Source organism: Dipteris shenzhenensis, chromosome 22, assembly GCF_047967505.1.
Source record: "Dipteris shenzhenensis isolate YYH24624 ecotype China chromosome 22, Dip_SZ_1.0, whole genome shotgun sequence".
Lineage (NCBI taxonomy): Eukaryota > Viridiplantae > Streptophyta > Polypodiopsida > Gleicheniales > Dipteridaceae > Dipteris > Dipteris shenzhenensis.
The window spans coordinates 22463104-23039819 of NC_141617.1; the positions used below are offsets into that span (position 1 = coordinate 22463104).

General features: G+C 41.9%; 5 protein-coding genes across 11 annotated transcripts; 3 read left to right on the forward strand and 2 right to left on the reverse strand.

The window, feature by feature from the left end:
- Positions 1-10304: 10304 nt before the first annotated feature.
- On the reverse strand, positions 10305-15754 carry LOC147887882 (uncharacterized). Of its 2 annotated transcripts, XM_087393570.1 has the most exons (7): positions 15271-15753; positions 14961-15030; positions 14724-14839; positions 13422-14568; positions 12870-13271; positions 12540-12653; positions 10305-11278 (listed from the first exon to the last, which is right to left on the reverse strand). In XM_087393570.1, exons 1-7 carry the CDS (start codon positions 15467-15469, stop codon positions 11122-11124), a joined length of 2205 nt encoding a protein of 734 aa, XP_087249696.1. In that variant the 5' UTR covers positions 15470-15753; the 3' UTR covers positions 10305-11121. The 2 variants fall into 2 exon arrangements, with proteins under 2 accessions (XP_087249696.1, XP_087249697.1); XM_087393571.1 differs by lacking the exon at positions 12540-12653 and having other exon boundaries at positions 15271-15754.
- Positions 15755-137465: 121711 nt separating this feature from the next.
- Positions 137466-142442, reverse strand: LOC147887883 (ATP-citrate synthase alpha chain protein 3-like). Of its 2 annotated transcripts, XM_087393921.1 has the most exons (13): positions 142051-142438; positions 141847-141960; positions 141693-141755; positions 139847-140008; positions 139654-139734; positions 139451-139502; positions 139226-139340; positions 138970-139051; positions 138698-138793; positions 138485-138586; positions 138227-138343; positions 138001-138117; positions 137469-137876 (listed from the first exon to the last, which is right to left on the reverse strand). In XM_087393921.1, the coding sequence occupies exons 1-13, from the start codon at positions 142147-142149 to the stop codon at positions 137805-137807; spliced, it is 1272 nt and encodes a 423-aa protein (XP_087250047.1). In that variant the 5' UTR covers positions 142150-142438; the 3' UTR covers positions 137469-137804. The 2 variants fall into 2 exon arrangements, with proteins under 2 accessions (XP_087250046.1, XP_087250047.1); XM_087393920.1 differs by having other exon boundaries at positions 137466-137876; positions 141847-142442.
- Positions 142443-168299: 25857 nt separating this feature from the next.
- On the forward strand, positions 168300-350964 carry LOC147887884 (uncharacterized). Of its 2 annotated transcripts, none has more exons than XM_087393116.1 (3): positions 168300-168690; positions 318068-318099; positions 350911-350964. In XM_087393116.1, exons 1-2 carry the CDS (start codon positions 168412-168414, stop codon positions 318095-318097), a joined length of 309 nt encoding a protein of 102 aa, XP_087249242.1. In that variant the 5' UTR covers positions 168300-168411; the 3' UTR covers positions 318098-318099; positions 350911-350964. The 2 variants fall into 2 exon arrangements, with proteins under 2 accessions (XP_087249242.1, XP_087249241.1); XM_087393115.1 differs by lacking the exons at positions 318068-318099; positions 350911-350964 and adding exons at positions 169050-169081; positions 169317-169363.
- Positions 350965-374016: 23052 nt separating this feature from the next.
- LOC147887885 (uncharacterized) lies at positions 374017-409099 on the forward strand. 4 transcript variants are annotated; one of them, XM_087393394.1, is made up of 17 exons: positions 374017-374337; positions 385330-385377; positions 398266-398326; positions 398536-398571; positions 398728-398852; positions 402305-402445; positions 402558-402634; positions 402771-403063; positions 403279-403335; positions 403642-403810; positions 403984-404041; positions 404204-404289; positions 407783-407850; positions 408043-408145; positions 408369-408440; positions 408528-408570; positions 408695-409099. In XM_087393394.1, exons 1-14 carry the CDS (start codon positions 374166-374168, stop codon positions 408044-408046), a joined length of 1395 nt encoding a protein of 464 aa, XP_087249520.1. In that variant the 5' UTR covers positions 374017-374165; the 3' UTR covers positions 408047-408145; positions 408369-408440; positions 408528-408570; positions 408695-409099. The 4 variants fall into 4 exon arrangements, with proteins under 4 accessions (XP_087249520.1, XP_087249516.1, XP_087249518.1 ...); XM_087393390.1 differs by having other exon boundaries at positions 407794-407850; XM_087393392.1 differs by lacking the exon at positions 408528-408570 and having other exon boundaries at positions 407794-407850.
- A 60350-nt stretch (positions 409100-469449) lies between these two features.
- Positions 469450-535987, forward strand: LOC147887886 (uncharacterized). The gene is made up of 8 exons (XM_087393972.1): positions 469450-469607; positions 469881-470095; positions 470187-470321; positions 499112-499237; positions 524149-524322; positions 524522-525642; positions 535356-535428; positions 535523-535987. The coding sequence occupies exons 1-8, from the start codon at positions 469472-469474 to the stop codon at positions 535682-535684; spliced, it is 2142 nt and encodes a 713-aa protein (XP_087250098.1). The 5' UTR covers positions 469450-469471; the 3' UTR covers positions 535685-535987.
- The last annotated feature ends 40729 nt before the right edge of the window (positions 535988-576716 follow it).

Sequence of the window (576716 nt, forward strand, 5' to 3'; positions counted from 1 at the left end):
ATTACACTAAACCTAAGAGCCATGCGAAGTTTCATCCCCATGTGCGTATTTAAAATTAAGAGTATGATTTTGAATTTCAAATATCTCAATTCACACATCTAATACATAATGTATTTTCAAAATAATGCCGTGTGTCGTAATTGTAAACATTAAGCATTGAAAAGGTGCTTGCAAAAATGTATGCATTATACCTTCCACGTGGTGCAAACCAAATCAGTTGGAGACCAAATCTTGCGTGGATGTACGTCTAGGGTAGCCTAAGAGCCATGTGAAGTTTCATCCCCAACAGGGTTTAGCATTTAGGGTTCAGGGTTTAGGGTTTAGGGTTTAGTCGTGCTAGTAGGGATTATAAAAATGTATGCATTATACCTTCCACGTGGCGCATACCAAATCAGTTGGAGACCAAATCTTGTGTGGATGTACATCTAGGGTAACCTAAGAGCCGTGTGAAGTTTCATCCCCAACAGGGTTTAGGATTTAGGGTTCAGGGTTTAGGGTTTAGGGTTTATTCGTGCTAGTAGGGATTGTAAAAATGTACGCATTATACCTTCTATGTGGCATAAACCAAATCAGTTGGAGACCAAATCTTGCATGGATGTACGTCTAGGGTAGCCTAAGAGCCGTGTGAAGTTTCATCCCCAACAGGGTTTAGGATTTAGGGTTCAGGGTTTAGGGTTTAGGGTTTAGTCGTGCTAGTAGGGATTGTAAAAATGTATGCATTATACCTTCTACGTGGCGCATACCAAATCAGTTGGAGACCAAATCTTGCATAGATGTACGTCTAGGGTAGCGTAAGAGCCGTGTGAAGTTTCATCCCCAACAGGGTTTAGGATTTAGGGTTTAGGGTTTAGGGTTTAGGGTTTAGTTGTGCTAGTAGGGATTGTAAAAATGTATGCATTTGTCCTTCCATGTGGCGCATACCAAATCTTGCATGGATGTACGTCTAGGGTACCCTAAGAGCCGTGTGAAGTTTCATCCCCAACAGGGTTTAGTATTTAGGGTTCAGGGTTTAGGGTTTAGTCATGCTAGTAGGGATTGTAAAAATGTATGCATTATACCTTCTACATGGTGCAAACCAAATCAGTTGGAGACCAAATCTTGCGTGGATGTACATCTAGGGTAGCCTAAGAGCCATGTGAAGTTTCATCCCCAACAGGGTTTAGGATTTAGGGTTCAGGGTTTAGGGTTTAGGGTTTAGTCGTGCTAGTAGGGATTGTAAAAATGTACGCATTTGTCCATCCACGTGGCGCATACCAAATCAATTGGAGACTAAATCTTGCGTGCATGTACGTCTAGGGTAGCCTAAGAGCCGTGTGAAGTTTCATCCCCAACAGGGTTTAGGATTTAGGGTTCAGGGTTTAGGGTTTAGGGTTTAGTCGTGCTAGTAGGGATTGTAAAAATGTAAGCATTTGTCCTTCCACATGGCGCATACCAAATCAGTTGGAGACCAAATCTTGCGTGGATGTATGTCTAGGGTAGCCTAAGAGCCGTGTGAAGTTTCATCCCCAACAGGGTTTAGGATTTAGGGTTCAAGGTTTAGGGTTTAGTCGTGCTAGTAGGGATTGTAAAAATGTATGCATTATACCTTCTACGTGGTGCAAACCAAATTAGTTAGAGACCAAATCTTACGTGGATGTACGTCTAGGGAAGCCTAAGAGCCATGTGAAGTTTTATCCGTAACAGGGTTTAGGATTTAGCGTTCAAGGTTTATGGTTTAGGGTTTAGTCGTGCTAGTAGGGATTGTAAAAATGTATGCATTTGTCCTTCCACGTGGCGCATACCAAATCAGTTGGAGACCAAATCTTGCGTGGATGTACGTCTAGGGTAGCCTAAGAGCCGTTTGAAGTTTCATCCCCAACAGATAAGTCCATGTGCGTATTTCATTAGTACGTGCGCCATTTTTCATACGTAGTGCTAGTAGGGATTGTAAAAATGTACGCATTTGTCCTGCCACATGGCGCATACCAAATCAGTTGGGCACCAAATCTTGCGTGGATGTATGTCTACGGTAGCCTAAGAGCCGTGCAAAGTTTAAGCTCCAACAGATAAGTCCACATGCATATTTCGTTAGTACGTGTGCCATTTTTCACACATAGTCGTGCTAGTAGGGATTGTAAAAATGTACGCATTATACCTTCCTCGTGGTGCAAACCAAATCAGTTGGAGACTAAATCTTGCGTGGATGTACGTCTAGGGTAGCCTAAGAGCCGTTTGAAGTCTCATCCCCAACAGATAAGTCCATGTGCGTATTTCATTAGTACGTGTGCCATTTTTCATATGTAGTCGTGCTAGTAGGGATTGTAAAAATGTACGCATTTGTCCTTCCACATGGCGCATACCAAATCAGTTGGGCACCAAATCTTGCGTGGATGTACGTCTACGGTAGCCGAAGAGCCGTGCAAAGTTTAATCTCCAACAGATAAGTCCACATGCATATTTCGTTAGTACATCCACCATTTTTCACACATAGTCGTGCTAGTAGGGATTGTAAAAATGTACGCATTATACCTTCCACGTGGCACAAACCAAATCAGTTGGAGACCAAATCTTGTGTGGATGTACGTCTAGGTAGCCTAAGAGCCGTGTGAAGTTTCATCCCCAACAGATAAGTCCACGTGCATATTTCATTAGTACGTGCGCCATTTTTCATACATAGTCGTGCTAGTAGGGATTGTAAAAATGTACGCATTTGTCCTTCCACGTGGCGCATACCAAATCAGTTGGGCACCAAATCTTGCGTGGATGTACGTCTACGGTAGCCTAAGAGCCGTGCAAAGTTTAATCTCCAACAGATAAGTCCACATGCATATTTTGTTACTAGTACGTTCGCCATTTTTCACACGTAGTCGTGCTAGTAGGGATTATAAAAATGTACGCATTATACCTTCCATGTGGCGCATACCAAATAAGTTGGAGACCAAATCTTGCGTGGATGTATGTCTAGGGTGGCCTAAGAGTCGTGCGAAGTTTCATTCCCAACAGATAAGTCCACACGTGTATTTCGTTAGTACATGCGCCATAGCTTTGCCGCAGTCGTGCTAGTAGGGATTATAAAAATGTACGCATTGTACCTTCCACGTGGCGCATACCAAATCAGTTCAGACCAAATCTCGCGTGGATGTATGTCTAGGGTGGCCTAAGAGTCGTGCGAAGTTTCATCCCCAACAAGTAAGTCCACACGCGTATTTCGTTAGTACGTGCGCGAATTTTCTTAGTCACATTTTTAAAATGTCCTAAAGCACAAAACAAATTACAACATTACTACTAATAAACAATTTTTTGTTTTACAAACACAACAAATCCCATTGAGAAGACATCGGACATCATGTATAAAATAGAATCTAATACAATGATGTGTATGAACGTGTATACAGCCATCATAGTGAAATACAAAATATGAGTCCATGAAAATTACAATGGTACGGTCACACAATGAGCCTATACATATCGAATACAAAAAAGTGTAATCAACTAGTGATACCCAATAAAAATCAATCTGATCAACTGATGATTCCAAAAAATATGATATGTAATGTGCTACTCCTCAGGATTAGCTCTCATGCCAATAGTTGCAAGTATGCTCTCGTGATCCGCCATTGCAAGGCGCCATCGTGGAGTGGACGTCGCCTTGCGGGTGCGAACACGACTCAAAGTAATCTTGATCCCAACAACAAGATGAGAATACATGTATGCCTCCTGATCCGCCATGTACTCCTGGAACTCAATATAGCGACCACGCCTCTGTATCTGCCTCATATCTGCTGAAAATAGTGGCCACATACGATCATGCTATGAGCATTGAAGTGCATCCCATGCCCATCCACTGTATCCTCATTCAGCACACTCTTCAGCATAGAGCATCGCAACAAGTAATAATCCACACCCTCCTCATTGCCCTCCGAAGCAATAACCGCGAAGATATCACCAATATGCAAAATATCTGTAAGCTGGTCATAATCTCTAGAGGAACTGAATCCCGCATCCTGGTCATCATGTACCTCCTCCCAAGGCTAGAAGGGAGAAAGCACTCGCCATACCCATGGATCGGCCCATGGTATCATGGAGCACCCTCCCCAATCATCATCAATGCATGCAGAGCAAAAACATGCAAACCGTCAAGAAAAGATCACGGGGTGAGACTCACCTACGCTCCTGATGGAATGGAAATCAAGAGTGCCAGGCACAGAACGATAATCAAAAGGCCTAGACCGATCAAGACTCCCAATGTCCATGCACCAAAAATACCGGCTCACCACCCTATCGTCATGCGACTGAAACGAGGAGATAGCACTAGTGGATAAGTGCTGGCTGCACCACTGCACCACATCATGTGCATCCTTGAAGCGATCGGCACTATGATGCAACTGGTATCGACGCAAAGCACGCTTCACGCAAGCACCTACACCATCGTGCTCTCCCTTACCGTGCCCTGTCTCGAAGTAGCTCCATGTGATCAGAATGCCTGTCTCACGGTGCCATCTGCAGAACCAATAAAACCCTAGCAGATTTGAACTGACCACCGCAGCCGTTTGACCAGATCCAGCGCCGCTGCCATGTGACACCATGATCCCTCAAGAAACTATCATGCAAAGTGAAGCAATGCTGCACAAAATGGGCATCATGCGATCGATCATCACTAATGTAGAAGTGATACTCTCGCACAATGACACGTGAGTCCATGGTGCTATCAATGCCATCCACATGAGCCTTTGCATGACGATAGCTAATGTGCACAAATATAGCAACCTACAATATGGCATTGAAAAAAAATATGACTATTGAAATAATTCAATATAATGAGGCGGGGAAAAAATCAATACTCAATCACACGTCACCTGTTCGGAGAAATAATACGCCGATTGGATCTCATGCTGTGGTGTAAAGGTGTAATTCTCCACAAAGTCCACCATTGAGACAACCACCCCTGTAGGAAATGTCCTCAAACATGCACGGAACTGACGATCCTCCCATTTCGCAGTGTGCGAGTGGCGTATGTAGCGGTACAGCTTCCCTCGAAAACTGTCAATGAATACAACACGTGGTGTCTCCTTCCCCACAAGCTGCAACCTCCTCGACTGTGCACCACCATCTAATGTCAAGGTACAGTACTCATACTGCTGCCAACAAACCATCTGCACATCACAAGTATCTAGTGCAACTCGTGGCACTCTAGCAAAGTTACCACACAAAGTACACGTGCCTTCTACACAATAAAGGGAGTGGAATAAAGCATCACCATCTCGTGTACACAATATGGAATGAATGAAGTCACGAGGGCTAGTAGGAACCACTCCCCTATGACCATCAAGGGAACGGAATACGTCATACATCAATCCAAAATCCACATGGTAGTGACAACAGCATGTGTCACCCTCCTGAGAGCATCGCACAAACCATGGCCTGCATCGCTCAAATGACCTCTGCCCAATCTTGAACTCTAGGTGTGCCTCTACAAACTGAGTGTACAACTCAGTCTGGGTACACTCCAAAAAACATGCACCATGCTCAATGTACACACCGCGTGACACCCTCTTTCACAATGCCTTCTTGAACACCGGGGATGCTCTGCAATGCTCCTCCCAAAACTGTTGTATGAAGGACCTAGTGGAATCATCGAACAATCGATCGCTGCGAGGTGCACGACCACTCGAAGCCCAAAGAGCATCAGTCTCACTATCCTCTAGACTCTGCCTCCTAATGATGCCTGCTCGCAATGTGCGCGGTGCAATCTGAAGAAGACGTGAAGTGGTACGCACATGGCCTATCATATGAGGTCTACTAATGGCAGCCACAATAGCACAACGTGCTGCCAAGGCATCACTGGAGTTCCTATGCTTAATAGAAGCATAGGAACATCGAACACTGCTAAGGACCTCACTAGATACAACCCTATCTCTACGTGCACCAAGACCAGCAAGCCTCCTACACTCTACCAAGTCAGGGTGATCAATTAGGGACGTGAGAAGAGAAGACTGCGAGGTTGGCGTGAGGTCACAAAAAAAAGACTGCACAATCTTGCTAGTACGACGATGGATAGTGGACTTCGGCAAGTCACGTCGTGAAGCAACACTGCTGCTGCAAGGTGGGGCAAGGGGATCAATGGGAGATGGTAGGGTGGACGGGGGAAGGGAGGCACCAAGCAGAGCGGGGGGAGGGGGAGGGGGGAGGGTGGAGGGGGAAGAGGTAGAGGTGGAGGCCAAAATGTAGGTGGCTAGGGGAAGGACGGAGGCTAGAGGTAGGGGAGGGGATGAGGATGGGGGGACAATGGAGGTGGGGGTGGGGGTGGAGGTGGGGGTGGAGGTGGGATGTAGAGGTAGAGCTAGAGGTGGATCAGTGGTGGCAGCGCAAGCTCGAGCTCTAGAGGCTCTCTTGCGCTCACGAGCCTTCCGCTTGCGCTCCTCGTCAATGACATTTGGGGGGGGGTTCCTACATCTTTCACGTCTACTAGCTCTACGGCTTTGAGAACCCATTCTCAATGAAAGTAGGATGGAAGGTGTGACAAAGTGATGAGAAGGCAAGAATCGCTAAGAATGGGTGAAATGAACCAAAACGTGGTGTCTTATAGAGAGCCTCAACTCATCCACTAGATTGCTCTTAGATTGCTCTTCATTATTATTGGTGGAGAGGTGCTAAGATTGAAACTAATTGGCTAAGTTTTGGTGCTAAGATTGAAACTAATTGGCTAAGTTTTATACCTTCAAATACCTCGATCGAGGTATGCTATGCCCAGAGGCCAGATCATATACCTCGATCAGACCAGATACCTCGATTGAGGTATTCAATGCATTACGCATGTATAAACCTCGATCGAGGTATCCCTAGGTATCCTCGGTCATATACCTCAATCGAGGTATTGTATGCCTCACGCAGGTCATATACCTCGATCGAGGTATTCTATGCCTCGCACATCGTCATGTGTATACATCTGGCTAATGTGGCACCATGCATGGTCATGATATGGTAATATAGTCTCTTCCATGACATTGAAAGGTGATGTGGCATGATGAGTTGGCATTCATGAGGTGGTAGATTGACATGGCAAATTGAGGTGGAGGGATTGGTGACATGGCAAGGTTGAGGAGGTATGCCAAGGTGGCAAGGTGTGATCACATGGCTCATGATGTGGAATGATGAGGTGGCACATGTGGCAGCACGTGTGGCAATGTAAGGTGACATGGCAAGGAGTGATGTCACATCTCCTTGATGAGATGGCACCACGTGGTCTAACAACGTGGCATGGTTTTGATGACTCAGCCTTCTGCATGGGCAGCATGCAGACTCCAAAGGCTTGCCTCTAGGGTCGATGATGCTCCTAGCCTACCTCACCAAGCCTAATACCAAGCCTACCTTGTCTTGGTATTAGGCTTGGGTGGCCCTTTTTCCCCCACAAAAGGGAGATTTCACTTTTGGAGGCCATATCGTATGTTTCCCTTACTCAAATTTAACCAAAATTTTTTCCTCTTATTCATCATGCAGAGGACTAAAAATATTGACATTTTTGAAATGTTTGGTTATGTTTGAGAATTACTAGATTTATTTTTAATATTCTTTGTTGATCCTCTGAAAAGTAAAAGTAAAAATTAAACTTCAATCTTCCTAAATCTAACTGTTGGATTTGGGATTTGATGATTCAACCACACACCCTTATGTGCCTACTAACCTTTCACCGAATTGGATTTGCTTAATTATTCAAAATACTAAAAAAATGTGGTGTGCTACTAAAATGCATGTATTTTATGACTTTATTTATTATAAATAATTATTTATAATTAGATAAATCATTCAAAAAATTACCAATAAATCAAGTTAAGCTCTACATAATGCAAAGAGACCACTCACAAAGTTTCAATAACATTTAATCTAAAATGAGTGAGAAATTTAGAATTTAATATGACACTCTCTGTTCGTGACAAACGTGTGACCACCCTGGAACCATGCCGTGTGACACAAAGAAATTTTTTGTGTGTGCATCGAATTTTCGATCAGACTATACGATTGTGTGCACAATAGCAAGTGTGATGTTGTGTCACAAGACTTCAAAGACTAGATCCATAGGGAAGTAGGTGAGATTTGCATTTTTGTGTCTTGTTTTTCCACCTCCTAAGGATTGGGGAGTGAACAAAAAGTAGACACCCTTAGCTTGCTACTTCCCTGCTACATGAAGTAGTGCAGAGATGCACGATGTAGTGCCAAGCTATCACGTGTCAAGCTCTGCAGTGTTTAGAATAAATAGATTGTGTCTCATTATTACGCCAGTGCGGCATCATGACGTTGGGAAAATTTCTGACGAGAGTGCGGATCCATGCAAAATTCAAAATTTCACCCAAGATTGCATCGCTTTGTGGCCCCGAAAATAGTTTCGTGATCAGCTATACCCAAGCAAACATTGACCCATGTGATTAAACTTGTTGTCCTCAATGGTCTCTCTTGTAATCTAGGATGCTAAAATTGATGCATTTTGCTCCAAAAGTAATTATATGCTTCCAAACAACTCAAAATCTATTTCGAGTAAAAAAACATCAATAGTAAGAGTGTATCTTTTAAAACAATTAAATCTTTCTTTCTCTTCAAACCATGTATTAAAAGAAAACAACACAATTAACTGTTTCTTCAAAGTTGCATCATAAAATCTCGTTATTTTCATTGTCTTGCATTGTTCTAGATGTTTTCTCACCTCAAGATCCATGCAAGTTGCTCTAATAGACCCTAATTCGAGTTGAAAACTAAAAACCATGTAAAACTATATGAATGAACAGTACCTGATTTTTGCAAGTTCTTTGAAAGAAAAATGTGATCAAACTTGTCCCTCCCAATGGTCCCTCTCGTGTTCCAAAAATGGTGAAGTTAATGGTTCTTGATTCCAAATATATTATACACTCCCAAACATCTCGAAGTCTATTTCAAGCAATATTCTATAGAAAACTACGACAGTAAGAGTGAAAAAGACTCATTTCTCATGAAATTTCTTACAAAACAAACAAATCTTTCAATGTTTTCAAACCATGTAATAAAACAAAACAACACAACTACACAAAATGAACTACGAACTAGTGTCCTCAAAGATGTATCATTAACAAACAAATCTCATCATGATCATTGTGTTGCATTATTCCAAAGATTGTCTCACCTAAACCTCCATACAAGCTATTTGGATAGACTCCAAACCTTCAGAAGTGGTTCGAAATTATGCACCCTTAGAGATTGCAGCAAGGAAAGTGACCAATATCGAGAGATGGGCAAAAGAAAGATCGATTTTCATGCATTAGCAACTGCAATCCTGAAAGTCAATCTTCTTTGATCCTTTCTCATAGAATCTCGTCCAATAGCCCCTTTTAAGCTCCAAACACCCCTGCATCATTCATGGTAGTCCATCCCATGAAAGGGAGAATACAGAAAGAAGCTTCCCACTTAGAAGCAAGCAAGAGATTTGAAAAGAGGATTGGATCAAAGAAAATTTTGAAATGGTGCTCAAAATTGACGAGGTAACAAGAGGAATGAGAGAGGATGAAAGGACTGTGGTAGTTGGGTGTGAGGATTTGGTTTCAAGTCAAATGGTACAAGTTTGTTTGAGAAAACTAGGTTTCTCAATTTGGTTATAATTCTTTTGCCTAAACATCCTCTTATTTTTTCTCTCCTCTCTCTCTCTCATCCCTCTATCTCTCTCTTTGCACCTTCTTTTCCACGCTTCACATCTCACCAAGCCTTTTAAATAAGCATTCATCTTGCTGGGAAGGATGATCACAGGAAACATGTGCGTTTCTTATTTTTCATCTTGTTGAGGAGAGTGATCAAGAAACATGTGTATTTTTTATTTTTGGCGGTAGCCTTAGTCAAGGTTCAATAATTTCTAGCATTTCCTAGGTGTGTTTTTTTTGCAAATTCTTTCAAATTTGGGTGTGCTTTTTTGGACTTACATTCATTCCTTCTCTCTCCTCTTCCATTTCTCTCTCACTCACTCACTTTGGGCAGACCAATTGAATAGTATACAGCTTTTTCTCCCCCTTTCTCTCTCTCTCTCTTCTCCTTCTTCCCATCTCTCCCACATGAATAAATTTCATCTTGTTCATATTAGAGGCAGCCTGGCACTCAGCAACTTTTTTCCTTTGAATTTTGACTGCCAGTCATGTCACATAATAATGACCGCTGTCCGCGCATATGCATTCCAGGGAAGAATTTCGTAAAACTACACACTTGCCGGGCTCTTGCCCGACAGATCCATCGATTTTCAACGCCATAGTTGGTGTCCGGAATTGGGAAAGCTGCAAAACGCGGGGGAGATTTGAATCTCTCCACGAATTCTTCCCAAATTATTCTACCAGTCAGACTCCGATCTTCGCCCCAGATTTACTATCTCGATTTTTCCCCGTCCGATGCACGCGGCATATGATCTAGTCAACGGCTTACGGTTTCAGTCGGAACGAAGCTGTATATTACAGGGACGCGGATTCATTTTCCATAACATCAATCCATAGGATGCCATAATGCTTCCGCATTCCGGAATCCGGAAACTACACGCGATCTTCTTAAACGGATAATCAATCAGAAACTGAGTCGCATCACATTAAAATTTTGGAGAATCAATCATTATGCTTGCCCCTTTACAGTTTAAATTTTGGGTCTCCATTCCAAATTCAGAAAGACGAGAGAGAAAGGTTGCAGCCTGCTGCCTTCCACCAACCGGCCCTGTACGCTGGGCTTAAATACTTTTCGTTTAAATTCCCTTTGTTAAGAACTAGGTACACAGCCACTACGGAGCTCCTGCAAAATCCCTTGATTCTGAACATACATTGAGCATATTTGATAAGCAAATTGACTGGGTGTGCGCCCATACCCACAAAATTTCCAGCTAGCTCCTGCTTGATCTTGGAGCACACCCCAGATTATGGAGACTTGTGCAACAAAGCATGGCACTCCGCTTGACTTTTAACTGACAGCAAATCAGTTTTTCATCCTGTAGCATTCGCCATCTAGGCCCGCGAGTCATATTAGTTAGTAACCTGTTACCAAATGCGGACCTTGGCTGACGAATCACGATAACTATGGCCTAAAATTACAATGCAGTGACCCTGGCGATGGCGACGCTCCTCTGCTTTAAGCTGCCTTAAGACTCTTCTCACGAACCTATTTGGCTGGTGGCGGAGAAGCCCTGAGCAGCCGCTGGTAGATGTTAGCATCTGGCTTTGGCGGTTTGCCCACTGCATTTTTACTGGATTTTTGGGCATTGCAGCTTTTGAGGTGGGCTTTCAATAACTCGGCTTTGAACTTTCGGCCGCAATACCTGCAAAACGCGACAACTTGGAATCAACGTATGGATGTGGACTAAGACCCATTGCTTTAAAAAATAAGGAGAGAATCAAGTCATGGAGAGGAATTGCGAGTTTGTGTGTAGACAAGAGCGACTGTGTGAGTCAGTGTGACACAGAGAGTTCTAGTCTAGATTCTAGAATACAAGAACAAGAAATGCACGTCGCACGCCTCTCCCTGGCTGTCTTTTCTGTCGCTAATTAATTGTACAACAAAATGTTAGTGGTGGGTTGTCCTGTAGTATCAATGGATTTGGACTATTGATCGGAATTTTATCCTCCCTGCAGCTTGTGTACTATTCAAGGCGACGGGTTCGTCAAAGTGTCACACGGTCACAATATGAAACTGAAACCAGCCAGTCCCGAGGACTGGAGGAGCACGAATGGTCTGTCACATGTTGGGCCGTTCAGTTCAGCCACTCGTGATTTTTGCATCTGTAGCGGAGCGAACATGTACGATGTACCGTGCGAGAAGCGGAGACATTCCAGCGATGACGGAGGGGCCAAATAACAACAAATTGGGTAAAAACCGATAGTTTGGTCACGAGGGGCCCAGCGCCACCGGCCGGGGAGGCGGGCCGCGGGAGCCTGGAGGGACTCCGACGGTTTGAACTCACGAAGTGGAGTTTTTATTACTACTACTAATGTCTTAATTGCTGGGCATCGGGTAAAGAAGATAGACAGACGGATAGAGGGACAGGCAAAGATCAGTCATTAGATGATGAGCACATGAAGTACTGACTCCTACCCAATGGCCGCACGACAGAGTAGTTGTGACTATTAGACAGAAAAAGAGGAAATCGACATATCGAATCACAAAACAACATAATTGAACACACAACCCAACTGCGTATAGCAAAACATGAGCTAGAACAAGAAAAAAAAGACAATGGGTTCGCACCATAAGGTCGGCAAAGCTAAAGAGAGACAGAGTGCGTTAGAGAGGCCGACAGGAAGAAAATTGACTTTGCAAAAAACTCAGAGACTTCTAATTGGTGTAATGATCAATGAGTGAACATATCGAGTAAGGTTACTAGACAAGATCTAATAAAAGTTTACAGTTTACAAAATAGTTCTAGAACTTCTGATTGGTGCAATGATCAATGAGTGAACATATCGAGTAAGCCAACAGAAGTTATAGTTTACAAGGTATACAGAAGTTGTAGTTGATTAGTTTCCATGCCTTGTTACACTCTCGAGAATGAAACAATTTGGCCATGAGAAAAGCTATCTTACTGGCATTCATGTAGCACCAACAACTCAAGAGGAGGCAGGCTCATGTCCAGAGCATTCTGCAGGGTACGTTCCCAATCGAGCTGGGGATTGGTCTCATGAAGACCATATTGAGGCCTGCAAATTTGCAACAATCACTACTAAAAAGTATGCTATGAGAGCAGTGAAGTCAAATCTCAAAAACTTAAGCAATCACTGATCACTAAAAACAGAATGCAGGAAGCAAACACTCAAATAACTAAAACAAAACAGATTGAGTAAATATGGAGCACTGCAGAAGCAAGCACTGAAGGTGCGGAAGCTAATTAACAAACAAATTGTCTAAGGAAGTACCTTTGATCTACATCCTTGAAATCGCCCTTTGGAGCTAGCAATTCCTCCCACAGCTGAGCCATGCTCTCATTCCCAGCTCTTTCTCTTTTGGCTGCACTAACTGTTTCTCGCACTTCTCTATCCGACAATGCCCCGGACGCTGCATTTGACGATCCTGGCGTTTTTGGTGGAGTACACATACCTCCGGATGATGACACCCCCCTTTTGTTTACAGCATTCTTGGACACAAACAGTGGTGAGCTTTTGATCTCCCCCCTCACTCTCGATTTTGGAGAATCCGCCATTTGGAATTCCAACTCCCTGCTGAACCGCGGCGAGCCCTTCAATATCTCGCCACTGCTCTTTAGTAGCTTCGAATGCGATTCCGTCTGATAATCTAGCTCCCGGCTCACATTCGTGCTCCTGAAAAACAAGACTCTGGCGTCAATTCTAACCAATCCGCCTCACTTTAACATAAAATCACATTCATGCTCCTCAAATCGCCTCAGGATACGGGAAAAATGAAACGTTTGCATCGTCACTGCGACCAAAAAGCTTGACCGAAATCAGTACCTGTCTGAGATAGACGAACGGCCGATGCTGATAACATCAGCTTCAGAAGGCAAAGATCGGGGTGTTCTACAGCTGTCCTTCGTCGCACCGTCGGAGACGGATCTTTCCGATCCTGGAGACGAATGACCGCCTGCTCTTTCCTCCTTAAAGCTGTCGTAGCAGCTTTTAGACTTCGAACTATTCTTTCTTCCGAGCGGGTTCCACGATCGATTCTGACCCGCGTACAAGACCGCGCACAGCTGTTCTGTAGATGGATGCTGCGAACCCTTGGATTTCAGATACAGAGACATCGGGAGGATTTGCTCCTTGATGTCCAGCCCTCCACAAGAAACGAATTGCAAAAGGCTCAATGCTCCCGAGTGTTTGGACCTAGGTCGAGGCGATGGCTCCTCAACGGTGGAATCCTGAGAACCACTAGCCGATTTCTTTCTACAGGTTTGCTTTGATGGTGTTGCTGGTTCGGTGTCGTGTTCCTCCTGGCCTCGGTTCCAAGCTGAGGCCTGCGTTCTTCCGTTCTTATCACTGCTTCCGGGGTTCTCTTCTGCCGAAGCGCTTGCATACGGTGAAGGAGAAGTTGCGGAGGACGATGAATTGGGCGGAGAAGACATGTCGATTTTATTGAGCTCAGTAGGTTTTTGCAGCAACCGCTGATCGCTACTCTTCGTAGATTCGATCAATCCTTTGGTTTGCATCTGTTGCGCTGCGGCATTCTCTTCATCTGTCTGAGTTGCAGCATCCGTGCCGTTCTCCACCATGCTCACATGCAGACCTGGCTTCGAGGGTAGATGCTCTCGCATGCTTCGCACCTCCTCGTCCGACGATTCGATTCCCGCATAAAGTCTTCCTCTCGGAGACGAATTTTCTTGCGTTCTAGAGGATTGCAGGAGAGGCTTCTTGTTGGGACTGATCAGATTCTCGCTTTTAGTCTTGCCAAACTCGAAGGTTATGTGAGAGCAGGAATCCGAAATGGAACCTCCATGGGCAACATATTCTTCGTCTTCAGCTTCCGAGGGCTTGTCGAGTATGCTGTACTTCAATGACATGTTAGTTTTCGTAGAAGCACCACTAGATTCTTGGCAGCGAGTCTGGGGAAGCTCCTGCTGATTCTCTCCTTGAGTAGCGAACGCAGAGTTATGTCGACATTTATCTGCGACAACCGGTCCGCCTTCAGTATACGTTCACGATACAGCAATGCTTACATGTTCATATGGGAAAGCTCAAATTTCCTGGTTGAAAGCTCGAACGCAGATTTCAAAACAATGGAGGGAGGTGTATTCCAGGTCACGCAAACAGAGCTCTTACCACCATAGTTTTCGCTTATGATTTCAGAGCCTTTCAAAACGTATTCGCATCCGTGTGCAGGGAAGATTAAATCGTCATCACACAAGTCCTGCCATACGTAGCCATTCTTGTAGCTCCTGCATTACAAAATCAGAAACAACACTTCGCCTCACTTAACCGCCAGCACCAGTGTTTCTGGAACCGGAAAATGCTGTGACTGGTTTTACGAATGAAATATGGGTTTGAGATAAGCTTTACCGTTTATAGGACCATGCGAAAGTCGATGCCAGCCTTTTCCCTCGGATCATTGCTAAACGTTTCTTCACATCTGCAACCACGCATTTAGCGAGATAAGGCGTACTTCCAAACACGATAACAATAATGCCGTGGCGAACCGCCCCATTCACATATAACTCACGGCGTGAATTCACGCAGACGCTAGCGAGGAGACGCTGCGTAGTTTATCACGATCTATGCGAGACTTTTGTGTCCATAGAAAAGAATGGAGGATGTGCTGCAAAATTACGGCATTGAGGCATGAGAGCTGAGGAAGAGAGAAGCTGGCTACCTCGCAAGTAAAGGCCTTCGGTGGGAGAAATCGACACTTCGAGTAAATGCGGGTGCTCAAGCTGGCCCGAGCGGCTGAGGTAGTAAACAACGTGTACTTTACGGGAGGGAGGAGGGAGGCGCGACTCCATGAGGGGAGAAGAAGCAGCAGCAGCAACAGTCAAGGGCCGGAGGGGGGGAGTGCTGAGCGAAGGAGGCATGGAAGATGATGAAGAAGAAGCAAGAATTAACAAAAGTGTTCTCACTACTTAGCGCGAAAGCATATGACTATATAGATGATAACGTCTTTTTGATTGAGAAGAAGAAGATGATAACGTCTTTTTGATTGAGAAGATGATGTCTGGCTTGCCCAAATACTGATGAGAGCTTGATTGAGCAGAAGATGAGTGAAGCAGAAGCAAACTGGAGCTGGTTGGCTATGGCGCCTTCCGCTGTCCAAAATCCTTACAGAAAGCAATATCGTTCTGAAAACTGCTGGCCATCCGTCACGGCAGCTGCTCCGATCGTGACATATTCGGCCGCCAAAGAAAATATAAAAGGTGGCGTGAAAGCAGAATCTACATAAAACCTGCAGAGGCTGTGCGTGCGAGGACTGAGTGAGGACTCAGGAGTGCGAGCTTTGTGTTGGGATTCGGGAAGCGCAAAAATGGTCCACATGTGGAAGGCTTTTGGCGGTGGGGGCCGCTATCAAAGAAGCGATTTTTTGGGGCTTGCGTAGCTGCTAATTTTGGTAGGTGCGTGGCCAAATTTGGGGGGCCCAGTAGCGCAAACAGCCAAAAATTTAAAAATCATTGGCAGCGCTTTTTGTACGAGGGAGAAGTCGGCAGTGCAGCCAAATTTGGCGGCAAAAAGGCAGCCGTAAATGACCTCAAATGTGGCGGGTAAATGCGAAAGTTACCCTTTAACTGCAGGTGAACGTGGACGGGTGAATGAGCTAAATCTGGCGGGATTGGCCGAACGGCTTCCAACAAGCGTGTGATTAGGGCTGGATCACCGCTAAACTGGACAAATGCGGTGGCCGATGAGCAGTACGTGGGGGTGTCGGAAGCGCCATAAAAAAAGGACAAAGTTAGAGGTGAGGAATGGACGGTGGAGCATTGAATGGAAGGGGGACAGCTAGATGAGCCAGCTAAATTTGCTGCGCTGTCCAAAGTACGACAACTGATATTTTTGGCAGAGCCCAAGCGGTTGACTGCGTGACTAAATACCTTACGCTGGTGACTCGTCCGCACAGAATGACTTTTCCGTCACGCTTTTTCCAAATAAAATTTGAACGCCTGATCTTTCTCCAGAGTCACGCGCTCCACTCATAGCTCCCCTTCACTCTCCACACACTGTGCTCCCCAGTCACAGCTACCCCTTACATACTACCGCTTTTTAAGCTTTCCTATCCAACCCCCGCTCCTCTTCCCTAACTCCCATTATGACCCTGCCCTTTTCCCTCCCACCCTAGCTCCCGATTTGATGAAGCTCCCACACCCTTTTGCTTCCGTCCCACTAGACATGCTAATGGAAACGGAACGGAGGGCCGCTCCCTGCCTCAACCCATGCGGAAATTGTGCACATGCAGAAATGTTTTGTTACAAAAACTTCTCCCCAGGGGGGCTTGCTATTCTATGCTAAAGAACATGTACTGTGCATATTGCTGATGATATAATATAATACAAACTTTTTTTTGCCCCAAAAAAAAAAGTGCACACGCAGCCAACAATAGGCAACATCAGGTAGCGAATAGGAAGTGGCCAAGTATGCATGTGTTGGACCGTATGTGCCCGTAATTTTGATAAAAGTCCAGCTAACTTCTTCCGACCATGGGCCCGTGATTCCGATCAGATCCAATAGCGAACAGTCTTGACAAATTTTAATCTCAAGCTATCTACTCAATGTGTTTGAGGAAAAACAAGGCTAAGGGTAGGTCCCCATGTAGTAAGAAAAACATTCAAGTTATGGATACCTCAAAGCACTCACACGATCTCCATGTACGAGCTTGCTTTCCACTTTATCAATGTAGGGGCTAGCATCACCAAAGATTTGCCCTCAAATGAGGCAATCTGGGGGGTGGGAGGAGGCACCCTCTAGGAGCCTGATTTCTCCACTTACAAGCTGCATTTAATGATAGAAGCATGTCACCAAATGGTGACTTCTAGACAAACCTCCATCTACTGCCATAGTAGCCCCTACGCGTCCACTGCAGTTGGTTTATCTTCTGCATAGACTGGCAATTGCCAGTCCAAGATCAATGAAGACTCTCACCAACCATCTTGCACTGGTGGGAAGTACTCATTCTAATCGCGGGCAAACAGAGATTCATGTTGTGAGGAGTTGTGTTTTCTGCCCCATGGGGGCCTTCTCTAAGCAAATTGATTTCCTCTTGAATGGACACTTGAATGGCACAAATTGCCAAATTAGAAATTCTGCCAATACATCTACCCAGCTACTTTCCTATTGACTAGCAATCCAACTAATTTGGAATTTTAGTTGGCTGGACATTAAGTCCTTTCCCAAACCCTACTTCCTCATCAATAGCTAGAGTTGTTGAAGGTTTTATGTTCACTATTGGATCAAAACTCTTTCCCATTAACTTAGTGCATATTACCCAAATCCTTAATCCCTCTTCCCACTCATTTCCCATCACAACTCCTGCATATCAAAATCAGACCTCAAACTAACATTCCCCTTGTATCAATTACAATTGCTTATCAAAAGTCCATATCAATAAAAATCCCAAAAGGTTTAGCCAAAACTACTAGGAAATATTCAGGTTATCACCCCGTTGATAGCCAAAAATCGGCACAGGTTGGAAACTAATAAAATAGGCTCTCAAGAGTGGGTTTCACTTGTTTTGTCATCACAAATACCTCCCTACTAGTGCTAAAATTCAAAATGAGTCTTCTTTTTGTAAAGAAAAGCTTTGTCCTATCATAAGTTTTCAATAACCAAAAAGTACATTACGTTATATAAAAAACAAAAAATAAATCTCAATTTCTCCTTTTTTGAGACTTTCTAGACCGTGTTGTTACTTGGAAAGAGACCACCAATGGACTCAATGGAAACCTTAGGTACTTCTACAATTGAATGCCCACCTTGTCCATCTGACCCTTGACTTTTCACGATGCTTACATGCTCTATTGGGAAACATAAATAACGTTCTCCATGCCGCATTCCAATCTAGCCTAAAGTTTTTAATCAAACTTTTCCTCAATCCATTAGACCTTGATGTAAGCATGGCACTAGAATGTGTAGAGATGCTTCCTTCTTCGATAAGCATGTATTAATAACACATGGCTTGAATCCCTTGTGTCTATTTTACAATTATAGCCAAACCATGCACATCAAGAAATTGTAAACCTAGAAGCTCTCCAACATGTCCACCGAGTGATTCAAGACAGGTCTTGCGTACTGCACCCCTATTAAAATTTTGATAATTAAAGAGAGCTCTACAACAAGCTTACAATGGGAAAATATGAGCTTCCAATTGGGAACCTAGCAAAATCTAAACACACTCAGATTCTTTGTGCGAGGGCAAAAGTTGAACCACTCGACTGCTAATTTTTCCTGCACTTGGCTTGGCCATAGGATCGACTTGTAGATGCATTGTGCATGTAACCTAAAGCTTCACCAAAGTACCTGCTCATCGCACATGGAGCGCCATCGATCTACATTGGTTCCCTATTGATTCATGCTATGGACATCACATAATCTTACCATTTATTGGTTTAAAAAAGAAGGCAACGACTTACATTGCATTCTATAGGAAGAAAAGATGAGCAGGGTGTGGCTGTTGCATTCACAAGCTTTTGGAAACATGGACAAATTTGCAAATGTTTAGTTTTCCTTTTCTTTTGTCAGCAAATCTAGTCATTGATGTTAATTTCTTGTCATAAACTGATTGAGTCCCTTCCACGAATGTATCATTTGATAAGGGTGCAAATCTAGTCGTTGATGTTAATTTCTTGTTATAAATTGATTGAGTCCTTTCCACGAATGTATCATTTGGTAAGGGCTTAAAATGGTGCTAAATAACCATGTCGAGACATATACCCATCTCCACTTTTCCATTCTCTCTCTCTCTCTCTCTCTCTCTCTCTCTCTCTCTCTCTCTCTCTCTCTCTCATGATGTAGAAACCTCATCCATGGTGTGAGTGGTCGAATTCCTCATAACGTTTGCAAGGATTATAGTTGAAGATGCTAAAAAATATTTCCATTGCCACCCAGCTAAAGTCTCCACCTTGGATGCGGATGGCATGAAAGATTGCCATGACAAATTGGCAGATGTAATGAGACTAACTTTTATCATCCCTCCCTTTTTACATCCATAAAAAAGGGTTCATATGATAAGAGAAGATGGGTTAGGTGGCCTGGTGGCCATTAGTGCATCCAAAAGGAAATGAGTATACCTTCTTTTGGGCTACTTGTCTTTTTTACTAGCAAATGCTAGACTATTGGCATTCCACTTTCCAATGCAACTTTACCTGGGACTTTTTTACAAGGGTACCTTTCATACAATCTTGTCTACCTTCACTTCACAAGCACTAGCATTATGAAACACATAAAGATAGGCTTCAAATGGAGAAAAGGGTTGTCTTTGTACATCTACTTTCCACCTCAATATACCTTATTTGTCATTTTGGTCCAAGCCTACTTTTCACTTTTGACTCTATGTTTCAAACCCATTGTTATGAGTCATGGCTCATTGAAGCCTCAAGGGATGTATTGGACTATGTTACAAACCCATTGTTATGAGTCATGGCTCATTAAAACCTCAAGTGATCTTTTGGACTATAGAATCAATGAACTAAGCAAAAACCAAGTTGTTTTTTCATAAATATTGATAGCATGCCACATTCACACACAAAGGCAAGGGAATTAATAGAGAAGTTCTCTAGTTAAATCAATGTTGCCAATTGGCATTATATAATGTGTTGAGATATCAAGCTCTATCCCCAACATATATCCTGGATGACTATCATTTATGTCACCGTCTATGTTAGTTGTACTCGTGGTGTAGTTAGACTACCACGTATGTTTTTGGTTTGGGTTCACATATGAACCACGTATTCTAGGTTTTGACATATAGGGTATTTCCCTCTTCTATTGTATTGTTGTTGTGTGCAAAAGTGAAGAAAGGCTTCACCCTCCAACCTTGTGTCCTCTCTCTCTTTTGTGTGTTGAGAAGAAAGCTGAACTTGAGTCTCCTATCTCTCTCCCTCTTTCTTTACATGGTATCAGAGCCTTGTTCGTGGTAAGGAGCTCAAGAAAGCTAGCCAAGTTTCTGGTGTCCTGGTAAGAGGACCAGTGTAGCTTTCCTATTTCGAGTTTGGGAGCAAATCTCTGCAGGTAGCACAGCCAAAAGTGCAGGAGTGCACTGCTTCAGATTGAGAGGCCCTTCGCGGTGTGGCGAGAGCGCAGTATATGCTGCGGGAGAGGGCGAAGCCCTTAGTGACTTTATTTTTCTGATTTGAGGCCGTTTCGGGGCCTGTTTTCAAGGCGGAAGTTCTTCGCAGGCACTCAGAAAAAGGCTCTGTTTTTGCTGTGCGACCACCGCGCGGCTAGTCGGTGGAAAGGTGCCACAGAAATTGCATCGTATGCCTATGTGCAGAGATATTGGGAGTTGCAGATTCATGCCTGTTGCCTGTTGATGCAAAATCGTCACGAGGAAGTGACTATGTGGTGAAATACCACTTTCGTCAGTGTTGCAGATCTGCCCCTGTGAGGCTTTTCGCAGAAGTTTTGCTATTTGCCCTTGTGTGGCATTTGCTGTGTTTACAGGTTGCTGTTGCAATTCGTGATTTGTAAAATGTCTGAGAATCTGTCTACCATTGTCAGTGAGAAGCTTGACAAGAACAACTTCCAAGCATGGAAGTTCAGGATGACAAACTTCCTTATGGGAAAGGGAGTTTGGGATTACATCAGTGGTGAAACTGCAGAACCAGTTTTGGGTACTGCTCCCACTCCTGCTGAATTGAAGGCCTTTAAGGAATGGCATGAAAAAGCCAGAAAATGCTTGTATTGGCTATCTGTTAGCATTTCAGATTCTATGATTGTGCATATACAGGATCTAGAGACGCCTAAGGAGGCATGGGATACATTGGTGAAGCTGTATAGCACAAATACCAAAGCACGAAAGATGCAGCTAAAGCAGGAGTTGCACAATGTGCAAAGGAAAAATCTGAATATAAATGAGTATTCCTTGAAGGTGAAAGGCCTTGCAGATTCTCTTGCCTCCATTGGAGCACCTGTTGATGATGAGGACTTAGTGTCCGTGACCTTGAATGGTCTTGGGAAAGATTATGCACAATTTCGGACATCCATTGGAGTCCGTGAAACATTTCCTGATTTTCAGGAACTTATTGCTCTCTTGCTAAGTGAAGAGCAAAGGAATGGTGGTTCAGCCACCTCAACTTCTCAAGAGACTGCTTTCTACTCGAATACAGGTAGAGGCAGGGGTAGAGGAAGAGGCCGTTCTGGTGGCCGTGCAGGAAATCAGAACCAACAGCAACAACAGGAAAACCAGTCCTATGGAGGAGGACGTGGTAGTTCTAGAGGCAGGGGGAGCCAAAGAGGCCGTGGTTCATGGCAAAGGAACCAGCAAGTAAATAGCAGCACAGAATGCTATTATTGTGGAAAGCCTGGACACAAGGAGAATACATGCTATAAAAAGCAGAATGACATCAAAAGTGGAAAGTTGCAGCAAAGCAACTATGCATCATCAAGTGGGCATGGTGACGACAGAAATGAGCACCTTTTTGTGATGCAGCATATGGTTAACTCCATGTCAGGAGATGCTGCAGCTTGCAATGATGTTTGGTATGTTGATTCAGGTGCCTCTAACCACATGACCAGTCATGGTGAGTGGTTTCATGATGTCAGAAATTTGGATAAGCCAGGTTATGTTGAAACAGGTGATGATACTGCGCACCCAATTACGCAAGTTGGTAAAGTGCCATTGGCTATGCAGGATGGCAAAACAAAGTACTTGGCAGATGTACTTCATGTTCCAAAAATCACTAAGAACCTGGTTTCAGTTGGCCAGATGGTTGAGCAAGGTCTGCAGGTTAGATTTAACCCTGATGGATGCTTCGTTGAGGACTTGAAAAATAAATGCCGCTTGGTTGCGAAAGGCAACAAAAATGGAAGAATGTTCACCTTGGATGCTGATATGCCTGAGGTGAAAGCTGCTATGTTTGCGCATGGGAGAGGTGTCATTGCAGATATTGAGATATGGCACAAGCGCATTGGGCACGTGAATATACAAAGGCTGAAATCTATGCAAACGAAAAACATTGTTGCAGGTTTGCCTAAATTCAGAGTTGAGGGAATGCAAAAGGTATGTGAAGCATGTCAAATGGGTAAGCAGGCCAGACATGCATTTCCCAAAAATGCTAAGGTGAGCAGAAGACCTTTGGAAGTGATCCATTCAGATGTTTGGACAACCAAAGCTGCTTCTATTGGTGGATGCCATTATTATGTGACGTTTATTGATGACTACACTAGGAAGGTGTGGATTTATTTTATGAAGCACAAAAGTGAAGTGTTCAGCCATTTCAAGGCTTTTAAGGCCATGGTTGAAAAAGAGAAAGGTGTGCATATTAAAGTGCTAAGATCTGATGGAGGGGGAGAGTACTTTTCAGAAGAATTTTGTGAATATCTGAAAGAACAGGGAATTCAAAGGAAGTACTCATGCAGGTCTACCCCTCAGCAGAATGGGGTTGCAGAAAGGAAGAACAGGCATATTGCAGAAGTAGGACGGGCGATCCTAAATGAGAAAAACATGCCTGATTATTTTTGGGCTGAAGCAGTAGCAACTGCTGTTTATATTATGAACAGAACCCCCACTGCAGCTGTCCATGGTATGACGCCTGAAGAAATGTATACAGGCCAAAAACCAGATATTTCTCACTTGAAGGTATTTGGTTGCATAGCTTATGTTCATGTTCCTGATGAGAAGAGAACAAAGCTGGATCCAAAGGCAGAAAAATGCATCTTTATTGGATATGCTCAGCACCAGAAAGGGTATCGCTGTTATAACCCTTCCACCCGCAAAATGCAAGTGAGCAGAGATGTTGTTTTTGATGAAATGAGCAGCTGGTATGCACCAACTGTTATGGTAGGAGATGCAGATGCAGGAAATGGGAATGCTGCAATAAATGCAGAGCAGCAATCTCAAGCCTTGAGTGGACCCAGAGAGTCCTCTACTAGTGGATCTAATGCATGGACAGGGAGATTGAGATCTAGTGAATCGTCACATGGCAGTCCTGATAGTGTTGTGCAGGTATCACATAAGGGAAAAGAAAAAGTGGACCATGCTCCAGTGTTTGATGTGTCTGCTGGTAGCTCTCATGTTGATGGAGAGTCAAGTGGCTCTGAAATGAGCCTTGATGAGGAACTTGGGATTCCTTCTGTTGTTACACCTGGTGCAAGGAAAAGCAGGCATGATTTAAAGACTCCTGCAACTGATCCAGTTGTACGGAGGTCCACTCGTATTAAGTATCCAGTTGACAGGCTGAGATATGATGGGTATACAGCACATCACTATGCTTATATGGTCAAGGTTCTAGAGGAGCCAGAGCCCACATGTTTTGAGGATGCAGCAGGGCATAAAAATTGGGAAGCAGCTATGGATGAAGAGATGGCTGCCTTGGATGCAAACCACACTTTGGATTTGATGCCTTTGCCTCATGATAAGAAGGCTATTGGCTGCAAGTGGGTTTACAAAGTAAAGCACAATGCTGATGGGTCTGTTAGCAGGTACAAGGCAAGATTGGTTGCCAAAGGTTTTGCACAGACATATGGAATTGACTATGAGGAAACTTTCAGCCCAGTTGCAAGGATGGCAACCGTGAGAGCAGTAATTGCTATGGCTGCTGCAAAGGGATGGTCTTTGCATCAGATGGATGTGAAAAATGCCTTCTTGCATGGTGACTTGCAGGAAGAGGTTTATATGATGCAGCCAGAAGGTTATGAGGATAAAGCACACCCCGATTTTGTATGCAGGTTGCGCAAAGCCTTGTATGGCTTAAAACAGGCGCCGAGGGCATGGTCAGACAAGATAGGGCAATATCTTGTCACTATTGGATTTCAGATTTCCAATTCAGATTTTTCACTTTATGTGAAAAGGACAAACAGAGGGATTGTGCTTATAGTCATCTATGTTGATGACTTGATTATTACAGGTGATAGTGATGCAGACATTAATGAAGTGAAGCTGCTGTTGAAGCAGAAATTTGAGATGAAGGATTTGGGAGAGCTGCGTTACTTCTTGGGCATTGAGGTTATTAGATCCCCGAGTGGGATATGGCTGTTGCAAAGGCAATACGGTTTGGACATGTTGTCCAAATATGGGATGACAGGCTGTAAGCCTATCTCTGTTCCATTGGAGCAGAATGTGAAGCTCAATGCAGAGTCAGGTGAGCTTCTTGAAGATATTACTATGTACAGGCGCATAGTAGGTAGCTTGATTTACATGACTATAACCAAACCAGATTTGAGCTATGCTGTGGGGCTGGTGAGTCAGTTTATGCAGGCACCGAGGAAGCCACATTTGGATGCGGCTAGGCGCATACTGCGGTATGTGAAGTCCACATTGCATTATGGACTGTTTTATGAAGCTAGGTGTGCATTACAGGTACATGGATACACAGATGCTGACTGGGCTGGTAGTGTCTCAGACAGGAGATCTACTAGTGGTTTTATGTTTTCCCTTGGGAGTGGTGCCATCAGTTGGAGCAGCAAGAAGCAGCCAACAGTTGCCTTGTCGAGCACAGAGGCAGAGTACAGGGGTGCAGCAATGGCTGCATGTGAGGTAGCTTGGTTACGGAAGCTACTTGCAGATATGGGACAGTCAGTTCATGCAGCAGTTGTCATTAATTGTGACAACATTAGCAGCATCATGCTTGCTAATAACCCTGTTTATCATGCTAGAACGAAGCACATTGAGGTGCATTATCACTTTGTGAGAGAGAAGGTTCTAGCTGGTGAGATTGATCTTGTCTATGTCAGCACTGAGGAGCAGGTGGCTGATATCTTTACGAAGGCATTGGGTACCGAGAAGCTTCGCCGATTTAGGAGCTTGCTTGGTGTACGTGAGATGGATTTGAGCTTGAGGGGGAGTGTTGAGATATCAAGCTCTATCCCCAACATATCTCCTGGATGACTATCATTTATGTCACCGTCTATGTTAGTTGTACTCGTGGTGTAGTTAGACTACCACGTATGTTTTTGGTTTGGGTTCACATATGAACCACGTATTCTAGGTTTTGACATATAGGGTATTTCCCTCTTCTATTGTATTGTTGTTGTGTGCAAAAGTGAAGAAAGGCTTCACCCTCCAACCTTGTGTCCTCTCTCTCTTTTGTGTGTTGAGAAGAAAGCTGAACTTGAGTCTCCTATCTCTCTCCCTCTTTCTTTACATAATGTTTGTTTAAAAAATTGGTTTGATTTGAGTTATTCTTTGTCAACATTGTTTCCATTAATAACAAATAGATCTTTAGCTATAAATTCCAAATGTATATTTAGTTTTCACAATCTTATTAACTTACTTCAAACCATTTTAATCATTTCGATCAATTTTACATGTATTACAAGAGAATGGCTAGTTTTTTGCCATAAATTTTGATGGAATTTGTGCAAAAATAAGATTTGACTTAAATTTTTTATGGAGTTTGTGGAAAAATAATAATCTGACTATAAAATCCCAGTAGTCTACTTGAAATATACATTGAAATGGGATAGTTAGTATAGTCATCCATGTTTGATAGTAAATTTACAAAATAATACGTTGGTATAGACCTCAATAGATCAAAAATCTATGTTGTAAAGGTACCATTTAAATACAAAAAAATACATTGATATAGACCTTAGTGACCAAGTAGTATTGTGAGTGCTAGTATATATGATGGACAACAATGTTATGTAAACTAAAAAAAAAGTATTGTGAGTCAACATGTGAGTTTTGAGCTGATAATATTTTATTTAATGACTCTAGACCTTGTTAATGGAATTCTCATAAAGTCTATTCTTTTGCATCTCAATATAAAGCTTGAATGGCTTCTCTCGCTAGTACTTGTATAGATGTTGTGTTAACAAGCTAGCCATGATACCTTGCCACTACCAATAGTTTTTTCCTCGTACTCTAAAGATTTGGAGCCATGCATAGGAAGATCACTTGAAGGTGGGGACCATGATGGTCACAATTTGATGCTAATGTGCTTTTTTGAAACAATTGGTTGCTTGTAAGATGACGATGTCTACACATGCGAAGCTCCCTTTTTTACCTTCGCTTACTTTTCTAGTTGTCACTTTGAACATTCCATATTTCCATAGGTGCTTGCACTCCTAGCTTGAGATGCATCGAGTCATATAATAGAAAATTTTTAACTATTTTAAATTGCACAAGCTGTATGGGCATCTTCCCTAAACTTGCTTTGTTCCAACTTGGTGATACTCTACTTAATGTCTCCTTAATGTATTGGACCATATCTATGCTCGCTTGGAAGAGCTTTCTAGAAAATGTTTCATTAGAGCTATCAAATAAACAACCATGGGAGAACTTTAAAAAATGCTACTATATAGCAATTCGGAAACTTGCATGGTCATAATATCTTGTGCTCAATGAGATAGAATGACCTTCATTTAAACACCATATGGAAAATTCTAGGCTCTCTTAGATCATCAAATGTTGAAGGCAATAGTCACAAATTATAACAACTATAGTGTTTTGTATATGTCTAATATTACTTAGTTGATTCATTGCCTACACTATGAGTATTCCTATATAAGGTTTGCCATGAGAGAGTCATTCAAAAATCTAGCAACAAAAGTACAAGTCTAACACACTTTCAATCTAATCTTGCACCAAAATGATGTGAAATGTCTTTGGGTTCTTGAGTATACTGCTACTAACTATTCTTTTAATTTAACACTTGTGATTCATGAAGGCAAATATTGCACACTCAAGTTTGATGATTCATTCCATTACACTAGACAAATTGGTTTCTTGAAGGAACTTTCTGGCAACAAAAGTACAAGTATAACACACTTTCAATCCGATCTTGCACCAAAACGATGTGAAATGTGTTTGGGTTCTTGAGTATACTACTACTAACTATTCTTTGGATCTAGCACTTGTGAAGGCAAATATTACACACTCAAGTTTGATGATCCATCCCATTACACTAGAGATTGGTTTCTTGAAGGAACTTTGTAAATAGGCTACTACTGCATGGTTATTTCTTACTGACCCAAGAAACACATCAAAATCCCAATGAGAGGGAATATCTTGTTATTTGATATTCCATCTTTGCTTCCTACAAAATCAATGTTACCTTTTTGAGATAGCTGCACTCGTCTTCCTACTTTAAGATTATCCCATAATGTAGTTTGCCCTTGATGTGCTTTGGATGCTTTGTAAATTGACTAACACAACCCATTGTCAATAGTAGGGTAGTTAATTGGCCAACCAAGGTCTAGTCAACCTAGTTGGCCAGCTTAAGGGCCAACCACCCCATGGGGATTTTACTTATTTTCAGTAAGGACAGCCTACTTTATTTTCAGTAAGGGCAGCCTACTTTAGGCCTACGCCCTAGCCCTTTTTAGCCTATATACAGGCCATACTTCCTCCTCTCCCATCACTAAGCCTACGCCCTAGCCCTTTTTAGCCTATTTACAGGCCACACTTCCTCCTCTCCCATCACTAAAGTCTCATTCAAATTTGTATTAGAGAGAGATAAATTAGATTTGCTTTTTCTAGTTGTTCAAATCAGACCTGTTGAACTGATTTTCACCTAGTTTTAGTAAGCTATGTAATCCTACTATTGGAGTAATTTATGGCGACGTTTTTAGCTTTAATCATTATATAAAATTAACTAGTATACTTTAACATTTATGTCACATTATTTCCAACTTTCCTTTAGTTTAATCTTAAGGTGTTTTATTGGCTTCAGGTTGTGTTGATGATCTTTAGAGTTTGACTATTTTTTGTATTATTATAACAATCCCCTAGTCTTGGGGCTTAGGATAACTATCTCAGAACATATCGATCAAGTGGATTCTTGAAAAGGCATCTGATTGAAAGAGACCTCCCTTAAAAAATAATACAGTCCCTAGTAGTGCACAAACTATTAGGTTGTTATTGAAGTTAGAGTAGGATTAAGCCCCAAGAAGGGGATAGGGGAACCACCTAGGTCAATATATGAGGGGGTATTTTACCTTATTTAGTACTCGAGGAGTTCACCTAAAAAAAGCTAGTGTACCACATGCATTCAAAACAAGGGGTATTATAATTCACCTTTTGAAAAAAATTTAACAAGATTACAATAATAGGAGGGGTTTTTTTATTCAACTTTTGAAAAAAATCCATTAGCTCATAAGTAAAAAGGGGAATTGACAGAAAAGGTTTAGTTGAGGGGTTTTCTAAAAACCCCTTAAACAGACATGATATATAGGGTTTCTTAGTAGTGCACCCCTTGAGATTTAGTGTAGGGGGGTTCTAGTTCTAGCCTTGAAGAAGGCCTAAAGAAGTAGTCCGGTCTTTGTGTGGACACAAGGTGCTCTTATTATCAAGCGTCTATGGCCTCTTTTGTTGAGAGATCACGCTCAACATCATGTGATCATATGTGCATAGCACCATAATGTGATCATATGTGCATAGCACTAAACCAATAGAGTACTATAAAGGAAAGGGTTAGATGCCCTAACCCTAACCCTAAATGGGTTTGTATATATTCTACATTTTCATCTAAATCTAGTGTATAGTTAGTCATTTGTGGTGTGCTCTCTAGCTGTGCCCTCTCTCCTCATTTCCACTCTTCTCCTCTCCCCTCTTCATATTTTTTCATGGTATCAAAGCATGGTTCTACCTTCCGCTGAGGCGCCATCCTTCTTGTAAGACAAATTGAGAAATAGAGATATCATTTTTGAGTCTTTTGAGAGAGAGAGAGAGAGAGAGAGAGAGAGTGTGCTATTGTGCTATTCTCTGCAAAAATTGAGACCTAATTAGCAAACTCAGCTAGCATGTCAAGCACTCTACACATTGAGAGAGACAGATAAGGAGCTGCCTTAGATGCTCAATGATGATGTTAGCAGCAGTCAAGACCTCTTGATCAAGGGCAGACAGCTTTGGGCATATATAGTCACGGACTACCACTCAGACTCAACTACACAAAGCACAGGCACACAGCCGCAAACAAGAGCATCTCCAATGAAGGCTTCCACAACTCAGTCGAGTGCCACCCTTCTCTATGAAGTAGCGTCAACAGCCGCTCTACCAATGACCTCCTCGTCCTCACAGGCGACTCCTAAACGACAAAATTAGCAATGATCAAGCATCTCCAAAGGCGGCTAAACGATCAGCTCCAATAGCGACCTCCAAAGGCGCATCTCCTGGAACACGTCTAAGGCTCACGGCCAATGAGCAGCACTCATCTGTGATGCTCCATGAGCAACACTCCATCACACAGCAATGGACACCCCGACCATCCACAGGCTGCACCAACAGTAGATAGTGACAATGGCCTAGCATCCTATGCCAAACAAGCAACAGCTCCTGTCAACTCTCCACGCTACAAGACACCATCCACTCAACAGCTACATTACCTCAAGACCATGCAAAGGCTCCAACGGATCTCCTAGCTCCTCAAATGAATGATGCCTCCATCAGCCTCTCCAAAGCCTCGAATGAGCCGCCATACGCCCTACAACAAAGATCTCCTATAACCAAGCTTCACGAAAGATGACGAAATCCCAAAGATTCCGTTGGAATCCTCAAGATTTTGGCTTTCCATGTCATGACACATGGCAAGATAAGAAGCATCTAGGGTATGGCCACAAAATTGACACGTGGTACAAACCTTTATCCACCCAGGGTCACCACACACACAGGTGTGGTCAAAGGGTTGCCACATGGTAGCCTTATCCACAGTGCCACATTAGCAGCATCCCGCTGGTGCCACATCATCATTGACATCATCCTACCATGTAGGCACCATGTCAGCACTGCCAGGTCTGTAGTCCATGTCATCAATGACACGTCATCAATAGCAGGTCCACCAGTCAGCACTATAACATGAGCATCCTAGTCAGTAGGTAGGTAGTGACACATCATCAACCACGTGGCACTCAGAGCCCCTACTTGGCACACTTAGCATTTTGCATGTGACCACTTCTGCCACCTCAGCACAAGGCTCCATAGGCACACCTCTTGCTAAGCACAATGCCACATCATCACTGCATGTGACTTGCACAGTGCCACATCATCACTGTGCATTTTCACTCTTTTTTTCCCCTCCACCTAGATCAAGCCGTACCTCTTGACCTAGGAGGAATTTGAGGGTGCTACAAAAAAGGTGAAACGATTGATTTTTTGTGCTCCACGTGCTCGTCACATCACGTGCACATTTCGATGCAAGTATCAGTCACTTTTGAGCCTCACTGACAATTCCACTTCCTACACACACATCAGCCTCTACATCGATGCATCTGACCCAGCACATAAAAAGAACCAAAGAAAAGAAATTATTTTGTTGTTCTTTCATCAATCGACGATTGGTATAGATCTATATCAAAGTAGACTAGATTGCCATAGAGGGAACACTTTGAACCTCCCCAAGTTGCCAATCTTAGCCATGCCTGAAATTCCCGACTAGTTCCTACTCGGAGTCAGCAGTCCTCGGGGGGTTCACCTAAAAACATTTAGTGTACCACGTGCATTCAAAAGGAGGGGTATTTTAATCCAACTTTTTGGTAAAATTTAACAAAATTACAATAATAGGAGGGGTTTTTTAATTCAATTTTTGAAAAAATTCACTTAGTTCATAAGTAAAGAGGAGTGTTTTTATTGTGGGAGAAATTTTAGTTGAGGGTTTTTTTTAATACCCTTTGAACGCACGTGATACATAGGGTTTCTTAGTAGTGCACCCCCCGAGAGTCAGTCCCTACACCCACATATGGTTTCAGATCATCACATTACTTGAAACCTGACGTTCATCAGTTCAATGAGCAGACTTCAGAGTGTTTAGCTCAGGCATTGCCAATTGATCAGTGGGTAGATAGCACATTATTTGATTTCACACAAACATGCCATCATTGTAAAGCCTATTTGGCTATTTCATGGCACTTTATTTCAATCCTTATAAAGCCTCTTGGCTATTCTCGACATCATTTGCCACAAGCCTTGTAATTCAGATCGGATTATATATATTGCAGTTCTACCTTCACCGACAGTTCAGATTTCACTTGCCACAGTTAGTGTTTTGTAGGTGATTCAAACAGTGATTTTTCACGATACTTTGAGTACATTTCTTGCACCATGTCTATCAACTAGCAACCTCAATCTGGAGCCATCCGCTAAGCTAGACAACTCCAATTATGACACATGGAAATACTGAATGGAGACCATTCTTGTACTTCAGGACAAATCAGAGTATGGCGATAGATCTACACCTAGACCATTGGACAATCCAGCTAGTAGTAGCTCTACTCCACCTGTTATCACGACACCAACAGTGGGATCTACAGTGGGATCTCCAGCTACACAAATAGTTTCCGCACCAATAGCAAATCATGCCATTGCCCGAGCACAGGCAAAATGGGATAAGAAAGATAAGTTGCATATCATCTGATCAGACAGAATGTGCAAGATGTCATGCTAGGACAACTCAACACTGTCAAGACATCAAAAGAAGCATGGAATATGTTTGCAGCTCTCTATGAGTCCAAGAACACTTTTAGGATTCTCACATTGAGAAACCAAATCAACCAGAGTTTTCGCAACAGCAGCGGAACCAATCATGCTTACGTACTCAAGATCAAAGACTACAACAATCAACTCGTAGCAACAAGAGAGACTATGAATCTAGTAAAAATGGTTCAAGTCATCCCGAATGGACTAGGAGAGGGATACAAGAATCTAGTCCAAAGTATTGCCATTTAATGACAAATTTTGACACTAGAAGAACTTTAGTTAGTCTTACTTGGTGAAGAACTCAGGACTCAGGCCATTCATGCACGCAAAGGTCATTCTAATGATCAGGCATTCATAGCTTTAGACAGAAGTAGAGGCAGAGGCAGAGGCAGATGCAGATCATTCCAGAGAAGCGTTTATCATTAGCAATAAAGTCATCAGTAAAGTCAACATCATCCTCAACATCAGAATCAACAAAGAGGAAATCATTCCAATTGAGGAAGATTCCAAGGACGAGGGAATGCATCCACCAATGTGTCAAACATCTAGTGCAACTACTGCCATAAGTTTGGACACTATGAAAGAGATTACCGCAAGAAGCAGTACGACCAAGGCGGTCAATCTAGTAGTAATCGAGGGAATTTCTGTAGAAGAAGAAATCATCATGGTGGACATTCTAGTCACAGTCATTTTGCAAATGAACATGGGAATATGTGTCTTGCAAATAAGGAAAAAGTCGACCAAGCAGAATGAGACCCTTGGTATATTGACATCGGTGCATCATCTCACATGACAAATCATCAGGAATGGTTTACAAAGATGAAACCATTAGAAGGTCAAGACTCAAACTAATGTCATCTACACATCAAATAATACACCGAATCCAATTCAAGGGAACCGCATTATCCCTATGAACAATTTCACTAGTACGAAAGGATTGGTGAAAGATGTACTCTATGTTCCAAAGCTCAGCATGAACCTCTTGTCAGTAGGTCAAATGATGGAACACAACTACCGAGTCATCTTCGATGGAAATGAATGCACTATCAGAGATAAATCCATAAGATTTCAACTAGTAGGAAAAGGTGTCAAGGAAGGACGCTTGTACGAAATGCTAGCTACAGTACTAGAGAAACATGCCATGTCAGCTCAACCGCAACAGATGCCACTGTCCACAAAATGGCACAAGAGATATGGTCATGTCAATTTCAAGAGATTGCTAAATCTCAGGAATCAGAATATGGCAATCGGGATTCCTAAGCTATAGTTTCTTGGAAAAGTTTGCGAAGCATGCTGCTTCAGCAAACAAAAGTGAACCAACTTCGATAGAAGTACCTTTTGAGCATGAGGTATTATTGATTTGATACATACAAATGCTCTACAAATGTATGTTGTTATGCCCAAACCCGCAACATCAATGGTCCACTTTACTACTTGACTTTCAGCAATGACAACAGATATTGTTGGGTCTACTTTCTGAAAGAGAAATCTGAAGTGTTTTCCAGATTTCAAGAATTCAAAGCCATGGTGGAAAACCAAACAGGCAGAAAGATCAAAGTCATGAGATCAGATAGAGGAGGTGAATACATGTCTTCAGCATTCATAGACTTTTGTAGAAGTCAAGGCATTCACAAACAATTCACATGTGCAGATACTCCTCAACAGAATGCAAGAGCTGAAGACACACAAGGCGCTTTTGGTACAACTTCAGGACGTGTTAAAAGAGGTTGACAACTGGGGGGGGGGGGGAAGCTGGGGGTAGGGCTGGCGAGGGCGGAGGGTGGGGCCCTTTTTTAGTATCGTCTTTCTTCAAGACCCTTTCTAGTTGTTGTGACCTAAGTTAGCCTATCCCAACCTTTCCACAATCTCAACCCATTTATTATCTAGGGTTTCTTATGACATAGAGCTATGCTACTAATTCTAGATAATCTTTCCACATTTTGCATTACCAAGTTGAGTTTGTTGCAAGCATCAATTCATCCATATGTTCATACCTAGGGTGTCATCACCCCACCAAGCCGAGTCAAGCCAAGCTAATGGCATAGCCCAAGGTTCTTTCTCCACATTAGAATGAGCTTGGTAAGAATTTTTGACTGCTTAATTTTAAAAAGGAAAGAGAAAGAAGAATTTCTTGCCCATTGTGCACTTCCTCTATCAATCCATAAAATGCCTCATTGTTTGATCCAATGTCTAGCTAAAACGTCTTCTTGTTCAATCTGGTGTCTAGATAAGATATCCCATGGCTATGATGTATGTAGCCTCATGATTGATTTACTACACAGTCTATCTCCCTTTGCTTTAAAAGCTTAGAGCTTACGACCGCACCCTAACATTTTGATGTGGAAGCCACATCCCATGATAAAAAATGCTAGCTATTCTCCCAAATAAATTCCTTAGCTAATATGCCCACAACTTCAAAGCTAGCTTGAAAGAAGGGCAAAACACTCTAGACATATACCATAGTGAGTGCTAGGATATTTTAATAATAGTTATTTGGCCAAGGAGAGACAACTTCTTCTCTTTCCACTCATGAAATTTAGCTTGAACTTTTTCAATGCTCCACTCGATTCTTTGGTTGATGGTAACTCCAAATCCTAATGGATAGCTTACATACTAAGAAATACTACCCAAAGGGATTTGCAAAAAACCATAATCAGAGATCCACAGTTGAGGGTCGTCGGCTCGTCGGCTCTAGTGCAGCCAAAGATTGTAGTCTTGGAGTGGTTGATCTTGGCATCCAAAAGTGCCGCAAAGGAAGAATATATATCCATGAGCTTGTCCATGTTGGCCCATATGCCACCAATATGTTGGAGTTATTATTAGCAAAAAAGGGGGTGGTCAGTCTAGCAAGCTTCGAGCTTTGCGCTTTCGAGCTCATCTTGTCTAGGGGGACCTATTTACGTTGACAAAGGGTTGTCACACGAAAGGTCTTAGCTCCGATGCTAGCGCCGATGTTCAAACAAGCTATATGCACAGCTTCCCACCTGCTTGGAGAACCACCACTATTGTGCCAATATACAAAGCCGGGGACCCTATGGAGATTGGGAATTATTGAGCCCTCGTGATTGGCCATACTCTAGCCAACATTTACGTGTTGATATTAGTGAGGCAGCCCAATAGTCATATAGAGGCACAAGGGTAGTGAGCACTAGGACAGGAAGGATTTTAGATTCTTTGCTACCATGTGACAAGCCTTTGTCAACATAAATAGGTCCCCCTAGATGAGACAAGCTTGAAAGCTCAAAGCTCGAATCTCGCTAGATTGACCACCCCCTTTTTTGCTAACAATAACTCCAACATATTGGTGGCAAATGGGCTAACATGGACAAGCTCATGGATATATATTCTTCCTTTGCAGCACTTTTGGACACCAAGAGCAACCACTCCAAGACTACAATCTTTGGCTGCGCTAGAGCCGACCCTCAACTATGGATCTCTGATTATGGCTTTTTGCAAATCCCTTCGGGTAGTATTTCTTAGTATGTAAGCTATCCATTAGGATTTGGAGTTACCATCAACCAAAGAATCGAGTGGAGCATTGAAAAAGTTCAAGCTAAATTTCATGAGTGGAAAGAGAAGAAGTTGTCTCTCCTTGGCGAAATTACTATTCTTAAAATATCCTAGCACTCACTATGGTATATGTCTAGAGTGTTTTGCCCTTCTTTCAGGCTAGCTTCGAAGTTGTGGGCATATTAGCTAAGGACTTTATTTGGGAGAATAGCTAGCATTTTTTATCATGGGATGTGGCTTCCACATCAAAATCTTAGGCCGGGGTCTCGAGCTCTAAGCTTTTAAAGCAAAGGAAGATAGACCATGTAGTAAATCAATCATGAGGCTACATACATCATAGCCATGGGATATCTTATCTAGACACCAGATTGAACAAGAAGACGTTTTAGCTAGACATTGGATAAAACAGTGAGGCATTTTATGGATTGATAGAGGAAGTGCATAGTGGGCAAGAAATTCTTCTTTCTCTTTCGTTTTTAAAATTAAGTAGTCAAAAATTTGTACCAAGATCACTCCAATGCGAAGAAAGAACCTTGGGCTATGCCATTAGCTTGGCTTGACTCGGCTTGGTGGGGTGACAACACCGTAGGTATGAACATATGGATGAATTGATGCTTGCAACACACTCAACTTGGTAATGCAAAATGTGGAAAGATTATCTAGAATTAGTAGCATAGCTCTATATCATAAGAAACCCTAGATAATGAATGGGTTGAGATTATGGAAAGGTTGGGAGAGACTAAGAGGTCAGAACAACTAGAAGGGCTCCTGAAGAAGGGCAAGATATTTTATGCTAAAAGATTCCATTTAGTTCTTAGCAATTTGGAAAGAAGAAGTGACCTATGAGGAAAACTTAAAAAAGGCCATAAGGTTTAACAAAAAGGGACTACAAATGCATGGAGATGTCTAGAACTAAAGAGATCAAAGGTGAATGCAGTGCATGAGATGAGACATAAAAATAAATTTAAAATCAAAGTGATCCAAATACAAATTGATCTAGGGATAGAATGATTGACGGATAGAGTGGTCCAAGAATAGAGTGATCCAAGGGTTACATAAAATCAAGGGCCAAAGGTGGAAGTATAGTACTATGCTCTAATGAAGGGTCCAAACATTTTGACAAGGCATGTTAGCCTATCAAACTTATATGCTCAACTATCATTAGCTAAAAAAATTCTATTACATACACGGCTAAACTTGAGTAAGGCTATGCTAGATTGATGGAGCTAGATATTCTCTAAGACTATGCTAGTCTACAACTAAACTAGATGTTGATATGAGAAATGCAACAAAAGTCTTTATCTCCATTCATTTTATGTGTTAGTTTGAAGAGCCTATAATGGGTGAAAATGTGGTTTTGATGAAGAGGCTTGTATTATTCTAAATTGTGTGTAATTGAAAAATTACATCTCTCTCTCTCTCTCTCTCTCTCTCTCTCTCTCTCTCTCTCTCTCTCTCTCTCTCTCTCTCTCTCTCGGAATAGGGGGTTTCCATCGAAGGGGAAATCACCTATTCCCATCACTGACCCAAGGGTATAGTACACGTATGCATGTTCCCTCTATGATGACCAGATGCAAACACTCCCAGAAATGTCCTCTATGCTTAGGTCCACCACCTATCATTTGTTCACCATAGAATGTACGGGCTGCACTTCGTCGATTACAAAATTGGAGAGCACAGGATGATGAGGGCCTACAAAATGAGCACTTTGCACATGCGAAGGAGGTCTTAGCTCTGGTGCTAGCGCCGATGTTCAAACAAGCTGTATGCACAGCTTCCCACCTGCTTGGAGCACCACCACTATTGTGCCAATACACAAAGCCGGGGACCCTATGGAGATTGGGAATTATTGAGCCCTTGTGATTGGCGATACTCTAGCCAAAATTTTATCCAGCCCATGCAAATCTTGCTAAAACCCTAGTGTTTAGCTATGATGGGACTATTGCTTAATAGAGTCCATATGCAAGAAATGAAATCTCACACCTTCAAGCCACCATCAAACATGAAATGAAGAGATGCAGAGAAGCTTCCAAGGATGTAGTGCAGAATAGACAATTACTAGAAGGAATTCACTGCTTTTGTAATTGGTCTCCCATGGGTAGGCCTCCCACTAGCATGTGCTAGATAAAAACCTTCCCTTGATATGGAATCTTGGAGCACTAGTTCAACAAAAGTATTTCCTTCCACGGCCCCACTCTTCCAAGTGTGCCAAACCGGATTACCCTTCTGACTGAGCCAACTTTTCCCTTTCACCAACATGTGGTACACTTGATTTGTTGTACAATGGACTATGTCTTCAGGCTTTCTAAATACCTAATATAACCAAGGTTTCTTGGTGATCCACCTAAGCAGAGTCACTAAATGATGTAAGTCCATCCGTCACCTTTGCCCATAACTGTAAATAGCCACGACTTAGGGGGGTCACTATGTATAAACCCTCTATATCACGTGCGTTCAAGGCCTATATTTAAAATCCCTTATCTGTAATTTTTTTATTAATAAAATGTACCCTTTTCTATACAAATCTGTAAATTTTTTCCAAAACTATTTTAAATAGTCCCTTATGTATATTTATTTCTATAAAATTTAGGAATAAAAAATATCCTTTTGTTGAACTCACGTGATAGGGTTACATATGATGAGTGACCCCCCCGAGAGCCACGAGGAACCTAGATGTATTGTTAGATTTTTTAGAATGACAATAAGTAGCCTCTATGAGGCAACAACGCATGAGAGATTCTCGCTAACTTGAATCAAGCCATTTGATTGATATTTGGCATCCTAGATTCTCACTAGGGGTAAAAAAGAATCTTAGATTCTCACTAATCCCAACCGAGCCATCTAACTAAATTTTGGGCTCTCAATGAATCTCTCACCCCCCCCCTCTCTCTCTCTCGCTCTCTCTTCCCCCTCCTTAGTAGATAGCTTATTGGGTATTTGTGGGACTATGTAAATTTTATACTTGGAAGAGTTTGCAATAACCATTTCCATGGGTAGTGGCTAACCTCCTTGAGGTATAAGTTTTGGAGTCATGTGTGCTTTGCATGATTCCAATGGGTGGATTGAAATTTGCTTAGGGGGTTGGATTTGACCAAATCCTATTTGGTATCCTCATTGGAGAAATGGTACTACAATATCTAGAAGGCGTCCAAATGGTATTCCTCAATAGCATCTCGCTCTCCTCCATCTACTTGATAGAGTAGAGAGGCTAAATAATAATCTTAGCTCTCTTAGTGGGATATTTTATTTGAACATGAAAGCAATATTTTGGGTACAATTAATATTTTAAAAGTGATACAATGTGGGAAGAAGTGGGAGGTATGATGGCAAAATTATCTATTAATAAATATACTCTAAATATAGAAGCTAGATTACTTTTTTATAGCCAAACCCTACGTAGTGGAATAACTTTGACAAAGGATATGTGTGCAAGAACAACTCAAAAGAAGAAAAAGATATTGAGTAATGAAGAAAAAGAAGGATAGCCAAAGGTATAGAATATATATTGCACCCAAGTCAAAAACATGCAAAGGATAGCCCCCACATGTACCCAATACTTATACCTTTGTTGCTGCCTTAGCTACATAGTGGGATGTTGAAAATTTGCTCTAAGCTCCACATCATATGCATGCATAGCAGCCTCTTAATCTCTCTTATCTGATCCCTAGGGGGACAGGAAGTCCCTCCAAGGGACTTTTAGAGACCCCTAGAGGGACAAAAAAATAAGATTAGAAAGGAAGAAGAAGGGTAGTTGCTTTTTGTCGGGAAATAACGCCATCACCTCCTTATAGATTCAAGATACTTTGAATGCATGGTTCTCTATCAATGAGATTGGATTTAGCACAATGATAGAGAGAGAGAGAGAGAGAGAGAGAGAGAGAGAGAGAGAGAGGGAGGGACGGAGGGACGGAGGGAGGGAGGGAGAGAGTCAGAAAGGTATATTAATGTCCGAAAGGGCCTCGCAGGCCTATGGGACAAAGTACAAGAGTATACCAAAAAAGGCCTCAAAGGGCTTGGGCAAATGGCGTGCTAGGGAGTTTGTTGAGTGCTAAACTTATCTACAAAGCTCAATAGCTTGAGCAAAATCAAGTATATGATAGATGTAGAGTGCTACCTCTAAAATCGTGCCTGTCCTAGTGCTCACTACCCCCGTGCCTCTATATGACTATTGGGCTACCTCTCTAATATCAACACGTAAAATTTGGCTAGAGTATGGCCAATCACGAGGGCTCAATAATTCCCAATGTCCATAGGGTCCTTGGCTTTGTGTATTGGCACAATAGTGGTGGTGCTCCAAGCAGGTGGGAAGCTGTGCATACAGCTTGTTTGAATATCGGCGCTAGCACCAGAGCTAAGACCTCCTTCGCATGTCCAAAGTGCTCATTTTGTAGGCCCTCATCATCCTATGCTCTCCGATTTTGTAATCGATGAAGTGCAGCCCGTACATTCTATGGTGAACAAATGATAGGTGGTGGACCTGAGCATAGAGGACATTTCTAGGAGTGTTTGCATCTGGTCATCATAGAGCGAACATGCATACATGTACTATACCCTTGGGTCAATGATGGGAATAGGTGATTTCCCCTTCGATGGAAACCCCCTATTCCGAGAGAGAGAGAGAGAGAGAGAGAGAGAGAGAGAGAGAGATGTAATTTTTCAATTACACACAATTTAGAATAATACAAACCTCTTCATCAAAACCACATCTTCATCCATTATAGGCTCTTCAAACTAACACATAAAATGAATGGAGATAAAGACTTTTGTTGCATTTCTCATATCAACATCTAGTTTAGTTGTAGACTAGCATAGCGTTAGAGGATATCTAGCTCCATCAATCTAGTGAGACATTTCTTGAAACACTTGATTAGTTCCTCTTGGTGTCAATCCCCTTGGATATATCATAAATGTTCACATCTATACATCTGACATACCCTCTCAATACATTTGATAGTGGGTGGTTCATCACATCAATGATATACTTCATAGAGTGGCTTTGCGATTCAAGACAATTGTACAATTATTTGCACTACATATGTGACCCATGTAAAGTCATATTGTTTGGCTTTTTGGTAATACATCAGCCTTGTATGGCCGCTTGGCTATTCCCAACGCATTATTATCATATTATTATAGAATTGATCTTTCACATCTTTAACATTGTTCCATCATGACTTGGATTACACATTTGTTATAAGTAGTCTCATATTCATGGTTTACAAAATGGTTTGTTTTGAGAAGGAGTATTTCAAATTGAGTAGGTGGAGCATAATAAGCCCCACAATGGTTGCTCCTGATGTTCACATCGCTCCACAATCTCACTAGGTGGCACATGGGTACACCTCTAACATAGAGCATTAAATAATATCTAGCATAATGCCATTCATAAGGTATGATATTCTAAAAATAGATGTATCACATGCTTGCATAGATCACACTCGACTTTTTGATCATGCAAATTTTAGGTAAGTCCTGAGCATGAGGCTCTTCCATCTATTCCAAAAGAATCTACATTTAGTAATGTACAAATATCACATTCATGCATGGACTTGACTCCATTTATGCCACAATAGATGATATAGACATTCAGCATAAGTTTAATAGTGGCCATTCAAATATGCAAATAACTTGCCAATATAAGGCTCTCACATCTCGAGCAGCATGTGAGATACTTGTCTTAATGCATCTAGCTCCTTACGTGACGTGACATTGAGTATGTCATGTCCTTGGATTTAGTTTCCACTAGCACAATAGAATAATAGATGTCTCATTATGACACTTTACCATCAACTCGGCTATGTCGCACTTCATCATGCTGGGGTTTAGTTATCACCACCACTTTAGATTAGTACCTCATTCCTTAGCATGAGGACATTTATGGAGTGAGACATTCTTGACCAAATGTAATTGACATTATCAAGTTGGGCCATAGAGCAACATGGGTACCCTTAGTGTTCTAGCATGAATTTATGGTTGTAGATTATAGTTCATACTTAATGGTTGAATCCAAGATTTTAGATATATCCTAACAGTAGCATTCAATAGCTCACATGCCTTGGGGACAACATATGCCTTTTCAAGTATATTTTTAGAATCACATGCCTTGGAGACAACATATGCCTTTTCAAGTATATTTTTGGAATCTCGACTTCTTATTTTTAGCTACTTGATGAGCCTATGATAGATCTTCATTGATGTTTAGCCGTGTATGTAATAGAATTTTTTTAGCTAATGATGGTTGAGCATATAAGTTTGATAGGCTAACATGCCTTGTCAAAATGTTTGGACCCTTCATTAGAGCATAGTACTATACTTCCACATTTGGCCCTTGATTTTATGTAACCCTTGGATCACTCTATTCTTGGACCACTCTATCTGTTAATCATTCTATCCCTAGATCAATTTGTCTTTGGATCACTTTGATTTTTAATTTATTTTTATGTCTCATCTCATGCACTTCATTCACCTTTGATCTCTTTAGTTCCAGACATCTCCATGCATTTGTAGTCCCTTTTTGTTAAACCTTAGGGCCTTTTTTAAGTTTTCCTCATAGGTCACTTCTTCTTTCCAAATTGCTAAGAACTAAATGGAATCTTTTAGCATAAAATATCTTGCCTTTCTTCAAGAGCCCTTCTAGTTGTTGTGACCTCTTAGTCTCTCCCAACCTTTCCAGAATCTTAACCCATTTATTATCTAGGGTTTCTTATGATATAGAGCTATGCTACTAAATCTAGATAATCTTTCCACATTTTGCATTACCAAGCTGCGTGTGTTGCAAGCATCAATTGATCCATATGTTCATACCTAGGGTGTCGTCACCTCACCAAGCCGAGTCAAGCCAAGCTAATGGCATAGCCCAAGATTCTTTCTTCGCATTAGAATGAGCTTGGTAAGAATTTCTGCCTACTTAATTTTAAAAAGTAAAGAGAAAGAAGAATTTCTTTCCCACTGTGCACTTCCTCTATCAATCCATAAAATGCCTCACTGTTTGATCCAATGTCTAGCTAAAACGTCTTCTTGTTCAATCTAGTGTCTAGATAAGATTTCCCATGGCTATGATTTATGTAGCCTCATGATTGATTTACTACACAGTCTATCTTCCTTTGCTTTAAAAGCTTAGAGCTCGAGACCCCGCCCTAAGATTTTGATGTGGAAGCCACATCCCATGATAAAAAATGCTGGCTATTCTCCCAAATAAAGTCCTTAGCTAATATGCCCACAATTTCAAAGCTAGCCTAAAAGAAGGGCAAAACACTCTAGACATATACCATAGTGACTGCTATGATATTTTAATAATAGTAATTTGGCCAAGGAGAGACAACTTCTTCTCTTTCCACTCATGAAATTTAGCTTGAACTTTTTCAATGCTCCACTCGATTCTTTGGTTGATGGTAACTCCAAATCCTAATGGATAGCTTACATACTAAGAAATACTACCCAAAGGGATTTGCAAAAAGCCATAATCAGAGATCCACAGTTGAGGGTCGGCTCTAGCGCAGCCAAAGATTGTAGTCTTGGAGTGGTTGATCTTGGCGTCCAAAAGTGCTGCAAAGGAAGAATATATATCCATGAGCTTGTCCATGTTAGCCCATATGCCACCAATATTTTGGAGTTATTGTTAGCAAAAAAGGGGGTGGTCAGTCTAGCGAGATACGAGCTTTGAGCTTTCGAGCTTGTCTCATCTAGGGGGACCTATTTATGTTGACAAAGGCTTGTGACACGGTAGCAAAGAATCTAAAATCATGCCTGTCCTAGTGCTCACTACCCGTGTGCCTCTATATGACTATTGGGCTGCCTCACTAATATCAACACGTAAATGTTGGCTAGAGTATGGCCAATCACAAGGGCTCAATAATTCCCAATTTCCTTAGGGTCCCCGGCTTTGTGTATTGGCACAATAGTGGTGTTCCTCCAAGTAGGTGGGAAGCTGTGCATACAGCTTATTTGAACATCAGCACTAGCATCGGATCTAAGACCTCCTTCGCATGTGCAAAGTGCTCATTTTGGAGGCCCTCATGATCTTATGCTCTCCGATTTTGTCATCGACGAAGTGCAGCCCCGTACATTCGATGGTGAACAAATGATAGGTGGTGGACCTGAGCATAGAGGACATATCTGGGAGTGTTTGCATCTGGTCATCATAGAGGGAACATGTATACGTGTACATATAGAATTTTTTTAGCTAATGATGGTTGAACATATAAGTTTGATAGGCTAACATGCCTTGTCAAAATGTTTGGACCCTTCAATAGAGCATACTACTATACTTCCACCTTTGGCCCTTGATTTTATGTAACCCTTGGATCACTCTATCCTTGGACCACTCTATCCGTCAATCATTCTATCCCTAGATCAATTTGTCTTTGGATCACTTTGATTTTTAATTTCAATTTATGTCTCATCTCATGCACTGCATTCACCTTTGATCTCTTTAGTTCTAGACATCTCCATGCATTTGTAGTCCCTTTTTGTTAATTCTTAGGGCCTCCTTTAAGTTTTCCTCATAGGTCGCTTCTTCTTTCCAAATTGCTAAGAACTAAATGGAATCTTTTAGCATAAAATATCTTGCCTTTCTTTAGGACCCCTTCTAGTTGTTGTGACCTCTTAGCCTCTCCCAACCTTTCCACAATCTCAACCCATTTATTATCTAGGGTTTCTTATGACATAGAGCTATGCTACTAATTCTAGATAACCTTTCCACATTTTGCATTACCAAGTTGAGTGTGTTGCAAGCATCAATTCATCCATATGTTCATACCTAGGGTGTCGTCACCCCACCAAGCTGAGTCAAGCCAAGCTAATGGCATAGCCCAAGGTTCTTTCTTCGCATTGGAATGAGCTTGGTAAGAATTTTTGCCTACTTAATTTTAAAAAGGAAAGAGAAAGAAGAATTTCTTGCCCACTATGCACTTCCTCTATCAATCCATAAAATGCCTCACTGTTTGATCCAATGTCTAGCTAAAACGTCTTCTTGTTCAATCTAGTGTCTTGATAAGATATCCCATGGCTATGATGTATGTAGCCACATGATTGATTTACTACACAGTCTATCTTCCTTTGCTTTAAAAGCTTAGAGCTCGAGACCGCCCTAAGATTTTGATGTGGAAGCCACATCCCATGATAAAAAATGCTAGCTATTCTCCCAAATAAAGTCCTTAGCTAATATGCCCACAACTTCAAAGCTAGCCTAAAAGAAGGGCAAAGCACTCTAGACATATACCATAGTGACTGCTAGGATATTTTAATAATAGTAATTTGGCCAAGGAGAGACAACCTCTTCTCTTTCCACTCATGAAATTTAGCTTGAACTTTTTCAATGCCCCACTCGATTCTTTGGTTGATGGTAACTCCAAATCCTAATGGATAGCTTACATACTAAGAAATACTATCCAAAAGGATTTGCAAAAAGCCATAATCAGAGATCCACAGTTGAGGGTCGGCTCTTGCACAGCCAAAGATTGTAGTCTTGGAGTGGTTGATCTTGGCGTCCAAAAGTGCCGCAAAGGAAGAATATATATCCATGAGCTTGTCCATGTTAGCCCTTCTACCACCAATATGTTGGAGTTATTGTTAGCAAAAAAGGGGGTGGTTAGTCTAGCGAGATTCAAGCTTTGAGCTTTCGAGCTTGTCTCCGATGGAGTTTACAAACAGTTCAGTTTCCAAAAACGTTTTTCAGTTTGAGTGTTGGACCCAGTGATTGGGACCACGGTTTCCAAAACCGTATGTCCCATTGCATTCCGGACACCCAAAAACCCCTACTTGTTAGTTCTTGTGCGATTTGGTGGAGTATTTCCAGAGTTATAGATCTGTGTGTATTGGATTTCGTCTCTCTGTTATGCATTTTTCATTATAAGGTTTTGAAACCTTAGATTTATGCCACATGGCAGTGGATAAGTGTTGATTCCCATTTCTCACTCACCGGTTGGGATTTTGGAGTTCCAACAAAAGAGAGATATTTGCAGATTTTCTTGCTGGGTCTAATTATGCAATGGCGCCCATGTTTTGAGGCATCTCAGGTTCAATTTTCAGTAGCGGTCATCGCCGTGGGACCATGATTTCTTGAGCATACCTTATGCAGATTACTCTGGTTGCAGTTTGAGCCATGTGCGCCCATTCATGGTGTCCATTGGGTTGGTTGTAGTGGATGATTTATAGGCCTTTTGGATGCATTGCGATCCTTATTGGATGCGCTGATAGGCCCAAATTGTCTTGTGGGATGCTATTTTTATGGACGCTTTGCACATGGATGCTATTTTATGTTGAGGGACAGCTTTGACACATTGCAGGTGATGCAATGATAGTGTTATGCTCTCTTGGATCAGATATTGTTGATGCATATGCCCGTGGACAGTGTTTATGCTTGAGCCATTTGGCACTTATTGGCATTTTGGATTACCATTGCAGTGGCATTTTCTTTTGGGCTAGATTTGCTCATATGGATGCATAGTACATGCACATGAGTCAGCTGCATCTTTTGATGCTTTGAGCTTTGAGTTTTGGTGATATTTCACTCTATTGTGGCATACACATTTGGGTGCACCTGGTATTTAGTGTGATTCTCTCTTACAAGCACTAGCATTTGGGATTTTGTTTCATTTGCATCATGGCATCCTCTTCCATGTCTGAAAAGGAGTTTTTCAGCATTAGAAAGTTTGATGGGACAAACTTTTCTTTGTGGAAAGAACAGATAAGGGATGTGCTTATTCAAAAGGGCAGATTAAACCCTTGGCAGGGATTGAAGCTAAGCCTGCAGATATGTCTGAGGTTGATTGGAATGCGTTGGATGCATTAGCAAAGTCTACTATTAGACTTCATCTTGCAGAGTCAGTTTATTTCACAGTAGTAAATGAGCAGACTATGGAAGATTTGTGGAAGCAATTGTGTGCCACTTATGAGAAGGAAACTACCTCTAATAAAGTTTACCTCATGAAGAGGTTGTTTGAGCTGCAGATGAAGGAAGGGGTATCCATTGCTTCTCACTTGAATGAATTCAAAATTATTTTCAGCCAGCTTCAGGCTCAGAAGATGAATTTTGATGCGGAGACTAAGGCAATATTTCTCTTATGTTCATTGCCATCCTCATGGGATACCTTCTATACAGCTGTCAGTAACTATGCACCCAATGGAGTACTTAAGTTTGATGATGTTGTGCCCATAGCTTGTTGGACGAGGAGATTAGATGGAAGTCTATGGACGACAACAAGTAGGATGCAGCCTTAAATGTGCAAAGGGGCAGATCACAGTTCAGGGCAAGTCCCAAGAAAGAGGGAAGTCTCGTAGCAAATCCAGGGCACATAACATTGAGTGTTACCACTGTGGCAAGAAGGGACATATGAAAAAGGATTGATACAAGCTTAAAAGAGAGCAAAAGGATAAGAAAAAGAATGCAAATTGGGGTGCAAATCAGAAGGAAGAGAGTCCAAGGGAGGACAAAGGAAAAGTGAAGATCGAGGAGATCAATGCAGTCACACATGATAGTGACAATGACATTCTCTTCATGTCTCATTTATCTGCAGAGTTGCTTACCACTTCAGATGATGCATATTCCCAAGATTGTATTTTGGATTCTGGTGCTTCATTCCATGTTACTCACCATAGGGAATGGTTCTCCACTTATGACAGTGGAAAGACACATTGTGTGCATCTTGGAAATGACTATGCATGTGACATAGTGGGAGCAGGTTACACAAAGTTTTCTTTTGCAAATGGTTCTGCATCTGTTTTGAAACATGTGAGACATGTGCCTAAGTTGACCAAGAGTCTTATTTCAGTGGGTCAGCTAGATGATGCTGGTTTTCACACCACTTTTGGCTTTCACAGTTGGAAAATTCAGAAGCCTGCTCTACGGTTTTGGCCAGGGGTGCCAAGTGTGGGACTTTGTATCCCTTACATGTATCAGGGGTGTTTGATCATGTTGTTGCAATAATCGAGCAGCCAAGTACTTCTTTGTGGCATTGTAGGTTGGGGCACATGAGCCAAAATGGAATGAAACTCTTATGTCGTTTGGGTTATGTACCGCATTTGAGTTTCTCTAATTTTGAATTTTGTGAGCACTGTCTCTATGGGAAGCAGACTAAATCAGCCCATAAAAGAAGGGGAAAGAAAGAGTTTGAAAAGCTTGATTTGGTGCATTTAGATGTATGTGGTCCCATGCCTACACGGTCATTAGGCGGGGCTGAATACTATGTGACATTCATTAATGATGCAACTAGGAAAGTGTGGGCTTATGCTATAGCTCGAAAGAGTGATGTGTTCCAAGTATTTCAGAAATGGCTGGCCTTGGTTAAGAATCAGTCAAGTAGAATGCTTAAATGCCTACGAGCTGACAATGGTGGAGAGTATCTCTCATGACTTTCAGCAATTCTATGATACGTGTGGGATTAAGAGGGAGCTCACATCCCCTCGTACTCCAAAGAAAAATCCAGTTGCAGAAAAGATGAACCGTACCATTCAAGAAAGGTTGCAATGCATGCTTTCCAATGCATGTCTTTCTTGTGGTTTTTGGCCTGAGGCAATGAAGACTGCAGTGCATGTGATCAATAGATCACCTAGTAAGAGTTTGGATGGTGGTATTACTGAAGAGGCATGGAGTGGCAAGAAGCCCTCTTACTCTCATTTGCGTATATTTGGGTGTGAGGCATATGCACATGTGCCAAAAGAGCTACGAAAGAAGCTAGATCCTAAGTCTAGTAAATGCATCTTTCTAGGTTATGGTGAAAGTGGAGAGATGGGCTATCGTCTCTGGGATCCAGAAGCAAAGAAGATCATACGCAGCCATGATGTAGTCTTCAATTAGAAGAAGATGCATAAGGCACCCATGAGGGATGTGGAAATGAGAAGAATCACTTTCCAGGACGTGAATCCACCTACATATGTTGATAGACAGCAAGCTGTCCATGCACCAAATGTGCAAGAAATGGTACCACCAAGTACTCCCACAGGTATACAATCAAGGGTAGATGATGGATCATCTATTGGTGGAAATGATGAGCCAAATGTGGCTGATATGGAGGTTGAACAGCAAGCTGAAATGCCCTTGAGAAGATCATCTAGAGTGTCTAGACCACCTGATAGGTTTGTTCCAAGGGTAGACTATGTGATGCTTACTGACTGCCGGGAGCCTTCTTGTTATAGAGAGGTTATGATGTGCGAGGATCAACGCAAGTGGGAGTATGCTATGTAATCAAAGATGAGTTCACTTATGAAGAATAAGACTTGGGACTTAGTTTCTTTGCCACATGGAAAGAAAGCATTGCCATGTAAATGGGTCTACAAGATGAAGGTCACATGTGATGATATGCCTAGGTACAAGGCCCGTTTGGTCGCTAAAGGGTTCAAGCAAGAGAAGGGTGTGGAGATGACCACACTTAAAAGAATGCTTGGACAAGTGGCAGTAGAGGACATGGATCTTATGCAGATGGATGTTAAGACAGCTTTCTTGCATGGGGATTTGCATGAGGAAATTTACATGGTGCAGCCGGAAGGCTTTGAAGAAAAGGGCAAAGAGCATTTAGTTTGCAAGCTGAAGAAGAGTCTCTATGGTCTTAAGCAAGTGCCTAGAGAATGGTATTAGAAGTTTGATGCTTTCATTCGGTCCCAGGGTTTTACAAGGAGTGAAATTGATCACTGCCTCTACACTAAAAGGGCTAAGGATAATAGCCTGATACTCCTGGCACTATATGTGGATGATATGCTATTGGCTAGCAAGAATACTTATGAGCTAGATGCATTAAAGGCCAAGTTACATGAGGCCTTTGATACGAAGGATTTGGGACTTGCAGATCATATTCTTGGTATGCGCATCATGCATGATCGGAGTAGGAAACTCCTTTGGCTTTCACAGAAGGAGTATGTTACAAAAGTATTGCAGCATTTCAATATGGAGGGGGGGAAGGCAGTGAGTACTCCATTGCCTCCATATGTGAAACTAAGTCATACAGATAGTCCCAAATCAGATGAGGAGAGGGCCATGATTGCCAAGGTTCCTTATGCATCAGTGGTTGGGAGTCTTATGTATGCTATGATAGGGGGACGAGCATTTTCTGAGCGAAATCTTCCGAGCGTCTGAGCGAAGGAAAAAAAAAGCTTCCAACTATGCATAAATATGGCAAAAATCGATCAGAAGAAAACATAGTTTCACTTAGAAATATGCAAAGTATTATAGCAATGCCTATTTTATACAAAAATCTTTAGGTGAATCTGTAGGAATGGTGAGAGCATAATGGGATGGCTTTTGAAGAAACCCACATGTAGAGTAGACTTCTCTATGAAAATTCCCTTATGATCCTTCTTACAACTTTTACTTAATAGGGGGTGACATTGAAAACCCTCTCTCAACCTATCTTCATGAAAGAGTTTCTTCAAAGAAAACTCATTGAAGCAAGCCATCCAGGTAGTTTCGCCAGCGAAACCCCTTTGAAGCAAGTCTCCCAAGGTGGCGAAACTACCTTGGACAGCACTTTTAAAAGTGACATAACTTTCATATCCAATGTCCAAATATAGTCATTCAACCACTCAAATTGATCGGAACACCCCATTTGAGCACATCTATGGAGTTATATTTTGGAAAATCTTTCATATATAGTATTAAATATTACATGTATTTTATGAGAGTGATATATAAGCCTAAGTTAATACTTATTTATAGTAATTTAAACTTCTTTAGAAACATGTCCATAAATATGCTTTAAAAACACTAAAAAGATATTGCCATATGATATAAATGTGTTAATAAGTAATTATATATGCATAGTATTATTACATTGAGAGTAATTATGAGGAATGTTTCTTAAAGGAATCAACACTTTTTTAAGGTAATAACAGGGGTACAAAGGGATGTCTCTAAATAAGAAAATTATGTTGTGTAAAAATGAATGAGTGACTAGTCTGTATATTTTTATGATAAAGGGATCTAGTTCTAGTGAAAATAAAAGTGTAAAAACCATGTTTCCTAAAGAAAAACATTTTTAAAAATCTCTTGAAAAACACGCTCGGATAAACCTGCTCATAGGTTTTTGCTCGTAAAATTGACGCATCCCTATGATAGCTACTAGACTAGACATTGCATTTGCACTGGGAGTTGTTAGTCGGTATATGGATAATCCAGGAAAGAGGCATTGGGAGGTAGTTAAGTGCATCATGAGGTACATGAAGGGTACCAAGGGGATGTGCATCTGGTTTGGTAGAGGAGATATGCGTGTACTTGGGTACACAATGTGGATAGTAGGAGATCCACTTCTGGTTATGTGTTCACCTTTGCAGGTGGTGCAATGTCGTGGATGTGTCATGCACAGAAGTGCATTGCTTTGTCTACCACAGAGGCTGAGTATGTTGCAGCCACATGTTAGAGCTATATATAGCTTGCCCTAACTTGAACTAGGTCTCACCTATATATATGTAACTAGTGATCAATATGAATCAGTCTTTAGGAGTCTATTTCTCGGGGGGGTCACTATGTATAACCCCTCTATATCACGTGCGTTCAAGGCCTATATTTAAAGTCCCTTATCTATAAAAAATTTCATTAATAAAATGTACCCCTTTTCATGATACCTTTTCATTAAACTAGTGATCACAAATTGCAAGAGTTGATTATCATGATACCTTTTCACCCATTGTTCGCAGCACAAGTATTTGGGTACTCTTGGCTTTTGCTACTCAATTTGATTTGGAGATTCATCTAATGGATGTGAAAACTGCTTTTCTTAATGGAGATCTTAAAGAGGAGATTTATATGGAGAAACCAAAAGGGTTCATACTTCCCGGTCAGGACCACCTTGTTTGTCGCCTTCATCGTGCTCTTTATGGTCTAAAACAAGCTTCCCATTCTTGGTACATGAAAATTGATCAGTTTCTAACTTCTCAAGGTTTCAAATCTTGTTTCTCTGACCCCAACTTATATGCCAAACATGATGGTGCTCTTTTTGTCATCCTTGCTCTTTAGGTGGATGACACCATACTTGTTTCCAACAATCTCGATTTCTTGCATCATGTTAAGAAAATCTTATCCTCAGCATTTGATATGGTTGATCTTGGTGACATTCATTCATGTCTTGGTATTCAAGTTGAACGATTTCGTCACAAGGGAATTTGGCTACTTCAACAAGCAAAATTTATTCAAGATGCAGTTCAAAAGTTTGGCTTGACGAATGCTTACTCTGCGACCACTCCTTGTCTTGTGAGCTCTCTCAAAAGTACTCGATTGACTCATGATGTTGAGGTTTCACATCAACCCTATGCCAATCTTGTTGGTTGCCTACAGCTTGTTGATTTGAACACTCGACCAGATATTCTTTTTACTGCCAATTTTCTAGGTCAATATCTGGCTGCTCCCTGAATGCAACATTGGTCTACAGCAAAACGTGTTCTAAAGTGTTTGAAAGGCACTTCTAATTTTTGGATTAGTTTATCGACGTCATACAAAATCATCTTCTGTGATGTCTCTTGATCTTTTGGGATATACAGATGCAGATTGGGCGAGCTCTCACTTCTCTATGCGGTCTATAAGTGGCTTCTGAGTATGTAGCGGCTTCTCTAGCAGCTCAAGAATTGGTTTGGCTACGACAATTGCTTGAAGATATTGGTCAATCTCCATCATCCAGTACTCCTCTCAGATGTGATAATCAAAGTGCCATAAGTCTGGCTAAAGACTATGTTTAGCATAACAAATCCAAACATATTGTTGATCATTACCATTATGTCAGACATGAAGTGAAGAAAGGGATGATAATGATTGAACATTGTCCCACTTCTCAGATGATTGTACGCTTCATAGTGCTACGATCAGAACTTGGAGTTCTTGCAGCTTCTCTCTTCCAAGATTAACACACCTATGGGTGACCTTTTGTATATAAATGCACATCTGCATTACATACTTGTAAATAATTGTACAAATGATCAACTTGTATACTTGTATATAGGAGCTCGGGTTTTTCCCTTGTGCTCCCCAAGGGTTTTTTTAAATCCGTAGCTAGGGACCTTTGTTTAAGTGGGGGTGTTAGAGCTATATATAGCTTGCCCTAACTTGAACTAGGTCTCAACTATATATATGTAACTAGTGATCAATATGAATCAGTCTTTGGGAGTCTATTTGGTGTGTCTATCATCTCTTCTTCTTCTCTCTCAACACCACAGAGGGTTACAAGGAGGCTATATGGCTTGATCGGCTAGTGGGAGATTTGGGGATTCATACAGGTGTACCAACATTGCATAGTGATTCCATGAGTGCTATTCAGCTAGCACGGAATCCAGTCTTTCATGCAAAGACCAAACACATTGAGGTCAAGTACCATTTCATCAGCGAGGTAATTGAGGACAAGCGCATAGAGCTTGTCAAGGTTCATACAGATGATAACCCTGCAGATATGTTGTCGAAGAGTCTACCTAGTTAGCGGTTTGCGTATTGTCGTGTATTGATGGGCATAGGATAGTATGCTCACTAGTTGTTCTCCCTTAAAGGCACATTGTCCTTTAAGTGGGAGGTTGTGGCGTTTAAAGGTCACTGTGCCTTTACGCCGGTTATGTACAATACTCAAACACATATATAAATGAATGAAAAAGAAGATTAGGGTGTTCTGAACCCATCAAAACTTGTGTGGCTCTCTATTTCTCTCCCTCCTTCTTCCGTTCTTGCTTCCGTTGAGAGCATTCTTAGGGAAGGGGGGGGGGGGGGGGGAAATGGAGGGAGGGAGGGGGTGGGGGGGGTTGATGGAGATGGAGGGGGGGGGAAGCAGTGTTGGAGATGGGAGGGGGGTCGAGGGAGGGGAAATGGAGGGAGGGAGGGGGTGGGGAGGGGGGGGGGGGGAATGGAGGGAGGGAGCGGTTGGGGGGGGGGAAGAAAGGGTGGTGGTGGAGGCAGAAGGGGGGGGGGAAAGGGGGTGGTGGTGGAGGGGGAGATGGAGGAGGGGGGGTTGGTGGAGGAGATGGAGGGGGGTGGAGGGGAAGATGAAGAAAGGGGGTGGTGGTGGAGGGGGGTGGAGGAGATGGAAGGGGGGGTGGGGGGAGAATGGAGGGAGGGAGGGTGGAAAAGGGGTGGTAAAGATGGAGGGGAGGGTGGAGGGGGGGGGTGGAGGAGGGGGAGGGGAAAAAAGAAAAAAGAAAAAACTTGACGGATGGAAAACTTTGATGAAAAACGGAAAACTTTGACGGAAATCCAAAGGGAGGAAGAGATGGTCACCTGAACGCTCTCCAAGTCTTTCTCGATGTAACGGGATTATTGAGGACCAATGGACGGTGGGTGGATGGCTAGGTTATCGCTGTGAGATGGGCTCGAAGTCACTTACTATGTGAGGATGGGAGTAGGGTGGTGGTCGATGGAGAGGGAGGAGTGCCTTGCGTAGGGCTCGAATGGGAAAGAGGATGGAGGCAAGATGTGAAAGATGAAGAAAGAGAGGGTGGAGTGGGTTTTTATAGGAAATGGATTTCGGTTTAGGGCTAAAGCCTAAACTCTTCCCGAGCCATAACTTTGATGGTTAGCTTGGTTTGCTCTTCTGCAAAAAGGTGAAATGATCGAAATTGCAAGCTCTATGCATTCGTGTCCACTACCTAGCCTGATTGTTTATCAACTGGCTTCTTTTTAAGAAATAAAGAAGATTTCTTAAGGTAGTAACCCAAGTTTGATACTTGGGGTTGATATGTTTAGCTATAAATGGAAAAAATTTTACTCTCCTTGCCCTTGAGTGTTATGTTCGTGAAAGTTCGAAGTAGTTTGTTTTTTACACATACCTGCATATGTTTACTCGTTACTTGAGACACTAGTCTCCCCTGTAGCAGCACCAAATGTTGGCTCTTTCCCACGGCTTGTGCGAGAAGAGCAAGGTATTCTTAGTTTGCAAGGTTCCGAGGCTTTTTATCACCTACAAATATATTGGGGGTGTCGTTTGTAGTATACGTGTAGCTTAGGACCTCGAGTCATGTTCCAGTGAGAGACATAGGCAGGAGAGGGGAACAGGAGTTGCAAGGTTAGGATATGCTTTTGGACGTGGAGTGCAAGGAAGCATGGACACTTGAGACAATTGCTTGGAATACCAAAGTAGAACTTTACATAATGCCCCAAAGAGTGTGGGCTTCATTCCATTATGGGGTATTTATACAAGTTGGAGAGCTTCTCTCTCTGCATGTAGGGATTGTAAGACATTCTCTCTCTACATGTAGAACTTCCATATAGAAGTTGCATGTAGAACTCGCATGTAGGAGTTGCATATAGAACTCGCATGTAGGAGTTGCATGTAGAACTCGCATGTAGGAGTTGCCTGAGGAGTTGCATATAGAACTCGCATGTAGGAGTTGCATGTAGAACTCGCATGCAGGAGTTGCATGTAGGAATCGTATGTAGAACTTGCATGTAGAACATGCAATTTGGATTTCTAAGAGGGATTATTTCTAGCCTTATGCAAGTACAAGCGGAGCTTTGCCACTACTTTACACACATATTCTGTTCTATCTAAGTCCATGTTGGCAGAGAGACAACAGTGTTATACGTAAAATGTCTGTAAAGTACAAAGTATACGAATCAATAGTGGTGACTAAATTTCCAAAGAGATTTTAAACTAGCATATTACTTCTCAAATGTGTGTTAATACAATTCTTTATATAAAATATCATATAAAGTCATCATACATAGAGTACTAAGCTATGTATGAGCTTTGACATTTGAGTACACACATATGCCATATATAATTGGCTTGGAAAAACTAGACTTGTTAGAGTTGTATTTTAATCACTTAAATCCATATGGCAAGAATTGAGAAAAGGTGTTTATCCAACTTCCAAACAACTTCTTCCATGTAAATTGAAAAAAGGTGTTTACACAGCTTCCAAACAACTTCTTCCATGTAAATTGGGTTACAAAAGAAGGTATTTCTCCAACTTCCAAAAATGCCTTCCATGTTTGGGCAATCATTGTGAGAGTCTTGCAATAGCAACACCCATCAATGCAAGGATATCCACTCTCTAGTGTTTTCTTTTTTAAACACCATCTTGCCCTTGAATTTGCAATGATTCCAAGAATGTACAATCAACTATCAAAAGTGAATATTGTGGATATTTAGGTGTGCCCACATAGGCAAACTCCAACTTTGATCAATCATGCTCATGATGTAGGCACCACAACAAGCATAGGAGATGCATTCTATGTCTCCACTATGGCATAAGAACTTCTTTCTATTGCTTAAATGACCAAGAGTGACATCAAGGATATCTTCAACAAGTATAGATGCACAATGAGGTAGCTAGAGAGTCACAACTCCATCATTGCTCACATATGTTCAAACTATTTTCTAGTGTTCCAGTTAAGAGAAACCTAGTGGCTCATCTTTAAAGTACTTGTGGAATAATATGTATGGATAGATTAACTTCAAAAGCCTTGTATCCTCAAGAAGTCAAATATCATACAGGAAATTCGACAAGTGTTTCCAAAAAGATGTTTTGTGGGTCTTGTTATATGGGTAAGCAACATAGACAACTCTTTCCAACATATTTGTCTCAAAGCATTGATGCTTTTTAGATCTCCTGAGGTTCACTTCTTATAAAAGAGCCCTATCACCTGCATGAGTGAACCTTACAAAAACCCGGGCCTATTTAAGGTCTCTTTATGTATATAATAAATACCCCTATTTAAGCATATAAGTTTTCTATTGTAAAATTATATCTACCCCTATTTACGAAGTGCATTAGTATAGGAGCCATAATGCACCCTTTTTTTATTATATAAAATTTTTGTAGGCTTTGACTATATATGCATATGCTAGCTCAGTTTAATGTGTAGGAAAATTACCAAAAACACTCTAAATATACATATTTGGGTGCTCGGGGGGATCACTCATCATATGTAACCCTATCACGTGAGTTCAACAAAAGGATTTTTTTAATTTCTAAAATTTACAGAAATAAAGGGACTATTTAAAATAGTTTTGGAAAAAATTTACAGATTTGTATAGAAAAGGGGTATATTTTATTAATGAAATTTTTTACAGATAAGGGACTTTAAATATAGGCCTTGAACGCACGTGATATAGAGGGTTTATACATAGTGGCCCCCCCGAGTTTGGGTGATATTTAATATCATATTTTCCAGAAGAGCCAAACTAGTAAAAATTTTTCTATTAATTAATTCACATGAACAAAATAAAAAAAGAAAGATTCAAATGCATTTAAGTATATGTTTAAGCTACAAGCTATCAAAGACAATCCATTTTAGAAACTTCTTCAAAGTCCTCCCTCTCCTGTAAAATTACATGGTGCAGTGGAACAGATACTGAACAAAGAATAGAGAGTACACAGCAAACTGGAGATGAATAAAATTTTCCTTCAATACTGATGTAGTACAGATGATGGCTCCGTCCACCCGTGCACTCCCATAGTGGAGCTTAGATGGTGATCTAGATAGATACTAGGTGAAGAGCTACTAGCTGGAAGATCCGATCTGATCTGAACTGATCTGATACAATGGACTAGGGAGGTCACCTCTTTATAGCTATGAGGGCGGTAGCCAGATCAACGTAGTTGGTGGAACCGACTAGTCAACCTAGTCGCTGGAGCGGACTAGTCAACCTAGTCAGTGGAACGGACTAGTCATCCATGGACCTTACAACTTGAGCACCTTGGACCACTGTTGGTTACAAGGAGGGTGGGGCATTGAGCATATCTAACACCCCCCCCTCAATGTCCAACCGTAGGTAAACTACCTTCTCGGCCCAATGCCGAGTCTCTGAAGATGACCCTAAAGCTGATCCTTCCTGAGTGCCTTGGTGAAGGTATCTGCTCCATTTTGCTCTATTGGATAGTAGACCAATTCCACTATTCCATCCTCGATCAAATCACACACATAGTGATACTGAATGTCTATATGTTTTGTGCGTGCATGAAACACTGGATTTTTAGCAATGGCCATGCAACTTTGATTGTCGCACCTCAGCACAATTGCGTCATCCTCTTGCACTCCCATGTGCCATAAGATCCTCCTCAGCCACACTGCTTCACAAGCAGTAAAACATGTTGCCTTGTGCTTAGCCTCGATAGAAGACAATGCCACTATTGGTTGTTTCTTACTGATCCAAGAGAAGATACCTGAACTTAAAGAAAAACAATACTTAGAATCTGATTTCTTAGAATCAACATCTCCAGCCCAATCTGAGTCATAATATCCAGCCAAGGAAGTGCCCGTATCATAGGGTGATGCCATAATCAAGAGTGCCCTTCACATACCTGAGCACCTGCATCCCTACATTCCAATGATTCTCTCGGGGCTTATTGGAGAACCTGCTCAAAACACCAACATCAAAACTAATGTCCGGCCTAGTGTTGCACAGATAGATGAGACTGCCGACCAACTTCATGTACCTCCCGATGTTTGTTGGTGGTGAGGCATCCTCCATAGACAACCTCGCATTTACCTCCATAGCTATAGCTATCTCCTTGCACTCGGACATACCAAATGCCTTCAAGATCTCCCTTGCATATTTCTGCTAAGAGATGAAGATCTTGCCTAGCTCTTGCTAGACTTCAATCCCCAAACAGTAGTGCATCACTGTCATCTCAAACTCAGTGCTCAATGCCTTTCTTGTCTACTAGATCATGTCTTCATAGTCACCTGTAATAAGGAGATCATCCACATATAGAACAATAATAGCAGATTTTCCACCTTTCCTGTATACATACAAGTTAGCATCTGAGGCACGTCTTTTGAAGTTTAATTTATGAAAAAAATTGTCTATCCATTGGTACCATGCTCTTGGGGGCTGTTTCAACCCGTACAAAGCCTTCTTGAGCTTACATACCTTGTTCTCAGAATGGGGGGCCTCAAACCCTAGTGGCTGAGCCACGTACACCTCCTCCTTGAGGTCACCATTCAAGAATGCTGATTTAACGTCCATTTGATAAACTAGCCACTTTTTATGAGAGCAGCCATTGATAGTATTGTGCGAATAGTGGTCATTCTAGCAATCGGAGTAAAAGATTCCTAAAAATCAAATCCTTCAACCTGTGAAAATCCTTGTGCAACCAATCTGGCTTTGTACTTTTCCAAAGTCCCATCGGCCTTGTACTTTAACTTTCCAAACCCACTTGGTGCCAATAACCATTCTGTTAGGTCATTTTTCCAATCTCAGTCTACAAGTGCTTCCTCCGAACTCGCAGGCTCCTTTACTTCTGCAATAATCTCAGCCATCAAGGCCATATTGACTATGTGAGTAGAAGCCCTCCTTTGCTCCTCGATCTGAGACCACCTTGGTCCATCTGAGTAGAAGCCCTCCTTTGCTCCTCGATCTGAGACCACCTTGGTCCATCTGCATGCTGCTCAACAGACATAGGCATTTGGTTATCATGGTCGTAGAGCTGCCTTACCCATCACGGCAATGGCTTTTTCGATGGTGTAACAATAGGTTGGTGACTTATACCTTCATCAAATGATATTTCCTCCTCCTTTATAACTCTTGGGATAGGTCCATAGTGAATTACCTCTTCACTTGATGATAAAGTGGAAGAGATCTTCTCTGCCTCCACTGCATGTGGCTGCTCCTTGAACACCACATCGCGGCTCACTATGAACTTCTTTGCCTCTTGGTCATACAACTTATAGGCTTTCTTTCATCACAATAGCCTAAGAAGATACATTTGGTGCTTTTTGGTTGTAGCTTGTTTCTCTTTTTGTCTGGTACATGCGCATAGCATTCACACCCAAACGTTCTGAAGTGGGAGGCATATGGCTTCTTACCACTGTAAGCCTCATGTGGTGTTTTACCTTTGAGTTCCTTTGTATAGCTACGATTAAGGATAGAAACCGCAGTATTGACAGCCTTAGTCCAAAAGTGGTTTGGCAGTCAGACACCTTTCAACATACACCTCCCCATCTCCACGATGGTCCGCATTCAGCGTTCAACAACCAAATTTTGCTAAGGCATATGTGGTGTTGTCATTTGTCGCTTTATCCCTTTGCTCTTGCAAAATTCTCCAAACTCTGTAGAAACAAACTCACCACCTCACCACCACCATCCGATCTGATTTCTTCACTTTTCTCCCTATTTCATTTTCAAAAAGCTGTAGGCATTCTTTAAATTTACCAAAAAGCTTGAGCCTTTTCGCGAAGAAAGTACACCCACATCTTCCTACTATAGTTGTCTACAATCAATAAAAAATAGGAACATCCCCCCAAGGTCTGTGTAGGCATCTTACCGCACAAGTCAACATGCACCAACTCTGGAGGAGCGTTTGCTCTATTCTTACTTTCTTGTGGGAATGACTTTCTTTGTTGCTTGCCCATCATGCAAGCTTCACACGGTTCTTTGATTTCTTCTACTTTAGGTAAGTGAGCAACCATACCTTACTTTTGCATCTCCTTCAGCACTGCAAATTCGATGTGGCCAAATCTTTTGTGCCAAAAGCTGCTTGTGCCCATTCTAGCAGTGGCTGTAAGAGCACTTAGCTCATACAGATTGTTCCTCCTTACTCCTGTGCCAACAAGATTGCTAGCACTATCCAGAATTTTTGCTCCTTTCTTGTTGAACCTCACCTCATGGTCAAGGTTAATTATGGAAGCAATTGATAGCAAATTTCTCTTGATTTGTGGAACATACAGCACATTAGATAGTTTCTTAACATCCCTATTTACAAAAACAAATGAAACTATACCTATACCCTCAATAGGGCATTTTGCATTATTTCCAACCGTCACAGTGATGGGTTCCTGTAGAGGCTACATGGAACAATATAGACCCTTCTTGCAGGTCATGTGACAGGAGGCACCACTATCCAACACCGGAACCACCTTTGCCTTTCGCAGTGGCAAAGAAAGCAGCATCCCCATTGCTGCCTCCATCTTGCACTTTAAGCTTCAATTCCTCCTCCATAAGTAAAGCACAGAACTCCTCAAATGACAATGGTTGGGGTCTCACCTAAGTGTTAAGCGTTGTTACCAGTCCATCAAACCTTGGTGGACATATCCGGAGACACCGCCGAGCTAGCTCTTTGCTAGTCTTTTGTATCTAAGCACCAACCATCTAGTCATGCAAATTTTTTATTTTGGTTATGAACGCCTCCGCTATCTCTCCTTCATTAAACTTCTCAACTAGGAGCTAATTCTCTAGGTTTTGGATCCTTGTCTGATTTCGCGTCTCATATTGACTCTTCAATATGTTTCAGGCCATAGTTGCCTTAGATGTATGCTGAATCAAGGTCAAAGCACTATCAGTAGTACTTGTAACCAGGGCACACAGAGCATCTGTGTTCCTACATTTCCAAGCTCGTAGAAGGTCGGCATTAGGAGGTATCGTACTCCCCAGATTTGTTGGGTCGGGTGTTCCTTGTCGTTCTAGGTCAGTCCCCAGTAATGTCTCTAGAAGCTCATATGAATCCAGAATAGCAGTAATTTTAAACTTCCAAAGAGGGTAGTTCGTACCATCTAGCTTGCCTTCAGTGAAGGCTAGTGGGCGAATCCTCAACGCCTGGATTGTTGGTGGAGCAGCAGCAGCTACTGAACTCGAGCCGCTTCTATTGCCATCACTCCATATGCTATTGAAGCCCTCGCCTCTCTTCTATTCTTCGATCCTTAGAGCCGCCTGGGCTCTGATACCATGTTAAATTACACGGCATAGCGAAACAGAAACTGAACAAAGAATAGAGAGTACACAGCAAACTGGAGACGAATAAAATTTTCCTTCAATACTGATGTAGTATATACAGATGATGGCTCCGTCCACTCGTGCGCTCCCACAGTGGAGCTTAGATGGCAATCTAGACAGATACTAGGTGAAGAGCTACTAGCTGGAAGATCCGATCTGATCTGATACAATAATTGGTGAGGTCGCCTCTTTATAGCTATGAGGGCGGTAGTCAGATCAATGTAGTCGGTGGAACCGACTAGTCATCCATGGAATATTCAAGGGATATTCTATTTACCCTCGCCTCGGGGGCTCCCGCCCTCGAACCCCCACCAAGGGGGCCAGTGGCCCCCTTGGAACCCCTAGTTGGGGGCCAGCTGGTCCCCAGGCCCCAGCAAGAATAAGGGGCTCCCACACAATCACCTTTCTACCATCAACGGTCTCATTGATGAGACCTCATCTGACATGCAAGTCAGGATCCATCCAGTGTCCCGGGCTCACACATGGCTTCTCCTCATATAAGGGCCTTTCAACTTGAGCACCTTGGACCACTGGTGGTTACCAAGAGGGTGGGGCATTGAGCATACCCCCCTTGCCTACACACACCCTCGTGCCCCCCCCCCTACCCCAAGCCACAAAGAAACCCCCTTACCCCCTAACTTATAAGCTTAAATCACACCTTCCAAAACCCCCCTCCCTTACCCTCACTTGACACCATAAGGAGTCCTTATGAATCCCCCTTGTTTAGATCATGCTTTCTAATCTATGGGGTCCTACTCCCACATAGTCTATCAGCAAGACATTGTACTTCATTACATTCAATGACTACTACTCCAATAAGACTTGGATCTACTTCTTAAAATAGAAGTCTAATGCATTTAGCATCTTCGAAGACTTCAAGGCCTTGGTTGAAAAGTAGACTAGGAAGCACATCAAGGTCCTTTTTTGTGAAAAAATGAAGGACAAAAATTGGCTCTATAGCCTTTTCATGATTAAATGAGAAGTAGCCAAGAGTGGCCTTGTCTTCCATAGAAGTAGAGTATAGAGAATCCACCAACATTGCTTGTGAAGCGATTTCATCCCAATAGCTTCTTTCAGTGTTTGAAATCCTTTATGGAGACTCTAAAATGATATATTTTAATATTATTAGTAGCATCCAATTGGCAAGAACCCTCTATGTTAGTAAGTATACACTATGTTATATTGAAATGAATATGAATATATGCATGAGACCCTTGGGTTTGAGACTAGGGTTAGGGTTAGGGCTCGGGGGGGTCACTATGTATAAACCCTCTATATCACGTGCGTTCAAGGCCTATTTCTAAAATCCCTTATCTGTAAATTTTTCATTAATAAAATGTACCCCTTTTCTATACAAATCTGTAAATTTTTTTCAAAACTATTTTAAATAGTCCCTTATGTATATTTATTTCTGTAAATTTTGGAAATTAAAAAACTCCTTCTGTTGAACTCACGTGATAGGGTTACATATGATGAGTGACCCCCCTGAGGGTTAGGGTTTGACCCTATGCCCCTATATCTATGGTGCAATTTACACCGTCTTTCACACTTTCTTTGAAATTGAGCTAGATAAGAAGAGCGTGCATGTATAAGATCTCTTTTTGGAATCAAGAATAGAAAAGAAAATAGAGAATAATTGCAGTAGTATGTGCATATGTGAGGACACTGACTACGCAAAGCAAGTCTTTACAATGAGTATAATTCAATAGATCCTATAGATAAACATGTTGCATTTTTGCCTCTGTAGATCATCCTTTGTATTGGGTAGCAAAAGCCCAAAAATAGGGCAAAGGAAAGAAGGAAGTAGGGAAAAAAAAGGAAGTCCTTCTAGATCAAAGACTAGTTCATCAAAGATGACTACATAATAACCTATGTGCTATAGATATTTATTATGTGTATGAGTATGTGTCATAGATGGTTGAGTCAATGTTGAACATATCAAAATTGAACATGGTATAAAGTTACTCTATAGAAGATGCATCCAGTAAAGCCAATCCACGTAAGCGTGGGCGTATCGATGTAAGCGTGGGCGTTTTGGAAGCTCCACGTTTTGAAAGTCCAGGTACCCTCAACGTGAGTGTTTTGGAAGCGTGGGTGTTTTGGAAGCTCCACGTGAGAGTGGCTGAGAGTGCAGGTAGAAAACCCACTCGCCTATCATTTTCTCTGTGCACGCCTCTATGGCCCTTCCCTCGCCCTCCGAACTCCGCCTCAACCTCGCCCACTCTATCTTCACCCTTTGCGCTGGGGCGCTGCTGCAGCTTCCTTCTGAAACAATGCCCTCTCTCATTCGCGTCACACTCCTCCTTACCTCCTTATCATCACTTCTCTACATGTTCATCAGTTCGAGAGCCCTCCCCGATGAAAACGACCGTCATGGACCAGCTTGGTCGATGGTGCTCAGATTGGGAGTTCTGCTCGCTCTCTTATTTCAGGTACGCAACAGCCCTTTATCACTCTGGACAAATCAAGCTAACGTCGACAGTCGTCAAGCTGCGTACACAGTAATATGTATGCCGTTATCACCCAGGCCTTATAGAAATGACCTTGTTGAAAACCCTCCACAATGTGATCCTCAATAAAATCTTCAAAAATAAGTGACCAACTAGTACCATGAAAACATTGTGTATACATGCATTTAAGAATCACCATTCTCACAACTGGAAGTGCACATAACAGCTTCAAGATATTGTACTCTTCATCATTCGCATAGCAAAAGAAGTTGAAAGCATTGAGAATCACCACTCCACTGTTTAGTCAAAAACTACCCAAAGACTCAACTCTTCTTTACACCAAGCTACTAGTGGATGAAACAATCCCCAATTTATCATTGTGCCTGCTGTTGGCGTTATCGATTCACCAACATATTCAAGAGTGCAAACCTAAAGGATATGATCATAATGACCGTGCGAATAATGTTTCTCTAAAATGTTTTTGAGTTTAATGTTTCTCTAAATCTGCATGTTTCGAACTAATGTCTGTCTTTCCTTTTGCCGGCTCATGTGTAGGCACGGCTTGTGGACTTGACGAACTTATAATTGTAAGTTTTCCCAATACTCAAGGATTTCCACTGCGCTCGATTGAACCTTTCGATTAACACAGTATTATTGTCGCCACCGGTAGGCCTACCAATAAATATATGAATGGAGGAAATTGCCTTCTCTGCTGTGTTTTTTCAGCATCTTTTAAACGATCTCACCTTGACGTACTGTCCCGCTTCCGACTCCTTCATGCTCAGATTCCCCTAGTATTTTGATACATGAAACGTTTGGATGTCAGGTTATGCGAGGAGCGGATATAAACTAACCTGCCGGATCAAGCATACCCAGTTACTGCAAATGGCTGACAAAGTTTATAATTGCAACGAAGCACTCAGCTTGTTTGTGTTAGAATCTAGTTGATCGTAATTACCGACATAGATTAATGTAACATAGCTCACGCAGACAAGCATAATTTGCGTGTGCAGGCATCTCTTCACCTTCAATTATGTAATTAGGTGTTAAGCGTAGCAAGGGAGCGCTTCACCTTCTCTCATTGCATACCTCCACCAGAACTAAGATTAATTCACAGTGCAGGTTGAGCTTCTAAGCGTGGATGAGCACTAGCTGTCATTGAGAGCGTCTTTTGTGTCTTTTGACGATCCCTAGTCAATTTGCTAATTTACTTGCGGCCCAAGTAAGCGACATGGTCAGTCATTGTTAAGTTAATTCGCAGATGCCAAACCGATAATTGCATCGATGGGGTGAGAATTGCAAATGGCAGATTACTTATACCAAGGTGTGTCCAGGTTTACTTATACCAAGGTAATTGGGTTAACGTGGGAGGAAGCTACAACTGCAACTATTGGTTGGCCAATGAATTTTCTTGGGTAGCCAATCTCTCTCTCTATCACTTATAATCACTTGGATATATGAATATCTATTTTCCTAAGTTTCTAATTGATTGGCCCTTTTTGGTCTTTAATCTCAAACCTAATGGGAGACTAGAACAGTGAAATGGGTAGGGGAAATGAGCTATTAAAGGCAAGGGGAGGGAAATATTGATGAGAGCAAGTCCTCCAATTATGCCCCCTTAGAGCAGGAATATAGCTATTTGTTTGAATATTTCAAGCCCCTAAGCAGGTCCCCATGGAAGAGCTCACCGAATTGCTTTGTACATTTAAGGGCGATATTTTTGAGATTTTAGCCCACGTTTGAAGATGTTTTGGGGGTGGGCTATGGCACCCCCTGGGAGCCAGAGATCTCAAATCACAACAAGACAGAGCACCCACAGACGCGCACACAGACGCGTTTACTGAACTAAATAAAAAACTTACGGTCACGTCTATTTGTGCATCTATTTCCATGTCTAGAGACCCGTGTCTAATAGCACGTCTATATAGTAGACACAGGCACGTATAGACGCGCATTTAGACACGTAAATAGACGCTCTGCTTAAAAGTTTTAAAAACAGACAGACGCATCGTTAAACGCGTGCATAGACGCGTTTTTAAACATGTTTATAGATGCGCAAATAGATGCTTCTCGAATAGACATACGCGTATATAGACACGTTTATAGACGCACTGATAGACGCGCTTTTTTTTTTTAATTTACAGAATGCTATGTATGTTGTGTATGCTATATAGTTACAAGAATTCCATTTCCACATTGTGTAATTCAATTCTTACAGCCAACCACATTTTAATTACAATTCCAAATAAAACATTACAACTCCAAAATGCAATAAAATTAAAAGCTCAAAAAGTGCTTGTATGTACATATAGCACGAAGCTAAGCCACGTCATGTGGCTTCAAGTACAAAAAATAAGAGGAGTGTATATACAAGAGGCACGAAGCCAAGCCAGTGGCTTTAAGTACAAAAAAGAGTAGCTAGCACTACTTCTATGACTAATCCTCGCTCCCTTCCATGCTCCCTTCTGCGCCTCCTTCCTCGTCTTCTTCCTCGTCGTCTTGTGCAGGGCCTATAAACAAGGAACAACATATATCAATGTATGAAAAATCGAATCTTTACTTATAATATTGACATTATTTAATTACTTTCAAATACCTCGGGGGCCGCTCCAGTAGCCTGGATATACTGCTCCTCAGTAATCAACTCGTCATGATAGAAGTGCCTCCATGTATCTCCTCTGCGATGGTGGCAGTGATAGGCCGTCTCGACAAGAGTAGGGTATCTGCCCACGATATCAAGCTACAAGATGACACAATTTGCGGAGGGATTAGTACAAAGAAACAACCTCCTAATAAACTAGATAAGCAATATAATTTGAGATCGACACTTACGAATTGGGCCTCCCATGAATCAACACCCCCTGCTCCAAAATGCATGCTTCCATATTGCTCCATCTGGATCCTTCGTGCCTCCACATGCTGCAGACTGGGGTCCTCCCTCGCTGACTTCATTGCTTTCTTCCACTCATGCTTGTGAGCGGTGTGGGGCGGGTCCCTTGGTGGTTGACCTCCCTCGAGCCTGGCAAGCTCCGCTAGTGCTTGCCTCTTTTAGCGAAGATCTTTTATTGCCAAGTATCGTAACAATCTTTGACTTGGCCCATTTATCTGTGAACTGGCGATTGGCGGGGTTAGGATACCTAGAGCGAATAGCAGCGAGGGTCTCATCAGCCAACCTCTTTGGCTGGTCTTTATAGTGAATAAAGAAATCTCTGTAATTGTTAGCAATTATAGAGCGCATGAAGGCCATGATGTCCTTCCCCCGTGCATCCATCAAGATGCCTCCTGTCTGAGTGATGTCATAGAATATCGTACCATCACCTGGAGGCACGTTTAAATCATCTGAATCATCATCGTCCCCACTGCCACCCCTCCCAAAGCACTGTGCCATGCATCCCCCACCGCTCTCCGTGGCTTTGTAACTATTGACTCCACAAAGTTTTGGCAAAGTAGGAAGGACACAGTAGTACTACCGCAACAATGTGAACAGGTATTGTGCACACATATAAAAATACTCGCTTTTAAATATTTGATGCAAGGAAAATAACATGATTGTATTTGTGTTTGAATTAGGTTGTCTATCAACCAATGGTAGATAATAATAGATGGTGGCATGGCATACCTATTATGCCACATTCCAAAGTGATGTATAGTACATTTACTAATATGGAGCGTATGGAGGATGATCATGGCCATGGACGTGATGATGACCATGATACGAGAGAGGAGGATGATCATGAGATAGGAGATACAGATATTGAGGCCATTACCCGTGAGGACGAGCCTACCATTGGTGATGTTGATTTCGATGAGCACATGAGTAGCACAAGTAGTAGTGGGTTGAATGTATTTGTAGATCTAAACACTTGTTTGGATTTTGAAGTAGATAGTTTGGCAAGGGTTGATCTCATTGAGGATGAGATTGAACCGTAGCCAATCTTTGATATTGGCAAAACTATTTTACATATCGTCTCATTCTCCTCACCTCACTTAATTCTTGTATATGTGGGCTTGCAAAAAAGCATTGATGTTTTTGTTAAAATTATGTTCTTTGGTAATCATGGGCAATGTTTGGAAAGCAATGATGTACACCAAAATCTCACTTTCTGTATTCTCTGGTTTGCGTCTAAATACGCGTCTAATTCCCACTGTAAATACGCTAATAAACACTTAAATACATGCGCAAATAGACGCGCTAATAAACACAATGTTAGACAGGCTCGTATTTTCTCAGTTTAGACACTCAAATAGACGTGTTAATACATGCGCAAATAGACGCGCTGATAAACGCAATGTTAGACGAGCCCATATTTTCTCAGTTTAGACGTGCAAATAGACGTGGTAATACATGCGCAAATAGACGAGCTGTTAGACGTGCTATTAGATGCGCCCGTAATTCCTCTACTCAAGCAATGCCTATAGATGCGCCCACTATTTTGCGCGTCTACCAAGCACGTCTATAGTTGCTTTGTGTTGTTGTGAATACATCTCTTCTATTCCAAAAAAGCAAAGCATTAAGTGCATTAAGTGAGTGACTAGGGAATTGGCAAAGGACATGCTTTGCAATGGTGAAATATTTCTGGCAACCAGGGAGAATCTCCTCTACAATGTTTGGCATTTAGTTCTTTCAAGAGGCTATTGTGCTTTCCTCTCCTGCACGCTGAGATTTCTAGCGCATGGAGACCTGCTCTTAGTCACAAGACCTAATTGGAGTAGGTGCCCTCATAAACATACCCAAACCCCCAAAAGTTAACTTTGTATAGCGTGGAGCTCTTCTATTTAGCTTAATGGGCAAATAAATAAAATGAGAGATTCATGTAAACTATAATATTCATGTAAAGTGAATATTCAATCCTTTAATGGGAGTAAATAAATGAAATGACAGATTCATTTAAACAATAATATTCATGTAAAGTAATATTCAATCCTTTAATAAGAGCATTAATTCATGTTGTTAGATACATGCATTCCATATCATACTTATTTAATACATTTGACTTCCAAATGTTCATATCTTAGCTTTATTAAGATAAATTCACAAAACTTACTTACATTTTAAACCATGGTGATATTAAATCCTTGGTGAAAATCTAATCAAATGTGGGTTTGCAAAGAGAGCGAGTGCCAACTACTCAATAAATTATGTAATTGAAAGAGAGAAGCTTGCCTTTTTGCTTTCAAAAGCAAATATTTAAAGCATATTAGAAAGTAGCTGAGAGCATCTCGTCATGCTTTGGATCCATGCTCGCTATTGAGTTCAATCTTTACGTCCATGGCACTTAAGGCAAGCATTATCTCCTCTTGTGCCAATGTGATGCCACACAACTGGGGTTGACTATCATTGTAAATCTCACCCCATCCCCCATCCATACAGTTGTAACCAGAATGTGGAGGAACCTGCCATTAGTCCTACATCTCCACTATCTTGGTATCGCTTGATTGAACACTAGCCAAAGGTATTAGCAAGCACCCAATGCCAGTGGCTATTCATGTTCATGGTGGTGAGCTGACCCAGCTTCTGTAATGTGCTAGCACAATGCAATGAAGCACTTTTAGTACTCTCTCCTTCTTCACTTGCCTCTGTACTCTCCTAGTAGTCTTTATACTCTCATAGTACTCTTAGTGCTCTCTTAGTCGTATCCCTTTCTCTACTAGCTTGGTACAACTTGATTGAACACTAACCAAGGGTGTTTTAACAAGCATTCCATGCTAGTCATTATTCATGTTCATGGGGATTTGGCCAAACTTTAGTAATTGTGCCAATAGAATGTGTTGAAGCACTCTTATTTCTCTATTTTTTACCACATCTCCCTAACTAATTGAAAGATTGTATTTTCTAAAGCATCTTATATTATTGGATCTTGGGACTTGAAAAACCTTAAGCTGGCAAAGAAGTTATAGTGTGGTAAGATCTAATGCACTAGAAATTTTTTCTAATAAAACAACTTTTTTACTTAAATAATGTGAAGTGCATTCAAGTTTGATGTCACTTTTGAAAACTCTCTCTCTCTCTCTCTCTCTCTCTCTCTCTCTCTCCCTCCCTCCCTCCCTCCCTCCCTCCCTCCCTCCGTCTCTCTCTCTCTCTCTCTCTCTCTCTCTCTCTCTCTCTCTCTCTCTCTCATTTTCAATTTTTTTAACAGATGGTCCACATGGTTGGCATACAATGTTCAATATTGTGGGGGTTAAAGGTCACTGTGCCTTAACCCCGGTTATGTACAATACTCAAACACATGTATATAAATGAATGAAAAAGAAGATTAGGGTGGTTCAGCACCCACCAAAACTTGTGTGGCTCTCTGTTTCTCTCTCTCTCCTTCTTCAGTTCTTGCTTCTGTTGAGAGCACTCTTAACTGGTATCAGAGCCCGGGTGATCTAGCTGAGCGTGCGTGAATGCTTGAAGCTCAGTAGCTCCATGGGAGAAAGGAGAAGCTCTGTGGGAAGCTTTGTGGGCGACTTTACTTGCATTCGAGTGTGCAGAGACCTTGGAGGAACCTTTGGAAAAGTCACTTTGGCTTTTCGCAATGGTTTTGAGAGCCTGTTAAGAGCTTTCAAAGAAAAAGTCGTTTTTTTGAGCTTTTCCCTGTTCCGTTCGATGACAGAGACTCCGTATTGACTTATAGAGGCAACTATTACTTGCTTTTGGTATCCACATCACTTCAAGAGCTTGGAAACACCTTCATTCTTGAATCTGGGATCATTTCATTGGATTTCTGACTCACTGTGTCAGTTCCTGCGTTTTTTGCCCGGGTGTCGAAACTCAAGTTTGGAGCAATCATTTGCAGATCTATCAGTTCCGGTGGACTCAGGAGGTCCTAAAACTTCTATGTTGCTCATCATTCGCACTCCGGTGGAGTTTACAAACAGCTCTGTTTCCAAAAACGTTTTTCAGTCCGTATTGGACCCAGTGGATGAGACCATCTGTCCCATTGCGTTCCCGACGCCCAAAAACCCCTACTTGTCAGTTCTTGTGCGATTTGGTGGAGGATTTTCAGAGTTATAGATCTCTGTGTATTCGATTTCGTCTCTCTGTTATGCATTTTTCATTCTAAGGTTTTGAAACCTTAGATTTATGCCACATGGCAGTGGATAAGTGTTGACTCCCATTTCTCACTCATCGGTTGGGATTTTGGAGTTCTGGCAGAAGAGAGATATTTGCAGATTTCCTTGTTGAGTCCGATTATGCAATGGCGCCCATGTTTTGAGGCATCTCAGGTTCTATTTTCAGTAGCGGTCATTACCGTGGGACTATGATTTCTTGAGCATACTTTATGCAGATCACTCTGGTTGCAGTTTGAGCAGTGTGCGCTCATTCGTGGTGTGCATTGGGTTGTAGTGGATCATTTATAGGCCATTTGGATGCATTGCGGTCCTTATTGGATGCGCTGATAGGCCCAAATTGCCTTGTGGGATGCTATTTTTGATGGACGCTTTGCACATGGATGCTATTTTATGCTGAGGGACAGCTTTGACACATTGCAAGTGATGCACTGATAGTGCTATGCTCTCTTGGATGAGATATTATTCATGCATATGCCAGTGGACGGTGTTTATGCTTGAGTCATTTGGCACTTATTGGCCTTTTCTTTTGGGCCAAATTTGCTCATATGGATGCATAGTATATGCACATGAGTCAGATGCATCTTTTGATGCTTTGAGCTTTGAGTTTTGGTGATATTTCACTCTATTGTGGCATACACATTTGGGTGCACCTGGTATTTGGTGTGATTCTCTCTTGCAGGCACTAGCATTTGGGATTTTGCTTTATTTGCATCATGGCATCCTCTTCCATGTCTGAAAAGGAGGTTTTCAGCATTAAAAAGTTTGATGGGACAAACTTTTCTTTGTGGAAAGAACAAATAAGGGATGTGCTTATTCAAAAGAAGCAGATTAAACCCTTGGCAGGGATTGAAGCTAAGCCTGCAAATATGTCTGAGGATGATTGGAATGAGTTGGATGCATTAGCAAAGTCTACTATTAGACTTCATCTTGCAGAGTCAGTTTATTTCACAGTAGTAAATGAGCAGACTACGGAAGATTTGTGGAAGAAACTACGTGCCACTTATGAGAAGGAAACTGCCTCTAATAAAGTTTACCTCATGAAGAGGTTGTTTGAGTTGCAGATGAAGGAAGAGGTCTCCATTGCTTCTCACTTGAATGAATTCAATATTATTTTCAGCCAACTTCAGGCTCAGAAAATGAATTTTGATGTGGAGACTAAGGCAATATTTCTCTTATGTTCATTGCCATCCTCATGGGATACCTTCCGTACAGCTGTCAGTAACTGTGCACCTGGTGGAGTACTGAAATTTGATGATGTTGTGGGTAGCTTGTTGGCCGAGGAGATTAGACGGAAGTCTATGGATGGCAACAAGCAGGATGCAGCCTTAAATGTGCAAAGGGGCAGATCACAGTTTAGGGGGAAGTCCCAAGAAAGAGGGAAGTCTCGTAGCAAATCCAGGGCACAGAACATTGAGTGTTACCACTGTGGCAAGAAGGGCCATATGAAAAAGGATTGCTACAAGCTGAAAAGAGAGCAAAAGGATAAGAAAAAGAATGCGAATTGGGGTGCAAATCAAAAGGAAGAGAGTCCAAGGGAGGACAAAGGAAAAGTGAAGATCGAGGAGATCAATGCAATCACACATGATGGTGACAATGACATTCTCTTCATGTCTAGTTTATCTGCAGAGTTGCTTACCACTTCAGATGATGCATATTCCCAGGATTGGATTTTGGATTCTGGTGCTTCATTCCATGTTACTCCCCATAAGGAATGGTTCTCCACTTATGACAGTGGAAAGACAGGTTGTGTGCATCTTGGAAATGACTATGCATGTGACATAGTGGGAGCAGGTGACATAAAGTTTTCTTTTGCAAATGGGTCTGCATTTGTTTTGAAACATGTGAGACATGTGCCTAAGCTGACCAAGAGTCTTATTTCAGTGGGTCAGCTAGATGATGCTGGTTTTCACACCACTTTTGGCTTTCAAAGTTGGAAAATTCAGAAGGGCTCTATGCTTTTGGCCAGGGGTGCCAAGTGTGGGACTTTGTATCCCTTACATGTATCAGGGGTATTTGATCATGTTGTTGCAATAACCGAGAAGCCAAGCACTTCTTGCAGGCATTGCAGGTTGGGGCACATGAGCCAGAATGGAATGAAACTCTTATGCCGTTTGGGTTATGTACCGCATTTGAGTTTCTCTGATTTTGAATTTTGTGAGCATTGTCTCTATGGGAAGCAGACTAAATCAGCCCATAAAAGAAGGGGAAAGAAAGAGTTTGAAAAGCTTGATTTGGTGCATTCAAACGTATGTGGTCCCATGCCTACACGGTCATTAGGCGGGGCTGAATACTATGTGACATTTATTGATGATGCAACTGGGAAAGTGTGGGCTTATGCTATAGCTCAAAAGAGTGATGTGTTCTAGGTATTTCAGAAATGGCTGGCCTTGGTTGAGAATCAGTCAGGTAGAACGCTTAAATGCCTACGGACTGACAATGGTGGAGAGTATCTATCTCATGACTTTCAGCATTTCTGTGATACACGTGGGATTAAGAGGGAGCTCACATCCCCTCGTACTCCAGAGCAAAATCCAGTTGCAGAAAAGATGAACCGTACCATTCAAGAAAGGTTGCAATGCATGCTTTCCAATGCAAGTCTTTCTGGTGGTTTTTGGGCTGAGGCAATGAAGACTGCAGTGCATGTGATCAATAGATCACCTAGTAAGAGTTTGGATGGTGGTATTCCTGAAGAGGCATGGAGTGGCAAGAAGCCCTCTTACTCTCATTTGCGTATATTTGGGTGTGAGGCATATACACATGTGCCAAAAGAGCTTCGAAAGAAGCTGGATCCTAAGTCTAGGAAATGCATCTTTCTGGGTTATGGTGAAAGTGGAGAGATGGGCTATCGTCTCTAGGATCCAGAAGCAAAGAAGATCATACGCAGCCATGATGTGGTCTTCAATGAGAAGAAGATGCATAAGGCACCCATGAGGGATGTGGAAATGAGGAGAATCACTTTCCAGGATGTGAATCCACCTGCATATGTTGATAGAGAGCAAGCTGTCCATGCACCAAATGTGCAAGAAATGGTACCACCAAGTACTCCCATAGGTATACAATCAAGGGCAGATGATGGATCATCTATTGGTGGAAATGATGAGCCAAATGTGGCTAATATGCAGGTGGGATAGGAAGCTGAAATGCCCTTGAGAAGATCATCTAGAGTGTCTAGACCACCTGATAAGTTTGTTCCAGGGGTAGACTATGTGATGCTTACTGATTGAGGGGAGCCTTCTTGCTACAGAGAGGCTATGATGCGTGAGGATCAACGCAAGTGGGAGTATGCTATGCAATCAGAGATATGCAATCAGAGATGAGTTCACTTATGTAGAATAAGACTTGGGACTTGGTTTCTTTGCCACATGGAAAGAAAGCATTGCCATGCAAATGGGTCTACAAAATGAAGGTCACAGGTGATGATGTGCCTAGGTACAAGGCCCGTTTGGTTGCTAAAGGGTTCAAGCAAGAGAAGGGTGTGGACTTTGATGAGATATTCTCTCCGGTTGTGAAGATGACCACACTTAGATGCATGCTTGGACTAGTGGCATCAGAGGATATGGAGCTTATGCAGATGGATGTCAAGACAGCTTTCTTGCATGGGGATTTGCATGAGGAAATTTACATGGTGCAGCCGGAAGGCTTTGAAGAAAAGGGCAAAGAGCATTTAGTTTGCAAGCTGAAGAAGAGTCTCTATGGTCTTAAGCAAGCGCGTAGAGAATGGTATCAGAAGTTTGATGCTTTCATTCGGTCCCAGGGTTTTAGAAGGAGTGAAATTGATCACTGCCTCTACACTAAAAGTGCTAAGGATAGTAGCCTGATAATCCTGGCACTATATGTGGATGATATGCTATTGGCTAGTAAGAATACTTATGAGCTAGATGCATTAAAGGCTAAGTTGCATGAGGCCTTTGATATGAAGGATTTGGGATTTGCAGGTCATATTCTTGGTATGCGCATCACGCGTGATCGGAGTAGGAAACTCCTTTGGCTTTCACAAAAAGAGTATATTACAAAAGTATTGTAGCGTTTCAATATGGAGGGGGGGAAGGCAGTGAGTACTCCATTGCCTCCATATGTGAAACTGAGTCATACAGATAGTCCCAAATCAAATGAGGAAAAGGCCATGATGGCCAAGGTTCCTTATGCATCAGCGGTTGGGAGTCTTATGTATGCTATGATAGCTACTAGACCAGACATTGCATTTGCAGTGGGAGTTGTTAGCCGGTATATGGCTAATCCAGGAAAGAGGCATTGGGAGGAAGTTAAGTGCATCATGAGGTACATGAAGGGTACCAAGGAGATGTGCATCTGCTTTGGTAGAGGAGACATGCGTGTACTTGGGTACACAGGTTCAGACTATGCAGGGCATGTGGATAGTAGGAGATCCACTTCTGGTTATGTGTTCACCTTTGCAGGTGGTGCAGTGTCGTGGATGTCTCGTGCACAGAAGTGTGTTGCTTTGTCTACCACAGAGGCTGAGTATGTTGCAGCCACAGAGGGTTGCAAGGAGGCTATATGGCTTGATCGGCTAGTGGGAGATTTGGGGATTCATACAGGTGTACCGACATTGCATAGTGATTCCATGAGTGCTATTCAGCTAGCACGGAATCCTGTCTTTCATGCAAAGACCAAACACATTGAGGTCAGGTACCATTTCATCAGGGAGGTACTTGAGGACAAGCACATAGAGCTTATCAAGGTTCATACAGATGATAACCCTACAGATATGCTGATGAAGAGTCTACCTAGTCAGCGGTTTGAGTATTGTCGTGTATTGATGGGCATTGGATAGTATGCTCACTGGTTGTACTCCCTTAAAGGCACATTGTCCTTTAATTGGGAGGTTGTGGGGGTTAAAGGTCACTGTGCCTTAACCCCGGTTATGTACAATACTCAAACACATATATAAATGAATGAAAAAGAAGATTAGGGTGGTTCTGCACCCACCAAAACTTGTGTGGCTCTCTGTTTCTCTCTCTCTCCTTCTTCAATTCTTGCTTTCGTTGAGAGAACTCTTAAATATTTCCCTCCCTAATTACTCTGAACCACTATGGTAGCTTGAAGTATGCTCATCCAACAGATAGCCATGCCATTCTCCACCAAATGGGCTAACCTTAAGGAAGAGAGTTGCCACAATAATAGCTGTTTGGTAGGACCTATGTGAGATTTAATACTAACTTTTGCATCAAGTATGAAAGCATTCCTTGCTAACCAAATATATCACCTATTTGAAAAAATGAATGAAGACCAAATACTCTAGGTTATCTAGCCCATGCAAATCTTGCTAAAAACCTAGTGTTTAGCTATGATGGGCCTATTGCTCAATAGAGTCCATATGCAAGAAATGAAATCTCACACCTTCAAGCCACCATCAGACATGAAATGAAGAGATGCAGAGAAGCTTCCAACCATGTAGTGCAGAACAGACAATTACTAGAAGCAATTCGCTGCTTTTGTAATTGGTCTCCCATGGGTAGGCCTCCCACTAGCATGTGCTAGATAAACACCTTCCCTTGATATGGAATCTTGGAGCACTAGTTCAGCAAAAGTATTTCCTTCCACCATGCCCCACTCTTCCAAGTGTGCCAAACTGGATTACCCTTCTGATTGAGCCAACTCTTCCCTTTCACCAACATGTGGTACACTTGATTTGTTGTACACTGGACTATGTCTTCAGGCTTTCTAAATGCCTAATATAACCAAGGTTTCTTGGTAATCCACCTAATGAGAGTCACTAAATAATGTAAGTTCATCCGTCACCTTTGCCCATAACTATAAATAGCCACAAGGAACCTAGATGTATTGTTAGATTTTTTGGAATGACAATAAGTAGCCTCTATGAGGCAACAACGCATGACAGATTCTCGCTAACTTGAATCAAGCCATTTGATTGATATTTGGCATCCTAGATTCTCACTAGGGGCAAAAAAAAATCTTAGATTCTCACTAATCCCAACTGAGCCATCTAACTAAATTTTGGGCTCTCAATGAATCTCTCACCCCCCCCCCCCCTCTCTCTCTCTCTCTCTCTCTCTCTCTCTCTCTCTCTCTCTCTCTCTCTCTCTCTCTCTCTCTCTCTCTCTCTCTCTCTCTCCGTCTCTCTCTCTCTCTCTCTTCCCCCTCCTTACTAGATAGCTTATTGGGTATTTGTGGGACTATGTAAAATTTATACTTGGAAGAGTTTGCAATAACCATTTGCATGGGTAGTGGCTAACCTCCTTGAGCTATAAGTTTTGGAGTCATGTGTGCTTTGCATGATTCCAATGGGTGGATTGAAATTTGCTTAGGGGGTTGGATTTGACCATCTCCTAATTGGTACCCTCATTGGAGAAATGGTAGTACAATATCTAGAAGGCATCCAAATGGTATTCTTCAATAGCATCTAGCTCTCCTCCATCTACTTGATAGAGTAGAGAGGCCAAATAATAATCTTAGCTCTCTTAGTGGGATATTTTATTTGAACATGAAAGCAATATTTTGGGTACAATAAATATTTTAAAAGTGATACAATGTGGGAAAAAGTGGGAGGTATGACGGCGAAATTATCTATTAATAAATATACTCTAAATATAGAAGCTAGATTACTTTTTTATAGCCAAACCCTACGTAGTGGATTAACTTTGACAAAGGATATGTGTGCAAGGACAACTCAAAAGAAGAAAAAGATATTGAGTAATGAAGAAAAATAAGGATAGCCAAAGGTATAGAATGTATATTGCACCCAAGTCAAAAACATGCAAAGGATAGCCCCCACATGTACCCAATACTTATAGAGCTTTGTTGCTACCTTAGCTACATAGTGGGATGTTGAAAATTTGCTCTAAGCTCTACATCCTATGCATGCATAGCAGCCTCTTAATCTCCCTTATCTGATCCCTAGGGGGACTAGAAGTCCCTCCAAGGGACTTTTAGAGACCCCTAGAGGGACAAAAAAATAAGATTAGAAAGGAAGAAGAAGGGTAGTTGCTTTTTGTCGGGAAATAACGCCATCACCTCCTTATAGATTCAAGCTACTTTGAATGCATGGTTCTCTATCAATGAGATTGGATTTAGCACAATGATCAAGAGAGAGAGAGAGAGAGAGAGAGAGAGAGAGAGAGAGAGAGAGAGAGGGAGGGAGGGAGGGAGGGAGGGAGGGAGGGAGAGAGTGAGAAAGGTATATTAATGTCCGCAAAGGGCCTCGCGGGCCTATGGGACAAAGTACAAAAGTATACCAAAAAGGAAAAAATCATACAAGCCTCAAAGGGCTTGGGCAAATGGCATGCTAGGGCCTTTGCTGACTCCTAAACTTATCTACAAAGCTCAATAGCTTGAGCAAAATCAAGTATATAATAGATAATAACTGGAAAAGAGTAGAGTGCTACCTCTAAAATCCAGAGAGTATTTGGTCTTCATTCATTTTTTCAAATAGATGGCATATCTGGTTAACAAGGAATGCTTTCATACTTGATGCAAAAGTTGGTATTAAATCTCACATAGGTCCTACCAAACGGCTATTATTATGGCAACTCTCTTCCTTAAGGTTAGCCCATTTGGTGGAGAATGGCATGGCTATCTTTTTTATGAGCATACTTCGAGCTACCATAGTGGTTTGGAGTAATTAGGGAGGGAAATATTGAACATTGCATGGCGACCATGTGGACCATCTGTAAATAAAATTAAAATGGAGATAGAGAGAGAGAGAGAGAGAGAGAGAGAGAGAGTTAGTTTTCAAAAGTGACATCAAACTTGAATGCACTTCACATTCTTTAAGTAAAAAAGTTGTTTTAATAGAAAAAAATTCGAGTGCATTAGATCTTACCACACTATAACTTCTTTTCCAGCTTACGATTTTTTAAGTCCCAAGATCCAATAATATAAGATTCTTTAGAAAATACAATCTTTGAATTAGTTAGGGAGATGTGGTAAAAAAGAGAGAAATAAGAGTGCTTCAACACATTCTACTGGCACAATTACTAAAGATTGGCCAACTCCCTATGAACATGAATAATGACTAGCATGGCATGCTTGTTAAAACACCCTTGGTTAGTGTTCAATCAAGTTGTACCATGCTAGTAGAGAAAGGGATACGACTAAGAGAGCACTAAGAGTACTATGAGAGTATTAACACTACTAGGAGAGTATAGAGGCAAGTGAAGAAGGAGAGAGTACTAAGAGTGCTTCATTGCATTGTGCTAGCACATTACAGAAGCTGGGTCAGCTCACCACCATGAACATGAATAGCCACTGGCATTGGGTGCTCGCTAATACCTTTGGCTAGTGTTCAATCAAGCGATACCAAGATAGTGGAGATGTAGGACTAATGGCAGGTTCCTCCACATTTTGGTTACAACTGTATGGATGGGGGATGGGGTGAGATTTACAATGATAGTCAACCCCAGTTGTGTGGCATCACATTGGCACAAGAGGAGATAATGCTTGCCTTAAGTGCCATGGACGTAAGGATTGAACTCAATAGCTAGCATGGATCCAAAGCATGACAAGATGCTCTCAGCTACTTTTGAATATGCTTTAAATATTTGCTTTTGAATGCAAAAAGGCAAGCTTCTCTCTTTCAATTACATAATTTATTGAGTAGTTGGCACTCTCTCTCTTTGCAAACCCACATTTGATTAGATTTTCACCAAGGATTTAATATCACCATGGTTTAAAATGTAAGTAAGTTTTGTGAATTTATCTTAATAAAGGCTAAGATATGAACATTTGGAAGTCGAATGTATTGAATAAGTATGATATGGAATGCATGTATCTAACAACATGAATTAATGCTCCCATTAAAGGATTGAATATTACTTTACATGAATATTATTGTTTACATGAATCTCTCATTTCATTTATTTGCTCCCATTAAAGGATTGAATATTCACTTTACATGAATATTATAGTTTACATTAATCTCTCATTTCAGTTATTTGCTCATTACATGAAGTGTAGCCCGTAAACTCTATGGTGAACAAATGATAGGTGGTGGACCTGAGCATAGAGGACATATCTAGGAGTGTTTGCATCTGGTCATCATAGAGGGAACATGCATACGTGTACTATACCCCTGGGTAAGTGATGGGAATAGGTGATTTCCCCTTCTATGGAAACCCCCTATTGAGAGAGAGAGAGAGAGAGAGAGAGAGAGATGTAATTTTTCAATTACACACAATTTAGAATAATACAAACCTATTCATCAAAACCACATCTTCATCCATTATAGGCTCTTCAAACTAACACATAAAATGAATGGAGATAAAGACTTTTGTTGCATTTCTCATATCAACATGTAGTCTAGTTGTAGACTAGCATAGCCTTAGAGTATATCTAGCTCCATCAATCTAGTGAGCCATTTCTTGAAACACTTGATTAGTTCCTCTTGGTGTCAATCCCCTTGGATATATCATAAATGTTCACATCTATACATCTGACATACCCTCTCAATACATTTAATAGTGGGTGGTTCATCACATTAATGATATACTTCATAGAGTGGCTTTGCGATTCAAGACAATTGTACAATTATTTGCACTACATATGTGACCCATGTAAAGTCATATTATTTGGCTTTTTGGTAATACATCAGCCTTGTATGGCCTCTTGGCTATTCCCAACACATTATTATCATATTATTATAGAATTGATCTTTCACATCTTTAACACTGTTCCATCATGACTTGGATTCTCCTTGGATTACACATTTGCTATAAGTAGTCTCATATTCATGGTTTACAAAATGGTTTGTTTTGAGGAGTATTTGAAATTGAGTAGGTGGAGCATAAGCCCCACAATGGTTGCTCCCGATGTTCTCATCGCTCCACAACATCACTAGGTGGCACATGGGTACACCTCTAACATAGAGCATTAAATAATATCTAGCATCATGCCATTCATAAGGTATGATATTCCAAAAATAGATGTATCACATGCTTGCATAGATCACACTTGACTTTTTGATCATGCAAATTTTAGGTAAGTCCTCAGCCTGAGGTTCTTCCAACTATTCCAAAACAATCTACACTTAGTAATGTACAAACATCACATTCATGCATGGACTTGACTCCATTTATGCCACAATAGATGATATAGACATTCAGCATAAGTTTAATAGTGGCCATTCAAATATGCAAATAACTTGCCAATATAAGGCTCTCACATCTCGAGCAGCATGTGAGATACTTGTCTTAATGCATCTAGCTCCTTAGGTGACGTGACATTGAGTATGTCACGTCCTTGGATTTAGTTTCCACTAGTACAATAGAATAATAGATGTCTCATTATGACACTTTACCATAAACTCGGCTATGTCGCACTTCATCATGCTGGGGTTTAGTAATCACCACCACTTTAGATTAGTTCCTCATTCCTTAGCATGAGGACATTTATGCAGTGAGACATTCTTGACCAAATGTAATTGACATTATCAAGTTGGGCCATGATAGAGCAACATGGGTAGCCTAAGTGTTCTAGCATGAATTTATGGTTGTAGATTATAGTTCATACTTAATGGCTGAATCCAAGATTTTAGATATATCCTAACAGTAGCATTCAATAGCTCACATGCCTTGGGGACAACAAATGCCTTTTCACGTATATTTTTGGAATCACATGCCTTGGAGACAACATATGCCTTTTCAAGTATATTTTTGGAATCTCGACTTCTTATTTTTAGCTACTTGATGAGCCTATGATAAATCTTCATTGATGTTTAGCCGTGTATGTAATAGAATTTTTTTAGCTAATGATGGTTGAGCATATAAGTTTGATAGGCTAACATGCCTTGTCAAAATGTTTGGAACCTTCAATAGAGCATAGTACTATACTTCCACCTTTGGCCCTTGATTTTATGTAACCCTTGGATCACTCTATCCATGGACCACTCTATCCGTCAATCATTCTATCCCTAGAGCAATTTGTCTTTGGATCACTTTGATTTTTAATTTCAATTTATGTCTCATCTCATGCACTACATTCACCTTTGATCTCTTTAGTTCTAGACATCTCCATGCATTTGTAGTCCCTTTTTGTTAAACCTTAGGGCCTCCTTTAAGTTTTCCTCATAGGTCGCTTCTTCTTTCCAAATTGCTAAGAACTAAATGGAATCTTTTAGCATAAAATATCTTGCCTTTCTTCAGGACCCCTTCTAGTTGTTGTGACCTCTTAGCCTCTCCCAACCTTTCCACAATATCAACCCATTTATTATCTAGGGTTTCTTATGACATAGAGCTATGCTACTAATTCTAGATAATCTTTCCACATTTTGCATTACCAAGTTGAGTGTGTTGCAAGCATCAATTCATCCATATGTTCATACCTAGGGTGTCGTCACCCAACCAAGCCGAGTCAAGCCAAGCTAATGGCATAGCCCAAGGTTCTTTCTTTGCATTAGAATGAGCTTGGTAAGAATTTTTGCCTACTTAATTTCAAAAAGGAAAGAGAAAGAAGAATTTCTTGCCCACTGTGCACTTCCTCTATCAATCCATAATTTAATGCCTCACTGTTTGATCCAATGTCTAGCTAAAACGTCTTCTTGTTCAATCTAGTGTCTAGATAAGATATCCCATGGCTATGATGTATGTAGCCTCATGATTGATTTACTACACAGTCTATCTTCCTTTGCTTTAAAAGCTTAGAGCTCGAGACCCCGCGCTAAGATTTTGATGTGGAAGCCACATCCCATGATAAAAAATGCTAGCTATTCTCCCAAATAAAGTCCTTAGCTCTAATATGCCCACAACTTTAAAGCTAGCCTGAAAGAAGGGCAAAACACTCTAGACATATACCATAGTGAGTGCTAGGATATTTTAATAATAGTAATTTGGCCAAGGAGAGACAACTTCTTCTCTTTCCACTCATGAAATTTAGCTTGAACTTTTTCAATGCTCCACTCGATTCTTTGGTTGATGGTAACTCCAAATCCTAATGGATAGCTTACATACTAAGAAATACTACCCAAAAGGATTTGCAAAAACCCATAATCAGAGATCCACAGTCGAGGGTCGGTTCTAGCGTAGCCAAAGATTGTAGTCTTGGAGTGGTTGATCTTGGCATCCAAAAGTGCCGCAAAGGAAGAATATATATCCATGAGCTTGTCCATGTTAGCCCATTTGCCACCAATATGTTGGAGTTATTGTTAGCAAAAAAGGGGGTGGTCAGTCTAGCGAGATTCAATCTTTGAGCTTTCGAGCTTGTCTCGTATAGGGGGACCTATTTATGTTGACAAAGGCTTGTCACACGGTAGCAAAGAATCAAAGTTTTGTTAAGAAACTATGCTTTCAAGCTAGAAATAGATCAGCCACCATGGTTTGCTTCATCTCATCCAAGTTGACTGCTTGAGGCTAGATTCTTGACTTCTCAAATTGTTGAAAGACATGTCAAATCCAAAATTCTGATTCTGAAGATAATCAACTTTATAGGCTAAAGTAAGTAAGACCGCTTAAACATATGAGAAGTTGGAGATCACTTGAACATGTATTGACCATGAACATCTAACACACCATAAATTTGATTTACTGATTTAATCTACTGGTTCAACAGCATAAACAATCTCACCTTCCCACCATATCACATCATCCATATCAGTTTTGGCATGCTGAAAACTGCTTTTTGGCCCAAAAGACATCTTCGAATGAGTAGATTAGACATACCCAAATCAAAAACTATTGTAGGTGGAAAATAAACACATATAGGACTACCTTCCTACCATATCACAGCATCCACATCAGTCCATTTGACCCACTTTTGAAGCTCCTCAAAATTGCCAACCAATAGAGTGCAATGTTGCTCCCAACGAGGTCTACATTTTGGCATAGGTGCTCCCAACGAGGTCTACATTTTGGCATAGGCTGAAACATACCCAAATCATATTCAAAATAAGATCCAAGTCGATGAGATTGTTGTCCATATATTTGTCTTCCAATATCCCAGCCCACTTGAAGAAACTCCATCATATCGGCATCCAAGGCAACATCTAAATCAACCTCCTAACATAGGTACGGGCTGCAAACTGCTTCCTTTTGTAGCATGTGGCTCAATGAGGGGCTGAACTGGATCAGAGAACACCATCTTCATTTTCAAGAGAAAGTAGAAATTACTCCCCTAGTGAATATCTTCAGCGCAGATTGTGATCAATGCTTTTCATTATAGGGCATGACATTGCCAAAGAAAGTCGGATATGGGCTGTAATTGATATAAAGCCAGTCTTCTTAACTTCTTGCATTTGTTTGAGCTGGATTCTTGACTTCTCAAATTGATGAAAGCCATGCCAAATCCAAAATTTCGATTTTGCAAAAAATAATCAAATTTATAGGCTAAAGTAAGTAAGACTGCAAAAACATGTTAGAAGTTGGAGATCACTTGAACATGTATTGACCATGAACATCTTGCACATCATAAATTTAAGTTATTGATTAAATCTACTAGTTCAGCAACATAAACAGCCTCAAACATCATTAAGAACTCGTCCATGACCAAATCATTACTTTCCAGTACATAACTATCAGTTTTGGCATGCTGAAAACTGCTTTTGTCCCCAAAATATAACTTCGGATGAGTAGATTAGACATACCCAAATCAAAAACTGTTTTAGGTGGATATTTAACACATATAGGACTACCTTCCTACCATATTACATCATCCATATTAGTCCATTTGAAGCTCCTCAAAACTACCAACCAATAGAGTGCAATGTTGCCCCTAACCAAGTCTAGATTTTGGCATAGGCTGAAACATATTTATAAGATCCAAGTTGATGAGATTGTTATCTATACATTTGTCTTTGAATATCCCAACCCACTTGAAGAAACTCCATCATATCGACCTCCGAAGCAACATCTAAATCAACCTCCCGACATAGGTATGGGTTGCAAACTGCTTCCTTTTGTAGCATGTGGCTCAATGAGGGGCTGAACTTGATTAGATAAAACCATCTTCATTTTCAAGAGAAAGTAGAAATTACTCCACTAGAGTGAATATGTTTAGCACAGATTGTGATGAATGCTTTTCATTGTAGGGCATGACATTGCCAAAGAAAGTCAGATATGGGCTATAATTGATATAAAACCAGTCTTCTTGACTTCTTGCATTTGTTTGAGCTGGATTCTTGACTTCTCAAATTGATGAAAGATACGCCAAATCCAAAATTCCAATTTTGCAAAAAATAATCAACTTTATAGGCTAAAGTGAGTAAGACTGCATAAACATGTGAGAAGTTGGAGATCACTTGAACATGTATTGACCATGAACATCTTGCACACCATAAATTCAATTTATTGATTAAATCTACTAGTTCAACAAAATAAACAGCCTCAAACATGACTAAGAACTCATCCATGACCAAATCATTACTTTCCAATACATAACTATCAATAGGTGGATAATAAACACATATAGGACTACCTTCCTACCATATCACATCATTCGTATCAGTCCATTTCACCCACTTTTGAAGCTCCTCAAAACTGGCAACCAATAGAGTGCAATTTGCTCCCAACCAGGTCTATGTTTTGGCATAGGCTGAAACATACCCAAGTCATATTCAAAATAAGATCCAAGTCAATGAGATTGTTGTCCATACATTTGTCTTCGAATATCCCAGCCCACTTGAAGAAACTCCATCATATTGGCATCAAAAGCAACGTCTAAATCAACCTCCTAACATAGGTACGAGCTACAAACTGCTTGCTTTTGTAGCATGTGACTCAAAGAGGGCCTGAACTTGATTCGATAACACCATCTTCATTTTCAAGAGAAAGTAGAAATTACTATAACAAATATAAGCCTCTTGTCTTCTCAATACAGGCTGATCGAGAGGGGCAACATCATGTAATGCACATTCTTGTTTCTCTTGAAGAAAGATGAACAACTCAAATTGCTTATTGTCTGCCCCATGAAGGCTATCCTTTATGAGGAGCAATCACCATCAAGTGCTACTGAACCACAACAAGATATTATCACAAACAAGAACTAAATTATTGAAAGAGAATAAGAGATTCTTGCATGTGTCATTCAGTCCCTTGCAGGTTGTGTTTCAACTATTGCAAAAACATATGTCAGGTATCAAAAGAAAATCAAATTCAAAGAGATAGACACTTTCTTATTTCCAGAACTACAAAAATAAGTTGAACCATGTTATAGTTCAAAACAAGTAATACATAAGTGCATGTAGTCACCTAGATAAAGATTCAAAACATCGTGACAATTTGTTTATCAACAACCAATGGAAAGGTTGGTGTTACTTAGATGATGATGTCGAAAGAGCTAAATTCATCCCAAAAAAACCTTGAGCATGATCATCCACATGACAAAATGACTTCATATGATAGTCAAAGAGCGTGTAGTGCACAACAACATGTATATCTATGTTGAGCCTCTTCATCAATTGGGAAGCTCTAGCAAAGCTCTCGCCTTTGCCTTTGCATATGAAGGCAATTACCTTTATGAGTAGTCAGCATGGATTGAACATAACATACTTTTTAGCTTAAAAATTTTAACAGAAAATCATTCTTACTTACCAATCTGGTGCTGCAACAAATACATCAATATCCACACTAACATCATCTGCAACATTATCAGTCATCTACCTCACAAGTGAAATTATTGGTTGCATGCACTCATTGATGAGGACTTCATCATTGTCAAGAGCAAGGCAATTATGATGTGAAGAAATACATGCACGCATCACAGCAGCTGTTCCGCAACACAACTCTAGTACAGACCCATGAGCAGGGTATAGAAGCTCCAAAAAGAAGGCCATAAAGGCCACAAGCCTCTCCAAACATCCATGCCATGCCTCCTTACCACCTGTATGCATGCAACATTCTGAAGATGGCATGTAATACCAAAAATCCGTTGAAGGAAATGAGAGTCCAAGAGGTTTGCCTATCTCATTTGCCTCTTGCATGCATATCTTTGGGTTTCCAACTACCTTCTTAAAGATGTATCCCATATTCGCGAATGTCTGCATACATGCAACACAAAAAATTATGTAATAGATTTAAATCACACCAATAAATTGACAAAACACCCTTTGAGAACACGCATGCTAACTGGCATACCGGAACATCCACATTTTCAACACGATCAAAATGAACATAACATCTGTAGAGTTCAATAAAAATTTGTATGCAATCTCAAACCCAATGCTCCTGCAATGCCACTCCATGTCCCCAATGCAGTGAAAAGAACAAAATACCAAAACCCAGCCATCATCATCCAAGTAGCTAAAGGCCACTCCCAAAGAGTAGCAAATTAGATCCTTATCAATGTGGTTCCAATGTGGAATTATTGTATCTCTTGATGACAAATGGCATCCTGTGGGAAGGTCTATGACAATAAGATCAGAAGACCATGAACTAGAAGCATCTCCTCTCCATTTTGGACCTGCATCAGTTTTTCTGAAGAACTCTCTGTCCTACGCACATTAAAATGGATACAATATAATCATATTTGAATGGATCCAATGCAAGCACATTAAAATGTAGCCTATTCATTGCCATACATGAACATTGTATTTTTAAAAATTGTGTGCTATTAGGTGTCCTTACCTTTATCACACTTTCAGAATCCATTTTCCCTTTCTTCATGGTAGAACCAAGCTCAACCACATCAACCTTAATGACTTCTACCATGAAGGGAGACTCAAAAACCATCTCATTAAGAAGCTACATCTTTTTATGTGAAATAAATGGAACTTCAAAGCTGTGTTTTCTTGTATGAGTAGTTGGTGTACTGAAACAAGCCAAAAATTTTATCGCTACAAAGACAAACCTTTTGGTAATAAATTTTTTTAATCTATCAATTGGCGTGCAAGTCACTTCACCTTGTTGGTCAGCTAACTGCTTTGGTCTACCACCAAAGTTTTGTGTGTCTTGAACTCTTGGTAGATGGCCTTGTAAGTTTTGGAGCTTACTTAATTACTCATTTGCCACATTATTATCATGACTCTGATTCTGACTTACCAGCAGACAATTGACCCTTTGCATTTTGCTCATACAAATCCTTCTCTTCTTCACCATACTTCCCTGGAGGCATGTCTATCCACCAAGGACAATGCCTATGCTCCCACTCAATGAAATAGTTTCTACCCCCACGTGCCTTTAATACGATAGTTGAGTACATACATGCATCGGTATCCGAAATAGTCCATGCCCTAGTGACCCGAGGCATCATATCAATCTTACCATCATTATGGAGATGGCACAAAAACCTACAGATACAAATTCACAATTATTTATGACATGGAAAGGTCAAAACTGAGATTGTAAAAACTAAAACCCAAAAAGCAATCCAAACGTACTTGAAAACCAATCTTCTAGATGCATGTGAGATCTTCGTTTGTTGCATACAGTTCTCTTGATTGATCTTTATTACCTTCTGGAATGGTGAATACATCTCCTTTCTATAAACAGTCATCATATTCTCCAAAAACTGTGTAAGAGTAGGTGGGATGGCAAAACAAGTGGTGGCCCAGTAGGTAGTCTACTCAGATTTTCAACAATAGACCCACTCTCTCCTCGAAGTTGTTCCAACCACACCTCCTTGGTTGCCCATTGCACAAAATCTTTGTCAGCTTTCATAAATAACTCTCATGCTCTCCTCCATCCCCAATAAATCAAGCCAATGCAGCTTGATCTTATCAGGCACTGATGCAATAGATAGTTGGTATAGCTTCTCCAGGGTTATAATATAACCTCGTGCATCAAAGGGAAGTGCCCATAATCTTTCAAACCACTCATTCTTCAGCTTGGGATTCAATACAGCAAGAACCTGCAAATTCATAGTGAAATGAATGAATGAAAAGCATTCACACCTCTTCACATAGACTAAAACAAGAGTGAAAAAATTGATACTTACCCTTGACATCTTGCGGCAATATAGTGATTTCTCTATTGATGGATGAAATTTTAGCTGCCTTCTCATTTGGAGCCAAGCCAACAGGTATCAAGGAACTTCGCTCTCTAAATTTTGATTTGAATTTATTCTGTTAAAAACACCCATATAAATGAGAGGAAACATCTATGCATGATAGAAACAAAAGGTAGACGTGCCTTACTTCACTAATGTTACAATGTGTTGAGTGAGCTGAGAAGACATTACCACAAATACCAAACGAGCTAACAACATCCTAGAGAGTGGATACCATGGCCTCCTTCCAAACTTTGCCTCTTGTGCTCTTATCTTTTCAAGACTCTGTTTCTCAGTATCTGTAAATGACTGCAAGAAGCTAGCTTCATCACACCCACATATTGTGTTAGCCATATACAAATAGTCCTTTAAGTCTGTCTTAACAATGGCATTCTCATTCATCCTGCAACACACAAAAAAACCATGTACATTGAGGAGTGAAAAAACAACAATAACACTTAAAAGAGGATAAATTTATCTAAGTCTCACACATTCATGCGTTGCAATGCTGCCACCAATGGCATCTCTGTCTATATGGTAGGATGAATGAATGTAGCCAACACACATTGATGTCGAGATTTATCTTGCTTATACTCGTCTTCTATTATCTCTAGCATGGTCAGGACTCAGGATTTCCAATTACATCATCTCCATCTCCATGATTTTCCTCCACACTTGCAATTGCTCCCGATTCAACCTCCACTAATGGAATTGAACCTCCCTCTTGCACTATATCCACCCTCTCTCCTGTAGTGACTGTAGTTTGTCTAGCCCCCTATGCAGGGCTCTTTGATGTCCTCCCTCCCCTTCGACCCCTTTGAGATGTTCCTCTCCCAATTGACACACTTCCACCACCGACCACTTCAATGCTCTTCTTTGATTGAGTCATCCCAAAATATCCTACAACCAAAGCTATGCAACAAAGCAATAATGAGTAAACCAACAAAGTGTCAGTGAGACTCACAAAAAATTTAATGTAAATTGTGTTTGTTTGATCCCATTTTGCATCAATCCATCTTGCTAGTGTTGATAAAATTCAAGAAAACAAATGCAAAAGAGTAGTTTAGTTTTGAACTACAAAATGTGGAGAACCTTGGAGACTAGCAGAACGTAGGTTATGCAAGTAGAGAACATTTTTTGCAACTTATTACATGCATTATTTGTGTGATTCAAACATCACTAAAGTTTGCACTATATTGGTTTCCAAGACCCTTCCACCGGCAAAAGGGTGCTTGCAGCTAACACTCCTCAAATTACATGCATTATTTATACGATTCAAACATCACTAAAGTTTGAACTATATTGGCTTCCAAGACCCTTCTGCCGGCAGAACGGTGCTTACAGCTAACACTCCTCAAATTATATGCATTATTTGTACGATTCAAACATTACTAAAAATTGAACTATATTGGCTTCCAAGACCCTTCCGCCGGCAGAACTGTGCTTGCAGCTAACACTCCTCAAATTACATGCATTTTTTGTACGATTCAACCATCACTAAAGTTTGAACTATATTGGCTTCCAAGACCCTTCCGCCGGTAGAACGGTGCTTGCAGCTAACACTCCTCAAATAGGCTTCACGCTACGCTTGACTAGATAGCAGAAAAGGGAGTCGATAGATGGATATTTTCACTTGGAGAGAACCACGAAAGATTGAAGAAAAAACCTGAGTTTTCAATCCAAAGACAAATGGATTGCTTGGTTGACGCTATTAGGGGATGTCATGTAGTAACTTGCATCGTGCACCAAATCAAAGTTGCTGCAAGTAATAAAGATATTGGTAAGAAACTGCAGACCATCACACCAAGTCTAGAGACTTCAATGCCACAAAGAAGACATGTTTCAAAGAGAGATGGATAGAAGATTGAACTCTCAAAATCGGAGAATTGCTAAAAAGCACAAGCGCAGCTAGAGACAACATGCAAGAGAAAGCACAAATAGAGCAGGCAGTAATCAAGCAAAAGGCACTAGTGAGTCCAAGGAAAACAAACTCGTTGAGTACTCAGTAGAGCACCTTGAGTCGGCAAGGTACGTGTGTAGGGATGGCACAAAAGAGAAAGCATAGAGTGAGTAAGCGGACCTAAGAAATGAGAATTACGTAAGGCAAGACAGTTAACCATAGCAGGCAGATGGGGCACCATATCAAGGATATAAATGTGGCGGCTGCCAAGACCATTCCGTCGGCGGAACGGTGGCTGCAGCTAAGGCTCTCGAAGTATAGCTTTTGCCTTTTGCCTTGACATGAAAGAGATTGATAGAGGATTAAACATTGCCAAGTTTGAAATGCTTCCAAGTGTACATCATTGATATTGATCTATGTCGGCTGCCAAGACCATTCCGTCGACGAAAAAACTTACGTGATGACCCAATTTTCAAAACTCTATGTCGACGATATTGGGAGATGTTATTAACAAAAGTTGCATGAGGACCCAACCGTAGCTGCTGGAAACTTATATTTATGATTTAGCTAATCACGTATACAAGAGAGCAACAAAACTTACAATGCACAGGGTATGAGTGGTATGATATGATTCAACCACCACTCAAAAGAAACTACACTGGCTGTCAAGACCATTCCGCTGATGGAACTAGGCTTGCAGCTAACGCTCCTCACATATCGCCATCTCATATATCACAAAGGGGAGGTGTTTTCAAGCTTGGCCTTCTTCCTTGACACGATAATAGATGGCAATTTCCACCGAGTTCTTACAACGAGGGATAAGATTGAGCTCACAACAAACTTGCCTACCAAGACCATTCCGTTAGCTAAAGTGCTTGTGCAAGAGAAAGGAAGAAAGTGATCCTTCAATGCACATGCCCTCCACACCGTGCAAATCAATTGAAGGGTGACTACCACACCCCCCACGTAGTGAATGTCATAGTGCTATCGAGCACCTTTCCATATGTTGGATTCATTGAGGTAATATCCCACTACATGCAACATTTTAAGCTTTGTGACATGCACAACTACGAGGTTTAATGGCGATTCAATGCACCATTAAAACATTCATTTGCGAGTTACAGCCTATAGGTATAGGAACCATGCACAAATGGGGGTTTTTCAATGCAAATTGATTAGCTACAAACGTGCTTCCATTGATGACTGAAATGTCGCCGCCGCCATGAAGAGTTTCATATATGCGTCTCCACCATAAGCGCATGCACATGATGAAATGATTTTAAGGGAATGTTGTGGAGAGACGACAATAGTGGTAGTGATTGCAAATTGGTGGTTTTTTGTACCAAGAGAATTAATACCGGGATTCATATCTGAATCGTAAGATCATTGCATTGTTATACTGATGTGATTTAAACTCGTGAGTATTCATTATGGAAATCAAGTCGACTTGAATTCAGATACAAGGTGGATAGCCCAACTATACTCACAAACTCGTTTGTTTTTGTGTCTCTCCACGATCCTTCTCTTGGATTCTTAGTCTCTCCAATGTGGTTCTCACATATACTTCTCTTTTGTTCACTCTTCCTTTCTAGCTAGGACCTACTTGCAAATTTCCAGTCCAGCATTTCCATTTACATGGCTTCAATTGGAGGTGATTCATGTTTGGGATGCCGTCACATTACTGTCAAAGCTAGTAGTGGAAAAGAGCTCATTATCAGACTACAAGGTGGTCTCTTATTAGTGGAGGAGAAGGTGTTTTGTGAAGGACTTGGGTTCAAGGAGGGCTCTCTTTCATTAGAAGATGTTGTGGAGAAAGGAGACGAACGTGTAAGTATCATTTTGACTAAGTGTGTGACACCAAATGGTCCTGCATTTGATCTTGGTCATGTTATTGGTAAACATATTAGAGTCGTTGGCATCAAACAAGAGAAGCAGAGGATTGAAGGGATCTTCTCACTTGACTCTGATAATGAATGTGAACCGATTGCTTTTTCTGGCTACGATATGAATTCTGAGACAAATCAGGGTACATGTGCATCACACTCAATTGTGGAACTTTTCAATGCTTTGCCTTTGAAATCTAAATTGCGAGAATGTTTTGGCAAGGTTAGAAGGACAGTGGTTGTGGAAACCCTTCCACAACTATATGATGGTGATGTTTTTTTTGAATTACCTCCTATTAATAGTGGAAACAACATGATGGAAGGGATGCAACCTTCAAGAGATGCTCATTATTGGGAGCCCAATGTTACGACACATACACAATTTCCAGGGGTTGCTAGAAGATCCTCTTGCATCAGACATTTTCAATGTGTAAACAAAGAATGGCCTTATTTTCTTCATGTGGGAGAGAGAAATGAGACCCAATGGGTGAGAGAGTTGCGTGGTAAACAACTATAAAAGAAAGGGGTATTGTGTGTGCATTGCAAAGATTTTGCATCCAAGGTCAAAGCTTGCTTCGCAACTATTTACTATAAGATTAAAGGCAAAGTCTATACACAAGGTGTTATACGCTTGGGCGTGCATGACCATCTAGTGTACCATCTTGTGAGACTTCCTTAGAAATGAAAAGAGTTGTTGCTGAGAAGGTCCAACAATGCCCGTCAGTGGGGTGGTCTGAGAAATATGCTGCAAAGTATAATGAAGGACATTATATTGAAATCATTGTTATCTACAGCAGGTAGTGACCAAGCTACCTACATGTCCGAAGACAAATTACTCAAGTGTTCAATTTGATTGAGCCTTTGAATGACAAGAAGAGATATGTGAAGCATAGTCTATATCTTTGCATAAATTGCATTGAATAATAAGAATCATGGGTGGCTTGCTATACTAAAATAAATTCTGCTTTGCTTTGTGGTATCTTAGAGTTGGACGATGGATATAAGAAGAAAGAGAAACACAAAGGCTTGGTAGTGATGATTACTCTAGCATTTTGTAGCTTAAGAAGAGATCAATGTTTGAATATATACATAGTGTCTTGTTTCTAGGCCAATTAGATGAAAATAGCAAAAGTCAATGCCATGTCTTCAAGATGTCCACCATGGGACCTGCCTCTAGGGTTGACTTGGTGAATAGAATGCAGCTAGGAGGAAACTTAGAGAAGTTATGGGTGTGTGTGGACCATTGCCATCGAATTAATGGTTGGGCAACCATGGGTGCTCATGTTTATGACCCGTATGTTCAAGAGCTTCTCATAATAGCCACACGTGACTTAAAGTGGAGGACACAATGACCCATGTTTCATTTTGGGAAATGCTCAATGCAGTCATGGAGAGGAAAGGATTTCAAAAACCAAACTTTAGAGGATTCATGGCAGACAAAGCTCATGCCAATTGGAAGGCTATAAGGACAATGTACAATGGTGGCCCTGACATTGTTGTTGTAGAGAAAGAAAGATCTTGTATTTTCCATTGGGAGCAAAGTATGATACAATACACTCACTCCTGTATAAAGCCTTCCTTTCAAGAAGAGAATAAGAGGAAGTGTAGGCAATGGAAAAATGCTCCTTCTCGTGAGGCAACAAATGAGGAATTGAAGAGGCTACAAAATTGATGGACATCAAGACATGCGATAGAGGAGGATATCCCCAGGTTGCAAACATGGCTAGCATGGTGGAATGCGAGGATATCACACTGGGGGGAATATATGAAGTGCAAAGAAAAGTGATTTGAAAACTAAACTACTTGACTTGTGTAGGGAGTGGATGATAGATATGGAATACCTACTACAAATCTTGCAGAATCAATACATGGGAGTTGGCTAGCTATTGAGAACTAGAAAAAGAAAATTGGCTTGTATGCAGCATGTGTCACAGATATGGCAACGGCTCTACTACAATCATTAAAGTATAACTCATTCTTGTCAGGGCAATACATGGGTCAGGGTCATCAGTTAAAAGATCTTAAGAGACGTGTTTCCAAAGAACATAAGGAGCCATTGAAACCAAAAATTGTTGCTAGGGAAACTAATATTGCAACAAAAGAGGGGTGGAAAAATGAAAAGAAAATCTATTCACAGAGAGGTAAAAACAATTAGCCGAAAAAGAGGACCTTCTTCTAGTACATTAGTTGGTGACACTAATAGCCATCACCCAGAATATGTGTATATGACACGTAGAGCTAGAGAAAGTGTTGGTACAATTGTTGATAGAAAGGAAGTCTTACCAACAAAAGAGACTTATGTACAAGAGGTTGAGGTCAATATTGTGCAATGGGCAATAAGAAGAACAAAGGTAAATAGCAAGGTGAGGTGTAATGGGTTTTTACAAGAAACAAGAAATAAATGCAACAAACTAATTACAAGTCGAGCTTCAAATAAGTCAAAGGGTTGTGTAGCTCGATCTTTTACTGGGAGGAGAAACACACCTATGGGAGTGAAAGAAGAAAAATTTTAGTTTTGTTCTCATGATGTATGCCATTCTTGGAGGCCGATGAAGACAATAATTGGAATTCCAAGACCAGCTCCTGGTCGATGGGATGTTGCTATGGGCACTGCATTAAGTGCAACAGAAGTGCAGGCCCTAACAAAAGTAGGATTTATGTTGAAGGGAATTGGGACTTCTAAAGACCATGGAGAAACATCTACATAAGTCCAAGAAAATGATGGAGATTTTCAAGTAACACCAAACATGAATTGTGGCAGCAGAGAATTTGGAAGTTGTGATACAAAAAGTGGAAAATTTTCATAATGGTGAAGGTGTGACCTACACAATCAATACAAAAAGATCATCTATGAGGGACAAGAAACACAATGTGGTGATAAGCCAATTCCCATCTTGCTCTTGTGAGGACTTTATCATTAGTGCAACATGAAGGGAACAGTACATGCCTTCCAAGCACTTATACTACATATTGATCCATGAGCTACAAGCTAGTCCAACAAAGAACCCATACATCCATAAGAAAGGTCTTCCACTACATGAGTTGCCCAAGTAAATGGCAAAAGTATAACAAAGACTTATGCATGTTTTCTTGTTTGAAGGCTAGTGTTTTTTGGTTTCATGCTACAATTTTGTATCAACAGACTTGTTTTACTGAAGGAAAACTTATTTTTGGCTGCGACGAATTGTCAAGAGTTATGTTTTGGATCCACAGGCAAGTTAAAAGGTGTATGGATTGAGGCTATTACAATGAGCTGGAGTCTTATTTGAATATTCATATGACAAATTATAGATGAGTTGTTGCATGTTGAATTAATGTTGTTCATTTTTCTGTCAAGTTAAATATGTGTGAAGAGAGTGGGAGAAAAGGAAGGAGTCTCACTTGCGACTTTCTCACATACACAATGGGGGAATACACACAAAGGTGGAGGCTGAAAATAGTTTTCCTCTTCTTAGTTGTGAAAGCCAAAAGAACTCTCGTACAAAGGAATAGATGAACCCTATATGTGGGTCTCAAACCAAACTCAGCTAACTAAGGTGACATACTTACTGAGCCACTAACTAGAGTACATAAAGATAGCTATCATCCAGGTATTATTCATGGGTGGTGTACCAACCACATTTGCAGCTAACAAGTCGGTGACATAAATGCACAACGGTCACCCTGGCATATCACAAGTGGAGCTCGATATCTCAACAATCCCCTTCGAGCTCAATCCCAATTCCTACATACCAAGCAGGTCTCTAAACTTGCGCAGCTTCTCTACACCCAATGCCTTCATGAATATGTCAGCTACCTGATCCTCTGTGCTGACATAAACTAGATCAATAAGACCTAGTAAAACCTTCTCCCGCACATAGTGATAATGCACCTCAATGTGCTTTGTTCTAGCATGATAGACTAGGTTATTTGCTAAGTGTATATTGCTTAGTGTTGTCATAATAAATGACACCGGGACCATTTGTAGACTGATGCATATCATAAGGTAGCTTATGCAACCAAGCTACCAGACATGTAGCCATTACTGCACCCCTGTACTCAGCCTCTGTGCTCGACAAGGCAATTGTATGCTATTTCTTGCTACTCCAAGTGACTGCGGCACTCCCAAAAGAGAACACATATCCACTGGTAGATCGTCTATAAGAAATACTAGTAGCCCAATCAACATCAGTGTATCCATGCAACTGTATCTGAACCCCAATCTCATAAATAGTCCATACTGCAATGATACCTCAGTATGCATCTAGCTGCATCCAAATGCAGTTTCCTTGGAGCCTGCATAAACTAACTTACCAATCCAATAGCATAGCTCAAATCTGGCCTGGTAATAGTCATATAAATCAAACTTCCTACTATGCATCTATACATAGTACGGTCTCCCAGAAGCTCACCTGCATCTGCGCTCAGCTTCACATTCTGCTCCAAAGGAACTGAAATAGGCTTACAGCCTATCATCCCATATTTGGACAGCATGTCCAATCCATACTGCCTCTGCAAGCGCCCAGATCGGCCTCCTCTATCTCTGCCTCTACCTCTTTCAGCATTTGAGTAGAAGAAAGTTTCCTTTGAAGTTCCTCCTGAAGAAGATGCACCACTATTTCTCTGCTCTTTAGAAATTAGAAGAGCAATCAACTATTGAGATATCGAGCTCCACTCGCGATATGCCAGGGTGACCGTTGTGCATTTATGTCACCGACTCGTTAGCTGCAGATGCGGTTGATACACCGCCCACGAATAATAGCTGGATGACAGCTATCCTTATCTACTCTAGTTTGTGGCTCAGTTAGTATGCCACCTTAGTTAGTTGAGTTTGGTTTGAGACCCACATATAGGGTTCTTCTATTTCTTTATACTTGAGTTCTTTTGGCTTTCAACAACTAAGAAGAGGAAAATTGTTTTCAGCCTCCACCTTTGTGTGTATTCCCCCATTATGCATGTGAGAAAGCCACAAGTGAGACTCCTTCCCTCTCTTCCACTATCTTCACATGGTATCAGAGCCTTGTTTGTGGTAAGGAGCTCAAGAAAGCAAACCAAGTTCGTGGTGTCCTGGTAAGAGGACCAGTGTTACTTTCCTATTTCGAGTTTGGGAGCAAATCTCTGCAGGTAGCACAACCAGAAGTGCAAGAGTGCACTGTCTCAGATTGAGACGCCCTTCGCGGTGTGGCAAGAGCGCAGTATATGCTAGGGACAAGGGCAAAGCCCTTGGTGACTTTATTTTTCTGATTCGAGGCCATTTCGGGGCCCGTTTTGAAGGCGGAAGTTCTTTGTAGGCACTCAAAAAAGGCCCTGTTTTGGCTGTGCGACCACTGCTCGGCTAGTCGGTGAAAAGTTGCCGCAGAAATTGCATCGTATGCCTGTGTGCAGAGATATTGGGAGTTGCAGAATCATGCTTGTTGCCTGTTGATGCAAAATCGTCACTAGGAAGTGACTGTGTGGTGAAATACCACTTTCGTCAGTTTTGCAGATCTGCCCGTGTGAGGCAAAAGCTGTGTTTTTTGCAGTGACATAATATTTTGCAGTGTTCTGTAATGGCATCTGACTCTCTTTCACGGATTGTCACTGAAAATCTTGACAAGAACAACTTCTAGGCATGGAAGTTTAGAATGACGAATTTCCTTATGGGAAAAGGCTATTGGGAGTTCATTACAGGAAATGAAGAAGAACCTGTTCTTCCTAATGTTCCCAATCAACAGGAAATGCAGGCATTTAAAGGATGGCATGAGAGAGCTAGAAAAGTTATGTACTGGCTATCTATCAGTATTTCGGACTCTATGATTGTGCATATTCAGGATGCAAGTATGCCAAAGGAGGCATGGGATACTTTGGCAAAAATGTACAGCACAAATACGCAAGCCAGGAAAATGCAGCTCAAACAGGAGTTGCACAATGTGCAGAGAGAAAATTTGAGCATAAATGACTACCACATGAAGGTGAAGAAAATTGCAGATGCACTTGCTTCCACTAGGTCGCCAGTGGAAGATGATGATCTAGTTTCTGTGACCTTGAATGGTCTAGGAAAGGATTATGCACAGTTCCGAACATCCATTGCCGTCGGTGAAAAATTTCCTGATTTTGAAGAGTTGTTTGCTCTTTTAATTTCTGAAGAGCAGAGAAATGGGGGTGCATCTTCCTCAGGAGGAACTTCAAAAGAAACTGTCTTCTACTCAAATGCTGGAAGAGGTAGAGGTAGAGGTAGAGGAGGCCAATCTGTAGGCCGTGGTAGAAATCAAAATATGCAGCAAACTCAAGAAAATCAGTCCTATGTAGGAGGACGTGGTAACTCTAGAGGCAGGGGGAGCCAAAGAGGCCGTGGTGGATGGCAGAGAGGCCAAAATGGAAACAACAATGTTGAATGCTACTATTGTGGTAAAATGGGTCATATGGCTAAGGACTGCTACAAAAAGCAGAATGACATTATGAATGGAAAATTGCAGCAAGGCAATTATGCATCTTCCAGTAGATAGGGTGATGACAGAAATGAGCATCTATTTATGGTGCAGCATATGACCAATTCGGTGACAAGTGCACAAGAACAAAATGATGTGTGGTATGTTGACTCAGGTGCATCAAACCACATGACAGGTCATGCAGAATGGATGCAGGATGCAAGGAAAATGGAGAAGCCAGGATTTGTGGAGACTGGTGATGATACTGCACATCCTATTGTGCAGATTGGTAAAATTCCTTTGTCTATGCAAGATGGGAAAAAGAAATACCTATCCGATGTATTTCATGTCCCGAACATCACCAAGAACCTGGTTTCTGTTGGTCAAATGGTTGAGCAGGGCTTGCAGGTCAGATTTAATCCTCATGGATGCTTTTTTGAGGATATGAAAAATAATGGTCACTTGATAGCAAAAGGAAAGAAGAAGGGCAGGATGTTTACGTTGGATGCGGACATGCCTAAATTGAGTGCAGCAATGTTTGCACATGGGACCGGTGTAGTTGCAGATATTGATATCTGGCACAAACGCATTGGTCATGTTAATATACAGCGACTTAAATCAATGCAAGCCCAAAATATTGTTGCAGGATTGCCTAAATTCAAGGTTGCAGAAATGCACAAGGTTTGTGAAGCCTGTCAATTTGGGAAACAGGCAAGGAAACCTTTTCCTAGGCATGTTCAAGAGAGTAAAAAGCCATTGGAATTAATCCACTCTGATGTGTGGACTACTAAAGCTGCATCTATTAGAGGCTGTCACTATTTTGTCACATTTATTGATGACTTCAGCAGAAAACTTTGGGTGTATTTTATGAAAAAGAAAAGTGAAGTGTGGGGGCACTTCAAAGCATTTAAAGCTATGGTTGAAAAAGAAACAGGCCTGCAAATAAAATGCCTAAGGTCAGATGGAGGGGGAGAGTACCTCTCAAATGAGTTTGCAAGGTTCTTGTAGGAGCATGGTATAAAGCAGCAATATTCATGCAGTCATACCCCACAGCAAAATGGAATTGCAGAAAGGAAAAACAGGCATATTGGAGAGGTATCTCGGGCCATGCTAAATGAAAAAGATCTACTAGATTATTATTGGGCTGAAGCAGTTGCTACAGCAGTTTATATAATGAACAGGACTCCCACTGCAGCAATACATGGCATGACGCCAGAGGAGATGTATACTAGTAGGAAACCAAACATTTCTCATTTGAAAATTTTTGGTTGCATTGCCTATGTCCATGTGCCAGATGAGTTGAGGTCCAAGTTGGATCCAAAAGCTGAGAAGTGCATCTTTATTGGTTATTCTCTGTAGCAGAAAGGGTATAGATGCTATAACCCTTCTACACGTAAGTTCACAGTGAGCAGAGATGTTTTTTTTATGAGATGAGCAGCTGGTATAAACCAATAAATGTGATGATTGATGTAGATGCACAAAATGGTAATGCTGCACAGAATTCAATGCAACAGTCACAAAATATCAGTGGACCTACAGTGTCCTCTAGCAATGGTTCACATACTTCACCATGGACAGGCAGATTGAGATCAGGAGAATCTCCTCAAAGCAATGCAGATATGGTATGCGGGTATCACGAAAAGAAAAGAGAAGGTAGATCAACCCATGTTTGATGTGAATGCAGGTCACTCTTATGTGGATGGTGAATCCAGTGGCTCAGAACAGAGCATTGATGATGAGTTGGGTATTCCTTCTGTTGTTACACCTAGAGTAAGGAAGACCAGGGATGTTTTGAGAGCACCTGGAAGTGAGCCTATTTTGCGCAGGTCTACCAGGGTTAGGTATCCTGTGGATAGGCTGAAATATGATGGATTTACAGCCATTCACTCTGCTTATATGTTCAAAGTGATATAGGAACCAGAACCCACTTCTTTTGAGCAAGCCATGGGAAATGAAAAATGGGAGAAAGCCGTGGATGAAGAAATGGATGCCGTGGAAGCAAATGCTACATGGGAATTGGTGCCTTTGCCTAAAGACAAGAATGCAATTGGCTGTAAGTGGGTTTATAAGATCAAGCACAATGCAGATGGTTCTGTGAATAGATACAAGGCAAGATTAGTTGTCAAGTTGGGAGAGTTGCGTTATTTCTTGGGCATTGAGGTGATTAGATCACCAAGTGGGATACAGCTCTTGTAGAGGCAGTATGGATTGGACATGCTGTCCAAATATGGGATGACAGGTTGTAAGCCTATTTCAGTTCCTTTGGAGCAAAATGTGAAGCTGAGCATAGATGCAGGTGAGCTTTTGGAAGACCCTACTATGTACAGACGCATAGTAGGAAGTTTGATTTATATGACTATTACCAAGCCAGATCTAAGCTATGCTATTGGATTGGTAAGTCAATTTATGCAGGCTCCAAGGAAACCGCATTTAGCTGTGGCTAGACACATACTCAGGTATGTGAAGTCCACATTGTAGTATGGACTATTTTATGAGGCTGGGGTTCAGATACAGTTGCATGGATACACTGATGCTGATTGGGCTGGTAGTATTTCTGATAGACAATCTACTAGTGGATATGTGTTCTCTTTTGGGAGTGCTACAGTCACTTGGAGCAGCAAGAAACAGCCTTGTTGTCGAGCACAGAGGCTGAGTACAGGGGTGCAACAATGGCTGCATGTGAGGTAGCTTGGTTGCATAAGCTACTCTATGATATGCATCAGTCTACAGATGGGCCAGTTGTCATTTATTGTGACAACATGAGCAGCATACACTTGGTAAATAACCCAGTCTATCATGCTAGAACAAAGCACATTGAGGTGCATTATCACTATGTGCGGGAGAAGGTTCTACTAGGTCTTATTGATCTAGTTTATGTCAGCACAGAGGATCAGGTAGCTGACATATTCATAAAAGCATTGGGCACAGAGAAGCTGCGCAAGTTCAGAGACCTGCTTGGTGTGCAGGAATTGGGATTGAGCTCAAGGGGGAGTGTTGAGATATCGAGCTCCACTCGTGATATGCCAGGGTGACCGTTGTGCATTTATGTCACCGACTCATTAGCTACAGATGCGGTTGGTACATCGCCCACGAATAATAGCTGAATGACAGCTATACTTATCTACTCTAGTTTGTGGCTCAGTTAGTATGCCACCTTAATTAGTTGAGTTTGGTTTGAGACCCACATATAGGGTTCTTCTATTTCTTTGTACTTGAGTTCTTTTGGCTTTCAACAACTAAGAAGAGGAAAACTATTTTTAGCCTCCACCTTTGTGTGTATTCCCCCATTGTGCATGTGAGAAAGCCGCAAGTGAGACTCCTTCCCTCTCTCCCACTATCTTCACATCAACTCCTCAAAATCAGGAAAAATCTCATGGATGGCAATGGATGTTCAAAACTGTGCATAATCCTTCCCTAGACCATTCAAGGTAACAGAAACTAAATCATCATCTTCCATTGGCGACCCAATGGAAGCAAGTGCATCTGTAATCTTCTTCGCCCTCATGTGGTAGTCATTGATGCTCATATTTTCTCTCTGCACATTATGCAACTCCTACTTGAGCTGCATTTCTCTGGCTTGCATATTTGTGCTATACATTTCTGCCAAAGTATCCCACGCCTCCTTCGGCATGCTTGCATCATGGATATGCACAATCATAGAATCTAAAATACTGATAGACAGCTAGTACATAACATTTCTGGCTCTCTCATGCTAGCCTTTAAATGCCTGCATTTCCTGTTGATTGGGAACATTAGGAAGAACTAGTTCTTCTTCATTTCCAGTAATGAACTCCCAATAGCCTTTTTCCATAAGGAAATTTGTCATTCTAAACTTCCATGCTTGGAAGTTGTTCTTGTCAAGCTTTTCAATGACAATCTATGAAAGAGAATCAGATGCCATTATAGAACACTGCAAAATATTTTGTCATTGCAAAAAACACAACTTTTGCCTCACAAGGGTAAATCTGCAAAACTGATGAAAGTGGTATTTGACCACACAGTCACTTCCTAGTGACAATTTTGCATCAACAGGCAATAAGAATGATTCTGTCACTCCTAATATCTCTGTGCACAGGCATACGATGCAATTTTTGTGGTAACTTTTCACCGACCTGCAGAACAGTGGTCGCACAACAAAACAGGGCGCTTTTATGAGTGCCTGCGAAAAACTTTCACCACCAAAACGGGCCTCGAAATGCCCTCAAATCACGACACCGTGAAGGGCATCCCAATCTGAGACAATGTACTCTTGCACTTCCCGACTATGCTACCTGCAGAGATTTGCACCCAAACTTAAAAAAGGAAAGCAACACTGATCCTCTTACCAAGACACTACGAACTTGGTTTGCTTTCTTGAACTCCTTACCATGAACCGAGCTCTGATACCATGTGAAGAGAGTGGGAGAGAAGGAAGGAGTCTCACTTGTGGCTTTCTCACATACACAATGGGGGAATACACACAAAGGTGGAGGCTAAAAATAGTTTTCCTCTTCTTAGTTGTGAAAGCCAAAAGAACTCTCATACAAAGGAATAGATGAACCCTATATATCGGTCTCAAACCAAACTCAGCTAACTAAGGTGGCATACTAACTGAGCCACTAACTAGAGTACATAAAGATAGCTGTCATCTAGCTATTATTCATGGGTGGTGTACCAACCGCATCTACAGCTAACAAGTCGGTGACATAAATGCACAACGGTCACCCTGGCATATCACGAGTGGAGCTCGATATCTCAACAATATGCTCATAAATTAATTTTGGCAATCCCTTGAATACTTGATATCAGGGATCCTTTTGTGACAAACCAAAAGCAGGGGGTGGAGGGGGGTCTGAATGACATTCTATGTTCACTTGCTTAATATTGTTCATTTGACTATTGCAAATATTGCCAAGAGAAACACAATTGTGCATTCCATGATGTATAGTTGGTAAATGCTACAATTGTAGAAACACAAATATTTCCAAGAGAAACAAAAATGTGTGTTGCATGATGTAGAGTTGTTGAGTACTACAATTGTAGAAGCAAATAAAATCTTATAATAATTTTATGCTTGTGTGTCACAATATAACCAGGAATGGATTCAAATTAGGACACCAACTTCCACATAATGTTAAGTGCATTGTTTTTTGGTTGCTATGAATTGTTAAGTGTTATTTTTTTGAACCATTGGCAAATTGAAAGGTGTATGGATTCAAGCCATTACTATGAGCCAAATTGCATTTTTAAATTCCTACGACAAATAGATGAGATGTTGCATGTGCAATTCATGTTGTTCATTTTTCTATTAGGTTATATGCTCGGTAATTAATTTCATCAATCCCTTCAATACTTGATGGGGGGGTTGAATGACATTATTTGTTCACTTGAATTTGTTGCAAATATTTCTAAGAGAAACACAAATGGGCATTGCATTAGAGTTGTTAAATGCTACAAGTAAAATTAAATATAGTCTTTCAATAATTTGATGCTTTTGTGTCACAATATAACTTAGGACACATCTTGTTTTAGTATTGCAAAAAGGGGGCTCATTGTATTGTAGTTCCATTTAAAATAGGGCTCACTATTCTCTTCCACCGAAATCTTAAGTGCATTGGTTGTTGAGTAGCATTGCTACATATGCAGCACATGGCAAGCTATATTACATAAACTATTTCTTAGTGCATGAAGATAGTAAGAAGAAGACTACTTGATAATCGATTTGTGTGGCTTCCTAGTGCAATGGTTTCTAGAGCTAGAAAGCATAGTTTTGTTACAAAAATGTGGTTCTTTGGTAGCTTGTGACAAGGCATTATTGAACTTAATAGGCCCCCTTTACTGATAGGAGCTCAAAAGCTCGAAGCTCAAAGCTCGCCAGACTGACAACCTTGCAAAAAATTGTGCAGAGGAACATGAAGCTTGAGGCCACCCAAAGGTCCCATGCACATATGAAAGTTAAGCTGGTAAAGAAGGGATTCTATAAGAATTAGCCATTAATGTTAAGTGATAGCCTTGGCAAACAAAATGACTTAAAGTGAAATTGTCTAAGAAATTAGCTATGGAGCTAGATAGAAGCACACAAACCATCCTACAAAAGTCTTGACCAAAGCTGCGTTCTTCATAGCATGTAGCATGAGGTCACAACTTACACAATCATAAGCCTTTTCCAAATCCAAATTTAGTAGGAGGAGCCTCTAATTTTGTGAGGTGGCAAAATCAATGGATATGAGCAAAAAAAAAACTCATCTTTCTTGAGTGCTTAGTTATATGTCTAGAATCCATTATGCAACAGGAAGTTTATGACGACTAGTAATTCTTAATGTGTAAATTTGAATATTTAAGGCATACAATTGTTTACCAAGTCCCAAGGCATATACTATGTAAAAATCCCATGTAGCACGTGCATGTGCCCAAGGGGTATCTATATATCCGTTATACGACTTTAGTATGTACATTTTCTATAAATTTACAAGAAAATAAGCCCTTTTTGTCTTATTACTTAGAGAACTCCCTGTGGCCAAGTCTCGACCTAGGGGGGATAGGTTGAGTTGAAGTAGACATATATATGGACACTTGCACAAGAGCATATGGATGGAAGGGGAGATACACCCTAATAAGTGATGTGCATGACATGTAGTGTAAACCACCATAACAATCTCCATCTTGTATAGGCTTAAGTTATCAAAAGGATTATATGATTTTTTAAAGACACCAATAATGTATGTAGTAAGTAAGATGGATCCATTGATAAATTTCATAGGCATACTCATTCTTTATTCAAATGTGTAATAACTACAACGTGTGTTATATGTAAAATGTTTGTAAAGTATAAATTATACTAATCAACAGTGGTGACTAAATTTCCAAAGAGATTTTAAACTAGCATATGACTTCTGAAATGTGTGTTAATACAATTCTTTATCTAAAATATCATATAAAGTCATCATACATAGAGTACTAAGCTATATATGAGCTTTGACATTTGAGTACACACATATGCCATATATAGTTGGCTTGGAAAGACTAGACTTGTTAGAGTTGCATTTTAATCACTTGAATCCATATGGCAAAAAATGGGAAAAGGTATTTATCCAACTTCTAAACAACTTCTTCCATGTAAATTGAAAAAAAGTGTTTACATAGCTTCCAAACAACTTCTTCCATGTAAATTGGGTGACAAAAGAAGGTATTTCTCCAACTTCCAAAAACGCCTTGGATGTTTAGGCAATCATTGTGAGAGTCTTGCAATAGTAACACCCATCAATGCAAGGATATCCACTCTCTAGTGTTTTCTTTTTTAAAAACCATCCTGCCCTTGAATTTGCAATGATTTCAAGAATGTACAATCAACTATCAAAAGTGAATATTGTCGATATTTAGGTGTGCCTACATAGGCAAACTCCAACTTTGATCAATCATGCTCATGATGTAGGCACCACAACGAGCACAGGAGATGCATATTATGTCTCCACTATGGCATAAGAACTTCTTTCTATTGCTTAAATGACCAAGAGTGACATCAAGGATATCATCAACAAGTATAGATGCACAATGAGGTAATTAGAGAGTCACAACTCCATCATTGCTCACATATGTTCAAACTATTTTCTATTGTTCCAATTAAGAGAACCTAGTGGCTCATCTTTAAAGTACTTGTGGAATAATATGTATGGATAGATTAACTTCAAAAGCCTTGTATCCTCAAGAAGTCAAATATCATACAAGGAATTCGACAAGTGTTTCTAAAAAGATGTTTTGTGGGTCTTGTTATATGGGTAAGCAACATAGACAACTCTTTCCAACATATTTGTATCAAAGAATTGATGCTATTTAGATCTCCTTAGGTTCACTTCTTATAAAAGAGCCCTATCCTAGGATGCGTCAATTTTACGAGCAAAAACCTATGAGCAGGTTTATCCGAGCGTGTTTTTCAAGAGATTTTTAAAAATGTTTTTCTTTAGGAAACATGGTTTTTACACTTTTATTTTCACTAGAACTAGATCCCTTTATCATAAAAATATACAGACTAGTCACTCATTCATTTTTACACAACATAATTTTCTTATTTAGAGACATCCCTTTGTACCCCTGTTATTACCTTAAAAAAGTGTTGATTCCTTTAAGAAACATTCCTCATAATTACTCTCAATGTAATAATACTATGCATATATAATTACTTATTAACACATTTATATCATATGGCAATATCTTTTTAGTGTTTTTAAAGCATATTTATGGACATGTTTCTAAAGAAGTTTAAATTACTATAAATAAGTATTAACTTAGGCTTATATATCACTCTCATAAAATACATGTAATATTTAATACTATATATGAAAGATTTTCCAAAATATAACTCCATAGATGTGCTCAAATGGGGTGTTCCGATCAATTTGAGTGGTTGAATGACTATATTTGGACATTGGATATGAAAGTTATGTCACTTTTAAAAGTGCTGTCCAAGGTAGTTTCGCCAGCGAAACTACCTTGGGAGACTTGCTTCAAAGGGGTTTCGCTGGCGAAACTACCTGGATGGCTTGCTTCAATGAGTTTTCTTTGAAGAAACTCTTTCATGAAGATAGGTTGAGAGAGGGTTTTCAATGTCACCCCCTATTAAGTAAAAGTTGTAAGAAGGATCATAAGGGAATTTTCATAGAGAAGTCTACTCTACATGTGGGTTTCTTCAAAAGCCATCCCATTATGCTCTCACCATTCCTACAGATTCACCTAAAGATTTTTGTATAAAATAGGCATTGCTATAATACTTTGCATATTTCTAAGTGAAACTATGTTTTCTTCTGATCGATTTTTGCCATATTTATGCATAGTTGGAAGCTTTTTTTTTCCTTCGCTCGGACGCTCGGAAGATTTCGCTCAGAAAATGCTCGTCCCCCCCTATCACCTGCATGAGTGAACCTTATAAAAACGTCCTATTCAAGGTCTCCTTATGGATAATAGATACCCCTATTTAAGTGTATAAGTTTTCTATTGTAAATTATATCTACCCCTATTTACAAAGTGCATTAGGATAGGAGCCATAATGCACCCTTTTTTTATTATATAAAATTTATGTAGGCTTTGACTATATATGCATATGCTACCTCAATTTAATGTGTAGGAAAATTATCAAAAACACTCTTAATATACATATTTGGGTGATATTTAATATCATATTTTCCAGAAGAGCCAAACTAGTAAAAATTTTGCTATTAATTAATTCACATGAACAAAATAAAAAAAGAAAGATCCAAATGCATTTAAGTATATTTTGAAGCTACAAGCTATCAAAGACAATCCATTTTAGAGACTTCTTCAAATCCCTCCCTCTCCACCCCCCTTGCCCACACACACCCTCGCCCCGGCCCCCCCTGCCCCAAGCCACAAAGAAACCCCCTTACCCCCTAACTTGTAAGCTTAAACCATACCTTCTAAAACCCCCCTCCCTTACCCTCACTTGACACCATAAGAAGTCCTTATAAATCCCCCTTATTTAGATCATGCTTTCTAATCTATGGGGCCCTACTCCCACATAGTCTATTAGTAAGACATTGTACTTCATTACATTCAATGACTACTACTCCTATAAGACTTGGATCTACTTCCTAAAATAGAAGTCTAATGCATTCAGCATCTTCGAAGACTTCAAGGCCTTGGTTGAAAAGTAGACTAAGGTCCTTTTTTGTGAAAAAATGAAGGAGAAAAATTGGCTCTATAGCCTTTTCATGATTAAATGAGAAGTAGCCAAGAGTGGCATTGTCTTCCATAGAAGTAGAGTATAGAGAATCCACCAACATTGCTTGTGAAGCAATTTGGTCCTAATAGCTTCTTTCAGTGTTTGAAATCCTTTATGTTTTGACCTTATGGCTAAAACTACTGACTCAAAACTATAGGATGTCACAAAGAATCACTCATATGGTCAAAACTTTGGGCATATAAAAAGCTTTACGTGAATCTTTAGGAATGGTGAGAGCATAATGGGATGGCTTTTGAAGAAACCCACATGTAGAGTAGGCTTCTCTATGAAAATTCCCTTATGATCCTTCTTACAACTTTTACTTAATAGGAGGTGACATTGAAAAACCTCTCTCAACCTATCTTCATGAAAGGGTTTCTTCAAAGAAAACTCATTAAAGCAAGCCATCCAGGTAGTTTTGCCAGTGAAACCCTTTTGAAGTAGGTCTCCCAAGGTAGTTTCGCTGGCGAAACTACCTCAAACAGCACTTTTAAAAGTGACATAACTTTCACATCCAATGTCCAAATATAGTCATTGAACCACTCAAATTGATCGGAAGACCCTTTTGAGCACATCTATGAAGTTATATTTTGGAAAATCTTGCATATGTAGTATTAAATATTACATGTATTTTATGAGAGTGATATATAAGCCCAAGTTAATATTTAATTATAGTAATTTAAACTTCTTTAAAAACACGTCTATAAATATCTTGTTATTTATGCTATAAAAACATGAGAAAGAGATTGCCATATGATATAAATATGTTAATAAGTAATTATATATGCATAGTATTATTGCATTGAGAGTGATTATGAGGGATGTTTCGTAAAAGAATTATTTTTCAACACTAATAAGAAAATTATGTTGTGTAAAAATGAATGAGTGACTAGTTTGTATATTTTTAGATTAAAAAAGATCTAGTTCTAGTGAAAATAAAAGTGTAAAAGCCATGTTTCCTAAAGAAATACTTTTTTTTAAATCTCTTGAAAAACACGCTCAGATAAACCTGCTCATAGGTTTTTGCTCGTAAAATTGACGAACCTCTTTCATGCCCGGTTGAATTCCTTAAAGTTATAAGATGGATATATTGCTAAAGGAGAAGTCTAGTGGAGTTGTGGTCACATTTAATGGCAAGGACTTTCCTACTTGGCAACTCCCTACCCATTTGCTATTCATACAGAAAGGGCTCTAGGGAGTTATTTGTTGGTATTAAAAAAGAAGCCAAAGCAGCACTCACACGATGAAGATAAGATCCTAGCATAGGAGACAAAAGACAAGAAGGCTATTGGTTATTTGGGAAGACCTATGGGACCAAAATACTTCCACCATCTAGACATGATTGTGTTAGCATCAGAGAACTAGCAAAGTTTAGAGACACTGTTCAGAGTTTGTATGAAGCATTCCAAATCCAATCTTAAGCTAGAAAGGAAGATTGGATGAGTTGCTCGAAAGGAAGATTGGATGAAAGTGCAGTTACTATGGCAAGTTAGGCCACCTGAAAGCTCAATGTTACACTAAGCAGTGTGATGAAGCAATGAAGTCTATGAAAAGTAAAGAGAAATCACATATAGTTGAAGAGAAGGAAGATAGTGCAACACTTGTAGAGATCAAATATGCTGATTATACATTCTAAGTTTACTTGGTCCTTTGTGGACATAGCTTGTGTTTGGCCTATTGTAGGAATTTCTTAGTCTTTTGTAGATGTTCATCACTATTGACCTTTTGTAGGCATCTATCTTTGAGTGTAAGCACCTTGCAGTGTGTTTTTTTTATTTTGATATTTTCTAGATAGAGCACTTGATGCAACATAACTCTCCTCATGTCGTCTGAGGGGGGGATTGTTGGGAGACCTTGCTATTTATCATCGTCCTCATGAAGAGGTCTTACCATAGTAGTAGTGGCAAACTATCCATTGGATGTTGGAAGTTGGTAGCTCAAATTTGATTGGCCCATGCAAGAGAGAAAAGGTTGATTGGTGAAATTTTATATCCAGTGCATGATGGGCATGTGGAGATGGCTCTTTGTGATGGTTCGGTGCATGGAAGCCCTTGGCCATTCATGGAGTCAAGATTTTGAGATATCGGTGAGAAACTCCTTCAAGAAGGTGCATCTGCAATTGCTCTCCTTCTTTTTGTCATGATAGGCCTGAGTTGTGTCCTATCTCTTGAGAGCACAAGTAGATTGCTTGCAAGTCTAGTCTATAGGGTCCTTACAAGGTCATATCATATGTTGTAATCTACAACAACAGACTCTGTAGAGTTGAGGAGAAAGGCCTATCATTGTGTAAATTGGAGTTGTCCCTCCCAATACCATTGTACAAGGAAAAGGACACGTGCCTTCTTTCTAGAATACCATCACATTGTAAGTCCTTCTTTTTGTGTACCTTCATTATCTACCTTCTTTACTTATGAGCATCAAGAGTCTATTTGAACCTTTATGTTGGTCTTGGAAGAAAAGTTATTCATGGGAAAACTATTAGATTCAAACTTTGAGGAGTGGGAAGTAATTTTTTTTTATAAATAGGTTTGTGGGGGTTAAAGGTCACTGTGCCTTTACCTCGGTTATGTATAATACTCAAACACATATATAAATGAATGAAAAAGAAGATTAGGGTGTTCTGCACCCACCAAAAACTTGTGTGGCTCTTTGATTCTCTCTCTCCCTCTTTCGTTCCGCTTTTGTTGAGAGCCCTCTCAACTGGTATCAAAGCCCGGGTGATCTAGCTGAGCATGTGTGAATGCCTGGAAGCTCAACAGCTCTGTGGGAGGAAGAAGAAGCTCTATGGGAAACTTTGTGGGTGATTTTACTTGCATCCGAGTGCACAGAGACCTTGAAGGAACCTTTGGAAAGTCACTGTGGTTTTATGAAGTGGTTTTGGGAGCCTGTTAAGTGTTTTCAAAGAGAAAGTCGTTTTTTAAGCTTTTCCCTGATCTGTTCGATGACAGAGACTCTGTATTGACTTGTAGAAGCAACTATTGCTTGCTTTTGGTGTCCATTTGACTTTAGGAGCTTGGAAACACCTTCATTCTTGAATTTGGGATCATTTCATTGGATTTCTAACTCATTGTGTCAGTTTATACGTTTTTTCTTCCCGGGTGTTGGGAACTCAAGTTTGGAGCAACCATTTGCAGATCTATCAGTTCTAATGGACTCAGGAGGTCCTAAAACTTCTATGTTGCTCATCATTCACAAGTCTCCGGTGGAGTTTATAAACAATTCTGTTTCCAAAAACGTTTTTTAGTCCATGTGTTGGACCCAGTGATTGAGACCACGGTTTCCAAAACTGTCTATCCCATTGCGTTCCAGACACCTAAAAACCCCTACCTGTCAGTTCTTGCATGATTCAGTGGATTATTTTTAGAGTTACAGATCTCTATGTATTGGATTTCATCTCTCTATTATGCATTTTTCATTCTAAGGTTTTGAAACCTTAGATTTATGCCACATGGCAGTGGATAAGTGTTGACTTCCACTTCTCACTCATCGATTGGGATTTTGGAGTTCTAGCAGAAGAGAGATATTTGCAGATTGTCTTGCTAAGTCTGATTATGCAATGGCGCCCATATTTTGAGGCATCTCAGGTTCTATTTTTAGTAGTGATCATTGCCGTAGGACCATGATTTCTTGAGCATACCTTATGCAGATCACTCTAGTTGCAGTTTGAGCCGTGTGCACTCATTTGTGGTGTGCATTGGGTGCAGTGGATGATTTATAGGCCATTTGGATGCATTGCGATCCTTATTGGATGCACTGATAGGCCCAGATTGCCTTGTGGGATGCTATTTTTTATGGACGCTTTGCACATGGATGCTATTTTATACTGAGGGACAGCTTTGACACATTGCAGGTGATGCACTGATAGTGTTATGCTCTCTTGGATGAGATATTATTGATGCATATGCCCGTGGATGGTGTTTATGCTTGAGCCATTTGGCACTTATTGGCATTTTGGATTGCCATTGTAGTTGGCATTTTCAGATTTGCTCATATGGATGCATAGTACATGCACATGAGTCAGCTGCATCTTTTGATGCTTTGAGCTTTGAGTTTTGGTGATATTTCACTCTATTGTGGCATTCACATTTGGGTGCACCTGGTATTTGGTGTGATTCTCTCTTGCAGGCACTAGCATTTGGGATTTTGCTTCATTTGCATCATGCATTCTCTTCCATGTCTGAAAAGGAGATTTTCAGCATTAAAAAGTTTGATGGGACAAACTTTTCTTTGTGGAAAGAACAGATAAGGGATGTGCTTATTCAAAAGAAGTAGATTAAACCCTTAGCAAGTATTAAAGGTAAGCCCTGCAGATATGTTTAAGGATGATTGGAATGAGTTGGATGCATAAGCAAAGTCTACTATTAGACTTCATCTTGCAAAGTCAGTTTATTTCACAGTAGTAAATGAGCAGACTACGTAAGATTTGTGGAAGAAATTGTGTGCTACTTATGAACCTCATGAAGAGGTTGTTTGAGCTGCAGATGAAGGAAGGGGTCTCCATTGCTTCTCACTTGAATGAATTCAATATTATTTTCAGCCAGCTTCAGGCTCAAAAGATGAATTTTGATGCAGAGACAAGGAAATATTTCTCTTATGTTCATTGCCATCCTCATGGGATGCCTTCTGTACAGTGTTATGGATAAAATTGTCTAAGGAAAAAGGCATTAATATGTATGTGTGTTTGTATATGTGGCAATAGTATAATAAAATATGGTGTGCATAGGGCCCAAGGTTGAGGTGGCAGGGCATGACCATGTGCCACCCTTCCATGTAAGAGGACCCATAAGGTGTGTTGTACATAATCCATGATAGTAATATTATAAAATGCAAGGTGACATGGCTCCCCCATGTGCCACCCCTCCACCTAGGATGCATTAAGTGAGATATGGCTCAAAGTCCATGGGAGAAGCAATATAAAATGGGTGGAGATGGAGCCCTATTATATTGAGTTATTCCCTCCATATGGGATAGGCCCATGTGGGGGAGGTATAGAAGGACAAAGAGAGCTAGTTAAATAATGGGGAAAGTAGGATGAGGTGGCAAGATTCCTTGTGCCAACCCTCCACTTGTCCTCCTAGAGGTTTGAACATATTATAAAATTGGAAAGAGACCAAGGGAGTATCATAGACTTGAGATATGGGGCTTGATTTATGTGGAAAATTGAGGCAAAGGGTTGTCGCACACAATTGAGAGTGCGTACCCACCTAGCCCACATGGGAGACTTTTCCACACACACCATGCATGTGGGAGGATACATTAATGTGGAGAGACCCCCTCTTTTGGCTATAAAAGGAAGGGGCTATTCCTTGATGAGACACGCTCATTCTTGTAAAGCCACCTAGCTAGTATTTTGATATTTCCCTCTCATCCCTTCTTTCCAATAAAGTATGGATCATTTCCCTTGATGTCTACATCTCAACATTCCTCTTCCTATCATGTACATGCTTCTCTTCCCCCTCTCCCTTTCCCCTTGTGTCATAGTCTCCCTTTTCCTTCCCTCCACTTCTATTTCCTTTTTCACCCCTATGACGTTCCTTCGCCCTCTTGATCTCCTTTTCTCTATGGCCTTTGAGCGTCGCCATACTTAGCCTCTAGCCTCTGGCCTCAATTACTTTTCCAGCTAAAAGTTTTGGTGTGGCTGCTGGGATCCGAATCTCCATGGCTGGTGGTGAATTTTCTATTCGCACGGGTTACAGCAACAAAACTATTCCATCCGTGCTCTTTATAAGCTACTGCGCGTGCATTCGATTCGTGCGTCTCCTGTGCGACAGTTCTCTGGACTGCTGCGACTTCTGGTTGCAGACAGTTTTCTGCCCGATAATTCTCTGGACTGCTGCGGCCTCCGCGACCAGACAGTTTTTTGCACGACAGTTCTGTGGACTACTGCGACTTCTGGTTGCGGACAGATTTTTGTGCGACGGTTCTGTGGACTGCTGTGACTTCTGGTTGCGGACAGTTCTGTGGAGTGCTGCGGCCTCTGGTCGCTGACTATTTTCTGAGCCCCTGCAAAAGAGTAACAGCAAATCCTGCGCCCCCCCTATCTCTTCTCTTCTTCTCCTCCTTCTCTTTCTCTTCTCCTTCTCCTCTCCTCTCCTCTCTTTTTATTAAAGAGTAGGATTGGAACCCAAGACCTCCCCCTTCACAAAAGAAAGTCTTATCATTGGGCCAACAAGTTGGAAGTGGTAAAAATGTAATGATTTTTGTTCATATATTGAAATCGCGGGAGCTGTAACTCTCTAACCGTAAGGAGTTTGCTCTTGCCGTAAAAAGCAAAAATATTTCATTTTATGTGCTCTATCCACATATCTTGCTAGATCGCCAATTCAGAACTTCTCCAAGCTCACTTCACGAACACACGCCTCACGAGAAGGGTGGACATTTATGTCACTTCTCGACGCGTTTAAGGAATTGGTGCCTGTTCCTCCGCACCTTACGGCTACCAATGCACGAGATGTCTTCCTTGATCTTCATGTCGACGTTCAACGGCTGATTGTCCAGTGCATTATTGATGGTGATGATGGGTGGAATGACACACCGTGGATGATTCATGGTGAAGAACTACTGATACGCTGGGAGGATTTTGACTTTACTTCTACTCATTGTGCGGTGATCGAACTACTTGCTGCTTCAGAGGTAATTAAAACGGTATCTTTCATCGAAGGGTGGGATGCTCCCCAAGCTTGGGGGGAGATTTGGCGCATCTGCTTGTTGATTCCTGTGGAAAAGCTCGTCCTGAATGGTTTATTCACAATCTCATTACAAAGGTTTCTAGGCCTTGGCTATGGTTGGTAATGTTTCGACCAAGGAATCCATTTGTACCTAATCACCCTTTTGTGCCTCATTTCGAGCTTCAAATTGTAATTCTTTTTGGGCTTAAGATAAACTATCAACAAAGAATTGCAAGTTTATTTGGTGCTGAACGTTTGGCTCAAGTGTTGAATTCTCCTCACCCTCTCCTCCTACCTATCTTGGACTACCGAGAAACTTGGGATGTCCGAATTTTAGTCCTGGTGTGATGACATCTTGGATTCTTCAATTTGATGGAGCTTACAAACCTTCGACCAAGGCGGCTAGCGTGGGTGTGAAGCTCACTTCACCAGGTGGTGAGGAGTATTGTTACAGCAAGTCTTCACCCGCAAGTACTTGCAATCAAGCTGAGTAATCGGCGCTCATTTTTGGGCTACAAAAGGCACAAGAACATCATGCCAAGCAATTGGAGGTGCAAGGAGATTCTCAACTAGTGTGTGAACAAGTTAGTGGAAGGTGGAAGGTGCGGAGCAAAGGCTTGGTTCCACGACATCAACAAGCCTTGGAACTTTGCAACCAATTTGACAAGGTAAAAATTTAGCATATCCCTCGAGCTCAAAATCTTGTTGCTGATTTCTTGGCACGTGAAGCTTGTATTTCAATCACGCATGACGCGAGTGGAAGCGCCACCCCAACAAAGCCGCAAGCCACGAAGGACAGTGATCGTTTGTAAGGAATGCAAAGGTTGTGGTCATCATGAAACTAAGTGTTGGGCGTACTTGATACGAGTCTCATACGAGTTCACCGACTTCGAAAGATCATCAGGAGGGTTCTCAAGGACATTGCTCAAAAGAAGGATGCCAGACCGCACACCCCTTGAAGAAATAGCATGGTGTTGTTCCAACTTGAAGAATGCTTTAATTGATTTAGAGGAGTGCCTTGATGTAACCCTGGTAGTAGCCATAGAAGTTGGGGATCCTTGGTATGGTGGTATCTATAAGTTTTTGACCGCTTTCTCCTTTCCTTCAGAAAGTACAAGCTATGAGAGAAAGAAGATCTGCAGAGATAGTAGGCGCTACACCCTCCTTGATGGGATGTTGTACCGTCAAGGCATGGATGGGGTACTCAGACGGGCCATTGATGCAGATGAAGTGCCTAAGGTATTGAAGCATTATCATGATGGATTTTGTGGAGGCCACTATGCCAGTGACTATACAGCTAAGAAGATTTTACATGCTGGATACTATTGGCCGACTTTGTTCAAGGATGTCACTTTGTATTGCAAAACCTGTGAACCATGTCAATTCTTTGGTAGGAAGGATTTGTGTCCTGGGCAACACCACCCAGTGATGTCCATCCATCCGTTTCAAAAGTGGGGAATAGATTTTGTCGGGCCCTTGCCCATGACTGCCCACAAAAAGAAGTATCTTTTGGTAGCCACTCAATATGTCACTAAGTGGGCTGAAGCTATCGCTCTCTCTGCTGCAAATGGCAAGGCAGTTTCAAGTTTCATATTTGAACGTATCTGCACAAAGTTTGGGACACCCATGGAGATAGTCTCTGACCATGGGAGTCCATTCTTAAATGAAGCAGTGGAGTTACTCATGGATCGCATGGGCATTGATCATCACACTTCTAGCATCTATTATCCAGCATCCATGGGTCAAACAGAGCGGACCAATGGCCTCCTTTGTAAAACCATGGGAAAAATGGCCGCAGGGAACAGGAGCCAATGGGATCAGAAGGTCACTGAAGCCATGTGGGCTTACAACATCACTCATAAAACATCTATAGGTCACACCCCTTTTGAGTTGGTGTATGGTATTGAGGCAGTTTTACCACTAGAGATAGAGATTCCGGCCTTGAGATTGGCACAGGAACAGAGGATGACAGAAGATGAACATGTAGAGGCCCGATTGGTACAACTTGAAAAGTTAGATGAGACCCGACACCTTGCACTACATCAAACAGAGATCCAAAAGAATCGACAAAAGGCCCGATTGGATGCTAAGATTCGCAAGGGATGGGAAAGACACTTTGCTGAGGGGGATGTTGTGCTATGCTTTGATAATAGATTGGACCACCAAATGGATAAGAAGTTTCTACCACTGTGGGCTGGTCCATACAAAGTCATCAAAGAACGTAGCAATGGGTCTGTACAAGTTCAGGAGCTGCATGAACCATATGGCAAGAAGGTGATCAACAAGCGTTACCTCAAGCCTTTCTTTGTGCGTGACGGTCCCAGGCATGGAAATGCTGTCCATTCCCTGCCTGGGGGGGGGAACTGTTATGGATAAAATTGTCTAAGGAAAAAGGCATTAATATGTATGTGTGTTTGCATATGTGGCAATAGTATAATAAAATATGGTGTGCATAGGGCCCAAGGTTGAGGTGGCAGGGCATGACCATGTGCCACCCTTCCATGTAAGAGGACCCATAAGGTGTGTTGTACATAATCCATGATAGTAATATTATAAAATGCAAGGTGGCATGGCTCCCCCATGTGCCACCCCTCCACCTAGGATGCATTAAGTGAGATATGGCTCAAAGTCCATGGGAGAAGCAATATAAAATGGGTGGAGATGGCTATTATATTGAGTTATTCCCTCCATATGGGATAGGCCCATGTGGGGGAGGTATAGAAGGACAAAGAGAGCTAGTTAAATAATGGGGAAAGTAGGATGAGGTGGCAAGATTCCTTGTGCCAACCCTCCACTTGTCCTCCTAGAGGTTTGAACATATTATAAAATTGGAAAGAGACCAAGGGAGTATCATAGACTTGAGATATGGGGCTTGATTTATGTGGAAAATTGAGGCAAAGGGTTGTCGCACACAATTGAGAGTGTGTACCCACCTAGCCCACATGGGAGACTTTTCCACACACACCATGCATGTGGGAGGATACATTAATGTGGAGAGACCCCCTCTTTTGGCTATAAAAGGAAGGGGCTATTCCTTGATGAGACACGCTCATTCTTGTAAAGCCACCTAGCTAGTATTTTGATATGTCCCTCTCATCCCTTCTTTCCAATAAAGTATGGATCATTTCCCTTGATGTCTACATCTCAACATTCCTCTTCCTATCATGTACATGCTTCTCTTCCCCCTCTCCCTTTCCCCTTGTGTCATAGTCTCCCTTTTCCTTCCCTCCACTTCTATTTCCTTTTTCACCCCTATGACGTTCCTTCGCCCTCTTGATCTCCTTTTCTCTATGGCCTTTGAGCGTCGCCATACTTAGCCTCTAGCCTCTGGCCTCAATTACTTTTCTAGCTAAAAACAGCTACTATCAGTAACTCTACACCTGGTGGAGTACTAAAGTTTGATGATGTTGTGGGTAGCTTGTTGGCCGAGGAGATTAGACGGATGTCTATGGATGGCAACAAGCAGGTTGCAGCTTTAAATGTGCAAAGGGGCAGATCACAGTTCAGGGGGAAGTCCCAAGAAAAAGGGAAGTCTAGTAGCAAATCCAGGGCACGGAACATTGAGTGTTATCACTGTGGTAAGAAGGGCCATATAAAAAAGGATTGCTACAAGCTAAAAAGAGAGCAAAAGGATAAGAAAAAGAATGGAAATCGAGGTGCAAATCAGAAGGAAGAGAGTCCAAGGGAGGACAAAGGAAAAGTGAAGATCGAGGAGATCAATGCAGTCACACATGATAGTGACAATGACATTCTCTTCATGTCTAGTTTATCTGCAAAGTTGCTTACCACTTCAGATGATGCATATTCCTGGGATTGGCTTTTGGATTCTGGTGCTTCATTCCATGTTACTCCCCATAGGGAATGGTTCTCCACTTATGACAGTGGAAAGACAGGTTGTGTGCATCTTGGAAATGACTATGCATGTGACATAGTGGGAGCAGGTGACATAAAGTTTTCTTTTGCAAATGGGTCTGCATTTGTTTTGAAACATGTGAGACATGTGCCTAAGTTGACCAAGAGTCTTATTTCAGTGGGTCGGCTAGATGATGCTGGTTTTCACACCACTTTTGGCTATCAGAGTTGGAAAATTCAGAAGGGCTCTATGCTTTTGGCCAGGGGTGCCAAGTGTGGGACTTTGTATCCCTTACATGTATAAGGGGTGTTTGATCATGTTGTTGCAATAACCGAGCAGCCAAGCACTTCTTTATGGCATTGCTGGTTGGGCCATATGAGCCAAAATGGGATGAAACTCTTATGCCATTTGGGTTATGTACTGCATTTGAGCTTCTCTGATTTTGAATTTTGTGAGCACTGTCTCTATGGGAAGCAGACTAAATAAGCCCATAAAAGAAGGGGAAAGAAAGAGTTTGAAAAGCTTGATTTGGTGCATTTAAACGTATGTGGTCCCATGCCTACACAGTCATTAGGCAGGGCTAAATACTATGTGACATTCATTGATGATGCAACTAGGAAAGTGTGGGCTTATGCTATAGCTCGAAAGAGTGATGTGCTCCAGGTATTTTAGAAATGGTAGGCCTTGGTTGAGAATCAGTCACGTAGAATGCTTAAATGCCTACGGATTGATAATGGTGGAGAGTATCTCTCTCATGACTTTCAGCATTTCTGTGATACATGTGGGATTAAGAGGGAGCTCACATCCCCTCATACTCTAGAGCAAAATCCAGTTGCAGAAAAGATGAACCGTACCATTCAAGAAAGGTTGCAATGCATGCTCTCCAATGCAAGTCTTTCTGGTGGTTTTTGGGCTGAGACAATGAAAACTGCAGTGCATGTGATCAATAGATCACCTAGTAAGAGTTTGGATGGTGGTATTCCTAAAGAGGCATGGAGTGGCAAGAAGCCTTCTTACTCTCATTTGCATATATTTGGGTGTGAGACATATGCACATGTGCCAAAAGAGCTTCGAAAGAAGCTAGATCCTAAGTCTAGGAAATGCATCTTTCTGGGTTATGGTGAAAGTGGAGAGATGGGCTATCATCTCTAGGATCCAAAAGCAAAGAAGATCATACACAACCATGTTGTAGTCTTCAATAAAAATAAGATGCATAAGGACCCATGAAGGATGTGGAAATGAGGAGAATCACTTTCTAGGACATGAATCCACCTGCATATGTTGATAGACAGCAAGCTGTCCATGCACCAAATGTGCAAGAAATGGTACCACCAAGTACTCCCACAGGTATACAATCAAGAGTAGATGATGGATCATCTATTGGTGGAAATGATGAGCCAAATGTGGCTGATATGCAGGTGGGACAGCAAGCTGAAATGCCCTTGAGAAGATCATCTAGATGTCTAGACCATCTGATAGGTCTTTTCCAGGGGTAGACTATGTGATGCTTATGGATTGCGGGGAGCCTTCTTGCTACAGAGAGGCTATGATGCATGAGGATCAACGCAAGTGGGAGTATGCTATGCAATTAGAGATGAGTTCACTTATGAAGAATAAGACTTGGGACTTGGTTTCTTTGCCACATGGAAAGAAAGCATTGCCATGTAAATGGGTCTACAAGATGAAGGTCATAGGTGATAATGTGCCTAGGTACAAGCCCATTTGGTCACTAAAGGGTAAGGTGTGGAGTTCGAACACACTTAGATGCATGCTTGGACTAGTCATAGCAGCAAAGGATATGGAGCTTATGTAGATGGATGTCAAGACAGCATTCTTGCATGGGGATCTGCATGAGGAAATTTACATGGTTCAGTCGGAAGGCTTCGAAGAAAAGGGCAAAGAGCATTTAGTTTGCAAGTTGAAGAAGAGTCTCTATGGTCTTAAGCAAGTGCCTAGAGAATGGTATCAGAAGTTTGATGCTTTCATTCGGTCCCAAGGTTTAACAAGGAGTGAAATTGATCACTGCCTCTACAGTAAAAGGGCTAAGGATAATAGCCTGATACTCCTGACACTATATGTGGATGATATGCTATTGGCTAGCAAGAATACTTATGAGCTAGATGCATTAAAGGCCAAGTTGCATGAGGCCTTTGATATGAAGGATTTGGGACTTGCAGGTCATATTCTTGGTATGCGCTTCATGCGTGATCAGAGTAGGAAACTCCTTTGGCTTTCACAGAAGGAGTATGTTACAAAAGTATTGCAGCATTTCAATATGGAGGGGGGGAAGGAAGTGAGTACTCCATTGCCTCCATATCTAAAACTGAGTCATACAGATAGTCCCAAATCAGATGAGGAGAGGGCCATGATGGCCAAGGTTCCTTATGCATCAGCGGTTGGGAGTCTTATGTATGCTATGATAGCTACTAGACCAGACATTGCATTTGCAGTGGGAGTTGTTAGCCAATATATGGCTAATCTAGGAAAGAGGCATTGGGAGGCAGTTAAGTGCATCATGAGGTACATGAAGGGTATCAAGGAGATGTGCATCTGTTTTGGTAGAGGAGACATGCGTGTACTTGGGTACACAGATTTAGACTATGCAGGGCATGTGGATAGTAGGAGATCCACTCCTGGTTATGTGTTCACCTTTGCAGGTGGTGCAGTGTTGTGGATATCTCGTGCACAGAAGTGCATTGCTTTGTCTAGCATAGAGGCTGAGTATGTTGTAGCCACAAAGGGTTGTAAGGAGGCTATATGGCTTGATCGGCTAGTGGGAGATTTGGGGATTCATACAGGTGTACCAACATTGCATAGTGATTCCATGAGTGCTAGCACGGAATCCGGTCTTTCATGCAAAGAGCAAACACATTGAGGTCAGGTATCATTTCATCAGGGAGGTACTTGAGGACAAGTGCATAGAGCTTGTCAAGGTTCATACAGATGATAACCCTGCAGATATGCTGACGAAGAGTCTACCTTGTCAGCTGTTTGAGTATTGTTGTGTATTGATGGGCATAGGATAGTATGCTCACTGGTTGTCCTCCCTTAAAGGCAAATTGTCCTTCAAGTGGGAGGTTGTGGGGGTTAAAGGTCATTGTGCCTTTACCCCGGTTATGTACAATACTCAAACACATATATAAATGAATGAAAAAGAAGATTAGGGTGTTCTGCACCCACCAAAAACTTGTGTGGCTCTCTGAGACTCTCTCTCCCTCTTCCATTCTGCTTCCATTGAGAGCACTCTCAAGGTTCATACCATTCATGAGGACTGAGATATTACTAACAATGGAATGTCTCTACTTTATGTGTACGAATACCTTTTAGTCATGGAGAATGGATGCTAAAGTCCTTGAAATTTACTTTAAATGGTAAAAAGGTAGGCAAGCATCTAGATAATTGAATGAAAAATGCCAATTTCATCCCTCATGCAACATTAAACAATGTGTGTGTGCAGGCTTTGCATAAATTCTAGGTTGTGCATTTTGGCATTTGCATATAGCTTTGCTTCATGACAATTTATATTTTGATTGTTTTACTACATGATTTCATGTCTAAAGTTTTCGCATAATATGTCAAAGTTGTTTTAGAGTTTCAATTATTGTTTTTGGGTATATAAAGGGGTAGCAGAGGCATTTCACTCAACTTTTCTTGTACAAACTGTCATTGTGCTTTGCTTGCATCATGAAAACGTCGATGAGAATTGGAAGAGAGGAAAGTTTGTAGAGATCAATCATGTTAAAAGAGAGGAATGCATAAAATAATAAAGTGTTATTATGGTAAGAAACCTATGCATTGATTTGTTTTTAATGGCCTTTTAATCTAATATGTTTTCTTAGGTATGCTAATGTAATGGTTGTAGAATTGTTGCAAGAGACATTGGTTGCTAAGTTTCTCCTCAGCAAGCCAATGTTCATAGGACATTTGATTTATTGATTTGAAATCACTCATTGGTGCACTACATTAGTCAAACAAAAGGACATGTTGTGGTCTTCCACATCAAATTTTCATGAGGGCCTACACATTGTAGCATTTGTTGGTTGCCAGTGGACTTGGATATTGGGATCTTTATCTAGAGCACCTCTTCCAACAATCCAGAGGTCAAGTGATCATGCACATGTTGGATGTCAAATTTGTTTCCTACGAAGCAGGCTTGGAGCTATTGGGATCTTTATCTAGAGCACCCCTTCCAACAATCTGAAGGTCAAGTGAACATGCACATCTTGGATGACCACACTATGATCCTCATCGTCGAAAGTATCGAGGATCTCCTTTGCCATAGTTTTGTTCCACACTTGCTCCCATGGTATCTTGGTGAACTTCAAGAGCTTATTGCTCTTGAGAACTCCTCTAACAATCTCATTTCCAAAATTTTCAATAGGATGCAGAGGCGAGATGCGTGAAGGTCCCTTGCATCATCTTTGTCAATCAGTGTGCACATTTGCATTCCTCCATAATCACAAGTGTAGGATGCAACTGACAGAAGTGGTGATGGAAGTTAGGGAAGAGCAATTTGGAATGAAGATGTAGAGGGTAAACAAACAGTGAGAGAGATAAGAGTAAGTGACAAAGTAAGATTTAAATGTAGATGGTACTTAGTTAAAAATGGATGTCTTGTCACTTGAGTGGCTGCATGATTCAGTAGAGCACCCCCTTCTAGGATATGATAAATCAAAATTAATTCCCTCATAACATTCAAAATACCACATGGCTGCATGCATTGCATCCTCTCTATTATCACTAAGCAGCTTACTGGCAAGTTGTCTGCAGACACACACAGCACAACTAAGGCATTGTTAACTGAGTCACCTATATGTGAGCCTTGTGTGACCAAGGAACCTGCTTCTTGGTAAGTATTTACTTTGCTCCCATTATACAACTTGAGGAACACATTCCCTTGCAAATCCTCAAGCTATACCATCCCATTGGGAAAGACTGAAATCAACCTATAGGGCCCATTCCATCCAAGTTTAAAATTTTTTTTAAGGGGTCCTAGCTTGGCATTATACAATCATACTAACATACCTTTTTCCTAAGGTTTAATCACGATATGCCTATCATGCCATGCTTTCCTTCTGTGCTAAACCATCTATTGTGACCAAGATGCTTAGAGCCGTAGTTTATCTAGGTGGCTTAGTTGATTCAATTGTCACTTGATTGCCTCAAATTCATCTAATTGATGTTATGTTGCCATGTGGATACTGGGAATAATAATTCTAAGGGAACTACAGATTCTGACTTGAAAGACATACAAAAACGTGTAAGATTAGTAGTGACTTTAAAGACTGTTCAATAAGCCCAAAGAGCAACATGGAGTTTAGCATCCCAATAATTCTTATTAGATGGCACTATCTTAGTTAGGATTAATTTAAGTGTCTTATTGGTAGATTCAACTCCAACATTACCATGAGGATAATAACTTGTGGAAATTGTATGCATAATCTTGAATTCAACCTTCATCAGGTGCATGACTTCATTTAAAAAATGCGAGCATTGATCACTGACAAGCTGGATGGGCACTGGCAAAGAACATCATCTACACACTATCAGTAAAGATGCCCACCAATTAAAGTGAATTTCCAAACCCTCAAGTCTAATTGCTTATGCTTATCTCCTGGCATATTGTGAGGGAATGTGCCATTAGATAAATAGTCGATCCACTTGGCATACTCATGCTCATAGTAATCAATTGCAAAGAGCTCAACATCTAGAAGCTTGGTAATGACTCCTAGAGTACCTTTCAGGATAGGTAGACTAAACAAATAGTTAGATCCTACATGAGTCTTCCCAGGCTTTTGAATAATATTAAAATTGAGCTCCTATAAAAGAAACCTCTGATGCATAAGGCATCCTTGAATGATAGTTTTGTTGATTAAATAAAGTAAGGCCTAGTGATCTCAACATAGAAAATAAAAGGGTTGCCAAGTAAATAATGCCTTAAAGTTTGCACACTAAATATAATGCCCAACTCTTCTCACTCAGTAGTACTATAGTTAGACTCGGTGGGAGTCAATAATCAACTAGCATAGTACACTAGATAATCCAACTGACCATCTGGTTGAGCCAATATAATGCCTAATACATATCCAAAAGCATCAACATGCACATGGAAAATGACATCCCATCTAGGTTGCGTCAAAATGGGTGTAGCTGCAGCTTGGCTTTTCAAGTTGTGAAATATAATTGAGAAGTCTATTCAAACTTGGAATTCTTTTTAGTTAGTTCATATAATGGAGCTACAATCTTGGCAAAAATCTTGATAAAATGCCTGTAAGAAATAATAAAGCCCACAAAAATAATGCAATTGAGTTGGATTCTTAGGCTTTGGCATTTCTTGAATAGCATGAATTTTACCTAGCTTGGTGTGTATACCATCTTGTGAAATGGCCTGCCTCAGCAAGATACCAACTTGGACACAGAACACACTCTTGGCAGGATTTAGGGAAATGCCACCTTACCTACATTTATGAAAGACTTTTCTATGGAATCCAAGATGATCATTGTGTGTAGAATGCACACAAAAAGTGATTCAAATAAATGGTGACGAATTCAATTAGATTGTCTCTAAAAGCCTCTACCATAATCTTCTGAAATGATGATGGTGCATTTCTCAAACCAAAAGGCATCACTCAGGTTATATAAGCACCCCTAATGTATAATAAAGGCAGTATTAGATTGATCTTCTTCAATGACAGTAATTTAATTATAGCCAGTATAACCATCCATATATGAGTACTTCTCATGTCCTACAACTTGATCCAAGATTCCATCTATGAAACGTATTGGAAATGGGATATTGGGTTCTTGGGTTCAACTACTCAGTTCTGAGGCATGTAATAGTTACTATTGTCTCAGTCAATTCTCTTTCTCCTTCAATGTCTTCAGTGAAATTTCTTTGAAGTAAGTCTTTATGTTTAGCAATTTTCTCAGCCTTCAATTTCTGTTTGATGTTATCTTCCACTTGGGAAAGATCACGTTTGGATAGGAACTATCTGCAATTCCATAAATCATGACCCCACATCTTGAGGAAATGAGTCTATAACTTCCAACTCTTTAGGCTAATAGCTACTCAAAACCTTTCAAGGGTTAATGGGAATGTAGATGTATTGGTTATCAATTTTGATTATCAGTTCCTCTGAATCCCAATCATGTAGACCTTTTCACTTTTAAGCCAAGGTTGTCCCAACAAAATAGGGTAGGCATTTTGCTCCATTGCAACCACAATAAAGCTAACTGCGTAATAAATGCTACCTACATACCTTTTGGGTCTATTGGTCATTGATCTACCATTTTCACTTGCAAAGGTTGGCTGGAATGTCTTAAACTTTAGCTTCTTAGCAATATCTTCAAAACTAATGTTTACTTTTGAACATGGTAGCTAAAACATTAACCTCCTTTGGTTGCTCGTTAGATCCCTTAATAATCTGCTGGGTGAAGAAGTCACAAAAATATGGGGCTATCTGCATTGATTCAGCAAATGTAAGGTTGATCTTCATATTCTTGAATATATCCCATACTATGGCTAGCTCTATGCTAAAATCTAATGTAGTTCTTGGTTCCTAAGCAGTTTGTTCCTTAGATTTTGAACATTCACCTAGTTTAGTGATGGGTAGTTGAGACTTCTCAAATGGCATTTCCACTACTCGTGGTGCTTTACCCTTTAAATCTCTGCAATTTTTGTAGAAAATTCCTTTTGTGCTTTCCAATTGACACCCTTGTATGATGGACCAGTATCTACAAAGAATGTAACTGCGTGCATAAGCACTTGGTATTCCACTGTGTCTAGTAGCTTGGCTATAATTTCTCATCATTTTGGATCCACTTCTTCTTGTTCCATATTAGTTTTGAGGAACTTCACATGTTCATCCCAAATTGGACAGTCAGAACGGAGGTGGTTCTCACCATAGCCAAAACACTTGATCTTTGAAGGATCTATCTTCTTCTCCTTGACATTCTTACCCTTATTTTTCTACTTGAGGCATGGGAGTTTGCCACTGGCAGGCCAGGTGTCATTTGTCACCTGGTTAGTAGACACTTGGAGATTCTTGCCATTGAATCAATAGTCAGATTTGTCATGCCCAAATTTGGTGCAAGTGTTTCAATATTTGGTTTTGCATTTGTCTTCGCTGTGACCACTCCTAGAACACCTATCGCACCATTTGTCATTGCTACGTAATTTTTCTTAAATGTTCAATTCCTTCAGTGTCTTTTTCAACTCGAACTTTCTTTGCTAATGTTTCTTCAGCATCGCTGTCTGTATCTTTCTTCTTTATCTTGCCTTTTAGTCCTTCACTTTTTTCAAGAGCTACAACTTGGTCAAACAACTCTTCATATGTCTAGTTGGATTGAGTATTTTTGGTTTATGCAAGTCCACCTGTATGCATCCATAATCAGCCACAGGATCTCATAGACTTGTCATGTGGTACAGTAGTCAACTGATTAATAAGAGCTTGCATTTGAAGTACAAATTCTTGGATGGACTCTCCCTTGTTTTATTTTAGTTAGATCAGCTTTGTGCAAACATCTTCCTCATTGATTTCCCGACACCTGTTGCACCATTTATCATTGTGTCCAATTCCTCAAATGCCCAATTCCTTTAGTGTCTTTTTCAACTCAGTCTTGAGCTTATCTTTCTTTGCTAGTTTTGCTTTAGCATCCCTGTCTGCATCTTTCTTCTTTGTCTTTCCGTTTCGGCCTCGACTCTTTTCAAGAGCCACAGCTCTATCAACCAACTCTTCATATGTCTTAGTCAGATTGACTATCTCTTATTTACGCAAGTCTGCCTATGTGCATCCCACAATTCATCCACGACAACCCCATAGACTTATCATCTGGTAGTACAATAGTCAACTGATTAATAAGAGCTCACATGCGAAGTACAAGATTTGGATGAACTCTCCCTTGTTTTCTTTAAGTTCACTTAGCTTTGTGCGAACATCTTCCTCATTGATTTCTTGTCTAAAACATCATAAGAATGCTTCTAACATGGCATACCAATTAGGAAAATACCCTATTGGAAATTGGTTGAATATTGTGTATATGACAAACGTACAAGGAACTTTGGAGATGACTATACGGGTCTTCATCGTCTTGGTACCCTTAAAAATCTAAAATTTCACCTTCTAGTCTTTGACTTCTCTATCTACTCCATGGGTACTTCCACTCGACTTGCTCCATAGCCTAGGTAAACAAATCATCCACTTGGAAAAATTGTGATCTCTAGATCTCTACCTATCATAACTGCCTTCATGTGTAAGAGGTCGTTGGCGACCAACATGCAATTGTTACATAGGAAGATTTTCAAGCCTGAAAGGTGCAGAGGTTGATTTATACCAATAGGACGAATGGGATTTCTATTAAAGGTTATAGGTACTTGGGCAGATTGCCTTAATTGCTCCATGTTCACCGATGTAAGTACTCAGTGGCATCTTTCTCCATTTGAAGCATGTTGTTCTTGTCGTCTGTTGATTCTCTGGCCATATGTGGTGGTTGGTATGCTTTGGTCATGCCCATCTTGATGAGATTCTTCTACAATGACAATCGAGTACCAAAGAAGTCTTTCTCTTTTTTCATTGGCATAATCCTCATGCTGATTTTGATGTTCAAGAGAGGAAATGGCCAACTGTTCAAAGTCCAAACTCTCAGTAGAAGAATGCTCACACTCCATTTTCCATGACGACCCCATGACGAACCTTCATCTATCGGTCTTCTAGAATGCCTCACCCATTACGAGTGGTTCATCCTTCTAGATATACATAACAATCAACGTCCACCACTGGGATATAATGGCCGTCTCTCTCCTTGCACTCATCACTTATGTTGGATAGTTGATGCTTCTTGAACTACTAACATATAAGTAACATCTAGAATATACTTACATATAAGAAATATACGAACATACAACTAACATATACACAGCTCAGACTAGTTAATAGACTAGTTAAAGTTTACTAACATATAACTAGTTGTAGCTATAATGTACTAAGATGAAACTAGTTATAGTTATAGGGAATTGAACTGGATGGAAATTGCTCAACAATTCAGCCAATATGAGGGAGGATCCATTCCAAAAATCAGCAAATGAAAGAGATTTTGAAGTGGCTTCTAGCCACATAGGCTGCTCTTGAGAGCCCCATGAAATGGGGCAAAGCATGCTCCCAGGGGGCCGCGATATCGCAGCCCCCTAGGAGCATGCTTTGCCCCATTTCATGGGGCTCTCAAGAGCAGCCCTCTAGGACTATGGAATCCGACAATGCAATATGACAATGCTCCAGGGACTATCATGACAGCAAGAAGCAAATAGGAGCTATGAATGGATGAGGCCAGAGATTGCAGGGACAAATGCAATGGACAATGCCCATGTCTACGGATCTTGAAGCTTCATACATACAACAATCTAGGAATGTGGAGTACCAAGATCAACCCTCCTTTAGAGGTGGAAGCAAGAGAGGGGGCTGTGGCCACAGATGAGGAGGTGGTGTTCATGGTGGAAATCAACCAAAGAATTGTGTTTTCTACATAGGAGACGGTCATTGGCAAAATGAATGCCCAGAGGCCCAAGAGTGGGACCGGCAGAAACTGGAGCATAGAGGTTGGTCGAAAAAATGCCAAGCATGTCAATGGTCCAGATCATGGATGATGATCCGAAAGTCACACCCAAAGTCAACTTCATGACCATCCAACAAAGTGGTGCAAGGCTCATCCAAAAATACAACTGCACTACTACGTGGCTTGTACAGGAAGAAATTTGATAGCAAGTAGTTGACTGGGTCAAAGATGCCAATCCACTAGAAGAGGTATCAGTTCATAAAGTGATTGTGGTGACAATCTGCAAGGTGCAATTTGCGAAAGTGCATTGTTCTGAGGTTGCACATGGGCCATTTCAGGTTGGGGACGAATCCTAGCCTCTGAAGGTCATTCTAGAACCAGTACCGATCCATGTGTCAGAGGTACCAGAGACACCGACAATGTCACCTGAATGCGCTGTGATGAATCCGGAGCTGAATATCTCGTAGACGCATCAATCTATATCTCCCTTGGTTAATTGCTAAACTTGGTGCTGCAGTTTCACAAACATCTCACCCAATCATTGATGGGTGAAATTGCAATGCTTGAGGTGGACGTTTTTCATGCCACATCAATTCTAGTCCTAGCATTTCCACTCACTGACATGTACGTTCTTGTTATTTCCGTGAGAGCACGAGGACAACTCTTTTCACAAGTGCTCATCGATGGAGGGTCCGATGTCAACATCGTCACCTTAAAGACTTGCCAGTAGTACGGGCTGGACGAAATGGGAGCCACGAAATGGGAGCCAGCACCATTCCTAGCGCAGATGGTGGATTAGTGGAGAGTTAGGCCATTGGGGATTTTGAAGGTTGTGGTGCTGGAAGTTTCAAGGATATTCTTTATAGTCTCATTCATAGTTCTCAACATGTTCAGAGTACATCTTTTTATTGGGTCAACCTTGGCTGTGGCAGCATGCTAGAGTCAAGCAATATTGGGAGCTCGATACCTTGTCATTGTTTAGAGGAAAGAAGAAAGTATGCATGTCGATGGGGGAAGCATGCATGCTAAAAGGAGCAATACAATAATGTTTTAGTAATTTGGGGACAATTCCAAGTCCCAATGTCATAGAAAATTCACTATTACTTTCATCCATGCCCAAACTTGAGTTCGATCATGGCCTATAATTTTCAAGTGTTCCAAGTTCATGACAAATCAGATTTCAACGTATCAGTAGGTACCAAGGGGGATTTCTACAGCCGTTATTGTATTCGTATCTAAAAATTTTTGAATCACTGTACTGCTCGAACTTAAGTTCCAGCACTAATGTATTCTTTTCAATAAAGAGGATGAAAAGAGAGCGAAAGAGATGATCAAATTCATCCCAAAATCAAGGAATTCCCCAAAATTACTAAAACAATCTTGTATGCCCAATGCTGGCTGAAACAGTCAACATGGCAGATGGCTTGGATGATGACAAGGAGGAAGAAGTTTTATGGGCAATGTCGGATCTAGTCCCTTTGTTCACAATTGATGTCATGGAGATCTCCACACAATACCTCCTACTTGGACCATGAGATATGATGGGTACATTGTATATGAGCTATCTTTAGGGTCTCCTATGCAATGAATGGAGCAAAGGATTGATGGACATGTCTAGATGCAATACACCACAAACACAAAAGTTCTTTAGAGGTATTGTGAGATTGAGTAGATGTGTAGGGTCTTTGCGATGCTATAATGTCAACTATGCATATATTGAGTGCAGTGGCTTAGTTAACGAAACTCAAAAAAAGGGCAAATGGAAAAATGTGCCATCTATAGGGATGCTATCAAAAGATATCGGAACATTGTCTTGTAAGCATTGTGGTGAGCCACTTGAGTATCTGACTTTGTGTAATGCATTGATTTAGTATTGCTTGCCTCAAGAATGCAACAAAGTAACCAGATGTGCTATTTACATGGGGATGGATGATCACCCTATAGAGCTGGGAATCTCTAGATTGAAAAGAAAGAGGGAGGAAGAAATGGTGTCAATGTGTGCTACACTAGCTTCATATGCTTCTTGTAAAAATATTGAGATGTTAGTGACAAGACACATATTGATGGATATGATACTAGTTGAAGAGGGTGTTGCACAGGATGAGCAAGTTTTAATCAACAAACTTCTTTAAAAATCACTCAATGAAATTATCCATAAAATGGATTTTGAAAGAACTTCAATGTAGAGAAGCAAGACAAAAGGTCATGCACAACTCTGGACATTCAAACATGGCATGTAAAAGACATAGTCTGAATAGAATACAATAAAAGTCCCACTCAAACCAAATATGGGACTTAAGGAGGAGCATGAGAATATATTGTACTCACTCTACTAATACTAACACCACTAGGATCTTACATCAACCCCTACTGACACCATCCTCCTACTAGCTTACACCTTATACTTTTCTTTTTCTTCCTCTTTCTTTGAAAGGTCAGAAGTACTCATCTCCAACCCATCCATGTAGCATCTAGCCATTGCAATCACTCATGTCATGCGATGCCAATTACAATAGAATTCGGTGCCCCCAAATGAATATCCATCCTCCCAGCAACAATTCCACAACAAAGGATCTAGTGTAATGAAGACCTATGAAGCACTACAAACGGGAAAAGTTCACACAAGTGTACACAAGTAATAATATTCATTGAAAACACTCCAAAAACCATGACCTTTGCATGACCCAGGGGGTTGGATCAAGAATAGGAAGGGGGGCATGTTAGCTACATTAACGGGTGGCAATGCCATTTGATGGATAGTGGCAAGTCCGTAGAGCTAGGATTGTGCCTTGGAGCCAAATAGCGCCAATTTGATTGTAAAGAATGAGGATAGTTGTATAAAGAGAATAGGATTGGTCCCCCCGTTCAAAAGGAGGCATGTATAAAAGGCCAAATGGTTGACTTTGGTCTTATCTTGTTGGTTGCACACATTGGAATATAAGCTATCTTTCTCCTCTATGGACTTGTCTCTTGTTCCCTCATAGTGCCTTCATGAATGCCATGTTCTCTTCTCCCCTTCCCTTCTTCTTCTCCTCATCTCCCTTTTGCACTTCCCTCTCCCGTCCCTCTTCTTCTCCTTATGGATTTGCGATCATAACAAGATGGGAGTTGCTAGAGTGACACAAGTGGATGGCATTTGCATGCATTGCTCTCAACCCAGAGTACCTTAGAGGAGTACTCCATCGGTGTCCCCACAAGCTCCCCATAACGCATGAGTGACCACGAGACTAGACACTTTAGACCACTTCAATGGTAAAAGCACTCTTCAATCAATACATGTAACGTGTTGGATTTTCATGCTTGCAACCACACTTTTGACATACTATCTTTCATTGGAGTAAAACCCATAATGCATTTGGTACCTTCACCTTCCTATTCATCTTTGTGAGCACCACATGATCCTCTTTATTCCAATGTCCTCTCATTACCTCCAATTGTCTTTATCTCCTACCATATGCTTTTATGGGTTCTTAGAAACATTTTTGAATACCAAAAGATAGCTAACTCTTAAATATTTACAATAAATAAGGGTGTCGAAAACAAAAAGCCTTTCTATGCCATCTATAGTAGGTGGTCATGTTTTAGGATCATACCAATCCACCCACTAGTCCCTTGACTTTATATTGAAGGTGCTTTTGTCATATTAGGCTCACCAAATCTAGAGTGGCCTAAAAAATCATATGAAAGGCCAAAATCTAATAGAATGGTAGTTGAGGTTAGTGAGAATCTGGGATTCTATGTTGACCCATAGACATAATGCTTTTTAAAATATGATAATAGTTATGGGTTCCTCATGGATATGTTCAGTTATGGGGGAAGGTGAGGGCTGCACTTACCTTATTTGGTGACATTCCTCAAGTGGAGGACTTGCAACATTGATTATCTTGGGCATTTAGAAAGCCTCAAGACACAGTTTGGTGTACAATAAAACAAGTGTACAATATGGTGGCGAAAGAGAAGCACTAACTCACTCAAAATGCTAATCCATATCACACACTCAAAAGAGTGGTGGGAGGATTTACTTTTGCAAGGCTGGTTCTCTGAGGTTCCACATCAGGGAAGGTGTTTATTTTGCACATGCTAGTTGGAGGCCTACTAATGAAAACCTTTGATTATTTCTACCACAATCTACTACAACAACACACAAAAGAATAGACACCAAGAAGACGTGGTATATTCATGAACTGAAAGACTGAAAATAACTACATCTCAAGAGAGTGAGAGTGCCCCAAAACTTGGGCCATCAATGATTAAAGTAGGAAACCACCACATAAACTGCCACAAAATGAGCTCGCATCAAGACACAATAGAAGCAAACCACCAGGGGAGAATTTAGCCCCATCAAATTTGATCGATAACACCTCCACAAGCTCCAAAGGTCACTACTATTATTGCATGCAGGTGGCCATGCATACCTCACACGTGGCAATAAACTAACTAGATCCCCCTTAAGCCTAAGCCCAACGAGGCTTGATTACCAAAACCCCTGTCAAGCTGAGCTTGGGCAAAACAAATCACTTGCATGAGAATTTACTTTGTCACCAAAATCTCAGAGGATCCTAGGAAAAGGATGATGAACCAAAAGCTGCCACAGTACACAATATGAGCTAACTACTAGGTATATCTCTCCCAAGAAAAAGAGAGGACTAAAAAGGGTCATCTGCCCAAAAATTGAAACATACAATTGATTTTTATCCCAAGCCAAAATAGCGACCAGACTTAGCAAAATTGACTCAGAATGCTCAAGTGACATCCCAATGCCTCTCTGATAGACACAATTTGTGATCAGAGACTTTGCCTGAACCCTACTGGCTGTTTTATGTGTACAAAATTGATCACACTTTATTTGGAATCACCCTACACAACTACATCATGCACTCAAAAGGCAAATTCATCATAGTCTACATTGCCCTCAACGATGCACAAGCCAACCATCCCTTTTGAAACTGCATGCACACAATCCTTGTTGGTGTTGACAGTTGTGACATCCTTACCTATCTTCCCCTGAGATTCCTTCTTTCGAAAACAATATTCCTCTTTATGGCCTAACTTACAAAAATAGGTGCACTTCATCTCGTCTTTCTTTACTTGCTTGCTTTTCTCGATGAGATAAGGACTATCACTGAATTCATATTCATGTTTCTATTGCCTCTCATGACCCAAAAGTGTAGTGACCATCTCATTCATTGATATCTCACTACTCACACGAACGATTTTAATAACAATTCCATCATATAAAGAGGGAAGGCTTGATAGAAGAACCATCTTTATGTCATCATCATTGACTGTTAAGGCATTAGCAGTCCGCGACGTTAGCGCAAAGTCCAAGGGGTGCAAGTACCCACGACCCTTCAGTCAACGGTTGCAACTGCACACGTATATCCACGGGACCAAGTGTCTCTTGATCATTATGTAGATTCATGTATTCAGATGATACGTCTTTAATTTCTTATTTCGCATACTCTGTGTCGTCTGTGCGTGAGTATGCGTGTTGATCATCTTTCTATAGTGCTTGTAGCTTAGCATTACACATTCGCGACCACAATTAACTCAAAACTTTCATACATGCGGGGTTTGTGTCAAGATCTATGGCGCACCATTTGTGTCAACATTGCCGAGAGGGACGGCATGTGATGCGACCACGACCTGAGGGTTCAGTGACTGACTTACAAGCTCTCATAATCTGGCTTGAGGACCTCTTTGCGGTGAATACGCGACCCCAACAAGCCCGATTTGATGGTCGTCGTTTCGCGAGCAAGTCGGTTTGTCAGATTTGGTTGCTTCATGTGGGGATAGATTGCTTGACCCGTCGAATTGCGGAACTAACCCGCAACATGAATGCAAATGAGGTCGCAAGGAACTCCGTCGCCGCTAGCTATTAACATCCCTTAAAGAATCAATCTCTCTTATTTGCTTTTTACAAAAAAAAATGGCACTCTCTAACATAAAAAACTACATCTTTTCATAAGTCATCTATAGACAAAGTTTCCTCTACTTCAGCTTCAACAAAGAGATTTTCATTTGCTTCTTTACAAAGAGCAATAAATTTCAATCCAACACAAGCTTCCTATAATCTAATGGTACCCACTTTCCCATGGCTCTTTTTCCACCTTCCAACCAAAGCATCATGTGAAGCTCAATCTTCTTGATGCAATAGTAAATTCAATATTTTCATCACATAAGACTCATTTAGATATTTTACTTGGGTGCATCTTGTTCTTTCTTTCTATTCTTCCAATACAATTTCATACATCTATTATTTTCATGGATTCTTGAAAGTGAAGGAAGTTCTCAATTTATAGAGGCTCTCTTCCAAAGAAGAAAAAATGACCAAATACATTTACTAGCAATGTTTGTTTAATGTGTATCATGTGAGACCCAAATATTCATGTGCTTTAAGCATGTAACGTTCAAGTCTCATCGCATGGAACTTGCTACTGTTGGCTATCAAATGTTGGGAATGGAAGACCCAAAGCCATTTTTCCATTGCCATACCTCGAAAGAGTCTATTAGTAATTTCAAAAAGCTCTCATTTATAGAAGTTGGAAAAAGACCTAGAAAGGTTTTCAATTCTTGTTTTATTATGACTGCAAAGGCATATCAAGATATATCAAAGCTTCAGAAGAATATACATTGCTTTGGGAATTTAGGATATATCCAGATCATGCTCAAAAACTTGCAAATGTCTTTAACTAAAACTTCCAAAAAATGCTTGTCCATTTTTGCTCATTCTAACAAATAACCATCCTTTCCAATGTTTGTTTAGAACATCTTCCTTTTCTTCCTTAAGCCCATGTGGCCCTATGGCCCTAGTTGAGATGATTGCATTGTCTTACGAATTTTCCCAAGTGGAAGCAACATATTTTAAACAATTACAACAAAATGCAAGTCTTGTGACATATGGGGGATAGAAAAACAAACCCACTCACCCTAGTATGGTGAAAAAGAGAAGGTTTGATGATAACAAAGATAAGGAATATTGATAATAAGAGCAAGTCTCAAGCATGCGTGGGTTTCATAATCTTTTAGGTATTGTAATATATTAGCACATGTAAATCAACAAGTGACTTTCATTGCAATCATCCTAAGCCTGATTTTTGAAAGTTGGTTGCTCCCACTATCCATTCAGACATGTTAGGCATGCCCATAGAAATTTGCAAGTAAAATCAATCCATTGCTAATTTATTTATTGATAATCGTCTGATTGCAAAATAAAAGGGATTGGTTGTATCATGAATTGATTTAATAGGCATTATGGAATTGGTGCACGTTTAATGCATAAGAATGTCCTGAAATTTGATGCTTCCCACACAAAGCACACTTTCGGGTCATATATATCAATTGACAGGAAGATATAACATAATTGTTTGCCAACATATATTGATCAAAACCAAAAAGAATGCCCCCTTGCTGTAATTTGGCACCCAATCATGGTTGCAATTCATTGTACTCAATGAAGCCTTTAAGACTCAAGTTCTCATTCCTAAAATTATTCTAGGAGCACTTCTACTAGTTCATAGAAACCATAGCTTGGAAGCCATTCCAATAGTAAGTTACAAGATTGATTATGCAATAGCCAAAGAGAATCTCCATTTGGTTTTGATTTAAAAGATGACTTGCTAAATAAGAATTACTCATATGGGCTTGTACCTTGATTCTATGAATCGATAGACTTTTACCGTGTGTGGCAAATCCTCTATGATATTGCAATGGATGATTATATGCACAGTTGAAAGATGACAAAGAAGAGATTGTCCCTTGGCTAGGGGATGCCAGAGTAGAGTGTAAAGTAGCAGTTAGAAGCCTTTCAGTGGTGGGAGTTTTTTTAACGTTTGCCTCAAAATGCTGACCGAGCATGGCAGCATGGCACACCCCTATGAAAAAAAACCATTTGGCTAAGTGACACATGGCGAGTGGTCAAAATTCAGCTCTTATAATTTGAGGTTCATTTGAATGGATTTTGGATTAAAATTTCTTCTGTTTTCATAAACTTGAGAATGCTTAACTTTGGGAACGGGTAAGAACAGATTACTTCTAACATATTTTGTGCAAAATACTACTATACTTCCAAGACAGACATCTGGACTTTCCCATACTCCTTACAAGCAGTCAATATTTGGCCAAGACTAGCATATATGCCTGACATAGCAAAACCCAAGCCAAAATGCTTTGTTTCTCCATATCTGTGTACACAAATTCAGAAAGATCTTCCAACCCATCACATTCACTGTAGCTTTCCCATGCAAATACATATGCAAGCCTCAAACAAGACGTGAGTCAAAATATTTAACACACATGCAAATATCACAGCAGGATACCATTCGTTCGATTGAATAAACACTACCCAACAGTTGAACTTTTTCTGTGATTTGAAGACCTGAACAGCACATTATCACCCAGATGTTTTGATATAGTCTATTGCTTGCTTGCAAATACCAGTCATACTAGCCTCTGGGCCATAGACCTGCAATTATTGAGATCCAAGAAATTGTCATCTGTTTTCTACAGTGTAGTTGCATGTAAAGTTCAACAAACAGAAACTTCAAATTGTGTTTTTAGTTAAACCAAAGAGCTTCCAAGGTACATACCTCAAATGGAACCCCAATCTCAATACTTAATGTACGCATTTTTGCAAGTCCATTTTCCCAATTGGGTCCACCCCGTCGCACGTAAATGTGCATTTTAGCTGCCTTCAACTGTGCTTGCTATTTGTTTGAGAGAACATATATTGGATAAGATTGTCAAACTGTTGAGCAGAAGCAATGTTGCATACATGCAAGCAAAAGAATAAAAATTTGCATGGACTCTACTAACCTTTTCACGCATAGCATGGATGATGCCACTAAAGGTGGCAGCTACATCAGTGAAGTTTGCTATACCTCCTCCGACGATCAATGCTCTTCCACGACCATCAGGGTTTGCTGTAGCACACTACAAATGCACGACTCTCAATTATGAGAAGCCTAAGAAGAGCATATGCACTCCTTGAAATCTCACTCAACTACAACATTATAAAGAGACAGAGATGTACATGCACTATATGGCCCAGATCATGACGACTGGACAACTTACATCTAACAGCACTCGTGCATAGTGCAAAACTTCATCTTCATTTGGAGCACCACTATACTCAGCATAATTACCAAGTTCTGATGCATAGCCTAAGTCTCCAACCTGCAAAATATCTCTGTCAAAAAAGGTGCTGGTAAAAGAGGAGACTAGATTTACCCCTACTGTTCTGAGCCCTCAACTTGCTACAACTCTTCCCCTTCACACAACCAATACCGTATCTGCATAGATGACACTCGCACCACCACCTGCAACCATGGTCCATATTCGTCCCTTTGGATTTAGAACTGCAAGCTTCAGGGAAGCACTCGTCTACAACCCATAAGCAATGGAAACGTGAGATACATTTTCATGAAATAGCTCTCTCTCTCTCTCTCTCTCTCACACACACACACACACACACACACAGCTAAGCTGAACAAAAAATGAACCCAAGACAATAAGCTTTGTTACATGATCAACTTTAAAAGCTCATTTCTGATCCATACTTTCTCATCCATGCGATGTACCAACTGCTCTCCAGGGCTCATGACTCTGCCAAATGGTAGTGGAAATTCCAGATCCCCCCACCTGTCATTTGCAAAACAAAAGCATCATGTCATGGGAGAGACTTTTTTTTTTTGGTGAGTCACGGGAGACGCACACACACACTGAACCACTAGCAGCTCACCTCATTCCTTTGTCTTGCCTAAGAACTGCATGTTTTACAACAAAAGAACCTAGAGTTCCATTCACAGAACTCACTTCTGAAAGTTCCTGAAAGTCGCCGTGTCGTCCAACTCCCCACGCATGTCAAGGGGGTATGCTTCCCCATTAACTAGGGTAAATGGATTCATTTCCAGAAAAGTGAAGTCCAAATCTGATACAATCAGATTTCTCAATTCCATTAAATGCTTGTGCTTTCAATAGACTGGACAACCACAAACAAGTGTTGATCTCAAGTTCATGCAAACAGTGTGACACACTCACCCTCAAAAACAGTGAATACTCCTTGAATGAAGGTTTCAATTTTACCCCGAATCTGTAACAAATGGCTTTACTAAGGAAATCAATTCAACTACAAAATCATTTTGACTCGAGTAGAAATCCTATAATAGCTTTTAGGGAGATAATGACAGCATCGCTTCTCAAACACGGAAAATTAACTGAAAGACATCATATTATGTATGTACCTCTAATGGCAAGGTTGCAATCAATGGGGCACAGAGCGCAGGAGTTAAAATCTGTGATGTTGGCACAAAAACCTGTTTCACCTGTGATAAAAACACAGTATACATAACAAAAAAAAAGTATTCTTCAGATTCTGCAAATCAAATTCATACCAGTTTGTGTCGAGGCAATTTATACGGGATTAGGATGACATACCTTGTCCCAGTTCTCCTCAATCTCAATACCGCCACATTCAGAAAAGCTCACTGTAGCACCCATGCGTTCTGACGTAATAGAGAAATAAAATTCTTCATCATGTGGTATGAATGGCTCAATGATAAATGTTGTAATGGGTGCCCTAGCCCCACTCATCTCAATCTGAAAAAAGGAAACAAAGCAGTTTTAAAAACTACAATATCTAATATAAAGACAGTAGGTTTTTACAAACTGATGCAAGGAATAGAAACCCATCACATATTCCTTAGCCCCCACTCAGAAAAACAAAGATTCAACAACTAGAACATCTAATGTCAAGAGCTTGAATACTGACAACTTGATGCATGGTCGAGCTCTTAGCCTTTTGGTTTTCTATTCTATGATCTGTTAGGTTGAGAGGGTTCTGCAACAAAGATTGGGTATTACTTGATGTTACCTTAGGTCCTATGGCCAATTGAGGTTACGAATTATCATAGATCTTAAGACAACCTCTATCATCCTAAATGGTAAACCATTATCGTTTTAGTTATTTGGACGACAAATTAAGGGGCAAAACACACACACACACACACACCACTCCAGTAAGTAAATTTTGCAGCAAAGTAATGCAACATGAAGGATGAGATATCCTCATAAAGTACACAAGGAAGAAGAGCAAAACATATTTTCAATATACTCATGAATGTGCTTTGTCATAACAATTGTATAAATGCCACAATAACCAAAAGAGAAACAGAGGTTTGAAAGTTCCTAGTAGAAATTTGAGATTATTCCCGAGCCCATCAGATCTAAAATCATGACCACAAAGATGCCAATTTTTCAGTATGAAGACCCTAAAATTGGTTGATTTCTCAACAGTAGATTAGCATTCTTACGTGGTCATCATTGAGGTGATATGATGTACTCTCAGTTGTGTTTAAAGATCATATCTGGGAATTCCCACACATCCTTGCATCCAAAACCTTCTACAGTGAAACGTGCCTATTTATCATACTGATCTTTAGCCTCCTTTAAGATAATATTCTCAAGGACCTGCAAGAATGCACCGATGTGATAACATGCTATTCGTAGCCAAGTTCTGGGTCTAAGAGAGGTAGGTCAAACTATAAGAGCGTCAAGCATTTTTTTGCTTTATGTACCTAATTTTGTCTTTTAGTTTGGGTTAATTTTCACTTATCTGAATGTTGATACTGCTCTCAATTGATAATGTCAAAATTTTCTTTTTTAATTTTGGGGAAGGGGGGGCAAGGGGCGGGAGGAGCACGGGCAGAAGGGGGGGCACGGGGGATTTCGATCAGTGACTGCTATAGATTTAAATCGTTATCTGCAATTTATATATTGCTACCGGTTTGCAGACGAACTTTTATCTCAATCACAAGTTTCTAAAATTGAAGCCAGCACTTCACAGTTCTAATTTGAAGCATGGTCCCCCAAGCTTGACGCCAAACAAAAGTTACGCAGCTGAAGAAGCACTCTCTTTGTCAAATATTTTGTGAAAAAAACAAGATGAAAGCTCATAAATCATTCATAAGGCCTGCCTGAGATGTGCAGCTTGGAAAAGAGGGCGAAAAGCTGAGAGAGAGAGAGAGAGGAGGGGGCGTGAGAGAGACAGACAGACAGACAGACAGACAGAGAGTAGAGAGGGAAAAGAGAGAGAGAGGGGGGGGATTATGTCCAAGTGAGACTGTAGTTGCATTGGAGTTTTAAATCTGGACTAAGTAGTGGAAAAAGAATTTTTGAAAATGAAAATTCCTAATTTCACTTCTATGCTACCATTGAGGCAGGCCAAAAATGCTTGTTGGAAGAGACAGATCATAAACAAGGACAATGGCTTGAATTTCATTACCGTCTTGCCAAGACGCTCTTTCACAAACATTATGACGCCAGCCAAGTCCAAATTGAGCGCGACCTGCAGTACTTCAAAAATTCGTTAACACAGACACATTTTATAAATTGTTAACACTCAAAATGAAATCCAGTAGACAAAAGAAGATACGAACCAAACCGCTTTTTCCGCGTTTGCCAAACAACATATCCGGCTTCACAACTAGCCGGGTTGTACTTAGCCAAGGCTCTGTGTCTGCTAGCTCATTGAAATCCGTAGATTGATCCACCTGCGCTAAAATGTTTAGGAGAGTAATTTTCTGCTGATATGGAGACGTGACACTGCTGACGTAACGAGACAAAAGCAAAGCTAGACATACTTTCGCTGATTTGATGTCGAGAGAAATGCCAGCCAGCCTTCGGAGGTGTTCTCTGAGAAGCCTTTTAGAATCGAATTCTCGTATTTTCTTCCGAGCCATTCTGGTTTCGAATTCGCTGAAAAAGGAAAAGGATGTTGTGGTCGATGGAAATCAATACCTCGTGAATTACAGGGTGAAACTTATGCGAGCCGGGCGATGGAGATCGGAGCGAATGCACAATTTGGGGAGATGGGTTTGTGGGTAGATCAAAGAACGGAAAGCAAGATGGAAATGGGTTGCTGGAGAGCAGTCTTTTCGATGAAATTGATGTTGGGCAACGACGGATTCAACTATCATGTGCATCCCTTCTACGCTTCATACAATCTCTCCACGTCAGCATTCCACCCGCGGTTTGCGCGCTCGCCCACCTCAGTGGCTGCATGTGTCACTGAAGAAAACTTGCTGCCCCTCCACGTAGGCCACCGGCGGTTTGGGGGGGGGGGACGGGGGAAAGGGGGGGGAGAAAAACAAGCGAGTACAAGTACTCTTGAGCACTTCCTTGTGCGGCTCGAAAGGCAACTCAAAGCTTGGGCAATGCCGCGAAGACGTCTAGTGCTCACGAGAAACAAAGAAATGAACTAGGTCCGGGCCGGCAGCATTGTTGAGAGAGAACATAGCGTAAAGAAAGTAATGAAATATTGATGCATGAAGGATCTTGAAAATTATCAACTGCCCTTCCTTGGGTAGATTGCATGTTGCATTTAGTACATTGCACATTGTATTCAACACATAGCACTTTATATTTGCCACATAGCACTTTGTACTTATCACATAACCACATATTGGTATAGGGGGAGAGTGGGCACGCTTCCTATCCAAAAATTATAAGACCAAGGATCGTGCCCTTCCTTGGGTAGATTGCATGTTGCATTTAGCACATCGCACATTGCATTTCACATATGGTACATAGCAGTATGCACTTATCATAGAACCACATATTCATGTAGGAGGAGAGTTCACAAACTCGCTCTCCAAAAATTATAAGACCAAGGAACGTGCCCTTCCTTGGGTGGATTGCACGTTGTGCTTAGCATATTTCCTTTAGCATGTTGCATTTCACATATAGCACTAGTACATAGCATCTTAACACTTATCACACAACCACAAATTCATGTGGGGGGAGAGTTGGCGCACTTCCTCTCCAAAAATGATAAGACCAAGGAATGTACATCATAGTAGAGTATTCATGTAACAACCTACAACAAGAAGAACTGATGACACGAATCTCTAGCATGCAGCATCAGAACAGCTTGATGGTGCAACTACATAGAACAAAACTCTTTCATATAGAGCAAGGTGCTAGAAAATGAAGTAGGACTATCTCTGTAAAGATCCCATGTGTTCTTTAAATCGTTTGGCACATGTTTTAGCCTGCACATGTCTTGAGAATTTTTGTTGCATAACTATTGAGTCTCGCCTCCAACATAATAAAACAAGAGATCGACAAACTCACTCAAAAACATGCTCAAATCATCCTTGGGTCTCATACACTACAGGTTAGTGCTCGTAGAACCCTACACCACCTAGCTTCTAGGTTTCAAACACATCAGAGTTGTATTTCAAACAGATTAGATCTAGAATCAATGTCGTAAATTGGTGCATTTATTGCCTTCAATGGTGAGCTTAATGCAGATCTTAACAGTATGATGTGTGAGCTATTGCCATGGTTGTGGCTGTGGAAGTTAATTGCTTTGATGATCGCCGATAGAATTCTTACTATTGTAGTCGTTGAGTTTGAAGGATAAAAACAACAATTGGAAGCAGCAGCAAGTATAGAACAAAACACAACAATGAAAAGAATCATGCACATTATTTAGAACCTTATGTTCAATATATATAGTTGTGACAATAGTCAGTCTCTGTCAATTGGCGTATAGCAACTAAAAGCTAATGTAACACAGTGCGCCATAGTATCTTCTATGCACAAACACACACAACGATCTTGATCTATCACAAAGGTGGGGCTTGGCTACCTCACCTTCCGAATTGCCCCCTTCTAAGTTCTTCCCCCTCACCTTCTAGGACCTCTCCTCCCTAAGCAACTGGGATCTGGAAGGAAAACGGACCTGAGTTAAGTCCTAGGATCCCTGAACTACGAGTAGAAAGACTTCCAATTTCACAACAATGCAACCAAAAACGAAGGGTCTAGCCACACCCCAACCGAGCGGTATCCTTGGCCCCGTACATTCAAAAGAGGTACACATGAATGAGAGATGAATGAAGATGGTGAAGGTCGTGAGCAAGGTGCCTATAGAGGCAGCCAACTAGACATAGCAAGCTTGGAAGGAGCTTGAGCTTGAGGAACATCCCAAAAGTGAATAGCCAGAGGAAGAAACAAGTAGTCTAGAATCCGATGCGATCTGATTTGCTGAGAAGTGCATTCAGGGGCCCAATTAACACCATTTAAAAGGCAAGAGATACTTTGAAGGTGAGATAAATGGATAGATACCTTCTCGAGCTTACTAGCAATGTTGCAATAGACAAGACTAGAGCGATGCACTAGGATTTGCTACCCCAATACTGGGTGCTGTGGTAGGTATGGTGGAGTTGAAATGGGCAAGGGTCTAGGTGAAGAAGCGGGTATGGTAGGAGGATGCAAGAGGTGGGGGGATGATGATGAGCTATTGACGATGGAGTTGGGGAGACGAAGGGAATCGAGGGAGAGAGGAGGAGAAAAGGCAAGGAGGACGAGGACGAGGACGAGAAAAGTAGGAGTATGTGTGTAGGAGTTGACGATTGCCATAGCCAAAGGCTGCAGCACAAAGCTTGCACTTGAAGCCGAAATAGAACTTATTTTATTGAGTGACTTGCTTATTTTATAGAGTGATTTTAAAAGAAAGCATGACACGTGGGTGAAGGACAATGCAAAATTCCACTTGATCCCACAATGTTGCCTGCCTAATGACTTTCCTAGTTGAGTTTGTGTGCGAGGGGGAAGAAAACAAGGGAGTACAAGTACTTGTGAGCACTACCTTGTGCTCCTTGAAGGGCAGAGCAAAGATTGGGCAATGTCGCGAAGACATCTAGGCAACTTCAAATTAAAAAGGTGGGACACTTTTTTTTGCAAAAAGAAACGTAGAGCGCTAGGCACTGCTAACGAGAAAGAAGTGAAAGAAATGAATGACTTTCGTCGTTCATAAGGCCTACCAAAAAGGTTGGTGGAACCAAAAGCAAAAGCAGCAGCAAAAGACAGTAGTAATAGAAACTACTAGTATATGACCAACCCTACCGTCAATCTTTGTTTGAATTTCTAACGTGTTTTAAAATAAAGAAGAGTAGCTCTATTCTATTGTTCCTCGACCCCAAACTCGGCAAGCCAAAGAAAAGGCAAGTGTGATGTGCCAGCTTTCTAATTGCTTTCCTTGCTTTCAACTTTCTTGTTGTGCATTTTTGTTTCAACCACCATTACCATGATGACACATGGCTTTCTCAACCTTTTCTTTATGCTTTTATTTATGATGGGCTCCCATGTGGCTTACTCTCCTTCACATTTCCTAATCTTGGTCTAGGCTGGCCATATAACTAGAGTTTCGGTAGGCAGCCTTTTTGTCGAAGAGCACATAACTACTAACTCAAAATTGAACTTGAGGGAAGAGGCAAAGGGAGGGGAAGGGAGGGAGGTGCACGGAGTTAAGAAAAGGGAGGGGGATGCAAGGAGGCGAAACGACAGGGATGGAGCGAAGGGATGGCAAAAGGGAAGCGAGACTCCTCCCTCCTCTCCCATGCACGTGGCCACGAGAGAGAAAGAGAGCTTGTATTCCAAATGTGTACATCCAACAATGAAGACCAAAGTTAAACTTTTGGCCATTGAGGATTGTTGACACTTTGGTTCATTCACCTATGGCGGCTAATTTAAAGGTGCTTAGTGCTAACCCGATTGATGCTCGAAGAAGATGCTCTCTCTTGCAATCTTTAAGTACCAACGTGCTCGGGTGATAGAACGGATGGTAACATTAACATGGAGTTCAGGGTTAGTTGTTCATAGGAGAACCGTATGGTGACGGGAGAATATCGAGTTACACACACTTAAGGAAATAGTTCTGAGTGCAATTCACGATAAAGGACAAGGGTATAAACAAAAGGAATCAACTTATATTGATCAAGTGTTTACAACCAAGCTGCCTCATCTTGTAATGAACACTTAGCTTCCTAACTTAGCAAGCTCAAGTGAGAGAAGAGAACCTGGCACTACAACAGTTCAACTCAATTTTGACATTTTTTTTAAATGAAAAATACATTAATCTTTTTTTCAAACTCTGAAATCCGGTCTCTATTAGCGGCAATAAGAAAGCGCCGATATTAACGTCGTTCTTTAAATCAAACTTTAAGTCAATATATATATTTTTTAATCTAATAGAAACAGTAATATTGGCACGCACATCGACGGTTTCCTCAGTTTTTTGCACGCTTTTTTTGACGATCATATCAAATCTGGGGCACAGTTTTCAACGGTAATATTGATGCTAATATCAACGATGGTAAAATATCCCAAAGCTATTTTGACGCTAATATCGAAGCTAATTTTTGTGGCCAACATTTTTTAAGGGTGGATTAGGGCCTGGCCAAGCCCTAATCTACCGTTTTATTAAGGTATGTATTACATTGTAGTGGCCATTGTAGTGTATTGCTTAGAATTGTTCATTACAAAATTGTCCTATTACATCATATGAGGTAAAATATTGACACTATATATAGGTCTGCACTGTCTCTGTATGTCAGTCATTAATAGGCTGATGGGTAAGAGTGTAGTGTTAGTCCTCGCTGCTCCCATCCTCATCCTCATCCTCTCCACTAATGTCACCCCCACTAGCACCCTCTCCACATGTTGCAGCATCCTCTTGGTGAGCTTCTCTCAAGTATCCATCTCCGTCCTCCTGTTCAACCATCGACACACAATTTCCATGGTTAGTATATATATCTTTAAGAGCATTTCTAAAAAAATAAATGTAATAAGGGCTTACATTGAGGAATGGTACAAATTCTCCTCTCTCCATGAGTAGGTTCATTAAAGCTTCCATGTTGTTGTTGTATGCATACTTGTACTCCTCATCTGTACATTCCTGGCCCATTTTCACAAACTAACATCATAAGAGTATATGTTAGTTTTATTGATTGACATGCTACCCAAAATTACACACTAAAAGAGTGAAAGAAGATGTACTTCCAAAAAAAAAATTGAAGGTGGCCCTACAACTAGAGGCCAAGAGGGATTGGCCCACTTTACTCTTCCTCATTGTCGCCGCCTTCTTTTTGTGAGCATATTTTGCAAGTCCTTTAATTCCTTTTTAACAATTTTCCAATCTTCCACGTGGACCCAAGCAAGCTTGGATCCCTGCTTCCTGCGGATTTGATCTTTTTGTGACTTCAGCACTTGGGCCATTTTATTCAGCATCCAATGGTTGTTGAACTCAAGCTCCTCAGATGGCATAGGGAACTCCACCTTTAATGTATTAAGGGTATAATCATTTTTCTTTTGTGGATGTTTGTGGAAATCCATCACCACCCTCTTTAATTCATAGGATACAAGCCGGTGCATTCGGTTTATAACCCAGGTACTTCTAGAATCCATTATTATTTCAAATTCCCTATTAACCTCATAGGGGAGGGTGGTGGAAGTTTGGGAGTCATATTGACTCCCCCCAACCAGAGCTCGATCGTCTATGTCGACAATGGCTCTCTCTCTCTCTCTCTCTCTCCCTGGGTCCACCTTCAGTGGTGCCTTGGGAGATCACTACGGAGGTCGACAAACCCGACACTTGATGTCTTTCCTTGTTCCACCTGCGCAGGAGTCTTTCCCTAGTATTGGGATCAAAGTTCATGAGCCTTTCTCGTACTACTAGGCCAGGTAGTACTATCAAAGGAGGGCCGCTTTTTGCCGTTACTACTTATCCTTTGCTCGGTATCCTTCACAAAATGAAATGGAAGAGTTTATCTTAAATTTCGAAGAGATTTTATTTAAACCTTAGAATGCATTCTATTTAAACATGCATTTTTTCAGGCAGAGTGAGAATTCTTGGGAGAGTGAAGATTCTTGGGAGCACAATGATAAAGTCTCCATCATTTCAACATTGTGTTCGCGGGAATACTCACTCCCTCCTCACTCCTAAATAAATGCATACTAATTAAACTAATTAAACACACATTCATTTCGAAACAAAGGGAAGGCCTCGAGAAGTGTACAGGCTTGAAGCATATGCTTATTCTTATGCTTAAAGCTTTAGAGCTTTTAAGCATATGCAGGTACCTTAAGCTTTAAAGCATATGCATGTGATTTAAGCTTTAATGCATATGCTTTAAGCTTTTAAGCTTTTATTAAACACACATTCTAAAAAACATACATTCATAAAGCCTAACACTCATTGTAAATTCAATTAATTAAACATACATACATTTTGAAACAAAGGGAAACAAGAGAAAAGAGAAAAGAGAAAAGGGAAAGGGAGAAAAGAGAAAAGGGAAAAGCGAAAGGGAGAAAAGTGAGAAAAGAGCAGAAAGAGAAAAGAGAAGGGAGAAAGGGAAGAAGGAAAGGGAGAACATAGAAGTGCGAACTAGATATGTTGATATAGACTGAGAGGTAAGGAAGAAAAATGGCCGAGGTAATAAACAGGAGTGAAACTTTCTGACTGAAAACACCAAAGAGAGGGCTTGCTACTCCATTTCTTCATACCTTGTTTCCACCTCTGTATGCTGTCGTCTGGCATAATAGATGGGTTGCATTCTACCTACCTCTCCTTTTTGTAGCAATACAGCACCAACTGAATGCAAAGATACACTTGGATTTACATTAAAGTCTTGAGACCAATCAGGGGGATTCAATATTGGGCCCTTACTCATGGTCTCCTTAAGTTGCTGAAAAGACTCTTGTTGCTCCACACCCCATTGAAAAGAAACTCCTTTTCTTGTCAACAAGTTCATGGGATGCACTATCTCTGTGAAATCATCACAAAAGCGTTGATAATACTTGCTCTTTCCTAGAATTCTGCAAACACCAGTGACACTCTCAGGACTTGGCAATGCCCTGATTGCTTGAACCTTGTCAGGATCCATTTTCAGCCCTTCTTCAGACACAATATGCCCCAACAAAACTACTTTTGTTTGAGCCAAATGACACTTGCTAGGATTTAGACACCCTTTTGCTTCATCAATCCTAGCTAAGGCCATCTTTAACTTCTCCATGTGATCTATGCACCGAGAATAAATGCAAAAATCATCCAAAAACACCCTTATGAACTTTCCTCGAGCACTTGACTCATGAACCTTTGAAATGTAGCTGGTGCATTGGTCAACCCAAAAGGCATCACTTTGTAAGCAAAAACTCCCCAAGGTGTGACAAATGATGTTTTCTTTTGATCTTCCTCCGGAATACAAATTTGAAAGTACCTAGAATACCCATCACATACAGAATACATCTCATGCCCTGCTACTTGGTCTAGTATTTCATCTTGGAATGGCAAAGAAAAAAGCTCTTCATTGTGTTGGTGTCGTTTAGTGTGCTCCACATCCTCCACATGAAGTGTCTCTATAGGATCTTCTTGTACCACCACCTTGTTCCCTCCTGACTCATCTCGATCAGCACCAAGACAAAGACCAAAGGCCACTCCTTCCACCTCACCCTCTGAGTTGGACTCCTTGGAGCTACACCTTGTCTCTTCTTCTTTATCGATTAAGTCAGAGCTTGAACTCTCTGATGTTGAAGACTCCTCCTTGACAACTTCCTTTTTGCGGCTTCTGATGTTGTAGTGCACCTTCTTATCATTTCCCTGCAAAATCAATTCTCCAGTATTCCACTTTTGAATAGCCTTCACCTTGCGTAGCCAGGACCTTCCCAAAATCAATGGATAGGCACGTGCATATGGCTTGGTAGGGATCACCTAAAAAGTAGTTGGCATAGAAATTCCACATACATCCACTTCTAGATTCTTCACAACTCCCAAGGTCTTTACCCTAGTGTTGTTAGCCAATTTGATGCAATAAGGAGAGGTAGTACTAGAGTATTTTAAATCAGCATCTATCATGGTCTTCTCACTCATGACATTAATCGATGCACCTCCATCAATGTACACATTAGAAATCACTTGACCATCAATGATCACATCAACCACAGGTACATCATCACCAACATCTATATCTACCTTTTGAACAATAGAAATGGCACTTTTCTTCTTTTTCTTCTTTGACACTCTTGTGCTTGCTAGCTTTCCCCATTCATTCTATAGTTTTGGAGACAAAGCAAGTAATTGACCAAAGGTGATATGAGCTTCCTTTTCTTTAAAGTCGGACAACAAGTCATAGCTTCCAATTCCTTGTCCTAAAGGAAAGTCTGACTGGCTAATTCTCCTTCTATATGCCTTCCTTTTCTTACTATGGTGTTCCTCTTCCTGATGTTCCTCATCTACTTCTTCCTTGCTTTCTTCTTCTTCTTTTGCTTTACCACGCCCCCGTTTAGCCATCATTACCTCTCTTTCCTCATCTCCTGAAGAAGCTTCTAACAAGGATACTTGTTTTTCTTCTTTCTTTCTCAATCTAGGACACTCAGGGTGATAGTGACCTTTTTCATTACATTCATAGCAAGTGACCCCACTCTTATCTCGAGGCCTATCATCACTCTTTGGTGCTCTAGGTTGTCGTGCATTAACCAAATGCAATTTCAAATCAGCAAACTCTGCCATCAATTGGGAGATATTATGATCTAACTTAGAGGACTTTGGTACCTGAGGAGTGCCCATTACCTCCACCTTAGAAGTTGAAGCTGTTGAAGACATAAAAGAGGATTCAATCTTTAGAGAAGCTTCTTTCTTGGTCACAATGCGAAGTGCCTCCACGTATGTTGTTGGATCCTTATTACTTTTGAGCAAAGACGAGGCTCCAAAGCCATAACAAATTTGCTCATCTTTAAGTGCTCCATCCCTATGAGACTTTGAGGGGCCGATGATGTAGATGCCACAGCTCGCAAAGCTGCCCTTTCATACTTTGTCCATAAAGTTTCATATCGGATAGCCAATGTAGAGACCATCTCACCATCTCCGTGATAGAACCGGTCCAACTGCAACATCAAAGCATTTGGCGACTCCACTACCCCAAATCTCTACTTCATTGCAGCCACCACTTGGTCCCAGTCCTCCTTGGTAGAGTCTCGCAAGGCCTCATGCTAACTCAAGGCTACACCTTCAAGAAAATCAGGCAAAATCTCCACCCGATCCTTCATGGACCATCCAGAAAGCCGGCATCCTCGAACAAAATCCCAAAGATAAGACTTCGGGTCTTCCCCTTGGGTCCCTCGAAACACTGGAATCTTCACCATGATGAAACACAAAAAAGAAACACCAAGGTCCAAATAATATCCCAAACAAGATCCCACAGAGCCTTAGTATACCAAGACCAACTTATTATGCATAACCACTTGTTGAAAACCCTCCACAATGTGATCCTCAACAAAATCTTCATTTAAAATAAGTGACCAACCAGCACCATGAAAACATTGTGTATACATGCATTCAACAGTCACCCTTGTCACAATTGGAGGTGCACATAACAGCTTCAAGATATTGTACTCTTCATCATTTGCATAGCAAAAGAAATTGAAATCATTGAGAATCACCACTCCACTGTTATAGTAAAAAACTACCCAAAGACTCAACTCTTCTTCACACCAAGCTACCAGTGCATGAAACAATCCCCAATCTTTCATTGTGCCTACTGACAGCATTTTCAATTTACCAACATATTCAAGAGTGCAAACATAAAGGATATGATCATGATGATTGTGCGAATAGCTTGAACATCACCTTCACAATCTTCTACTTCTCTTAAATGGGTTGCAATCTCTTCTAACGAAGTTCTTCCAGGCATCTTCTTTATCACATCAAAAAACACATGCCTATATCAGGCATAACATTCAATCAAGTACATCCGAGACTGTTTAGTAAGGTGGGATGAATCCAATACCAAACGTTCCCAGCGTCTCCACCAAAAGATGTGACATGAAGTTGGGGGTAATAACTTCATGCACCTCCATTTCCTACTGCTTTTTGAACTGAGTGATAGAGATATTCGTCACTAGGAAAGGGACATTAAAAAGAAGCTTTTATACTAAGAGACCACACCATACTATCCTCCCTTAGATGAGAATGAAGATGGTAACATCCCAAGTGATGTTGTACTCAAGCATAGGGAGAAGGAAAGGATCAGTGGAGGCCATAATCTCAGCAAGCCAGTTTGTGCCAAAGAAAAGAGCGATACGCTGTTGAAAGAAGATCTTGCGGCTCAACATGACATGAATTGATATATATCAAGGAGTTTGAAGGGGATTATTGGGTCAGATGGGTAGAGATTCCGGGGAAACATTGCACCTCCTTCATAGATACCTTTACAATTACATCAAAACACTCTCCAAAATATCATAAGACACAGAGACCCATAACTTTCAGTAGAGACATGATATCATATATTCAAAGACATATCGAGATGCATCTTGAAATGGGCTTCACTTTGATATAATTTCGTAAGAAACAGAGAAGCGATCAGAAAGATATGGGCAGTTTACTGGACAGGGGTAAAAACTATCTAAAAAAGAAACACTCATACACATAGAGTCATAGATTTTTGGTTGGACATCTAATATAGTAACTAAAGACATAAGATGATGATCCTTGAAGAGAGCTTCATGCTGATATAAGTTTCATCCAAATCAAACCATTGAGCAAAAAGTTATGAGCAAAATACTAATAGGGGGTCAAACTGTCATGAAAAACACCTACTCCTTCTACTGGTGCCGACTTGGGAGATTACTACCTCCATGCTTAGACTTCATCAACGATCCAATTCCCATAGAGGTCACCTAGGATGGAAGGAAGAGCCCCCTTTGTGGCTTGGGAAAAAGATAAACCATGTATGTGCAATGAGCGGCCGAATACACAATACTTTTGAGCACTTTGGAAGAGAAAACAATGGAAAAAGAAAAGAGACACTCAAGAGAGAGAACTTGAAGTGACCTTAATTATCAATAGAGTGAGACTCCACTCTAATGCAACTCAAAACATGAAAAACACAAGGGAGAAGAAGAGGTTTCATATGTACAAGAGGGAGCGAAAGCTCCAAGACTACTCATAGAGAGAGAATGAACTAGAGAGAGATGGACTCAAGACTCTATATAAGAGAATATCTACAAGAGGGAGAGAAGGCTCATGGAAGAGGCTTGAGGAGACTAGAGCTACAAAAACATGAGGCCTAATGGTGGAAGAGATGTTGAACAAGGGAGAGGAGGGCTCATTTTTTAGAGATTTTGTCACCCTCCTTCACCCATTTACAATTGCTACCTGTACATTCTTTTCCCCATCAATCACATAAGCCTGTATGTCACCATCCATGTCTTTTTGGCTACTCTTGCCATGTGTCCCATCAAAAGATGCTCAAGACTCTTAAAATATTGAGAAAGTTAAGAGTCCCCCCACATGGAGCCCATAGGGACCCTCTCTTTTCCATATGTCCACATCCTCCTTATTCCACATAGGAATTCTAGAAGGATTCCTCTTGGCTCCACACTCCTCCACATGCCTTCCACACGCTTGGCATGTGATCTCTCTTATATTATTGGAACACATGGACGTGAGCCCACCTCTTTATATGACTCACTCTTCCTATTTTCTAAAAACCCCATAATATCCCATACACAAATAACTCTCACCCCATACCAAGGTATTTATCATTCATACACATGGTATTTACAACGATCCATTCCACTCATCCTCTCAATCCCATACAATATGTTAGAAAATAGAAATAAGTGAGAGCCGCTAGGCTATCACTTGATACTCAAACTCTTATCAAACATAGAGAAAAACAATACCAATGCCAAATTAAAAATATCAATTTTTGGCATCACATCACCTACATTGAGACCCATGTAAAACATCATGGCCATCAGATCCGATTTGCATGGTCAAGAACAAACATTTCAATGTTTTTGCCCATGCATCCCCTGTTCTGGTTCAAGATAATGCCTCGGTAGTATTCCAATCATGCAAATGGGACCCGATGGCCATGATACTTTCCAAGGGACTTAAAATCATGTAGATTGAGTCCCATGAAAAATATCATGGCGATCGGATCCCATTTGCATCTTCAAGATGAGCATTTCCATGGTCTTGCCCATGCATCCCCTCTTCTAGTTCATAAATAATCCTAATGCACTACCGTAATACTTTGCTTTACACATCAAACTATGTGAATATAGGTTATGGAACCCCCATTAGCTCCAATTGATAGATTAAATTTCTTTTGATTATAAAATCTAGTGCTCAATGTCCTATCTATAGAGAACATTTTCAATGCTTTTTTCGTGACGTTTATATTAACAAAAATATCGACTCAGGTAAAATTTTCAGAACAATTTTTGACGGACCATGCATTATTATACTGGGTTGCACGATTACTTTGAACTTAGGTACCAAATTTCTATTCCTCTCAATTCTCTTCAGGCTATTAAAATGCAAGTTGTAACTTCTTTCGATGCTCTTTGCCTTAGTGGTCTTTCACTTCTACAAGATGTAGCTTGTGTCCTTGCACTTTAATAGGTCTCCAAATGTCTGGATACTTTGCATGTCCAAAATGTGGAGATAGTTTGTGCAGTCGACACTCAAAAGATCTAAACAAGGTTGTATACGAGAAGCACAGATGGTTTCTTCATATGGACCATCCGCATAGTGTGGATCCATCTTTTGGTGGGACAAAATTGGCTCCTATTCCTCCAATCATGAGGTTTGGATATTGGGAGCGACTTTGGCATAATCCAAAAGTCCAAACACCTCCACCTAGCATGCAAGGTCTCTCCATATTTTATACTCTTCCTAACTAAAGACAACACAAAGTCACATATCTGCTGGACCCAATGCATATATTCAAAAACGTGTCTAAAAAGTTTGTGGAAACATATGATTGGGATAGAGAAACCCCAAAGGCATGAGCTGACTTGAAAGTGATGAAAACCAACAGAGCCTTCTAGCCAGGAGAAAACCATGCCATCAAGGTGAGTTTTCCAAAGGCATCCTAGATTTTGACAAAATCAGAGCAAACCTAGGTGAAGAGCGTTATCGTGGGTATGAAAACCCCAATTCAATACATGCATAGCTTAAAGGGTGTCTTTACTTCCTTTGGAAAACTAAGTGGTCTAAAGTTGCATGATTGGCACAAAATGATTCAGGTAACATTGCTTCCAGTTTAGTTTGATCCATTTTGGACCTCTTGTTTGAATTTGACTGACACAACATTGTTTCCAATCGTTGTGCGGGGATGTAGTACTAAAGATGCATCAAAGGCCATCAACAAGCTCAGTGTATTCATAAGGTATACTAGAGGCTATACAAATACATGCCTAATTTTCATGCTCATTGTAAAAGCAAGTACTTCTTGAAGTCAAAGCCTTATGTTTGATTGAAAAGGAATTTCCAACGAGTATCATGGACATCCAATTGCATTTTCTCGTGCACTTGGCAAATGAAGTGACATATGCAGGCACTTTGCATAGCCGATGTATGTTTTTCTTTGAACGGTTTATGAAGGTGTTGAAAGGGTATGTAAGACAAAAAGAAATACCAGAGGGAAGCATGGCAAAAGGATGGCTAGTGCAAGAGTCAATTTTTAACATTATGAAGTTTCTTGTACAGCTCATGCTAGAAATGCCTCGACTTTGGGATGATAGCGATGATCCATGTGTTGTAGGAGAGATAGGACAAGGGAAGGAAAAGAAGAAGAAAATGAGTATGACCTTGCAACAAAAACTGAACAGCTTTTGTCTTTATAATTGTGGAGAAATGGAGAAATGTCTCAAACAATATGAAGAAGAAAGAGCTAAAAGAGAGCACAATAGAAAATCTTGGCGAAGGGCCAATAGAGGTAAGAAGTATCCCCCAGAGTTATCATACATGCCAACTAAATGCACATTGATTGGTTGGAAGACGCTCTTGAATCTACTAGTCAAAGAGGGGGGATTGTGATAGATAGGGAGGAGGGATTTGCACAAGGTTGTGATCTAAAGGTATGTAATCATTTTGCTTTTATTCACATTCATCTACAACCTTTTTGTATAAGCTAACGAGAATCCATTACCTTTGCAGTAATGTTCATTCAAGGCAATGTGGGAGTATGGTAATCATTATCGAGTAGAGAAAATTGATGTAAGGTGCAACACATTTGATTGAGGAGTGTTGAGAGTTGTGGTGCCATGAGCACTTGTAGAGCAAAGGTATGAGTAAAGGGCAAGCTACCACATGGCATGGAGGAGATATCCCACATGTGAGCAAGCAAATGGATGTAAGTACCGTCACTTATAAAAGGGAGGCTCATTTGAAGTAATATCAATCAAGCACTTTGCACTATCTCAAGATTCTCTTTATGAGTCCAAGCTAATCTATCTTGGAACCTAATTGACTTGAGGTACATGTCATGAGCACTCTCTTCATCATGTCTTCACATAGGTTCCATCCACCTTAGAGTGCTCCATAGATCCTGAGGCACACATGTTTTGTCATGGTATCAGAGCATGGTTCTGCCTTCCGTTGAGGCGCCATCCTTCTTGTGAGACTAAGAGAGATTGTGAGATTGAGAGTTCTCTTGAGTGTTCTCCGTGAGAGTCCACTTTCGGTGAGAGATCTTCATCTGTCCATTTGAGAGAAAATTTTCGTCATTGGTTAAGAGTTTTCTGTTCATTTCTTGAGATTTCTTTGTGAGGATTTCAATTCATTTTGTGAGACATTCTTATTGTGAGAGAGAGAGATTTCATGAGAGATTTATGTTATGAGATAAATATATTCATTCGGTGTTTCTTCTTGAGTGTTTGTAAGAGATTTTATTCTCTGTCACTCATCACAGCGAGCTTTGCCTCAGCAGACTATTGAAGCAGCAGCTTCTCATTCAATAGCCTCTTCACAGATCCCAAGAATGTACGGAGAGCTACTATCGGTGGGCGTAGGCAGCTCTGTGTGGTGGCTGTAGGTTATGTTGGCTACAACGACCTCTTCGAATGCCGCACCTCCTTAACGAGTATCTCCAAAATGAGCTCTTTTGAGCTATCTCTGCACTAGCTAACAGCAGCCTCCTACGCAGTCGGATCTCCCACAGCAACTCCGTTGACAAGGCCCTCCATGCAAGTGACTCATCGCTCCAAGCCTCTACATTAAGAGTAGCGCACAGCCCTTCTGCAATGCCAGCAACTCCTCGCCATTGCTAGTCATCAACAACTCGGCCAGTAGTCACCTCCTACAATGGCTCAAACGCCTCTCCAACACATGGTCTACATCTTCCCAACGAAACGACCGGTTGCTGCACTAAGGCCCATCGACCCAGCTCCTGCTCGGCAAGCTCTACCTATGACTGAAGCCTTCACAGCTGCCGCGACCAAAGACTCCGCCTTATGTCACCTCCGCACCGCGCCAACGACAACCTGCATGCAAGCCTCCTCTGCAATAAACCTCTAAGGCTCACAGCTATCAACGATGCTATAGATCCTTGAGATCTCGTAGCTCACCATTCTCTATGATCGTGATCGTCCCGCCACTGCGACGTCTACTGGTCGTCACCATCACTCTGCACAAGAGCTCTCTACATTTCTCTCGCTTGCCATGCATCTGCCACGTGGCAGATAAGGTGGTAACTTTTTAACTACAGTTAAGTTAACTGTTCAGGTCAGTTGAACCTTGGTACATTTTAAGTAACTGTGGGTTAACTAAACTGGGGTAATAGGTCACCACAGTGCCACCTAAGCACATAGTACCTTGCTAAGCAGCCACATCATCAAAGGCCCTCTTCTTCACAGAAACTTCAACAAACCATAACTTGCAATCCAAGAAGAATTTGCCACGCTCCCAAAAGGAAAAATAACCAGTTTTTTGAGCTCTACGCACCTGTCAACTTAGATTTTTTGTATGCAATTCGACACTACTAGATTTGAAAGTATCATCAACTGGTAAGACCTTTGCAATGGCAATCCGCACCCCAACTGTTGAGAAGTTCACCGGGGAAGGATTTCACACATGGTCTACACAAATGAGATATCTCCTGATGCAACAAAAGCTTTGGAAGACTATAAAAGAAGACATACCCACTGCACAAAATGATGCTTGGAAGGAAAAAGATGAAGCGGCACTATCACTCATTGGATTGCACTTGGGTCCAAACATAATTCATTATATAGACTCTAAGGATCATGTCAAGGATGCATGGGATGAGTTGAACACAGTGTTTGGTGCAAAAGCCAAAAACCAAGAAATCCATCTTAAGATTGAATTCTATGGTATGCACATGGGCTTCAATGAATCCATGGCATAATTTGTCAACAAAATCAAAAGCATTATGACTCAACTAGAGGGCATAAATGCAAAAGTAGGAGAGAAAGATGCACTTGCAATTCTTCTTAAAAGCATGCCTGTAGAGTATAGTGCATTGACAACCACTTTGAAGAATTTGCCAGATCGAAAGTTTGAAGAATGTGTATCCTCTCTTCTCGAAAAAGAAAGAGAGTTGAAAGCATCGACATCGACATCGACATCAACATGCAACAGCTATAATGAAGAATAAGCACTATTCAGTAAAACATCAACGAAGCACTACCATTGCAAAAGGATGGGTCACTATCAAAGTGATTGCAGATTGAAGAACAAACCAAAGTGTCACCATTGCAAGAAGCTGGGACACAAGGAAGAAGATTGCACATTGAAGAACCAACAAGTCAACTACGTGGAGTCATCATCAAGCCATGAGCCAAAAGGTGACATCAATGGAATGTATTGAGAAACAAATACCTTGCCAACCTTGCCTATATTTTGTAAATCAAGCCTGACCACCTGAGAGTAGCTATGTAAGCACCCAGGGGAGGATTTGATCTTGTAACTCACATCTGACCACCTTGCAGTAGCCAAAGGATCATGGCACCAAGGGAAGGTGTTGAGAGTTGTGGTGCCATGAGCACTTGTAGAGAAAAGGTATGAGTAAAGGGCAAGCTGCCACATGGCATGGAGGAGATATCCCACATGTGAGCAAGCAAATGGATGTAAGTACCCTCACCTATAAAAGGGAGGTTCATTTGAAGTAATATCAATCAAGCACTTTGCACTATCTCAAGATTCTCTTTATGAGTCCAAGCTAATCTAACCTAATTGACTTGAGGTACATGTCATGAGCACTCTCTTCATCATGTCTTCACATAGGTTCCATCCAACTTAGAGTGCTCCATAGATCCTGAGGCACACATGTTTTGTCAAGGAGTCATGGCCAATTTTTCACAAGAGAGTAGAGCTAATGCGAGGGATACAAATATCATCATACATGTGAAATGGATTATGTTGAAACCATACAAGATATTTTGCAAGTGAACTTTAGGAAATTTATATTTGATGTGAAATTGTTCAAAGCCGTCTGTAGAGGTGCTTAAGCTACGTTCATGGATGAATCCAATTGGATTTTTTATCATTGACTCAACAAAAATCTGGGATGACCTTAGTGAAACATTTGTGCTACCCATGCACTGCAAGCAAGTAAGAATTTCTTGTATGGATATCATTTGCCGTTCAACTTCATCAAAGATTGGATGAACATATCATGGATTTTTGTTTTAAGTGGTCTTTCAACCCGATTGAATGGACAACCAGTAGTGGTTTGTGATTCAAGTTGCACCTAGAAACTAAGAAGTATTTGAAGGTGCGGAAGTAGAGAATGAAATGGAGAAATAAATGGGTTGGAAGCTAGCAATTCTAGTACCCCTTCTATCATAGTTTTGGAAAGTGAGATAGTTTGAGCTCCTTAGAGGGTTTCCTAGATATTGATTTGGGAGACCTCAATCTACATGCTAAAGATGTGCAAGACTTGGCCATGGATGATTGAGAGGATGAGCATCAATCTCACAGTGAATATTCCAATGACGCTTCAATTGATTAAGAAATATATAACAACATTCATCTAATATATGTTACAATGTTTAAACATTTCAATTCGATTTGAATTTTGCAAGGTTTAGCAAGGATGAATATCACACTTTTTTCATAACACTGTGTGTTTTTCTAGAGGCTTTTTTGACTAAAATGTCGATGCTACCTATAGCAGACAACATAATATCGATGAAAATATAGACGTTACAAATTTTTGGTTATTATATCGACGAAAACCTTCTTGGCCAAAAAACTAAGTAATATGAGTTTAAAAAAAGCATCATAAAAGGAGCTAATTGTAGTAATGCGGCACACAGCTCTCTTATTCTCTGCTTTCTGTTACAACCACATCTCTTATAACTAAACAAAACTGGCCTCTAAGAGCAATAGCACTCGGTGCATCATGTTGCTACTTGTGATTGGTGGATTTGCCAGAATCTCCTACACCTTAACTGCAAAACGGTGCTCTGTACAAAACGTTCCACCACTTTCGAGTAAGAAGGCACACGATGATTGCATTTTGAACTTTGTTGTGTTAGCCTAACCCAAGGGCTAAGTTTTTGCCTCAGCTTTAAGTGAGTTGTGTCCTCACAAACTTGCAGGAACTAGCAGACACTGAGGCTTCTGGTTGAATCCACAAGGCACCGTGAAGGATGGCATCTTCATTGGGGTGGTGGATTAGGGCGAGCTGGCTGTTTGGAAGGGCCAACTAGGTGAGGCTTGGGGAGGAGAGGTTGGAAGCTTGGCTTTAAAACTTTATTTCCCTTGGAAAGGCCACAAATACAATGAGCTGATGTTGACGGGGGCCTTCTCGGGATTGGCGATCCAATCAACGGTCCACATTTCAGCCCCGCTGGCCATTGCCATCTCAAAATTTGTAGTGTATCTACCTAGCCGAGCCATTCTCTCTTGCCACTTAATGAGCAGATCTTGAAATAAATCATGAATACTATTATGCATAGTTGCTACTTCAATAGTATGACTACTGATTAATTTCTTAAGCTTGCTCAAAGGCTTTGAATAATAGGAAGGAAGTTCGGGCATCGCTATTTTAGGTAGTTGGTGGGTCCAAGCAGCAATCAACTAGTGCACATCCTTGAAAATATTGTCCTAGCATAAGGTGCACTCCTCTAGAAAATGGTTAAAGGGTTTTATAGTGCCATCATATTCGCAGGTAGGTACCTCAGGGTCCAAACCCATAGAGGGTGGAGGTGCATCAAAGTCTAAGGCAGTAGAGGATGTAATGTCCCAATCATTACTATTGCTTGATCCAGCGGGCCGAGCAAGTTTAGGAGTATGGCCATTGCAATTTTGAGGATGCCAAAATTCAAGTTAAAAAAATGATAGATATATGCGATGTGGGAGTTTAGACCAAGCAGGTCAGGTTTTTGATCCTGACCCAATTTTGCTGGAGGCAAGATCTCCCTGAGGTTGTGCTAGTTTCCCAAGTTTTGCAATGAGTACCACATCAGGAGTCTGATATCATGCATGGCAGCATATTGAAGCGGTTGAGTTCTACTCCCCCACAATCGATGCATCAAGGCATACTCTGGCTAGTGCAACCCATAAGAGCTCTTGCACATCAACTTGACCTATTGCATCAACATGGCCTGGTTGCTATCTTTAGGATAGCTTATAGGGGTGTTCTTGGAGGAGTCAAATAAGCAATTGAAGTTGAGCATATTGCTCCAATTTCTCTTGCAACTGAATATTCTCTTTTCTTAAGTCTTCATTGTCATTAGCTACTTGATATGTAGTTAATAGGTGTTTTCCTTTTTGAGCATCTCTATTTTGGCTAGGGCCTCCTAGTAGAGCTTTGGGTGCAACTCGATGTTAGTCCCTGCAACACCCATGATCTCACTCCGAGACTTGGCAACGATCATCTTTAGCATTAGAGATTACCAAAGTTGGTTTGTAGCTCACTATCTACTTTGCATTAGAGATTGCTGAAGTTGTGGTTTGTAGCTCACTGTGGGTTTGGCTCTTAGCTGGGAGTAGCTATAGAGTAGCTCATCCTGTGCTACTCTCCTATTGTCCAATTGCTCTTAGATACTCTTGCATTCTGCTATTAAATCTGTCTTAGCCTGTCTCAAGCTAGATGTTTGCTCCTCAAAAAACTGTCATCTCCTCTTGGTACCACGTTTACTACAGAAAGATATTGTGTTGGGATTGTGTTCTAGTACTTGGGGAGGGATCCAAAGATTGGCTAAGTAATTGAGGGCCTATGCCACATGTAGCATATTCTCCCTGAGGACTTGCCATTGGGACTCGATGGCATTCCGATCCTCATGATTATTTTGAGTCAGCAATGGATCAAGGGGAAATGCCTCTACATTGGGTAGGCTTTGTAAAGGAGAGGGAGATAGATGTAATGCAATAATAGTGCCCTGAGTTGATGTATCACTGCTCGGGTTGCTCCTTGACAAGCGTTTGCAAGGGCTACTCAGTGTTACCTTTGTCCGCTCCCTTGGCATCTTCCTCTTCCCTTTGCTCTTTGGGCATTTCACCACCCTCTAATGCTTTGGAAGACTCTCTGGCCAACTGTCCCTCGGAGGTGCCCTTACCACTGTTCCCCAAGTCTGGGATTTGTTCTTGTCCTTGGATCCTTGGAAGTGCCCTTACCATTGTTCCCCTCTGGTGTTTGTTCCTATGTCTTTTGCTCAGAGGTGCCCTCAACGTTGTTCCCCTCTGGTTGTTCCTGTTCCTTTTCTTTGGCACCCTTGTCACTCTATTGCTCTTGTTCCATTTCATCATGTCCCTGTTCTTCTTCTTCCAAGTGCTCATCACCCTGGGCTCTTGATGATACCCCTCCACCCAATGCTGGAAGAGTGTGAGGCCATGAAACGTGTCCCATCATAAGATGGTGGTGCAACATGCAGAGGTGAGGCCCGCCGATCTTGAAGTGCATCTTTCCCTAGCTCACTACCTTCAATTGGGACTCAAACGCCTTTTTGAAGATAGTGAACTAATCCACTACCAAGTCATCCTCTAATGTTACCACCATCTAAGCCACATACTACCGTGGGACATAGCCCACACTCTTTTTGAGACCTATGAACTTGCCCATAAGAATCTGCATGCTTAGGTTCTCATCAATGATAAAGTGGAGAGAGAGAGAGAGAGAGGAGTGCACACGATACATCTACATGTACATTATGTTGTATTGAACATAAGCATGAATATATACATGAGTACCCCTTAAGGTTAGGGCTAGGGTTACGGTTTGCTCATAATGGTATGGTGCATTTTACACCATCCTCGACACCCCTCTTAAATTGCAATGGGTAAGTAGTGGGTGCATGTACAATATCTTTTTGTGGATTTCGTTTGGTGCATATGATAGCATCCAAAACTGGAACGAAAATTGAAAAGAATCAGAGTAGTATGTGCATGTCTGCACATAGTGACTACGTAGCGGAAGCCTGTACAATGAGTACAACTTATGATCCTGTACATAAATGTGCATTTCCCCCTCTTAAGTTGTGGGTCATCCTTTGCCTTTGGGAATAAAACCCAAAAGATAAGTCAAAACAAAATATGCAGAAAGTAAAGTCCACTTGGATCAAAGGTTGGTCGATCAAGAGATGAGTTCATGAAGAATTGTGTGTATGGCTACATGCCAAACATGTCAAAGATGAACATGTCCTACGTCATCATGGACTGTGTAGCTTCTCTTTAGAAGAGGCATCCGGGTGCTTGCAACTCAAATAATGATGTGTCATCATGCATTGGCATATGCCTCTATTTTGCATCCTATGCTTTAGATCAAAGCGTCTCTATTCATATGCCATGGTATCGTATGCATATGCAATAGATGCAAAGGTATCATAAGGTCTTTGAGCAATCACGAACATGCATTTTTTAAAATTTGACCATATGTCTTAAGACGTCTTTACCAACTGATTCTTCATATCTTTGATTTTGGAGGAGCTGAGGAAAACTCCATCTACCTCTTCTGCCATGTCCTTGAGCTGTTGTTCAACTCCTTCCAATGCATGGATTCATTTCTTTAGTATAATATTTTCAATATTTAAGTCTGTGTGGGCTGCACCCATTCGATCTAGTTGCAAAAAAATGTATGCTTTCATTTCCTATAGCCAAGTTGTTATAGTTGGCAGGCATTCCTTCTGTACTCTCACTTGGGCAGTGAGCTTCGAGCTTTGCTTGTCCTGCACTTCTCTGTATTGGGCATATTCTTTCTTAATTGCCTCTATTTCTAACTGAGTGTCGTCAAACTTCTTCTGCATTTCTGACTGCTTAAGCATATACTCTTGTACCACCTTCTTATCTTCTGTCAACTCCTACACTTGCTTTTGTAGCTGCATATGTACCTTTCTCTGCTTATCAAAATAGTTCTGCAAGACTATGAGGGAATGTTCTGCCTCCATGTTGGAGACTATTCTTGCTACTCACAGACTAGTCACATCTTGTGTTGGGGATTGCTACAAGTCTGTCAATTTGTGGATAGGGGAAAAGGCCTCAAAGGGGCTTATGGGAGGCGATGTGAGCAATAGACTGGCAATGTTCTCCTCTGGTTTTTTCTAGGTCTTTGTCTTTGGAAGCATGGATTTTGCTCGAGGATTTAATTTAATTTTCTTGGAATATTTGGGTTCTTCCGGCTAGATAATAGCTCTTCTCCTGCTAGGGATGTATCCCATAGGCGTTTTGCCAAAGATTGGCCATACACAGCCATAGTAGCTTCATCTTTGGAGTACTGAGCATCTTCCAAAGCTTGAAGCATGGCTTGCTTTGTCTTTCCTTCCTCGTGATGGTTGTCTTGAATTGCTTTGGTGCACTCCTCTCAGTACTGAAAAATTACATCCAAGTTCCTCATACCGATCTGGTTGGCAAATTCAAATAAGGCAGAAATAAATGGTGCTATCTTGGAATGAGCATTTGAAGCGCTCAAATCCTTTCTAGCTATCTTGCCCACAAGCCGTGAGTGGAGAAGATGCACCCACGATATCTTTGTCCCCTTCTCGGCTGCACTTAGTGTCACATAAGAATCCCTACTCATAGTATTTACCTTTACTAGCAACTGCATTCTTTCTAAATACCAAACAAGCTATTGGCGCCTTCTCTCATAGTGAACATTATTGATTAAAAAATAATTTTTATGTGTCTCTAGTAGCTTGAATTCTTTCTGCATGTTGGAATTGACATCCTTCTTATACACAACCTCCTTGTCTCGATAATGGGTAGCTGAAAGACCTTGAAGTTCACAAAGCTGGCCGTGAGCATCTACTTCTTTAGCGGAGGAAGGGGTGGTTCTCCCTCCAATTTAGTCTCCTCCGAGTCCACTATGCGTATAGTTTTTTCCTCGACCAGGCTCTTGCGTGGGCTTTTGTGAGCAAGGGTGAGAGAATTCTTGTGACCCATGTCTGCGTCGAGGAGTGCTATATCGCTTAAGAGCTCAAGGATTGGCTCTGGCTGTTCTAAGGCATTGGGAGCTGTGAGCCAATGGCTTCTCTTGGGTGCCATTTTTAGATCAATCACGTGAGAAGCTTACATTGATGTGTCATTGCGATTGACAGTCAGTCAGTTCAACATGCAGGGAACTCGCAGTGCATTTCGATGATTGGGAGGGACTAGTGTTGATCTTGCATTTGGCACTGCGGGTGTTATACTGCATCATGGAGTTTGTCAAGTAGGGGTCGACGAGGTTGCCAATTGTAAAAGTGAGAGCCTTATCCGAGCGAAGAGGCTTGTCGACAAGACTCAGGTGAATACCTCATACATCCTTGGGTGGTGCAGTTGGTACAAAGAATCTAGTACGCATGGCATTGATTGCGTTGGTTTTGGTAGAGAGTTAGGGCACTGTTGGAGTCTCGTTTGAATGTCTGGGTCGGATGCCGAACCAATGGTCAGATCGGACGTGTAGTCTTTTCTTTTTCCTGAAGCGGATTGAAATCGGATGTCTTGCATCAATATTGAACTGAAAGAAGGCTACAAAAATGTACAATAAATGCTAAAGTATATTACAAAATGTTATGTTGATTAGCCAAGATATATAACCAAGAAGTACACCAAAATAGATGAATAGCCTTCCAAATCTAGGAAAACATACGTTGGTTTGAGTTGGTAGTGCTTGAGTGTAGGCTTTGCTAAGTAGCCCTTGATCGACAAGTTGGTTGCCCAAAAAGGTGACAAAATATGAAGAGGGGAGAGGAGAAGAGTGGAGATGAGGAGAGAGGGCACAGCTAGAGAGCACACCACAAATGACTAACTATACACTAGATTTAGTTGAAAATGTAGAATATATACAAACCCATTTGGGGTTAGGGTTAGGGCATCTAACCCTTTCCTTTATAGCACTATATTGGGTTAGTGCTATGCACGTATGATCACATGATGTTGAGCATGATCTCTCAACACCTTCCCTCAAGATCGCCTTCCCTCAAGATGATGATTCTAGAGAGTCAAAGAAGGACTGAACATTACATTCCATCACACCTCTTTAATGTGCATGTCCTTCGTCTACATCAAACCAAGAGCTAGTTGGTGTTTCTCGAAAATCTCTTTATCGAGTGGTTTGGTAAAGATGTCTGCAACATTCTCTTTGCTATCACAATGTTGTAGTGTGATGTCACCAAGTAGCACTCTTTCTCTGATGAAGTGCTCTCTGACATCAATGTGCTTTGTTTTGGAGTGATATACTTGTCCAATGCTTAAGCCGATATATTGTTGTTGGCTTTGATTCATCAAAGTAATCTTTCTTTGACAATCTCTTGACAATAGTCTTTTGAACCATAAAGCCTCACATGCAGCTGGAGTGAGTGCTCTATCTTCTGCTTCAGTCGAAGACAAAGAAACAGTTGGCTGTTTGTTTGACAACCATGATATAGCAACTTGACCAAGGAAAAATGCATATCCCTGTGTCGATCTCCTAGTCTCATGATCTCTGACATAATCACTGTCACAGTATCTGTGCAACCGTGGATGACTTCCTTTGTATTCTATCCCAAACTGTCTTGTACCTCTAATGTATCTCAAGGCTCTTTTGGCTGCATTGCAATGAGACTGTTTTGGATTTGCCATAAATTGTGCTAGTGAACTTACTGCATAACAAATATCTAGCCATGTGATAGTTAGATATATAAGAGATCCGATGAGCTGCCTGTAGTACCTGTCATTAACTGTAGGCTTTTCTGAATCTTTAGTAAGTTTCAAACTCTGTTCCATGGGAGTGGCTACAATCTTGCAATTTGCCATATGAAACTTCTTCAGGAGACTGTCAACATACTTGAGCTGACTCATGAAGGTGCTGTCTGAATCCCTCCAGAACTCAATTCCAAGACAATAATGCGTAAGTCCAAGATCTTTCATGTCGAAGTCTGGTGGTAGTCATAAGAGCATAGTTGGTGGTTTCAACTTGAATTGCTTTGCCTTTCTGAGCATATGTCAATCTGGCTAGAGGTCTGCTTTCCCTAGTAGACCATCCGAGTTGCTGTGGCTCTGCTTGGGGTGTTAGTGGCAATTCTTGCTCTTCTTCATCACCGTTTTGGTAGATTACTGTGAAATCAGTGCGTCTATCTCCTGTGTATTTGAGGTCTTCCATTCTGATTCTCATCAAAGATTACATCTCTAGAGATAATGACCTTTCAGTTGATGGGAGCATACAACTTGTATGCTTTGCTTTCTTCACTGTAGCCAACCATGATGCATTTACGTGACTTCGCATCCAATTTCCTAGGATGGTCGTCATGTATGTGGGCATATGCTATGCAACCAAATACACAGAGATGCCCAATGTGTGGCTTGTGTTGAGTGAATGCTTCATAAGGTGTCATACCCTGAATCAATTTGGTAGGAAGCCAATTAAGCAAGTAGTTTGTAGTGGCTATTGCTTCTACCCAGTACTGTGAAGTATATAAAGGAATGAGGAAAAGCTAGGTCGTCTTCATCGTCAACGGCACGGGTCGGCGGAGGATTGATCTAGACCGTTGGATCAACAAATCTGACGAATCATAATTTGCTCCTCAAAGGGTAACCGGTCGAATTCCAACCAAAACCAGTCTGCCACACGTGCAGCGCCCCTTTCATCACCCAATCCGAGCCCTTCGATCAACTGTTCATCCAACGGACAGCGATCTGCGCTTACGTTGGATTGAGCCGCCACGATCTGTGAACTGCAGATAAAAAAGTTGTCCTGAAGAAAGACGACTCCTTCAAAACATAGACGTCATTTTATGTAGCTTCCACGTCATTTGCATCTTCTTCAAATCATAGACGTCATTTGCATCTTCTTCATCATCATCATCAGTGTCCCATTTTTGCATCTTCATCATCAGTCTCGCTGCCTATTTTCATTCCTCAGTGTCCCATTTTTGCTCACGTCTTCGCTTCTTCTGTCGCTTCCTTTTTCTCTGGGTAACCATCTCCGATCTTCAGCTCCCTGCAAGCCTCTATGGCCCTTCCCTCGCCCTCCGAACTCCGCCTCAACCTCGCTCACTCTATCTTTGCCCTTTGCGCTGGGGCGCTGCTGCAGCTTCCTTCCGAAACAATGCCCTATCTCATTCGCATCACACTCCTCCTTACCTGCTTCTTATCACTTCTCTACATGTTCATCAGTTCGAGAGCCCTCCCCGATGAAAATGACCGTCACGGACCAGCCTGGTCGATGGTGCTCAGATCGATCACCTTCGCCGTCTTCACCCTGGGACTTCTGCTCGCTCTCTTATTTCAGGTACGCGACAGCCCTTTATCATTTCTGGACAAATCAAGCTAACGTCGACAGTCGTCAAGCTGCGCACACAGTAATATGTATGCCGTTATCACCAGAAATGACTCGTACCTTCTATAAGTTCTGTTCTCTTCTGCATACAAGGTCGAGCATCGATACCTTTTCCTTTCCTTACGTCCTGCAGCATACCATGACGATCGACACAAAGATCACGTAGATAGCGTTCTCATTCGCAGCGTCATAGTTCCTGAAGCTTGTTTCTGAGTTTAATGTTTCTCTAAAATGTTTCTGAGCTTAATGTTTCTCTAAATCTGCATGTTTCGAACTAATGTCTGTCTTTCCTTTGGCCGGCTCATGTGTAGGCACGGCTTGTGGACCTGACGAACTTATAATTGTAAGTTTTCCCAATACTCAAGGATTTCCACTGCGCTCGATTGAACCTTTCGATTAATACAGTATTATTGTCGCCACCGGTAGGCCTACCAATATATGAATGGAGGAAATTGCCTTCTCTGCTGTGTTTTTTCAGCATCTTTTAAACGACCTCACCTTGACGTACTGTCCGGCTTCCGACTCCTCCATGCCCAGATTCCCCTAGTATTTTGATACATGAAACGTTTGGATCGCAGGTTATGCGAGGAGCGGATATAAACTAACCTGGCGGATCAAGCATACCTAGTTACTGCAAATGGCTGACAAAGTTTATAATTGCAACGTTGCACTCAGCTTGTATATGTTAGAATCTAGTTGATCGTAATTACCGACATAGATTAATGTAACATAGCTCAGGCAGACAAGTATAATTTGCGTGTGCAGCCATCTCTTCACCTTCAATTACGTAATTAGGTGTTAAGCGTAGCAAGGGAGCGTTTCACCTTCTCTCATTGCATTCGTCCACCAGAACTAAGATTAATTCACAGTGCAGGTTGAGCTTTTAAGCTTGGATGAGCACTAGCTGTCATTGAGAGCGTCTTTTTGGTCTATCTCACGATCCCTAGTCAATTTGCTAATTTACCTGCGGCCCAAGTAAGCGACATGGTCAATCATTGTTACGTTAATTCGCAAATGCCAAACCGTTAATTGCATCGATGGGAAGAGAATTGCAAATGGCAGATTACTTATACCAAGGTGTGTCCAGGTTTGCTTATACCAAGGTAATTGGGTTAACGTGGGAGGAAGCTACAACTGCAACTATTGGTTGGCCAATGAATTTTCTTGGGTAGCCAATCTCTCTCTCTATCACTTATAATCACTTGGATATATGAATATCTATTTTCCTAAGTTTCTAATTGATTGGCCCTTTTTGGTCTTTAATTGATTGGCCCTTTTTGATCTTTAATCTCAAACCTAATGGGAGACTAGAAGAGTGAAATGGGTAGGGGAAATGAGCTATTAAAGGCAAGGGGAGGGAAATATTGATGAGAGCAATTAGTCCTCCAATTATGCCCCCTTAGAGCAGGAATATAGCTATTTGTTTGAATATTTCAAGCCCCTAAGCAGGTCCCCATGGAAGAGCTCACCGACTTCCTTGTAAATTTAAAGGCGATATTTCTAAGATTTTAGCCCACGTTTGAAGATGTTTTAGGGGTGGGCTACGGCACCCCGTGGGAGCCAGAGATTTGGAATACATCTCTTCTATTCTAGAAAAGCAAAGCATTAAGTGCATTAAGTGAGTGACTTGGGAATTGGCAGAGGACATGCTCTGCAATAGGTGAAATATTTCTAGCAACCACGGAGAATCTCCTCTACAATGTTTGGCATTTGATTCTTGCAAGAGGCTATTGGTGATTTCCTCTCTTGCACGCTGAGATTTCTAGCACATGGAGACCTGGCTCTTAGTCACAAGACCTGATTGGAGTAGGTGCCCTCATAAACATACCCAAACCCCCAAAAGTTAACTTTGTATAGCGTGGAGCTCTTCTATTTAGCTTAATGGGCAAATAAATGAAATGAGAGATTCATGTAAACTATAATATTCATGTAAAGTGAATATTCAATCCTTTAATGGGAGCAAATAAATGAAATGAGAGATTCATGTAAAGTAATATTCAATCCTTTAATGGGAGCATTAATTCATGTTGCTAGATACATGCATTCCATATCATACTTATTCAATACATTCGACTTCCAAATGTTCATATCTTAGTCTTTATTAAGATAAATTCACAAAACTTACTTACATTTTAAACCATGGGGATATAAAATCCTTGGTGAAAATCTAATCAAATGTGGGTTTGCAAAGAGAGCGAGTGCCAACTACTCAATAAATTATGTAATTGAAAGAGAGAAGCTTTCCTTTTTGCTTTCAAAAGCAAATATTTAAAGCATATTCAAAAGTAGCTCAGAGCATCTCCTCATGCTTTGGATCCATGCTAGCTATTGAGTTCAATCTTTACGTCCATGGCACTTAAGGCAAGCATTATCTCCTCTTGTGCCAATGTGATGCCACACAACTGGGGTTGACTATCATTGTAAATCTCACCCCATCCCCCATCCATATAGTTGTAACCAGAATGTGGAGGAACCTGCCATTAGTCCCACATCTCCACTGTCTTGGTATCACTTGATTGAACACTAGCCAAAGGTATATTAGCAAGCACCCAATGCCAGTGGCTATTCATGTTCATGGTGGTGAGCTGACCCAGCTTTTGTAATGTGCCAGCACAATGCAATGAAGCACTCTTAGTACTCTCTTTCTTCACTTGCCTCTGTACTCTCCTAGTAGTCTTAATACTCTCATAATACTCTTAGTGCTCTCTTAGTCATATCCCTTTCTCTACTAGCTTGGTACAACTTGATTGAACACTAACCAAGGGTGTTTTAACAAGCACTCCATGTTAGTCATTAATCATGTTCATGGGGAGTTGACCAATCTTTAGTAATTGTGCCAATAGAATGTGTTGAAGCACTCTTGGTTCTCTCTCATTTACCACATCTCCCTAACAAATTCAAAGATTGTATTTTCTAAAGCACTTATATTATTGGATCTTGGGACTTAAAAAATCATAAGCTGGCAAAGAAGTTATAGTGTGGTAAGATCTAATGCACTAGAAATTTTTTCTATTAAAACAACTTTTTTACTTAAAGAATGTGAAGTGCATTCAAGTTTGATGTCACTTTTGAAAACTCTCTCTCTCTCTCTCTCTCTCTCTCTCTCTCTCATTTTCAATTTTTTTAACAGATGGTCCACATGGTCGGCATGCAATGTTCAATATTTCCCTCCCTAATTACTCTGAACCACTGTGGTAGCTTGAAGTATGCTCATCCAACAGATAGCCGTGCCATTCTCCACCAAATGGGCTAACCTTAAGGAAGAGAGTTGCCACAATAATAGCTGTTTGGTAGGACCTATGTGAGATTTAATACTAACTTTTGCATCAAGTATGAAAGCATTCCTTGCTAACCAAATATATCACCTATTTGAAAAAATGAATGAAGACCAAATACTCTAGGTTATCTAGCCCATGCAAATCTTGCTAAAAACCTGGTGTTTAGCTATGATGGGCATGTTGCTCAATAGAGTCCATATGCAAGAAATGAAATCTCACACCTTCAAGCCACCATCAGACATGAAATGAAGAGATGCAGAGAAGCTTCCAAGCATGTAGTGCAAAATAGACAATTACTAGAAGCAATTCGCTACTTTTGTAATTGGTCTCCCATGGGTAGGCCTCCCACTAGCATGTGCTAGATAAACACCTTCCCTTGATATGGAATCTTGGAGCACTAGTTCAGCAAAAGTATTTCCTTCCACCAAGCCCTACTCTTCCAAGTGTGCCAAACTGGATTACCCTTCTGATTGAGCCAACTCTTCCCTTTCACCAACATATGGTACACTTGATTTGTTGTACAGTGGACTATGTCTTCAGGCTTTCTAAATGCCTAATATAACCAAGGTTTCTTAGTTATCCACCTAAGGAGAGTCACTAAATGATGTAAGTCCATCCCTCACCTTTGCCCATAAGTGTAAATAGCCACGAGGAACCTAGATGTATTGTTAGATTTTCTGGAATGACAATAAGGAGCCTCTATGAGGCAACAACGCATGACAGATTCTTGCTAACTTGAATCAAGCCATTTGATTGAATTTTGGCATCCTAGATTCTCACTAGGGGCAACAAAGAATCTCAGATTCTCACTAATCCCAACTGAGCCATCTAATTGAATTTTGGGCTCTCAATGAATCTCTCCCCCCGCCCCCCCCGCTCTCTCTCTCTCTCTCTCTCTCTCTCTCTCTCTTCCCCCTCCTTACTAGATAGGTTATTGGGTATTTGTGGGACTATGTAAAATTTATACTTGGAAGAGTTTGCAATAACCATTTCCATGGGTAGTGGCTAACCTCCTTGAGCTATAAGTTTTGGAGTCATGTGTGCTTTGTTGAGATATCGAGCTCCACTTGTGTGCATTTGTCACCGACTTGTTAGCTGCAAATGCGATTGGTACACTGCCCATGAATAATAGCTGGATGACAGCTATCTTTATGTACTCTAGTTAGTGGCCCAGTTAGTATGCCACCTTAGTTAGCTGAGTTTGGTTTGAGACCCACATATAGGATTCATCTATTCCTTTGTACTTAGAGTTCTTTTGGCTTTCACAACTAAAAAGAGGAAAATTGTTTTTAGCCTCCACCTTTGTGTGTATTCCCCCATTGTGTATGTGAGAAAGCCGCAGTGAGACTCCTTCCTTCTCTCGCACTCTCTTTACATGGTATCAAAACTCAGTTCGTGGTAAGGAGCTCAAGAAAGCAAACCAAGTTCACGGTGTCTTGGTAAGAGGATCAGTGTTGCTTTCCTTTTTCGAGTTTGGGAGCAAATCTCTGCAGGTAGCACAACCGAAAAGTGCAAGAGTGCACTCTCTCAGATTGGGACACCGTTCGCGGTGTGGTGAGAGGGCAGTATATGCTGCGGGGCCATTTCCGAGCCATTTTGAGGCCCGTTTTGATTTGAGGCCATTTCAGGGCCCTTTTTTTATTCGAGGCCATTTCGGGGCCCGTTTTGGTGGTGGAAGTTTTCCGCAGGCACTCAGAAAAGTGCCCTGTTTTTGCTGTGCGACCACTATTCTACAGGTCGGTGAAAAGTTATCACAGAAATTACATCGTATGCCTGTGCGCACAGATATTGGGAGTGACAGAATCATTCTTATTGCCTGTTGATGCAAAATCGTCACTAGGAAGTGACTGTGTGGTCAAATACCACTTTTGTCAATTTTGCAGATTTGCCCTTGTGAGGTAGAAGTTGTGTTTTTTGCAGTGACAGAATATTTTTGCAGTGTTGTGTAATGGCGTCTGATGCTCTTTCACAGATTGTCACTGAAAAGCTTGACAAGAACAACTTCCAAGCATGGAAGTTTAGAATGATGATTTTCCTTATGGGAAAAGGCTATTGGGAGTTCATTACTGGAGCTGAAGAAGAACCAGTTCTTCCTAATGTTCCCAATCAATAGGAAATGCAGGCATTTAAAGGCTAGCATGAGAGAGCCATAAAAGTTATGTACTGGCTGTCTATCAGTATTTCAGATTCTATGGTTGTGCATATTCAGGATGCAAGCACACCGAAGGAGGCATGGGATACTTTGACAAAAATGTATAGCACAAATATGCAAGCCAGGAAAATGCAACTCAAGCAGGAGTTGCATAATGTGTAGAGAGAAAATATGAGCATCAATGACTACCACATGAATGTGAAGAAGATTGCAGATGCACTTGCTTCCATTGGGTCGCCAGTGGAAGATGATGATTTAGCTTCTGTGACCTTGAATGGTCTAGGAAAGGATTATGCACAGTTCCGGACAGCCATTGCCGTCCGTGAGAATTTGGGGAGTTGATTGCTCTTCTAATTTTTGAAGAGTAGAGAAATGGTGGTGCATCTTCTTCAGGAGGAGCTTCAAAAGAAACTATCTTCTACTCAAATGCCAGAAGAGGTAGAGGCAGAGGTAGAGCAGGCCGATCTGGAGGCTGTGGCAGAAATTAGAATATGCAGCAAATTCAAGAAAACCAGTCCTATGGAGGAGGACGTGGTAACTTTAGAGGCAGGGGGAGCCAAAGAGGTCGTGGTGGATGGCAAAGAGGCCAAAATGCAAATAGCAATGTTGAATGCTACTACTGTGGTAAAATGGGTCATATGGTTAAAGACTGCTATAAAAAGCAGAATGACATCATGACTAGAAAATTGCAGCAAGGCAATTATGCATCCTCTAGTAGACAGGGTGATGACAGAAATGAGCATCTGCTTATGGTGCAGCACATGACCAATTCTGTGACAAGTGCAGAAGAAAGCAATGATGTGTGGTATGTTGACTCAGGTGCATCAAACCACATGACAGGTCATGCAGAATGGATGCAGGATGCAAGGAAAATGGAAAGACCAGGATTTGTGGAGACTGATGATGATACTGCACATCCTATCGTGCAGATTGGTAAAATTCCTTTGTCTATGCAGGATGGGAAAAAGAAATACTTGTCTGATGTATTTCATGTCCCGAATATCACCAAGAACCTGGTTTCTATTGGTCAAATGATTGAGCAGGGCTTGCAGGTCAGATTTAATCCTCATGGATGATTTGTTGAGGATATGAAAAATAAAGGTCGCTTGATAGCAAAAGGGAAGAAGAAGGGCAGGATGTTTACATTGGATGTGGACATGCCTGAATTGAGTGCAGCAATGTTTGCACATGGGATCAGTGTATTTGCAGCAGATACTAATATTTGGCACAAACGCATTGGTCATGTTAATGTACAGCGACTTAAATTAATGCACACCCAAAATATTGTTGCAGGATTGCCTAAGTTCAAGGTTGCAGAAATGCATAAGGTATGTGAAGCCTGTCGATTCGGTTAACAGGCAAGGAAATTCTTAGACATGTTCAAGAGAGTAAGAGGCCATTAGAATTAATCCACTCTGATGTGTGGACTACTAAAGCTACATCTATTGGAGGCTGTCATTATTTTATCACTTTTATTGATGACTACAACAGAAAAGTTTGGGTGTATTTTATGAAAAAGAAAAGTGAAGTGTTTGGTCATTTCAAAGCTTTTAAAGCTATGGTTGAAAAAGAAACAAGCCTACAAATAAAATGCCTAAGGTCAGATGGAGGGGGAGAGTACCTCTCAAATGAGTTTGCAAGTTTCTTGCAGGAGCATGGCATAAAGCAGCAATATTCATGCAGTCATACCCCCCAGCAAAATGGGACTTACAGAAAGAAAAAACAGGCATATTGGAGAGGTATCTCATGCCATGCTCAACGAAAAAGACCTGCCAAATTATTATTGGGCTGAAGCAGTTGCTATAGCAATCTACATAATGAAAAGGACTCCCACTGCAGCAATACATGGCATGATGCCAGAGAAGAGGTATACTGGTAGGAAACCAGATATTTCTCATTTGAAAGTTTTTGGTTGCATTGCCTATGTTCATGTGCCAGGTGATTTGAGATCCAAGTTGGATCCAAAAGCTGAGAAGTGCATCTTCATTGGTTATTCTCAGCAACAGAAAGGGTATAGATGCTATAACCCTTCTACTCATAAGTTTACAGTGAGTAGAGATGTTGCTTTTGATGAGATGAGCAGCTGGTATAAACCAGTAAATGTGATTAATGATGTAGATGCACAAAATGATAATGTTGCACAGAATTCACAGCAGCAATCACAAAATATTAGTGGACCTGTAGTGTCCTCTACCAGTGGTTCACATAGTTCGCCCTGGACAGGCAGATTGAGATCAGGAGGATCTCCTCAAAGCAATGCAGATAGTGGTATGCAGGTATCATGAAAAGGAAAAGAGAAAGTAGATCAGCCCATGGTTGATGTGAATGCAGGTCACTCTTATGTGGATGGTGAATCCAGTGGCTCAGAATAGAGCCTTAATGATGAGTTGGGTATTCCTTCTATTGTTACACCTGAAGTGAGGAAGACCAGGGATGTTTTGAGAGCACCTGGTAGTGAGCCTATTTTGCACAAGTCTACCAAAGCTACGTATCCTATGGATAGGCTGAAATATGATGGATTTACAGCCATTCACTATGCCTATATGGTCAAAGTGATACAGGAACCAGAACCCACTTCTTTTGACTCGGGGGGGTTACTCATCGTATGTAACCCTATCACTTGAGTTCAACAAAAATATATTTTTTATTTCTAAAATTTACAGAAATAAATATACATAAGGGACTATTTAAAATAGTTTTGGAAAAAATTTACAGATTTGTATAGAAAAGGGGTACATTTTATTAATGAAAAATTTACACAGATAAGGGATTTTAGAAATATGCCTTGAACGCACATGGTATAGAGGGTTTATACATAGTGACCCCCCCGAGTCTTTTGAGCAAGCCATGGGAAAAGAAAAATGGGAGAAAGCCATGGATGAAGAAATGGATGCCTTGGAAGCAAATGCTACATGGGAATTGGTGCCTTTGCCTAAAGACAAGAATGCAATTGGCTGCAAGTGGGTTTATAAGGTGAAGCACAATGCAGATGGTTCTGTGAATAGATACAAGGCAAGATTAGATGTCAAGGGGTATGCACAGACATATGGCATTGATTATGAAGAAACATTCAACTCGATTGCAAGGATGGCAACCATAAGAGCAGTCATTGCTATGGCTACATCAAAGGGATGGTCTTTACATCAGATGGATGTAAAGAATGCTTTCTTGCATGGTGATTTGCAAGAAGAGGTCTATATGGAGCAGCCACCAGATTATGTTCATGCTGTTCATCCTGAGTTTGTTTGCAGGTTGAAGAAATCCTTGTATGGCTTGAAGCAAGCACCCAGAGCATGGTTTGACAAGATAGGACAGTATCTTGTCACTATTGGTTTTTAGATTTCCAAGGCAGATTTCTCACTTTATGTGAGAAAAATAGAGAAAGGTATTATGCTGCTTGTCATTTATGTTGATGATTTGATCATCACTGGTGATAGTGATGAAGATATCCTTCATGTGAAAATGCTATTGAAGCAGAAGTTTGAGATGAAGGATTTGGGAGAGTTGCGTTACTTCTCGGGCATTGAGGTGATTATATCCACAAGTGGGATATGGCTCTTGCAGAGGTAGTATGGATTGGACATGCTATCCAAATATGGGATGACAGGCTGTAAGCCTATTTCAGTTCCTTTGGAGCAAAATGTGAAGCTGAGTGCAGATGCAGGTGAGCTTCTGGAAGACCCTACTATGTACAAACGCATAGTAGGAAGTCTGATTTATATGACTATTACCAAGCCAGATTTGAGTTATGCTGTTGGTTTGGTAAGTCAATTTATGCAGGCTCCAAGGAAACTGCATTTGGATATGGCTAGACGCATACTGAGGTATGTGAAGTCCACATTGCAGTATGGACTATTTTATGAGACTGGGGTTCAAATACAGTTGCATCGATACATTGATGCTGATTGGGCTGGTAGTATTTCTAATAGACGATCTACCAGTGGATATGTGTTCTCTTTTGGGAGTGCTGCAGTCACTTGGAGCAGCAAGAAGCAACCTACAGGTGCCTTGTCGAGCACAGAGGCTGAGTACAGGGGTGCAGCAATGGCTACATGTGAGGTAGCTTGGTTGGATAAGCTACTTTATGATATGCATCAGTCTATAGATGGGCCAGTTGTCATTTATTATGACAACATGAGCAGTATACACTTGGCAAATAACCCAGTCTATTATGCTAGCATGTGAGGTAGCTTGGTTGGATAAGCTACTTTATGATATGCATCAGTCTACAGATGGGCCAGTTGTCATTTATTGTGACAACATGAGCAGTATACACTTGGCAAATAACCCAGTCTATCATGCTAGAACAAAGCACATTGAGATGCATTATCACTATGTGCAGGAGAAGGTTCTAGTAGCTTTTATTGATCTAGTTTATGTCAACACATAGGATTAGGTAGCTGACATATTCACGAAGGCATTGGGCATAGAGAAGCTGCGCAAGTTCAGAGACGTCCTTGGTGTGCAGGCATTGGGATTGAGCTTGAGGGGGAGTGTTGAGATATCGAGCTCCACTCGTGATATGCCAGGGTGACCATTGTGCATTTATGTCACCAACTTCTTAGTTGTAGATGCGGTTGGTACACCGCCCATGAATAATAGCTAGATGACAGCTATCTTTATGTACTCTAGTTAGTGGCTCAATTAGTATGCCACTTTAGTTAGCTGAGTTTGGTTTGAGACCCACATATAGGGTTCATCTATTCCTTTGTACTTAGAGTTCTTTTGGCTTTCACAACTAAAAAGAGGAAAATTATTTTTAGCCTCCACCTTTGTGTGTATTCCCCCATTGTGTATGTGAGAAAGCCGCAAGTGAGACTCCTTCCTTGTTTCCCACTCTCTTCACATGCTTTGCATGATTCCAATTGGTGGATTGAAATTTGCTTAGGGGGTTGGATTTGACCAATTCCTAAGTGGTACCCTCATTGGAGAAATGGTAGTACAATATCTAGAAGGTGTCCAAATGGCATTCTTCAATAGCATCTAGCTCTCCTCCATCTACTTGATAGAGTAGAGAGGCTAAATAATAATCTTAGCTCTCTTAGTGGGATATTTTATTTGGTCATGGAAGCAATATTTTGGGTACAATTTATATTTTGAAAGTGATACAATGTGGGAAGAAGTGGGAGGTATGATGGCACATTTATCTATTAATAAATATACTCTAAATATAGAAGCTAGATTACTTTTTTATAGCCAAACCCTACGTAGTGGAATAACTTTGACAAAGGATATGTGTGCAAGAACAACTCAAAAGAAGAAAAAGATATTGAGTAATGAAGAAAAATAAGGATAGCCAAAGGTATAGAATGTATATTGCACCCAAGTCAAAAACTTGCAAAGGATAGCCCCCACATGTACCCAATACTTATAGCTTTGTTGATGCCTTAGCTACATAGTGGGATGTTAAAAATTTGCTCTAAGCTCTACATCCTATGCATGCATAGCAGCCTCTTAATCTCCCTTGCCTGATCCCTAGGGGGACTGGAAGTCCCTGAAAGGGACTTTTAGAGACCCCTAGAGGGACAAAAAAATAAGATTAGAAAGGAAGAAGAAGGGTAGTTGCTTTTTGTGGGGAAATAATGCCATCACCTCTTCATAGATTCAAGATACTTTGCATGCATGGTTCTCTATCAATGAGATTGGATTTAGCACAATGATTGAGAGAGAGAGAGAGAGAGAGAGAGAGAGAGAGAGAGAGAGACGGAGGGAGGGAGGGAGGGAGAGAGGGAGGGAGAGAGTCAGAAAGGTATGTTAATGTCTGCAAAAGGCCTCGCAAGCCTATGGGACAAAGTACAAAAGTAAACCAAGAAGGAAAAACTCATACAGGCCTCAAAGGGCTTGGGAAAATGGCATGCTAGGGCCCTTGCTGAGTGCTAAATTTATCTACAAAGCTCAATAGCTTGAGAAAATTCAAGTATATAATAGATAATAACTGGAAAAGAGTAGAGTGCTACCTCTAAAATCCTACCTGTCCTAGTGCTCACTACCCCCGTGCCTCTATATGACTATTGGACTGCCTCTCTAATATCAACATATAGATTTTGTCTAGAGTATGGCCAATCACGAGGGCTCAATAATTCCCAATCTCCATAGGGTCCCCAGCTTTGTGTATTGGCACAATAGTGGTGGTGCTCCAAGCAGGTGGGAAGCTGTGCATACAGCTTGTTTGAACATCTATGCTAGCACCGGAGCTAAGACCTCCTTCGCATGTGCAAAGTGCTCATTTTGTAGGCCCTCATGATCCTATGCTCTCCAATTTTGTAATCGACAAAGTGCAGCCCGTACATTCTATGGTGAACAAATGATAGGTGGTGGACTTGAGCATAGAGGGCATATCTGGGAGTGTTTGCTTCTAGTCATCATAGAGGGAACATGCATACATGTACTATACCCCTGGGTCAGTGATGGGAATAGATGATTTCCCCTTCGATGGAAACCCCCTATTGAGAGAGAGAGAGAGAGAGAGAGAGAGAGAGCGAGAGAGAGAGAGAGAGAGAGATGTAATTTTTCAATTACACACAATTTAGAATAATTCAAACCTCTTCATCAAAACCACATCTTCATCCATTATAGGCTCTTCAAACTAACACATAAAATGAATGGAGATAAAGACTTTTGTTGCATTTCTCATATCAACATGTAGTCTAGTTGTAGGCTAGCATAGCCTTAGAGGATATCTAGCTCCATCAATCTAGTGGGCCATTTCTTGAAACACTCGATTAGCTCCTCTTGGTGTCAATCCCCTTGGATATATCATAAATGTTCACATCTATACATCTGACATACCCTCTCAATACATTTGATAGTGGGTGGTTCATCACATCAATGATATACTTAATAGAGTGGCTTTTCGATTCAGGACAATTGTACAATTATTTGCATTACATATGTGACCCATGTAAAGTCATATTTTTTGGCTTTTTGGTAATACATCAGCCTTGTATGGCCTCTTGGCTATTCCCAACACATTATTATCATATTATTATAGAGTTGATCTTTCACATCTTCAACATTGTTCCATCATGACTTGGATTACACATTCGCTATAAGTAGTCTCATATTCATGGTTTACAAAATGGTTTGTTTTGAGGAGTATTTCAAATTGAGTAGGTGGAGCATAAGCCCCACAATGGTTGCTCCCGATGTTCTCATCGCTCCACAATCTCACTAGGTGGCACATGGGTACACCTCTAACATAGAGCATCAAATAAAATCTAGCATAATGCCATTCATAAGGTATGATATTCCAAAAACAGATGTATCACTTGCTTGCATAGATCACACTCAACTTTTTGATCATGCAAATCTTAGGTAAGTCCTCAGCATGAGGCTCTTCCATCTATGCCAAAACAATCTACATTTAGTAATGTACAAACACCACATTCATGCATGGACTTGAATCCATTTATTCCACAATAGATGATATAGATATTCAGCATAAGTTTAATAGTGGCCATTCAAATATGCAAATAACTTGCCAATATAAGGCTCTCACATCTTGAGCAGCATGTGAATACTTGTCTTAATGCATTTAGCTCCTTAGGTGACGTGACATTGAGTATGTCACGTCCTTGGATTTAGTTTCCACTAGCACAATAGAATAATAGATGTCTCATCATGACACTTTACCATCAACTCGGCTATGTCACACTTCATCATGATGGGGTTTAGTTATCACCACCACTTTAGATTAGTACCTCATTCCTTAGCATGGGGACATTTATGCACTGAGACATTCTTGACCAAATGTAATTGACATTATCAAGTTGGGCCATAGAGCAACATGGGTAGCCTTAGTGTTCTAGCATGAATTTATGGTTGTAGATTATAGTTCATACTTAATTGCTGAATCCAAGATTTTAGATATATCCTAATAGTAGCATTCAATAGCTCACATGCCTTGGGGACAACATATGCCTTTTCAAGTATATTTTTGGAATCACATGCCTTGGGGACAACATATGCCTTTTCAAGTATATTTTTGGAATCTCAACTTCTTATTTTTAGCTGCTTGATGAGCCTATGATAGATCTTCATTAATGTTTAGCCGTGTATGTAATAGAATTTTTTTAGCTAATGATAGTTGAGCATATAAGTTTGATAGGCTAACATGCCTTGTCAAAATTTTTGGACCCTATAGTTTCTTGCTTTTGTAGCGAGTTCTTGCACCTATTTTCTTCCCAGTGAATTCAATCAAACCTGAGACTATTTTTTGTTTGTCTCAGAGCCCCAAAAAATTCCATCCACACCGTTGACAATACCGTCGTTGATGTCCAAGTTGCCCAAGCATATTTCATATGATCATGCTTGGTTTTAGATGTATTTTGTGTATTAGTCCACAGGTTTTCCTAGGGTCGTCTAGGATGAGTATTGTTTTGCTGCATGTCCTGTGCTTGATATCAGTTGCTGTGAGAATGTGTGGCTATTCAGGCAGGCTTTCATATGCTTTTGGGTTGTGTTGGTTCTTTGCAAAATTTGTATAAAACAAGTGTGGAATACTATTTCTATCTAGTGGTGCTTTAAAGTGCAATGTGTTCAATTTGGCGATGTCTTCATCAGTCTATTCTACTGTTCTAATTTTATTAAGCATGTCGAAGAATGCAACCTTGTCTTAGAGCATAGGTAAGTTCAACTCATTGTACATACGATCTCCAAACTGAGCCCAACATGGTTGTTGTTGCTAATTATTCAAAGAAGATCCAGCTATCTTTTATTGAGCTTGCCTGGCAAAGATCATCGCAAAGAAGTACATCCACATGCCGAATGGTTCTTTGTGATTATGCTTTATTTCTCTCATCTGTGTGTCCACCGCAAGGAATGTGTTAATGGTATAGCTAGTGTCTGTAGCTTCTCCATTGAAAGGCATGTGTAAGTGCTTGTCAGTAATGGTAGATGGAGCACTGCATGCAAAGTGCTACCATTAATTGCCCTTGCCACCTTTCCTGTGTATGCCAGTAATAGCAACTTCGGCAACTCGATGTCAATCGTGTTCTTATGCGAGTAGTGTCGACGTAATGCTTCTACTATCATTGTTGCAATGAATGTCTTCCGTGCTCCTGCATTACCTAAAATGAATAGGTGTATTTGTTCAGCTTGGCTTGTTCTTTTTTTGAGCATAATGTCATCAAATATTAGTCACTGTTCATGATTCATTTTTCTTAGGTTTTCAAAATAGGCATCATTCGATGTGGTTTTCTACTTCGCTTGTTGGAGCAAGTGGAGGTTTTGTGTGCTTTTGCCAAAGTCCATGTCATTCTTGAGGTCGAATTTGTCTGCAAAAGCTATTGGATTGTGACTATTTGTAGCAAAAAGGGAGGTGTTGTTACTGATTGTAGACATCATTGCATATGTGGCAGTGTTCTAAAAATGAGCTTGCTGTGAGTCGATAATTTTGTGGTTGTCTATGCCACATGTCTTTCTAGCTTAGAAACTTATCATTTAGATCATGCTCAGCGAAGTGAAATGGAAGGTAGAGTAGGCAAAGTTCTCTGTAGTGGTTCTCTGACTCTTTTACTTTGTTGTAGCTATTGAACTGTATTATTCTTTGGATTTTTCTTTTTTGGGTGCGCCCTTGCTTCACTATGTAGTTGCCTGCATACTCGGCCAAGCAAATGTGATGTAAGCTTTCGTCTCTATTTGTATATTTTGTGATAATGTCATCAAAGAAGATGTCTGTGCTGTTCGGATGAAGTAATTCAAGTTGTGTGCATCTCTTCAGTAGCAATGTTCTGTCCACAGTCGGGTTTGTGTTTACATAAATAAATTCTCTTGTTGCACTTGTCAGGGGAAGTGAAAGACACAAGTATACAACTTGTTGTGCACTTATGTGTTAAGTATTCAAGATTGTGTTTCCAACCTTTCAAACATGCTCCTTCATTGTTGCATTGTCTTTGAAGCTTTGTATAGTCACATTTTTGAAGGCATTATTTTTTTCTTTATCAATCTTGGTCATGTATGTTGTGCAATAAGATGCTGCACCGTGAGGGTTCAAAACAAACTGTATGTCAGTGTTTGCCCCCCAAAGTCTTGTCAAAGATGGGTTGAAATTGTTTGTGTAAATGTATTTTGGGTCTCTTTTCATGAAGATTTTTGGTTGGGAGATGCTGCTTCTTAGTGCTAATTTGTACTGCTTCTTTGTGCTAATTTGTGCACGTCATTGAGGTTGTTTTGAGTTGTGTGCTAGCCGTAGTGATGTATTTGTCGATGAACCCTTCTATGGCTTTGTCATCTGTGTTGTTGCAAATGGGCCCTCCATCTATCCAAAGCAAGCCATGATCATGATGGCTGCCTCTGTTTTGGAATTTCGTTACAAAGATGAAATCTGCTACTGGACCCAAAATAGTGTTGCCTTGATGTATCAACATTTTAAGAGCTCTGAACTTGTGCACATAGTACTGTGCCTTTGTAATTGGGTTTGATCTAATCATAAGTTGGATGTTGTCGCTCGCTCCAGTTTCATTGTGTGAGGCTGTGTGCTCGTTGAGTTCTTTTAAGCATTGCACCAGTGGCTCCCACCTTTTTTCAGTCTCCCAAAGAGCGTGATGAAGAATGTAGGAGGCCCCAATTGCCTGACCATTGCAAAGAGATTGTGTTTTATGCATTGTTTGTAATCAGCCAAAGTTCTTAAGCATATGAAATCATGGTAGCCTATTTTCGATTGCAGCAATTGCTCAATGTTTATGTCCAGCACTACTGTCTTTGCCTCGATTTTTTGCCCTTGCATTTGGCCAATTACGCATTTGTACCCAGGTAGAGGACAGTACTTGGCGCACCAGTACCTTCATTGTTTTGAAGAATAGGTTTTCAATTGAGTATGCAAATATCGTTCTAATTGTGAAGTTCCCACTTCACTATGTCCTAATAACTTGTTTGAGCTGCAACGTGAGAGACATGGGCTTGTCTGAAAAATAGTGTTGGGAATGCCAACTCTTCACACTCGTCTTTGAAAAGGCTAAGTGGAGAAAACCCTTCTGAAGGTGCTATGATTATGGGTTTATTTTTGAAGTCAATAACTTGCTGGCTTGTGTAGATACCATGCACTAAGGTGTCTGTTGCATGTTCAGGTTGGGGAGTGTGTTCGCTCGTATGTTTAGGTGTTTGTTGGGATTGCTCTTCCGTGCACTAAAGCTGTTGGATGTGCTCGGCCCATTGTTGATTGATTTTGACTTTGTTTTTAATATATAGAGGGGTTGTGAGCATTTCTTGAAGGGCCCACATTGTCAAAGTGGGACGCACCAACCCGCTTATGTAGTTGTGGTCATTACGCGAGACGAATTTGGCTATAGCATAATGAGCACACCATTACAAAAATTTTGGACTCAAAAAGGGGCCCTTTGGAGAATTACTAAAATATTAGAGGCTTGGATAAGGAAATATGGTATCCATGAAGGAGATTATGCCATGTGGACTTCTCTGTAACAGAGGCTCCCCAAATCTAGGGGGAATTTCAAATTTTTTCCAAAATACCCCAAAAAACGTCATTGGTAGCTCACAATAAAAAATTATATTTGACAAGCCTGCCCTAACCATGTCAGGCCTCCTTGTTTTCCTCCCAGGACAAACTATCCCCTAGCTAAAACTATGCTCACGTTTTCCATTTGGTTCAACCATTTGGCCCAAACTTTGACTTCCTAACTAGCTCTCCCCCTATTCTCTCTCTTCCAAAACGTTTCAAACATTCATTCCTGCCACTTTCTAGCAGCTAGTATCAAAATATCTTCTTTCCACTCTTGCTTAGTCATTCTCTCTCCTCTTTGCTCACATTTTTCTTCCACATTTGAAAATCTCTCAGAGGAAATTCTGTTAAAGCTCTGTTCATCCCTCTTCTCTTCCATTCATTCTTTACTTATTTCATGCTCTCTTAGAAACCAAAGTTGCGACCTAAATCTGCTTGGAAGGAGTGAGAAAAACGGGTGTTCTCTCATTTTTGGTTCTTTTCTCACCTTTTTGGAGTATAGAGAGTCATCTCCTGAAGTTGCGACCTAAATCTACTTGGAAGGAGTGAGAAAAGTGGGTGTTCTATCATTTTCGGCTCTTTCTCTACCCTTTTGGAGTATATAGAGTCAACTCCGGAAGATGAAACACATACTTTCCAGGTAATGAAGTGATTTCATCTTGAAAGTTTTGTTTGTATTAAGTAGATACGTTTTTGTATCACACTTTGTCTATATGTTTGTTACAAGAGACAGGGAAGAGGGAGAGATTGAGGTAGATGATATATAAAACTACAAGATGATTTTTGTCATTTTTTTCTTCACTGGTATAGGAGGGATAGATAGAGGAAGGGAAAGAGAGAGAGAGAGAGAGATTATTTTGAATTGCTATGTTGTTTTCTATTTGAGGGGATGAGTGAGGGAGAGAGCAACATAAAATAGTCATTTTTTTCTTCATTAGTATAGGAGGGATAGATATAGGAAGGGAAAGAGAGAGAGAGAGAGAGAGAGAGAAAGAGAGAGAGAGATTATATTTGAAACTGCTATGTTTTTTAATCTGTATAAGGGGATGAGTGAGGGAGAGAGATAGAAAATAGTCATTTTCTTATTTGCTAGTATAGGAGGGGTAGATAGAGGAAGGGAAAAGAGAGACAGAGATTATATTTCGAACTGCTATGTTTTCTTTTGTTGAGGGGATGATTGAGGGAGAGAGACAGAGATTCTATTTCAAACTGGTAGGTTTTAGAAGTATTTGAGAAAGAAGGAAGAAAAAGAGATCCTAATTAAAGAGTTTTGGGAGGGAGGGAGAGAATGATATGATATTGATAATGTTTTCTTTGTTTGTGGAGAAACAAAGCAAGAAGAGAGCATATCGTAACTAAGCATTTCAAAAAAATTTGATGTTTGTTTGTGTGAGGGGTACCTTGGAAGATAGACTGAGAGAGAGAAGTATTCTATGTTTTTTGTAGTAATATTTTTCTTGTTTTTGTGAGAGGTTTAGTTAAAGGAGAGAGGGAAGGAGGGGGAGGGAGAGAGAGAGAGAGAGAGAGAGAGAGAGAGAGAGAGAGAGAGAGAGAGACTTGCAAAGAAAGAGAAAGAGAGGGATAGAGAAAGAGAGAATACAAGACATAAATTTGGAGGGTCTTTGGAAGTAGAAAGAGCTAATTTTAATCATATGGTACAGGGGCAAAAACTATGGAAGTAGAAAATGATAGATACAGAAGTAGTTTACAGTCTGTTGTATTGAAGAATGTTAAGGATGAGCATGGGGAATGGATTCTTCAGCTCTACAGGAAATATTCTTGGATCACAATGCAACCCACTAATCGTGGGTGCTACAAAGTGGGTCGGAAGGATGCAATGGATATCTCCAAACATTGGAAGGGAAGGATCTTAGATTTTGAAATTTCTCCTGGTAGTAACACAGTGACACAAGTATATATTTAGCATGTCTTTACCCATGCAAACATATATGTGCATCCGAATGAAGGACTTCCATATCGTAGGCCCAATTGTAAGTTTTTTAAAGTGTACTAGTATTTCATTTGCTTTTTAGAGTATTTGCATTTATTTGGGGACGTTGACACTGGTGTCTTATGCCTTGTATTTGTTTTACAGACTTATATCCATCTACTTACAAAGAGTGGGAGCCTACAGCATGCGTAACTGGGGTGTCGCATGTCCTCCATGTTGAGATCGAGAGTCTTCAGTATGAAGGTCGCACACCATCAGAATTAAAAAAGGACGGGATCTTCTTCTATGACTCAATTTTCATTGTGCCAGATGAAGAAGGACAATATGGTAGATTAGAATCTCTTCCCTTGCCGTCTTTTGATAGTCCAGACCGCTTCCAAGCATGGAGATAAGTGGATCATATAGAATAGAATGTTTAATGATGTGAGAAATGCTCTGAAGCCAACTACCGGTGGAAGAAATGCTAGGTTGAGCTGGTTTCTTCCATTTCCATGCTTTGTTGATTTCTTTGCGTGTTGTAGGCAATTAAGGAAAACAAAGATTACTTACACTTGCAAGAGCTTAGAAATGGATTGGCTATCTGAGCTATTTGACAATGGATGGACAACAAGAGCATGTCATGCCGAAGATTTAGTACAATGTCGATTGAACACTTTAGATGTGAGATTTTGGTGAGCAAATCTTACAATTCTTGTTTGTATAAAAAATGATCAGAATATTATGTATTAATAGATCCCAAATTTTGCAGGTATTTCATTGGAAGGCAAAATCTCTGCATGACTTTCACATATAGAAGGTTTAGATGGAAGAACCTTCAATGGGAAGCAATGGATGATGATTTGCATGATGTGACTCACAGTCCTATTGTCAAGGTATCAATTTATCGATAAGGACATCCTGATCTAATGTTGGAATTGGAAGACGAGTGGACCATGTGATTGATCAGGGAAGAATTGCAGTTGGCAATAGTAAGCCCTCCCCAAGACTGTTATTTTAGACTTGATAAAATCACAAAGTTAGATATAGGGATGAGACAAGTATCCTTTGTAAGAATTGTTGCCCCCCCATACTCTAGAGATAGTAGAGACATGATCGCAGGTATTTCATATGATATCGAGTTTCTTGGATCCTTAGTGCTTCAACAATGCACTTGGCAATGAGGCATTGTTACATGTATGAACAGAAAGCATATATAATACAAAGTGTTGTTTCATTTATTGTTAAGATTTTTTTTATTAAGTATGCACCTCTAGATTGATGAACTCTATGGTCTATGAATGATAAAGCGATAAATATTTGTAATTTTAAATTTGTGTGGATATTTGTATATCTGTATTGTGCAAGACAGAGAGTGTGTGATCTCAAGATAGATAGCAATTAGAGCGTGCAAGAGAGAGAGAGAGAGAGAGAGAGAGAGAGAGAGAGAGAGAGAGAGAGAGAGAGAGAGAGAGAAGTTGAGTACAATAAACGACACAAATAATGCACCTGGCCATGAGACAGAGTTAGATGTATGAAGAGAGAGAGAGAGAGAGAGAGAGAGAGAGTAGTCAGGGACACAAAGGGCCTCTGAGAGACAGAGGGAGGGGGAGGGATACAAAGGGAGACAGAGAGAGTTAAGATTGCATTTATTCATTTGCACATCTAAGTTGAGAAAGAGAAAAATACGAAAGTTAATTAAGGTCTTTGAGAGACTAAGAGATTGAAAAAAAAAAACCCAGATACAACCGATCCGAAGGGTGGATCCACTAACAAAATACAAAAAGTGTATACATGAAATCAATGTCCATGACAATGGAGACAGGGACAGAAAGAGAGACATGGAGAGTGGGATAGAGAGAGAGAGAGAGAGGTAGAGAATGGGAAGAGAGAGAGAGTTAAGATTGCATTTATTCATTTGCACCTCTAAGTTGAGAAAGAGAAAAATAAGAAAGTTAATAAAGGTCTTTGAGAGACTATGAGATTGAAAAAAAACCATATACAACTAATCCAAAGGGTGGAGCCGCTAACAAAATACAAAAAGTGTATTTCTAAAATCAATGTCCATGACATAGATAGCTAAGGGCAACATGGCAACAAGATGATCATCGGGTGTCACAGAGAGAGAGAGAGAGAGAGAGAGAGAGAGCAAATAGGGACACAAAGGGAGGGAAAGAGATAGAGACATAGAGAGAGAGCAAGGGAGAGGAGGGGAGAGAGAGAGAGAGAGAGAGAGCAATGAGGGACACAAAGGAAGGGAAAGAATGAAAGATATATTAACATCCTCAGAAGACCTTGTGGGTCTATGAGAGAGAGAGAGAGGAGGGAGAGAGTGAGAGAGAGGAGAGGGAGAGGAGAGGGAGATAGCCTCGGGGGGGTCACTTATCATATGTAACCCTATCACGTGAGTTCAACAGAAGGATATTTTTTATTTCTAAAATTTACAGATATAAATATACATAAGGGACTATATAAAATAGTTTTGGAAAAAATTTACAAATTTGTATAGAAAAGGGGTACATTTTATTAATGAAAAAATTTACAGATAAGGGATTTTAAATATAGGCCTTGAACACACGTGATATAGAGGGTTTATACATAGTGACCCCCCTGAGGAGATAGCTAAGGGGAGAGAGAGAGAGAGAGAGAGAGAGAGAGACTTTCCAAAGAAAAAACAATAAATATAAAAATATTGTAATTAAGAGAATTTTTAAGGGCAATGTCCATTTATAAAGTACACTTCTAAGGTCTTTTTCACATTTTCAGTTTCCCACTCTTGAGTAAACTTGTATTCCACAGCCTCCTCTTTTGTCTTCCCGAGCATCCTCCTACACTCATGACTTCCCCTAGAGAGGCTTTTGACCAGTGGATTTCATCCACTGATTCCCATGCCTCTGCAGATCAGGTTTATCCTATCTTCTGCAAAGCATTCCATCTTGAGTCACACTTGAGAGCTCTCCTTCCTGCTAATAATCCATCTCTTCAATTTTTTTATAGACTTATCCCTGGGAAATTTGTCGTGATTGCTAACTCCCCTCACCAATGGGTTTCATTGGATATTTTGAGCTCTTTTGACCAGAGTGCTAACTTCAAGAAGACACTAGGTAGGGCCATGGATAATGTCCCTCTCTCTCTCTCTCTGAGTATGCTATTCCCATCGGGGATGATTCATCTTCGCCGATTCATTTGATCGAGAGAGATGCAGCCCTTACCGTTCTCCTTGCGACTAGCAAGTTTGATGAGGATGTTAGTGAGCAGCCCGAGGGTCTTGCATCCACAAGTGGTGGAGCAGGTCCATCAACAAGTGGTGGAGGAGATGACCTAAACCTAGACTTGGAGCCTGAGAAGCATACTATTAGCCTAGCTGAGGAGCAAGTTGAAAGCGAGGTCATCTTATCTTCATATCTGACTCATGCATATCCATCCTCTACCTATAATCCAGATGAGGCAGCAAGCAAGCCACACCTTGCTTCGGTTGATCCAATCAAGATTGAGGATGAGGAATACCTTACCCTATTGGAAGTGATGGAAGAAATCGGGGTCTCCGAGAGGACGAGGTGCTCTATCGGCTCTCAAATGACACTTTTGATGATGTCATTGACTTTGAAGCTCCAGTCAATCCAGCAATCAATGAGATTGCACATTTTGATGACTCGAGCCTCATCGATCTGAAGGCAAATCTGAAGGCAATCCAACTAACACGGAAGGCAATCAAGGATGTCGCACCAGAGTACGACATGTTCGATGATCAGTTCATGAATTTGAAGAGGGAATTGTTCGGGGACAAAGATGAAGAAGTTGGCACCTCAACCCAACATGAAGTTCAAGATCAACCACAAAAGGGAGTCCAGTTGGACATTGTAGCTGATGCACTCCGCGCGATGAGGCAGAAAAGGTATGTAGCTTTTCCAGCTTCATCATGTGATTCAAAATCATCAGTATAATTCTAGGTTCCATTTTAGGAACAAAAATCATTGCTTTTTCTTCAATTGGTAGGGAGTAAAAAATAGGGTTTAGGGTTTAGAGTAGAAAACTCAATAAAATTTTATGACTTTTAAACCCGACATCCACATCTTATTTTTCACTCCCTAAATCAAATTTGGGAGGCCTCTAACACCCTAGCAACCATGTGCATCATTTTCAAACCAAAAACCCCCCTGGAAACCCTAAATTCGACATCATCTGACATCATGAAACAGGGCTCTAGTCGCATGATGTTGGATTTAGGGTTTCCAGGGGGGGTTTTGGTTTGAAAATGATGCACATGGTTGCTAGGGTGTCAGAGGCCTCCCAAATTTGATTTAGGGTACAAAACCCAACCAAATGAAAAATAAGATTGAGGGTTTAGGGTACAAAACCCAACCAAATGTTATGATTTTGAACCCAGGACATCCTGCCACTGTCACACTTGCCCTGATACTTTTCCCTACCACTTGCCCCTTACACATGCCTCTACCACTTGCCCCTCCCATTCCATTTGTGTAAACAGGGTTATGGTTTTTTCACATATTAAAATCATATCTTTAAGGAATCTTATTTGGGAGGCCACTAGGACCCTAGCAACCATGCCCATAAATTTTATGCCAAAAAAGCCCTTGCAAGCCCAAAATCCAACATCATGCGACCAGAGCCTAGTTTCTGAACTGGGCTCTGGTGTTTCTGAACTGGGCTCTGGTCGCATTGATGTTGGATTTTGGGCTTGCAGGGGCTTTTTTGGGATAAAATTTATGGGCATGGTTGCTAGGGTCCCAACAGCCTCCCAAATAAGATTCCTTAAAGATATGATTTTTACTTGGAAAAAAATCCTTATTCTTATTAATTCTTGTAAAATGATATTTTATTAATTTATATAATCTTTGTATTTTGATGTAATATGTTGGTTGCAGGATATTTTATGGGTTGATGAGTATGCCGGACACAAGGGTGGAACCAGAGGGTCTTCTGGTGGGGGGATGGCATCGATCGGCCACTACATCAACAGAGTGGCTCAACACATTTTGGTGTTCCATCGACAATTATCGCCAGATGGAAAGATAAACATCATGAAGTTCAGGGTCCTCAGTCGGATGGTGAAGATGAGGCCCATCCCTCCTACTGTCGATCGTGTTGTTCTGATTAGGCATAGTGTAGCTTTATTTTTGTTCTCATACACACGATCTGGTCCGCTTCATAGTATTTTAGCTATTGCAGGGCTAGCTGGCATTATAGATCCCTTGGATATAGAGAATGAAATTGTGTAGCCCTCTCTACTTCAGCAAGCAGAAAAGGGATTTGAGCCAAGCAGGAAGAAGCATAGACTAGAGTAGCTTAGGCATTTAATCTTTGATGATCTTTGCGATACTACTCAATGTAAATAAAGAATACCATTTTCAAATAATTTTCTCTTATCGTTTACAGAACATTGTTTCCTTTTCTATGTTAAGTAAAATTAAGTATTATTTCCTTTTGCATGTTCTATTAAGATTTGATGTTTATTATTTCATTTTGCTTTTGTATACATTGAGAGTGCATGTAAGTAAATTAATAGATTGCAAATACATTGAAAATAACTTTAAGATTGCACATGCAAATACAATTCTAAAAAAGACATTTTATTATATTGATGCCCGTAGGCAGAGTACAAGGTAGATGCTCGTAGGCAGAGTACAAGATAGATGCCCGTAGGCAGAGTACAAGGTGGAGCATACAAAATCCCTAAGTGCCCTTGGGCTTCCTAAGACGTACAATAAATTGCATGTCTGCAGCGGTCACCGTGACCCTTTTCCTATGGATGGCAACCAGTTGGGTGTCATCCATGAGGTCTACTAGGTAGGCCTCAGATGCATGCTACAGCACAAGCAAGGCATCTCTAGAAATACGCCAGGGAGCCCTCCCAACTCCGCGCCTGTAAAACCGGGACATTGGGCTAGGGTTGAGGTCCTGCATGACCTCACGTACCACCCTTGCGAAGCTGGCCATCGGGATCAGCAGATTAATGGACTTTTGAAACTTTTTGATCTCCCGTAGTGCCACTGTCCTTGGCTTGAATCTGTACCACCTCACTAGAGGAGGGCCTCTTTGCCCTCAATGTGGAGGGCCTCTTCCTGGATGTTGAGGGCCTCTTTGACCTGCACTTGGAGCTCGGGCGACTCTCCCCCATTGGCATGGACCCTAATTGTCTGTTCTTCTCTTGGTCCTCTGCTCTGTCCTTCGTTGTTCCTCTTCCACATGCTCCTCCTCTGTGCTCTCCGAGTCATCCATCTCTATCAGAGGATCTTCTTGTGCCTTCCTCTGTCCCTCCTCTTGTGCCTTCCTCTGTCCCTTTTGCTCCGTGTCTGGCTTTCGGATTAGCATGACGGGGATCATTGGGGGGAGAGGGGGGGGCTATCACTCTCTATCTCTGAGTCTGGAGGTGGGTCTGGCTGTGCCAGTCTATGTGGTGCCTTGATCTTGGGCCTGGCCATGGGGGATGGAGAGAGTGTATAAGAGAAAGGGTGAGGGTGCAAGAGATAGGGTGGAAATCTCAAGGGCAAGTGGGAGGTGGTGTGGGAGTGGAGAGCTCTTTAAATAGTGAAATGAAAATGAGGGTGCATTCTCTTATATAGGGACAAAAACCCTAATTTTTAAAAAATACTTGTTTCGATAAAAACCCTTAAAAAAGTAAAATTAGTGCAACCTTGAGCTAAATACTTATAATTAACATCCCATAACACAAAATTTCTCATTTATACTGCAACTCATGTCCATTATACGTTGGCTTTATTGCAAATCACATAACTAAAATTACAAATAAATTCTGAAACTTATGCATGGGCATCCACATTGGAAGAGTCTACACCATCATTTTCATCTATCTCCACCCATATGCGCCCTTGTCTATGATGGGTTGCATGCCAACTTGCATGATTTTGTCTTGCATTCAATGAGTTGTATATTCTTCTTCAACTTTCCGCGTTAACATCTTACACTGCATGGGACACTAAGGACTCTTTGAATGCTAGTGCTGCAACTACTCTTATTTCAATATGCCTGTACCACCATTGAACCAATTGAACCATTGGGCTTGACTTAGTTCTACCACCTCCGTGTTGGGTCGCTCTATTATATGCACAACGTGCTTGCCAATGCGATCTTTCCATGCCCTGAGTGGACCACACTCCGATGCTTCCATAATTCCATGCCATGTATGGTGCATGAGCATATAATATGTGCTGCCAAATAGAAAAACAAATCAGTAAATATAGGACCATTCAATATGCACATCTCAATGTCCAAGTTAGAGATTACCATGTACTGTGTGAAATGATTCTTTCCCCAAGCTATCTCCATATTCCGGCTAAAGTCATTCACAGCATTGATGAAACACTGTGCATCATCTTCTTCAAATCTTCTTTCTTTTGTAGTAAAGGTACCAAGCTATCAAGAGCTAACCACACTCACGCCTTTTCCAGTCTTTTGTGTCCCTTCTCCCCTCATTCACAATAGGCATTGTGTAACTTTCTCCATACATCAAAATCAGTAGCATGTTTGAGCTTGTCATTCTTCTTCTTTGTAGAAAGGAATTTTAAAGCCTTGACACCACCAAAGCTTGGCTTAGAAGGAACATTGCCTGTTTTTCCAGATCTTTTCTCATCTTTTGTAATCTTTACTTGCCCAGAGTGTAGGCCCATATCTGAAAGAACCTTTTCAATTCTTGCAATCATCCTCTCACTCTCTTGTTGGGGCTTTAAGTTATATGCATCAATGATGTATAGATGCACCAACTTTTCAACTATTGTCACAATAGCATGAAGTGCACAAATGTATACTCGCTCAAGAGGAATTTCAAGAATCGGGCTCCATGATGGATCTTTCCCTGGAGCATCCCTATCTGGTGCCTTAGTTTGATCTATCTTTACAAGTTCAGATGCCCATTGCTTTTGATTCTTTTCACCACCCTTTGCAGGTACTCTCGTTTGCATGCACAGTGGACAAGGATGGCTTGTATTTGCTCCACGTGCCACATTAAACATACATTTAATAGTCTTGAGGTCAGCAAAACTAGATGCCATTCTACACAGTAGGATCCATAGCCCTCAACTTCAAGTAGCTCACCATTGTTATGACCTTTGATCACACTTGGGATATTAGTTTTGTCAAAAAACCACTTCAAAATTGAATGCGACTCTTTCGGCACCTGCAATAAAAACTCACATGTTATTTCAAAATATTCTAAGTCTTTTTGCATTATTGCATTAAAATACAAATTTCCATCATACCTCAAAGGTAGCCAACCACCAAATCTCCTAATCTGATTGCAAACTGAACTGTCTTGCATCATCAAGCTCAACTTCAAGGTCCAGTATTCTATTCATCATTGTCAAACTAGCTCTTCCCAATTTTTGACCTTTGACCACCTCACTTTCATCAAGATTTAGTACAATCTTCAGAGTACCATTACATTCTTCCATAGGCATATCATAAAACTTTACCATGGCTTGCAGAACTCTTTGAACATCCATCACAAAGTTATTATTGACTATCAATTCCAATTCTTTAGTCTCTCCAACCTTTGTTTTCAAAGTTAGTATACTACATACATGCTGGGGCTCACCAACTAAATCAAGTACGCCCAAATTGATTGCATGCTTGGCCTTATCAACATCAGTTGGTTTAGGAAGCGGGGCTTTAACTTTTGCTCCCACAAAAAGACATGTTGTTTTTAAGCTCTTAAATATGAGCCGATATGCCCTTGTACTGATCCCTGCAGTATCACGAACTCCCTATGCACTAGTTGCATTGAAATGCTCCACAACTTTGTTCATTGACTAAGATATCTCTGATTTTAGACATTTGAATTTTGGATGTTGTATAACAGACTCCAACATTTTTTTTGTAAACACTTCACCCATAGCACCATAGTGTTCATCATGGATAGACATGAGTTCTGAAACACTCCTACAAGCTCTCACTCGATGCTTCCAGTGTCCACTTTTCTTGGATATTTCATCCATTGGATGCAATTTCCTCTTACGTAGTCTTGGACCCATTGGAGTATCCTTCATGAATGATAATATTTTCTCTAACTTCTTGATCTCATCCTTTAGAGCTGTGTTTTGCATATGTAAGTGAATTGCATTTATAGTGCTCTCTCCCAATTGAGCATCTAATGTTTGAACCTTTACCTGTAATTCTTGATTTTTTTTCTATATGCCATCATATGCAGACATTTGAACACTTGTAGCTTGCATAGATGATACTAAATGTTGATTCCAAGCCTCCAACATTACGATCCTTTTGTCTCTTTCATTAAGCAAAGATTGATATTGGCTGTGAAGGCTATTTGCTCCATGACCAATCAACCTTCGACAATATCCTAACAAACCATTCTCACCCTTACATAGAAACTTTATTAAGCTGGTCAATCCATGGAATTGAGGAGTCTGACAAGTTTGTGGATCTACTGGATATATTTTCCCTTCTAACCACAAATCCATGTCCTTTTCCTTGATTTCGAAGAGCTACAAAATTACTTTCACTTACTAAGGAGGATTCATTCCTCTTTTAAAATGGTGCATTCTCTGCATCTATTTGAAAATGGATATCCACCTTTTTTTTATTCCGAGCGGCTTGCATGATTTCATGAACTTTCCACCTAGTATAATATAACATTGACATCAATAAATAATATACAAACATGACATGTTTTAGAAAAGTATCAAACCAAGCAAAAATGAAAACCCCAATTGCATGCAAAATCCAACGATTGAAATCTATAAATTCAAAAAAACATTTACTTATCATCAAACACTGTTAAACTATGTGAATGAACAATACCTCACATGGATCTTTGAAGAAAAAACGTGATCAAACTTGTCCTCCTCAACGGTCCCTCTTGTAATCCAGGATGCTGAAATTGATGGATTTTTCTCCAATACTAATTATATGCTTCCAAACAACTCCAAATCTATTTCTAACCATCTTCTATAAAAAAACTCAATAGTAAGAGTTTATCTTTTAAAACAAAAAAATATTTCTTCCTCTTTAAATCATGTATTAAAAGAAAACAACAAAATTACCAAAACAAACTACAAATTATCTGCTTCTTCAAAGTTGCATCATAAAATCTCATTATTTTCATTGTCTTGCATTGTTCTAAAGGTTTTCTCACCTGAATCTCCATGCAAGTTGCTCTGATAAACCCTGATTTGAGTTGAAAACTAAAAACATTCTAAAACTACATGAATGAACAGTACCTGATTCTTGGAGCAAGATTCTTTGAAAGAAAAATGTGATCAAAATTGTCCCTGCCAGTGGTCCCAAATGTGTTCCAGGATTGATGAAGTTGATGGTTCTTTCTTCAAAACAAATTATATGCTCCCAAACATCTTGAAATCTATTTCAAGCAATATTCTGTAGAAAACCATTGATAGTAAGAGTGAAAAAGACTCATTTCTCATGGAATTTCTTACAAAACAAACAAAATTTTCAATGTTTTCAAACCATGAAATAAAACAAAACAACACAACTACACAAAATGAACTACGAACTAACTGTCTCTTCAAAGTTACATCATTAACAAACAAATCTCGTCATAATCACTGTGTTGAATTGTTCCAAAGATTATCTCACTTGAACCTCCATACAAGGTGTCTGGATGGACCCCAAACCTTCACAACTTGGGGGGCTCAGTCATCATATGTAACCCTATCACATGAGTTCAATAGAAGGATATTTTTTATTTCTAAAATTTACAGAAATAAATATACATAAGGGACTATTTAAAGTAGTTTTGGAAAAAATTTACAGATTTGTATAGAAAAGGGGTACATTATATTAATGAAAAATTTACAAATAAGGGATTTTAGAAATAGGCCTTGAACGCACGTGATATAGAGGGTTTATACATAGTGAACCCCCTGAGCTTCACAAATGGTTCAAAATCATGCACCCTTAGAGATTGCAGCAGGGAAAGTAACTAGTATTGAGAGATGGGCAAAAGAAAGATTGATTCTCATGCATCAGCAACTGCAATGCCTGAAAGTCAATCTTCTTTGATCCTTTTTCTAAGAATCTCGTCCAATAGCTCCTTCTAAGCTCCAACCACCTTGCATCATTCATGGCTCGCTCAAAACATTGATTGCCTTGTCTTCTTGAATGAAATGATTTCAGATCATGGGAGAATCTCATATGATAGAGGAAGTGGCGAGATTTGAAGCAGACACGCCCAAAATAGAGAAAGAAGAAGGTAGGTTGAATCTCATTCAAAAATCTTGAACGCTTTGAAAGAATGAGAGTGAAATGGGAGGGAAATACAGGTAGAGAAGAGAAGTGACGAGATTTTGGCATGAGAGTCCATCCCATGAGAGGGAGAATAGAGAAATAAGCTTCCCACTCAAGAGCCAACAGGAAATTTGAAAAGAGGGCTGGAGCAAAGAAAAAATCGAATCGGTGCTCAGAAATGGGGGAAAAGTAAGAGGAATGAGAGAGAATGAAAGGAGTGTGGTAGTTGGATGGGAGGATTTGGTTTCAGGTCAAATGGTTCAAGTTTGGTTGAGAAACTAGGTTTCTCAGTTTGGTTATAGTTAAAAAACGTGATGGGAGAGAACTTTGAGGCAGCAAGTGGGTGCTCCACCTCATTGTTTGGGCCATTGAATAAAGAAATAGAGAAGTCAGGCCACTTCCAATATTCTATTGCCCTCCACCAGCCAATATTCTATTGGGTTTTATTCACCTTATTCTTCCATGTCACCAACCCAAGGGCTCCCTTATAGGGCCCTTTTTGAGTCCAAATTTTTCGTAATGAAAAAGTTCTTCTTCGCCTCCTTGCATCATTATGTTGCAATCTTGACTTGTGGTTATTATGTCCATCTTGATTTTCCTTAGTTTTGATTTGAAAGTCAAACAACCACATTTGAAGCATGTGAAATCGGATGTGTCGTTTATTTTTGCATGGTAACTACTTTGTGCATTCTCGTTCATTCTTTTCCATTTCAATTTCTGGTTATGTAAGGATTACTGTCATGGGTTGCTTCTGTAGGGGTGTTGCTAATATGGAGTCTTGGTACTGATTCAGTCTCGCTTCATTTGCAATGTTAGATTGTAAAGCTAAAGCTTTCAACTTGTAGATTTTGTTGCATGTTGCGGCTATAGTGTGTTTGCCTGTTTGGTTTTTTTCTCCATAAAGGCTAGCTATGGTTCTTGTTGTTGAAGCCCATAATGGAATGAAGCCCACACTCTTTGGGGCATTATGTAAAGTTCTACTTTGGTATTCCAAGCAATTGTCTCAAGTGTCCATGCTTCCTTGCACTCCACGTCCAAAAGCATATCCTAACCTTGCAACTCATGTTCCCCTCTCCTCCAACCTTGCAACCCATCTCCTCCCTCCTCCTCCTCCTCCTCCTCCCTCCTCTCTCTTCTTTCCCCCATGCTCTTACACCTTCTTCCTCTCCCACTCCTATGCTCCCCCTAAACCCTTAGTTTCTCAACCCTTAATCTCCATGATCTACAAGGGAGACAAGTTCTCCACCACTACTCTAAACCTTGGAACCTCTTCTAAACTCTAAAACCTCCTTTTAAACCTTGGAACTCCTTCTAACGCTGGAACCTCTTCTAAACTCTGGAACCTCCTCCTAACCCTTAAACTCCTCCTAAACCCTACAACCCTCAATGAAGACGAAAGCCTTTATTACCTCAACCATGATGATACACGTTCCTTTTACACATGCATGCACTATGTTTGCTTACCACACTTAAGCCTACGTCTCTCACCGGAACATGACTCGAGGTCCTAAGCTACACGTATACTACAAATGACACCCCCAATATATTTGTACGTGATAAAAAGCCTCGGAACCTTGCAAACTGAGAATACCCTGCTCTTCCTGCACAAGCCGTGGGAAAGAGCCAACATTTGGTGCCGCTACAGGGGAGACTAGTGTCTCAAGTAACGAGTAAACATATGCAGGTATGTGTAAAAAACAAACTACTTCGAACTTTTACGAACATAACACTCAAGGGCAAGGAGAGTAAAATTTTTTCCATTTATAGCTAAACATATCAACCCCAAGTATCAAACTTGGGTTACTACCTTAAGAAATCTTCTTTATTTCTTAAAAAGAAGCCATTTGATAAACAATCAGGCTAGGTAGTGGACACGAATGCATAGAGCTTGCAATTTTGATCATTTCACCTTTTTGCAGAAGAGCAAACCAAGCTAACCATCAAAGTTACGGCTCGGGAAGAGTTTAGGCTTTAGCCCTAAACCTAAACCCATTTCCTATAAAAACCCACTCCACCCTCTCTTTCTTCATCTTTCACATCTTGCCTCCATCCTCTTTCCCATTCGAGCCCTACGCAAGGCACTCCTCCCTCTCCATCGACCACCACCCTACTCCCATCCTCACATAGTAAGTGACTTCGAGCCCATCTCACAGCGATAACCTAGCCATCCACCCACCGTCCATTGGTCCTCAACAATCCCGTTACATCGAGAAAGACTTGGAGAGCGTTCAGGTGACCATCTCTTCCTCCCTTTGGATTTCCGTCAAAGTTTTCCGTTTTTCATCAAAGTTTTCCATCCGTCAAGTTTTTTCTTTTTTCTTTTTTCCCCTCCCCCTCCTCCACCCCCCCCCTCCACCCTCCCCTCCATCTTTACCACCCCTTTTCCACCCTCCCTTCCTCCATTCCCCCCCCACCCCCCCTTCCATCTCCTCCACCCCCCTCCACCACCACCCCCTTTCTTCATCTTCCCCTCCACCCCCCTCCATCTCCTCCACCAACCCCCCCTCCTCCATCTCCCCCTCCACCACCACCCCCTTTCCCCCCCCCCTTCTCCCTCCACCACCACCCTTTCTTCCCCCCCCCCAACCGCTCCCTCCCTCCATTCCCCCCCCCCCCTCCCCACCCCCTCCCTCCCTCCATTTCCCCTCCCCCGACCCCCCTCCCATCTCCACCACTGCTTCCCCCCCCCTCCATCTCCACCAACCCCCCCCACCCCCTCCCTCCCTCCGTTTCCCCCCCCCCCCACCCCTTCCCTAAGAATGCTCTCAACGGAAGCAAGAACGGAAGAAGGAGGGAGAGAAACAGAGAGCCACACAAGTTTTGATGGGTGCAGAACACCCTAATCTTCTTTTTCATTCATTTATATATGTGTTTGAGTATTGTACATAACCGGCGTAAAGGCACAATGACCTTTAAACCCCACAACCTCCCACTTAAAGGACAATGTGCCTTTAAGGGAGAACAACTAGTGAGCATACTATCCTATGCCCATCAATACACGACAATACTCAAACCGCTGACTAGGTAGACTCTTCGACAACATATCTACGGGTTATCATCTGTATGAACCTTGACAAGCTCTATGCGCTTGTCCTCAAGTACCTCCCTGATGAAATGGTACTTGACCTCAATGTGTTTGGTCTTTGCATGAAAGACTGGATTCCGTGCTAGCTGAATAGCACTCATGGAATCACTATGCAATGTTGGTACACCTGTATGAAACCCCAAATCTCCCACTAGCCGATCAAGCCATATAGCCTCCTTGCAACCCTCTGTGGTGTTGAGAGAGAAGAAGAAGAGATGATAGACACACCAAATAGACTCCCTAAGACTGATTCATATTGATCACTAGTTACATATATATAGTTGAGACCTAGTTCAAGTTAGGGCAAGCTATATATAGCTCTAACACCCCCACTTAAACAAAGGTCCCTAGCTACGGATTAAAAAAAACCCTTGGGGAGCACAAAGGAAAAACCCAAGCTCCTATATACAAGTATACAAGTTGATCATTTGTACAATTATTTACAAGTATGTAATGCAGATGTGCATTTATATACAAAAGGTCACCCATAGGTGTGTTAATCTTGGAAGAGAGAAGCTGCAAGAACTCCAAGTTTTGATCGTAGCACTGTGAAGCCTCAGGGGGGTCACTATGTACAAACCCTCTATATCACGTGCGTTCAAGGCCTATATTTAAAGTCCCTTATCTGTAAAAATTTTCATTAATAAAATGTACCCCTTTTCTATACAAGTCTGTAAATTTTTTCCAAAACTATTTTAAATAGTCCCTTATGTATATTTATTTCTGTAAATTTTAGAAATTAAAAAAATCCTTCTGTTGAACTCACGTGATAGGGTTACATATGATGAGTGACCCCCTCGAGTGTGAAGCGTACAATCATCTGAGAAGTGGGACAATGTTCAATCATTATCATCCCTTTCTTCACTTCATGTCTGACATAATGGTAATGATCAGCAATATGTTTGGATTTGTTATGCTGAACATAGTCTTTAGCCAGACTTATGGCACTTTGATTATCACACCTGAGAGGAGTACTGGATGATGGAGATTGACCAATATCTTCAAGCAATTGTCGTAGCCAAACCAATTCTTGAGCTACTAGAGAAGCCGCTACATACTCAAAAGCCACTTATAGACCGCATAGAGAAGTGAGAGCTCGCCTAATCTGCATCTGTATATCCCAAAAGATCAAGAGACATCACAGAAGATGATTTTGTATGACATCGATAAACTAATCCAAAAATCAGAAGTGCCTTTCAAATACTTTAGAACACGTTTTGCTGCAGACCAATGTTGCATTGAGGGAGCATCCAGATATTGACCTAGAAAATTGGCAGTAAAAAGAATATCTGGTCGAGTGTTCAAATCAACAAGCTGCAGGCAACCAACAAGATTGGCATAGGGTTGATGTGAAACCTCAACATCATGAGTCAATCGAGTACTTTTGACAGAGCTCACAAGACAAGGAGTGGTCGCAGAGTGAGCATTCGTCAAGCCAAACTTTTGAACTGCATCTTGAATGAATTTTGCTTGTTGAAGTAGCAAAATTCCCTTGTGACGAAATCGTTCAACTTGAATACCAAGACATGAATGAATGTCACCAAGATCAACCATATCAAATGCTGAGGATAAGATTTTCTTGACATGATGCAAGAAATCGAGATTGTTGGAAACAAGTATGGTGTCATCCACCTAAAGAGCAAGGATGACAAAAAGAGCACCATCATGTTTGGCATATAAGTTGGGGTCAGAGAAACAAGAGTTGAAACCTTGAGAAGTTAGAAACTGATCCATTTTCATGTACCAAGAACTGGAAGCTTGTTTTAGACCATAAAGAGCACGATGAAGTTGACAAACAAGGTGGTCCTGACCGGGAAGTATGAACCCTTTTGGTTTCTCCATATAAATCTCCTCTTTAAGATCTCCATTAAGAAAAGCAGTTTTCACATCCATTAGATGAATCTCCAAATCAAATTGAGTAGCAAAAGCCAAGAGTACCCAAATACTTGTGCTGCAAACAATGGGTGAAAAGGTATCATGATAATCAACTCTTGCAATTTGTGAGTATCCTTTTGCAACCAGACAAGCTTTAAACTTGTCAAAAGAACCATCAGCTTTAGTTTTGGTTTTATAAACCCACTTACATATCATTATTTAAGGAAAGTTGAAAGAGGTTACCATTCCGAGGAGCAACTGCTATGGTATGTCCATCTTTTTCAATCCGACACTCTGTGTGGTCAAAGCCAATAAAGAGACCAAGATCAACAAGTCGTGCAACAGAAAGAAGATTTCTCTGAAGATCTGGAACATGGAGAACGCCTTGCAAGACTCTTGTTGAAGAAAAAGTGCCAAGATATAAATCTCCAATGCCCATGACTTTACAAGTAGTGTCATTAGCAAGATAAACCAATTTCTTGTGAGGAAGAGCATGATAATTATGTAACCATTGAGATTGATATGTCACATTACCAGTAGCACCAGAATCAACAATAAAAGTGGAACCATCTCGAACATGAAGTATCCTATCTGGAGAGACATCAGAAATGATATGATTTGCCTCTTGATGCGTATGGGCATCTTGTTGTTGAGCAGCATATGCTTGAGTACATTCGTGATCATAACACCTCTTATAACATCAAAAGGATGGATGATTTCTGCCACAATATTCGCAAGGAGAATTATTGGATAAGTGGGGTTGCTTAGTGGTAACACCATGTTCCTCATCATATTGCTGAGCCCAACAGTCAGAGATAACATGACCATGCTTATCACAGTAAGAACAATGTTTCTCAGGATATTTGAGACGAGAAGAATTGCCACCTCTATACGGATGACCACCACGTCCATAACTACCACGTCCATATTTGAAGAAAGGACACTTGCGAGCAACACAAGCTGTCTCTGAATCTGCATCATCCATTGTTATCATCACAGATTCATGAGGGTATTTACGACGTTGAGCGTACTCAATCAAAGAAATACATGTTTGATCAAAATCAATAACATTTTTGTTGGAAAGGATGGTAACAATATTATCATATAATGGATCCTAGACTGTGTCAAGAAGATAGGTCACCAATGATTTCGTGGAACAGGTGCACCAACAGCAGCAAGTTGATTGACGATATTCTTGAATGAGTCAATATGAGTTGTCATAGGAGCTCCAACTTTGTATGGAGTGCTCAAAAGATTACGAAGATAAAGAATTTTTGTGATAGATTTCTTCTCAAAAGTGTTGGGATATCTCAAGGTGTATGCCTCAGGCACACCTTATGTTTCTATGTGTGAGTGCTAGAGGCACAGTGGAGCTCTGAAGTCATCAGTGATGTCAGTGAGCATGTATGAGGTGCCTACTTAAGGACCTCACTCTTCTTCATTCTACAACCAAGTAATGCAAGTATTCTGAGTTTGTGTCCACTCTTTGCTTTCCTTTCAGCTTTCCAACATGGTATCAGAGCCATTTGATCCCCCTTGAGCCCATTTCTGCCACATCATCATCTTCTTCTTCATCTTCTTCTTCTCCATTTTCCTCTTTCTTCCCAAAATCTTTGAGAGCTTGGTTCTCTACCAACAAACGACCATTGCCCAAACCCTCTGAGCTGGAAACTCCTCTAGTATGGGCAAACTTCCACCTGCAAGCAATTGAAGAAAAAACGTCTGTGGTGGCTGCCATTCTCCAAACAGCGAATTTCTTCTGTTGCTCAATACTCCCTGCCTGCTCCGCCATTGCCTAAGCCCTCTTAGGAGTAGATGGGCAACCTCAAGATGAAGATTTTGAGCCATTTTTCAGGTCATTTGGTTCAGTAACAAGGGAGAAATCGTCAAAACTCAGTTTCAGCCTGTAGCAACTCTCCCGGGCAAAAGTGCGCACCATTTCGTCCAACCTCTGTGCTGGACCCTCTCTGGTATATGAGCTTTCTTTCGCTTTAAAAAGCCCTCTTTTCCTTGCTTTGAAGAGTGAGATACAAGCCCTCCAAGTTCAGCCTTTTGGTTTTGACAGTTTTGGACAAGTTTTTGAAGATGATGCTACATAAAATGCTACTCTAGCATTTCTGGTTTTTTGAAACTTTCAATAACTTCAGTACAAGTGTGGCTTCAGTTTTGTTTTGAATTGCTAGACCTGGTTTTGATTGAAAAGTATTCATTTTAGTCACTTCTATGAAGCATGTAAGAAGAAGCATCATTGTTTGAAATTTGGTCACAAGACTTTGCTACATTAAATGCTTATATTTTGAAGCATTTCAGTTGTTATTCTAAGCTCTGTAAGAGAGAAGACACTGCCCAATACTTGGGTTAGAGCCTCTCATGGCTTGCTTATGCAAAATATGTGAAAAGCCAAAACATAAAGCAATGTCTTGTTATGCTACAAAGGATGAAAATGCCAACATGACTTCCTTGTTGAAGATTGCCAAAACAATGGTTGCCAAAAAGGAAGAAACTACAAAGCCAGAGATCTACCCTCTCATGGCACTTTTATTGGACTCCAAGTACAAGAAAAAGATGAAGGTCAGATACCTAAGATATGCTTCTCTACACAACTATGGAGATGACAAGATAATTGTTCTCTTGAAGGATATGATTTTCAGATCCACTTGTTCTATCATAGTACCATCTTATAAGGCACTAGACACTGCCCATGTGGTAAGACCTTGCCTTGACATGGATATTTTGCCTCCACAAGATGAGGCATCCCATGAAGATTATGCATTTTAAATCATCTCTATGTATGCTCCAGATCTCTCTTTTTATGTCAAGGTACTCAGCCTGGATAGTCCTCCAAAATGAATGAAAATAAACTATTGTGTGTTGTGTGTTTTGTAAACACCTCTGGTCACCTTATGATGTAGGCCATGTGTATGTTTTGTTCCATGGTACCTCCTGCAGACATTGTGTGCATGTACATGCAGGGGAGATAACCATTGGAAGGTCTTTTTGTATCCCTTTTGTTTACCTTACACCCAAGGGAACCCTTGCTAGCATGAGAACCTAGCCATAGATTAATCCTTGACCACCATGAGATGGCATGAGAAACTATGAGACTAGATGTATCCTTGACATAGCCTGAGGCATTCCCTTGAGGGGGGGTTTGTTGGGATATCTCAAGGTGTATGCCTCAGGCACACCTTATGTTTCTATGTGTGAGTGCTAGAGGCACAGTTAGGTTCCCACAAGCACAGTTAGGTGGTGGAAAGCCACATAGGATGATTGAGAGAATCTAGGAGCAGATTGAGGAGATGATTGTGGAGCTCTGAAGTCATCAGTGATGTCAGTGAGCATGTATGAGGTGCCTACAACACACTATTCAAAATTTTTGGACTTGTGTAAAGTCCAATTTGAGAAATGGACTAAAAAACAGTCCAAAAATTTTGAATATACTAGTAATGTTGTTTTTTAACTAGATTTGCCAACTCAAAACAAAAGATTTAATGATTTTGAACTAGATTTGCCAACTCAAAACAAAAGATTTAATAATTAAGTACTAATAACATCAATGCATAACCAAATCTCTTACAAAGGGGTCTACATAAACATTTTCATAACTTTACAAAAATCAATGCATAACCAAATCTCTTACAAAGGGGTCTACATAAACATTTTCATAACTTCACAAAAATCTCTTGCAAAGTGGTCTACATAAACATCTTCATAACTTCTTGTGAATTGAGCAACTATCACCTAAGAACATCAATACATGACCAATAATAGATGACCAATTCTCTTACAAAGTGGTCTACATAAACATCTTCATAATCACGTAAGAACATCAATAGATGACCAATACATGACCAATTCTCTTGGAAAGGTGGTGTAAATAAACACCTTTATGTATAAGTGGTGTGCACACACCTTTATGACCATTTCTTTTAGAAAGGTGGTGTACATAAAGCCCTTAGAAAGGTAGTGTAGATAAATCCTTTTATGTGTAAGTAGTGTACATATACACCACACTTGGTATTAAAAAACACCGTTAAGTATAAAATGGCCCTCATAAACAATCTTTATACATAATAATGAGAGTAAAGAAATAAAAAAAGTAGTAAACTTTTCATTAGATATTAGCTTTACATAGAAGTTCAAAACTTGTGATTACAAAGCCGTTAGCCAACATGTTACTCAGTACCAATGTCCTCAATGCCAGGCCCTTGACTACCAGGGTCCTGACTAATAGGCTGCTCTAAGACTGGAGTCTCAGTAGCAAGGTCCTTACTAGTTTGCTCTTCAGTTCCAAGCACTTGACTAGTAGGCGGCTCTAGAGTCTCATGACCAAGTTCTTGGTAAGTAGGGACCTGGCTACTAGGTTCCTGACTAGTAGGCTGCTCTGGAGTCTGTAAGGTCATGGTTGAAGAACCATCTATGCCTCCTGGTAACTCCTCCTGGTCATGCTTTGCCTCGTCCATACCTTCTTTAAGTAAGGCTTCCTTGCTTGATCCACTTGCCTGTCCTTCACCCAAGATCGATCCACTTGCCTGTCCTTCATCCAAGATCAAGGGTGCCTTCCTCACTTTTAATTTTAAGGGAAGTGCTTCCACCTCTTTAGCCTTACCTTTACCTGTGACGTGCTGTACTACTGTAACTTCTTGTTGCCGTGAACCTTCCCGTATGATGAGTGGAACCTCCTTGACTCTAGTTGACAATTGATCACCCTTATTCTTTGTGCGGATTTCTTCTTGCCGTAAGTCATCGGATGCAGAGCTTTCATCCTCATCATCACCTGAGCTAGAATCATCACCCTCAGACTCACTACCCTCTTCTTTGACATTTTCCTCCTCAAAGAAAGTAGTGCAACTGTAATATGTGTCAAAGAACTCAATTTGATGGGGGGTATCAATAACATTTACATTTTTACCTTGCCGTAGCAATTTCTCAGAGCAAAACCCATTCGATACAATGCTACTTCCCACCCATCATTCAATAAATTCTTTGTCATCTCTAGTATCACATCAGGATCCATCGGCTTTCTGTAATCCACCATTGCTGCATCAAGCTTAACCTTATGGTCCTCAAAGTAATGAAGCTCGAGAGTCCTTAAAGGAGTTTGGATTAGATTACCACCACCCCTCGATAAGAAGCACATCAAGAAAGGCTGCAAGACTTGAATGGCAGTGCCTTCCAAGACAGTCATATGATTACGCAGGACTATACCATGGTATACTTTTGAAAGTAAATACCCAAATGAAGATGTCAAACTCGCATATAGGGCATCCCTTTGTGATTCTGTCACGAACAGGACCAACGTTGATCTTTTCTTATCTGCCATAGGACCTTCAACAATAAACCGCACAAGTTCAACTATTTGTGACACTGCAAGGTCTTGCAATTCATTTATGAAAAATATGCATGGCTTCTCCCAAGCATGACCGCTCATTGTTATGAAATGCTCCGTATCAATGCCATTGATGTGTGCAAATTTTGTATCATTCTCTGATAGCAGGATATCATAAGAGAAGCTGAATGAAGAACCATCATCTAAACCACCAATTGCTCTACCTTGGGTACTGGACTGCAAGGCCTTTTTCTTAATGTCCATATATTCTGTCTCAACAACCTTTGGCATTTTAGCTCTTAGATCCTTTGTTGGTGTGGCATCTGCATCCATTGAAGCCAACCACTTTCTAGCCCATGTTTTATCAAGGAGTTGACCTAGGCTAAGTGCTTTCTTCTTATCCACATCAATTGACTTGCCAGCTAACTCATCATCAGATTTCAATAAAAATAATAGTGCCGAGAGAGCAGCCTCACTTTGAATCATTCGGGTGACCACTTCATCTAAGTTGCTATGCTTGCTCTTCTTTCCAAAGAAGCAGTCACCACTTAGGATCTTCTTGCATACTTCTTCTGTTATTGCATCTGGAACAAACCTTAAAGCTCTCCACCAAACAATAGACATCGGTTTCTTTATTTCTTTCCTCTGAGTTGCAATGTGCTCTGGTGCCTCAAAGGATATCTTTCCTGTTTCATATGCTTGGCAAACATCCACGATGCTTTGAAACACTGATTCCTCACGGAAGACAATGCAGGTAACATCCCTGTATCTTGCAACAGCGGTGTTCAAATCCTTTGCCTCAACCTTGTTACCTGGTATGCCTTGCGTATTGCTTACAACACCTTTCAAGCATCTATAGAACCGAGTCCTCTTTGTCATGTACTCCGATGTAGGTCTCCTGCCCTTCACTGTTTGTGGCTTTCCACAGCCCATCCATAACTCCCTTGCCTTTATCAAGATCTCAGAAAGAGAAGAGCTTTTTTTCAACCTAAATGGAGCAGAATGTACTTCGAGTCATCATTAAATATGCATATATGACAAATGACCCGTTGAAACTTTTCCATCCACTCAATCTGTGGCAAGTTTCCTTTTCTTCCCTCATCAAGGGCGATCCTGCAAGCCTCACAAAAGTGTTGCCCATCAATGGGCTCAAACCTACATCTTTCTAAGAATCTATTCTTTGCCAGCATGTATCTCTTCTCGATGTCACTCCCATATCGGCTTTGATACAAAGCCTCTCCACGAACAAAGTCACTCTTTCTAAAGTTCTCAAAAGCATCAAGAAAGTCCACGCGCTTTTGAAATGTGGGATCATCTTCTTGAAGTCTCTTAAATGCCATAGGACGAAGAGTGATATTAGTGGCAACGGGAGTTCTTGTTTTCCTTGTATCTTCATACAATTTGCGTGCAAATATCTTATCGAGCTTTCTTTGATTTGTGAACAATGAAGCTCGATCAATAAGCATTGTGGCCACGCTGAATTGTGAAAATCCCCAAATGTATCCCTCATCCTCTGGAGGATGTAAGTCCGCCACACTTATAGAAAAGTCTTCGAGACTTGTATCTTCTTCTTGCTGATCTTTCTCTTCATCGCTATCCAATTTTTCGCCAGGTTTTAAATAGCCTACACTTGAGCGATCTCCACGTGGAGTAGGAGTTATTTTTGCTCTCTTTCTAGGAATAGCTATAGCACTTGAGTCTACTCCACGATCACTCCTTCTTGTTCCTGTAGTTGCAGCAGTCGATGGCGTAGGTACAGTTGGAGATACTGTAGTTACACTTGTTGGAGTTATCGGAGTTACCGCCACAGATATTGACGGTACTTGAGGGTTGTGTGTTATAGATGGCATAATTAATGCCCCTGAAGGTTCAACACCACCACTTGGAAATGCATCCCACATTTTCTTCAATGCTTCTAAGGCATTAAGTAATTCTTGGGATCCCTCCATTGAATCTGGTAACGGTTTCAAGAAGTGCTTCGGAGTAACTCGTAACTTGTAAACCACCTCGTCATTCTTTCCTTGGCACACAATTTCTATTAAATTGTTTTCTTTAATATTGATGTTTGATACCATGCCACCATTTCTTACTGCCTCTGCAGAATATTTCGGGCTTGATATGTTCTCTGAAGTGATCACCAAAAAATACTTTGATTTCCGCTCCATAAAATACCAAGCATGTTCAAGGTATTTGAAAGACACCTTGGAACCAAAACTGGAAGCCATGAAAGCTATAGTTTTCTGAAAAACAATCAAAAATAAAAAATGAGAAATACAATGATTTTCAAACTCAAAATATTAAATAAATTTTTAATTAAATATTTTTTAAGTTTTATTTATTTTTAATTTTTAAAATAAAATATTTTTTTAAATTATTTTATTTTAATTAGTTAGTTTATTTTAATCACCCACGCCCACCTCTTCCCTCTGCCCGCCCTCCTCCCCCTTGCTCCTTCCCCACGCCCCTCTTCCCTTGCCCCTCCCCTTCCCTCTCCACACGTGTGTGTGCATGTGGTGAGGGAAGGGGAGGGGCAAGGGAAGGGAGGAGCGGGGGCCGGGCGGGCGGAGGAAAGCGGAGGGGGGCGAGGGGTACCTGTTGCGTGCGCAACAGGTGGGGGCATCGATGCCCCCCTCCCCTTCCCGCGCTCCCCCACCCCCCTTCCCTCCGCCCCCAACCCCCCTCCCAACGCGCGCGGGGGGGCGTGGGGAGGACGGGGGTGTGCGAGGGTTGGGAGGACGGAGGGGAGGGAACGGGGCAGAGGGGAGGGCACGTGGGGGCGGAGGGGAGAGGGACAGGCGCGCAGGGGGCGGGAAGGGGGGGTTGGGGGGGCGGAGGGGAGGGAAGGGGAAGGCGGGAGGGATGGGCGGATGGGAGGGAAGGGGGGCGGGTGGGGTGAAGCCCCCCACCTGTTGCAACAGGTTGGGGGGCGCCCTCGCCCCCCTCCCCTTCCCCACACCCCGCCTCCCGCAGCCCCCCCTCCCGGCGCGCCCGCCCCCCCTCCACCCTCGCCATGCCCCCCGCCCCCCCGCGCCCCACCCACGCCCCCCCTCCCCTCCCGCGCCCCCCCACGCCACGCCCCGGAAGGGGGGGCGGGCGCGCGGTGGGGGGCGTGGGGAGGGCGGGAGGGGAGGGGGAAGCCCCCACCTGTTGCGCACGCAACAGGTGGGGGGGGCCGCCCCCCCACCCACCTGTTGCGCACGCAACAAGTTGGGGGGCGCCCTCGCCCCCCTCCCCTTCCCCACCCCCGCAGCCTCCCCTCCCGGCGCGCCCGCCCCCCCTCCGCCCTCGCGACGCCCCCCGCCCCACCCACGCCCCCCCTCCCCTCCCGCCCCCCTACGCCCGGCCCTCCCCCCTCCCCACGCCCCCCCCCGCGCGCGCGGTGGGGGAGCGTGGGGAGGGCGGGAGGGGAGGGGGGGGCGGGCACGCGGGGGGCGAGGGGAGGGGAGGTGTGGGGAGCGCGCGGTGGGGGGGCGTGGGGAGGGCGGGAGGGGAGGGGGGGCGGGCGCGCGGGGGGCGAGGGGAGGGGGGGTGTGGGGAAGGGGAGGGGGGGCAAGGGTGCCCCCCCCCACCTGTGCGCAACAGGTGGGGGGGGGCGCCCTTGCCCCCCCTCCCCTTTCCCACACCCCCCCTCCCTCAGCCCCCAGCCCCCCTCCCGGCGCGCCCGCCCCGCCCTCGCCACGCCCCCCGCCCCCAGCCCCCCCTCCCGGCGCGCCCGCCCCCCTCCCCTCCCCTCCCGCCCTCCCCACGCCCCCCCCGCCGGTGCGCCCGTCCCCTTCCGACGACGGAAGGGGGCGGGCGCGCCGGCCGGGGGGGGCGTGGGGAGGGCGGGAGGGGAGGGGGGGGGTTGGGGGGCGGAGGGAGGAAAGGGGGAGGCGGAGGGGGGAGGGTGGGCGGGAGGGAGGGACGGAGGTGAGGGCGAAGGGAAGGGGGGCTTGGGGGCGGAGGGGAGGAAAGGGGAAGGCGGAGGGGGGAGGGCGGCAGGGAGGGAGGGACGGAGGGGAGGGCGAAGGGAAGGGGGGGCAGAGGGTCAACGACAGGGCAGGAGGGGGGTGCGGCGGAGGGCGGGAGGGAGGGAGGGGAGTGGGAAGGGCGGAGGGGAGGGAAGGGGGGCGGAGGGGAGTGGGGGGGGTAGCGACGACAGGGGGAAGGGAAGGAAGGGGACGGAAGGAGGAGGGAGCAAGCAAGGGGAGGGGAAGGGGCCTTGGGGAGGGAGGAGAGGAGAAGGGGGAAGGGAAGGGAGGGGAGAAGCGGGAGGAGAGGGGAAGGGACGGGAAGGGGAGGGGAGAGAGGAAGTTGGAGAAGAGGGAGGGAGGGAGTACCTGAGTGGAGAGGTGGTGGAGCTCCAGGAGAGAGTTGTGAAAGAGAATAAGAGAGTTGTGAGACAGAATGAGGAGAAGTAGAGTTTTATAGGAAATGGATAGCTTTTAGGTCAAGTCAGCTTTTTTTAGTTTTTAAGGTTTTTTTAGTTCTTTTAGGTTCACTATAAGTAGAACATTCTTCATTCTCTCTTTCATTCATAGATCATTCGTTTACACTCCACGCTTCTCTCCTCTCATCAACCTGTTGCAGGATTCGCAAAAATTTTCAAAATGATGCAAGAGGTGAGTTGTTGCGTACGCAAGAACTTCTAAGAATCAAGTTTTTATAAATTTGAATTTTTTTTCAAATCCGATCTTTTTCTAAAAAACTTGTGTGTACGCAACAACTTAAAAAACCATTTTAGCATTAAATCTTTTTTTCCATAAATTTTCCTCTTTAACTCAAACTCTCACAACCCCTCCCTACCTATTGCGTACGCAATAACTTCAAAACAAAATTTAACACTCAAACCCTACCTATTGCGTACGCAACAACTTCAAAACAAAATTTAATCATAAATCTCTCAAAAAAACTCATCAACCAAAAAAAAAAATCTATTACAAATTTCTCTCTTAACCTCAAAGCCACTCAAACCTCCCTACCTATTGCGTACGCAACAACTCCAAAACAAAATTCAATCATAAATCTCTCCAAAAAACTCCTTTAAAAAAAAAAAAAATCTATAACACATTTCTCTCTCAACCTCAAAAGCACTCAAACCTCCCTACCTATTGCGTACGCAACAACTTCAAAACAAAATTTTATCACAAATCCTCCAAAAAACTCTTCTCACTACACGTTATTACAAATATCTCTATCAATCTCAAAACCACTCAAATGTCCTACCTATTGCGTACGCAACAACTTCAAAACAAAATTCAATCATAAATCTTTTCAAAAAACTCTTCTCACTACACTTTATTAATATAAGAAATCCATTTATAATATTTTTACCCCATAATATAATAAATTAAATTTTTATTAACTAATGTTAAAATATAATTTTACTAAAAATATATATTATTAATCTATAAATTAATATAAATATTATATAATTATTATATAAATAAATATATAAATACATTAATTTAAGAAAAAAATTGAAAGGAGATCTTCTAGCATATGTGCTTTATATAATACTTAGTCTTAAAACAATGAAGAATTAGTGAATATATTGCTCTTCTATACATTATTAACTTAAAAACTAATATAAATATAAATTAATTATTATATAAATTTAAATAAATATATAAATAATTAATATTATACATTAATAACATTTAAAATTATGTAGATTATATACTAATAACCTTTCAATTTTTTTTATTAATATAAGAAATCCATTTATAATATTTTTACCCCATAATATAATAAATTAAATTTTTATTAACTAATGTTAAAATATAATTTTACTAAAAATATATATTATTAATCTATAAATTAATATAAATATTATATAATTATTATATAAATAAATATATAAATACATTAATTTAAGAAAAAAATTGAAAGGAGATCTTTTAGCATATGTGCTTTATATAATACTTAGTCTTAAAACAATGAAGAATTAGTGAATATATTGCTCTTCTATACATTATTAACTTAAAAACTAATATAAATATAAATTAATTATTATATAAATTTAAATAAATATATAAATAATTAATATTATACATTAATAACATTTAAAATTATGTAGATTATATACTAATAACCTTTCAATTTTAAAAAGTAGTCAATAAAAGAATTAAATTAATTTTAAAATTTAGAAAATATTAAAATTTACACACTTACTTTTAGCATGTATGCTTTTATTCCATATGTATAATACTTGTTAGTTAGTCAAAAAATGAAAAATTAGATAATGTATTTGTAAGGTAGTTATTTAAAACCATAGAATCTAGAAGACTACACTATCATTGCATCCATATCATTTTTTTACTTTAGTAACCATCAGATATCCATGATTCCATGTGTATAATACTTGTTGGTTAGTCGAAAGAATGCAAAATTAGATAATGTATTTGTAAGGTAGGTATTTAAAACCATAGAATCTAGAAGACTACAGTATCATTGCATCCATATCATTTTTTTTTACTTTAGCAAGCACCAGATATCCATGGTATCCATGATATGGAATACATATTTCTTAGAATGTCCATGATATGGAATATATATTTCTTCGAATATTTCTTATCAAATACTTTTTCATTTCTTCTCATACACCATGCACTTCTTCCTAATCAGTGTGCATACATCACTTCTTCGAATCGGTGTGCTTTTAGCCTATGTACTTGTTCCTAATTAGTAGGATACTTTGAGTAGGTAGGCTTGTAACTACTTAAAGTAAAGCCTTTGCAAAGGATCGTACCTTTTGATACACCATGCAGCATGAATGTAAAAAAATATGAATCGGTGTGCTTTTAGCCTATGTGCTTGTCCCTAATCAGTAGGATACTTTGACTAGGTAGACTTATACTTACTTAAAGTAAAGCCTTTGCAATGTATCATACCTATAAACAAAACACTTTGGAAAGCATATAACATATAGTCTATATATATCTAAACTAAATACTTTAGAATGCATATTTTATATAGTCTATATATCTTAAATCTTACACCCTAAATCTTAAATCCTAAAGTTTCCTAAATCTTAGGTTATATAATCTAAGCTCTTAAAATTATATAATAGTTATAATTCCTAAACCTTAAATCCTAATCCCTATAACTTAAATTCTAAAACCTAATTCTCAATTCTAAACCCTAGATTCTACACTCTAAGCTCATGATCTTATATACTAAACCTTAAAACCTAAATCCTAAACCCTAAAACAATAATCATAAACCCTAAAAGCTAAACCCTAAACCCTATATTTTTAACCCTAAACCCTAAATCCTAAACCCTAAACCCTAAAAATATAATCATAAACACTAAACCCTAAACACTAAATCTTAAATCCTAAGCCCTAAATCCTTAACCCTAAATACTAAACCCTAAACCCTAACCCTAAAATACAATCAAAATTTTATGATTTTTCTCGATTTTGTGCAACATGTTAGATATACCCCCAACCTGTTGCTTAAGCAACAGGTTGGGGGGTATATCCGACCTGTTGCACAAATCGAAAATTTTCTCGATTTATGCAACAGGTTGGATATACCCCCCAACCTGTTGCTCAAGCAACAGGTTGGGGGATATACCCGCAACCTGTTGCTCAAGCAACAGGTTGGGGGGTATATCCAACATGTTGCACAAATCCAGAAAATTCTTGATTTGTGCAACAGGTCGGATATACCCCCCAACCTGTTGCTCAAGCAACAGGTTGGGGAGTATATTAAACATGTTGCACAAATCGAGAATTTTCTTGATTTGTGCAACAGGTTGGGGGTTTGAGCAACAGGTTGGGGGATATACCCGCAACCTGTTGCTCAAGCAACAGGTTGGGGGGTATATCCAACATGTTGCACAAATCCAGAAAATTCTTGATTTGTGCAACAGGTCGGATATACCCCCCAACCTGTTGCTCAAGCAACAGGTTGGGGAGTATATTAAACATGTTGCACAAATCGAGAATTTTCTTGATTTGTGCAACAGGTTGGGGGTATATCCAACCTGTTGCACAAATCAAGAAAATTCTCCATTTGTGCAACATGTTGGAGTATATCCAACTTGATTCATGCAACAGGTTGGATATACCCCAACCTGTTGCTCAAGCAACAGGTTGGGGGGTATATCCAACCTGTTGCACAAATCGAGAAAATTCTCGATTTGTGCAACAGGTCGGATATACCCCCCAACCTTGAGCAACAGGTTGGGGGTATATCCAACCTGTTGCACAAATCGAGAAAATTCTCGATTTGTGCAACAGGTTGGATATACCTCCCAACCTGTTGCTTAAGCAACAGGTTGCGGGTATATCCCCCAACCTGTTGCTTGAGCAACAGGTTGGGGGGTATATCCGACCTGTTGCACAAATCGAGAAAATTCTAGATTTGTGCAACAGGTCGGATATACCCCCCAACGTGTTGCTTGAGTTGGGGGTATATCTAACATGTTGCACAAATCGAGAAAAATCATAAAATTTTGATTGTATTTTAGGGTTAGGGTTTAGGGTTTAGTATTTAGGGTTAAGGATTTAGGGCTTAGGATTTAAGATTTAGTGTTTAGGGTTTAGTGTTTATGATTATATTTTTAGGGTTTAGGATTTAGGGTTTAGGGTTTAAGAATTAAATGTTTAAAGTTTAGGATTTACGGTGGTTAAGATGTTTTGGTATTAATTATTTAAAGTTTAGGATGTAGGGTTTAGGTTAATGCCTTCTCTGCTAGTTTTGATATAGAAGTTATTAAGTAATAATAAGCTCAATGATTATTTATTAAATGTTCATTTTGAGTTGCTAATTTACTTTTATACATAAAACAGGTATTCACCCTAACAGAGGGTATGGATGTGGTGTTATATGAGAAGAATGAAGTGGTGGCTTTTGGACGAATTCATAGTCTTGATCCTATGAATGTGTGTCATTTTCAACGTTGTGGTGAGAGAAGATGTGTAGTGATAATCACCAACGTTGTAAATCCTGAAGTACATTTAAAATATCCACATGGAGACTTTGAAACATTGGGAGATATCTTACAATGTGATATATTTGATATGCAAGCACACAGAACACTCTGGGACCAAGACAAAATTGTTCCAAAGACATACTTTCAAGATATCAAGAAAACTTATATCCAGGGGGAAAAAGTACAGATGTTATCTCGCTTCGGAGAAGTTTTAGCAATTGGCAACTTTAAGGGCTATGCTCAGAGTTTTCTCTGTATAGTGGAGATAATTAAGTTGACTAGTGCAGGTGTCATTCAAAATGCAATGGATAGTACTTCACAATTAGACGTCCATAATACTACGTCTCAACTACAAGTTCATAGTACTTGTAAATGGGGGTTAGCTTTCTTGAAATCAAGTTTGCCCAAGACAGTTTCCTTCAATGTCATGGAAGACACAACAGAATATTATCAGAAGAAAAAGACTATAACACAAATGGGATCCAAATTGATAAGAAGCTATAGTAGTAATCAAGAGTATCATAGTGGCATGCTCACAGGTATCGAGGACATTATAGTAACAGATGTTGATGCAGAAAAGGTTTCTTGTGTTGCAAGTGACTCAAATATACTCACTGGTATAGAAGACTTGTCTTGTGTTGCAAGTGACTCGAACAGGCTCACTGGTATAGAAGACTTGTCATGTGTTGCAAGTGACTCGAACAGGCTCACTGGTATAGAAGATTTATCCTGTGTTGCAAGTGACTCAAACAGGCTCACTGGTATAGAAGACTTGTCTTGTGCTGCAAGTGACTCAAACATGCTTATTGATATAAAAGACAGAAGATGTGTTGAAAATAATAAGATGGGACCACAAAGAAAAATACACGCAAAGATCAATGGGATAAGTGATGCAATAACAGGAATTGATGATATTAGTGACAATGATCATGATGTTACCACTCGAATACAAGGCAAAAGGGGCAGAGAATATGAGAATATTGTTGCTAGCATGCCAGAGAATATAGATGGGAGAATCTTGAGTTACGAAGGAGAAACAGTTCAACCACAAAATTCAAGAGGCATTAGCAACAAATTGACATCAATGAACATGTCGACCAGATTGCCATTTCCAAGATATTATAAGGTATCAAATAATTCTCAAGCCTACACAGCATTTGATTATAAAGATGAAGATTCAAGGGAAATGGATTCGAGGTTTGATGGTCTTACAACTAGAAAACGCAAGACACTATTTACAAAAAGAAAGTATGTGAGTGTGAAGAGGCGAAGAATCATGGCATCAATTCCAGAACCAAAGAGACATGTGATGCTATCCGAGGAGAATATGGAAAGGATGCTTATGCGAGTTTGTTGCAAGAGACTTTGCATTAGAAAAGTTGGGAAAGATGATTGTGCAGCCATACGCCTTGGTATTTGGAGTAAGACAGCGCCTAATAGACATAACTATCTTCTTCAAGAGTTTTCATGCTTTCTTCATCAAGGCACTAATCAAGATTTGAGCACAGGACACTGTAAACCTAGATTGAAACCCATGGTTAATGGGAGACCCATTTGCAATCAAGGATATCAATGGTTAACTGGACTATCACATGGCACATATTGGACCATCTGGGCAGAGGTGAAAGAAAAAGTTATTCATACAATTCATGGAAATACGTACAAGCTTAAATGCCATGGAAGCACTATAAATGCAACCGCAACATTAAAGCAAGTTCTCGAAGACCATGCATTACCGCAGCCTCATCTTCAACAAACAATGCTAGATGGACGTGTCGAATGCCAACAACATCTTCCTTTGGGAATGACAAAGAAGGTCGTCCTAGAGACTGTCAATAAAACTTTACAAGACAGAGACGAGAGCATGATTTCACGATCAACCTTGTACAAAATTTGGCGTAGAGATTTTTGCCATGTCAAGACACCATCAAAGCAAAGGATGTCAAAATGTAAGACATGTGATGAATTAAAAAATGCCATTGAACATAGTAAATGTGAGCAGCAGCGAGGAAGATATATTAAATGGCGATCAATCCATTTACATCATGTGCAGGATGCTCGAAAGTTGTATGCTTCTTGGAGAGAGGAAGCTATTTCACATGTCAATAAGTCCATGTGCATCACCATTGATGGCATGGACCAGAATACAACCACTTTGCCACGATATAGACGTATCCCACCGGCATTGGAGGGCAAACGTGGACTAAAAACACACTTGTGTGGAGTATTAGTACATGGATACCGAATCTTTTGTGATGTATGGATTGATAGTTTGCATGACCATGATAGTAACCAGGTTGTTACATCAATCATGAAAGCAATAAGAAAGGTCAGAGATGCTCGCGGATGTTTGCCTAACACATTGCGAATACAAGCTGATAATTGTTGGAGAGAGAACAAGAATAAATATATATTTGCTTTATGCTCTATGTTGGTTGGTTTGAAAATATTTGAAGAAGTGGAAGTTGGCTTTCTTCTTGTCGGCCATACACATGAAGACATAGATCAAATCTTCAGTGTTATCTCTGGTGAGTTGAAGGCAATGGATGTTTTGACAATGGAGGATATGCTATTTCGAATTGGGAAAAAAATTGGAGGTTCTTGTAAGGAAGAATCAGAAGTGGCTATCTTAGAGAGGATGGTAGATTGGAGAGCATTTATAGAGCCACATTTACAAACAGGAGATGATGCCCTAATAGGACACACAAATCCACACTACTTTCGGTTTCACATGCATAACAATATTCCAGTGATGCAATGGAAGCACTACTCAGTAGATGGAGATCATTTATGGAGTGAGTCATATGCTTTGTTACAACGAATAATTCCATTGGAGGAAACTAGATTTGTTCTTGCAAAAAACAAATCACTTGACATAGATGAAATGAAAGGCTTGAAAGCCTTCATTAAACATCTTCAAAGTATGATGCAGAAATATCCAGAGCAATCAACTAAGAATTTGGAGACAATTAAATCAACTAAAGCACTTATCCAATCTTTAGAAAGACAAGAAAACTTAATGAGCATTGAATACTCTGAATCCTTTTGGCCAGAACAAGCTAGGTCACCAAGTTTTCCTTTGGATATAAATATGTTAGTAGATATGGAGGAAGCAGAGGAATGCCTTTTACCTCGAAAATATTGTGGCAGGAAGGGAGACAAACCCTTACCAGAGTTTATACCATGTAATGAGATTGAAGAGGGTCTATTTGTTGTAGTTTGGGCATGTGATCCGGGTTCAGAGTTGGATGACCAAGGTGGCCCAATTTGGGTTGCAAAGGTTACTAAGATAGAAAGGGATGACAAGGGAACTCCTATAACATTTACAGCTTTATGGTATGAACCAAAGCCATTAAAAAATCTCCCGAGAAGATATACAATAAAACAACTCTATGAGGGATGCTTGCAAAAGAAACGTGAATGGGTTCCAAATAATGAGGGATTAACAGAGGTGGAAGTCAGTAGCATTATTCATTGCTGGAAATCGAGGACACGAAGTTTTAAAAAGAAGCATGGATACAATGTTGAAAAATGTATCACAATCCCTGATCCAAGTCGTGTCCATATTAAACATCATTTGGTAAGACTTGACCCATCAAGCTCAAATACATTACATGAGTCTGATGACTCTGAACGAGATTCAGATGCATAAGATAATGTTTTGTATGCTTTTTTCCATACAAATGGTGTATCTATACACCACCAATAACGAGATTCAGATGCATAAGATAATGTTTTGTATGCTTTTTTCCATACAAATGGTGTATCTATACACCACCAATAAGATAATTTATTGTATGGTTTGTTTTTTAAAAAAGGGTGTATCTATACACCACTTATGTATTGAATTCAACAAACTCTTTTTTTTTTTTAAATGGTGTATCTATACACCACTTATATGTTGAATTCAACAAACTCTTTTCATATGGTGTCATATTTTCACTTCATAGTGTTAAAATTGAACTTGAGTTAGGAGACTACTATTATTATTATTATAGTTATTGGATGGAGGCACCATGCATGAGTTTGGGAATTATAGCTTCAGCGAGCCATTTTTTTTAAAATTAGAGGTTACCACTTGACTTTTTACTAGCTTAATAAGGCCATATTTGTATATAAGTGACCCATTAAGTGCTCAAAAAACCCAATTTTTTAGCTCACTAAGTGAAGTTGAGTGGAAAGGATATGCTCCAAAAAAAAGTCCAAACCAAGAGAGAAAGTCCAAAAATTTTGAATAGTGTGTTCTACTTAAGGACCTCACTCTTCTTCATTCTACAACCAAGTAATGCAAGTATTCTGAGTTTGTGTCCACTCTTTTCTTTCCTTTCAGCTTTCTAACAAAAAGTAGAAACGAGATATTCCCATATTGCATGAGAAGAAGGAAGGGCAAATACCTCCAACATAAGAGAATCATGTAGAGCAGATAAAATATACCGACGAGCTGCTTTATCACGAGAATGCCAATCAGCAAAGTCAGATCTCCATTGCTCAAAGAGAGGGCCTTGAGTAACAAGAGCATGATTCGGAGTTGCATCAACGGGTTAGGGTGGACAAACGAGATCACCAAGAACAATATCTGAAAGATTATCACCTTGAGTATCAATAACATCTTCACTTTCCAACTAGGAAAACCGTGTCCTTGAAACAGAGGAACAGATCATTGGCCAGAAGGAAAGCCATTGATGATTATAGACGTTGCCATCATACTTCGAAAGAATACGTTTGTCAGAGCTCACATCAATGATCAAGAATACAATGGTCGCTCTAAAAATATAAAACTTGAGATACCCCAAAAAGGGATAGAACGTGAGATGGGAGTATACTAGAAATAGCATGCATGCCAAGAAAGCACTTTGAGCTAGTTGATCACGAAACCACGATATTTTTGGAGAAAAGTAGAACTTGTTGATCACAAAATGGAGGTATTTTTGGCAAAAAGAACTATGATCATGCTGATCACAAAACCAATACGTTTATCACAAAGCCACAAGATTCTTGGCGAAAAGCAGTACGAGCGTGCCAATCACAAAACCAAGAAAAAAGTAGTCGTCATGAAATTTGACATAACTTTCTGCTCCGAAGTCCGATTAGGGTGTTTAAGTGCTCAAAATGAAGCACGACAAGAGCTCCACTTTGCAAATCGATCTATGATCCATTTGCCATGATAACTTTCTCAAAATTTCACCAGAAGACCTCCAAAAAACCACATCAAGTTAGACATGTCAAAATCGACAAGAGAAAATAAGCGATGAGATACTGAAAGCGATGTGTAATCAAATCGACAACTAATTCTTCATGTCTTTCTTCATTACAGTGAGCATACAATAGCAAAACCTTTGTAGCTCTGATACCATGTTGAGAAAGAAGAAGAAGAGATGATAGACACACCAAATAGACTCCCAAAGACTGATTCATATTGATCACTAGTTACATATATATAGGTGAGACCTAGTTCAAGTTAGGGCAAGCTATATATAGCTGTAACGTGTGGCTGCAACATACTCAGCCTCTGTGGTAGACAAAGCAATGCACTTCTATGCACAACACATCCACGACATTGCACCACCTGCAAAGGTGAACACATAACCAGAAGTGGATCTCCTACTATCCACATTGTGTACCCAAGTACACGCTCGGGGGGGTAAGTATGTATAAACTCTCTATATCACGTGTGTTCAAGGCTTATTTGTAAAATCCCTTATCGGTATATTTTTCATTAATAAAATGTACCCTTTTTCTATACAAATCTGTAATTTTTTTCTTAAAAAATTTTAAATAATCCCTTATGTAAGTTAAATTATGTAAATTTTCAAAATTAAAAATATCCTTCTTTTGAACTCACGTGATAGGGTTACATAAGATGAGTGACCCCCCCGAGAGTACACGCATATCTCCTCTACCAAACCAGATGCACATCTCCTTGGTACCCTTCATGTACCTCATGATGCACTTAACTACCTCCCAATGCCTCTTTCCTGGATTATCCATATACCGGCTAACAACTCCCAGTGCAAATGCAATGTCTAGTCTAGTAGCTATCATAGCATACATAAGACTCCCAACCACTGATGCATAAGGAACCTTGGCAATCATGGCCCTCTCCTCATCTGATTTGGGAGTATCTATATGACTCAGTTTCACATATGGAGGCAATGGAGTACTCACTGCCTTCCCCCCCTCCATATTGAAATGCTGCAATACTTTTGTAACATACTCCTTCTGTGAAAGCCAAAGGAGTTTCCTACTCCGATCATGCGTGATGCGCATACCAAGAATATGATCTGCAAGTCCCAAATCCTTCGTATCAAAGGCCTCATGTAACTTGGCCTTTAATGCATCTAGCTCATAAGTATTCTTGCTAGCCAATAGCATATCATCCACATATAGTGCCAGGAGTATCAGGCTATTATCCTTAGCCCTTTTAGTGTAGAGGCAGTGATCAATTTCACTCCTTGTAAAACCCTGGGACCGAATGAAAGCATCAAACTTCTAATACCATTCTCTAAGCACTTGCTTAAGACCATAGAGACTCTTCTTCAGCTTGCAAACTAAATGCTCTTTGCCCTTTTCTTCAAAGCCTTCCGGCTGCACCATGTAAATTTCCTCATGCAGATCCCCATGCAAGAAAGCTATCTTAACATCCATCTGCATAAGATCCATGTCCTCTATTGCCACTTGTCCAAGCATGCATCTAAGTGTGGTCATCTCCACACCCTTCTCTTGCTTGAACCCTTTAGCGACCAAATGGGCCTTGTACCTAGGCATATCATCACATGTGACCTTCATCTTGTAGACCCATTTACATGGCAATGCTTTCTTTCCATGTGGCAAAGAAACTAAGTCCCAAGTCTTATTCTTCATAAGTGAACTCATCTCTGATTACATAGCATACTCCCACTTGCATTGATCCTCGCACATCATAACCTCTCTATAACAAGAAGGCTCCCCGCAGTCAGTAAGCATCACATAGTCTACCCTTGGAACAAACCTATCAGGTGGTCTAGACACTCTAGATGATCTTCTCAAGGGCATTTCAGCTTGCTGTTCAACCTCCATATCAGCCACATTTGGCTCATCATTTCCACCAATAGATGATCCATCATCTACCCTTGATTGTATACCTGTGGGAGTACTTGGTAGTACCATTTCTTGCACATTTGGTGCATGGACAGCTTGCTGTCTATCAACATATGTAGGTGGATTCACGTCCTGGAAAGTGATTCTTCTCATTTCCACATCCCTCATGGGTGCCTTATGCATCTTCTTCTCATTGAAGACTACATCATGGCTGCGTATGATCTTCTTTGCTTCTGGATCCCAGAGACGATAGCCCATCTCTCCACTTTCACCATAACCTAGAAAGATGCATTTCCTAGACTTAGGATCTAGCTTCTTTCGAAGCTCTTTTGGCACATGTGCATATGCCTCACACCCAAATATACGCAAATGAGAGTAAGAGGCCTTCTTGCCACTCCATGCCTCTTCAGTAATACCACCATCCAAACTCTTACTAGGTGATCTATTGATCACATGCACTGCAGTCTTCATTGCCTCAGCCCAAAAACCACAAGAAAGACTTGCATTGGAAAGCATGCATTGCAACCTTTCTTGAATGGTATGGTTCATCTTTTCTGCAACTGGATTTTTCTTTGGAGTACGAGGGGATGTGAGCTCCCTCTTAATCCCACGCGTATCATAGAATTGCTGAAAGTCATGAGAGATACTCTCCACCATTGTCAGCTCGTAGCCTATTTAAGCATTCTACTTGACCAGGATTCTTAACCAAGGCCAGCCATTTCTGAAATACTTGGAACACATTACTCTTTCGAGCTATAGCATAAGCCCACACTTTCCTAGTTGCATCATTAATGAATGTCACATAGTATTCAGCCCCGCCTAATGACCGTGTAGGCATGGGATCACATACATCTATATGCACCAAATCAAGCTTTTCAAACTCTTTCTTTCCTTTTCTTTTATGGGCTGATTTAGTCTGGTTCCCATAGAGACAGTGCTCACAAAATTCAAAATTAGAGAAACTCAAATGCGGTACATAACCCAAACGACATAAGAGTTTCATTCCATTTTGGCTCATGTTCCCCAACCTACAATGCCACAAAGAAGTACTTGGCTGCTCGATTATTGCAACAACATGATCAAACACCCCTGATACATGTAAGGCATACAAAGTCCCACACTTGGCACCCCTGGCCAAAAGCATAGAGCAGGCTTCTGAATTTTCCAACTGTGAAAGCCAAAAGTGGTGTGAAAACCAGCATCATCTAGCTGACCCACTGAAATAAGACTCTTGGTCAACTTAGGCACATGTCTCACATGTTTCAAAACAGATGCAGAACCATTTGCAAAAGAAAACTTTGTGTAACCTGCTCCCACTATGTCACATGCATAGTCATTTCCAAGATGCACACAATGTGTCTTTCCACTGTCATAAGTGGAGAACCATTCCCTATGGGGAGTAACATGGAATGAAGCACCAGAATCCAAAATACAATCTTGGGAATATGCATCATCTGAAGTGATAAGCAACTCTGCAGATAAATGAGACATGAAGAGAATGTCATTGTCACTATCATGTGTGACTGCATTGATCTCCTCGATCTTCACTTTTCCTTTGTCCTCCCTTGGACTCTCTTCCTTCTGATTTGCACCCCAATTTGCATTCTTTTTCTTATCCTTTTGCTCTCTTTTAAGCTTGTAGCAATCCTTTTTCATATGGCCCTTCTTGCCACAGTGGTAACACTCAATGTTATGTGCCCTGAATTTGCTACGAGACTTCCCTCTGAGCCTGAAGCTGGCTGAAAATAATTTTGAATTCGTTCAAGTGAGAAGAAATGGAGACCCCTTCCTTCATCTGCAGCTCAAACAACCTCTTCATGAGGTAAACTTTATTAGAGGTAGTTTCCTTCTCATAAGTGGCACACAATTTCTTCCACAAATCTTCCATAGTCTGCTCATTTACTACTGTGAAATAAACTGACTCTGCAAGATGAAGTCTAATAGTAGACTTTGCTAATGCATCCAATGCATTCCAATCAACCTCAGACATATCTGCAGGCTTAGCTTCAATCCCTGCCAAGGGTTTAATCTGCTCTTTTGAATAAGCGCATCCCTTATCTGTTCTTTCCACAAAGAAAAGTTTGTCCCATCAAACTTTCTAATGCTGAAAAACTCCTTTTCAGACATGGAAGAGGATGCCATGATGCAAATGAACAAAATCCCAAATGCTAGTGCTTGTAAGAGAGAATCACACTAAATACCAGGTGCACCCAAATGTGTATGCCACAATAGAGTGAAATATCACCAAAACTCAAAGCTCAAAGCATCAAAAGATGCAGCTGACTCATGTGCATGTACTATGCATCCATATGAGCAAATCTAGCCCAAAAGAAAATGCCAACTGCAATGGCAATCCAAAATGCCAATAAGTGCCAAATGGCTCAAGCATAAACACTGTCCATGGGCATATGCATCAACAATATCTCATCCAAAAGAGCATAACACTATCATTGCATCACCTGCAATGTGTCAAAGCTATCCCTCAACATAAAATAGCATCCATGTGCAAAGCGTCCATAAAAATAGCATCCCACAAGGCAATTTGGGCCTATCAGCGCATCCAATAAGGATCGCAATGCATCCAAAAGGCCTATAAATCATCCACTACAACCAACCCAATGCACACCATGAATGGGCGCACATGGCTCAAACTGCAACCAGAGTAATCTGCATGAGGTATGCTCAAGAAATCATGGTCCCACGGCAATGACCGCTACTGAAAATAGAACCTGAGATGCCTCAAAACATGGGTGCCATTGCATAATTAGACGCAGCAAGAAAATCTTCAAATATCTCTCTTTTGTTGGAACTCCAAAATCCCAACCGGTGAGTGAGAAATGGGAATCAACACTTATCCACTGCCATGTGGCATAAATCTAAGGTTTCAAAACCTTATAATGAAAAATGCATAACAGAGAGACGAAATCCAGTACACACAGATCTATAACTCTGGAAATACTCCACCGAATCACGCAAGAACTAACAAGTAGGGGTTTTTGGGTGTCCGGAATGCAATGGGACATACGGTTTTGGAAACCGTGGTCCCAATCACTGGGTCCAACACTCAGACTGAAAAACGTTTTTGGAAACTGAACTGTTTGTAAACTCCACCGGAGACAAGCTCGAAAGCTCAAAGCTTGAATCTCGCTAGACTGACCACCCCCTTTTTTTCTAACAATAACTCCAACATATTGGTGGTAGAAGGGCTAACATGGACAAGCTCATGGATATATATTCTTCCTTTTCGGCACTTTTGGATGCCAAGATCAACCACTCCAAGACTACAATCTTTGGCTGTGCAAGACGGCGACCCTCAACTGTGGATCTCTGATTATGGCTTTTTGCAAATCCTTTTGGATAGTATTTCTTAGTATGTAAGCTATCCATTAGGATTTGGAGTTACCATCAACCAAAGAATCGAGTGGAGCATTGAAAAAGTTCAAGCTAAATTTCATGAGTGGAAAGAGAAGAAGTTGTCTCTCCTTGGCCAAATTACTATTATTAAAATATCCTAGCAGTCACTATGGTATATGTCTAGAGTGCTTTGCCCTTGTTTTAGGCTAGCTTTGTAGTTGTGGGCATATTAGCTAAGGACTTTATTTGGGAGAATAGCTAGCATTTTTTATCATGGGATGTGGCTTCCACATCAAAATCTTAGGGCGGTCTCGAGCTCTAAGCTTTTAAAGCAAAGGAAGATAGACTGTGTAGTAAATCAATCATGAGGCTACATACATCATAGCCATGGGATATCTTATCTAGACACTAGATTGAACAAGAAGACGTTTTAGCTAGACATTGGATCAAACAGTGAGGCATTTTATGGATTGATAGAGGAAGTGCACAGTGGGCAAGAAATTCTTCTTTCTCTTTCCTTTTTAAAATTAAGTAGGCAAAAATTCTTACCAAGCTCATTCCAATGCGAAGAAAGAACCTTGGGCTATGCCATTAGCTTGGCTTGACTCAGCTTGGTGGGGTGAGGACACCCTAGGTATGAACATATGGATGAATTGATGCTTGCAACACACTCAACTTGGTTATGCAAAATGTGGAAAGGTTATCTAGAATTAGTAGCATAGCTCTATGTCATAAGAAACCCTAGATAATAAATGGGTTGAGATTGTGGAAAGGTTGGGAGAGGCTAAGAGGTCACAACAACTAGAAGGGGTCCTAAAGAAAGGCAAGATATTTTATGCTAAAAGATTCCATTTAGTTCTTAGCAATTTGGAAAGAAGAAGTGACCTATGAGGAAAACTTAAAAAAGGCCCTAAGGTTTAACAAAAAGGGACTACAAATTCATGGAGATGTCTAGAACTAAAGAGATCAAAGGTGAATGCAGTGCATGAGATGAGACATAAAAATAAATTAAAAATCAAAGTGATCCAAAGACAAATTGATCTAGGGATAGAATGATTGACGGATAGAGTGGTCCAAGAATAGAGTGATCCAAGGGTTACATAAAATCAAGGGCCAAAGGTGGAAGTATAGTACTATGCTCTAATGAAGGGTCCAAACATTTTGACAAGGCATGTTAGCCTATCAAACTTATATGCTCAACCATCATTAGCTAAAAAAATTCTATTACATACACGGCTAAACATCAATGAAGATCTATCATAGGCTCATCAAGTAGCTAAAAATAAGAAGTCGAGATTCCAAAAATATACTTGAAAAGGCATATGTTGTCTCCAAGGCATGTGATTCTAAAAATATACTTGAAAAGGCATATGTTGTCCCCAAGGCATGTGAGCTATTGAATGCTACTGTTAGGATATATCTAAAATCTTGGATTCAGCCATTAAGTATGAACTATAATCTACAACCATAAATTCATGCTAGAACACTAAGGGTACCCATGTTGCTCTATGGCCCAACTTGATAATGTCAATTACATTTGGTCAAGAATGTCTCACTCCATAAATGTCCTCATGCTAAGGAATGAGGTACTAATCTAAAGTGGTGGTGATAACTAAACCCCAGCATGATGAAGTGCGACATAGCCGAGTTGATGGTAAAGTGTCATAATGCTCGGGGGGGTCACTATGTATAAACCCTCTATACCACGTGCGTTCAAGGCATATTTCTAAAATCCCTTATCTGTGTAAATTTTTCATTGATAAAATGTACCCCTTTTCTATACAAATCTGTAAATTTTTTCCAAAACTATTTTAAATAGTCCCTTATGTATATTTATTTCTGTAAATTTTAGAAATAAAAAATATCCTTTTGTTGAACTCATGTGATAGGGTTACATATGATGAGTGACCCCCCCGAGTCATAATGAGACATCTATTATTCTATTGTGCTAGTGGAAACTAAATCCAAGGACATGACATACTCAATGTCACGTCACGTAAGGAGCTAGATGCATTAAGACAAGTATCTCACATGCTGCTCGAGATGTGAGAGTCTTATATTGGCAAGTTATTTGCATATTTGAATGGCCACTATTAAACTTATGCTGAATGTCTATATCATCTATTGTGGCATAAATGGAGTCAAGTCCATGCATGAATGTGATATTTGTACATTACTAAATGTAGATTCTTTTGGAATAGATGGAAGAGCCTCATGCTCAGGACTTACCTAAAATTTGCATGATCAAAAAGTTGAGTGTGATCTATGCAAGCATGTGATACATCTATTTTTAGAATATCATACCTTATGAATGGCATTATGTTAGATATTATTTAATGCTCTATGTTAGAGGTGTACCCATGTGCCACCTAGTGAGATTGTGGAGCGATGTGAACATCGGGAGCAACCATTGTGGGGCTTATGCTCCACCTACTCAATTTGAAATACTCCTTCTCAAAACAAACCATTTTGTAAACCATGAATATGAGACTACTTATAACAAATGTGTAATCCAAGTCATGATGGAACAATGTTAAAGATGTGAAAGATCAATTATATAATAATATGATAATAATGTGTTGGGCATAGCCAAGCAGCCATACAGAAAAAGGTATTACCAAAAAGCCAAACAATATGACTTTACATGGGTCACATATGTAGTGCAAATAATTGTACAATTGTCTTGAATCGCAAAGCCACTCTAAGAAGTATATCATTGATGTGATGAACCACCCACTATCAAATGTATTGAGAGGGCATGTCAGATGTATAGATGTGAACATTTATGATATATCCAAGGGGATTGACACCAAGAGGAACTAATCAAGTGTTTCAAGAAATGTCTCACTAGATTGATGGAGCTAGATATCCTCTAAGGCTATGCTAGTCTCTACAACTAAACTAGATGTTGATATGAGAAATGCAACAAAAGTCTTTATCTCCATTCATTTTATGTGTTAGTTTGAAGAGCCTATAATGGATGAAGATGTGGTTTTGATGAAGAGGTTTGTATTATTCTAAATTGTGTGTAATTGAAAAATTACATCTCTCTCTCTCTCTCTCTCTCTCTCTCTCTCTCTCTCTCTCTCTCTCTCTCTCTCTCTCTCTCTCTCTCTCTCTCTCGGAATAGGGGGTTTCCATCGAAGGGGAAATCACCTATTCCCATCACTGACCCAAGGGTATAGTACATGTATGCATGTTCGCTCTATGATGACCAGATGCAAACACTCCCAGAAATGTCCTCTATGCTCAGGTCCACCACCTATCATTTGTTCACCATAGAATGTACGGGCTGCACTTCATTGATTACAAAATCGGAGAGCATAGGATGATGAGGGCCTACAAAATGAGCACTTTGGACATGCGAAGGAGGTCTTAGCTCTGGTGCTAGCGCCGATATTCAAACAAGCTGTATGCACAGCTTCCCACCTGCTTGGAGCACCACCACTATTGTGCCAATACACAAAGCTGGGGACCCTATGGACATTGGGAATTATTGAGCCCTCAAGATTGGCCATACTCTAGCCAAATTTTACGTGTTGATATTAGAGAGGTAGCCCAATAATCATATAGAGGCACGGGGGTAGTGAGCACTAGGACAGGCACGATTTTAGAGGTAGCACTCTATATCTATTATATACTTGATTTTGCTCAAGCTATTGAGCTTTGTAGATAAGTTTAGCACTCAACAAAGGCCCTAGCACGCCATTTGCCCAAGCCCTTTGAGGCCTTTTTTGGTATACTCTTGTACTTTGTCCCATAGGCTTGCGAGGCCCTTTCGGACATTAATATACCTTTCTGACTCTCTCCCTCCCTCCCTCCGTCCCTCCCTCCCTCCTCTCTCTCTCTCTCTCTCTCTCTCTCTCTCTCTCTCTCTCTCTCTCTCTCTCTCTATCATTGTGCTAAATCCAATCTCATTGATAGAGAACCATGCATTCAAAGTATCTTGAATCTATAAGGAGGTGATGGTGTTATTTCCCAACAAAAAGCAACTACCCTTCTTCTTCCTTTCTAATCTTATTTTTTTGTCCCTCTAGGGGTCTCTAAAAGTCCCTTGGAGGGACTTCCTGTCACCCTAGGGATCAGATAAGAGAGATTAAGAGGCTGCTATGCATGCATATGATGTGGAGCTTAGAGAAAATTTTCAACATCCCACTATGTAGCTAAGGCAGCAACAAAGGTATAAGTATTGGGTACATGTGGGGGCTATCCTTTGCATGTTTTTGACTTGGGTGCAATATATATTCTATACCTTTGGCTATCCTTATTTTTCTTCATTACTCAATATCTTTTTCTTCTTTTGAGTTGTTCTTGCACACATATCCTTTGTCAAAGTTATTCCACTACGTAGGGTTTGGCTATAAAAAAGTAATCTAGCTTCTATATTTAGAGTATATTTATTAATAGATAATTTTGCCATCATACCTCCCACTTCTTCCCACATTGTATCACTTTTAAAATATTAATTGTACCCAAAATATTGCTTTCATGTTCAAATAAAATATCCCACTAAGAGAGCTAAGATTATTATTTAGCCTCTCTACTCTATCAAGTAGATGGAGGAGAGCGAGATGCTATTGAGGAATACCATTTGGACGCCTTCTAGATATTGTAGTACCATTTCTCCAATGAGGATACCAAATAGGATTTGGTCAAATCCAACCCCCTAAGCAAATTTCAATCCACCCATTGGAATCATGCAAAGCACACATGACTCCAGAACTTATACCTCAAGGAGGTTAGCCACTACCCATGGAAATGGTTATTGCAAACTCTTCCAAGTATAAAATTTACATAGTCCCACAAATACCCAATAAGCTATCTACTAAGGAGGGGGAAGAGAGAGCGAGAGAGAGAGGGGGGGGGGGGTGAGAGATTCATTGAGAGCCCAAAATTCAGTTAGATGGCTCGGTTGGGATTAGTGAGAATCTAAGATTCTTTTTTACCCCTAGTGAGAATCTAGGATGCCAAATATCAATCAAATGGCTTGATTCAAGTTAGCGAGAATCTCTCATGCGTTGTTGCCTCATAGAGGCTACTTATTGTCATTCTAAAAAATCTAACAATACATCTAGGTTCCTCGTGGCTATTTACAGTTATGGGCAAAGGTGACGGATGGACTTACATCATTTAGTGACTCTCCTTAGGTGGATCACCAAGAAACCTTGGTTATATTAGGCATTTAGAAAGCCTGAAGACATAGTCCACTGTACAACAAATCAAGTGTACCACATGTTGGTGAAAGGGAAAAGTTGGCTCAGTCAGAAGGGTAATCCGGTTTGGCACACTTGGAAGAGTGGGGCCGTGGAAGGAAATACTTTTGTTGAACTAGTGCTCCAAGATTCCATATCAAGGGAAGGTTTTTATCTAGCACATGCTAGTGGGAGGCCTATCCATGGGAGACCAATTACAAAAGCAGTGAATTCCTTCTAGTAATTGTCTATTCTGCACTACATGCTTGGAAGCTTCTCTGCATCTCTTCATTTCATGTCTGATGGTGGCTTGAAGGTGTGAGATTTCATTTCTTGCATATGGACTCTATTAAGCAATAGGCCCATCATAGCTAAACACTAGGGTTTTAGCAAGATTTGCATGGGTTGGATAAAATTTTGGCTAGAGTATGGCCAATCACAAGGGCTCAATAATTCCCAATCTCCATAGGGTCCCCGGCTTTGTGTATTGGCACAATAGTGGTGGTGCTCCAAGCAGGTGGGAAGCTGTGCATACAGCTTGTTTGAACATCGGCGCTAGCACCAGAGCTAAGACCTCCTTCGCATGTGCAAAGTGATCATTTTGTAGGCCCTCATCATCCTGTGCTCTCCGATTTTGTAATCGACGAAGTGCAGCCCGTACATTCTATGGTGAACAAATGATAGGTGGTGGACCTGAGCATAGAGGACATTTCTGGGAGTGTTTGCATCTGGTCATCATAGAGGGAACATGCATACGTGTACTATACCCCTGGGTCAGTGATGGGAATAGGTGATTTCCCCTTCGATGGAAACCCCCTATTGAAAGAGAGAGAGAGAGAGAGAGAGAGAGAGAGAGAGAGAGAGAGAGAGAGAGAGAGAGATGTAATTTTTCAATTACACACAATTTAGAATAATACAAGCCTCTTCATCAAAACCACATCTTCACCCATTATAGGCTCTTCAAACTAACACATAAAATGAATGGAGATAAAGACTTTTGTTGCATTTCTCATATCAACATCATCTAGTTTAGTTGTAGACTAGCATAGTCTTAGAGAATATCTAGCTCCATCAATCTAGCATAGCCTTACTTAGGTTTAGCCGTGTATGTAATAGAATTTTTTTAGCTAATGATGGTTGAGCATATAAGTTAGATAGGCTAACATGCCTTGTCAAAATGTTTGGACCCTTCATTAGAGCATAGTACTATACTTCCACCTTTGGCCCTTGATTTTATGTAACCCTTGGATCACTCTATTCTTGGACCACTCTATCCGTCAATCATTCTATCCCTAGATCAATTTGTATTTGGATCACTTTCAACCAAAGATTGTAGTCTTGGAGTGGTTGATCTTGGTGTCCAAAAGTGCTGCAAAGGAAGAATATATATCCATGAGCTTGCCCATGTTAGCCCATTTGCCACCAATATGTTGGAGTTATTGTTAGCAAAAAAGGGGGTGGTCAATCTAGCGAGATTCGAGCTTTGAGCTTTCAAGCTTGTCTCATCTAGGGGACCTATTTATGTTGACAAAGGCTTGTCACATGGTAGCAAAGAATCTAAAATCCTTCCTGTCCTAGTGCTCACTACCCTTGTGCCTCTATATGACTATTGGGCTGCCTCACTAATATCAACACGTAAATGTTGGCTAGAGTATGGCCAATCACGAGGGCTCAATAATTCCCAATCTCCATAGGGTCCCCGGCTTTGTGTATTGGCACAATAGTGGTGGTTCTCCAAGCAGGTGGGAAGCTATGCATATAGCTTGTTTGAACATCGGCGCTAGCATCGGAGCTAAGACCTACCGTGTGACAAGCCTTTGTCAACATAAATAAGTCCCCCTAGACAAGATGAGCTCGAAAGCGCAAAGCTCGAAGCTTGCTAGACTGACCACCCCCTTTTTTGCTAATAATAACTCCAACATATTGGTGGCATATGGGCCAACATGGACAAGCTCATGGATATATATTCTTCCTTTGCGGCACTTTTGGATGCCAAGATCAACCACTCCAAGACTACAATCTTTGGCTGCACTAGAGCCGACGACGCTCAACTGTGGATCTCTAATTATGGTTTTTTGCAAATCCCTTTGGGTAGTATTTCTTAGTATGTAAGCTATCCATTAGGATTTGGAGTTACCATCAACCAAAGAATCGAGTGGAGCATTGAAAAAGTTCAAGCTAAATTTCATGAGTGGAAAGAGAAGAAGTTGTCTCTCCTTGGCCAAATAACTATTATTAAAATATCCTAGCACTCACTATGGTATATGTCTAGAGTGTTTTGCCCTTCTTTCAAGCTTGGTTTGAAGTTGTGGGCATATTAGCTAAGGAATTTATTTGGGAGAATAGCTAGCATTTTTTATCATGGGATGCGACTTCCACATCAAAATCTTAGGGCGCGGTCTCAAGCTCTAAGCTTTTAAAGCGAAGGGAGATAGACTGTGTAGTAAATCAATCATGAGGCTACATACATCATAGCCATGGGATATCTTATCTAGACACCAGATTGAACAAGAAGACGTTTTAGCTAGACATTGGATCAAACAGTGAGACATTTTATGGATTGATAGAGGAAGTGCACAATGGGCAAGAAATTCTTCTTTCTCTTTCCTTTTTAAAATTAAGCAGTCAAAAATTCTTACCAAGCTCATTCTAGCTTGGCTTGACTCAGCTTGGTGGGGTGATGACACCCTAGGTATGAACATATGGATGAATTGATGCTTGCAACACACTCAACTTGGTAATGCAAAATGTGGAAAGATTAGCTAGAATTAGTAGCATAGCTCTATGTCATAAGAAACCCTAGATAATAAATGGGTTGAGATTGTGGAAAGGTTGAGAGAGGCTAACTTAGGTCACAACAACTAGAAAGGGTCCTGAAGAAAGATGATACTAAAAAAGGGTCCCACCCTCCGCCCTCGCCACCCCTCCAATCCCGCAACCCTCAATCCTGCAAACCTCGCCCTGCAAACCTCGCACCACCTCTTTTTCCATCGTACAAGCTTCCGGTTTGCCAAACTGGATTACCCTTCTGATTGAGCCAACTCTTCCCTTTCGCCAACATATGGTACACTTGATTTGTTGTACAGTGGACTATGTCTTCAGGCTTTCTAAATGCCTAATATAACCAAGGTTTCTTAGTCATCCACCTAAGGAGAGTCACTAAATGATGTAAGTCCATCCCTCACCTTTGCCCATAAGTGTAAATAGCCACGAGGAACCTAGATGTATTGTTAGATTTTCTGGAATGACAATAAGGAGCCTCTATGAGGCAACAACGCATGACAGATTCTTGCTAACTTGAATCAAGCCATTTGATTGAATTTTGGCATCCTAGATTCTCACTAGGGGCAACAAAGAATCTCAGATTCTCACTAATCCCAACTGAGCCATCTAATTGAATTTTGGGCTCTCAATGAATCTCTCCCCCCGCCCCCCCCGCTCTCTCTCTCTCTCTCTCTCTCTCTCTCTCTCTCTCTCTCTCTCTCTCTTCCCCCTCCTTACTAGATAGGTTATTGGGTATTTGTGGGACTATGTAAAATTTATACTTGGAAGAGTTTGCAATAACCATTTCCATGGGTAGTGGCTAACCTCCTTGAGCTATAAGTTTTGGAGTCATGTGTGCTTTGTTGAGATATAGAGCTCCACTTGTGTGCATTTGTCACCGACTTGTTAGTTGCAAATGCGATTGGTACACTGCCCATGAATAATAGCTGGATGATAGCTATCTTTATGTACTCTAGTTAGTGGCTCAGCTAGTATGCCACCTTAGTTAGCTGAGTTTGGTTTGAGACCCACATATAGGATTCATCTATTCCTTTGTACTTAGAGTTCTTTTGGCTTTCACAACTAAGAAGAGGAAAATTGTTTTCAGCCTCCACCTTTGTGTGTATTGCCCCATTGTGTATGTGAGAAAGCCGCAGTGAGACTCCTTCCTTCTCTCGCACTCTCTTTACATGGTATCAGAACTCGGTTCGTGGTAAGGAGCTCAAGAAAGCAAACCAAGTTCATGGTGTCTTGGTAAGAGGATCAGTGTTGCTTTCCTTTTTCGAGTTTGGGAGCAAATCTCTGCAGGTAGCACAGCCGAAAAGTGCAAGAGTGCACTCTCTCAGATTGGGACACCGTTCGCGGTGTGGTGAGAGGGCAGTATATGCTACGGGGCCATTTCGGGGCCATTTTGAGGCCCATTTTGATTCGAGGCCATTTCAGGGCCCTTTTTTTATTCGAGGCCATTTCGGGGCCCGTTTTGGTGGTGGAAGTTTTCCGCAAGCACTCAGAAAAGTGCCCTGTTTTTGTTGTGCGACCACTATTCTACAGGTCGGTGAAAAGTTATCGTAAAAATTACATCGTATGCCTGTGCGCAGAGATATTGGGAGTGACAGAATCATTCTTATTTCCTGTTGATGCAAAATCGTCACTAGGAAGTGACTGTGGTCAAATACCACTTTTGTCAATTTTGCAGATTTGCCCTTGTGAGGTAGAAGTTGTGTTTTTTGCAGTGACAGAATATTTTTGCAGTGTTCTGTAATGGCATCTGATGCTCTTTCACAGATTGTCACTGAAAAGCTTGACAAGAACACCTTCCAAGCATGGAAGTTTAGAATGATGATTTTCCTTATGGGAAAAGGCTATTGGGAGTTCATTACTGGAGCTGAAGAAGAACCAGTTCTTCCTAATGTTCCCAATCAACAGGAAATGCAGGAATTTAAAGGCTAGCATGAGAGAGCCATAAAAGTTATGTATTGGCTGTCTATCAGTATTTCAGATTCTATGGTTGTGCATATTCAGGATGCAAGCACGCCGAAGGAGGCGTGGGATACTTTGACAAAAATGTATAGCACAAATATGCAAGCCAGGAAAATGCAACTCAAGCAGGAGTTGCATAATGTGCAGAGAGAAAATATGAGCATCAATGACTACCACATGAATGTGGAGAAGATTGCAGATGCACTTGCTTCCATTGGGTCGCCAGTGGAAGATGATGATTTAGTTTCTGTGACCTTGAATGGTCTAGGAAAGGATTATGCACAGTTTCGGACATCCATTGCCGTCCGTGAGAATTTGGGGAGTTGATTGCTCTTCTAATTTTTGAAGAGTAGAGAAATGGTGGTGCATCTTCTTTAGGAGGAGCTTCAAAAGAAACTATCTTCTACTCAAATGCCAGAAGAGGTAGAGGCAGAGGTAGAGCAGGCCGATCTGGAGGCTGTGGCAAAAATTAGAATATGCAGCAAATTCAAGAAAACCAGTCCTATGGAGGAGGACGTGGTAACTTTAGAGGCAGGGGGAGCCAAAGAGGTCGTGGTGGATGGCAGAGAGGCCAAAATGCAAACAGCAATGTTGAATGCTACTACTGTGGTAAAATGGGTCATATGGTTAAAGACTGCTATAAAAAGCAGAATGACATCATGACTAGAAAATTGCAGCAAGGCAATTATGCATCCTCTAGTAGACAGGGTGATGACAGAAATGAGCATCTGCTTATGGTGCAACACATGACCAATTCTGTGACAAGTGCAGAAGAAAGCAATGATGTGTGGTATGTTGACTCAGGTGCATCAAACCACATGACAGGTCATGCAGAATGGATGCAGGATGCAAGGAAAATGGAAAGACCAGGATTTGTGGAGACTGATGATGATACTGCACATCCTATCGTGCAGATCGGTAAAATTCCTTTGTCTATGCAGGATGGGAAAAAGAAATACTTGTCTAATGTATTTCATGTCCCGAATATCACCAAGAACCTGGTTTCTATTGGTCAAATGGTTGAGCAGGGCTTGCAGGTCAGATTTAATCCTCATGGATGATTTGTTGAGGATATGAAAAATAAAGGTCGCTTGATAGCAAAAGGGAAGAAGAAGGGCAGGATGTTTACATTGGATGTGGACATGCCTGAATTGAGTACAGCAATGTTTGCACATGGGATCAGTGTATTTGCAGATACTAATATTTGGCATAAACGCATTGGTCATGTTAATGTACAACGACTTAAATTAATGCACACCCAAAATATTGTTGCAGGATTGCCTAAGTTCAAGGTTGCAGAAATGCATAAGGTATGTGAAGCGTGTCGATTCGGTTAACAGGCAAGGAAATTCTTAGACATGTTCAAGAGAGTAAGAGGCCATTAGAATTAATCCACTCTGATGTGTGGACTACTAAAGCTACATCTATTGGAGGCTGTCATTATTTTATCACTTTTATTGATGACTACAACAGAAAAGTTTGGGTGTATTTTATGAAAAAGAAAAGTGAAGTGTTTGGTCATTTCAAAGCTTTTAAAGCTATGGTTGAAAAAGAAACAAGCCTACAAATAAAATGCCTAAGGTCAAATGGAGGGGGAGAGTACCTCTCAAATGAGTTTGCAAGTTTCTTGCAGGAGCATGGCATAAAGCAGCAATATTCATGCAATCATACCCCCCAGCAAAATGGGACTTACAGAGAGGAAAAACAGGCATATTGGAGAGGTATCTCATGCCATGCTCAACGAAAAAGGCCTGCCAAATTATTATTGGGCTGAAGCAGTTGCTATAGCAGTCTACATAATGAAAAGGACTCCCACTGCAGCAATACATGGCATGATGCCAGAGAAGAGGTATACTGGTAGGAAACCAGATATTTCTCATTTGAAAGTTTTTGGTTGCATTGCCTATGTTCATGTGCCAGATGATTTGAGATCCAAGTTGGATCCAAAAGCTGAGAAGTGCATCTTTATTGGTTATTCTCAGCAATAGAAAGGGTATAGATGCTATAACCCTTCTACTCATAAGTTTACAGTGAGTAGAGATGTTGCTTTTGATGAGATGAGCAGCTGGTATAAACCAATAAATGTGATTAATGATGTAGATGCACAAAATGATAATGCTGCACAGAATTCACAGCAGTAATCACAAAATATTAGTGGACCTATAGTGTCCTCTACCAGTGGTTCACATAGTTCGCCCTGGACAGGCAGATTGAGATCAAGAGGATCTCCTTAAAGAAATGCAGATAGTGGTATGCAGGTATCATGAAAAGGAAAAGAGAAAGTAGATCAGCCCATGGTTGATGTGAATGCAGGTCACTCTTATGTGGATGGTGAATCCAGTGGCTCAGAATAGAGCCTTAATGATGAGTTGGGTATTCCTTCTATTGTTACACCTAAAGTGAGGAAGACCAGGGATGTTTTGAGAGCACCTAGTAGTGAGCCTATTTTGCACAAGTCTACCAAAGCTATGTATCCTATGGATAGTCTGAAATATGATGGATTTACAGCCATTCACTATGCCTATATGGTCAAAGTGATACAGGAACCAAAACCCACTTCTTTTGACTCGGGGGGGTTACTCATCATATGTAACCCTATCACGTGAGTTCAACAAAAATATTTTTCTTATTTCTAAAATTTACAGAAATAAATATACATAAGGGAGTATTTAAAATAGTTTTGGAAAAAATTTACAGATTTGTATAGAAAAGGGGTACATTTTATTAATGAAAAATTTACACAGATAAGGGATTTTAGAAATATGCCTTGAATGCACGTGGTATAGAGGGTTTATACATAGTGACCCCCCCGAGTCTTTTGAGCAAGCCATGGGAAAAGAAAAATGGGAGAAAGCCATGGATGAAGAAATGGATGCCTTGGAAGCAAATGCTACATGGGAATTGGTGCCTTTGCCTAAAGACAAGAATGCAATTGGCTGCAAGTGGGTTTATAAGGTGAAGCACAATGCAGATGGTTCTGTGAACAAATACAAGGCAAGATTAGTTGTCAAGGGGTATGCACAGACATATGGCATTGATTATGAAGAAACATTCAACTCGATTGCAAGGATGGCAACCATAAGAGCAGTCATTGCTATGGCTACATCAAAGGGATGGTCTTTACATCAGATGGATGTAAAGAATGCTTTCTTGCATGGTGATTTGCAAGAAGAGGTCTATATGGAGCAGCCACCAGATTATGTTCATGTTGTTCATCCTGAGTTTGTTTGCAGGTTGAAGAAATCCTTGTATGGCTTGAAGCAAGCACCCAGAGCATGGTTTGACAAGATAGGACAGTATCTTGTCACTATTGGTTTTTAGATTTCCAAGGCAGTTTTCTCACTTTATGTGAGAAAAACAGAGAAAGGTATTATGCTGCTTGTCATTTATGTTGATGATTTGATCATCACTGGTGATAGTGATGAAGATATCCTTCATGTGAAAATGCTATTGAAGCAGAAGTTTGAGATGAAGGATTTGGGAGAGCTGCGTTACTTCTCGAGCATTGAGGTGATTAGATCCACAAGTGGGATATGGCTCTTGCAGAGGCAGTATGGATTGGACATGTTGTCCAAATATGGGATGACAGGCTGTAAGCCTATTTCAGTTCCTTTGGAGCAAAATGTGAAGCTGAGTGCAGATGCAGGTGAGCTTCTGGAAGACCCTACTATGTACAAACGCATAGTAGGAAGTCTGATTTATATGACTATTACCAAGCCAGATTTGAGTTATGCTGTTGGTTTGGTAAGTCAATTTATGCAGGCTCCAAGGAAACTGCATTTGGATACGGCTAGACGCATACTGAGGTATGTGAAGTCCACATTGCAGTATGGACTATTTTATGAGACTGGGGTTCAAATACAGTTGCATCGATACATTGATGCTGATTGGGCTGGTAGTATTTCTAATAGACGATCTACTAGTGGATATGTGTTCTCTTTTGGGAGTGCTGCAGTCACTTGGAGCAGCAAGAAGCAACCTACAGTTGCCTTGTCGAGCACAGAGGCTGAGTACAGGGGTGCACCAATGGCTACATGTGAGGTAGCTTGGTTGGATAAGCTACTTTATGATATGCATCGGTCTACAGATGGGCCAGTTGTCATTTATTGTGACAACATGAACAGTATACACTTGGCAAATAACCCAGTCTATCATGCTAGCATGTGAGGTAGCTTGGTTGGATAAGCTACTTTATGATATGCATCAGTCTACAGATGGGCCAGTTGTCATTTATTGTGACAACATGAGCAGTATACACTTGGCAAATAACCCAGTCTATCATGCTAGAACAAAGCACATTGAGATGCATTATCACTATGTGCAGGAGAAGGTTCTAGTAGCTTTTATTGATCTAGTTTATGTCAACACAGAGGATTAGGTAGCTGACATATTCACGAAGGCATTGGGCATAGAGAAGCTGCGCAAGTTCAGAGACATCCTTGGTGTGCAGGCATTGGGATTGAGCTTGAGGGGGAGTGTTGAGATATCGAGCTCCACTCGTGATATGCTAGGGTGACCATTGTGCATTTATGTCACCAACTTCTTAGTTGTAGATGCGGTTGGTACACCGCCCCCATGAATAATAGCTAGATGACAGCTATCTTTATGTACTCTAGTTAGTGGCTCAATTAGTATGCCACTTTAGTTAGCTGAGTTTGGTTTGAGACCCACATATAGGGTTCATCTATTCCTTTGTACTTAGAGTTCTTTTGGCTTTCACAACTAAAAAGAGGAAAATTATTTTTAGCCTCCACCTTTGTGTGTATTCCCCCATTGTGTATGTGAGAAAGCCGCAAGTGAGACTCCTTCCTTGTTTCCCACTCTCTTCACATGCTTTGCATGATTCCAATTGGTGGATTGAAATTTGCTTAGGGGGTTGGATTTGACCAATTCCTAAGTGGTACCCTCATTGGAGAAATGGTAGTACAATATCTAGAAGGTGTCCAAATGGCATTCTTCAATAGCATCTAGCTCTCCTCCATCTACTTGATAGAGTAGAGAGGCTAAATAATAATCTTAGCTCTCTTAGTGGGATATTTTATTTGGTCATGGAAGCAATATTTTGGGTACAATTTATATTTTGAAAGTGATACAATGTGGGAAGAAGTGGGAGGTATGATGGCACATTTATCTATTAATAAATATACTCTAAATATAGAAGCTAGATTACTTTTTTATAGCCAAACCCTACGTAGTGGAATAACTTTGACAAAGGATATGTGTGCAAGAACAACTCAAAAGAAGAAAAAGATATTGAGTAATGAAGAAAAATAAGGATAGCCAAAGGTATAAAATGTATATTGCACCCAAGTCAAAAACTTGCAAAGGATAGCCCCCACATGTACCCAATACTTATAGCTTTGTTGATGCCTTAGCTACATAGTGGGATGTTGAAAATTTGCTCTAAGCTCTACATCCTATGCATGCATAGCAGCCTCTTAATCTCCCTTGCCTGATCCCTAGGGGGACTAGAAGTCCCTGAAAGGGACTTTTAGAGACCCCTAGAGGGACAAAAAAATAAGATTAGAAAGGAAGAAGAAGGGTAGTTGCTTTTTGTGGGGAAATAATGCCATCACCTCTTCATAGATTCAAGATACTTTGCATGCATGGTTCTCTATCAATGAGATTGGATTTAGCACAATGATTGAGAGAGAGAGAGAGAGAGAGAAAGAAAGAAAGAAAGAAAGAAATTTTATTAAAGGTCCACGGAAGGCCATACATGGCCTATGGGACACAAAATCATCCGAAAGGAAAATACATCATCAACGATGCGCCAACTAGGTGGCGTGATCGTAATACAGCTAAGATGCCAAAAATGGCTACAAAAATCCTAGATACAAAATGAAATGAAATAGAGTACCAAAAATGCCTAGATACAAAATGTAAAATATGAAATATGAGGAACATCGTCTTCCCTAAGGGGTCTGTGATCCAAAGAAATGATGGAAGTTATGGCCATCAACCATGCCTCCTGCCATGAGTGTGAACATCTGGGCAAGTGTCAAGTGGGCTGCTGGCAGTGCCAAGTCTCCATGGAGCAATCTCCTCCGAAAATCTGCCATCATCCTCCGTCGTCTAGAAATAAAGCGACGGGTACGGCCTCTGTGTAAGATCATCCTGCGGTGCTACCGGATCATGTCATATGTACATCCTCGGGGTGGAACCATCGGTGCTCTCTGGCAAGATGGGCTATCTCTGTGCTCATGGTCCTGCGCCGAGAGAGAGAGAGAGAGAGAGAGAGAGAGAGAGAGAGAGAGAGAGAGACGGAGGGAGGGAGGGAGGGAGAGAGGGAGGGAGAGAGTCAGAAAGGTATGTTAATGTCCGCAAAAGGCCTCACAAGCCTATGGGACAAAGTACAAAAGTATACCAAGAAGGAAAAACTCATACAAGCCTCAAAGGGCTTGGGAAAATGGCATGCTAGGGCCCTTGCTGAGTGCTAAACTTATCTACAAAGCTCAATAGCTTGAGAAAATTCAAGTATATAATAGATAATAACTGGAAAAGAGTAGAGTGCTACCTCTAAAATCCTACCTGTCCTAGTGCTCACTACCCCCGTGCCTCTATATGACTATTGGACTACCTCTCTAATATCAACACATAAATTTTGTCTAGAGTATGGCCAATCAAGAGGGCTCAATAATTCCCAATCTCCATAGGGTCCCCGGCTTTGTGTATTGGCACAATAGTGGTGGTGCTCCAAGCAGGTGGGAAGCTGTGCATACAGCTTGTTTGAACATCTATGCTAGCACCGAAGCTAAGACCTCCTTCGCATGTGCAAAGTGCTCATTTTGTAGGCCCTCATGATCCTATGCTCTCCAATTTTGTAATCGACAAAGTGCAGCCCGTACATTCTATGGTGAACAAATGATAGGTGGTGGACTTGAGCATAGAGGGCATATCTGCGAGTGTTTGCTTCTAGTCATCATAGAGGGAACATGCATACGTGTACTATACCCCTGGGTCAGTGATGGGAATAGATGATTTCCCCTTTGATGGAAACCCCCTATTCTGAGAGAGAGAGAGAGAGAGAGAGAGAGAGAGAGAGAGAGAGAGAGCGAGAGAGAGAGAGAGAGAGAGATGTAATTTTTCAATTACACACAATTTAGAATAATTCAAACCTCTTCATCAAAACCACATCTTCATCCATTATAGGCTCTTCAAACTAACACATAAAATGAATGGAGATAAAGACTTTTGTTGCATTTCTCATATCAACATGTAGTCTAGTTGTAGACTAGCATAGCCTTAGAGGATATCTAGCTCCATCAATCTAGTGGGCCATTTCTTGAAACACTCGATTAGCTCCTCTTGGTGTCAATCCCCTTGGATATATCATAAATGTTCACATCTATACATCTGACATACCCTCTCAATACATTTGATAGTGGGTGGTTCATCACATCAATGATATACTTAATAGAGTGGCTTTTCGATTCAGGACAATTGTACAATTATTTGCACTACATATGTGACCCATGTAAAGTCATATTTTTTGGCTTTTTGGTAATACATCAGCCTTGTATGGCCTCTTGGCTATTCCCAACACATTATTATCATATTATTACAGAGTTGATCTTTCACATCTTTAACATTGTTCCATCATGACTTGGATTACACATTTGCTATAAGTAGTCTCATATTCATGGTTTACAAAATGGTTTGTTTTGAGGAGTATTTCAAATTGAGTAGGTGGAGCATAAGCCCCACAATGGTTGCTCCCAATGTTCTCATCGCTCCACAATCTCACTAGGTGGCACATGGGTACACCTCTAACATAGAGCATCAAATAAAATCTAGCATAATGCCATTCATAAGGTATGATATTTCAAAAACAGATGTATCACTTGCTTGCATAGATCACACTCAACTTTTTGATCATGCAAATCTTAGGTAAGTCCTCAGCATGAGGCTCTTCCATCTATGCCAAAACAATCTACATTTAGTAATGTACAAACACCACATTCATGCATGGACTTGACTCCATTTATGCCACAATAGATGATATAGATATTCAGCATAAGTTTAATAGTGGCCATTCAAATATGCAAATAACTTGCCAATATAAGGCTCTCACATCTTGTGAGATACTTGTCTTAATGCATTTAGCTCCTTAGGTGACGTGACATTGAGTATGTCACATCCTTGGATTTAGTTTCCACTAGCACAATAGAATAATAGATCTCTCATCATGACACTTTACCATCAACTCGGCTATGTCACACTTCATCATGATGGGGTTTAGTTATCACCACCACTTTAGATTAGTACCTCATTCCTTAGCATGAGGACATTTATGCACTGAGACATTCTTGACCAAATGTAATTGACATTATCAAGTTGGGCCATAGAGCAACATGGGTAGCCTTAGTGTTCTAGCATGAATTTATGGTTGTAGATTATAGTTCATACTTAATTGCTGAATCCAAGATTTTGGATATATCCTAATAGTAGCATTCAATAGCTCACATGCCTTGGGGACAACATATGCCTTTTCAAGTATATTTTTGGAATCACATGCCTTGGGGACAACATATGCCTTTTCAAGTATATTTTTGGAATCTCAACTTCTTATTTTTAGCTGCTTGATGAGCCTATGATAGATCTTCATTAATGTTTAGCCGTGTATGTAATAGAATTTTTTTAGCTAATGATAGTTGAGCATATAAGTTTGATAGGCTAACATGCCTTGTCAAAATCTTTGGACCCTATAGTTTCTTGCTTTTGTAGCAAGTTCTTGCACCTATTTTCTTCCCAGTGAATTCAATCAAACCTGAGACTATTTTTTGTTTGTCTCAGAGCCCCAAAAAATTCCATCCACACCGTTGACAATACCGTCGTTGATGTCCAAGTTGCCCGAGCATATTTCATATGATCATGCTTGGTTTTAGATGTATTTTGTGTATTAGTCCACAGGTTTTCCTAGGGTCGCGTCTAGGATGAGTATTGTTTTGTTGCATGTCCTGTGCTTCATATCAGTTGCTGTGAGAATGTGTGGCTGTTCGGGCAGGCTTTCATATGCTTTTGGGTTGTGTTGGTTCTTTGCAAAATTTGTATAAAACAAGTGTGGAATACTATTTCTATCTGGTGGTGCTTTAAAGTGCAATGTGTTCAATTTGGCGATGTCTTCATCAGTCTATTCTACTGTTCTAATTTTATTAAGCATGTCCAAGAATGCAACCTTGTCTTAGAGAATAGGTAAGTTCAACTCATTGTACATACGATCTCCAAACTGAGCCCAACATGGTTGTTGTTGCTAATTATTCAAAGAAGATCCAGCTATCTTTTCTTGAGCTTGCCTAGCAAAGATCGTTGCAAAGAAGTACATCCACATGCCGAATGGTTCTTTGTGATTATGCTTTATTTCTCTCATCTGTGTGTCCACCGCAAGGAATGTGTTAATGCCCACCAAAGATATTTTGTCTATTAGAATGGCCTCGATGTCCTTATATTGTATAGCTAGTGTCTGTAGCTTCTCCATTGAAAGGCATGTGTGAGTGCTTGTCAGTAATGGTAGATGGAGCGCTGCATGCAAAGTGCTACCATTAATTGCCCTTGCCACCTTTCCTGTGTATGCCAGTAATAGCAACTTCGGCAACTCGATGTCAATCGTGTTCTTATGCGAGTAGTGTCGACGTAATGCTTCTACTATCATTGTTGCCATAGTTGCACAAAACGTACGTTTCGTGGGCAGAAACGGAAACGCCGAAACGAAAACGCCGTTTCATCAAGAAACGGCGTTTCGTATTTTTTGTTTTTTCAAAAACCCTAAAAATGGGATTTCTTTCAGATTTTCACCGCCTTCGTCTTTCGCCGCCTCCCGCATCCTTTGTGCATCCTTCCTCCACTTCTTCAAGCTCTCTCCATCCCATCCTTTGCTCTTGGACCTACCCTCACCTCCATCCTTCTCTGAGCTCTCTCCATCCTCTTCATCCTTTGCTCCATCTTCTCCATCCTGCAAGCTGCAGCCTGCAGCTTGGCAGCCTGCTCTCCTGACTCCATCCCTCCATCCTTCTTCTCTCCATCCTCTCTTTAATCTTACCTTCTACCTCTCCATCCTCCTCCTCTCCATTCTCCTTCACTTCTACCTCTCCATCCTCTCCATCCTCTTTTACCTCTATCTCTCCATCCTCCTTCTACGGTCTACCTCCCATCCTTTCTCATGAGTCACTTGTGACCTCTCCATCCTCCTTCTCACCTCTCCATCCTCCTCAATGCCGTGAGATGCTTATTGGGTCCATGTCTCCCTCCTAGATAGTTATAAAGGAGGCGGTGGCTCCAAGAAGTGGAGATGCAACTATTGCGGCATAAGCAAGACGGGGTCTGTCACACGGGTGAAAGACCATCTAGCAGGTGTTCCCTGCAAGGATGTAGGACCTTGTGAGTTCATGCCTACTGTAGTGAAAGGTGGCCTAACAGAATGGAAGCGTGCGCGTATGACAGCCTTGGCTGCAAAAAGTGGAGGACAAGGGCTGCAAGATTAAGAAGAGGCTGCTGACACTGAGCCATTGGATGATGCCAACACATTGGGTTCTGCAAAGAGAAGTAGAGGGGCATCAACTACATCGAGCGCGGGTCCTAGTGCCACAAGAACACCCTTGCCACATGGATCAATTAGTGTGGATGCTAGTGCGGGGAAGAGAGGATCACTGCAAAGGTCTAGCATTCAAGCACGCTTGCAAAAGCAAGCAGTGAAGGAGGCCACTAGTGAGCTCACAAAGCTCTTCATACAATGTGCAATACCCTTTCATGTGGCGAAGACTACACGATGGAGGAAGGCCATGAGAGCCGTAAGCCACATTGGGTATGAATGGGAAGGGCCTACATATGAGGCCTTGCGGACAAGAGAGCTAAGAAGAGAGAGGGAATGTGTGGAAGACCAAATGAAGCCCTTGAAAGAGACTTGGAAAAAATATGGATGCACACTCTTATGCGATGGATGGTCAGATGCACGCAAGAGGAATGTGTACAATATTTTAGTGTCTTCTTGCAAGGGAACCATGTTCTTGAGAGCCATAGACGCTTCCACTGCAGGTACAGTGATTACAGGGCTGTATATTTGGGAGCATTTACGAGCAGCCATTATGGAGATAGGTGTTGAGTATGTGGTGCAGGTGGTGACAGATAATGGCAGCAATTGTGTGTCAATGGGTGCCATGTTAGAAGATGAGCTCCCTAAGATTGTGTGGACACCCTGTGCCTCACATTGCCTTGATCTTTTGATCGAGGACCTAGGGAAGATACCTTGGATTGATGCCATCTTCTCCACATCCCGCAGTATCGTGAAGTTTGTCACGAAGAGACCCAAAGTCCTCAGCATCTATCGGGCTTACAGTGACCTTGAGCTATTGAAACCTCCAACCACAAGGTTTGCTTACATGTTCATAGTGGTGGAGAGGCTTGTGCGAGTGCGCCAAGGCTTGTTGCACACGGTTGTGTCTCGGGAGTGGGGAGATTGGGATGATAGAGGCCAAGCAAAGTCTATCAAATTTTTTCACATGATCATGGATGAGTCTTGGTGGAATCAGGCAGAGGCATTAATCAAATCGATTAATCGTATCTACACGGTCTCGGGGGGGTCATTATGTATAAACCCTCTATACCACGTGCGTTCAAGGCATATTTCTAAAATCCCTTATCTGTGTAAAATTTTCATTAATAAAATGTACCCCTTTTCTATACAAATCTGTAAATTTTTTCCAAAACTTTTTTAAATAGTCCCTTATGTATATTTATTTATGTAAATTTGAGAAATAAAAAATATCCTTTTGTTGAACTCACGTGATAGGGTTACATATGATGAGTGACCCCCCCAAGTACACGGTGCTTCGCATCACAGACATGGAGGGAAGCACATTAGGGCTCTTGTACGAGTTTATGGACAAGATTGGAGAGGCCCTCAACAGAAACACTTCCCTATCGCCTGATAAGTAAGACTTTTTACTTTTGTAATATGTATAATTATTGCAATTACTAAATGGCAATTTGTTATCATGAAGCCTGGAATTTTCAGATATATATTATGTATGTACTATTATCTATAGTCTATGAATTTTGCATGCATAATGCATTCTAATTTCTTGTGGCATGATTTAGGGTTGAGTCCATCCGTGCTATATGGAATAAGCGGTGGAATTGGTTCCACCGCCCAATCCATGCGGTGGCACATGTATTGCATCCGCTCTGGCGCAGTCAAGAGCAATATGAGAATGACGAGTTGGAGGAGGGGATGCAACAGTATCTACAAAATTGGACGGGTGGAGGATGAACTTCTATTGTTCTGCAATCACAGCCTCTCCTTTGGTCGACCTACAGCTAGGCTCCGAGAGACACAGTTGCAACCTGTCTCCTGGTGGGAGAAATATGGCAACTGTACTCCTACTTTGGTAAGAGTCTAAGAGACAAGTTCCAACGCCACTAGTTGGAGCTTAGTCGTTAAGTAATTTGAAGTTTTATCTACTACAAATATGTTTAAAGTTATCAAGTTCCTGATACTTATCTCGGCTTAATTGGCTTATGGCAGAAACCCTTGCTATACGTGTTCTCTCACAGGACTGCAGTTCCGGTCCTTGTGAGAGGGACTAGAGCACTTGGGCCCTCTTTCACACAAAGAAGAGGAACAGATTGAGCACAGCTCAATTGGAGCAGTTGGTGTTTTGTCATTGCAACCTCCGTCTCCTTGAGTTCATCGCCGACTGCCCCAAACCTCGCCAAGTGAATGTAGACAAGGTGGACATGGAGAAGATGGAGGTCATACCAGATATCCCACGGGAGGAGCTGGACATATACACCATGTTGTATGAGGAGCTGTCAGCACCAGCACACCACACACGATCATACACTCAACCATCTAGAGATGGTGCTAGTACTTCAGTTGCACCCGATGGTCCTGATCCTGATGTTGATGATTCTTCTTCAAACAGTGACACAGATGCCTCAAACTTATCTGAGGATGCAGAGGATGACGATGACGAGGAGTCCATGGATGATGCAGATGATCAGTAGTCCTGCTGCTTTTTTTTATATCATCCATGAGTGCTTTTATTTTGAGTCTTGCATGACTCATGAGTCATGAGTCATGAATCATGATCATGAAATTTGTGGACCATGAATCATGATCATCTATGGAGTCTAGACATTGAATACTTTCAAGTTTCAAGTTTCAACTTGTGTGCTAAGTTTAAACTTTTAAGTACTTCAAACTTCTAAATTTCAGATTCTTGTAATGCCCAACTTGTTAGTCATGACTCATGATACATGTTGATTTCAGATTATTGAAGCATCATTCAAGAATTTAGAATCATAGAGGCATGAATCATGAATGATGCATTGATGCTTGAAGGCTGAAGCCTGAAGCTTCAGCCTTCAAGTATAGATAATTGTAATTTGTATTATGTATGATTTGCACTCTATTGATAATTATATTATGTATAAAAAATAAATTTTTATACATAAATTGTATCATATTGCCGTTTCTTCCGTTTCCGTTTCGGCGGGGCCCGGAAACTCCGTTTCTTCCTTTTCTTCCGTTTCCGTTTCGGCTGGTAACTATGATTGTTGCAATGAATGTCTTCTGTGCTCCTGCATTACCTAAAATGAATAGGTGTATTTGTTTGGCTTGGCCTGTTCTTTTTTTGAGCATAATGTCATCAAATATTAGTCGCTGTTCATGATTCATTTTTCTTAGGTTTTCAAAATAGGCATCATTCGATGTGGTTTTCTACTTCGCTTGTTGGAGCAGGTGGAGGTTTTGTGTGCTTTTGCCAAAGTCCATGTCATTCTTGAGGTCGAATTTGTCTGCAAAAGCTATTGGATTGTGACTATTTGCAGCAAAAAGGGAGGTGTTGTTATTGATTGTAGACATCATTGCATATGTGGCAGTGTTCTAAAAATGAGCTTGTCGTGAGTCGATAATTTTGCGGTTGTCTATGCCACATGTCTTTCTAGCTTAGAAACTTATCATTTAGATCATGCTCAGTGAAGTGAAATGGAAGGTAGAGTAGGCGAAGTTCTCTGTAGTGGTTCTCTGACTCTTTTACTTTGTTGTAGCTATTGAACTGTATTATTCTTTGGATTTTTCTTTTTTGGGTGTGCCCTTGCTTCACTATGTAGTTGCCTGCATACTCGGCCAAGCAAATGTGATGTAAGCTTTCGTCTCTATTTGTATATTTTGTGATAATGTCATCAAAGAAGATGTCTGTGCTGTTTGGATGAAGTAATTCAAGTTGTGTGCATCTCTTCAGTAGCAATGTTCTGTCCACCGTCGGGTTTGTGTTTATATAAATAAATTCTCTTGTTGCACTTGTCAGGGGAAGTGAAAGACACAAGTATACAGCTTGTTGTGCACTTATGTGTTAAGTATTCAAGATTGTGTTTCCAACCTTTCAAACATGCTCCTTCATTGTTGCATTGTCTTTGAAGCTTTGTATAGTCACATTTTTGAAGGCATTATTTGTTTCTTTATCAATCTTGGTCATGTATGTTGTGCAATAAGATGCTGCACCGTGAGGGTTCAAAACAAACTGTATGTCAGTGTTTGCCCCCCAAAGTCTTGTCAAAGATGGGTTGAAATTGTTTGTGTAAATGTATTTTGGGTCTCTTTTCATGAAGATTTTTGGTTGGGAGATGCTGCTTCTTAGTGCTAATTTGTACTGCTTCTTTGTGCTAATTTGTGCACGTCATTGAGGTTGTTTTGAGTTGTGTGCTAGCCGTAGTGATGTATTTGTCGATGAACCCTTCTATGGCTTTGTCATCTGTGTTGTTGCAAATGGGCCCTCCATCTATCCAAAGCAAGCCATGATCATGATGGCTACCTCTGTTTTGGAATTTCGTTACAAAGATGAAATCTGCTACTGGACCCAAAATAGTGTTGCCTTGATGTATCAACATTTTAAGAGCTCTGAACTTGTGCACATAGTACTGTGCCTTTGTAATTGGGTTTGATCTAATCATAAGTTGGATGTTGTCGCTCGCTCCAGTTTCATTGTGTGAGGCTGTGTGCTCGTTGAGTTCTTTTAAGCATTGCACCAGTGGCTCCCACCTTTTTTCAGTCTCCCAAAGAGCGTGATGAAGAATGTAGGAGGCCCCAATTGCCTGACCATTGCAAAGAGATTGTGTTTTACGCATTGTTTGTAATCAGCCAAAGTTCTTAAGCATATGAAATCATGGTAGCCTATTTTCGATTGCAACAATTGCTCAATGTTTATGTCCAGCACTACTGTCTTTGCCTCAATTTTTTGCCCTTGCATTTGGCCAATTACGCATTTGTACCCAGGTAGAGGACAGTATTTGGCGCACCAGTACCTTCATTGTTTTCAATTGAGTATGCAAATATCGTTCTAATTGTGAAGTTCCGACTTCACTATGTCCTAATAACTTGTTTGAGCTGCAACGTGAGAGACATGGGCTTGTCTGAAAAATAGTGTTGGGAATGCCAACTCTTCACACTCGTCTTTGAAAAGGCTAAGTGGAGAAAACCCTTCTCAAGGTGCTATGATTATGGGTTTATTTTTGAAGTCAATAACTTGCTGGCTTGTGTAGATACCATGCACTAAGGTGTCTGTTGCATGTTCAGGTTGGGGAGTGTGTTCACTCCTATGTTTAGGTGTTTGTTGGGATTGCTCTTCCGTGCACTAAAGCTGTTGGATTTGCTCGGCCCATTGTTGGTTGATTTTGACTTTGTTTTTAATATATAGAGGGGTTGTGAGCATTTCTTGAAGGGCCCACATTGTCAAAGTGGGACGCACCAACTCGCTTATGTAGTTGTGGTCATTACGCAAGACGAATTTGGCTATAGCATAATGAGCACACCATTACAAAAATTTTGGACTCAAAAAGGGGCCTTTTGGAGAATTACTAAAATATTAGAGGCTTGGATAAGGAAATATGGTATCCATGAAGGAGATTATGCCATGTGGACTTCTCTGTAACAGAGGCTCCCCAAATCTAGGGGAAATTTCAGATTTTTTCCAAAATACCCCAAAAAACGTCATTGGTAGCTCACAATAAAAAATTATATTTGACAAGCCTGCCCTAACCATGTCAGGCCTCCTTGTATTCCTCCCAGGACAAACTATCCCCTAGCTAAAACTATGCTCACGTTTTCCATTTGGTTCAACCATTTGGCCCAAACTTTGACTTCCTAACCAGCTCTCCCCCTTTTCTCTCTCTTCCAAGACGTTTCAAACATTCATTCCTGCCACTTTCTAGCAGCTAGTATCAAAATATCTTCTTTCCACTCTTGCTTAGTCATTCTCTCTCCTCTTTGCTCACATTTTTCTTCCACATTCGAAAATCTCTCAGAGGAAATTCTGTTAAAGCTCTGTTCATCCCTCTTCTCTTCCATTCATTCTTTACTTATTCCACGCTCTCTTAGAAACCAAAGTTGCGACCTAAATCTGCTTGGAAGGAGTGAGAAAAACGGGTGTTCTCTCATTTTTGGTTCTTTTCTCACCTTTTTGGAGTATAGAGAGTCATCTCCTGAAGTTGCGACCTAAATCTGCTTGGAAGGAGTCAGAAAAGTGGGTGTTCTATCATTTTCGGCTCTTTCTCTACCCTTTTGGAGTATATAGAGTCAACTCCAGAAGATGAAACACATACTTTCCAGGTAATGAAGTGATTTCGTCTTGAAAGTTTTGTTTGTATTAAGTAGATACGTTTTTGTATCACGCTTTGTCTATATGTTTGTTACAAGAGACAGGGAAGAGGGAGAGATTGAGGTAGATGATATATAAAACTACAAGATGATTTTCGTCATTTTTTTCTTCACTGGTATAGGAGGGATAGATAGAGGAAGGGAAAGAGAGAGAGAGAGAGAGAGAGAGAGAGAGAGAGAGATTATTTTGAATTGCTATGTTGTTTTCTATTTGAGGGGATGAGTGAGGGAGAGAGCGACATAAAATAGTCATTTTTTTCTTCATTAGTATAGGAGGGATAGATATAGGAAGGGAAAGAGAGAGAGAGAGAGAGAGAGAGAGAGAGAGAGAGAGAGAGAGAGAGATTATATTTGAAACTGCTATGTTTTTTAATCTGTATAAGGGGATGAGTGAGGGAGAGAGATAGAAAATAGTCATTTTCTTATTTGCTAGTATAGGAGGGGTAGATAGAGGAAGGGAAAAGAGAGACAGAGATTATATTTCGAACTGCTATGTTTTCTTTTGTTGAGGGGATGATTGAGGGAGAGAGACAGAGATTCTATTTCAAACTGCCAGGTTTTAGAAGTATTTGAGAAAGAAGGAAGAAAAAGAGATCCTAATTAAAGAGTTTTGGGAGGGAGGGAGAGAATGATATGATATTGATAATGTTTTCTTTGTTTGTGGAGAAACAGAGCAGGAAGAGAGCATATCGTAACTAAGTATTTCAAAAAAATTTGATGTTTGTTTGTGTGAAGGGTACCTTGGAAGATAGACTGAGAGAGAGAAGTATTCTATGTTTTTTGTAGTAATATTTTGCTTATTTTTGTGAGAGGTTTAGTTAAAGGAGAGAGGGAAGGAGGGGGAGGGGGAGAGAGAGAGAGAGAGAGAGAGAGAGAGAGAGAGAGAGAGAGAGAGAGAGAGAGAGAGACTTGCAAAGAAAGAGAAAGAGAGGGATAGAGAAAGAGAGAATACAAGACATAAATTTGGAGGGTCTTTGGAAGTAGAAAGAGCTAATTTTAATCATATGGTACAGGGGCAGAAACTATGGAAGTAGAAAATGATAGATACAGAAGTAGTTTACAGTTTGTTGTATTGAAGAATGTTAAGGATGAGCATGGGGAATGGATTCTTCAGCTCTACAGGAAATATTCTTGGATCACAATGCAACCCACTAATCGTGGGTGCTACAAAGTGGGTCGGAAGGATGGAATGGATATCTCCAAACATTGGAAGGGAAGGATCTTAGATTTTGAAATTTCTCCTGGTAGTAACACAGTGACACAAGTATATATTCAGCATGTCTTTACCCATGCAAACATATATGTGCATCCGAATGAAGGACTTCCATATCGTAGGCCCAATTGTAAGTTTTTTAAAGTGTACTAGTACTTCATTTGCTTTTTAGAGTATTTGCATTTATTTGGGGACGTTGACACTGGTGTCTTATGCCTTGTATTTGTTTTACAGACTTATATCCATCTACTTACAAAGAGTGGGAGCCTACAGCATGCGTAACTGGGGTGTTGCATGTCCTCCATGTTGAGATCGAGAGTCTTCAGTATGAAGGTCGCACACCATCAGAATTAAAAAAGGACGGGATCTTCTTCTATGACTCAATTTTCATTGTGCCAGATGAAGAAGGACAATATGGTAGATTAGAATCTCTTCCCTTGCCATCTTTTGATAGTCCAGACCGCTTCCAAGCATGGAGATAAGTGGATCATATAGAATAGAATGTTTAATGATGTGAGAAATGCTCTGAAGCCAACTACCGGTGGAAGAAATGCTAGGTTGAGCTGGTTTCTTCCATTTCCATGCTTTGTTGATTTCTTTGCATGTTGTAGGCAATTAAGGAAAACAAAGATTACTTACACTTGCAAGAGCTTAGAATGGATTGGCTATCTGAGCTATTTGACAATGGATGGACAACAAGAACATGTCATGCCGAAGATTTAGTACAATGTCAATTGAACACTTTAGATGTGAGATTTTGGTGAGCAAATCTTACAATTCTTGTTTGTATAAAAAATGATCAGAATACTATGTATTAATAGATCCCAAATTTTGCAGGTATTTCATTGGAAGGCAAAATCTCTGCATGACTTTCACATATAGAAGGTTTAGATGGAAGAACCTTCAATGGGAAGCAATGGATGATGATTTGCATGATGGGACTCACAGTCCTATTGTCAAGGTATCAATTTATCGATAAGGACATCCTGATCTAATGTTGGAATTGGAAGAGGAGTGGACCATGTGATTGATCAGGGAAGAATTGCAGTTGGCAATAGTAAGCCCTCCCCAAGACTGTTATTTTAGACTTGATAATCACAAAGTTAGATATAGGGATGAGACAAGTATCCTTTGTAAGAATTGTTGCCCCCCCATACTCTAGAGATAGTAGAGACATGATGGCAGGTATTTCATATGATATCGAGTTTCTTGGATCCTTAGTGCTTCAACAATGCACTTGGCAATGAGGCATTGTTACATGTATGAACAGAAAGCATATATAATACAAAGTGTTGTTTCATTTATTGTTAAGATTTTTTTTATTAAGTATGCACCTCTAGATTGATGAACTCTATGGTCTATGAATGATAAAGCGATAAATATTTGTAATTTTAAATTTGTGTGGATATTTGTATATCTGTATTGTGCAAGACAGAGAGTGTGTGATCTCAAGATAGATAGCAATTAGAGCGTGCAAGAGAGACTGAGAGAGAGAGAGAGAGAGAGAGAGAGAGAGAGAAGTTGAGTACAATAAGCGACACAAATAATGCACCTGGCCATGAGACAGAGTTAGATGTATGAATAGAGAGAGAGAGAGAGAGAGAGAGAGAGCAGTCAGGGACACAAAGGGCCTCTTTGAGACAAAGGGAGGGGGAGGGATACAAAGGGAGACAGAGAGAGTTAAGATTGCATTTATTCATTTGCACCTCTAAGTTGAGAAAGAGAAAAATACGAAAGTTATTTAAGGTCTTTGAGAGACTAAGAGATTGAAAAAAAAAACCCAGATACAACCGATCCAAAGGGTGGATCCACTAACAAAATACAAAAAGTGTATACATGAAATCAATGTCCATGACAATGGAGACAGGGACAGAAAGAGAGACATGGAGAGTGGGATAGAGAGAGAGAGAGAGAGGTAGAGAATGGGAAGAGAGAGAGAGTTAAGATTGCATTTATTCATTTGCACCTCTAAGTTGAGAAAGAGAAAAATAAGAAAGTTAATAAAGGTCTTTGAGAGACTATGAGATTGAATAAAAACCATATACAACTAATCCAAAGGGTGGAGCCGCTAACAAAATACAAAAAGTGTATTTCTAAAATCAATGTCCATGACATAGATAGCTAAGGGCAACATGGCAACAAGATGATCATCGGGTGTCACAGAGAGAGAGAGAGAGAGAGAGAGAGAGAGAGAGAGCAAATAGGGACACAAAGGGAGGGAAAGAGATAGAGAGATAGAGAGAGAGCAAGGGAGAGGAGGGGAGAGAGAGAGAGAGAGAGAGCAATGAGGGACACAAAGGAAGGGAAAGAATGAAAGATATATTAACATCCTCAGAAGACCTTGTGGGTCTATGAGAGAGAGAGAGAGGAGGGAGAGAGTGAGAGAGAGGAGAGGGAGAGGAGAGGGAGATAGCCTCGGGGGGGTCACTTATCATATGTAACCCTATCACGTGAGTTCAACAGAAGGATATTTTTTATTTCTAAAATTTACAGAAATAAATATACATAAGGGACTATATAAAATAGTTTTGGAAAAAATTTACAGATTTGTATAGAAAAGGGGTACATTTTATTAATGAAAAAATTTACAGATAAGGGATTTTAAATATAGGCCTTGAACGCACGTGATATAGAGGGTTTATACATAGTGACCCCCCTGAGGAGATAGCTAAGGGGAGAGAGAGAGAGAGAGAGAGAGAGAGAGAGAGAGAGAGAGAGAGACTTTCCAAAGAAAAAACAATAAATATAAAAATATTGTAATTAAGAGAATTTTTAAGGGCAATGTCGATTTATAAAGTACACTTCTAAGGTCATTTTCACATTTTCAGTTTCCCACTCTTGAGTAAACTTGTATTCCACAGCCTCCTCTTTCGTCTTCCCGAGCATCCTCCTACACTCATGACTTCCCCTAGAGAGGCTTTTGACCAGTGGATTTCATCCACTAATTCCCATGCCTTTGTAGATCAGGTTTATCCTATCTTCTGCAAAGCATTCCATCTTGAGTCACACTTGAGAGCTCTCCTTCCTGCTAATAATCCCTCTCTTCAATTTTTTTATAGACTTATCCCTGGGAAATCTGTCGTGATTGCTAACTCCCCTCACCAATGGGTTTCATTGGATATTTTGAGCTCTTTTGACCAGAGTGCTAACTTCAAGAAGACACTAGGTAGGGCCATGGATAATGTCCCTCTCTCTCTCTATGAGTACGCTATTCCCATCGGGGATGATTCATCTTCGCCAATTCATTTGATCGAGAGAGATGCAGCCCTTACCGTTCTCCTTGCGACTAGCAAGTTTGATGACGATGTTAGTGAGCAGCCCGAGGGTCTTGCATCCACAAGTGGTGGAGCAGGTCCATCAACAAGTGGTGGAGGAGATGACCTAAACCTAGACTTGGAGCCTGAGAAGCATACTATTAGCCTAGCTGAGGAGCAAGTTGAAAGCGAGGTCATCTTATCTTCATATCCGACTCATGCATATCCATCCTCTACCTATAATCCAGATGAGGCAGCAAGCAAGCCACACCTTGCTTCGGTTGATCCAATCAAGATTGAGGATGAGGAATACCTTACCCTATTGGAAGTGATGGAAGAAATCGGTCTCCGAGAGGACGAGGTGCTCTATCAGCTCTCAAATGACACTTTTGATGATGTCATTGACTTTGAAGCTCCAGTCAATCCAGCAATCAATGAGATTGCACATTTTGATGACTCGAGCCTCATCGATCTGAAGGCAATCCAACTAACACAGAAGGCAATCAAGGATGTCGCACCAGAGTACGACATGTTCGATGAGTAGCTCATGAATTTGAAGAGGGAATTGTTCGGGGATAAAGATGAAGAAGTTGGCACCTCAAGCCAACATGAAGTTCAAGATCAACCACAAAAGGGAGTCCACTTGGACACTGTAGCTGATGCACTCCGCGCGATGAGGCAGAAAAGGTATGTAGCTTTTCCAGCTTCATCATGTGATTCAAAATCATCAGTATAATTCTAGGTTCCATTTTAGGAACAAAAATCATTGCTTTTTCTTCAATTGGTAGGGAGTAAAAAATAGGGTTTAGGGTTTAGAGTAGAAAACTCAATAAAATTTTATGACTTTTAAACCCGACATCCACATCTTATTTTTCACTCCCTAAATCAAATTTGGGAGGCCTCTAACACCCTAGCAACCATGTGCATCATTTTCAAACCAAAAACCCCCCCTGGAAACCATAAATCCGACATCATCTGACATCATGAAACAGGGCTCTGGTCGCATGATGATGTTGGATTTAGGGTTTCCAGGGGGGTTTTTGGTTTGAAAATGATGCACATGGTTGCTAGGGTGTCAGAGGCCTCCCAAATTTGATTTAGGGTACAAAACCCAACCAAATGAAAAATAAGATTGAGGGTTTAGGGTACAAAACCCAACCAAATGTTATGATTTTGAACCCAGGACATCCTGCCACTGTCACACTTGCCCTGCCACTTTTCCCTACCACTTGCCCCTTACACATGCCTCTACCACTTGCCCCTCCCATTCCATTTGTGTAAACAGGGTTATGGGTTTTTCACATATTAAAATCATATCTTTAAGGAATCTTATTTGGGAGGCCACTGGGAACCTAGCAACCATGCCCATAAATTTTATGCCAAAAAAGCCCCTACAAGCCCAAAATCCAACATCATGCGACCAGAGCCCAGTTTCTGAACTGGGCTCTGGTCGCATGATGTTGGTGTTTCTAAACTGGGCTCTGGTCGCATGATGTTGGATTTTGGGCTTGCAGGGGCTTTTTTGGCATAAAATTTATGGGCATGGTTGCTAGGGTCCCAGTGGCCTCCCAAATAGGATTCCTTAAAGATATGATTTTTACTTGGAAAAAAATCCTTATTCTTATTAATTCTTGTAAAATGATATTTTATTAATTTATATAATCTTTGGATTTTGATGTAATATGTTGGTTGCAGGATATTTTATGGGTTGATGAGTATGCCGGACACAAGGGTGGAACCAGAGGGTCTTCTGGTGGGGGGATGGCATCGATCGGCCACTACATCAACAGAGTGGCTCAACACATTTTGGTGTTCCATCGACAATTATTGCCAGATGGAAAGATAAACATCATGAAGTTCAGGGTCCTCAGTCGGATGGTGAAGATGAGGCCCATCCATCCTACTGTCGATCGTGTTGTTCTGATTAGGCATAGTGTAGCTTTATTTTTGTTCTCATACACACGATCTGGTCCGCTTCATAGTATTTTAGCTATTGCAGGGCTAGCTGGCATTACAGATCCCTTGGCTATAGAGAATGAAATTGTGTAGCCCTCTCTACTTCAGCAAGCAGAAAAGGGATTTGAGCCAAGCAGGAAGAAGCATAGACTAGAGTAGCTTAGGCATTTAATCTTTGATGATCTTTGTGATACTACTTAATGTAAATAAAGAATACCATTTTCAAATAATTTTCTCTTCTCGTTTACAGAACATTGTTTCCTTTTCTATGTTAAGTAAAATTAAGTATTATTTCCTTTTGCATGTTCTATTAAGATTTGATGTTTATTATTTCATTTTGCTTTTGTATACATTGAGAGTGCATGTAAGTAAATTAATAGATTGCAAATACATTGAAAATAAATTTAAGATTGCACATGCAAAGACAATTATAAAAAAGACATTTTATTATATCGATGCCCGTAGGCAGAGTACAAGGTAGATGCTCATAGGCAGAGTATATGATAGATGCTAGTAGGCAGAGTACAAGATAGATGCCCGTAGGCAGAGTACAAGGTGGAGCATACAAAATCCCTAAGTGCCCTTGGGCTTCCTAAGACGTACAATAAATTGCATGTCTGCAGCGCTCACCGTGACCCTTTTCCTATGGATGGCAACGAGCTGGGTGTCATCCATGAGGTCTACTAGGTAGGCCTCAGATGCATGCTACAGCACAAGCAAGGCATCTCTAGAAATACGCCCGGGAGCCCTCCCAACTCCGCGCCTATAAAACCGGGACATTGGGCTAGGGTTGAGGTCCTGCATGACCTCACGTACCACCCTTGCGAAGCTGGCCATCGGGATCAGCAGATTAATGGACTTTTGAAACTTTTTGATCTCCCGTAGTGCCACTGTCCCTGGCTTGAATCTGTACCACCTCACTAGAGGAGGGCCTCTTGGCCCTCAATGTGGAGGGCCTCTTCCTGGATGTTGAGGGCCTCTTTGACCTGCACTTGGAGCTCGGGCGACTCTCCCCCATTGGCATGGACCCTAATTGTCTGTTCTTCTCTTGGTCCTCTGCTCTGTCCTTCGTTGTTCCTCTTCCACATGCTCCTCCTCTGTGCTCTCCGAGTCATCCATCTCTATCAGAGGATCTTCTTGTGCCTTCCTTTGTCCCTCCTCTTGTGCCTTCCTCTGTCCCTTTTGCTCCGTGTCTGGCTTCCGGATTAGCATGATGGGGATCATTGGGGGGAGAGGGGGGGGCTATCACTCTCTATCTCTAAGTCTGGAGGTGGGTCTGGCTGTGCCAGTCTCTGTGGTGCCTTAATCTTGGGCCTGGCCATGGGGGATGGAGAGAGTGTATAAGAGAAAGGGTGAGGGTGCAAGAGATAGGGTGGAAATCTCAAGGGCAAGTGGGAGGTGGTGTGGGAGTGGAGAGCTCTTTAAATAGTGAAATGAAAATGAGGGCACATTCTCTTATATAGGGACAAAAACCCTAATTTTTAAAAAATACTTGTTTCGATAAAAACCCTTAAAAAAGTAAAATTAGTGCAACCTTGAGCTAAATACTTATAATTAACACTCGGGGGGGTCACTCATCATATGTAACCCTATCACGTGAGTTCAACAGAAGGATTTTTTTTATTTCTAAAATTTACAGAAATAAATATACATAAGGGACTATTTAAAATAGTTTTGAAAAAAATTTACAGATTTGTATAGAAAAGGGGTACATTTTATTAATGAAAATTTTTACAGATAAGGGAATTTAAATATAGGCCTTGAACGCACGTGATATAGAGGGTTTATACATAGTGACCCCCCCGAGAATTAACATCCCATAACACAAAATTTCTCATTTATACTGCAACTCATGTCCATTATACGTTGGCTTTACTGCAAATCACGTAACTAAAATTACAAATAAATTCTGAAACTTATGCATGGGCATTCACATTGGAAGAGTCTACACCATCATTTTCATCTATCTCCACCAATATGCGCCCTTGTCTATGATGGGTTGCATGCCAACTTGCATGATTTTGTCTTGCATTCGATGAGTTGTATATTCTTCTTCAACTGTCCGCGTTAACATCTTACACTGCATGGGACACTAAGGACTCTTTGAATGCTAGTGCTGCAACTACTCTTATTTCAATATGCCTGTACCACCATTGAACCAATTGAACCATTGGGCTTGACTTAGTTCTACCACCTCCGTGTTGGGTCGCTCTATTATATGCACAACGTGCTTGCCAATGCGATCTTTCCATGCCCTGAGTGGACCACACTCCGATGCTTCCATAATTCCATGCCATGTATGGTGCATGAGCATATAATATGTGCTACCAAATAGAAAAACAAATCAGTAAATATAGGACCATTCAATATGCACATCTCAATGTCCAAGTTAGAGATTACCATGTACTGTGTGAAATGATTCTTTCCCCAAGCTATCTCCATATTCCGGCTAAAGTCATTCACAGCATTGATGAAACACTATGCATCATCTTCTTCGAATCTTTTCTTTTGTAGTAAAGGTACCAAGCTATCAAGAGCTAACCACACTCACGCCTTTTCCAGTCTTTTGTGTCCCTTCTCCCCTCGTTCACAATAGGCATTGTGTAACTTTCTCCATACATCAAACTCAGTAGCATGTTTGAGCTTGTCATTCTTCTTCTTTGCAGAAAGGAATTTTAAAGCCTTGACACCACCAAAGCTTGGCTTAGAAGGAACATTGCCTATTTTTCCAGATCTTTTCTCATCTTTTGTAATCTTTACTTGCCCAGAGTGTAGGCCCATATCTGAAAGAATCTTTTCAATTCTTGCAATCATCCTCTCATTCTCTTGTTGGGGCTTCAAGTTATATGCATCAATGATGTATAGATGCACCAACTTTTCAACTATTCTCACAATAGCATGAAGTGCACAAATGTATACTCGCTCAAGAGGAATTTCAAGAATCGGGCTCCATGATGGATCTTTCCCTGCAGCATCCCTATCTGGTGCCTTAGTTTGATCTATCTCTACAAGTTCAGATGCCCATTGCTTTTGATTCTTTTTACCACCCTTTGCAGGTACTCTCGTTTGCATGCACAGTGGACAAGGATGGCTTGTATTTGCTCCATGTGCCACATTAAACATACATTTAATAGTCTTGAGGTCAGCAGCTAGATGCCATTCTACACAGTAGGATCCATAGCCCTCAACTTCAAGTAGCTCACCATTGTTATGACCTTTGATCACACTTGGGATATCAGTTTTGTCAAAAAACCACTTCAAAATTGAATGTGACTCTTTCGGCACCTGCAAAAAAAACTCACATGTTATTTCAAAATATTCTAAGTCTTTTTGCATTATTGCATTAAAATACAAATTTCCATCATACCTCAAAGGTAGCCAACCACCAAATCTCCTAATCTGATTGCAAACTGAACTGTCTTGCATCATCAAGCTCAACTTCAAGGTCCAGTATTCTATTCATCATTGTCAAACTAGCTCTTCCCAATTTTTGACCTTTGACCACCTCACTTTCATCAAGATTTAGTACAATCTTCAGAGTACCATTACATTCTTCCATAGGCATGTCATAAAACTTTACCATGGCTTGCAGAACTCTTTGAACATCCATCACAAAGTTATTATTGACTATCAATTCCAATTCTTTAGTCTCTCCAACCTTTGTTTTCAAAGTTAGTGTACTACATACATGCTGGGGCTCACCAACTAAATCAAGTACGCCCAAATTGAGTGCATGCCTGGCCTTATCAACATCAGTTGGTTTAGGAAGCGGGGCTTTAACTTTTGCTCCCACAAAAAGACATGTTGTTTTTAAGCTCTTAAATATGAGCCGATATGCCCTTGTACTGATCCCTGCAGTATCACGAACTCCCTGTGCACTAGTTGCATTGAAATGCTCCACAACTTTGTTCATTGACTCAGATATCTCTAATTTTAGACATTTGAATTTTGGATGTTGTATAACAAACTCCAACATTTTTTTTGTAAACACTTCACCCATAGCACCATAGTGTTCATCATGCATAGACATGAGTTCTGAAACACTCCTACAAGCTCTCACTCGACGCTTCCAGTGTCCACTTTTCTTGGATATTTCATCCATTGGATGCAATTTCCTCTTACGTAGTGTTGGACCCATTGGAGTATCCTTCATGAATGATAATATTTTCTCTAACTTCTTGATCTCATCCTTTAGAGCTATGTTTTGCATATGTAAGTGAATTGCATTTATAGTGCTCTCTCCCAATTGAGCATCTAATGTTTGAACCTTTACCTATAATTCTTGATTTTTTTTCTATATGCCATCATATGCAGACATTTGAACACTTGTAGCTTGCATAGATGATACTAAATGTTGATTCCAAGCCTCCAACATTACGATCCTTTTGTCTCTTTCATTAAGCAAAGATTGATATTGGCTGTGAAGGCTATTTGCTCCATGACCAATCAACCTTCGACAATATCCTAACAAACCATTCTCACCCTTACATAGAAACTTTATTAAGCTGGTCAATCCATGGAATTGAGGAGTCTGACAAGTTTGTGGATCTACTGGATATATTTTCCCTTCTAACCACAAATCCATGTCCTTTTCCTTGATTTCGAAGAGCTACAAAATTACTTTCACTTACTAAGGAGGATTCATTCCTCTTTTAAAATGGTGCATTCTCTGCATCTATTTGAAAATGGATATCCACCTTTTTTTTATTCCGAGCGGCTTGCATGATTTCATGAACTTTCCACCTAATATAATATAACATTGACATCAATAAATAATATACAAACATGACATGTTTTAGAAAAGTATCAAACCAAGCAAAAATGAAAACCCCAATTGCATGCAAAATCCAACGATTGAAATCTATAAATTCAAAAAAACATTTACTTATCATCAAACACTGTTAAACTATGTGAATGAACAATACCTCACACGGATCTTTGAAGAAAAAATGTGATCAAACTTGTCCTCCTCAACGGTCCCTCTTGTAATCCAGGATGCTAAAATTGATGGATTTTTCTCCAATACTAATTATATGCTTCCAAACAACTCCAAATCTATTTCTAACCATCTTCTATAAAAAAACTCAATAGTAAGAGTTTATCTCTTAAAACAAAAAAATATTTCTTCCTCTTTAAATCATGTATTAAAAGAAAACAACAAAATTACCAAAACAAATTACAAATTATCTGCTTCTTCAAAGTTGCATCATAAAATCTCATTATTTTCATTGTCTTGCATTGTTCTAAAGGTTTTCTCACCTGAATCTCCATGCAAGTTGCTCTGATAAACCCTGATTTGAGTTGAAAACTAAAAACATTCTAAAACTACATGAATGAACAGTACCTGATTCTTGGAGCAAGATTCTTTGAAAGAAAAATGTGATCAAAATTGTCCCTGCCAGTGGTCCCAAATGTGTTCCAGGATTGATGAAGTTGATGGTTCTTTCTTCAAAACAAATTATATGCTCCCAAACATCTTGAAATCTATTTCAAGCAATATTCTGTAGAAAACCATTGATAGTAAGAGTGAAAAAGACTCATTTCTCATGGAATTTCTTACAAAACAAACAAAATTTTCCATGTTTTCAAACCATGAAATAAAACAAAACAACACAACTACACAAAATGAACTACGAACTAACTGTCTCTTCAAAGTTACATCATTAACAAACAAATCTCGTCATAATCACTGTGTTGCATTGTTCCAAAGATTATCTCACTTGAACCTCCATACAAGGTGTCTGGATGGACCCCAAACTTTCACAAATGGTTCGAAATCATGCACCCTTAGAGATTGCAGCAGGGAAAGTAACTAGTATTGAGAGATGGGAAAAAGAAAGATTGATTCTCATGCATCAGCAACTGCAATGCCTGAAAGTCAATCTTCTTTGATCCTTTCTCTAAGAATCTCGTCCAGTAGCTCCTTCTAAGCTCCAAACACCTTGCATCATTCATGGCTCGCTCAAAACATTGATTGCCTTGTCTTCCTGAATGAAATGATTTCAGATCATGGGAGAATCTCATATGAGAGAGGAAGTGGCGAGATTTGAAGGAGAAACGCCCAAAATAGAGAAAGAAGAAGGTAGGTTGAATCTCATTCAAAAATCTTGAACGCTTTGAAAGAATGAGAGTGAAATGGGATGGAAATACAGGTAGAGAAGAGAAGTGACGAGATTTTGGCATGAGAGTCCATCCCATGAGAGGGAGAATAGAGAAATAAGCTTCCCACTCAAGAGCCAGCAGGAAATTTGAAAAGAGGGCTGGAGCAAAGAAAAATTCGAATCGGTGCTCAGAAATGAGGGAAAAGTAAGAGGAATGAGAGAGAATGAAAGGAGTGTGGTAGTTGGATGGGAGGATTTGGTTTCAGGTCAAATGGTTCAAGTTTGGTTGAGAAACTAGGTTTCTCAGTTTGGTTATAGTTAAAAAACGTGATGGGAGAGAACTTTGAGGCAGCAAGTGGGTGCTCCACCTCATTGTTTGGGCCATTGAATAAAGAAATAGAGAAGTCAGGCCACTTCCAATATTCTATTGCCCTCCACCACCCAATATTCTATTGGGTTTTATTCACCTTATTCTTCCATGTCACCAACCCAAGGGCTCCCTTATAGGGCCCTTTTTGAGTCCAAATTTTTCGTAATGAAAAAGTTCTTCTTTGCCTCCTTGCATCATTATGTTGCAATCTTGACTTGTGGTTATTATGTCCATCTTGATTTTCCTTAGTTTTGATTTGAAAGTCAAACAACTACATTTGAAGCATGTGAAATCGGATGTGTCATTTATTTTTGCATGGTAACTGCTTTGTGCATTCTCGTTCATTCTTTTCCATTTCAAGTTCTGGTTATGTAAGGATTACTGTCATGGGTTGCTTCTGTAGGGGTGTTGCTAATATGGAGTCTTGGTACTGATTCAGTCTCGCTTCATTTGCAATAATAGATTGTAAAGCTAAAGCTTTCAACTTGTAGATTTTGTTGCATGTTGCGGCTATAGTGTGTTTGCCTGTTTGGTTTTTTTCTCCATAAAGGCTAGCTATGGTTCTTGTTGTTGAAGCCCATAATGGAATGAAGCCCACACTCTTTGGGGCATTATGTAAAGTTCTACTTTGGTATTCCAAGCAATTGTCTCAAGTGTCCATGCTTCCTTGCACTCCACGTCCAAAAGCATATCCTAACCTTGCAACTCCTGTTCCCCTCTCCTCCAACCTTGCAACCCATCTCCTCCCTCCTCCTCCTCCTCCTCCTCCCTCTTCCTCCTCCTCCTCCTCTCTCCTCCTCCCTTCTCCTCCTCCCTCCTCCTCCTCCTCCTCCTCCTCCTCCCTCCTCTCTCTTCTTTCCCCCATGCTCTTACACCTTCTTCCTCTCCCACTCCTATGCTCCCCCTAAACCCTTAGTTTCTCAACCCTTAATCTCCATGATCTACAAGGGAGACAAGTTCTCCACCACTACTCCTTCTAAACTCTAAAACCTCCTTTTAAACCTTGGAACTCCTTCTAACGCTGGAACCTCTTCTAAAACCTGGAACCTCCTCCTAACCCTTAAACTCCTCCTAAACCCTACAACCCTCAATGAAGACGAAAGCCTTTATTACCTCAACCATGATGATACACGTTCCTTTTACACATGCATGCACTATGTTTGCTTACCACACTTAAGCCTACGTCTCTCACCGGAACATGACTCGAGGTCCTAAGCTACACGTATACTACAAACGACACCCCCAATATATTTGTAGGTGATAAAAAGCCTCGGAACCTTGCAAACTGAGAATACACTGCTCTTCCCGCACAAGCCGTGGGAAAGAGCCAACATTTGGTGCCGCTACAGGGGAGACTAGTGTCTCAAGTAACGAGTAAACATATGCAGGTATGTGTAAAAAACAAACTACTTCGAACTTTCACGAACATAACACTCAAGGGCAAGGAGAGTAAAATTTTTGCCATTTATAGCTAAACATATCAACCCCAAGTATCAAACTTGGGTTACTACCTTAAGAAATCTTCTTTATTTCTTAAAAAGAAGCCATTTGATAAACAATCAGGCTAGGTAGTGGACACGAATGCATAGAGCTTGCAATTTCGATCATTTCACCTTTTTGCAGAAGAGCAAACCAAGCTAACCATCAAAGTTACGGCTCGGGAAGAGTTTAGGCTTTAGCCCTAAACCTAAACCCATTTCCTATAAAAACCCACTCCACCTTGTTGAGCAGCATATGCTTGAGTACGTTCGTGATCATAACTCCTCTTATAACATCGAAAGGATGGATGATTTCTGCCACAATATTCGCAAGGAGAATTATTGGATAAGTGGGGTTGCTTAGTGGTAACACCATGTTCCTCATCATATTACTAAGCCCAATAGTCAGAGATAACATGACCATGCTTATCACAGTAAGAACAATGTTTCTCAGGATATTTGAGATGAGAAGAATTGCCACCTCTATACGGATGACCACCACGTCCATAACTACCACGTCCATATTTGAAGAAAGGACACTTGCAAGCAACACAAGCTGTCTCTGAATCTGCATCATCCATTGTTATCATCACAGATTCATGAGGGTATTTACGACGCTCGCGTCGTTGAGCGTACTCAATCAAAGAAATACATGTTTGATCAAAATCAATAAGATTTTTGTTGGAAAGGATGGTAACAATATTATCATATAATGGATCCTAGACTGTGTCAAGAAGATAGGTCACCAATTGATTTCGTGGAACAGGTGCACCAACAGCAGCAAGTTGATTGACGATATTCTTGAATGAGTCAATATGAGTTGTCATAGGAGCTCCAGTGCTCAAAAGATTACGAAGATAAAGAATCTTTGTGATAGATTTCTTCTCAAAAGTAGAAACGAGATATTCCCATATTGCATGAGAAGAAGGAAGGGCAAATACCTCCAGCATAAGAGAATCATGTCGAGCAGATAAAATATACCGACGAGCTGCTTTATCACGAGAATGCCAATCAGCAAAGTCAGATCTCCATTGCTCAAAGAGAGGGCCTTGAGTAACAAGAGCATGATTCAGAGTTGCATCAATGGGTTAGGGTGGACAAACGAGATCACCAAGAACAATATCTGAAAGATTATCACCTTGAGTATCAATAACATCTTCACTTTCCAACCAGGAAAACCGTGTCCTTGAAACAGAGGAACAGATCGTTGGCCAGAAGGAAAGCCATTGACGATTATAGACGTTGCCATCATACTTCGAAAGAATACGTTTGTCAGAGCTCACATCAATGATCAAGAATACAATGGTCGCTCTGAAAATATAAAACTTGAGATACCCCAAAAAAGGATAGAACGTGAGATGGGAGTATACTAGAAATAGCATGCATGCCAAGAAAGCATTTTGAGCTAGTTGATCACGAAACCACGATATTTTTGGAGAAAAGCAGAACTTGTTGATCACAAAATGGAGGTATTTTTGGCAAAAAGAACTATGATCGTGCTGATCACAAAACCAATACGATTATCACGAAGCCACAAGATTCTTGGCGAAAAGCAGTACGAGCGTGCCGATCACAAAACCAAGAAAAAAGTAGTCGTCATGAAATTTGACATAACTTTCTGCTCCGAAGTAGTCCGATTAGGGTGTTTAAGTGCTCAAAATGAAGAGCACAACAAGAGCTCCACTTTGCAAATCGATCTATGATCCATTTGCCATGATAACTTTCTCAAAATTTCACCAGAAGACCTCCAAAAAACCACATCAAGTTAGACATGTCAAAATCGACAAGAGAAAATAAGCAATGAGATACTAAAAGCGATGTGTAATCAAATCGACAACTAATTCTTCCTGTCTTTCTTCATTACAGTGAGCATACAATAGCAAAACCTTTGTATCTCTGATACCATGTTGAGAAAGAAGAAGAAGAGATGATAGACACACCAAATAGACTCCCAAAGACTGATTCATATTGATCACTAGTTACATATATATAGGTGAGACCTAGTGCAAGTTAGGGCAAGCTATATATAGCTCTAACATGTGGCTGCAACATACTCAGCCTCTATGGTAGACAAAGCAATGCACTTCTGTGCATGACACATCCACGACATTGCACCACCTACAAAGGTGAACACATAACCAGAAGTGGATCTCCTACTATCCACATTGTGTACCCAAGTACACGCATATCTCCTCTACCAAACCAGATGCACATCTCCTTGGTACCCTTCATGTACCTCATGATGCACTTAACTACCTCCCAATGCCTCTTTCCTGGATTATCCATATACCGGCTAACAACTCCCAGTGCAAATGCAATGTCTAGTCTAGTAGCTATCATAGCATACATAAGACTCCCAACCACTGATGCATAAGGAACCTTGGCAATCATGGCCCTCTCCTCATCTGATTTTAGACTATCTGTATGACTCAGTTTCACATATGGAGGCAATGGAGTACTCACTGCCTTCCCCCCCTCCATATTGAAACGCTGCAATACTTTTGTAACATACTCCTTCTGTGAAAGCCAAAGGAGTTTCCTACTCCGATCATGCGTGATGCGCATACCTGCAAGAATATGATCTGCAAGTCCCAAATCCTTCGTATCAAAGGCCTCATGTAACTTGGCCTTTAATGCATCTAGCTCATAAGTATTCTTGCTAGCCAATAACATATCATCCACATATAGTGCCAGGAGTATCAGGCTATTATCCTTAGCCCTTTTAGTGTAGAGGCAGTGATCAATTTCACTCCTTGTAAAACCCTGGGACCGAATGAAAGCATCAAACTTCTAATACCATTCTCTAGGCACTTGCTTAAGACCATAAAGACTCTTCTTCAGCTTGCAAACTAAATGCTCTTTGCCCTTTTCTTCAAAGCCTTCTGGTTGCACCATGTAAATTTCCTCATGCAGATCCCCATGCAAGAAAGCTGTCTTAACATCCATCTGCATAAGATCCATGTCCTCTACTGCCACTTGTCCAAGCATGCATCTAAGTGTGGTCATCTCCACACCCTTCTCTTGCTTGAACCCTTTAGCGACCAAACGGGGCTTGTACCTAGGCATATCATCACATGTGACCTTCATCTTGTAGACCCATTTACATGGAAATGCTTTCTTTCCATGTGGCAAAGAAACTAAGTCCCAAGTCTTATTCTTCATAAGTGAACTCATCTCTTATTACATAGCATACTCCCACTTGCGTTGATCCTCGCACATCATAACCTCTCTATAACAAGAAGGCTCCCCGCAGTCAGTAAGCATCACATAGTCTACCCTTGGAACAAACCTATCAGGTGGTCTAGACACTCTAGATGATCTTCTCAAGGGCATTTCAGCTTGCTATTCAACCTCCATATCAGCCACATTTGGCTCATCATTTCCACCAATAGATGATCCATCATCTACCCTTGATTGTATACCTGTGGGAGTACTTGGTGGTACCATTTCTTGCACATTTGGTGCATGGACAGCTTGCTGTCTATCAACATATGTAGGTGGATTCACGTCCTGGAAAGTGATTCTTCTCATTTCCACATCCCTCATGGGTGCCTTATGCATCTTCTTCTCATTGAAGACTACATCATGGCTGCGTATGATCTTCTTTGCTTCTGGATCCCAGAGACGATAGCCCATCTCTCCACTTTCACCATAACCTAGAAAGATGCATTTCCTAGACTTAGGATCTAGCTTCTTTCGAAGCTCTTTTGGCACATGTGCATATGCCTCACACCCAAATATACGCAAATGAGAGTAAGAGGGCTTCTTGCCACTCCATGCCTCTTCAGTAATACCACCATCCAAACTCTTACTAGGTGATCTATTGATCACATGCACTGCAGTCTTCATTGCCTCAGCCCAAAAACCACAAGAAAGACTTGCATTGGAAAGCATGCATTGCAACCTTTCTTGAATGGTATGGTTCATCTTTTCTGCAATTGGATTTTTCTTTGGAGTACGAGGGGATGTGAGCTCCCTCTTAATCCCACGCGTATCATAGAATTGCTGAAAGTCATGAGAGATACTCTCCACCATTGTCAGCTCGTAGCCTATTTAAGCATTCTACTTGACCAGGATTCTTAACCAAGGCCAGCCATTTCTGAAATACTTGGAACACATTACTCTTTCGAGCTATAGCATAAGCCCACACTTTCCTAGTTGCATCATTAATGAATGTCACATAGTATTCAGCCCCGCCTAATGACCGTGTAGGCATGGGATCACATACATCTATATGCACCAAATCAAGCTTTTCAAACTCTTTCTTTCCTTTTCTTTTATGGGCTGATTTAGTCTGGTTCCCATAGAGACAGTGCTCACAAAATTCAAAATTAGAGAAACTCAAATGCGGTACATAACCCAAACGACATAAGAGTTTCATTCCATTTTGGCTCATGTTCCCCAACCTACAATGCCACAAAGAAGTACTTGGCTGCTCGATTATTGCAACAACATGATCAAACACCCCTGATACATGTAAGGCATACAAAGTCCCACACTTGGCACCCCTGGCCAAAAGCATAGAGCAGGCTTCTGAATTTTCCAACTGTGAAAGCCAAAAGTGGTGTGAAAACCAGCATCATCTAGCTGACCCACTGAAATAAGACTCTTGGTCAACTTAGGCACATGTCTCACATGTTTCAAAACAGATGCAGAACCATTTGCAAAAGAAAACTTTGTGTAACCTGCTCCCACTATGTCACATGCATAGTCATTTCCAAGATGCACACAATGTGTCTTTCCACTGTCATAAGTGGAGAACCATTCCCTATGGGGAGTAACATGGAATGAAGCACTAGAATCCAAAATACAATCTTGGGAATATGCATCATCTGAAGTGGTAAGCAACTTTGCAGATAAATGAGACATGAAGAGAATGTCATTGTCACTATCATGTGTGACTGCATTGATCTCCTCAATCTTCACTTTTCCTTTTTCCTCCCTTGGACTCTCTTCCTTCTGATTTGCACCCCAATTTGCATTCTTTTTCTTATCCTTTTGCTCTCTTTTAAGCTTGTAGCAATCCTTTTTCATATGGCCCTTCTTGCCACAGTGGTAACACTCAATGTTATGTGCCCTGGATTTGCTACGAGACTTCCCTCTTTCTTGGGACTTCCCCTGAACTGTGATCTGCCCCTTTGCACATTTAAGGCTGCATCCTGCTTGTTGCTGTCCATAGACTTCCATCTAATCTCCTCGGCCAACAAGCTACCCACAACATCATCAAACTTAAGTACTCCATTGGGTGCATAGTTACTGACAGCTGTATAGAAGGTATCCCATGAGGATGGCAATGAACATAAGAGAAATATTGCCTTAGTCTCCGCATCAAAATTCATCTTCTGAGCCTGAAGCTGGCTGAAAATAATTTTGAATTCATTCAAGTGAGAAGCAATGGAGACCCCTTCCTTCATGTGCAGCTCAAACAACCTCTTCATGAGGTAAACTTTATTAGAGGTAGTTTCCTTCTCATAAGTGGCACATCATTTACTACTGTAAAATAAACTGACTCTGCAAGATGAAGTCTAATAGTAGACTTTGCTAATGCATCCAACGCATTCCAATCAACCTCAGACATATCTGCAAGCTTAGCTTCAATCCCTGCCAAGGGTTTAATCTGCTCTTTTGAATAAGCACATCCCTTATCTGTTCTTTCCACAAAGAAAAGTTTGTCCCATCAAACTTTCTAATGCTGAAAAACTCCTTTTCAGACATGGAAGAGGATGCCATGATGCAAATGAAACAAAATCCCAAATGCTAGTGCTTGTAAGAGAGAATCACACTATAAATACCAGGTGCACCCAAATGTGTATGCTACAATAGAGTGAAATATCACCAAAACTCAAAGCTCAAAGCATCAAAAGATGCAGCTGACTCATGTGCATGTACTATGCATCCATATGAGCAAATCTAGCCCAAAAGAAAATGCCAACTGCAATGGCAATCCAAAATTCCAATAAGTGCCAAATGGCTCAAGCATAAACACTGTCCACGGGCATATGCATCAACAATATCTCATCCAAGAGAGCATAACACTATCATTGCATCACCTGCAATGTGTCAAAGCTGTCCCTCAACATAAAATAGCATCCATGTGCAAAGCGTCCATAAAAATAGCATCCCACAAGGCAATTTGGGCCTATTAGCGCATCCAATAAGGATCGCAATGCATCCAAAAGGCATATAAATCATCCACTACAACCAACCCAATGCACACCATGAATGGGCGCACATGGCTCAAACTGCAACCAGAGTAATCTGCATAAGGTATGCTCAAGAAATCATGGTCCCACGGCAATGACCGCTACTGAAAATAGAACCTGAGATGCCTCAAAACATGGGCACCATTGCATAATTAGACACAGCAAGAAAATCTGCAAATATCTCTCTTTTGTTGGAACTCCAAAATCCCAACCGGTGAGTGAGAAATGGGAATCAACACTTATCCACTGCCATGTGGCATAAATCTAAGGTTTCAAAACCTTATAATGAAAAATGCATAACAGAGAGACGAAATCCAATACACACAGATCTATAACTCTGGAAATACTCCACCGAATCGCGCAAGAACTAAGAAGTAGGGGTTTTTGGGTGTCCGGAATGCACTGGGACATACGGTTTTGGAAACCGTGGTCCCAATCACTGGGTCCAACACTCAGACTGAAAAACGTTTTTGGAAACTGAACTGTTTGTAAACTCCACCGGAGACAAGCTCGAAAGCTCAAAGCTTGAATCTCGCTAACAATAACTCCAACATATTGGTGGTAGAAGGGCTAACATGGACAAGCTCATGGATACATATTCTTCCTTTGCGGCACTTTTGGATGCCAAGATCAACCACTCCAAGACTACAATCTTTGGCTGTGCAAGAGCCGACCCTCAACTGTGGATCTCTGATTATGGCTTTTTGCAAATCCTTTTGGATAGTATTTCTTAGTATGTAAGCTATCCATTAGGATTTGGAGTTACCATCAACCAAAGAATCGAGTGGAGCATTGAAAAAGTTCAAGCTAAATTTCATGAGTGGAAAGAGAAGAAGTTGTCTCTCCTTGGCCAAATTACTATTATTAAAATATCCTAGCAGTCACTATGGTATATGTCTAGAGTGCTTTGCCCTTCTTTTAGGCTAGCTTTGAAGTTGTGGGATATTAGCTAAGGACTTTATTTGGGAGAATAGCTAGCATTTTTTATCATGGGATGTGGCTTCCACATCAAAATCTTAGGGCGGTCTCGAGCTCTAAGCTTTTAAAGCAAAGGAAGATAGACTGTGTAGTAAATCAATCATGAGGCTACATACATCATAGCCATGGGATATCTTATCTAGACACTAGATTGAACAAGAAGACGTTTTAGCTAGACATTGGATCAAAGAGTGAGGCATTTTATGGATTGATAGAGGAAGTGCACAGTGGGCAAGAAATTCTTCTTTCTCTTTCCTTTTTAAAATTAAGTAGGCAAAAATTCTTACCAAGCTCATTCCAATGTGAAGAAAGAACCTTGGGCTATGCCATTAGCTTGGCTTGACTCAGCTTGGTGGGGTGACGACACCCTAGGTATGAACATATGGATGAATTGATGCTTGCAACACACTCAACTTGGTTATGCAAAATGTGGAAAGGTTATCTAGAATTAGTAGCATAGCTCTATGTCATAAGAAACCCTAGATAATAAATGGGTTGAGATTGTGGAAAGGTTGGGAGAGGGTAAGAGGTCACAACAACTAGAAGGGGTCCTAAAGAAAGGCAAGATATTTTATGCTAAAAGATTCCATTTAGTTCTTAGCAATTTGGAAAGAAGAAGTGACCTATGAGGAAAACTTAAAAAAGGCCCTAAGCTTTAACAAAAAGGGACTACAAATGCATGGAGATGTCTAGAACTAAAGAGATCAAAGGTGAATGCAGTGCATGAGATGAGACATAAAAATAAATTAAAAATCAAAGTGATCCAAAGACAAATTGATCTAGGGATAGAATAATTGACGGATAGAGTGGTCCAAGAATAGAGTGATCCAAGGGTTACATAAAATCAAGGGCCAAAGGTGGAAGTATAGTACTATGCTCTAATGAAGGGTCCAAACATTTTGACAAGGCATGTTAGCCTATCAAACTTATATGCTCAACCATCATTAGCTAAAAAAATTCTATTACATACACGGCTAAACATCAATGAAGATCTATCATAGGCTCATCAAGTAGCTAAAAATAAGAAGTCGAGATTCCAAAAATATACTTGAAAAGGCATATGTTGTCTCCAAGGCATGTGATTCTAAAAATATACTTGAAAAGGCATATGTTGTCCCCAAGCTCGGGGGGGTCACTCATCATATGTAACCCTATCACGTGAGTTCAATAGAAGGATATTTTTTATTTCTAAAATTTACAGAAATAAATATACATAAGGGACTATTTTAAATAGTTTTGGAAAAAATTTACAGATTTGTATAGAAAAGGGGTACATTTTATTAATGAAAAATTTTACAGATAAGGGATTTTAAATATAGGCCTTGAACGCACGTGATATTGAGGGTTTATACATAGTGACCCCCCTGAGTCCCCAAGGCATGTGAGCTATTGAATGCTACTGTTAGGATATATCTAAAATCTTGGATTCAGCCATTAAGTATGAACTATAATCTACAACCATAAATTCATGCTAGAACACTAAGGGTACCCATGTTGCTCTATGGCCCAACTTGATAATGTCAATTACATTTGGTCAAGAATGTCTCACTCCATAAATGTCCTCATGCTAAGGAATGAGGTACTAATCTAAAGTGGTGGTGATAACTAAACCCCAGCATGATGAAGTGCGACATAGCCGAGTTGATGGTAAAGTGTCATAATGAGACATCTATTATTCTATTGTGCTAGTGGAAACTAAATCCAAGGACATGACATACTCAATGTCACGTCACGTAAGGAGCTAGATGCATTAAGGCAAGTATCTCACATGCTGCTCGAGATGTGAGAGCCTTATATTGGCAAGTTATTTGAGAGTTATTTGCATATTTGAATGGCCACTATTAAACTTATGCTGAACGTCTATATCATCTATTGTGGCATAAATGGAGTCAAGTCCATCCATGAATGTGATATTTGTACATTACTAAATGTAGATTCTTTTGGAATAGATGGAAGAGCCTCATGCTCAGGACTTACCTAAAATTTGCATGATCAAAAAGTCGAGTGTGATCTATGCAAGCATGTGATAAATCTATTTTTAGAATATCATACCTTATGAATGGCATTATGCTAGATATTATTTAATGCTCTATGTTAGAGGTGTACCCATGTGCCACCTAGTGAGATTGTGGAGCAATGTGAACATTGGGAGCAACCATTGTGGGGCTTATGCTCCACCTACTCAATTTGAAATACTCCTTCTCAAAACAAACCATTTGTAAACCATGAATATGAGACTACTTATAACAAATGTGTAATCCAAGTCATGATGGAACAATGTTAAAGATGTGAAAGATCAATTCTATAATAATATGATAATAATGTGTTGGGAATAGCCAAGCGGCCATACAAGGCTGATGTATTACCAAAAGCCAAACAATATGACTTTACATGGGTCACATATGTAGTGCAAATAATTGTACAATTGTCTTGAATCGCAAAGCCACTCTATGAAGTATATCATTGATGTGATGAACCACCCACTATCAAATGTATTGAGAGGGTATGTCAGATGTATAGATGTGAACATTTATGATATATCCAAGGGGATTGACACCAAGAGGAACTAATCAAGTGTTTCAAGAAATGTCTCACTAGATTGATGGAGCTAGATATCCTCCAAGGCTATGCTAGTCTACAACTAAACTAGATGTTGATATGAGAAATGCAACAAAAGTCTTTATCTCCATTCATTTTATGTGTTAGTTTGAAGAGCCTATAATGGATGAAGATGTGGTTTTGATGAAGAGGTTTGTATTATTCTAAATTGTGTGTAATTGAAAAATTACATCTCTCTCTCTCTCTCTCTCTCTCTCTCTCTCTCTCTCTCTCTCTCTCTCTCTCTCTCTCTCTCTCTCTCTCTCTCTCTCTCTCTCTCTCTCGGAATAGGGGGTTTCCATCGAAGGGGAAATCACCTATTCCCATCACTGACCCAGGGGTATAGTACACGTATGCATGTTCCCTCTATGATGACCAGATGTAAACACTCCCAGAAATGTTCTCTATGCTCAGGTCCACCACCTATCATTTGTTCACCATAGAATGTACGGGCTGCACTTCGTCGATTACAAAATCGGAGAGCACAGGATGATGAGGGCCTACAAAATGAGCACTTTGCACATGCGAAGGAGGTCTTAGCTCTGGTGCTAGCGCCGATGTTCAAACAAGCTGTATGCACAGCTTCCCACCTGCTTGGAGCACCACCACTATTGTGCCAATACACAAAGCTGGGGACCCTATGGAGATTGGGAATTATTGAGCCCTTGTGATTGGCCATACTCTAGCCAAAATTCTATCCATCCCATGCAAATCTTGCTAAAACCCTAGTGTTTAGCTATGATGGGCCTATTGCTTAATAGAGTCCATATGCAAGAAATGAAATCTCACACCTTCAAGCCACCATCAGACATGAAATGAAGAGATGCAGAGAAGCTTCCAAGCATGTAGTGCAGAATAGACAATTACTAGAAGGAATTCACTGCTTTTGTAATTGGTCTCCCATGGGTAGGCCTCCCACTAGCATGTGCTAGATAAAAACCTTCCCTTGATATGGAATCTTGGAGCATTAGTTCAACAAAAGTATTTCCTTCCACGGACCCACTCTTCCAAGTGTGCCAAACCGGATTACCCTTCTGACTGAGCCAACTTTTCCCTTTCACCAACATGTGGTACACTTGATTTGTTGTACAGTGGACTATGTCTTCAGGCTTTCTAAATGCCTAATATAACCAAGGTCTCTTGGTGATCCACCTAAGGAGAGTCACTAAATGATGTAAGTCCATTCGTCACCTTTGCCCATAACTGTAAATAGCCACGAGGAACCTAGATGTATTGTTAGATTTTTTAGAATGACAATAAGTAGCCTCTATGAGGCAACAACGCATGAGAGATTCTCGCTAACTTGAATCAAGCCATTTGATTGATATTTGGCATCCTAGATTCTCACTAGGGGTAAAAAAGAATCTTAGATTCTCACTAATCCCAACCGAGCCATCTAACTAAATTTTGGGCTCTCAATGAATCTCTCACCCCCCCCCCTCTCTCTCTCTCGCTCTCTCTTCCCCCTCCTTAGTAGATAGCTTATTGGGTATTTGTGGGACTATGTAAATTTTATACTTGGAAGAGTTTGCAATAACCATTTCCATGGGTAGTGGCTAACCTCCTTGAGGTATAAGTTTTGGAGTCATGTGTGCTTTGCATGATTCCAATGGGTGGATTGAAATTTGCTTAGGGGGTTGGATTTGACCAAATCCTATTTGGTATCCTCATTGGAGAAATGGTACTACAATATCTAAAAGGCGTCCAAATGGTATTCCTCAATAGCATCTCACTCTCCTCCATCTACTTGATAGAGTAGAGAGGCTAAATAATAATCTTAGCTCTCTTAGTGGGATATTTTATTTGAACATGAAAGCAATATTTTGGGTACAATTAATATTTTAAAAGTGATACAATGTGGGAAGAAGTGGGAGGTATGATGGCAAAATTATCTATTAATAAATATACTCTAAATATAGAAGCTAGATTACTTTTTTATAGCCAAACCCTACGTAGTGGAATAACTTTGACAAAGGATATGTGTGCAAGAACAACTCAAAAGAAGAAAAAGATATTGAGTAATGAAGAAAAATAAGGATAGCCAAAGGTATAGAATATATATTGCACCCAAGTCAAAAACATGCAAAGGATAGCCCCCACATGTACCCAATACTTATACCTTTGTTGCTGCCTTAGCTACATAGTGGGATGTTGAAAATTTTCTCTAAGCTCCACATCATATGCATGCATAGCAGCCTCTTAATCTCTCTTATCTGATCCCTAGGGTGACAGGAAGTCCCTCCAAGGGACTTTTAGAGACCCCTAGAGGGACAAAAAAATAAGATTAGAAAGGAAGAAGAAGGGTAGTTGCTTTTTGTCGGGAAATAACGTCATCACCTCCTTATAGATTCAAGATACTTTGAATGCATGGTTCTCTATCAATGAGATTGGATTTAGCACAATGATAGAGAGAGAGAGAGAGAGAGAGAGAGAGAGAGAGAGAGAGAGAGAGAGAGAGGGAGGGACGGAGGGACGGAGCGACGGAGGGACGGAGTCAGAAAGGTATATTAATGTCCGAAAGGGCCTCGCAATCCTATGGGACAAAGTACAAGAGTATACCAAAAAAGGCCTCAAAGGGCTTGGGCAAATGGCGTGCTAGGGCCTTTGTTGAGTGCTAAACTTATCTACAAAGCTCAATAGCTTGAGCAAAATCAAGTATATAATAGATGTAGAGTGCTACCTCTAAAATCCTGCCTGTCCTAGTGCTCACTACCCCCGTGCCAAAGTCCCGAGTCCCTCAACCCTCTACTTCTAGAGCTCGGGATGTGACAAGCAGGTACAAAGGACAACAAGGGTCCTTCCACAAATAGTGACAAACCTCACAATGTTGTGATGCGTATGGAGATATGCCCCCGGAATGGAAGATACCATTGCACAATGGACAAATTGGACTCTAAGATACTGCAGCAGCGAGAGAGAGAGAGAGAGAGATGTAATTTTTCAATTACACACAATTTAGAATAATACAAGCCTCTTCATCAAAACCACATCTTCACCCATTATAGGCTCTTCAAACTAACACATAAAATGAATGGAGATAAAGACTTTTGTTGCATTTCTCATATCAACATCTAGTTTAGTTGTAGACTAGCATAGTCTTAGAGAATATCTAGCTCCATCAATCTAGCATAGCCTTACTCAGGTTTAGCCGTGTATGTAATAGAATTTTTTTAGCTAATGATGGTTGAGCATATAAGTTTGATAGGCTAACATGCCTTGTCAAAATGTTTGGACCCTTCATTAGAGCATAGTACTATACTTCCACCTTTGGCCGTTGATTTTATGTAACCCTTGGATCACTCTATTCTTGGACCACTCTATCCGTCAATCATTCTATCCCTAGATCAATTTGTATTTGGATCACTTTTTAATTTATTTTTATGTCTCATCTCATGCACTGCATTCACCTTTGATCTCTTTAGTTCTAGACATCTCCATGCATTTGTAGTCCCTTTTTGTTAAACCTTATGGCCTTTTTTAAGTTTTCCTCATAGGTCACTTCTTCTTTCCAAATTGCTAAGAACTAAATGGAATCTTTTAGCATAAAATATCTTGCCCTTCTTCAGGAGCCCTTCTAGTTGTTGTGACCTCTTAGTCTCTCCCAACCTTTCCATAATCTCAACCCATTCATTATCTAGGGTTTCTTATGATATAGAGCTATGCTACTAATTCTAGATAATCTTTCCACATTTTGCATTACCAAGTTGAGTGTGTTGCAAGCATCAATTCATCCATATGTTCATACCTAGGGTGTCGTCACCCCACCAAGCCGAGTCAAGCCAAGCTAATGGCATAGCCCAAGGTTCTTTCTTCGCATTGGAGTGAGCTTGGTACGAATTTTTGCCTACTTAATTTTAAAAACGAAAGAGAAAGAAGAATTTCTTGCCCACTATGCACTTCCTCTATCAATCCATAAAATGCCTCACTGTTTTATCCAATGTCTAGCTAAAACGTCTTCTTGTTCAATCTGGTGTCTAGATAAGATATCCCATGGCTATGATGTATGTAGCCTCATGATTGATTTACTACACAGTCTATCTTCCTTTGCTTTAAAAGCTTAGAGCTCGAGACCCCGGCCTAAGATTTTGATGTGGAAGCCACATCCCATGATAAAAAATGCTAGCTATTCTCCCAAATAAAGTCCTTAGCTAATATGCCCACAACTTCAAAGCTAGCACTACTACACACGCATCCTATTGCGACATTTACGTACCGATGTTTAGCGCCCGCTTAGCGCTAATCATCGCTATAAAAGTCGGGTTTCGCAAATCGTCGCTATATAGCGACTTTTGTCAAAAGTCGCTATATAGCGACCTTTAAAAGTCGCTATATAGTGACGTTCTTAAAAGTCGCTATATAGCGACACTGAGACAAATTATTATAGCGACTTTTTACAGAGAGGTTTTTTTTTTTTTTAAGGCCTTAAAATTTAGTTTTTTCCAATGAAAAAATACTTTAAATTTTCATACATGTTTGAGCTCATAGAAAATAAAAAAATGAGAGCATGTACATCAAGCCTTTGAAGCTCATATATTCATGTCCAAGTTTGAGATGAGAAAAATCAAATAAGAGCATTTACATCAACTGTTTCATCTTGAGCCCAGTCTAAGGCGCCAAGCAAGTCTATCTCCAACTCTATACCGAGTTGATCTCCTATATCATCATCGTAATCTAGTATCGTACGTTCACCTAAAAGTATTTGATCATCTTCTTCAATAAAGCTTAAGTGTGGTGATTGATCTTGATGATTGTTGTCTTCCTCGTCAATATCGTGATCTCCATCCTCCTCCTGTGCGATGTCATTATGCGCATCTTCCTCTTGCCTCATATGGTGATCTACATCTTCTTCGCTAGATTCATCAATTGGATCCGGCATTGGTAGTGGCATCTCCATATCCACATCTCGATCTTCAAAAATCTGCTTACTTCGTGGTGCAACTTGGATCACGTACCACCATCTTGGATCAGAACGATCCGGATGAAAAACCACCTATATTGAAGATGAAAAATCACGTGCCAAATGTCGTCAATTATATATATATCAATGGACTTTAAAAATGAAAGCTTCGACTAATTAAATCATTAGTATGCACCTGCTCACAGTGCTCGGGAAGAACAAAAGTATCACTTTCATCGGTCCAATGTTTGGTGGAGTCTATTGCAAAGAGACCGCTACTATCTTTTCTCACTGTCGCATGGGGACCGTTGTAAGTAGTTCTAAACCATTTTACATCAAGAATGAAAATAGTAAATCGTCTGAAATCAATTTCATAGATGTCGCGTATGGTTCCACAATAATCCAACTGTGAGGAGAGAAGATTGGTATCCGAAGCACTTGCTCGGCTATCTTGTGTGAAGTTAGCCATGACTCCACAATCATACATGACTCTCTTTGAATCGATGCATTCCACGCGAAAATGTCCTCCATATGACCATAATGCACTGTACTTTTTGTACTGTAAAAGAGCATCATTAAAACAATGAAGATGCACCTATTTTATAGCATATATTGCCACAAATAATTACTTAATTACGTCAAGAGATAAGAAACTTACATGCACCATACATCCAGATGAATACATCCAGATGATAACTCCTGCTCACGCTCGTTTATTGTCTCTCCATCACGTTCGGCTTTACGTACAGCCAGTTGTAGCCAATCAAGTGACATGTGAGTAGGGAGAAGAGCCAGATCTCGTGGATATGGTTGTGATCGCCTGTACATTACTCTAAATCTCGTCCTTGCATTTATTCTTTCTGCTTTGGCCACTTCATATCTCTCAATCCACTTCTGCATCTCAGGGCTATTGAGGATACAAAACTTATTGAATTTCTCCATTTGCTCTTCGCTCATCTTTCTTTCAATCCCTTTTCCTTGGGGGACCTCGCCAATGATGCGATCATCATCCTTGTTGTGCCAAGCTTGCGGCATATCAGGATCCGTGGATGCAAGAAACTCTGTGATATATACTAATGACTCTTGCACAAGCCATCCCTCTGCCATGCTTGCTTCTGGTCTTGCTCTTTGTCTTACAAACCCCTTTAAAGTTTTCATAAACCGCTCGAGAAAAAACATCCATCGATTATGAACGGTACCTGCTATAGCCACCTCATCAACTATGTGCACAAGCAAGTGGACTTGAGTTGTCATAATGCTTGAGGGAAAGTGCTTCTCAAGCAAGCATACGGCTTCGATGGATTCCACCCTAGCCTTCTCGATGCTCGATATAGAGATCTCTTTTTGAGATATCCACCTATTTCACATGTCCATGCATATGTAAGATATTTGAGATATCCACCTATTTCACATGTCCATGAAGAAAATACATAATGCGAATTGATAGTAAGCATACCTCACAATACCACAAATCTTGAATATAGCATTTCTAACATCTTCTTGTAAGCACCCTTTTATTGTAATTGGAAGGATGAACTATCAAAGCAACAATGAAATCATGTCAACAATATAACATAATAATAATTACGCTAATGCATCACTTTTATCAGTACACTAATTCTACCTAGAATACCTGTAAGACCTTGTGCCAATCATGGGACTTGAGGCCACTAAGCTTATTGTCCTTTGAAAATGCTCCTTTCAAGCAACGCATGTACCCTGTCGGTGTTTGAAAAGAGGCAATGTCTGCCTTGATCGCTGCCTCCTCCCTCGTAGAGAGGATCCACGTTGCTTTCGGGAGGACAACTTTTCCTGAAGCATGCACTTGGGGCCACAAACGAGACATCCTATTCATAGCACGCAAGTCTTCTCGCACTCCTCTCGAGTCCTTGGAACCAACCAAGTGTGCCCAAATGGTAGCCCCCACATTCTTAAAGATATGCATGGGATCCAAGAGATGATTGATTTGTAACTGACCCCAATAAGGAAGCTCGTGAAAGATCAATAGCCTCTTCATACCAGAAGGAGGTTCCTCTCCATTCTCCCTCCAAGCTTGAATCCAATCACTTGCTTTCAAATATGATGGTGGTGGATCAAGCTGACCTCCACGTGCGAGATGGTCGAGCGGAAGGTATCGAGCATGACCTTCATAAACATTTTTCCTCATATGTTTGGAGTAGCGTGCAAGCGATTTCAGAGCAGGTCCACAAACAGGACAAGAATGGTACCCACTTGTAACAAGTCCTGCACGCGTGCATGAATATCTCAGTACAAGACATACGTGCAAAAGAGAGTTAAAAAAGCATAATCCCTGATTGTACACGTAAAGACATAACCACGTACCTGCGCACTCTCCATATCCTGGGTAGTCATGCATGGTCCACATCAAGATACCCCTGACCAAAATATCATTGGTATGCCTAGGAGCTCTGGAAATATCAAAGACCTGCACTCCTCTCCATAATATCTGTAACTCCTCTATCAAAGGTGCCATGTACACGTCCATGTCTTTTGACCTCATTAAGGCCGAGACACTTGTATCCGACCACCCATACTGTACTTGTAGATTCAAGATTGAGAGACAAGCACGTAGTTTAGACATCCTAGCACCCTCGTACAATTGTGTTGATTGCAACTCTCGCATTTTGACCTCAGACTCTGACATCACATGTACGTGGGATGTAGTGCCCCTAAAAATGGAATCCATCATGTCGACCATACCCTCATCGTCATCCGGGAGACTATAGTCTTGTTGAAAGTGAGAAGGTATATGTGTACCCTCGTCACCCTCCTCATCCTGTCATAAGCTCATTCGTGTAAATATAAGATCTTCTATTTCCGGGTATACAATAAGATTGCGAACTTAAATAGCTTTGACTTACCGATGATCCATCAACATGTGCAACACCAACGGGGGGTACTGGTTCCGGCTCCTCCCCATACATCCGCAAGTGGCGCATGATAATACGACGTTGATGTCGTACTTCTCGCTTGCAATGAGTGCAATGACAATATAACCTCTCCGTAAGCCACTTCGTGCTCCCGGGCGTTGGCGCATCATCGGATGAGCTTCCACTCGTCCCTTCCATCTACACTTATAAAACCACAGCATAAGCATGAAGAGGAGATATTGACAATTATAAGCATAGCATGTTTAATTTGAGCTTCTCTTGAGGCCATATAAAAAGAATGACGTCGCTATATAGTAAGGATTGAAACAAAAAATCCTATATAGTAAGGCTATATAGTAAGAGGAGATATTGACAATTATAAGCATAGCATGTTTGAGCTTCACTGGAGGCCATATTAAAAAAATAAACAGTAAGCGTCGTTATATAGCGACGCTCTGTTATGTCGCTATATAGCGACGTTTTTAATTTAAAACGTCGCTATATAGCGACGTTTTAGCATGTTTGAGCTTCACTGGAGGCCATATTAAAAAAATAAACAGTAAGCATCGCTATATAGCGATGCTCTGTTATGTCGCTATATAGCGACGTTTTTAATTTAAAACGTCGCTATATAGCGACGTTTTAGATTAAAATCGTCGCTATATAGCGACGAATAAGCGTCGTTATATAGCGACGCTGTGGGTTAAAACCCGAAACGCCGAAACGCGCGGCGTTTTGCTCAATCCATTCCTAATCTCTCAAGTAAGCAACCCAAAATCTCCTCCCACCTATTTTCGACGACCTCCCATCTATTCCAAGCAACCTCCCACTCTATTTTCCACTCCTCACCCTTCTCCTACCTCTTGTACTCCCTCTCTCTCCTTTTTCCCTCTTTGGTTTCCAGAAAGAAAGTTCTTCAAGAGGTGAGTTTGTTTCAACAATGTAGGTTGTTTGTTTGTTAACTTTGGTTTTGTGAGTGTTTCTACTTGTATTGCTAAAGCTGTAAACTAGTTTTCATGCTTGATTTGAAAGCATTGAAACAAAAAACGAGATTTCAAGAAAGAAAGAAAGAAAACTCACCTCTTCTTTCTGTATTTCTCTTCCTTCTCTTTCTCCTTGTCTCATCAATCTCCTCCTTTCCTTGTCTCCTCAATCTTCTCTTTCCTTGTCTCCTTTCAAGAAGTTGCTTTTGTAATCTCCTCTTTCCACTAACATCTTATTTGAAAAAATGGGTTGTTTTCTCTCTTTTGTAGGGCCAGTCCACTACACCGAGCGGGACATACTCTCTCTTTTGTGGGGCCAGTCCACTACACCGAGCGGGACATACTTTTACAGGTAAGTGCTTCCTCTTCTTTCCATTTAATATTTTTGTTATTTGCATTGGCCTGCAGCTAGCGCCTTAAGCGCTAGCTGCAGTGATGGGCGTAGGAACCCTCTCTTCCCCTCTCTCTCTTTCCTTCTTCCCCCTTCTCTTTTTCTCCTTTTTCCCCCTTCTCTTTTTTCCCTCTTCTCTTATTCTCTCTTTCCCCCTTCTCTCTTTCCCCCTCTCTCTTTTCCCTTCTCTCTTTCCTTTCCCTCTTATTCTCTATTTCCTTTCCCTCTTATTCTCTTATGCTTATGCTTCTCTCATTCCCCCTTCTCTATTTCCCCCTTCTCTTATTCGCATAAGCTCTTTTTTCGCATAAGCTCCAACATGAGCATGAGCTTATGCTTATGCTTATGCTTGTGCATAAGCATAAGCATTAGCTCATGCGTATGCTCATGCATGAGCATGAGCTTATGCATAAGTTTCCGCATAAGCTTAAGCATGAGCTTATGCGTGAGCTTATGCTTATGCTTATGCATGAGCATAAGCATAAGCATAAGCTCATGCTTATGCTCATGCATGAGCATGAGCTTATGCATAAGTTTCCGCATAAGCTCCTTCTCTTTTTCCGCATAAGCTCCTTCTCTTTTTCCGCATGAGCATAAGCTCCTTCTCTTTTTCCGCATGAGCATAAGCATGAGCTTATGCTTATGCTTATGCATGAGCATAAGCATAAGCATAAGCATAAGCTCATGCTTATGCTCATGCATGAGCATGAGCTTATGCGTAAGTTTCCGCATAAGCTTATGCGGAAATAGAGAATGAGAGAAGCTTATGCTTCTCTCATTCTCTTTTTCCTTATAAGCTCCTTCTCTTTTTCTGCATAAGCTCCTCTTTCTCTTTTTATGCATAAGCTCCTTCTCTATTTCCGCATGAGCATAAGCTCCTTCTCTTTTTCCGCATAAGCTCCTCTTTCTCTTTTTATGCATAAGCCCCTTCTCTATTTCCGCATGAGCATAAGCATGAGCTTATGCTTATGCTTTTTCTTAAGCATAAGCATAAGCATAAGCTCATGCTTATGCTCATGCATGAGCATGAGCTTATGCATAAGTTTCCGCATAAGCTTATGCGGAAATAGAGAATGAGAGAAGCTTATGCTTCTCTCATTCTCTTTTTCCGCATAAGCTTATGCGGAAATAGAGAATGAGAGAAGCTTATGCTTCTCTCATTCTCTTTTTCCGCATAAGCTCCTTCTCTTTTTCCGCATAAGCTCCTTCTCTTTTTCCGCATGAGCATAAGCTCCTTCTCTATTTCCACATGAGCTTATGCGTGAGCTTATGCTTATGCTTATGCATGAGCATAAGCATAAGCATAAGCTCATGCTTATGCTCATGCATAAGCATAAGCATAAGCTCATGTGGAAATAGAGAAGGAGCATAAGCTCATGCTTATGCTCCTTCTCTATTTCCGCATGAGCATAAGCTCCTTCTCTATTTCCACATGAGCATAAGCTCCTTCTCTATTTCCACATAAACTTATGCATGAGCATAAGCTCCTTCTCTATTTCCACATGAGCTTATGCGTGAGCTTATGCTTATGCTTATGCATGAGCATAAGCATAAGCATAAGCTCATGCTTATGCTCATGCATGAGCATGAGCTTATGCGTAAGTTTCCGCATAAGCTCCTTCTCTTTTTCCGCATGAGCATAAGCATGAGCTTATGCGTAAGTTTACGCATAAGCTTATGCGGAAATAGAGAATGAGAGAAGCGTATGCTTCTCTCATTCTCTTTTTCCGCATAAGCTCCTTCTCTTTTTCCGCATGAGCATAAGCTCCTTCTCTATTTCCGCATGAGCTTATGCGTGAGCTTATGCTTATGCTTAGCATAAGCATAAGCTCATGCATGAGCATGAGCTTATGCGTAAGTTTCCGCATAAGCTCCTTCTCTTTTTCCGCATGAGCATAAGCTCCTTCTCTTTTTCCGCATGAGCATAAGCTTGAGCCTATGCTTATGCTTATGCATGAGCATAAGCATAAGCATAAGCTCATGCTTATGCATGAGCATGAGCATGAGCTTATGCGTAAGTTTCCGCATAAGCTTATGCGGAAATAGAGAATGAGAGAAGCTTATGCTTCTCTCATTCTCTTTTTCCGCATAAGCTCCTTCTCTTTTTCCGCATGAGCATAAGCTCCTTCTCTTTTTCCGCATGAGCTTATGCTTATGCTTATGCATGAGCATAAGCATAAGCATAAGCTCATGCTTATGCTCATGCATGAGCATGAGCTTATGCGTAAGTTTCCGCATAAGCTCCTTCTCTTTTTCCGCATGAGCATAAGCTCCTTCTCTTTTTCCGCATGAGCATAAGCATGAGCTTATGCTTATGCTTATGCATGAGCATAAGCATAAGCATAAGCTCATGCTTATGCTCATGCATGAGCATGAGCTTATGCGTAAGTTTCCGCATAAGCTCCTTCTCTTTTTCCGCATAAGCTCCTCCTTCTCTTTTTATGCATAAGCTCCTTCTCTTTTTTCGCATGAGCATAAGCTCATGCTTATGCTCATGCATGAGCATGAGCTTATGTGGAAATAGAGAATGAGAGAAGCATAAGCTTCTCTCATCTTCTCTCATTCTCTATTTCCGCATAAGCTCCTTCTCTTTTTATGCATAAGCTCCTTCTCTTTTTCCGCATAAGCTCCTTCTTCTCTTTTTATGCATAAGCTCCTTCTCTATTTCCGCATAAGCTCCTTCTCTTTTTCCGCATAAGAAGCTTATGCGGAAATAGAGAACGAGAGAAGCTTATGCGGAAATAGAGAATGAAATAAGCTCCTTCTCTTTTATGCTCATGTTTTTGCATATGCGAAAATAGAGAATGAGAGAAGCTTATGAGAATGAGAGAAGCATAAGCTTCTCTCATTCTCTATTTCCGCATATGTGGAAACATGAGCATAAGCTCATGCTCACCCATGAGCATAAGCATAAGCTCATGCGGAAAAAGAGAAGGAGCTTATGCGGAAATAGAGAATGAGTTTCCGCATAAGCTTCTCTCCTTCTCTTTTTCCGCATAAGCTCCTTCTCTTTTTCCGCATGAGCATAAGCATGCGGAAACTCATTCTCTATTTCCTCATTCTCATTCTTTTCTTTCCTTTCCATCTTCTTTCCCTCTTCTTTCCCTCTTTCCTTTCCCTCTTCTTTCCTTTCCCTCTTCTTTCTTCTTGCCTATGCCTATGCCTATGAGAATGCTCATGTTTGTTTTTTGTTTTCTGTTTTCGTGTTTGTGTCTATGTTAGACATGGGATCACGTCGCTCATCCGACGAGTACGGACAGCCTCGTAGGAGGAGAGCTCATGATCTATATGCTCCAGAGGACTTTGATTCCTCTCAGGCGACTACCCCGAGGACTACCCCTGGTCCGACTGCTCTCGGTCCTGGCACTGTGACTACCCCTGGTCCGACCCCTCTTCCACGTAGCACTGCGACTATCCCTCAGGGAACTCCTTTGCTAGCCGCGCATGGCTTTGTCGGGACTCCCGACGAGTTTGTAGCGCAAATGAGCGATGAGGAGGCAGCGAGATTCTTCTCTCTGCTCTCTCAGAGGACCTCCGCAATTCCTTCCCCTACATCGATGGGTGGACGTACTGCCCAGCCATCCCCTCGCGCCCCTTCGACCGCGGGATCATCACCTACGCATGCCTCCCGCAAGGGAAGGAAGAGTAGGATGGGCGGCTCATGTTGTGCTGACTCAGGAGATGTAGACGAGTCAGCCAAGCCCCACTCTTCCAAGTGTGCCAAACTGGATTACCCTTCTGATTGAGCCAACTCTTCCCTTTCACCAACATATGGTACACTTGATTTGTTGTGTACAGTGGACTATGTCTTCAGGCTTTCTAAATGCCTAATATAACCAAGGTTTCTTAGTCATCCACCTAAGGAGAGTCACTAAATGATGTAAGTCCATCCCTCACCTTTGCCCATAAGTGTAAATAGCCACGAGGAACCTAGATGTATTGTTAGATTTTCTGGAATGACAATAAGGAGCCTCTATGAGGCGACAACGCATGACAGATTCTTGCTAACTTGAATCAAGCCATTTGATTGAATTTTGGCATCCTAGATTCTCACTAGGGGCAACAAAGAATCTCAGATTCTCACTAATCCCAACTGAGCCATCTAATTGAATTTTGGGCTCTCAATGAATCTCTCCCCCCGCCCCCCCCCCCCGCTCTCTCTCTCTCTCTCTCTCTCTCTCTCTCTTCCCCCTCCTTACTAGATAGGTTATTGGGTATTTGTGGGACTGTGTAAAATTTATACTTGGAAGAGTTTGCAATAACCATTTCCATGGGTAGTGGCTAACCTCCTTGAGCTATAAGTTTTGGAGTCATGTGTGCTTTGTTGAGATATCGAGCTCCACTTGTGTGCATTTGTCACCGACTTGTTAGCTGCAAATGCGATTGGTACACTGCCCATGAATAATAGCTGGATGACAGCTATCTTTATGTACACTCTAGTTAGTGGCTCAGCTAGTATGCCACCTTAGTTAGCTGAGTTTGGTTTGAGACCCACATATAGGATTCATCTATTCCTTTGTACTTAGAGTTCTTTTGGCTTTCACAACTAAGAAGAGGAAAATTGTTTTCAGCCTCCACCTTTGTGTGTATTCCCCCATTGTGTATGTGAGAAAGCCACAGTGAGACTCCTTCCTTCTCTCGCACTCTCTTTACATGGTATCAAAACTCGGTTCGTGGTAAGGAGCTCAAGAAAGCAAACCAAGTTCACGGTGTCTTGGTAAGAGGATCAGTGTTGCTTTCCTTTTTCGAGTTTGGGAGCAAATCTCTGCAGGTAGCACAGCTGAAAAGTGCAAGAGTGCACTCTCTCAGATTGGGACATCGTTCGCGGTGTGGTGAGAGGGCAGTATATGCTGCGGGGCCATTTCGGGGCCATTTTGAGGCCCGTTTTGATTCGAGGCCATTTCAGGGCCCTTTTTTTATTCGAGGCCATTTCGGGGCCCGTTTTGGTGGTGGAAGTTTTCCGCAGGCACTCAGAAAAGTGCCCTGTTTTTGTTGTGCGACCACTATTCTACAGGTCGGTGAAAAGTTATCGCAAAAATTACATCGTATGCCTGTGCGCAGAGATATTGGGAGTGACAGAATCATTCTTATTGCCTGTTGATGCAAAATCGTCACTAGGAAGTGACTGTGTGGTCAAATACCACTTTTGGCAATTTCTCGGGGGGGTCACTCATCTTATGTAACCCTATCACGTGAGTTCAACAAAAGGATATTTTTAATTTCTAAAATTTACAGAATTTAACTTACATAAGGGAATATTTAAAATGATTTTAGAAAAAATTTACAGATTTGTATAGAAAAAGGGTACATTTTATTAATGAAAAATCTACGGATAAGGGATTTTACAAACAAGCCTTGAACGCACGTGATATAGAGAGTTTATACATAGTGACCCCCCCGAGGGCAATTTTGCAGATTTGCCCTTGTGAGGTAGAAGTTGTGTTTTTTGCAGTGACAGAATATTTTTGCAGTGTTCTGTAATGGCGTCTGATGCTCTTTCACAGATTGTCACTGAAAAGCTTGACAAGAACAACTTCCAAGCATGGAAGTTTAGAATGATGATTTTCCTTATGGGAAAAGGCTATTGGGAGTTCATTACTGGAGCTGAAGAAGAACCAGTTCTTCCTAATGTTCCCAATCAACAGGAAATGCAGGCATTTAAAGGCTAGCATGAGAGAGCCATAAAAGTTATGTACTGGCTGTCTATCAGTATTTCAGATTCTATGGTTGTGCATATTCAAGATGCAAGCACGCCGAAGGAGGCGTGGGATACTTTGACAAAAATGTATAGCACAAATATGCAAGCCAGAAAAATGCAACTCAAGCAGGAGTTGCATAATGTGCAGAGAGAAAATATGAGCATCAATGACTACCACATGAATGTGAAGAAGATTGCAGATGCACTTGCTTCCATTGGGTCGCCAATGGAAGATGATGATTTAGTTTCTGTGACCTTGAATGGTCTAGGAAAGGATTATGCACAGTTCCGGACATCCATTGCCATCCGTGAGAATTTGGGGAGTTAATTTCTCTTCTAATTTTTGAAGAGTAGAGAAATGGTGGTGCATATTCTTCAGGAGGACCTTCAAAAGAAACTACCTTCTACTCAAATGCCAGAAGAGGTAGAGGCAGAGGTAGAGCAGGCCGATCTGGAGGCTGTGGCAGAAATTAGAATATGCAGCAAATTCAAGAAAACCAGTCCTATGGAGGAGGACATGGTAACTTTAGAGGCAGGGGGAGCCAAAGAGGTCGTGGGGATGGCAGAGAGGCCAAAATGCAAACTTGAATGCTACTACTGTGGTAAAATGGGTCATATGGTTAAAGACTGCTATAAAAAGCAGAATGACATCATGACTAGAAAATTGCAGCAAGGCAATTATGCATCCTCTAGTAGACAGGGTGATGACAGAAATGAGCATCTGCTTATGGTGCACCACATGACCAATTCTGTGACAAGTGCAGAAGAAAGCAATGATGTGTGGTATGTTGACTCAGGTGCATCAAACCACATGACAGGTCATGCAGAATGGATGCAGGATGCAAGGAAAATGGAAAGACCAGGATTTGTGGAGACTGATGATGATACTGCACATCCTATCATGCAAATTGGTAAAATTTCTTTGTCTATGCAGGATGGGAAAACGAAATACTTGTCTGATGTATTTCATGTCCCGAATATCACCAAGAACCTGGTTTCTATTGGTCAAATGGTTGAGCAGGGCTTGCAGGTCAGATTTAATCCTCATGGATGATTTGTTAAGGATATGAAAAATAAAGGTCGCTTGATAGCAAAAGGGAAGAAGAAGGGCAGGATGTTTACATTGGATGTGGACATGCCTGAATTGAGTGCAGCAATGTTTGCACATGGGATCAGTGTATTTGCAGATACTAATATTTGGCATAAACGCATTGGTCATGTTAATGTACAGCGACCTAAATTAATGCACACCCAAAATATTGTTGCAGGATTGCCTAAGTTAAAGGTTGCAAAAATGCATATAAGGTATGTGAAGCCTGTCGATTCGGTTAACAGGCAAGGAAATTCTTAGACATGTTCAAGAGAGTAAGAGGCCATTAGAATTAATCCACTCTGATGTGTGGACTACTAAAGCTACATCTATTGGAGGTTGTCATTATTTTATCACTTTTATTGATGACTACAACAGAAAAGTTTGGGTGTATTTTATGAAAAAGAAAAGTGAAGTGTTTGGTCATTTCAAAGCTTTTAAAGCTATGGTTGAAAAAGAAACAAGCCTACAAATAAAATGCCGAAGGTCAGATGGAGGGGGAGAGTACCTCTCAAATGAGTTCGCAAGTTTCTTGCAGGAGCATGGCATAAAGCAGCAATATTCATGCAGTCATACCCCCCAGCAAAATGGGACTTACAGAAAGGAAAAACAGGCATATTGGAGAGGTATCTCATGCCATGCTCAACGAAAAAGACCTGCCAAATTATTATTGGGCTGAAGCAGTTGCTATAGCAGTTTACATAATGAAAAGGACTCCCACTACAGCAATACATGGCATGATGCCAGAGAAGAGGTATACTGGTAGGAAACCAGATATTTCTCATTTGAAAGTTTTTGGTTGCATTGCCTATGTTCATGTGCCAGATGATTTGAGATCCAAGTTGGATCCAAAAGTTGAGAAGTGCATCTTTATTGGTTATTCTCAGCAATAGAGAGGGTATAGATGCTATAACCCTTCTACTCATAAGTTTACAGTGAGTAGAGATGTTGCTTTTGATGAGATGAGCAGCTGGTATAAACCAGTAAATGTGATTAATGATGTAGATGCACAAAATGATAATGCTGCATAGAATTCACAGCAGCAATCACAAAATATTAGTGGACCTGTAGTGTCCTCTACCAATGGTTCACATAGTTCGCCCTGGACAGGCAGATTGAGATCAGGAGGATCTCCTCAAAGCAATGCAGATACTGGTATGCAGGTATCATGAAAAGGAAAAGAGAAAGTAGATCAGCCCATGGTTGATGTGAATGCAGGTCACTCTTATGTGGATGGTGAATCTAGTGGCTCAGAATAGAGCCTTAATGATGAGTTGGGTATTCCTTCTATTGTTACACCTGAAGTGAGGAAGACCAGGGATGTTTTGAGAGCACCTGATAGTGAGCCTATTTTGCACAAGTCTACCAAAGCTACGTATCCTATGGATAGGCTGAAATATGATGGATTTACAGCCATTCACTATGCCTATATGGTCAAAGTGATACAGCAACCAGAACCCACTTCTTTTGACTCGGGGGGGTTACTCATCATATGTAACCCTATCACGTGAGTTCAACAAAAATATATTTTTTATTTCTAAAATTTACAAAAATAAATATACATAAGGGACTATTTAAAATAGTTTTGGAAAAAATTTACAGATTTGTATAGAAAAGGGGTACATTTTATTAATGAAAAATTTACACAGATAAGGGATTTTAGAAATATGCCTTGAACGCACGTGGTATAGAGGGTTTATACATAGTGACCCCCCCCAGTCTTTTGAGCAAGCCATGGGAAAAGAAAAATGGGAGAAAGCCATGGATGAAGAAATGGATGCCTTGGAAGCAAATGCTGCATGGGAATTGGTGCCTTTCCCTAAAGACAAGAATGCAATTGGCTGCAAGTGGGTTTATAAGTTGAAGCACAATGCAGATGGTTTTGTGAACACATACAAGGCAAGATTAGTTGTCAAGGGGTATGCACAGACATATGGCATTGATTATGAAGAAACATTCAACTTGATTGCAAGGATGGCAACCATAAGAGCAGTCATTGCTATGGCTACATCAAAGGGATGGTCTTTACATCAGATGGATGTAAAGAATGCTTTCTTGCATGGTGATTTGCAAGAAGAGGTCTATATGGAGCAGCCACCAGATTATGTTCATGCTGTTCACCCTGAGTTTGTTTGCAGGTTGAAGAAATCCTTGTATGGCTTGAAGCAAGCACCCAGAGCATGGTTTGACAAGATAGGACAGTATCTTGTCACTATTGGTTTTTAGATTTCCAAGGCAGTTTTCTCACTTTATGTGAGAAAAACAGAGAAAGGTATTATGCTGCTTGTCATTTATGTTGATGATTTGATCATCACTGGTGATAGTGATGAAGATATCCTTCATGTGAAAATGCTATTGAAGCAGAAGTTTGAGATGAAGGATTTGGGAGAGCTGCGTTACTTCTTGGGCATTGAGGTGATTAGATCCACAAGTGGGATATGGCTCTTGCAGAGGCAGTATGGATTGGACATGCTATCCAAATATGGGATGACAGGCTGTAAGCCTATTTCAATTCCTTTGGAGCAAAATGTGAAGCTGAGTGCAGATGCAGGTGAGCTTCTGGAAGACCCTACTATGTACAAACGCATAGTAGGAAGTCTGATTTATATGACTATTACCAAGCCAGATTTGAGTTATGATGTTGGTTTGGTAAGTCAATTTATGCAGGCTCCAAGGAAACTGCATTTGGATATGGCTAGACGCATACTAAGGTATGTGAAGTCCACATTGCAGTATGGACTATTTTATGAGACTGGGGTTCAAATACAGTTGCATCGATACATTGATGCTGATTGGGCTGGTAGTATTTCTAATAGACGATCTACTAGTGGATATGTGTTCTCTTTTGGGAGTGCTGCAGTCACTTGGAGCAGCAAGAAGCAACCTACAGTTGCCTTGTCGAGCACAGAGGCTGAGTACAGGGGTGCAGCAATGGCTACATGTGAGGTAGCTTGGTTGGATAAGCTACTTTATGATGCATCAAGGGCCAGTTGTCATTTATTGTGACAACATGAGCAGTATACACTTGGCAAATAACCCAGTCTATCATGCTAGCATGTGAGGTAGCTTGGTTGGATAAGCTACTTTATGATATGCATCAGTCTACAGATGGGCCAGTTGTCATTTATTGTGACAACATGAGCAGTATACACTTGGCAAATAACCCATTCTATCATGCTAGAAAAAAGCACATTGAGATGCATTATCACTATCTGTAGGAGAAGGTTCTAGTAGCTTTTATTGATCTAGTTTATGTCAACACACAGGATTAGGTAGCTGACATATTCACGAAGGCATTGGGCATAGAGAAGCTGCGCAAGTTCAAAGACATCCTTGGTGTGCAGGCATTGGGATTGAGCTTGAGGGGGAGTGTTGAGATATCGAGCTCCACTCGTGATATGCCAGGGTGACCATTGTGCATTTATGTCACCAACTTCTTAGTTGTAGATGCGGTTGGTACACCGCCCATGAATAATAGCTAGATGATAGCTATCTTTTTGTACTCTAGTTAGTGGCTCAATTAGTATGCCACTTTAGTTATCTGAGTTTGGTTTGAGACCCACATATAGGTTTCATCTATTCCTTTGTACTTAGAGTTCTTTTGGCTTTCACAACTAAAAAGAGGAAAATTATTTTTAGCCTCAACCTTTGTGTGTATTCCCCCATTGTGTATGTGAGAAAGCCGCAAGTGAGACTCCTTCCTTGTTTCCCAATGATTCCAATTGGTGGATTGAAATTTGCTTAGGGGGTTGGATTTGACCAATTCCTAAGTGGTACCCTCATTCGAGAAATGGTAGTACAATATCTAGAAGGTGTCCAAATGGCATTCTTCAATAGCATCTAGCTCTCCTCCATCTACTTGATAGAGTAGAGAGGCTAAATAATAATCTTAGCTCTCTTAGTGGGATATTTTATTTGGTCATGGAAGCAATATTTTGGGTACAATTTATATTTTGAAAGTGATACAATGTGGGAAGAAGTGGGAGGTATGATGGCACATTTATCTATTAATAAATATACTCTAAATATAGAAGCTAGATTACTTTTTTATAGCCAAACCCTACGTAGTGGATTAACTTTGACAAAGGATATGTGTGCAACAACAACTCAAAAGAAGAAAAAGATATTGAGTAATGAAGAAAAATAAGGATAGCCAAAGGTATAGAATGTATATTGCACCCAAGTCAAAAACTTGCAAAGGATAGCCCCCACATGTACCCAATACTTATAGCTTTGTTGATGCCTTAGCTACATAGTGGGATGTTGAAAATTTGCTCTAAGCTCTACATCCTATGCATGCATAGCAGCCTCTTAATCTCCCTTGCCTGATCCCTAGCGGGACTGGAAGTCCCTGAAAGGGACTTTTAGAGACCCCTAGAGGGACAGAAAAATAAGATTAGAAAGGAAGAAGAAGGGTAGTTGCTTTTTGTGGGGAAATAATGCCATCACCTCTTCATAGATTCAAGATACTTTGCATGCACGGTTCTCTATCAATGAGATTGGATTTAGCACAATGATTGAGAGAGAGAGAGAGAGAGAGAGAGAGGGACGGAGGGAGGGAGGGAGAGAGGGAGGGAGAGAGTCAGAAAGGTATGTTAATGTCCGCAAAAGGCCTCGTAGGCCTATGGGACAAAGTACAAAAGTATACCAAGAAGGAAAAACTCATACAAGCCTCAAAGGGCTTGGGAAAACGGCATGCTAGGGCCCTTGCTGAGTGCTAAACTTATCTACAAAGCTCAATAGCTTGAGAAAATTCAAGTATATAATAGATAATAACTGGAAAAGAGTAGAGTGCTACCTCTAAAATCCTACCTGTCCTAGTGCTCACTACCCCCGTGCCTCTATATGACTATTGGACTACCTCTCTAATATCAACACATAAATTTTGTCTAGAGTATGGCCAATCACGAGGGCTCAATAATTCCCAATCTCCATAGGGTCCCCGGCTTTGTGTATTGGCACAATAGTGGTGGTGCTCCAAGCAGGTGGGAAGCTGTGCATACAGCTTGTTTGAACATCTATGCTAGCACCGGAGCTAAGACCTCCTTCGCATGTGCAAAGTGCTCATTTTGTAGGCCCTCATGATCCTATGCTCTCCAATTTTGTAATCGACGAAGTGCAGCCCGTACATTCTATGGTGAACAAATGATAGGTGGTGGACTTGAGCATAGAGGGCATATCTGGGAGTGTTTGCTTCTAGTCATCATAGAGGGAACATGCATACGTGTACTATACCCCTGGGTCAGTGATGGGAATAGATGATTTCCCCTTTGATGGAAACCCCCTATTCTGAGAGAGAGAGAGAGAGAGAGAGAGAGAGAGAGAGATGTAATTTTTCAATTACACACAATTTAGAATAATTCAAACCTCTTCATCAAAACCACATCTTCATCCATTATAGGCTCTTCAAACTAACACATAAAATGAATGGAGATAAAGACTTTTGTTGCATTTCTCATACCAACATGTAGTCTAGTTGTAGACTAGCATAGCCTTAGAGGATATGTAGCTCCATCAATCTAGCATAGCCTTAGAGGATATCTAGCTCCATCAATCTAGTGGGCCATTTCTTGAAACACTCGATTAGCTCCTCTTGGTGTCAATCCCCTTGGATATATCATAAATGTTCACATCTATACATCTGACATACCCTCTCAATACATTTGATAGTGGGTGGTTCATCACATCAATGATATACTTAATACTAGAGTGGCTTTTCGATTCAGGACAATTGTACAATTATTTGCACTACATATGTGACCCATGTAAAGTCATATTTTTTGGCTTTTTGGTAATACATCAGCCTTGTATGGCCTCTTGGCTATTCCCAACACATTATTATCATATTATTACAGAGTTGATCTTTCACATCTTTAACATTGTTCCATCATGACTTGGATTACACATTTGCTATAAGTAGTCTCATATTCATGGTTTACAAAATGGTTTGTTTTGAGGAGTATTTCAAATTGAGTAGGTGGAGCATAAGCCCCACAATGGTTGCTCCCGATGTTCTCATCGCTCCACAATCTCACTAGGTGGCACATGGGTACACCTCTAACATAGAGCATCAAATAAAATCTAGCATAATGCCATTCATAAGGTATGATATTCCAAAAACAGATGTATCACTTGCTTGCATAGATCACACTCAACTTTTTGATCATGCAAATCTTAGGTAAGTCCTCAGCATGAGGCTCTTCCATCTATGCCAAAACAATCTACATTTAGTAATGTACAAACACCACATTCATGCATGGACTTGACTCCATTTATGCCACAATAGATGATATAGATATTCAGCATAAGTTTAATAGTGGCCATTCAAGTATGCAAATAACTTGCCAATATAAGGCTCTCACATCTTGAGCAACATGTGAGATACTTGTCTTAATGCATTTAGCTCCTAAGGTGACGTGACATTGAGTATGTCACGTCCTTGGATTTAGTTTCCACTAGCACAATAGAATAATAGATGTCTCATCATGACACTTTACCATCAACTCGGCTATGTCACACTTCATCATGATGGGGTTTAGTTATCACCACCACTTTAGATTAGTACCTCATTCCTTAGCATGAGGACATTTATGCACTGAGACATTCTTAACCAAATGTAATTGACATTATCAAGTTGGGCCATAGAGCAACATGGGTAGCCTTAGTGTTCTAGCATGAATTTATGGTTGTAGATTATAGTTCATACTTAATTGCTGAATCCAAGATTTTAGATATATCCTAATAGTAGCATTCAATAGCTCACATGCCTTGGGGACAACATATGCGTTTTCAAGTATATTTTTGGAATCACATGCCTTGGGGACAACATATGCCTTTTCAAGTATATTTTTGGAATCTCAACTTCTTATTTTTAGCTACTTGATGAGCCTATTGATGAGCCTATGATAGATCTTCATTAATGTTTAGCCGTGTATGTAATATAATTTTTTTAGCTAATGATAGTTGAGCATATAAGTTTGATAGGCTAACATGCCTTGTCAAAATTTTTGGACCCTATAGTTTCTTGCTTTTGTAGCGAGTTCTTGCACCTATTTTCTTCCCAGTGAATTCAATCAAACCCGAGACTATTTTTTGTTTGTCTCAGAGCCCCAAAAAATTCCATCCACACCGTTGACAATACCGTTGTTGATGTCCAAGTTGCCCGAGCATATTTCATATGATCATGCTTGGTTTTAGATGTATTTTGTGTATTAGTCCACAGGTTTTCCTAGGGTCATCTAGGATGAGTATTGTTTTGTTGCATGTCCTGTGCTTGATATCAGTTGCTGTGAGAATGTGTGGCTGTTCGGGCAGGCTTTCATATGCTTTTGGGTTGTGTTGGTTCTTTGCAAAATTTGTATAAAACAAGTGTGGAATACTATTTCTATCTGGTGGTGCTTTAAAGTGCAATGTGTTCAATTTGGCGATGTCTTCATCAGTCTATTCTACTGTTCTAATTTTATTAAGCATGTCCAAGAATGCAACCTTGTCTTAGAGCATAGGTAAGTTCAACTCATTGTACATACGATCTCCAAACTGAGCCCAACATGGTTGCTGTTGCTAATTATTCAAAGAAGATCCACCTATCTTTTATTGAGCTTGCCTGGCAAAGATCGTCGCAAAGAAGTACATCCACATGCCGAATGGTTCTTTGTGATTATGCTTTATTTCTCTCATCTGTGTGTCCACCGCAAGGAATGTGTTAATGCCCACCAACGATATTTTGTCTATTAGAATGGCCTCGATGTCCTTATATTGTATAGCTAGTGTCTGCAGCTTCTCCATTGAAAGGCATGTGTAAGTGCTTGTCAGTAATGGTAGATGGAGCGCTGCATGCAAAGTGCTACCATTAATTGCCCTTGCCACCTTTCCTGTGTATGCCAGTAATAGCAACTTTGGCAACTCGATGTCAATCGTGTTCTTATGCGACTAGTGTCGACGTAATGCTTCTACTATCATTGTTGCAATGAATGTCTTCCGTGCTCCTGCATTACCTAAAATGAATAGGTGTATTTGTTCGGCTTGGCCTGTTCTTTTTTTTAGCATAATGTCATCAAATATTAGTCGTTGTTCATGATTCATTTTTCTTAGGTTTTCAAAATAGGCTTTATTCGATGTGGTTTTCTACTTCGCTTGTTGGAGCAGGTGGAGGTTTTGTGTGCTTTTGCCAAAGCCCATGTCATTCTTGAGGTCGAATTTGTCTGCAAAAGCTATTGGATTGTGACTATTTGCAGCAAAAAGGGAGGTGTTGTTACTGATTGTAGACATCATTGCATATGTGGCAGTGTTCTAAAAATGAGCTTGCTGTGAGTCGATAATTTTGCGGTTGTCTATGCCACATGTCTTTCTAGCTTAGAAACTTATCATTTAGATCATGCTCAGCGAAGTGAAATGGAAGGTAGAGTAGGCGAAGTTCTCTATAGTGGTTCTCTGACTCTTTTACTTTGTTGTAGCTATTGAACTATATTATTCTTTGGATTTTTCTTTTTTGGGTGCGCCCTTGCTTCACTATGTAGTTGCCTGCATACTCGGCCAAGCAAATGTGATGTAAGCTTTCATCTCTATTTGTATATTTTGTGATAATGTCATCAAAGAAGATGTTTGTGCTGTTCGGATGAAGTAATTCAATTTGTGTGCATCTCTTCAGTAGCAATGTTCTGTCCGCAGTCGGGTTTGTGTTTATATAAATAAATTCTCTTGTTGCACTTGTCAGGGGAAGTGAAAGACACAAGTATACAACTTGTTGTGCACTTATGTGTTAAGTATTCAAGATTGTGTTTCCAACCTTTCAAACATGCTCCTTCATTGTTGCATTGTCTTTGAAGCTTTGTACAGCCACATTTTTGAAGGCATTATTTGTTTCTTTATCAATCTTGGTCATGTATGTTGTGCAATAAGATGCTGCACCGTGAGGGTTCAAAACAAACTGTATGTTAGTGTTTGCCCCCCAAAGTCTTGTCAAAGATGGGTTGAAATTGTTTGTGTAAATGTCTTTTGGGTCTCTTTTCATGAAGATTTTTGGTTGGGAGATGCTGCTTCTTAGTGCTAATTTGTACTGCTTCTTTGTGCTAATTTCTGCACGTCATTGAGGTTGTTTTGAGTTGTGTGCTAGCCGTAGTGATGTATTTGTCGATGAACCCTTCTATGGCTTTGTCATCTGTGTTGTTGCAAATGGGCCCTCCATCTATCCAAAGCAAGCCATGATCATGATGGCTGCCTCTGTTTTGGAATTTCGTTACAAAGATGAAATTTGCTACTAGACGCAAAATAGTGTTGCCTTGATGTATCAACATTTTAAGAGCTCTGAACTTGTGCACATAGTACTGTGCCTTTGTAATTGGGTTTGATCTAATCATAAGTTGGATGTTGTCGCTCGCTCCAGTTTCATTGTGTGAGGCTGTGTGCTCGTTGAGTTCTTTTAAGCATTGCACTAGTGGCTCCCACCTTTTTTCAGTCTCCCAAAGAGCGTGATGAAGAATGTAGGAGGCCCCAATTGCCTGACCATTGCAAAGAGATTGTGTTTTATGCATTGTTTGTAATCAACCAAAGTTCTTAAGCATATGAAATCATGGTAGCCTATTTTCGATTGCAGCAATTGCTTAATGTTTCTCCAGCACTACTGTCTTTGCCTCGATTTTTTGCCCTTGCATTTGGCCAATTACGCATTTGTACCCAGGTAGAGGACAGTACTTGGCGCACCAGTACCTTCATTGTTTTGAAGAGTAGGTTTTCAATTGAGTATGCAAATATCATTCTAATTGTGAAGTTCCCACTTCACTATGTCCTAATAACTTGTTTGAGCTGCAACGTGAGAGACATGTGCTTGTCTGAAATTCCGTGAGAGATAACTTTTCCTGAAGCATGCACTTGGGGCCACAAACGAGACATCCTATTCATAGCACGCAAGTCTTCTCCCACTCCTCTCGAGTCCTTGGAACCAACCAAGTGTGCCCAAATAGTAGCCCCCACATTCTTGAAGATATGCATGGGATCCAAGAGATGATTGATTTGTAACTGACCCCAATAAGGAAGCTCGTGAAAGATCAATGGCCTCTTCATACCAGGAGGAGGTTCCTCTCCATTTGCCCTCCAAGCTTGAATCCAATCACTTGCCTTCAAATATGATGGTGGTGGATCAAGCTGACCTCCACGTGCGAGATGTTCGAGCGGAAGGTATCGAGCATGACCTTCATAAACATTTTTCCTCATATGTTTGGAGTAGCGTGCAAGCGATTTCAGAGCCGGTCCACAAACAGGACAAGCATGGTACCCACTTGTAACAAGTCCTGCATGCGTGCATGAATGCGTTAGTACAAGATATGCATGCAAAAGATAGTAAAAAAAGCATAATCTCTCATTGTACACGTAAAGACACAACGACGTACCTGCGCACTCTCCATATCCTGGGTAGTCATGCATGGTCCACATCAAGATACCCCTGACCAAAATATCATTGGTATGTCTAGGAGCTCTGGAAATATCAAAGACCTGCACTCCTCTCCATAATATCTGTAACTCCTCTATCAAAGGTGCCATGTACACATCCATGTTTTTTGCCTTGTACTTTCCTGGCACAAGTAGTGCAAGCATGAGGTGTCCCTTTTTTATTGTTAGCCATGGTGGGATATTGTAATTCACCACGACTATGAGCCATGTCGACCAAGATGTCGAGCGTAACCCGAAAGGATTCACACCGTCCATGGCTAGCCCAAGATGTAAGTTGCGTGGCTCCCTCGCAAAGTCCGGCCACTGATTATCTATGTGCTTCCAAGCTGCACAATCTGCGGGAATCCTCAATGTGTCATTAGTGGACCGATGAGATGCATGCCATGTCATCAACTCCGCTATGGATTTGCATCGAAACATGTGTTGTATTCTTGCAATGATGGGAAAGTGTCTCAAGACCTTTACCGGTATCCGCTCACCCTGCAAGTCATCTCTATATCATTGTTCCCCACACTTTGGACAACTAGCCAAATCTCCATGCTCACGACGAAAGAGAATACAATCATTACGGCAAGCATGGATGGTATCATACACTACAAGGCATAGGCCATTTTCCGACGGAAATACCGACGCTTTTTACATTAAAATTTTTTTTTTTCACGGGTGCAAAGGTCGCTATAAAAGTCGTTAAAATCGTCGGAAAAGGAGCGTCGCTATATAGCGACGCTGTTAATCGTCGCTATATAGCGACGATGTAAACGTCGCTATATAGCAACGATGCAAATGTCGCTATATAGCGACGATGCTCGCTATATAGCGACTCTGTTAATCGTCGCTATATAGCGACACTGGTAAACGTCGCTATATAGCGACGATTAACAGAAGTAAAAAAAAAGGGTTAGTGGGGCTAAACAAGGCTTCCTTTTGGCCCTGTTTAGCCCCACTAATCCTTTTTTTTTTTTTGTAATTACAAAAGAAAAATTTTTATAACAAAATTTCCCTTGCTTGCAGGGTGATACAAAATTGTTCTTGTGAACGATGAGGAAGAAATGCATATACATATACAACTGTGTTTGTAACAAAATTACCCTGTGAAAGGGCGATACAAAATTGCTCTAACGAGCGGATATACAAAATGCTACTACCACTACTAATCCGAATCCGAATCCGAATCGTCTTATTGGCCTGTTCCCTGGTCCTCGGCACCTGCATCTTCTCCCTCGTCCCCGACACCTGCGTCTTCTCCCTCGTCCTCGGCACCTGCATCCGATCCTTGCCCCTGTTGATCGCTCGTCTCTGATGATGGGACGCTTGAGCTTTGACCCTAAGAGTGAACCATATAAATCGAAAATTAGATTGGAACTTAAATTAAAAAGTGAGATTACAAGTAGGAGTAAACTTATACCGTGCGAGCAGCCACCTCAGCCCAATCGACTGTCGCTCCCATTGCCTCTTGCTCAATGAACCACGGCTTTTTTCCTATCCGAAATGCACGCCGCGTCTCTGCATCCGTAGGAAGACGACCCATCGCAGCTTGCTGTGGATCCAATTTACGAGAGTTAGAGTTAGCTAAAGTGCATGTAATATGTAAGTAAAACAAATAGAACAATACATTAAATGGAAAGAAGTAGACTTACCACGGTTGCCTCGAACGCATACCGTCCGCCTGCACCAAAGTGCGAAGTACCTACGACGTCCAGCCGTCTCTTCGCAGCCCTCCTCTGACCCTCGAACATTTCAGGATGGTCCCTATGTTGCTTCTTGAAGTACTTCCAATCAGTTTTGTCTGCCCAGCTAGGTTTAGCCAACCCCTTTGTAATGGAAGTACGCATGGTTGATCTGCGATGCTTTAGGACCAAACCCATGCGCTCGAGCATATAATTGTTATTAAACTCCACATTTGGCAGATTAGGATATCTTTGTTTTAACTCATCGATCACCGCCTGCTTCTTTTGGGCATCTTGATACCGCCAATCGATATTTATGCCGCTCTTGAAGTGATGACTCATCAACCGCCTCATGGCGGCCATCACTGCTTTGCCCTTTTTGTCTTCTATTATCTCTCCGGCAGATGTGATTTGATAGGAGAGATCCCCTGATGAGTAAGGGGGACTGACGGTAGCAGAGTCTGAAGGAGTGGAAGCTGCGCGACCGCTTCCGGATCGAGGAGTAGCTGTGGGAGTAGGAGAGGGAAAGGGACCTAACTGATACTGTGTCTCCGGACCAAGTGGAGACCTAAAGGAGCGTGAGTGTGCTGACTCGTCTACATCTCCTGAGTCAGCACAACATGAGCCGCCCATCCTACTCTTCCTTCCCTTGCGGGAGGCATGCGCAGGTGATGATCCCGCGGTTGAAGGGGCGCGAGGGGATGGCTGGGCAGTACGTCCACCCGTCGGTGTAGGGGAAGGAATTGCGGAGGTCCTCTGAGAGAGCAGAGAGAAGAATCTCACTGCCTCCTCATCGCTCATCTGCGCTACAAACTCGTCGGGAGTCCTAACAAAGCCATGCGCGGCTAGCAAAGGAGTCCCCTGAGGGGTAGTCGCAGTGCTACGTGGAAGAGGGGTCGGACCAGGGGTAGTCACAGTGCTAGGACCGAGAGGAGTCGGACCAGGGGTAGTCCTCGGGGTAGTCGCCTGAGAGGAATCAAAGTCCTCTGGAGCATATAGATCGTGAGCTCTCCTCCTGCGAGGCTGTCCGTACTCGTCTGATGAGCGACGTGATCCCATGTCTAACATAGACATAAACATGAAAACAGAAAACAAAAAACAAACATGAGCATTCTCATAGGCATAGGCATAGGCAAGAAGAAAGAAGAGGGAAAGGAAAGAAGAGGGAAAGGAAAGAGGGAAAGAAGAGGGAAAGAAGATGTAAAGGAAAGAAAAGAATGAGAATGAGGAAATAGAGAATGAGAGAAGGGGGAAATAGAGAAGGGGAAAGAGATGAGGGAAAATAGAGAAGGAGAGAAGGGGGAAATGAGAGAAGGGAGAAATAGAGTGGGAAATAGAGAATGAGCTTATGCAGAAATAGAGAATGAGCTTATGCTTCTCTCATTCTCTATTTCCGCATAAGCTCACGCATAAGCATGAGCTTATGCGAAAACTTAAGCATAAGCTCATGCACATGCATGAGCATAAGCATGAGCTTATGCTTAAGCATAGGCATCGGAAATAGAGAAGGAGCTTATGCATAAAATAGAGAATGAGTTTCCGCATGCTTATGCTCATGCGGAAAAAGAGAAGGAGCTTATGCAGAAAAAGAGAAGGAGAGAAGCATAAGCTCCTTCTCTTTTTCCGCATAAGCATGAGCTTATGCGGAAAGAGAGAAGGAGCTTATGCGTTCTCTTTTTCCGCATAAGCATGAGCTTATGCGGAAAGAGAGAAGGAGCTTATGCGGAAAGAGAGAAGGAGCTTATGTGGAAAAAGAGAATAAGAGAAGCTTAAGTCTCTCTCATTCTCTATTTCCGCATAAGCTTATGCGGAAACTTGCGCATAAGCTCATGCTCATGCATGAGCATAAGCATGAGCTTATGCTTATGCTTATGCTTAAGCATAAGCATAAGCATGAGCTCATGCTTATGCGGATGCGGAAAAAGAGAAGGAGCTTATGCTCATGCGGAAATAGAGAAGGAGCTTATGCGGAAAAAGAGAAGGAGCTTATGCGGAAAAAGAGAATGAGAGAAGCATAAGCTTCTCTCATTCTCTATTTCCGCATAAGCTTATGCGGAAACTTACGCATAAGCTCATGCTCATGCATGAGCATAAGCATGAGCTTATGCTTATGCTTATGCTTAAGCATAAGCATAAGCATAAGCTCATGCTTATGCTCATGTGGAAATAGAGAATGAGAGAAGCATAAGCTTCTCTCATTCTCTATTTCCGCATAAGCTTATGCGGAAACTTACGCATAAGCTCCTTCTCTTTTTTCGCATGAGCATAAGCATGAGCTTATATGCATAAGCATAAGCATAAGCTCATGCTTATGCTCATGCGAAAAAAGAGAAGGAGCTTATGCTCATGCGGAAATAGAGAAGGAGCTTATGCGGAAAAAGAGAAGGAGCTTATGCGGAAAAAGAGAATGAGAGAAGCATAAGCTTCTCTCATTCTCTATTTCCGCATAAGCTCATGCTCATGCATGAGCATAAGCTCATGCTTATGCGGATGCGGAAATAGAGAAGGAGCTTATGCGGAAAGAGAGAAGGAGCTTATGCGGAAAAAGAGAATGAGAGAAGCATAAGCTTCTCTCATTCTCTATTTCTGCATAAGCTTATGCGGAAACTTGCGCATAAGCTCATGCTCATGCATGAGCATAAGCATGAGCTTATGCTTATGCTTATGCATAAGCATAAGCATAAGCTCATGCTTATGCTCATGCGGAAAAAGAGAAGGAGCTTATGCGGAAAAAGAGAATGAGAGAAGCATAAGCTTCTCTCATTCTCTATTTCCGCATAAGCTTATGCGGAAACTTACGCATAAGCTCATGCTCATGCATGAGCATAAGCATGAGCTTATGCTTATGCTTATGCTTATGCTTATGCTTATGCTTATGCATAAGCATAAGCATAAGCTCATGCTTATGCTCATGCGGAAAAAGAGAAGGAGCTTATGCGGAAAGAGAGAAGGAGCTTATGCGGAAAAAGAGAATGAGAGAAGCATAAGCTTCTCTCATTCTCTATTTCCGCATAAGCTTATGCAGAAACTTACGCATAAGCTCATGCTCATGCATGAGCATAAGCTCATGCTTATGCTCATGCGGAAAAAGAGAAGGAGCTTATGCTCATGCGGAAATAGAGAAGGAGCTTATGCGGGAAAAGAGAAGGAGGTTATGCGGAAAAAGAGAATGAGAGAAGCATAAGCTTTTCTCATTCTCTATTTCCGCATAAGCTTATGCGGAAACTTACGCATAAGCTCATGCTCATGCATGAGCATAAGCATGAGTTTATGCTCATGCTTATGCTTAAGCATAAGCATAAGCTCATGCTTATGCTCATGCGGAAATAGAGAAGGAGCTTATGCTCATGCGGAAAAAGAGCTTATGCGAATGAGAGAAGGGGGAAATAGAGAAGGGGGAATGAGAGAAGCATAAGCATAAGAGAATAAGAGGGAAAGGAAATAGAGAATAAGGGGGAAAGGAAAGAGAGAAGGGAAAAGAGAGAGGGGGAAAGAGAGAAGGGGGAAAGAGAGAATAAGAGAAGAGGGAAAAAAGAGAAGGGGGAAAAATGAGAAAAAGAGAAGGGGGAAGAGAGGGTTCCTACACCCATCACTGCAGCTAGCGCTTAAGGCGCTAGCTGCAGGCCAATGCAAATAACAAAAAGCTTAAATGGAAAGAAGAGGAAGCACTTACCTATAAAAGTATGTCCCGCTCGGTGTAGTGGACTGGCCCCACAAAAGAGAGAGTATGTCCCGCTCGGTGTAGTGGACTGGCCCTACAAAAGAGAGAAAACAACCCATTTTTTCAAATAAGATGTTAGTGGAAAGAGGAGATCACAAAAGCAACTTCTTGAAAGGAGACAAGGAAAGAGAAGATTGAGGAGACAAGGAAAGGAGGAGATTGAGGAGAAGAGAAGGAAGAGAAGGAAGAGAAATACAGGAAGAAGAGGTGAGTTTCTTTCTTTCTTTCTTGAAATTTCGTTTTTTGTTTCAATCCTTTCTAATCAAGCATGAAAACTAGTTTAAAACTTTAGCAATACAAGTAGAAACACTCACAAAACCAAAGCTAAGAAACAAACAACCTACATTGTTGAAAGAAACTCACCTCTTGAAGAACTTTCTTTCTGGAAACCAAAGAGGGAAAAAGGAGAGAGAGGGTGTACAAGAGGTAGGAGAAGGGTGAGGAGTGGGAAATAGAGTAGGAGGTTGCTTGGAATAGATGGGAGGTCAGTGAAAATAGGTGGGAGGAGATTTTGGGTTGCTTACTTGAGAGATTAGGAATGCTTTGAGCAAAACGCCGTGCGTTTCGGCGTTTCGGGTTTTAACCCACAGCGTCGCTATATAGCGACGCTTATTCGTCGCTATATAGCGACGCTTATTCGTCGCTATATAGCGACGTTTTTAATTTAAAGCGTCGCTATATAGCGACGTTTTAAATTAAAAATGTCGCTATATAGCGACGGAACAAAGCGCCGCTATATAGCGACGCTTACTGTTTATTTTTTGGTGTGGCCTCTTGTGAAGCTCAAACATGCTATGCCTATAATTGTCAATATCTCCTCTTACTACATAGCCTTACTATATAGGATTTTTTGTTTCAATCCTTACTATATAGCGACGTCATTCTTTTTATATAGCCTCAAGAGAAGCTCAAATTAAACATGCTATGCTCATAATTGTGTACATCTCCTCTTCATGCTTATGTTTTGGTTTTATAAGTGTAGATGGAAGGGACGAGTGGAAGCTCATCCGATGATGCGCCAATGCCCAGGAGCACGAAGTGGCTTACGGAGAGGTTATATTGTCATTGCACTCATTGCAAGCGAGAAGTACGACATCAACGTCGTATTATCATGCGCCACTTGCGGATGTATGGGGAGGAGCCGGAACCAGTACCCCCCGTTGGTGTTGCACATGTTGATGGATCATCGGTAAGTCAAAGCTATTTAAGTTCGCAATCTTATTGTATACCCGGAATTAGAAGATCTTCTATTTACACGAATGAGCTTATGACAGGATGACGAGGGTGACGAGGGTACACATATACCTTCTCACTTTCAACAAGACTATAGTCTCCCGGATGACGACGAGGGTATGGTCGACATGATGGATTCCATTTTTAGGGGCACTACATCCCACGTACACGTGATGTCAGAGTCTGAGGTGAAAATGCGAGAGTTGCAATCAACACAATTGTACGAGGGTGCCAGGATGTCTAAACTACGTGCTTGTCTCTCAATCTTGAATCTACAAGTACAGTATGGGTGGTCGGATACAAGTGTCTCGGCCTTAATGAGGTTAGCCCTTGCATTAATTTGATTGACTCATTATTTGGATATTGTTTGTTTTGAGAATCATCATTTGGATAGTGTCTTTGTCATAGGTTGCTCCAAAAGATGTTGCCTGCACCAAATACCATGCCCACATCAAGAGATGAAGCGAAAAAGATGCTAACAATGGTGGGTATGGATTATGATACCATCCATGCTTGCCGTAATGATTGTATTCTCTTTCGTCATGAGCATGGAGATTTGGCTAGTTGTCCAAAGTGTGGGGAACAACGATATAGAGATGACTTGCAGGGTGAGAGGATACCAGTAAAGGTCTTAAGACACTTTCCCATCATTGCAAGAATACAACACATGTTTCGATGCAAATCCATTGCGGAGTAGATGACATGGCATGCATCTCATCAGTCCACTGATCACACATTGAGGATTCCCGCAGATTGTGCAGCTTGGAAGCACATAGATAATCAGTGGCCGAACTTTGCGAGAGAGCCACGCAACTTACATCTTGGGCTAGCCATGGACGGCGTGAATCCTTTTGGGTTACGCTCGACATCTTGGTCGACATGGCCCATAGTCGTGGTGAATTACAATATCCCACCATGGCTAACAATAAAAAAGGGACACCTCATGCTTGCACTACTTGTGCCAGGAAAGTACAAGGCAAAAAACATGGACGTGTACATGGCACCTTTGGTAGAGGAGTTACAGATATTATGGAGAGGAGTACAGGTCTTTGATATTTCCAGAGCTCCTAGGCATACCAATGATATTTTAGTCAGGGGTATCTTGATGTGGACCATGCATGACTACCCAGGATATGGAGCCAGGATATGGAGAGTGCGCAGGTACGTGGTTATGTCTTTACATGTACAATGAGGGATTATGCTTTTTTTACTCTCTTTTGCATGCATGTCTTGTACTAACATATTCATGCACGTGTGCAGGACTTGTTACAAGTGGGTACCATGCTTGTCCTGTTTGTGGACCCGCTCTAAAATCGCTTGCACGCTACTCCAAACACATGAGGAAAAATGTTTATGAAGGTCATGCTCGATACCTTCCGCTCGACCATCTCGCACGTGGAGGTCAGCTTGATCCACTACCATCATATTTGAAAGCAAGTTATTGGATTCAAGCTTGGAGGGAGAATGGAGAGGAACCTCCTCCTGGTATGAAGAGGCTATCGATCTTTCACGAGCTTCCCTATTGGGGTCAGTTACAAATCAATCATCTCTTGGATCCCATGCATATCTTTAAGAATGTGGGGGCTACCGTTTGGGCACACTTGGTTGGTTCCAAGGACTCGAGAGGAGTGCGAGAAGACTTGCGTGCTATGAATAGGATGTCTCGTTTGTGGCCCCAAGTGCATGCTTCAGGAAAAGTTGTCCTCCCAAAAGCAACGTGGATCCTCTCTACGAGGGAGGAGGCAGCGATCAAGGCAGACATTGCCTCTTTTCAAACACCGACAGGGTACATGCGTTGCTTGAAAGGAGCATTTTCAAAGGACAATAAGCTTAGTGGCCTCAAGTCCCATGATTGGCACAAGGTCTTACAGGTATTCTAGGTAGAATTAGTGTACTGATAAAAGTGATGCATTAGCGTAATTATTATTATGTTATATTGTTGACATGATTTCATTGTTGCTTTGATAGTTCATCCTTCCAATTACAATAAAAGGGTGCTTACAAGAAGATGTTAGAAATGCTATATTCAAGATCTGTGGTATTGTGAGGTATGCTTACTATCAATTCGCATTATGTATTTTCTTCATGGACATGTGAAATAGGTGGATATCTCAAATATCTTACATATGCATGGACATGTGAAATAGGTGGATATCTCAAAAAGAGATCTCTATATCGAGCATCGAGAAGGCTAGGGTGGAATCCATCGAAGCTATATGCTTGCTTGAGAAGCACTTTCCCTCAAGCATTATGACAACTCAAGTCCACTTGCTTGTGCACATAGTTGATGAGGTGGCTATAGCAGGTACCGTTCATAATCGATGGATGTTTTTTCTCGAGCGGTTTATGAAAACTTTAAAGGGGTTTGTAAGACAAAGAGCAAGACCAGAAGCAAGCATGGCAGAGGGATGGCTTGTGCAAGAGTCATTAGTATATATCACAGAGTTTCTTGCATCCACGGATCCTGATATGCCGCAAGCTTGGCACAACAAGGATGATGATCGCATCATTGGCGAGGTCCCCCAAGGAAAAGGGATTGAAAGAAAGATGAGCGAAGAGCGAATGGAGAAATTCAATAAGTTTTGTATCCTCAATAGCCCTGAGATGCAGAAGTGGATTGAGAGATATGAAGTGGCCAAAGCAGAAAGAATAAATGCAAGGACGAGATTCAGAGTAATGTACAGGCGATCACAACCATATCCACGAGATCTGGCTCTTCTCCCTACTCACATGTCACTTGATTGGCTACAACTAGCTATACGTAAAGCCGAACGTGATGGAGAGACAATAAACGAGCGCGAGCGGGAGTTATCATCTGGATGTATGGTGCATGTAAGTTTCTTATCTCTTGACGTAATTAAGTAATTATTTGTGGCAATATATGCTATAAAATAGGTGCATCTTCATTGTTTTAATGATGCTCTTTTACAGTACAAAAAGTACAGTGCATTATGGTCATATGGACGACATTTTTGCGTAGAACGCATCGATTCAAAGAGAGTCACATATGATTGTGGAGTCATGGCTAACTTCACACAAGATAGCCGAGCAAGTGCTTCGGATACCAATCTTCTCTCCTCACAGTTGGATTATTGTGGAACCATACGCGACATCTATGAAATTAATTTCAGACGATTTACTATTTTCATTCTTGATGTAAAATGGTTTAGAACTACTTACAACGGTCCCCATGTGACTGTGAGAAAAGATGGTAGCGGTCTCTTTGCAATAGACTCCACCAAACATTGGACCGATGAAAGTGATACTTTTGTTCTTCCCGAGCGCTGTGAGCAGGTGCATACTAATTATTTAATTAGTCGAAGCTTTTGTTTTTTAAGTCCATTGATATATATATAATTGACGACATTTGGCACGTGATTTTTCATCTTCAATATAGGTGGTTTTTCATCCGGATCATTCTGATCCAAGATGGTGGTACGTGATCCAAGTTGCACCACGAAGTAAGCAGATTTTTGAAGATCGAGATGTGGATATGGAGATGCCACTACCAATGCCGGATCCAATTGATGAATCTAGCGAAGAAGATGTAGATCACCATATAAGGCAAGAGGAAGATGCGCATAATGACATCGCACGGGAGGAGGATGGAGATCACGATATTGACGAGGAAGACAACAATCGTCAAGATCAATCACCACACTTAAGCTTAATTGAAGAAGATGATCAAATACTTTTAGGTGAACGTACGATGCTAGAGTACGATGATGATATAGGAGATCAACTCGGTATAGAGTTGGAGATAGACTTGCTTGGCGCCTTAGACTTGGCTCAAGATGAAACAGTTGATGTAAATGCTCTTATTTAATTTGATTTTTCTCATCTCAAACTTGGACATGAATATATGAGCTTCAAAGGCTTGATGTACATGCTCTCATTTTTTAATTCTCTATGAGCTCAAACATGTATGAAAATTTAAAAAATTTTGTCATTGAAAGAAAATAATTTTTAAGGCTTTTAAAAAAAAAAAACCTCTCTGTAAAACGTCGCTATAATATATTGTCTCAGTGTCGCTATATAGCGACCTTTAAAAGTCGCTATATAGCGACTTTTACTAACGTCGCTATATAGCGACGCTTAGTAAAAGTCGCTATATAGCGACGATTTACGACACCCGATTTTTATACCGACGATTAACGCTAAGCGGGCGCTAATCGTCGGTACGTAAACGTCGCAATAGGATGCGTGTGTAGTAGTGATAATCCATACCCACTATTGTTAGCATCTTTTTCGCTTCATCTCTTGATGCGGGCATGGTATTTGGTGCAGGCAACATCTTCTGGAGCAACCTATGACAAAGACAGTATCCAAATGATGATTCTCAAAACAAACAATATACAAATAATGAGTCAAATCAATGCAAGGGCTAACCTCATTAAGGCCGAGACACTTGTATCCGACCACCCATACTGTACTTGTAGATTCAAGATTGAGAGACAAGCACGTAGTTTAGACATCCTAGCACCCTCGTACAATTGTGTTGATTGCAACTCTCACATTTTGACCTCAGACCCTGACATCACGTGTACGTGGGATGTAGTGTCCCTAAAAATGGAATCCATCATGTGGACCATACCCTCGTCATCATCCGAGAGACTATAGTCTTGCTGAAAGTGAGAAGGTATATGTGTACCCTCATCACCCTCCTCATCCTGTTTTAAGATTTTGTGTAAATATAAGATCTTCTATTTCCTGGTATACAATAAGATTGCAAACTTAAATAGCTTTGACTTACCGATGAGCCATCAACATGTGCAACACCAACGGGGGGTACTGGTTCTGGTTCCTCCCCATACATCCACAAGTGGCGCATGATAATATGACGTTGATGTCGTACTTCTCACTTGCAATGAGTGCAATGACAGTATAACCTTTCCGTAAGCCACTTCGTGCTCCCGGGCATTGGCGCATCATCGGACGAGCTTCCACTCGTCCCTTCCATCTACACTTATAAAATCAACGTAAGCATGAGGAGAATATATTGACAATTATAAAAAAGCATGTTTGAGATTCTTTTGATGCCACATCAAAAAAATGACAGTAAGCGTCGCTATATAGCGACGCTTTCCTCTGTTCCGTCGCTATATAGCGACGGATTAGCGTGAGAGTGGGCGTGGGTGTTTTGGAAGCTCCACGTGAGAGTGGCTGAGAGTGCAGGTGGGGCGCAATTCACAACACACACAAATACAAGAAAACCCACTCGCCGCTCATTTTCTCTGTGCAAGCCTCTATGGCCCTTCCCTCGCCCTCCGAACTCCGCCTCAACCTCACCCACTCTATCTTCACCCTTTGCGCTGGGGCAGTGCTGCAACTTCCTTCTGAAACAATGCCCTCTCTCATTCGCATCACACTCCTCCTTACCTCCTTATCATCACTTCCCTACATGTTCATCAGTTCGAGAGCCCTCCCCGATGAAAAACAACCGTCACGGACCAGCTTGGTCGATGGTGCTCAGATCGGGAGTTCTGCTCGCTCTCTTATTTCAGGTACGCAACAGCCCTCTATCACTCTGGACAAATCAAGCTAACGTCGACAGTCATCAAGCTGCATACACAGTAATAGGTATGCCGTTATCACCCAGGCCTTATAGAAATGACTCGTAGCTTCTATAAGTTGTTGTTCTCTTTTGCATACAACATCGAGCATCGATACCTTTTACTTTCCTTACGTCCTGCCGCTGCATGCCATGACCATCGCCGCAAAGATCACGTAGATAGCTTTCTCATTCGCAGCATCGTAGTTCCTGAAGCTTGTTTCTGAGTTTAATGTTTCTCTAAAATGTTTTTGAGTTTAATGTTTCTCTAAATCTGCATGTTTCGAACTAATGTTTGTCTTTCCTTTTGCCGGCTCATGTGTAGGCACGGCTTGTGGACTTGACGAACTTATAATTGTAAGTTTTCCCAATACTCAAGGATTTCCACTGCGCTCGATTGAACCTTTCGATTAATACAGTATTATTGTCGCCACCAGTAGGCCTACCAATAAATATATGAATGGAGGAAATTGCCTTCTCTGCTGTGTTTTTTCAGCATCTTTTAAACGATCTCACCTTGACGTACTGTCCCGCTTCTGACTCCTTCATGCTCAGATTCCCCTAGTATTTTGATACATGAAACGTTTGAATGTCAGGTTATGCGAGGAGTGGATATAAACTAACCTGCTGGATCAAGCATACCCAGTTACTGCAAATGGCTGACAAAGTTTATAATTGCAACGAAGCACTCAGCTTGTTTGTGTTAGAATCTAGTTGATCGTAATTACCGACATAGATTAATGTAACATAGCTCACGCAGACAAGCATAATTTGCGTGTGCAGCCATCTCTTCGCCTTCAATTATGTGTAATTAGGTGTTAAGCGTAGCAAGGGAGCGCTTCACCTTCTCTCATTGCATACCTCCACCAGAACTAAGATTAATTCACAGTGCAAGTTGAGCTTCTAAGCTTGGATGAGCACTAGCTATCATTGAGAGCGTCTTTTGTGTCTTTTGATGATCCCTAGTCAATTTGCTAATTTACTTGTGGCCCAAGTAAGTGACATGGTCAGTCATTGTTAAGTTAATTCGCAGATGCCAAACCGATAATTGCATCGATGGGGTGAGAATTGCAAATGGCAGATTACTTATACCAAGGTGTGTCCAGGTTTACTTATACCAAGGTAATTGGGTTAACATGGGAGGAAGCTACAACTGCAACTATTGGTTGACCAATGAATTTTCTTGGGTAGCCAATCTCTCTCTCTATCACTTATAATCACTTGGATATATGAATATCTATTTTCCTAAGTTTCTAATTGATTGGCCCTTTTTGGTCTTTAATCTCAAACCTAATGGGAGACTAGAACAGTGAAATGGGTAGGGGAAATGAGCTATTAAAGGCAAGGGGAGGGAAATATTGATGAAAGCAAGTCCTCCAATTATGCCCCCTTAGAGCAGGAATATAGCTATTTGTTTGAATATTTCAAGCCCCTAAGCACGTCCCCATGGAAGAGCTCACCGAATTGCTTTGTAAATTTAAGGGCGATATTTTTGAGATTTTAGCCCACGTTTGAAGATGTTTTGGGGGTGGGCTATGGCACCCCCTGGGTGCCAGAGATCTCGAATCACAACAAGACAGAGCACCCACAGACGCACACACAGACGCGTTTACTGAACTAAATAAAAAATTTACGATCGCGTCTATTTGCGCATCTATTTCCATGTCTAGAGACCCGTGTCTAATAACACATCTATATAGTAGACACAGGCACGTATAGACACGCATTTAGACACGTAAATAGACGCTCTGCTTAAAAATTTTAAAAACAGATAGACGCATCGTTAAACGCGTGCATAGACGCATTTTTAAACGTGTTTATAGACGCGCAAATAGATGCTTCTCGAACAGACAGACGCGTATATAGACACGTTTATAGACGCACTGATAGACACGTTTTTTTTTTTTATTTACAGAATGCTGTGTATGTTGTGTATGCTATATAGTTACAAGAATCCCATTTCCACATTGTGTAATTCAATTCTTACAGCCAACCGCATTTTAATTACAATTCCAAATAAAACATTACAACTCCAAAACGCAATAAAATTGAAAGCTCAAAAAGTGCTTGTATGTACATATAGCACGAAGCTAAGCCACGTCATGTGGCTTCAAGTACAAAAAATAAGAGTGTATATACAAGAGGCACGAAGCCAAGCCAGTGGCTTTAAGTACAAAAAAGAGTAGCTAGCACTACTTCTACGACTAATCCTCGCTCCCTTCCACGCTCCCTTCTGCGCTCCCTTCTGCGCCTCCTTCCTCGTCTTCTTCCTCGTTGTCTTGTGCAGGGACCTATAAACAAGGAACAACATATATCAATGTATGAAAAATCGAATCTTTACTTATAATATTGACATTATTTAATTACTTTCAAATACCTCGGGGGCCGCTCCAGTAGCCTGGATACACTGCTCCTCAGTAATCAACTCATCATGATAGAAGTGCCTCCATGTATCTCCTCTGCGATGGTGGCAGTGGTAGGCCGTCTCGACAAGAGTAGGGTATCTGCCCACGATATCAAGCTGCAAGATGACACAATTTGCGGAGGGATTAGTACAAAGAAACAACCTCCTAATAAACTAGATAAGCAATATAATTTGAGATCGATACCATGAATCAACACCCCCTGCTCCAGAATGCATGCTTCCATATTGCTCCATCTAGATCCTTCGTGCCTCCACATGCTGCAGACTGGGGTCCTCCCTCGCTGACTTCATTGCTTTCTTCCACTCATGCTTATGAGCGGTGTGGGGCGGGCCCCTTGGTGGTTGACCTCCCTCGAGCCTGGCAAGCTCTGCTAGTGCTTGCCTCTTAAGCAAAGATCTTTTATTGCCAAGTATCATAATAATCTTTGACTTGGCCCATTTATCTGTGAACTGGCGATTGGCGGGGTTAGGATACCTAGAGCGAATAGCAGCGAGGGTCTCATCAGCCAACCTCTTTGGCTGGTCTTCGTAGTGAATAAAGCAATCTCTATAATTGTTAGCAATTATAGAGCATATGAAGGCCATGATGTCCTTCCCCCGTGCATCCATCAAGATGCCTCCTGTTTGAGTGATGTCATAGAATATCGTACCATCACCTGCAGGCATGTTTAAATCATATGATTCATCATCGTCCCCACCGCCACCCCTCCCAAAGCACTGTGCCATGCATCCCCCACCGCTCTCCCTACTACTACGCCTACTACCGTGTTGTGTCGAGCTAGTACGTTGGCCACTCGTAGCTAGAGACTGCATGGGACTGCGTGGACCACTCGTAGCTAGAGAACCGAGTCTCAATTGCACAGGAGTACGCCGACGGCTCTGCGAGACAAAAGGACCTCCTGACGGCATGGGGGAAGGGGCATAAGACAGCATGGCGGAAGGGGCATAAGAGGGCATGGGGGAAGGGGCATAAGACGGCATGGGAGATGGTGGGCCCGCGCTGTGTAGCCGGCCGGACTGTGCTGACTCCGCTGGGGTGATCTCAGCTGGTGTGGGGTGGTTTGGAGTCTGTAGTGCCGACTCCTGGGGGGTGTTTAGAGTACCCGTCATATACCCGTATAACTCCGCACGACTAGGAGGGTGCCCTAAAAGGTTATATAAGTCCCTAAAAATAGACTCCCGAAGATCAGGTGAGCCCGAAGCGCTTCCTGGCCACATGATGAACTGGAAAAAAGAAAAAAAGACGATTATTGATGAGCTGAGAAGAAAGGGAAAGGGAAGATAGGATTACTGTTGGAGCACGTCTATAGACGCGTCTGACTAACGCGTCTATTTTTACATATAACAGTGCGTCTATAGACGCGGCTATCTGTGTCTGCAAACAGGCTAGACGCGCGTCTAGACGTGCTTGTAGACGTGGTTTTAGACGCACTCGGAGATGCGCCTATAGACGCGCTTTGATAAACGGACTTTTTTAAAAAGTAGAAAAGGACATGCGTCCGACACAAAAACGTAACACAAATACCCAAATCATGCCTTTCTTGGATACAAGAAAGTACAAATCCAAAGAGAGCAAACTTCCAAAAAAGATCAACTGCAAAAAGACTTACCCTGGATAGAGGTATGGAAGGTTCTTCTCCATTTTCAAAGTTGCTTCTCTTCCTTGTTCGCCCTCTTCTCCTTTAAGCTTGGAAGTAAGTGTGGGTGCCTTCCTCTTAAGTGTAACCTTGGAAGTAAGTGTGGGTGCCTTCCTCTTAAGCGTCGAAACTGTGGATCTGCTAATAGCGAAGCAAGCAAGCTGCACAAAGTATAAGTAATGTGAAGAGCAGCAAAGCGAGCGCGCTAAAAGTAGATTTAGAAGTCGCGTCTATAGGCGCGTCTAATAGTGCATCTATACACGCATCTAAATACACAGAGCAGACGCAGTTTTAGACGCGGACCACAAAACAAACAGATGCGGTTTTAGGTGTGCATGTAGACGCACACCACAGAACAGACAGATGCGGTTTTAGACGTGCCACAGAGTTTAAAATTAAATATTTAAAGAAAAGCAAATTTTTTTGGGTTGTTTGTATGTAGGATGTCTTCATCTTCAACAAGTAGCTCCAGTGAGGATGAATACCTCCGTATCTACCATTGCAAAATGTGGTTGGAGCAAAAAATCAAATGTATGTGTGATCGATGTCGAGGAAACATGTATCATGCACACAGGATTACACTCAATCACATCTCAAAGTATGGAGAATGGGATGCGACCATAAACATGGTAAGGGTTTGTATGTTAAGGTTGATTGAGATACCTATGGGTGTTCATATGTTTGAGTTATGATCCCGTTTTAATTTGATACATGATATGCAGTGCCACACCCGCATATGTTGCCCTATGCTCACCGCGAGGAGGCGAATCATCGGCGATATGAGGTGGGATCTTCAAGAGGGAACGTTACGGATGCATGGAGTGATGGTGATAGTAGCCCTCCTCCATTACCTCATGAAGCCATGGAGGAGGAGGTGTTTGATGATATGGTGCGGGATTTATATGTCCATCAAGGGAGGGATGATAGCATGGAGTTGCAGGATTATCTTTTTACTGCAGCATCGACTCCACTGTTTGAGGGGTGCGCATTCTCTGTTCTACGTGCCTCCCTTGAGTTACTAAACTTGCAAACCAAGAGCAATGCAAGTTTGAATGCATTACTCAAGTAAGCTTTAAAGTCTATTTTGCAAACATGGTGAATTATGCTAGTGGGTCAATTACTCGAATGCTTTTCCTCATTTATGGTCTTCACGTGCAGGCTATTGTGTAAAATGCTTCCAAGGGAGAATAAATTACCGACCTCAAGAGATATGGCAAGGCAACATGTGACCTCTCTTGGAGGATTAGATTACAAGCGCATCCATGCATGTGTCAATGATTGCGTTTTGTTTCGTGGACTACATAAGGATGCAAGAGAGTGTCCTACTTGTGGAGAGGCAAGATATAGAGCAGATCTCAAAACCTTGGACGTGCCTGGTAAGGTTCTACGACATTTTCCCATAATCCCTCGCATCCAACATATGTTCAAGTGCAAATCTATTGCAGAGCTCATGTCATGGCATTCCTCCCATCGATCCACCGATGGCAAGTGGAGAACTCCCGCGGACTCTCCTGCGTGGAAGCATATTGAAGACACATGGCCAAGCTTCAAGGAAGAACCTAGGAGCTTGAGACTTGGATTGGGTATGGACGGTGTGAACCTATTTGGTCTCAAAAGCACCTCTTACAGTGTATGGCCAATGATATTGGTGAATTATAATCTTCCACCCTCTATGGCTATTAAGAAAGGACATGTTATGCTGTCCCTTCTAATTCTAGGGAAACATAAAGCCAAAAACCCTGATGTTTATTGGGAGCCTTTGATTGACGAGCTAGAGATACTTTGGAGAGGTATCGAGGTGCATGATGTGAGCAGGCCTCCCTCGTCAGAGACTTCAACTGCAAAGCAATCTTGATGTGGACGATGCATGACTTCCCAGGCTATGGCGAGTGTTCAGGTAAGCATTGCACTTCTAATTATGAATAGGCAAAGGATGTGGCACCCTAAACCCACCTTCAACTCTTAATTGCATCTATTGTTCAGGTCTCACTACATCGGGTTACCATGCATGTCCTGTTTGTGGTCCTTCGCTAGTTGCCTCACGAGCAGACGCATTGAATAAGGTCATCTATGAGAATCACCATCGATTTCTCCCACCTGATCATCCTAGATATGTTGCCCCTTGGAATGAAGTCCTCCCACAATCAATCACCGCGGGAGATTGGATGAGAATTTGGGACGGTTCCATGATGACTCCACCACTTGGCACGAGCCAGTAAGGGTTTGTAACTATTGTGTGCTATATTGGCTAGAAATAAAGATTGCCCGCTAACACTTTATTTTGTTTAGATACTCCATCTTTTATCATTTACCATATTGGTCCCACCTCAAAATCAATCACCTACTTGATCCCATGCATATCTTCAAGAATGTGGCATCTACCATTTGGGAGCATTTGAATGGGACACGAGATTCCGTAGGCATAAGGGAGGATCTACGTACCACAGGGAGGATGCGTGAAGCTTGGCCACAAGAGAGACCAAATGGGCGTGTTTTTTTACCTCGTGCACCCTGGAGGTTATCAAAGCTGGAGATGGCAGCGGTGAAGCGCGCTATTACTACAATTCGTACTCCCACTGGATGCATGAGGTGTTTGAAGGGAGCCTTTACAAAGAGCAAGAAAAGAGGTGTAGAGCAATTATATGGCTTGAAATCTCATGATTGGCACAAGATGCTCCAAGTAAGTATTTTATGTGCATAATATCTTTTTCCTTTCAAATTTGTGAGTGAATAATTATAAGCAACTAATCAACCCCTCTTCATGGGTTCAGTTCATACTACCTACTAGCATTTCACGTAGTGCATCGAAGGACGTGAAAGATTGTATTTACAAGATGGGTGCTCCAAGTAAGTATTTTATGTGCATAATATCTTTTTCCTTTCAAATTTGTGAGTGAATAATTATAAGCAACTAATCAACCCCTCCTCATGGGTTCAGTTCATACTACCTACTAGCATTTCACGTAGTGCATCGAAGGACGTGAAAGATTGTATTTACAAGATGGGCAAGCTTGTGAGGTACTTTACATGATACAAAATATGATGCGTATCAATGCTCCATGCAAGGTGTTCATATTGCTAATATGTTGTACTTTTTCATTTCTAGGTATGTGAGCTCAAAGGAAATAGATCCCACCACGCTTGAGAATGCTCGAGTTATGTCAGTGGAGGTGGTTTGTTTAGTGGAGGAGACATTTCCACGTTCTATTCTCACAAGCCAACTACATCTTATAGTGCATTTGGTGGATGAGATTGCTATATGCGGTACTATATATGCACGATGGTTGTTCTTCCTCGAGCGCTTCATGAAGACCTTGAAGGGCTTTGTGAGACAAAATGCAAGACCCGAAGGTAGCATCGCCGAGGGTTGGTTGGTACAAGAGTCACTTGTATATATTTCTGAGTTTCTTGTTGATGTGGATAGCTCTCTCCCACGACTATGGAGAGATGATGAAGACCTAAGGATGACCTCTATTGTGCCTCAAGGAAAAGGACGCAACAAAGTAATAGACACGGAGTTGCATAATAGTATCAACCTCTATTGCGTGCTTAATAATGATGTGATGAAAAGATGGGTGACAAGATACGAGGATGCAAACGCAAGAAGACAAGAAGAAAGGACCCTCTTTCATACACACCACGGATCTCGTGTGCCATACCCTCAGTATCTAAGAGCACTTCCAAAGGATATTCATGTGGATTGGCTACTTGATGAAATGGAGAAAGCAGAGAACGACGAGGGGATGCATATCACAATGGAAGAATGGGAGTATGCTAAGGGATGCATGAGCAAGGTCGGTATATAGAATGTTATGCATAAGTTAGGAGCTTTCAATAATTTAGATTGCTTATTTAATTGATTTTTTCTTGGTGTAGTGCACTATGTTCAATGCTATATGGTGTGAGGGCAAGCATTTTTGAACACAACGGATTGATGATAAGAGAAACACACAAGATTGCGGTGTCATTCCTAGCTTTGAGGGAGCCAATGGAGCCATGGATGATTATTGTGGCATAATCCAAGATATTATTAAGCTTGACTTTCGACGCTTCTTTGTGTATGTTTTGGATGTAAAGTGGTTTAAGGACGTAGTGGAAAGAGGCCCTAATGCAACAATCAAACGCCATGCAAGTGGCTTTGTAACTATTGACTCCACAAAGTTTTGGCAAAGTAGGAAGGACACAGTAGTACTACCGCAACAATGTGAACAGGTACTGTGCACACATATAAAAATACTCGCTTTTAAATATCTGATGCAAGGAAAATAACATGATTGTATTTGTGTTTGAATTAGGTTGTCTATCAACCAATGGTGGATAATAATAGATGGTGGCATGGCATACCTATTATGCCACATTCCAAAGTGTTGTATAGTACATTTACTAATATGGAGCGTATGGAGGATGATCATGGACATGGACGCGATGATGACCATGATACGAGAGAGGAGGATGATCATGAGATAGGAGATACAGATATTGAGGCCATGGATGCCTTGGAAGCAAATGCTGCATGGGAATTGGTGCCTTTGCCTAAAGACAAGAATGCAATTGGCTGCAAGTGGGTTTATAAGGTGAAGCACAATGCAGATGGTTCTGTGAACACATACAAGCCAACATTAGTTGTCAAGGGGTATGCACAGACATATGGCATTGATTATGAAGAAACATTCAACTCGATTGCAAGGATGGCAACCATAAGAGCAGTCATTGCTATGGCTACATCAAAGGGATGGTCTTTACATCAGATGGATGTAAAGAATGCTTTCTTGCATGGTGATTTGCAAGAAGAGGTCTATATGGAGCAGCCACCAGATTATGTTCATGCTGTTCATCCTGAGTTTGTTTGCAGGTTGAAGAAATCCTTGTATGGCTTGAATTAAGCACCCAGAGCATGGTTTGACAAGATAGGACAGTATCTTGTCACTATTGGTTTTTAGATTTCCAAGGCAGTTTTCTCACTTTATGTGAGAAAAACAGAGAAAGGTATTATGCTGCTTGTCATTTATGTTGATGATTTGATCATCACTGGTGATAGTGATGAAGATATCCTTCATGTGAAAATGCTATTGAAGCAGAAGTTTGAGATGAAGGATTTGGGAGAGCTGCGTTACTTCTCGGGCATTGAGGTGATTAGATCCACAAGTGGGATATGGCTCTTGCAGAGGTAGTATGGATTGGACATGCTGTCCAAATATGGGATGACAGGCTGTAAGCCTATTTCAATTCCTTTGGAGCAGAATGTGAAGCTAAGTGCAGATGCAGGTGAGCTTCTGGAAGACCCTACTATGTACAAACGCATAGTAGGAAGTCTGATTTATATGACTATTACCAAGCCAGATTTGAGTTATGCTGTTGGTTTGGTAAGTCAATTTATGCAGGCTCCAAGGAAACTGCATTTGGATACGGCTAGACGCATACTAAGGTATGTGAAGTCCACATTGCAGTATGGACTATTTTATGAGACTGGGGTTCAAATACAGTTGCATTGATACATTGATGCTGATTGGGCTGGTAGTATTTCTAATAGACGATCTACCAGTGGATATGTGTTCTCTTTTGGGAGTGTGCAGTCACTTGGAGCAGCAAGAAGCAACCTACAGTTGCCTTGTCGAGCACAGAGGCTGAGTACAGGGGTGCAGTAATGGCTACATGTGAGGTAGCTTGGTTGGATAAGCTACTTTATGATATGCATCAATCTACAGATGGGCCAGTTGTCATTTATTGTGACAACATGAGCAGTATACACTTGGCAAATAACCCAGTCTATCATGCTAGCATGTGAGGTAGCTTGGTTGGATAAGCTACTTTATGATATGCATCAGTCTACAGATGGGCCAGTTGTCATTTATTGTGTCAACATGAGCAGTATACACTTGGCAAATAACCCATTCTATCATGCTAGAACAAAGCACATTGAGATGCATTATCACTATGTGCAGGAGAAGGTTCTAGTAGCTTTTATTGATCTAGTTTATGTCCACACACAGGATTAGGTAGCTGACATATTCACGAAGGCATTGGGCATAGAGAAGCTGCGCAAGTTCAGAGACATCCTTGGTGTGCAGGCCTTGGGATTGAGCTTGAGGGGGAGTGTTGAGATATCGAGCTCCCACTCGTGATATGCCAGGGTGACCATTGTGCATTTATGTCACCAACTTCTTAGTTGTAGATGCGGTTGGTACACCGCCCATGAATAATAGCTAGATGACAGAAGAAGTTGTAGATGCGGTTGGTACACTGCCCATGAATAATAGCTAGATGGCAGCTATCTTTATGTACTCTAGTTAGTGGCTCAATTAGTATGCCACTTTAGTTATCTGAGTTTTGTTTGAGACCCACATATAGATTTCATCTATTCCTTTGTACTTAGAGTTCTTTTGGCTTTCACAACTAAAAAGAGGAAAATTATTTTTAGCCTCCACCTTTGTGTGTATTCCCCCATTGTGTATGTGAGAAAGCCGCAACTAGTGAGACTCCTTCCTTGTTTCCCACTCTCTTCACATGCTTTGCATGATTCCAATTGGTGGATTGAAATTTGCTTAGGGGGTTGGATTTGACCAATTCCTAAGTGGTACCCTCATTGGAGAAATGGTAGTACAATATCTAGAAGGTGTCCAAATGGCATTCTTCAATAGCATCTAGCTCTCCTCCATCTACTTGATAGAGTAGAGAGGCTAAATAATAATCTTAGCTCTCTTAGTGGGATATTTTATTTGGTCATCGATGCAATATTTTGGGTACAATTTATATTTTGAAAGTGATACAATGTGGGAAGAAGTGGGAGGTATGATGGCACATTTATCTATTAATAAATATACTCTAAATCTAGAAGCTAGATTACTTTTTTATAGCCAAACCCTACGTAGTGGAATAACTTTGACAAAGGATATGTGTGCAAGAACAACTCAAAAGAAGAAAAAGATATTGAGTAATGAAGAAAAATAAGGATAGCCAAAGGTATAGAATGTATATTGCACCCAAGTCAAAAACTTGTAAAGGATAGCCCCCACATGTACCCAATACTTATAGCTTTGTTGATGCCTTAGCTACATAGTGGGATGTTGAAAATTTGCTCTAAGCTCTACATCCTATGCATGCATAGCAGCCTCTTAATCTCCCTTGCCTGATCCCTAGGGGGACTGGAAGTCCCTGAAAGGGACTTTTAGAGACCCCTAGAGGGACAAAAAAATAAGATTAGAAAGGAAGAAGAAGGGTACTTGCTTTTTGTGGGGAAATAATGCCATCACCTCTTCATAGATTCAAGATACTTTGCATGCATGGTTCTCTATCAATGAGATTGGATTTAGCACAATGATTGAGAAAGAGAGAGAGAGAGAGAGAGAGAGAGACGGAGGGAGGGAGGGAGGGAGAGAGGGAGGGAGAGAGTCAGAAAGGTATGTTAATGTCCGCAAAAGGCCTCGCAGGCCAATGGGACAAAGTACAAAAGTATACCAAGAAGGAAAAACTCATACAAGCCTCAAAGGGCTTGGGAAAACAGCATGCTAGGGCCCTTGCTGAGTGCTAAACTTATCTACAAAGCTCAATAGCTTGAGAAAATTCAAGTATATAATAGATAATAACTGGAAAAAAGAGTAGAGTGCTACCTCTAAAGTCCTACCTGTCCTAGTGCTCACTACCCCCGTGCCTCTATATGACTATTGGACTGCCTCTCTAATATCAACACATAAATTTTGTCTAGAGTATGGCCAATCACGAGGGCTCAATAATTCCCAATCTCCATAGGGTCCCCGGCTTTGTGTATTGGCACAATAGTGGTGGTGCTCCAAGCACGTGGGAAGCTGTGCATACAGCTTGTTTGAACATCTATGCTAGCACCGGAGCTAAGACCTCCTTCGCATGTGCAAAGTGCTCATTTTGTAGGCCCTCATGATCCTATGCTCTCCAATTTTGTAATCGACGAAGTGCAGCCCGTACATTCTATGGTGAACAAATGATAGGTGGTGGACTTGAGCATAGAGGGCATATCTGGGAGTGTTTGCTTCTAGTCATCATAGAGGGAACATGCATACGTGTACTATACCCCTGGGTCAGTGATGGGAATAGATGATTTCCCCTTTGATGGAAACCCCCTATTCTGAGAGAGAGAGAGAGAGAGAGAGAGAGAGAGAGAGAGAGAGAGATGTAATTTTTCAATTACACACAATTTAGAATAATTCAAACCTCTTCATCAAAACCACATCTTCATCCATTATAGGCTCTTCAAACTAACACATAAAATGAATGGAGATAAAGACTCTTGTTGCATTTCTCATACCAACATGTAGTCTAGTTGTAGACTAGCATAGCCTTAGAGGATATGTAGCTCCATCAATCTAGCATAGCCTTAGAGGATATCTAGCTCCATCAATCTAGTGGGCCATTTCTTGAAACACTCGATTAGCTCCTCTTGGTGTCAATCCCCTTGGATATATCATAAATGCTCACATCTATACATCTGACATACCCTCTCAATACATTTGATAGTGGGTGGTTCATCACATCAATGATATACTTAAAAGAGTGGCTTTTCGATTCAGGACAATTGTACAATTATTTGCACTACATATGTGACCCATGTAAAGTCATATTTTTTGGCTTTTTGGTAATACATCAGCCTTGTATGGCCTCTTGGCTATTCCCAACACATTATTATCATATTATTACAGAGTTGATCTTTCACATCTTTAACATTGTTCCATCATGACTTGGATTACACATTTGCTATAAGTAGTCTCATATTCATGGTTTACAAAATGGTTTGTTTTGAGGAGTATTTCAAATTGAGTAGGTGGAGCATAAGCCCCACAATGGTTGCTCCCGATGTTCTCATCGCTCCACAATCTCACTAGGTGGAACATGGGTAGTGATGTATTTGTCGATGAACCCTTCTATGGCTTTGTCATCTGTGTTGTTGCAAATGGGCCCTCCATCTATCCAAAGCAAGCCATGATCATGATGGCTGCCTCTGTTTTGGAATTTCGTTACAAAGATGAAATCTGCTACTGGACCCAAAATAGTGTTGCCTTGATGTATCAACATTTTAAGAGCTCTGAACTTGTGCACATAGTACTGTGCCTTTGTAATTGGGTTTGATCTAATCATAAGTTGGATGTTGTCGCTCACTCCAGTTTCATTGTGTGAGGCTGTGTGCTCGTTGAGTTCTTTTAAGCATTGCACCAGTGGCTCCCACCTTTTTTCAGTCTCCCAAAGAGCGTGATGAAGAATGTAGGAGGCCCCAATTGCCTGACCATTGCAAAGAGATTGTGTTTTACGCATTGTTTGTAATCAGCCAAAGTTCTTAAGCATATGAAATCATGGTAGCCTATTTTCGATTGCAGCAATTGCTCAATGTTTATGTCCAGCACTACTGTCTTTGCCTCGATTTTTTGCCCTTGCATTTGGCCAATTACGCATTTGTATACCCAGGTAGAGGACAGTACTTGGAGCACCAGTACCTTCATTGTTTTGAAGAATAGGTTTTCAATTGAGTATGCAAATATCATTCTAATTGTGAAGTTCCCACTTCACTATGTCCTAATAACTTGTTTGAGCTGCAACGTGAGAGACATGGGCTTGTCTGAAAAATAGTGTTGGGAATGCCAACTCTTCACACTCGTCTTTGAAAAGGCTAAGTGGAGAAAACCCTTCTGAAGGTGCTATGATTATGGGTTTATTTTTGAAGTCAATAACTTGCTGGCTTGTGTAGATACCATGCACTAAGGTGTCTGTTGCATGTTCAGGTTGGGAAGTGTGTTCACTCCTATGTTTAGGTATTTGTTGGGATTGCTCTTCCGTGCACTAAAGCTGTTGGATGTGCTCGGCCCATTGTTGGTTGATTTTGACTTTGTTTTTAATATATAGAGGGGTTGTGAGCATTTCTTGAAGGGCCCACATTGTCAAAGTGGGATGCACCAACCCGCTTATGTAGTTGTGGTCATTACGCAAGACGAATTTGGCTATAGCATAATGAGCACACCATTACAGAAATTTTGGACTCAAAAAGGGGCCCTTTGGAGAATTACTAAAATATTAGAGGCTTGGATAAGGAAATATGGTATCCATGAAGGAGATTATGCCATGTGGACTTCTCTGTAACAGAGGCTCCCCAAATCTAGGGGAAATTTCAAATTTTTTCCAAAATACCCCAAAAAACGTCATTGGTAGCTCACAATAAAAAATTATATTTGACAAGCCTGCCCTAACCATGTCAGGCCTCCTTGTTTTCCTCCCAGGACAAACTATCCCCTAGCTAAAACTATGCTCACGTTTTCCATTTGGTTCAACCATTTGGCCCAAACTTTGACTTCCTAACTAGCTCTCCCCCTATTCTCTCTCTTCCAAAATGTTTCAAACATTCATTCCTGCCACTTTCTAGCAGCTGGTATCAAAATATCTTCTTTCCACTCTTGCTTAGTCATTCTCTCTCCTCTTTTCTCACATTTTTCTTCCACATTCGAAAATCTCTCAGAGGAACTTCTGTTAAAGCTCTGTTCATCCCTCTTCTCTTCCATTCATTCTTTACTTATTTCACGCTCTCTTAGAAACCAAAGTTGCGACCTAAATCTGCTTGGAAGGAGTGAGAAAAACGGGTGTTCTCTCATTTTTGGTTCTTTCCTCACCTTTTTGGAGTATAGAGAGTCATCTCCTGAAGTTGCGACCTAAATCTGCTTGGAAGGAGTGAGAAAAGTGGGTGTTCTATCATTTTCGGATCTTTACCCTTTTGGAGTATACAGAGTCAACTCCGGAATACTTTCCAGGTAATGAAGTGATTTCATCTTGGAAGTTTTGTTTGTATTAAGTAGATACGTTTTTGTATCACACTTTGTCTATATGTTTGTTACAAGAGACAGGGAAGAGGGAGAGATTGAGGTAGATGATATATAAAACTACAAGATGATTTTCGTCATTTTTTTCTTCACTGGTATAGGAGGGATAGATAGAGGAAGGGAAAGAGAGAGAGAGAGAGAGAGAGAGAGAGAGAGAGAGAGAGAGATTATTTTGAATTGCTATGTTGTTTTCTATTTGAGGGGATGAGTGAGGGAGAGAGCGACATAAAATAGTCATTTTTTTCTTCATTAGTATAGGCGGGATAGATATAGGAAGGGAAAGAGAGAGAGAGAGAGAGAGAGAGAGAGAGATTATATTTGAAACTGCTATGTTTTTTAATCTGTTTGAGGGGATGAGTGAGGGAGAGAGATAGAAAATAGTCATTTTCTTATTTGCTAGTACAGGAGGGGTAGATAGAGGAAGGTAAAAGAGAGACAGAGATTATATTTTGAACTGCTATGTTTTCTTTTGTTGAGGGGATGATTGAGGGAGAGAGACAGAGATTCTGTTTCAAACTGCTAGGTTTTAGAAGTATTTGAGAAAGAAGGAAGAAAAACAGATCCTAATTAAAGAGTTTTGGGAGGGAGGGAGAGAATGATATGATATTGATAATGTTTTCTTTGTTTGTGGAGAAACAGAGCAGGAAGAGAGCATATCGTAACTAAGTATTTCAAAAAAATTTGATGTTTGTTTGTGTGAGGGGTACCTTGGAAGATAGACTGAGAGAGAGAAGTATTCTATGTTTTTTGTAGCAATATTTTGCTTGTTTTTGTGAGAGGTTTAGTTAAAGGAGAGAGGGAAGGAGGGGGAGGGAGAGGGAGAGAGAGAGAGAGAGAGAGAGAGAGAGAGAGAGAGAGAGAGAGACTTGCAAAGAAAGAGAAAGAGAGGGATAGAGAAAGAGAGAATACAAGACATAAATTTGGAGGCACTACTAGACACGGATCCTATTGCGACGTTTATGTACCGACGTTTAGCGCCCGCTTAGCGCTAATCGTCGGTATAAAAAGCGAGTTTCGTAAATCGTCGCTATATAGCGACTATTGCTGAAAGTCACTATATAGCGACTTTTTAAAAGTCGCTATATAGCGACACTGAGACAAAATACTATAGCGACGTTTTCACAGAGAGGTTTTTTTTTTTATATAGGCCTTAAAAGTTAGTTTTTTCCAATGACAAATTTTTTTAAATTTTCATACATGTTTGAACTCATAGAGAATTAAAAAATGAGAGCATGTACATCAAGCCTTTGAAGCTCATATATTCATGTCCAAATTTGAGATGAGAAAAATCAAATAAGAGCATTCTTGAGCCAAGTCTAAGGCGCCAAGCAAGTCTATCTCCAACTCTATACCGAGTTGATCTCCTATATCATCATCGTACTCTAGCATCGTACGTTCACCTAAAGGTATTTGATCATCTTCTTCAATAAAGCTTAAGTGTGGTGATTGATCTTGATGATTGTTGTCTTCTTCGTCAATATCGTGATCTCCATCCTCCTCCCGTGCGATGTCATTATGCGCATCTTCCTCTTGGCTCATATGGTGATCTACATCTTCTTCGCTAGATTCATCAATTGGATCCGGCATTGGTAGTGGCATCTCCATATCCACATCTCGATCTTCAAAAATTTGCTTACTTCGTGGTGCAACTTGGATCACGTACCACCATCTTGGATCAGAACGATCCGGATGAAAAACCACCTATATTGAAGATGGGTGCCAAATGTCGTCAATTATATATATATCAATGGACTTTAAAAACAAAAGCTTCGACTAATTAAATCATTAGTATGCACCTGCTCACAGTGCTCGGGAAGAATAAAAGTATCACTTTCATTGGTCCAATGTTTGGTGGAGTCTATTGCAAAGAGACCACTACTATCTTTTCTCATTGTCGCATTGGGACCGTTGTAAGTAGTTCTAAACCATTTTACATCAAGAATGAAAATAGTAAATCGTCTGAAATCAATTTCATAGATGTTGCGTATGGTTCCACAATAATCCAACTGTGAGGAGAGAAGATTGGTATCCGAAGCACTTGCTCGGCTATCTTGTGTGAAGTTAGCCATGACTCCACAATCATACGTGACTCTCTTTGAATCGATGCGTTCCACGCAAAAATGTCGTCCATATGACCATAATGCACTGTACTTTTTGTACTGTAAAAGAGCATCATTAAAACAATGAAGATGCACCTATTTTATAGCATATATTGCCACAAATAATTACTTAATTACGTCAAGAGATAAGAAACTTACATGCACCATACATCCAGATGATAACTCTCGCTCGCGCTCGCTTATTGTCTCTCCATCACGTTCGGCTTTACGTAGAGCCAGTTGTAGCCAATCAAGTGACATGTGAGTAGGGAGAAGAGCCAAATCTCGTGGATATGGTTGTGATCGCCTGTACATTACTCTGAATCTCGTCCTTGCATTTATTCTTTCTGCTTTGGCCACTTCATATCTCTCAATCCACTTCTGCATCTCAGGGCTATTGAGGATACAAAACTTATTGAATTTCTCCATTTGCTCTTCGCTCATTTTTCTTTCAATCCCTTTTCCTTGGGGAACCTCGCCAACGATGCGATCATCATCCTTGTTGTGCCAAGCTTGCGGCATATCAGGATCCGTGGATGTAAGAAACTCTGTGATATATACTAATGACTCTTGCACAAGCCATCCCTCTGCCATGCTTGCATCCGGTCTTGCTCTTTGTCTTACAAACCCCTTTAAAGTTTTCATAAACCACTCGAGAAAAAACATCCATCGACTATGAACGGTACCTGCTATAGCCACCTCATCAACTATGTGCACAAGCAAGTGGACCTGAGTTGTCATAATGCTCGAGGGAAAGTGCTTCTCAAGCAAGCATACGGCTTCGATGGATTCCACCCTAGCCTTCTCGATGCTCGATATAGAGATCTCTTTTTGAGATATCCACCTATTTCACATGTCCATGCATATGTAAGATATTTGAGATATCCACCTATTTCACATGTCCATGAAGAAAATACATAATGCGATTTGATAGTAAGCATACCTCACAATACCACAGATCTTGAATATAGCATTTCTAGCATCTTCTTGTAAGCACTCTTTTATCGTAATTGGGAGGATGAACTATCAAAGCAACAGTGAAGTCATGTCAACAATATAACATAATAATAATTACGCTAACGCATCACTATTATCGGTACACTAATTTTACTTAGAATACCTGTAAGTCCTTGTGCCAATCATGGGACTTGAGGCCACTAAGCTTATTGTCCTTTGAAAATGCTCCTTTCAAGCAACGCATGTACCCTGTCGGTGTTTGAAAAGAGGCAATGTCTGCCTTGACCGCTACCTCCTCCCTCATAGAGAGGATCCACGTTGCTTTCAGGAGGACAACTTTTCCTGAAGCATGCACTTGGGGCCACAAACGAGACATCCTATTCATAGCACGCAAGTCTTCTCGCACTCCTCTCGAGTCCTTGGAACCAACCAAGTGTGCCCAAATAGTAGCCCCCACATTCTTGAAGATATGCATGGGATCCAAAAGATGATTGATTTGTAACTGACCCCAATAAGGAAGCTCGTGAAAGATCGATAGCCTATTCATACCAGGAGGAGGTTCCTCTCCATTCGCCCTCCAAGCTTGAATCCAATCACTTGCCTTCAAATATGATGGTGGTGGATCAAGCTGACCTCCACGTGCGAGATGTTCGAGCGGAAGGTATCGAGCATGACCTTCATAAACATTTTTCCTCATATGTTTGGAGTAGCGTGCAAGCGATTTCAGAGCCGGTCCACAAACAGGACAAGCATGGTACCCACTTGTAACAAGTCCTGCACGCGTGCATGAATGTGTTAGTACAAGACATGCATGCAAAAGATAGTAAAAAAAGCATAATCCCTCATTGTACATGTAAAGACACAACGACGTACTTGCGCACTCTCCATATCCTGGGTAGTCATGCATGGTCCACATCAAGATACCCCTGACCAAAATATCATTGGTATGTCTAGGAGCTCTGGAAATATCAAAGACCTGCACTCCTCTCCATAATATCTGTAACTCCTCTATCAAAGGTGCCATGTACACATCCATGTTTTTTGCCTTGTACTTTCCTGGCACAAGTAGTGCAAGCATGAGGTGTCCCTTTTTTATTGTTAGCCATGGTGGGATATTGTAATTCACCACGACTATGGGCCATGTCGACCAAGATGTCGAGCGTAACCCGAAAGGATTCACGCCGTCCATGGCTAGCCCAAGATGTAAGTTGCGTGGCTCCCTCACAAAGTCCGGCCACTGATTATCTATGTGCTTCCAAGCTGCACAATCTGCGAGAATCCTCAATGTGTCATCAGTGGACCGATGAGATGCATGCCATGTCATCAACTCCGCTATGGATTTGCATCGAAACATGTGTTGCATTCTTGCAATGATGGGAAAGTGTCTCAAGACCTTTACCGGTATCCGCTCAACCTGCAAGTCATCTCTATATCGTTGTTCCCCACACTTTGGACAACTAGCCAAATCTCCATGCTCATGACGAAAGAGAATACAATCATTACAGCAAGCATGGATGGTATCATAATCCATACCCACCGTTGTTAGCATCTTTTTCGCTTCATCTCTTGATGCGGGCATGGTATTTGGTGCAGGCAACATCTTCTAGAGCAACCTATGACAAAGACAGTATCCAAATGATGATTCTCAAAACAAACAATATACAAATAATGAGTCAAATTAATGCAAGGGCTAACCTCATTAAGGCCGAGACACTTGTATCCGACCACCCATACTGTACTTGTAGATTCAAGATTGAGAGACAAGCACGTAGTTTAGACATCCTAGCACCCTCGTACAATTGTGTTGATTGCAACTCTCACATTTTGACCTCAGACTCTGACATCACGTGTACGTGGGATGTAGTGCCCCTAAAAATGGAATCCATCATGTCGACCATATCCTCGTCATCATCCGAGAGACTATAGTCTTGCTGAAAGTGAGAAGGTATATGTGTACCCTCGTCACCCTCCTCATCCTGTTTTAAGATTTCGTGTAAATATAAGATCTTCTATTTCCTGGTATACAATAAGATTGCAAACTTAAATAGCTTTGACTTACCGATGAGCCATCAACATGTGCAACACCAACGGGGGGTACTGGTTTCGGTTCCTCCCCATACATCCGCAAGTGGTGCATGATAATACGATGTTGATGTCGTACTTCTCGCTTGCAATGAGTGCAATGACAGTATAACCTTTCCGTAAGCCACTTCGTGCTCCCGGGCGTTGGCGCATCATCGGACGAGCTTCCACTTGTCCCTTCCATCTACACTTATAAAATCACAACATAAGCATGAGGAGGACATATTGACAATTATAAAAAAGCATGTTTGAGCTTCTTTTGATGCCACATCAAAAAAATGACTGTAAGCGTCGCTATATAGCGACGCTTTCCTCTGTTCTGTCGCTATATAGCGACGTTTTTAATTAAAAACGTCGCTATATAGTGAGGATTAGCGTGAATGTTGCCCCTTGGAATGAAGTCCTCCCACAATCAAGTACACAACGGTCTACATATGGTGATCTACATCTTCTTCGCTAGATTCATCAATTGGATCCGGCATTTGTAGTGGCATCTCCATATCCACATCTCGATCTTCAAAAATTTGCTTACTTCGTGGTGCAACTTGGATCACGTACCACCATCTTGGATCAGAACGATCCGGATGAAAAACCACCTATATTGAAGATGGGTGCCAAATGTCATCAATTATATATATATCAATGGACTTTAAAAACGAAAGCTTTGACTAATTAAATCATTAGTATGCACCTGCTCACAGTGCTCGGGAAGAACAAAAGTATCACTTTCATTGGTCCAATGTTTGGTGGAGTCTATTGCAAAGAGACCGCTACTATCTTTTCTCATTGTCGCATTGGGACCGTTGTAAGTAGTTCTAAACCATTTGACATCAAGAATGAAAATAGTAAATCGTCTGAAATCAATTTCATAGATGTTGCATATGGTTCCACAATAATCCAACTGTGAGGAGAGAAGATTGGTATCCGAAGCACTTGCTCGGCTATCTTGTGTGAAGTTAGCCATGACTCCACAATCATATGTGACTCTCTTTGAATCGATGCGTTCCACGCAAAAATGTTGTCCATATGACCATAATGCACTGTACTTTTTGTACTGTAAAAGAGCATCATTAAAACAATGAAGATGCACCTATTTTATAGCATATATTGCCACAAATAATTACTTAATTACGTCAAGAGATAAGAAACTTACATGCACCATACATCCAGATGATAACTCTCGCTCGCGCTCGCTTATTGTCTCTCCATCACGTTCGGCTTTACGTAGAGCCAGTTGTAGCCAATCAAGTGACATGTGAGTAGTGAGAAGAGCCAAATCTCGTGGATATGGCTGTGATTGCCTGTACATTACTCTGAATCTCGTCCTTGCATTTATTCTTTCTGCTTTGGCCACTTCATATCTCTCAATCCACTTCTGCATCTCAGGGCTATTGAGGATACAAAACTTATTGAATTTCTCCATTTGCTCTTCGCTCATTTTTCTTTCAATCCCTTTTCCTTGGGGAACCTCGCCAACGATGCGATCATCATCCTTGTTGTGCCAAGCTTGCGGCATATCAGGATTTGTGGATGCAAGAAACTCTGTGATATATACTAATGACTCTTGCACAAGCCATCCCTCTGCCATGCTTGCTTCCGGTCTTGCTCTTTGTCTTACAAACCCCTTTAAAGTTTTCATAAACCGCTCGAGAAAAAACATCACAACAACACAAAGCAACTATAGACGCGCTTGGTAGACACGCCAAATAGCGGGCGCATCTATAGGCATTGCTCTAGTAGAGAAATTACGGGCGCGTCTATTAGCGCGGCTAAATGCTCGTCTATTTGCGCGTCAATCACCGCGTTTATTTGCGCGTTAGACCTGAGAAAATACGGGCCCGTCTAACATCCCGTCTATTAGCGCATCTATTTGCGCGTGTATTTGCGCATTTACACTGAGACTCAGACGCGCATTTAGACGCGGGGTTAGACGCGATCCAGAGAATACAGAAAGTGAGATTTTGGTGTACATCATTGCTTTCCAAACATTGCCCATGATTACCAAAGCACATAATTTTTTGCAAGCCCACATATACAAGAATTAAGGGAAATGAGGAGAATGAGACAATATGTAAAATAGTTTTGCCAATATCAATTGTGGGGCTACGGTTCAATCTCATCCTCAATGAGATCAACCCTTGCCAAACTATCTACTTCAAAATCCAAACAAGTGTTTAGATCTACAAATACATTCAACCCACTACTACTTGTGCCACTCATGTGCTCATCGAAATCAAGATCTCCAATGGTAGGCTCGTTCTCACGGGTAATGCCGGCCTCAATATCTATATCTCCTATCTCATGATCATCCTCCTCTCTTATATCACGGTCATCATCACGTCCATGGGCATGATCATCCTCCATATGCTCCATATTAGTAAATGTACTATACATCACTTTGGAACGTGGCATAATAGGTATGACATGCCACCACCCATTATTATCCACCATTGGTTGATAGACAACCTAATTCAAACACAAATACAATCATGTTACTTTTCTTGCATCAAATATTTAAAAGCGAGTATTTTTATGTGTGTGCACAGTACCTGTTCACATTGTTGCGGTAGTATTAGTGTGTCCTTCCTACTTTGCCAAAACTTTGTGGAGTCAATAGTTACAAAGCTACTTGCATGGCGTTTGATTGTTGCATTAGGGCCTCTTTCCACCACGTCCTTAAACCACTTTACATCCAAAACATACACAAAGAAGCGTCGAAAGTCAAGCATAATGATATCTTGGATTATGCCACAATAATCATCCATGACTCCATTGGCTCCCTCAAAGCTAGCAATGACGCCGCAATCTTGTGTGTTTCTCTTATCATCAATCCGTTATGTTCGAAAATGCTTGCCCTCACACCATATAGCATTGAACATAGTGCACTACACCAAGAAAAAATCAATTAAATAAGCAATCTAAATTATAAAAACCTCCTAACTTATGCATAACATTCTATATACCGACCTTGCTCATGCATCCCCTAGCATACTCCCATTCTTCCATTGTGATATGCATCCCCTCGTCTTTCTCTGCTTTCTCCATTTCATCAAGTAGCCAATCCACATGAATATCCTTTGGAAGTGCTCTTAGACGCTGAGGGTATGGCACATGAGATCCGTGGTGTGTACGAAAGAGGGCCCTTTCTTCTTGTCTTCTTGCCTTTGCATCCTCGTATCTTGTCACCCATCTTTTCATCACATCACTATTAAGCACGCAAAAGAGGTTGATACTATTACGCAACTCCGTGTCTATTACTTTGTTGCGTCCTCTTCCTTGAGGCACAATAGATGTCATCCTTAGGTCTTCATCATCTCTCCATAGTCGTGGGAGAGAGCTATCCACATCAACAAGAAACTCAGAAATATATACAAGTGACTCTTGTACCAACCAACCCTCGGCCATGCTACCTTCGGGTCTTGCATTTTGTCTCACGAAGCCCTTCAAGGTCTTCATGAAGCGCTCGAGGAAGAACAACCATCGTGCATGTATAGTACCGCATATAGCAATCTCATCCACCAAATGCACTTTGAGATGTAGTTGGCTTGTGAGAATAGAACGTGGAAATGTCTCCTCCACTAAACAAACCGCCTCCACTGACATAACTCGAGCATTCTCAAGCGTGGTGGGATCTATTTCCTTTGAGCTCACATACCTCACAAGCTTGCCCATCTTGTAAATACAATCTTTCACGTCCTTTGATGCACTACGTGAAATGCTAGTAGGTAGTATGAACTGAACCCGCGAGGAGGTGGTTGATTAGTTGCTTATAGCTATTCACTCACAAATTTGAAAGGAAAAAGATATTATGCATATAAAATACTTACTTGGAGCATCTTGTGCCAATCATGAGATTTCAAGCCATATAATTGCTCTACACCTCTTTTCTTGCTCTTTGTAAAGGCTCCCTTCAAACACCTCATGCATCCAGTGGGAGTACGAATTGTAGTAATAGCACGCTTCACCGTCACCATCTCTAGCTTTGATAACATCCACGGTGCACGAGGTAAAAAAACACGCCCATTTGGTCTCTCTTGAGGCCAAGCTTCACGCATCCTCCCTGTGGTACGTAGATCCTCCCTTATGCCTGCCAAATCTCGTGTCCCATTCAAATGCTCCCAAATGGTAGATGCCACATTCTTGAAGATATGCATGGGATCGAGCAGGTGATTGATCTTGAGGTGGGACCAATATGGTAAACGATAAAAGATGGAGTATCTAAATAAAATAAAGTGTTAGCATGCAATCTTCACTTTCAACCAATATAGCCAATCTTTACTTCCAGCCAATAGTTACAAATCCTTACCGGCTCATGCCAAGTGGTGGAGGAGTCGTGGATCTGTCCCAAATTCTCATCCAATCTCCCGCGGTGAGTGATTGTGGGAGGACTTCATTCCAAGGGGCAACATATCTAGGATAATCAGCTGGGAGAAATCGATGGTGATTCTCATAGATGACCTTATTCAATGCGTCTGCCCATGAGGCAACTAGCGAAGGACCACAAATAGGACATGCATGGTAACCCGATGTAGTGAGACCTGAAACAATAGATGCAATTAAGAGTGGAAGGTGGGTTTAGGGTGCCACGTCCTTGCCTATTCATAATTAAAAAATGCAATTCTTACCTGAACACTCGCCATAGCCTGGGAAGTCATGCATCGTCCACATCAAAACTGCTTTGCAGTTGAAGTCTCGTGACGAGGGAGGCCTGCTCACATCATGCACCTTGATACCTCTCCAAAGTATCTCTAGCTCATCAATCAAAGGCTCCAAATAAACATCAGGGTTTTTGACTTTATGTTTCCCTGGAATTAGAAGGGACAGCATGACATGTCCTTTCTTAATAGCCATAGAGGGTGGAAGATTGTAATTCACCAATACCACTGGCCATACACTGTAAGACGTGCTTTTGAGACCAAATGGGTTCACACCATCCATACCCAATCCAAGTCTCAAGCTCCTAGGTTCTTCCTTGAAGCTTGGCCATGTGTCTTCAATATGCTTCCACGCAGGAGAGTCCGCAGGAGTTCTCCACTTGCCATCGGTTGATCGATGGGAGGAATGCCATGACATGAGCTCTGCAATAGATTTGCACTTGAACATATGTTGGATGCGAGGGATTATGGGAAAATGTCGCAATATCTTATGAGGCACGTCCAAGGTTTTGAGATCTGCTCTATATCTTGCCTCTCCACAAGTAGGACACTCTCTTGCATCCTTATGTAGTCCACGAAACAAAACGCAATCGTTGACACATGCATGGATGCGCTTGTAATCTAATCCTCCAAGAGAGGTCACATGTTGCCTTGCCATATCTCTTGAGGTCGGTAATTTATTCTCCCTTGGAAGCATTTTACACAATAGCACGTGAAGACCATAAATGAGGAAAAGCATTCGAGTAATTGACCCACGCGCATAATTCATCATGTTTGCAAAATCGACTTTAAATTAAAGCTTACTTGAGTAATGCATTCAAACTTGCATTGCTCCATCCATAGATGGTTTGCAAGTTTAGTAACTCAAGGGAGGCACGTAGAACAGAGAATGTGCACCCCTCAAACAGTGGAGTCGATGCTGCGGTAAAAAGATCATCCTACTCCATGCTATTATCCCTCCCTTGATGGACATATAAATCCCGCACCATATCATCAAACACCTCCTCCTCCACGGCTTCATGAGGTAATGGTGGAGGCTACTATCACCATCACTCCATGCATCCGTAACGGTCCCTCCTGAAGATCCCACCTCATATCGCCGACGCTTCGCCTCCTCACGACGGGCATAGGGTAACATGTGCAGGTGTGGCACTGCATCCTGTATCAAATTAAAATGGGATCATTATAACTCAAACATATGAACACCCATAGGTATCTCAATCAACCTTAACTTACAAATCCTTACCCTGTTTACGGTCACATCCCATTCTCCATACTTTGAGATATGATTGAGCGTAATCCTGCGTGCACGATACATGTTTCCTCGACATCGATCACACAGACATTTGATTTTTTGCTCCAACCACATTTCGCGATGGTGGATACGGAGGGATTCATCCTCTTTGGAGCTGCTTGTTGAAGATGGAGACATCCTACAAACAAACAACCCACCAAATTTGCTCTTCTGCAAATGCTTAACTTAAAAACTCTGTGTCGCGTCTAAATGCCCGTCTATCGTCGCATCTACTATCGCGTCTACCTGTGCGTCTAAATGCCCGTCTACTCTGTGTATTTAAACGTGCCTTTAGATGCACTAATAGACGCGCCTATAGACGCGCTTACTCTGTGTATTCAGACGCGACTATAGATGCGCTAATAGACGTGACTATACCCGCGACTTTTAAACCTGCTTTTCGGCACGCCGCCCGCTTTGCTTTTCTTTTAACTACTTAAACTTCGCGAGCGGCTTTCTTCCTTCATTATTAGCAGTTCTATAGATTCGAAGCTTAAGAGAGAGCCTCCCATACACACATAGTTCCAAGCTTTCACTCAAGACAAAGGGACCGTACCTACACAGCTTGCTTCCAAGCCTAAAGAAGAGGAGGAGTACGAACAAGGAGAAGAGGAGGAGAAGAAACAAGTTTGGAAAAGAAAGATCCTTCCATACCTTTTTCCAAGTAAGTCCTTTTGAAGTTGTTCTTGCTTGCTCTTTCCAGTTTTGTACTTTTTCGCATCCACGAAACGCAGCATCTAGGTATGAGCGACACGTTCTTTTGTCGGGCGAAACGTCCTTTTCCACTTTTGAGTATTCTCGACTGTCGGAGCGCGTGTATATAGGCGTCTGAGGGCGCGTCTAAACACGCATCTACAGGCGCGTCTATTTGCGCGTCTGGCTTGCTACAGACACGCACAGACGCGGATATAGACGCTCAAACAGACGATCTGTTAAATGAAAGTTTAAACGAATTGTTAGACGCGTTTTTAGACGCGCTGTTAGACGGATGTTTGGACAAACTGTTAAACGCGCTTTTTAACGCACTATTAGACGGATGTTTTGACGGTCTGTTAGATGCGGTGATAGACGCGCTTTTACTTGAACTGTTAAATGCTCTGTTAGACGCGTTTATAGACGCAAAGATTAGACGAGTCTATAGACGTGCTCTGACAGAGCCTCTCTTTTTTTTTCCCCCTTTCTTCTCAGCTCCCAAAGTAATAGATTTGTTTATTTTTTTCCAGTTTAACATGTGGGGAGGAAGTGCTTCTAGCTCACCTGATCCGCGTGAATCGATATGGAAGGATTTATATAATATTTTAGGGCACCCTCCTAGTCCTGCGGAGTTATACGGGTACATGACGGGTACCCTTAACACTCCCCAGGAGTCGGCAGTACAGACTCCGAGCCACCCACACCGCCTGAGATCACCCCAGCGGAGTCCGCACAGCCGTCTTATGCCCCGTCTTATGCCCCTTCCCCCGTACCGTCTTATGCCCCTTCCCCCATGCCGTCTTATGTCCCTTCTGCCATCCCGTCTTATGCCCCTTCCCCCATGCCTTCAGGAGGTCCTTCTGCCTCAGCGAGCCGTCGACGTACTCCCCAGCCATCAAGACTCGGTTCTCCAGCTATGAGTGGTCAGCGTAGTCCCACGCAGTCCCCAGCTACGAGTGGCCAGCGTACGAGCTCGACACGACAGGGTGGCAGGCGTAGTAGCAGGGAGAGCGGTGGCGGATGCATGGCACAGTGCTTTGGGCCATGTGGCGGTGAGGCCGAGGATGATGATTCCGATGATTTAGACGTGCCTCTGGGTGATGGTACGATTTATTATGACATCACCCAGATAGGAGGCATCTTGATGGATGTGCGGGGGAAGGATGTAATGGCCTTCATGCGCTCTGTAATTGCTAACAATTATAGAGATTGCTTTATCCACTATAAAGACCACCCAAAGAGGTTGGCTGATGAGACCCTCGCTACTGTTCGCTCTAGGTATCCTAACCCCCCCAATCGCCAGTTCATAGATAAATGGGCCAAGTCAAAGATTGTTACGATACTTAGCAATAAAAGATCTTCCCTTAAGAGGCAGGCACTAGCGGAGCTTGCCAGACTTGAGGCAGGTCAACCTCCAAGGGGCCCACCCCACACCGCTCAGAAGCGTGAGTGGAAGAAGGCAATGAAGTCAGCGAGGGAGGAGCCCAGTCTGCAGCACGTGGAGGCACGGAGGATCCAGATGGAGGAGTATGGGAGCACACATTTTGGAGCAGGGGGTGTTGAATCATGGGAGGCCCAATTTGTAAGTATCGATCTCAAATTATATTGCTTATGTAGTTTATTAGGAGGTTGGTTGTTTCTTTGTACTAATCCCTCCACAAAGTGTATCGCGGTCATGCAGCTTGAGATCGTGGGCAGATACCCTACTCCAGTGGAGACAGCCTACCACCGCCACCATCGCAGAGGAGATACATGGAGGCACTTCTATGATGACGGGTTGATTACTGAGGAGCAGTATACCCGAGCGACTGGACATGCCCCCCAGGTATTTGAAAGTAATTAAATAATGCCAAAATTATAAGTAAAGATTTGATTTTTCATACATTGATATATGTTGTCCCTTGTTTACAGGGCGCCCCTGCACAAGACGATGAGGAAGACGAGGAAGGAGGTGCAGAAGGGAGCACAGAAGGCAGCGCATCAGGGAGCGTGGAAGGCAGCGAGGATTAGTCGTAGAAGTAGTGCTACTATTCTTTTTTGTACTTAAAGCCATTGGCTTGGCTTCGTGCCTCTTGTATATAGAGTCCTCTTATTTTTTGTACTTGAAGCCACATGACATGGCTTAGCTTCCTTATTTTTTGTACTTGGAGCCACATGACGTGGCTTAGCTTCGTGCTATATGTATATACAAGCACTTTTTGAGCTTTCAATTTTATTGCGTTTTGGAGTTGTAATATTTTATTTGGAATTGTAATTAAAATGAGGTTGGTTGTAAGAATTGAATTATAGAATGCGGATATGGGATTCTTGTAACTATATAGCATACACAACATACACAGTATTCTGTAAAATTTTTTTTTAAAAAAAAAGGCGCGTCTATCAGCGCGTTTACAAACGCGTTTATATTCGCGTTTGTCTATTTGATATGCATCTATATGTGTGTCTATCAAAGCGTTTATTTGCGCGTCTATTTACGCGTGTATGAGAGCGTCTATACGCGCGTAAGTCTGATATATAGACGTGCTAATAGACGCGGGTCTCCTGACGTGCAAATAAACACGCAAATAGACGCGCCCGTAAGTTTCTTATTTAGTTCATGAAACGCATCTGTGCGTGCGTCGATGGGTGCTTTGTCTTGTTGTGCATCCATCGACTATGAACGGTACCTGCTATAGCCACCTCATCAACTATGTGCACAAGCAAGTGGACCTGAGTTGTCATAATGCTCGAGGGAAAGTGCTTCTCAAGCAAGCATACGGCTTCGATGGATTCCACCCTAGCCTTCTCGATGCTCGATATAGAGATCTCTTTTTGAGATATCCACCTATTTCACATGTCCATGCATATGTAAGATATTTGAGATATCCACCTATTTCACATGTCCATGAAGAAAATACATAATATGCGATTTGATAGTAAGCATACCTCACAATACCACAGATCTTGAATATAGCATTTCTAACATCTTCTTGTAAGCACCCTTTTATCGTAATTGGGAGGATGAACTATCAAAGCAACAATGAAGTCATGTCAACAATATAACATAATAATAATTACGCTAACGCATCACTATTATCGGTACACTAATTCTACTTAGAATACCTGTAAGACCTTGTGCCAATCATGGGACTTGAGGCCACTAAGCTTATTGTCCTTTGAAAATGCTCCTTTCAAGCAATGCATGTACCCTGTCGGTGTTTGAAAAGAGGCAATGTCTGCCTTGACCGCTGCCTCCTCCCTCGTAGAGAGGATCCACGTTGCTTTCGGGAGGACAACTTTTCCTGAAGCATGCACTTGGGGCCACAAACGAGACATCCTATTCATAGCACGCAAGTCTTCTCGCACTCCTCTCGAGTCCTTGGAACCAACCAAGTGTGCCCAAATAGCAGCCCCCACATTCTTGAAGATATGCATGGGATCCAAGAGATGATTGATTTGTAACTGACCCCAATAAGGAAGCTCGTGAAAGATCGATAGCCTCTTCATACCAGGAGGAGGTTCCTCTCCATTCGCCCTCCAAGCTTGAATCCAATCACTTGCCTTCAAATATGATGGTGGTGGATCAAGCTGACCTCCACGTGCGAGATGTTCGAGCGGAAGGTATCGAGCATGACCTTCATAAACATTTTTCCTCATATGTTTGGAGTAGCATGCAAGTGATTTCAGAGCCGGTCCACAAACAGGACAAGCATGGTACCCACTTGTAACAAGTCCTGCACGCGTGCATGAATGTGTTAGTACAAGACATGCATGCAAAAGACAGTAAAAAAAGCATAATCCCTCATTGTACATGTAAAGACACAACGACGTACCTGCGCACTCTCCATATCCTGGGTAGTCATGCATGGTCCACATCAAGATACCCCTGACCAAAATATCATTGGTATGTCTAGGAGCTCTGGAAATATCAAAGACCTGCACTCCTCTCCATAATATCTGTAACTCCTCTATCAAAGGTGCCATGTACACATCCATGTTTTTTGCCTTGTACTTTCCTGGCACAAGTAGTGCAAGCATGAGGTGTCCCTTTTTTATTGTTAGCCATGGTGGGATATTGTAATTCACCACGACTATGGGCCATGTCGACCACGATGTCGAGCGTAACCCGAAAGGATTCACGCCGTCCATGGCTAGCCCAAGATGTAAGTTGTGTGGCTCCCTCGCAAAGTCCGGCCACTGATTATCTATGTGCTTCCAAGCTGCACAATCTACGAGAATCCTCAATGTGTCATCAGTGGACCGATGAGATGCATGCCATGTCATCAACTCCGCTATGGATTTGCATCAAAACATGTGTTGTATTCTTGCAATGATGGGAAAGTGTCTCAAGACCTTTACCGGTATCCGCTCACCCAGCAAGTCATCTCTATATCGTTGTTCCCCACACTTTGGACAACTAGCCAAATCTCCATGCTCATGACGAAAGAGAATACAATCATTACAGCAAGCATGGATGGTATCATAATCCATACCCACCGTTGTTAGCATCTTTTTCGCTTCATCTCTTGATGCGGGCATGGTATTTGGTGCAGGCAACATCTTCTGGAGCAACCTATGACAAAGACAGTATCCAAATGATGATTCTCAAAACAAACAATATACAAATAATGAGTCAAATTAATGCAAGGGCTAACCTCATTAAGGCCGAGACACTTGTATCCGACCACCCATACTGTACTTGTAGATTCAAGATTGAGAGACAAGCACGTAGTTTAGACATCCTAGCACCCTCGTACAATTGTGTTGATTGCAACTCTCGCATTTTGACCTCAGACTCTGACATCACGTGTACGTGGGATGTAGTGCCCCTAAAAATGGAATCCATCATGTCGGCCATACCCTCGTCGTCATCCGAGAGACTATAGTCTTGCTGAAAGTGAGAAGGTATATGTGTACCCTCGTCACCCTCCTCATCCTGTTTTAAGATTTCGTGTAAATATAAGATCTTCTATTTCCTGGTATACAATAAGATTGCAAACTTAAATAGCTTTGACTTACCGATGAGCCATCAACATGTGCAACACCAACGGGGGGTACTGGTTTCGGTTCCTCCCCATACATCCGCAAGTGGCGCATGATAATACGACGTTGATGTTGTACTTCTCGCTTGCAATGAGTGCAATGACAGTATAACCTTTCCGTAAGCCACTTCGTGCTCCCGGGCACATCATCAAACGAGCTTCCACTCGTCCCTTCCATCTACACTTATAAAATTACAACATAAGCATGAGGAGGGCGTTGGCGTATCATCGGACGAGCTTCCACTCGTCCCTTCCATCTACACTTATAAAATCACAACATAATCATGAGGAGGACATATTGACAATTATAAAAAAGCATGTTTGAGCTTCTTTTGATGCCACATCAAAAAAATGACAGTAAGCGTCGCTATATAGCGACGCTTTCCTCTGTTCCATCGCTATATAGCGACGTTTTTAATTAAAAACGTCGCTATATAGCGACGGATTAGCGTGAGAGTGGGCGTGGGTGTTTTGGAAGCTCCACGTGAGAGTGGCTGAGAGTGCACGTGGGGCGCAATTCACAACACACACAAATACAAGAAAACCCACTCGCCGCTCATTTTCTCTGTGCAAGCCTCTATGGCCCTTCCCTCGCCCTCCGAACTCCGCCTCAACCTCGCCCACTCTATCTTCGCCCTTTGCGCTTGGGCGCTACTGCAGCTTCCTTCCGAAACAATGCCCTCTCTCATTCGCATCACACTCCTCCTTACCTCCTTATCATCACTTCTCTACATGTTCATCAGTTCGAGAGCCCTCCCCAATGAAAAACGACTGTCACGGACCAGCTTGGTCGATGGTGCTCAGATCGGGAGTTCTGTTTGCTCTCTTATTTCAGGTACGTAACAGAATTTATCATTCTGGACAAGCAAGCTAACGTCGACAGTCGTCAAGCTGCGTACACAGTAATATGTATGCCGTTATCACCCAGGCCTTATAGAAATGACTCGTAGCTTCTATAAGTTGTTGTTCTCTTCTGCATACAAGGTCGAGCATCGATACCTTTTACTTTCCTTACGTCCTGCCACTGCATGCCATGACCATCGATGGAAAGATCACGTAGATAGCTTTCTTACTCGCAGCATCGTAGTTCCTGAAGCTTGTTTCTGAGTTTAATGTTTCTCTAAAATGTTTTTGAGTTTAATGTTTCTCTAAATCTGCATGTTTCGAACTAATGTCTGTCTTTCCTTTTGCCGGCTCATGTGTAGGCACGGCTTGTGGACTTGACGAACTTATAATTGTAAGTTTTCCCAATACTCAAGGTTTTCCAATGCGCTCGATTGAACCTTTCGATTAATACTGTATTATTGTCGCCACCGGTAGGCCTACCAATAAATATATGAATGGAGGAAATTGCCTTCTCTGCTGTGTTTTTTCAGCATCTTTTAAACGATCTCACCTTGACGTACTATCCCGCTTCCGACTCCTTCATGCTCAGATTCCCCTAGTATTTTGATACATGAAACGTTTGGATGTCAGGTTATGCGAGGAGCGGATATAAACTAACCTGCCGGATCAAGCATACCCAGTTACTGCAAATGGCTGACAAAGTTTATAATTGCAACGAAGCACTCAGCTTGTTTGTGTTAAAATCTAGTTGATCGTAATTACCGACATAGATTAATGTAACATAGCTCACGCAGACAAGCATAATTTGCATGTGCAGCCATCTCTTCACCTTCAATTATGTAATTAGGTGTTAAGCGTAGCAAGGGAGCGCTTTTCCTTCTCTCATTGCATACCTCCACCAGAACTAAGATTAATTCACAGTGCAGGTTGAGCTTCTAAGCTTGGATGAGCACTAGCTGTCATTGAGAGCGTCTTTTGTGTCTTTTGACGATCCCTAGTCAATTTGCTAATTTACTTGCGGCCCAAGTAAGCGACATGGTCAGTCATTGTTAAGTTAATTCGCAGATGCCAAACCGATAATTGCATCGATGGGGTGAGAATTGCAAATGGTAGATTACTTATACCAAGGTGTGTCCAGGTTTACTTATACCAAGGTAATTGGGTTAACATGGGAGGAAGCTACAACTGCAACTATTGGTTGACCAATGAATTTTCTTGGGTAGCCAATCTCTCTCTCTATCACTTATAATCACTTGGATATATGAATATCTATTTTCCTAAGTTTCTAATTGATTGGCCCTTTTTGGTCTTTAATCTCAAACCTAATGGGAGACTAGAACAGTGAAATGGGTAGGGGAAATGAGCTATTAAAGGCAAGGGGAGGGAAATATTGATGAGAGCAAGTCCTCCAATTATGCCCCCTTAGAGCAGGAATATAGCTATTTGTTTGAATATTTCAAGCCCCTAAGTAGGTCCCCATGGAAGAGCTCACCGAATTGCTTTGTAAATTTAAGGGCGATATTTTTGAGATTTTAGCCCACGTTTGAAGATGTTTTGGGGGTGGGCTATGGCACCCCCTGGGAGCCAGAGATCTCGAATCACAACAAGACAGAGCACCCACAGACGCGCACACAGACGCGTTTACTGAACTAAATAAAAAATTTACGGTCGCGTCTATTTGCACATCTATTTCCATGTCTAGAGACCCGTGTCTAATAGCACATCTATATAGTAGACACAGGCACGTATAGACGTGCATTTAGACACGTAAATAGACGCTCTGCTTAAAAATTTTAAAAACAGGCAGATGCATCGTTAAACGCGTGCATAGATGCGTTTTTAAACGTGTTTATAGACGCGCAAATAGACGCTTCTCGAACAGACAGACACGTATATAGACACGTTTATAGATGCACTGATAGACATGCTTTTTTTTTTTTAATTTACAGAATGCTGTGTATGTTGTGTATGCTATATAGTTACAAGAATCCCATTTCCACATTGTGTAATTCAATTCTTACAGCCAACCGCATTTTAATTACAATTCCAAATAAAACATTACAACTCCAAAACGCAATAAAATTGAAAGCTCAAAAAGTGCTTGTATGTACATATAGCATGAAGCTAAGCCACGTCATGTGGCTTTAAGTACAAAAAATAAGAGGAGTGTATATACAAGAGGCACGAAGCCAAGCCAGTGGCTTTAAGTACAAAAAAGAGTAGCTAGCACTACTTCTACGACTAATCCTCGCTCCCTTCCACGCTCCCTTCTGCGCCTCCTTCCTCGTCTTCTTCCTCGTCGTCTTGTGCAAGGACCTATAAACAAGGAACAACATATATCAATGTATGAAAAATCAAATCTTTACTTATAATATTGACATTATTTAATTACTTTCAAATACCTCGGGGGCCGCTCCAGTAGCCTGGATACACTGCTCCTCAGTAATCAACTCATCATGATAGAAGTGCCTCCATGTATCTCCTCTGCGATGGTGGCAGTGGTAGGCCGTCTCGACAAGAGTAGGGTATCTGCCCACGATATCAAGCTGCAAGATGACAGAATTTGCGGAGGGATTAGTACAAAAAAACAACCTCCTAATAAACTAGATAAGCAATATAATTTGAGATCGATACTTACAAATTGGGCCTCCCATGAATCAACACCCCCTGCTCCAAAATGCATGCTTCCATATTGCTCCATCTGGATCCTTCGTGCCTCCACATGCTGCAGACTGGGGTCCTCCCTCGCTGACTTCATTGCTTTCTTCCACTCATGCTTATGAGCGGTGTGGAGCGGGCCCCTTGGTGGTTGACCTCCCTCGAGCCTGGCAAGCTCCGCTAGTGCTTGCCTCTTAAGCGAAGATCTTTTATTGCCAAGTATCGTAACAATCTTTGACTTGGCCCATTTATCTGTGAACTGGCGATTGGCGGGGTTAGGATACCTAGAGCGAATAGCAGCGAGGGTCTCATCAGCCAACCTCTTTGGCTGGTCTTTGTAGTGAATAAAGCAATCTCTGTAATTGTTAGCAATTATAGAGCGCATGAAGGCCATGATGTCCTTCCCCCGTGCATCCATCAAGATGCCTCCTGTCTGAGTGATGTCATAGAATATCGTACCATCACCTGGAGGCACGTTTAAATCATCTGAATCATCATCGTCCCCACTGCCACCCCTCCCAAAGCACTGTGCCATGCATCCCCCACCGCTCTCCCTGCTACTACGCCTACTACCGTGTTGTGTCGAGCTAATACGTTGGCCACTCGTAGCTAGAGACTGCACGGGACTATGTGGACCACTCGTAGCTAGAGAACCGAGTCTCAATTGCACAGGAGTACGCCGACGGCTCTGCGAGACAAAAGGACCTCCTGACGGCATGGGGGAAGGGGCATAAGACAGCATGGCGGAAGGGGCATAAGACGACATGGGGGAAGGGGCATAAGACGGCATGGGAGATGGGCCCGCGCTGTGTAGCCGGTCGGACTGTGCTGACTCCGCTGGGGTGATCTCAGCTGGTGTGGGGTGGTTTGGAGTCTGTAGTGCCGACTCCTGGGGGGTGTTTAGAGTACCCGTCATATACCCGTATAACTCCGCACGACTAGGAGGTGCCCTAAAAGGTTATATAAGTCCCTAAAAATAGACTCCCGAACATCAGGTGAGCCCGAAGCGCTTCCTGGCCACATGATGAACTGGAAAAAAGAAAAAAAGACGATTATTGATGAGCTGAGAAGAAAGGGAAAGGGAAGAGAGGATTACTGTCAAACCGCGTCTATAGACGCGTCTGACTAATGCGTCTATTTTTGCATATAACAGTGCGTCTATAGACGCGGCTATCTATGTCTGCAAACAGGCTAGATGCACGTCTAGACGTGCCTGTAGACGTGGTTTTAGACGTGCTCTGAGACGCGCCTATAGACGCGCTTTGATAAACGGACTTTTTAAAAAAGTAGAAAAGGACATGCGTCCGACACAAAAACGTAACACAGATACCCAAATCATGCCTTTCTTGGATACAAGAAAGTACAAATCCAAAGAGAGCAAACTTCCAAAAAAGATCAACTGCAAAAAGACTTACCCTGGATAGAAGTATGGAAGGTTCTTCTCCTTTTCCAAAGTTGCTTCTCTTCCTTGTTCGCCCTCTTCTCCTTTAAGCTTGGAAGTAAGTGTGGGTGCCTTCCTCTTAAGTGTAACCTTGGAAGTAAGTGTCAGTGCCTTCCTCTTAAGCGTCGAAACTGTGGATCTGCTAATAGCAAAGCAAGCAAGCCGCACAAAGTATAAGTAATGTGAAGAGCAGCAAAGCGAGCGCGCTAAAAGTAGATTTAGAAGCTGCATCTATAGGCGCATCTATACACGCGTCTAAATACACAGAGCAGACGCGATTTTAGATGTAGACCACAAAACAATCAGACGCGATTTTAAGCATGCATGTAGACGCGCAGCACAGAACATACAGATGCAGTTTTAGACGCACCACAGAGTTTAAAATTAAATATTTAAAGAAAAGCAAACTTTTTTGGGTTGTTTGTTTGTAGGATGTCTTCATCTTCAACAAGTAGCTCCAGTGAGGATGAATACCTCCGTATCCACCATCACGAAATGTGGTTGGAGCAAAAAATCAAATGTATGTGTGATCGATGTCGAGGAAACATGTATCATGCACGCAGGATTACACTCAATCACATCTCAAAGTATGGAGAATGGGATGCGACCGTAAACATGGTAAGGGTTTGTATGTTAAGGTTGATTGAGATACCTATGGGTGTTCATATGTTTGAGTTATGATCCCGTTTTAATTTGATACATGATGCAGTGCCACACCCGCATATGTTGCCCTATGCTCACCGCGAGGAGGCGAATTATCGGCGATATGAGGTGGGATCTTCAAGAGGGACCGTTACGGATGCATGGAGTGATGGTGATAGTAGCCCTCCTCCATTACCTCATGAAGCCATGGAGGAGGAGGTGTTTGATGATATGGTGCAGGATTTATATGTCCATCAAGGGAGGGATGATAGCATGGAGCAGGATGATCTTTTTACTGCAGCATCGACTCCACTGTTTGAGGGGTGCACATTCTCTGTTCTACGTGCCTCCCTTGAGTTACTAAACTTGCAAACCATCTATGGATGGAGCAATGCAAGTTTGAATGCATTACTCAAGTAAGCTTTAAAGTCTATTTTGCAAACATGGTGAATTATGCTAGTGGGTCAATTTCTCGAATGCTTTTCCTCATTTATGGTCTTCACGTGCAGGCTTTGTGTAAAATGCTTCCAAGGGAGAATAAATTACCGACCTCAAGAGATATGGCAAGGCAACATGTGACCTCTCTTGGAGGATTAGATTACAAGCGCATCCATGCATGTGTCAACGATTGCGTTTTGTTTCGTGGACTACATAAGGATGCAAGAGAGTGTCCTACTTGTGGAGAGGCAAGATATAGAGCAGATCTCAAAACCTTGGACGTGCCTCGTAAGGTTCTGCGACATTTTCCCATAATCCCTCGCATCCAACATATGTTCAAGTGCAAATCTATTGCAGAGCTCATGTCATGGCATTCCTCCCATCGATCCACCGATGGCAAGTGGAGAACTCCCGCGGACTCTCCTGCGTGGAAGCATATTGAAGACACATGGCCAAGCTTCAAGGAAGAACCTAGGAGCTTGAGACTTGGATTGGGTATGGACGGTGTGAACCTATTTGGTCTCAAAAGCACCTCTTACAGTGTATGGCCAATGATATTGGTGAATTATAATCTTCCACCCTCTATGGCTATTAAGAAAGGACATGTTATGCTGTCCCTTCTAATTCTAGGGAAACATAAAGTCAAAAACCCTGATGTTTATTTGGAGCCTTTGATTGACGAGCTAGAGATACTTTGGAGAGGTATCGAGGTGCATGATGTGAGCAGGCCTCCCTCATCACGAGACTTCAACTGCAAAGCAATCTTGATGTGGACGATGCATGACTTCCCACGCTATGGCGAGTGTTTAGGTAAGCATTGCACTTCTAATTATGAATAGGCAAAGGATGTGGCACCCTAAACCCACCTTCAACTCTTAATTGCATCTATTGTTCAGGTCTCACTACATCGGGTTACCATGCATGTCCTGTTTGTGGTCCTTCGCTAGTTGCCTCACGAGCAGACGCATTGAATAAGGTCATCTATGAGAATCACCATCGATTTCTCCCACCTGATCATCCTAGATATGTTGCCCCTTGGAATGAAGTCCTCCCACAATCAATCACCGCGGGAGATTGGATGAGAATTTGGGACGGTTCCATGACGACTCCACTACTTGGCATGAGCCAATAAGGGTTTGTAACTATTGTGTGCTATATTGGCTAGAAATAAAGATTGCCCGCTAACACTTTATTTTGTTTAGATACTCCATCTTTTATCATTTACCATATTGGTCCCACCTCAAGATCAATCACCTACTTGATCCCATGCATATCTTCAAGAATGTGGCATCTACCATTTGGGAGCATTTGAATGGGACACGAGATTCCGTAGGCATAAGTGAGGATCTACGTACCACAGGGAGGATGCGTGAAGCTTGGCCACAAGAGAGACCAAATGGGCGTGTTTTTTTACCTCGTGCACCCTGGAGGTTATCAAAGCTGGAGATGGCGGCGGTGAAGCGCACTATTACTACAGTTCGTACTCCCACTGGATGCATGAGGTGTTTGAAGGGAGCCTTTACAAAGAGCAAGAAAAGAGGTGTAGAGCAATTATATGGCTTGAAATCTCATGATTGGCACAAGATGCTCCAAGTAAGTATTTTATGTGCATAATATCTTTTTCCTTTCAAATTTGTGAGTGAATAATTATAAGCAACTAATCAACCCCTCCTCATGTGTTCAGTTCATACTACCTACTAGCATTTCACGTAGTGCATCGAAGGACGTGAAAGATCGTATTTACAAGATGGGCAAGCTTGTGAGGTACTTTACATGATACAAAATATGATGTGTATCAATGCTCCATGCAAGGTGTTCATATTGCTAATATGTTGTACTTTTTCATTTCTAGGTATGTGAGCTCAAAGGAAATAGATCCCACCATGCTTGAGAATGCTCGAGTTATGTCAGTGGAGTTGGTTTGTTTAGTGGAGGAGACATTTCCACGTTCTATTCTCACAAGCCAACTACATCTTATAGTGCATTTGGTGGATGAGATTGCTATATGCGGTACTATACATGCACGATGGTTGTTCTTCCTCGAGCGCTTCATGAAGACCTTGAAGGGCTTTGTGAGACAAAATGCAAGACCCGAAGGTAGCATGGCCGAGGGTTGGTTGGTACAAGAGTCACTTGTATATATTTTTGAGTTTCTTGTTGATGTGGATAGCTCTCTCCCACGACTATGGAGAGATGATGAAGACCTAAGGATGACCTCTATTGTGCCTCAAGGGAAAGGATGCAACAAAGTAATAGACACGGAGTTGCATAATAGTATCAACCTCTATTGCGTGCTTAATAATGATGTGATGAAAAGATGGGTGACAAGATACGAGGATGCAAAGGCAAGAAGACAAGAAGAAAGGGCCCGCTTTCATACACACCACGGATCTCGTGTGCCATACCCTCAGTATCTAAGAGCACTTCCAAAGGATATTCATGGGGATTGGCTACTTGATGAAATGGAGAAAGCAGAGAAAGACGAGGGGATGCATATCACAATGGAAGAATGGGAGTATGTTAGGGGATGCATGAGCAAGGTCGGTATATAGAATGTTATGCATAAGTTAGGAGCTTTCAATAATTTAGATTGCTTATTTAATTGATTAGTTGTGGTCATTACGCAAGACGAATTTGGCTATAGCATAATGAGCACACATTACAAAAATTTTGGACTCAAAAAGGGGCCCTTTGGAGAATTACTAAAATATTAGAGGCTTGGATAAGGAAATATGGTATCCATGAAGGAGATTATGCCATGTGGACTTCTCTGTAATAGAGGCTCCCCAAATCTAGGGGAAATTTCATATTTTTTCCAAAATACCCCAAAAAACGTCATTGGTAGCTCACAATCAAAAATTATATTTGACAAGCCTGCCCTAACCATGTCAGGCCTCCTTGTTTTCCTCCCAGGACAAGCTATCCCCTAGCTAAAACTATGCTCACGTTTTCCATTTGGTTCAACCATTTGGCCCAAACTTTGACTTCCTAACTAGCTCTCCCCCTATTCTCTCTCTTCCAAAATGTTTCAAACATTCATTCCTACCACTTTCTAGCAGCTGGTATCAAAATATCTTCTTTCCACTCTTGCTTAGTCATTCTCTCTCCTCTTTGCTCACATTTTTCTTCCACATTCGAAAATCTCTCAGAGGAACTTCTGTTAAAGCTCTGTTCATCCCTCTTCTCTTCCATTCATTCTTTACTTATTTCACGCTCTCTTAGAAACCAAAGTTGCGACCTAAATCTACTTGGAAGGAGTAAGAAAAACGGGTGTTCTCTCATTTTTGGTTCTTTCCTCACCTTTTTGGAGTATAGAGAGTCATCTCATGAAGTTGCGACCTAAATCTGCTTGGAAGGAGTGAGAAAAGTGGGTGTTCTATCATTTTCGGCTCTTTCTCTACCCTTTTGGAGTATATAGAGTCAACTCCGGAAGATGAAACACATACTTTCCAAGTAATAAAGTGATTTCGTCTTGAAAGTTTTGTTTGTATTAAGTAGATACGTTTTTGTATCACACTTTGTCTATATGTTTGTTACAAGAGACAGGGAAGAGGGAGAGATTGAGGTAGATGATATATAAAACTACAAGATGATTTTCGTCATTTTTTTCTTTACTGGTATAGGAGGGATAGATAGAGGAAGGGAAAGAGAGAGAGAGAGAGAGAGAGAGAGAGAGAGAGAGAGAGAGAGAGAGAGAGAGAGAGATTATTTTGAATTGCTATGTTGTTTTCTATTTGAGGGGATGAGTGAGGGAGAGAGCGACATAAAATAGTCATTTTTTTCTTCATTAGTATAGGAGGGATAGATATAGGAAGGGAAAGAGAGAGAGAGAGAGAGAGAGATTATATTTGAAACTGCTATGTTTTTTAATCTGTTTGAGGGGATGAGTGAGGGAGAGAGATAGAAAATCGTCATTTTCTTATTTGCTAGTATAGGAGGGGTAGATAGAGGAAGGGAAAAGAGAGACAGAGATTATATTTCGAACTGCTATGTTTTCTTTTGTTGAGGGGATGATTGAGGGAGAGAGACAGAGATTCTATTTCAAACTGCTAGGTTTTAGAAGTATTTGAGAGAGAAGGAAGAAAAAGAGATCCTAATTAAAGAGTTTTGGGAGGGAGGGAGAGAATGATATGATATTGATAATGTTTTCTTTGTTTGTGGAGAAACAGAGCAGGAAGAGAGCATATCGTAACTAAGTATTTCAAAAAAATTTGACGTTTGTTTGTGTGAGGGGTACCTTGGAAGATAGACTGAGAGAGAGAAGTATTCTATGTTTTTTGTAGTAATATTTTGCTTGTTTTTGTGAGAGGTTTAGTTAAAGGAGAGAGGGAAGGAGGGGGAGGGAGGGAGAGAGAGAGAGAGAGAGAGAGAGAGAGAGAGAGAGAGACTTGCAAAGAAAGAGAAAGAGAGGGATAGAGAAAGAGAGAATACAAGACATAAATTTGGAGGGTCTTTGGAAGTAGAAAGAGCTAATTTTAATCATATGGTACAAGGGCAGAAACTATGGAAGTAGAAAATGATAGATACAGAAGTAGTTTACAGTCTGTTGTATTGAAGAATGTTAAGGATGAGCATGGGGAATGGATTCTTCAGCTCTACAGGAAATATTCTTGGATCACAATGCAACCCACTAATCGTGGGTGCTACAAAGTGGGTCGGAAGGATGCAATGGATATCTCCAAACATTGGAAGGGAAGGATCTTAGATTTTGAAATTTCTCCTGGTAGTAACACAGTGACACAAGTATATATTCAGCATGTCTTTACCCATGCAAACATATATGTGCATCCGAATGAAGGACTTCCATATCGTAGGCCCAATTGTAAGTTTTTTAAAGTGTACTAGTACTTCATTTGCTTTTTAGAGTATTTGCATTTATTTGGGGACGTTGACACTGGTGTCTTATGCCTTGTATTTGTTTTACAGACTTATATCCATCTACTTACAAAGAGTGGGAGCCTACAGCATGCGTAACTGGGGTGTCGCATGTCCTCCATGTTGAGATCGAGAGTCTTCAGTATGAAGGCCACACACCATCAGAATTAAAAAAGGATGGGATCTTCTTCTATGACTCAATTTTCATTGTGCCAGATGAAGAAGGACAATATGGTAGATTAGAATCTCTTCCCTTGCCCTCTTTTGATAGTCCAGACCGCTTCCAAGCATGGAGATAAGTGGATCATATAGAATAGAATGTTTAATGATGTGAGAAATGCTCTGAAGCCAACTACCGGTGGAAGAAATGCTAGGTTGAGCTGGTTTCTTCCATTTCCATGCTTTGTTGATTTCTTTGCATGTTGTAGGCAATTAAGGAAAACAAAGATTACTTACACTTGCAAGAGCTTAGAAATGGATTGGCTATCTGAGCTATTTGACAATGGATGGACAACAAGAACATGTCATGCCGAAGATTTAGTACAATGTCGATTGAACACTTTAGATGTGAGATTTTGGTGAGCAAATCTTACAATTCTTGTTTGTATAAAAAATGATCAGAATACTATGTATTAATAGATCCCAAATTTTGCAGGTATTTCATTGGAAGGCAAAATCTCTGCATGACTTTCACATATAGAAGGTTTAGATGGAAGAACCTTCAATGGGAAGCAATGGATGATGATTTGCGTGATGGGACTCACAGTCCTATTGTCAAGGTATCAATTTATCAATAAAGACATCCTGATCTAATGTTGGAATTGGAAGAGGAGTGGACCATGTGATTGATCAGGGAAGAATTGCTGTTGGCAATAGTAAGCCCTCCCCAAGACTATTATTTTAGACTTGATAATCACAAAGTTAGATATAGGGATGAGACAAGTATCCTTTGTAAGAATTGTTGCCCCCCCATACTCTAGAGATAGTAGAGACATGATGGCAGGTATTTCATATGATATCGAGTTTCTTGGATCCTTAGTGCTTCAACAATGCACTTGGCAATGAGGCATTGTTACATGTATGAACAGAAAGCATATATAATACAAAGTGTTGTTTCATTTATTGTTAAGATTTTTTTTATTAAGTATGCACCTCTAGATTGATGAACTCTATGGTCTATGAATGATAAAGCGATAAATATTTGTAATTTTAAATTTGTGTGGATATTTGTATATCTGTATTGTGCAAGACAGAGAGTGTGTGATCTCAAGATAGATAGCAATTAGAGCGTGCAAGAGAGACTGAGAGAGGGAGAGAGAGAGAGAGAGAGAGAGAGAAGTTGAGAGTACAATAAGCGACACAAATAATGCACCTGGCCATGAGATAGAGTTAGATGTATGAAGAGAGAGAGAGAGAGAGAGAGAGAGAGAGAGAGCAGTCAGGGACACAAAGGGCCTCTTAGAGACAGAGGGAGGGGGAGGGATACAAAGGGAGACAGAGAGAGTTAAGATTGCATTTATTCATTTGCACCTCTAAGTTGAGAAAGAGAAAAATATGAAAGTTAATTAAGGTCTTTGAGAGACTAAGAGATTGAAAAAAAAAAACCCAGATACAACCGATCCAAAGGGTGGATCCACTAACAAAATACAAAAAGTGTATACATGAAATCAATGTCCATGACAATGGAGACAGGGACAGAAAGAGAGACATCGAGAGTGGGATAGAGAGAGAGAGAGAGAGAGAGGTAGAGAATGGGAAGAGAGAGAGAGAGTTAAGATTGCATTTATTCATTTGCACCTCTAAGTTGAGAAAGAGAAAAAATAAGAAAGTTAATAAAGGTCTTTGAGAGACTATGAGATTGAAAAAAACCCATATACAACTAATCCAAAGGGTGGAGCCGCTAACAAAATACAAAAAGTGTATTTCTAAAATCAATGTCCATGACATAGATAGCTAAGGGCAACATGGCAAGAAGATGATCATCGGGTGTCACACAGAGAGAGAGAGAGAGCAAATAGGGACACAAAGGGAGGGAAAGAGATAGAGAGATAGAGAGAGAGCAAGGGAGAGGAGGGGAGAGAGAGACAGAGAGAGAGAGAGAGAGCAATGAGGGACACAAAGGAAGGGAAAGAATGAAAGATATATTAACATCCTCAGAAGACCTTGTGGGTCTATGAGAGAGAGAGAGAGAAGGGAGAGAGTGAGAGAGAGGAGAGGGAGAGGAGAGGGAGATAGCTAAGGGGAGAGAGAGAGAGAGAGAGAGAGAGAGAGAGAGAGAGAGAGAGAGAGAGAGAGAGAGAGACTTTCCAAAGAAAAAACAATAAATATAAAAATATTGTAATTAAGAGAATTTTTAAGGGCAATGTCCATTTATAAAGTACACTTCTAAGGTCATTTTCACATTTTCAATTTCCCACTCTTGAGTAAACTTGTATTCCACAGCCTCCTCTTTCGTCTTCCCGAGCATCCTCCTACACTCATGGCTTCCCCTAGAGAGGCTTTTGACCAGTGGATTTCATCCACTGATTCCCATGCCTCTGCAGATCAGGTTTATCCTATCTTCTGCAAAGCATTCCATCTTGAGTCACACTTGAGAGCTCTCCTTCCTGCTGATAATCCCTCTCTTCAATTTTTTTTTAGACTTATCCATGGGAAATCTGTCGTGATTGCTAACTCCCCTCACCAATGGGTTTCATTGGATATTTTGAGCTCTTTTGACCAGAGTGCTAACTTCAAGAAGACACTAGGTAGGGCCATGGATAATGTCCCTCTCTCTCTCTGTGAGTACGCTATTCCCATCGGGGATGATTCATCTTCGCCAATTCATTTGATCGAGAGAGATGCAGCCCTTACCATTCTCCTTGCGACTAGCAAGTTTGATGAGGATGTTAGTGAGCAGCCCGAGGGTCTTGCATCCACAAGTGGTGGAGCAGGTCCATCAACAAGTGGTGGAGGAGATGACCTAAACCTAGACTTGGAGCCTAAGAAGCATACTATTAGCCTAGCTGAGGAGCAAGTTGAAAGCGAGGTCATCTTATCTTCATATCTGACTCATGCATATCCATCCTCTACCTATAATCCAGATGAGGCAGCAAGCAAGCCACACCTTGCTTCGGTTGATCCAATCAAGATTGAGGATGAGGAATACCTTACCCTATTGGAAGTGATGGAAGAAATCGGTCTCCGAGAGGACGAGGTGCTCTATCGGCTCTCAAATGACACTTTTGATGATGTCATTGACTTTGAAGCTCCAGTCAATCCAGCAATCAATGAGATTGCACATTTTGATGACTCGAGCCTCATCGATCTGAAGGCAATCCAACTAACACAGAAGGCAATCAAGGATGTCGCACCAGAGGGAATTGTTCGGGGACAAAGATGAAGAAGTTGGCACCTCAAGCCAACATGAAGTTCAAGATCAACCACAAAAGGGAGTCCAATTGGACACTGTAGCTGATGCACTCCGCGTGATGAGGCAGAAAAGGTATGTAGCTTTTCCAGCTTCATCATGTGATTCAAAATCATCAGTATAATTCTAGGTTCCATTTTAGGAACAAAAATCATTGCTTTTTCTTCAATTGGTAGGGAGTAAAAAATAGGGTTTAGGGTTTAGAGTAGAAAACTCAATAAAATTTTATGACTTTTAAACCCGACATCCACATCTTATTTTTCACTCCCTAAATCAAATTTGGGAGGCCTCTAACACCCTAGCAACCATGTGCATCATTTTCAAACCAAAAACCCCCCCTGGAAACCCTAAATCTGACATCATCTGACATCATGAAACAGGGCTCTAGTCGCATGATGTTGGATTTAGGGTTTCCAGGGGGTTTTTGGTTTGAAAATGATGCACATGGTTGCTAGGGTGTCAGAGGCCTCCCAAATTAGATTGAGGGTACAAAACCCAACCAAATGAAAAATAAGATTGAGGGTTTAGGGTACAAAACCCAACCAAATGTTATGATTTTGAACCCAGGACATCCTGCCACTGTCACACTTGCCCTGCCACTTTTCCCTACCACTTGCCCCTTACACATGCCTCTACCACTTGCCCCTCCCATTCCATTTGTGTAAACAGGGTTATGGTTTTTTCACATATTAAAATCATATCTTTAAGGAATCTTATTTGGGAGGCCACTGGGAGCCTAGCAACCATGCCCATAAATTTTATGCCAAAAAAGCCCCTGCAAGCCCAAAATCCAACATCATGCGACCAGAGCCCAGTTCAGAAACATTTATGCCAAAAAAGCCCCTGCAAGCCCAGAATCCAACATCATGCGACCAGAGCCCAGTTCAGATTTATGGGCATGGTTGCTAGGGTCCCAGTGGCCTCCCAAATAAGATTCCTTAAAGATATGATTTTTACTTGGAAAAAAATCCTTATTCTTATTAATTCTTGTAAAATGATATTTTATTAATTTATATAATCTTTGGATTTTGATGTAATATGTTGGTTGCAGGATATTTTATGGGTTGATGAGTATGCCGGACACAAGGGTGGAACCAGAGGGTCTTCTGGTGGGGGGATGGCATCGATCGGCCACTACATCAACAGAGTGGCTCAACACATTTTGGTGTTTTATCGACAATTATCGCCAGATGGAAAGATAAACATCATGAAGTTCAGGTCCTCAGTCGGATGGTGAAGATGAGGCCCATCCGTCCTACTGTCGATCGTGTTGTTCTGATTAGGCATAGTGTAGCTTTATTTTTGTTCTCATACACACGATCTGGTCCGCTTCATAGTATTTTAGCTATTGCAGGGCTAGCTGGCATTACAGATCCCTTGGCTATAGAGAATGAAATTGTGTAGCCCTCTCTACTTCAGCAAGCAGAAAAGGGATTTGAGCCAAGCAGGAAGAAGCATAGACTAGAGTAGCTTAGGCATTTAATCTTTGATGATCTTTGTGATACTACTCAATGTAAATAAAGAATACCATTTTCAAATAATTTTCTCTTCTCATTTACAGAACATTGTTTCCTTTTCTATGTTAAGTAAAATTAAGTATTATTTCCTTTTGCATGTTCTATTAAGATTTGATGTTTATTATTTCATTTTGCTTTTGTATACATTGAGAGTGCATGTAAGTAAATTAATAGATTGCAAATACATTGAAAATAAATTTAAGATTGCACATGCAAAGACAATTCTAAAAAAGACATTTTATTATATTGATGCCCGTAGGCAGAGTACAAGGTAGATGCTCGTAGGCAGAGTACAAGATAGATGCCCGTAGGCAGAGTACAAGGTGGAGCATACAAAATCCCTAAGTGCCCTTGGGCTTCCTAAGACGTACAATAAATTGCATGTCTGTAGCGGTCACCGTGACCCTTTTCCTATGGATGGCAACCAGCTGGGTGTCATCCATGAGGTCTACTAGGTAGGCCTCAGATGCATGCTACAGCACAAGCAAGGCATCTTTAGAAATACGCCAGGGAGCCCTCCCAACTCCGCGCCTGTAAAACCGGGACATTGGGCTAAGGTTGAGGTCCTGCATGACCTTACGTACCACCCTTGCGAAGCTGGCCATCGAGATCAACAGATTAATGGACTTTTGAAACTTTTTGATCTCCCGTAGTGCCACTGTCCCTGGCTTGAATCTGTACCACCTCACTAGAGGAGGGCCTCTTTGCCCTCAATGTGGAGGGCCTCTTCCTGGATGTTGAGGGCCTCTTTGACCTGCACTTGGAGCTCGGGCGACTCTCCCCCATTGGCATGGACCCTAATTGTCTGTTCTTCTCTTGGTCCTCTGCTCTATCCTTCGTTGTTCCTCTTCCACATGCTCCTCCTCTGTGCTCTCCAAGTCATCCATCTCTATCAGAGGATCTTCTTGTGCCTTCCTCTGTCCCTTTTGCTCCGTGTCTAGCTTCCGGATTAGCATGACGGGGATCATTGGGGGGAGAGGGGGGGGCTATCACTCTCTATCTCTGAGTCTGGAGGTGGGTCTGGCTGTGCCAGTCTCTATGGTGCCTTGATCTTGGGCCTGGCCATGGGGGATGGAGAGAGTGTATAAGAGAAAGGGTGAGGGTGCAAGAGATAGGGTGGAAATCTCAAGGGCAAGTGGGAGGTGGTGTGGGAGTGGAGAGCTCTTTAAATAGTGAAATGAAAATGAGGGCGCATTCTCTTATATAGGGACAAAAACCCTAATTTTTAAAAAATACTTGTTTCGATAAAAACCCTTAAAAAAGTAAAATTAGTGCAACCTTGAGCTAAATACTTATAATTAACATCCCATAACACAAAATTTCTCATTTATACTGCAACTCATGTCCATTATACGTTGGCTTTACTGCAAATCACATAACTAAAATTACAAATAAATTCTGAAACTTATGCATGGGCATCCACATTGGAAGAGTCTACACCATCATTTTCATCTATCTCCACCCATATGTGCCCTTGTCTATGATGGGTTGCATGCCAACTTGCATGATTTTGTCTTGCATTCGATGAGTTGTATATTCTTCTTCAACTTTCCGCGTTAACATCTTACACTGCATGGGACACTAAGGACTCTTTGAATGCTAGTGCTGCAGCTACTCTTATTTCAATATGCCTATACCACCATTGAACCAATTGAACCATTGGGCTTGACTTAGTTCTACCACCTCCGTGTTGGGTCGCTCTATTATATGCACAACGTGCTTGTCAATGCGATCTTTCCATGCTTTAAGTGGACCACACTCCGATGCTTCCATAATTCCATGCCATGTATGGTGCATGAGCATATAATATGTGCTGCCAAATAGAAAAACAAATCAGTAAATATAGGACCATTCAATATGCACATCTCAATGTCCAAGTTAGAGATTACCATGTACTGTGTGAAATGATTCTTTCCCCAAGCTATCTCCATATTCCGGCTAAAGTCATTCACAGCATTGATGAAACACTGTGCATCATCTTCTTCGAATCTTTTCTTTTGTAGTAAAGGTACCAAGCTATCAAGAGCTAACCACACTCATGCCTTTTCCAGTCTTTTGTGTCCCTTCTCCCCTCGTTCACAATAGGCATTGTGTAACTTTCTCCATACATCAAACTCAGTAGCATGTTTGAGCTTGTCATTCTTCTTCTTTGCAGAAAGGAATTTTAAAGCCTTGACACCACCAAAGCTTGGCTTAGAAGGAACATTGCCTGTTTTTCCAGATCTTTTCTCATCTTTTGTAATCTTTACTTGCCCAGAGTGTAGGCCCATATCTGAAAGAACCTTTTCAATTCTTGCAATCATCCTCTCACTCTCTTGTTGGGGCTTCAAGTTATATGCATCAATGATGTATAGATGCACCAACTTTTCAACTATTCTCACAATAGCATGAAGTGCACAAATGTATACTCGCTCAAGAGGAATTTCAAGAATCGGGCTCCATGATGGATCTTTCCCTGGAGCAGGTGCCTTAGTTTGATCTATCTCTACAAGTTTAGATGCCCATTGCTTTTGATTCTTTTTACCACCCTTTGCAGGTACTCTCATTTGCATGCATAGTGGACAAGGATGGCTTGTATTTGCTCCATGTGCCACATTAAACATACATTTAATAGTGTCAGCAGCTAGATGCCATTCTACACAGTAGGATCCATAGCCCTCAACTTCAAGTAGCTCACCATTGTTATGACCTTTGATCACACTTGGGATATCAGTTTTGTCAAAAAACCACTTCAAAATTGAATGTGACTCTTTCAGCATCTGCAAAAAAAACTCACATGTTATTTCAAAATATTCTAAGTCTTTTTGCATTATTGCATTAAAATACAAATTTCCATCATACCTCAAAGGTAGCCAACCACCAAATCTCCTAATCTGATTGCAAACTGAACTGTCTTGCATCATCAATCAAGGTCCAGTATTCTATTCATCATTGTCAAACTAGCTCTTCCCAATTTTTGACATTTGACCACCTCACTTTCATCAAGATTTAGTACAATCTTCAGAGTACCATTACATTCTTCCATAGGCATATCATAAAACTTTACCATGGCTTGCAGAACTCTTTGAACATCCATCACAAAGTTATTATTGACTATCAATTCCAATTCTTTAGTCTCTCCAACCTTTGTTTTCAAAGTTAGTGTACTACATACATGCTGGGGCTCACCAACTAAATCAAGTACGCCCAAATTGAGTGGATGCCTGGCCTTATCAACATCAGTTGGTTTAGGAAGCGGGGCTTTAACTTTTGCTCCCACAAAAAGACATGTTGTTTTTAAGCTCTTAAATATGAACCGATATGCCCTTGTACTGATCCCTGCAGTATCACGAACTCCCTGTGCACTAGTTGCATTGAAATGCTCCACAACTTTGTTCATTGACTCAGATATCTCTGATTTTAGACATTTGAATTTTGGATGTTGTATAACAGACTCCAACATTTTTTTTGTACACTTCACCCATAGCACCATAGTGTTCATCATGGATAGACATGAGTTCTGAAACACTCCTACAAGCTCTCACTTGACGCTTCCAGTGTCCACTTTTCTTGGATATTTCATCCATTGGATGCAATTTCCTCCTACGTAGTCTTGGACCCATTGGAGTATCCTTCATGAATGATAATATTTTCTCTAACTTCTTGATCTCATCCTTTAGAGCTGTGTTTTGCATATGTAAGTGAATTGCATTTATAGTGCTCTCTCCCAATTGAGCATCTAATGTTTGAACCTTTACCTGTAATTCTTGATTTTTTTTCTATATGCCATCATATGCAGACATTTGAACACTTGTAGCTTGCATAGATGATACTAAATGTTGATTCCAAGCCTCCAACATTACGATCCTTTTGTCTCTTTCATTAAGCAAAGATTGATATTGGCTGTGAAGGCTATTTGCTCCATGACCAATCAACCTTCGACAATATCCTAACAAACCATTCTCACCCTTACATAGAAACTTTATTAAGCTGGTCAATTCATGGAATTGAGGAGTCTGACAAGTTTGTGGATCTACTGGATATATTTTCCCTTCTAACCACAAATCCATGTCCTTTTTCTTGATTTCGAAGAGCTACAAAATTACTTTCACTTACTAAGGAGGATTCATTCCTCTTTTAAAATGGTGCATTCTCTGCATCTATTTGAAAATGGATATCCACCTTTTTTTTATTCCGAGCGGCTTGCATGATTTCATGAACTTTCCACCTAATATAATATAACATTGACATCAATAAATAATATACAAACATGACAGGTTTTAGAAAAGTATCAAACCAAGCAAAAATGAAAACCCCAATTGCATGCAAAATCCAACGATTGAAATCTATAAATTCAAAAAAACATTTACTTATCATCAAACACTGTAAACTATGTGAATGAACAATACCTCACACGGATCTTTGAAGAAAAAACGTGATCAAACTTGTTCTCCTCAACGGTCCCTCTTGTAATCCAGGATGCTGAAATTGATGGATTTTTCTCCAATACTAATTATATGCTTCCAAACAACTCCAAATCTATTTCTAACCATCTTCTATAAAAAAACTCAATAGTAAGAGTTTATCTTTTAAAACAAAAAAATATTTCTTCCTCTTTAAATCATGTATTAAAAGAAAACAACAAAATTACCAAAACAAACTACAAATTAACTGCTTCTTCGAAGTTACATCATAAAATCTCATTATTTTCATTGTCTTGCATTGTTCTAAAGGTTTTCTCACCTGAATCTCCATGCAAGTTGCTCTGATAAACCCTGATTTGAGTTGAAAACTAAAAACATTCTAAAACTACATGAATGAACAGTACCTGATTCTTGGAGCAAGATTCTTTGAAAGAAAAATGTGATCAAAATTGTCCCTGCCAGTGGTCCCAAATGTGTTCCAGGATTGATGAAGTTGATGGTTCTTTCTTCAAAACAAATTATATGCTCCCAAACATCTTGAAATCTATTTCAAGCAATATTCTTCAGAAAACCATTGATAGTAAGAGTGAAAAAGACTCATTTCTCATGGAATTTCTTACAAAACAAACAAAATTTTCAATGTTTTCAAACCATGAAATAAAACAAAACAACACAACTACACAAAATGAACTACGAACTAACTGTCTCTTCAAAGTTACATCATTAACAAACAAATCTCGTCATAATCACTGTGTTGCATTGTTCCAAAGATTATCTCACTTGAACCTCCATACAAGGTGTCTAGATGGACCCCAAACCTTCACAAATGGTTCGAAATCATGCACCCTTAGAGGAGATGGGAAAAAGAAAGATTGATTCTCATGCATCAGCAACTGCAATGCCTGAAAGTCAATCTTCTTTGATCCTTTCTCTAAGAATCTCGTCCAGTAGCTCCTTCTAAGCTCCAAACACCTTGCATCATTCATGGCTCGCTCAAAACATTGATTGCCTTGTCTTCCTGAATGAAATGATTTCAGATCATGGGAGAATCTCATATGAGAGAGGAAGTGGCGAGATTTGAAGGAGAAACGCCCAAAATAGAGAAAGAAGAAGGTAGGTTGAATCTCATTCAAAAATCTTGAACGCTTTGAAAGAATGAGAGTGAAATGGGAGGGAAATACAGGTAGAGAAGAGAAGTGACGAGATTTTGGCATGAGAGTCCATCCCATGAGAGGGAGAATAGAGAAAGAAGCTTCCCACTCAAGAGCTAGCAGGAAATTTGAAAAGAGGGCTGGAGCAAAGAAAAATTCGAATCGGTGCTCAGAAATGAGGGAAAAGTAAGAGGAATGAGAGAGAATGAAAGGAGTGTGGTAGTTGGATGGGAGGATTTGGTTTCAGGTCAAATGGTTCAAGTTTGGTTGAGAAACTAGGTTTCTCAGTTTGATTATAGTTAAAAAACGTGATGGGAGAGAACTTTGAGGCAGCAAGTGGGTACTCCACCTCATTGTTTGGGCCATTGAATAAAGAAATAGAGAAGTCAGGCCACTTCCAATATTCTATTGCCCTCCACCAGCCAATATTCTATTGGGTTTTATTCACCTTATTCTTCCATGTCACCAACCCAAGGGCTCCCTTATAGGGCCCTTTTTGAGTCCAAATTTTTCGTAATGAAAAAGTTCTTCTTCGCCTCCTTGCATCATTATGTTGCAATCTTGACTTGTGGTTATTATGTCCATCTTGATTTTCCTTAGTTTTGATTTGAAAGTCAAACAACCACATTTGAAGCATGTGAAATCGGATGTGTCGTTTATTTTTGCATGGTAACTGCTTTGTGCATTCTTGTTCATTCTTTTCCATTTCAAGTTCTGGTTATGTAAGGATTACTGTCATGGGTTGCTTCTGTAGGGGTGTTGCTAATATGGACTCTTGGTACTGATTCAGTCTCGCTTCATTTGCAATGTTAGATTGTAAAGCTAAAGCTTTCAACTTGTAGATTTTGTTGCATGTTGCGGCTATAGTGTGTTTGCTTGTTTGGTTTTTTCTCCATAAAGGCTAGATATGGTTCTTGTTGTTGAATGCTTGTTTTCTTGTAGAAGATGGAGCAATTTCGTATCTTCGTCTCTTGTACAAACGTTGTATGTTCTTTTATTTGGTTTTCTTGTGAGTGGCAACCACTTCTTGAGTATGTCCCTCTGTTACTTTCATTCATTAGAGGCTTCATGGTTGGATGTACTGTCTAGAATACTTTGTCTGAGCATGTCAAACATGGTGTTGTAAGTGTATGCAAGATAGAGTGATACCAAACATGAAATTAGGTCGGTATTGTTTGGGTTTTTATTTCTGAATTCTTTGTTATAGCCGACATTGTATGAGTTCAGTTGAATAGTTAAATCCATTCTAAAGACAGCTTTGTTCTTACCTTACGTTATGAACAAGGTGGTTATGTCTTTCCAAATTTTGATATGAGTGTCAAGAAAGGGTTGCTTGTGGATGTGATAGATCACTGAAATGGGCGGAGTCGGGACACAAAGACAAAGATAGGAAGAGATAGGGAGAGAAGAGAAGGGGGGAGAGTGTTTGTCAACTTGATTGCATCATGCTCAAACGCACTATGAAAAGGAAGGTATTTTCCCGCAAACCATTTGCACGTAACATTTGCATGTACTTTCCTGGACAATGAAGTAGTTACAGTTGGTTGCCCCTACCTGGGTTTGCGCAAGTTGTAGCTTACACTTGCAAGGAAATGGTTGTTTGCAAGGCTTAGAGCTTGAATGGTCTATTGCAGTCTCATCGTAGTGCTTGAGGTAAAAGAAACAAGAAGATACATGATCAAGTAGCCACAGGGCAAGGACATGTGGCATTGTGGTGAACGAGGTTAAAGAAATGAGATGAAACATGATTAGGTAGCCACAAGGCAAGGGTAAGTGGATGCAAAAAGAACATGTCTTAAAACAACTAAAATAAGAATCTCAATGCGCGAGATAACATTTGCACATAGTTTTTTATTGATTGGAATATTTACAATCCAAGAAGCCTTGTTGGTGTGGCCAAAGCTGTACACTATACTCAGAAGGGAAAGGATCTGTACAAAAACAAGAACACAAGCGCAACAAGCAGCCATAGTAAAAGAAAGCGAATTTCATAGGGCTCTGTACATGAAGAGAGTTTCCGAACTAGGCGGTCTTTGCAAATGAGGTCACAAACCCAAAACTATTGATAGTGAATTCTTCGATGGGCCTCTTCTTGAGCAGCATGGAACGTGTTGTGATGATGCTACGGTTGTGGAATTCCAAGAAGGGACAATGAAGCTCCAAAACCTCATCCACATGAGGACCACGAACCTGTATGGCAACTTGGTTGGCATCATGCAAGACCACATACCGCTTGAGGGAAGGAAGCTGTGAAACACTTTGGATGTTGTCGCAACTATAACAATATGGCCACAAAGGATCACAACTAACACGGGCACCGCTGCACGCCTCACAATGGTGCTCGACCAGAGGATTATTGAGACTAACAAAATGTAGAATACCATGCACCTACAAAGAAAGGTGATGAGATCATTGTTTTATTTGGTCACTGAAGCAATTGGATGTGTCATCGGGTTCATATGTTATACCTTTTTGTCATAACCTAATTGAGAGACCTAGCATATGAAAGCATCGTGCAATGAAGCTTGAAGACTCTCTTCGGGCACTACTCCCAAGATAGTGAAATCAAATATACCCAATGCATGCCTTGCACGCATATAAGAAATATTCTTGGCGACGTACATCACGATGCCCTCGTCAATGAACTCATCCACCAATCGTGCAAGTGATCATTTCCACATCCGATTTCTTGTGTTTCTGGTCGTTTATCCAACGTCTACTACTGCTGCAACAATATAATCAAGGAATGCACACTTGACAAAACGTCCACTGTGGTCGTAGCGAGGCGACTCGTGGCAGCCCCCTCCTCCGATATGCCATCTTCGCTACTTCTTTTGACCGTAGGCAATTCATCTCTGTTGTAAGCTGAGCCTAACCATCAAGGAACGATATGATCAGTGATTGTAGACGAACCCATGCAAACAAACTGCATTCCATGCAACCCTCCACTGATTCATTAGGGTGTGCGACGAGCAGAGCAGAACACGTGGTGGGGACGGTCATTGAGGACGGCCACTCCGCAGCGGACAGATGGCTTACACAGAAAATTGCCACAAACAAAAACCGGAAAATGCATTCGCTTCAATACGTGGCAGAGACGGGCGTTGAGGACCTGCGACCACTCCACAGCGGACACATGGCGTGCACACAAAATTGGCCCAACAAAACGGAAAATTCATTCGCTTCTGAAATTGGCATCGCTTCCACATGTGGCAGGCCAGAACCCCAAAAAAGAAGAAGGCAAATCAGTTGCTAATCGTGATTACAGGAAGCTTGAACTTTGTTGAATGCCTCACATAAACATTGTGAGTTTTTGCTCTCGATTGGTATTCGAGCTTCGTTGCAGTCGATATGGAGAGAAGCAATCCAAATGCTGCAACTGGAGGCGCATGGATGAGGTTGTTGATGTGGTTTGTTGTGGCACTGGCCCTGCTCCTCCGAGTTTCCTGCGTACTCTTGGGTTCGCCTCTACTTCTTGGTCGACGAATGGAGATTGCGACCCCTGTCAACAGCCTCATTCGCCGTAAGTTGTGTCGACTGACGAACATTACCGTGCTACCCTTTACTTTGGAGACGGTCTTTGTGAACGTAGGGCAATCGTGCTGATCTTCGAACATTTTTCTGGAGTGTAGATGGTTTGTTTCCTGAGTGACTGTTCAGAAGGGAATTGTTAGTCGATTCAAGTAACGGAAAATCACCCCTATGGGGCTTACAGGTGGGTAAGTGATATTTTCTATCAATATTGGTATATGAGCACACTGAGTACACTCTTGGTCTCCTCTTTTAGGCAGAGGCAAGATGGAGAGTTACTGCAGGTCTAAATTGACTCAAGGAAGGTGTCTCATATCATGTAATAGAGGTCATAATCTTCAAAAGAGTGGGCAAACTCAAAGGCGTCAACATGGGAAAGGCGAGGCATAAATTTTCAGGCAAGGTTGAACATGGAAGAGCTATCACAGTTCACAGATCTAGATTGATTCAAAGGAACGTATCTGATGGATATCATAATCTTCAAAAGACTTATCAATATTTAGCCAGACAGGTGCATGAGGCCTGTGGGTCTGGTCTTGACAAAGACTTAGCAAGACAGATGCATGAGGCCTGTGGGTCTGGGCTTGACATTTTGCGTAACTTTTTTGGGGACATCTCATAAGGGCTTGGTTGCAGCTCTTCGTTATTGTTTGTATTCCTGTTTCTGTACATTACTCACAAAATAGTGTTGTATGAGTTAATAGGAATCAATAGGGAGATGCTAGGGTGCAGCCTTAAGCCTGAAATTGAAAGGGCATTTGGTTATGTTCCATAGTGTGTCCCAGGTTTTTTTAAATTAAAACCTACGGGTGTGGGGAAGACTCAACATTCACTTTTCTTTCATGCCTTTAAGGGTACAAGGGCAGTATTGGATATGGCACAAGAGCATCTATCCGCTGCAAAGAGATCTATCGAATTGCTGAAAGAGGACAAGCAAAATGTGAGGGTAGTGCTTCAGATTTGAAGGCAAAAGAACATATTGCCTGCCTCTGGCTTTCGATCTCATTACAAACACAGTGACTGGATTTGAGGCTCGCTTCTCTGAACACTACTGAATGTATATGTTTTGAAGCTAACTTGCACAACCTTATATAGTCGTGTGATTTCATTTTTTGGCATTTAAGACAAGTGACATATGCCCATTGTACAAATTTTGGAATATTGTAATGTTTACAGGCTATTTGATTGAAAAATTACTCTTGAAAGTATAACCTCAGAATGCTGTGCTTCAGATTCCTTACCTGGAACACAATTTCTCGAATGAGCAAAAAAGCGTGCTTAGTTGAATCTCTTATTGGCTCGAGGATAACGTGTGCATTTCGCACACTGCAGAGTTCTGGGAACAAATCAGTAAATGCGGTCTAATTGTTAGACAAGTCTGCACCCTAGATATGCTGTGGATGTAAGTATCAAGCGATTTCTAGGATTTTACTGAGAGCTTATCTCACTTGCGAAACTCAAGAGAGCTCAAGACCTCTCCATCCACTATCCACCGTGGATTATCTAGGATTTTACTGAGAGCTTATCTCAACTGAGAGCTCAAGGCCTCTCTATCCCCTATCCACCGTGGATGTAAGTTACAGGCAATTTCTAGGATTTTACTGAGAGCTTACCTCAACTGAGAAACTCGAGAGAGCTCAAGACCTCTCTATCCACTATCCAGGCTATACTCAGTCAATGAGTCATTCTGCTAATAAATGAGCTTCGAAGTTAGAACAACGTGCTGACTGTTTGAAAGAAGTTCAAATAAGCTCTATTTGAGGTTTTAGAAGATCAGTATAGAATTTCTACAATGTAAAGGCAGACTAATAGCACCCTTCGTTGGTGGAAGTTTTATCTTAGATCTTATGAACTTAATATAGGTGAGGACAACTTTTGAGCAGCTGAACCAAATCAAAGAAATGTAGAAAACTGCACTTCTACAACCTGTGAATATCTTGAAGGACGCACAAATGATTGTCATAGTTCTGGACTGTCCAGACTCCGAAACACAAAGCAAGAAGCTTTCAAAACCACATTTGTGTCTCTCCTTGAGATTGCAAAAAAAGCAAGTGGATAAGAGGTTTATATTCCTCTAAAATGAAACGAGCTTTACAAAAGACTCTCCCATAGGCTCAAAAGCGAGCTGAAAAAGCACAGGTTTCAGAAGGCAATAACTTGAACTAGAAGGCTATTCAAAACTTACTGAATTAAAATGAAAGGAAAAACTTAAGAAGAGCACCGCTACCAGCAGAATGAGTGTTTTGCGAGCAGTTGTTCAAATTTTTTAGGATGTTATTCATAGTCACCCAAAGATAACTATATTCAGGGACAGATTATCTGTTTCGGTCGCACTCAAACCAAGTCTCTAGATTCGAGGGTCGCTACATATTTTGTAAGCATGTTGCCCAATCTTTAATAGCCATGTAAGTTCTATTTTGTAGCATTAAAAACAAGTGACATATGGCTATTTGAATAAATTTTCATATTACTTTGTTTGACACGGATCTTCTAGGCACAATTCCAGCACGTGACCACTAAGTCACTCTTTTTTGACTCTCTAGTTTGACTTGCGGTCCTATACGTTGGTGCTTTTTGAGCAGTTGACGTTAGAGAGATGAGTGGATTGTTTTGAGAGGCTGCGTGTCATGATGCCTGCATAATATGAGGGAATAGATGCATTCCACGTGATGGACACAGATGCCTCATTCTAGATCGTTACCTGTCTAGATCAACTTTGACAGCTTGGCTGGACTGACTATTTTCATCTGACCATCTGTTTCAGGATGATCCCCAGTACTCATTCCCAACTCAGTCCTTAGTGCCTCAAACACTGCAGTCCAAAAATCTAACACTATGGATTTGGGTAATCCATATAGAGGGAATATATATTTAATAAACAAATCCGTCACTTCATCCCTAGTCGGAATGAAGTGAGCCATCTTGGAAAGACGATCAACCACCACAAGGATAGAATCATATGCACCTTGTGTCGTAGGCAGACCAACTATAAAATCCATGGAATGCTCTCCCATCTACCTAATGGTATTTCCAAGGGCTGTAAAAGGCTAGGTGACTTCACCTTCTCTGCCTTACTCACTTGACACGAAAAACATGTCACATATTCATGAATATGTTTTTTCATTTTTGGCCAAAAGAAATCTCATTTTACGAGATCATATGTCTTCTCGACACTTGGATGTCCCACACACGGGCTATCATGGCATTATTGAATGACCCTCTACTTGAGATCATTCTGATTAGGTACTACTACCTTGCCATTTCGTTTCAGCATACCATCCCCAATGGTATATCTTGCACAGGTTTGGTCTTTTTTAGATGCCAAGTCATCCTTTTACCCGGGTTTAAGCACATAAGCCTTAGGCCAAAGGCTCTGGACGAACTCATCCACTTTTTGAGTTTTTCTAATCTTGGTTATTAAAGCACTCTGTAATACCGCGAAACTCATATTATGCAGAATGTGCAGCAACACATCATCAACTTTATTTTCCTTCCCTCTTCGGTGCCAAATTGTCATGTTAAACTCTTGCATGAGTTCTATCCCACCTAGCTTGGTGGCCTCTCAAGTTAGGCTGTTTACAAAAAATTTTCAGAGTATCATGATCTACATCTACGTAGAACTCTGAACCATACATATAATGCCTTCATGTTTTTAAAGCATGGACAACAGTGTACAACTCTAATTCATGGTTGGGCAATTTCGTTGAGAGGGAGAAAGCTTCTTGCTTTCAAAGGCTATTGGCCTTCCGTCTTGGAGGAGAATTGCTCCTACCGCTATGCCACAAGCATCAGTTTCTATGAAACACGGTTTTTGGGGATCAACAATAAAAGGTACTTTATCTGAGGTCAGATCAGTCAATGGTGATACTATCTCGAAATGTCCTTGGATATGCCTTCGATAAAATGGACGAATGCCAAGAATGATAGCAAAGCGGTCAAACTCTGAGGGATAGGCCAAGTCAGTATCGTAGCTACTTTCTTTGGATCAGTGGGTCTTTAGAAACCCAGCATAGCTGCTTATGCTTGGGCACTGATGACGACATAAGTGTTGCTTTGCTTGCTAAGTATGTCTTTCTTTTGTTTTTCATAAGAGTTTTTGTTTACCTATTTTTTCTTCTGTTTTATTTTTTGTGTAAATTTTTGGTCTTTAGAACAACAAAAAATCTAAATTTGTATGATTGGACTTATTCTAGTCTGACAAAGGTATACTTTCTTTGGACTTATTCTAGTCTGACAAAGGTATACTTTCTTTGGATCCATTTCCACCCCTCAGGAGTAATAATGAATCCCAAATATTTAAGTCTTGCCATGCATAGCGCAGTTTTCTTTTTATTTACATAGAGACTGGCTTTCCTCAAAATACCGAACACTATTCGTAAGTGTTCATGATGCTCAACAATACTTTTAAGAATATTGTCAATAAAATGTACTACAAACTTTTCGATATACGGGCGTAGTAAATCACTCATAAGCATGACAAACGTAGCTGGAGCATTGGCAAGTCCAAACGGCATTACCAAAAACTCGTAATGTTCAAACCTACTTGTAAAAGCGGTTTTGTGCATATCCTCGGGAGTCGGCTCTAATCCGGATCTGATGGTAGCCACACTTAAGATGGATCTTACTGAAAACTATGCCTTCATGTAATGCATCTAGCAAGTCGTCAATCCGAGCCATCGGATACCTGTGCTTAACAATGTTATTGTTCATTGCTCTGTAATCTATACAGAGACAAAAAGTATCATATTTCTTTTTCTTCAATATCACTGGCGAAGCAAAAGGTGAAAGAAAGAAAGAAAGTTTATTAAAGTCTTCAGAAGACCGATGGGTCTATGAGACTGTGAAAAAAACTTGATACAAATCCAGCTAGAGGGATGGAGCTATTAACTGAGCATCCACACCCATACAGAACCAGAAAAATTGTATCGTACATAATCACATCAAACAATAATAATAATCATCTACAGCATAACCATCCTCCATTGCCGTCATAAGACAGAATGAAGTGTACTCCAGGAAAATGTGGCCCCTCCCCTTGTCAAGAGTGAGGGAGTGATAGCATGAAATCAGATATGGAGTGCTGTCAGTCCTCAGTGGGTGTAGTCCTACGCTGTCTCCTGGTCACAGCTCTGCGTCTGACGAGGGTGACCGTCACACCTGTCGGCGGTTTGGCTCCCACTCTGAACATGGATGGAATGTCCCTAAGTGTAATCTATGCACCAACCCTCTGCCTGAGCTGTTGTGTCACGATCATGTCTAAGACCTGTAGAGTGGGCATCTGTGTGATCCGGCTGAAAGAACTTAGTGATCATGCTCTGAGATGATGAGTCCAAATGGGTCTGCTCCTCATGTCTTTGAGATCGGAGTAGGTGCTAGCTGTCTCGTGAATGGACACGGCCAGGCATCTCTGATCTGGATAAGAGAGAAAACGGGATAACACCCTAGAACTATATCTGAATAGACAATAAAATCACCCCCTGATCTCATAGTAAACAAGCATCTGAAGATGAAATGTTTCTCCGACTCAACCTCCTGTAGGCTACACAGTTTACAAATGCGCTCCTTTCTAGGTAGATCCTTTGCTTAGCCACTCTCAATGCGGAGCCTATGTGAAGAGACCCGAATTTGCCCAATGGAGATTCTCAATGAATGGGGTAAGTGAATCCGTGTATACCTTGGTGGGTCAATAAACCCCTTATCCGAGATATGTAGGCGATGATCTCTGTAGAAGCTAAGCTTCACAGGGAGCTCAGCCGGTTCCAACCAGGTCCAAAATGTCAGAAATTGGGCTGAATTTGCCCCAGCTTGAGGTATTCCTCCAGTTGCCTTCACACCTCAGCTTCTTCAGTAAAACTTAATCTATAGGGACGCCTATTTATAGGTTTTGCCCTCGGCATAAGTTCAATCTTAGGTTAAATATTATGCTCTGGAGGTAAACCATAAGGCAACTTATCCCTAAAACAACTCTTCTGCAATTTGATCAGCCAGCTATGCCATATCCCCAGCTTGACAATCAGAGAACTCCAGTTGCCTTCGCACCTCAACTTCTTCAGTAAAACTTAATTTATAGTGAGGCCTATTTATAGGTTTTGCCCCCATCATAAGTTCAATCTTATGTTGAACATTCCGCTTTTGCAAGTAAACCATAAAGCAACTCATCTCTAAAACAATCAAAGATCTCCTCTGCAATTTGATCAGCCAGCTTGGCCATCTCCCCATCTTGGGTACCATCAGTGCTAGTCGACGGACCGTCAATTGACTCTACCGATGCTGAATAAAGAAACTAAAACTCTTCCTGAGTTTTTCAAACTTCCATCTTAAAAACTAACAGTCCCTGAGGCAAATCCTTGTCACCTCGTAAGACATATAGCACACTCTTAATCTTGAAGTGATAAATGTGCTTTTTCCAATCAATGGCTGGATTCTTCTTAGAATGCCAAGCCTTTCGTAGGGCTATGTCTGCGTGAGCAAGTCTGGTCATTTCAAATTCCAGCTTCTCCGCATAGTCCTGATTCCGAAGTTCCCACCGGGTAACCCTTTGATCCCATACTTCAGTTGAACTTCCATATGCCATCCTGACCATATATGCATAGTCAAATGGACTGATCTTTAATTTCAGCCTTTTTACGAGCTTGGTCAAACAGCACAATGACGTCATGATTGGCCACTTGCCCTGTCATCTTAGCTCCATATCGCTAAAAGCTGTATACCCCGTTGCTGCGGGCTTAGATAGGATATTATTAGGTGCACTGTTTGTTAGAAATGACCCAACAGAGGGTACGCACAGCGGAAGATTGATAGAATAGCCAAGGAGTTCACACAGCGTGGTGTGGGGTGTGGAATCACAAACTTCTTAACTTAATGTGGATAGAATAGATGTGCAGACTCATCAATAGACAATGAACCAGCCAGATAGAGAAGCCACCAAATAATATATTTCCGTCCAAAGCTATGGACTCCAGCCCGCGTGCTCGACCTCGAGCTTAAGTAGACTTTCCGTCCAGATCACAACACCTTGCTGCCCTAGAAGACAGCCAAGGTCCAGCCTCTAGGGAACTCAGTCTGCAGCACACCTTTCACTCTACTTCACCCCTAGTGTGAGGCCCAAGGGAGTGGCTTCTGGCTGCTCCTGCTCTTGCTGGATGGTTGGATGAATTATGAGGCCCAGGGCCTCTCTTTTTATAGGCCCAAGGCCTGCTGCAAAAAACTGACCAGCAGCATCATTCTGGCCGACCCAAACAGGCCGACCAGTCTGCTGCTAAAACCCCAAGGGGCTCTCAAAACAAGGGCCTTTGGCCCTCTATTCCATGCAGGGAATCAGCCCCTAGGTCTGCCATGTGCTGGCCTGGTTGGCTGGCTCCAACCAGCCCTATCCAGTGGCTGACCCAGCTCCTGCTCCCCCCCGCCATGCCTATGCCATGCTGCAGCCCTTTGCTGGCACCATGTCCTTCCCGTAGACCTGCTGTGTGTACCCATACAGGTACGTACCATTGCTGACATCATCGCACCTTTGTTCCAAGCTGGAGATGCTGCGCAGTCTGCTCTGCTCTGTCCCCTGGCCATTCTCTGCCAGATCTGCCCCCGAGGCAAGCTTCCTTCTGCCAGGTACTGTAGCCCTTGTTAGGCGTAGAGCTATGACTAGGAGACATCATAGGACCGCACCCTCGAGTGGCCGACAGCACTCTATCGCCGATTTCCTACCTCCAGTGCCTCATCCACCTATGATGTCCTGATGAGGATGATGATGATGATGTGACTGATTTGTAGTTCGATCACCGACATGACTATGTTGTACTTAATACTTAGAACTATCATTCTCCATTATTTTTACATTTTGCATTGGTGTGGATGCTCGTTTAGTAGCTCCACCCTCACAGCTTGATTGTACCAGGGTTTCACAATCTCATAGACCCATCGGTCTTCCGAAGACTTCAATAAACTTTCTTTCTTTCTTTCTTTCTCCTCTCTTTGTGTGAGGTGCTGCCCATGTGGCATCCCCCTCCCTCTCTCTTTTCTTTTTCACACATGGCAGCCATGCTGCTGCTCATGTGTCAGTCTCTCAAACCCTAGGTTCACCCCCCCCATGCTCTCCTCATATGGGCTTACAGATGGGGAGGTGACCTTTCCAACATTGTTTACTAACGTAGCAACAGACACACACGATAAAATAGGTACTGACTTATCCCGCTAATGAAACAAAGAGATAACAATTCACTGACAATCACGGGCGTTGGCCCTTGTACTACCCACCCAGCCAAATCTTTGTGATAGCAAGTTTGATTGATTCTCACGTGTGCTCTTCTTGCATGCTACACACAAAGGCCACAATTCCCTAGATGATTCTACTCGCCACATGTCACATTTCTAGGATCATCCTTGAGTGCACCATTTACCCCTCTCTTGGAGTACCTTTAATTCTGTTTGCCCCTTGGTAATTACATATTTTGGTGCACCTAGGCCCATGACCTTTAGAACCATCTAGTTAGTGCCAAACCACCCACACCAAAGACCTTGACATCAACTGCTTTGACCATATGCACAATAAATATATTACATAAGTTGGTCCTCTAAAGGAGAAGGTCAACTGACCCTTCCAAGGTCATGTTACCTCAACTAAAGGTCATGTCACTTCAACTAGAGCATAACAATAGCCTTGTACCAAGAGCATTTTCTCCATCTGAACAACCTGCAGACTCACAAATTCTATGTAATATGGATCACCATGGGCCAAGCTCCTTTGCAAGCATTAGATGTAGAAAAGGTGTCATGTAGGCATATTCTATATCAGGGCCTTAAATAGGCAAAGGACCAGCCTCTAGTTGGCATGTTGAGGTCATCTAGTAGGGCTGCTGACATGGTCAGCTGCAGACCCAGGTCCGTTAGTTTGAGGGTGAGTTGGAGAGATTTTGGTTTGCTGAACCCTAGGGCGTAGGCGCAGTTGGCCATTGTGGGGCATCTAGCGGTCATTTTGGTAGTTCATTCTGCAGCAAAAGCAAGAGCCTTCGGGTACAACAATGTGCAGGTACAATAGCATCTATGAGTGCATAGAAGGGGAGCATGGCCCAAGCACCTTGCATAGGCATGCGTGTAGAATAGGTATCATGTAGGCATATACTATAGCAAGGCCTTAAATAAGCTGAGGAGCAGCCTCTAGTCGGCATGTTCAGGTCATGCAGTAGGGCTGCTGACCCAGGTAGAGTTAGTTGGAGGGTCAGTTGGCCAGATTTGGCTGGCTGAACCCTAGGCCCAGTTGGGCATTTTGGGGCATCTAGTGGTCATTTTGGTAGTTCATTCTGCAGCAAATTTATGAGCCTTCAGGGCACAACAATGTGCAGGTACAAGAGCATCTGTTAGTGCATAAAAGGGGAGCAAGGGAGCTCATCCTTGGTAGCTACTGAAGTTACTGAAGGCACGTGGCAGATAGTAGGAAGGTTAGTGGTGAATAACCTGTTGGGGTTGTTTCGTACACTCCTCAAGATCACCCCTGAGCTAAAGGTCGGGCAACCTCGGACCATAGTCCATCCAAGGTAAGACTGCGTCCCCATACCATGCAGCCCCATCTGTGCATAGATGTCATTAGGGAGACACAGGCCTGGACGGGCTCTCAACCTAGTTGGTACTTTGGGGAGGCCTCACTCCCCAGAATGACCCAAGTGGGTAATGGCTCTAACTTATATAGAAGCAGGGTGTCTTCGGTGTCTCAAGCCTAAGACTACCCTTACTTTACCAAGGGCACCATGTGTCCTAACTGTCCCAAGGTTAGAACAAGTGACGATAGGTTAACCTGACCTCCGTAACACGAGCCACGTTATGCCCATCCATGGACATAATATTATTGTGTCACACTCATTTATGACTGTGTATGAGATGATAACTTTTATACTTGAAACTCCATTTGTTAGCTGCAGTTATAAATGTTTTAGCCCTCCTGAGCTTTGACCTTGTGGTCTTTGACTATAAGGGATACTATCAAGCTTTGAGCATGTGATATTTCACTCGGCTTTATTCATTATTTATTTTCCAGTTCGAAAGAACAAGTGGTCAAAGCTTAAGAGGGCTGACGTGGTCGTAACTGCAGTTAACATGTGGATTTTAAAAATTTCTCATGGGGAGTGAAAGTGAACAAATCTATGTTTGTCAAGTGACATCACCTTCCATCGGTCCCTTTTGAAGGAATAAGATAAACTTGATTTTAAATGATTCCATATGATTGGTGGGGTTGCATTTTTTGTGAAGACCACTCCACCTTATTCTGGTGTTTTTAAAATGATGCTGTTGTATAGAAACCATGTCCACAAGGAATTGAGGGTGGGTTGTGTTTTACCTGACAAAAGCTCTTCAGGGTGATCTTTAAAAGTGATGTCTTGGATGATTGATACTAGTTATTTGGATTTTTGAAGTAACTTGCTTTCTCTAGTTGGTCGTTGCAAGCATGCTCAACTAACCTTTTGTATCGTTTATTTTATACGATAGAAATCTTTCATACCATGGGGTGTATGCATCATATATTATATAAAGGTGTTGCACCTTGTTGGAAACATTTCAATGCACACGTTCATACTCTGCCTACAAATGTTGTTGAGCATTAGATCACACTCTTATCTGCATTGCAGCACGGGTTGAATTGTCAGTACAAGTTTTTTGGACCACTTTACAAGTATTGTCTGAGTTGTAGATCTAAATATCGTGTAAGTCTGTGCATGGCTAGCTAACTACTTGTCAAATTTGTGGTTTCAAACATTCTCAGGAGGAAAGGCATTAGTCTGTAGGTGTTGGTCTGAGCATTGATGGGTGCTTTGTCTTGAAGCATAGAGCTCATCTTTGATCTCGTGTCCACTCTTGTCAAATGGTGTGAAATAGGCTGCTTTATTTAGGTTATTCATCTGCTTGTTGTTAGTCCCAAGTGAAAGCGTGTTAACATTGGGGCTTCCTGTTGAGGAGATATTTCTTATAAACTGATCGTGGAATGTTTTGGAATCTGCAGTAGCTGAGGGTTATTGGTTGAAGCAGATTGGAAGCTCCTCTTATGCAGGTAAAATGTTAAATCTCTGCAATGTTTAGTTCAATCTGAAAAGAACTCGAGTTGCCACAGAATTTAAAAGAACTTCAAGATGATGGCACACCCAAAGAGCTTATTCTTTGAGCAATATATCCAGGTGGTATCAGCAATACGAAGTTGTTGAGAATCCCAGAATTCTTCTTTGCATGCATGCACTCCATTATTGGCATAGTTCCAACCAAACGTTTGAAGTAGGAAACATTTTCAAAGATCGATTGGGGGTCCCAAAGTAGCCCATTTTTAAGTTCCTTGCTCTCTTTTTTGGGGGGTTCCTTTGTGTACCCTTGGTTTTGTTTGAATTCTAAAATAATTTCTAATTTCTGTAATAGAAACATCCACTGCCCTCGAAATGGGAACAAGATATCCAAGAAAATCATTTACTCTTAATTTGTTTGAAGTCGCTTACAAACTCCCTTTCTCCCTTTGTTCTTTTACTTGTTTATAAAATTTTTAATTTGTAAAATTGGATGTATTATAGTCTTATGAAGTTATAAACAAGATGTACAACAAAACATGTAGCAGCAGTCCAAAATTCAGCAGCCAAATAAATGGAATGTGAAAATATATGTGCTGGAAAACAGCTCCAAGTAATGGCACTTGCCTGCACGATATTGTTGATGATCTCTCAAGTGTATCAAGCAGCCTCTTTATGGCTCTATTGCTCTGCGCTAGCCCAGCTTACAAAGAGGGGGGTGTGGTTAGCAGCGGGCTTGTTTGATCATGGATCATTTGCCCCAGGCAGGCTTGGTCTTAAATATTGTCCTGACTACTCAAAATTTAAACATGACTTCTACAATTGACGTGAAATATATTCTTTTGACACTTCCACCCATTCTAGACTTGTGAAAAACACATATAGAGATAGGTTTGATTTCTTAGCTAGATCAATTTGAACTTCATGATTTTGGGGAAGGTTCTAATAGATGATGTAGTTTTAAGTCAATATTAGTTTGATACACATTACACAAATAACATTATGTTGGTTGTGAAGACATCTTAGGAGAAAACATATTTGCAACCCTCTACCACCCAAGTAATCTATGTTATCTAAACTATTCATAGTAGTAGTATGCTTTATATAGGTCAGACTTATCATACTGCTTTCTTTTTCGTTTTCAAGAGCTTGTCAAGGAAGCTAGGAAAGTTCATAAAAACGATTCTTTGATTGGAAATTTGAAACCGTTCTATGCAACAATGGAAAATTTTTGGTTTTGAATTCTTTTGTTGTTTTCCTATTGAGCATGTAGAAGGACAAATTGCTAGCGCAAAAGATTTTCTCAAGCTAGTGGAATGTGCCTACAATAGTGCTAAGCATACAGCTATTGGCTATAGTCCGTTTATGCTTATGTATGGATATCAACCCTGGTCTCCTGTGATGGTTAGATTGAAAGGTATACAGGTAGATGTGGCTAAGAATTTCTTGCTGGATATGCAAGACATGTTAATGACAGCATGGGAATCTATCAGGAGTGCTCAGGATAGAACACGGTTGTATGCTGATAGATGCGTTTGCCCAGAGAGTTTTCTGAGGGAAAGCGTGTATACTTGCGAATACCAAAGGGTTCAAAGATGTTATAGACGGGTTTGGTAGAAAAGCTATCCCCTAGGTACTGTGGACCCTTCTTGATCTTGAAAAATATTATTGAGGTTGCATATAAACTAGAATTGCCTGTAGATGTGCAAGTTCACCCTATCTTTCATCTCAGTTCACTGAAAGAGGTGCTAGGTGCTGGAGAGTCTCGTTTTGCCCAAGGAACCTGTGGAAGTTGGGGATTTGACCTTTATTCCATATGAACTTGAAAGAGTTGTCAATTTCAAGGAAGGGAAACCTAGGAGTAAGTTAATTCTGGAGTTCAAAGTTAAGTGGAAGGATAGGTTTGAAGAGGACTCAACTTGGTAGTCAATTGCTAGTTTGTAGAAGAACTTCCCAGTTTCGTGTAAAAGTAAATGCTTGAAAGAGGAGAAGAATGTTATGTACCTAGACCCTAGGATTAAGGGAAGCAGGCTAACATGGGACTAGAGGACTTGGAACACTAGCAAAAGGCCAGTTGCCTATATTTAGCCAAGATGCTTTCTGTAAAGCGGGATGCTCTTCTATATAAGAGTGGCAAGGCTACTGTGTTGGTATTCTCTGTGCACACACCACTGTATGGTCTAGTCTGGATCTTGAGCCTAGAATCCTGCCTTCTACATGGCGGACAATGAGATGCTGTGCCGATGGTTCCTTAGAGTGGGTTCTGGTGGTATGGGATGCCAGAGCTATAGGCATGGGCTTGTGGGTGCTCGGGGTGGCTGGGGGGTGAGTTGCCTCTTGATTATCCTCGTTTTTGGCTGACTGTAGTTTTGGATTGTGTTAAGGGTTAGATTCTGAAGGGGATTCGATACTAAGCTTGGTTGTGAGCTAGAGGTACATGCTCAGTTTATCCAATATTGCCAATGTCTGAGCTAGTGGTACATGAGGCTCTTGATATAGCAATACTTTGGCTGGTCTATCCCCTCTACTGCTAGCCGAATGGGCTGATAGACAGCACATTGGGGTCCATAAATGACTCAACTAGGGTCTGCAAACAGCCTGACCAGGTCTGTCCCAAACAACCGGGCTATGTGACTTGGCTGGCATGGTCTGTGGCATATTTGCACCAGTCCTGGCCCAATCAGTGGTTTATATAAGGTGTTCCACCCAGCTCTTTGCTGGGGTTCTCTAGCCAGGCATGGCACCCAAGTTAGGGCTCATTGATACCCCCAATCTTGGACATACTCCATGACAGTCCCATGTGCACTGTTCCAACCCAACCGAGGGTTCCAATGAAACCCAAGATGGATGTACAGTTACTATTGATGTGGCAGCCGATTATGCTACTGCATGGTTTTTTCAATGCTGCCTATGTGGCAGTTCACACAGCATCCCACATGTGCACTTCACAGACGATAAAACTGTGCCTCCAACTGACATGGCCCCCCATGAATCAAGAACAGCCTGGTTCCTATGGGCACCATGCATCATAATAGAGTTTTGCGCAACCAAGTAGACAGCCAAATAGACGTATATATCAAGCTCCAAGTAGGATAGATCAAGTACAAAATATGGCACTCTGTGATTGCCTGCTCAGATCTGAAAAGGGTGGCAGATCTGCTTGTTGGGATTATAGGGGTCATCCCCTCCTGTGAGCCCCCAAATGAGGAGGACATGGGGGAGGTGTACCACCAGCATGTCTGGGACAAAAGAGAGGCCACGTGGATAGATCTAATTGGCAGATCTGAGTGTGCATTGATCTGCCATGTAGGCGGTGTATGGAGCTGCTGCAGCGGGGGTCCGTCGGTTGTAGGTGTTTGAAAGCCTTTTCCATGGCCACCTTCATGCCTTCCCCACTTGGCACTTAGGGGGGAAACAACTCCTACTAAAAGCTCCAAATGAATGTGAAAAGAAATAGTATATCTTGCTGTCTTTTAACAGAAAATGATTATCGTCGCTCGATGAAGTGACGGAAATTGAGATTTCTATCGATGGAATTGTGTCGACCTCTTTTGGATTTCGTTTTTGAGAGAGAAAGAAAGTTTATTATAAGTCTTCGGAAGACCAAAGGGTCGATGAGACTTCAAGAAACCTAGGGGTGGAGCCACTAAGCGGGCATCAACACCATGATGAGTACAAAGAAAAATCCATAATCATGATTATAATGGCACCAATACATAAGGAAAAGCTTTTGTTGGGATATCTCAAGGTGTATGCCTCAGGCACACCTTGGTTTCTATGTGTGAGTGCTAGAGGCACACAGTTAGGTGCCCATAAGCACAGTTAGGTGGTGGAAAGCCACATAGGATGATTGAGAGAATCTAGGAGCAGATTGAGGAGATGATTGTGGAGCTCTGAAGTCATCAGTGATGTCAGTGAGCATGTAAGAGGTGCCTACATAAGGACCTCACTCTTCTTCATTCTATATGCAAGTATTCTGAATTTGTGTCCACTCTACTCTTTCCTTTCAGTTTACCAACATGGTATCAGAGCCATTTGATCCCCCTTGATCCCATTTCTGCCACATCATCATCTTCTTCTCCATCTTCTTCTTCACCATCTCTTCCTCTTCTTCCCAAAATTTGCTTAAGCCTGTTCTCCTCCGTTTCTCTGCCATTCTCCACGCCCTTCCTGCTGGAGATACACCTCGAAGGGGCGAACCCCTGGCTGCAAGGAATTGAAGAATCACTGCCTCGTTTCGTCGCCATTTCACACAGATCGTCGACCCTTCTTCCTGCATTTTCTCTTAGAATGCTCCATGCTTCTCTAATTCCTTTCAGAGGGAGCTTGTCCATACCTAGAGCTATCCTGTGCTGAAATCTGAGCAGCAATGGCTGCATGTTCAAGCTGAAAACAGAGAAAAACCAGTCGAAAATGGAGAGACAAGCTATGGCGCCCTGACGTGATTTTGCGCCCTTTCTCCTCAGTGGACCTTCTGTGGTATATAAGCTCTCTTTTGCCTCAGAAACCCCCTTTTCCTTTGCTCTGAAGAGTGAGATACAAGCCCTCCAAGTTCAGTCTTTTGATTTTGACAGTTTTGACAAGTTTTTGAGAGTGATGCTACATAAGATGCTACTCTAGCATTTTTGAGTTTTTGAAGTTTTCAATAACATCAGTACAGCTGTGGCTTCAGCTTTGCTTTGAGTTGCTGTACTTGGTTTTGATTGGAAAGCTTTCATTTTAGCCACCTCTATGAAGCATGTAAGAAAAAGCATCATTGATTGAATTTTGGTCACTAGTCTTTGCTACATTAAATGCTTATATTTGGAAGCCTTTCAGTTGTTATTCTAGCCTTGTAAGAGAGAAGACACTGCCCAATACCTGGGTTAGACCCTCTCATGGCTACCATATTGAATATAGATAAGTTCAATGGAAAGGGCTTCCACACATGGCAGATGAAGGTGAAATTTGCATTGATGAGGGAAAACCTCTAGGGACTTGTCAAACCGACTTCAACTTCTTCTTCTACAGCCTCCAATGCTGGAGAATCCTCAGCTCTGACACTCCCTGCAAGGGATCCTGCTAGAGAGGAGAAAGCATATGGTATCATTGCTCTTGCTTCAAGAGATGATTATATTCATCACATCTCTGACTTAGAGTCTCCTTCAGAAGCTTGGCAGAAGCTTGACATGATTTTTGGTGCTAGCTCTCACATCTCTAAATTATCACTTAAAATCTCTTTCATTGAATTGAAGATGGTTAGTGGCACTCCTTTGGCAGCCCATGTCAATTACATGCGGAGTCTTTTGACTTAACTTGCTTCTATCAACTCTCCTATCACTATAGATGATGCTATGGCAGTGTTGCTTAAGAGTATGCCTGAAGATTATGATCATATTGTTACCACTTTGAAAAATCTTCCTAATCCTTATCTTAAAGCTATTATCTCTGCTCTCCAAGAAGAAGAAAGACAAATGGAGCTCAGGAAAGGCAATGACACAGCTTATGCTGTAAAAATCCAAAAGGGCAAGTTTACACCTTGCAATCATTGTGGAAAGACAAATCACCTTTCAAAGGACTGCTTCAAAATCAATCTATGCAAACACCGTGGCAAAAACAATCATCATGAGAAGTTTAGCAGAGCCAAAGCAAAGACAGAAAATGCCAATCTACTTTCAGTTGATGTGCCTCCACAAGATGCGGCATCCTTTGAAGATTATGCATTTTAAATCATCTCTATGTATGCTCCAGATCTCTCTTTTTATGTTGAGTCAAGGTACTCAGCCTGGATAGTCCTCCAAAATGAATGAAATAAACTATTGTGTTTTGTGTGTTTTGTAAACACCTCTGGTCACCTTATGATGTAGGCCATGTGTGTGTGTTTTGCTCCATGGTACCTCCTGCAGACATTGTGTGCATGTACATGCAGGGGAGATAACCATTGGAAGGTCTTTTTGTATCCCTTTTGTTTACCTTACACCCATGGGAACCCTTGCTAGCTTGAGATCCTAGCCATTGATAGATCCATGACCACCATGAGATGGCATGAGACACCTTGTGCTAGCTGTATCCTTGACGTAGCCTGAGGCATTCCCTTGAGGGGGGGTTTGTTGGGATATCTCAAGGTGTATGCCTCAGGCACACCTTGGTTTCTATGTGTGAGTGCTAGAGGCACAGTTAGGTGCCCATAAGCACAGTTAGGTGGTGGAAAGCCACATAGGATGATTGAGAGAATCTAGGAGCAGATTGAGGAGATGATTGTGGAGCTCTGAAGTCATCAGTGATGTCAGTGAGCATGTAAGAGGTGCCCACATAAGGACCTCACTCTTCTTCATTCTATATGCAAGTATTCTGAATTTGTGTCCACTCTACTCTTTCCTTTCAGTTTACCAACACTTTGAGGGTGAGGCATCAATCTTGGAAGGGGGTGTCAGTGCGCGTGGCTGTTGTGGTGGCATGAAACTTGTGATGGAGCGCTGGCAGCTGACAGCCCGCTGTGGTCTCTGGGCTTTGGTTCTTCTGCGAACAAGCGCCCCTGTGGGTCGTGTCTCTGGTTTTGTAAGCATGGAAGGAAGGTCCCCCAATGCGATTTGGTCCGTTGCACTGGCGAGTCTGTGCCATTTCTTTCTTGTCTGAGCTGACCTGAGTAGTGATCATCACTTCAACCGTGAAGACAATGTTGGAATTATAGATATAATTCAGCAGTGACCAATGTAATATAATAAGTTAGTTAGGGGCACTTTTCCCTCATTTAGAGGTTTTTCCCCCTAACTGCAGTTAGTTCACTAACTATGGTTAGTGACTACTAAGGTTTTGTCACTAGGACAAAACCTTATCCTACTCACTTTGTGTTGTACTCTTTACACTCTATTCTATTGCAACTACAGCTTCCAAGCTTTCGACTCTCTCACTCCCTCTAGCTCTCACTCTCTCCCTATCCTTCATTTGGTATCAGAGCAGGTCCAAGAGCTTTGTGCTCCTTGCTCCCTTCAGTTCCAACACTCAGCCTCGACTTTCAGCCTGCGCCAATCTGTCCGTACAGTCCGTACGACTGTACGGAATTCTGACGCCAAGTGTCGTCCTTTGCGTGCATCGCCGTACAAGTGGCGCCATTGACGTACATCGCCGTACACGTGCTCGCCGTACAATTTCGCCTGCCGTACAGCTCCAAGCTTCCGTACATCGACGTACCACATCCGTACAGGCGTCCGTGCAGCTCCGAAAAGGCGTCCGTCCATTTCCGTACCGGCGTTCGTACATTTCCGTACCGGCGTGCTTACATTTCCGTACAGGCGCCCGTGCAGCTCCGTAAAGGTGTCCGTACATCTCCGTACAGTCTGTTTTGTCTGTCGCAGGAGCATCGGTATACTCCACCGTACTGCCGTACACACTGATCGTACAGTTCGTACAGTCTGTCCTTGCAGCTCTGCACCAGTCGCTGCCAGCCTCGGGTGTTCTTTGACAGGCTCATTCTTCAGAAAACTACAGTGTGGTGCAGTTGTTTTGGAGTAAATTTGGGGCATTTTGTAGATTGCAGCCATTGCAATCATTGGGCAAGTTTGGAGCTATATCAAGAGCAAAATTGCAGATATAGTCTGAAATTTGGGGCTTTTGTATTAAAATTGCAGATTTGGGGCTTTTAGCATTTTTACCCCTTTCTGGCTGCAATTTCTAGCCACAAATTGGGGCTTTTGTGTTTGGAGAGCATTTTTTGGAGTATTCAGTACATACTGCCTTTCTTGGAGTGTTTGGAACACTTTTGGCAGATTTTGGAGAGTGTTTTATGCTTGGACAGATTTCTGACAGCTCAAGTGCAGAAATCTAAGTTGCATATACAGCCCGTGCTTGGCTGTGTTTTTGGGAGTTGTGCATTTTATTCCCAGTAAGGGAATTCAGCTTTGTATCTGCTTCAATCTCTTTCTCAGATATGGCCCATCAAAATCAGAATGAGTTCCAGTTCGGTGGTCTTTCACAGGAAGACAAATTGGATGGTACCAACTACTCCCTCTGGAGTTTCATGGTACGTAATATTCTGATTTCTCGCAATTTATGGGATTATGTCAATGGGGATGAAATCCGACCAGCAGATATTGCACCTGCTACCCCTCCTCAGCAAGGAGGTGGAAGAGGTCGTGCACAAGGTGCAGCTGCAGGACAAGTTGTTGGTGCAGCTACAGTCAATACTCCTGAGCAAAAGAGATGGGATTCACGGGATGCCTTAGCCTTGTCATGCATCTCTCTTTCAGTGAAAAGATCAATCATTCCGCATATCCGGTCGTGTAAGACCTCCAGGGCAGCGTGGGATATTTTGGAAAGCATGTATGCAGCACGGAATGATGCCAGGGTATCTTTTTTAAAAAGAGAGTTGAGCAATACACATATGAAGGAGGGTGACTCCATGTCAGCCCACCTCACTAAGCTACAGGATCTCAGAGAGCAGTTGTTAAACATAGATGAAATTATTCATGATTCAGAGATGATTACAACCACTCTGAATTCTCTTCCTGAGTCTTATCTCAACTTTCACACTTCGCTGAATTTATCATTGAGGGGGGGTGCAAATCCTCTTTCTTTTCATGAGCTGATAGGACTTCTGCTTCAGGAAGAGCAGACCAGGAAAAATTTGGCTTCACGTGCAGGTGAACAAGCCATGCTCTCAAAATTCAAATCAAAAACAAAGGGACAGGCAAAAACAGCAACAAATCAGCCTTCCAATGGGTCAGGACAGCCTTCACAAAAGGCTAAAAGTGATGCAAGCAAGCCCAAAAAGACGGGTTTTTGTCACTACTGCAAAAAGCCAGGTCATCACATAGCAGAATGCAGGAAAAGGATTGCAAAGGAAAAGAAAAACAGCTCAGGAATGGCTGTTTCAGATTCAGCCCCTTGTGCATTTGACAGTGGGGATGCTGCAGCCAACTTTGTTGGTCAAGATTATGCCTTTTTATCTTGCATTTCTGATTCTAGGTTGGCTGTTCCAGATGCTCGGGATAGTACAGCCTCTTGCAGTGATGATACATATGCTTTTTTGACTTGCAGTTTTGACTCTTCTACAGATGCATCTGCTTTCAGTGTTGATGAAACACTGAACACATGGTATTTTGACAGCGGTGCATCCAAGCACATCACTTCGAGGAAGTGTCTTTTTACTTCCTTGCATCCACCTCCTGTTGGTAAGAAAGTCACTTGTGCCAACAATTCCTCATATTCAGTACGTGGCACAGGAGAAGTTGAGCTCACTGCAATTGATGGCTCAATTTTCAGACTTTCCGATGTCTTATATGTGCCTGGCATAACCAAAAATCTCCTTTCAGTGTCCACTCTTAATAGAGGGGGATTTCAGGTCATCTTTGAGGATGACAAATGTGCTGTCCGGGACAGGGAAGCTAACTATGCCTTAATGTTATCTGGCACTCTGCTGCGTGGGCTTTTTCAGCTTGATATTTTTCAGAAAAGAGCAGCTCATGCTTTGGCAATTTCTACCCCTACAGTTGCCATGCAAAATGCAGAATTATGGCATGCCAGATATGGCCACATGCATTACAACAGCTTAATGACACTTCAGAAATTTTCAATGGTTGATGCATTGCCACCTCTTGAGATACCTCCTCCACATGCCTGTGAAGGGTGCATTTTAGGTAAAATGCATAGATTTCCCTTCAAGAAGGATGGTTCAGTTAAAGCTGTTCGCAAATTGCAGCTTATACACAGTGATGTCTGTGGTCCCATGAGGACTCCTTCATTGGGTGGTCATCTCTACTTTGTCACATTTATTGATGACTACTCCAATTTTACTTGGGTTTATGGGCTGAAAAAGAAATCTGAAGTGTTCACAGTGTTTAAACACTTTTCAGCCATGGTTGAAAATGAAACCGGGCTCAAGATACAGACATTACGCACGGATAGAGGTGGGGAATACCTATCTGCAAAATTTGATGCTTTCCTCAAACAAAAGGGTATTGTGCATCAGCTCACAGTCAGGCTGACCCCTCAGCAAAATGGCAAAGCTGAGAGGAAAAATAGAACCCTCATGGAGATGGACAGATGTATGCTGAAAAGCAAACACATGCCTCATAAATTCTGGTTAGAGGGTTTGATGTGTGCCAATTACATTTTGAACAGGGCTCCCACTAAGGCTTTAAAAACAAAAACTCCTTTTGAGGTCTGGAATGACAGAAAGCCTTCAGTGGATCACTTCCGAGTCTTTGGATGCCTTGCCTATGCACATGTGCCAGTTGAATTTAGGCACAAATTGTCAGATAAAGCCATCAAATGCATATTTGTTGGATACAGTGCAGAAAGCAAGGGGTATCGTCTTTACAATCCTGCTACACGCAAAATCATTGTAAGTAGAGATGTGATATTTTCTGAAAATTCAGCTCACACTCAGGCTGATTTTCAAATGCCTTCACCTTCAGAAGATGTCTTTCAAGGGTTGCTACCCATTGCTTTGGGTTCCCTTGCTGATTTTTCTGATCCAAATCAGAATTTACAGCAACCTTCAAATGCTTCAGTTCCGCCACAGGATGTCATGCCTCCTCCACAGGCAGTGGAACAAGCGGTGCAGCAAGAAATTGCAGACATACATGCAGCAAAAACAGTCCCAAACTGGCTGTTACAGACTCTCCGGGAGAGTAAACTTGATGCTCCGTTACCTGGCAGGACTCGCAGTGCAGCAAGGCACATGGAAGGTGCTAATTCAGTGGAATCAGCATATGCAGGTACTCTCCTTGATGAAGAGGAGCTTGCCACATTTGAAGAGGCACAAGGTAATGTGCATTGGATGAATGCCATGCACGATGAGTTGCAGTCCATTGCAAAAAATCAGACTTGGGATGTTGTGGACTTGCCACAGGGTAAACATGCTATTGGCACACGATGGGTATTTAAAGTCAAACGGAAGCCAGATGGCTCCATTGACAGATATAAAGCCAGGCTGGTTGCTAAAGGCTATGCTCAGAAAAAGGGCATAGATTATGAGGAGACTTTTGCTCCTACATCCCGGATGACCACCATCCGATCAGTAATTGCAATGGCTGCACATTTTGAATGGAATATTCATCAGTTGGACATCAAAACAGCCTTCTTAAATGGGGACTTGCTGGAAGAGGTGTATGTCAAACCACCTCCGGGTTTTGGAATTACAGCAAATGCACTTCAAGTCTGCAAGCTTAATAAAGCTTTATATGGGCTGAAACAGGCCCCTCGTGCATGGTATGCCAAGATACATGCCTTTTTGACCAGCAAGGGGCTGCACAATAGTCCTACTGAGAGCACCCTCTACATCAAGATGGATGGGGGGGAAATATTAGTCATCCTTCTTTATGTTGATGACTTACTGCTCACAGGGTCCAATGACGACAAAATTGCAGATTTCAAAACTGATTTGCAGACCCACTTTGATATGTCAGATTTGGGGCTGCTTCACTTTTATTTGGGGATCCAGTTCTCTCATGAGAGACGTGGCACTGTTATGTCTCAGTCCAAGTATGTTCAGAAACTTTTGGACAGATTTAACATGCAAGAGTGTAAGCCCATATCTACTCCTATGGAACCGGGGCTGAAACTCACAATGCATGATGCAGGAGAATCAGTTGATGCCACACTTTACAGTCAAGCTGTTGGATGCCTCATATATCTCTGCAATACTAGGCCTGATATTCAGTTTGCAGTATCTCAGGTGAGCAGGTACATGCACAGCCCCAAAACTATGCATTGGCAGGCAGTTAAGCGCATCTTCCGTTATTTGCAAGGCACCAAGTCTTTTGGCTTACTATTTCCCAGGGGGGGTGACTTGCAGATGCATGCCTACAGTGATTCAGATTGGGCTGGTGATTATGACACTAGGCAGTCCACTAGTGGCAATTGTTTCTTTTTGGGAAAATCTTGCATTTCATGGCTGAGCAAGAAACAATCTACAGTGGCTACCTCATCATGTGAAGCTGAGTACAGGGCAGCTTTCACAGCAACAGTTGAATGTGTCTGGCTGAGACGCTTATTTGCTGATCTTCATCTGTCTTTGGAGGGTCCTTCTCCAATTCTCACTGATAGTCAGAGTGCCATTGCAGTGGCAAAGAATCCAGTGTTTCATGCTCGCACGAAGCACATTGAGGTTCACTATCACTACGTCAGAGAGAAGTTGCATGCAGGAGAGATCAGTATGATCTTTGTGTCCACACATGACAACGTTGTAGATATTTTCACTAAAGCACTACCATGTGAGAAGTTTGAGGCATTTCGCAGTGCCCTGAACTTATATCCGTTTGGTGATTGATCAGCCTTGTACATGACATTGGCACTGCAGGGGGGTGTTGGAATTATAGATATAATTCAGCAGTGACCAATGTAATATAATAAGTTAGTTAGGGGCACTTTTCCCTCATTTAGAGGTTTTTCCCCCTAACTGCAGTTAGTTCACTAACTATGGTTAGTGACTACTAAGGTTTTGTCACTAGGACAAAACCTTATCCTACTCACTTTGTGTTGTACTCTTTACACTCTATTCTATTGCAACTACAGCTTCCAAGCTTTCGACTCTCTCACTCCCTCTAGCTCTCACTCTCTCCCTATCCTTCAGACAAGTGTTGGTGCTGGTGGAGATGTGCTGCATTTTTCCATAACCTCTGCAATAATTTCTCGCTTGCCTTTGCTCTCCATCTCCTTCATCTTTCTTCCAAGAGCTGCAACCATAAGCCTCAGCTCTCTCACTTCTTTCTGTAGAAAGTATATTTGCTCCTGTGGATCAGATCCAATCCTCCACTTGTAGTGCACAGAGAGAGAGAGAGAGAGAGAGAGAGAGAGAGAGAGAATTGTTTCAAATTATTTCGTAAGTGTATTAGGAACGTTAATGTGGATTGCAATTGTGTAAAACATAATTTCAAGAATTCGACTTTCTGTGGATGAGTGTGCAGGCTCAGCATATCATGGATCACCATTGTTGCTTGCTGTACTGGGCCCTCTTACAGCCAGCAGGTGAAGGAATTTTCTTGTCAGCTTTTGGAAGAAGTAAACACGATGGCTTTCTGCATGGTAACAAGAGGGGTAGTGAACAAAATAGAAAGGGAAAGGATGAAATAATACAGAGTATTTCTTCTAGTACATATCGGATGGCATTTTAAGATTCTTATCAAACCCTGGTATAGCCTTGTGACATATGCTAACAAACAGGAATGTAATTGCAGAGCAGGAGGGCAGTCTGCTTTGGAGCTTACTTTGAGGCATTTTTCTTTCCCTGATAACTTGAGTGTTTATCTGACATTTTTGTGTGATTGGCTTCATATGTCTAGCATGGTACATCAAGTCAAGGTTCATTTCGCAAAAGTGGGGCTTTATTTCATTGGATGTCTTTCGAGTCTCACAGCCTTGGACTTCAGTTTGGTCTGTGTGTGTGCAGATTTTGTCACAGCTTCACTCTTGGCCGGGATCGCAAGATGCTTGCAATCTGCCCAGTCAAAGCAGTTTTCATTATTGGGTTTATCAAAGGTTGCTCTAATCGGTGGTATGCACATGTTCAAGAGTTTTACGTCAGTTGATTCCTAAGATGATGCTTTGTACTCCGAGGCATTTGAAAATATTTCTGTTTCAGATCATGCAGATTATGCAATAGGTTTTATCTGAATCTTGGGGCATGTGAAAGTTACGACAATGAACAAAGTGTGGAGTCTGAATATGTATAGATGTTCTATTTGGAGTCAATATTTGAATGTTTGACATGCTTTTCAGATATCACCATTTATTATTTGTGTTGTTGTGGTATAGGAAGTAAAGTAGTAACTTAGAGATTTCTAGCCTTGATTGAGAATTTATGTCCTTTATCTCCAGATTCTGAGAGAAACTCTGTATGAAGACTGTTGTATGGTTTTGTGCTTGTGTGTCCGTGTGCAGCTGAGGGTTTGCTTGTATGCTAGTCCTACTATACTATGTTTAAGCCTATCTTTCTATATGTATATGCATATCTACTTGTATATATATAGAAGCATGCATGCACGTGTGTGTGTGTATGTGTGTGTGTGTGAGAGAGAGAGAGAGAGACTCACGTGATGTATTTTCCCACATCCCGTTTTTTGGATTGTGATTCTGTAATATAAATCGACAAAATTTTCACCCCCCTCCCAAAAAAAAAAAACGTGTGTTGTTTGAGGGCGGGCAACAGGTTTTCCTCTAGCGAGTCCTACTTGGCATTTTTCCATCTGGGCAATTACTCGCGCATAGACATATTGCCTCGGCTGTTTGCCACCGATGTCTACATTCTGCTGAATCTGTGCCTCGCATTTTCTGGCACCGTCCACATACTTGTGATTTCCTCGCTCTCATTCATCAGGGACTTCGAGCGAGATTTCCTACTGTTACTTTTGGCAAGTTCTTCTGGTTATTTGGTTTTCATCCAGCTAGATAGGGTTTTGATTTATTTTTTGTTTGGGTGCGCTACTGGGCATTTTGGACTTTATGGATGGACAGAAATCATAGAGTCTTTGATGATCCTACTTTTCCATCTTTTGTTTTTTTCAAACGATCTCTATGGCAATCGTTTTATGATTGCTTTCAGACTCATTTGATTGACCATGATGTATATATGGCTTATATTGAGATTTTCAGCTAAGTAGTAGTTACTCCGCTTTTGGAGTACCTATGAATGTAATTATTTCACAGCAATAAAATATTATTCTCACAAAAAAAAAAGTGTTTGCCATGAGTAAGAAAAGACAGTTGGTTGAAACTTTTTTCGGCAAAAAGAGTTTATCAGCTTGGGCCCTGCACTCAGCCTTGTCCTTTGGGCATGCTCTTCTCCAGCATGCTTTTGTCCTGACTTCCAGACCTCAAACAGGTCTCAAGTTTTTAGCCTCCTACAGCTTAGTTTCACGAGATGCTTGATGCATGAACAGCAGCCACGACACTCTACTCAGTGGTGAGTCTGACCTAAGCTTTGATACTGTGTCAAAATGCAAAAAAGCATGACTTAACCACATTAACTCCATAGTGGCTGAATTTGCAGCCTTGTACTCTGCTTCACTAGGGGAAAGAGAGACTTGCTCTTGCTTCTTACTGAGCCATGAGATACAGGCTGAACCCAATGAGAAGCAATAGCCAGTAGTGGATCGTTTGGTGTCAATGTCCCCTGACCAATCTGAGTCGGTCAAACCACTCAGATTTGGATCGCAATCTGAAGCATAATGCAAGCCAAGAGAGAGAGTGCCATGGACATATCTGAGAACCCTCTTTCCTGCATTCCAATGTGTGATGGTGGGACAATCCATGAACTGGCTCAAAAGCCGTGTGGCATAGGCAAAATCAGGCCATGTGGAGCATAGATATATCAAATTGCCAACCAACTGCCTGTACAAAGTGCCATCAAACTTTTCAGCAGCATCATGCTTACTCAACTTGAGTCCCTTTTCCAATGGAGTAGCCACAGGCTTACAGTTCTCCATTTTAAATTTCTGCAACAACCGCTTCGAATACTTTGAAGGCCTCATGGGCCTATGAGACAAAAAAATCTGTCCAAATTTGATGCAAGTACAAGCCGTCATGGGCTGGTGCAGGGTGCAGTAAAACCCTTGCAATATTCTATGTATTTACAAAAAACTGACTCTAGTGCAAGGTACACAATTACCCTGGGGCTGAACATCACATAGCACAGGAGGAAATAGATATAGAATTGGGGAATAGTTGAGGATTTCCTCTTGGTGGGCACAAGTTTATCACGGTGGTGAGGCCCTCTGATGGGTCGAGAAAAGAAATGAGATGATTGTATTAAAGTCTGCGGGAGACCTGTGAGGATCTATGGGACTGGAAAAAAGACATGTACAAAATAGAAGGTCCAGGGAATCCCACACATAACTCCACTGGATAATAAAAAACGACGACAAACTGCACTACGGTATGTAAATTTTAAACATACCCAACTTAGTCTATAGTTTCTGAGATGACAAATCAAAATTACAAACATGCAGAAATAAAAAAGATGAGAAAACAAGTAATAGAGAGTATAGGCATATGTGATCTTGGAGAGGGCTGCACATCCACCCGCCCCCTGGTGGTCAATGCTTGCTCCTAGATGCTAGGAGTGTCTTCCTATGCGTCGCCAGAATGTAGCTCCAATTAGTCGTGCTGGGAGGGAGAGAAATGTCATTAGATCTTGTGGTACCACAGTCTGCATATCCTGTGCCGGTCTAATCGCCCCTGTCCATGTACCGGTCTCTACCTCTAGGTCATGGGAGCTGACTATAAATCTGCGAATAACATGTCTTTTGTACATGGAAATATTGCCTTTGAGGTACTGTTGCTCAGTGTAGGTTAGCATGGATGGGGTTGATCTCTTTCTTGTAGAACTTCATTTTCCCCTTACATCCTCTCCACAAAGTGTCCACCACTTTCTGCTAAACAAAGTGGCGAGAATTCTGCCCATTCACTTATTCGTTTCTCCAATAATTTAGAACAAGCGGTCTGTTGTCCTTTTGATGTGCTAAGGCATTTTAAGGTCAAATGAAACAACCAAGCTAACTTATAGCCCAAATGTCATGTGAAATGCAGTTTGTGTACATCTGAAGAACTATGAATCTGTGGTAATTCAAAAGGGACCACTCATAGGTCTTCAAGAACCACGTACTTATGGGATCCTTAAATATCTTATTTCCATATAGACGATTGAGGATGCCATCAATGAGCTGTCTTTTAAACTGTTTCTCAATTGTGATCTTATGAATAACTCAATAATACACTTATTCTAAAGAAGACAAGTTTCTTTTGAAACAAGAGGGTAGGTGAATGTAAAGAGAACCAAAGTAGTTCCTAGACTTCTTTACAGTTTCTCTTGCATGTGGTCTATTTGGTGCAAATCCCCTTAAAGTGAGGTGGATTTTGTGATTTGGTATAAATCTCTTCTTATGATTATAATTTCTGTGAAGATACGGAATAGAAGGACTACCTATACTGGCAGAGCTATTTTTGCAGATCCAACAGCATTTGGGATGGGAGATATAGCGGCGATATTTTATTTGTGGAATCCATTCACAATAGTAAGCTCTGTTGGTGGATGTACTTCATCAATTGAGAACGCTATAGTTACTTTAGCGCTTTATGGAGCTGCATCAGGTGAGACAAATCACTATGGAGTGACGTATCATTGTGGCAAGACCTCTCTGATTTTGGTCTTGGCAGATAACTCTTTGCATTTCCTGGCTCATGATTGATGTTTGTTTTACAGGACATGTTCCCCTTGCAGCTTTTGGATGGGCTTTGGCAACACATTTGTCTCTCTATCCTGCAATTCTGTTCATTCCTGTAAATTTTATTTCTCTTTTCCTCAGTATTTACAAGTAGGAGATTTTATCATTTTTTCTGATAGTCAGTGTTCTAGAATTTGAATCATTCACGTGTTTCATCTTCTTACTATACTTGGTTTGTGTACTGGTTACAGATAGCTCTTAACTTGTCTTTTGGCATAGACCATCCTCCTAAGAAGTTGTTCAAACAGATCCCCTTGAAGGAATCTTTTGGGACTGAATCTGGGACAGCTAATTCATTGGAAATTGATAGACAGCAAGAAATCGCAGTATCTCAAGCAGCTGTATCTGAAGTTTATCCATACAATTTTAAAACCAAACCCTTCAGGGACTTGATCATATGGTCTCTTGTCTGGTGGGCTTACATCTTAGTCTTGTGCAAAAGCTATGTGGGAAAAGCTGGAGGGCTTAAAGAAATGTTTTCAGAGTATGTATGCTTTGCATTTAATGCAGGTCCAATGGTTATCCATTTACTGTAGATTTAAGTTTCTTTGCGTGTCCCTCTGCAGATTATTTTTTATCTATCTTGTTCTCCTACTGTTAGTACAAGAGTATAATAATAAATCTTTAGAAAGATATGAACTTTGAAAATTTGCAATTTTCTTGTTCTTAGATGCTGTACCTTCTCTGTGAATTTGGCAGGACTTACGGTTTTATTCTGAGCGTAGAGGATCTTTCACCAAATCTTGGAGTTTTTTGGTAAATTCTTTTATCAATTGCTTGATTAGGTCGCGTTGACTAATTGCGCTTGCATTTGGAGCAAGCAATCAGTGCATGTATTTTTCCATTGTTTCTTGATAATCCAGTCATTTAGAGTATCCAGTTGTCATATAGAAGTTAGGACTTTAGAACAACAAAAATCTGAATTTGTACGATTTGATATATTCTAGTCTTACAAAGGTATATGTCATATACATCAAATTTATATCTGTTGCATGTTAACAAGGTGGCTCCTTGTTAAAGGATAATGCCATTTCATAAGCCGACTATGTTTTTTCCTTGCAGGTATTTCTTCACAGAAGTTTTTGACTTCTTTAGACCTTTTTTCCTCCTGGTCTTTCACGCAAACATGTTATTCATGATATTACCTCTCACCATCCGACTGCATCACAGACCTGTCTTTCTGGCCTTTGTTTTTTTGGCCATCTCTGCAATGCTTAAGTCTTATCCGTCAGTAAGTGTCTAGCTCAGCACAAGCTTGTTGCACATCTCATATGTTCAGGAGGTACTCAGTTATAAATTCTGAGGATTAGAGGATAAACTATTAAATCTTCGAGTGACGTGGTACAGATTGGGGATGCAGCTTTTGTATTTAGCCCTGATGTGGGTTCATGTATTGTGGTACAGGTTGGTGATGCAGCTTTGTATTTGGGCCTGATGCCTCTTTTTATAAATGAGCTTTCTGGTATGCTAGAGCTGAACTACCCCAGCTCCTCTGATGATAAAAGCCATGCTGAATGTTTCATTCTTCATGTCACTTTGTCTTTTAAGACTCTTTTCTTTAGAGCCAATAAACTTAAAATTTTGGTTGACAGCTTATGATTTCTTTATATATATGGCTTTGCAGGAATGCGTTTCGCGTTCTTCTTGTTGAATGGCTACATTGGGGTTGCCCTTTTAAGTCCTGTTATGTACAATCTATGGATTTGGAGGGTAAATTTTACTTCATTGACATTTACTGTTTCTTATCTTGTCTAATTACCTCCATATGTTCCTTTTGTTTTAGGTTTACTTTTTGGATTTCTTTGTATAATCTATTGTAATGTTGTTCCGATTGATTTCTATCTTATTGGATAGCAAAGGAAAGCACTTGGGATAGACGTACCAAGGGGTATGCCTCATTTGCAAGACAATAGAAACACTTTCAAGATTGAGAGCTGATTTTTAAAGTTTGCGGCTATGTATGGGTCTATTTTCTAGGCATAGACCTCAAAGGGCAAGATAGAGTGACTGACAATTATGATGCTGTACTTCTATGGGCATAGTTTGAACGCTCTCCTTCTTTCCCTTTGCATCGGGGTAGAACCCCCCTTTTCTATAGCAATGAATCTAGAGCTAGTTGGGCAAACCCCTCTTCTAGAGAACCAAGGTTGCAAGTCATGATATGGATACCGTCATACATCGTGTCAAGGAGAAGGTAAAAGAATGTCAATGCGATGCCACCCTTGAGGTGTTAAACATCATAACCTTGGTCTTCCCAAGGTTGACCGTTAGATCTCTCTTCGTGCAAAATACCTCAGGGCCTCTAAGTGTCTGTGTAAGCTTGCTTCCGCTTGTGAAGTAGGTGGCTCTCAGAGTGCATCGATGCGTGATCAAACTGTATCTAGACATGGGTCATGGCAGGGGTATCAAAGCCTGTGTTAGGTGTGGTGGCCAAGATGGCTAGGATGGATGTGCATGGAACACCCCCCTCTTTGCAAGTCGTTATATTCCCATTGGGATTCTACCTTGTATAGTGAGGGTTTGAACCAAGGAGCGTGCATTGGTGCAGCAATTACATTGCTCCTCCTACATGTGGACGATCTCATCCTTGTGTCCCACTCACTAGAAGATGCCTAACAATTAATGATGGTGCTTGAACATATTGGTGGAGCAAGGAAAATCGTGGAGCTCTATTGAAATGAAGTTGCAAGAACAAGAGTACAAGGGACTGGCAACATAATGAAACCCTAAAGCCCTAGGTTAACCCACATTAGGTTACAATTTACACAAAATAAATTTAACGACTAACCATGGTTAGGGGGGAAACCTTAGAAGGAAAAAGTGCCCCTAACACTCCTTATGGCACATTCTGTTGTACTTGTGAAGGCTGCCCTGTACTCAGCTTTACAAGTTGATGTTGCCACAATGGATTGTTTCTTGCTCAACCAATAAATGCATGAACTGCCAATAAAGAAACAATTTCCACTAGTGGAATGCCTAGTATCATAATCGCCAACCCAATCTGAATCACTGAAAGCACAAGTCGCCCTCCTAGCATAGAACAAACCCAGAGAAATATCCTGCAAATATCTGAAAACACCCTTTGCAGCACACCAATGGTGTGTCTTTGGGCTGTGCATGATCTGCTGAATTGGGATTCAATGAACTCAATATTTGGATGGGTATTGCAGAGAAAAATGAGGCATCGAGCAGCTTGACTGTACATAAACGGACAGCAAATTAAAGCCAAGAGAGAACGAACAATACCCTGGAAGAGTGCATCCCTCCTTTGCCGTTGGGGACAATGTCGAGACTGCCTTCACCACGTACTTCGATGACGTAATTGTTGCCGATACACACATACCCCCCGAAATCACAAAATCCTTGAGTCCCAGCTTGAGAGGGGCACATGTTACGGGGCGCCCCACGGTCGACGATCAAGGTCTTGGAATCTTTGGCTTGAAGAGCCACCACCCCCTCCCCAAGAGAGGAAGTGAGAGAATCGATAATTTCTATGTCAACAACGGCAAGAGTATGACAGCAGAGGAGGAACCGGTACCCTTATTGGTAGTCCATAGAGGGCACTTCCTCCAGTAATGGCCTTTCTGGCCCATGAGCGCTCTGCCTTGAGTGATTCTTTCTCTGCTTCTGTCCTTGTATCAGGGGTCTGATGACCTTGATTCTTTCCCTGCTGCGGAGCTGCCAAAGCATCGGGGCCACCTCCATGGGAGGAACTCTGAAACCTCTCCTCCTGATCTAGCACTATCGGTACCATTTCTTCCCAAGTCAGAGTGTTCATTTTGCCGGTGAGAGAGTAGGGTAATGGCCATATCCTCGTTGGAAATCTTCTTCCTTGCTTGAAGAATCTCCTATTGAAGTTCGTGAAGCTTATTGATATGCTCCCGGATCGATGAAGACTTGGCAGGATCCAACAATCGAATCTGAGTTTCGAGAGAAACCCTCTCCATGGGGAAAGTCCTGCTATATAAGGATGCCAGGTGGTCCCAAATACTTTTGGCTACCTTCATATGCTTCACATGATTTAGAATCTGAGGAGTACACTTCAAAAAAATGAAAGAACGTACCCTTGCGTTGACTGTGTTCGAGAGCTCGGCCAAATTCTAGGCCTCCTTCTGATCTAGGATCCCTAAAGCTTTTCAATGCTCCGAAAACGGCGGGTACCTTCTGAATCTCCTCTTCGAACAGCTCCAAAGGAGTGTCGTAGCCCAAGTCCTCTCCACAGCCCAGGTCTTTCTTAGCCAACCTTTGGCTCTGATACCATGTGAGAAGTGCACGGAACTGAACACTGAAGGAAGGAGAGAGAGAGAGAGAGAGAGAGAGAGGGAGCAAACTACTCACACAACTGCAGGAAAACTGAGGGAACGAGAGAGAGAGAGAGAGAGAGAGACTTGCACAAGGATCTCAGGAGAGAACCGCTCTACTGCTGGGGCAAAACCTCAACTCCAAGTGGACTGCTGGCTGTGTGCACTGAGATGGAGAGAATGGGGGACAGGGCCTTTATATATAGGGTCCCCCCCTGTGCCCTAGGTAACCGACTAGAGGAGTAGGGGGTGGCCGACTGGTCAGCCGACCCAGGGAGGGCCAGCTGACTGGCTGGTCGGTGAGCATGCAGGGGTCTAGAGGCATAAAAGGCCCCCAAACCAAGGTGCCTAGTAGGCGCCATAAGAGCAGACTAATGGCAGCACTAGGTAGGCCCCAAAGGAGGGCAAACCAGCCCTGAATCTGCTCCGTACACCCTTCTCACAGTCGGGGACCGTGCAGCATCCATTGCTTTCTCCCTCTGTCTCTCCTGGGCAGGTAAACCCACAAACAAGGCCCTCACTCTATCTCACATGGGCGGGCAGACCCACAACCAAGGCCCTCACTCAGTGATGCAGGAGATGTCACCTCTAACAGATATGCCCGTGTATTGTTTCATCTGGGAGGAGCTGATGCATTGAGGCTTGCCAGTTTATGCATTTATCAAACTGCTGCTTTTTTGGATTCATATCCTGCATTCCATCTTTTTTTGATAAAGAACTTCTGGAAGGGAGTGCCACATTGTCAAGCGAGGAGCAACCTCCCTCCTTGTGTACAAAATAATTGTTTGTGTTCAGGATAAGGATCCCCAGGATGCTGGCCACTGGGTTTTAAAAATGACACAGTGGCTTCTGTCATGTATGAATGCTGACAATATTATGCATATTTTCTGAGCATAGAAAAGTTATCTTGCAGGGAACAGGTAATGCAAACTTTTATTTTGCTACAGCCTTGGCATATGCATGCATTCAGGTTTATTTCTACTCTTCATAAGTCAAATTACTTTCCAAGTTCATATGTAACTTTTCTTCCTTTGATGTCTTGCAAATGAAAATGCTTATGAAATCACACTGAGGATGATGATAAGTTCTCCCCAATCAAATGTCTTAATATCACCACAGGCCATTTACACTGGCATTGAACTCTTTCTTAATGATCTCACAGTTGATTCTCATTGTGGAGAGTGTGAGTACAGTCTTACTGTTTGATAGAAACTTACGAAAACGAAAAGCCATTGATCCAAAATGCAATCCAGTAAAAGATTAAGGTAATTTTCTTGTGTGTACTTGTAAATGGTCTTTTCTCTTTTGAAATCATTGAAAATTTGTGTGGAGATTGAAGTGGGAGCAGGGGGACTTGCTTACCGGTGTACGAATGGAATACTATAAGCTGGAGTGAATAGACTTATAATAGCTCAACTATATGATTGATATTTACGGAAGATATGTTCTAGCTGTTCTAACGTAATATTTTTTTGAATGGATGTGCAGCAAGGAGTCATACCTGTTGCTATTAAGAAGGAAATTCATGCTTGGAAATTCTGGGCTTCAGAGCTTTTGAAGGTGGGTACAGAAATGTTTTTACGAGTGAATATGAATCATGAGTGGCTTTGTTCTCCTAAAGCCTTTGGTTTATGCTTTTTAATGTAGAGTTTAGCTTTGGCCTTTTTGCTGGAGTCCCGCACTGATTAAGGTACAATTTACTAGTGAATAATTCCTAGTTCACACAGAGCCATATCGGTTGGGAAATTGTTATTTTAATGTGAAATAGATTGCTCAAATTCAGAAAGCGACCCATTTGACTTGTTTGACTTCAGGATTTTCTATCACACAGAAGTATGTCAAGCTCTGAAGTCTTCCCATAGTCTTAGATGGAGGAGGGAAGACAGAGAACACTTTTGGCAAAGGGAATTGATTTGTGCCAATGGCATTCTGTTGAAGCTTTTGGATTTATTACACATAAGCAAAAAGTGAGATCCACTCTCTTATACTTTCATAGGTTTTCTGTATATATACGCATCACAAACACGAGGGTGCCAAGGGACTGGACAAAATAAATGTCAGGAGGTAACGATTTGCTCCAAGCATTTCATATCCTCATGAAAGATCCATTCCATTTTTTATTATCTGAGATCCGCCTTTGTGGTGAGGCTTGTCATTTTATTCATCTGTGCGGCTGATTACAGACTCCAAAGGTATCTTTTTGTAACATTCATTGTAGTTCAGACATTTTTGGCTGAGTTAAAGTGCACATTCGTATCATTGTTTGGACTATTGGTAATCATGTTTTCACCTTTTCCCTTTTATAAATTTAGTTAAGTAAATTGTTGAATAGATTTAACATTTTTATAATAACCTTTCACCAACCAATATGTTTAAACGGAAATTCACCACAAAGCTTACACATTCAGACTTTAAGATATAGGAGTCCACATTGTAAGTCATAAGTTATCGAATTATGATCATCCAATCCCATAACAGTAAGGTTAAGAAACTTGGCATGCACGACACTGCATAGAGAAGCCAAGATGGAGGAACCTCCCTGCACCCCCTCCTTGCCATTTTGGTTACCTTTATTTCATAAAGACATACAAAAACCTTTTGGCTATGGATAGACTGCTCATAAGCTTGATCAAATCTAACTTTACTGGATATAAAACATATTCTTGATTGTGGAGTCTTCTGTTTCATGATGCGCTCATCGAAGGTGTTTTCCTTCAATAATCTTTCATAATTCTTGGAGCTGGGGCTCAGATTGTTTCAAAGATTATTGTCATCTAAAACTTAACATATCTCAATAAACATTTGTGCTACATTAAAAGAATAAAACTCTTTTGACATTTGGGTTTATCAACATGGCTTAAAGCCCTTTATCTACCATTTCCATTAAAGAAAATTTTAGACAGCTTGTCATTAACTTTCACATGCTTCTAACTTTTGCACCATACTAACTCAGAGGGTTGTCAAAATATACTTGCTCTCCCAAGTGCTTATAAAATTATATCACAAATGAGGATGTTTCAAAAAATTCTCTAGTTGTTTTTATTCGTGAAAGTAGAGAATAGCATGCAATATTCTTCTAGAATCTTGTAAATTATGGTCTTGTCTTCAAAATTCAATAGCTCACATACGGTAAAATATGGGCGTAGAGCTTAAATAGCAAGCAAAAAGACACTTGATATGATCATAGTCTTGGATAGATAGCAAGTATTTCTCAACTAGTGTAGAGGCATAAGCAAGGTTATTGATTGTTGAAGAGATGGTGAGGTATTATAGGAACTTTAATGAATCTAAATAAACATGAAGATGAGAGATGACCAAACAAGAACGACATATAGACCTCATCAATGCAATGCTTGTCATTATGAGTCAGGATGGGTTGTGGTGGCGTCTTTGGTTGTGGGAGGGCCAACCCCTTCGAGAGGTGTAGTGGGACCTGAGAGGCTTTCAAAAGTATGGTACTCGGAAAGGTGTGTTGAGGTGCCCTTTTCATATCTGGCATGCATAGGTGGTTGGCTCCAGTTGGAGGTGTTGCCTACACTCCTTTGAGAGGGCGGCACTGGATCAAGCAGTAGGTGTGCCAAAGCAGATTTTGGCCACACTTGTGGACAAGTCGTTGGTCACATAAGATTACATATTTCTTTTGGATGGTTGCCAATGGAGGATTGCCCATTGGCCCTTGGTTGGAGTAGATACATGTGGATGGGAGGTGCCACTGGTGTGTGGATGGAGATCTTCTGGCAATTTTGCATTATCCTCAAAGCTGTCCCGTAGCACAGAGGATATGGCAAGGAGCCCTTTGGATTGTAGCCAGGATGTAGAGGGACTTTAGCTAGGGGTGGCAACGTGGTTGACAGAGGGGGCTCATGCCTTCTCCATTGACCATATCACACTAGCTTACACAATCCAGGGGCAAAGGGTCTTTCAATTTGAGGTACAAGATGCGGCTCCTCTCAACACGTCCTATTTCTTCACCAAGGACAATATATGGGAGACGAAATCTAGCATCACTGCTTGGAAATTTTGGGTCACCTGTGAAACGTGGTAATTGGAGGCCACCAAATCCCCCCACAAACCACCGTCGTCGCCTACACCTTGCACACTACATGGGACGTGGGATATCAAGTTCTTGGCCGAATGCTGAGAGGCAATGCAAGGCTTGGCTTGCAAGTGTCTTCTATGTATTAATTGAGCACCATGAGGGAGCACGGGATGTCAAGTTCTCATACGATTGCTAAGAGCTGGTGCACGGCTTGGCATGCGAGTGTCTTTTATGTATTCACTGAGCGAGGCATTCGCTAGAGTATAGTCCTCCACCCTAGTTGTTAGCCCCTATATCAGAGATTCCTTGGTGAACAGCCAATTTTTCTCTCTTCCACAAACAGCACCATTTGTATGATTGATGTGTATGGTTGGTTTTTCAAGCATTAATAGAAAGTTCTTTTCTCTGGGAAAAAACAAGGACATATAGACCACGGTATGACTTTTTCTCAAGTTTTGTTGTTATATGAGAAAGAAAGCTTCAAGGTTCAAGGTACATGTTTCTAGCATTGACCCCAAGTACAAAGCAATAGAATCTATGGGCTCGAGAATTGTTAGCTTTGAAAGGGGTTATCCTCTCAACATGATGAAGTGGGAAAAGCATATGTATTTGCATGGTTCCACTTTGGGGCTCGTTGCGCTCTCTACTAATTCGTAAGTCATTGTGGTAAAATGATAAATCAGTGAAGGTATCAAATGATTCCATTCTATTATACATACAAATTGTAGTGGACAATGGCCCAAAGTTGGTATGATTTCAACTCTATGGATCCATGCCACTGTGTTGAGTGGGGGAGAGAGAGAGAGAGAGAGAGAGAGAGAGAGATTTTAATAAGCTTAAGGCCACCTACTAACTCTTGGAATTGACCTCGAACCTAATCAGTGAGGCTTGAGCCTCAAGCCTCCATCAATCTATGTCTCTAGCCTCTCATAGCCTCCAATAGCCATGCCTCTTCAAGCTCCTGCAACAATGGTAACGCTGTAACTAGTGATTGTCACATTTCAACCAATCCAATGTCTGGAATCCATTAGCAACAACGTGCCCTCCCGATGATACATTATGTATCCACATGAGTTACCCATCATTCTTTGCGACATATCCAAGTCCACAACCCATCCATTAACTAAACTTGAGCTAAATTGACACTACTAACCATAGGCATCTCATGACATATCATGAATTGAAAAAGCTCTATCGATCTATTGTTACATCAGTAAGAAATAGTAAAGTTGACCCTATTAACCATAGGCATCTCATAACATATCATGAATTGGAAAGAGCTTCTTCGATCTATTGTTACATCAGCAAGCAATAGTAAAAAGTAAAAGTTCTCCTTTGAATGAGATCTAGAACTCTGGCATGCCCATCATGAATAAAGATCTTGCAGTCTGCTATAAAAAAACTAGTTACTCCCTGAGAAGCACACATATCTCCTGAGAAAAAATATGGCATGCCCATCATCAATAAAGATCCTGCATTTTGCTCTGAAAAACTAGTGACTCCCTGAGAAGGACGCATATCTAGTAATTCCCCAAGATGAACATATAATAAAAAAGACATGTCTCCTATCTGCCCCCAAAAAAAAGAGACATATCTTCTCACTGCCAACGTGGTTTAAGGTAATTGGTAACCAAAGCTTCTCAACACATCATCCTATACAACCCTGTAGTATCTAATCCACCAATCGACAACTAGAACTCCAAATAACCATGAAGCCCATGATCATAAATATCAGAACAATCCAGCGAACCAATAATCATGCTCTACTTGTCATAATAACTTGCTCCTTCAGGTGAGCTAGGATCCCTTCAACAATTGATCAGCATAGTAGTCCCTTGAATCATAAGACAACATCCCCTTTATTACCTCTTCATCTCAATAGGCATAATACAATCCATAATACTTGCAAACATCAAGTTGAAAGGGGATCATGCATGGCATCTCTCACATGAGTGAATGTGTAAGTGCATGGCTCCATTCCATGAGTGAAAATGTAAGGAATATGCATGGCTTCTCACATGTACATACATGTCATCTCTCACGTGAGTGAATGTGTGATTGCATTGATCCATTTCGTGACTAAAAATGTAAGGAATGTGCATGGCTGCTCAGAATTGCAGGGTAACAGGCCAGTCTTGAGGAGTCCATGTTTAGGTTTATCTAGGCACAAAGAAATGCCATGGTTTATAATAATATTTCTCTTGATGTTGTGCTTTTTGACTTATCATTGGCTAACGTCTTCAAGATCAAGAGTCCATCATAAAGAGTGTGATGAATGCATTGAAAAGATCACTTTAATTGAGCAAGAAGGATGTTGCGCTAGCCTCTGAGCATATCTTGGTTTCAAAAGACATATGGAATTTATTGGCTGACATCCATGAAGTGCTTCAATAGCAGCAAAAACATGAAGACATTTCTTGTTTTGAAATGTTTTTTGTTTAGATTTCAATTGGTGTACTTTTGGCTACGGTTATGGCTATTTTTGTTGAACACCTAGAAACTAGCTCGGAGATCCCTTCTTAAATATTGCTTTATAAGTTATCAAAAAAAAAATCCCTCTTTTCTTGGTTTAAAAAAAAGGTTAGAAGCATCCTTAAAAGTCTCTTAAGAAGATGATAAGGAAAAAGCATTCATGACATTCTAGAGATGATATTGGTTGGATCACTCGATGATTAATCATCCCTCTCTCTCTCTCTCTCTCTCTCTCTATGTATGTATGTATGTATGTATGTCTATTTGTTTTTCTATCTACCCATCTACCTACCTATCTACCTATTTATTTATTTACCTATCTATCTATCTACCTATGTATCTATCTACCTATCTATCTGTACATACATACATACATACATACATATAAATATAAATATAAATATAACCATAGATACAAATATAAATATAAATAAATAAATTATATACATATATATATATATATATAATTATCAATCACTTCCTCTTTCACACACAGATAAGGCGCTATCCCTCTCAAAAAATTTACATAGTGTGGAGGAGTCTATTCCTCACACACACTCAAAAATTCCTCAAAGGAAAGAACATAATTCAATGAGAATCCTATGGTTGGTTGCAACTTCATGATTGCCAATAAAAGTATCTTTTCACTATTCTAAAATACATCCTCAACATTTTCCCTAGTTTTTATTGAGAAACTCATTTTCCCCCCTCACTTTGAGGAAAGATTTTATTTAGGTAGCCTAACTTGAATTGTAATCTTCATGATGTCCATTTTACTATATATGGTACTAAGGTATTTACTGTTTTGGGTACCTCATGAGGAGGGTGAATCTTAATGGTGGTCATGGCATCCATTAGGTATAAATTTAAATGGACATTGTTGAAAATGGACTTGAAACAAAGTGAGCCTTCTACTCAACCATTAATTTTAAAATCCTTTAAGTTTTAACATGTTCATACTTCAACTCCCATTTTTCATGCATTATTTCTTCCCATTGTAAGCATTCATGGATTTAATAGTGGTTCAAATTTAATGAGTATTTTGAGTTATTTATTCCAATGAATTGGCAATCCTAATGTCTAAGATACGGTAAGAAAGCACAACCTTGTTGACATATTTCCATCTATGAACCATTCACAGACTATATATAATACACCTTTAATGTATTAGAGTGAACCATAGTCAACTCAAACACACAACACCATGTCAACTCAAACACTTTATAATTTTTCTTGTCACCTTGAAGTATTTTAGATTTGGTGTTTTGTCTTTGTGGTTGATATGAATGTGTAAGGTAGTGTACAAATTCAGTGTGTAGGACACGTAATCATGTTGTCTCTTTAGCTTCATGTACTTCCTTTAGTAACAAATGATCATTAGTTCATGTATAAATTTTATTTGTACAATACCCGCATTAAGTCTTAGGTGAATTTTATATTAAAAAAGACAAATCTAGCATAGCATGAAAGTTGCTGCTCTCCTTGCTCCATGTTGAGCAACTCACCCACCCTGCCTAGCCTTTTCATTACCCTTGCCTTCCTTCACCCCCCCCTTCTCTCTCTCTCTCTCTCTCTCTCTCTCTCTCTCTCTCTCTCTCTCTCTCTCAAGTATGGGAAGCTCAAAAGAATGAAAAATGGGCAGTATACCATGAAGGCACTGCCCTCATTAAAGACTTCAAAGTTGCTAAGATGTACATGTAAAGACACTCAGTCCATACTTGATGTAATAATAAGTCTTCTAAAGAAACTAGGATGGACCCTCGGTCCTTAATTGATATTTTGGTTTTACTAGACTCTCAATCCTTAAATGATCTTGGTTTCTTGAGTCTCAAAGACTTTTTGGTCTTTTGTAGACTATTCTTTCTTCTTCTTCTTCTTCTTCTTCTTCTTCTCTCTCTCTCTCTCTCTCTCTCTCTCTCTCTCTCTCTCTCTCCCTCCCTCCCTCTCTCCCTCTCCCTCCCTCCCTCTCCCTCTCCCTCTCTCCCTCTCCCTCTCCCTCTCTCCCTCTTTGTCTCCATCTCCCTCTCCCCCCCCCCCCCCCCCCCTCTCTCTCTCTCTCTCTCTCTTTGTTCTTCTCCACCTCACTCTTTTGTAGCACCTTTGTTGCTTTCTCCTTTTATTTTGTAGAGTCATGTACTTGCTACTTTTTTGGTGTTGCCTTCTGCTGAGAGAGCGGGTTTCTAGTTTTCATTGGTCCCTTGGAGGTAAAGGAGGTTGTGTACTTTGTGGTGATTCTAGATGGCATGTTTTGCTATTTTTGTTGCCCCCTTAGTTTGCAATTTTCACTGGGTCCTCTCCAATAGTTCAAGCTCTTTTGAGGCATAGTCAGTATATTTTGGAGGGCTAGAGGCAACATTCTTGCTACTTTTTGTCACCCACCTATTTGGTTCCTCCTTGGAGATCCTCCCAGCCCTTGAGTGTCTGAAATGAGCTTCTTGTTAGTTGGTTTGAGGCCTCCTGCTAGGCTATGTTTGGCCTAGAACTTCCTCGTGGATTGGACTAGGTTTTGTGCGAAGCTCCTTGCACATTCATCTATGCTGGGGTCTTGGTCATGATGTGTTGAGTCTATATCATCAAGTATAGATCCATTATACCAAGAGATGAAATAGACGAAGTGCAAGCCAAGGAAGATGGGGTCTTTCTCCACTAAATCCTAGGAAGTGTTGGGGGACCTCCTGAATGTGGTCACCCTCTAGGGCTTACAATTGAAAAAAACTCCCCTCCTATAGGTTGTGGCCTCTTGAATGTGGTCATCATCCAGGGCTTAACTCTCCTTAATCCAATCATGAGCTTGGCTTCTTGTGGTATAAGGCCAACAATGTACCCCACCATGGCCTTATCTTGAAGGGAGTAAACTAAGTTTTCAACTACTTTTCTTTTAGGGACAAGACAATTTAAATAGAAGTGGGCCAATTGATGGAGCTACCATGATAGCCCCTCTAGCTAGAACAAAGAGCGACCATAACTTAGAATGTGCACCCTAAAAGGAAGAACCTAAGAACTATTATTGCTAGTCAAGAAGGGGGAGGATGCAAGGGGAAGAAAGGGAAAAAGAAAAAGCTGAGAACACCTGCCAAGAAAGACCAAAAAAGGAAGGCTATCAATGCACAACCTCCATCAAAACACCTCAATGAGGGAAGGCAAAAGGCATCTAGCCTTGCACTAGAGAAAATAATAGTCCAAAGGGCAGCTTAGATTGTCAAAGTTGGACCAAGCCCCCAACATAGATGAATGTGCAAGGAGCTTAGCACAAAACCTAGTCCAATCCACGAGGAAGTTCTAGGCCAAACGTAGCCTAGCAGGGGGCCTCAAACCAACTAACAAGAAGCTCATTTCAGACACTCAAGGGCTGGGAGGATCTCCAAGGAGGAACCAAATAGGTGGGTGACAAAAAGTAGCAAGAATGTTGCCTCTAGCCCTCCAAAATATACTGACTATGCCTCAAAAGAGCTTGAACTATTGGAGAGGACCCAGTGGAAATTGCAAACTAAGGGGGCAACAAAAATAGCAAAACATGCCATCTAGAATCACCACAAACTACACAACCTCCTTTACCTCCAAGGGACCAATGAAAACTAGAAACCCGCTCTCTCAGTAGAAGGAAACACCAAAAAAGTAGCAACTACATGACTACAAAATAAAAGGAGAAAGTAACAAAGGTGCTACAAAAGAGCAAGGTGGAGAAGAACAAGAATGTACCAAGAGTACATCAAGTTCCTAGGCATAGCTTCTATGAGGCAAGACCCAATGTCGATGCACGTGCTGATGATCCTTCCCCTTGGCCTTTCTTGTTTCCAATGCTAGACTACAACCTCACCTTTGACATCTATATCTTTGTTTTGATCTGAGAAGATAGAGAGTGAGTGTCTCTTTGATCTTCATCTAATGCCCAAATCGCTTCTCTCTTCTTCAATTTGTGGGTTGAGACGTGACCAACACCAAAACCCCCAGCTTTGTGTCACATCTTTTGGTGGAGATGCCGGGTAGGTTTTGCCTAGGATTTTTCTATCATAACCTCATGATCTCAGTTTGTTTACAAGCAAGGACTTTCTTCTTTGTGCTCATTTTTTGTGCAAGATGTACAACATTCTAGTGTTCCATGGATCAGAAGGAGAAGACCCGACGAGTTACCTTCGGGAATTCAATCGAGCATACCGCTTGACTAGTTGGTGTATGAAGGAACATGCTGAGATACTTCCAGATTTCTTGTAGGGTGTGGCCTTAACTTGGTATGAGGCCTTGCCAAAAGATACCAAGGATGATTGGAAAAGCTTAGTCGAGGCAATGAAGGAGAGATTTGGGACATTGGAGTCACCAAATTCCTTGTTATTGTAGCTGGAGAAGATTTCCCAAAGGGAAGGAGAGTCAGTGTCGACCATCGCTATGAGGTATGAGGATTTATTCATCAAGTACCAACAAGCTGCTTTGCATGTGGTTGAGTCTTCTTCATCTTCTACAGGAGATACCAAAGGTTCATTGGCAATGGAACATCTCAAGATGAGCAAATTTGTTTATGGTTTGGATTCTACCTTGTGTGGAAAGGTTCTAAGCAAAAATCCCAGTAATTTTAAAGAGGCTCTTCACATTGCTTTAAAGAAGGAGGCAGCCCATCAAATTGAGTCTGCATTTCAGCCATCTACAAGTGTCATGACTCTGGCACATCGGGTAGAGGTAGCCTCAACATCCCAGGTATCTGCTCCCTCACTGGATCATAATATTACAAAATTGATGGCAGAAATTGCTGATTTGAAGTTGCATTTAGTGAATGCTAAGCCACCTAGGGCTCCACGAACTGAGGATAAGCCTAGGGATAAAAGCAATGTTACCTGTTATGAATGTCAAGAGAAGGGACACTATCGTCCTGAATGTCCAAAATTGAAAACAAGAGAAGACAAGAGTGTAGTACTCTTAGAAAGAACATGTTCAGAGGAGGAAGATGAGGAAGAAACTTTGATGCCATTGATGATAAGAAGTCACAAAACTAGGAGTGACGAGGAAGAGGAGGGAGAGAAAGAACGGAAACATAAGAAGAAAAAATGATCCCGAAGAAAGATTGGACAATCTAATTTTCCTCTTAGACAAGGGACTCTTAGTTATGATCTATTGACAGACCTTAGAGAGAAGACTGCACAAATCACATTTGGGTAGCTTTTGGCACTCTCTCCAAAACTTAGGAAGGAATGGATCAAATTGGCAAGCACTAGGGAGTCTATGAAAAAGAAGAAAAAGGATAATGGGACACCTATGGCACAAAAGGTAGACATAGATGTGGAAGATGATGTATCTGTTGTTGATGTTATCATAGATGGCCAGACTATTTCTAATGCATACATTGATGGGGGTGCATCGATAAATGTCATGAGTGAAAAGACAATGAAAGATGTTGATTTGAAGTCATCTTCTCTTCACTCTCCTTATCACATTAAGTTGGCTGATAATACTAGAGTGAAAACTCTAGTTGTAAAGAATTTGGCAGTAGATGTGTGTGGAATTTCTGTACCTACAACATTTCAGGTTATTCCTACAAAACCAGATGCTAGGGCTTACCCATTGATCTTGGGAAGGCCTTGGCTCCGTCAAGTGAAGGCAGTACAGAAGTGGGAGACAGGTGATCTTATTCTCCAAGGAGGGAATAGGAAGGTCCACTACAACATCAAGAGTTGCCACAAGAAGGTGATAAAGGAGGAAACTTCAACTTTTGAGAGCTCAGAGTCTGAATCATCCGATCACGAGACAAGTGGCACCTCTAAGGAATCCATCTCAGAAGGAGAGGTGGAAGGAGTGGTGTTTGGTCTTTGGCTTGGTGTTGATTGGGGGGACAATCAAGGAAATGGAGCTTCAGAAGCAGAATCATCTTCAACCATGTATGAGAAGTGGTGGATCGCACTAGTCTTCGCCAACAAAATGAGATTCTTCTTAATGAGACTATAACAGGTATTGAAAGAGATGAATACCTAGAAATGCTTGATGGGTTTCCTAATCTATTTGCAAATAGTTACTCACAGATGCGCCAAGTTACCTTAGTGGAGCACAAAATTGACTTGAAGGCTTAAAGCAAGCCAGTGGTGCAACGGCTTAGACGGTTGGGAGTGGTATAAGCAGAAGTGCTCAGGAAGGAGGTAACTAATTTGCTCCAAGCTGGGTTTATTTTTCCAGTTGAGAATTCAGAGTGGGTTTCTCCAATGGTGGTTACTCCCAAGAAAGGAAAGAAATGGCATTTTTGTGTGGACTTTCGCCCTCTGAATGCATGCACAAAGCTCTACCATTTCTTTCAAGATGAGATATTGGATCAAGTTGCAGGCCATGAAATATATTCAGTATGTGATGGGTACTCCGGATACTTCCAAATTTGGATTTGTGAGGAAGATCAAAGGAAGACTTCATACACCATGAGGGGTGTATGCATATAGGGTGATGCCATTTGGTTTAACTAATGCACCAGCAACTTTCCAATGTTTCATGAGCTAGGTATTTGCAACCTACTTGGGAAAGTTCGTAAGAGTTTTTTTGGATGATTTTTGCATTTATTCAAGCCATGTGGATCACTTGGAAAAGTTGATGAAAAGTATTGATGATGCAAAAGGTTAATCCTACAAAATGCCATTTGGCCAAGAAGAAGGTGGCTTTGTTAGGACATGTTATCTCGGAGGAAGGTATAGAAATGGATCCTGAGAAGGTACAAGCAATCATGGCCCTTCCACCATCTAGTAATGTGAGAGAAGTGAGGGGCATTTTGGGAAAAACAAAGTATTACGAGTGCTTTGTTGATATGTTTTCTGAAAAGATGTATCCTATAAATTTATTGACAAAGAAAAATGTATCTTTCCAATGGGGACCAGAGCAAGATAAGGCATTTTGTTTGCTTAAGGAATGCATGAGCCAAAGGCCAATTATGCAGCCTCCAAGGTGGGAGGATGATTTCTCTGTGAATCCAAATGTGTCAACTCATTCAGTGGGAGCTATACTACTTCAGAAAGGTGAGCAAGGACGCATGCATCTGTGTATTATGCAAGTCGGCAACTCACAGAGGCTGAGAGGCTGAGGAGAGGTAAAGTGAAATGGAGAAAGAAGGTTTATCTTTGGTCTTTGCGGTGAAGAAGTTTAGATCATACTTGTTGTCTCGCCCTTTTTTCTTCCTCACATCTCAACCTGCTTTACAATTTTTGGTTCACAAACCCAATCCTGTGGGAAAGTTTGCTAAGTGGATTTGTGAGCTTCAGGAGTTCTCTTTCACTTTTATTATAGAAAGCACCACTAGAGCTTCTCTTGCAGATTTGCTTACAGGTAAGGAGGAAGAAGAAGTAACAAATGCAAAGGAAGACTTAGATGAAGAGTTGGAGACCCCGCCAACAGCTTTCAAGCTGCATTTTGATGGATTCTTTAGCCCTTCTAGGAAATGTGGGGCTAGGGGGATAATTCTATTTGATTCAGAAGGAAAAGAAGTATGGGCCAAGGGTAGGCAATTTCTTGAAGCAATATCAAATAATGTGGCTGAGTATAATGCATTGATCTATGGATTAGAATATTGCCTAAAGAAAGGAGTGAAAGAGGTAGAGGTTAAAGGGGACTCTCAACTAGTCATTAGGCAAATGAAAGGTGTTTATAAGGCATGGAGTCCTAATCTACAAGATCTTTATAAAAGAGCGATGGAGTTAAAGGAAGCTTTTGAGTTTTGCAAGTTTGTGCATATTCAAAGAAAAGATAATCATCAAGCTGATGAGATGGCTACTAAAGCTATGGTGTCTTTCACTGAAGCTACTCTTGCATTGATAGATACGGGTTGGCCAGAGCTCCAAGATGTTCAATATTACTTGAATGAAGGACATTGTCCTCATGGATGGACCCCTCAACAAAAGCAAAGGCTCACAAGGAAGGCTCATCCTTATACAATCCTTGGGGATGTTCTATACAAGCAAGGTAAAGATAAGGTTCTTAGGAGGGTAGTGAGCTTGGAAGAATCTAAAAGGATTATGGAGCTATGTCATGAATGTCCAATCACTTTGCTTCAGCTAGCACTACTCGAAAGATCCTTAACATAGGGTATTATTGGCCCGACTCAACAAAGATGTCCATGAGTGGTGCCGAAGTTGTGAGGTATGCCAAGCATATGGATGCAAGCAATTGGTTCCTGGGCCCTTGAATCCCATTCCAGCATATGGTGCATTTGAGAGGTGGGGTTTGGATTTTGTTGGCCCCCTTCCTCGTTCTTCACAAGGGAAGTATTATATATTAGTTGCAACTGATTATGCAACTAGATGGGCAGAAGCAAAAGCTACTGTCAACAACAAAGCAACAACGGTGGCATCATTTCTCAAGGAGTTTATATGTGCCCATTTTGGTTGCCCTTTGGAAATCCTTATAGATGGAGGAAGGTCTTTTAGGAATGACTTGATTGAATCTTTGGTGCACAAATTGAAAATAAATCATGTCATATCGACTCCATATTATCCCCAATGCAATGGTCTTGTGGAAAAAACTAATGGTTTGCTTTGTGGGCCCTTGTCTAAGCTAGTAGACACCATGAAAAGGAAGTGGGATGTGCATATACCAGAGGTTTTGTGGGCTTATAGAACCACTCATAAGCTCTCCCTTGGTTTCACACCTTTTCAGCTAGTTTATGGAGTGGAGGCCATCTTGACAATAGAATTGGAAATCTCAAGCCTTCGCACGTCTTTTTCTCGATTGTGCAACAAAGAAGAAACACATGCCCAATGTCTAGTACAGTTGGAGACGTTGGATGAGAAGCGGCTTCAAGCATTTCAACATTTAGAGGCAGCACAACAATGTCGCAAAGCAAGGTATGATGCTCTTACCAAGAAGAAGAAGAAACCAGAACTCAGAGAAGGAAGGTTGGTCATGAAGTTTGATGGTCATGTGGAGAAGCCGCTAGACAAGAAACTCCTTTAGCGCTGGGAAGGTCCCTTCAGGGTGAAGAAAAAGTTCAAAAATAACACTTATCTTTTGGAAGATGCAAATGGTCAAGAGGTCCCTAGACGTGCCAATGAGTACCGATTAAAATTGTTTTATCCTCGGATACCATGGCCAGCAGACCCCCGTGCCAAGCACGGGGATCTACTGGGGGGGGAAGATGTGATAACAAAAAATCATATTTTGTTTTGAAACCTGTGGGAGGATTTGTGGGGCCCGCAAGGTGACAAAAGCTAGCCACAGAGACAAAGAACCAAGAAGCGTGACGGAGAAGTTGGTGGCGGGAGACGGCTCTTTGTGGCTACTCTCATTGCAGCTTGTCAATCTTTTGATGTCGACTACTTTATTTCATGTAATCATTAATGTGGATTTGACACTAATTAGACTAATTAGTGAAAATGATTGCAAATGTGATTATGAGTGGAGTGCATCATTGTAAATACCATGGGTATGAATTATAAATACCTTGGTATAGGGATAGAATGGTTTGGAAGATATGTTATTTGCTTTGTAATTGGAAAAATAGAAATGAGTCAATATTTTGAGTGGGCCAGATGACTGCATGGCCTTCATAATGTACTAAAATAATATGGAGATCACATGCCAAGCACATGGAGGGCATGTGGAGGAGTGTGGAAGAGTGTAAAGTCAAGAGGAATCCTTCTAGAATTCCAAGGTGGTATATGGAGGATGTTGACATATGGAAAAGAGAGGGTCCCTATGGGCTAAAGACTCTTGACTTTCTCAAATTTTAAAGAGTCATGAGGATCTTGTGATGGGACACTTGTCAAAATGTGCCCAAAAGGACATTTGATGGTGACCCATGTCCTTATGTCACCAGGGGGTGAAGGAATCTACTAGCTAAAAATGTAACAAGGTGAAGTGAAGGAGAGTGAGAATTGCTCTATAAAAGAGACCTTTCTCCTCCCTCTCCACCATTTGGTTCTTCTCTTTGTAGTTATGCCATCACTTGTATCTAGCTTTGCCTATCTTTTTCCTTCTCCCTAGAGCATTAGGCTCTCACTTTGTACCCCTCTTCTTGCTTTTGATGTTTTGAATAAAGTTCATGCTTCCTTTTCCTCATCATTCTTCCATCCCCTCTCTCCTCGCTCTAAAGCTTAGTGTACCCACATGAGTGAATCATTTCTAGATCTGTTTTAAGGGTATTCTCTACTCCCTTGGGCGACCTCAATTTGCCATGTATCTGGGAAGCTACTCCTCTACTGAAGGAGATCATTGCCCTTGCCATAACTACAGTCGGGTATGGACAGTTTTGACAATCTTTCGTAAAATGGTCATAACTTTTTGCTCCAAGCTCCATTTTGAATGAAACTTATATCAGAATCTTCGTCTTTTCAAGCTCCGTATACTGATGTATTTAGATCTTTGTTACATTTAGTAGAATAAAAGTTATTGTTGTCTGAGTGGTCGGGTCTGTTGTTTGGAGCAATTTTCAGAACGTTTCGTAAAACTGTCATAACTTTTTGTTCCAAGCTCCGTTTTGAATAAAACTAATATTAGAATCTTTGGATTTTCGAGATCTATATTTCGTCCCAATCATCCCATTCAACCAAATCAGCTCTATCAATTCATGCCTTTCACATCAGTTCACATCATGTTGAGTCAAAAGATGTTCTTCCAACAACGACTCGGCCTTACTTTTGGGGCTGACCGATTAGCTCAAATCAATGCTTCCCCTCAGCCTTTCTTGTTTCCAATGCTAGAGTACAAGCTCACCTTTGACGTCTATATCTTTGTCTTAATCTGAGAAGATAGAGAGCGAGTGTCTCTTTGAGCTTCATCTAATGCCCAAATCTCTTCTCTCTTCTTCATTTTATGGGTTGAGATGTGACCAAAACCAAAACCCCCAGTTTTGTGTCACACTACATATGAGTCCTACATGCAAATCCTACATGTGATTCCTACATGCATGTTCTACATGTGAGTTCTACATGCAACTCCTACATGCAACATGAAACTCCTACATGCAACTTCTATATGCAAGTTCTACATGTAGAGAGAGAATGTCTTACAATTCCTACATGCAGAGAGAGAAGCTCTCCAACTTGTATAAATACCCCATAATGGAATGAAGCCCACAATCTTTGGGGCATTGTGTTGAGTTCTACTTTGGTATTCCAAGCAATTGTCTCAAGTGTCCATGCTTCCTTGCACTCCACGTCCAAAAGCATGTCCTAACCTTGCAACTCCTCCTCCCCTCTCCTCCAACCTTGCAACCCATCCTCTCCCTCTCCTCCTTGCTCCTCCTCCTCCTCCCTCCCTCCTCCCTTCTCCTCCTCCTCCTCCCTCTGCCTCCTCCTCCTCCCTCCTCTCTCTTCTTTCCCCCATGCTCTTACACCTTCTTCCTCTCCCACTCCTATGCTCCCCCTAAACCTTTAATTCCTCAACCCTTAACCTCCATGAACTACGAGGGAGACTTCTCCACCATGCACTCTACCCTGAATCTTGGATCCTCCTTCTAACCGTGGAACTTCTTCTAAACTTGGAACCTCCTTCTAAACTCTTGAACCTCTTCTAAACTCTGGAATCTCCTTCTAAACTCTAGAACCTCCTTCTAAACCCTGAACCTCCCTCTAACCCTTGAACTCCTCCTAAACCCTACAACCTCCAATGAAGGCGAAAGCCTTCATTACCTCAACCATGATGATACACATTCCTTTTACACATGCATACACTATGTTTTCTCACCACACTTAAGCCTACGTCTCTCACTGGAATACGACTCGAGGTCCTAAGCTGCTACACGTATACTACAAACGATGACACCTATATATATGTAGGTGACAAAAAGCCTCGAAACCCTGCATACTGAGAATACCTTTCTCTTCCTACAGAAGCCATGGGAAAGAGCCAACATTTGGCACCGCTACTTGGGAGACTAGCATCTCAAGAAACGATGGGAGACTAGCATCTCAAGAAACGAGTAAACATACGTAGGTATGTGTAAAAAACAAACTACTATGAATTTTCATGAACATAACACTCAAGGGCAAGGAGAGTAAAATTTTTTCCAACTCTAGCCAAACATATCAACCCCAAGCATCAACCTTGGGTTACTACCTTAAGAAATTTTCTTAAAAGGAAGCCACTTGATAAATAATCAAGCTAGGTAGTGGACATGAATGCGTAGAGCTTGCAATTTCGATCATTTCAACTTTTTACAAAAGAACAATTTGAGCTAACCATAAAAAGTTACGGCTCGGGAAGACTTTAGGGTTTAACCCTAAACCTACACCCATTTATTAAAAACCCATTCCATCCCCTCATTCTTCATCTTTTACATCTTGCCTCCATCCTCTTCCCCATTCCGAGCCCTACGCAAGACATTCCTCCCTCTCCATCAACCACCTTCCTACTCCCATCCTCAAATGATGAGTTACTTCGAGCCCATCTCATAGCGATAACCAAGCAATCCACCCACGGTACATTCGTCCACATTGAGAAAGACTTGGAGAGTGTTTAGGTGACCATCTCTTGCTCCCTTTGGATTTTCGTCAAAGTTTTCCATCGGTCAAGTTTTTTAATTTTCCCCCTCCCCCTCCACCATTCCCCCGTCCACCACCATCCCTCCATTCCCCCCCCCCCCCTGAGAGTGCTCTCAACGGAAGCAAGAACGGAAGAAGGAGAGAGAGAGAGAAAGAGAGAGATAGAGAGCCGCAAGTTTTGGTGGGTGCAGAACCACCCTAATCTTCTTTTTCATTCATTTATATATGTGTTTGAGTATTGTACATAACCGGGGTAAAGGCACAGTGACCTTTAACACCCACAACCTCCCACTTAAAGGACAATGTGTCTTTAAGGGAGAACAACTAGTGAGCATACTATCCAATGCCCATCAATACACGACAATACTCAAACTGCTGACTAGGTAGAGACTTCGTTAGCATATCTGCAGTGTTATCATCTGTATGAACCTTGACAAGCTCTATGCGCTTGTCCTCAAGTACCTCCCTGATGAAATGGTACCTGACCTCAATGTGTTTGGTCTTTGCATGAAAGACCGGATTCCGTGCTAGCTGAATAGCACTCATGGAATCACTATGCAATGTCGGTACACCTGTATGAATCCCCAAATCTCCAACTAGCCGATCAAGCCATATAGCCTCCTTGCAACCCTCTATGGCTGCAACATACTCAGCCTCTGTGGTAGACAAAGCAATGCACTTCTGTGCACGAGACATCCACGACACTGCACCACCTGCAAAGATGAACACTTAACTAGAAGTGGATCTCCTACTATCCACATGCCCTGCATAGTCTGAATCTATGTACCCAAGTACACACATGTCTCCTCTACCAAAGCAGATGCACATCTCCTTGGTACCCTTCATGTACCTCATGATGCACTTAACTACCTCCCAATGCCTCTTTCCTAGATTAGCCATATACCGGCTAACAACTCCCACTACAAATGCAATGTCTGGTCTAGTAGCTATCATAGCATACATTAGACTCCCAACTACTGATGCATAAGGAACCTTGGCCATCATGGCCCTTTCCTCATCTGATTTGGGACTATCTGTATGACTCAGTTTCACATATGGAGGCAATGGAGTACTCACTACCTTCCCCCCCTCCATATTGAAATGTTGCAATACTTTTGTAACATACTCTTTTTGTGAAAGCCAAAGGAGTTTCCTACTCTGATCACGTGTGATGTGCATACCAAGAATATGACCTGCAAGTCCCAAATCCTTCATATCAAAGGCCTCATGCAACTTGGCCTTTAATGCATCTACCTCATAAGTATTCTTGCTAGCCAATAGCATATCATCCATATATAGTGCCAAGATTATCAGGCTATTATACTTAGCCCTTTTAGTGTAGAGGCAGTGATCAATTTCACTCCTTCTAAAACCCTGGGACCGAATGCTTTAAACCCTAGGACCGAATGAAAGCATCAAACTTCTGATACCATTCTCTAGGCGCTTGCTTAAGACCATAGAGACTCTTCTTCAGCTTGCAAACTAAATGCTCTTTGCCCTTTTCTTCAAAGCCTTCCGGCTGCACCATGTAAATTTCCTCATGCAAATCCCCATGCAAGAAAGCTGTCTTGACATCCATCTGCATAAGCTCCATATCCTCTGCTGCCACTAGTCTAAGCATGCATCTAAGTGTGGTCATCTTCACAACCGGAGAGAATATCTCATCAAAGTCCACACCCTTCTCTTGCTTGAACCCTTTAGCAACCAAACGGGCCTTGTACCTAGGCACATCATCACTTGTGACCTTCATCTTGTAGACCCATTTACATGGCAATGCTTTCTTTCCATGTGGCAAAGAAACCAAGTCCCAAGTCTTATTCTTCATAAGTGAACTCATCTCTTATTGCATAGCATACTCCCACTTGCATTGATCCTCGCGCATCATAGCCTCTCTGTAGCAAGAAGTCTCCCCGCAATCAGTAAGCATCACATAGTCTACCCCTGGAACAAACCTATCAGGTGGTCTAGACACTCTAGATGATCTTCTCAAGGGCATTTCAGCTTGCTGTCCCACCTGCATATCAGCCACATTTGGCTCATCATTTCCACCAATAAATGATCCATCATCTACCCTTGATTGTATACCTGTGGGAGTACTTGTTGGTACCATTTCTTGCACATTTGGTGCATGGACAGCTTGCTGTCTATCAACATATGCAGGTGGATTCACATCCTGGAAAGTGATTCTCCTCATTTCCACATCCCTCATGGGTGCCTTATGCATCTTCTTCTCATTGAAGACTACATCATGGCTGCGTATGATCTTCTTTGCTTCTGGATCCCAGAGACGATAGCCCATCCCTCCACTTTCACCATAACCCAGAAAGATGCATTTCCTAGACTTAGGATCTAGCTTCTTTCGAAGCTCTTTTGGCACATGTGCATATGCCTCACACCCAAATATATGCAAATGAGAGTAAGAGGGCTTCTTGCCACTCCATGCCTCTTTAGGAATACCACCATCCAAACTCTTACTAGGTGATCTATTGATCACATGCACTGCAGTCTTCATTGCCTCAGCCCAAAAACCACCAGAAAGACTTGCATTGGAAAGCATGCATTGCAACCTTTCTTGAATGGTACAGTTCGTCTTTTCTGCAACTAGATTTTGCTCTGGAGTATGAGGGGATGTGAGCTCTCTCTTAATCCCACGTGTATCACAGAAAGCTGAAAGTCATGAGAGAGATACTCTCCACCATTGTCAGTCCATAGGCATTTAAGCGTTCTACCTGACTGATTCTCAACCAAGGCTAGCCATTTCTGAAATACCTGGAACACATCACTCTTCTGAGCTATAGCATAAGCCCATACTTTCCTAGTTGCATCATCAATGAATGTCACATAGTATTCAGCCTCGCCTAATGACTGTGTAGGCATGGGACCACATACATCTGAATGCACCAAATCAAGCATTTCAAACTCTTTCTTTCCCCTTCTTTTATGGGCTGATTTAGTATACTTCCCATAGAGACAATGCTCACAAAATTCAAAATCAGAGAAACTCAAATGCGGTACATAACCCAAAGGGCATAAGAGTTTCATTCCATTCTGGCTCATGTGCCCCAACCTGCAATGCCACAAAGAAGTGCTTGGCTGCTCGATTATTGCAACAACATGATCAAATACCCCTGATACATGTAAGGGATACAAAGTCCCACACTTGGCACCCCTGGCCAAAAGCATAGAGCCCTTCTAAATTTTCCAACTCTGAAAGCCAAAAGTGGTGTGAAAACCAGCATCATCTAGCTGACCCACTGAAATAAGACTCTTCGTCAGCTTAGGCACATGTCTCACATGTTTCAAAACAAATGCAAACCCATTTGCAAAAAAAAACTTTATGTCACTTGCTTCCACTATGTCACATGCATAGTCATTTCCAAGCTGCACACAACCTGTCTTTCCACTATCATAAGTGGAGAACCATTCCCTATGGGGAGTAACATGGAATGAAGCACCAGAATCCAAAATCCAATCCTGGGAATATGCATCATCTGAAGTGGTAAGCAACTCTGCTAGAAAAAATAGACATGAAGAGAACGTCATTGTCACTATCATGTGTGACTGCATTGATCTCCTCGATCTTCACTTTTCCTTTGTTCTCCCTTGGACTCTCTTCCTTTTGATTTGCACCCCAATTTGCATTCTTTTTCTTATCCTTTTGCTCTCTTTTTAGCTTGTAGCAATCCTTTTTCATATGGCCCTTCTTGCCACAGTGGTAACACTCAATGTTCCGTGCCCTGGATTTGCTACATGGCTTCCTTCTTTCTTGGGACTCCCCCTGAACTGTGATCTGCCCCTTTGCACATTTAAGGCTGCATCCTGCTTGTTGCCATCCATAGACTTCCATCTAATCTCCTCGGCCAACAAGCTACCCACAACATCATCAAATTTTAGTACTCCACTAGGTGCAGAGTTACTGATAGTTGTACGGAAGGTATCCCATGAGGATGGCAATGAACATAAGAGAAATATTGCCTTAGTCTTCACATCAAAATTCATCTTCTGAGCCTGAAGCTGGCTGAAGATAACATTGATTTCATTCAAGTGAGAAGCAATGGAGACCCCTTCCTTCATCTGCAGCTCAAACAACCTCTTCATGAGGTAAACTTTATTAGAGGCAGTTTCCTTCTCATAAGTGGCACACAGTTTCTTCCACAAATCTTCCGTAGTCTTCTCATTTACTACTGTGAAATAAACTAACTCTGCAAGATGAAGTCTAATAGTAGACTTTGCTAATGCATCCAACTCATTCCAATCATCTTCAGGCATATTTGCAAGCTTAGCTTCAATCCCTGCCAAGGGTTTAATCTGCTTCTTTTGAATAAGCACATCCCTTATTTGTTCTTTCCACAAAGAAAAGTTTGTCCCATCAAACTTTTTAATGCTGAAAAACTCCTTTTCAGACATGGAAGAGGATGCCATGATGCAAATGAAACAAAATCCCAAATGCTAGTGCCTGCAAGAGAGAATCACACCAAATACCAGGTGCACCCAAATGTGTATGCCACAATAGAGTGAAATATCACCAAAACTCAAAGCTCAAAGCATCAAAAGATGCATCTAACTCATGTGCATATACTATGCATCCATATGAGCAAATCTGGCCCAAAAGAAAATGCCAATAAGTGCCAAATGACTCAAGCATAAACACCGTCCACTGGCATATGCATCAATAATATCTCATCCAAGAGAGCATAGCACTATCAGTGCATCACCTGCAATGTGTCAAAGCTATCCCTCAGCATAAAAGAGGCATAAAATAGCATCCATGTGCAAAGCGTCCATAAAAAATAGCATCCCACAAGGCAATTTGGGTCTATCAGCGCATCCAATAAGGACCGTAATGCATCCAAATGGCCTATAAATCATCCACTGCAACCCAATGCATACCACGAATGAGTGCACACGCTCAAACTGCAACCAGAGTGATCTACATAAGGTATGCTCAAGAAATCATAGTCCTACGGTAATGACCGCTACTGAAAATAGAACCTGAGATGCCTCAAAACATGGGCGCCATTGCATAATCAGAATCAACAAGAAAATCTGCAAATATCTCTCTTCTGCCAAAACTCCAAAATCCCAACCAATGAGTGAGAAATGGGAGTCAACACTTATCCACTGCCATGTGGCATAAATCTAAGGTTTCAAAACCTTAGAATGAAAAATGCATAACAGAGAGACGAAATCGAATACATAGAGATCTATAACTCTAAATATCCTCCACCGAATTGCGCAAGAACTGATAGGTAGGGGTTTTTGGGCGTCTGAAACGCAATGGGACAGACGGTTTTGGAAACCGTAGTCTCAATCACTAGGTCCAACACACGGACTAAAAAACGTTTTTGGAAACAAAGCTATTTGTAAACTCCACCAGAGTGCGAATGATGAGCAACATAGAAGTTTTAGGACCTCCTGAGTCCACCGGAACTAACAGATTTGCAAATGGTTGCTCCAAACTTGAGTTCCAACACCCGGGCAAAAAACGCAGAAACTGACACAGTGAGTCAAAAAACCAATGAAATGGTCCCAGATTCAAGAATGAAGGTGTTTCCAAGCTCCTAAAGTGAAGTGGACACCAAAAGCAAGCAATAGTTGCCTCTACAAGTCAATACAGAGTCTCTGTCATCGAACGGAACAGGGAAAAGCTCAAAAAATGACTTTTTCTTTGAAAACTCTTAACAGGCTCTCAAAACCACTTCGCAAAACCAAAGTAACTTTTCCAAAGGTTCCTCGAAGGTCTCTGCACACTCGGATGCAAGTAAAGTCTCCCACAAAGCTTCCCACAGAGCTTCTCCTTCCTCCCACAGAGCTGCTGAGCTTCAAGCATTCACGCACGCTCAGCTAGATCACCCAGGCTCTGATACCAGTTGAGAGTGCCCTCAACGCAAGCAAGAACGGAAGAAGGAGAGAGAGAGAGAGAGAGATAGATAGAGAGCCAAAGTTTTGGTGGGTGCAGAACCACCCTAATCTTCTTTTTCATTCATTTATATATGTGTTTGAGTATTGTACATAACCGAGGTAAAGGCACAGTGACCTTTAACCCCCACACCCCCCTCCACCACCACCCCCCTCTCCACCACCCCTTCCTCCATCTCCACCACCCCCTTTCCCCCCCCTCCATCTCCACCACCCCCCCCCCTCCATTTCCCCCCCTTCCATCTCCACCACCCCATCCCCCCCCCCCTCCATCTCCACCCCCCCCTCCACCTCTACCACCCCCCCCTCTACTCCACACACACACACACACACCCTCCATTCCACACACACACCCCCCCTCCATTCCACACACACAACCCCCCCTCTCCCCCCTCCATTCCACCCTCCCCTTTCCCCCCCTCCATTCCCCCCCCCCCTCTCCTCCCCCTCTCTCTTTCTCTCTCTCTCTACCTCCCCTCCCTCTCTCTCTCTCTCTCTCTCTCTCTCTCTCTCTCTCTCTACCCCCCCTCCCTCTTCCCTCTCTCTCTCTTTCTTCTTTCCATTGCCCCCTCCCTCTTCTCTCTCTCTCTCTCTCTCTCTCTCTCTCTCTCTCTCTCTCTCTCTCTCTTTCTTCTCCCCACCCCTCTCTCTCTCTCTCTCTCTCTCTCTCTCTCTCTCTCTCTCTCCCCACCTCCCCCCCTTACTCCCCTCTCGCACTCCTCTCCCTACCCTACTAACTAAGGGCTTTACAAGCCCTGTCTATCTAAAGGGCTTAAAGGCCCTTCACTTGGGCCTTACTGTAAAGGCAACCCGTGTAGTATCTGCCCGTGGTGGTGCTCGCAAAATCACCCACAGTGGCGCGTCGGTGGCACAATTGCCCTCTGCCCATATTCGACGGTGGCACTCGCCCCACCTTGCCACTGTCCGCCCTGTTAGGGGGTGCCTCCTCCAACACCCAACCTCTCTATGTTCCCCCGGGCTCCCCTCCTCTCCACACTCCTACCCCTCGACTGCGACATCGTCCCCTCCTGCGTTGAGGCCTCCCCCCACTGCCATTCAAAAAACTTCCCCCCCCCTCTCAGAAGCTGCCACCCCCTCCCGGCCACCACCGAGCAAAAACCCCCCCTCCTTTGCTGCCGCTACCCGAGCGATCCCCCCCCCCCAATTTTTTTTTATTTTTTTAAATTTTAAATAAAGTTTTAAAAAAACCTAATCTAACCATCCAACTAACTATAGTTAGGTTAGTATTAACCTAGGTTAGTTTTAACTTAGACTAGGTTAGATTTAACCTAGGTTAGCTAGTCTAACTCTAGGTTAGTTACTTGCAATTAGGTTAGTTTAACTGTTAGTTAGTTACACTAACTAGATAGTTAGGTTAGTTTGATTGTACAAGGTTAGCTCAACTAAATGTGGTTAGTTTAGTTAGCTGCAGTCAGTTTTTAAACCATAACTAGGTTAGGTTACACTAACTGTTAGGCATCTAACTAGATAGTTAGGTTAGTTAGACTAACTGGGCCAATTAGGTCAATTGAGTTGGGTCAGTTACTATCCCTTAGTTAGACTTAAAGCCCATTCACACCAAACCTTAAGACCAAGGCCCCCCCCCAAAAAAGGTCCATTTTCCCCCTTCTTTAACCCCTCGTAACTCATCCGTTTGGGACCCCAACTGGACACAGTTTGAACCAAGATTTCACACACGAAAACACCATGCTAGGGGCACTTTCCCAGCCCATTTCACACCATTTCAGCATCCCTAGCACTTGCTCATTCATGCCCTCGTGTGGGCCTCGTTTTGCACTAATTCGCTCGTATCTTTACGCCGTGACCTCCGATTGAGATCCATTTGCACTGACACATTTCCCTACACACGTGGGACAATCTTAGGCACATTATTAACACAATGGTACCTACAACCCTAACACTACTCTAACCCTCCAAACAAAACTACATCAACACTTGCACTTACGACAAAGACACCCTTGCAACTCTCGCCCAATCTACATGCACCTATGCTCTGGCCAATGCCTCCAACTCCACCGCTCACCAAATCCACATACAACTCCACTACAACGACTGCCTCTGACAATCCTCTACCCCGATTCCCCCTATGAAATTCAAGAAATCCCTTTAACTCCTCCATGCCACAACATGGTAGGACGTTGTTGCGACAATGATGGGGATATTAACCTCGATGCAGAGGCTGACAATTTTTTTAATCACATAAATAATAACAATCAAGGCAAGCACCTTTTGGGAAAACTAGAACTTCCCAAATATAATGGTAGGGGAGATCCAGCCCAATTCCTCCAGCATTTTGATGCCGCATGCTGAGCAGGTGGAGATCAATCCCATGAAACCAAGGTGGCCTGGTCTCCCATGGCCTTAACTGATGAAGCATCTGAATGGTACCTAGACCTTCTAGTTGAAGAGCGAGCCACATGGGACCTGCTTCAAACAGAATTCAAAAGGTGCGATGATCCTGCTCTCCAACTAAGCAAGATCAAACAAGGCCGTCGAGAAGATGTACGCACGTATCTGGGCAAGATGAAAAGATTAATCATCAAATGTGACCCATGCCCCGATGCAAAGTACCTCATGGTCTGGTTCATTGCGGGACTAAGGAAAAAAATCCAAAAGGATATGAAAAAGATTAGCAGCTATGAAACGCTCAGTGTTGCTCATGCGGCAACCATTGTCATCGAGGATGGCATGACCGCGACTCTAATACTGGTAGTGATGATGGTAGATCCAATGCACGAGATAAGCACTCTAAAAAGGGCAAATCCAAGTCCACTGCCGAACATCAAATGAAGATCGCCTAGAGGCCATGACCATGAAGATGAAAGAAGACATGATGCAGGCCATGGAACAAAAGCTTCACTTGTCTCAGCCGCCACCTCAGACTTATCCACTCAGACTTATCCATGGCTAGAAAATGTCTGGTGTCCACACTGCATGGCCAATCATACAGCAAATGAGTGCCTAGTCCTAAGAGTCAGGATCACTGCACAAGCAAATCCATTGCTAAGGTTGTGGTGCCACCATATCTGTGTCGTCGGCGGCCATGATGAAAACAGTTACATCTTTAACATGCGCAACAAACCACCTCGACCTCAACAATACCAAGCGGCACCCATGCCAATGTACAGGTAACTGGCACTTGCACAAGTGCCCCTAGCTCTAAGGCTAAATCTTGTTCATGTTCGGACACAAGTCCCACAATGACTCAGGAATCTGAATCCACGACCATATCCAAGAGCACCAAATCCATCTCCTCAGGCAGTTCCAATACATCAACTGCAAACTGAGGAAGTAGACTCACCATTCGAGTATGAAGCAGAGTACTCAGTGTACTATGTAGAATGTGCAGAGGGTTTTATACCAGTCTACGCAAATCAAGTTTGACCCAATACATATTGAGCACCAATCAAGTGCTACGGGTGTGGAGAAAATCACCAAATCATAGAGTGCCCTCATCATGGTAGCCCCACTACTTTCCAACCACTCTACAGAGATTGTGGCATAGGACATGCCTGTATGGATTGTCCCATGAAAAATAAGGTCTCACAACAAACAAAGGTTAAGCTTGACATCCCAATCAGCATCATTAGGGTGGACCATCAGAGCCTAGGGCCGGCAAGAATAATATCACAACCTGTGAATGTAATTACACACCAATGAGCAGCCAAGCTCATCCACATCAGATCCCAAGCCTCAAATAAAAGAAGCTCCATACCCACATGCAAAGGTGGAGAAGGCTCGTTTTTAGGCACTTCAACAATGGGTACAAAAGGAACAAGCTCAAATTGAGGCTGAGAAACAAGCTCAATTTGAGGCTGAGAAACAAGCTCAATTTGAGGTTGAGAAGCAAGCACCAGATCCAATCCATGACTTGGCCCCACAAAGTATTGATATTGTACTTGAGCCTCTATTCCAACAATAGACTCCACAACATAATGTACTACCACCTCAACTTGAAGGAGCCGCACTCTCTAGCATCCTAAGTTGCCCTATGTCAATTCCCATCAGAATCCTCCTACAGAATTGTCCCAATCTCTGGGAGAGTTTCAAAAGATGGATTGAACTCGCAAATCCCCCTCCACCTATGAATGACATCGAAGATGTCCCTGTGCGGATGGGTGAAATATTATTGTGCCTTTGATCCACAAGGCATATAATGAAGTCCAAGCCATAGTGGATCGTGGAGCAGGTGTAAATGTCTTATCAAAGGAGCTCTAGGATGAATGGGTCCTCCCACCAATGCAAAAGGCTAATTTTAACATATGCCTTGCCGATGATTCACGGGCTAAACCCTTGGGAATAGTGAATGGTGTGTCAACAAATGTCGTAGGAATCTGCTTTTCCCTTCAATTCACAATCTTGGATCTCCCCAAAAAATCCTATCAAATCTTACTGGGACGTCCTTGGTTATGGGAAGCATCAGTCCTCCATGACTGGGGAACTGATAGACTGACAATCCAAAATCGTGACACCACAATGAGGGTGAATGTGGGGACAGGAGCTATAAAACCAATTGTGCCTAGAGCATTGGATGACACATCTTCAACGACAATCTCAAGCAAATCATGTTCCTTGCAACAGCATATCATAGCAGGCGATTCACAAAGCAATGTCAATAACTGGATACAAACATTGGCAACCATCGACAACTACCATTCATTAGACCCCATCTTCTCACAAATAGATGCTAAGGTGCTACAGGTAGATCCTCCACTCACACATGAAGAACCAATTGATCTGGAGGTGCCATTCTTCGTGGCTGACCTCGAGTGGGATAATGAACCTAAAGAAGATACCCATACCAATGATAACTTAAAATTTCCTTGGGACCTTGAAACTGAGGCTAAGAATGCTAAAATTGAAGATCAAATATTTGATAATGACTTAGCCTCAATAAATTTGAACGAGTCCAAACAACGATCGTCAAATTATATCTCGCAAAGCCAGCTCCCTCAAAATCAGAACCACTGCCTCTTGAATGGTCCCCTAAGGGACTGGAAGGAGTATGCACAGCAAATGAACCCTTACTTGGGAACACCTTACCAATGGAAAAGTTACCCCACAGTTCCCAACGTAAGAAGTTTCAGAAATATAAGCCACATGTGCAAATGAAGCTCGATCAAGAGACCTCAAAAAAAGAAAGTCAAAAAGAGCCTAACAAATTGGTAAATGAAACTATGCCACCTAGTACACATGGCACATGTTAGGCTAGTTCAACGCCATCAGATGTCGATCTTCGAGAAGTGCCAAAGTACTTCAAGAATTACACAAGTGGCAGTGTCCCAATAGCAATGCCAAGACCACTAAGAGAATCTAAAGTTCCACGAAACCGATAGCATTGGAGAAACTCCAAACTATGAGGGATCGGCAAAAACATGCACGATAAACCTCACCCTAGAAGGGGAGGAAGAAAAACTGGCTTTCATTGGGAAACAACTTCGACAAGAAGATGAAACCAAACTCAAAGCACTCCTAATGGAATACCATGACTGCCTAGCATGGTCATACAAAGAAATGAAAGGAATTTCACCAGACGTGGCAATACACACGATACCTATAAGGGAAGGTGCCCACCCTAAGGTATGTGGACCTTATTGCATAAATTCTAAGTGTGGCACCATGGTTTATGATGAGCTGGAAAAACTCCTAGATGCCAGATTCATTTATGAGATAGAGCACACTGATTGGGTTTCACCCATCATCATTGTGCCTAAATGCAAAAAGAAGCTCAGAATATGCGTAAACTTAAAGAATGTGAATGCTGCCACAATTAGGCATCACTATCCCCTACCCTTAATAGAAACAGTGTTGGAAAAGGTGGCAGGTTCTGAAATATGTAGCTTCTTGGATGGCTTCAGTGGCTATAACCAAGTGCAAATTGCTCCTAAAGACCAATCAAAAACAACATTTGCTACAGAATGGGGTATTTTTGCATATAGAGTCATGCCATTTGGCCTTTGTAATGCCCCGACCACATTCCAGCGAGTCATGTTCACAGCTTTCAAGTCATTTTTGAATAAGTTTTTACAGGTGTTCTTGGATGATTTGTGCATCCATTCAAACAAAAAAGACCACTTCAAATGTCTTGAAGTAGTACTACTCAAATGCTGGGATTATGGCATCTCCCTAAATCCAACAAAATGCCAGTTCATCGTCACCCACAAGTTGTTTTGGGACACATCGTTTCTCAACATGGGATTGCAACTGACATGGACATAATCAAAATCATCATGGAATTGCCTCCTCCTACAAATTCCAAAGGTGTACAGGTATTTATGGGACATGTCGGCTATTATAGAAGATTTATATTGTAGTATGCCATGATAGCTAGACTACTTTACAAATTATTAGTGGAATTCTTATGGACAGAAGAGTGTGATCAAGCCTTTGAGCTTTTAAAGTGGTGCCTAATCAAAGCACCCATCCTTATATCTCCCAATTGGGATATTGATTTTCATGTTTATACTGATGGATCCAAGTATGCAATTGGGAGTGTGCTTTTTCAACCTGGTGAACATAAGAAAGACTACCCATTCTACTTCGCCAGTTGACAACTCAATGATGCAGAGATCAACTATACCACCACAGAAAGAGAAGCCCTAGGAATGGTGTATAGTGTTAAGAAATTTTGGCACTATCACTGGCAAATGATTTTGTCTTCTACACTGACCATCAAGCATTGCTTTATCTTGTGAACCATCTATGTACAACAGGAAGAATAACCAGATGGCTCCTCTTACTTCAAGAATTCAACTTCAAAATAGTGGTCTGCAAAGGTGCCCAACACTACATTGTTAATCACACGTCTCATGTCAAGTCAAGAGAAGAAGCCATTGGAGTAGAAGACAACTTACTAGATGCCACACTATTTCAAATAGATGCTATTCCAGGGTGGTGTAGAGATATCATTGGGTACTTAATTGCAGGAAGACCACCCCCTGAAATGAAAGCAGTAGATGCCAGAAAACTAGTTCTAAAGGCTACACCCTATCAACTCATTGTAGGACAATTATACAAGATGGGCAAGGACCATGTATTAAGAAGATGTGTAATGCCTCATGAGATCATACCAATCCTGAGTGAAGTCCATGAAGGCATTACAAGAGGACACTTCCAAGGGGAAGCCATAGCAAGAAAAGTCCTCCTCATAGGCTATTGGTGGCCAACACTATGGGCAGATGCCTATGAATATGTAAAAGGCTATGATGTATGCCAACGGACTACTAAACCACAACACAAAGACTTCAATCCTCTAACAACAGTTGTTGCACAAAAACCATTTGAAAAATGGAGGATTGACTATGTGGGTCCCATCCATCCACAGCAACAAAAGGAACACAGACACGCTACATCATTGTGGCCACTGATTACTTTACAAAATGGGCTAAAGTTAAAGCAGTCAGAAAGGCAGATGCCATAAGCACAGCAAGATTCTTATACGAGAATGTGATCACCCGATTCGGATGCCCCATTGAAATTATGTCAGATAAAGGCACACATTTTGTTAATGAGGTAATCCAAGAACTCTTGTCTAGCTTTATGGTAATCCATAGAAAGAGCACACCCTACTACCCCCAAGGGAATGGACAAGCTGAATCCACCAACAAAATATTATGCATTATCCTCACCAAGGTAGTAGAACCACAGTGTTTTGATTGGGCAGAAAAACTGAATGCAACCTTATGGGCATACAGAATCACACTCAAGGTTAGTACAGGGAACACACCTTTTCAATTGGTGTATGGCCTTGAAGCTGTGGTCCCACTAGAATTTGTAATACCAAGCCTATGCATAGCAGTACAGGAATGCATGGGAGACCATGAATCCTTGAAAGAAAGACTCTATCAGTTGGAGAAACATATAGAGACAAGACTAGTCGCTGACCATGCCATGACACAAAAAAACGCAAAAGAAAGGCATGGTTTGATAGAAATCTTAAAGCTAAAGACATCAAGGAAGGTGGCTTGGTCCTGTTATACAATTCCAAAGTACACAAGGGGAAACTGAAGTATCTAGGTCAAGGACCCTACCGAGTAACAAAGATGAATCCCATCGGAGCTGTGCTGCTAGAAACATTGGATAGAGTCCAATTCAACACAACAATAAATGGGAGCCGACTGAAGCGCTACTACTTCAACACGCAAGCCATCCCCGACAAAAATGAAGATTTGGGAAACCAAGTCTTCCTTAGTTAGGATTAGATTGTATCACAAGCACTCACTTGCATATGTACGTCTTTGCACATATAGGTAGCATCAATCGATTTTAACCTAGGGCTCAGAAGTGATGCCTAAGTTCTAGCTGCCCTATGAAATCCCAGCAAAAAAAAAAAGCATATAGTTAGTCCCTACCTACCTACTAGGTCACGTGTACTCACATGCTTTCACTTAGACGCATAGATGATTGCATGAATATTGTGCCACACACTTTCATTCCACACTCTCAAAGCATGTATAAAAATAAGATCTCTCACAACCATATACAAAGGTCATACCTGCATGCCAACTAATATAATGATCAATGGTACACCACATGCACATGGATGCAGGTTCAGAAAAGAAGCCGCCGCTAAAGAGGATGCATAGAAAGAGCCCACCACCTCAACCATGAGACCCCCTCCAAAGTTCACAGCCATCTACATCCTCTCAACCACGGCAACCATAGGCATTTGTGGTCCGAAACAATAGCTCTGAGGAGGATTCAGTACATGACCACAAAGAAAAAATGCCACCGCAGTCACCACCAGCCTACACAACCATTCATCAATGCAACCAAAAAAGAAATCCCAGTGATCGAGTTGCCAATGACCAAATGTAGAAATACTGATATGGTGTGTTATTTCGTTTAGCATTCCAAAGAATCTTTCAAAGGAAGACACATTCCATTCCTACTCAAGAGGTGACCGCATATCAAGAACAACTATGCCAATTTTCATTGTTCTATTTATCTGTTCATACTCTCAGCCACTCCAACTTGCCTCTAGCATTTACAATCTTCCAGAGAATCTCTTTCACGCTTTGACTAGAGCACCACATTTAGAGGCATGTATTCAAGAAATGAATGCCAATGCATTTTGAGGAAGCATCACATCTATTGGCTTGCTCGAATTTATGTGGTCTTTCAACCACTCATTGGAATACCCAAGTATAATCTGATACCTATCATTGGTGATATCGTAAAATTGTTTCAAATCCTCCCAACTCTTACCTACATTGTCTTGTGACTTTGCCTTTAGCAATCTTTGGCTGAAGGACTTTATCACTTTTCATTTCCCAACACCTTTCATCCATGGTTTTGATGCTCATTGACTTGGAACTAGATAAAATCATCTTCCTCCCTAAGATTTCATGCTGCAAACTCAATATCATGAAGTTCTTCATGCCCAAAAATAGCAAAACATTGTAAGTCCTAGTCTTTTAGTCCCCCTTGCTTGATTGATTTCTCCCACTTTATCGAAAGTGGAACTTGGATTGTGCTCATCTCTTGGACTGATACCTCTCCCTTTTGATTTGGTAAATTTCCTATTGATGACTTGGTTGCTAGCCCGTGACTAACTTAAAGGTGCTCAGTGCTAACTTAACCCTGTGCAGTGCTCAGCGAAGATGCTCTCTCTTGTAATCCTAAGTACAATATGCTCGAGTGATAGGATAGATGACAACATTAATACTCAGATTTTGGGGTTAGTTGTTCATAGGAGAACCATATGGTGATGGGAGAATACCGAGTTACACACAAATAAAGATAGAATACTAAGAACAGTTCACCATGAAAGACAAGTAGAATCACCTTATATCGATTTGCTTACAACCAAGCCACCTAGGCTTGCAATGAACACTTAGTAGCTTCCTAACCTAGCAAGCTCATTGAGAGGAAGAGAACTTGGCATAGTGCTCTTTTGTTCTCTTCTCTACTCCCTATTACAACTACATCTCTTCTAACTAAGAAAAACCATCTTCTAAGAGTAGCACTTGGTGCATCATGCCGCTACTTGTGATTGGTGGATTTGCCAAAATCTCTTGCACCTCAACTACAAATGGTGTTGGGTCTAGGATGCTCCACCACTTCTGAGTATGTCGGCACTCAGTGACTGCAATTCAAACCCTATTGTGTTAGACTAACTCGAGGTCTAACAATCACCAATAGATTAAGAATGGTAGGAGGAATAGGAGCCTTGTCAAAAGCTCCATGATATGGAAAACTCCCATGTTAGCATGACTTGAGGTCTAACATCACACCTCAGCTATCCTTAGCAAGTTCTCATGGACCAACAAGAACCAACCATTGCTTGGAGCACTGAGGCTCCTGGGTTGAAACCACATGGGTGCCACAAATGATGGTGTCTTTGTTGAAGAGGTGGATTGGGGCGACTTGGTTGACTGGAAGGGCCATCTAAATCTATTGGTGAGGTTGGGGGAGGAGAGGTTGGAGGCTCGACTTCATAACTTTGTTACCTCTGGTTGATGTCAACAGGGGGCCACTCGAGGTTGATGAGTCAATCAAGAGTCCATGCTTTGGCCACTGGATCTTCATGTGGCTCGAAGGATGTCCAGTGCCATCTCAAAATCTATATTGCATCTGTGAATCAAAGTCATCTCCTGCCACTTAGGGAGTGGATCCTTGCATAAGTCACAACCATTATTTTGCATGACCATTTTTCTTATGTAACATGGCTACTAATAAGCTTTTTGAGCTCCCACACACCTTGGAATAGTAGGAAGGAAGCTCGGACATTATAGGTTTTGGTGACTGGTAGATCCAAGTAGCACGCTCTCAGCCTTGAAAATATTGTGTTGGCATAAGGTGCTATTAACACCCATAGAGTACAGTCGCAGAATGCATGGTAATGAGTGATTAGAGGTGATTAGGCTTCATGATTTACTTCAACAATTGTAGCCATGGAGGGAGTACAGTTACAAGTACATGGTTTGAGCCACAAATGGCCCAAGTTGTTACAAGTTCTATAGGGTTTGCAAATGGCTCAAGATCGATCGGTCTCACCACTCCAAGTTTTGAGCCTCGTAGATGGGTTTTGAGCCTCAAACGGCTTAGGACTCAGACGGGCGAGGTTAATACAAGTGCTATTTAGGACTCAATTAAGAGCACCTCCTCATTTCGGGATTGTCCCAAGTGCCACTGATATAGGGGGTCGGTCCCAAAATAGGCCACCGACCACACGATGGAATCGTGGCGTAAAACAGAGCAACTGACCTATGGTCACCGTTCGGCCCACAGCCATCCGGGATCATTTGGGACTCCAAACGGGCCCCGATACCCGAGAGTGGGTTGCCCCGGGAAAAGCTCCATCTACCCTCAATGCAGTTAGTCATGGGATGCCTTCTGGCACTTGCATGTAGCCTAGTTGGTAGTGTGTCAACTCCGTCCAGCCATCAGGCCACACATGACCCCCATCTGGTGTCCAAACCAGGACCTACCAGATTACCGAGCTACTCAAATGCCTTCTCCTCATATGGGGGGCTTACAAGTAGAGTTAGCTGGTTCCTGCGTAGTTACATGAGAGTGGAGCATTGATATCTAACAGCCCCCCTCAATGTCCACCCGCAAGTGAACTTACTTTTTCGGTCCAATGCCAATTCGATGAAGATGCCTCTCCAGCAAGTCTCTTCTAAGAGCCTTCGTGAAGGTGTCCACAGCATTCTCTATAGTTGGACACTATAGTTGGACAGTACACCAAGTCAACCTCTCCATCCATGATGAGCTCGCATACAAAGTGATATTGAATCTCAATGTGTTTTGTGCGAGTGTGGAACACTGGGTTCTTTGCAATCGCCATGCGACTCTGATTGTCACATGATAACTGCGTAGGCTTGTTCTGCACTGCACCCATGTCCCCTAGAATCCTCCTCAACCACACTGCCTCACAAGAAGCAAAGCATGCTGATTTGTACGCAGCCTCGGTAGAAGAAAGAGCAATTGTGGGTTGCTTCTTGCTGACCCATGACACAGCTCCAGATCCAAGTGAGAGACAGTAACCTATCACTGATCTCCTACTATCCACGTCTCCTAACCAATCCGAGTCACAGAATCTGGTTAAGATGTTGCCCTTGGTATTTATGATGCCATAATCAAGTGTGCCTTTGATGTATTTCAGCACCCGCATCCCTGCCCTCCAATGGTTCTCTCGAGGCTTATTGGAAAACCTGCTTAGTACACCAGTCACAAAGCTGATGTCCGGCCGTGTGTTGCACAAGTAAATCAAACTACCGACAAGCCTTCTGTACTTCGCTTTGTCCACCAGTGGTGATGAATCCTCGTTTGAGAGCTTCACGTCAACCTCCATAGGGGTACCAACTATCTTGCACTCAGCCATGCCAAATGCCTTCAGTATCTCTCCAGCATACTTTAGATGTGAAATGAAGACTGTTTTGGCTCTTGCCAAACTTTAATCCCCAAACAGAAATGCATCATTCCAAGGTTTGTCATTTCAAACTCTCTTCCTAGCAAATGCTTTATCTGCAAGATCTTCTCTTCATGGTTCCCTATTATGACAAGGTCGTCCACATAAAGGACCATGATTATACACTTGCCTCCTTCTCTGAAGGTATACAAATTTGCATCGGATGGGCTCCTCCTGAACCCGTTTTGCAAAAAGTAGGCATCAATTTGCTGGTACCATGCTCGTGGGGCCTGTTTCAGCCCGTAAAGTGCCTTCTTTAGTTTACAGACTTTACCTTCTGAACCGGGGATCACAAAACCTGGTGGTTGTTCCATGTATACCTCCTCCTTGAGATCCCCATTCAGAAAGGCAGATTTTACATCCATCTGAAACACGGGCCAACTTCTCTGGGCAGCTAAAGCCAAAACACTACAAATTGTGGTTAGTCCAGCTATGGGAGCAAAAGTATCCTAATAATCAAAACCATGTACCTGTGCAAATCCTTTTGCCATGAGCCGAGCCTTGTACTTATCCAATGTGCCGTCGGACTTGTACTTGGTCTTGTACACCCACTTGGTGCCAATTACCTTGCGTTTTGGTGGACGATCCACAAGGTCCCAAGTGTTGTTCTTCATTATGGAGCCATACTCCAACTACATAGCCTCCATCCACCTATCATCACCCTGTGCCTCTTCAAGACACTTGGGTTCATCAGCACGGATCACTTCTGTCATCAAAGCATAGTTGACCAAGTGTTCCTGCGCTCTTCTTTACTCCTCTAATCTCTTGGACTGGCGGTGTTCGAATGGTTCCTCCTCAATGGCTAGAGGTCTTCTACCATCCAAAAGCTGCTTTACCCACTTCGGGAATGGCTTTTGGCATTGTGGTTCTACAGGCTCTTCTTCATCTTATTTATCTTGAATCCTCCCAAGCACCGTTGGGGGAGTTTAGTCTGCTATTGGTGGTGGTAATGGATGGATATCCTGGTCCTAGTTGTCTGGGAAGGAAGCATCCTCCTCTAATTGATGCAGTTGTTCTGAGAAGACCACATCGCAACTTACTATTACCTTCTTGGTAATAGGGTTATAGAGATGATAACCCTTCACCTCTTCATTGTAGCCCAAGAAAATACACTTTTGGCTCTTCGGTTCCCATTTGGTCCTGTTAGCATCGGGGACATGCACAAAATAGTCACATCCAAAAACTCTGAAATGTGTAGCTGAAGGTTTCTTACCAGAAAAGGCCTACAGTGGAGTCATCCCATTCACAACTTTCGTGTAGCTACGATTCAGAATGTAAACTGCAGTGTTACATGCTTCAGTCCAGAAAGTCTTTGGCAAATCTTTCCCTTTCATCATACTCCTGCCCATTTCACAGATGACACGCATCTTGCATTTTGCTACTCCATTTTGCTGTGATGTATGTGGCAGGGGTTTCTCCCTCTTGATCCCGTGACTTTTGCAATAACTCTCGAATTCAGTTGATGTGAACTCTCAACCTCTGTCTAATCTCAATTTCTTCACCTTCTTCCCCGTTTCTTTCTCGACCATTACATGCCATTCCTTGAACTTACTAAAAGCCTCGTCTTTAGTCTTCAGGAAGTATATCCATATCCTTCTACTATAGTCATCGATTAGCATCATGAAGTAGTAGGAACCACCTAAAGTTTTCGTCTCCATCTTTCCGCAGAGGTCCATGTGAATGAGCTCTAGAGGAGCCTTTGCCTTGCCGGCCTCTTTAGAAAAGGGCTGCCGATGCTGCTTGCCCATCATGCAAGCTTCACATACATCGAGCAGATCTGAAATTTCTGGTAGGTCTGCAATCATTCCACTTTTATGCATCTCCTTCAAAGAACTAAGGTTTAGATGACCAAACCTCTCATGCCACAGCTTAGTGTTCTTCACATCAGCTCGAGCACTGAAAGCTAAGAGTTCGTAGATGTTGTGCCATGGAGGTGCCATGTACCTCTACCAATGACCTTTCCTTAAAGATCTAGGATCTGTGCACCATTCTTATCGAATTAAACTTTGAGGTCCCGATCCGTGATTGCAGAAATAGACAACAAGTTCCTCTTGATATCTGGCACATAAAGGACATCGGAGAACTATTTTACAACTCCATCTAACTTGAGAGCAATCGTACCCTTTCCTTTTGCTGGACATTTTGCATCATTGCCGACAACTACCAGGATGTCATTACCTACTGGCTATAGAGAGGTATACCAATCCTTCCGACTGGTCATGTGGCATGATGCACCACTGTCAATGATCCAAGGTTCATCTGCAGGTACATGAATTGCCTCCATGCAAATCTCTTCAATTGCTACGAACAGCTCTACTCGCCCTGCCTGCACGCTGTTGCTGGACTCTTTCTTTACTCCGTTCTTCTCATCTACAATCTTCTTTCGGCACTCATTCTACTTATGCCCTGCCTTGTTGTAATAGAAACACTTGATCTTCTTCTTTCTCTTTTTATCATCAGAAGAAGATGGGTTACTAGAGTCCTTACCCTTACCTTTCTTTGATCCAGCGTAGAAAGCCGAATCTTCTCCAGTCCTCATCTTTTCATGCATCTCCTTCTCTAGAAGCATCGCGCTGAAATCCTCAAAGTTGAGGGGCGAATTTTAGTTCTGCGTATTCAGCGCTGTAACAAGACCATCGTACTTTGGTGGGAGAATCCATATACACCTTCGTGCTAGATTCTCATTGGTGATGGTGATGCCAATCGCAGTCATCTAATCGCGCAGATTCTTCACCCTAGTGATGAACTTCTCTGTCGCTTTAGACTCAGACAATTTCTCATTCGCAAGTTGAGTCTCCAAATTTTGAATCCACGTCTGATTCGTGGTCTCATACTGATTTTTCAAGACCGTCCATGCCTCCTCCGCTGTGGTGACATGTTGAATTAATGCCATGATGGAATCACTTACACTGCAGACAATAGAACACAGCACATCTGCATTTCTTCTTGTCCACGCGAGAATCTCATTCACAATTGGTACTATCTGTTGTCTTGCATTGGCTGGATCCACCAGCAGTCTCGCAACCGGCCTCACATCCACCCCAATAGTAGTGTCCCAAAGCTCATATGTGCTTAGGATGGTCTTCATCTTGAACTTCCATAGTGGATAGTTAGAGCCTCCAAGTTTTCGCTTTCGTCGAACGGTGGGATTCGCAGTCTTGCGGGTTGGGCCATCTCTCACAATCTGCTCGCAATGAGAAAAACACTACCAAATCTTCTTATTAGAGTCCAGGCTCTGATACCATGTAAGAAAACAATACAACATATGTGCTCAACAGATAATAGGATCTCGTATGCAAGAGAGAAAACAGATAGTATGGAGAATCAAAAATTTGATTATTGTAGAACTGATACAATAGATGGCGTTGCCTCCCAACCGTGCACTCCTGTGAAAGAAACTTCAATGGCGAGCTGGAAACAATAGAGGACGGCGGATCCTGGATGCTAAGGAATCAGGGTTGCTATAGCCAGTGATGAAATGGGCTTCACAGGCTTGCTCTTATACAGCCACTAGTCATAGTCGGCTAGACCCAATGTGGTGACTGACCCAGTCTGCCCAAAATGGTCGACTAGGGGTCAGTAGGCCACCGACCACACGATAGAACCGTGGTGTAAAACAGAGCAACTGACCTACAATCACCGTTCAGCCCACAGCCATTCGAGATCATCTGGGACTCCAAACGGGCCTCGCAACCCGAGAGTGGGCTGCCCCGGGAAAAGCTCTGTCTTCCCTCAATGCAGTCAGTCATGGGATGCCTTCCCACACTTGCATGTTAGAGAGTACGATCTGCAGTGGATTTCATGTATCCCAGATCAGCAAAATACTTGTCGATTCTACTGTACCAACTTCTGGGTGCTTACTTTAAGCCATAGATACTTTTCTTGAGATGGCAAACCTTATTCTCCTTTCCTGGTTCAACATAGCCTATTGGTTGTTGCATGTAGACTTCCTCGTCTGGATAACCATTGAGAAATGCATTCTTGGCATTGAGCTAATACACATTCCATCTACTGAGTGTCGCTAGTAATATCAAGAGCCGTATGGAATCTAACTTTGCTACTAGAGCATAAGTCTCATCATAATGTTGACCATATTGCTGTGCAAATCCTTTTGTAACGAGTCTAGCTTTGTATCTTTGTATACTTCCATCTGGATTGTACTTCACTTTGTATACCCATTTGTTTACTATGGCCTTCTTTCCTGGTGGAAGGTCGCATAATTCCCAAGTATTATTCTTATACAAAGCATCCATTTCTTCATTCATAGCAATTTGCCATTCTGGCTTGTCTACTGCGTCTTCGAAGTACACTGGCTCTTCTGTAGCCATGATGGTAGTCATAAGAGCATAGTTGGTGGTTTCCACCTAAATTGCTTTGCCTTTCTAAGCATATGTCAATCTGGCTAGTGGTCTGTTGTGGCTCTACTTGGGGTGTTACTAGCAATTCTTGCTCTTCTTCATCAACCTTTTTTGTAGATGATTTTGAATTTGATGCTTCTATCTCCTATGTATTTGAGGTTTTCCATTTGATTCCTCATCAAAGATTACATCTTCTGAGATAATGACCTTGCGGTTGACGGGATCATACAATTTGTATGCTTTGCTTGCTTTTATAACCAACCATGATGCATTTGCATGACTTCACATCCAATTTCCTACAATGATCATCATGTATGTGGGCATATGCTATGCAACCAAATATGTGATGCCCAATGTGTGGCTTGTGTCCAGTGAATGCTTCATAAGGAGTCATACCTTGTATCGGTTTAGTAGAAAGCTGATTAAGCAAGTAGTTTGCAGTGGCTATTGCTTGTGCCCAATACTGATTCGAAAGATGCTTCTCACTAAGCATTGCTCTAGCACTGTTTGCTAAAGTCCCATTCTTCCTTTCAGCTCTTGCATTCTGTTGAGGAGTATCTGCACATGTGAATTGTCTTCGAATGCCATGACTTTTGCAAAAGTTCATGAATGCTAAAGACATGTATTCACCTCCTCTATCTGATCTCATGTCTTTGATCTATCTGCCTATCTGGTTTTCTACCATGGCTTTGAATTCTTGAAATCTAGAAAACACTTTAGATTTCTCTTTCAGAAAGTAGACCCAACAATATCTATTGTAGAAGTCGATGAAAGTCAAGTAGTACAGTGAACCATTGATGTTGCAGGGGTCTAGGCATAATCCCATACATCTGTATGTATCAAATCAAGAATACCTCATGCACAAGAGGTACTTTTGCCAAAGTTGGTTCGCTTTTGTTTACCGAAGTAGCATGCTTCGCAAACTTTTCCAAGAAACTGTAGCTTCAAAATCCCGATTTCAATATTCTGATTCCTGAGATCTAACAAGTACTTGAAATTGACATGACCATATCTCTTATGCCATTTTGCAGATAGTGGTATTTGTTGCGGTTGAGCTAACATGGCATGCTTCTTTGGTAGTGTAGCTAGCATTCTATACAAGCATCCTTCCTTGACACGTTTTGCTACTAGCTGACATTTTTTGGATTTATCTCTGATAGTGCATTCATCTCCATCGAAGATGACTCAATAGTTGTGTTCCATCATTTGACCTACTAACAAGAGGTTCTTGCTGAGCTTCAGAACATACAGTACATCTTTCACCAATCCTTTTGTACCAGTGAAATTGTTCATAGGAATAACTTGAACTGGATTTGGTGTATTATCTATTGCGTAGATGACATTCTTTTGACCTTCTAATGGTTTCATCTCTATGAACCATTCCTAATGATTTGTCATGTGAGATGATGCATCGCTATCGATATACCAAGGATCCTATTCTGCTTGGTCGACTTGATAGCTGAAATCCTCTTTTGGATTGTAATCATTGTCTAGATACACTATATCAGTTTGCTATATTTCCTCGCTTGCAAGAAACATATTCCCATGTTCATTTGCAAAATGACTGTGACTAGAATGTCCACCATGATGATTTCCTCTGCCACGGAAATTCCCTCGATTACTGTTGGATTGACTGCCTTGGTCATACTACTTCTTGTGGCAATCTCTTTCATAATATCCAAACTTGTGACAGTAGTTGCACTAGATGTTTGACACATTGGTGGATGCATTCCCTTGTCCTTGGAATCTTCCTCGATTGGAATGATTTCCTCTTTACTGATTCTGATGTTGCTGAGGATGATGTTGATGCTGATGTTGATTCTGACTTTGCTGACGATGACCACTTCTCTAGAATGATCTGCCTCTACCTCTGCTTCTATCTGAATATGTGAATGCCTGATCATTAGAATGACCTTTGTGTGCTTGAATGGCCTGAGTCCTGAGTTCTTCACCAAGTAAGACTGACTAGAGCTCTTCAGTGTCATAATCTACCATTGGATGGCAATACTATGGACTAGATTCTTGTATCCCTCTCCTAGTCCATTCAGGATGACTTGAATCATTTTTGCGAGGTTCATAGTCTCTCTTGCTACTGCGAGTTGATTGTTATAGTCTTTTATCCTGAGTACGTAAGCATGATTGATTTCACTACTATTGCAGAAACTTTGGTTGATTTGGTTTCTCAGTGTGAGAATCTTGGATGTGTTCTTGGACTCGTAGAGAGCTGTGAACATATCCCATGCTTCTTTCAATGTCTTGACTGTGTTGAGTTGTCCTAGCATGACATCTTGCACATTTTGCTTTATCAGATGATATGCATACTTGTCTTTCTTATCCCATTCTGCCTGAGCTCGGGCAATGGTAGGATCTACTATAGGTGCAAAGACTATTTGTGTAGCTATAGATCCTGTTGTAGATCCCGCTACTGGAGTTGTGACAACAGGTGGAGTAGAGCTACTGCTGGCTGGATTGTCCAATGGTCTGGGTGTAGATCCATCGACATACTCCCATTTGTCCTGAAGTACAAGAATGGTCTCCATTCAGTATTTCCATGTGCCATAATTGGAGTTGTCTAGCTTAGTAGATGCCTCTAGATTGAGGTTGCTAGTCATAGACATGGTGCAAGAAATGTACTCAGTGTGTCGTGAAAATCACTATATGAATCAACTACAAAACACTAACTGTGCCAAGTGAAATCTGAACTATCGGTGAAGATAGAACTGCAATAGATAAAATCTGATCTGAATTACAAGGCTTGTGGCAAATGATGCCGGGAATAGCCAAGAGGCTTTACAAGACTAAAATGATGTGCATAATGCCGTGAAATAACCAAATAGGCTTTATAATGATGGCATGTGTGTGTGAAATCAAATCATGTGCTATCTGCCCACTAAACAATCGGCCATGCCTTTGATACTCTGAAGTCCTGCTCACTGAACTGATGAACATCAAGTTTAGGTAATGTGATGATGTGAAACTGTATGTGAGCATATGGACTAACTCCGAGTAGGTACTAGTCAAAAATTTTGGGCATGGCTTACATTGGCAACTTGGGGAGATTCAAAGCATCCCCTCTATGGTGATCTAGTCTACTCTGATCTCTAGATCTATACCAACAGTTGATCGATGAAAGAACACCAAATAATTCCTTTTCTTTTGTTCTTTTTAAGTGATAGGTCAGATGCATTAATGTAGAGGCTGATGTGCATGTAGGAAGTGGATTTGTTGGCAAGGCTCAAAAGTGAGTGATACTTGCACTGAAATGTGTGCATGATGTAACGAGAGCATAGAGCATGAAAAATTGAGCGACTTTCCATTTTGGAGCACCCTCAAATTCTTCCTGGATCAAGAGATACGACTTGATCTAGGTGGAGGGGCAAAAGGAGTGCAATGGTGCTCAATGATGATGTGGTAGTCAAGGGGTCACATGAAGTGACTGTGTCTAGTAGGGACTGTGCCTATGGAGCCCTATGCTAAGGTGGTAGGTGTGGTCACATTCAATGACTGTGGAGCACTGTGTGTGCTTGCAGAGGTCAATGCTGACTGTGCTGCTGATGCGGCACTGGTTGACCTAACCCAAGTTTAAATTTACTAACCCCAAGGTCTGTTTGACTAACCCTAGGGTCTGTCTGACTAACCCAGGGTCTAATGATGTCAGCAAGGGGGTCAAACTACCATGTGGCATTGATGAGGTGGCATTTGATTAGGCAATGATGATGTGGCCTGTTGAGGTGGTGGCCTGATGATGTGACAGGTTGGTGATGTGGCTACCATGTGTTAGCTGAGGTGGTAGGGATGATGTGGCAAAGTCTTGCTGACATGGCACGAGGGATGATTTGGATAGATGAGCTGACGTGGCCAACTTTTTGACATGTACAAATAAGGTGACATGGTAGGATAAGCTCTCTTGTTGATGTGGTGGATAGGCGCACTTGCTGACAAGGCGGATAGACGCGCTTGCTAATGTGATAGATATGAGACACATGTCAGCCCTCTATGCCCAAGTGTCTATGGATGGAATCTACAAAGATCTCCAGAATCTTTGAAGATTCCATCTTGAGCCGAGTCGTCATCTCTATCATCGCATTGTAGGAGCTTGCTTGGTGTTGTGGGTGCTGGGCTCTGACGGGCTCTGTGCGAGGTGCCATTGGAGTCTTGTTGTGGAGGCACAGCTGGAGAAGATGTTTGGTGCTAGAGAGGCGATCGCCTTAGAGCTACTACCGACTGTCGATTGCGTTGGAGATGGAGGAGGCTCAAAAGAGCCACGTAGGGCTTAGACCTTAGCAGAAGACCTTATGATATGATAGGTGCCTTGGATATGTAAAGTTGGGTGGTTGTAGGTCATAGAAGCTTGGCGTCATGCCTATTGTTTGTTTGGAGTCATGAGCTTTGGAGCATGGCGTTGCTGGAAGCTGCTGTCATAGAGTTGGCCGAATGGAGGGCTGCACATCTTGCAGCAACTGTTGGAACTGGTCGTTGGCTGAAGGTGTGCGCGATGGAGGTCATGGCAGTGTAGTCCTTCACTTGTAGATCGTAGCTCCTTCACTGCTGGTATGCTATTGGTGGAGGTGCCTTGTAAAAGATCGTGGGCTGTAGCTTTGATGCTCGTAGAAGACCTTTGTGGATGAAGAAGCTCGTTGGTCCTAGTGGTTATGTAGTAGTGTAGATGGTGGTGGAGCAGCTTCTGTTGGAAAAGCTGTAGCCTTAGCTAGGAGGCTGGAAGTCCCTATGCTTCTGAGTCTCATAAAGATCAAGAACTCTCTTCTTCTTTCTCTGGACAGAGAATGGACTTAAAAATCTCTCTCATCACCATGAAATCTCTCTCAAAAAACATAAGTGAAATCTCTCAATGGAAATGTCCCTCAAAACTCTCAAGAGAAGAGAATGGATGGAATTCTCCACTCAACTCTATGGAAGTGAAATAATGAACACAAACTCTCAATCTCTCGATCAATCAATCACTCTCACTCTCTCAAGAATCGCAATGCCTCAGCAGAAGGCAAGGGAGTTCTGATACCATGATAAAATATGAAGAGGGGAAAGGAGAAGAGTGGAGATGAGGAGAGAGGGCACATCTAGAGAGCACACCACAAATGACTAACTGTACACTAGATTTAGTTGAAAATGTAGAATATATACAAACCCATTTAAGGTTAGGGTTAGGGCATCTAATCCTTTCCTTTATAGCACTCTACTAGGTTAGTGCTATGCACATATGATGGTGCTATGCACACATGATCACAGGATGTTGAGTGTGAAGTTTCAACAAGAGATTGCCCCAAGAAGTAGTAAGACCAAGGCGGTCAATCCAGCAGCAATCAAGGGAATTTCCAAGGAAGAGGAAATCATTCACGATGGACATTCCAATCATAGTCATTATGCCAATGAACCTGAGAATATGTTCCTTGCAAACGAGGGTATGCAAAAGATTGAAACAGTGTATCTTGACACTGATTGCAATTCAAAAGAGGATTTCAATTATCAAGTGGACCAAGCATATCAGGATCCTTAGTACATCGATAGTGGCACATCATCTCATATGACAAAACATCAGGAATGGTTCATAGAGATGAAACCACTATAATAGATTGACATATGCTCAAAAAGAAAAAGTAATTCAGGTTGAAACCACCAATTATGCTCTTATGGCTACCACCATGGCTACAAAAGAGCCAGTGCTTCAAAGACGTAGTTGACAAGCCTGAATGGCAAACTGCCATGAATGAAGAAATTGAAGCTTTGTACAAGAATAACATTTGGGAATTATGTGACCTTCCACTAGGAAGGAAGGACATAGCAAACAAATGGGTATACAAAGTGAAGTACAATCCATATGGAAGCATTGAAAGATACAAATCCAGACTAGTTACAATAGGATTTGCACAGCAATATGGTCAATATTATGATGAGACTTATGCTCCCATAGCAAACATGGATTCCATATGGTTCTTGATATCACTAGCGACATTCGGCATATGGAATGTGTACCAACTCGATGTCAAGAATGCTTTTCTCAATGGTTACCTAAACGAGAAAGTCCACATGCAACAAGCAGTAGGTCATGTTGAACCAGGAAAAGAGAATCAGGTTTGCCATCTCAAGAAAAGTCTCTATGGCTTAAAGCAAGCACCCAAAAGTTGGTACAATAGAATTGTCAAGTATTTTGCTAACCTAGGATACATGAAGTCCAATGCAAATCATACTCTCTACTACAAAGTTCAAGGGGAAGACAACACTATTGCACTTTTGTACGTAGATGATCTGATTGTTACAAGAAGCAAGGATAGCTTCATAAAAAATTGTCACTTATTTGTAGAGTTCAACATGAAAGATCTTGGACTTACGCACTATTGTCTTGGTATTGAGTTCTAGAGAGATTCAGACATCACCTTCATGACTTAGCTCAAATATGTTGACACTCTCCTGAAGAAGTTTCATATGGCAGATTGCAAGATTGCAGCCACTACATGGAATAGAGTTTGAAACTTACAAAATTGAAACCAAAAAGTAATTCTTTTCACACAGTCATTACTTAATCAATTGGAGAAGAAGAACACCATCCACCACGAAAGCGATAGTAGACTGGGTACAATCTCCCCCCCCTATATGAGTGGCTCATGCTTCCTCATCTAGAGTATTTATGATATTTCATAAAGGCACCAAGGAGCCAAAATTATCCCTCTCTTCCAAAAATGAGGGATTTGCTTCACATAGCCTTCTTAGGGCCCAAAAATGAATTATGTCCACTTCAAGATATATTGCTCAAACTTGCAATAATAAAGCAAATACAAAATTGGCCCACGGCCATATATAATGCACTGTGCAACACCTCGATTGGTACCCTCGCACTAACTCCAATCCTCGCTTGAGTTCCATCACCTGTACTCAAGTCGCCAATTATATTAGTTATTAACAATCGATTGAACAAATCGCCGAATCAACCGATCCCAACATAACCGCACTCAAAGCACAATAATCAAGCACAACACCAATAACACTAGCGACATCAGTATTAATAGGGAATCACCCACAATACCGACCATCTAGCATGGCAAAACACAAGTTAGTCAGGCATCCCCAACTAACCACACAAAGTATCCACTAGGATCCCGGCCGCGTCCGGTGCACTCCTATGGAGTAAATTGCCATAGTCACACTTGACTAAAATAATAATGTCCAAAGCAAGATATATCAGAAATATAATTTTTGTAACATCCCTCTTGCTTGGATTGCAACTAACCTCAGTTGTGTGTTTGATTATAGGAACTAATGAGGTCTGGAAAAGTTTGAAAGAACCACTCAGGCATCCACTAAGCATCATCTCTCAGATGGTTCTTAAATTTGAGCAAGTATTTAGTATAGACATTTCCTTTTCCGGGTCAAGGTTTGTTGATGATCAATATTGCATTCAGGTTCTAGAATTTCTTCTTCATCAACAATCAATGGAGCCTCTTCATAGACAGGATGAGTAGGTAAAGGTCCTTTGAAAGACTTTAAGAAGTTGATATGGAAAGCATTATGTATTTTTCAATTATCAGGTAATTCAAGCCTATAAGCTAGATCATTGATTTTTTGAATCACCTTGAATGGTCCATAAAAACGTAGGGACATCTTGATTACTGGCCATTTCTCAACACTTTTCAATCTTCTTTTCTCAATCCGAAGAAGTACATAATCACCTTCCTTAAAAAGCATGTGTTTTTGTTTCTTATTTTCTTGTTTTGTGTACTTCTCTTGAGCTATTGCCATGGCTTCTCGAACCTCTTTGAGAATATTTTGATAGTCATGGGTAAATGCATCTTTGAGAATATTTTGATAGTCATGGGTAAATGCATCTACTGCCTCGACTCTATGGGTCAATCGTGTGATAGGAATAGGTAAAACCTTCCCATAGATAATCTTAAAGGGTGCTCTTCCAGTTGCAGAATGAGGAGTATTCTTATAAGCAAACTATAAGAGATGAATGTATTTGTCCCAAGTCTTTGATTCACTTCCTGCATAAGCTCTTATCATATCGAAAATAGTATTGTTTGTAACTTCCATTTGTCCATTCAATTCTGAATGAAAAGCTGATGAGAAATCTAACTTAGTGCCTAGATTATGAAATAATGCATTCCAAAAATTACTGCAAAACTTTGAATCTCGATCAAACACTATAATCTTTGGCAAGCCATGATGAAAAAAGATATGCTTGATGAATAAATGTGCAGCTTGCTGAGCTGTTAAAGTCTTCTTGCATGGGATGAAATAAACTTGCTTACTAAAGCGATCTACTATCGTCCATATCATATCATTTTGATTCGCTGTAGTAGGAAAACCTATTATGAAATCCATAGATATTTTTTCCCAAGGTTGCGTAGGAATAGGCAAAGGCATTAGCAATCCTGGGGTCTTTCCTTTGTAACTCTTGATCTACCAGAGAGTCCTTGAACTGAGCAAGAGCTATTAGCTAAAGGACTTCATAATTGATGGCGGCGGTGGCTTTGCAAAGGTTGTTTCCCCAAGGGCGGTGGCACAAAATCTGCAACTGTCTGCGTTGACAGAGGCCCGAGGGCTAGAAGCTGTTGCTGCCTTGGAATTCGGTCTATGAGAGGACACGTTGGTCAAGAGACTGTAGGCAGGCAAAAGCTAATCGGATGCACAGAACGATAGAGGTACAGTAGGCTGGAATAGGTAGCTACATAGGTTGGTAGAGACAAAGGAGGTGGCCACTATGTGATGAAATTGCAAGACTGCACCGCACGCGAAGTCAAAAACTAGACTGTCGATTGGCGGTAACTGTAGATGGGCACATGTAGACCAAGAAACTCTCGAGTCCAGAGGTGACTTCGATTGCAGCTAATCGAGAAGTTGCGCAGGCTGAAAGAAGGAAAAAATACACTCTGGAGGGCTCTAGGCTCCTCTGGCCTCCTCTTAGTTATTGTGGGTTGTTCACTGTAGATCATCTATCACAGGCATGTGTAGAGTTCATGGTCCAAGGCTAGGACCCTAGGTAGAGAGGAATTGATAAAGACACGGCCAACGAGGCTTTGTTGGCCCCTAAATTACACGTGCGAACAATCTTCCTTTCAGATTCTTCTCCCATGATTTCACAAGCTCCAATTATGTACACGTCCTCTTGAATCCTCCACAAAACTTCTCTTTCCAAGGTGTATTTTTCTTCTTGAATCCACACTCTAAAAATGCAAGATTTGCTTTACATAGCCTTCTTAGGGCCCACAAATGAATTATGTCCACTACAAAATATATTTCTCAAACTTGAAATAATAAAGCAAATACAAAATTGGCCCATGGCCATATATAATGCACTGTGCGACACCTCGATCGGTACCCTCGCACTAACTCCAATCCTCGCTATGAGTTCCATCACCTGTGCTCAAGCCGCCAATTACATTAGTTATTAACAATCGATTGAACGAGTCACCGAATCAACCGATCCCAACATCATCGCACTCAAAGCACAATAATCAATCACAACACCAATAACACTAGTGACATTAGTATTAACATGGAATCACCCACAATACCAACCATCTAGCATGGCAAAACACAAGCTAGTTAGGCATCCCCAACTAACCACACAAAGTATCCACTAGGATTCATGTCGCGTCTGGTGCGCTCCTATGGAGTACTTTGCCATAGTCACACTTGACTAAAATAATAATGTCCAAAGCAAGATATATCAGAAATATAATTTCCGTAACAAAAATATTTAGAAAATCCTATCGTTAATGACAAGTACTATCAGTAGCTCATCAAATCTCTTATATATATCTGACTGTCACACGGCCAGATATTTGTTATGCTATAAGTTCACGTGCACAGTTTATGGCAAATCCAAAACACTCTCACTAGAACGCAACCAAAAGAGTCTTGAGATACATCAGAGGTACAAGACAGTTTAGAATAGAATACAGAGGAAGTCATCCAAGGTTGCATGGATACTGTGACAGTGACTATGCTAAAGATCATGAGACTAGGAGATCGACATAGGGATATGCATTTTCCCTTGGTCAAGGTGCTATATCATGGTTGTCAAACAAACAACCAACTGTTTCTTTGTCTTTAAATGAAGCAAAATATAGGGCACTCAGTATAGGTGCATGTGAGGCTATATGGCTCAGAAGACTATTGTCAGAAACATATTACTTTGATGAATCAAAGCCAACAACAATATACTGTGGTAATCAATTAGCTCAAGCATTGGCTAAGAATCCAGTATCACTCCAAGACAAAGCACATTGATGTCAGAAAGCACTTCATCAAAGAAAGAGTGTTACTTGGTGACATCACACTACAGCATTGTGATAGCAAAGAAAATGTTGCAAACATCTTTACCAAACCACTTGATAAAGAGCTTTTTGAGAAGCGCCAACAAGATCTTGGTTTGACACAGAGGAAGGACATTCTCATTAAATGGTTGTGACAAAATGTAATGCTCAGCTCTTCTTCGATTCCCTAGAATCATCATCTTGAGGGAAGGCCTACTTCATGATGTTGATCTTGAGGGAAGGTGTTGAGAAACCACACTCAGCATCATGTGATCATATGTGCATAGCACTAGCCCACTAGAGTGCTATAAAGGAAAGGGTTGGATGCCCTAACCCTAACTCTAAAAGGGTTTGTATATATTCTACAATTTCAACTAAATCTAGTGTACAGTTAGTCATTTGTGGTGTGCTCTCTCTCCTCATCTCCACTCTTCTCCTCTTCCCTCTTCATATTTGGTCAAGCTTCTGCTCTTGTTTCATGTCATCCTACTCTTGTTCATTTCCTTCCAAGTGGTGCTCATCATTCTGGGCTCCTGATGAGCCCACTCTATCCTATGCTAAAAGAGTATTGGGCCACGAAAACTGTCCCATCATAAGACAATGATGCAGCATGTAGAGGTGTGGCCAGAGCTTGCAGTGCATCTATCCCTTACTCACTGCCTTCAGCTGGGACTCAAACACCTTTTCAAGTAGTGAACCACTCCACTGCCAAGTCGTCCTCCAATGCTGCTATCATCAGAGCCACATACTACTGTGATGCCAAAATTTGATATATTTTATTTGGCATTGGTATTGTTTTTCTCTATGTTTGAGCGTTTGAGTATCAAGTGATAGCCTAGCGGCTCTCACTTATTTCTATTTTCTAAGATATTGTATGGGATTGAGAGGATGAGTGGAATGGATCATTGTAAATACCATGTGTATGAATGATAAATACCTTGGTATGGGGTGAGAGTTATTTATGTATGGGATATTATGGGGTTTTTAGAAAATAGGAAGAGTGAGACATATAAAGAGGTGGGTCTCATGTCCATTTATTCCAATAATATAAGAGAGATCACATGCCAAGTGTGTGGAAGGCATGTGGAAGAATGTGGAGTCAAGAGGAATCCTTCTAGAATTCCTATGTGGAATAAGGCGGATGTGGACATATAAATTTAAAAAAAAAAGGGTCCCTATGGGCTCCATGTGGGGAGACTCTTGACTTTCTCAATATTTTAAGATTCTTGAGCATCTTTTGATGGGACACATGGCAAGAGCAGCCAAAAAGGACATGGATGGTGACATACGGACTTATATGATTGATGAGGAAAGGAATCTACAGGCAGCAATTGTAAATGGGTGAAGGAGGGTGACAAAATCTCTATAAAAAGAGCCCTCCTCTCCCTTGTTCAATATCTCTTCCACCATTGATCCTAATGCTATTGTAACTCTAGTCTCCTCGAGCCTCTTCCATGAGCTCTCTCTCTCTCTCTCTCTCTCTCTCTCTCTCTCTCTCTCTTGTAGATATCCTCTTATGTAGACTCTTGAGTCCATATCTCTCTAGTTTATTCTCTTTCTATGAGTAGTCTTGGAGCTCTCGCTCCCTCTTGTATGTATGAAATCTCTTTTTTTCCATTGCATGTCTTGAGTCCATATCTCTCTAGTTTATTCTCTTTCTATGAGTAGTCTTGGAGCTCCCGCCCCCTCTTGTATGTATGAAATCTCTTTTTCTCCATTGCGTGTATAGCATATGGAGTTGCATTTGAGTAGAGTCTTACTCTATTGGAAATGAAGGTTACTTCAGATTATCTCGCTTAAGTCTTCTCTCCTTCCATTGTTCTTTTCTTCCTTTCAAATTCTTCAAAGTGCTTCTTACTCAGTTGCTCATTGTGCGCACAAGGTTCACCCGTTTCCCGAGCCATGAAGGGCATTCTTTACTCGCTCCTAGGCAGCCTCTATGGACTTTTGATATTTGAGAAAGTTTAAGCATGGAGGGAGTATTCTCCCAAGTCGGCACCAATAGGAGTGTGTGGTTTTCATGACTGTTTGACCTCCAGTCAGTGTTTTGCTCATAACTTTTTGCTCAATGGTCCAATTTTGAAGAAAGTTATATCAGTGCAAAGCTCTCTATAAGGTGCATTGCATTGCATGATTATATCTTGTGTCTAATACAAACCCAAAAAGTTATGAGTCTCTGTGTCAAACAGTCTATGTTTATGATAGTTTTCATCCCCATCTAGTAAACTGCCCATATCTTTTCGACCGCTTCTCTATTTCTTATGAAACTTATATTAGAGTACATCCCATTTCAAGACGCATCTCTAAATGTGTTTTAATATTTGATATCATGTCTCTTTTGGAAGTTATAGGCCTCTATGTTTAATGACAGTTTGCAGAGTGTTTTGAGCTAATTATATCCATGAAGGAGGTGTAATGTTTCCCCGAAACCTACCCATCTAACCCAATCAGCCCCTTCAAGCTCCTAGATATATATCAATCCATGTCATGTTGAGCCGCAAGATCTTCATTCAACAACGTATTGCTCTTCTCTTTGGCACAGACTGGCTTGCTGAGATTATGGCCTCCGCTGATCCTTTCCTTCTCCCTATGCTTGAGTACAACATCACTTGTGATGTTACCATCTTCATTCTCATCTAAGGGAGGAAAGTATGGTGTGGTCCCTTGGCATAAAAGCTTATTTTTAATGTCCCTTTCCCTCTGTCACTCAGCTCGAAACCAGTAGGAAGTGAAGAGGTGCGTGAAGTTTATTACCCCCAACTTCATGTCACATCTTTTGGTGGAGACTTCGTGATTCATCCCACCTTACTAAATGATCTCGGGTGTAATGGATTGCATGTTGTGCCTAGTATAGGCATGTGCTTTCTGATGTGATAAAGAGGATGCCTCAAAGAACTCTCTTGAATATGTTAGTGAATCAACAATGCCATCAACAGTTAGTGAATCAACAATGCCATCAAGAGGAACAATGATAGATTGGGGATTGATTCATGTACTGGCAGCTTGTTGTGAAGAAGAGTTGAGTCTTTGGGTGCTTTTTGACTATAATAGTGGAGTGGTGATTCTCAATGCTTTCAACTTCTTTTGCTATGCAAAGGATGAAGAGTACAAGATCTTGAAGCTGTTATGTGCACTTCCAATTGTGAGAAGGGTGATTCTTGAATGCATGTATACACAATGTTTTCACAGTATTGGTTGGTCACTTATTTTTGAAGATTTGGTTGAGGATCACATTGTGGAGGGTTTTCAACAAGTGGTTATGCATAATAAGTTAGTCTTGGCATAATAAGTTAGTCTTGGTATACTAAGGCTTTGTGGGAGCTTGTTTCGATCTTACTTGGGATATTGTTTGGATCTTGGTGTTTCCTTTTTGTGTTTCATCATGGTGAAGATTCCAGTGTTTCGAGGGACCCAAGGGGAAGACTCAAAGTCTTATCTTTGGGATTTTGTTCGAGGATGCTGGCTTTTTGGATGGTCCATGAAGGATCGGGTAGAGATTTTGCCCAATTTTCTTGAAGGTGTAGCCTTGAGTTGGCATGAGTCCTTGCCGGACTCTACTAAGGAGGACTAGGACCAAGTTGTGGCTGCAATGAAGTAGAGATTTGGGGTAGTGGAGTCGCCAAATGCTTTGATGTTGCAGCTAGACTGGTTCTATTAAGGAGAGGGTGAGATGGCCTCTGCGTTGGCAATCCGATATGAAACTTTATGGACAAAGTATGAAAGGACAGCTTTGCAAGCTATGGCATCTGCATCATCGTCCCCTCAAAGTCTCTCAGGGATGGAACACTTAAAGATGAGCAAATTTATGATGGCTTTGGAGCCTCGTCTTTGCTAAAAAGTAATGAGTAAAGATCCAACAACATACATGGAGGCACTTTGTAGTGCGACCAAGAAAGAAGCTTCTCTACAGATTGAATCCTCTTTTGTGTCTTCAACACCTTCAACTTCTAAGGTGGAGGTAATGGGCACTCCTCAGGTACAAAAGTCCTCTGAGTTAGATCATAATATCTCCCAATTGATGGCAGAGTTTGTTGATTTGAAATTGCATTTGGTTAATGCACGACAACCTAGGGTACCAAAGAGTGAGGATAGGCCTTGAGATAAGAATGGGGTCGACTGCTTGCTATGAATGTAATGAAAAAGGTCACTATCACCCTAAGTATCCTAGATTGAGAAACAAAGAAGAAAAACAAGTCTCCTTGATAGAAGCTTCTTCAGGGGATGAGGAAAGAGAGGTAATGATGGCTAAACAGGGGTGTGGTAAAGCAAAAGAAGAAGAAGAAAGCAGGGAAGAAGTAGATGAGGAACATCAAGAAGAGGAACACCATAGTAAGAAAAAGAAGGCATCTAGAAGGAGAATTAGCCAATCAAACTTTTCTTTAGGACAAGACATTGGAAGCTATGACTTGTTGTTCGACCTTAAAGAAAAGGAAGCTCATATCACCTTTGGTCGATTACTTGCTTTGTCTCCAAAACTACGGAAAGAATGGGAAAAGCCAAGCATAAGGGTTCAAAGAAGAAGAAAAAGAAAGGTGCCAACCATGTTGTCCAAAAGGTAGATATAGATGTTGGGAATGATGTGCCTATGGTTGATTTGATCATTGATGGTCAAGTGATTTCTAATGTTTACATCGATGGAGGTGCATTGATTAATGTCATGAGTGAGGTGAGAAGACCATGATAGATGCTGATTTAAAATACTCTAGTACTACCTCTCCTTATCGCATCAAATTGGATGACAACACTAGGGTAAAGACCTTTGGAGTTGTGAAGAATCTAGAAGTGGACGTATGTGGAATTTCTGTGCCAACTACTTTTCAGGTGATCCCTACCAAGCTAGATGCATGTGCCTATCCATTGATTTTGGGAAGGCCTTGGTTACGCAAGGTGAAGGCTGTTCAAAAGTGGAATACTGGAGGAAGTTGTCAAGGAGGAGTCTTCAACATCAGAGAGTTCGAGCTCTAACTCGAGCTCTGACTTAACCGATGAAGAAGAAGAGACGGGGTGTACCTCCAAGGAGTCTAGCTAGAGGGTGAGGTGGAAGGAGTGGCCTTTGGTCTTTGTCTTGGTGATGATCGGGACAAGTCAGAAGGGAACAAAGTGGTGGTGCAAGAAGATCTTGTAGAGACACTTCATGTGGAAGATGTGGAGCACACTAAATGACGCCAATGCAATGAAGAGCTTCTTGGTTCTCTATCAGGTAGTGAGAAGCTCTAGTACTTGGATATGTTAGATGATTTCCCATATCTCTTTGCAACAAGCTATTCACGGGTTCGACTAGTCTCTCTTGTGGAGCACAAGATTGAGTTGAAGCCAGAAAGCAGGCCAGTTGTGCAACACTTAAGGCGATTAGGGGTGATTCAAGCTAAGGCAATAAAGAAAGAGGTAACACAACTACTTGAGGTTGGATTCATCTTTCCTATTGATGATTCAAAATTTATATCTCCTATAGTTGTCACCAAAGAACGAAAATAAGTGGTGGGTTTGTGTAGACTTTCTTCCTTTGAATGCATGCACTAAGAGGGATCATTTTCCTTTGCCATTCCAACATGAATACTAGACCAAGTAGTAGGGCATGAGATGTATTATGTATGTGATGGGTATTCTGGGTACTTTCAAATTCGCATTCGGGAGGAAGATTAAAAGAAGACATCATTTGTCACACCTTGGGGAGTTTTTGCTTATAGAGTGATGCCTTTTTTGATAGCCATTTGGACAAGCGGCTAGACAAAAAGTTCATCGACCGATGGGAGGGACCATATTGAGTCAAGAAGAAGTTCACCAAGGGGACCTATCAGCTTGAGGATGTTGATGGCATGGTGAAACCCGGATGCACCAATGAGTATCACCTTAAATTCTTCTATGCTCTACCACCTTGAGGGCCAGTAGACCCTCTCTGTTACTAGAGAGGATATGCTCAGGGGGGAAAGATGTGACGCCAAAATTGATATATTTTATTTGTCATTGGTATTGTTTTTCTCTATGTTTGATAAGAGTTTGAGTATCAAGTGATAGCCTAGTGGCTCTCACTTATTTCTATTTTCTAAGATATCGTATGGGATTGAGAGGATGAGTGGAATGGATCATTGTAAATACCATGTGTATGAATGATAAATACCTTGGTATGGGGTGAGAATTATTTGTGTATGGGATGTTATGGGGTTTTTAGAAAATAGGAAGACTGAGTCATATAAAGAGGTGGGTCTCATGTCCATGTGTTCCAATAATATAAGAGAGATCACATTTCAAGCGTGTGGAAGGCATGTGGAGGACTGTGGAAGAATGTGAAGTCAAGAGGAATCCTTATAGAATTCCTATATGGAATAAGGAGGATGTGGACATATGGAAAAGAGAGGGTCCCTGTGGGGAGACTCTTGACTTTCTCAATATTTTAAGAGTCTTGAGCATCTTTTGATGGGACACATGGCAAGAGTAGCCAAAAAGAACATGGATGGTGACATACCGGCTTATGTGATTGATGGGGAAAGGAATCTACAGGTAGCAATTGTAAATGGGTGAAGGAGGGTGACAAAATCTCTATAAAAAGAGCCCTCCCATCCCTTGTTCAATATCTCTTCTACCATTGAGCCTGATGCTACTGTAGCTCTAGTCTCCTCAAGCCTCTTCCATGAGCTTTCTCTCTCTCTCTCTCTCTCAGATATCCTCTTATGTAGACTCTTGAGTCCATATCTCTCTAGTTTATTCTCTTTCTATGAGTAGTCTTAGAGCTCTTGCTTCCTCTTGTATGTATGAAACCTCTTTTTCTCCCTTGCGTGTATAGGATATGGAGTTGCATTTGAGTAGAGTCTGACTCTATTGGAAATGAAGGTCACTTTAGATTACCTCCCTTGAGTATTCTCTCCTTCCATTGTTCTTTTCTTCCTTTCAAAGTTTTCAAAGTGCTTCTGACTCGGCCGCTCATTGTCCACACATGGTCCACCCATTTCCCAAGCCACAAAGGGCATTCTTTCCTCTCTCCTAGTCGACCTCTATGGGCTTTGGATCGTTGATAAAGTCTAAGCATGGAGGGAGTATTCCCCCAAGTCGGCACCAGTAGAAGGAGTGTGTGGTTTTCATGACTGTTTGACCCCTAGGCAGTGTTTTGCTCATAACTTTTTGCTCAGTGGTCCAATTTTGATGAAAGTTATATCAACGCAAATCTCTCTTTAAGGTGCATTGCATAATTGATTATATCTTGTGTTTGATACAAACCCAAAAAGTTATGAGTCTCTGTGTCAAACAGTCTGTGTTTATGGAAGTTTTTACCCCCGTCCCAGTAAACTGCCCATATCTTTCCAACTGCTTCTCTACTTCTTACAAAGCTTACATCACAGCGAAGCCCATTTCAAGGCACATCTCTAAATGTATTTGAATCTTTGATAACATGTCTCTACTGGAAGTTATAAACCTATGTGTCTGATGATAGTTTGTAGAGTGTTTTGAGCTAATTGTAAAGGTATCTATGAAGGAGGTGCAATGTTTCCCTGGAACCTACCCATTTGACCTAATCAGCCCCTTCAAACTCCTTGATATATTTGATATATATAAGTTCATGTCATGTTGAGCCGTAAGATCTTCTTTCAACAACGTATTGCTCCTCCGCTCATTCCCAAATTTTATAATTCATTACCAAAATTAAAGAAACATCTCAATTATTTTCTCAAATAAAATAAACAAAATAAGATAAACAAAAATCATAGCATGCGTCATTCCCAAATTTAATGAATCACTACATAAATCCTCTTAAACAACCCGAGATTCCCGAAATTAATGAAACAATAGACACATCCTCTAGAACAAAAAATCAAAGATCCACTAATATGCATGAAACAAGAGATTCCCAAAATTAACAAAATTGATGTGATCGAGTGAAGATGAAGATGGGCTAGAAAAGATGAGAAGAATATGACGAGGGATCCTAAAATGGGAGACTGCAAGGCTCTCTCTCCCAATTTCATTTTCCCAAAATATCGAGACTATACCAAGATTAGTAATATAGTGTTAGATGATGAAGAGACCATAATCGGGATCTAATACCAATATTACATACATACAAGAAGAGGGCTTCCCCACCCAGCCATAGGTTTCCTCGAACTCCCTTCCGTAGCATAGGGTGAACTCTCCTTTGAGTTCCCTCTATTTCTAGTCAAGTTCCCTTCCATAGCATAGGGTGAACTCTCCTTTGAGTTCCCTTTATTAGCATTGGCTCTCCTAGAGACAGTGCTTTAGGATTGAGTTGAGTGGGACTTTTGTGATTATTCTTAGTTTTTAAGGAATTTTTATCAGAAAGTTCTAAACCTACTTTTAGATGGCTGTTGGCTTTTCAGCTTTTAGCTTGTGTGTGGCTGTTGGCTTTTCATCTTTTAGCTTGTGTGTGCTTTTTACCCCCTTCCAATATGGCTATAAATCAATTCACGGGCTCCACTCTCCCTCCATGCTTGAGCTCTCCCTAGAATGATTGTCTTGGCTTCCTCCAGCTACAAGTTTTCAAGTCACTTCAAGCTTTCCGGTCGCTCATCTAGGTCTCGCGTGCTCGTTTGTGAGCAAGGCGCTAAAGCTGATTTGCCTATTAACTGCTCAAGCTGTTGCCTGGGAAAAAAAATTGCTATCTAGAAAGCCGTTTGCCAAAAAAGCAAGTTTGCCAGTTTAAAAAAAAAGGCTTTCCTGTTGAAAGGGCTTTATGCCAGCCAAACGGGCTTTATGCTTGCCTAACGGGCTTTATGCCTATTTAACGGGCTTTATGTGTGCCGGTGAAGAGATTGTTGTCTACTGAATCTGTTTATAAAATAAAGCCAAAAAAAAAAACCCAGAAAGTTGACATTAAAACTTTGCAAGTATCATTCGTAAAACCTTCAAGGGCAGTGGACATAATTATAGTTAATTTAAAAAAAAAGGGCAATGGCTTTGTAGTAAGTGTGAGAGCATGCAAATAACTATAGAACCTTGGCAAAGCCTAATGGATCTTGTGAGTCCTCAAAGTGTTTCTTTTTATTATCTCTTACTAAACAATTGACAATGTCGAAAGACCCGTAAACCCACAAGTTGGAGCCAAGTGCTTTCGTGCATACTGCACCCTTGTTTCCACTTTGTTCTCAAGTGGAGCTCTCTCTAAAGACCTTCCCAAGCCTGGTGCTTGCCAGTTGGCTTGCTCATTTGGTGCCAAGTGTCCTACATGATCCTTTCATTAGCCCTCTCAATATGGCTTCCCTTTACACCTCCTTGTTAATGCTTAAGCCTAGGATTGATCCTAGGCCTCAGCCATCTAAGCCACCATTAATGCAAGCACCGTCTAGCTCTGTGGTTTCCCATCTTGTCATAACCAAGCTATACACTTTCATAAGTATGGTTGACATAACAATTTCTCCACACTCTTGGTAGAGCAGCGGGAGCTCAAACAGTTTGGGCGTCCATCGTCCACCTGAGCTGCTCGATAGCATAGGGCACGGGTTATTGGTTCCCCATAGTTAGCCATGGGTGTGTGAGTGTGAGGAAAAACAAAAAGGAAAAAAAAACAATACTACTCTAGTCTCTAAAGTCTAAACAAAACAAATAGGCAAAGCCACTCTATCCGTGCTTTAATGAAAGGATGAGGTAATACTAAAAAAGGTAATCCTTAATCTGTACTATATAATTGATGACGTTCTCTCTCTAGAGCTCAATGTTCTCTCTTTACACATGTCACCTTTTGAATTTCGAAGATGCTTTAGAGAAATTCTAGAGAAGGTGCGGTGGTGACACAAAAACGATTAATGCACACAAGTTTGTTCCTACTTTTTAGTCCTTCCAGGAGCTAGGTACAATCATGTCGTACTCTAGCATACACAAGCATCCTATTAGTTGTCCATTAAGAGCCTGTTCACGTGCAAGAGATGGTTTGCAAACCACACTCTCCCTATCAAGGCTGGCTAGCAACCGGGTTTTGTTGCTAGCCCTTACTCAGAGCTTGTTCACGTGAAGGGGGGAGTTGCGAACCAAGAATTTGAATTTGGGTTCATTTGGAGGGAAAACTTGAGCTTGTTCACGCCAAGGGAGGGTTTGCAAACCAAAAATTTGAAATTGGGTTCACTTGGAGGTAAAATATGGTTTTTTTGTTGGCCCCTCCTCAAGAGTAGGGGCTCAAGCAACAACTAGTTGCCAATAGGAACAGGCTGGGTTGCAAACCACCCTCCCCGTGTGAACAAGCTCTTAGAGGTGGGAGCTCAAGTTTGCAACCAAGCTGTCCATGTCGGCAACTGGTTTTTTGGGCTCTTGAGCAAGGGATTTCCCTCCAAAAATGCCACGTGTGAACCCAAATTGAAATTCCTGGTTACTTGGCCAGCACTAGAGCGTTTTATGAAACTCTAAAATCCTATGAAGCCATGTGGCGCATTCTAAGCCGTTAGATGAATTGGCCTATTATTATTAGCTACTTACAATATACTTAGGAGCTGGCCAAGCATTCTAGTTTGGAGACCAACTCTCGAGCGTGAACATGCTCTCAAGAGGAGGGGCGAGAAAGCAGTTGAGGAGATAGATACGGTCAACGCGCCACGTGGCCAGGCTGTGAAGAGTGCTTAAACTTGCAAACCTGCCCAAGAGGCTCTAATTAATAAGTAATACGAAATTAACCAAAACAAGGTGGTGAGATTGACACAAATTCAAACATCCGCTTCACCACTCTATATGCTGAAGGGGTTTCAAGCTTGGAGACCCGCCATGGCTGATTGCTTTGCGCCTTCCTTCGCCCATGAGGTCCCTTGGCTCTGGATCCTCGAGCACATCATCGATATCAAAGACGTCGGAACTCCTATCCTCAAAGGTGCTCTCCTGCCTATTTCGCGCTTTAGAATCAAATCCTTCCTTAACGTACCCAACCTGCCTTGTGAGGCTTAATTGTTGCTCCCTCTTATTTGTTAGCCTTGCTATCAATTCAGTGTTTACAACAAACTTATGGTCTGCCATAAAATGCTTAGATTTTGTATGCCCATGATGAATTACTCAAAACGTGACTTGTCAGGCGTTGCAATATGTTTCCTCTGCGCTTCTAGGCTATTATGTTATCTAATCAAAATTATTTTTTACGTTCTGGCAGAAATTATGACCTACATCCCAGACGTCAACAAGAATAGTCGCTTGCAGAAAAAAATCGCTCTAAGATATCTAGAAGAGGTTATCGCTCTGGGTGAAATTGATGCACAAGCCATTCCTCTTGTGGTAGCCCTGATGAAAGACTCTTTGAGAAAGGAAGCAGACAGAAATTCAACTGTTTCAGCTAATAGAGATCTCCTGCTGCGTGTGCAAACAGAGGTAATTGTCTTAAGCGTTGTTTTTGGCTTCTTCGCTGTGGCAGGAAACTGTTTTGTAGCAATAATCAACAAAGTAAAACTGCAATGGACAGGCAGTTCTAAAATACCTTCGGGGGAAATCAAGAGATTGGCAAGGGTTTTCTCAAGCTCTCGAGAATATATTTCCAGAGGAATCGGAGGATACCAGGCTTATTGCAAGACGTAAAGAGCTGCTTCTCCTCTTGCAGGTAATGGAATAAATTCTATGTTGGACAATCTATGGAACTCCATCGAAAGCTTGTTTTGGCAATTCAGCAAGCATGGGCTTAAGAATACCAAATAACATGTGTGAGGAGAGTCTACAGGCTTGGTTCTACCACTTCATTTTTAGTCTCTCCCAACCAATAGACTCTAGGCATTATCGTTTCTAAAAGATGATTGGTAATGCATCTTAAAGATGAGATTGAAACTGCACGATGTTGTGCTTTTAGAGGATGAGTTTGGGAATGTTCTAGGTATATGCATCTTAAAGATGAAAGAATTATCTCAATCAGCTTAGATTGCGTGCCTATCCTCTTCGAGTATGCAGCAAGGCTCCCAATACAAGAAAGTATTACAACCACGGAGGCGATGGCAGATGATAAAAGATCACATATGGTGACTTAGGATGAGCACCCACCACATCATCACCAAGAATATTGAAATGTTCAAATTTGAATCAAATATTGTACAGCAATCATGCTCACAGTTTTCCTCTCTTTAGATTTATGCTGAACCTCGGGTGTCAGTACGAAGAGAAGCTCTCTTGGAGTCTTATGGCAGGGTGGTTAATGTGAGAAGCCCTCTATCTTATGGTGTTGTTACAATGGTGCTGATTGTGGAAGAAACAAACAGAAGAAAAACTGGAAGTGCACCAACCTATCTTCAAAGAATCCAACTCACTGCCAAGGAATATTTGAAACAGGGGCTAACAACTAGGGTGGAGGACTATACTCCAGCAAATGCTTCGCTCAATAAATACATAAAAGACCCTTCATGCCAGGCCTTGTACTGGCTCTTAGTGGGTCGTCCGAGAACTTGATGTCCCGTGCTCCCTTATGGCGCTCAGTGAATACATAAAAGACACTTGCAGGTTAAGCCTTGCATTGTCTCTCAGCGATCGTCCAAGAACTTGATATCCTGCATTTTCACATGCTCAGACAGGCAAGAATTCTACAATATATCACCTTATCCAATGAGCATTGAAAAAGGGAATATAATTACATAATTACACAGACGAAGGATATGATAGATTGCCTCAAGGATAGGGCATTGGACAGCAATCAAATGAAAAGAGCACATGAGCAGCAAATTACTACAAGCATAGAATTCAGTTGCCATTAGTGGGTCATGCATTCTACATGCAAGCTTCTATCTGTCACTCTGCCGCTGTTTATGATCAAGATGAAGAACCAGAAGCATATGACAACCCATATAAGATCTTGTGTGAAAGAAAACTCTTAAACATCCATGGACATCTACTTTCAGAACGTACTGACTTCGTGGTCAGGTTACGTTTATGAATCTCATTTAAAAGACATACTCCAAGTCTGAAAATTTTAAAATTTGGGTTAATGTTCCTCTGTGCGATAGCAAAATTTTAAAATTTGGGTTAATGTTACTTTGTGGGATTTCAAAATTTTGTCTGCTGAGAACAGTTTGGTAGGAAATCCACAAACCTCTCCTTGAGTGCCTTGTGATGACTGAGTCCTGTATGAATGCTTGTCAGAGCACTAGTTCTATGTTCAGCTGGTAATTTATGACATGCCATGAGAACGCTTAGACCATATGACAATGCCATAAATCTGTGATAGGATGATTCGATGAGCAGGCAGCACAATGATTGTTGCAGTGTAATCACGAAGTGTGAGAACTTGTTTTGACTTTTCCAAAGATTTGAACCGACATTTGGAGCTGCCAGGGCTTGTTTTTAAGCTCATCTAGGGATTTGAGCTTGCACGATGCCCATGGAATGCAATCTCTATAGTTTTACCAATTACAACCAGGTTTGAGAATGATGGCACCCATACTTTTTATTAACCTAAGTTGCCCTTTTCCATCAGAAAGTTCGCAAACACAATTTGTACAAATGGCTGGCATGCAAAACCCACAGCGGGAGCAGACACTCAGGAGGGCTTTGCCTCAAAGAGAGGCCCAAGGAGCAGCAGGGTGCATCCGTTTTGGTTGGTGGATTAGTATGAACTGGACCAATCAGAGTACATGCAGTTGAGGCCCGATGAGTAGTGGTGCAGGTGTGGGTGCAAGCATGTGCGTTCTAAGAAACGGTCGGCATTGACCAGCGGACCAAGGTCAGTCAATCTGCCCTAAAGGCCTATATAAGGCAGCTCCCTTGGCCTCATTCTTCATCCACTTTTACATGCTTCAGTCTTCTGCCAGCAGCAGTCCTCACAGTTTGGATCTGCCGTTCAACAGCTCTCGATCTAGTGCATGTTGGGTGCGGGAAGCAATGGAAAGGGAGTGGAATGCAGGGGAGCAAACAACAAGCTGAAGCAAACGTGAGTACTTGCAAATGGATAATAAGAAAGTACAAAGGAGTGGCCTATATGGCTGCGAAGTCAACCATATGATTTATCAATGAAGTCAACCTAAGGGTTGACTGAGTTCTAAGACCAACCGACAAGGCCATACCAAGGCTAAGTGCTAACAAACCCCCCTCCAAGGTATGGCTGAAGTATCCACCACATCGCTGGGCATGGAAAGAAGGATTGTCCCAAATGGTTGGTTGAGAAGGCTGCGAAAGTGCCAACTTCACCCGTTGCTATTGCTTTGGCACTCCTAGCTGTGCGCAAAATAAAGCCCTCGTCAAATCCTATGGCACGGCTAAAGGACAACGATTTGTTGTCTTATTAGATATGGGGAGTTCGAAGATGCTATCTCCACTCAGCTCGCCAAAAAGATGGGGTGCACTTTAGTGCCTCATGAGCTTGCGACAGTTTCACACCCGAACTACACACTCAGATCACACACAAGGCCAAACAATTTTCTTTCTTAGTTTAGAAGGCCTCTTTTCAGCGTGGCTTCATACTCACATCTCTTTTACTAGATATCCAGTGGTTCCGAGAATATTCATATGTGCTTGATTGGTGGCAGGATTCCTTCACCATTCTAGGACTACTTGAGTCGGCCATCATCCATGGAGATAGAAGCATTCCTGGCATTCCACCGATCTCCCACATCCAAGCAGCTTGTGCTGTTCGCAAAGGCGTTGTATGTGCATTGGTTTATGTCCGTTGTCAACTCAATTTAGTGCAGCCAGTGTTAAGCCAGGCAATCTCCAAATGCAGAGGCCAGGGCCAAACAAGTGGCCAAAAATGGCCGACCATTACTGGCTGACCAGAACTGGCCGACCTAGAATTGGCCGACCAGCTGGCCGACCTCATGGGTCAGGCCTATAAAAGGCAGTAGCCCCCTGGCTACCAAATCACTTTTGGAACAGGCTGCTGCACACCTGCGTTCCAGCATCTCTGCCTCCTCTGCCTCCGCTCCAGCATCCTCTCCAGCATCCTCTGCCTCCGCTCCAGCATCTCTGCCTCCTCTGCCTCCGCTCCTGCATCCTCTCCAGCATCCTCTGCCTCTGCTCCTGCATCCTCTCTGCCTCCTCTGCTTCAGATTCGCTCCATCATCCTCTCCTGCAGCTGCTTCAGATCAGCATCGACTTACTTCTCTCCGGCTGCTGTATTATTTCCTCCAGATCTGCAGCAAACCTTTGCTCTTCTGGCAATAGGTTGCTGACCCAGATCTGGTTCAGTTCCAGCTTGTAGAGCTAGTGCAGAGCCCACTTCAGTTGGCTGCTCTGGAGGACTGCTGTTCGCTCCCTCCACAGTTTCTTTCTCAGATATCTCTTCTCTTGTATCGAGTTCCTTTGGTGATATATATATTTCTTCTTCAGCTATCTTTCGTCTTCAGTGTTGTTTTATTTATCTCCAAGTACTTTCTTTATATGGTATCAGAGCAAGGTGTGCTTGTCGACACCTGCTGAGCCTTGACCTGGAAAGCTTGGAAGATAGATCATCAACTGAAGATGTCTTCTCCTTCTTCCCTAAAGCGATCTCAGCCTGAATCGACCTCTATTCAACCACCACCCTCGTCATATGTCGAGAGAGAGTCTGCAAGGATCGAAGGTGATGAATACCTCTCCAAACTCTTTAAAGAATTTGCTGAATTTTAGAAATGGAAGGAACTTGAAGCAGGTACCCGCACACCCCGTGCTTCTTCTTCTCCACGGCTTTCTCCGATACGTCAACAAGGACCTCTATTCAACTCGGAAGAAGCAGAGCAACATTTCAAGTTCGGTGCCGACGAAGAACAAGTATACCCTGACGAAAGAGGACATGCCGGCATAAGGACAATGGGATATTCGACAATGCCTATCCCACAAGAATCAGTGCAAGGTATGTTGCCCTATCCCCTTGGTGCAAATCTGTCTGTTATGCAAGGCATAGGAACGAGTAATCACGAGGACACAGATCCATACATGCATGTGAACACTCGTAGACGAGAAAGGAGAAATGCGTCAGACAATGAGTTTGCTTTTGGTTCTCATTCTTCCTTCCCTCCCATCCCTAACATATCTTCCGCTGCCATCTTTCCTCCAGTGGCTTCTCATCCTCCGTCTTCTCCCATGCCACTGGGCTCCTATAGTTTTTTTCCCTCTATCTCTCCCGCTGCCCCCTTTTCCCCTCTCATGTCGTATCCCGCCTCTCATGTTTATCCCTCCCCCTCAGGGCCTTCTCCGAATCGTTTTGTTCCTCCGGTGGTGCCGCCTCTCCCGCCTTCTCACTCCGCTCTTGTTCTGAGTCCTCTCATGCATCCACCGGTTGCTTCTCCCTATCATTCCCTTTCATCCTCTCACCCTGTCTCTGCAACAGCCAAACATGCTTTTACTGATATGACTCGTTTTAACGGGTCTAATTATACCACTTGGTTAAATCTCATGCGCCATGTGCTTGATTCTCAAGACTTATGGAAACTCGTTCAAGGTACTGAACCGCAACTTGATCCTCATGTTTATCCTTATCAGGTAGTTCGCTCGTGGCGACATCGTAATGCCACTGCCATTGTCGAAATCATGCAAGGTCTTTTGCCTGAATTTCACTCTCAATTGCAGCATTTTGACCTTGCCTCTGAGCGATGGGCACATCTCACTGACCGCTATGCGGCCCGAGATTGTACTCGTCGCATCAATCTTGACCACGATCTCCAACAATTCCAGATCACTGCTGACGATGATCTCAAGGTCAAGCTGGCAGACTACCGGCGGTTAATTGCTGAATTTGCCACAACTGGTCCTCCCAAATCCGAGGATGACCAAGTTACTTTCTTTTTGAACAAACTCCCGCCCAAGTACTTTAGTTTTATGCAGCAAATCATTTCTCAACCCTCCCTTCCTACTTTTTATGAGTTCTAATGTCAACTCTTGCGTTATGCTCGTCTCTACTCTCAGGTCTACCAAAAACATAGTATTCTTGCTTTAGAGGGGGCTCTTCTCTCCAGGATTCAAAAAGATCAACTCAGCGCTGGGAAGCCCTCTCCCACTCCTGACTCCAATAATTCCTCTGGTATTAAACCCGCTTGGCACAACCTTCCCAAAAAGAACCGGTTTTGTCAGCATTGCCAGAAAGTTGGGCATGTTGATGACGAATGTCGCTCCAAAGCCAAAGGCATTCTGCCACAGCTCCCCACCTCAACTCCTGTGCCACCTCGCTGGCGCCCTAGGAGTGGTCCTCCTCCACCTAACGCTGGCCCTTGGAGACCATAGGGCCATGTCACTAATCATTTCACCCCATCCCCTCCCTTCATCACTCCCGAAGGCCTGCCTGATTGGTCCACTGGAGATTCTCTAGACTTCACTTCTCAGGCCTTGATCCATATCACCGAGCTTGACTCCTCCCCATCCATATCTGGATCAGCTTTTCATACTCTACCATGTGGCCATAAAGCCCCTTGGATTGTGGATGGTGGAGCCACTCATCATATGACCCCTCATCGTGATCTCTTCATTTCTCGCCAACCAGCAACGGGGGGGTCCGTTGTGGCAATAACTCAGTCGTTCCTATTCGTGGTGTTGGTTCAATCAAATTTGATACCGACAAAGGCCCCAATCTTGCTCAGGTGGATCAAGTGTTTTATGTCCCCCAATAGGGGTCAATCTTCTTTCCGTCCTTCAACTTTGCCTTCTTGGCCGCGCGGTGCTATTTACAAAGATGCATGTCGAAATCATAGATGAGACATCGGGACTCCTTTTAGCTCGGGGCGAAGCCCAACCTCATGGTCTGTACCTCATGACACAATTTCTTGAGACTCCCTCCAATACCGGCTCTGAGTTTCATCGGCTTCATGGTCTTGCTACGGTGAAAGATCCAACTGACACAGAACGGTTGTGGCATTATCGTCTGGGACATTTGTCCTATGACTCTTTATATGAAATGTCTCGGGATCATTTGGTTGATGGCCTACCTCAATTATCTCGAGCCAAAGATATTTGCCGTCCCTGCCAATTAGGCAAACAAAGCCGAACTCCTTTTCCTCCTCATTCCACTTCTCGAGCCAGTGAGATATTGCGTCTAATCCACCTCGATATTAGTGGCAAATCTCCTGTTCCTTCATTGAATGGCTCACAATATTTCTTCTTAATTGTGGATGATTGTTGGGATAAGTATGATCAAGGGCTTGCTCTATGCTTCGATGAAAGAGATGTTCTAAAAAATTCCTCTATTCTCCCTGTTGATGACGCACCTATTTCCGTTCCCCCCGAAACCTCTTTCTCTCCCCCCGAAACTTCTTTCTCCCCACCCATTGCTTCTCCCGTTCCTCGATCCTCTTCTCAGGACCTGCTGCCACGCTGGTATCGACAAACTATGAAGGATTCCGGGATTGTTCCCCTAGAACTTCCTCCTCCCGATCCTCGTCGCTCTACTCGGACAGCTTCTTCCACTACCACTGCCTCCATTTTTACCACAGCCTATATCGTATATTCTGAACTTGCCACTTGGCAGGAGGTAGTTCAACATCCTGAGTGGCATCGTGCCATGGAACAGGAGCTTGAGAGCATTGATCACAATGAGACCTGGACTTTGGTCGATCGACCCAGTCACAAAAAGGTCATAGGAACAAAGTGGATCTTCCGAACAAAACTCAAAGCAAATGGAACCCTGGACAAGTACAAAGCTCGCTTAGTAGTGCAAGGATTTCGCCAAAAACATGGTATCGATTATGAGGAAACCTTTGCACCTACTGCTCGGTTGACATCCTTTCGCCTTCTCCTCGCCCTAGCCGCTCATCACAGCTGGTCTATCTATAAGATGGATGTCAAGAGTGCCTTTCTCAATGGCTACCTCGATGAGGAAGTCTATGTGGCTCCCCCACCAGGTTTTTCTCCTACTGGCCATGAAAATAAGGTATTCCGTCTCCGCAAAGCTCTTTATGGGCTTAAACAAGCACCTCAGTCCTGGTTCCACCGAATAGACACCTTACTCAAAACTAATGGGTTTCATTCCACTCCTTTTGATCCGAATTTATATATACATCAATCTTCAGAGGGGGTCTGCTTTATCTTACTTTACGTAGATGATCTTTTGCTTTTGGGCTCTACCACCACCACACTTCAATTCATTAAAACACAACTCAGCACCACATTCGAGATGACCGATCTCGGTCTTCTCTCCTATTTCTTGGGCATGGAAGTTGTCCAGCATTCTGGTGGTATCTTTGTTTCTCAACAGAAATATGCTCTTCAACTCCTGATCAGATCATCCCCCATGAGCCTAAGCCAGCTGCCACTCCCTTGGATCCCACAGTCAAGCTCTCAAAGGACTTGGAGTCTCCTCCCTTTGATGAACATCTCTATCGTCAGGTTGTTGGCAAGCTGCTCTGGCTCATTCACACTCATTCGGATCTTTCTTACTCAGTTTCTATTCTCAGTCAGTACTTTAATGAACCCAAGCACACTCATTGGCATGCATGTATTCGTATCTTGCGGTTCATACGTGGTACTTACTCTTATGGTTTACATTTCAGACCAGGACTAACACTACAGGGATACACTGATTCTGACTGGGCTGGCGACTCGGACAATCGCCGTTCTCATGGCGGCTACATTTTCTCGTTCGGCTCGGCACCTGTTTCTTGGTCCAGCCGTAAACAAGAAACTGTTGCTGGATCTTCTACTGAGGCTGAATATCGGGCCTTGTATGATTGTACCACAGAGGCCATATATCTCCGACAGTTTCTTGCAGAGATACACTTTTCTTGTACTGAACCAACGGTCCTCTACGTCGACAACAAAAGTGCCATCGCTCTCGCCGGCAATCCCATTTTCTCCAACCGCACCAAACATGTTGGCGTACACTTTCATTTTACTCGCGAGCAAGTGGAACTGGGTACTATTCGATTGATATATGTTCCAGCTGCCGATAATCATGCTGACATTCTTACCAAGCCGGTTAACTGACCTATCCTTGAGCATCTTAGCCCACGGCTTGGGATTGGTGTACCGCCTCCTTCTCCTTAGCAGTATTTTTTTGTATACTAGTGCTTAAAGGAAGTGAACAAATCCCCAGCGAGGGCACTCCTTAAGCACCTCTCTTTCTGTACTCTATGATTGTACCATCACTACTGGGCATTTAGCGAAGATGAAAACCCACTTTGTAGGCATCTCCATCTAAATGAAAACCCTCTTACCAAAAAAAAAAAAAAAAAAGGGGCTGATGAAGAAGATAGATCACCCCTGGAACCATTCTACCTTGGACATTGAGAGGGGGTGTTAAGCTAGGCAATCTCCAAATGTAGAGGCCAGGGCCAAACAAGTGGCCAGAAAGGCCAAAAATGGCCGACCATTACTGGCCGACCAGAACTGGCAGAATTGGCCGACCAGCTGGCCGACCTCATGAGTCAGGCCTATAAAAGGCAGTAGCCCCCTGGCTACCAAATCACTTTTGGAACAGGCTGCTGCACACTTGCGCTCCAGCATCTCTGCCTCCGCTGCATCTCTGCCTCCTCTGCCTCCGCTCCTGCATCCTCTCAAGCATCCTCTGCCTCCGCTCCAGCATCTCTGCCTCCTCTGCCTCCGCTCCTGCATCCTCTCCAGCATCCTCTGCCTCCGCTCCTGCATCCTCTCTGCCTTCTCTGCTTCAGATTCGCTCCATCATCCTCTCCTGCAGCTGCTCCCATCGACTTACTTCTCTACTGCTGCTGTATTATTTCCTCCAGATCTGCAGCAAAACTTTGCTCTTTTGGCAATAGGTTGCTGACCCAGATCTGGTTCAGTTCCAACTTGTGGAGCTAGTGCAGAGCCCACTTCAATTGGCTGCTCTGGAGGGCTGCTATTCGCTCCCTCCACAGTTTCTTTCTCAGATATCTCTTCTCTTGTATTGAGTTCCTTTGGTGATATATATATTTCTTCTTCAGCTATCTTTCGTCTTCAGTGTTGTTTTATTTATCTCCAAGTACTTTTTTTATAGCCAGCTCCTCCTTTAGGGTAGTCCATGGCCGATATAATCTAGGAGCTCCAGGATATTATGCCTTGGGACGATATGCCACCACATCTTCCACCTCAGAGACCTGAGGACCATCAGATTGAATTAGTCCCAGACTCAACGCCTCCCAGTAAGTTTCCCTACAGATTAGCTAAGACTATGGAGACAGAGTTAGGACAACATATCACACAGCTTTTATGTGCTGTCCCATCAGAAGACGGTAAGATTGCTTCAGCCCTTACCAATCCCCGAAGATCGTTTCCAGGACATCACGATGGATTTTGTGGGACCCCTTCTAGCATCTGTAGGTACGCGAAATACTCAATGTCTAACCATTGTTGATTGATTTAGTAAATTTTGTATGCTTATTCCGTACAAGCAGACAGCAGTGCAGAAAACGTAGCCCGCTTATTTATAAGGTATTGGTATCCAATTGGAGGATTGTCTCGGACCATTACCATGGACAGAGATTCCAAATTCACCTTACAATTATGGAGGGCTCTGTTCGAAAACTTTGGCACCAAGCTTCAAATGTCCAACGCTTTTCATCCATTGGCTTTTAATATACTAAAATCGTATTGTCATGATTCGCAGTCCAAGTGGGAGCAGTTCCTTCCATTAGTGCAGGCCATATTGAACATCACCGTCCATCGAAGCCAACAAAAATACAGAATCCATGGCTGAGATCACGGAGTCAGTTAAAGATTGCCTCGCCAAAGCTCAAGCAACATACACGCGTCAAGCTAGTAAGTCCTGACGAGATGTCAATTATAAAGAGGGTGATTGGGTTTATCTAAGGATAATAAAGCAAAGGCTAAAACAAGTGGGCAAGCAATGCCCTACGTTATCCTTCAGAATTTTCGGACCATTCCCCATCATTAAGAAGATCAACGATGTCTCTATGAAGTTGCGGTTACCGTAAAGTTGGACGATGCATAATGTCTTGAACGTGGCATGTTGAACCCCTAAATTGGGCTAGCACTTAGCGATATCTATGATGATGTCATGTGCACGGATTGGTATCTGACATGTACTAGGTACACAAGACTAGCTCAGGTAGCCTGGGGAGGCTTAGAGCTAGGCAGGCTTGATTCTTGGGTTGAGTGGCAAGGGTACGAACCAGTTAGAGGTCTTTGCTATTTTTGGCGCTTGGGACTCGAGTCTATATAAGGGGCCCAGAGGTTCAGTTCTCAGGGAGCCGATGGAAGCAAGTCCCATTCCCAGGTGCTAGGTCTGAGTCGTGGACGTGCGCCTGCATCATAGCATAGCCCAAGGCCCAATAGCAGATCCCAGGCTTCACAGCGTCACCTGGTGGTATGGGACACCAGGCTGGTTAGGATCTGGTTGGGAGTTCGTGCCAGTAGCTCAGCTCGTGGCTCGGAGGGGACATCTCTTGATTCGGGATCGCATCCCGTAGATGTCATGGTTGGGTGGTGAGTAGCCTGCTCAGTTTCCTCACGTTTGGTGTGTTCTTGTGTTTGCTTGCAGATCAGAGGTTTCAGAAGTGCTGGGGTCGTGTCAGTTGGTATTAGAGCCAACTCCTGAGGTAGGAACTTCTGTTGCGAGAATTTTGGACGATTTTTTCTCCAGGTATGCCCTAATTTCGAAATTCATGTTCATTACTCTACAAGTGCTTGATTGGTTCATCGGTTAAGGGAAGACGTTTTAGATTAGGGAAAGAAGGTAGGAGAAGGCAGAGAGTGAGTGAATTCGACGTTGAACTGAGGCGCTAGGTGAGAGAGAGAGTTAGGTGTAACTTGGAGGGGCAGAGAGCGATTGCAGGGGAGCGTGATTGTAGGAGAGAAGCGATGGGCTGAGGGGGAGCCTTAGTTGAACCCAGGTACGGTGGCCTGAGCAGTGACCATGAGGGCGGCAAGGGTTGGAGCAGTTCGCAGCCAAGGATGCGTGAGTTCGGGGGGGGGCCTGGATGCTAAAAAAAAGCACCACCCCTCCAAGCTTATCGCAGCAGCAGCTCCTCCCCTACGAGAAGAATTGTGCGCAAGTCTACACCCCTCCACATCCACTTGCCGGTTGCACCCTCTGGTTCTGCCTGCTGCAGTCCTCCGTGGCTCCGAGATTGACATCCTCCGCCAGCCCCTTCTCCTTTCGTCCAGCCAGCCCTCTTTCTCTCATCACCTCTGTTTCGTCAGCTTTTCTGCCCGTCCCAGCCTCCCAGTTTTGAGACCACCTGTTACTTATCTTCTCTCGGCCTACTTTCTTCATCAGATCCGATTCAGTTATGGCTGATTCTGTAGACCGTGAGCTTGCGATGGGAGACCAGGATATGAACTACCATGCGGAGGATGACCAAGGTCTCTACGATGATCTGATTACGAAGACAGCCTTCAGTGAATTCACCATTGCTCTTGATGAAAAGTTTGAGCAGGTTAACACGAATCAAATGGGATTGACACAGCAACTCCAAGGCATTCAGACTAGAGTCACACTTTTGACTAGCACTGTTCAGGCGCTCACGCATGTGGATGCCATGGCTTTAGTGTTAGGTCCGAACATCACTCCAGATCCTTTTCTCGGAGATCAGAATTCTCATACCAAGGAGGTGGTTGACACTTGGTTGCACAAGTGGCAAGTACACTTCGAGTTTACAGCTTGCAGCAGGGTTTATGTCAGGAAAGGCTTTATTGTGATGGAAGGAACTCCGACCCAAGCGTGCAACATGGAGAGAATTTGAAGGGGTCTTCAGGAAAGAGTTTTTGAAGGAGGAGGAAGATTACGATATCGTAGGCAAGCTCAAAGCCCTCGATATGTCCAAGCTGAATTTGACTTTTGAGGTTTATCTTTAGAGGTTTCGGGATTTGCAGACCAGAGCTACAACGATGGATCCAGTGACCTTGTTAGGTTTCTTTGTGGATGGTTTGCCTGACTCGTACAAGTTACAGATCAAGAACAACAAGTTTTTGAGAAGTTGGAAACTACTCTAAGTATGAGTTCCTCAGATCATGCACAATCTGATGGTAGTACAGAGAAGGTCAACCAATTGGTTGAAGATATGCTTCGGGCATATGTTTCTAAGAGAGAGTCTTCATGGGAAGATTATCTACCTATGATAGAATTTGCTTATAACAGTGCAAAGCATTCAAGTACTGGTTATAGTCCTTTTATGCTTATGTATGGGTTTCAACCTAAGTCACTAGTTATGGTTGGGCTAAAGGGAATCCAAAATGATGCTGCAAAGACATTCTTGCAAGACATGCAAGAAATGTTGTAGTTTGCTAAGGAGTCTATTAGAAGTGCCCAAGATCAGGACATTTTTTATGCTAATAGACATCGTTCACCTAGAGAGTTCTTTGAAGGAACGATGGTATATTTGCGTATTCCTAAGGAATCCAAGAGCCTAAGTACTGGTTTGGTTCCGAACTTTTCCCCCAGATACTGTGGTCTGTTTAAGGTTATTAAAAGAATTGGACATGTTGCATATAAATTAGAATTGCCTCCTGATGTTCAAGTACATCCAGTATTTCATGTCAGTAGACTGAAAGAGTTACTGGGTGCGGATGATCAACTTGTTTCTCCTCAAGAAATAATAGAAGTTACAGATTTAACTTTTATTCCACACGAACCTGAGAGTATTCTTGAATTTTGTGAAAGACAGATTCGTAACAGAACTATCACGGAATACAAGATCAAGTGGAAGGATCGTGTTGAGGAGGATGCAACATGGGAGACATTATAGAACCTTCAGAGGACATGCGCAGGTTTTTTAGCGAATTCAGGAGTGAGTTCTTCGAGGAGGGGAAGTATGTCATGTGCACGGATTGGTATCTGACGTGTATAGGGTACACAAGACTAGCTCAGGTAGCCTGGGGAGGCTTAGAGCTAGGTAGGCTTGATTCTCGGGCTGAGTGGCAAGGGTACGAACCAGTTAGAGGTCTTTGCTATTTTTGGTGCTTGGGGCCCGAGTCTATATAAGGGGCCCAAAGGTTCAGTCTCAGGGAGCCGATGGGAGCAAGTCTCGTTCCCAAGTGCTAGGTCTGATCCTAGATTGAGTCGCGGACGCGCGCTTGCATCATAGCGTAGCCCAAGGCCTAGCAACAGATCCCAGGCTTCACAGCGCCACCTGGTGGTATGGGACACTAGACTGGTTAGGATCTGGTTGGGAGTTCGTGCCAGTAGCTCAGCTCGTGGTTCGGAGGGGACATCTCCTGATTCGGGATTGCATCTTGTAGATGTCATGGTTGGGTGGTGAGCAGCCTGCTCAGTTTCCTCAGGTTTGGTGTGTTCTTGTGTTTGCTTGCATATCAGAGGTTTCAGGAGTGGTGGGGTCGTGTCAGATGAGGGTCCGAGGTGATCGACGAGGCATAAGTCAGTGAGCTGGAGCAGATTCTTCTCTACAAATGGAAGCATGGGTTAGTACGTTTGCACCTACCGCCAAGTTAAAAAGGAGGGAATGTCACAGGCACCCTTACACTTGGGTGCAAGCCTCAAGGTGACAACTGGCTTCTTCGACAAAGTGCAAATAGTTCCTATGATAGGATATTTTGTCGTATGCCGTGACCCCATTGTGAGCCCTTGTCAAGGGACAGTCAGGCACGAGCTACATAGGTGAGTCTCTCAGCCTTAGGTCAAGTTAGAAAGTTAGTCCTTGTTCACTAGTACCCACTGAGGAATAGCAGGTTAGTGTTTCCGTCTTAGGGTTCTAGGTAGGTCTAAGTCTTGGATAGGAGCCCAGAAGGGCCCCCTCAAGGTTGAGCCAATGAGCTCCCATCAAGGGAGAATGGGCTGGGGGATGGGTTGCCCTTATAGGCTGCCCTATTCCCTCCCTAGGCAGCTTAGGGCTAGGGAAGCGAGCGGGGACGAGCATTTTCTGAGCGAAATCTTCCGAGCGTCCGAGCGAAGGAAAAAAAAATCTTCCAACTATGCATAAATATGGCAAAAATCGATCAGAAGAAAACATAGTTTCACTTAGAAATATGCAAAGTATTATAGCAATGCCTATTTTATACAAAAATCTTTAGGTGAATCTTTAGGAATGGTGAGAGCATAATGGAATGGCTTTTGAAGAAACCCACATGTAGAGTAGACTTCTCTATGAAAATTCCCTTATGATCCTTCTTAAAAGTCCGGATGGCTTCACCCGTTCTGCCTTATTTACTTGACGCGAAAAACAGCGTGTCACATATTCATGAATATGCTTTTTCATCTTTGGCAAAAAGAAATCTCGTCTCACGAGATCATATGTCTTCTCGACTCCTGGCATTGTCGAATGACTCTCTGCCTGAGATCATTCTGATTAGGTACTACTACCTTGCCATTTCTTTTCAGCATACCATCCCTTATGGCATATCTTGCATAAGTTTTGGCCTATTCTGGATGCCAGGTCATCCTTTTCCCTGGGTCTGAACACATGAGCCTTAGGCCAAAGGCTCTGGATGAACTCGTCCACCTTTTGAGTTTCTCTAATCTCGGTCATTAGAGCACTCTCTAATATTGTGAAACTCATGTTATGCATAATGCGTGACAACGCATTAGCAACTTTATTATCTTTCCCTCTTCGGTACCGAATCGTCAAATTAAACTCTTGCATGAGTTCTGCCCACCTAGCTTGGCGGCCTCTCAAGTTAGGTTGTTTACAAAAATGTTTCAGAGTATCGTGATCAACATCAACATAAAACTCTGATCCATACAAATAATGTCTCCATGTTTTCAGAGCATGGACAACAGCATACAACTCTAATTCATGAGTTGGCCAATTTCGTTGAGAGGGAGAAAGCTTCTTGCTTTCAAAGGCTACTGGCAGGATGGATCCCGTAGAGTTGGGAGTCCGGCCGACCCCGCAGGTGTCGCGGCCAGCAGGTCATACACTGTTTGGTAGAATTGCAATGTTAGAGGATACCTTGCAACAGATTTTAGCGCAGTAGTTACAAACAAATGTAGGGCAATCTGAGCTCAAAAAAATGGTGCATAGTATGTTTGCCAGACCATCTCGTGAGGAGAAAGGTAAATCTCCGATGGAACCGGAGTCCAGTGTTCGTACGGTCGAGCCTAGGAGGGCTAAGGTGCCTAATATTGCCAATTATAGGCTAGAAAAGTATTTTGGTTGGATGCCTGACCGTAGTTCCAATATCATTGAGACTTGGCTACACAAATGGGACGAGGCCTTCGCCATTTGTGAAATCAGGAATGAAATGAAGAAAATCCGCGAGGCCATCCATATGTTTAATGAGGCAGCGGATAGGTGGTGGATAAAACAGCAGAAAGATGGAGTGGCATCCACTACTTGGGAGGGGTTTAAAAAGGAATTTAGAAAACACTTCTTACCTCTTGACGAAGCATCCCGAGCTTGCGATCAGTATCGAAACCTTCGTCAGAGAAATTTATCAGTGGCGGAATACACTGATAAGTTCAGAGAAAGTGTAATGAAGGTTGATGAACCCCTACCTCAGTCAATCCAAGAAAAAGATTTTATCTTTGGATTGAATAATCGAATCAAGATGGAAGTTCGGGCTAAGTATGCAAACACGCTAGATGAAGCAATTGCCATAGCCCTGAACTATGAGGATGCAAAAGAGAAGAGACCAAGTGGGTTTGTGCAGGTTGGGACTCAGTATGGGTACCCGAAGAAAACTGGGTTTAAGAAGAAGTGGATTAGCAAAGGGAGTGCCTCATAGCCTAGTGGTCAAGCCAAGCAGGTGAAACCAGTTGAGACTCCTAAATCAAGTACCACCATTGGAATGAAAAGAAAAGTAACACCAATGGCAGCACGGGCTTGGTTGAAGTTCTCTTTGAACCCAGAGCAAAGGGAAAAAGCGAGGAGAGAAGGCTTGTGTTTTGGTTGCCTTCAGCCTCATCAGTGGAAAGATTGTCCACGAAACAAAGATCATCGGATGGCTGAGATGATGGTCTCAGAATGTGACGTGGAAATGGAGGGCAGTCCCACAGCAGAATAGATGCAGATTCAGCTAGCGGGATCTTCTCAAAGGTCAGTACCTTTTTTGTTATGTGTGTCTGTTGCTAAGTTAGTAACTAGTGAACCTGATAATATCCTGTCAAAGCCCGCAGCAACAGGGTATACAACCTTTAATGATTCGGAGTTAATTAAGATAAAAGGGCAAGTAGCTAATCATGAGGTCATTGTGTTGTTTGACTCAACGTCAACGAACAATGTAATTAACTCCAAGCTTGTAAAGAGACTGAAACTAAAGACTAGCCCATCTGACTATGCATATACAGTCAGGATGGCAGATGGAAGTTCAACTAAAGTATGGACCAAAGGGTTACCCAGTTAGAGCTTCGAATTCAGGACTATGCTGAGAAGCTTGATTTTGAAATGACTAAGCTTGCTCATGCAGACATAGCCCTGGGTGAGGCTTGGCATTCTAGGAAGAATCCAGCCATAGATTGGAAAAAGCACATTTATCAATTCAAGATGAATGATGTGCTGTATGTCTTACAAGGTGAAAAAGATATACCTCAAGGATCGTTGGTTTCCGTGATGGAAATTCGAAAAGCTCAAGAAGAGTTTTTGTTTCTTTGTACAGCATCGGTAGAGCCGATTGATGATTCTTCGGCTAGCACTAATGTTGCTCAAAATGGAGAGATGGCCAAGCTGGTAGATCAAGTCACAGAGAAGTTCTCTGATCGGTTTAGGGATGAGCTACCTTATGGGTTACCTTCAGAGCAGAATGTTCAGCATAAGATTGAACTAATCCCGGGGGCAGAACCTGTAAATAGACCTCCCTATAGGTTGAGTTTTACCGAAGAAGCGGAGGTAGGAAGACAACTGGAAGAATACCTCAAGTTGGGGCAGATTCAACCAAGTTTCTCACCTTTTGCTTTGCCAATGATATTAAAGAAGAAGAAAGATGATACTTTTCGACTCTGTATAGATTACAGAGCATTGAATAATATCACTATTAAGCACAGGTATCCGATGGCTCGGATCGATGATTTGCTAGATGCATTACATGGGGCCGTAATTTTCAGTAAGATAGAGCTTAAGTGTGGCTACCATCAGAGCCGTATTAGAGCCGAGGATGTGCATAAAACCACTTTTAGAAGTAGGTTTGGACATTATGAGTTTTTGGTAATGCCCTTTTACCAATGCTCTAGCTACATTCGTCATGCTTATGAACGATTTACTACGTCCGTATATCAGAAAGTTTGTAGTACACTTTATTGACGATATTCTGGTATTCAGTAAAAGTATTACTGAGCATCATGAACACTTAAGAATAGTGTTCAGTACTTTGAGGAAAGCCAGTGTTTATGTTAATAAAAAGAAAACTATACTGTGTATGGTAAGACTTGAATATTTAGGATTCATAATTACTCCTGAGGGGGTAGAAATGGATCCAAAGAAAGTGGCTGCGATACTGACTTGGCCATTGACTGATCTGACCTTAGATAAAGTACCTTTTATACGGAGACAGAATCAATAGGAAAGTTTTAACACCATAAAACAAGCTATGGTCTCAGGACCGGTGTTAAAAATAGTTGATCCCCAGAAACTGTTTTTCCTTGAAACCGATGCAAGTGGCATTGCGGTAGGAGCAGTTCTCCTCCAAGAGGGAAGGCCAGTAGCCTTTGAAAGCAAGAAGCTTTCTCCCTCTCAACGAAATTGGCCAACTCATGAATTAGAGGAAACCACATATCACACGAAAACTCGTTTACTCCTAGCATGTTACGTCGAATCACGGGCGCAGGCACATTGAATCACCTCCCAGCCAATCTCAGTGGTCGTAAGCTCTCTCTTCATTCTAGCATTGTTACGTTGAAGCTCTTGCTTACTTAATTTCCACCAAGCCCCAAAATTCCCTAGATGGATCTAGTATGCCACATGTTTTCAATTTAGGGTCCTTCCTTAATGCATCATTTACCCCTCTCTTGGGATATCTTTGAAACATTTGCCCCTAGGCACATTTCATGCATTTAGGTCCCTTAGCCTTAGATCCACCTAGTCTAGTGCCTTGTCACCCTCACCAAGGACCTTGACCTTTATTCCTTTTTGATCATTTACATGTAGCCCAAACAAATATAATACAAACATTGATCCTTTAAAGGAAAATGTCGACTGACCCTTCCGAGGTCATGTTACCTTAACTTGAGCGTAACAGTTTCTTCTTCTTTCCATTAGTAGGAGAAGAAGAGGATGAGGTCCGGATGTAGGTTTGGACTTGCTGTAATTCCCCCCCCCTTTTCCTTTGCCCCTATGATCAGTGGCAAAGACTTGATCTGCATGAGTAGAAGCAGTCAGCAGTCCTGTTTTGACGCTCTGCTCCTCTTGGAGTAGGGAAACAAATTGATCAAAAGAATAGTGGTTGGGGTTACCCATGGCCACTAGTGTAAGTGTTGTAGCAAATTCCTGATATGAGTCAGAGAGTCCATCGAGTGTAGGCATCCATGTTGCTCCCTTCATTCATCTTAACATTGTCAAGCTGCTTGTGAATAAGCAACTCTGGCCTCATTGCGTATCTGATAAAGACTGGCCAAATTGTCCCATGCAGCCTTGCCTATTTTGCAAGACCGAATGTGAGGTAGAACAACTCTCTTGCAATTCATGGCAAATCACTGGTGCCTGAGCATCTCTCTGATCCCAACGAATCTGTTCTTGTGTTGGAGGGTTGGCGGCAGGCACCAAGGGGGTAGTGGTAGATGAACAGCAGGTGCCTATGATGAAGAGATAGGTCTAGTCTCCGATCTAGATGCCATTCCCCAAAAGTTCTTGGACACCAACAGGTGGCGCACCAAGTACAACCACATGGGCCATCAAGCTCATCCTCAGTAGCAAGCATCCCAAAAGATTCATGGTTTGCCATTGCAAATGAAAATCCAAAAAAAATAAAAAATAAAAGTGCCCTACAAATGTCACAGCCTCAAGGCTATAATGCAAAGAGCTGTTTGCTGGCTGCAAATGTCAGTCAAAAAATGACAGCAAATGTCTGTAAGTATCAATGCTAAGATGGCTGCTCAAACACTGAGCAAAATGCACAAACTGTCCCCAAAAATGACCTGCAAGAAAATGTCCGTCCAATCAAAGACCCCCTTGCAAATAGCTGTTTTGCAATTGACCAGCCCAAATCAAAGGGCAAATGCAAGAATATTCCAAATTGAGCTTTAGCAAGCAAATGCCATTGCGATTGACGACAAATCTGGCAGAAGCCCCAAATTCTAAGAGGGCAAATATGCCAAAAAGAGGGCAAATGTGAAAAAAGGCCCAAATTAAGCTGCGAAATTGCAAATTGACCAAATTTGCTTGAATTTCTTGCCAATGTCAGATTAAGGACCCAAATGTCATTGCTATCTAGGCAAATGTGACAAAATAGCCTGGAATCTGAAAATATTCTGCAATCTCACTCAAACTGAGTGGAAAAGTGCCTGCAAATGTGCCAATCGCCTTGTCCTTTGCAAAATTGAAGCCAATGTGAAAAGCCCTAATTTCTAAAGGGCAAATTGCAACAAAAAAGGGTAGATTGAGAAAAAAATCCCAAAAGTTGCTGCAAATTGGCAATCCGACGTCAAAGCACTCAAAGACTCCAATTCTAGAGATGAAATTGAGCCAACAAAGGGCAAATGTTGCAAAAGCCCAAATTGAGACCAAAGGAGCAAGTGTCACTGTGCAAAACTTGCAAATGTGACACAAAAGCCCTATTCCTGACAATATAACTGCAAACCTGCAAATCTGAGCCAATTTGGTGCAAAGTTGAAACAATGTCAACCAAAAGCCCAAAATGTGAGACAAATGTAGCGATGTTGGAATTCTCTTTTGACGATTTGCAGTTAGAACGATCAATTGCAGGGCAAATTTCAGATTGTGCGTCCCTTTGACGATTGTACGGCAGATTTGATGCTTGTATATCAGATTTGACGCTTGTATGGCACTTTTACTGTACGACAAATTTCAAAGCAAATTAGCTGCAGGTTGTAAGATTGCACGACCAACTTCCAAACCCAAATGCACGACCAGCCGAGAGAGAGAGAGAGAGAGAGAGAGAGAGAGAGAGAGAGAGTATATATATATCTTAGGGGTTGACCTCATAAAATTTTAGTGTACCACGTGCATTCAAAAGGAGGGATATTTTAATTCCACTTTTCATAAAAATTTAACAGGATTACAATAACAGGAGGGGTTTTAAAATCCAATTTTAGAAAAAATTTACTTAGCCCATAAGTTAAGAGGGCTGTTTTTATTGGGGGTAAATTTTTTAGTTGAGGGGTTTATCTAACACCCTTTGAACACACGTGATACATAGGGTTTCTTAGTAGTGCACCCCTCGATATATATATGTGTGTGTGTGCGTGCACGCACGCGCACGTGAGCGTGTGTGCAAATATATAAACTAAACATGACCGTGGCATCGTGCCTTTGCCTCTAGCTCAGCAGCTTGCCCGGCACGTGGACGGACACATGCCTACCTTGTAGCCCCTCATCTGGACTTTTCTTCCCCTCCCACGACTGTTGATAAAACATCAAAAGAGGCCAACCGCCTTGCTGTGTCTACTCACTACCAACCGTGCTCTGTTGTGTGTTGTGTGTGTGTGTGCATGCACATGTGTGTCCGTGCTGCATGCATACAATACTAGAGTGCCAGCTAGGCTTAAGGGATTTGAAAAAACTGTCCAAGTCTTCATGACTATTAATTATGGCATCATAATCAATTACCTAGTTTTTAAAGGTTGAAAGGTGATGGCAAGGCCTTCCTTAGGAGTCTAATAAAATCAATGTAATTACCACTGCTTCCACTCAAAACGCTTGCTCTAGGATTGAGTTTAAGATAGCAACAACACACCACGACCGTTCTCTATGTCATAGGTTACTCCATTTTTCTCACCCCCTTGCTTCCCTCCTCAAATTTAAGCAAGTAGCAGCCCAAATCGTCCTCATCCCCACTTTTATTACCCTTGTGATGTCCAAATTGTTATTACCATGCCATTCAATTCACTTGCCATGTCTTCATTGTGATTTGCTTTATTTCTCCAACATCAAATGTATCAAGTGGGTGACATTTGACATCCATGTTTGAAGTTTTGGACACTCCCAATAGCATCATTTACACACGATGCTATACAATAAACCTACCGAGTAGGTGCGATTAGGGAGCTAGCAAAAAATATCAATTCAAAGTCCAAAACAAAAAGAAGTATTCAATTGAGATTGATGACAAGCACCTACAGAGTCATCCAGGGCTTTGCATGTAGTGGCTCGTGCTCATGATAGTAGACTGAGATTTGGTCCCATCCAAGCAAACCACCCTAGTATATAGGCCCCTCCATGGTAGCACCTGATGGCACCACTACCTTTAGTCATGTACCTGCCTTTGAGCTTAAGAAATCTAGGTACCAGCATTCTCCAATTGTGCTCCTCATGATGGGTGACGAGCTTGAGGTCCCCTAGGAACCATGCTCTCATGGTTTATTTCAACCGTCCTCCATCTGGCAAGTTCTGCAACCCAATAACAATTCTCGTACACCTATCTGAACCTAAACCCCCCTCCTCCTTGCAACAATACAATCCTCTAGACGTTGAAGTAGATTCCCTCGAGCTCTGAATCAAGGTCGTTGCCTTTAGGCTCCACTTTCCAATTAGGGCTCTGATACCATGTTAGAAATGATCCCGACAGAGGGTATCCCATAGGCGGAAGCCTGATAGAATGCCCCAAGGATTACACGCAAAGTATTTAGCTACGGAATCCAAAACTTCTTTACTTATGCATAATTTACAACCATGTGTGTTTGTGTGCAAGCTAGTAAATGGACTATGATCCAAGGGAGATATAACACCAACAAAAGATATATTTTCGTCCTCAAATGGACACAATACAAAAGAGAAATCCAGAGTCCCACCAAACTGTGGTCTTTTGATCTTAGCACCAACAAAAGACATATTCCATCCTGAGATGGACACAATACAAAAGAGAGATCCAGAGTCCCACCAAGCTGTGGTCTTTTGACTTTACCAAAAGTTGTCCAACTGTCACGGGGACGTGAAAAGTGATATAAAGTATCTTCGTAACTCAACCTATGCTTAACCTGGGGTTAACCATGGTTAGGTGTTGTAATCAATTGGCCGTGAGGGACTGGCTAGAGGAAGTGCACACTTCTTAGAAGTTCCTAGGGGCAAAGTCTAGGTGCACCACTAGGTCCTAGGAGCAAGGCAAAGGTTTTAAAAGAGGGGTCTAAAAGTTGGGCCCAAGGACAACCAACGTTGTCCTTGGTATGGGGGTTAAGACTTTAATGAAGGGGCAAATGGCAAGAAAGAGGTGCCATTTGTCATGCATGTGTATGCATGCCCTTCCCCCACCTTCCATCTCTCTCCCCTCAATCTCCTAGAGGTGCTGGACGTTTTCAGTTGTTCTTGTGCAGTTTTTGACTATTTCAGATGTTTCAAGCCTGTTTTCAGCCATTTTTAGCCTATTTCAGCTGTTCCAAGGCTATTACGCAGTTCTAGGAAGTGCTAGAAGTCATTTTTCAACTTTTTGAAAATTTTCGTATGAACTGTATGGACGTCCGTACGGCCGTGTATGGCTGCCTTCAGCATGTGCTCGAGGTTGTCTTTTGCTGTTCAGGACCTTTCTGCACGTGCTTTTGGCTGCGTGGTGGCTTCTGGAGCTGTTCCGGACCAGTGCAGGTTGTAGGAGGAACTTTTCCAGCTGCTTTTGGCATGCTCTCTTAGGAGGAATCAGGCACAGATCCTGAGGCAATCATTTCGGGGCAGATCTGTGGACCATCTTTCTTCTACATCTCTTTTTTGTTCACCCTCCGCTCTCTACCTTCATTTCTCTCTTATCTTGATTGCTGGAAGACACTTGCACCCTGCGGGGAGCCTGGACAGAGGATAGGTGCAAGGAAGGAGCTTGCTCCTCTGCCATAGATAGCGGGAGTTGGTTCTGTGCAGAGAGGAACAGTGCAGGGGTGAACTCCTGTTGTAAAGCATTTCCATTCAGAAGCATTAAATAAATACCGTAAGGGGTGCCAAGGCATTTGGGGCAAGTGGGTGCAGTGTGTACTGTTTTCATTGAGCAGAGGCATTCTAGCCTCCCCTTTCTTGTTTTTGAAGTTTGTTACTAAGTTTTGTTAAGTGGTTGAAGTGACTGAAGCTTGCATTGTGGTTATTTATGAAGCTTATGACTGAGTAGAAGAAGATCACTGCCCTTTTGTTTATTGAAGGGCGGTTTCACCAACTGTCACCCTAGTACCTCAACATCCTCGAGTCCGTATGCTCCCTGATGAGCTTCTGTAGACTTAATCACCTATGCCGACAAACACACCTCCAAGCTATCCGTCTAGACAACTACTTGGAAGGCAGTGAATTCCTAGAAGACTTGATCTCCTAACTGTCTTGATGTACAACCAATGGTGAGGTCCAAGCCAAGCTTCTCCTGCTCCTTGTACATTTATCCCTGTACCTTGCTGTCCGGGATGACAGCGAAGGGTGCAACCCTTGCCAGAGCTCTTTATCTACAGACCCTCCTTGGTCTTATGGATAGCCCTTCTAGCTGGCCTCCCTGGAAGCTGCCACACTGGATGCCTAACTGGCCTGACTCACAGTCTCCTTGCTACCTTGGAGGACAGCAAAGGGTCTTGATCCTCATGAGCTCTTTGTCTACTGCTGATGACCAACTCCTTCGTCCATGTCCTGGTCCTTGAGACAGGCTCCCTATAGGTCTAATCTGCTCTCCAGATGGACTCTCAGTGAGTGAGTAGTGAGGCCCCAAATGCCCCTTTATATAAGGGAAATTACCCTCCAAAAGTGGCCGATCCAATAGCCCTAGTGGGCTGACCTATGCTGTCCAAAAATCACTGGGGCCCAGCCCCCAAAACTGACAGGGGCCTAGCCCTAAAACCAACCAGCAGAATCCCTACCAGCCGACTTGCAAGTCGGCCTTGTTGGCTACCTCTGCCTGGCCTATAAGCAGGCCTTCATGGCCTTGCCTGGCCACGTGGCTTGCTAGGCCTACCTCAGCTAGATACAGCTGTATATGAGGCCTTTCTTGGCCCAAATCTGGTGTGCCATATTGTGCAGCCTACTTGCCTTCTTCCAAGGCATAATCAAACCCTAAATTTGTTCCACCTTTTGCTCCATGGAGGCGTGTATCTGCCCTGGCCAATCCATCCCTGTTTTGACTGTATCCCAGGCCTTTCTAGCGTCCAAAGCTCTCTACACCATGTGTTGATAGCCCGTATGATACCTGCCTATCCCGCCTCTGTTTGGACTACTCTCAGTCCCGGATCTAGTTTTTAACCTGCTGCGAACAGTCGCATGTGCCTTGCAATCATTTTGCCTCTGATCTGTGCTGATCCAGTCTTCCAGAAAGTCCTTGACATGCCAAGTATGTCCTTCATTGTGCTGCCCACGTGGCAGCCTGCTTACTGCCCATGTGGCAGCCCCTTCTCTATAGTTTTATCTGAGAGCTTGCTGCCCACATGGCAGTGTAGGTGCTGCCCATGTGGCAGCCCCCTCTTTATGCTTTTCCTTCTGGATTTGCTGCCCACATGGCAAAGTTTTGCTCATGTGACAGCCCTAAGTCTAAGTCTAACTCCCCCATGCAGCAACACAAAGTTTTGCTCATGTGACAACCCATGTGGCAGCCCCCTCTTCATGCTTCTCCTTCTGGGTTTGCTGCCCACATGGCAAAGTTTTGCTCATGTGACAACCCTACCCCTAAGTCTACCTCCCCCATGCAGCAACACAAAGTTCTACGGATGTCAACAGTCAACTGCAGTTGTATGGCGCTGACGTGGTGATTGGTGCAGGACAGACGGTTGATGTTGACGCAGATTGTACAGCCAAGTTGACATCATGTACGGACGACTTGGCAATGCCGCCGCCTGTTGTATGGCCGATTCTCCAACTTGTATGAAAGCTTGGCGCCACGCAACTTGTACAGGAGCTTGTATAATGTTGGGTGCGTGTTGTTGCGGCTTTGAGCGCGAGGCAATGAGCGGCAGATGCACGAGGGGGTAGGAGACATGAAAAGGGAAGCAAGTACAAGGAGCAAGATAGGCCCTGATGCTACTGTTGGGTGCGGGAAGCAATGGAAAGGGAGTGGAATGCAAGGGAGCAAACAACATGCTGAAGCAAACGTGAGTATTTTTTTTTGCAAAAAAGCAAACGTGAGTATCTGCTCATGGATAATATGAAAGTACAAAGGGGTGCCTATATGGCCCTGAAGTCAACCATGTGATTGACCAGTGAAGTCAACCTAAGGGTTGACTGAGTCGTAAAACTAGCCTACAAGGCCATACCAGGGCTAAGGGCTAACAGAGCAAGGGTATCCTCCCTCTATATAGTAGTCTCTATTCTTTTTTACGGTGAGGGTTCTCCCTCCATAAAGTACTTATTCTTTACAATTGTATTCATCCCTCTAGGCCAAACATTGTTTCAAATTATTATTTCCCTCTTCGGAGGCCCACTTTATTTCCCGCCTCTAATTCTCACACTTACTCCACAGTACCACCTGTGCTTTGAGCACATTATTCTATCAGTTTAGATATAATAGTTAGTAGGAGAGAGAAAGTGAGGCTTTCTCCTTGTTACATGGACTTAGTACCTTCCCCCCATCTTAGTAAAGCTATTTGACCACTCGCACCTGATGCGAGGAATGTTCCTAAGAGGCCCCTCCTAAAGCAAGAGCTTCTAAATCTATCTGCCTGGATTGAATCCTCTAACAATAAGCTTGACAAGTACGGCTCTGCTCTACATCAGCCCTCGGAGGACCACTGTCTGCCAAGCAACAAAGATCCGAACAAAAACCCCGTCGCATGCACTAGAACACGTGTGGGTCTCAAACATCAATTTGTCATACCCATGTTGGGCATCCATGGTTAAAACAAGAAAAAACTTGGTAGGAATCTAATACTTGATGGTATAAATATTTTGCTAAATTTTATTGCATTTGGACTAGCATAGCGTTCTGTTTTAGCATGGAGAACCCTTTTTTGTTTCACCTCGTGCTAAGAAATTTTTGATAGGGTAAGGTGGAATCCATGGTTCTATATATCGTAATGGAACAAGATTTTAGTATGCCTTCAATTTGCATTAGCCACAAGCACCGTACCAAATATTTTCCCATAAATAGGTCTATACATGTTTTTTAAATTAAAAAGGCCCCATCGCATGTACAAGACATTGGACAAAATCATCGTACCAAATCTTGTCCCATAAATAGGTTTATACATGCAATTTTTGATTTAAAAAGCTTGTCACATGCAATAGAACACGAATGGGTCTCCAACGTTGGTTTTTCATACCCACGTTGGGCCTTGATGGTCAAAACAAGGCCAAAGTTTGTAGGATTCTAATACATGACGGTATAAGGATTTTGGCTAGGTGTTATTGCATTTGAAGTCACATAGCATCTTGTTTTAATGTGGATAACCCTTTTTTTTTGCACCTTGTGCTGAAACATTTCTAATAGGGTAAGGTCTAATCCATGGCTCTATGTATCGTAGTGGAACATGATTTGGTATTCCTCTAAGTCACATTGGACCCAAGCACCGTACCAAATCTTGTGCCATAAATAGGTAACTCCACGTCAATGAAGGGTATCTAATTGGCTCATCATGCATAGGGAAACCACTGAGGGGATGTGGGCCCACACCTCCTCCCTAGCTGCGTCACTTGCGGAGTCTGTCTTTTCATGGTGATAGAAGGTGGTGGACATCTCTAGGATATCCTAAAGATTACGTGGAGCTGCCCCCCTCATCTCTCAACCTTTGAACTCGTGTTCTAGCTGAATGCGGACCTGTAGTTTGAAAAAAAAGATTCATCATTCTTCCACCTTGCTGTACCAAGCGAGCCCTTGATAAATGATAGAAGTACTCTGCCTGCCTGGTCTCCCATAGTGTCAAGTGAGCTCAATTATATCAACTCACTTAAGGGTCCTCTCTCTAATCTAGAAAGCTTGCATGCGAGGCTTGTAACTCTGCATTGCTCCTCTAGATGGGCTCTGCTGTCCAAAAAGCCTATCCATCTTGCAAGCAACATCTATAGTGTGTTGTACCTCCTCCTCTAGATAGAGCACGTCTGAAATCCCTCACTCCTCGCTATGGTAGCCCCTAGATCGTTGTCGTGCCCACCAAAATGCATGAGGAACCCCTTTTATAGAGCCCAATTCCGAACACTTATCAAGTCTCCCGTTACGACATCGTTTGCTGAAGCAGAAACAAGTAAACCCCACATGCATCTTCGGATGATGAAATAAATTGCTCCCAAATGCCTTGCTGTGCCATTGGCATGATTGACAATAAAGCACCTCCTTGCTTTCCTCAAACTCCATATTGTCAAAATCTCCTCCAATGATGCAAGTGTCCACATTAGGGAGGTAGTGCGGGAGCTATTGCCAAAAGAAGGCCCTTTGTGGCATGCGTAAAGATTGAGGATCCCAGCATGCGTAAATATTGAGGATCCCAAAAAGAAGATCCCCTAGCTAGATGCCTATCCACACCGCATACCTCCATATCAACTCTCCTTGGTCAAAGACCTCCGAGGCCAAAATACAAACTCAACTGCTATAGTCTATATCAGGGATGACATCTCAAGACCATGACCTAGGAGGAAACATTATCGTCTCTTGATCTCTGTTGCTGAGAACATCTGCTCCTAAAGCATCAAAACATGCACCTAACACCTAACAAGGGCTTGCTATAACTCATGTCCCATGACTAGTCAATGAGGTTGCTGATGAACACGTTCATGAAAGTCATGCAATTTGGAGCTCACTACTACCCAACTAATTGGGTAAGGGGGACAAAGCCCTCCTAAAGCTAGAAGCTTGCCACGAATGCTCTAAGTTGCTCGCCTTACCAAGTGGTTTTGAGGGTGAAAACTCCCACTCCGTCCATCGCCTCGAAAGAGGCAATGAGGCTGATGTGTGATTACCCCCTTGCCTATGTACACATAGACCTATGCAAATGTCTATGCCAACACAGAGAGTTATGCACATATAAAACAAGTGGGACTCAAGAAGTGTCACCACCAATGGACCATTGGAGTTGTCGCCACATTTAAATTTGGTGTTCAAGCATTGGCTCTATGAATTGCTTAAGGCCACTCTTCTATGGAGTTGAGATTATAAGTATAAACGACTAGAGCGTAATTGTTTACTGCCACCAAGTGGAGTTTGACTAATGGTTTGTTCAATTTTGTCGATGTCATGTTGGCTTCTCAAAAGTCAAGGTTGTTTAATGATTTGTATGGGATTACTAGCTAAAACGTCATGCTTTTTACTTTTTTTTTAGTAAGGCAATGCAAACTTGTGAGAAATATTTCAGAATCAAATCTTAGGGTTTTCTCTGCTTACACGTAATGGTCAATAATAAGAATGTTGAGGAGAAACATTTGCAAGAATCAAATTTCAATGGTTTTCTTATGCTCACATGTAAGGGTCAATCAAGTAAGCATGTTGATGAGGAAAGAGTAGCAACATATTTTACTAGTTTCTTAGTTCTTGTAATTGTTTTTCTTCTTGAGCCTTATTTCCTTGGTGGTCATAAGTCAGGTTTTTCGTGATGATAAGATAACTGGAAGTTTTCTTTGGTTTGTGCAGATTCAGGATCATGAGAGAAATTGTCTAAAAGTATTGGAAACTTATTCCATTGGCGCTTTGCAACATGATTTGTTGAAATGTATCAGTTTGGAGAAAGCTAGTTTAGGAAGTAATTTTCTCAAACAGGTATACACACCACAAGGTAGTTTTTTTAAAACTAGCTGCTGAAGATGTTCTTTGTTGGTTAAACTTCCTTCTAGATAATTTCTTCGTAATTCTAAGAGATTGTTATTGCATTGGTATTGCAATGGGCACTAATTGTTGCTTTTTTCTTAACAAACTTCAACTATTTAGTTTATGCAGCGATTGATACCTTGTGTGTTATGTCCATGCCTGGACATAACCATGGCTACTGTAGAGAGGTTGGGACAATCGTGGATATGCGGGGCTGGATCAGGGATGAGTTGAGGCAGATCATCCTACTTCTCCTTGCAGGAAAGGAAGCGGTTTGTCTTGAACGGTTCCGGATTGGATTTTTGGAACTCTCAAAGCGGGCGACAGATTTGATTTGGCCAAGTCAACCCTGTGCTGTGAAGCAGGGGACTCTGGAGAAGACAATTGGTCTTCCCAATGATGGGTTCAATTCTAGGGCAGGGATGCTTGGTGTTCAAGATTGGGCGCCAGAATCTCCTAGGGGTGCGTGAGGGTTGCTTGGATAGCAAGATTGCTAAACGCTATCTGAGACTCCTGAACTCTGTTTGGATAGTAGCCAAAGCTAGGGTTAGACCTAGAATAGGCTGGATGCTTTTGAAGTTTGGTGTGAAAGCCATGATTTTTAAATAGCAGGGTTGGAGCCAAAATTAGATTTGGCTATTCTCAACCCCCTGAAGCCTTTAAAAGGAACCCCAGGGCCTAGAGGAGGCCATAAACCAGCAAATCACCAACCCCTCTCTTTCGCTTTTCTGTTGCCGCTTGGTTTGAACCTGTCCCCAAAGCTTGCGCAGTAAAGTTTTTCCTGGTCGTGCCTGTTAAGCCATCTTTCTTTCTCTGCACCCTGCTATCGCTATGGATACTTCTCCATCTTATAACGCTGGAAATATCTCTCCACTAGTTGTTCAGATTGATGCTATTGTGTTGCAAGGCTGTACCAACAAGTTTAAAGCCTTCAACAGCAGCAGCAGATTCTTTTGTAACAGAGCCAAGAAGTCACAAGAGGCATTTAGGGATGCCTTCTTTCGCACCAGAGGTATACTCACACGAGATGAAGGAAAAGACCCCGGAGTATGTCAAGTCTTGGTTGAATTGATGGGAAGCGCACTTTGCTATTGTTGATTATCGAGATAATATCAGGCCTACTCTTGTAGATATGTATCTTCAAGGGAAAGATTTTACCTGGTGGCGTGAATAAAGGGAAAGCGGGCAGCTCCTAAATCTTGGTAGGAGTTCTGTGAAGCATTCAGGAAGGAATTCCTACAGGAGCCGGATGAATATGACAACTTCAAGAAGCTCCAAAACCCATTCAGAATAGGCCACTCACATACCTTTCTCACTATTATTTTTAGATGGAGTCACATGCTTTTGCCTACTTTAATTGCTTTGTGCTCTTGTCCAGTTGTCTGCCGATTTACTTGGAGGTAAAGAGAGTGTGATACGAATCAGGGACAGGGGCGAGGGAATTATAGAGAAACATGATGTAGAGAGAGTGGAGAAAAGTGGTGGGAAGAGAACAATGAGAGAAGAGGGGGGACAAAGAGAAAGGGAGGTGGAGCGTAGCATGGAGGGGAATAGGCGAAGATGTGAGGAGTAAAGATCGTTGGCAAAGGTTGTTAGAAATCGACCAATAGAGGGTACACACAGCGGAAGACTAATAGAATAGCCCAGGAGCTCACACAGTGTGGTGTGGGGTGTGGAATCACAAACTTCTTGAACTTATGTGCATAGCATAGATATGCAGACTCATCAATAGACAATGAACCAGCCAGATATAGAAGACACGAAAATAGTATATTTCCGTCCAAAGCTATGGACACAATACAAAAGAGATAGATCCCGAGTCCCACCAATGCTGTGGTCCTCTAATCTTACCACAAGGTCCTCCTACTATTTGCCGGCTGGCTTTTCATCTAGTGGGTCCTGCTCCACCAGGTCTGGTTCCGCTTCTGCACACCATCGTGGTACACAGGTCCATCTCTGGTAGCACCTGCTGGTACCACCAACTTCAGTCACGTTCCCGCCTTTGAACTCGAGCAATCCAGCCATCACGATCTTCCAATTATCCCTCTCATAATGAGTGAACAACGTGGAGTCTTCTAGGCACCATGCTCTGAGGGTATGTTTCAACCTGTCCTTCCTTTGGCAAGGTCTGCAACAAATGAATATCTCCAGATAAACTGGACCATGAACTCTCACTGGGCTACACACATTTCGGACCTGGTTGGGACCTAGTGAACTCTCAGTGAAGCTTAGCTTCTACAGAGATAACTGCTTACATATCACAAAGGAGGGTTTCATTGACCCCCCAGGATACACACAGATCTACTTACCCCACTCACTGAGGATCTCTATTGGGCAGTTTCGGGTCTCTTCACATAGACTTCGTATCAAGAGCGGCAAAGCAGAGCGACTACCTAGGGAGAGGCGCATATGCACATTATGTGACATGCAGGATCTGAGGGCGTTTCTACTGCCTCTTCAGAGATAGCTTTGGGATTCCGGCCCGCCGATTCCTCTCCTACCCAGACCAATGATGTTTGACAGGTTCATTTATGAGGTACTCAGACAGTGCGAGAGGATACTTCGAGCACAGAGGCAGGAGCATATTTTTTCCTTGGCTGACCCCTCTTAGAGCTCTATCATGAAGTTTTTTCAGCCAGTTCACATGGACCCTCTCGAGACGAGGCTTCGACATGACCGTGACCCGGAGCCAGTGACCAGATAGCTCAGACAGAGGGTTGACACACAGATCACACTGGGGGACATCCCCTCCCTGTTTATGGTCGGGGCTTGACCGACAAGGGTCACAGTAGCCCTGGTTAGACGCAGAGCTACGACCAGGAGACGTGCCAGGGCTGCACCTGTGAGTGGCCGACAACACTCTTATCACTGATTTCATGTCCCCATTGCCTCATCTACCTTGATGCCTTGATGATGATGATGATGATGATGACGATGAGATTGATATATAGTCGACCGCCGACATGACTATGTTGTACTTAGGACTTAGTACCACCATTCTGCAGTTTTTGCATTTTGCATTGGTGTGGATGCTCGTTTAGTAGCTCCACAATCACAGCTCGTTTGTACCAGGTTTTTCACAGTCTCATAGACCCATCGGGCATCTGAAGACTTTAATAAACTTTCTTTCTTTCTTTCTTTCTCAAGCAGATACTCTTCTGGCTTCAGTACACCTTGTCCATCACCTTCCAGCAATCTGTGTCCGAGATTTGAAGAAGCACCCACACTTTCCCTTCAGCCTTCAAAGAAGGCCAATTCCTTCCAATCTCGCATTACCTGGGACAAATGAAGAGCAGAGTCTCTCCACAGCATGCTATAAAGGCTCAAATGAAGAACCTCAATTACATACCAGATCGTCGTACTGCTTGTGTGCTTGCTCTGAAAGCAAACCATGCACGTCATCGAGGCACATACCAATAGCTTGTGTAGGCATGTACTGTCCCCTTCAGAAGTACAGCATCCATTTGAACATGAAACCCTAGGGCACTCCATGGAATCCACCCTCGTGTCAGTGTCAACAACCATGCACTGGAAGATACCAAGCACTCCATGCTGTCCGTCACCTTCACAAAGGTCTCTGACTCCTCGTTGACCCACATCTCAATGTCAGACATCCTCATTGTGGTTTCTAGGTCAACATATCTGATCTTAGTAACACATAGAGATGTCACCAACAACAGCTCTTCGATTATCACATTTGCTTTGGCCTTCATATCACCCTCTAAATCCGAGTCGGACTCCTTCCTCTTGCTTTTCTGATCCGCCGCCTTCTTTTTGCAGTCCTTCGCAAAATGGCCTGGCGTGTCACAATAGAAGCATTTTTTCTTCTGCTTCCTCTTGGACATGTCCTCGTCATTAGAGGCGTCTTTCTTGGACTTGCCACCGTTAGGCTTGCCCTTTCCTTTGCCAGCGTAATCCTTCGCCAGCAGCGCAGGCTTGTCATCTTTGTCGTTGTTGTAGAGCTTCTCCCTAGCTTCTTCCTGTAGCAGTAATGGACCCAACTCCTCAAAAGTCTGAGGTTTGGACCTCTGTCTTGCTATCACAGTCGTTACGAAGCTTTTGAAGCTCCGAGGTAGCCTCGTCAGTACCATCAAGGCCAAATGGCACGAGTCCACCTTCTGACCAACTGATGCTAGTTGATCCCTCACCACCTTGATCTTTGTCAAGTGGTCATGTACCGAATCTTCCTTATCCATATCAAGGTTGTAGAGCTGATGTTGAAGAAGCAAGATCCGGGATGTGTTATTTGTCTCGTACAGATTCTTCAGAATGACCCACGCCTCTACTGACGTCTCGTCCATCTGGATGTGAGGAAGCACAGAGTCCGCCATTGTCCCTATGATCAATGCGAGGGCATGAGTATCTTCTCCTCCTTGTTCACCATATCTTTTAGTTCTTGATGGCATCTTTGTCTTCCCAAGCTTCGAGCTCCTCTCTGTCTACGGGCATGAGTATCTTCTCCTCCTTGTTCACCATATCTTCCGGCTTTGCCTCCACTCCCATTGTCAGTTTCCATAGCTTCTGAGCCACTAAATGACTCCGGATCTTCATCTTCTAGATCGGGTAGTTTGTCCCCTCCAGTTTCCCAGACTCTCTAAAGTTAGGGATAGTGAAAGAAAGAAATGTGGGGGAGGAGAAAGGGAGAGCAGGGGCTGAAGAGGCTGAAGAGTTAGACATCTCTGCTGCTAAACCACACAGCAAAGTCGAACAAACTCAACCTTCAATAGACCAGAACTTTGAACGCACTTGATTGAAGCTGAGTCACCCTCCTTCTCGCAAGGGCACTGTCGTCGAGTCGTGGAAGTTGATTCCCAAGAGCTTCTGAATCAAGGTCATCCTTTAGCAAGGTCCTTGCCTTCAGGCTCCCACACCTGTGAGCCTGCTACTTGGGCTTTGATACCATGTTAGAAATCGACCAACAAAGGGTACACACAGCGGAAGAGTGATAGAATAGCCGAGGAGCTCACACAGTGTGGTGTGGGGTGTGGAATCACAAACTTCTTGAACTTATAAGTTATGTGGATAGCATAGATATGCAGACTCATCAATAGACAATGAATCAGCCATATATAGAAGACACCAAAATAATATATTTCCGTCCAAAGCTCTATACACAATACAAAAAAAAAAGATCCAGAGTCCCACCAATGGTGTGGTCCTCTGATCTTACCACAAGGTCCTTCTCGAGACAGTGATGCAAGTACAGGGGGGAGTTGGCTGCTCTCTCGCTGGCATGTTGATCCAGATATTGCTTTATGTAGACCATGTGGCTCTTCTGTCTTCCTCTGCAGAGGGACTTCAGAGACACCTTGACGCACTCTAGTATTTTTGTGACTCCCATGATTTGAAGGTCAACCTGGGTAAAACCAAGGTTATGATCTTCAATACATCTCGAGCTGTCATGTGTCATGTTTGAGATAGTTTCATCATATACATATCTGGGGGTTGTCTTCTCCGGGCCCATCTTCACTATGAGACCCGCGATGCAGGCACGCTTGGGCAGAGGATACGCATCATTGGCCAGACTAGAGAGGCAATGCTTCCGCTCACACTTCTAGGATCCACGAACCAAGGGGCTGTTGTTTGACTCCTTGGTCCGCCCAGTGGGCATGTATGGCAGCCCTTGTTGGGGGCCAGATCTATCCGATACAGAGTGGGCACGGGTGGAGCGACTACAGGTGCTCATGCTATCACGGATGATTCGCAGTAAGCCATCAATTACTCACCAGATCATACAGGCTGAGTTTGGGTCATCTCCACTACAGCTAGATGCTGCATTTCAGGTTATCACATATCTGTACCGAGTCAAAGAGTATGGGGATTACCCTTTCGGACGTAGGAGGCTGCCATAGTTGGCATTGTCTTCCTCTATGACACTCTCATCAGGAGGTGACCAGAGATGCTGGTATTGTAGGCTCACGGAAGCAAAAGGATGCACAAGAGTGGAGGAAGTGGAAGCCATCACATCAACTAGTAGAATGAAAATGAAAGTACAAAGTACTATAAAAGAGAACCCTAGGACCTAGTGTCCTAGTGGTACCACTAGTACTAGGTGTCATAAGACACTAAAAGTACTAGGTGACCTATTTGCCAATAACTAAAGCTACATGGCACATACCAGGGCCCAGAGGGCATCAATACGACCGGGAGAAGATGGCCTACAAACCCCCCTCCATGGTAGGGGCTGAAGTATTCTGGAAATGTCTCAAAATACCTGGTATTTTCTGGTCATGGTGGCACATGTTCTTCCAAAAGGATATAGCCACCTATGAATGTACAAGGTATGCCAGATCATGTAGCAAAGGGAACCAAGTGTAAAGCTTGTCGAAAGACTTCGAACTTGGGATGAGGAAGTGCCTTTGTAAACATATCTGCTATGTTGTCCTCTGTGGGAAGGTAGGACAACTCTATGTCTCCTGCTGACAACCGCTCTCGAACACAATGATAGTGAATTTCAATGTGCTTGGTACGCGCATGAAACACCGGATTACGTGCAATGGCCAAAGCACTCTGGCTGTCAGTGTAGACCATAGTGGAGGATGTCTGGCGAATACCAAGATCTATAAGTAACTGTTGAAGCTAGACACACTCTACTGTAGCGGTGAAGGCTGCCCTGTACTCAGCCTCATAGCTGGATGTGGCAACTGTTGGTTGCTTCTTGCTGAGCCCAGAGATACATGAACTGCCAAGCAAAAAACAGTTGCCGGTATGTGACACTTTGGTGTCGGAACAACCTGCCGAGTCACTATCCGTGTAAGCATGCATGGTAAGTGAACCTTGATCACCGTAGAAGAGGGCTAAATCCTGAGTGCCTCTGAGATATCTGAAGACTATGTTCATAGTGGACCTGTTCTTCCTTTTAGGAACATGATTATGCTGAGGAGTGTAAGGAGTAGTGCATGAGTGAACAATGCCCCGTGAAGACAAAAATGCATCAAACTCCTTTGACATATACTTTCCCGCCCTATCTGTGTTGAGGGTGACAAGCTTGCATCTTGATTCATTCTCAACCATATTCAGCCACCTCTGAAAGCATGAGAACACTTAAGATTTGGCTTTTAAAGCATATATCCAGCAATATCTTGTGAAGTCATCAATTAGAGTCATGAAATATTTGTACCCCCCAATGGCATTCGTCCTCATTGGGCCACAGACGTCATTGTGCACTAGCTGCAATTTCCTTTGTGAGAATTTTGGATAATTCTTTTGAAAAGGAAACCAATGCATCTTACCCAAAAGACAACCCTCACACACATGTTTGGAAACTGTGTGAGTTTGAGGTACATCATTTGCCATGCCCTGTGAATGTAACATGGCAAGAGCTCTATAATTGAGATGACCCATTCTCTCATGCCAAAGATGAGTTTCAGCAAGCTGTGAATCTGAAATAGCAAATGCTTCAATAGAAAGTGCAGCTGAGTGATGATCAAGATGATAAAGCCCCTTGAAATGGATGTGAGCTGCACATCTCCAATTCCTTTTACAACATAGGAAGCATTATTAGCACATGTGATAGTCCCCCCTCGAGGTGCATTAGCCAAGGAATGAAACAACTGTTTGCAAGATGTGATGTGCTTGGAAGCACCACTATCAAAATACCAAGACTGAGCATCATTAGTAGTAAAGAATGCATCAACTTTGGAGGGATCAAAGGAGCAATGGACAGCCCATGCCCAATCATCCTGGAGAGCATGTGCATGTGAAGCATTTGTTGGCTCGTGGGATTCAATTGCATGTGAGGCATTGACTGTCAATCCTGCTTTCTTTTTCTCTGAAGCAATGCGCTTCCTGCATTCTGAAATTTCATGCCCTGGCTTGCGACAATAGTTGCATCTTTTCTTCTTTGACTTATCTGCTGTATTTTGAGATGCATTGGAGGAATTGCCACCGTTAGGCGCATATTTAGGCTTGCCCATAGGCTTGGAAGCCTTGCCTTTTCCTGTCTGCTGTGAAGCAAATGCATGATCAGGAATAGTAGCTTGCCTATTAGAACAACTTTGCTCTTCCTGCAAAAGCAAAGTGAATACGTGATCAAAGGAGTAGTGGTCTGGATTACCCATGGCCACTAGTCGAAGGGTTGTAGCAAATCCTTGATATGTATTTGACAGCCCATTCAATGTGGTACTGACAAGCTGAGAATTTGGCACCACCTCATCAATTTTGGCAAGTTTTTCCATGAGGTCCTTGACCTTTGTCAAGTATGCATCCATAGAGTCACCTTCATTCATGCTGACTTCCTACAATTGCCTTCTTAAATATGCAACACGTGCCTCATTGTGAATCTGATAAAGAGAAGCCAATTTGTCCCAAGCATCCTTTGCTGTCCTGCATGACCAGATGTGTGGAATAATGATTCTCTTGCATGATAAAGCAATACAGGAATGTGCATTTGCATCTCTTGCATCCCATCTTGTTTGTTCCTGAGTTGGAGGAGCAGCAACAGGGGTGCTAGAGGATAAAGCATTAGGAGGAGTAACCTGTGCAGAGGGACCAGCAGTAGGAGCAGCCAGTGTAGCATTGGTTGGCCTCAGATCAACTCCAGAAACAATGTTCCAAAAATGCCTTGCAACAAGAATATGTTTCATGAGATAAGACCACATCGGGTAGTTGGTGCCATCCAACTTATCATCTTCACGAAGAATGCCAAATAAATCATGATTGTTGCCAGCCATTGCAAATGGGATACCTTGAAAAGAAAAGACCTGAAAACACAAAAGCCTCAAGGCTATCACTGCAAAGAGCTGGCTGTCCAAAAATGAGAGCAAATGTCTGCAAGTGAATGTCCTGCAAATTTCTAGCCCAAATCAAAGGGCAAATGCAAATTTGACCCAAATGTGAATGTGTCAGGCAATGACCACTGCAAAAATCAGCAAATCTGGCAAAAGTCCCTAATGTAATGAGGGCAAAAAAGCCAAAAAGAGGGAAAATACAGAAAAGCCCCAAATTTTGTTGAGATTTTGCAAATGTGACCCAATGTCTTGCAATGTGACCCAATGTCTTGCAAATGTGACCCAATGTCCTGCAATCTGAAGAAGAAATTGCAATCCAAATCCCAAAGCTCCAATGTCTTGCAAGAAATTGCAACCAAAAGAAGAGAAATGAACTGAAAACCCCCAAATTTGCCAATGTCCTGCAAAAGCTCCAAAACTGCAGAATCGGAGCCCAAATGCAAAAGCCCCAAATGTCAGCAAAAAATTACAGATCTGCTGCAGTGTCTGCTCCGGACAGTACGAAATAGTACGGCCGGTATGAAACTATACGGATGCCGAAGTACGAAAATGTACGGATATTGAAAACTGTACGGAAATAAAAAAACTGTACGGAAATCCATACAACTGTAGATAGGTTTTGACGCATTGTACGGATGGCTGTAGGGAATCGTACGGACATAGCTTTTTTTTTTCCCTGACGGTTGATGCGCCATATGGAATCTTACAGACAGCAGGTTAGGGGGTCGCGTTGGAGCTGTGCGGGAGCTGAAGTTGTAAGCAGAAAGCTAGGAGTAGGGAGTAGGTCTGGGAAGGAAGTGCTTTGATACCACTACAGGCTCACGGAAGCAAAAGGATGCACAAGAGTGGAGCAAGAAGTGGAAGCCGTCACATCAACTAGTAGAACGAAAATGAAAGTACAAAGTACTATAAAAGAGAACCCTAGGACCTAGTGTCCTAGTGGTACTACTAGTACTAGGTGTCATAAGACACTAAAAGTACTAGGTGACCTATGTGCCAATAACTAAAGCTACATGGCACATACCAGGGCCCAGAGGGCATCAATACGACCGGGAGAAGATGGCCTACAGGTATGCACGCACAGAGAGATGGTTTGAGGGGTTGGGACTCCACACGGACAGACTCCCTCCCTTCTAGTACAGTTTGGATGGTCCTTTCTCCCCCCTCATGTCACACGATGTCAACCAGGTGATCCGTGAGGATCTATTACAGCTACACACATTCCAGACCTGGTTGGCACCAAGCGAACTCCCAGTGAAGCTTAGCTTCTATAGAGATCACTGCTTACATATCACAAATGAGGGTTTCATTGATCCACCAAGGTACACACGGATCCACTTACCCCACTTATTGAGGATCTCTATTGGGCAGTTCTACGTCTCTTCACATAGACTTCATATAGAGAGCAGCAGGGTAGAGCGTCTACCTAGGGAGAGGCGCTTATGCACATTATGCAATATGCAGGAGGTTGAGACAGGGACCACTTCATCTTCGGGTGTCCCATCTATTATGAGATCCGCGGGCGTTTCTACTGCCTCTTAAGAGATAGTTATGGGGCCTTGTCTCGATTCCTCTCCTATCCAGATCAGAGATGCTTGGCAGACTTCATTCATGAGGTAGTTAGGCACCGCGAGAGGATACTTCGATCACGGAGACAGGAGCAGACTTCTTCCTTGGTAGATCCCTCCCAGAGCTCTATCGTGGAATTCTTTCAGCTAGATCTCCTGGACCCCCCAAGTCTAGACCTCAACATGATCGAGACTCAGAGCCAGTGACTCGACAGCTCAAACAGAAGGTAGACGCACAGATAAACTCGGGGATATCGCCTCCATGTTCACCATCGGAGCCCGTCCGACAGGGGTTACTGTAGCCCTTGTTAGGCGTAGAGAGCTATGACCAGGAGATGTCACAGGACCGCACCCTCGAGTGGCCGACAACACTCTATCGCCGATTTCTTGCCTCTAGTGCCTCATCCACCTCTGCTGTCCTGATGAGGAGGAGGATGATGATGATGATGATGTGACTGATTTTGTGTTGGAGATAAGTGCACACTAAGTGTACTATTTCCTAGTCTACATTTGTCTAAGTCAAAGTCTAGTCTTTATGTCTTGAGTGTGTGCCATGTGGCACTTCTACAATTATCCCATAAGCACTCTTGCTTTATGTCTTGTACTTTGGCCCATATATTCATGGGTCACATCATTGTAATCCATCAGTCTAGCTTGTGTTTTGTCTACACTTTTCTCAAGGTATTTCTTGTCTTTCAATCTTGTTATTTCATTTCCAGTTTCTAGTTCTAGTTCTTGCTTCCATATTCCAACATGGTATCAGAGCTAGGTTGATCCCTCTTCTCTCCCTTCAGTCTGCCTCTTCTCAGATCTCTCCCCTGCTGCAGATCTGCCCCTCTTCTCAGATTTCTCCCTCTTCTCATTTCTCCCTCTTTCTGCCCCGCCATTGCGCTCCAGATCTGCGCGCCAGATCTGTGTATTCCCGCTCCAGATCTGCGCCAGATCTGCGCTCCAGATGTGTGCACCATTTCTGCCAGATCTGAGCGCCAGATCTGCGCAGTTCAGCCACAGATCTGAGCGCCATTTCTGCCAGATCTGAGCACCAGATCTGCGCAGTCCTGCTGTCACTCCTGCACTCGCTCCTGCATCAACGTACCTGCTATCCGTACAGATCAGCGCTGTCCGTACGTCGTCCGTACTCCATACGCCGCCCGTACATCGTCCGCACTCAAATGTCCGTACAGTCCGTACGACTGTACGGAATCTGTACCTGCACAGGCCGACTTCTCCAGCTGCTGTTCGAAATCTGCTCCATCTTCACGGAGATCTGCGCCATCTGTTCGACCTCCTGGACTGCGCCCTTTTTTGCACCTCTACCTCTGCCTGGGATTAAGGTACTGTGCTTTGCCTCTTTTAGTTTGCTGAGCAGTCTCTCTTTTTTGCTGGTTCCTCCTGCTTCGATGGGCTGTCATATGCTATGGCCTTGACAAAGTGGTGAGAGAACCGGCTTCTTGGATCTCTCCTCTCATTTATTTCTGCAATATTGTAAGGGAATAGACACTGCCCTTGCATCCTAGCAAGAGGTAAGACCTTCCCACATGGCATCTTCCTCTTATTCTCTCATATCTATCGACAAATTCAATGGGTCCAACTTTCATACTTGGCAAATCAAAATCAAGTGCCATCTTATGAAAGAAGGTCTTTGGGACATTGTTCACCGTGCTGCTCCCGAAGGTCCCTCTGAGCAAGTTGTCACTGCCAAGAACGACAAAGCCTATGCTATCATATTGCTTGGCCTTGGAGATGATTACATTCATCACATCTCCGACATACAGTCTGCTCCTCAAGCATGGATCACTTTGGATACCCTTTTTGGAGCCCGATCTAAAAACTCTAAGATTGCACTTATGATCTCATTCTTTGATCTACATATGCAGGAAGGAGCTACTATAGCCTCTCATGTCAATTATCTTCGCAGTCTTATGGTTCAGCTTGTGTCAGTCAAGTCTCCCATCTCCGAAGACATTGCTATTGTTGTGCTTGTCAAAAGCTTACCTGACACCTATGCTACTCTTGTCACTACCTTCAAGTATCATAATAATCCTTCTCTTGAGGATATCATCAATGCTCTCCAAGAGGAAGAAAGAACTCAACAACGAAAGGTAACTGACACTGCATTTTTAGGGCAATGAGCATTTTCTGAGCGAAATCTTCCGAGCGTCTGAGCGAAGGAAAAAAAAAGCTTCCAACTATGCATAAATATGGCAAAAATCGATTAGAAGAAAACATAGTTTCACTTAGAAATATGCAAAGTATTATAGCAATGCCTATTTTATACAAAAATCTTTAGGTGAATCTGTAGGAATGGTGAGAGCATAATGGGATGGCTTTTGAAGAAACCCACATGTAGAGTAGATTTCTCTATGAAAATTCCCTTATGATCCTTCTTACAACTTTTACTTAATAGGGGGTGACATTGAAAACCCTCTCTCAACCTATCTTCATGAAAGAGTTTCTTCAAAGAAAACTCATTGAAGCAAGCCATTCAGGTAGTTTCGCCAGCGAAACCCCTTTGAAGCAAGTCTCCCAAGGTAGTTTCGCTGGCGAAACTACCTTGGACAGCACTTTTAAAAGTGACATAACTTTCATATCCAATGTCCAAATATAGTCATTCAACCACTCAAATTGATCGAAACACCCCATTTGAGCACATCTATGGAGTTATATTTTGGAAAATCTTTCATATATAGTATTAAATATTACATGTATTTTATGAGAGTGATATATAAGCCCAAGTTAATACTTATTTATAGTAATTTAAACTTCTTTAGAAACATGTCCATAAATATGCTATAAAAACACTAAAAAGATATTGCCATATGATATAAATGTGTCAATAAGTAATTATATATGCATAGTATTATTACATTGAGAGTGATTATGAGGAATGTTTCTTAAAGGAATCAACACTTTTTTAAGGTAATAATAGGGGTACAAAGTGATGTCTCTAAATAAGAAAATTATGTTGTGTAAAAATGAATGAGTGACTAGTCTATATATTTTTATGATAAAGGGATCTAGTTCTAGTGAAAATAAAAGTGTAAAAACCATGTTTCCTAAAGAAAAACATTTTTAAAAATCTCTTGAAAAACACGCTCGGATAAACTTGCTCATAGGTTTTTGCTCGTAAAATTGACGCATCCCATTTTTAGCAAAGAAAGGAAGTTTTAAGGTAAGAAAGCCTTGCACGCATTGTGGCAAAACTAATCATATGGAGAAGGACTGTTTCAAGCACAGTTACGCTGAAACGCGTTTCAGAGCCCAGCTAGGCCTGAAACGCCGTTTCAGAGAAGCGCCGTTTCCTGAAACGCGTTCAGGACCCTGAAACGGCTGGCTGAAACGTTTCAGCCAGTCTGAAACGCGTTTCAGAGCCCTGAAACGTGCCGTTTCAGACAACACAGGCTGCTAGGTCTCCAAAATCACATTTTTTGTCTTTTTGCTTTTGATTTTGGTCTCCAGGCTCCTTCCACTCCTTCAGCCTCATACTCTCTCCATCCTCAAGGTTTTCCAGCCCTCCTTCAGCCCCATTCACTCCTTTCCTCTCCTTTCTCTCCTGCAGCCTGCTTCAGCCCTCCATCATCATCTACTCGCCTCCCTTGCTGACGTGGCGTTTCCCCGTTTCAGCCCTCCCAAAAATCCCGAAACGTTTCCGTTTCCGTTTCCATTTCCCGTTTCCCCGTTTCCGTTTCCCCTAACTATGGTTTCAAGACTCATCCATGCACCATTTGTGGCCGTGATAATCACCGGGAGAGGGACTGCTACTCCAAAACCTCTACATCAGCCCATGCATCTACCTCAGCCCATGTTGCTGCAACATCTCCATCAGCTGATCCTGCTGTTCCTTCCTCACATGATGAGAAGTGGGCTTTCTGATTACTTCTATGTCTTGTCTACCACCTTGACCACCGATGATGTAGGTCACATCTTGTCCCTACCCTTGTGGACCCATATGAGGATATCACTTGAGGAGGGGTGTCTCAGGATCTTTTGTCTGTCATGTTTTCTATCTTGTCTCTCAGTCTATCAGTCTTTATGTCTATCTTCTAGTCTTGTCTTTCTGTCTACTCCTAGTGTCCACTTAAGGAGGGTGTTGGAGATAAGTGCACACTAAGTATACTATTTCCTAGTCTACATTTGTCTAAGTTTAAGTCTAGTCTTTATGTCTTGAGTGTGTGCCATGTGGCACTTCTACAATTATCCCATAAGCACTCTTGCTTTATGTCTTGTACTTTGGCCCATATATTCATGGGTCACATCATTGTAATCCATCAGTCTAGCTTGTGTCTTGTCTACACTCTTCTCAAGGTATTTCTTGTCTTTCAATCTTGTTATTTCATTTCCAGTTTCCCATAAGCACTCTTGCTTTATGTCTTGTACTTTGGCCCATATATTCATGGGTCACATCATTGTAATCCATCAGTCTAGCTTGTGTCTTGTCTACACTCTTCTCAAGGTATTTCTTGTCTTTCAATCTTGTTATTTCATTTCCAGTTTCTAGTTCTAGTTCTTGCTTCCATATTCCAACATTTTGTAGTTCGATCACCGACATGACTATGTTGTACTTAGTACTTAGAACTATCATTCTGCATTATTTTGACATTATGCATTGGTATGGATGCTCGTTTAGTAGTTCCACCCTCACAGCTTGATTGTACCAGGGTTTCACAGTCTCATAGACCCATCGGTCTTCCGAAGACTTTAATAAACTTTCTTTCTTTCTCCTATCTGCCGGCTATCTCTTGACTTGAGCCCGAGGTAGGCAGCCCTCCAAGCTGAGTCTGCAGCTCTTGCTTCTCTCCTGGTCCTCCAGGAATAGGCTCCAAGAGTAGGTCTCCTGCTGCTCCTGACTGTTTGTCTTTTGCTACTCTAGAAGAAGATGTAGAATGAGGACAAGGGCCTCTGCTTTTATAGGCCCCAAGGGGCTGGGAAAACCTACCGACCCAGCAGCCTCTAATGGCCGATTGCTGGTCGGTTTTCTTCCTCCCCCTGTGTAAACTACTTGGTGCTTTCTATCAATTCAGACAACAGATTTTGCAGAGGCGTTTGAATGAAATGATTGCGAGTTGCCAAACACATATACTTGAACTTAAGAGTTTGCAATTAAGCTGGAATTAAGACTTATAGAGCTTAAACACAAAGTGACATCATTGGAAAATGCAATATGATTGAGGGGCCAAGACGGCCCCCCCCCCCTCTTATCCAGGCTCACTTTATTCTTGAAAATGGAGATACAAGACCAAGGTGCAATGCACCTTCCAAACTGATGAACTCAGTGAAAACCTAGGACCTAGATACAAGACTCAAGAGCATATGTGCAAGTAGACAACAAAAAGGAGGACTCCAAGCTCAAGTTTCAACTCTTGGCTTGCCCAATCCACAAGGAAGAAGCCTGCAACAATCACCACTTACATCCAACATTAGAGACAAGCACTAGTTTCTAGAAAGATAGTAGAAACAACATGAAATAGTGCTGTAAATCAGATAAACTTGACAATACAGGCTCCCTTTGTGACTTGATCCTTTTTTAGATGAAGTCCTTGATGCCTCTGAAGCTACCTTGGGTGAGGAGAGTGTGGAAATGGGGCTGGAATGAGAACAGCTTAGAAAACAGCCTGTAGGCTAGAGAGAGAAAGATTTTATGGAGTGATATCTGTAGAGAGAGAGTGCCAATGCTGATCCCAAGGGAGGAGATGTAAGAGAGGAGCTGCTGCTGTTCCAGAGGTGCACAGAAAGGCAGATTTCTGCAAGGGAAATGGGCTGGAATAGTAGAGAGAGAAATTCTGCAGTAGAGAGAGAAAGACTGCAGCAGGAGAGAGAAAGGGGCTGTGGCTGCTCTAGGCTAGGAGAAGGAGAGAGGATGCTGCTGCTGTTCCAGAAGAGGTGAGAGGTGGCAGATTTTTGGAGAGGAGGGGCTGGAAGTGTAGAGAGAGAATGTGCTGTTGTAGAGAGAGAAAGTGCTGCTGAGGTGAGAGAATGGCCTGGGGAGAAGCTGGCTGCACCCAAGGAGCTGGAGAGGTTCTGCTGCATCATCCAAAAGGAGGGAGAAGAAAAGTGACGAAATTTTCATGTGTGGAATGAAGGGGAGAGGCTTTCTTTTATAGGCTCAGCCCCCCCCCCTAGGCCTAGAGTGGAAGGTGGACACTTGTCCCAGATTTTTGGTGGGCTGCAGTCCCAAAGAGGACAGCCCACAACTTGCCCCAAATCTACCAGATTTGGTAGATTTGGGGCCAAACACTTGGCCTGCATGCCCTGCCACTTGCCATGCATGTTGCCACATGTGTGGGACAGGTGGACTGACCTGCCAGCTCAAGACGGCCCCCCCCCCTCTTATCCAGGCTCACTTTATTCTTGAAAATGGAGATACAAGACCAAGGTGCAATGCACCTTCCAAACTGATGAACTCAGTGAAAACCTAGGACCTAGATACAAGACTCAAGAGCATATGTGCAAGGTAGACAACAAAAAGGAGGACTCCAAGCTCAAGTTTCAACTCTTGGCTTGCCCAATCCACAAGGAAGAAGCCTGCAACAATCACCACTTACATCCAACATTAGAGACAAGCACTAGTTTCTAGAAAGATAGTAGAAACAACATGAAATAGTGCTGTAAATCAGATAAACTTGACAATACAGGCTCCCTTTGTGACTTGATCCTTTTTTAGATGAAGTCCTTGATGCCTCTGAAGCTACCTTGGGTGAGGAGAGTGTGGAAATGGGGCTGGAATGAGAACAGCTTAGAAAACAGCCTGTAGGCTAGAGAGAGAAAGATTTTATGGAGTGATATCTGTAGAGAGAGAGTGCCAATGCTGATCCCAAGGGAGGAGATGTAAGAGAGGAGCTGCTGCTGTTCCAGAGGTGCACAGAAAGGCAGATTTCTGCAAGGGAAATGGGCTGGAATAGTAGAGAGAGAAATTCTGCAGTAGAGAGAGAAAGACTGCAGCAGGAGAGAGAAAGGGGCTGTGGCTGCTCTAGGCTAGGAGAAGGAGAGAGGATGCTGCTGCTGTTCCAGAAGAGGTGAGAGGTGGCAGATTTTTGGAGAGGAGGGGCTGGAAGTGTAGAGAGAGAATGTGCTGTTGTAGAGAGAGAAAGTGCTGCTGAGGTGAGAGAATGGCCTGGGGAGAAGGTGGCTGCACCCAAGGAGCTGGAGAGGTTCTGCTGCATCATCCAAAAGGAGGGAGAAGAAAAGTGACGAAATTTTCATGTGTGGAATGAAGGGGAGAGGCTTTCTTTTATAGGCTCAGCCCCCCCCCCTAGGCCTAGAGTGGAAGGTGGACACTTGTCCCAGATTTTTGGTGGGCTGCAGTCCCAAAGAGGACAGCCCACAACTTGCCCCAAATCTACCAGATTTGGTAGATTTGGGGCCAAACACTTGGCCTGCATGCCCTGCCACTTGCCATGCATGTTGCCACATGTGTGGGACAGGTGGACTGACCTGCCAGCTCAAGACGGCCCCCCCCCCTCTTATCCAGGCTCACTTTATTCTTGAAAATGGAGATACAAGACCAAGGTGCAATGCACCTTCCAAACTGATGAACTCAGTGAAAACCTAGGACCTAGATACAAGACTCAAGAGCATATGTGCAAGGTAGACAACAAAAAGGAGGACTCCAAGCTCAAGTTTCAACTCTTGGCTTGCCCAATCCACAAGGAAGAAGCCTGCAACAATCACCACTTACATCCAACATTAGAGACAAGCACTAGTTTCTAGAAAGATAGTAGAAACAACATGAAATAGTGCTGTAAATCAGATAAACTTGACAATACAGGCTCCCTTTGTGACTTGACCCTTTTTTAGATGAAGTCCTTGATGCCTTTGAAGCTACCTTGGGTGAGGAGAGTGTGGAAATGGGGCAGGAATGAGAACAGCTTAGAAAAACAGCCTGTAGGCTAGAGAGAGAAAGCTTTTATGGAGTGATATCTGTAGAGAGAGAGTGCCAATGCTGATCCCAAGGGAGGAGATGTAAGAGAGGAGCTGCTGCTGTTCCAGAGGTGCACAGAAAGGCAGATTTCTGCAAGGGAAATGGGCTGGAACAGTAGAGAGAGAAATTTTGCAGTAGAGAGAGAAAGACTGCAGCAGGAGAGAGAAAGGGGCTGTGGCTGCTCTAGGCTAGGAGAAGGAGAGAGGATGCTGCTGCTGTTCCAGAAGAGGTGAGAGGTGGTAGATTTCTGGAGAGGAGGGGCTGGAAGTGTAGAGAGAGAATGTGCTGTTGTAGAGAGAGAAAGTGCTGCTGAGGTGAGAGAATGGCCTGGGGAGAAGGTGGCTGCACCCAAGGAGCTGGAGAGGTTCTGCTGCATCATCCAAAAGGAGGGAGAAGAAAAGTGACGAAATTTTCATGTGTGGAATGAAGGGGAGAGGCTTTCTTTTATAGGCTCAGCCCCCCCCCATAGGCCTAGAGTGGAAGGTGGACACTTGTCCCAGATTTTTGGTGGACTGCAGTCCCAAAGAGGACAGCCCACAACTTGCCCCAAATCTACCAGATTTGGTAGATTTGGGGCCAAACACTTGGCCTGCATGCCCTGCCACTTGCCATGCATGTTGCCACATGTGTGGGACAGGTGGACTGACCTGCCAGCTCAGATTCCATGTGGCAGTTTGCCACGTGTCACTCCCAAAAACCCTAAAATTTCAAAGTTGTCAGAATTCAATTCTGATCGCACCCACGGGTTCCTAACAACTTAGACTATCTATTGACGTACTCTAAGGTCATAATTGAGCCATACTGAGCTCATTTGTTTGTCGTCTTATCTTGTATCTCCATTACTCTTGGCATGCTGCCAGGCCCACACCCAAAGCTCAGGGAACATTCTCTTGAATGGTGCCTAGGTCGGTATGCAATCTGTGCATTTGATTGGTCCCATGTTTGGGTACTCAGGTGGGGTGTGGTTTCTAGATGTCCCTCTCAAAGAGAGGCCATCACTCTTGTGGGTCACTAATGCCCATAACCCCAAGCAAGGGGGTCCACCCTCAAATGCTAGACCTAGTCCCCATTGTCCGTAACTGAACAGTAGGAAAACATTTCATTTCTTAATAAGTATACTATTGAAAAACAAAAAGAAATAGTACCAAGCAAGTGGATACATGTTGAAGCAGGATGACACCTTGGCCGACTTTTATGGCCCCTTCTGGGCCGACTTTACTGCCCTATATAAGGGCTGTTGCTGGGCTCTTTTGGGCTGCTGCCTGGCCCCAAGGGCAGGCCCCATTGGGCCCTACCCTTGGGCACATCTATGGCTAGGTGGCTGGCCCTACCTCTGCCCCTTCTGTCCTGCTGGTTCTGGACCTCTGCTAGGCTCCCAGCCACGTGTGCAGCACTGTACTGATCCATACTGCTGCTGAGGTGAGAGCCGCCATGTGTTGCCATCATATAGCCACTCCTCGCCTCTATCTGGAGCTGCAAATCGCCACTGATCTGCTCCTGGAGCTGCTTCTGCTAGTCGCCTTATCCATGGTGCTGATCCATACTCCCAGATGGCTCTAGGTACTTCTCTGGATGCGCTGCCCACATGACAGCCATGATGCTGTCCATGTGGCAGCCCCTTTCTCTCTTTTTTTGTAGGGTACTGCCCTAGGTCTCCCTCCCCCATGTTCTCCTCATATGGGGGCTTACAGATGGGGAGGTGACCTTTCCAACAAGGTGATGAAGTGATGAAGGTGGTGAGGAAGGAGGGAAAAAGGGTGAAGGAGCGATGGGAGAAGAAGGGGAGGAGACGTAAAGGGTAACGCCCCCGAGTAGCATGCAGCATGGATAGTTCTAGAGATGCGTTATACCTTCAATACTGGTGGTGATCTTTTTCGAAATGGGAGAAATGTAAGTTCCCCTATGATTATAGATTTATGGAGAGAGGTGTGCCGACTCTCCGTCATAATGTTTTTTTAAAATGTTCGTTCTTGTGCACGTATTCTAATTTCTAATGAGTGCCTTCTTCTGATGCACGTTTATATTGCTTCGACATTCCACATCAAACCTACCTATTCTTTTTCTTTTTCTTTGTCTTGCTAGAATTTGCAAATTCGATATAAGCTTGATTTTTGGGACGAATATATTCTTTAAAAGATACACATAATACAATGACTTAACACTGACAACAAAACATTTTCATCTAGTCAGCAATACAAGTGAATGCTCACGTGCTTACATCAATGGATGTAGTCTCAAATATCCGTATAATTATTGAACCAACAACTACATCAACAGACTATCAGCGAAGTGAGAACAAAAAAGTTTTAATACACAAATGATATATCATATTTCTAGACAATTACATAGCTTTATTCCCATGGTTGTTATTACCATGAAAAAATAGATACTAGCAATATGGTGACATCGTATCTTGTAATGATAACATGGCTACTGAGGAGATTCTTATTGACCTTGACATTTAATTCAATGAGTCGGAAAAGTTGTTTGAAAGCATCAAAGTTCCAAACTACTGGAAATAAAGACTGATGGCATATCAGCATGTGAATTGATATAATGTCCCTAGATTTGCTAAAAGACACACATGGTAACATGGCACTGGGATTCTAGAATAATTTATGGAACAATTTGCCGGTATGCATGATGCAACGAACCTTGTGATCAAAATGGAAAAGCTTATTTATAGTTTCAACAAACAACTATATGACCAATGATTCACAGCAACCACTCCATTTAAACCACCCAAATCAAATTATTGCAAGTACATTAGAAAAGTACTACATAAGTAAAAATAACATTCGGGGTTTGTTAGGTTACAGTACTCGAGGGGCAGCCTATTTACTCCAGAATATTTTTTTGGAAAGGCTTTTCTATTTTGTCATGTGTAATGTCGATAGATATTTGATATATATGTTCAAAGTTATCTCATCTAAAGCATTTGACATGTGACTAATCCATGTGATTAATGTCTAATGTGACTATGACTTCCACGCATCTATAACCATTTTTTGATGAGCAACACAATCCATACCTGTTTACATCGGAGTTGGCCAAGCATTTTAATTCATTCTGAATATATATCATTTCTAAAGAATTTGAAATCTTTTATGATATGATTTCTAAGGGATTTGAAATCTTTTTTACATAACAAGATTAGTTATAATTTCTTTTACATGTTAGAAAGACAGTAAAAGTTGAAAAGCAGCCTAAGATGTGTTATAAACACTTTGAGTCTTCTCCCATTGTATTATCACTCCTTTTTCGGAAATTCCACCACCTAGCCTATCTTTCTATCTCGACCTTATCTCCCGGCTCACTAAATCCACTTCTGCTTTATGGTCTTTGTTGATCAATTTTATGTCTCTAGTGTGAGACGAAAGTATACAGCTATGGACAATAACACACATATGTAGTGGACATGTAGTTACCACCCTTTTGCCTCTCTGTCTAAAACTCTTTCTCTAAAACCCGATTTGTATACAAGTATCGTATAGGTTAGGGAAGCCCAATCATTCTTCCAAGAGAGAGAAGAGAAAATCAAGCTTTTGTTTTCAAGTATCGCGGCATAACAAATCCAAAGTGAAGTGGATTTTATTTGATCTTATACACATAGTTTTATTAGCAATGCTCCAAACTAGATGAGGCATCAAGGTGGTTTGTGCTTGAGAATTCTGGTGTAATGGAGTCCTTATGTATACAAATAGGCCATGGACTAAATAATTGGTATTCTTTCTAGGCAAAGATAGTATTTTGTGCTTTATACAAGCAAACTTAGGGTCATCTGACTGATTTGTTAAGATAAATGGGTAATTCGGGCTAGTATTAGTATTATGGAAAGATGATTACTCTGCTTATGGCCAGATAATGTTATTCATTTGGAAATAAGTTGACGAAGGTATTAGAAAACTTGTCTTAAAGTTTTTCTTGAGCATAGTACTTGCGGGAATTCAGCATGAGTTTACAATATCTAACTTTGATTCTATTGCTAGTTTTGGGGGAAAATGGAGCACCATAGTAAAAGACACATCTTGATATTGATATCTTGGTGGTATGTGTTAGAAATTACAACAGAGGATACCTGCAGCCAAAGACTGATAGGCTGCCCAGGAATTCACATAGAATTGTTTAACTACGGAATCCAAAACTTCTTTACTGTGTTCTCAACATACATATTTGCAAGCCAATAAATAGACAATGCTCCAACAGACAACAAAATACATTTTCATCCAAAAGAACATGATAAAAAGGAGTCTAGAGTCCCACCAAATCGTGGTCCTCTGTCGTTACCAAAAGGTATTGTCCTGCTACCTCCGTGGCACTTCTAGATCCCTAAGCCTTCGTGCTCCTTGTCGAGCTTCTGTACACTTTAGCTACCGTGCCTAGATCCTTGCACCTTACTGCCCTGAATGTCAGCCTAGATGTGCAGCCTCATATGAGCTCTTTGTCTGCAGGTCCATTCCAACTTCCTCAGTCTTGTGGAAGCCCTTAAGGCTGGCTGTGTTCTGCTCCAATCTGCTCTTCAATTGCTGCTCTAATGGATGTCAAATGCCCCCTTGAGGGGCTCCTTTTATAGGCCCTAAACGACCTCAAAAAGGACAAACCAGCAAGCCCAAAATGGCCGACCATTCTGGTCTGTGAACTGACCTAGTAGGGGCACCATCCTTGAGGCCTTGCAGGCCCTGCCTGTCCACGTGACATCCAGCCAGTGGACCAGGCCTTTGCAGACCTAGTCGGACCTGTTCCAGGCCCATTTGCTGGCCCTTATGCGCCTATGAACCCTGCTGTTCCGCCTTCTGTTAGGCCACTTCCAGCCCCTGGATCCTTTGCTTGTAGTGCGCTACAAATTGCTCCACTGTTCTGTGCTTACGTCTCCTGCCATGCCATTGCACTGTTCCATGCTGTAATCTTTGTGCAATCCTGTTCCAACCAATCGCTTACAGCCGCGTGGCATCTTAGTACCTTTGCTGTCTACCATGGAGGCTAAAAACTGGTAGGTATGTTGTCCCATTTGCTGCCCACACGACAACCCATGTGCTCCGATTGTTGCACTGTGCTGCCGTGTGGCAGCCACATCAGCCCTAAGTACACCACCCCCATGCTCTCCTCATATGGGGGCTTACAGATGGGGAGGTGACTTTTCCAACACCCCCTCTCACCAACACATCTTGGACCAATCCCAACTCGTGTGCGAAGATGCTCTAGTAGCTTTCATGTCTTAACCCTTTCGAATAATCTGGTGTCGATGTCGATTCTTGGCTTCTCATCTAGTGGCTCCTACTCCACCAGGTCCGGTCCCGCACAAAGCGAACCACCCTTGTACACAGAGGTAGCACTAGATGGTACCAACTCCTTCAATCACGACCCCGCCTTCAAACTTGAGCAATCGAAGCACCAACATCGTCTATCTGTTCCCCTCATAATGAGTGACCAGCCTAGAGTCTTCTAGGCACCATGCTCTCAGGGTTGAAACAGACCGTCCCCCATTTGGCAAGGTCTGGAACCAAATAACATACTCGAGAAATCAAATCCCAAGCATAAATTCAGATTACTTGGACCATAATCTCGTAGTGAGCTCTCAGCCACAACATCCCTTTGTGGTTCTGTGATGTTCCCAACATCCATCCGACCCTGAGTCCATAGGTCTTGTCGAGGAATCCTCCTCTATGTTAGTAATACTAGCAGAGCACATGGATGACTCTAAGCACTCATGATTGTCCTTCACCTTCACAAAAGTTTCTGACTCCTCATCTAACCACATCTCAATGTAGTTTAAGGGAGAAAGCAAACTAACCATAACTTTAACCATGGTTGGGTGAACAAGGTGCAATTTAACGAGGAATGACAAATATCCTAAGGCTGAAAGCTAGCATGAATGAGGTTTGGATTCCACGGAGAGAGCGGGATAATCCAAGAAAATGAAGGCTAATCTTGCAAAAGCAAGGCTCTATGTAGAAATAACTATTTGGGACATAACTTCCATATTTAGAGTCAAAGGCTAAGAAAAGCAAGAGCTGGGCTGCTGAATACAAGCGATCGAGGAGCTCCCAAAGAGCATATGACTTACTCGCCTAAGGAGTAGTAGGCTGGTGGAAGGGACATGTGGTTTTGGGATGCATGACCTGACCTTTAAGAGACTAGCTTCCTTGGTGACCTAGACTTTAGGCTGGAGGGTGGTCCGAGGTCGTGACCTATGGCTGAGAAGTGAGCTTGCTAGATCAACCTCTAAGGAGTCTTGATACCTAGTGATTGTATGATGTTGATTTGATGTGCCAAGTGAGTGGATTCTTACTCAAGGTTAGTACCAGGCCTTTGCAAAGTCCTTGTAAGAATGCTTCATCTAGGCCTCTATCTATTTAATATCTGTTCAGAGACTTAGCTTGTGCATCTCAACTTTTGTTTGCATTAAAAGTGCTCAATGATTACAAGTTTGACTTTTAAAGTTTCTTGCAATCAACGATGTAGGTCTGAAGGTTTTCATTAACTTATGATATCACTTTCTATTTTGATGTTGTTTTAGTTTGTAGGTTCAAAATTCTTACTCGGTAGCCTCGTGTAGGCAATCTTTGATTTCTGTGGAAAACATTGTACGGATCATTGATGTTTTTCTGATTCTATGCATGTGTTATGTTGATTGACTCTCATGGTCAGCTTCTGAACGATGTTGTTGAGGGGCGATATCCTCTTCCAGAAGGTTCGGTTGTAAACCAATTTTTCAAGGAAGACAGCAAGACAGATCATTGCTTACAAGGCATGCAGAGAATTTCTATCGGTAGTGACGATCCAACTGTATCATGTGATCACACATTGCGTGATGATGGGGAGGTTTGTATTAGACTAAGCAGGTCTCTTTATGGTATAAGCCATTGGATGGGCCTGCAGAAAGTAGTTCTGTATTTCACAGCTTTTTTGGTGTCTGATATGTGAGTTACATCATTTGCATGGTTTTTAAAATGTTTTGTGATATGACACTACATGGATGGTTGAGTTGAGGTTGAGTTCGTGAAATGGTTGCTGATCTTAGGATGCTGTAGATAGTGAGCATGTACAACATGCCAAGGAGGCCAAGGATGATGCATGTGACAGCACTCACAATACCAGAAAGAGAGGTCCTGCAGACGAATCAATGCAAGTGAATTCTGCTATGAAGAAATCATGCCAAGCTGACGTTTTAGGTGTTGACTCTTTGAAAGCAAGAAAATCACGTAGGTCAAGTTACAGGCCTGAGATAGGGTCTCCAATGAAACTGAGGCAAAGAAATCAGGATGGTATGGCAGTGACGTCTCTTAGTCCCATGAAAGTTGATAATGATGATGAGCATGGAAGAATTGAGACATCGGCTCCGCATGTTGACGATTCTGTGACTGAGGAATTTTTGGATTTGGGTAGCGATGGGCATGAAGAGTTGTGCCATAAGTGTGGAAATCCTGGAACCTTGGTATGCTGTGATGGATGCCCAGTAGCAGTGCACGGGGACTGTTTAGGTGCGGATTTAAGTACTCTTACTGAGAGAGACTGGTTTTGTCCTGTGTGCATGCAAAAAAAGGCCGCTGAAGCTGTAACCAGAGCCCAACAGGAAGAAAGGGAGGCTAGGCAAAGACTGGCTGAATTTATGGCTGGTGCAGGTCACAGGAATGCCCACCAAAGATCGAGTCACAGGTTTACACTTTCACACAGAAGATCAGAAATAGATCTCGGAAAAATGAATGCTATAGATTCTACAGTGCATGTGGTTGAAAAAGTTTCAAAGAAACCTAGCCGTCCAGAAATTCACTTGCCAGAATCAAAGAAAGAATCTAAGCTAATGCCTTTGCCGCCAACAAAATGTCTTGGAAATGGGATTGAAGTTCATAATGGAAACAAAGGGTTTTCTTCTGAAGTTAGAACAGGGTCTGGTGGTGCTTGCATGGAGGCAACAATCGATGCACCTACAGATGCAACCTGCTCAAAAGTAAATGATCCAGTGCCTATAAATCCAATCGATATACAGGAGGAAGATGGTGATGGCCATGATGGGGATTTAGAAGAAGGAAGTGAAGGAAGCAAGATAGATGATGATTATTCTAATGGCAGGAAGAAATCTAGGATGCAGCAAGAGTTGAGTCATGATATCCCCGAGAGACCTCGCAGTGATCACGTTCCAAGGTTTGTTTACTCTCTTTTACTTTCCCTCTATGGCTCATATTTTTAATCTTACAATTTGAAGCTAGTTAGAGAAGTCCTCATGAATGTTTTCTGCATACACAAGAAGCGAGGTGGTTTGGGGCAGGAACAACCGCCATAGCCGAGCATGCGACCACCAATGGTATGAGTTGTATATGATCCATAATCAGCTTGACCAAAGGATCTATAGGCAACCAATCAGTCGACCCTGCATGGCACACTATATGATAGTCACCCCTCTTGTCTTGATATATCTCATATCTTTAATGCTCACAATCCTCCATCCAACATCTATCGAGATCACCATAGAAGCTTGCTCTTGAGAGTGGATGGGTGGACACCATAACAACCATGAGTTGTATCAGTAGTTTTGCTATATCAAAAATTTTAATTCTCTCTAGTTTTGCATTGTGTACTTGCATTTATTTTGTTCCTATGTACCATTTTCTTTCAATGCGATTGTTGATAGTGGACCTTGGTATGTCCAAGAGGGCTGGTGAGGTTAATATAGTAGAGCTTGGCAATGGCAATATGGCTGATAACAGACCTTGGTACATCCAAGAGGGCTAGCAAGGCTAATAGCAAATCTTGGCAATGAAATGATTGTTCTAGGCAAAGGTTGAGCGGCAAACCTTGGTGATGGCAATGGTGTGGCAATTTGGAGATTGTGACGGATGATTTGCAAAGCAATAGGCTAAAATGTTGTGTATTGCATTGATTTGCAACATGCCATGGTTGAGCATTGATTTGGGTGATAGTGTAGGGATTGGCTGTAATTCGGTGGGATTGCCCTATTGTTGGTGCACTTAGTTACAAAACTTTGATGCATGGTTTATAAGTTCCTAAGATTTGCATGGTTTTCCGATGGTTGATTTTCAAAGCGACAGGCTAAAGTGTTGTGCATTGCACTAATTTGCAACATGTCATGGTTGTGCATTATTTGGGTGATAGTGCAGGGAGAGCGTTGAGCGTGGCTACAAATTGGGCAGGATTTCCCTATGGTTTATGTACTTAGCAACAAAACTTTGATGCATGGTTTATGAGTTTCTAAGATTTGCATGGTTTTCCTATGGTTGATTAGGATGTACCTAATTTCCCTATGGTTGGCGCACGGAGATGGTTTTTCTAAGTTCCCAATCGTTGATGCAATTGGATGCAAGGCATCTTCTTGGTTTGGTCCTTGATGATTACTATCTAGTTGTTAGGGGTCTTGACTAATTCTTTGGTATAAGCATTGGAATCAAGACGAGGAGTAAAAATGTGGTTGTAGTCGAAGAATTAAAAAGTAGGGGTCAAATTTCCACAATTGGGAAGGGATATATGTTGTAAAAATTATCTTATTGATGGAATAAAAAATGCAGGGTTTAATTTAGAAAGGATCAGCAAGGTTAGTTTAAGAGGCTTTATTTTACATCGCGAAGCTGATTGCATGTTTTGACCAATGTCCTTGTTTGCATTATTTATATATATGTAAGCATAACATGATTTGAAGGATATTGGCCAACATGGCTTTATTTTATGTTGTGATCAATTTTCTTGTTTGCATGGTTGTCAGTTTTGGGATCCTCCACCATTAGCAAGGCTCTCCCTTGCAAGGAGGAGAGGTGCTAGCAAGGTTGGTTTAAAACCAACATCCTCTATCATGAAGGCTCTCCCTTGTTCTTAAGAGAGGTGCTATTAAGGTGGTTTTTAAGATTGACCTCATAAATCCTCCATCTTGCAAGAGGCCATCATTTCTCAAATGCGGATGTGCCACCAAGGTCGATTTTAAAACCAAGGTTAGTTTTAAACCAACCTTTGGTATTATCATCCACCACCAAGGCTCTTGCTTTTGAGAAGGAAGGTGCTAGCCAAGGTTGGTTTAAAATTCAATCTTGGGAATCCTCCATCTTGGTTGAGGCCTTTAACTCCCAAAATAAAATGTGCCACCACGGTTGGTTTTAAACTTGATCTTGGGTATCCTCTGACATCAGCAAAGCTCTCCATTGCAAGGAGGAGAGGTACAACCAAGGTCATCGAGGTCAGTTTAAAAACCAAACTTGGTAGCAACCACTATCATGAAGGCTCTCCCTTCGTTGTTGGGAGAGGTGCTACCAACCTTGTTGACACGTCCCAGCACTCGTGAAACCTCTGATCTGCAAGCAAATACAAGAACAAATACACAACGTGAGAAATTGAGCAGGCTGCTCACCACCCAACCATGACATCTACGGGATGTGATTTCGAATCAGGAGATGTCCCCTCCGAGCCACGAGTTGAGCTACTGGCACGAACTCCCAACCAGATCCAAACCAGCCTGGTGTCCCATACCACCAGGTGGCGCTGTGAAGCCCGGGATCTACTACTGGGCCTTGGGCTATGCTAAGATGCAGGCGTGCGTCCGCGACTCAATCCAGGACCTAGCACCTGGGAAGGAAACTTGCTCCCATCGGCTCCCTGAGAACTGAACCCCTGGGCCCCTTTTATAGACTCGGGCCCCAAGCGCCAAAAATAGCAAAGACCTCAAACTGGTTCGTACCCTTGCCACTCAACCCGAGAATCAAGCCTGCCTAGCTCTAAGCCTCCCCAGGCTACCTGAGCTAGTCTTGTGTACCCAGTACACGTCAGATACCAATCCGTGCACATGACATACTTCCCCTCCTCTAAGAACTCACTCCTAAGTTCGCTAAGAAACCCGGAAATGTTCTTTGGAGGTTTTGTAATGTCTCCCATGTTGCATCCTCCTCAACAAGATCCTTCCACTTGATCTTGTATTCCGTGATAGATCGATTACGAATCTATCTGTCACGAAATTCAAGAATACACTCAGGTTCTATTATCTCTTGAGGAGAAACAAGTTGATCATCCGCACCCAAGACTTCTTTCAGTCTACTGACATGAAAGACTGGATGTACTTTAACATCAGGAGGCAATTCTAGTCGATATGCAACTGGTCCAATTCTTTTAATGACCTTGAACGGACCACAGTATCTGGGGGATAATTTTGGAACCAAACCAGTACTTAGGCTCTTGGATTCCTTGGGAATTCGCAAATATACCATCAATCCTTCAGAGAACTCTCTAGGTGAACGATGTCTATTAGCATAAAATTTGTCTCGATCTTGGGCACTTCTAATAGACTCCTTGGCAAACTGCAACATTTCCTGCATGTCTAGCAAGAAGTTCTTAGCAGCATCATTTTGAATCCCTTTTAACCCAACCATAACTGGTGACTTAGGTTGAAACCCGTACATAAGCATAAAAGGACTGTAACCAGTACTAGAATGCTTTGCACTGTTGTAAGCAAATTCTATCATAGGTAGATAATCTTCCCATGAAGACTGTCTCTTAGATACATATGCCCGAAGCATGTCTTTAACCAACTGGTTAACCTTCTCTGTACTGCCATTGGATTGTGCATGATCTGAGGAACTCATACTTAGAGTAGTTTCTAACTTCTCAAAAACAAGTGTCCAAAAGTTACTTGTAAACTTTGAGTCCTTGTCACTGACTATGTCAGATGGCAAACCATACAGCTTAAACAAGTGGTCCACAAACTCGTGAGCGAGCTGAACAGCTGAAATAGTTGTTCTAGTAGGTAAAAATCTAGCCATTTTTGTCAAACGGTCGACTATGACCCGAATGGAGTCGTGACCCTTGCGCGTTCGAGGCATAAAATCCATGGAAATACTTTTCCATTTATTACCTGGAATCTGTAATGGCTGTAATAAACCCGTGCTTCTAAGGCGTTCTGCCTTAGTAACCTAACAAATCCGGCAACCTACTACATAGTTCTCAATAAATGCACGCATCTTAGGCCAATAAAAGGTATGCTTCACAAGAGACAGAGTCCGATGTATACCCGGATGTCCAGCACTAGGAGCATCATGACACTCCCAGAGAATCTTGGATCTAAGGTCCAGAACATTTGGCACACAAATCTTTTCATTCCGGAATAGCAAGTCGTTCCTAATCATCCACTGATCTCCCGCCGCCTGTATCGTAGGTGGCACAATCCCTGAGTCTTGGTCAACCATGGAGCTCCCATCCTGGACTCTCTGCCAATAAGAACTGAAATGACTATCAGTTGCGTATAGCCCTCTCAAGGATTGAAATAGGTCTGAATATTTCCGTCAATGACATAGCATTTACAAACTTGACTCGACTTAAGGCATCCGCCACACTATTCAACGAACCCTTACGATAACGTATTTGAAAATCAAAATCTTGCATTAATTCTGTCCATCTAGCTTTCCTTCCCCTCAATTCAGACCCATCACACACATACTTAATTGACTGATGATCAGTCAATACAAGAAACTTCGAACCATACAAGTAGTGTCTCCAAACCTTAAGGGCATACACTACAGCATAAAGTTCCTTTTCTAGTGTGGGCCAACGATATTGGGTGTCGTCTAGCTTCTTACTCTCGAAAGCTACAGGTTTGTCCTCTTGGAATAGAGCTGCCCCAATCGCAAAATCACTCGCATCGGCCTCTAGAACATAAGGTTGGGTAGGATCGGGTAATGCAAGAACGGGTGCTTCCTTGATAGAAAACTTCAAGGTTTCAAAAGCCTTGTTCATTGCATCATTCCAAGAGATCGGCTGGGTAGACCTGCGACCTTTCAATATGTTTGTCATGGGTGCCGTGATATGTGAATAATCATGCACAAACTTCCATAGAAATACCGTAAATCCTAGAAAAGAACGAAGTTGTTTCACAGTCTGAGGGATAGGCCATTCTAAAACCTTCTAGATACGATCCAGATCAATGCTAATACCTTCAGAAGAAATCTTGTGTCCTAAGTAAATGATCTCCTTCATAAAGAAGTCACATTTACTCATCTTGGCATAGAGTTTATGCTGTCTTAGAATAACTAAGACAATCCGGAGGTGTCCTATGTGATCCTCAAGCGTTCGGCTATATACCAAGATGTCATCTAAGAACACTACAACAAATTTGCCCAGAAAATCTCGGAACAAATCGTTCATCATTTGTTGGAAGGTGGCAGGAGCATTGGTCAAACCAAAAGGTAATACAAGAAACTCGTAGTGACCATACCTAGTTTGGAATGCGGCTCTATCTATGTGTTTAGCATAGATACGGATTTGGTAATAACCCGTATGCAAATCAATCTTAGTGAAATACTTCGCTCCGGCCAAACGGTCTATCAGATCATTGGAACGAGGTAGAGGGTATCGATTCTTAATTGTCACTTTATTTAATCGTTTATAATCTATACATATTCTCCATGTAGAATCCTTCTTCTTCCTTAAGAGGACAGGTGCTCCCCAAGGTAATTTACTTGGGCGAATATAGCCCATATTTAGGTAATCGTGTAGCTGTGTAGCTAACTCATCCTCCTCAAGCTGGCTCATCCTATAAGGTGGTACACTAATAGGTTGAGCCCCTGGGACTAAGTCTATGCGATGATCTACTGTCCGTTCTGGAGGTAAACCTTCCGGCAGTTGAGCAGGGAATACATCCTTGAAACTATCTAACAACATTCTCAATTCACGGTGTTCAAACACACTTAAATCATTCTTGTTATTTATAGAGACAACAAATGAAGAAAGCGGAACAAAACACACTGATAGACATCATAATGAGAAGTGTTTAATAGGTCCCTGAGAAGAGGGAATATTATCACACTGAATACAAAATTGGGTGTCCTTATCCACAAAAGAAAGGGTATGCTCCGTCCATCCAATCCGAATATTGTGGGTTTTAAACCACTCTATTCCGATTAACAAATCCACATGCTCCAAGTGCATAACATAGCACGTAAGAGCTGCTGTGTATGTTTGAATCTGGATAGGAAGCGCTTCAATCTTGCGATCCCAAAACTGCTTCCCAGCTGGAAGCTGTATCTCATAGGTGTGATCGCTAGGTATCGTGGACAGCCCCATCTTCTGCACAAATTTGTAATTAACAAAGTTGTGAGAGCTGCCCGGGTCAAAGAGAATGTGAACCCTTTGGTCCCTAACTTCTCCATAAACTCGGAAAAGATCATGGGAACCAAATAACGAAGTATTGAAAGTGCAAGAAAGTGGGCAGGTAATGACATTTACAGAAATACCTGTCATCGAAACTTGGTTCGCTCCCTTGGCTTTGGTACCTAGACCCGCTTGGAGCTTCGGTCCGAGCGCTAACTTTTGATTCTTGCGCTTTGGACATTCATTCTTGGTGTGGCCCCGCTCCTCGCAGTAGAAGCAACGTCCTTCCTTCTTAAGCTTCAAGGTTCGAAGGAAACGGGCTTGACCATTCTTTGCCTGAGTCAAGTGTTTCTTGGAGGCGTTGTCTATAGACTTCGTCTCCCCGGTACCAGTCGTAGACTGCCCCGGTACCAGTCGTAGACTGAAAGAACTTCTGTTTGTTCTTTCCACTCATGTCGGAAACTGTAGTTGCCTTTGCACCGGCCATGGTATCATCATAAATACGTGCGTAATTCATGGCCTCTTGCAACGTTGTACATTTGTTGTTCTTGATTTGCAACTTGTACGAATCTGGCAAACCATCCACAAAGAAACCTAGCAAGGTCACTGGATCCATCTTTGTGGCCCTGGTCTGCAGATCTCGAAACCTTTGAAGATAAACTTCAAACGACAAGTTCAGCTTAGACATATCGAGGGCTTTAAGCTTGCCTACGATATCATAGTCATCCTCCTTCCTCAGGAACTCCTTCCTGAAGACCCCTTTGAAATCTATCCATGTTACCGGCTTAGGTTGGAGTTCCTTCCACCATAACAAAGCCTTTCTTGACATGAAGCCGGATGCAAGCTGTATTTTCTTTTCATCTGGGTACGGGTGGAACTGGAAGTGTACCTGCCACTTGTGCAACCAAGTGTCAACAACCTCCTTGGTTCTAGACTTCTGATCTCCGGGAAAAGGGTCTGGAGTTATGTTCGGACCTAGCACTGAAGCCATGGCATCCACATGCGTGAGTGCTTGCACAGTGCTAGTCAGAAGGGTGAGAGTCGTCTGAATCCCTTGGAGTTGCTGTGTCAACCCCGTTTGATTCGCATTAACCTGCTCGAATTTTCCATCCAGAGCAGTGGTGAATTCACTGAAGGCTTTCTTCGTAATCAGATTGTCGTAAAGACCCTGGTCTTCATCAGCAGGGTAGTCCAAATCCTGATCTCCCATGGCAAACTCAGGATTTACAGAATCAGCCATGTCTGAAATCTGATCTGAAAAGAGTAGCAAACCGAGAGAAATAACTGGGGGAATCGAAGCTGGAAGGAGAGTGGAGCAGAGAAAAACCGTCCCAAGAGAAGCTGACGAAAGAAGAGGAACTGTCTGAAAGAAGATGCTGGAAACTGACGATCAGCTGGCGTAGGTGATCCCGTGGTCTCTCCTTGCTGGTTTCGGTGCAGGCTGCAGTGTACGGAAGTCTGCTACAGTCCATACTGTACGGAAACTCCCACCCCCCCCGCTGGCTGTACGGAATGTGACGCAGACTGTATGGAAGCTGACGCAAGCTGTACGGTAGCCTGTCGCAGGCTGTACCGAATCTGACGCAGGCTGTACAGTAGCCTGTCGCAAGCTCCTAGATGGCGCAATCAAGTAGATGTGCAAGGAGGTTTTCTTGCGCACTCTAGCTGAGGCTATGGCTGAGCTTGGGACCCTGCTAGACTATAAAGGAGATGGTGCAGCTAATCTAGGAAGCTATGCTTCCCAGAAAAGCTCACCCTCCCAAACTTGGAGGGTGGTGCTTTTTTTCGAAAAAAGCAGCTCCTCCCACAGTGTGGCTGCACCCTGCTCCAGCCACTGGCGCACCTCCCTGCCTGGCCGAATTTCTTTCCAGCCCATGGCGCACCTCTCAGCCTCTCCTACCTGCGTCACCTACCTCTACGCAGCCCTGACCAGCAACGGAATCTCCTCGCCTACCACCCAGCTCTTCTCACGCCTCTCCTACCTGCATCTCCACTCTCTCCTAGCTACGCCTCAACCCTCTCTCACTTATCCCTTCAGCAATTCCGAAATCAAGACTCTCCTTCTTCCTACCTTTTCCCTAGATCCAGACCACATCCGATAACCCATGAACCAACAAGATCTTGCAGCAGCAAATTTCGAAATTAGGGCATACCTGGAGGAAGAAATCATCCAAAATTTTCGCATCAGAAGTTCCTACCTCAGGAGTTGGCTCTGATATTAACTGACACGTCCCAGCACTCCTAAAACCTCTGATCTGCAAGCAAACACAAGAACACACACACAACGTGAGAAACTGAGCAGGCTGCTCACCACCCAACCATGACATCTACGGGATGTGATCCCGAATCAGGAGATGTCCCCTCCGAGCCACGAGCTGAGCTACTGGCACGAACTCCCAACCAGATCCAAACCAGCCTGGTGTCCCATACCACTAGGTGGCGCTGTGAAGCCCGAGATCTGCTACTGGGCCTTGGGCTACGCGAAGATGCAGGCGCGCATCCACGACTCAATCCAGGATCAGACCTAGCACTTGGGAACGAAACTTGCTCCCATCGGCTCCCTGAGAATTGAACCCTTGGGCCCCTTTTATTTTTAAAAGCCGAACTTGGGTATCCTCCATCATTAACCAAGGATCTTCCTTACAATGAGGCGAGGTGCTACCAAGGTCGGTTTAAATTTTGACCTTGTGAATCCTCTATCTTTCAAGAGGCCCTCGGCTCTCAAATGAGAATGTGCTACCAAGACTGGCTGACTCGGGAGAAGGTGTAGAGGCAGCAACTGTAGAATATAGAAGTTTCCACCTGGGTTCAAGGTTGAGCTTTTGAGGAGCTTGTCTGTGCCATTCTGGCCATGACATCTAACTGCACCTCCTAGCTGAAGCCAACCCCCCGGGGATGGTCTGGGGGTTCAGCCCCACTCCAAAGGGAGCTGTTGCTGAGCTGGACCGAACTGACGCTGTTCCTGAGAGGCTGAGAGAGAGAGAGAGAGAGAGAGAGAGAGAGAGAGACGAAATTCTTTATTTATACCTATAGGAGACCCATATTCTATGAGACTACTGAGTTTTAACTTTAAGTACTCAAGCTCAAAGAAGCAGCTCTGAAAGCCAGTTCTAAGGTCTTTCACTTGCATATCTCCAGTTACTTTCCTCAAACTATGGAGAGTATGACAACTACTGGCAAGGATGAGTCCAATGTTTCCAGGAGCTTTTTCCTATGAGTCGGAAACTCTTTGATGTAGGCTTCTTTTTCTTGGCCCTTGGTAGCAAGCTGCATATACGTCGGTCAGTCACCCTCATCTTTGCATAGAGATGTGCCAACAACCAACAAACAACATCATTGTACTGCAGTAGTGGATTTACTTTGAGCAAGACCGTGCATCTTCACTAGCTGAAGGTGAAATCAAGACCACCTAGTTTTGTTTTTGCAGAGGCTCTAAAGTTTTTAGTTGCGAGTCCTGGAGGGATCCACATCTGCTTCATCATCCTAAATGTGTTGTGGGAAATCGCCCCCTTTAATTGATTTAACTGGTGTGCTTCGGACATTATAAATTTTTTAGTTAGGAATCTGTGGTAAGTATGCAGTGTGTCTCCTTGCTTTTCTATTTCATCAATATGTGGCAAGTATGCAGTGTGTCTCCTTACTTTTCTATTTCATCCCTCAAAGATGCAGATCTTTAGCTGGCAGTCGCCCCCCTCTTCCTCTTTCTTCTTTTTACTTTTTTTTTGTTTGGAGGGGGGAGGGAGCTGGGGGTTCTTTTCTGACAACTTGAATTTTTTTAGAGGAAACCATATTGCTACTGGCATCCGAAGGAAACGCATCCTGTGGTCCAAGGTGGAAGAAGATACTCTAAAGGTACAATTTCAGTGGGCTCGTATTATTTTATTCTTGTTTCATAATCTAGATTTTAGCTTTAATTCGATTGTAAAGGAGTTCCTATTGCAAACAGGAGGGAATCAAGAGGTATTCTCATGATAATGGTACCTGGGGATTTCAGTGGACTCGTATCTTAGACTTTGGCAGAGGGAAGTTTCATCCTAGCCGCACTGATATTGATTTGAAGGATAAATGGCGTAATCTTGTTAAAGCATATATGTCTCCATATGATTGACTGGAGTAATGGTGATGGGTATTCCCTGTCTTGGTCCTTCTAGCTTAGCCATCAAGGTAACTCGACTACACCCACTGTTGCTGTGGTCTTGCAAGAACCCAGGGGAGTTCACTTCAGCATCTTGACAAATTACTAATGAATCAACATCATTTGACCTTTAGAATGTATCTTGAAGCTGTGCCATTAATTTTGTGTATATTGTACAGGCTTAAGAGTGGATTGGGTTTTTGAACCAAACATTATTTTTTATCTGAGGTAGTTCTGTAGCTGTTTTACTGTATTCACTTTTCGAAGTATCTTGACCTCAGGCTAGTTCCTTAGCCTCTGATGTCTCAACTCTGTTATGTAACTTGTTTTGTGCCATATGTTAATCCTGGATGCTTTTCAAGCAGATCAACATCGCAACTCACTCCATACAGATAAACTTTCCAGGAGTTAGCTTGCGTTTAAAGTTTGGGTCAGCTGTCCAAAAATATAGTGCTCATCAAAGCCTGGATTTATTGAATTCTCCAAATGTTTTGTTAGGACAAATGTAATGCATTCTTCATGTCAGCCTCTCCTATTCACTTTTGACTTGAAATGTCAAGAATTTCAAAGCTTCAGCCTTGACTACCTGCAGGGACTGTCCATCGTGAGTTACCTTGAGCAAAGATGGTGAGGCACTCTATGGGCTAAAACAGGCCCCAAGAGCATGGTACAAATGCATTGATGATTACTTCAGATGAATCAGATTGTTCGGAATGCCAGCTTATATCTCTGCTAGGAAGGAGGCAAGAGACGCATGCTTATTTTGTAGGTGATCATGAGCAAAGATCAAAGAAATCCTGGGCTCTTGAAGTAGATGAGGCTGCCAATCAACGTATGATACTTTGTGATGTGCTTATTTTGTAGGGGATCATGAGGCAAAGATCAAAGAAACCCTGGTCTCTTGAAGGAGATGAGGCTGCCAATCGACCTCTGATACTTTGTGATGTCAACAACCAGTGGACAGCTTTGCATTCACTTCCATTATTGGAGTTGCCATTAGCATGCATCCTTCCATCCATTAAGTGTCACAAATCTGTTTGGTATACTTCTATAAGATAAAGATGCATCTTCATCTTGATGCACCTTAATCCGGAGAAGTAATGCAACAACCTGAGATCCATCATCTTGAACTCATATCCTTCAAGAGCCTTTAGTTTGATCTGTTTCTCATGATCACCTATCATGATTAGATCATCAACGTACAAAATAAGCATAAGTTTTCCTCCTTCCCATAGAGATATGAATAGATGTCTGAAGAGTTCCTTTTGATTCCTATCATGAGTGGATAATTAGGGACAGGCTAGCTAACCTAAGATCTAGGATTGGATCTGGGTTTAGGTCGCAGTGTAACTTCGGGCTGGAACTAACCTTATATTGGGATTGGTGCTAGCATGGATGAGGTTTTAGATACTGTGAAAAGTAACGTGAATCCAAGTAAAGCAAAGCAAGCTATTTTAGGAAAATCTGGAAAAGCAACGGCCTTAATACTAGTTTTGTACCAAAACATGACAATTCTGCGTCCTTTTTAGGGTTTGGAAAAATATTCTACTAGATTCAATACAATTCAAGTGATGACATCCTTCTAGTAATGATAGATACACAAGATAAGGTTTTGGGAAAAAGTGCTAGACACAGAAAACGTAAGAATTGAAACTTTCAAAAGTGCTTTTGAATTTATTATGGTCTAATAACAGACACAATAGTGTCCATGCATTGCGAAATACCTACGCCAAAGAAAAAAAGTTGATTTTTGAGAATTTGCCTATGTGTTGCTAATCTTGAACTCTAGGCTACAAAGTAAAAGTCATTTACCAACACTACACTTTCGTAACTTTCTTTCATCATTAAGAAATGCTGCCTTCCAAATGATCCAAGAAAAGATTATGGAAAAGGAATGGTTTTCGTGTTCTCTAAATAAACCAAATGAAATTTGTGCTTTTTTTTCAAGTCTAGGACTATTGGGAAAAGCACAGAGATAGGAGATATAATTTATTTACCAATTGAAAATAATTCCATCAATATTTAAGGACACTTTAGTGTCCTCGGATTAAAGTGTCTGATTACAGAACTAGTGTTAATAAAAGTACTTTATGAATGTTAGCTAAATTTAGCTAAAGATAGCTAGGCTAGTCTTATTAATACAAGGCAAGGGCCTAGTATCGATGTCTCATGTGGATGTGGACCTCATGGCATGAAGATACTACCAAGAGGAAGTGTCTTGTGGTATGGGATACACCTTGAGGCTGAGTGGTCTAGAGTTCAAGCTTCAACAATTGTAAAGGATGTGCAGCTTTAGCAATGAGACCCCCTTTGAAAAGGAGCACCTAAGTGGGCTATCTTACCATCCTCACCCTAACGTTGTGCTTTGAGAATATGTTGATGCATGTTGAATCAGCTATTGTACTACCTCTTGATAGCAAGGACAAAGGGCTGCACAAATTCGCTCTTGAAATAACAGGGAATTTTGCATTCCTAGTAAAATCATAATAGCTAGTTGGTCTATTGCAACATCAATTAACATGCATGTGTGTAATATATCCTTGGATATTAAGCTTTAGATTCTTTTCCTTGCATGAACTCTCATGGATGTAGTGGGCATCATTCAAGCTTTGTAGGCATTTAATATTTGTATCGTTACGTTCTTGCTCATGAAATGAAGAGGGATTTTTTCACTTATCTAGGTAGCATTGATTTGTACATAGCCTGGTTTGGCTATTTGTGAATATGTTGATTTGCAAGGTTGCTCTTAGAGAATAAGATTTTTAAGAGTCCTCCAGCATGTAGGTGACTTTAGGTAGATTGTTGCCCACTCATCCAATGATTGACACCAAACTTGTCTATTCTTAAGCTATCCACCTTTGGTATTTATACCCAAAGCATGCATATAATTTGTTCAAGCAAAAATATTTGAAGTGGTTCTTTAGTTCTATCTTTGAAGTAATGCTTTTTCGAGTTACCATATTGATATAGAGGGTGCTATCTCAAAAAAGATAAATTTCTAGTAGCTTTTTCATAAAGAATTCCAACCTTTGGCTACATCCTTTTGGGGCTAGGATTGTTTGATTGAGCTAGGATAATGGTATGGAGGATGCCATTATAGATTTTGCATATAGATTTGTCTTTTTAAAGAAATCGAATCTTTTCCCCCCATGCTAGGCACGATTAACAATGGAACTATTTTTAAAATAGAGAAAAGAACTATTGATGCTTGAAAAAACCACCATACAAATCATAGATCCGAAAGGCATTGATCATGGGAAAGAGAAACAACTGGCTTTAGAATAACTAGCTTGTTTCTTGAGAACCCGCTTACTACCTAAGGAATCTTTGGAATAGGGGCTAACAACCAAGATGGAGGCCTATACAAACATTAACATGCTTACTAAAAAATACTTACTTGCCAAAAGAAGGGAGGGCCCATGAGAGATGGCTAGAGGTGATAGTAGGTTTGCATGCGAGAAGGCTACAAAGCAAATACAATGCATGTTAGTCTTATAAAACAATCAAGCAAAGTAAAGGATGAGCGTGAAAAGAAAATAAGCAAGCAAAGCACTCCAACAATGAAGCAAGCAAGAATATCTAAGGGTTTTCATGAGAAAAGGCTACAAAGAAAACACAATACATGTTAGTCTTATAAAACAATCAAGCAAAGTAAAGGATGAGCATGAAAAGAAAACAAGCAAGCAAAGTAGTCCAACAATGAAGCAAGCAAGAATATTTAAGGGTAGAGAGAAGCTCGCATCCCTTCCTTATTTCCTTGATTCCTACTTTGCTCTCTTCCCTATCTTTGTTCCTACTCCATATTCCTTCCTCCTTTTTTAATTACATTGTAGGAAAGAGAGCATGAAAGGGCTTTTGGAAAGCAAGGTGGTTGACAAAATTTGAATAGAACCTCCCATAAAAAGCCTACATGTTCCCTTTCAATAAAATGTTTCATAAAACATGAACCCAAAACAAACCAATACAAGTATAAAAATATTAGTAACAAGGAAAGGAGGAGGATAGAATCTACCTAGAATTAGAGAAATAGGGGTAGGGCGATTTCTCTTCAAACTCACTCCTTTCACAATTGTAGAAAGCTTTCAAAATTCAGAAAAGAGGTATTACACACACACTCAAAAAAAAAAAAGTGAAATCTTATATTTCTGTGTGGGAAACCTCAAAAGAGGTAAAAACCCACCAATAAGTACAAGGAAAAAATTTACAAGTAAGGCCTCAAAGCAAAAGTCATGAGGCAGCCAAGTAAAAAGTTACATATCAAACTGGAGGAGGATCGAACGCAGCATCCTCTAGCTTCAAATTGTTGCTTTGTAAAAACTGATGCAGTGATGAAACCACACCATCAATAAAAACAAGGTGTTTTTTGCCCTTGTGATTCTTCTTGATATAGGTTGGTACCCGAAATTTCTGAATCACACGGTCAAAAACCTGTTGTAACATGGGATGAAAAGATTCTAGTAAAAAAGGTACTTCTGCATCCCCGACAGAAGAAAACTCTGGCACAGGCATCAAAGGCAGAGAGGCTAGGGTGGAAAGGAGAGAAAAATAGGAGAAAAGCGAGAGGGTTTGGGATGACAAAGTGACCCATGATGCTTGTGGTTTTGATTTTTTGTCCAAGAAAGCTCAAGTATTTTGGTTGGTATCTTTGTCAAAAAAAGGTCAGAGTCTCAATGGAAATAGCAATAGAATCTAAGTGTTAAAGCCTCAATATTTTAGTCAAAATTTTGGACTAACTATTAATTAAAAAGGAAATATTCGATTAGCAATTTTTAGGCAGACATTGGTATTTTGTGGTTTTTAAAGTTCCAACACAATTTTGGCATGGTTTTGGATTATGTGCAAATGCTTGCATGAAATCAACACGTTCAAATGAAGGCCTAATGTATGAAAAGTTGGAGTGGCTTTATGAGAGATTGCTTGTCTATGCATGTACTATAGGCTATAGGGTGTCATTTTGTCATATGCTTATGGAGAGATTTTAAGGAATGATTTTCAAGTACCAGACGAAGACGAAGACATATGAGTGAGTAAATGATTTTCAATTCTCAATTGGCTAACACTATACATGTGGGCACATTGTCATGTAGGATGCAAAGGGTGATAGATTTGTAGATTATGACGTACTTGGACCCAATATAGTCGTGTAATCACATAGATTTAATGAAATTCTAGGATTCGGGGAGATAAGAGATGTGCTATTGAGAGAGAGGGAAAGGGGTAGGATCCAAGGGACACATGTGAGAATAGCTTTCTTAATGTCAAAGATGAGAGGATGGATAACATCATGGATGGAAATTTTCAAGGTACAAATGAGCACATACATGTCATATCTAAATCATGATCCACATCAAAGAGTTGCAATCAACACCTTGCAAGCATTATCTTATAGGACTATTGAATGGTCGTATAAGACTATGGCCAGGGAGCTTTCTACTCTAGTTAGTGAACCCCAAACCATCCACCTCCCCTTTTTATTAATTTTGTGCTTAGCTAGCATAGTCCATCTGACCATGTGTGTGCTACATATCTTTGTACTTGTGTATTTGTGATGTGACTAGTTATCAATCATACCCTATCCTATCTAATCTACTTTTCTCCTCTTCTTACATATTACAACATCCTATTCGCATCTATGCATCCTATTTCGATTAATTAATTTATCACTGTGTGTTGTATCGATCAATATTCATGATTAACCTAAGCTCAAAGACCCTCCCTATTGTTGCAACTGCTTCCATTCGCGTCAATTCCTGCTCCCCTCTTGGAGAGTCTTCACAGCCCCCTTGCCTTCTCTTGGAGAGGCCTTCATAGTCCCCCTGCCTGCATTGAGCACTCTACAGCCCCCCTCCTCCTTTTATGCTCAGGGCAATAGAAACTTCTGGATTCGGTCCAGCCTGCTATTTCCTCTCCGTCCGCAGATATGATTTTTGTCATTTTGGTATTTTTGTTGTAGTTTTTGACAAACTCTGCTATCATAGACTGCTATGCCACCGCCATAATCAATTTCAATGAGCTTACCTTAATTGACCATCGCGGTCCCCAAAACATGAGCTTATCGTAATTGACCATTGCTCCCTTCCCCACAAATTAATTAATAGGATGAGTTTCTCTCGCTCAGTTGCTTCCACAGTCCAACAAGCGGTATCAGAGCACACTTTGGATCCACCTTGTCGGAATCCACTTGTTGCTGCCTCAACTTGCTGCCTCAACTCTAGATCTAGTCACCCTCTTTCTGGTGACAATTACTCATACTACAACAATAGTTATATTTCACTCAAATTTGGTCATCTCTTTGAGGATATATGACTACCTTGTTGCTGCATCCTTTCCTACTATTTGGTGACATATCACCCCTTTCTAGACTATCATCTATAGAAAATCACCATCTTTTGAGGAGTACCTACATTTTTGCTATTGTTTTGGAGGAGAATCGGCCATCCAATGTTATTGTCAATTCAGTTTTGTATTGTTGAACCACTGCTAGGGCAACATGCCCTTGCCCATCCAATGTTGTTGTCAATCTAGTTTTGTATTGTTGTTGTCAATTTAGTTTTGTATTGTTGCATCCTTTTGTACTACTGGGTGACATTTTCAAGCAATCGCTCCTTTGTAGACTCTCATCGATAGCGAATTGTGATTTTTAGAGGAGTACCATGCATTGTTGCTACTATTTTGCACAAGCCATCGGTTACACTTTTGGTGGTGATATTTGCAACTTCCTTTTGCGGCCTACATTCTTGAAGTTGTCACAAGTCTCTATCTAAAGGTCGACTATAAAGACTATTACCTACTAGCATTCTTGTATGGAAAATACTGCTACTACAGGAGCTATTGTTGTTGCCTTTAAATCTAGAGAATCACCTCTAGGTGTTTTTTGTGAGCTAATGTTTGGTGTTTTCCCCTCATTTACTATGAAAGTCATTGTTGCCTTTAGAGGGGAGATGTACTCAAGCATTGCTACAAGACGACACCAATTTTAGAAGGGACTCTAACCTCATTTCTCCCAAGAAGAATGCTCATTGCTGATTGTTTGGAAGTCAACACTGTACGATGCAACTGTCAAGAAATATGACCTCATTTCTCCAAAAATAGACTGTTGACTGTTTGGAGTAATTGAAAGTCAATGTCTTTTTATGCAACGGTCAAGAAACAAAGAAATCGAATACAAAGAGGAAAAAAGACAACGAGAGGCTGACAAAAGCATTTTAGAAGAAGCAATAGGAAGTGACTTTATTCACTAGATTTGTTTGCAATGCCCACTAAATGCATGGAAACTGCCGAGAAAAGGCCAGCGCCTACAACATAAAATTTAGTCTTGTCAAGCGTGCAAACAAAAAAAAACAATTGTCAATCTATTAGGAGAACGTCAAAATAGCATTACACTTCAGCTTAAATGGCAAGCTCATGACAACCGTTAGATTTCCAGACAAAAAATTATATAGATTTCACGATTTTTTATTCGTAATCAAAAGATACTAAATCATTGGAAGATGATCTCATCTAGGCAAGTTAGAGGTAATATATAGAGAAAGAGGATCTATGTGAGGTTATGATCTCAAGTTATACACACATTCTACTTTTTTTTGTATTCTTTTTGCATTTTTGAAAAGCTTATTTATATATGTGTTCCATTAATGGAAGACAATTTTCTTTACTCTTTAGTATCATCATTCAATGCAATGTGGTCACATATGCTAATCATATATGGGTAGAGAAGATTTATGTAAAGCACAATGCATTTGATCATGGATCATTGGCAAACATATCACAAGACAAGTGAGGTAATGCCATAGATATGAATCTCATTGTAGGTGAGATAGTCAATGTTGGAACCATACAAGACATTATCTAAGAAAATTTAGAGAATCAAATTATTTATATTTGATGTCAAATTGTTCAAGTCCATGTGTAGAGGTGTTTAAGCTATAGTGAGAAAGGACTTGTGTAGTTTCTTTGCCATTGATGACTTGACATGACTTATAGGCACATTTGTTCTACTCATGCATTGTGAATAAGGGGATATGAATTTATGGATTTTTTTGTTCTACCAACTCTGTATGAGCAAGTAAGAAATGGATTTATAGGCTGCCACTTGTGTCCCTATCTTCTTGATCGCATCTATGGTCGCAAGGACATGCATCCAATTCTGTGAGAACTCGGGTTCTGGCAGTGGAGCATACCAGTGTTCATCTTGGTCCTCTCCTGCATCCTTTTCATTGAATGCATGGAACACATTTAAGGGGATATGACTTTATGGATTTTTTTGTTCTACCAACTCTGTTGGACCACATTTGTTCTACTCATTTTTTTGTAGTATCAGACTTGGCTGTGACGAATAAATTATCGGTCATCAGGTAGGCTTTCCAAGTTTGAACTTTGACCCTCATGCTTGCACAGATAGAATCTATTTGAAACCAGTCATGGACTAGACCTATTGCACACATGAAGCGTCTACCTAGAATGACATCATAACCATTTGGGTGTCCATGGAAATCCATCAGCACAAACTAGATGCGGTAGGTGAGGCCAAAAGTTTTGATCTTAATATCCCTCAAAACCCCTACTGGTTGGGGGCTATTGCTCCATCGACTAGCTTGACCACCATATTGGTGCTTTCAATTTCAGGCCTTTTCCACTTAAGCTAGCACTATTTGGTGACAATGCTAACACCCGATCCTCTGTCCAAGATAGCCGTAGCATTCTTGTTTTGGTAGGTGATTGAAAGTACAACATTGGTGTCGTTGCTTTCAAAGTACTAGCCTAGTTTATTGATCGATATCTTTAGAAATTTTGGCTCTTTCATAGGGGATTTAACTACCTCAATGGTTAGTTCCTTAGAGGTGACCATCTTTCCATTCATCCAATTGGAGAGATCTATCCAAAGGATGGGGTTTCCCCTTAGTAGGGTTGTGATAAGAATTTTGACCTCTGTGGACAAGAACGCAGCTAGCCCTGCCACATCTCGATGTTGGTTGTTCGGCTTGCGGCCTTTTGACTTCAGTTCTTCAAAACCATAAAAGAACATAGGGTCCTCTTTCGCAGCCTGGTGCCATGTGGGATCCCCTTCGAACATTTTACGCCTTAAGAGAGATCATCCCACCAATGTGTCACCCGATCCTTCCTCATCCACCTTTTCCAGGGTGGGAGAGACCTTAGGGGCTCTATTTAGGGTCTAATTGGATGAATAGTATCCATGCCCATGCTGGTCTTGAGCCTTTGCTCAAGTTTCTCCTGACAGTCGCAAACCAGCTATTGTGCCTCTATGAGGCTTTGTTTCCCAATAGGGGGGGCGGGGCGACTCATCTGGTTTGAGTCCTGCTTGCGTGATTGTGCTCCTCTTGTATTATCCTTTTCCATAGGCCAAGGGTTAGTAGGATCTAGTACCAACAAGGTGTCTCCTGAAGATGTGGAAGTAGATATGATGGCTATGTCCTGGTCAAACGCGTTCTAGATGATGACTTTATAAGATACCTTCCCTACTTTAATCACACCCATGCGGCCCTTGCCTTAAGACTGGGTTGTGGCCACTTTATATTTATTGGCCCGCTTTTACTCCTAGCCCTAGCCTGGCCTCTAGTAATCACATTGAGGGACGCCGAGGACACTTGGCCTCTTTCAATACTTAGTAAATTAATGTTGGTCTTAGGGTCCATGGCCATCTTAGGTGTCCTTCTAATAGGATAGTCCTTGTAAAGGTGACCCACCCCACAGCTCAAACATAATGGAGCATTCGTGTTAGTAGTGGATGTTATGGGTAGGGGTTGGTCATCCTTATAGGGACAGTCCTTTAGTAAAAGTTTAGTAAGTGAGGTCCTTGGCACTTATAACAAGCTATCGGTTGGTTGACTATCACCTTGTAGGGACTCTCGCTTGCCCAATGTGGCCCTTGATAGGTATAGCATTGAATACGTACATTGCGATTCAAGGTGTTTATGTCTTGGGCTCGTTGCATAGTGGGAGCCATTTGATATACTTGGATGTATTGCTCGTACTGCATGATATAATGACTTATCTATTTGGATTGGTAAACAAAACTCTCATATGGTGAGGAATTGGATGCCAAAATGGCATAGTCTGAGTCCTACCACTCACTAGGTGGCTCCTCAATAATCAGGTGGTTCATAGGCATGATTTGAGGTGGTGGAGGTTGAGGGCCTATGATGGGTGGTGGAAATGGGAGCTTTTGAGCCCTATATTGCCCTTGGTTAGATGAGGAGACTCCTTGTATAGCTAGTTGGCCCTTATATTGACTTGATGGTGTGGGTAAGATCTTTGTCTACCTTTGATGGCATGTAGGTTGGGGAATGGCCTTGGAATACAGACATTGCGATGTCTCATGATTTCCCAATCTTACACAATCAGCACAGTAGAGTGTTGGCCACACCACACATTATCTCTTGCAAAAAATAGGTGAGGACTGCTTGAGACTTCTCTTGTCAACCCTTTCTTAAGTTGTTATGTTCGCTCCCCTAGCAAGTGGAGTTGCCTCCTTGGCTTCATCCATACTAATGGTTTTGCATATGTGAGACACATTGGATAGAGCTACTTGCAGCTTTACCATTTGAACCTTGTCCTTCATGTTATTGCTGCACAACTCAAACGACATGGTGTTGGGGTGAACAGGTGATCATGCAACTTCGCATCCCTTAGCCCAATGAGGGAGTGTGGTAATAAGCATTCATTGTGCATTCTCTCATGAGGATCGTAGTGGGAATTCAAGTGTTTAATCATTGCGATATAATCGCGTAAGGTCTCATGTTCTTTCTGATTTACCTCATACAAATGGTTGAAAGGGCCCCATTTGGGACTAGTTGAGTACCTCATACAATTCAAGTGTTTAATCATTGTGATATAATCGCCTAAGGTCTCGTGTTCTTTGTGCTTAACCTCATACAATTGGTTGATAGGGCTCCATTTAGGACCAGTTGAGTACTGAGGGGGATGGAAGACCATTGTGCATGGAAGCAAGTTTTCCCCAAAGTCTGCTTGTTCAAGATTCGGTGGCCTAAAGCTCGCTGCTCGGGGCTCAAAGGTTCTAGTGAAGGATGAATCCCCCTCATAGAACTAAATGTGCTGATCAGTAGGATTCACTATAGAGATAGGTGTTGGATTACCTCACTCGTTTTCTGTTGTGGATGTACGAGGAGAGCCCTGTGGCTGGTTTGGCACTCTATTTTTCATGGTGGCAAATGGGTTGACCAAATTTGGGTCAGCTAGACTGAACCTCCCCATGAATAGGTTGTCCTATGATATCATAGATGTGAGTTCATTTAATGCCACATGTCAGTTACGTGAGGTAAGTGATAACAAGCACAATCTACAATACAACGACTTCCATAGTCGATGCATTAAGCTTACCGTAGCGACACATAGTTTGGCTATATCCTAAACTGCTCTTTGGTGATTCTTATAAAATTTGTGAGCTTTTGTGCAAGGTTTGTGAGCATTGGGGCGTGGTTCTATCGTACCTAATCTACCTACTCAAACAAAAAAACAACAAAAAACAACAACTTAAAAGTGACAAATGAGGGATTTCCCAAGGGGTTGGTTTCCTTTTCATTGTCTTCTCTAGGATTTTTCTCTCTCATTCAATCCCCTTCTCTACATTCTTTCCCATTTACCCTCCCTTTTTAGTGTTAACCAGTTTGACCACCTCGACCGAGAGGTGTTCTGGTAACATGGCAGGTTTGACTATCGGAGCCACTTGAAACCCACCTCTAACATGCCTTTAAGGCATAGCCAAGAGGGTAGCTACTCCATGTTCAATGCGGAGGTGCCCCTGGTTGATTCCGGTGCTACTCACATGACCATAGATATTTATTCATACGACAATTATATTCAAACCCCACGGCACCTTATGATGACCGTTGATGGGAAGTAGGCTTTATAAGGGGTACCTTGCCCCTCTTTTTATGTTGTTGATTCCAAACTTCTGAAATACAAGTGGCCTTGCTCAGTTAGACCCATCTGTTGATTCATAGCACTCCATAGGGAACTTTGAGCGCTATATTCTTCATTTTTGTGTTCTAGATTCCAATCTTGTCTTACCGAGCAGTAATTCCCACAAAAGTAAATCATGAAGCCTAATCACCTCTAATCACTCATTAGTACTCTACTAAGCATGTAAGCCCGATGGTTGGTAATTTTTACTGCACTCGTAATGATCATGCATGCTTAGGGCAGTGGTGGGTGAGGCGGCCACTTTGGGGTGGCTAGTAATTAATTGCCAGCCCGATGAAATTTAGACAAGAGTCTTTGTGTGACTGTGTTTTATGAAACTCCAGCAGCGTATGCTTTCAAGTGACACTGGTTACCAGAAGTCTCTTTATGCTATGGTTTTGTCACCTTTTTCTTCTCAGAAGCAATCTTACCAGTTGATTGAATGCTGTTGTCGGCACAGTGCATCATTGTATTTGATTTAAAAAACTAGACTCTATCATGTACTATTAAACACCTGGCTGCTTGCTTCGTTTCTCAGCTCATGGCTATGTTAGAGAAATGTTGTATTGATACAACTAGTTAATGTAGCAGATAAAATCCCATTAACACTTAGGAGACCATGATCGTTAATCCTCAACTTTATGTTTCACGTGTCCTTTTTTTGTGTGTCCCTATGGTACATGTTTGTGCAAGAAGCTTGATATAGAAACCATGAATTGCGTCGCTCTCAAGTTTCCATTGGAGATAATGGACGAGAGGAAGCCAATAGTAGTGCTCTTATAGCTAATGAGCATTCCAATGATTCTATCTCTTTTATCCCATGCTTTGTTATAACCATGTCAGTTGTATCCCCATTGTGCCTCCGTATCCTCGGCCAATCACCTTTTATCATTTTCTAGTTCATGTTCATGCTCATCACCCAATGATTATTGTCAAGTACCCCAATGTGTACTCTCTATGGTGACTCACGTGTCATGGGGATCTTGAAGGAATGCCGATGGAGCCTCCACTCCAAGCTACCCCTTGTGAGAGCAATGCAAAGCACGAACCATCCACATGTGTCACTCAAATGGCTCCCGAATTGTTCCAATGTGTTTCCACGAGAGGGTGAGGGAAGGGGGAGAAGGGGGAAGAGGAAGTGAAGGGGGATGGAGTGGCTTTGTGTTTGCCACTCCATCCCCCTTCACTTCCTTTTCCACGAGAGGGTGAGGGAAGAGGAAGTGAAGGGGGATGGAGTGGCAAACACAAAGGCACTACAAGGGAAACAAGTGAACACCCAAAGACACTCTTGAAAGAGAAGAGGGAGCTTGTATTCCAATCTTGTGCATACAACAATGAAAACCAAAGTCAACCATTTGTCCTTTTATACAAGTCAACCTTTGAACGGAGGGTCGAACCTTTTTCTTGTTTCACTCTACCTCTCTCTACATTCACAAGGCTCTTGGTCCCATAGGGCCAAGGCATCTTCTCTATCCTTTTTGGCCCTATAAGGATCCTAAGGGATGACTTGGTTAGTGAGTTGCTATAATCAGGGCCATAGTTTTGAAGTTAGTTCATTTGGTCAATTTGACCTTGCAAATTATGGTCATATGAGGCTTAAATGTAGGTTAGTAGAAGTTCAAGGGGTTCTAATGTGTTTAGGGTTTAATTTTTTTGTTTGCTTGTGAAGATCCTAAATGTTTTTGTCTTTTATCTTAAAGCTTTTGTCTTTTGTTACATATTTCTCTCTAAAGATGGAGGCTCTCTTTGTCTCTTGTATGACACCACATTTATATTACTCTTTCCAAAATAGGCACGTCCCCACTTTTATTTAATCACCTGTCTACCACACACCATACACACACACACACACACATACACCTTTCCACCTCTTTTCTCTTCTATCTTTCACTCATCTACCTTTCCCGATATTCCTTCACCTTCACTTGCTTTTTCTCTTTTCCTTTCCTTCCCATTTACACCTATAGTTTCCTTTGACAAGTTATAATGACACTCCAGAAGGCAGGGCCATAGTGAGATCCCCACCTTGTCTTCCCTCTTTCTATTGCAGCTCTTGTTGTTACACGTCTCTTCGTGTTGAAAATAGCACTTGTGTTAACCATATAAGAACACTTGGGACAATCCTGAAATTAGGAGATGCTTCTGCTAAGGCGTTTGGGATAAACCTGGCATTAGGAGGCACTCCTGCCTTGGTCCAAAATAGTGCTTGTGTTAATCTCGCCCATTCGAGACCTAAGCCATTTAAGACTCAAAACCTGGATGTGAGGCTCAAAACCTGGAGTGGCGAGGTCGATCCTGAGCCATTTGCAGCTCAAAACCCATAAAGTCTATAACTGTAACCCATAAAGCCTGTAACTGTGCTCCATGCATGGCTGCGGTTGTTAAAGTAAATTACGAAGCCTAATCACCTCTAATCACTCATTACCATGCATTCTGCATATGTACCATGTATGCTATGGCTATTAACATGCCCCCCTTCTTGTTGTTGAGCTGCCCTCGGATCAGCCGTGCTAGAGGAGATGGGTGGAGAGGACCGTCTGCATAGCAGTCCGATTGGTGGGGGGTGATCGGGGTGAAGTAAGAGCAGAACTTCCAAAAGTGGGTGGCATGCATGTCCTTATACGTGCGAATGTGATGGCCATGGAGATTGCATACTCGAAGTAGAGATGAACTGAGAGGGGCCGAGGCTGGGGTTGAAGACAATCTGGTTGTTGCGAGTATGGAGCTTATCGTCAATCGACTGACTGTGGGTGGGGAGATCATAGAGGAGTAATAGGATGAGGCGGTCAAAGTGAACCACTACAATGACTGCGAGATTGGGGATGAAGAGGCAGAAGCAAAATCCCTCCTGTGTCATTTCCTTTGGAAAATTGTACTTTGAGAAGTTGTACAAGGTATTGGGGTCCTTTTGTTGGAGCTCACGGAACTGGGCCCAAGTCCATTCCATGGGCATGTACAGAAGATGGATCCGTCGATCGACGTGGGCACTGTGATAGTAGTGCCAAAATTGCTCCTTTTTAAAAAAGGAATGCGCCACTGAGGTTGGAGGCGGACATCGACATCGGTGAGGGGGACTAGAGCATTGAGGGAGAGGTGGTAGCCACCGTGTGTGCTTTGGATGGGTCCATAGGCAGTCCTTGAAGGACTGGGTGATAAATTGCGTAAAAGGAGCGGACCTCCATGATTTTGTAGAGGTGGAGGCGAGAGCCTTCGAGCTGTTTCTTCTAGTGATGAATTAGTGTGCTATCGAGCACAGTTCTTGGAAGGATTGTAGATCGGGTCTCCACTGTACATCTTTCGACGAGGAGGGGGGGTGCTAGAAACATCATCATCTTCCATAAGGTAAGGGTCCTCTTCAGCAATCCTTGTGGGCAACGTGTTGGTAGGTGTATGTACAAAATTTGCCGACTTGAGGAGCGTGTTGAGGGCTTCGTCTGGGAGGTCAACTAGGGCATTGGAGGAGATGGACTGGGAGGTCCTGTGCTATGTAGAGCTAGTGTTGGAGGCATTGGTGGAATACTCGGGGAGGTGTGCGCAAGGGAGTGGGGGTGGGGCAGGCTAGGTGGCTTGCTTGGGGGGTTGGGCGGGATGGATAGGAGGTGAATGTGGGATTTTGGCAGGCGGGGCGGTAGAGTTAAAAACTTCTATGGCTTCTTGCCCCTCCTCCTCGGTGACTTCTTTAGGATATGCTATGTGAATTGTTTCAAAATTGCCGACCAAGGACTTGAGCGAGTCTTGAAGAGCTTGTAGCACCCAGTTGTACATAATAATTATGTTGAGGGGATTGTAGGTGGTGGAGCGGTATGCCACTAGATGCCCTTGTGTTTGGACTGTGGAGGCCCGGCCATAGGTTTGCATCTAGTTGATATCAGCTTGGAGGCCCTTGGGATTGTAGAACCAGGGGATGAGTTCATACGGCTTGGCTAGTTGCATCATGTCATCATCCTGAGGGTAATTAGTGTACTCGATGATGACCCGGCACCACGCTTGGAAGTTGAGAAGGATGGGGTCGGCAGCAAGGGTCTGAAGGTCAGAGGGACAGAGAAGAGAGGCTCTGTAAAGATCAAGACAAAAGTATGACATGGTGAGAATGGGGTGACAGTGGTAGGGATTACAGTGGCAGAGGATGGTTTGGAGGGCGATAGGAGGAAGGGGAGTGGTGAGGCCTAGGTGGAAGATGAGATTTTGTGCCCAAAGGGCATCAAAGTGCATCTATAGGGTTTGGGGGACAGTACGTGGGGCTAGAGTGTATGTGGCTAGTTGGGTTGAGACCTCCCGATACATTTCAAACTCTTGTTACTCGTAGTCCTCCAGTGCAGATTCTTCTAGGCGGCGGCTAGAGGTACGCAGGCACTCATTGTCAACCTGCGTAGTAACATTTGTTGCCCACTGTTGTGCCAAGAGATCTTGGAGGGTCGGAATTTGCCAGTTGTATCCCTCGCAGATTCTGGCTTGCTACTCCTCGGCTTGCATCCTTTGTTCATCTGCAGTGCGGAGGTGGATTTGCGGAGGTGGATTTTGCCCTGTCGACCTAGTCCATGAGGGTTTGGACCAGGGATTCATTGGTAGAGAGCTCATCTTTGAGCTTGGTAATGGAGAGCTCTAGCTCTTCGGCCTTGTTGTGATACTCTTCCCCTCTGTCAAGGGCAGTTTGTCGTGTAGCTTCGGCGGTGATCATCAACATGTGGCTATCATGCATGGAGAGTTGTGCCTGGAGGAGAGTAGAGGAGAGCTGGGAGGCCTATTCCTGCCATCTTTATAGAATGGTATGTGTCACCTGTGAGAGCTGGGCCATTGAATCAAATAGTTGCAGCTCCATTTGATCAATGTGGGAGAGTTGCTCGGCTAACATAGTGATGTACACGCTCATTGTCTGATACTGGGGTGCACTACAAAATTGAAGGGCTTCGGTGAGTCCTGCCCATGGGGATGAGGATGAGTCGGTGACGAGCCGATGACAAAGGAGGTGGTCTCCTGAGGGTGGGCAATAGTAGCTGAGGTTGAGAATAGGGACGCAGAGGGAGTGGCCTGAGTATCTTTAGCTCTAGGATGGAGGCCAATGTGGATAGTGTCATCCCCAAGGAGATTGTCAATATGTATGGGGTCGTGGGATATGGCCTTGCCCTTGGAGCATGGATCAAAGTGGTCCGTGTGGTGCTGCCTGCGTAAGAATGCTTGCACCTATCGGTCTTCGTACTAGGCGAGGTGTTGACTGTGGATCAGTGGTGGCTGGGCGAGGCGGCTGGTTGGGGTGGCACTAAGCTCTGCCCTTGATCGCTTTGGAACTGCCACTGTCTCCTCTTCATTGGTTGGTACTGGCCTTGTGGTAGATTTGTCAGCCAATTGGTGGTTGTTGCTTGCAGTACAAAAGAGGACTGGCATGTACAACATAAGGTTTTCGAGGGCTTTGCCGTGTGTCTCGAGGTCCTCCCGCATCCGGTTGCTAAAATAGTTCACCCAGTTGGTGACCTGGGAGGCTACCAATCTTGCCAGGATGTTGGGCATGAGAGATTGGTGGTGATCTGTATGTTTGACTTGGGTCAACCACGTGAGAGCACTGCCAACTTTTCCAACTCTGGCTTGATGATCTCTGAAAAATGGATGCGCCCCTTGCTCTTTTTACGACCGTATTTGCAGATTTTGCTGAGGGCCTCAGGCATCTTTTTCTTCTAAGCATATTTGTCAGCGATGACTAGGAGGCCGAAGGCAGCTCACACCACATCCACGTTAAGGTGGTAGAAGTGGGGAGTGTCTGTCGTGTCGTGCAAAATGCCGTTGTTAGTGTTGGAGTTGTAGGCATGGAGGAATTCTCCCAGTAGCCTCATGTCTAGGTGACAAGGGAGGTGGTCTGCCACAGATCCAAGACTTGTCAATACGAGAGATGCCTGAACCTTCGGCTCTTTGAGCGCTTGATATGCCATTGCATTGTGGTAATGGAGGGTGTATTCATGGTCCTCGTATGCGTAGTGAGAGTGGATGGCACATTCGTTGAGTTGTTGGAGCCAAGCCTCTCCAAGGGGCAAGTGCATCTGAGATTGCACAATTTTGTATTCCCCTTGCATGGGGGTGGGGGTGCGCTTCCTTGATGACCTGGAGGGGTAGTGCCAGTTGTTGTAGGCGCCTCTTGAGTGGCTTGCTGGGTCGTGATCTCTTCCTCCACCTATAGGTCTTTAGTTGGGATATCGAAGGGCATACGAATGGTCCCTAAAGGCATACTATGCGATTTGGAGGGGCCGGTGGCTTGCAGAATTGGGGGTGAAGACCGAGCTCCATTTCAAACTCAAAGAACTCATTTACTCGATCCATGGGGAATAAGGAGGGAAATCGAGTGATAAGCGAATTGGTGGAAGAGGATGAGGATGAGGACATTAACTAAGGGATGAAATGTAGGCTGGAAGAGGGCAGGGAGCTGTGAAAAGTCTGGCAGAAATCTAGTAGAGTTTCAATGTTTTTGCTATGGCGACAACCTGGGGGATAGGGGTCATTTTATAGATTTTGGTATCCCTACAGCTAGGGGAAGGGCATAAAACAACCAGGCATGGGGATAGGAGTTATGGCGATGGGCGACGGGATGGGAATTATGGCCGCAGTCATTGGGCTAATGGTAAGGCGACAGTCGGTTTGTTAATGGTAAGGTGATGGTCGGTGGGATAGAAGCTAGGCTGACAAGCCGTGGGGTTGGGAGAAAAGCAATGACCGGTAGGAAAGTAGAAAGGAAATGGCTGTCAAGATAGAAAAAAGGAAATGAGTGGTAGGATAGTAGAAAGTAAATGCCCATGGGGATAGTAGAAAGGCAACAGCCAGTGGAATAGTAGAAAGGCAACAACCGGTAGGATAGCAAAAAGGCAACAGTCGGCGGGATAGTAGCTATCCAAATTTGAGAGGAGAAAAGAAAAGAAAAGGAAGGAGAAAAAGGAAAAGGAAAGGGGGTGTGGGAAGGGAAGAATAGGAGGAGGGAGGGAGGAAGGGAAGAAAAAAGTAAAGAAGGAAAAAAAGGAAAAAGCTAAGGAGGTGGTTGTGGATGTCAAGGAGGTCACACGGAGGAAAACGTGAGGTGAATGGACTAGGTGTCATGTGGACTGGTGAGGTTAGCATGCGAGAATGCAAATAATGCATAAGAGATGTATTGGCCGTAATCACCTATTGCCGATTGTGAATGCAGATGGGTGCATTGGCATACCAAGGACTTGTGAGCTGCTGGTGCATGGTGGTGATATGCCTACCGTATAAATTCATATAGACCTGGAATTGATACTTACATAGTGGTGATATGGCTACCATATAGACTCACCTAGACCTAGATTTGATGCTTATGTGGAATGCAATGGAGATGAATGTCACGTGGTCGAATAGCATGTCATCAGCCAAGTAAAGAATGTGTTGAGTTTGTGCCTCATCGTGGTTGTCAAAGGTGTGTTGTCACGGTGATGATCCTTTGAGTGGAGCTCTTCTGTCATAGGGTATGTGGGCTTCTGTGTGGCTATAACCGGTGTGGAAATAGGTTTATGTGGTACTCTGTCCCTTGCTATAGTAGGTGGTTTTTGTCTGCAAAGCACCGCAGGTGCTGTCATGAGTAGGACATCCTTTGATGGCTTGCCCATGAGCTTGGAGAAAGGTTCTTATGTAACTCCCCCTTTTCTAGGGGTCGGTTCTTGTGTTGCTTCCTCACTGGAATGGGTGACCTTCTTGTTGAGTTGCACTATTCGTGGTATCATGGCACATCGGGGGCTTGGGGGTCTGTTTGTAGGAACAAGCTCAATGGTAGGTTCTTGTGGTACTACATCCTGAAAGGGGAAAATTGATGTGTGTGTGTGTGCATGCCTATGGGCTTGGAGTCCTATGAAAGAAGTGTGTGAGTGTAGGTGTGCTAGAAGGTTCTAGTGACTCATCCGTTAGGTGTGTCAGGTTGGTGTGACAAGTGAGTGATCATAGGAGGTCATTGATTGAGATAATCATGGAGATGATATCTGGGATCTACCTACATGGAGGCAGTTGCCTATATATGTAACCACTCTTGGAATAATACATTGTGTGCCTCATTGCTTCCTCATGAATTCACATGTGGTATCAGAGCTTGGTTAGAATTTGAGTGCTTAGAATGAGATTCCTAGTAGATTCCAACTCGATTCTATCTTCTTCCCAAATGCCTCCTATCTCTCCCTCTTCTACCTTGAGCTTGGGAAGCTCTGTTCTCTCTATCCACACAATTCTTTGAGAATCCCATTCAGCCAGGCCTTCCTCACTCCTGGGCAACCTTTTTGACTAGTGGGATTGAAGAGATTCATCGCCATGTCTGCGCACTACCTCTCTGTCTATTCTGCACCATTTTTGCAATGCTGCTCATCTCAATCACTTAGAGCACAATTCCTCTGAGCCAAGCCTTCTCTACTACTAGAGCTACCTATTGAAGAGATTTGGAGTGTTTTGGTTCAGATATGAGGGAGTACTCAGTAGAAAACTAGTCGACTTTTGAGAAGACAGAGTTTTCTCAAGCAAAGAAGATGCTGCTACCTCGAGAGTTATAATGCACCATTTCAGCTATGGTTTGTTCTGAGCCTTCCTTGCATATGGATCTATGATTGCACAGCAAAATCCCCTATCTTGGTGATGCTTGGAGTGAGATATCAAGCCTCCAAAGTTTCCATGTACTCTGCAAGCATTTCTAATATTATTTTTGGAGTTTTTTATGCTACACTAAATGCTTGAGGAGAAAACATTCAGTTCAGAGATTGTTCTTCCAAGTTTCAGTTCAAAGTGTGCCTTTTCAGTTCAAAGAATGTACTTCCAAGTTCAGTTGGTGTTAATCTCTTGACAGCATGCCAACTTCAAGTTCTCAAAGCTCTTCAAATGTCAAGAAGACTACAAAGACAAAGTACAAGGTGAAGAAGACTCCAGTTTAGAGGTTGTGGGAGAAGACAACTGGTTATGAATATGCCAAACAATTAGGATTTTCAGAATTCTTATCTTGCAATTTGCATCTATATGGTGAAGGTGATTTTTTTGTTCAGAAAGATTGACCTTTTGTAAAGGGATTAGACACTGCAATTAATTTGGTAAGACCTTCCCAAAATGGCTTCCAAACTGAAAATAGATAAGTTTGAAGGAGAGGGGTTCCACACTTGGCAAACAAAACTGAAGTTTATTCACATGAAAAAGGGAATATGGTAGGTAGCAAATGGAAAAGAAACTAAACGTACAACTAGAGAAGGAGAAGCTTCATGGCTTCCAAAAGATGAAAAAGCACTTGCTATAATTGCTCTTGGTTTGAGTGATTCCTTTATTCATCACATTGATGGATGTGAGACTGCTCATGCTACATGGACTCATCTTGAGCATGTGTTTGGAGCACAGGGAAGATGCTCTAAGTTTAGCTTGCTTATCAAGTTCTTTGACTTAAAATTGGATAGAGGGGAGTCCATCTCTTCACATCTAAATTCAATGAAGAGCATTTTGACACAGTTATCTGGCATCAAGTTTAATCTTGATGAAGATATTGTAATTGCCATCTTACTTAGAAGTCTCACTGAAGAATATGGCACTATTGTAACCACACTCACCAATATTCTAGAGATAAGTGTGGTAGAAATCAAAGCATCACTCTTGGAAGAGGAGAGGAAGATCAAACAAAGCAGTGATTACAAAGAAGGGACATATTACAAAGAAGGGGCATATTTGGCCAAAAGCAACTTCAAGGGAAAGAGCAAAATCAAATGTAACTTTGGTGGCAAACCTGGACACTTTGAAAAGGAATGTTATGCCAAGAAGAGATGTTCAACCAATCTTGTTGAGGAAGAAGAAACTGAAGAAGAAGAAGAACCAAAGAATGTCAAAGCTCTCACTACTTACAACACCCAAGTCAATTCTGACAAGGGTGAGGATCCACATGTTTTCTAAGTTATGTGTGTGTGAGGTCAATAATGGTTCTCTACCATGGATAGTCCATCCTTAAATGATTGTTAGTCTTTTGAGATTTTTCCTTGTTGGACTCATTGGGCTTTACATACATAGTCATTGTCTATCTCCCAGTTGTAAACCAAGAATCCAAAGAGTGAGTCACAGGTTCGGGCCATGTGTGTTGCCACATGATGGTGGGCAAGCCATGGAGCATCCCATGTACTACTATTGAGGGATGAGGTCATCAATTTGTGGGGGGGAATGAAGGGGCAAATTGATTTTGGTGTGTGTGTGTGTGTATGCCTATGGGCTTGGAGTCCTATGCAAGAAGTGTGTGAGTGTAGGTATGCTAGAAGGTTCTAGTGACTCATTAATTAGGTGTGTCAGGTTGGTGTGATGAGTGAGTGATCATAGGAGGTGATTGATTGAGATAATCATGGAGATGATTGCGGATCTGGGATCTACCTACATGGAGGCAGTTGCCTACATATGTAACCACTCTTGGAATAAATTATTACATTGTGTGCCTCATTGCTTCCTCATAAATTCACACATTTGAGCTTGACACAGGTTCTTGTGTTACTACCTTCTGAACCCCTGCAAGTTGGGATCATGCGTTCGATGCTATAGGAACTTTCTAGACCCAAGCGACCTACTTGCCTTTGTAATAGCCCTGGGTTTCCAAAAGCATTTTGGCGATCCAACGCTTGTGGGGCTGATGTGCTTTGGAATGGTGGATTTGGTCCTAGGAGTTGGGGTAATTGGTGGCATCATGTGCTTCTCTTAGATGGGGTTGCCCATGTTGGAGTCGACCAAGGAGTGATCGGAGACCCATCCCCTACTTTGATCCTTTCAGGCTGCCCATTACCGTTGAAGTGGCATTGAGCACAGAGAATAGCATCTTGTACCTGATGTTCATGACATTTTTGGTTGGGCACTAGGGGTGGCAGAGTAACGTGCGGTGCTACCTGGCTGCCACTGCAGTTAGGTCTTTGTATTGTCTGGGATCAGGCTTTCTTATGAGGGTTGGGATCAAGAGTGCTGGAGGTGGATGGGGCCTTAGAATCACCTTCATTTAGAACTTCTTTGCCTCTGGTAGGTGGTGGTACTTTGGGGGGCACGGGATGACGTTCACAAAGAGAAATTATTGCAGTCCTCCACCCATTCGTGAGAGATGGTGGTATTGTGGGGGGTGTGGGATGAAGTTCACAAAGCAAAAATACTATAGTCCTCCCCCCATTCGTGAGAGATGTTGTTCTAGCCCTCTAGTCGATTTGGCAGTTCACACCGTAGCACCAGGTCCTTCCCAATATCATTTGCTCATCGGTCTCTTCTATGGGGAGAACATAAAAACGGATCTCTATTGCTTGGCAAACAACCATTAGTCTCAAGTCCACATAACCTAATGTGCTTAAGAGTTGATCGTTGATAGCGCGTAGTACTGAAGCCATAGTGAGGTGTAGGGTTGCCTATAGCTTTTCCCATACTTCACGGGAGATGAAGTTGTGGCTCGCTCTCAGATCCATCATGAGTGCTTGGATGCATAAGCTCGGACCCTGCAATTGGACATTCAATCTAGTTGGTTCTACTGTTAGTTCATCAATTAGCTCTGGATGTTTGAGTGTTGCCTTAAGTAAGGCCAATTGCTTACGTTGTCTGATTTTGGCATTACATGCCTTGGCGTCTTCGATGGCCTGATGTTTCATCCCCACCACCTCATCCTTAAGCTCCTTCTCCCTATGGATGGTCTGAAGGGTCTGTAGGGTGAGGGGGCCGTAGTATCTTTTCAATTTACTCCCATTGAGGTAGCCTTCCATTTCTACTCGATCCAAGGTGGCTATGCAACACACCCCTTGTGGAGTGATCTCCACCACGTGGTAGGGACCCATGCCCCTATATTTGAGCTTCCATTTGGTGTTGTAGATGCTAAAGAGAAGTGCTGCCCTCTTCGAAGTACATGTTCTTGAGGTTGCGGTAACCATTTTTTATGCCGTGCCATCTCCACCCGAAGGCGGTAGGATGCATGCAATCTTGTCTTTTCAAGATTAATTAAGCGCTCCACCAAGGCATTTTTAGTGAGCCTTCTCCTTGACTATAATGCAGAGGCTAGGTACTACATACTCCATTGGCATAATTGCCTCCACCCCAAAGGCTAGGAGCCACTTTATAAGATGTTTGGTAGGCCCACAAGGTCGTGATGAGCTTGTGCTCCCAATCGGTACGATTGGCCTCAACTGTGCAAGTTATAATCTTGTAGCATATTTTATTCGAGCTCTCGGCTAGGCCATTTTCCCTGGGATAATATGGCATTGAATTTCGATGTATAATCAGGAATTCACTAGCTAGGATCGCTATAGTTTCATTGAGGAAATGAGCTCCTTGGTCAATGACCAGTTCTAATGGACACCCAAACCATGTGATGACTTGCTCGTATAAGAACTTAGCGGTGGATCTCGCATCGACTGTCCTTGTGGCTCTCCCTTCCACCCATTTGGTAAAATAATCTGTGGCCAATATAATGTATATGGCCCCTGTTCCTTTAGCTGCTGGGCTTATCAGCCCAATAAAATCTATGCCCCATTTCTTAAAGGGTTGATTGGTCAATATTCTCGCTAGGGGGATCATGTCCTCTTTATGTGGGATTTGCACGTGTTGGCAGGGGTCGTACCACTTGAGAAATTCAGCTGCGTCTAAGACAGTCGGCCACCAAAGGCCAGCATGCAACACCTTACGTGCCATAACGTCAGCATGGTGAAATGCCCGCCTGCTATCCCGGAGTGGGATTCTTCAAGCACATCAATGTATTTGTGCTTGCAAACGCATCTATGCATGATGCCATCCTTGCCCATGCGGTACAGTTGGCCTTTAATTAACTGATATGGTGTTGCATCCTTGATGATTTTGCGGGCTCTGTCTTTCATGAGAGCTTTGTCCAGAGGCAACCCATTGGCCAAGTAGTGGCCGATTTTGATAGCCCATTCAAGAATTATGTCAATGAGGAATAGGGGAGCATAGGGAAGATCATCTTCAACTCCTATTCGAGCTTCTCAATTTGGGATCCTTGGGAGGTGGTCATCTAGGAAATGGGACTTTCCTTTATGCACTGTGATTGTGAACTCAAACTCGAAGAGGATTAGCATCCAGTTGGTGATGCATCCCGTCATGTAGGTCTTGTTAACCAAATACAGTAGTGCTTGATGGTCCACAAAAAAGATGAATTTGTTGGCTAACAAGTAACGCTTGAGCTTTTTAACTCCATAGACCATGGCTAGGCCCTCTCTCTCTATTGTCATGGAATTGACCTCATCATCGTTTCATTGCTGACTAGAAAAGTACATAGGGTAGTCCACGTTATACTCCCCTGGTTGGGCTTATACACACCCAATAGCAAAATTGGAGGCATCTATGTGAATGTGGACTATTAGATTCCAGTCCAAGGCCCAGAATACTGGTGCTGTGGCTAGCGCTCGCTTGAGCATTTTGAAGGATTTTTGACATTCCTTAGTCCACTCAAAGACTACTAATAGCTTGTACAATGGACGGGCTATGTCTGCGTAGAACAGATTGAACCTTTGATAGTAGCCCATGTAGCCCATAAATCGCTGCATGCCCTTGGCATTTATGGGGGGTGGTAGTTCTAGAATGAGCTTGATCTTGTTGTAGTCTATGGAGATGCCATTCTTGGACAGTACAAGGCCAAGAATCATGCCATGTTTGACCCAAAATTGGCACTTGAGGGGATTCAGGGATATACGATACAAGTAGCACCTTTCCAAGACTAGTTTTAGGTATCTCAGCTGATTATCCCATGTCAAGCTCACACATATGTCATTCAAGAAGACTTCCACAAAGTCCCTTAGGTACTCCTTGAAGACGGTGATCATCAATTGTTGGAAGGTGGTAGGTGCATTGGTAATCCCAAACATCATTACTCTGGTTGCATGCACACCCCACTCAGTTGCGAAGACCATTTTGTGTTGATCCTGCGGAGTGATGGACACCTGATTGTATCCAGAGAATCCATCTAGGAAGTTATATGCTTCCTTTCTGACTACCCTTTCTAGGACATGTTCTGTGAATGGCAAGGGATAGTGGTCATGCTTGGTGGTAGCATTGACTTTTTTCATATCCATGCATACTCGAATCTTTCCATTCTTCTTTAGGACTATCACAACAACACCCAGTCTGTATGCTCGATCTCATAGATGAATCTCGTGTCTATGAGTTTTTAGATCTCCTCTCTCACTATGAGCACATATTTGGGATTCATGGGGTAGGGGCACTGGCACACTCGCCTGGCATCATCAATCATGGGTATCGTGTGCTGCACAACTTTAGCGGGCACACCCTTCATATCTATGTATTTCTAGGACATGCAGTCCTTGTACTCTTGAAGGAGGGCTATTAAAGCATTCTCCTTATTAGGGTTGAGATCTATGATGAATATTAGTTGGGGGTCCTTCCCTTTTGGTGCTAGTTTTACCTCCTTAACTCTGGTTGGGCCATCATATCCTTGGAAGCACCCTTCTTCTTGAGTTCTCTTAGCCTGCTTGTATAAGATCTTGTGATCCTTGATCATGTAGGCCTTGTAATGGGCAAGTACCGTCATAGATCCTCCTCTTTGCCCTCTTCTTCCACTCCTCCTTGGGGGTTATTCCTCTTGGCCCTAGCAAGAGCCTTCGGGCCTTTGGATGTTGGGAGCTTCAAACCTGAAGGGGGCTCCTTCATGGCACTTAAGGAACCAACTGGGGAGGTAGCCTTGCTCAGCCGTGCTCCCCAATTGGAGGAGAACTCATGGTGAGCGGTAATAGCACCAACGTATGTTAGCCACTGGAGGTTTGATTTGACCCTTACTGTCCCCTTGCTCACCTTGCGGGGTTTGAGCATGTTAAACATTATGAGGGGAGCCATTGGGTTTAGCCCTTTGTGTTCGGGTGTTGTTAATTGGAACCCTATTCTCTCTGGACATCAATGCCTGCCAGAATGTGCATCCAATTCTAAGAGAACTCTGGCTTGGGGAGAGGGGCATACCAAACTTCATCTGCCTCTCTCTCGTCCTCTTCTTTCCCACAGTTTTGGAATAGTTTTAGGGATGCGGTCATGTCAGTTGTGTCAGATTCTGTGGTAAATAGTTGTCCTGATAGTGGGTGGGTCTTGTAGCTTCGCAAGTCCACTCGCACAATTGAGAACTCTGGCTTGGGGAGAGGGGCATATCAAACTTCATCTGCCTCTCTCTTGTCCTCTTCTTTCCCACAATTTTGGAATAGTTTTAGGGATGCGGTCATGTCAGTTGTGTCAGATTTTGCAGTAAATAGTTGTCCTGATAGTGGGTGGGTCTTGTAGCGTCACAAGTTCACTTGCACAATTTTCTCCTCATGCCACAAATAGATGTTGTTAGTGCACCAATCATGTACGAGTCCGGACATTTGCAAGAAGGGTCTGCTTAGGATGGCTTCATATCTCGAATGCTAGGTAAAGTCCATGACTACGAATCTAACGAGGTACGTGAAGCTAAATACCTTAATGTTAATACCGGTGAGGACTCCCAAGGGTTTAGTAGTTCCACCATCGGCTAACTTCATTACCAGGTGGGTTTGCTTGAGAGTAGGTTTTTCCCACGTCCCCGAGCATTCCTTGGTATAGACACTCACACTCGATTCCCCATCTAGAATGGCATCAACCTTTTGGTTCTGGTAGGTTATGGGGATAGCCGCATTAGTATCATCACCTTCGAAGGATTGGTCCAACTTATTGATGGGGACCTTGGCGGTTGATCAACCCTTGGGCTGGTAGGTCCTCGGGGCAGGAGTTGTCCATTCATCTAGTTTGAGAGGTCTTGCCAGAGGTTAAGATTCCCTCTTAACAAGGAGGCGATTGGCATCTTCACCTCGGTAGAGAGGAAGGCTACTAATCCGGTGCTATCTTATGGTTCCTGAGAAGTCTCTCTACCTACTGATAGCAGATCCTCGAGATCATAAATGCCTCCTTCTTCTCATAGGTTTTGTAATACTGAGTCCTCTTGGAACATTCAGTGTATCAAGTTTGGAGCCTTTGATTTACCGGAGCTGGAACATTCCTCTTCTTCCACCCTTTCTGGCACCCTAATTGCCTTGGCTCCTAGGTGAGTGGTGAGGTGGTCTGGGTGGATGGTATTCAAACCTTTGCTAGCTTCAGCCTATGCTCGAACTTCTCTTGGCATTCCCATACCAAGTTTTGAGCATCTATTACGTACTATTTTTCTTGGGCTAGGTTTGGATAGGTTCCTTTATATTAAGGTGGAGATGTGAGGCCTCGGGCCCGCATTAGCTTGTTTACATCCGGGTATGGAGGCACACCTGGGTCACCTTGGGAGGGAGTTCATCCGGAGGCAGAGGAGGTGGCAAGGGTGGCTGTCTCTTCATGGGAGCCATCTTGGATGAGCATCTGGTCTACTCCTTCACCTACCCGGATGGCCTTCTTGGACCTGGTCTGTGGGGGTCGGGATGCCTTGGGATTTTGCGATAGGGACAATTTATCCTTCCTTGCCTTCTTCTTCATTGCCCTGTGTATGGATCTGGTCTACATCCTTGTCATGACCTTCAAGGGTATCTGCGACTACTTGAACTTGTTCAATACTCAACAAGTTAATGATGGTGCTCTTAGGCGGGCTGGCCGGAGTCGCTAGTCTTCTCAAGGGGCAATCCTTGAATAAATATTCTACTCCGCAACCTACACACAAGGGCGTAGGGCCTGTCGTGGGTGCAACTTCTAGGGTAACATCCCTATAAGGGCAGTCCTTTAAAAAATGCGGCCCTTGGCACTTAAAGCATGACATCGGAGGGTTTGCTGAGTCTTTATACAGGCGCTCACTTGCCTTGTGTAGAACTTGGAGAGTATAACATTGGATTGGGGCCCTTTGCATCACGGAGTTCATGACTCTTGCCCTCCTGGCCACGGGAGCTATTTGGAACATTGGGACTTGTTGATCCTCATGTAGGAGGTAGTGACTTAGGATGCCACTTCCTTCCTCATAAGGGTAATAGTCGGGGTGATTGTGGTCCTGTTTTGGTTCCTCCCAATCGTTGGGCGATTCCTCCACCAATACTTAATAGATGAGGGTTATACGGGGTAGGGGATGTTGGGCTCCCAATATAGGTGGCTTTAAGGGAGCCTGTTGTGCGCCCTATACTGTCCCGAGTTGGCTGAAGGGGCAATTTGTGCATTCATAGGATTGGGTGGGGCTGTCAGGGCTAGTGGGGTTCTCGCTTGGTACATCGGTTGGGGAAAGATCCTTGGGAATCTGCATTGGGAGGTGTCCTAGTTTTCACATCTATAGCAGGGTGTGTAGTAGAGGGCTTGCCTTGCCCTAAGGCGGGGGCACTCATTTGAGGGATGGTTGCGGTTGCATACCCTGCACCACACGTCTCTCTGTGGAAACAAATGGGGTTACTCGGCGCCTCCCTAGAGGTCCCTAACTTCCACTACTAGCCCAACTAATTCAGCAGATTTGAGGCCAACTCACTCATATCTAAGCCCTTGGGCTCGTTGTTCTCTTTCTTGGTGGGCTCCACACTGGAAGACCTTACCGATTGTGATACCTCTGATGGAGTCGTGGTTTTATCTTGGACAACCTTATCCACCATATTATCACTTATACAGATAGCCACCTTGCTACAAAGTTTGAAGGAAGTATGATTCATAACCATTAAGTGGTCATGTAGCTTTGGGTCTGCCAATCCGATGCGGAAGCGGGGCAACAATCATTCGTCGCTCATCCTCTCATATGGTTTGCAATGGTAATCGAGGTGTTTGATCTTGGCGATGTAATCCCAAAGGAATTCCTTGTCATTCTGCTTCACCTCATATAACTGGCTAATCGGGATCCACTTATGTCCATTGGGGACAAACCCTACAATGAATTCTTTCAGTAGCCCCTAGTTGAGACCTTCTCTTCTGGGTTGAGGGCCCTATACCTTTGGCCTGGCTTGCCATCCATACTAAGGCCAAATGCATTAACCGTTTCTAGATCTCCGAGGGCACCAAAGGCTTTGCATATTTGCTCGAATCACTCCAGGTGGGAGACTGGATTTCCTTCCCCAAGGAATATAGTCATCAACTTGGAGATGGCTACGGGACGAATTCTTAAGGGATTGGTGATCCTTGCTGCTAGAAATACGGGTGCAACAGGGGGTGGTGTAGTCCCCCTTCCTAGTTCATTCAATAGGATGCGCATCACCTCATCAGATAGCAACATTTGGGAGGCTGGTGGAGGCGGCACCGTTGTGGGCCTATCGGGTCATAGAGGTGGCCTCAAGTTTAGCCTTGGCAATGGGATCCACTGAGTTGTCAGTGCTGGCGTTAGGGCTAAAATGCTTGCCCCCCCATACATTGGAGCAGTAGCAATTGCAGGTGTGAACTGTCGGGATCAAAGAGGGAGCGAGTCACTGGGAACGTGCATGGAGGCTCCTTGCATTAGATGGTACGATGGAACTTGTGGAGCTACATAGCCAACGAATGTCGAGGCCTCATCCATGGGTATTTGTCCTCCATGCATTCCAAGTCAGGATGCCTTGCGAAGGCTGTGGGCCCTGAGTCCACAAAGGAGGTCTCAGTCTCTATCTGTGGGTCAAGATCTAGTTGTTGCTGCCCCCCATTTTCCAAAGACATACTAGCAAAGGGGTTCTCCATGTCTGTTGAATCCATTTGGCCCAATTGTCCAAACATGTTGGATATTGTACCTCTTAACCTGGAGGCTACAAAAGGAGTAGGAGAGTTGGGTGGAGCCAAGCTAGTGTAGGGGGTTTCGAAAACCCTCGGACCTACGGGGTCTTGCATTTCCTCATTCAAGCTCTCCATCTCATCAGAGCTAGAGGGGTCCTCTCGTCGTGGCCCTAACACTGAGTGAGAGCTAGGAATAGAGCTTCTGGTTTGGACCGATCCCAAACTGGGGCAAAAGGCGGGCTGAGCGTTGCTCGAAACACTATCCTTGGGCTCGGGTTCCTTGGACAAAATTCTTCCATACCTGAAGTGCATGTATAAGATCTCCAAGGTGGTACACTCTAGTTGAAATTTTAATTATGTATATATATATATATATATATTTGGCTACCCCAGAGACATCCGGATGGTCGTGGGGATAGAGCTAAGGCATCAGGCATAGGGATGGGGCTAAGGCAATGGGCGTAGGGATAGGAAGTGAATCGTGTCAACGGGATGGAATGTAGATAGTATGCCCATGATCGTGGGGTTAGTGCTAAGACTACGGGCGATGGAATGATCAGGTTGGTGGAATGTGAGTATAGCGATGGGCACGGGGGTGATAGTAAGGCAATGGGCATAGGGTTAGACCTTGGGCATCGGTCGCGATGGGCTATCTATCTCGGCTCAAGGCGACGGGTCAACGGCTATCAGATCGATGGGATAGTAGATTCTGACAATTATTAATTAGGGCGACGGGTTAGACGACGATCAAAAGTTAGGTTGTGGGGATAGGGGCTAAGACAACGAGTCAACGAAGCTTTGATCATGGGGCTATGGCGACGGGTTAGTGGGTTAGCTTTATGACAATGACCCATGGGGATAGGAAATGTCTGGGAATATGAATTTTGCCGACTTCTGTTTGGTGATTTCTAGTGATTTTTGAGTCTTTGAAAGTTTGTGGGTGCTATGCACTACCTAAACTACCTATACTAAGCATAAAATAACAAAAAACCTCAACTTTGGGTGCATGAATGAGAATTTTTTATAAATTGGGTTGTCCACCCTCAAGAACCATTTTGAAATTGAGCTTCCATCTCCCTTTTTAAGAGTTGTTGTTAGGATTTGCTATCATACACACCTTGGCAATCCTCTAAACTACCTTCCTATCACTTCAAAACATTAACATACATAAAAACAAGCTTCCCATGCTGAAAAATGCTTTTGAATAGAAAATGACAGTTTTTCACCTTTTTTTCGTCCAAACACACACTTCTTCACTCTTTCCAATCCTACACTCCACTAACACATCTCAAAGTTAAGCTTGAAACAATGTGCAATGGGTAAATGACAAGAGAAGGCAAGTGCAATGCAAAAGCATACCTTGAACTCCCCATTAGTGGCACCAAAGATGTGTAGTCTCTACGGTGACTCACTTGTCGTGGGGATCTTGAAGGAATACAGATGGAGCCTCCACTCCAAGCTACTCCTTGTGAGAGCAATGCAAAGCAAGAACCATCTGCATGTGTCACTCAAACGACTCCCGTATTGTTGCAATGTGTTTCCATGAGAGGGAGAGGGAAGAGGGAGAAGGGAGAAGAGAGGGGAGAAGGGAAGAGTGAAGGGGGATAGAGTGGAAAACACAAAGGCACTACAAGGGAAACAAGAGAACAACCAAAGACACGCTTGAAAGAGAAGAGGGAGCTTGTATTCCAATCTTGTGCATACAACAATGAAGACCAAAGTCAACCATTTGGCCTTTTATATAAGTCGCCTTTTGAAGGGAGGGCCAACCCTTTTCATTCTTGCACTCTCCCTCACTTTACATTCACAAGGCTCTTGGGCCCATAGAGTGCCAAGGCATCTTCTCTATCCTTTCCTTCCCTCTTTCTATTGCAGCTCTTGTTGTTACGCTTCTCTGTGTGTGAAAAATAGAACTTGTGTTAGCCATATAAGAGTGCTTGGGACAATCCCAGAATTAGGAGGTGCTCTAGACGTTTGGGATAAACGTGGTATTAGGAGGCGCTCTACGTGGGTCCGAAATAGTTCTTCTGTTAACCTCACCCATCCTAGTCCTAAGCCCTTTGAGGCTCAAAACCTGGAGTGTCAAGTCGATCTTGAGCTATTTGCAGCTCAAAATCCATAAAGCCTGTAACTGTAACCCGTAAAGCCTGTAACTGTGCTCCATCCATGGCTACAGCCATTAAAGTAAATCATGAAGCCTTATCAACTCTAATCACTCATTACCATGCATTCTATGACTGTATTGTGTATGGTATGGATGTTAACACCCAAGTTCTCTGACTTCTTAAAAGAGGATGTCGATGCACATGTAATTTTGTTTGAAAGTGCATGGTAGGCTAATGTTGCCGTGGTGCAACAAATGGAATCCGTTAGAATAGCGATGTTCCTAGCTACCCTTCATCACAGTAGAGCAATGATTTAGGCTACGTAGTATGCTGTTATCCTATTCCTAGATATTACTACCCTTTGTGTAGCTTTTTTGGCTCGTTACCATGTGGAGAAAAGATGGCGGCTCACATCCTCGCCAAGCTCGGACATATGTACCAGCGAGACCTCACATTAGATGACTACGTTGCCAAGTTTTGCACCCTGGTTAGTCACCTTTCACAAGCACAATGACCTACCCAAGAAGTATTGAATTCTTACTTCGTGCATGGGCTAAACTATAAACTAAAACAAGCTATTACCTCTTTAGATGTGGCACTGTTGAACTTTGACAACCTTGTCATCGATGGTGCCCTCTGTGCAGAATGAGTGCTGGTCCACATGAAGCGTGAACCATCGATCCATCGAGCTTACACAGTGGCAGGAAATCCCTATAAGGGTGTGCAAGTGTCATCCCATGCTTATTTTGACATTTGGAGTGCGTTGAAGGACTTGTAGATCAATATGTCAATAAAGCAACTATTGGATCTGGTGCCACCTTCCACCAGGGGCTTTGTCACCAACTCGGTGTTTTGGTTGTATGGGCAATACCTATCTAGCTCTAGTGTGTATCGCAAGACCATCTAGAACCAGTCCAATGCTATGCCACTCAGCTAGAACTATCAAGTGCACAACTAGAAACATCAATTTATGACAAGAATATTGCGGATATTACAATGACACTGAAGGGCCAGACGATTCCGGGCGCATTGCTTGATGGCAATTCAGGGATCAATATAATATCAAATGATATGTGCCGATGACTTGGATTCTTTGAATGTGAGCCAACGTCGTTTATGCTTAGGATGGCTGATCAACAGTGTGTACAAATGATGGACCTCCTCTGGAGTGTTCCTATTAAAGTGGCAAACCTAATATTTCTGGTTGCCATCATTGTCTTTCCTATGGAAGACATCAATAGTGCCTACCTGATATTGCTCGATAGGCTTCGGTTACGACAAGCACATGTGAAGCAAGACTAACATTATGACCAGATCATGATCCAACAAGGTAAGAAGAAGGTGAAGTTGTCTGTTAAAGCCAGAAGGCCAATTCACACATGCATTTTCCCATAGGTGGCTAAAGGAGCCAACATGACTGGAGTTAACGATGACAAAGAGGAGAAATTCCTTCAAAATAACCCTAACATCATGATTCTCTTCGAGGTCTCCATCCTCTACAAGTACCAGTTCCTTGAAGAATTATTATCACTAGATGATGATCTACCAGTTGCGATGATGTTCAGAGTCCATTGTTGAAAGCATCCGATGATACTCCATCCGATGTCCTATAGCTCATTCAATCAAAACAAGATTTTGAGAGGGACTTGCAACTCTCTCGAAGGTGACAAAAGATGCCTTAACGAACTTGAACCTAGGCATGGAGAATGACCCGTCTGTGTCATAGCACCCGACTTAGCCCTAAGTTATGGATGGAATTGAAAGACCTCCTTAAGATGTTTTTCTATGTATTTGCATGGAGTTAACACAGATATGAAGGGGATTGAACCTCAAATTTTCCAACACAAAATTGTCCTAAAGGAGGCTGCAAGACCGGTCTGGCAATAGCAGTACCGAATGAACCCAAACCATGTAAATTGGACTAAAGAAGAGATCAATAAACTCTTGCAAGTGGGGTTCAGATACCCCATCGACAGTGCAACCTGGATCTCCCCAATTATAATCATACCCAAGAAGAAGAAGTTGCAAGTTTGCATGGATTATCGCAAGCTCAACCCTGCAACTTTGATAGATCCTTTCCCTCTCCCTTTCATAGATTCGATGCTGGACATTATTGCTGGACACGAGATGTGCTCATTCCTCAATGGGCTCAACAGTTATAATCAAGTCGGTATGGCCAAAGAAGACGGAGAAAAGACAACATACATTACCTAATGGGGGGTCTCCACTTCCAACGTCATGACATTTAGCCTCAAGAATGCAGTGGTATTCCAATGCCTTGTCCAAGAATTGTTTGATGAATATCTCAACTCCTTTATGAGAATATTCTTAGATGACTTCAGTGTCTTCGGAGAATAGAGCCAACATATCAACCACCTCCAAATGTGCCTTACCAAATGCCGTACTACATAGCTATCCCTTAACATGGCAAATTGTGCCTTCACGGTCAATAGCAAATGCTTACTTTGGCCACGTCATCTCAAAAGCTGACATTTCCCTGGATCCGGATAAGGTTGAGTGCATTTGAAGGTGAAGTGGGCTGTGACTAGCAAGTAGTTGGCCCACTTCCTTGGCCAAGTGTGATGGCATAGCCGCATGCTCTGATACCTCACCAAAGTAGCCACCCCCTCAATGCGTTCCTCAATACCAAGCCACCCATATGGACACATGAGTGCAACCGGGCTTTTTGATTCCTCAAGCTGATGCTAGCCAAAGCCCCAGTCATTCAACCGCTCAATTGGAAGCTTCCTTTCCATGTCTTTGTCAACACCTCCAACATAGCAATTGGTGCAATCTTGATGTGGGAAAGGACACAGAATTGGTATCATCGAGTCTACTATGTAAGCTACTAACTGTGAGAAGAACTATTCGATGACGGAGAAGGAAGCGCTTGGAATGAACTACTCCATCAATAAGTTTTGACATTGCTTGGGAACCCCTTTGTATTTCACATGGATCATTCAACGCTCCTATTTCTCCTCAACAAGCCCAAATTGGCAAGTAAGCTTGCTTGTTTGATGCTATTTGCAAGAATTTGACTTCATTATAATTCATAGTCCAGGTAGTTTGCATGCAGTATGGCTGATTACATGTCCTGACTAGATGGCGGTGAGAACCCCAATCGATTTATCAATGATTTTCCAAATGTAGACTTGTTTGAGGCAGTAGTTGAGGGATGCGTGCTAGCCAATGTGTCGGATGGAGCACAACCACTAGTGCAAGGCCAAGGAGAAGCACAACATGACATCCCACTGTTCATACTGATGTGGTATGACTTACATGTATCACTTCTTGCAAATCGGTGTGCTAGGGCATCACCTGTCCCAAGCGAGATCATCCATGACTCCTTGTACCACCTTGGTCTAGACAAGGTCCTTCGTAGATGTGTTCCACCGCATGAACAACAACCCGTCCTACGAGAAGCTCACCAAGGTCTAGTCAAAGGTCATTTTGCCAGAGATACCATCGATCTAAAAATCATCTAGGCCGGCTTGTGGTGGCCTATAGTTATTGGAGATGCCTTCGCCTTTGCCAAGCAATATGACGCATGCCAGAGGTTCGTGGGACAACCCACTATCCTAGATTGCATGTCGCATAATCCAATTCTCCCTCTAAAGCCATTCCAAAAGTGGGGCCTTGACTTCACCGGCTCATTCAAGCCCGCTACCCACCCATCTGACAACATATACATCTAGATCGCAACCAACTACTACAGCAAGTGGGTTAAGGAGAGACGTGTAAAAGACAATTCAATTGCATTGATTGCAAATTTTTTCTACGAGCAGATCATTACCCAATTCGGTTGTGTTAGCGATGACCAAAGAGGCCACTTCATTAACGAAGTGATGAAGAAGATGACGAGGCGCCATATGATTATCCACAAGCTGACCACCATCTATTATGCACAATCAAATGGCCAAGCAGAGTCGTCCAACAAGATCATGATGATGATCATGAAGAAGATTGTCAACAAGAACTTCACGGATTGGGACCAAAAGCTGTATTATGTCTCATCGGCTTTCCAGACAGCTTATAAGGTAGCAACAGGCCTCACCCCTTTCAAGATGGTATATGGAATCACAGTGGTGGTGCCCGTGGTGTATTTGGTGCCAAGCCTTTGGATCGTAGTCACGGAGTGGCTGAGCCAAGAAGAATCACTCACACACAACATGGAACAGTTGCAATAGCTCAGCGAGACCAGATCCCATACTGCTGACATCGTGCAATGCCGCCGAAAGAAATGGGTTGACCGCCATGTGAAGACTCGGATCTTCAAAGAGAAATATTGTTGTTCCATAGGCCAGATAGGGCCCCCACGCTGGCAAGCTTAAGTTCCGCTGGGCCGGACCATATTAGCTCATGCATCTCTACTATGATGGCACGTTTTTACTTGGCACGCTTAAAGGTGAACTTTTTAAAAAGATAGTTAATGGATACCACCTTAGGTCTTATTTTGGCCCTATGGGTAGTAATGGCCGCATTTGTGCATTTAAATTGGACATACGTTGACTCATCGAATGACAGGACGCGCGCCAACTTAACTACAGTTTGTGGGGAGCAAGATCCCAAAAAAGGCATCTTGACACGACATGCCCGCATGCGCCTCCTAATGCCATGCATTCCCTTCATCATATGCCACTCGGCTCATTGCAATAGGATGGTTGATGCAGGCGAAAGAACGGAAGACCACCACATGGGTGATCCCTAATCTCAGCGACCCCACCAAGACGTTTTTGAAGAGGAAGGCCCAGCAAGACCCCCATCATTGAAACGTCCGCCACTTATTGCCATCAAGCGCTTGAAGCCGCAGACACGGACCAGGAGGTGCAATCAAAGCTCTCTATTGCTGTGCCTCCTACCCAGTTGGCCATTCCCGATGTTTATCCCAAAGAAGCAATCACAACAGCTCCCTCCCTCAAAGATGGTTCTGCAACAAGTGTAGGACAAGCACAACAGAATGGCAACAATGGTCTTCATATTGCGGACAAATTCTACTCGAGAAATAAAAGCTCCAGTAGAACCTCAACATTGTCTGGCAGTAGTTGTGGGAATATACTCTAATAGGCGCCTCCACCACCCGATCAGCACCACCCCACTGCACCAACAAAGCGACCAGTAGACACGGACAGTTGGAGATCAGCCGATGACACCTAGTCATTTATGCAACGGGCACGGGAGTTTCTCGGGCTGTAGGTAGCTATACCGTTCGCCCTCTCTAGATCCATTTCGTCTTTAGATGTCGGCCAAACTACACTTTAGGCCCTTGATATGCTCGTGAATGGTGCGGCAGAGCTCACCATGATGTGCAGGCCTACTCTAATTGGGCTCAATATGTAGCCTACTCTAATTGGGCTCACCATGATATGCCAGCCTGAAGGCGCCTTCATTTGAGTCATAACGTCTCTATTAGCAAGCATCTTTCGAGTCATTATTTGGGTTCTCAGCCCTAGCTAGGCCATAAAGTGATGTAATTTATTTCCTATGAGTCTTTGTATTAATATAGTTTTAGCTCCCCTTAAAGGCATTCGACTTCTTCTCAGGCCCTGTTTAGTTATACCCTCGTCGGTTGAGCTGTAGCACTCCATGGGGAACTTTGAGCGTTGTATTTTGCATTTTTGTGTTTTGGTTTCCAACCTTGTCTTTGTGTTTGTTATGTTTCTTTTTGTATTGTATCATCATGTTTGATTTAAGCAACTTGACTCAGTGGCACACCCACCTCCCTGGAGATGAAGCTATATCCAAGGGCTGAGAGGGCATGTTTGAGTTAGCATCTTTTGACATATTAGGCACTCCGAGGTTTTTAGCTTGTTCTAGAGGCACTCGGAGGCTACACCAAGGTGTTGACATCAGGCAAGGGATAGTGTGGATCAGTATAGTTATTGTTTAAGGTCCCTTAGAACTTGTTTTGCTGCCGCCGCGAGAGCTGTCCCTAAGATGTGCCATCTGCACTAGCATGGGGGAGAACTAGGCCACCCCCAAGTTAGCCTATTTGGTTTGGTTACCAGGCCTCTCACCCAACCTTAGAGTAGGTTCACACCGAACTGTGGGGTAGCCCATTGGATAGCCCAAGTCGGCTTGTTTAAAGGCTCGACTAGATGGAGGTTGGGGCTATATTTATCTCTATCTTGGAGGTTTTGCCTAGTAGAGGGATTCTCGTGATATCCTATGGTCTCTCTTTGTTTCCTTTCGTAGTTCTTATGGTTGTGGTGTTTGCTCTCCTTTTGGTATCCATTTTTTGCCACACTCCCACAAAATCATTGCATCCCGTCTATTATATGGGATATAAGGAAGGAAAAGAATGCATGTATCTTACATTAGAACTTTATTCCCTTTATATACAGAGAATCTAAGTTAGGGAAGTTATGTCAATATACTCTTCTCCAAAATCTATATATAGGTCAATCTTAGTGTAAATGTTAATAATCTCCAATGCTCATAAGTCTTCCTTCGTGTAAGGTTATTGAGCCATGTGGCACCCCCTCCCAACACACACACACACACACACACACACACACACCTCCAATGCTCATAAGTCTTCCTTCGTGTAAGGTTATTGAGCCATGTGGCACCCCCTCCCAACACACACTTTTTTTTTTGGTAATCCAACACACACAAAAACGCGCGCGCGCACACACACACACACACACACACACACACACACACACACACGTGCACACACACTCATGCACGTGCACACACATGGATGCACCTCCCACACACGTGCCCATGCATGCACGCATGTGTGTGCACACACACACACACACACACACACACATTAGAGCATTATCCAGGATTATGTTGGTTTTCAAAACACTCTCCTATAATAACGAGTAGGGGACCAACCTCCGTCACATCGTTACTACCTCTTTGTAGCCCTCCATTTGGAATCGCTTCAATATCTCAAGTCAATACTCCTCTGGAGAGATGAAAATGTTGTGTTCTTACTAGATGACTTGTATCACAACGAAGTGGTGCAAAAGACCCAAGTCCACCATTTTTAACTCATTCATTCAAGCTCTTTGACACGTAAGATCTTCTCCTTGTGATCACTAAGAAGTATAAAGTCATCAATGTAGAAGATTATAATTAACCTTCTATCGCCCTCTGAGAACTTGAGATATAGCTTAGCATCTAATGCACTACGACATAACCTATTTTGATGAAGAAGTCATTGATGCACTTGTACCATGCTCTAGGGGCTTGTTTTTCCAGCCTGTATAGAGCTTTCCTTAACCTGCAAACCTGTGAACTTCAACTTGGAACTCAAAATGCCTATTGCTCACCCACAGATACTTCTTGCTCTAGGTTTTCATTTAGAAATGTAGACATGACATCCATTAGAAAATGGACCACCCATGATGGGTAGCCAAGGCTATAATCATCCATATGATCACCATCCATGGTGTAGGAGTAGAGGTCTCATCAAAGTTGAGACCCTATGCTTGAGCATACCCATTTACCCATAAGCCTAGCTTTGCATTTGTACAAACTCCCATCAGATTTTATCTCAGCATTGTACACCCACTTAGTATCTATCACCTTCCTCTTGACAAGTCTATCCACCAAGTCTAGGTGTCATTCTTCAAAATAGCATCCATTTTAGCCTTCACGGTATCTTGCCATTCTAGTATGTCTTTTGCTTTGTCAAAGGGTCTTGTCTCATCAATCTAAACAGCTGATGCAAAGTACAAGTAGGATTTCTGGAGATTCATTGAGGTCTTCTTACCTCCAAACTTGACTAAAGTATATCTGTCACCCAAGACTTCTACAATGTCCTCACATACTACTGTGGAAGCTTCTTCTTCATTGTTGGTGTCTTCTTCGGCGATTTTGGTGCTTCTTGCTCTGTCTCCTATAACTCTCCCTCATTTTCCTTTTGCTTGATTTCCAATATGGGTGTTGATGGGAGCTTCCTAGTTTTTTTTTTCACGGCTCGGGCTATGTTTCTGCAAAGAAGACATCCCTACTAACAAGGATCTATAGACAAGATTGAGAAGACATAGGCTTTTGACTCTTCACTATACATGATAAATATAAACCTGTGCTTCTTGGAATCCAACTTCTTTCTTTCATCCTTATGTGCATGTACAAAGCTGTTGAAACCCAAAGTCTTTAAGTGCGAAATGACATGTTTCTTGCCATAGTAGACTTCATAAGGTTTCATACCCACAAGTGCCTTTGTCTTTGTCATATTCAACATGTGCATGGCGATTGGCTACATGAATCGCCTCACTTCAACAGGTCTTTGAGAAATTCTTCCCCCTCATCATGGTCAACCCCATTTCCAATATTACATGATTGTTCTTCTCTAGAACTCCATTTGTTGAGTGTGAAGGCTGCAGTAAGTTGTCTTTTAATTCCATTAG

Coding starts and splice junctions, on each gene's coding strand:
- LOC147887885 (XM_087393390.1), top strand. CDS start 374,166: ATGGAGAGAAGCAATCCAAATGCTGCAACTGGAGGCGCATGGATGAGG. Junction 403,336..403,641: donor CCAAATCTTGGAGTTTTTTG/GTAAATTCTTTT, acceptor TTTTCCTTGCAG/GTATTTCTTCACAGAAGTTT. Junction 403,811..403,983: donor TGCTTAAGTCTTATCCGTCA/GTAAGTGTCTAG, acceptor ATTGTGGTACAG/GTTGGTGATGCAGCTTTGTA.
- LOC147887884 (XM_087393116.1), top strand. CDS start 168,412: ATGGCCCTTCCCTCGCCCTCCGAACTCCGCCTCAACCTCGCTCACTCT. Junction 168,691..318,067: donor TGCTCGCTCTCTTATTTCAG/GTACGCGACAGC, acceptor GCTCATGTGTAG/GCACGGCTTGTGGACTTGAC.
- LOC147887886 (XM_087393972.1), top strand. CDS start 469,472: ATGCTGAAGGGGTTTCAAGCTTGGAGACCCGCCATGGCTGATTGCTTT. Junction 499,238..524,148: donor GAAGTAATTTTCTCAAACAG/GTATACACACCA, acceptor TCTCATGGTCAG/CTTCTGAACGATGTTGTTGA. Junction 524,323..524,521: donor CATTGCGTGATGATGGGGAG/GTTTGTATTAGA, acceptor TGCTGATCTTAG/GATGCTGTAGATAGTGAGCA.
- LOC147887882 (XM_087393570.1), bottom strand. CDS start 15,469: ATGCCTCCTTCGCTCAGCACTCCCCCCCTCCGGCCCTTGACTGTTGCT. Junction 14,840..14,960: donor TTCGCATGGTCCTATAAACG/GTAAAGCTTATC, acceptor TTTGTAATGCAG/GAGCTACAAGAATGGCTACG. Junction 13,272..13,421: donor CGTTCGTCTATCTCAGACAG/GTACTGATTTCG, acceptor CTTGTTTTTCAG/GAGCACGAATGTGAGCCGGG.
- LOC147887883 (XM_087393920.1), bottom strand. CDS start 142,149: ATGGCTCGGAAGAAAATACGAGAATTCGATTCTAAAAGGCTTCTCAGA. Junction 141,756..141,846: donor AACGCGGAAAAAGCGGTTTG/GTTCGTATCTTC, acceptor GAAGTACTGCAG/GTCGCGCTCAATTTGGACTT. Junction 137,877..138,000: donor AGATTGGGGTTCCATTTGAG/GTATGTACCTTG, acceptor CAATAATTGCAG/GTCTATGGCCCAGAGGCTAG.